Raw genomic sequence first — 573,585 nt, 5'->3', positions numbered from 1 at the left:
TGTGGGTAAAAACCTCACTTCTTCAGATGCATGGAGTGAAAGTTACAGATGCAGACATAAATATACTGACACATGAAGAGAAGGGAGTTACGACTCCCTTCTCTTCATGTGTCAGTATATTTATGTCTGCATCTGTAACTTTCACTCCATGCATCTGAAGAAGTGAGGTTTTTACCCACAAAAGCTTATGCTCAAATAAATCTCTTAGTCTTTAAGGTGCCACCGGACTCCTTGTTATTTTTTAAAGTAGTTGCTTAAGTTAAAGTAAACATTGCTTTTTTGACAGACATGATGGTATTTAAAACAAAACTGACTGTCAGCTATATTTGCTACCTGGCACACTTTGCCCACCACTCCAATATTTTAAATTAAAATAAAAAGTTGTAAGTCATGAGAGCAGGCCACAACATACCACATTTCTTGTGCACCCAGCACTCATTTTTTCACATGGGTGTATGAGGAAAGCAAGATTGGACCAAGATTAATTAGCCTTTATTTTGTTTAAATTAGTGATGCAAAGGGAAGCCTGGTATCTAATGGCTGTGTTCTACACTGCTGCCTGGGGAACCCAGATTTCACTGGCATTCCTGGTCTTTCATTTTCCAGATGGCAGGGACTGGGAGCACTGCAGAACTACTATGCTCACCCCCTGAACCAAGGGAGTATTTCAGGTTATTTCACATCAACTCCACATGTTTTGGGGCTTTTAAAATAATGATAATAATTATTATTTATATTACATTAGTGCCCAGGGCCTTAGATGAGTTCAGGGCCCCAATTAGGCCATGTGCTGACCATGCTCAGAGCAAGAAAGTCCCGGCCTTTAGAGTTAAAACAAAAACTATATGACAAGACAAAAGAAAAAAGTGTTATTATCTCCATCTTACAGATGAGGGACTGAGACACAGAGATTACGTGACTTGGCTGAGGTCACACAGGAAATCAATAGCAGAGCAAGGAACTGAACCCAGATCACCCGAGTCCAAACCCTGTTCCATAAGCACAAAACAAATCTTTCTTTCAAGGGGATCCAGCCCAATATTCCCTAGCCTGAAGGAAAGGTATATAAAATTAGTATGGGCCACATATACCAAGGCCCTTCTTAACCACATCCATAATATTTGCACATGCAGCTATTTGCGAACTAACACATCATTTGTTTGTACAACATGCACTCTTGTATTGACCAGTTTCAAATTATTCAAATCAAGGAGCTACATATAGTGGCTTGCTCACTTAGATAATGTGAGAATCTGGCCAATGTAGTATACACGTGCTGGCAGAGTAGTGCTGTAGATGATTAAGACTCAGAGAAATAAGCCTGCTGCTTTGATATTTTTAGAGTGTGCCATTTAACCACGATATAGTACTCTATTTTTGAAACCTTTTTTTCCTGACAAACCCTGCAAAGAATAACTCTGGGTTGTTAGCTTAGAAGAGCTCTTAAGCAGTAATGCAGGTGACATATTTTAACATGCCACAGGAGCCCTTTGAAAGACTTAATTCTGTTCCTTTCAGTCTATTCTAGTGATTAAGCAAGAGACTGGGAGAGCTGCATTCTATTCTCTTCTCTGCCAGTGATTCTGTAAATGGGAAATTTTCTAATCACTTTTTGGTCATCTGAGTTTTCTGAAAATCTCATCATATGTTAAGGTACAGGAGGCATCCGGATTCTTAAACATCAGCTGGGTAGCCAGCCACTGGAATTTTCAGAACCCCTCCCCTCAGTGCATCCATGCCATTCTCTGAACACTATTTTGTCTCTGGGCAAAGTGCTCCAGGCTAGAGTACTCAGACAACTTCCTTGTTTGTGCCTAGCCATAAGCTTTGAAAATTGCCTCGCTAGTCAGCTTCCTCTTATATTTACAGGTGGACAGTCAAATGGTTGTTTGCACCCAAAGAAGTTTTTAAAAAGGTAGGTGTAACCCTATGCTTTTGGCTCCCCCATCATCGGCTTGAAATGCTTTGACAGACTTGGATAAATGCACAAGATAGGTACAGAGTATTATCAATAAATATTAATCATGATGCAAGTAAAATTGACATTGTAGGTGTTTGTGTCAATTTCAAGTTTTAGGTGGGCGATTCCAACTAATCACCTTTGAAGGTATTTCTCCATAGGACATTCGGATGACTGTGTCTGTTGGAGACATGTTACTGGCAAGGAATGTCCCCAGAATAACAAGCAGGATTCATCTACTTTGTAGTCAAATGGTGGTTTGGAATTAAGCTTTTAATTTTAACAGTTCCTTTTGAGGACTTTAAGATTACAGAAAATGTTTTATAGAATCATAGAAATGTAGGACTTCAAGGGACCCCAACAGATCATCCAGTCTAGTCCCCTGCACTGAGGCAGAACTAAATAATTAGCTAGACCTAAATATTACCTAAATATTGTCTAACCTGTTCTTAAAAACCTCCAAATGATGGAGACTCCACAACCTCCCCAGAAAATTTGTTCCAGTGTTTAACTATCCTTACAGTTGGGAAATTTTTCCTAATGTCTAACCTAAATCTCCCTTGCGGCAATTTAAGCCCATTACTTCTTGCCCAGTCCTCAGTGAATAAGGAAACCAATTTATCAACCTCCTCTTTATAGCAACCTTTTACATACTGGAAGAGTGTTATGTCTCCCCCGCCCCATCTTCTCTTCTCTAGACTAACCAACCCCATTTTTCCCCCCAATTTTTCCCTGTAGACCATGTTTTCTAGACTTTAATCATTTTTGTTGCTCTCCTCTGAACTTTCTCCAATTTGTCTAAATCTTTCCCAAAGTGTGGTACCCAGAACTGGACACGATACTCCAGCTGAGGCCTTACCACTACTGAGTAGAGTGAAAGAATTATTTCTCATGTCTTGTTTACAATGGATCCCAGAATGATCACTTTTTTCTTTGCAACAGTAATAAGTTGTTGACTCATATTTAGTTTGTGATTTACTATAACCCCAGATCCTCTTTCTGCAGTATTCCTTCCTCAGCAGTCATTTCCCATATGGTATTTGTGCAATCGATTATTCCTTCCTAAGTGTAGTACTTTGCATTTGCCCTTATTTGTGATGATATATTCACAACTTTTAAACTGAAGCAAAAGATTTTTATTAGACTTCTAAAAACTTTATCCAATAGTTTTCCCCCTCAAGATTTGTTTAAAAGTTTGGAAGCAAATTAGTGTAAGCTAAGTTTGCTCCAGTTAACTTTCAGGGCTGAGAGAAGTAAGTTGAACAGTCAAATTCACATAGACTTTACACCATATTAAACAGACATCAATCCTGGTAGTAGGTCCTTGAGGCGGAAAGTGTGACAGATGGGAAGTTGTAGAGGAGCAAAATTATCAAAACATCTCTTTTTCCTGGGGTAGGGGTGGCCATGGGCCAGTGCTACCCAAATAATGGGTGGCAACTGCTAGGAAGAGGCTCATTACCAAAGCATCTTGGATGTGCTGATTTAAGGTCTGATCGAGTGATTACTGAAGTGAAAGGAAAGACTGCCACTGATTTCCGTGGTCATTGGGTCAGGCCCTTAGAGCACTCCTCAGCAGCCTCTATTTGTCGGATCCCCAGCTACAAACTAGATCTGCCCAGACAGAAAGAAAACCCCAAGAAATAGCGGTAATGGAAGCAACACTACTTGCTCTCCCTCTTGATGACTGCCCCTGGGATGAAGGGGCCTAACTGTTATAAGGAGACAGTGTACATATCCATGTGCTACCATTAGTAAGACTGGCCCTTCAGGTTTAATGTCTGTGGGCCAAACGTCTTAACTATGCACACCAGAAAACGTGCAGGAAAACTTAATGCTGTTGCTGCAGCTCACAGCACAAGGCATCTGCCTCAATCCTGTTTCCACAGCTCAGAAGCACTCAGCACTTTTCAGGATCGTGCGCTATATGAATACTGTATGGCTATATGACAACTGCCTTTTATATATTTTACGCACACACACACACCCGCATTTACCTCTGTAGGATTTGATCCCTCACCAGTGAAATAAAAGGGAGTTTTGACTTCAGTAAGAGCAGGAGCAGGCCCTATGTCCTCTAGTCTAAGAGGCTAGATTCCAAGTGGTAGATTCTATTGATGTGCATATCATTAAACGGCATTTCAGCCACATCTACACTATGAGCTGGGGTGTGATTCCCAGCTCGTGTACATATCATTGTGTTAGATCTCACTGAGCTAGCTCAAGTATAAATGATAGCATAGCCACAATAGCATGGGCAGCGGCACTGGCAGCACGGCAAGTATGTACCCATCAGTTTCGAGGCAGGTTGTACTCAGCACGGCTAAGCTATGCCATTGTTGTCACTGCTTATTCTACTGTGGTTATATTACTATTTATACTTGCGCCAGCTCAATGAGAGCTAACAGAAGTATGAGTAGGTGAGCTGGGAATCACACCCCTAGTGTAGCATAGCTGTACTCTCAGTGCGTGCTACACTGCCTGTCTGTTGGATCTCTATTTATAAAAGTTTACATGTTGTTTTTCTTAATGTCAAAACTATTTATATTTTCATTCTAAAATGTACATTACAATTATAATGAAATAGTATCCCACTGGGGAAGTGCATCAAAAGATATGTCAGAAATTAGTTGATCAATTTGCATTAACTTAGCATATTTCAAAATTTATCAGACTGACACTTTTCCATGGCTCAAAATAAAATTGGTGGGATTTTTTTTAAATGGAAAATCATATTCAGAGTTTCAGAATAAAACAATATCTGAATTTATGTGATTTTTCCCAAGATATTAAATGAACAGACAAACTAGAAAGACCATCTCCCTAATTTAGTTTTGTACAACTCCCTCCACTCCCATTTTTATGTATAGCCTGGCAAAAAAGTAGCAAAACTGGAAACAAATTACTTTTTAAAACAGATTATAAGGCTCTTTATATAAAAGGGGAGAAAGAATAATATTTTTCATCTCAAATACAGTTTAGTTTCACTATGATGCAATTGGAAGGAGACAATACAAACCACGAAATTGTAGTGTATTACAAGTGCTATCGTAACTTTAATTAGAAGACACATAATATGATACATAAATTAGGAAAACTTGGCAACTCATCAGAAAGGGCTGAAGCCAGCACTTAAACAAAACACTATCATAAAAATTGTCATTCTATATGCCTGAGTCTAGAAATACAATGGTGAATGAATATAGAGATAATAGCTGGCACTGATGAATGTTAACACTTTTTATGGATAGATTAAATTACAGTCATTTCAAATAATTTTTCCAACATTTTCAACTGAATTAAAAGAAAGAAAAAAAGAAAGAGGATTGTGTGGTCATTTCCTTTCATCCAAAATGTAAGAAATTCTTAAATGTCTATCTTACATGCTAAAAAAATATTAATGGCTCTCAGGCTAACCTTTGGGGAGCTTGAATGAGGCATCAACATAGAAAAGGCATGTGGCACAGTGAAATATGTTGCTGAGTTTTTTACTCAAACTTGATCCATATGACACAGGAGAAAAAGAGAGTGCTTGTAACAAGGAGCTATTGATCCTTCTTGGGATCGTTAAGTGGGTTCTGCTGACTCACTGAGCCAGGTAGCTCATTACCCTACCAAGATATAATAAGGAATGTGGCAGTAGTTCTTTAGTGAGAGGGGATCGAGAATAACAACTGAGTGAGCAGTCAAGTGGGAGAAATCTTTGTCTCAGTCAAGCTCAGGCAGAAGGATTGAGCTAAATTTTGTGATCTTATTTTTAATTTCTGTACTAATTAAATCAAATCAAACCCTGTGTAGGAGCGAGCTTGGACTCTACATGTTGTCTGAACTGTATTTGAGAGCAGGTTAGGAATGGTGCCTCTGAACAGTAGTCATCGGAGTCAGTAAATAGCCCTGCCATGCAGCAGGCCCATGTTAGCCTTTGTTACCTTCTCCCACATTGGGTAATTGAGAGCAGGAAATGAATATCAGTTTCTTAACTACACACTTCATTGTTTCCCCTTTATTGAAGCACCTGGTCACAGTGCTAACCCTGCGAAGAAAAGCTTTTTAGCTGAAAGTGATTGCTGCTGCTACTGCACTCTAAGCTAAATAAAACTCCAGGGGACTCCCTTCCTCCCCCCACCCCTTTCAGAGAAATCCTTTGTGTTCCAAAGATGTGGATTCTGCTGGGAAACTAATAGAGAATTGTCAAGGTTCCTTCCCCACTCTGAACTCTAGGGTACAGATGTGGGGACCTGCATGAAAAACCCCTTAAGCTTATATTTACCAGCTTAGGTTAAAACTTCCCAAAGGTGCAAACTATTTTACCTTTTGCCCTTGGACTTTATTGCTGCCACCACCAAGCATCTAATAAATATATAACAGGGAAAGGGCCCGCTTGGAAACATCTTTCCCCCCGACAAATCCTCCCAAACCCTACACCCCCTTTCCTGGGGAAGGCTTGATAAAAATCCTCACCAATTTGCACAGGTGAACACAGACCCAAACCCTTGGATCTTAAGAACAATGAAAAAGCAATCAGGTTCTTAAAAAAGAATTTTAATTAAAGAAAAGGTTAAAGAATCACCTCTGTAAAATCAGGATGGTAAATACCTTACAGGGTAATCAGATTCAAAACATAGAGAATCCCTCTAAGCAAAACCTTAAGTTACAAAAAGACACAAAAACAGGAATTTACATCCCATTCAGCACAGCTTATTTTATCAGCCATTTAAACAAAACAGAATCTAATGCATATCTAGCTAGATTACTTACTAAGTTCTAAGACTCCATTCCTTTTCTGTTCCCGGCAAAAGCATCACACAGACAGGGCAAACCTTTGTTTCTCCCCCCCTCCAGCTTTGAAAGTACCTTGTCTCCTCATTGGTCATTTTGGTCAGGTGCCAGCAAGGTTATCCTAGCTTCTTAACCCTTTACAGGTGAAAGGGTTTTTCCTCTGGCCAGGAGGGATTTTAGCGGTGTTTACCCTTCCCTTTATATTTATGACAAGAATATTAAAAATAAAAAAGAGTGGGAATAAGTGGCTCAGGGAATTGGTAATGGACATGTAACAGGGCTGTAAGTGCAAGGCCAGGTCTGACTGGCACCCCCTGTTACATGGTCTTGTCTTAATAAGTTTACCATTCTAGTCCTTGTAGTCACTAGAAAGAATGTCCAAGCATGCGACTAGGCAGAGAGCAGTATCTGCTAGGAGAAGAGACTAGAAATAAAAAAGGATGGCTGTTGCTCAGTCTGAAGGTAGACCTGAGGAAGAGCAGGGAGCCTCCATGTGGAGATCTGACAGGAAACAGCTGTGGTGTTAGATCTCTCCTGGCAAGGACATGGGAAAGTAGCCTGAGTCTGGCTATGTTCAGAAACTGGTGAGTGTGCCAAGGACTGCCTGGAACTATTGCAGATCCCTGAAGCCAAAAGGAGTGACATGACTATTCCTAGACCTTAGTGGGATGTCTGTGGAGGATCCTTGGGCAGCTGAGGCCTAAAAAGAGTGTTGTGAACCTGACACAGGAAATGAAAGGACTACTTCTGGGCTGTGGAGAACTATGGGGATGCCTGACATAAGGTTGGAAGGGCTATATGCAGGTCCTAGTTTGAGGGCTGTGGAAGTCTGAGGACAAGCTGCGGATGGCAACTGATTCTATAAAACAGACCTCTGAAAAGGAGATTTTATTTTGGGGCTCTAGTCATGTGGAAGGTCAGGAAGCGAGGGGAGAGAAATTAAGATGACTCTGTAAAAGAAACAGAGTCTTAGCTCTTGGCCACTAGTTCATATTTACTTTCAGCTGATGTAGATAATGTTGTTACCATGTAAAGCAGGGCTAGTCAATTATTTTTTGTCAAGTCCAAATTCTTGGTCAAGGTATAGTCAAGGTGCAGACTCCAGAGAAACATATTTCACACTGTAATAATAATAATAAATATTATTATTTATTAAAGTAAATAAAACATTTTGTGGTCCATTCAAAAGTGTCTGGCTGTCTGGATTTGGCCCACGGTCTGCCTATTGACTACCCCTGGTGTAAAGGCTTGTGGTTATCTGGGTAAGTTTTGAAAAGAGAAGAAAGAATTAACATTACCTGTTTTAGAACAAAACTATCACTACCTCTAAGAGACGAGAGTGCGTAGAATGGTGTGAAACTAAAGCAGCAAGCTATGGTTGAAGAATTTGGATGAGGGGAATAGCTGCTCAGCAGTGAAACAAAACAGAAAGGTGCTTGGGTAAGAGAGCAAGCGGGAAAGAATGTAGTCCTCTTAATAGCCTGTTTGGATTTAGAACTGGTAAATTCTGGCAGGAAGGCAGAGGGAAAACTCCAAACACTCAATTCTACCACTATCTTTCTCAGCAGTGTTGCAAATGGTTCCCAGGTTACCTTAACCTGTTAAGAAAAGTTCTAATTCTGCATTTAAACTGGAAGATTCAGCTGGCAGCCACTTATAGAAGTATTAACACAGTGAGGAGTTCCAGGAGTGAGCATGACACAAGGTTGAGATACATGACTAGAGCAAGGGCAGATTAGCAGGTACAAGGAGCCTGTGAGATAACTTTTTACCAACCTAAAGATTATTTACTGCCACATCTTGTCAAGTGACTACTGAATCTGCGTGTCTACATTTCTGAATACTCCACTGAAACAACAAAAATCTCCACTTTAGTAATCTGCTGGGAGAACTCTGTAGGCCAGAGCTCATGCAAAGCAGGGAACAAGCCATGCTGATAGCCTAGGAAAGCTGCCAGTCGCTAAGCAAATGTCTATTCATCCAACAACCCATTTTTGGCCTGACTAGATGTGACTAATGTTTGAGTATAAAGTGGAGGCAAAAATCTTTGGAGGCTTAACTGAGGCACCACAAAGACCCAGTGGTCAATGATTGGAGGATAAGCCAGAACAAAGCAGGAGGCCATCTCAGAGGTGCTTTGAGAGAGACTATAAATACTGCTGTGAACAGCTACTTGGAGACATGAGACACAGAGGTTTGGTCTGAGAGGGCAGGGAAGCAGCGTAGATGGCATAGTTAGGACTCTTTTTGTGCACCTAACACACAAATCTCAGATTTCACTTGCCAGCTGATGCTTATTGCCATCTAAATAATTCCATCAGAAGTCTTTGCAAGGCAAAATAGCTGTTTAATTTTGAAGCCACAACTATAATATGGTTTTGAAGTTACTTTAACAAGCTTTGCAACTGACTGACGCAGACCAGGGTGAAAGAACTGAATGTCATTTTCTATTTATACTTCTGCAAAAGAACCCTTCTTTACATCAAGGGCCAGATTGTGCTCTCCTGAGTGCAGGGACTGCTGCCAGTTTGTTTCCTGCCCTCAAAGTAGGTTTACCAGTTAGTGTCAAAATCAGTCCCTAATGTCACACGGTCCAAATTCTATAGCCAATATTGGGGGCGATGCTGGGTGTTTTCATTAGGAGGAAGATTTGATAATGAGTCAGGTATTACTAATGAAATCCTGTTTATTTACAAAGACTGTACTCAAAGTCCTGTTTTCCTGAACACAGTAGGAACAGACAACAACAGGCAGTTTCTTTTGTTACTGTTCCCAAACCTGCCTTTCCAGCCAGTCCTGTGCCCCAAGGAGCTCTGTCCATACTCCCTCTCAGGGCCATGCTCACGACTGCATTTCTCACTGTCTGCTGGCATTCTGGTTAATTTCTGCCCCTGACACCCATACAGACAGACAAAGCTGCCACCAACCAATGCCCCAGCCCCTGCATTTGCAACTGGTCCTCAAAGAAACCCTTCTTATTCTCCCTGAGTTAGTTCTTGCTCAGGCCCTCCCATGTGGCCCAGTACCCTGGGCAGTGGCCTCTATTGTTTCAGCTATCTAATTCCATAAGAGAATAATTGCTTTTTCCATTTAGCATGATTGAAGTGTGGCTTGCACCCCCATCATCTTTAACAAGGCCTATGATTGCCTATAGATCAAAGTAATGTCTTCTGGCAGCCATTAACATCTTCCAGAATAATACTATTTTCAGACTAACAAACTCCTTGCTCATTATTTAGGAAAGAAAATGACTGAGGGTTTGATTACTTGGGAGTAACTAGGGAGTTTCCTGTTAATAGTTAGAAGCATTATTAATGTTGTCACTAGTTAATAATTGCAATTGCCTTTTCTGAAGTAATCTGATTGGTTAATCAAATCCAGTGACAGACAATTTACTGATTGCAAATGTTTAAAGTCCTGAGGCTAGGTTAAATGATTCTTGTGTAGTAAATGTACTGATCTTGTGCAAAACCAAAGGGATTAATACTTTCCATTCATTTACGGCAAAGGTAAATGGCATTTATGTTCAAAAATGAATATTGCAATTGATGATAAACAGGAACTGCTATTAATAACAATGCTGTAAACTTTTTCCTACAGAGAAAAAAGTTAATGGTCACTCAGTATTTAAAATTCAGATTTTAAGGCCAGAAGGAGCCATTATGATTATCTAGTCTGATCTCCTGCATAACACAGCAATAGACCCTCACACAGTAATTCCAAACCAATAACTTCTGTTTTGTTCTAGCATATCTTTTAGAAAGAGATCCAGTCTGCACGTTAATAACTCCCACTTTCACCACCACCAGCACGTTGATCCTGGGACTTCCAGTACCATAAGCAAGAACCCTACCCCCATGTGTAGGCCAACAGGTAAACTAGAGTATGTGAGTGAATCCTTTCCGCAGATTTATTATGTTAACCTAGTTTGGCAACCATCTGCTACTCAAAATAGGTGTGCACATGCTTAACTGCCCTGGGGGATAGCAGTGATGCAAGCTTCATAAATCTCCATGTAACTGGCCTCTAACTCTGGTAAGACTGATAATTGTATAACTGTATGAAATCCAACTCCAGGTTAGTTCCTAGTAGATTAATACCTACATTGTACTTGGCTAGGTTGCAATTTAAAGTAAGAGAGGTGTAGCGGGGTCACCCCGCTCCAGTGTGGAAGGGGTTAAAAACAGTCCTAGGAAAGGGCTGCCCTGGGGAGCCAATCAGGAGCAGGCTTGAGGCAGCCAATCAGGGCTGGGCTGGGAGTATAAGAAGGCCTTGAAGGGCAAAGGATTTAGCTGCCTAGGTTGGGAATAGGGTATTTGAAGCAGAGCAGGGCTGGGGAAGGCAAGAGGAGTGGGGGAGCTCCAGCCTGAGGCCTTGATAAAGGCCTGTGCAGGTACTGGGGCTGGGAGGCACAGCCTGGGAATAGGCGAAGGCAGCTGGTCCAACCCCCTAGCCAATGATAAGTGGCCATTACAGACTGCAGTTTGCCCCAGTGAGAGGAGGCTAGATGATGACTGGCAGTAGTCACTAAGGCAAGATGGGCTGAGAGGGGAGACCCAGAGTGAGGGGGTACTGGGCAGTCCCCCAAGGGTAAGGGGGACTGGGGTCTGGGAGGGATATAGGGGGCCTGAAACAGGCGAGACACTGGCCAGCAGAGGGGGCAGCGAGGCTGGAAAAGAGCTAATTACCACACAACTAGCAGGAGGTGCCATACCAGTGAAAATCTGTGATATATTACTGGGGGGACATCTGGGAACAAAGCTCTTCCTTCTTCTGCTCAAAGCAGAGGGAGTGCTCTTCTCTCCTCTCCCTTTCTCTGGCTTGGGCTCCCACTTCCTCATTGAATGAGAACTCATGGGGAAAAGGACTTAGGTGGAAGCAGAGGACAAAGTTGTCAGTTTAGATACTTTCTTTGGACTCTCATCCTCCCTATTCATTTTTGGAGAAGCAGTAACATTTGATTGGAGAAGAGGATATTTGTTCCTTGTTTGCTTCACTATCTAACCATTCTGCCATGTATTATTGGTAATAACAAAGGCTGGGTTCAAATAGGTAGGGACCCCTCTTAAAACTGACAGACACCCACCACAATCTCTGGGATCAATAAATACCTTTCTTGGTATCCTTACTAGGCAATGCTGCCCCAGTGGCAAACATAGAATCTGCGTATGAAGCAATGAAAATTTTATAAGGGAGGGGGAAGGGAACACAGCAACAATATATTATAACTTCTGATAGATAACTTCTTGTCTCCATTTTTTCTCCATCCTAACAATTTGTATCTGCTTTAATCACTACACATGTTAGAAATCTTAACAGAGTGTCAAATCCCAATTAAAAAGGAAAGCATATGTAAAATGAATTGGCTTTAAAAAAATCCACTAAAAATCTAAATTCCACCCAACCCCCCTACCCACTAAAAAGTTATATTCTTTGATGATTTTTAACTTACTTTACCTTCACAATGTTTATCTTATCTTTGGTTTTAAGCTAAAAGCAAGAAAGCCCTATGGCAAGCACCCATCATATTGTGTCACATAGAAACACCGGACCAGAGACTGAAGTTTGGAACTGAAGGACCAGACCAGGAGATCTAGTTAAAGTAGACTAGGAGTTCAGAAAGCAAATACTATCATAGAAAGTGGAAAGACTTTCTGGAGGCCTGGAATGTGGTAACTTGGCCCTTTTACCAAATCTGTCTTGCTTGCCTTTTATTATTTGTATGGTACAAATATGTCCAGACACTATAAGTGACCATAATTCTGTCTGAACTAGTATAAATTAAGGTGAAAATTGAATCTAATTTGAATGGATTTGTGACTCAGTTTCCCAACTTTTACCCCCAACAGACCAAGAATTAAAGAACTAACCCTGCTCCCATTGAAATAAATGGAAATATTCAAAGGCTGCACATAGGTAGATAAAGTCCCATGGAAAAATCTAGTAGATAGAGGAGTTCAGGAGAACTGGCCATTTCTTAAGGAGACAATATTAAAGACAACTGCAAACTATCCTGATGCCAAGGAAAGATAAGAAGAGTGCTACATGGTCAATATGGCTCCATCCAGAGATCTTTGATGACCTGAAAATCAAAAAGGAATCCTATAAAAATGGACACAGACAAATTGCTAAGAAGGATTACAAAATCACAAGCATGCAGGGATAAAAGCACAAACGTGGAAGAAAAATCAGAAAGGCTAAGGCACAAAATGAGTTACACCTAGCAAGGACCAAGTTCTTGCTAGGTGTATAAGGCAATAAGAAGTTCTTTAAATACATCTGAAGCCAGAGAAGGCTGAAGGAAAATATAGGTCCTCTACTTAGCGGGGAAGGAAAACTAGAAGACTAAGGTGTTTAATGCTAATTTTGCTCCAGTCTTCACTAAAAAGGTTAATGGTGATCAGACACTCAATACAATTAATATTAACAACAAGCAGAAAAGAATGCAAGCCAAAATAGGCAAAGAACAGGTTTAAAATTATTCAGATAAATGTGATGTACTCAAGTCAGCAGAGCCTGATGAAATTCATTCTAGAATACTGAAAGAACTAACTGTAGCGATCTTGGAACGGTTAACAATTATCTTTGAGTACTCATGGAGGACAGGTGAAGTCCCAGAGAACAAGAGAAGGGCAAACATAGTACTTATCTTCAGAATGGGGAACAAAGAGGACCCAGCAAACTTTAGACTGGTCAGCCTAACTTCGGTACTTGGAAAGATACTGGCACAAATTATTAAACAATCAATTTATAAGTAACTAGAGGATAATAGGGTTATAAGGAATAGACAGCATGGATTTATCGAGAACAAATCATGCCAAACCAACCTAATTTCCTTCTTTGACAGGTTTACTGGCTTAGTGGATGCGGGGGAAGCTGTAGACTTATATATCTTGATTTTAGTAAAGCTTTTGAGACAGTCCGATATGACATTCTCAGAAGCAATTGGGAAAATGTGCTCTTGATGAAATTACTATAAAGTGGGTCCACAACTGGCTGAAGGACCATGCTCAAAGAGTAGTAATCAACAGTTCTCTGTCAAACTGGGAGGATGTATCCAGTGAGATTACATAGGGGTCAGTCCTGGGTCTGGCACTATTCAAAATTTTCATTAATGATTTTGATAATGAAGTGGAGAGTATGCTTATAAAATTTGTGAATGACACCAAGCTTGGAGGGGTTGCAAGCACATTGGAGGACAGGATTAGAATTCAACCAACCTTGACAACTTCCAACTGTAAAGGTAGTTAAACACCGGAACAAGTTACCTAAGGAGGTTGTTGAACCTCCATCATTAGAAGTTTTTAAGAACAGGTTAGACAAACATCTGTCAGATATGTTCTAGATAATTCTTAATCCTGCCTCAGTGCAGGGGACTGAACTAGATGGCCTGTCGAGGTTCCCTTCCAGCCCTACATTTCTATGATTCTATAAAGAGAGTCATAATCCAGCCTTAACCTTTAGTTTGTAAATTCGAGGTAACATAAGGTAAAAGTATTTTGATTAAACAAGCATGCCTGCTAACCCCAATATTGTCAACTTGCATGATTTTACCATAACTCCAGCAATTTGGGGGGCATTTTTAACATGTTTTATGAAAGGCTGCCTGCTCACAAATTTTCCCTTATTCAAAATGGCCACCATCCCCTATTACTGTCAATGCAGCTGAAGCCAGCAAGATGGCCACCATTTCCCTACAATCTATCTTCATGTGGAAGTGAGGCTGACCTTAATAAAGCTGGCTGCTATCTCCCACTGTTTTCAGTGAAACTGAAGGCATGCAAGCAGGCAAAATGGCTGCCACTGTATGGTTCAGTAGGCTAGACAGGACTTGGACTGTGAGGAGCAGCAGAGACTCTTAAGGGTAGATGGTAAGAATGAGAGGGAGCAAGGAGGCAGATTTTGGGGTTGCAGGGTAATGAGGTTCAGGAAAATAAGTGCCCTCCTAGCAGCCAGGAAAAGGCAGTGTCACAGTATTGCATTTATTGCAAACAGAGCTTGAGTCCTGGGATTTTTGAGTCTGCAGGAGGAGCTCTCACAATGACACAAGAAGCTCCTCCAAAGCCATGTTTTCCAGGGCTGGACAGAGCTCTGTGAAGGAGCTTCAGGGCTATGGACACAGACCTGCCCTGACACTGAGCCTGGCCTTCGGGTATGTCCCTAGAGCAAAGAGAGGGTCCCAGGGCAGCAGGAGGCAGGGGAATGGGGAAATCAGGGAAGTAGTTCATCTGAGAGCTGGGCAGAGGAGAAGCCCTGGGACAGCAGAAGGCAAAGTGGGGAGACAGGGAAATGGGGCTGTTGGGTCCAAGGTAAGTCCTGGGGCAGCAGAAAGCAGAGAAGTGTTGCTGTGAGATCAAGAGAGTAATAAGAAATAGATGGCACTTTCCCTATATTAGGGGTGAAGAAAAGCTAAGTGGAGTCTCCATGTGAATAGCTAGGGAGAGGTGTGCAGAGGAGAGTTAAAAAGTCTAAAGACTGACTAAAAAATGTTTCCTTTCTTTAAAAAAATTTTTTTAGGTCAATCTCATGATTCTTGAAGGTCTGACTTATTTTTGATCTTGTGAGGTTGGCAACACTATGGGGTCAATTCTCTGGTAAGCCACAAAAAATGCAACATGATTTTTTTTTTTCTTCATAGCACAAGTTTTATGGCTCTCTAATACCAAAGATAGCTTTCTGCCCTTCCAGATCTGGCACATTCAACTCCTCAAGAGTTATGGGGAGCAGAAAAGATACTGCAGTAAAGAGTAAAGAATGGCACAAAGTAGGTCAGGACTGAGCCAAAGGAATAAATCAGCTATAATCCATTTTTTTTAAAAAAACCATTTTTCCAAAAAGCACTATGTAAGATGGAGCAGAGGCTATAGCCATGAATGTCACATGATAAGAAAGCATTATTGATAGCCGAGCGGCCAACACTGTCATGTCATTACAGCATTGGCTTTATATTTGAATTATTAGAGTAAAAATATTTATAAAATGTCTTCATGTATATCATTATATAACACCTTTTCAATAAAACTGAAATAGGGCATTCATGATTACACAAAACTTTAAACAAACATATATCTATATTTGTCATAACAGCTATGAAATAAAGTGCTTGAGATTTGCATGGAATAATTTATTTTATAAAATATGGTGTAATTCCTATAGAGTGATTATCAGGACAATTACTACCAGATGAAATGCATGAGAAATATAAATGAATAGTGTGGGTGTCATTTTAACGAACTACTGAACTGCATGCCAGCATAATCCTTAATTGGAATGTTATCACCTGCCATGAAATCTACAAGAACATTTAACTAATTAAAGGTGTGACCATGAAGACACAAAGAAAAATGTTAACTTCATTAATGACATCATACATACAAGACAGTGTTCTCAAATCAAGGGTGTACCAGTATCCCTGGAGAGATGAGAGGGTCTGAAACTTCTAGACAGGCCTGTGCACTTTGGCCTCTTCACTAAGATTGCTACCAAGGGTGCCAATGGTGATCTCTGTTTCAAATCCCTTAATCCACTCAGACTCCAATGCAAACATCACTTGAAAAATAATTATCCCATAAACATGACCTAGATATACCTAAGATGTAAAAAGTATTTTCTTGATTTTTTTGTTGGTTTGCTATGCTCAGCCTCGAAGAGAAATGTGATGATAGAAGGCACTATTCCTTTTAAATCTGTAGTAGGAAGCAGTGCAAGGCTGATCTGGGAAAGGTTCTTGGAGGAAGCTTTGCAATGAGGTAGACTGAGAGTAACATTAGGGATAATACTGTTTTCCTTATTTTAACCGTTGTTTATTCAGTGTTAGAAGAAAATGACTCTTCAGCCTTGTGTACATATCATTGCCCATTTCAGGGTTTCTTGCACCATCCCCTGATGCATCCGGTGCTAATATTCTGAACTAGCTGGACCATTGGTGTAATATGATAGGGCACTCCTCTGTTAAAAGTTGCTACAACCAAGTTTTAACCATGGTTACTGAAATGGTGCTGAATATGACTTTGCCTTGGCTACACTTGCAGCTCAGCCATGTTCAGCTGAATCCATTACTGAAACTTAGTGTCAGCAGTGGGCCACTTTTGTGATATAGCCCTTTCTGTAGTTTGTTTTCCATTCTCACAGGACATGGTGTCAAAAGTCGAGACTTTTGGAACCAACAAAAGAAGAGAGAGAAAATGCCAGAGTTCACCCTTCACAGGAATGTCAGTGAATAAGCCCATGAGATGGCTTGAAGCAGCACTTCACCAGGTTCTGAACCACAGTGAAGCTTATCTCTGTGGCAGAGTTCAGGTCAGCTCATTAATTTATGCAATGGAGATTGAAGTTCAAATGATTTGTAAATATTTTCTCTTTTCTGAGGAATGAGATAATAACAATGTCATTACTCTTAAAAATTTTAAGCATTTCATTCCAATGAATAGTATGTAAACTAGCATGCTTGTATCAATAGTTGCAGAAACCCAGAGAAAGGGTGGAATCTTTTATAAAGACTTTATATGAACAAAAAGAATATGGTGATTTTGGCATCGCTAAGGAAGATGGCATAAGAGATTATCCAGTAGAGAGGATTTCAAACAAGACACTTTCAGAAAAATTACAGGTATGTCTGAGCTAGCACAAGAATGGGTGGTGCATAGCAATATGAGTTAATGAAAATGCCAGTCACCCAGGAAAAAAGCAGCAGCAGAACAGCGCAAGAATTCCCACGGGGGAAGCTGAAAGTAGCATTTTTAAAAAATGCCTTTGAAGGCTTGATCCAAAGCCTACTAAAGTGAATGGAAAGAGGTCCATTCATTTTGATAGCCTTTAGATCAGACCCTCAGGTCCTTAGGAAGAAATACATGTCAGGTGTGGCAAGGAAGAACACAGGGGAGACATCATCTCCCAGACCGTGGAAGCATGTGTAGGAAATGTAAGATAAAAGGACATTGGGAGTGTGTCTGTCACATTACAGAAATCAGGGAGACAGTCCAAGCAAGGGTGAGTAATGCATATTTCCTGCAAACTCTTGTCCAAAGACACCATTCACACACAAGCATGAACTGTTAATCTAAAGTTTTGCAACAGTGCTTTTAAACTGAAAAATGATGCAGGGCAGAGTGACTGATTTGTGCTTTTAAACTGAAACATGAGTCAGGGCAGAGTGACTGATTTGTAAAAGGACTTTTAAAGAAATGCCACCCTCGTCCCAAACTGGAGCAGCCTGGGATAGCATTTAATAGCCCAAAGGTACATTTATGCTGCTGGGTCATTCTAATTCTGTACTAGGTACACAGACAAGTAGAATGTGTTTAATATCTTTGTCCCCTGTATATAGCTTTCTAGATGGAACCAATGCTATTGAAAGTAGACTTGCAAAACTGATAGAGGAAGTTGAAACAGTGCTCAGTGAAAATGTCCTGCTTGAAGGGCGGATTCTATTGAAAGAAACATCCGTACCCTATGCACTCAATAAACATTGTAAAGTGCCAACCCCACTGCTTCCAAAAGTGAAGGAAGAATTGAAGGGGGTGGAAAAGAATGATATAATTGAACAAATTAGTGAACTAAGAGTGGTGTGCCCCTCTGGTGACTGTTAATGAAAAAAAAAAACAGGCATTTCTATGTCTGCATAGACCTAAAGAAGCTCCCTGAAAAAATAAGGAGAGAAAGCTATAGTCTTTCCACTGTGTAAGATACAGGGGGCAGATCATCAGTTTGGGTAAATTAGCATAGCTCTATTGAAGTCCCTGTGCACATCCCCCTCCCCCCCCCCCAAAAAAACAAAAGCTCTACAAGGGTAAAAAGAATGCAGGCAGGTGTCCAGCAGCAGAGTGGCGGCTATCCAATTTATTGCACTGAATGCAGCATGTATGATTACTTACTTCATGGGCAGGTGGTATACAAGTGCACACAGTGCAAGCTGCTCTTGGCCCTCAGAGACACAGTATGGCTCATGAGGCCAGAGTGGCTTAACTGGAGGAGTTAAGGAGACAGATGAGACTTTCAGGAACAGAATAGAGTGGTCCCACCCCAACTCTGACAGCCTCTGTGCTGTTAAGGAGGATGAAAGTCTCGGGGAAGGAGAGCATCAGTCTGGAGCAGAGAAAAACTATCCTATAGTGGGGACCCTCCTTTCGGATGATGTCATGGAATCCTCTTGCACTGAGGATATCCCTTCAGGGGATTGAACTGAGGTTACTAGGAAGAGCCAAGTAATAGTGATAGGGGATTTGATTATAAGAAATATAGACATCTGGGTTTGTGATGACCAGGAGAACCACATGGTTAATTGCTTGCTGGGCGCGAAGCCTGCAGATCTCACTAGATATCTAGACTCAGACTTATGTGCAGTGCAGGTGAGAAGCTGGTCATGGTTAAGGGTATGTTTTAGTCATGGGTGTTTTTAATAAAAGTCATGGACAGGTCACGGGCAGTAAACAAAAATTCACAGCCTGTGACCTATCCATGACTTGTACTATATACGCCTGACTAAATAATGGGTGGTCTTGGGGGGCGGCTCAGGGGCACCACAGGTGTGGAAAGGCAGCCTAGGGAGTGCCAGGGGTGCGGTGGGGAGGGGGGGGCGGCAGCCTTGGGGAATGCCACGAGTGCAGTGGGGGCGTGGCTCGGGGACGCCATGGGTGTTGGGGGAGGGCAGGCAGTGGTGTGCGGCCTGGGACCCCCGTTGGTGGTGGGAGGGGTGTGGGTGCTGACAGGGCTGGCAAGCTCTCTATCTGACTCCACACCTCCCTGGAAGCGTCAAGATCCCACTCCCTCAGCTCCTAGGCGGAGGCATGGCCAGGCAACTCTGTGCGCTGCCTCTGCCCTGAGCACAGTCTCCACAGCTCCCATTGGCCAGGAATTGATTTAGATAATGGCATAGAGAGTACACTTATAAGTTTGTGGATGATACCAAGTTGGGAGGGGTTGCAAGTGCTTTGGAGGATAGGATTAAAATTCAAAATGATCTGGACAAACTGGAGAAATGGTCTGAAATAAATAGGATGAAATTCAAGAAGGAAAAATGCAAAGTACTCCACTTAGGAAAGAACAATCAGTTGTACACATACAAAATGGGAAATGACTGTCTAGGAAAGAGTACTGCAGAAAGGGATCTGGGGATCACAGGCTAAATAGTGGATCACAAGCTAAATATGAGTCAACAGTGCAACGCTGTTGCAAAAAAGCAAACATATTATTCTGGGATGTATTAGCAGGAGTATTGTAAGCAAGACACAAGAAGTAATTCTTCCTCTCTACTCCATGCTGATTAGGCCTCAACTGGAGTTTTGTGTCCAGTTCTGGGCGCCACATTTCAGGAAAGATGTGGACAAATTGCAGAAAGTCCAGAGAAGAGCAACAAAAATGATTAAAGTTCTAGAAAACATGACCTATGAGGGAAGATTGAAAAAATTGGGTTTGTTTAGTCTGGAGTAGAGAAGACTGAGAGGGGACATGATAACAGTTTTCAAATACATAAAAAGTTGTTACAAGGAGGAGGGAGAAAATGTATTCTTCTTAACCTCTGAGGATAGGACAAGAAGCAATGGTCTTAAATTACGGCAAGGGCGGTGTAGGTTGGACATTAGGAAAAACTTCCTAACTGTCAGAGTGGTTAAGCACTGGAATAAATTGCCTACGGAGGTTGTGTCATCTCCATCATTGGGGATTTTTAAGAGTAGGTTGGACAAACACCTGTCAGAGATGGTCTAGATAATACTTAGTCCTGCCTGGAGTACAGGGGACTGGACTAGATGACCTCTCGAGGTCCCTTCCAGTTTTATGATTCTATGATTTTTTAAACTAAGGACTGGGGAAAGCTGACCGGTGCAGAGGAGCACTCAGTTTGGGTGGAAACATCCCTTAGGGATGAATTTATTAAGGAATGGGGGGGGGACTCCCTGTCCTAATAAAGAGGATAAGAAAGAAAGTAAAGTACAGGTAGGAGCTAGTGAGGAATAATCAAATGTAAAAGAGTCCCACTTACATATAACACATGAAGGCAAGCAACAGCATATCGATAAATTGTACAAGTGTTTATATATAAATGGTAGATGTCTAAATGCTAAGATAGGTGAATTAGAGTGCCTGACATTAAATGAGAATATTGATATAATTGGCATAGAGGAAACTGGTGAAACGAATATAATCAGTGGGACATGATAAGATCAGGTTACAAAATATATAGGTATTAGGGCTGTCGATTAATCATAGTTAACTCATGTGATTAACTCAAAAATTAATTGTGATTAAAAAAATTAATTGTGATTAATCGCAGTTTTAATTGCACTGTTAAGCAATAGAATACCAAGTGACATTTATTAAATATTTTTGGACGTTTTTCTACATTTTCAAATATATAGATTTCAATTACAACACAGAATACACAGTGTTCAGTACTCAGTTTATATTATTATAACTAATATTTGCACCTTAAAAATGATAAAAGAAATAGTATTTTTCAGTTCACTTCATACAAGTACTGTAGGGCAATCTCTTTATCGTGAAAGTGCAATTTACAAAAGTAGATTTTTTTGGTTACATAACTGCACTTAAAAACAAAACAATGTAAAACTTTATCGCCAACAAGTCCACTCAGCCGTACTTCTTGTTCAGCCAATCGTGAAGACAAATAAGATAGTTTATATTTATGGGACATAATGCTGCCTGCTTATTATTTACCATGCCACTTGAAAGTGAGAACAGGTGTGTTTGCACTTTTGTAACCAGGATTGCATGCCAGATATGCTAAACATTCATATATCCTTTCATGCTTCAGCCACCATTTCAGAGGACATGCTTCCATGCTGATGACGCTCATTAAAAAAATAACGTATTAATTTAAATTTGTGACTGAACTCTTTGGGGGAGAATTGTATGTCTCCTGCTCTGTTTTACCTGAATTCTGCCATATATTTCATGTTATAGCAGTCTCGGATGATGATCCAGCACATGTGGTTTGTTTTAAGAACACTTTCACTGCAGGTTTGACAAAACGCAAAGAAGGTCCTGTGACGGTATGCGACTCACTACTGTGGAGTCTCCTGCTGGATGTCCCGGGGATCAGCTCTGCTAACCAGTGCGCCCTCTTCTGGTGGTGCCTTGCCCGCCATCACCTCCACACCTGGACCTGTGCTTTCCCAAAGACTGTGGCATCCTCTTCAGGACACAGCTCTCCAGCTGTGTCACACTCAGTTCTCCCCGGCTTCTGGTGGAATGGCAGTCCACTGTCCAGCCACTTCCTGCGTGGGGATTGGGTGAAAGCGGAATAACCCAGGCCCGCCCACTACTCTGGGTCCCGGCCCGGGGACCCTGTAGATGTCAGCCATGTGCTGTGTCCTCTACAGCCCCGCAGTCTACTTCCCTGGGCCACTTCCCCACAGCCCCAGCACATTCTCTATCCTTATCTTAGGGCCTCAGCATGCCAGCAGTCAGCCGGGAGCTTGCTCTTGCTCCCCTGGTCCTGTCTAGCACTCCTCTGTCCAACATGCTAGCTGTGTTCCACCTGCAAGGCAGCCAGACTCCTCCCTTGTTGAACTCCAGGGAGTGACTGACCTGATCTGCCGTGCAGCTCTTCTTATATGGGTTTGCCTGGCCCTGATTGGCTGCTCCCTGCAGCCCCTCTCCAATAGGCTATCCCCTGCACAGCCTCCTTAGGGTCCTCTCCAATTAGCTGCCTGTTGCACGGCCTCCCTAGGGTTCTATTAACCCTTTATAGGATAGTGTGGGCCAGATGCCCCATCACAGGCACTAATCATAGAATCATAGAATATCAGGGTTGGAAGGGACCTCAGGAGGTCATCTAGTCCAACCCCCTGCTCAAAGCAGAACCAATCCCCAATTTTTGCCCCCTGATCCCTAAATGGCCCCCTCAAGGATTGAACTCACAACCCTGGGTTTAGCAGGCCAATGCTCAAACCACTGAGCTATCCCTCCCCCTTAAAGCTAGCTACTGCACTCGACCCAAGGTTTAAGAATCTGAAGTGCCTTCCAAAATCTGAGAGGGACTAGGTTTGGAGCATGCTTTCAGAAGTCTTAAAAGAGCAACACTCTGCTGCGGAAACTACAGAACCCAAACCACCGAAAAAGAAAATCAACCAGATGCTGGTAGCATCTGACTCAGATGATGAAAATGAACATGCACTGGTTCGCACTGCTGTGGATCATTACTGAGCAGAACCCATCATCACCATGGATGCATGTCTTCTGGAATGGTGGTTGAAGCATGAAGGGACATATGAATCCTTAGGGCATTTGGCATGTAAATATCTTGTGACTACAGTAGTGCCATGTGAATGCCTGTTCTCGCTTTCAGGTGACAGTGTAACCAAGAAGTGGGCAGCATTATTTCCTGCAAATCTAAACAAACTTCTTTGTCTTCACAATTGGCTGAAGAAGAAGGAGGACTGAATGGACTTGTAGGCTCTAAAGTTTTACGTTGTTTTAGTTTTGAATGCAGGTTTTTTTTTACATAATTCTACATTTGTAAATTCAACTTTCATGATAAAGAGATTGCACTACACTACTAGCCATGGGGGAACTGAAAAATACTATTTGTTTTATACAATGCAAATATTTGTAATTAAAAATAAATATAAAGTGAGCACTTTACACTTTGTATAGTGTGTTGTAATTGAAATAAATGTATTTGAAAATGTAGAAAACATCCAAAATATTTAAATAAATGGTATTCTTTTCTTGTTTAACAGTGTGATTAATAGCGCGATTAATCATGATTAATATTTTTAATTGCTTGACAGCCCTAATAGGAGTGAGAATGAGAGTAGGTTGCATTGGTGTGTGTGCATCACTATATGTGAAAGGAGTTGAGGCAAATAAAGTAAAAATCTTAAATTAATGAATTAAATGTACTATAGAATCTCTATGGCGAGCAATTCCATGCTTGAATAAGAGTATAGCAGTAGGAATATACTACCGACCCCCTGACTATGAAATGCTCAGGGAGATTAGAAAGTCTGCAAAGGCAGAAAATGCAGTAATAATGGGGGATTTCAACTACCTTTATATTGACTGAGTATGTCACCTCTGGAAGTGATGCAGAGATAAAATTTCTAGACAGCATTAATGACTGTTTCTTGGAGCAGCTTGTCCTGGAATTCACAAGGGAAGAGGTAATTCTTGATTTAGTCCTAAGTGGAACACAGGATCTGGATCTAGAGGGTGGATATAGCTGAAATGCTCAGTTTTAGCAACCATAATGCAATTAAATTTAACATCCTTGTAAGGGAAAAAGTGCCAAAGAAACCCACCACAGTAGCATTTAACCTCAAAAAGGGGAACTACACAAAAATGAGGGAGCTAGTTAAATGGAAATTCAAAGGAACAGTCTCAAGGGTTAAATGGCTGCAAACTGCTTGGAGACTATTTAAAAACACCACAATAGAGGCTCAAACTAAATATATATCCCAAATCAAAAAACCAGTAAGAGGACCAAAAAAATGCCACTATGGTGAATCAGCAGAGTAAAAGAGGCAGTTAGAGGCAAAAAGGCGTCCTTTAAAAAACGGAGGTCAAATCTTACTGAGGAAAATAGGAAGGAGCATACATTCTGGCAAGTCAAGTGTAAAAGTATAGTAAGGCACGCCAAGAGAATTTTAAGAACTAGCTAAGGACACAAAGACTAACAGCAATTTTTTTTAAGTACATCAGATGCAGCAAGTCTGCCAAACAGTCAGTGAGGCTACTAGACAATTGAGGTGCTAAAGGAGCACTCAAGCAAGACAAGGGTCATCACGGAAAAGATAAATGAATTCTTTCCATTGATCTTCACTGCAGATGATGCTGAGGAGATCTGCACACCTGAGCCATTCTTTTTAGGTGAAAAATCTGAGGAACTGTCCCAGATTCAGGTGTCAGTACAGGAAGTTTTGGAACAAACAGATAAATTAAACAGTAATAATTCACCAGGACCAGATAGTATTCACCCAAGAGTTCTGAAGGAACTCAAATATGGAATTTCAGAGCTATTAACTGTGGTATGTACCCTATTGCTTAAATCAGCCTCTATACCAGATGACTGGAGGGTAGCTGATTTTTAAAAAAGGCATCAGAGATGATTTATAGACTGGTAAGCCTTCAGTACTAAGCAAATTGGGTGAAACTATAGTAAAGAACAGAATTCCCAGACACTTAGCTAAACATGATAATTTTGGGAAGAGTCACATGGCTTTTTAAAAAGGAAATCATGCCTCACCAGTCTATTAGATTTCTCCGAGGGAGTCAACAAGCATGTGGACAAGGGTGGTCCAGTCAATCCAGTGTACTTGGACTTTCAGAAAGCCTTTAACAAGGTCTTTCACCAAAGGCTCTTAAGCAATGCAGGCAGTTATGGGATAAAGAGGGAAGGTTGTCTCCTGGATCAGGAACTGGTTAAATGTTAGGAAACAAGGGTAGGAATAAATGGTCAGTTTTCATAATGGAGAGAGGTAAGCAGCAGGGCACCCCAAAGATTTGTACTAGGACCTGTGTTGTTAAACATAGTCAAAAATGATCTGGAAAAGAGTGAACAGGGGAAAAATTTGCAGATGATACAAAGTTACTTAAATAGTTAAATCCAAAGCCAATTGCAAAGAGTTACAAAAGGATCACATTAAACTGGGTGACTGGGCGACAAAATGGCAGATAAATTTCAGTGCAAAATAATGCAGGTAATTCAGTGCAAATTTCAGATAACTGCAAAATAATGCAGATTGGAAAATATAATCCCAACTATACATACAAAATGATGGGGTCCAAATTAGCTGTTACCACTCAAGAAAGATCTGAGTCATCATGGCTAGTTCACTGAAAACATCTGCTCAATATGCAGGAGTGGTCAATAAAGCTAATAATGTTAGAAACCATTCGGAAAGCGATAGATAATAAAACAGAAAATATCATAATGCAACTATATAAATCCATGGTACACCCACATCTTGAATACTGCATGAAGTTCTGGTCACCCCATCTCAAAAAAAAAAAAAAAGAAGATATAGTAGAATTGGACAAGATGCAGAGAAGGGCAACAAAAATGATTAGGGGGATGGAACATCTTTCAATATAAGGAGATATTAAAAAGCCTGGGACAGTTCATTTTAGAAAAGAGATGACTAAGCGGTGGGAGGTATGACAGAGGTTTATATAATCATGCATGGTGTGGAGAAAGTGAATAAGAAAGTCTTATTCACCCCTTCACAGAACACTAGAACTAGGGGTCACCTGATAAAATTAATAAGCAGCACGTTTAACACAAACAAAAAGAAGTACTCACAGTTAACCTGTGGAACTCAGTGCCACAGGATGTTGTGACAGCCAAAACTATAACTGGGTTCAAAAAAGAATTAGCTAAATTCATGACTGATAGGTCCATCAATGGCTATTAGTCAAGATGGTCGGGGATGCAATTATGCCCTGGGTGTTCCCAGTTCTCCAGAAATATCTTGCACTGGCCACTCTCAGAGACAGGATCCTGGGCTGGATGGACTGACCCACTATGGCCATTTTTTAGGTTTTTAACTCAATGGGATGGAGTATCTTTGGAGAGAATACGATTTTCCTTATGCTAACAAAGCTTCTTGTTCCAGATCTTTGAGAAGAGCGCTGGAGCTTAGAGAAGAACTCAGAGGTGAGGTGTACCTTTCTTTGACTCTTCCTGGAGCCTAAACTAATCCCCACCTTGACAGTGTGGCAGTACTGTATATCTCAGTATATCTCAGACAGACCATGCACCCATTCAACCACATGGATGTGGGATATTTGCTATATGAGATACTGTAACAGTGTTGAAGACACACCGGTGCGGTGCCTCCTGCTGGTCATTTTGGAATTAGCTCCTCTGCCTGAGGCCCCTGTGTCCCTCCCAGACCCCGGTACCCCTTACCCTGGGATTCTGCCCACTGCAGTATCCCCACACACTTTGTCTCCCCTCCCAGGGAAACACCCAACCCTCTACACCCACCTTGCCTCAGAAGCTCCTGCCAGTCATCATCTAGCCCCCTCTCACTGGGCAAACTGCAGCCTGTAAAGGCTACTCATCATTGGCAAGGGGTTTGACCAGCCTATTCCCGGGCTGCACCTCCCAGCCCCCGTACCAGTATAGACTTTTATCAAGGCCCCAGCCTGGGGAGTTGCCAGGCTGGAGCTCCTCTTGCCCTTCCCCAGCACCGCTCTGTTCAAGTACCCTATTCCCAGACATCTAAGTCCTTTTCCCTCTAAGGGTATGTCTACACTATGAAATTAGGTCGATTTTATAGAAGTTGATTTTTAGAAATTGATTTTATACAGTCGATTGTGTATGTCCCCACTAACCGCATTAATCTGGCAGAGTGTGTCCTCAATACTGTGGCTAGCATCAACTTACGGAGCGGTGCACTGACGGTAGCTATCCCACAGTTCCTGCAATGTCCACTGCCCATTGGAATTCTGGGTTAAACTCCCAATGCTTGATGGGGCAAAAATATTGTCGAGGGTGGTTTTGGGTACATGTCGTCAGTTGCCCCTTCCTCCCTCCCTCCGTGAAAGCAACGGCAGATAATTGTTTCACACCTTTTTTCCTGGGTTACCCATGCAGACGCCATACCACAGCAAGCACGGAGCCCGCTCAGCTCACCGCTGCTGTTGTGAGCGTTGTAAACACCTTGCGCATTATCCTGGAGTATGTGCAGAACCGGGCTAAGAGACACCAGCACGAGGACGATTGTGATGAGGACATGGACACAGACATTCCTGAAAACATAGGCTGTGGCAACTGGGACATCATGGCAGCAGTGGGACTGGTTGATACAGTGGAACGCCGATTCTGGGCCTAGCAAACAAGCACAGACTGGTGGGGCTGCGTAGTGTTGCAGATATGGGATGATTCACAGTGGCTGCGAAACCTTCACATGAGTAAGGCCACTTTCCTTGAACTTTGTGAGTTGCTTTCTCCCATCCTGAAGTGCAGGAATACCAAGATGAGAGCTGCCCTGACAGTTGAGAAATGAGTGGCGATAGCCCTGTGGAAGCTTGCAACGCCTGACTGCTACCGGTCAGTCAGGAATCAATTTGGAGTGGGCAAGTATACTGTGGGGACTGCTGTGATCCAAGTAACCAATGCAATCACTGATGTTCTGCTATCAAGGGTATTGACTCTGGGAAATGTGCAGGTCATACTGGATGGCTTTTCTGCAATGGGGTTTCCTAAATGTGGTGGGGTGATAGATGGAACACATATCCCTATCTTGGCACTGGACCACCTTGCCAACCAGTACGTAAACCGCAAAGGGTACTTCTCAGTGGTGCTGCAAGCACTGGTGGATCACAAGGGACGTTTCACCGACGTCAACGTAGGATGGCCGGGAAAGGTGCATGACGCTCAGCTCTTTAGGAACTCTGGGCTGTTTGAGAAGTTGCAAGAAGGGACTTACTTCCCAGACCAGAAAATTACCACTGGGGATGTTGAAATGCCAATAGTTATCCTTGGGGACCCAGCCTACCCCTTGCTCCCATGGCTCATGAAACTGTGCACAGGCAGCCTGGACAGTAGTAAGGAGCAGTTCAACTATCGGCTGAGCAAGTGCAGAATGGTGGTAGAATGTGCCTTTGAACGTTTAAAAGCTCGCTGGCACTGTTTGCTGACTAGGTTAGACCTCAGCGCAACCAACATTCCCATTGTTATTGCTGCTTGCTGTGTGCTTCATAATATCTGCGAGAGAAAGGGGGAAGGCATTTATGGTGGGGTGGCAGGTTGAGGCAAATCGCCTGGCGGCCGACTTTGAGCAGCCAGACACCAGGGCGATTAGAAGAGCACAACTAGGCGCGCTGTGCATCAGAGAAGCTTTGAAAACCAGTTTCATGACTGGCCAGGCTACGGTGTGACAGTTGTGTGTTTCTCCTTGCTGCAAACCCGCCCCCTTTGTTGATTTTAATTCCCTGTAAGCCAACCACCCTCCCCCCTTCGATCACAGGTGGCAAAGGAAATAAAGTAACTATTGTTTTGAAACCATGCGTTCTTTCTTTAAAAATTTTTTAAAAAGTGAGATAACTGACAAGGTAGCCCGGGTGGGGTGGGGTGCAGGAGGAGGGAAGGACAAGGCCACATTGTTTATTGTAGCCACACTACAAATCAAAACTGTTTGAATCACAGCCTTCTGTTTCTTGGGCCATCCTCTGGAGTGGAGTGGCTGAGTGCCCGGAGCCTCCCCCTCCCGCATTCTTAGGTGTCTGGGTGAGGAGGATATGGAACTTGGGGAGGAGGGCAGGCAGTTATACAATGGATGCAGTGGGGGGTCTGTGCTCTTGTTGGCTTACCTACAGCTCCAACAGATGCTTCATCATGTCCGTTTGCTCCCCCATTAGCCTCAGCATTGCCTTCTGCCTCTGCTCTTCGCGCTCACTTAACGTTTTCCTGGCCTCTGCCACTGAATGCCTCCATGCATTAAGCTGTGCCCTATCAGTGCAGGAGGACTACATGAGCTTGGAAAACATGTCATTGCGAGTGCAGTTTTTTCGGCTTCTAATGTGCGATAACTTCAGGGACGGAGATGATAGGGGGAGCACAGAAACATTTGCACCTGTGGGGAGATAAAAAGGGAGAGTAAAATTTAAGATGATACATTTCTGAGAACAAAAGGGAGACTTTTTCACAGTGAATCAAGCAATTCACAGCAAACAGCACATGTGCTTTAGGTACAAGGTCACATTTTGCCTTTTATACTGAGCGCCTGCCGGTATGGTGACACATCACAAATGGCTGGGCAACAGAATTCAGTTTCCAGGCAGCCATGGTAAGCCTTTTGGTACGCGTGGTTGGCTTCTTATGCCTTCATAACATGTGAGAATGGTTTCAGACTGCAGCGCCATTCTTTCCCATAGCAAGCAATGCTGGTTGGGTTTCACATTTAAAAGGAGGGGCTGCAGTTTTCAGGTGGATGTGCAGCACACACCTCCCCCCATCCCACTGCATGGCTATTCTCTGGGATGATCCCTTCACCCCTCCCCCCACCGCGTGGCTATTCTCTGGGATGATTCCTTCACCCCTCCCCCCACCGCGTGGCTATTCTCTGGGATGATTCCTTCACCCCTCCCCCCATCGCGTGGCTATTCTCTGGGATGATTCCTTCACCCCTCCCCCCACCATGTGGCTATTCTCTGGGATGGTCCCTTCACCCCTCCCACCGCTGCGTGGCTATTCTCCGGGATGATCTCTTTTAACCAAGCGCAAACAACGCAGCATGAATGGGGTCCTTTTACTGTTCCCTTACAAAAATTTCCCAATTTCAATCAGGTGACCATGAATGATATCACTCTCCTGAGCTAACACAGAAAGATAAAGACCGAATGTTGCTTGAATGCGACGAAAACCCATGACCATTCGCTGCCATGCTTTACGCTGCAATGATTTCAGACTACTTGCTACTGGCTTAGCGTGGTAAAGTGTCCTACCATGGAGGATGAAATAAGGCAGCCCTCCCCAGAAACCTTCTGCAAAGGCTTTCAGAGTACCGCCAGGAGAGCTTCATGGAGATGTCCCTGGAGGATTCCCGCTCCATCCCCAGACATGTTAACAGACTTCTCCAGTAGCTGTATTGGCCACGAATGTATCCCAATTCTTCAGGGCAAATCAAACATTAAACACTACTGCTTTTAAACCCTTCACCTTAGTTACAAATGTGCACTCACCAGAGCTGCCTTCTCCGGCTTCAGGGTTGGGGATCCTGCCTTGGGAGGGTATTGGCTTCAGGGTGATGAAGAGGTCCTGGCTGCTGGGGAGAATGGATTCACCACTTGCCTGCTACGCATTCGCCTCCTCCTCCTCCACAAAATCCTCCTCCCTGTTGCATGAGACTCCCCCCTTGCAGGTGTCCATGGACAGTGGTGAGGTAGCGATAGGGTCCTCCCCTAGAATGCCATGCAGCTGATCATAGAAGCAGCATGTATGGGGCTCTGACCCGGAGCGACCATTTGCCTCCTTTGTCTTTTGGTAGGCTTGCCTGAGTCCTTGACTTTCATGCAGCACTGCTGTGTGTCCCTGGTGTAGCCTCTCTCCACCATGCCCTGTGAGATTTTGGCATATATATTAGCATTCCTTCTTTTTGATCGGAGTTCGGCCTGCACAGATTCTTCTCCTCATACAGCAATCAGATCCAGTGTCTCCCTTTTGGTCCATGCTGGAGCTCGTCTGCGATTCTGGGCGGTCTGCAGGTCACCCGTGCTGCTGAGCTCGCCACGCTGACCAAACAGGAAATGAAATTCAAAATTTCCCGGGGCTTTTCCTGTGTACCTGGCTAGTACATCGGAGTTGAAAGTGCTGCCCAGAGTGGTCACATTGGAGCACTCTGGGATAGCTCCCGGAGACCAATACCAGCAAGGTTGATTTTAGCTCTACTCCCCTCACCAGGAAGGAGTACAGAAGTTGATTTTAAGAGCCCTTTAGGTTGACAGAACAGGGTTTGTTGTGTAGATGCATTCATTTTAAAATCAACCTAACATGGCTAAATTTGACCTAACCACATAGTGTAGACCAGGGCTAAGGTTGGAGAGAGACTCTGACCTAGCTCCTCCCTTAGGCCTTCTTATACTCCCAGCCCCAGCCCTGATTGGCTGCCTGAAGGCCACTCCTGATTGGCTCCCCTAAGCAGCCCATTCCCAGGGCTGTTTTTAATCCCTTCCACAACGGAGCAGGGTGACTGCCCCGCTACAGATACAAAGGGCCTGAGAAGCACCATTTGGCACATCTGAGTGAGGTGAATCCATGATTGAGACCTCTTACCTTTATCCTTTTTAAAAGGTATCAAAACTTTACCATTATTCCTCTCTCCAATAAAAGGTAAATGAATTAACTGATAGTTCCAGTGCTACCTCTTGGCTGTTTTTATTAGAATTAATGGATTATGGTTAAAAAAGAAAAGAAAAGAATGGACCTTAACATGGTAGGCTGGCATTCCTTCACTATAGAAAGGAGAGACTCAGAGGGTACTGGCCCTGACTGTGGCCAGAAAAAAGATGTTTCTTTAGATAGTGAGTTTTACCTTGGTAAGACTCCCTCTACTGTGTTTGACATTCTGAATTACATGATTATATATTATAAGATTCTAGCAACATTTTGTATTGTAAAGATGGAGATGCTTAGTATTTTGCCAGATGCCAAGTGATATTACGATATTTCTATCTTCTCTTTAATTTGAACGACAGTCAGCATATTTACAATAAAGCCAAGACAATCTGTTATCAAGTTACAGTAGAGATATTTTCCCTTATGAAGATCCCAGAGCTGATTGGAATCAAGCTCCATAAAGCTGTGAGTCTGGAATAACATGAGCCTTGATTGCTCTCAGAACACTATAATTTTATATCAGTCTAATAAGTAGATCATTGGGTATAGGTTTTTGTAAGTAAGTATATACATACTGCACCATTTCCTGATTCAGTGTGCTCCACTGTGTTGCAGGCTGTGTGCAGTGGGGGAGGTGCTAGAGCTGATCAAGCAGTGTAATTTTATACATTACTGAATCAGTGCAGGAGAAACCTGGAGGGACAAAGCATCATCTCGTCTTTGGACTGCACTGTAAAATCCTACAGCTCTCTCATCCCGGCCATGCTCTGATAGATTTCCCCAGTCTTTTTCTGATTTTGGTGTGAATGATAAAGTGATCTGATGATGGCTCTCGTTATGGAACCTATTAGCAAGTGGACCCCCAAGCAAGTAGTGGATTGGATGAAAGGTACGATCATTTATTACCATGTATTATCTGTGCTTTGACTCTGTGAAATTTACATTTCTTCTTCTGTATTTTTTATTTTGTCAAGAGTTAGTTTAGTTCTAAAAATCCATATGCTGTTTGATACAACAGTTCTCAGAGCTATGACTGAACACAGACCTGGTATGAGCTGCAAAACATGCTGTTGGAATCTCTGCTAAGAACTGAGTAGTGATCTAATGCATTTGTGGATAAATGCAACCATAACTATAGTGTTTGTGCCTTAAGACTCCATTATGCATTGCAGTGTAATGATATTATGTTTGGTTATCTTTAAATTTTTCCTGATTAGCTTTGTTTTGCTCATATCAGGTGACTTCATGCAGTGGTTGTGCATGTATGCAGCACTCGTGTGTAGTTTTTAGGGTGATACACAGAGAAAGCAAGGTACCAGTGACCGAACTATGGAATTCTGATTCTTTTATTATATCCTGATTTGTGCAGGCTTCCCGGCTACTCTTGTTAGTATCTCTATGTTTTGTATAATGCATATGCTTCTCTGACAATCACTAGTACCGTGGACAGTGCAGTCTTTGCCATATATGGAGAGAGCAAGAGGAAATGAGAAGGGCTGCTTCTCTGTGCACAGTTTAGAAGAGTTTCCCCAGCAAGATAACTTGACAAGGATTATGATTTCCCTGGACATTTGTAGTTTCATAAACACAGAAATAAGATGTGAAATGTTTTCTTTTGTGGTGCTCTGCTGTTTTGAAAACAGATTGATTTGGATGGAAGAGTGAAGAATTGTTCATGATAAGTGTTTTAAATTTCTCCTGATTAGGAAAAAATGTATTTACATAGCACACACATTACCATAGTTGTACAGTTTCTAATGAGGTGTTGGTCTCACAGACCAACTAATTTCAGCTATAAAATACTCTCCCATTATGTACAGGAAATAGGTGCAATTTTTATGGTTAAGGTATTTGTGAATATATGTTTTCTGTAATGGGATTTTAAATACACTATAGGGTTAAACTGGATGGCTATAGTTTTCTTTAAAGCCTTCACATTCATAATGAATCTGTGACTGGCTTTGATTTAATGATGCTGAAATATATCTTCACACTTAACTGAAACTGGGCTAAGTGCTCGTCACTTATCTTACAGTTGTAAACACCCTACTCTCTCTACAGCCATACAGTATCATAAGGCAGATGGCATCTGTGGAAATGCATGTCGTTTGTTTCTCAGGTGTCTTCAGCTCAGGCTAGTTGAGAGGCTAATTATCCTAAATCAGTCAGCAAGGATGAATCTTGAAATCACCTGATATATGATTGATAGCCATGCCCAATTACATTAATTAAAATCATACGCTGCTGCTGGTGAGAGGAAGAACCTGATTATATAGATCTTTGCCGGTATTTAAATGGTTAAAAAGTCACAGAGAATGTTATGGTATCTAAAATTATGAGTTAGACTGTAATGTAATACAACTGGTAATATTTAAATAATACTTGTTGCTGCATTTCAGAATATTCCCTGTTACCTCTTCATGCTTTTGATATAATCTGACTACATCTTGAGTAACAGACTATGATAGTAGCATCAGCAACTTTTACCACAATGAGCAAATAGTTTTAGTGCATACAAACAGGAGATTTTTTTAATGTGTTTTTCAGATGTTCACCATGTAGTCTCCCAATATTAAATTGCCTGTTTGATGGGGGACATTTTATATATTTTAAAACCTGCTATGTCTGCCAGTATTTTTATATATAGACTGCATGTCACATATCACATAAGAAACACTGGGATATCCTCATGTAATGTTTGCCTGGTTTTGTGAATTCAAATATAAATAAGAATAGTGCACCAATGACTGAAATGTGTATAGAACTGAGGGATTTTATTTAGTAATATGAGTGCTGTGTGCATGAAGACAATGCAAGCTACGTGTATATTATTTCCAAACACATATTACACTACCATATTTTACCTTAATATTTTCCCTGTGCAAATATGTGCTTCAAATATTATTGAACGCCTTATGTAGTCAAAGAAAAAGGTTCTAACAAATAGAATATCATAGCTGACAATGTAATATGGTAACAATTAGTTCAAAATCATCTGGAAATCCCTAACTTCACTACAATTGAGTTCATCATTGTCACTGTTGCATTGTAGCTTCTTTGTATGCTGTGTAGCAGTTTCACTAGCTATAGTTATTCTGCTAAATAGATTTTAATACATTAGTCAGGATGAAGCTGCAGACTGCTAGTGGCGTTCAAGTGATACGTAACTTATCCATATGAATCACCCAAACTGAAGGATTTACCTCAGAAAATGCTCACATGACAAAACCTGACAAGACAACTTAGCTACTTACATTGTTACATATTCTGCACCTCTTGCTTAAATATATTTATTTAAAAAGGACCAGAAATTAGAATTTGTAACAAGGACCGAGATGTGGAATTTAACTATTACTAGTACCCCAGACTGATATTGTACATCTCCTGGACAAAAGGACAGTGCAGCCTGGCTCCCAGTTCCATGAAACCACATCATAACTACTCCTATTATAATACCATCTCTCCGTGACATTTGCAGCAAAATCACTGTGTTCTGAAGGTAGAATTTAACCTCAACTACAGAAAGCAACACATTACAACTGTAGCATTTTAACAGTGTTCAGTAATCAGACCCTGTAAAAATGTACCCCACGTGCCCTTTAAAATACATTCTCAATTAATTTAAATATTAAGGAGACAAGGTGGGTGAGAAATTCAAGCTTTTGAGCTTACACAGAGCTCTTCTTGAGGTCTGGGGTCTGTGTAACCTCAAAAGCTTGTCTCGCTCACTAACAGAAGTTGGTCCAATAGAAGATATTACCTCACCCACCTTATCTCGCTAATATCCTGGGACCAACATGGCTACAACAACACTGAATACAACAGTGTTAAATATTAAAGGTTGTTAGTCACAACACATTTCACAGTAAGGTGACCACAGTAAGAGGCATTTTTAAACTTGTGTCTTATAACTTTTTTTTAAATCAGCTAATAAATTTTGCAAACTAATTTGTGCTATCAGCAACATCAGAGTAATGTAAGAGGTCATGAAAGAAAGCCACAAAATTGATGTTAATATTTTGAGACACTTGAATACCCACAGTGCATCTCACTCTATGTCATATTGTTGTAAGAGGTAGCCATACCCTGAATTCCAACCCAAGGACAATCCTTCTGTTCCTTCCCTTTAAGAGGCATTACTTGCTACAATGTATAAATTAATGGCCTCTCAGGAACAGCATTATAATAAGGTGGCATCTTGTATTTATATATGGATTCTTCCTTAGGAACAGATTCAATAACAGACTGTCTTGATTTCACATTGTGGACACCCAGGGAAGGCTGTGAAAGATTTGAGAAACTGATTTTTGAAGCTTGTTCTGGATCTGGCAATGAGGACTCCGGATAGTTTTGTATTATTGAATTTGTCTTTAGGATACACAAAAATATTCTGAGAGAATTAACAAATAGATTGTAGAAGTAGTGGCTTTAAAGAAAAAGAGGTATTTTCAAAGAAGGATTGGTATGTGTGATTTTGAAAAAAATATTTTTTGGTATTTGTAGTGAGTTTTTTCTACTTCTCTTGATTCAATTATTTCCATATTTCAAATGTATTTCACTTTATTTTTTCTCACACAAATCATTGATGCTTTATTTATCCTGATGTGTATCCTTTTCTTACCACAGGCAAATACTTCCATTGGAATAATATATCTCTGTGGACTGAAAACATTAAGAGGTGATCTTTACCTCATTTTATTTAAATTCCTTGGTTGCAATGTTGGGTAAAATATTTTCCACAAGTATTGTAGAATGTAAAATATGTTAAACAACTTGCTTTCATAATTGTTCTCATGTATTTTTCTTCTGTTTAGCTATGTGAAAACTGAGCATATTAAAATGAGTACTCGGTGGCAAAGTGTACCTTAATGTAATGCTACTACCTGGAGGCTTCTAATGCATTTTAACCTATTAACCATCAGCATCTCTATTTACTGTACAATCCAATGAAGCTTTGCAGTTAAGTCCACATTTTATCAAAAGTGCAGTTCTAAACTGAAAAATTACCCATTTTCAGATGTATGTAAATAGCACAATGAAAGACTATAAGGAGTCCTTGAGGCACCTTCAAATTTATTTGGGCATAAGCTTTTGTGGGCTAGTGGGTTCTAGCCCACGAAAGCTTATGCCCAAATAAATTTGTTAGTCTCTAAGGTGCCACAAGGACTCCTTGTTGTTTTTGCTGATACAGACTAACACGGCTACCACTCTGAAACCTGTCACAATGAAAGACTGACACTAGCCCTGTACAGAAAACAGTTTTGGTGTCTCCAAGTTATACTTCTGAATCTCTATTGCACTTACAACTATAAAATTCAGGCTGCTTAATTTTAAATTTTTAAATAAAATACAAAAGGGTTTTATTACCTAGATTTTAAAATAACAGCTCTGAGGCTTACTGTGCTTCCTGAATTAAGTAGTTTGCATTAGTTTCTTTAAAATGTTTTTGAATCTAATTGGCATATTGTACAAATAAATTGAAGCTTCTACACAACAATCCACTGTTTTCATAAAACAAAAACACAAATAGTTGAGGCTCTGAGGAGAATGGGATGTTATTAAACAGCTGGAAATTAAAATAGGAAATCAGCTATTTCTTAAGTGTACCTTTAGCAATAACTTCACATGGAGTCAGTTATTCAAAGTCCTGCTGATTGAAAGTAATGTTTGTCTGCCAAAACAGCCTGCAGTAGAGGTTTCTTTCATAATGAATGCTCAGATATAAATATCATTTCACAAATGCAATCAATTTTTTTCCTTAAATCTTGAATTTCTCCATTCTCCACAGGAGATGCAGACATGAAAAAAATAAAAATTAATTCAGTTGGTAAACTGATTAACTGTGCTGCATTGATCCTGTTCAGAATAATTATATGTTTATCTGAAGGGTTTTCCTTAGCATGTAATTCCCTGATTTCAAGCTGGCTCATAAAAGAGAGAGGAAAGATGGGAGGGAGGGGTGAAGAGCAGGGATGCTGATGACGTGACTGTGCTTGTTAACATTCACATCACACAGGGATCTGGCAAACCCCTTTTCAGTCTTTTTGCTTTTCATTAAATCACTACCTGCTTGTAGTAACATGTCAGAAACAGTGAGCCTCCCACATTTACCAAATGCAATATGTAAAATCTTAAAGCATATTGGAGGTACTCTGCTAAATATTATGATCTGTCACAAAAGCAGCCTTGCATGCACTGAGCTGGATGATACTTAGCCTTTCCCCACTGAATCCCATATTTCAAGAACTCTACTTCAAGAAACACAATCTGAAACTTGAGTATATAACTTTGGCGCACATATTATTTACAAAAATGTGGGGTTCACCCCATTCTTCAATTCATCCTGTAGACAAACAGATCTGGAAAAGAAGAGAACACCCACAAGCACAGACTTCTTTAGAATTAGTGCTGGATTTTCAAGCAGAAACTAAAATAAGTGTCTCATCATTGCCCTTGCAGGCTCACCAATTCCAAAAGTGAAACAATCAATCAATTTATTGTTATGACTCCCAAGGAACCTCTGGGATAACCAAGTCCCACTATTTCCCCATTTCAATTTCTGACTCATCATTGGAAAAATTTGAGTTGAGCCAGAACTGTCCAAAATTCCTCTGACTCCTCCTAAGGCCTGGGCTACACTGGGGGGTGGGGTGGGGGTTTGAACTAGGATACGCAACTTCAGATACGCTATTTGCGTAGCTGAAGTCGAAGTATCTTAGTTCAACTTACCTGGCCATCCTCACGGCAGCGAGTCGACCACGGCGGCTCCCCCATCAACTCCGCTTACTCCTCCTGCTGAGGTGGAGAACAGGCGTCAATTTGGGGATTGATTTATCGCGTCTAGATGAGACACAATAAATTGATCCCTGATAGATTGATCACTACCCGCTGATCCGGGTGGTTTAAAAATTGGTTTAAAACTGCATCTAATGATTTGTGGCAATACTCCTTCTGCAACAACTAATCCAGTAAATGTTGCTAAGGATCCCTATGTTTTCTTGCCAATCGTAACAGTAAGTTTTTAAAAATATTATTATAGTGAAATCACAGCAAGGGTTGGTCACTATAAATACAAGACTCTGATGAGTAATCTGGCCTCATTGCTAAATTCTTCGTTTTCGTAGAACAATTAAAGTAGAGTTTCTGATTATCAGTGAATTGAACCAAAGCACAAATGCTTTCTCTTTTTTAAGAATTGGTTTACCAAATGGGAGAAGCTGAAGAGTACAGATGGTTGTCCTATATATACACTAGGTGTAGGCATTGATTGGGACTACCTGCCCTGGGTTATAGAATACCGTCAGAGAATTACAAATCATAATAATGAAGATGGAAAATACCCAATATACCACCTAACCTTTACCAGTGCAGGATTATTTCCTACAACACACCTACAGAAGTTTTTGACAGTGTTTAAGAATCAGAATCAGGTAAGATAATTAAAGAAAAGCAATATCTATTATGATTTGAGGACTAGGGTTATCTTCCAGTGGAAATCCCTCCACCTTCCTGTTGACAGAACTAGGGGATTGAATAGTAGAAAGCGAAAAGGGGATGCAGGAGTCTGAGGGTCAAGCCCAAGATCATAATAGAAAGTGGTAGGGACTATGGGCAAGACTGCTGAGAACTAAATTTTCACCCATCAAAGAAAAAGGATTATGAACTTTATATTGCGACAAGAAGGTGGGATTTAAGGTGAAATTCAATCTTGGATAAAGGGCCTGCCCTACGACTATGCACCACCTAATCCCTCAGACTAGGCCTTGTGCTGGCCCTCTGCACATGTATGAACTTCATCCTTAATACATAAAATGCCAGGCCCAAACCAGATCTTTCATGGTCTTTCCTTCCAGAATGCCAGTATGAAAGGACATTCCCAAATGCAGTGGCAAGGCACTCAGTTTGAAATAGCTGGATGATGGGGGGAACAGCCTGAGGAGGAGAAAATATAAAACAATCCAGATTAATAAAATTTTGAGACTATAATCTGGAAATTCAGCTCCTTAGGGAAAGAAGTCTTGAAATGTTTTCCCCAGAGAATTTTTGATGTGCAGGTAAGTGAGTTATCCTTCCTGATAACTGGATGAATAAAAATGGGTGGGGTGGTCTGAGGAACATCAATGTATTTTAATTCTCCCTCTTCTAAATTTTTCTGTTTAATTTTTGGTTTTCAGTGTGTCTAAAAGTCATTGGCCAAAATGTCAGAGAGATATGTAATGGTTTTGTAACATTTTACTCTCAGGAGATTGAAAACATTGGTATTCTGTATTAAATAGAAATTAGAGCACTTATATATATATATATATGTGCATGGTGCTTATTCATCATTGGTACTGTACATGAATAGATACTACACATAGCATGGAGACTACTTAAAACTCCAGTTAAAGCCTAACAAAATCATGGAGAAAATATTCAAAAGTAAAATCAATACACTGTGCTAAATGCCTTAAGAAATAAACTCTTAATCTCTTGTTATAAGAAGCTAAAATGACAGCCTTTCTGATATCAGAAGGCAGGGCATTCTCTGCAGACACTGAGCAACAGAAACAAAAATATACCCATTCTACTCCTACTAACCCTGTGACCAAAAGCCCTGTTCCTTTTAATCTAAAAGGGCAAGATGGTACAGAGTGTGTCAGAAGACTGACAAGATAATTAAGACCCAGTACATTCAAGGCTTTAAATATTAAAAGCATCACTTTGAATTCAAGTCTATATAACAGCAGGCAGGCAGTGAGACAGCAAAACAGCTGGTCGACTGAATCCCCTCCTCCCCTCTCCACCTTCCCTAAGAACACACAGCCACATTCTGCACTATCCTTCCCTCTGAGTCGTGACAAGCGGATCATTCAAGACTGACTGGGGCATTCTTAGTGCTGCATCCATGTTTAAATTCAGAGCAATTTTCCATGTTGTTGTGATGTTTCTGCACCTATATCACACCACCATTTTTTTCTAGGACCTAGAAAATAGAAACTGGTTTGTGTACCTCCCCAGAGCAAACTGTAAATTTGCACTAAAGAAATGTAAACATAAAGAAATGTAGCACTAGCAAATTAAATGCTCCCTAAACAGTACCGGCAGATTTACTGCTAAATTCTCTAATTTCCTCATTTTGTAAAACATAAATTCAGATTATTTACAGTAAAATGCGACTGTCTGCAGAGAGGAGTATGAGTTGATGGAATATGCCTCTATTAACAGTTGCCAAATGTTACTCACTTTTAGTAGGTTATTATCTATAATTAAAAATATCTGTCCATTGTTTGGAATCTGAACAGACATCTGAATAGGCAGCCAGATCCATGATTAGCATGCATCTCTAGAATAACTTGTTTTTCGCTCTGTAATCTTACCCCGCACATGACTCATGTTATACATGACACATCTCCTTCCTTACAATTTTGGTCACTTTGGGTAGTACAGCAGAGTCCTAAAAGGCCACCCCTCTGCACCTCTCCCTGTTGCACTGTTACTTTAGGTGGAGAAATTGTTTTCAGAATTCAAACTTGGACCTTGAAAACCATACTAAATAAGGCAGCTCATACTCAAGGAAGTACAGAGGGATCCACAGTAGCATACACTGCTATCTGGCATATAGAGTGGTAGAGAATGAGAGTATCACACTAACACGCTTTCATCGGCATAGTGTTAGAGACACTATCTTCCCCCTCTAACCCATGACTCTGAGTCACTAACAGATTCTGTTCCTTTCTTTACAACTGGGTGGGAGAATGTTTTGGCAGGAATGAGATTGGCAGAGGTACAGTAACATTCAGAAACTACATGTAACACCTTGACAGTTATTTTTAGAATAGGTTTATAACAGTCTGATTCTCAGAGAAGGAGGTGTAAGAGAAAGTGGGTGCTTTTATAGTTTAATAGTACAGTATTTCTGGTTACTTGGTTTGTAAGTCAGTATTAGAAACGATGCTCTACAGGAGAACTCCATTCTGAGTGGCATTTGTACCAATGTGCATGCCAGAAAAGCCCTGAACAAATAGGGGAGTGTGAGGCAATTCTGACTACCTCAGATCTCATGGAGAAGTTGTCTCTAATTCATCCTCAGGAGTAGACCCTCACAGTATTTTTCAGGTACATAGACTCTGGTTCATGGTGTATGATCCACGTGGCTTGGCATGTAAATGTCTTAACCCAAGTGAAAGCTTTAGGTACCTGCTCCTGACAGAAATAATCAATCTGCATGTGCAGTGATAGGGGACATTGGATACTTGTGCATAAGACATGGCTGTGCACAATAAACACTGCTTTTCAGTACCAATATATGCCAGTTTGGGAGTAAAACTGAATAATCTTAGAATTTGGCCTGAGGTATCTTGCTGGGTAATTCAACACCACACTGAACTTAACGGCAAAAAAATTCAAAGATAAGAAATAGTATTAACAATGTTCCCTTCTAACTCCAGTCTTGTTAATGACCCCTGACCTACGGAGCCTGCAGGAGTGGGACCTGAAGTTCTGTTCACAGCTACTAAATATCTCTTCTGAAGTTTCAGCTTTTTAATTAAGTCTGAGACTTTTCTTTGTTCCAGGTGTGCAAAGATGGGGCTTCCATGAGCAATAGTACAGGATAAAGAGAGTGTGACAAATTGTAAGGCTATGTTTGTGAAGTGCTACAGTGATGTACCAAAATAAAATTATTCCTGATTAATCAGTTCCCCACAGGTGCATCCAGAAGCCAGTACAATGCTTGATATGGTTTTCTATTCAAATTCTCAGCCAACTGCTTTCTAATAAGTATGAGTTATAAAAGAGATATAGCACTTCCTAGCTATTCTGTGAATGGTTTATTGAAATGAAAACTCATCGTACAGTGACTTTACAGAATAGATTCAGATTCATAGACAGAACAGCCTTTACTCTAGTCTTCTGTGCACCGTGGAGAGATCTGCCTCTTTCACTCTTAATGTCATCTGGGGATTGGCTAATTTCTTGTAGGTTTGGGGAGTCACAGGGATGTTATTCTGGGAAAGGAGATTCTAGTCACTCAGAGGTGAAGCCAGGTCAGGATTCCTGCCTGGAAATTGTTCTGCTTGGCTTTGCCTTCCTCTTGACTTATTATTTTTTGCTTTAAGATGTGTAAAAACATAAAAAGAAGCACTTAGCTCAAAGTGTTGTGCTTATGAATTTCACATGGCAGCAATGTATTGGCCATCTTTGAATTTTGACTCATTCACAAATTCTGGCTTTTAAACTCTTGAATTTTTAGTTTATTATTCTTATAAAGGTGTAATAGGTGTTTCTACAAGTCCATCAAAATCTCCTTGCCATTCTTGTACCATTTTACATCTGCTCATTGTTGTGATACCTGTGTCATCCTCTGTAGTTCCAGTATATCAAAAATAGGTACATGAATGTCATCCAACCATTAGAAATGTTGAAGACTCCTTTGTAGTGGCAGGAGTTGTCTTTTGTGAAGATAACTATCTATCTAGATTCTTATATGGCCCTCTTCACTGCAGAAAGTGCAAATTATGTACAAATTATCTTCCTGTTGAAGACCTCTAATCTAGTTTCATTGTCTGCACAAAGCTTACTTTTCACTGAATGGTACTGTGCTGGTTGGGTGTGACACGCTGCAATCAACTTCATAATAATAAGAGGCAAAACGGAGGTCCATTGTTGCTTACTAGCAGTTGACCATTTCAACAGATCTCTCACCACTTCAATTATGCGTCATCCTTGAAAGGACCACGTAGATGTACTTCCAAGGATTCTCAGACTATGACCACAGATGCAGTTCCACCATATTCCTTTTTCTCTCAGATGAACAAGGTTTGGCATCTTTTCCATGGTGTAATCCAATCCCTCAAATCTAAATTTGGGCAATTTCTTCCATGTGTACCACTCCACAGCACCCATCCTAAAGCTAGTCCATTATCTGATGTCTTAAAGGTGATGAAATAACCCTGATAACAGATGTCTTTCTGACAGGATAGATCCACTGGCTATTATTACATATCTTGAGAGAAATTGAGGATTGGCAATGTAATCCTCTAAAGAAACAAAAAGTATATTCTGTTCCTCAATCAGATCAGTGGTTACCACTGCCCAGACTTACAGTGGCTAGTTAGAGCGTACATATGTAGGCAGTTAACCACTCAGGCTGCAGGTAGAGGGAAAGGACCAAATTCATTCTAGACCATTATTTCCCCATATCTCTGCCTCTGTTTCCATAAGGATTTTCATTATGCAGATGTGTTTTATGAAAAGGTATGGCATTCAGACTTTCAATTCTACTGAAATCAATTATAAATACCTCCTTTATATTATGCATTTCACTGTAACACAGGGGTTCTCAAACTGGAGGTTAGGACCTCTGAGGGGGTCACGAGGTTATTACATGGGGGATCACGAGCTGTCATCCTTCACCCCAAACCCCACTTTGCCTCCAGTATTTATAATGGTGTTATATATAAGTGTTTTTAATTTATAAGGGGGGGTCGCACTCAGAGGCTTGCTACGTGAAAGGGGTCACCAGTACAAAAGTTTGAGAATCACTGCTGTAATAAAAATTTGTGAACAACTTTGGGCAGGGAGAAAAAAAACAATTTTCTGAGTCTGAAAGTAGAAAAGCAGTCACCTTGAACAACTGTTAAAGCAGCTAACTTACTCAAAATACTAAGAGACTGGTTATGGAACCATTATGGCTCATTGGGGAGCCATAAGCTAAAAAATATAAGGATGTTCTACTGTAAAGCAGTCTTTGCTCAGACAAAAAATGAGCAGTATGTGTCCGTTACACAGAAGCTGGTGATACAGAGAAAAGAGGGTAGCATTGTGGAGTTCTCTACACTTGTACAACTAAAAAACTTTAATTTTTTCCTACTTACAAATCATGGGCGGAATCTATTTCCCCTGTAATGCAACTGAAATAAACTGCAGTTACACTAGCTATGAATTTGGCCCATTCTCTTTTTAGTTATTCAGAAAACCATTTTCCATTTGGGTTAAAAAAAAGTGAACTCTAATGGGCAATAGTGGCCATCAGCCTGCAGCCTCCAATATTATACTAGACCTGCCACAATTACCATTTGAAGCAGAAGTATGCCACATATCTCCCACTTCATTACCCTCACCATATCTCCTCCCAGCTTCTCCTGTCCTCTGTTGCTTATTCAGGCTATTCTCAGCCAGTCTGTTTCTTGCCCTTATTTCTTGATCAGGTGGGAATTGAGCATGAATTCAGAGACTAGTCCTTGCTTTGTTTAGTACTCTGGCCTTGTGTTTCCAGGTGAGTGGAGTGCTCTAATGGTTTGCAGATATGCAGCATTCTGGTACCACCAAAAGAACTAGAGAGAGATAAGGAATGAGGAGAGATGAGTAAGCAAATTCAGTGAGATCAAGGCAGAAAAGAAGTAAAGTAAGAGTAACAAGATCCTTTTCTGTCTCTCTAATGTTCTCCAGCCCAGCTCTTGCCATGCATGACAATTCTTACCACCATATAAACTTTACATTCACTTGAGTATGAAATTCATTTGATACAATCTAAATAACACAAAGCTCAGCTGCTGTGCCCTGCTATCTATCTTTCAGATGCAAATATCTTAGCTATCACAAAACATTTTGTTTTTTAAAAAAAAAGAGAAAAAAGACATTCATATTAAGCATTAGCAGTCTGCAAAACTCATTCATTTTAAATGACATTATCAGCAAGTTTTGCTCTCGTGCTTGGCAAACCATTGATAGTTCTGTATCTCACAAATGACTGATTAAATGAAAATTATTTTTATACAAATAAATTTGCATCTGGGCTGTTATTTCTATAGCATCAAAATTCATTAGAGTGGGCTGAAACCACCACCTGTTTTTGGATTCCAAGGGCCTCCATTGTGAAGCTTTGCCAACTTTGTGATGTATTTGTAGCACAGCCTCACCGACTGTGTTACAAATCACTGTGGATATTAGTCATGTGTCTGACTTTTGCTCCATGGGGTCTAAATCTGGCCCCATTGAAAGCAATGGGAGATTTGCCATTGACTTCATTGGGGCTACATTTCACCCTTGGTGTCTATTTGTGCACCCCTGAGAGTAGGCAGGAATGTGTGGCAGTGGGCATGTGGCTCAATAGAATACAGAACAGGAAAAACACATATAGGCATCTTCTATATATTACCCTGCATAGGAGAGTGGGAATGGAACATCCCTGAGGTAATCTTCAGGGTACCCTAAGTCATAGGCCACTGTGGGGGAATTTTACCTGTTCAGATTTCAGCTGGGTTACATTGAAAAACTCCTTAGTTATTCACAAGACAATTTTATGACTCAGAAAGAACATGTATAATATACAAGTAGAGGAGTAGCCATCTTAGATTTTCTATTCACTGGTAAGGAGAACTAATAGAGAAAGGGAGAATAATGGGAAGCTTGAAACCGTGAGCTACTTGAATTCTGAATAGTAAGGAATGGGATCACTGACTATAGCAATTCATAGGTATTATATTTCAAGAAAGCAATTTTTGGGAAATGAAGAAATCTAGTGAGTAAGTTGCAATGGGAAGATATTAAAAATTCACCAACTGCAATAATACAAAAGGACCAAGAGAAATTAGAAACACTGACAGAAAATACCAAAGTTACATTCTCATTAATAAAAAGCAGCTTGAATACTGTGTCCAGTTTTGAGCACAAACTGGAAAGAGTCCAGAGGAGAGCAACAAAAATGATAAGAGATTAAGAAAACATGACCTATGATGAACGGTTGAAAGAGCTGGCCATGCTTAGAGAAAACTGGTGGGGGAGGGAGAGAGAACATAGCAATCTTCACATATGTAACAGGCTGCCATAAAGAGGACAGTGATCAGTTGTTCTCCATCTCCAGTAGAGGTAAAACAAGAAGTAATTGGCTTAGTTTCAGTAAGGGAGGGTTTAAGTTAGATATTAGGGAAAACGTTCTAACTATAAGGATAATTAAGCTGGAACAAGTTACCTAGAGAGGTTGTGGAATCCTCATCACTAAAGGTTTGTAAGAACAGGTTAGACAAATACCTGTCAGGAATGGTCTAGTTATATTTAATCCTACCTCAGTATGAGGGTATGAATTAGATACTTCTTGAGGTCCCTTCTAAAATTCTTCAGTCTGAAAAATATTTACTCAGTGGAAAGGAAAAAGTCTGCTGACCTAAGAATAACAATGAGCAACAATGAGTTTGCAGTTGAATATGTCTGCAAACAATGTATTTTGGTATTAATGTGCAAATACATTGAATCACAGGACAGGGATGTACTAATTTCTGTCTATAAGAATCTAGAAACAAATTGGCAAATTATAAGTGATCAAGGACTAGAGGAACTGTCCTATAAGGAAAAATTTAAAAGCTAATTATACAGAGTTTGGATGAACAATGATTAAGAAGTTACCTGTCACTAGTTTACAAATGTCTAAATAAAGTAAATACTGCGGGTAAAGATATATGATTATCAGTAGTGGAAAGGGACTATGTTGACTGAATGCCAATGAGATATATCAAATTGTGGAACAGTTTTCCAAGGGAAGTGGTAGAAACCCCACCACTTGGATCTTTGGTTGGACAAAACACTGGTAAAGGAAACCTGCATTGACAGGGGAGATAGATTAGATATTCTAATTTGTCTTTTCCATCTCTTGCTTTTATAATTTTATGACGTATAGAAAATTATTTTTGGGCATTCATTAACATCAATATTTTTTTTCATAGTACAATGTAAATGTCCAACTCATCATTATTAGCTTTCAGCAAGTAGAGAATGCTTTAACTAGTGACTAAATTGCTCAAATAATAATTTGTTTGGTAGAAGTGTTTTATCTGAATCTTCATGATGTCAAATGTTGCTTAGGACACAAATCAAACTCTACTATCCCTGTCTATCCTGGGTCACTCTTTGCATTATCTCTTTATTGTTAAGTACCATAAGTTTTCCCTCTCTAAGTACGACTCAGTAGAGAGATTATTTTGGTCAGCTCCTTTTATGTGTTCCTCCAGCTACCCAATGTGGCACATCTGCCATGGCAGACATTCTGGCTTCATTCTTAATGTGTATCTCAGATATTTCCATCTTCTTTTCTGGATAATTTTAGAGATAAGAAGTTGAACTCTGATAAATCTCAGCATTTTTTATAAATTAATTCAATTTAAAAAGTAGTATTTTAATGTGGTGTTTGCTTTTGAAAGCATTTAGACATATATCTATATCTTTGATGGATTTTCAGCTTTCACAGCCAATATTAAAGTGCAAATAACATTTGAGTTGAAGTTTCATAGTTTAGTTTTTAAGCTGTAGATTTTTGACTATCAAATTTTGTTTAAGTTGGTGGAGGTAGCTACAACATTATTTGTAAAATTATTTTCTTATGGCTATCCCTACTGGTGTGCATATTAGTGCCAAAGTATGTGAATTGACACACCTCCTGTATTTCTTTGTCTTCCACCTAAAACTTGGGTTAGGAGTTGCTGGAGTTTTCATTAGCTAGCTATTTTTTTTTTTAATAACTTACAAAGCCTGTCTTTTGTGCAATGCTGAACAGTCTTTCAGTCTTTGCTTGCATGTTGTTTGAGTGGTCATTTAGAAGAGCTATGTCATCAGCAAAATCAAAAGCTTCTAGTGTGTTAAGCTCTGTGATGCTTATGTTGTATTCATCTACACTTGTTCTCATAATGAAGTAAATATCAATGCCCAACAGGAGGGATGAGAGAATGCATCTGTATTATATTAAACGGTTCATTCTAGTCTGTGTTTACTTTATATCAAGGTGCAGTTTGCACAATTAAAGCCTTGGTAAAGTTAATAATTTTTACTGGAATACCATAACACTTCAAGATGTTCCAGTGAATCATGATGAATCTACAGTGTTTCACAGTTCTGATTTTGGGAACCAATGCCATACTTGCCCATTGCTTTCTCCATTCCATTGTTGTCATCCCCAATCTTGGCCATGAGTCCCCCCATTATTAAGAAAACATCATGCTTGGGAATATTGTCAAGCAGAATAGTAGGCAATTGTAAAACTGATCTTTGATTTCATCACCAGAATTGTCTTTTGGTGCATAACACTGTATAATTGTCATTTTCATGTATTATGTTTAAAACCTAGCTAGGAGCAGTTGGCTGTTAATTGGCTCTCAGTCAAAGTGTTTTTTCAGCTTTGGAAATCATAATTAATGCTCCTCCCTTTCAGTGGTAACCATTTTGCCTCCTCGAATATGTTATCACTTTATTTTCATTTATGAATATATTTTTATCAACTCCTGGCCCACTGACTTCTGCTTACTCCAAGGATTTCAAGATTATATTAATCCATTTCTTTCACCTCCTGCAAAGCTTTTGTCATTGCAGCCATTGTTCTAATGTTCCAGAAACCTACTTTTATAGTTTGTTTGACCTTTAGCAAAGATCTTCTCAGCCTTGACCTGATTGCTTGCACAAAGATACATCATTCCTGCTGAGACAGAGTCCATTACTTTGGCCTGCTGTTTCTCAGAAGGGCTAACTTGTTGTGTTTCTATAACTTCTTTGGAAAATGACTATAGGCATAGTTCTCAGGGTCTTTGGAGCACATGAACATTCCCACCACAACAAGGTGCAGTCCCCATGGAAAGACACGTTTGATACATGATATTTTGCTGGGTTTTAGTCATTAATAGCTGCAGTGAATGTGTGTCGCTCTCTCTTGGCATAAATTCTTTCTCAGCATCAATGTTTTAAATCCCAGATTTGAGGTCCAACTTGGATTTCATTTAGACTTTTGTAAATTAGGAGTTATTCTACTAGCGCTACTGGTGTTAAGTAAGAGTAGAAACTCCCCTTAATATCTGGTAGAAGTTTACAGGATGAAATCAAATTCTGTTGTTTTCCCCAAAGAAACAGAGGATGTTCCCAGCCTCACTGTATAGGGGTATTTGTTTTACCATTTGTTGTCTTTCTTGCATTACTTGATACTCTCTGAGCTGAGAGAGCCACATCTCTTTCAGTATCAATAAATAGCATAATAAATGGCATATATTATCCTGTAGGTTCAATGAAAACATATTAAAGCTAGCTCTGCAGATACCAATTCTGTAGGCTGCAAACTAATCAGGGTTTCTAAGTTACATACTAAAAATAAGGAGGGGACCATATAGGTAACCTTAGTTTACTTTGTTTCAGCCTGAAGGTCAAGGCATACCACTTTTTATTTCCTATAGGTAATTTTACTCTGTAAAAACTTAATTTGCAAGTTTATAAGGCCAAATTCTTCCCTCGGACGAATTCGTCTGACTTCCACTGAAGTCAATTAATGTTGTGTGTGTATTTGAGAACAGAATTTGGCCCTCTTTGAGGTCCATTTGGTATGCTCTAGGCCAGGTGTTTCACAAGAAATTTTTTGGTGGCCTCAGAGTGCAGCCACCAACTCTTGCTGGTGGCCGCTCTGACAATTTTTCCTAAAATACTTAATTAACTTTAGGGAAAACAAATAAATATGCACGTATACATGTCCAAATCATTGTAATTTATTAATATAGGTTTTTATTGCAGAATCAATAATAAAAATAATGTACAGTTGTCTCTATTCTTTACTGGACCTAAACAGAATAGAAACAAATAATATGCTTTGCATGTTCTTGTCTTTTTGTTGTTGTTTCTTTTGCTTTTTGGGTTGCTTTTTTTAGACTTGCTAGTGAGGAAGTTTCTGTGAAAAGTGTTATTTGTATGTTTGTTAACTCTGCTTTGCTTCTCCACCCTGCCCCCCCAACACCGCCCTAGAAGCTGAGGCCACAAGAAAAGCCCCTGGTGGCCTCAGATGGCCACGGTGGTGGCATTTGAGAAACACTGCTTCTAAGCATTGACAATCTTTGTCCGTATCATTCCTGAGAGATGTGCATTATCTGAGATTCTTACTTCTATTGTACTTACAAAGATTATGCATGCATCATCATCTATCTTGCCTGCAATCTGAGTGACAGTCAATCGCACTTGTACAATAAACTAGCAGGAAACCAAGACAATCTGTTATCAAATTTTCCATGGTGATAGAAAATTTTAGAACTAATTGAGATCAAGCTCACAACACTGAGGCTTGCATACAGTTAGTTGGACTTGGTCTCTGATCATCAACCTAGTGAGTAGATAGTTATGCATGTGTAAAAATTGGGGAATATGTAGTATATCAGTCTTGATACAGAAGTTTCAGTATATGTTACAGGCTCTGTGCCATGGATGAGCTGGTAGAACTGATCAAGCAGTGTAATTAGGAGAAACCTGGAGGGACAAAGCCTTATCTTGCCTTTGAGATGAGAGAATTTACAATGCAGCCCAGCCATGCTGTGATAGATTTTCTGCTTTTGATGTGAATGATAAAGTGATCTAATGAAGGCTGTTGTTATGGAACCTGCTAGCAAGTGAATGTCCAAACAAGTGTCAGACTGGATGAAAGGTATTCTTGTTTGGAGTATTTATCTTCTGTTTTGCCTCTGTGCAATTTATGCTTTCAGCTTTTGTATTTTAACCAGTTGATTCAGTTCTAAAACTCAATAAACTGTTTCAGCTTGGCAGGATGTTAACATGAGCAATGCAAAATATTCTAGGAATCCCAGTTTAGGAAGAAGTAGTAATCGAATATAGTTGGGGTAAATGCAGGTGTAATTGCTGATAACATTTAAACAGGAGGCATGTCATTGCAAAAGGCATTGTTTTTAAAAAGTGAAACAGATGCTAGTAGCTTATATACAGATGTTAATGTTTGGTGTCAGCACTGTTTTGCTTAAGTCTTATATAATAAAGTGGAAATGCATTAATCTTGAAGTAGTGGTAACTTCGGGTAAATATAATGGTGATCACTGTAGGTGCTTTAGAGAGTTGTGTTGATGATGCAGTCGGTGACAGTTTACCCTCTGAGTACATACTAAACCAACACCTCAGCACAGTCTTTGTGTTGCTGAAAGTGCAATCTCATTTAAATGACCTAAAATCATGGTTCTAATAGTATGCTGTCATAAACGGCACACAGAAACTCTTACTAGAAAATGATGTTAATATTTGTGCTCTCATCAAATTCCTACTCTTTGTGCTTCCCTAAATTTTCACCTCCTTTTCAGCTGGAAAAGGTAGTTTGCACTCCTGTTCTCAGAGGCTGCATTGTGTTGCTGTCTCCTGTTAAACAGCTGTCACATTTCAGCCCAGAGTTGGCTGTATTTCAGTTGAGGATAAAGTTATTCTTGGGTAGATTTTTAATAAAAGGTTTTAAAACCTTTTGAGATCCTTGGAAATGAAAAGGTCTATGTGAATGTACAACTATTATCATCATCCTGCTGGCTGCTAGGTTGTTTTCTTTTGTAAATACATACTCAGGGACAGAGTGGCAGTCAAGCCATGTAGGGGGCTCTTGTTTCCATGCACTGCACTGTAGTGAGCAACACTGATGTTTGTACGTTTCCTTAAGTTTGTGCACAGAGCTGCCCCCTGGCTGGAGGCACAACCACCTCTTTATTACCCTACAGAGCTGATTACTCCCACCTTCTCTGATCAAATATCACATTCCAACTGCCACAGAATCTTTGCACTCCAACATTCCATCTAGTTCTCACAAGGCCCAGTGATGACTGAACTGGGTGATATGCTGAACAAAAAGAGCTCTCAGTCATGCTTGTAGCTGTTTCCCTCACTTCACACTGACTCAACAGACATTTTAGGCTTCAGAGTGACACAGAGTGACATTCCTGGAATCTTATTATATAGACAGTAACAATAACAGAAAAGGGGGACAGGGATTCAGAGTAAAAATGGGGAAATGGCAACGGGTAACGGAAATACCACTACAACTGGCACTACATGAAAATTATCAAAATTTCATTTCTGGCACTTGCACAAGAACTGAATCACCATCACCATCCCACAGTACATGGAAACTGCTTCAGGAAATTAGAAGGGCTGTCTCTCTGACAATAGCTTCATTGTGGAAATAATGTCTTCAGGATAAAAGGAAATATTTCTGTACACACTTACAGATCACTAAATAAAGGAGAAATCTGCAGTATATTTATTCACCTATTCTGCTATGTCAAGATTTTGATTGATGAAAATTAAAATAATGATCTTGATTATTATTTAGTACTATAAAATGGTCCATATGAAGGGAGAAATTTGATTAGCTAACAAAGGTTGAGACATCTGGTATAACCATATGGGTTGGGAATCATCAGCTAATTGTTACAAAAATATAACAAAAACATCATTTTATGACTGCACTGAAGTCCTTCAGGAAGAGAAGTCATATTAGCTACCTGCACAACTGAAGTTTCCCAACCTTCTCTGTGATATCTCACATTTCACTGCAAGTGTGTGACCAGTGCAGTTATACTGCTTGTCATATTCAGTGTTGCACACGTTTTTAAACATTCAAATTAGGGAAAAGTCTATATATCTGTTAGCAGAAGTTATTTACAGAATGTTCATTACTATGGGGCATAGTTGTTGAGAGGCAAATGACTTTCAAACCCTAATTTGAACTATTTACTGTTTAACAAGAATTGAACTGATACTTTTGGATTTACATTGGCATATAATCCATAGTGGATATGTTCAGGTGCACATTTGCCGGATTGAAAGAGGTTAGCAGTTAGCTAATGAATGAAAAAAATTTGTAAGTGGGTGGGAAGATGAAAGGCAGGATAGTCCAGCTGATAGGATACTGGAGTAGAAATCCAGACACCTGGGCTCGATTCCTAGCCTTGCCAGTGATCTGCTGTGTAGGCTTGGGCAAGTCATTTCCCCCTAAAGATCTTACAAGGGGCCCAGATCCATCAAGGGACTTAGGTGCCTAAATCCTAGATTTAGACACTACTGTGATCCACAAAACCCCACTCAGCTGCCACCTAACTTTGTATGCACCTAATTTCTGCCTCTGGGCATGCACACCGCTGCCTCAGGCAGGTGCTTGGACACCTATCTCACACCTAAGTCCCAATGCAACCCTCAACTCCTGTGAATGTAGCTTGTGGCCCACCTATCTCACCTGTGGGCCCAATTGGGCATGTCTAACTCCACATAAAATGGCTGGAGGCCTCTCATATAAGATTTAGCCCACTGGATAGAGCGCTCACCCAGGATGTGGGAGATTCTTCTTTAATTCCTTTCGCTGACTGATAAGAAGGTATTTGAACATGGGTTTCCCACCTCTCAGGAGAGTGCCCTAACCACTGGACTATATGACATTCTGATGAGAGTTTCTGACTCTGTGCTGTTGAAGTCATGTCTACTTTGTATTAAATAATTACATACATTGGCTAGAACATGAAAATGACTCTATAGCCCAGTCGTTAGGGCACTCACTAGAGATGTGGGAACCCCCCCCTTCTCCTCATCAGGCAGAAGGGGGAATGAAGCCAGGATCTCCCACCTCTTCAGTGAGTCCCCTAGCCATTGGGCTAAAGGTTATGTGGGAGGTGTGAAGGTTCCTTCCCCACTCTGAACTCTAGGGTACAGATGTGGGGACCTGCATGAAAAACCCCCTAGGCTTATTTTTACCAGCTTAGGTTAAAACTTCCCCAAGGTACAAACTATTTTACCTTTTGTCCTTGGACTTTATTGCTGCCACCACCAAGCGTCTAACAGATATATAACAGGGAAAGAGCCCACTTGGAAACGTCTTTTCCCCCCAAAATCCGCCCCAAACCCTACACCCCCTTTCCTGGGGAAGGCTTGATAAAAATCCTCACCAATTTGCATAGGTGAATACAGACCCAAACCCTTGGATCTTAACAACAATGAAAAAAACAATCATATTCTTAAAAGAAGAATTTTAATAGAAGAAAAAGTAAAAGAATCACCTCTGTAAAATCAGGATGGTAAATACCTTACAGGGTAATCAGATTCAAAACATAGAGAATTCCTCTCGGCAAAACCTTAAGTTACAAAAAGACACCAAAACAGGAATATACATTCCATTCATCACAGCTATTTTATCAGCCATTTAAACAAAACAGAATCTAACGTATATCTAGCTAGATTACTTACTAAGTTCTAAGACTCCATTCCTTTTCTGTTCCCAGCAAAAGCATCACACAGACAGAGAGAGCCTCTGTTTCTACCCCTTCCAGCGTTTGAAAATATCTTGTCTCCTCATTGGTCATTTTGGTCAGGTGCCAGCAAGGTTATCCTGGCTTCTTAACCCTTTACAGGTGAAAGGGTTTTTCCTCTGGCCAGGAGGGATTTTAAAGATGTTTACCCTTCCCTTTATATTTATGACAGGAGGCCATTGCTGCCACCTTCCCACCCATTTTGTGTGTTGTTAGCAGGGCTGTCCATAGGGGGGAACAGGGCCTGGGACAGATCAGCCCCCACGAGCTTGGGGGCCCTGCTCTGCATCGGCAGCTGGGCAGAGCCCTCTTCGCTCAGGGCTAGCAGCCAGGACCCCAGTCACGTGGGGCTGGCAGCCAGGAGCCCTGGGATGCTGCAGCACCCCCCGAACCCCTAGTTTTCACACCTGTGTCTTACGGGACTGACTGCGCTGGCCAATCACACCAGCCCACAGCGCCCCCCAAAGCATAGGGCCAGGAGCGATCGCCCTAATTTGCCCTACCCAAGGTACAGCTCTGGTTGTTAGGCATGCACCACTGCCTTTCTTGCAAGAAACTATGTAGGTGTATAAGGCGCCTGACTCCTGGAGAGGGTGCCCTGATGTGGATCCCAGCCAGAGAATGTCAGGGCTTAGGATATACCTCTCTCCTTGCATCTGCTAAGGGCTAGCTTTGGTGACTCCCCGCCATTCCCCGGGCGGGCAGGTGGGTTCTCTCTCTCACTCTCATAGGAAGTCTAACACAGGATTTGTGGATTCTCCTGGATGGCTAGATGCCTAAAAGTTAGGCATTGCAATGCTGAGCAGTCCAACATCTAAGTCCCTTTGTGGATCTGGGCCATGGACTGTCTCTTACTATGTGCTCATTACTGTACATACACAATGATGCCTTCCTTGATCATGACTGGGGCCTTTAGGAACTACTGTGTACTACTACTAATAATAATACAGTTGATGGCTTTTTGCCTAACACTGCCATATTTGGTAAGGCATAAGATTAATACTCCATTCTGTAAAACTAAAACATTTTCACAATTTATTCAATAAATCTGACTTGCTGGAGACCTTCTTTATTCTATAAATTTACAGAAAGAAGCCTTGGGCTGGATAGCATTACTGACATTGAGAATGCCTGCTGTCTCTCAGGTAGCTGTCAGTTCGGCATAAGAAAGATGCTAATTATCCTAAGTGCAGGTCATTCAGTGAGTTAAAAATCGGAAATTGCTAGATACAGGTAAGACACCAGCGCCCACTGATTTAAACTGAAATATCACACTGGAGAGGTATGTGGATGGGAAAAAATGTGCGAGGATAAATCCTTATGGTCAATGTTTAATATTGCTATCATGTCAGAGTTGAAATTATAGTACCATGTATAAAGGGTTCAACAAACACTTAGATTTGTATCTAGAGGAGGTTGAAGAATAGGATAAAAAACAAGAATGTGGGATTAAGAGAAAACAAAAAAGGAAATGTTGGGATAAATGTCCTCTTTCTTGTCCTAAAAATGTCAGATCTTTGTACTAAGTAAAATGGATAAGAAATATACACACACTTTTTAATATCATCCATATGAAAAAGACCTACAAAATGAATCAGAGATTTAACCAGAAATATTCTAGGAAATAATTCTAAAACTATAGAATTTGGGAGAATAACATTTCTATAGCTTGTTTTAAAACTTTATAGAATTTTTATCATATAACTTTCTGTTAAGCTCTGTGGGAGATATTAAAAAAACCTATAGAAAGGTTAGCATTGTTGTTTTCATTCTAAGACTTCTCCATAGTAGTAATTATTTGTGATTTTACACCTGTGTAACTGCTTTGACTCTAAATTAATTGATTCTCTTTTTATTGGTTATGTAGCTAAAGTCAGTCAACAATAATCTTTCCATAATTTTTTTTAAGGATTTTCACCTTGAAATTCCAGTAAGAATGACTTAACCTGTTGTAAAAAGCATTGTTGTTTTTAAAACTGTGGAGTACTTATTATTAGAGACAGATAAATCAAACTAAATCTTCTCTCATAATATAGATTACATCCAGATGGTGGACTAACATGTACCTTATACAGTAACTATCACTCTTTATTCTGATAACTTGTTTGTTTTTTTAAAAGATCTTACTATACACTACAGAGATCATTTAAATTATCTAGTTATTCCTCCCTTCTCTCCGCCACCCTCACTTAGGGAGTTGTGATTAATGTTTGTAAACTGATGAGACTAAACTCGTTCAGGCAAGGACTGTAATTTGCAACACTGAGCAAAGCAGCCCTTGCAAATAATAATTAATAATGTAACACTTATAAATGCTGAGTCTGAATATTAAACTCATTTGTTTTTCATAAGGTATAATTGATAAATTTAGCAAATATTCCCAAACTTGATTCTATTTGCCAAGACTAATTGTTTTACACTTGTCCATACTGAACCATGACTGGTAACCCAATCACCTGAACAATCCACACTGCTGAATCTAGTTACAAGGGACACAATGCTCCACACCGACACTAAATGACCAGAAGGGGACAATCTAATCGATAGCTTTACTGACTTTCTAAATTCACCATAGCAGCATGAAATTGGCAGAAGGCAAGACTTACTGAACATGAGGAGACAGTCTCCACAGGAAAATCATGTCCAAAACATGGCTTGTGCATACGCAGCATCCCTTCCTCAATATCTACCATACCTACCCCTTGCTGGCAGTACACCTGGCTGCAGGGGACTCACAAAACACCTATTTCTTTGTGATCCTTGTAATGGGGTTCACATGTCATGCATTACAATTACATACTATCTGAAGTGGTATGAAGTGCAATGGTGTCCATTTTTCTCACATGGGCTGAAGTTTATCCCTATGCAGAGGGCCCATGAGCCACTCAGGTCTCATTTAAGCCCTATTTTGAAGGCTTAAATATAAATTTCACTTGTTCAGAGTAAAGTAAATAAAAAGAAAGGAAACTCTTGCAGGAACTGCAGCTCCCAACTTTTAGGCTGGCACTATGAAGAACCAATAACCAAAGTCGAGACACTGTTGGCAGCTAATTAAAAAACTTAGTTGTTACATACAGTAAATGAAAAAAGCGATCTATAGGTTACTCAGTTTAAATGTTAGCTAGTGATTGCCAGTATTATTACTGAGTTCTTTTACGTGGGAATGTGATTGAATGGAAAAATTGCTGCAACTTTTTTCAATTGACTGTAGGAATTGTGAAGTTTTCCCCTTTTCCTCTCCTTCTCCTCCTCCTACTAGCGACCCCACAGAAGCCTCTTCCTTTTGGTGATCACAATCCCTTCTTGAAGCCACTAATTCAGTACCCTATTTCAGAGTTCTGAATGTGTTTTACAGTTAAATATAATCTGCAGTGTTAGGAATTATTACTTTACAAGAATAACATCTTTTATTTCTAAAAAGGCATTGCTCCTTTGAGGCAGAACCACCATTATATTCTAATTCACTGTTTATATGGCACAGAGAATAGTTAACATTTATATACCTAGTGGCACTACAAATACATAAAGACATGCCAAATCCTGAAGTCCTTACTCATGTCTAATCATAAACTTAACTCTGACGTCGCACTTTCCATCCAGGGGTCTCAAAGCGTACTGCAAAGGATGGTAAGTATTATTATCCCCATTTTGTTCCTGCTGAAGTCACTGCCTGAAGGAAGACTTTAGGATTTTACCCCAACTCCTTTTAATATGCATGAAGATGCATATCCTTACCCTTGACAACACCCTGGCTGGGATGATTTAGCTGGGGTTGGTCCTGCTTTGAGCAGGGGGTTGGACTAGATGACATCCTAAGGTCTCTTCCAACCCTAATCTTCTATGATCCTAAGATACCAACACAAACACAGAAGAGGAACAGATAAATTTACCTTCCTGACACATTAAAATATCTGACTCCCCCACCCCCAAATGTACTATACTAACATAGCCACCTCTAAAAACTTGCTAGTTGCCTTAGATAAGTAAATAAGTATTGCCCACGTATTTGCAGTATCCAGAAGGTGAAAATGTAAGGAAGTATACAGAATGCTACAAGTACTGAGATACCCTGATCTAGGCAACTGGCAGATTTTTAAGGTCAACCACCATAGGTACATCCCTTGGGTTCATATGGTAAGGTACCAATATGGCACTTGGTGCTGAAAAGCTTGGCCAACTTGTCTTTAAAAATATATAATGATGTTTAAAGCTGCAAAATAAAATAAAATAAAAGTAACCGAGAGGACTGTATATTGACTTGATTCATGAACACAGTTTTCATCTATATCATTGGGAGGTCAGCTACATCATGAGGGTCACAATGTCTAATCAGAACACATAGGGTCATCCTGTCAGTTTGCCTTCATTCATGTGCCAGCAAGATTTGCAGGCATGTCCGTTTGCATGCACAAAACACCACATTTATATTCGCAGTCCAGGTAGTGAAGCTGCGGTTCAACTCTGAAAGTGACATGGGAGGTGTGGGACAAGAAGTTCCATAGTTTGTGCGTCTCATTGATTCCACATACAGTTGCTCAGTTTACAAAAGAAGATAGTCACTCCTGCCAATTCACAAGAAAAGCTGGGGTCTTTACTTGATGTTGGCTGGGGTCCAGCTCCCTCCCTTGGTTGCAGTTAAATGAAGGTGCAGTCTGATTATTAGGCCCGGGCCCAGGGTTAGGACTGTGAAACTTCTCTCCTGTCTCAGCTTCACCCAGCACTCCTCCTTAGACAAAGCAGGCAAGTGTTCTTAATTTGCCTGACTGGCTATATGTCCTCCTCTTGGCCCTTCTTGCCAGTGGAAGACCCAGTGTTGTTGGTTCCTGAGCCTGAGTTGCTTTTCAAGGCAGGAGAGCGTCTGGATATTGATGAAAGAAAGTTTGGTATATACTATCACACATGCCCTCAGCAACTTCTGTGCTACCCATTTACCCTCAGTGAGCCTAGGAACTGACCTAAACAGCATAGCTATCACTTAGAAATCTAATTTAAAATTAAGTTATATATTCTACCTAGTATTAACATTCTTAATATTGTGTGGAAATTTAAAATGCTGTCTGTATCTACCTCTCCACAGAGCTGTTACATCTTTCCTCACGCAGCAACACAGAACGTAGGTGGGTCCTTGACTGTCCCCACAGCACACCTGGCGGTGTAATTACGCCAGTGTGCCAGGAAGTATATGTTGTTGCAGCTTACTCCCTTCTCTGAGCAGCAGGGAGTCCAGGAGGGAGACTGTGACTTGGGCTCAATCTCCCTGCCAATCTGGTCCAAGGATAGCACAATGTCATGGTGCCCCTTATTATGGGTTAGACTATAATGTTACAATTCAACCCTCAGCAAGATGCTTTTATGGCAAAAATTTACTTCCCCTTCCTGTCTCCCCAGTAAATTCCTCTGTAGGGCTACTCATAGAGTAAGATACAAACCAGCATGAGAAAGGTATCAAAATCTGGTTCTTTCAGATTATTCCACTTTTTCATTTTTTGGTCACTCACTGCAAGTTCATGTCAATTATAAAATATTTGAATCAATAAAGCTTGTATTTAACTAAGGTAAACATTTGTTTTTATAGAAACTGTCATTGTTGGAGTGCATATATTTGCCAGAATCATTGTACACTTACGCTTTTAGATTGTATATGTGATGTAAATATTTACATACTAACTCAAGGAAGTAAAAGGAATAAACTTTTACTTATATATGCACCTAGTTTACATTAAAAATGATTACAACATGCACATGATGCAAGGTATTGCAGTTACTCATTCAAATGAAAACCGGCCAAGTACTAAAGTAGGGCTGTTGGTGGACAAGTGATCTCTGTAGTAATGGCCTCTCTGAATCATCATGGAATCCCCCATGTTCAAGGATTTACTCTCTAATTTATTCGTATGAGTAAGCTTGACAAACAGCCCAACTAATTATACTATGACATCTATATTTTTATGAAATATATTTATTTAAAGGGGCTTAGTTTATACACTGGAGTTTGTAGTTTATGATTATAACATATGCACAGAGGGAAACCAAACAGCTATAATTGTGTGAGTCAATTTACATATGTTAGAGAGACACTCAGGTTCAAAGCTCAAAATAGTTGTATTAAAACATTAATTTTCTGTATCACTAATATTACCTTGGATTATTACATGTAAAGAATTGTACATATCTGATTTACTTTTCAAATGTTGCATGTTTAGCCCTGGTCTACACTAGGACTTTAGGTCGAATTTAGCAGCGTTAAATCGATGTAAACCTGCACCCGTCCACACAATGAAGCCCTTTATTTCGACTTAAAGGGCTCTTAAAATCGATTTCCTTACTTCACCCCTGACAAGTGCATTAGCGCTTAAATCGACGTTGCCGGCTCGAATTTGGGGTACTGTGGACACAATTCGATGGTATTGGCCTCCGGGAGCTATCCCAGAGTGCTCCATTGTGACCGCTCTGGACAGCACTCTCAACTCAGATGCACTGGCCAGGGAGACAGGAAAAGAACCGCGAACTTTTGAATCTCATTTCCTGTTTGGCCAGCGTGGCAAGCTGCAGGTGACCATGCAGAGCTCATCAGCACAGGTGACCATGATGGAGTCCCAGAATCGCAAAAGAGCTCCAGCATGGACCGAACGGGAGGTACGGGATCTGATCGCTGTTTGGGGAGAGGAATCCGTGCGATCAGAACTCCGTTCCAATTTTCGAAATGCCAAAACCTTTGTCAAAATCTCCCAGGGCATGAAGGACAGAGGCCATAACAGGGACCCGAAGCAGTGATTACTTTGCCCTGGCATTCGTGGTTCTCCTAGATGTAGTCCTAAAGCCTTTGCAAAAGGTTTCTGGGGAGGGCAGCCTTATTGCGTCCTTCATGGTAGGACACTTTACCACTCCAGGCCAGTAACACGTACTCGGGAATCATTGTAGAACAAAGCATTGCAGTGTATGTTTGCTGGCATTCAAACAACATCCGTTCTTTATCTCTCTGTGTTATCCTCAGGAGAGTGAGATATAATTCATGGTCACCTGGTTGAAATAGAGTGCTTTTCTTCAGGGGACACTCAGAGGAGCCCATTCCTGCTGGGCTGTTTGCCTGTGGCTAAACAGAAATGTTCCCTGCTGTTAGCCACAGGGAGGGGGGAAGGTTGAGAGGGTAGTCATGCGGTGGGGGGAGGCAAAATGCGACCTTGTAACGAAAGCACACGTGGTATGTATGTAATGTTAACAGCAAGGTTTACCCTGAAAGAGTGTAGACACTGTTTTATAAAATGTGTCTTTTTAAATACCGCTGTCCCTTTTTTTCTCTCCACCAGCTGCATGTGTTTCAATGATCACAGGATCTTCTCCTTCCCAGAGGCTAGTGAAGCTTAGAAAGAAAAAAAAAAACGCACTCGCGATGAAATGTTCTCCGAGCTCATGCTGTCCTCCCACACTGACAGAGCACAGACAAATGCGTGGAGGCAAATAATGTCAGAGTGCAGGAAAGCACAAAATGACAGGGAGGAGAGGTGGCGGGCTGAAGAGAGTAAGTGGCGGGCTGAAGAAAGTAAGTGGCGGGCTGAAGACAGGGCTGAAGCTCAAATGTGGTGGCAGCGTGATGAGAGGAGGCAGGATTCAATGCTGAGGCTGCTGCAGGACCAAACCAGTATGCTCCAGTGTATGGTTGAGCTGCAGCAAAGGCAGCTGGAGCACAGACTGCCACTGCAGCCCCTCTGTAACCAATTGCCCTCCTCCCCAAGTTCCATAGCCTCCACACCCAGACGTCCAAGAACGCGGTGGGGGGGCCTCCGGCCAACCAGCCACTCCACCACAGAGGATTGCCCCAAAAAAAGAAGGCTGTCATTCAATAAATTTTAAAGTTGTAAACTTTTAAAGTGCTCTGCTTAAAGTGCTGTGTGGCATTTTCCTTCCCTCCTCCACCACCCCTCCTGGGCTACCTTGGTAGTCATCCCCCTATTTGTGTGATGAATGAATAAAGAATGCATGAATGTGAAGCAACAATGACTTTATTGCCTCTGCAAGCGGTGATTGAAGGGAGGAGAGGCGGGTGGTTAGCTTACAGGGAAGTAGAGTGAACCAAGGGGCGGGGGGTTTCATCAAGGAGAAACAAACAGAACTTTCACACCGTAGCCTGGCCAGTCATGAAACTGGTTTTCAAAGCTTCTCTGATGCGAACCGCGCCCTCCTGTGCTCTTCTAACCGCCCTGGTGTCTGGCTGCGCATAACCAGCAGCCAGGCGATTTGCCTCAACCTCCCACCCCGCCATAAACGTCTCCCCCTTACTCTCACAGATATTGTGGAGCACACAGCAAGCAGTAATAACAGTGGGAATACTGGTTTCGCTGAGGTCTAAGCGAGTCAGTAAACTGCGCCAGCGCGCCTTTAAACGTCCAAATGCACATTCTACCACCATTCTGCACTTGCTCAGCCTGTAGTTGAACAGCTCCTGACTACTGTCCAGGCTGCCTGTGTACGGCTTCATGAGCCATGGCATTAAGGGGTAGGCTGGGTCCCCAAGGATACATATAGGCATTTCAACACCCCAACAGTTATTTTCTGGTCTGGGAATAAAGTCCCTTCCTGCAGCTTTTGAAACAGACCAGAGTTCCTGAAGATGCGTGAAACGTCCCTTGTGATCAACCAGAGCTTGCAGCACTATCGAAAAGTACCCCTTGCGGTTTATGTACTCGGCGGCTTGGTGCTCCGGTGCCAAGATAGGGATATGGGTTCCGTCTATGGCCCCACCACAGTTAGGGAATCCCATTGCAGCAAAGCCATCCACTATGACCTGCACATTTCCCAGGGTCACTACCCTTGATATCAGCAAATCTTTGATTGCGTGGGCTACTTGCATCACAGCAGCCCCCACAGTAGATTTGCCCACTCCAAATTGATTCCCAACTGACCGGTAGCTGTCTGGCGTTGCAAGCTTCCACAGGGCTATCGCCACTCACTTCTCAACTGTGAGGGCTGCTCTCATCTTGGTATTCATGCGCCTCAGGGCAGGGGAAAGCAGGGGAAAGCAAGTCACAAAGTTCCATGAAAGTGCCCTTATGCATGTGAAAGTTTCGCAGCCACTGGGAGTCATCCCAGACCTGCAACACTATGCGGTCCCACCAGTCTGTGCTTGTTTCCCGAGCCCAGAATCGGCGTTCCACAGCATGAACCTGCCCCATTAGTACCATGATGCATGCATTGGCAGGGCCCATGCTTTCAGAGAAATCTGTGTCCATGTCCTGATCACTCACGTGACCGCGCTGACGTCGCCTCCTCGCCCGGTATCGCTTTGCCAGGTTCCGGTGCTGCATATACTGCTGGATAATGCGTGTGGTGTTTAATGTGCTCCTAATTGCCAAAGTGAGCTGAGCGGCCTCCATGCTTGCCTTGGTTTGGCGTCCGCACAGAAAAAAGGCGCGGAACGATTGTCTGCCGTTGCTCTGACGGAGGGAGGGGCGACTGAGGACACGGCTTACAGGGTTGGCTTCAGGGAGCTAAAAATCAACAAAGGGGGTGTCTTTACATCAAGGAGTATTTCAGGCAGGAATTCACGGAGGGTTCCAATAGGAAATGGTGCACCTAAGTTATCGTTCTTATTGGAACAAGGAGGTTAGCCTGGCCTCTGATCGATACATGGCTAGATTTACCTCGCTGCACCTTCTCTGTGAGTGACTGCAGTGTGACCTAGAGGAATGAGTCCCCTAGACAGGGGAGAAGGCAAATGAGTACAAAACAAATCTGGTCTATTTCTTGTTTTGACCCACTCCATCTATCTTTTACATCTTTGGCTGGCAGCAGACGGTGCAGAAGGACTGCATGCCATCCTCATCTCATGGCTGCTCGGCAGAAGATGGTACAGTACAACTGCTAGCCATCCTCATCTCTTGCCTGCCTGGCAGAAGATGGTACAGGACGACTGCTAGCAGTCCGTATCGCCTGCCCGCTCACCATAAGACGGTTCAATAGGACTGACTGCAGGACTAAAGAGAATGACCTGGTCAAGTCACTCCAAATTTAGTCCCTGTGCCCATGTCTGCCCAGGCGCTCCCAGCCGACGTGGCCAGGAGCACCTCGGACATGACGATGACGGCTACCAGTCGTACTGTACCATCTGCTGCCACAAGGCAAGGGGTTGCTGCTACTGTGTAACAATGCCGTACCGCGTCTGCCAGCACCCAGGAGTCATAGGGTGACGGTTACCTGAGCAGGCTCCATGCTTGCCGTGGTATGGCGTCTGCACAGGTAACTCAGGAAAAAAGGCGCGAAACGATTGTCTGCCCTTGCTTTCACGGAGGGAGAGAGGGAAGGGGGGCCTGACGATATGTACCCAGAACCACCCACGACAATGTTTTAGCCCCATCAGGCATTGGGATCTCAATCCAGAATTCCAATGGGCAGCGGAGACTGCGGGAACTGTGGGATAGCTACCCACAGTGCAACGCTCCGGAAGTCGACTCTAGCCTCGGTACTGTGGAAGCGCTGCGCCGAGTTAATGCACTTAATGCACTTAGAGCATTTTCTGTGGGGACACACACACTCGAATATATAAAACCGATTTCTAAAAAACCGACTTCTATAAATTCGACCTTATTCCATAGTGTAGACATACCCTTAGTTTTTGCATGTCACTTAACTTGGAGAATGAAAACAGTTTGAGCGGATTCCTTTTGCTGCAGTGTTTGGCCTGGAAATACTGCAGGGGAATGTTTACATGCAAACTAACTATTTTCATTAGCATTAAAAAAATGGAAACATTTCTGTTCATCTAGGTTTTGCCGAAGTTTGTTTTAATGAAACCTAAATATGGAGACTGAAATGGCCTGACCGTGTTAGTCTGTCATTTTTATCTACTTATTTTAAATAGGATTGTGTGAAAATTATTCCTAGGAGTCTGATATAGTCTCCTACTCACATTGCAGATTAGCTTTAGAGGGAAAAATTGCTTCCAGAACTTTTCCATGAATTATTAGTAAATAGGAGTCTTATAGATCCCTACTTATAATAATCCAACAGTCTAAAATGGATCCTAGTTTCTAAAACAGAAAAGCCAAGTTAGATTTCTGGGTATTACACTGAATATGACAGCAGAAAGTATAGATTTCTGCTTTTAAAAATCTTCATTTGACTAGGGCTATATGACAGAATGTGGGCAATAAATCAACTGTATGAATCTTTCACAATAAATGTATCTAATATGTCAAAGCTCTTAAGAACACGGTTATTGACTATCGATGTCTGCAAGATAATAAATGATTGCTCTGACATAGCAATTTCCATCTGAAGATCTCAAAGTCCTTTATAAATATTAATGAATTCAGCATCACACCAGCACTGAAGTACAGATACAACTTTGTATTTTACAGTAATCACTACTTAGCATTGCTACTGGCAAAAAGTGGGGACAACAAAGAATGGACCCCAACCCATCTTCTAAAAAAAATGTCATCACATAGTGAAGTTAAATCAGCAGTTCATTAATATTCATACATATTCAAGCAACTATATACTGGAATAGATAGAGATAATCAATACATCCATACAGAAAACCAGTTTTAATAATATAGACTCTGATTCCTCTCTTAACTTCCATCAGTGTAAATCAAGAGAAATTCCATTTATGTCAATAGATTTATACTGGAGTACACTAATATAGTCAAGAAAAGAATGACCCATAACCTCATTCTGAAACAGAAGAATTTCTCTCTCTCTCTCTCTCTCTCGTTAGAGATAAATGAAATTGCACTTTTAATTCCTTGTGCTTCAGAGTTAAACGTCATTTAGTTCCAGACCATGTCATAACTGTATCATTGACAGATTGACAGAGCCAGAAGAGTACCCAGAAGTCACCTACTACAGGACAGGCCCAACAAAGAAAATAACAGAACGCCACTAGCCATCACCTTCAGCCCCCAACTAAAACCTCTCCAACGCATCATCAAGGATCTACAACCTATCCTAAAGGTTTCAGAGTAACAGCCGTGTTAGTCTGTATTCGCTAGTGAGGATGACTTGAAGGACGACTTGAAGGACGACCCATCACTCTCTCAGATCTTGGGAGACAGGCCAGTCCTTGCTTGCAGACAGCCCCCAAACCTGAAGCAAATACTCACCAGCAACCACACAACAGAACCACTAACCCAGGAACCTATCCTTGCAACAAAGCCCGTTGCCAACTGTGTCCACATATCTATTCAGGGGACACCATTATAGGGCCTAATCACATCAGCCACACTATCAGAGGCTCGTTCACCTGCACATCTACCAATGTGATATATGCCATCATGTGCCAGCAATGCCCCTCTGCCATGTACATTGGGCAAACTGGACAGTCTCTACGTAAAAGAATAAATGGACACAAATCAGATGTCAAGAATTATAACATTCGTAAACCAGTCAGAGAACACTTCAATCTCTCTGGTCACGCGATGACAGACCTAATAGTTGCAATATTATAACAAAAAGATTCAAAAACAGACTCCAGCGAGAGACTGCTGAATTGGAATTAATTTGCAAACTGGATACAATTAACTTAGGGTTGAATAGAGACTGGGAGTGGATGGGTCATTACACAAAGTAAAACTATTTCCCCTTGTTTATTTCCCCTCCTACTGTTCTTGTCAACTGCTGGAAATGGCCCACCTTGATTATCACTACGAAAGGTTCCCATCTCCCCCCTCTCCACCCCGCTGGTAATAGCTCATCTTAAGTGATCACTCTCCTTACAGTGTGTATGATAACACCCATTGTTTCATGTTCTCTGTGTATATAAATCTCCTCACTGTATTTTCCACTGAATGCATCCGATGAAGTGAGCTGTAGCTCATGAAAGCTTATGTTCAAATAAATTTGTTAGTCTCTAAGGTGCAACAAGTACTCCTTTTCTTTTTTGCGAATACAGACTAACACAGCTGCTACTCTGAAATGTATCATTTAGTTTCACACGCTGAGTAGTCCATTCAGAATCAGGACTACTTACATAATAAGATACTACTCGGTGTTAGTAAGGCAGACAGTATGTGGTCCTCAGTGATTAAGTCTGTAGCAGGATGGCAAAGTGTGCCTGAATTCTTGCACCCTGTTAAAAGGCGTTCATCTTGCTGGGAAAGGGTTAAGTGAATTCTGCAGACTTACTGAGGCAGAAGATGTGCTGCCATGGGGCAGTCAGGATGCTGTGCTGAGGTACAGACTTCTGAGTGGTTAGCTCTTTCTTCCTGTGTATCTCAGGATATCTGTAGGTTTCCGTGGCTGTAATCCAGTGACTGCCTGTTTTGTAGGGAGGCAGACCCTGCCCCATAGGGAATGATCAGGCAGAGACTCCTTGAAGCTGATTTCCTTTCACTTGATACTGGTTTTTCACAACTACAAACTATTTATTTCAGGGAGATGACTCCTGGTTTCCTCTCATATAAGGAGAATCAAGCCCCTTTAGTCTAAATTTGCAGTTTTCAGTCCCATCTGTAGGAATAACACACATGAAAGGACTTTTTGGTGCTTAGTTATTTAAAAACACACTCTACATAAATATCTGTATATAGAAATCATAAAAATCTGCTTTTCTTTTGAATCTAATAATGGAAACAATTTTCCAAATACAAATATATTTTCAGCATATGCTGCATTTCTCCAGTCTCCACAGGAGATGTGGACATGATACAAATAAAAGTTAATTCAGTTAGTAATCTGATTAACTGTGCTGCACTGATTCTGTTTTGAATAATTATAAATTTAGTTGAAGGGTTTTCCTTAGAATGTAATTCCCTGGTTTCAAGCTGGCTGGAGAAGGGGAGGGAAAGCAGGATGGAGAGCAGGGATGCTGATGATGCAAGAGGGCTTGTTAACATTCACATCACACAGGGCTCTGGCAAACCCCTTTCAATCTTTTTGCTTTTCATTAAATCACTACCGGCTTTGTAGCAGCTTGTCTCGAACAGTGATTCTCCCACATTTACATAACATAAATGCTAGCACTGTGCTAAGTATCATTGTTTGATTGACATACATGCAGCCTTCTTCAATGTTAGCTTTTTTTAAAACAATCACATTGGCCTAAGACACTTCAGGGTGCGGGGGGGACATCAAATACAAAACCAACAGACAATTCTAGAACATGGTGTTTGAACCGCCTATTCATTTGGAAAGGAACCATCAGGTCTGTGGCAGATATAGTGCATGGGTTTGCACTATCTTTGGGGTCGACTGTTTTAAGTTTATGTATGGTTATGTTCTACTCCATGTGGGGGCGGACTACCACAGCTCCTCCAGGAACTAAAAACAGTGGGTGGTGATTAAGGCAAATCAGACAGATTGTAAGCCACACCCCCCCTCCCCCAAGAGAGGTATTAGCTCCTGGGGAGGCTTGCGTATACTAGTTCAAACTGAATTCTCCATAGACCAAACAGAAGAAGAAAGGACCTTTAGATAAATAGCCTGAGTTTAAACTGACTCAGGGCCTTTTTTCTGATCCAGCAAATGGAGAGGACCTGCTGTCCGAAGTGGGGTTCCCAATTTTTGCAGAAGTGTTGGAAGGACTTTGGCTTACTGGAGCCCCTAGGACTGACAGGTGAACTCTGGTAAGCTGGTAGCACACGTATAAGAACATTTATTGGTTATGTTTTCTCTGTAATGCTTTTACCTGATCAATAAATGTGCTTGCTTAGAAAGAGCTGTGTTTATGACTGCTGGAATATACTCTTCATAGCTAGGACCCTACCAAATTCATGGTCCATTTTGGTCAATTTCATAGCCAGAGGGATTTAAAATCGGTCAGTTTCACATTTTCAGATGTTTACATCTTAAATGTCAGGGTGTTGTAACAGTGGGGGTCTCGACCCAAAAGGGGGCTATGGGGGAGATCACAAAGCAGTTGTGTGTGTGTGTGTGGGGGGTCACTTCTGCACTGCAGAAGTAGTAGTGAGAGAGAGAGAAGGGAAGGTTAGAGCCACTCTGCAGGTAACAAAGAAACTGATGCCTAAGACAGCCAGGAAGGAGGAATTCCCCCCCACACACACACACTCCCCTATGACTGCCTGATGGTCTGTGACAACGTAAATGACCCTAAGCCAGGTGGGAGAGAAAATTCTGCTCACCTTGGCTCAGTGTATGGGGAACAAAAGGCCATTCCAATGGGGGGGTGGGGGAAGGGCAGTATTCTTCCTCCCCCCCCCCAGAGAAGTTGAGGTTATGCCATAGGGATTCCAAAGCCACAGCCTTCAAGGAGATGGGGGCAGAGAAGGGTCTTACTGATTTACTTTCTTACCCTCCAAAATGCATTGGTTTACAATGGTGATGATTTTCACAAATAAAATGCAAAGCTCAAACAGATACAAAATAAAAGGAATATGCCTCAACAGGTGTAAGCGCATTACACCATGTGGGGAACGAGTCAAGTAAGTTTAGGCATCACAATATAGAGAATTACTGCAAAATGAAGAACCAGCTGCCCACCATTTATCCGTAGTATCACATTACTATGGGGAATCAGGATACCAAATCCAGCTAGAGGGTTGGTAGTTCTTCCATCTTCTAAAGGTGAACATCTTCTCAGCAGTATGTTGAATCTCCAGCTAGAAAATCTTCATATATGGGCAACATACTTCCTTAGCCATTGCAAGACACCAAGAACAACTGCTGTTGGGATATAGAGCAAGGGTGCCCAAAGTTACCAACCCTCTGAGCCACATATCACAATCTTCAGACGTTCGAGAGCCAGGGCTGAAGCCCTGAACCTCCCCCGCTGCTGCCAGATGCAATATATGGGGGAAAGCACATGGGTCACATCCTCCTCCCCCGATTTTTGCCAGGGTTTGCTGGCTCAGTCACATGGTGCCACTGGGCCCCATCCCTGCACGGCAACTGCTGGAGCTGTCAAGTTGGGAGCTTTGGCTAAAATAGCAGTCCCTCCCTGCAGCTTCCGGCTGTTTGCACCTGCCTCTCCACACAGAGCTAACCCCTGGAAGCTGCAGGGAGTGGCCACTGAGGATAAGAGGTGAGGTGTGCCTGCAGGGGCATGACTGAAGTTGTTGGGGGTGCCAAACCTTTAAACTGTGCCCCTCCACTCTCAGCAGGCACCAGTCATCTCTGGCAGAAGCACCTAGCCTCTCCTCCCCACCTCAAAGGGCAGAAGCCCCAAACTCCCCCCTTTCCCCAGTCTGGAAGGCAGAGAATTGGGAGGCTGTGGGGGGCTCTGCGAGCTGCACTTTAACTGTAAAAGAGCTGCATGTGGCTCATGAGCTGCAGTTTGTCCACCCCCTATATAGAGATTCTCTGGAAGATCAAGATATTCTCATTGCAAAAATTGGTTTTAAGATAATGGATTTAAAACAAGCATCAGAGAAAAGGGATCTCAGAAAATATAATTAAATAGAATGTTAATATACCCTATCTCCATCAAGGAGCTGAAAATAATTGCTTATTATACATCCACAGTGGATTGGCAGTTTTAGATTTAGAACTGTGTGTGCGCATGCAGTAGTAATTAACAGAATAATTTTTGTGGTATGTTATTAAACAGAGTAAAGGAATATTTTCTATTTTCCCATTCATATATTAGGATCTTCATATGTAATCTTACAACATGAGAATTAAAGGCCATTACTTTAGTACCATTCTGTGTACAAAGATATTTATTGTGTATTCTAGGACATTAATGTTCTAATTGTAAAATTCACTGCTTTATTTCCGTCTAGTCCTGTACTGCATAAATCTCTCAGAATAGCAAATTTGACATATACTGTGTACTGTGCATTTACTGCAGATACATAGTTTGCTTACTTATATCCCCTACAAATTTACTTTGTCTGTGCTTTTCACACAGTTTATATTTAATTAACCTATGATATCGAGAGAAGTTGGGTCTTTTACATGCTAATCTAAACCAATGTCACAAAATCTAGCTCTCATTTTTTGTGAATTTACACCCAAGAAAGCATGTACAGTTTTTTGTTTGTTTGTTATTCCTCTCTTTTTTTCTCTTTGTTTGTGATAAGCATACTGGGGAAGATATTGCCATTTCACAAAGATTACAACAGACTGGCCTGGTCATGTGACTACCTCCATGAGTCATAGGAGAACTCCAGGCAATCCTCTGTGTGTCTTCTCCTTTTTCTTTATAATACCTTCAATCACAGAATAGATTTTATGGGAATTTCCATCATCTCTCTCTCTCGTTTCTGTTTTTACTGGCTGATGTCATTTGAGATGGCCCTGTGCAGATAGGTTCTTGACAGCAAGTCAGGGGTGGAAGGAAGGAAAGCTATTTTGTTTTTTGACGGTTTTGTGCTACTTTTCTTCTCTGCTACTAATAATTAGCATATGGTATATACACAGAGTGTATGATTCATACAGTTTTTCACTGTGTTGTTTGAATTTGAGTTTCCAACCCAGAATTTACAAGTTTTAAAAGTTCCATCACTAGAGGAAAAGTAAGCAACAGACAGACAAAACCCAGAAATGGACAAATACTTTAATATATAGTCCCCGTTTGATGCAGGTGCATTACTTCTAATGGGAATATTGTGCCCGAATGAAAAAAGTATATTGCTTGTACAATATAGTACTTATAACAGCTGCATGAAAATTGCTGTTGACACGAATAATGTAGTATTCTTTAAATTATGCACAGCAGGGTCATTATAAAATTGGGTTTAGTGTGCCAGAGGAGAGACTTGTCAAATGCATTACCTTTCCCCCCAAAACATAAAACAGGTATTGTCATTTGTCAGGTAATTACTAAAGAGAGTTTATATTCTTCTGAACATTAGAAATGAGGAAAAATTGCACTGGTTGGCATATATATATCACAAAATATTAATTATAGATCTGTTGCTGTAACATTTCACCTTTTACTGCATCCAAAGGTAAATTATAACACAAAGTTGATTCTATTAAGCATAGGTTTCAGAGTAGCAGCCGTGTTAGTCTGTATTCACAAAAAGAAAAGGAGTACTAGTGGCACCTTAGAGACTAACCAATTTATTTGAGCATAAGCCTTCGTGAGCTACAGCTCACTTCATCGGATGCTTATGCTCAAATAAATTGGTTAGTCTCTAAGGTGCCACTAGTACTCCTTTTCTTCTATTAAGCATAATTTTTTTTAACATACATGCTCATTTGAGGCCCCCATCTCTCATTGTTTATCGTCTCATAGGACTTGGACATTAAAAAAGTTTCTCGCTTTCACTTATATAAATAACATCTGACCCAGAGGGCAATAGGGGTAAAGTGTTGCCCAGAGGTATATACAATTCCTGAAACTCTGGCATATTACAGAAAGGGAAACACGAATGGAACTATGCATCACCAAACTACTTAATTTTACACAAGGACAATTTTTTTTTAAACTGTTGTTCTTGGAGACTGTCGAGTGTATATATTTCTAACTTATCCTTTAAAATGCAAATAGATGCTTATGTTATGAACACCTGCTCAGGAACAATACAGTCCGACATGCCAGAAACTGTCTTCTGAATCTCTTTGCTGGTTTGCTCATATACTAGGACAGACAGTTGTGGCTATCTCTCTGCATAGCTTGTTTCAGGCTGACAATTGGCAACTTCATGTGAACCTAACTGCACTCCTTTATCTTCTGGCTTGTCAGTTCAAAAATAGTTGCAGGACACTTCTTTTCTAAATAGTTAGGGTGTTCTGCACCAAATTACCTCACCATTTGTCAAGACCAGATGTGCACATTGGCCCTCCTTGTATCTTTCTTGTACCCTGGTCACACCAGTAGGTATTCTCAAAGAGGGGTTCTCAAACTTCATTGCACTGTGACCCCCTTCAGACAACAAAAATTACTACACGACCCCAACTGCCCTAGGTTGGGGGGCAATTCCAAAGCCTGGTGGGGCCAAAACTGAAGCCTAAGGGCTTCTGCCCCAGGCGGGGAGCCTATCACCTGAGCATCCCACCACCCAGGGCTGAAGCCCTTTGGCTTTGGCCCCAGGCAGTGCGGGCCAGGCTTTGGCCCTGGGCGGTGGGGCTTGGGCTTTGGCCCCAGCTCTCGGGCCTCAGCATATCTAATGCCAGCCCTGGTGACCCCAGTAGAATGAGGTCGTGACCCATTTTGGGGTCCCAACCCACAGTTTGAGAAATGCCGGTATAGTGAATAGCAATTTTAAAGTAGTGTTAGGCAAAAAACAAACGGTCTCTAAAAAGCACTATCAGGGGGAAAATATGATGCTGCCGTCTCCTTTAGCCACATCTTACTTTCATTGTGACATTCCCCCTGCATGGTTGTTGTACTAGTCTCGCACACAGCAATCTTGCAATAATGGCAACACATACTCAGGGCTTATTTTCACTCCTGTGTCAACTCGAATTATCTACACTCAAGTTTACTCCTCTCACGTTAACCTCGCTCAAGAGAGAGCTCTCACACTGCAAAGCTACACTTCAGCTGCACAGAGTAGCTGAGTTTTCACTGCGTCACTAGCTCAAAAGTCAGCAGCACTGGAGCTTCAACCCGCAACTCCTTCATGGGACAGCCAGCTTGAGTTTAAAGCATCACTGAATTCGAGCTAGAGATTTGTGTGTGTGAATGGGATTCAGGGCAACACTCAAGTTATACTTTGTGCTAACAATGCAGTGAAGATGCAGCACACCAGAGCTCCATTTCTTGTGTCTATTGCACTTCTTTCACTTGAACCAATTATATGTTTAATCTTTTCCTGCATATCTTATTGGGCAATAAGGCCAAAAAGTCACCAGCAACTTTCAGGTTTACACCCATACGGAGGTCAGCTGTATAAAGACTGCTCCCTACACAGGAAATGTTGAGATTGCCCACTGACTACTCTTGGTGACAGGAGCCATCTGACTCTTCTCATCAGCAAGAGAAATTGGGTAGAATGTGCCATCATATTGGCAGACCTCAGAGTGTCTATGATGGACGGGACTTATTTAAAGAGAATCCTTTTCCAGAGAGTTTCACTGAAGTTCAAATGCACAGTTCCAAGAATTGCACATGATTACCTGTTTTGGATAAGAGTTTTTATTGTATAATATATGTGATCCAGGATGACTTCAGACTCAGAAGAACTGAGCACCTACATATGTTGTATTTTGCTTCCCAAACTAAATTTAACTGCCTAATATGTGCAAATATTTAACAATCATAATCAAAACTGTTTTACTATTTTACCTACCAAGTATCTTTATTATAGTTAATACATATGTTCATTCCCCATCTCCTATGCTTTCCTAATTTTTCTCGTTTGCTTTACATTTAATATTGGAAATACCTCAAAGCCAGATTCATTGGATGTATAAACTATACCCCTCTACAACAGATAGTTCTCCTTTTCACTAGAGGGCATCACCTCACTGGTGACCTCATTGATGAGAGCAGCCGAGTTATTATTTCGGTTACACCATTCCCATCCACGTTTGCTGCCATCTTGGAAGGACACCCTCAACAAAGAGGGGGTTACAGCTTATTTCTACTTCTGCAACCTCTTTCCCAGACAGACTTTTCACTGCCAAGAAGTCAGGCTGAATCTGACCTTATTTTTTAAATAATCTTGTACCTTCAAAACCTTTCTAAAGAAACCACTGGTTACATAAATGCTGTAGATCTAAAATGTAAAGTATAAAATGATGAAGGATTTTTTTTAAAAAAAAAACACAGCTTAGAAAACGGTGTCTTTAAAAATTTCAGTAGTTTTTGAGCAGTCAGTCAATTTGTCTTGACAACTCTTGTGGTCACATTTAGTTTATCCCCACAGATGTATTATTCTGTGGCAAAAGAAATTATATTTGCCTTATCTACTAACCTCTGGTTTCCCCATTCATGTGAATAACATCAAAACTAGCGTAATAAAAAATAGTCTGGAATAAAATGTTTGTTCTGCCCTGAAGGGCTGCCTGAAAGATCACCTGATGGACAGAGAGGAATCACTGAGTATAAAAACTTCTGACAGCTCTGACCTTCTTACAGCAGTCTTAAAAACTGGAGGTACCTTCCCTTGCTTCATGCTCATGCCAAAGAATATTCAGGGGAATAGATATATCTGCATTTGGGCTTTTTCTGTGATTCTCCACACAACATACTGTGCCCCCAGAGAGAGGCAGAAGACAAATGGATATTCATAAAAACTAGCGCTAACTGACTATCACAATCCAATTCAAACTCATGGAGGCAGAATGCGCTATGCCAGGTTTAACCTTTGCCTCCCCCCTCCCCAACACACACACATTGTCATAGCCTTCAGATCCTCTTTTTAAAGAGAAAGACATATAACCACATCATGTCTAATACTATAGCTGTTAATTCCTCATGTTTTAAAAACAAACTCCACTACGTTTTAAAGTTAGAACAATGTGAATCCAAACAGTCAGACTTGTAGCAAGAAAGAAAAAAAGAATGGGTGGAAAATGTGGGAAACACCCATTGCACGGTCCCCCCGAAGTACTGTAACCTATAGTTCACATATATAAACTAAACTGTTTATTTCAAAGCTCATAGACTGTTTTAAAACTTATCTAAAATACTAAAGAGCAAAACACATTGGAGACATCTTTTCAAGGCCCAAGAAGCTTGTTTTTAGCCCAGATGCAGTGGGTTTTTCATACTGAACATCTACCACTACTCACTCTCTTTGAACATGGCAGCCTTTGCTATTACCCTTACGTTTACCTCAGCTCGCTCCCACATCCAAAAGATGGAATGTTCCCCTGAGAAGAGCAAGCACACGCAAGTGTATGTTATGCAGAGCAACATTACCTCAAACACCTCGTCATGTACAGGAAGCTTCAACAAACAATAGTGGAGCCTATCCACAATCCCCAGGCACGGGCCTAGTTTGTAAGGGCCCTGTTGGGGCAACACTAGGGTTACCAACTTTCTAATACCAAGGAACGCCCTTGCCCCGCCTCTTCCCCAAGGCCGTACCCCTACCCCGCTCATTCTCCGAGGCCCCGCCCCCACTCACTCCAGCTCCCCTCCCTCCATTGCTCACTCTCCCCCACCCTCACTCACATTCACTGGGCTGGGGCAGGTGATTGGGATGAGGGGGCTCCAGCTAGGGGTGCAGGCTCCAGGGTGGGAAAAGGAATGAGGGGTTCAGGGTGTGGGAGGGGGCTCTGGGCTGGGGCAGGGGGTTGGGGTGAGGGCTCCGGCTGGGAGTGCAGACTCTAGGGTGGAGCTGGGGACGAGGGGTTTCGAGTGCAGGGGGGCTCCGGGCTGGGGCCAAGAGGTTTGGAGTGTGGGAGCAGACTCAGGGCTGGGGCAGGGGGTTGGAGTGCAGGATGGGGTGTGGGTTCTGGGAGGGAATTTGGGTGCGGTAGGGAGCTCAGGGCTGGGGTAGAGGTTTGGGGTGCGGGAGGGTGTGCAGGCTCTGGGAGGGGGCTCAGAGCGGGGTGCAGGAGGGGGCTCAGGGCTGGGGTAGGGAGTTGGGGTGCAGGAAGGGGTTCGGGCTCTGGCCAGGCAGCCCTTACCTCAGGCGGTTCCTGATTGGTGGCACAGCGGGGCTAAGGCATGCTCCCTGCCTGCCCTGGCTCTGCGCTGCTCCCGGAAGTGGCCAGCATGTCCGGCCCCTAGGCGGAGGCATGGCCAGATGGCTGTGCGCGCTGCCTGCAGGCGCCGCCCCTGCAGTTCCCATTGGCCGTGGTTCCCAGACAATGGGAGCTGCAGAGCCGCCGATGGGGACAGAGCAGCACACAGAGCTTCCCTGATCGTCCCTGCACTTACAGGTCACAGAGACATGCCGGCTACTTTCTGGGAGCTGTGTAGAGCCAGAGTAGGCAGGGAGCCTGCCTTAGGCCTACTGCACCGCCGACCGGACTTTAAATGGCCTGGTCAGTGGTGCTGACTGTAGCCACCAGGGTCACTTTTCAACTGGGCGGTCTAGTTGAAAACCGGACCCCTGGCAATACAGTTCTCTACATGTCAGAGGTAGATAAAGAGAATTTGTATTCCAATCTTTTTCTGAGTTTCTCTCTATACTCTGTTATAAAACTCTTACAAAATTTTAGTGTGTGCTAGGGAAGGCCCCATGGTTTTGTATATACTGATACCAGTGGCATAGGGAAATGTAAAAGGAGGTCCTGGGTCCTAAATTGAGATTCATAGGAAAAAAGACTTCAGTCCAGGGTTTTACTGTAGCTTTCTCTGAAATGCTTCCACTCCAAGGGTTGGGCTCCAACTCAACTAAAGTATAACCATGTCACACAAAATGATTAGAGTTTTGGGGAAGTACTTAAACAAGAAGCTGGGACAGTAGAGTGATTAGGAGCACTCAATTCAAACAAATACCTCTGCTAGGGATATCAGTGATACTAAGGAACACATCTAAACATAAAACAAGAAATATCTCTATACCAGCAGCTTGTGTTAGTGAAAGAGACAAAACTTTCAAGCTATACACGTTGGTCCATTAAAAGATATTACCTCACCCACCTTGTCTCTCTAATATCTTGGGACCAACATGGCTACAACACTATCTCTGCAAACAACATATATACCTATATGAGAATCTCAACAGCAAAAATAGGTGAACCAGAATGCTTGGCAGTGGAACCTACTGGGCATTTCTGAAACACAGGAGAATGGCAATCGATGAGATACTGTCAGACTTCACTGTAAATGATACAGGAAGGCCAGATTACACCACCGCATTGGGACTGCAGTAATATACCTAAAAGATTATATAGAATGAAAAGAGATAAAATTTTTAAGTGGAAAACAGCACATATGGCTACAAAGACAAAAATCTACAATTATACCAGTAGTGTTATATATTACTAGTCTCTGTATCGCAAAAATGATAGAGTGCACCATATTGAGGGAGATCAGGGAGGCAACTAGATCTAATAAAGCAGTAATAGTGGATGACTTCAACTGCCCATATAGAGACTGGTCAAGTATCTCATCAGGGTGTGATTTAGAGAAATAATTTCTCAGCACTTTAAACTATTGCTTCTTTGAAATGCCAGTTCTGTAGCACACAGAATAAGAGGCTACTCACAGCTTAGTCCTAAATTACATTTAGGAATTCATTTAAGAACTATATTTGATCCACTAAGTACAAGTGTCTGCAGTATAATTTATTTCATCATCATCAGCTGACTAATCAGACCAAAAACAGAAAACCAGGGCTGAAATTTTAAAAACACCTAAATATTTTAGGGGCCTTACGTCCCACTGAAAGTCAATATAGCTATACTGATTTACACAAGGTAAGGATCTGGGGTAAAATTTCCAAAACCATCTAAGGGTACATCTACTGAGGGATAAGAGACACCTGGCATGGCCACGGCTGGCCAAGTCAGTTGATTCACGCTCATGGGCTCAGGCTGCAGTGCTAACAATTTCTGTGTAGATATTTGGGCTGGAGCCTGAGCTCCGGGATGCTTGGATGCATAAACAGGGGACTCTCAAGTAGGAGTAGAGGTTATTTTACTTCTGTATTTGGCACAGGTGCAAGCACTGCTGCATGTGTCTCAGGTAATGGAAGCTGGGGGAGGTTAACTTCCCCTCTCCACAAACCTTCACTAATGCTCCCTGCCACAGCCCCGGGGCTGGGCCGTGGCAGGGTTCAGAGCTCCTCTGAGCAGTCCAAGCTCAGGACTTGGCTCTGGTTGGCTGGCCGGGGCTAAGTGGGCCAGCTAGGGTTCGGGGCTGCTCCGGACTGCTCCAGCGGGTCAGCTGGGGTTCAGGGCTGCTCCAGGTGCAGGCGGGCCGGCTGGGGTTTAGGGCTGCTTCGGACGTCACCTGGGGTTCAGGGTTCTGCTGGCGGGCTGGCCAGCGAGAGCAAGGGGATGGACGGGGCAGAGTAGGGGCCAGGCCTTGGGTAGAAGGGGTCGGGCAGTGGGCTAGGCTCCCCAAACAGGGGGTGCACGTGCCACCCAAACACTTCTGGAATATTGTGTCCAGTTCCAGTGTGCACAATTCAAGAAGGATGTTGATAAATTGGAGAGGGTTCACAGAAGATCCATGAGAATGATAAAAGGATTAGAAAACCTCCCTTGTAATGATAAACTGAATAGATTGAGCTCTTTGAGTCTAACAAAGATTGTTAAGGGGTGGCTTGATTACAGTCTACAAGTATCTACATAGGGAACAAGTATTTAATAATGGGCTCTTCAATCCACCAGAGAAAGATATAACATGTTCCTGCGAGGTTGGAGGGTCCCAGAGCTTAGGTTCCAGGCCGAGTCCAAATGTCTACAGAGCAATTTTTCAGCCCCAGACCCCAAGAACTGTGAGCCGGAGTCAGCTGACCTGGGCCAGCCATACGTGTTTTATCCCTGTGTAGACCCTTGGTGACTTCAGAGCCTAAGTTCCCTTGAATTTCACTTTTGAAAATAGGACTTAGGTGTTTTTGAAAATTTTACCTCAATTATCTTTTGTTTAGTTTTAGGTATGAAGAGCATCTTGCAGGCTTTCTGCTAGATTAAAAAAATTAAAAAGTGTAATTGCTTGAAGTACCTGATCTAGGGGATGGAAACTTGAAATTTGGCAAGGACATAGTCTCCTGAAAATATTGAGATCTTCCAGTACACGTGTCTTTTGAATTCACAGAGGCAGGGAACAAAGTGTATTGACTTAAGATTGAAAATTGGTGAATTTTAGATCATTTTGATTTCTTTTGCATTTGTACTTTCTTGTTATTTTCATAAAGAAACATTGATTCTCATTGGTTGCTAACCATTAAAACATGTTTTGTAACTAAACATAGTCTTTACACTATATTTGGTACTTTTTTTTTTTTGCTAACGAGGAGGATATACTATATTAATAAGCTATTTAATTGCTTTAATAAAACACACATTTATTAAGATTCTTAATTTTTTTTATTGTTAGAAAATTGTAAATTATACTTTTCTTATTTAATAGATGATTAATTTGTTTATTCATGATTTGTGTCAAGCTGTATCTGGCTGGATATTAGAACTCAATTAAAAATGCACAAAAACATTTTCAAACTGTTTTTATGAATTAAATAAAAGTATCTTAAATGTGCTGGATACATAAGAAAAAAGTAAGTTTATCAAAACAGTACTTGCACTTAAACTATTTTATTAAACAAAGGAAATATTATTTGTAGTTAGCGAATTGAACTGATTGTTTCTGGTCATCGTGTCCTTCAAGATTTTAGGACTAGTAGACCTTATTTTTTCACACCTACTTTTTATACATTAAAGCACATTAGGGAACCTTCAGTGAGCATCAGCAGGGTCTACATGGACAAATTAATGGACAACACATTAGTGTGCTTTAGAAATCACACCCCTGTAGAGCGAATTACCCCATGATGTAGACAAATCCTTAGTTATTTAACTGAGCTGGTTGAATAAATTGAAATGAAGAAAATATTCTCTCTGTATCTGCATAAGAAGCTACTGCTGCCAAAAACTGGTTGAGCACTTCAACAAACTCTGATTCCAGGTGCTTAGCCAGTGAATTCTACCAGTTCAGTGGGGTGACTTTCTTTAAAACGTGACAGCAAGTAAGTACTACTTGAATATTATTATAATTGTTTAAAAAAACAAAAAGTAATAAGTTTAGGTCTTAATATAGGTTCTCATAATTTCTGATTTCAATAGATCTATTTTAAAAAGAAAAATCTATTTAATTAAAACACTAAAAATCAGATTTTTAAAATTTGAATCATCAGTTTTTATCTACCCTCACAAGGACTTACTGCAACCAGTGACTAAGAGGTGAAAGTTATTACTGGCACCAGTAATATTTACATAAAATATTAGAGGTAAGTGTGGAAACCTGCAGCAAAGGAGAAGGAGAAGGTAGAGCTGACAGAATCTACATTGTTTTTTTCTTTCAGCATTCCAGGTTAAGTGTACTGATGTAAAGTCTTAAGCTCAGTAGAGAACAGACTCATTGTGCTGTATTCTCTTTGCAGACTACAAAAAAAAAAGAATGCATACTGGGTTTTCAAACCTATTTCTTATCGTAGATGCTCTGCACACATTTTAGCAAAATTCAACTACTAACCCTCATTTGTATCCTTCAATCAGCCTTAGCATATTGCATCATTTTAGGTAGCTTTCATAGGTTATTTAAATTCAACCCAATAAGTTACATACTGCTACAGCTTGCAACAGCTCTGTCACATCATAATGGCTCAGCTGTTAGTTTCAGAATGTAGGTAATGACTAGCAATCAGTAATTTGATCAGTGCTCTGTGCATGAAGTGCATTTTATAAATGTCTTTCTAGTAGTATCATGTATTTATACTATACCAGCTGTTAACATATCAAATTATCTGATCATTCAAATTGAGTGGTAAATAACTGAAACAGAGCATTCTAGATCACTTGATAAGCTAGGCACAAGCAAAACAATATGCTAAAAATTGTAATAGGACTAAATGTAAAGGCATGCATCGAAGAACAAAGAACATAGGCCATACGTATACAATGGGGGATTGTATCTTGGGAAGCAGTGACTCTGAAAAAGAGTTGGGGTCATTGTGGATCGTCAGCTGAACATGAGCTCCCACTTTGATGCTGTGGCCAAAAGTGCTAATGCAATCCGTGGATGCATAAACGGGACTGTCGAGTAGGAGTAGAGAGATTGTTTTGCTTCTGTATTTCACAGAATCATAGGACTGGAAGGGACCTCAAGAGGTCATTTAGTCCAGTCCCCTGCACTCATGGCAGGACTAAGTATTAACCATTCCTAACAGGTATTTCTCTAACCTGCTCTTAAAAATCTCCAATGAAGGAGATTCCACAACATCCCTAGGCCATTTATTCCAGTGCTTAACCACTCTGACAGTTAGGAAGTTTTTCCTAATGTCCAACCTAAACATCCCTTGCTGCAATTTAAGCCCACTGCTATCCTCAGAGGTTAAAAAGAACAATTTTTCTCCCTCCTCCTTGGAGCAACCTTTTATGTACTTGAAAACTCTTATGTCCCCTCTCAGTCTTCTCTTCTCCAGACTAAACAAACCCAATTTTTTCAATTTTCCCTCATAGGTCATGTTTTCTTCTCTGGACTTTCTCCAGTTTGTCCACATCTTTCCTGAAATGTGGTGCCCAGAACTGGACACACTACTCCAAATGAGGCCTAATCATCACAGAGTAGAGCAGAAGAATTACTTCTCTTGCTTACAACACTTCTGCTAATACATCCCAGAATGACTGGGGGGGGAGGGGGTTGTGACAGGGTACACTATTGACTCATTTAGCTTGTGGTCTACTATGACCCCCAGATTCCTTTCTGCAGTACTCCTTCCTAGGCAGTCATTTCCCATTTTGTTTGTGGAGAACTTTGCATTTGTCCTTATTGAATTTCATCCTATTTACTTCAGACCATTTCTCCAGTTTATCCAGCTCATTTTGAATTTTTATCTTATCCTCCAAACCACTCGCAACCCCTCCCAGCTTGGTATCATCCGCAAACTTTACAAGTTTACTCTCTATGCCATTATCTAAATCATGGATGTAGATATTGAACAGAACCGGACCCAGAACTGATCCCTGCAGGACCCCACTCGTTATGCCCTTCCAGCATGACTGTGAACCACTGATAAACCGTTCCCAGAGAGTCGTTTTCAACCAATTATGGACCCACCTTATAGTAGTTCCATCGAGGTTGGATTTCCCTAGTTTGTTTATGAGAAGGTCACGGGAGACAATATCAAAAGCTTTACTAAAATAAAAATATACCACATCAACCACTTCCCCCCTATTCACAATGTTTGTTATCCTGTCAAAGAAAGCTATCAGGTTGGTTTGACACAATTTGTTCTTGACAAATCCCTGCTGTCTGCTACTTATCACCTTATTATCGTTTAGATGTCTGCAAATTGATTGCTTGATTATTGGCTCCATTATCTTTTCGGGTACAGAATTTAAGATGACTGGTCTGTAATTCCCTGGGTTGTCCTTATTTCCCTTTTTATAGATGGGCACTATATTTGCCCTTTTCCAGTCTTCCAGAATCTCTCCTGTCTTCCATGACTTTCCAAAGATAATTGCTAATGGCTCAGAGATCTCTTCAGTCAGCTCCTTGAGTGTTCTAGATGCACTTCATCAGGCCCTGGTGACTTGAAGACATTTAATTTGTCTACGTAATTTTTAACTTGTTCTTTCCCTATTTTAGCCTCTTCTGATCCTACCTAATTTTCACTGGCATTCATTATGTTAGATGTCTAATCACTACCAACCTTCTTGGTGAAAACTGAAGCAATGAAGTCATTAAGCACCTCTTTGGCATTGGTCAAGCACTGCCGGAATACTCTGACTAGTTCTGGTGTGCACAATTCCAGAAGGATGTTGATAAATTGGAGGGGGTTCACATAAGAGCCACGAGAACGATTAAAGGATTAGAAAACCTGCCTTATAATGACAGACTCAAAGAGCTCAATCTATTTAGCTTAACAGAGAGAAGGTCAAGGGTGACTTGATTACAGCCTAAAAGTATCTATATGGGGAGCAAGTATTTAATAATGGGCTCTTTAACATGTAACATGTACCAGTGGCTGGAAATTGAAGCTAGACAAATTCAGAGTGGAAATAAAGCATAAATTTTTTAACAGTGAGGGTAATTAACCATTGGAACAGTTTACCATGGATCATAGTGGATTCTCCATCACTGACAATTTTAAAATCAAGACTGGATATTTTTCTAAAAGAGATGTTCTAGGAATTATTTTGGCCTGTATTATACAGGAAGTCGGACTAGATTGTAGTAGTTCCTTCTGGCCTTGGAATCTATAAATCTATTAATGAACTGTATTTTTAGTCATCAAATACCTGTCCAAATTTGTGTGTCAAAAATTCCTGCTCAGAATAAGACCTCTTTTAATTCTTGGATTTTTGTTTTCTTTAGTGAAACTGCTCAACGTTTAAAGGTCAGATTAGCCTGATTTAAATGAAAGTGACATAGTAACCTTATTTTTCAATTGCTTTTTATTACTCTGCCCAATGATTTGAGATACTATTTATAATGTAACAAACAATCATGTTGCTTTATCACATCATTCTATAAATAATGCAACAAACTGGAGAGGGAGGTCTAAATAGGATATTTGTCCCAGAGGGGGAGGAGAGGTAGGTGGACACAGACCAGGGTAACTTAAAAGGAGTGATGTACTAAAAGTATCACTAGCTTTAGCACTTTGCAAGTTCTGACTAGTTAACCACACACTTCATTGCTGTTATTTTCTTCCACCACAATTAACTGCCTGAGGAAACCTCTCTAGACATCAAAATTTCAACATATTTTTGGTCTGTGGAGAGAATGTCACTTAAGTGGTTGCATTTCATAACAACCAACGCAGGTTAGTAAATTCAGAATATGTATGTCATACTGTTCCAAAACAAGGTGGAGCTCAAGCTCTGAAGCCTCAGAGTGGGGCTTGGAGCTCCAGCCCAGGCAGCAACTTGAAAGCACTGTTTATACAGCAATTTTCAGCACACTTATAGATTCATAGATTCATAGATATTTAGGCCAGAAGGGACCATTATGATCATCTAGTCTGACCTCCTGCACAATGCAGGCCACAGAATTTCACCCACCACTCCTAAAAAAGACCTCACACCTATATCTGTGCTATTGAAGTCCTCAAATTGTAGTTTGAAGACCTCAAGGAGCAGAGAATCCTCCAGCAAGTGACCCGTGCCCCATGCTACAGAGGAAGGCGAAAAACCTCCAGGGCCTTCCAATCTGCCCTGGAGGAAAATTCCTTCCCGACCCCAAATATGGCGATCAGCTAAACCCTGAGCATATGGGCAAGATTCATCAGCCAGATACTACAGAAAATTCTTTCCCGGGTAACTTGGATCTTACCCCATCTAAAAACCCATCACAGGCCATTGGGCCTATTTACCATGAATATTTAATTACCAAAACCATGTTATCCCATCATACCATCTCCTCCATAAACTTATCGAGTTTAATCTTAAAGCAAGATACATCTTTTGCCCCCACTACTTCCCTCGGAAGGCTATTCCAAAACTTCACTCCTCTGATGGTTAGAAACCTTCGTCTAATTTCTAATCTAAATTTCCTAGTGGCCAGTTTATATCCATTTGTTCTTGTGTCCACATTGGTACTGAGTTTAAATAATTCCTCTCCCTCTCTGGTATTTATCCCTCTGATATATTTATAGAGAGCAATCATATCTCCCCTCAACCTTCTTTTAGTTAGGCTAAACAAGCCAAGCTCCCTGAGTCTCCTTTCATAAGACAAGTTTTCCATTCCTCGGATCATCCTAGTAGCCCTTCTCTGTACCTGTTCCAGTTTGAATTCATCCTTCTTAAACATGGGAGACCAGAACTGCACACAGTATTCCAGGTGAGGTCTCACCAGTGCCTTATATAACGGTACTAAAACCTCCTTATCCCTACTGGAAACACCTCTCCTGATGCATCCCAAGACGACATTAGCTTTTTTCACAGCCATATCACATTGGCAGCTCATAGTCACTTGTGTGAGCCCTACCAGCCCAAATCTGCAGGTTCAAGCTGAAGTCTCACCCTCTGTCCTGAACCTCAGTCTGGTGGGAGCTAGGAAGATTGCAGAACTGCACTGAGAGATTTTGCCTCTGCCGGTTGAAGAATGTGAAAAACCTCTTTGCTGCCCTCCAGACCCTGGCCCATTACTTCTCCTGATGACAGGCACTCTTTTTCAGGCTTCTGAGCAGATGCCGATCTCCTGTGTTTCCCTGGAGGAGCCACCGGGCTTTGTGCGGGAGACCCTCTAGGCTGCATGTGAATGGTTAAGAGTCCTGGAGGAGGTGCTGAGCAATGTAATGGCTAAAGCAGCACTGTGTAGTATAACACTGCAGCCCTGTATCTTTGACCACAGGCCCACTCGGGATATTGCTCTGAGCCGAGTCTCTAGGAGGGGATCTAGGGATCCCTAGGAGTGCAGAGCAGAATGACATTCTAGGCCCTGGTCTCCGTGTTCCAGTCTGGTTGCGAGGCAGCATGGAGCAAGGCTATAGGGACACTGTCCATGAAGTTGACTGCTCTGCTGTCCTATCATAGCAAACTCCAGTCGAGAAAAGGATTTATGGTGCAGGTCCTTAGGGTGATACAGCTGCCACCATTCTGGATATATAGAAAAGGTACTGCTGCTCCAGGAGGGAAATGGTGGGGATTCAAGGTGGGACAGAGGTAGCCAGATTAGGGATATGGAGAAACACCAGAGGGGAGCCAGCAATAAGGACCTATGGGAAAGCTGAGGGGAGAAGTAATAGACTTGAGGGAATAATCAGTGCTGGCCAGAAAACAACAATGCTGTTTCACAAAAAATGACTGCTGTCAAAATTTGTTTTTGTTCCAGTGCAGAACAAAACTGAAACCTTCAGAAATCTTTTTTTTTTTTTTAAGGGGGGAAGTGGGGAGGGGAAGAGAGAGAGAGAAACCCAGCCCAGAATTGGCTAGTGGCTAGGAAACTTTTCTGTGATGTGGGAGACCCACATAAGTGCCCTATGTGCTGAGCTATTGGCTTTTTTGGGGTGGGTTCACCAGATACACATATTAGGGCATTGGGTTATTTGCATAATATCTCCAGATTACCATACATTCAGCCTTCATAGGTATGCAGACTGTAAAGCCACTGCTCCTTGGTGTTTGTAGATACTGTATTTTGCTCTCAGACAACCACACATGAAGTATAAAAGCTAAAGGACCTTCTGCTGGTTTGGCTCTAGAACTGATTCACAACTAAGACTGGTTAGGTGCAATGGACCTAATGTGTTAGAAAGTCAGGAGGGTAAGTCAATGGAGAAGCCAAATAGAAGTTATATTGGACTGGGAAACCTCACAACTGAATGGAGAGGTTAGCATCTCTATCTTCTGAAAACTCATTAAAGCTAATAAGTAAGACCCTGCTTGTTTGCAGGTGTAATACAGTTCTACAATGAAGCTAAACATGGTATCTCAAATTGCCTTATGTAAATGTGGGAAAGCAAAAAATATGTTTTTGCAGCTGCCTTAAAAATGACATCTTGAAGCTTTTTATGCCTTTTTTATTGCTAAGAACTCTAAATATTGTAATGCTGTCATTAAGCAAACTTGTAAACAAATGCAGTTTTGCTTCCAAACCTTAAAAAAAAATACCCCACCCCAAACCTACACAAAACAAACAAGAACTGGCAAGTGCTAACTTGTCTTGCACCTGTTTTTCAGCAGCTACATAACCTACAAGAAAACAAATTAGGGACCAAGTACTCTTAATTAAAATAACATCAATGAAAGCAGTTTGGTGAAAGCTGTTTGCATGGGGAATTCCTCACCAAATAAAAGACTAAACTGTATGGACAATTAACAGTGAATTGTGATGCACGTCCGTGTCATTTTGAATTTAAGTTTTTTTAAAAAAGACAAGCTTGACTGATTAAAATAGAGATGGATATCTCTCTCTTCCTGTCTATCTTTCATAAGTGTCTCAGAAACAAAACATGAGAAAGCTAAAGCAATGTGGTACACTTGCACAAGATACGTACCACTGAAGAATTACATTTTATTAATTTTTACTGTCCCTTCTTGGACCACCTTCTGCTATATATAGCTGGACAAAACGATTACATTTGTAGAGACAGCCTATGAAGCAGAAAAGGCATAACACAAGATAACAAACAATATGCTTCAATAGGCCCAAATTCAATGAAGTTCTTAACTACATACTTAACTATTTTGCTGAACTGGAATCCAAGTGAATCCATATGCAAGTGAATCCAGAAGGACTAGAAGACCGCACCTGGAAAAGTGCAGCATTATGGAAGCACTACGGAATAAAAGCAGATCAGAGAAACAGTCCAAAATAATTCCTGATATTTCAGTACAGTAAAAAAAGTTACGAATTTTTGATTCGTAATTTTATGAGCTAAGATCATTCTCATATGCAAAATATAAATTGCCTGATTCTCCTCTCATTTGCACCAGTGTAACAGAATTGACTCAAGTGGTGTTACTCTTGATTTACAAGAGAATGAGTGAGTTGAGAACCAGGCCTTAAGGCAGTCATCTTGCAAATACACATGTAATTTTATGTTGGTGAGTAGTCTCATTGAGTTCAATGGGAATATTCACCTGTGTACATTTCTGCAGTATTGGGGCCAGAGTTTGCAAAATAAATATTTGGTCTTATAATGATGTGAAGCCAGTAAATGCTAATAAATTAGAAAAGGCTGTACAGTTTAAATGATCAACTTATCCTGCAGTTATGAAATCCATACAGATACCTATACACTGACTCAGAATAATAAACACAGACATGGAAATGCTGAATTGGTGAGGTACATTAATTTAATCTATTTCTTACTGTATTTTCCAGCTGGAATAATAATATAGAGGGCCCATACATAGGCTCTGAACATCCTGACAGTTATTTAACGTCACAAAAACAAATACAAATTTCTGTTTGAAAACTTCTAACAACTAGCAGCTCTAAATGCAAATATTAATACCCCAAGACACGTGGCCATTTTTCTAGGTATCACTTCTTGATATGGCTGATCTACTACTTTGCTAATTCAGCTTTTTTGCATGCATGGGTTAGGGATTTTTGGGTTTTAAAAAGTGGTAACAATTAATCTATACTTACATTGATAAAAACAGTTAATAGAAATATTAATGAAAAAAATACAGCCAACAAACTTGAAGAGAAATTGTAGAACTAAAAATCTGTCAGATTTTTAAAATTTGCTACAGCATTCAAATGAATTATTAATGTACAGTTTTAGGTATTGGGGATGCACAAAGCCCTTGGTAACATGTTTCTAGACTTAAGCCACTTTGAGGCAAAACTTCTTAAGAACCTTGCCAATCCTCTGTTTTAGAATTAGTCTGTTCTACTTCTGTGAGCCAAATTCTGCTCCCTTTATTCATGTGGTTAGGTGTAAGAACACAGACAAACAGTATCAACTGATGGCCAGATTATCCCAACCTTACTCAAATTGATTTCAGTGGAACTACTCATGGAACAAGATACTGCTTAGTGTAAGTAAACATGGCAGAATCTGGCCCATGGATATTAAACACATTTTCACTACCAATTTAGAATACCTCTGGGCAACTTAAATGAATAAAAATCAATAATGATAATAGATTTATACAGCACTATAGACACAAATAAGAGACAGTTGAGTAGACCCTCAGCTACTGTAAATCTACATAGGTCCACTGAAGTAATTTACCCCAGCTGAGGCTTTAGCTTGGTATTTTTAAGACACCTGCTGCCTTCATATCTAAGCTATCCAGCAGAGCACTTAGGCACATGTATAATATTAAGCACGTGTGTAGTAATATTGATGTCAATGAGGTTACTCAGGACATGCTTAAGTGCTTTGCTGGATCGGGGTGATCCAACTTCCCACTCCTGCACTCGCCACACAAGTGGACACCTGTAGTCAAGGGGCTCAATGTGGCACACACCTTACAGGATCAGAGCCTAAGTGAAGTACAAAAATAGAGTTCATAACAAAAATGCATTATGTCTCATTTTTTCATGAATAGCAGCATATGGATTTAAGGAAGATGTAATAAGCCAAGTGTGACCTACTGAGAGAGAGCATTAGAAAAAAAGGGATGGAGTTGAGGAAGGAGATTAACACAACATAAAATCTTGAAGTAATCTGAATGCTGGTTTCCATTTTTTAAAAAAAAAAGGTTATTTGTTTTGTAAATTAGTGCCTGGGTTTCACTGTTGGAAAATCTACTTGAAAGAAGTGGGTCTATAGAAAGCTTTTTATATTTGTTTTGATGAAGAGAGAAATTATCTACAGATTGGTATTCGTCATACAGACAGACCAATCTCATTTTCTCAATAATGACTTTAAATTTATGACTAAATGAGAGCAACTCACTGGCATAATATTGTGACAAGAATCATTCCATCTGGGTTACAACAGCTTTGTGCAGCAGGGCTGAGATAATGATGCAGAGAGAAAATTACTAATCTAATTCTTTATTCTCAGTCAGATAATGAAAAACTTTGTTTCTGTTAATGTGGAAATAGCGTTTTATGAACAGACTGGTACTTTGGCTTTGATATACTGTGCAGATATTTTAATTAATTCAGATTGATTGTAATATTAAACTATTTCTTTGTGTTTTGGAGAAGACAAGGAAGTTCACATTTTGTTCTTTTTAAACAACATATTAAACCTGCATGGAGGCAGTGACAGGGGAAGCTATTATGGGTCAGATTTTGAGACACTTGCCTTCATTCAGTTGCAAATAATTGAGGGCATAAAATTACACCTATAATTATCTGTGACCATAAAGACGAGATCCAGCTAAGGCCAGGCTGAAAAAATTGACCCAGTTACATATTCCATAATTCACAGCTATGAGATGTTCGTTTATAAACCCTAGGAAAGGAAGCAAATTAGTCCTAACAGTGTCTTATTTAATTTGACCTTTTAAATAGTGTATTCTTTTCTAAAATGACTTTTTAGAAAATCTTTTATCTCTACAAGTTGGCTATTTACTCATGAACTATGGTGGGTCAGATTTCTTTCTATTTCTACGTAAGTAAAATCGGAGGCAAAAGGAGAGGAGAGAAAGAGAATGTGAACATTATTCAGGTGACATAGACACTTTAAAATATAAATAGAAGTATCTATAGCTTAGCCTTAAACGCTGTATAAAATTTGAAACAGACCTGTACAGAGTGCAGCATACATATGTGTATGTATTTATGTATATCTACACACACACACACACACAAAATTCTGATAGATGACATAATTAATCAGATTCATTACTTCATAACAGTCTTTTCTCCAAGAAACACTATTTCATATACGAACTGCAAAGTGATGTTTTCACATTTGGGTGGAATGGAGTCATTGATATATTCTATGGCAGACCATCAGTATTTAGACAACCAAATCAGTACTTAGGTTATTCTTCATATTGCTAAAATCACACAATCCATTCTCATTTCACATACACACAAATATAGCTAAAGAAATATTTTGCTCATTACTCTGTGGAAAACATGCAACTAGAGGTGAATATTGTTGAAATGGACGAAGAAAAATGGGTTATTTAAGACCACCATATTTCGGAAAATCACCAGTTGTAAGTTAATGATGTTACTGTAGTTAAAAAAAAAAAAGACTGTGGCTTAAACAGCTTTCTTAAACTACAGTAGGAATTGTGACTAGTAGCAATGCTAAACAAGAAGCTTTGGGTTCTAATTTAGGACTCAATCATAAAGTTTTGCAAATGACGGCACCTTAAGCAGGGGATGGGGACACAGTCTGGCTTGCCAGTGGAAAGGGTATACCTCTTTAAGGACAGAGAGACAATGACAGTTGCTGCAGAGGTAGAGCGGGTCAGCATAGGGATGTTGACTCATCCCCCCAGGTGACCCAGAAGAGAGGGGAGATTACATAGACGCAGGTAGATATTGAAATAATCATGGCGTTACCTTCACTGTACACTTTTATATGCCGATACTCCCAGACACTTAATAATAAAGTTGCGGCCTAATTAAACCACATCCAGTGTCTCCTGTCGTTCTTCTGGTATAACTGGACAATATGCAGATGTCACTGTGTTGCAAAGATAGCCCAGAGAAGGTCAGAATGGTCTTTAGGTGACAGAATAGAACACTCATTGTATGGGGAAATGGTTGGCTTCTCTTTTTCCCTGTGTCCCATGGATGGCTTCCAAGTGCACAGCACTTTAGAGGATATGTATGAAGTTACTGATATGGAACTGCCTATGTAAGTGAGAAAACATATGGAAAGTATGGGAGCAGCTATCTAAAAGCTCCATGTAAAAGCAATCGATAACTACAAAATTGCTCATTTCACTGCATGAAAAACATTATTGCCTTGAACTTAAAGTCCTTTCTCTGCAGTTTCCTTGGCAAAGGGAAAAATATCAAACTGTCTGTTTAAATGTATATTATTTTTTTCTCCAAAATTTCCTTGCAAGGCTAGTAAACAAAGTAAGTAACTACTCCATCTTTGGTTTGATGTAACTGCTGATACAATATAAATGTTGAATAAGCACTCAGGAGGCAGGCTGGCTGGAGAGGAGGTCCAAACACTTACTAAATGCTTGAGCATGCAACTCAGTCTGTGTCTATGCAGTGTTTTACAAAAATCCTATAACAAATCTAATTTACACTGGGCACGCTCAGAGGCTTAACACAGTAATAGCCCAGTCATAGTAGCATGGGAGTGACATTTCATTTTCATAATCATGCCTGTATTAATAACTTGCTACATAGCCTTACAATTTTGGTTTCCCAAAACAGGAACTTTTTGAGTTGGTGCTGAGATATATATACCCTTTTGATGTGTTGTGATGCTGCCACACTGTTTGAATACACCAAACTCAAAACCAAGAAGCTGGATTTTCATTCTGTTATAACAAACAGTGCTGGTCCAAGTGGGTTTGTATTTGCTCCATGCTGTTCACTCATCTTCAGTACATCTATGTACTATAATATTTTATCTTGTAGTTTTTTACTCTTCATCTCTACTGCTGCAGTACAGACCCTGTTCTGATATGCTAGGATGATGAAACTGAAATTGCAGCTCTTTTTTCCCTTCCTTTCTGTATGTTCCTCTGTCAGCTCTCTTGTGCAGTCTGTTTTTCCCCAATTTGTGTGAAAGGAAATGAAACCATATGTAAACGAAGTAAATAAATGTCAGTCTTCATTACTTCCTACTTCAGTGCACACTGGAAAAAAATATTGTTTTAAAACCACATACCAAATGATGTGATGCGTAGAGACTCTCTTGTTTGGAGTCCAGCAGGTGTCCCAAATGTAAGTCTCCATGTCCAAGTAATGTTCTAATTAGAACTAGAAGGTCTCTGGGTGAGGCACTGTCTTTTTCTAGTTCTGTTTGTACAGCACAATGGGGTCCTGACTTGGTTGGCCTGCAAGCACTACCATAAATGTTAAATAATAAGTAGATGTTGGCAAACTATCACAATAGAGAGAAAATAAAAAACAGAAATGGATATCAATACAACTAGTCAGATAATGTTGAGCTGCTACAAGGGAAGCATGAGCAACCTACTGTACGACATCAGATCCCTTTAAGATCCCAGCTCTCTGGCAGGTAGGAAGACTCAGAAAAAGCTACAGAAGGAACAATATGTGCAGGAGAAAACTCTAAGACATATTAACCATTCTCCACTGGTCCCTTGCTGGGACACCAGGCCCCAACAGCCTCATCACTCCCCAGTCTTGTGAAGCCACTTTCTAGTGGCCAGTCCTTTAAAACTCCAGCTTTCCACGAAGCAGGACTCAGCAGCAGCCTCATATCTCTAAAAGTCCTTTTATGGTTTTAGTCATCTGTGACTTTTTACCAGTAAACTGACATCAGCAGAACTACCAATATGCACCTGGAGACTATTCATGGACCACATACAGGGGTAAGGATAAGGTGTAGCCTACCTAATAATACCGGTAGTCACTGGTACTGTAGCTCTATTGCAAATAACGTTACAAGTTCTGTTTAACTGAATATATAGGCAGTTAGAGTCCAGAAAAGAAATGTGTTAGTTGGGATGCAATTCTTTTTAGAATCGGATTGTATGACTGGGTGAAGATTATTCCTTGCCTGATTCTCTCTAACTGGAATAACCGATTAGAATCAGACATGCATACAGGATACCCATATAAAACAAAAAGCAGTCCATTGTGTCAAAGACATTAGTGTGAAGTAAGGATATGTAAAACAAAAATGTAAGCTATAAAAGGGACAGGTTATGCAGTTTAAATTATAAGCGTAAATATGTCAGAAAAAGGCATTTTATTTTGTCCATACTTCAAACTTTAAAAATAATAAAAAAGGCCAAAATATAAATTCAGCAAAACCATAACATTAAAAGACATACAGAGCTACATTGCTTTTATTTTTTATTCCTTCTTCCCCACTGCCACTTCTAGCCCCGCACCCCCTTTTATTTAATATACTGTAAGATCTTTGGGTCAGGGGCTTTTTCTTTTATGTCTGTAAAGCACCAACTGCAATTTGGATGCAAGATAAACAAACAATATATGAAAATCACCACGTGCTGTGCACAAATCGTATTCCAATGTAGGGAAATATTACCTGCAGCATAACAAAATCTTCCGCTTTCATCACAAAAGAATGTCTCCTACTGTGAGATCAATCTGCTTCCTTGCTACCAAGCCTCATGGATCCCAAAATTCCACGTCTCGGTGTTACTGCAGAGCCTGTAGATAGAACGTGTGCATATTGGTAATAAGGTTTCCATAAGGATGCTACTATTACATCACCACAGATCAAACACATGATAGTAGAAGCCTGTTTGAGTCTAGTAGCTATGGCTTCTACCTTGTTTTCACTAACATGTATGAATATTAGGCAATATCATTTTCAAGTAGACCCTTCCGCTATCCCATTCAGTCTTAATGATTATCTTATAAAACACTTGAAATGGGCATTTTGCCAAATTGGAGACCAAACTAGCCCCAGGATTGAGAAGATAGGGTGACATAAAGCTATCTTTATGTGACCCAGATGTACTGAGCACCGCTCCAGTGCCCTCGCTATAAGTTAAACTATTAGGCAAGTCTTGTCCATACATTTTTACAGATCTGGGTATTTATTTATTTTTTAAAACACATTTATATCAGGTGTGTAGTTGCATATTTTTTTTAATGGATTTAAAATATATTCAATATTATTAAATCATTTAAAACATTTTGACTGTAAAATAAGGGGTGTTTTGCTTAAAAATAATATGACCTTTATATATGCTATGACTTTCATTTTTCCCCAGGTGAGAACAATTCCCTTGCTAAACAACTCAATATTAATTGAAATAATCTGTCATGATGTTTCTTTTTGGAAAAAAAATTAAAACTTTTGCATTTTTTTTTTTGCTATGCCATTTCTGGTCACCTTTGCTTATTGTAAATATAAACCGCTCCATAAATATTTTGTACACAATATACAATAAAGAGATATACCATAGTGCATTATGTCCCAATAGCTTCCCACTATTTGAAAATCTGAGAATCCAAAGAAACTATTCTGTTTTTTAACTAATTTGGTTACAAATAGTCTAATTAAACTGGTTTAACACAAAATATTTTAAAAACATTATAGGTGATGTAGAGTTTCATTTTTCTTCCCTATAAAAAAGGTGCATTCAGCGTTCAAGGTATTTTACTCCCCTGTGATGTACATACTGTATTATCTCATCTTGCAGTTGGGAAAACTGAGGCAGGGAGTTTATGTGGTCTGAAGTCACAGGTAGCCAGAGTCAGGATTAGAACTGAGAAGTTCCTTACTCCCAGCCCAAAGCTGACACCATGATCTATGTGTCTCCCCTGACAGAAAGTTATATAAAATACAAAGAGAAACAATTGGGGGTATAGATCAGCACCTTTCTTGCTATATTAATAACATTGCAATTATTATTGAGAGGAGGTTGTGTATTGATTTCTTAAAAAAGGTGTTCTGAGTTTGCCACTTTATGCCAAAAATTCTAGAAAACACTTGAGCATCCATCTGATATTTTTAGCCTTAGGTTATTTTCCTCCCTCTTGTAAGACTTAAAGTATTCATTTTTTTTTAAATAGCTAAAAAAGTTCTAAACATTTTGAAATGCTTTCTAATTAAACAATTATTCCTTTGGAGTTACAATAGACTCTGCAATGAATCTCTAATTAGGAACTTAAAAAAAAAATGTACCACCCAGGAGGTTATGTAGATTACTTTGGTAATGTTTGTAATGTGCGATAGAAGATTAAAAGCACTATATAAATGCTAAATATTAGCATGTATTATATTCACTGTCTTAGGACAATACACTACGAAACAGCTATTTAAACACAGATCTGGTCATGATAGCCCTTTACTGCTCTTCAGAGTAATGTACTAACAAGACCTACTTATGAAATGTTTCATGCACATATGATTGATCTGATGAACAGTCTCTTCTAAGTGATTGGGGTCATTCATGCAGTGAGGGCGACAATGTTAAAAACACCTGCATTCTAACAACATTTTAAAACATCATTTTAAACTCATTTCTGGCAAAATTTCACCTTATTTTTAAACTCCTTTCTAAATATTGTGTTTTATAAGGTTAAAAGAATAATACAAAACAAACATATTTCCTTTTAATTCTATTATGAATAGTGCTATCACGAACAAGACCAGAAAAAGTGGTGCTTATACTGTCTCATTTGGTGCAGTCTCTTACAGACACAGTGGTAATTAACACAGAACCCCAGGAAGGATTTTCCAAACAATAGGCTTTTATTTCAGTACAGTCACAACTTACATTGCATGGACCACAAGTGAATCCAGGAAGTCTGTACTTCCTGCTCTTAACCACTTGCAAGCATATTGAAGGCAGTTCACCACAGCACTGAGGAAAGGAAAATTTATAATTTGTCAGCATAAAATGTAGAGAAATATGTATAAACTAGTTGTCATAAATATAAAGGGAAGGGTAAACCCCTTTGAAATCCCTCCTGGCTAGGGGAAAGCTCCTCTCACCTGTAAAGGGTTAAGAAGCTAAAGGTAACCTCCCTGGCACCTGACCAAAATGACCAATGAGGAGACAAGATACTTTCAAAAGCTGGGAGGAGGGAGAGAAACAAAGGGTCTGTGTCTGTCTGTATGCTAGTTTCTGCCAGGGATAGACCAGCAATGGAGCCTTAGAACTTTTAGTAAGTAATCTAGCTAGGTATGTGTTAGATTATGATTTCTTTAAATGGCTGAGAAAAGAATTGTGCTGAATAGAATAACTATTTCTGTCTGTGTATCTTTTTTGTAACTTAAGGTTTTGCCTAGAGGGGTTCTCTATGTTTTTGAATCTAATTACCCTGTAAGATATCTACCATCCTGATTTTACAGGGGGGGATTTCTTTATTTCTATTTACTTCTATTTTTATTAAAAGTCTTCTTGTAAGAAAACTGAATGCTTTTTCATTGTTCTCAGATCCAAGGGTTTGGGTCTGTGGTCACCTATGCAAATTGGTGAGGCTTTTTATCCAACATTTCCCAGGAAAGGGGGGGTGCAAGTGTTGGGAGGATTGTTCATTGTTCTTAAGATCCAAGGGTCTGGGTCTGTAGTCACCTAGGCAAATTGGTGAGGCTTTTTACCAAACCTTGTCCAGGAAGTGGGGTGCAAGGTTTTGGGAAGTATTTTGGGGGGAAGGATGCGTCCAAACAGCTCTTCCCCAGTAACCAGTATTAGTTCATTGTCTGACTACCTACCTCTGCATCTGCAGTTAGGGTGACCAGATGTCCCAATTTTATAGGGACTGTCGTGGTTTTTGGATCTTTTTCTTATATAGTTTCCTATTACCCCACACCTGCTATACTGATTTTTCACACTTGCTGTCTGGTTACCCTATCTGCAGTTGTGCGGTGGGTGGTGAGGCTGCTCCTTCCCCCTATCCACAGGAAGGAGGGAGAGTGTTTGCACACCCCAGAATAGGAGGGGATGCAGGCTCAGATCCACAAAGATATTTAGGCTCTTCATTTCCACATTGCACACCCCCCAGCCTCATTCACAAACAGTTCCATGGGGTGCATATGAGGGAGGGGTTTGCTAGTGCTGGTGGTAGGGAATTCTCCAGTTTTAGGGAGGGGAGAAACGCTGCCAGGAGTACTAGGAGCCATTGAACCAAACTGTAAATCCTGTATATGATAGAAACCACTTGAAGCCAGGGGGTGCAGCTGCATACCCAGCACCTTTGAACACTGCATAATGTTGGAGGAGCTGGGAAGTGTTATACTCCCTGACCGGCATGCTGTTTTAAACTGCAGCATTTTATTAAAATACTTATCAGAATCTGTCATCCACCAGCAGCTTGCACAAGCCCCATTGCTGGAGAGATTTCCAGGAGCACCAAACTCTGCTGTAGACATGTCCCCCTCTCCTCTCTGTAGCAGAGTTCCAAACCTTAAAGAGACCATATGCTGGCAAATGTAGCCTAGTGTTCCAACTAATTCTTACACCAAAAAGTAGTCTAAATTTATACTGAACCTTATAGAGTGTTAATGGTACAAAGGGATCAGTCTGCAAATGAGGCTGGGCCCTGCCTGGTGGTGGGAACTGAGTCCCTACCCTGTAGATCATGGCTTGCACCTGGTATCTGTGTAGGGGAGGCCTGTAACCCAGGAGCACTGGAGATGGGGGGGGGGCATTCCCTGAAGTTTAGGGTACAATGGGTGATATTGAGGATTGTGCCTTTAAGGGCTGAGCTTTCCAAACAAAGTTGTGGGTGGGGGAAGGTCTTATGCACAGTCAATTGGAATGGGACACAGAGATCTTTTGCAAGCACCTGAAGCATTAATGATCACTGAACACCATGTGGAGCCTTGGGTCCCTTCTAGAAGTCTCTGCAATGGAAGGGGAAATTGGGGCATCAGAAGGTAAGTGGTGGAGATTGGTATGGGGTTAGAGATACTTGGTGGGAATTGGGAAGGGCAGCAGAGGCCTATGAGGGGAACTGAGGTGTATGAGAGAGAGTGTGTAGAGGAGTGGGTCAGGCACATCAAGATTCAGAATGGCAACACAGACACATGGAACACTGAAGAGGATGTTCAGAGGTATATGGAGGGAATCAAGTGTTGGGGGTACCTGGCACCAGTCACTTCCAGATGGGGCTGGAGGACTCTGTAGGCCTCACCCCCCCAGATGTAGAGAGGTCTTGTTGGTAAAGTCTAAGGACCTCCAGTGTGAATAGAGTAGAGCAGTGGTTCTCAACCAGGGATATATGTACTCCTGGAGGTACGCAGAGGTCTTTCAGGGGGTACATCAACTCATCTAGATATTTGCTGAGATTTACAACAGGCTACATAAAAGGCACTAGCAAAGTAAGTGTAAACTAAAATTTTATACAGACAATGACTTGTTTATATTGTTCTACATATTACACACTGAAATGTAAATACAATATTTATATTCCAATTGATTTATTTTATAATTATATGTTAAAAATGAGAAAGTAAACAAACTTTCAATTATAGTGTGCTGTGACATTTTTGTATTTTTATGTCTGATTCTGTAAGCAAGTAGTTTTTAAGTGAGATGAAACTTGGGGGGGGTATGCAAGACAAATCAGACTCCTGAAAGGGGTACAGTAGTCTGGAAAGGTTGAGAACCCCTGGAGGAGAGAGCAAGGACTTTGTGGAAACTGGAAAGTTGGGGATTTTGGAAGGATGATTGTCTGGCTAAGGAGTGGGGAGCCAGGCATTAGAACTGGGGGACCAGGTATTGCAGGAGAACTGGTGACGTGAGAAGCAGGGAGTGCCCAAGGAAAGAGAGTGCTCAGGACTAGGTGCAGGAATTAACTGGGGATGTTTACTAGGAAGAATGGGGCTTTACTGAACACTTGGAATCCCCATCCTTCCTCTAAGCTTTACCTGTAAAGAATAGGTCATATGGCTGTGCTTTCCCTCCCTGTGTGTAGCTTGGGATTTGGTTTGCCGGAAGCAACGGCTGAACTGTGCATTGGGGTGATGGGGTATATGCACAGAATTAATGGGAGTGAAATAAGTGTGTGTGCACACATGAAATGAATGGGGAGAGTGGAGTGGGTATGGGAGCATAGGTAAGGTCTCGGTGTCAGGATGGGGGTATAATATGAGTGGCTATACATGTTCAGTATGTGCATGCTGAATGAGTGGCTGGGTGGGTCAGTGTGGAGTGGATAGGTGTGAGTAGTGGGTAGTATGTGTGGAATAAGCATGTGTGTGGAAAGGCAGGATGGAATAAAAGCAGGTGTGGAATGAATGCATGGAGTGGGCATGAGAAGGACAAATGAGCAATGTGTCTGCAAGTTGATGAAAATGTATGCATCAAATGTATGTAGCCTTTTTGTTTGCAAACACTGGCAGGTAGAAAACAAACCCATAGAGTCAGCCAGCCATGTCCCTTTCCCAGGGACAACTATATGTATCAAGCAAAGCACATCAGTTGAGTAAACACTAGAAATTTAACAACAAAAAAACCCTAACATCTATTTTGGAGTTTCTGACCTAACCCCCACAGCCTGATTTCCAAGCCGTGCCTTCTTCCAGGCAGTCTCATCCTCTTGTTCCCAAAGCAGCTGATTATGTGTTCCCACTCTGGAGCACCTGTGTAAACCTGAGTTTTTATTAACCTCAGTAATTCTGTTTGCCTTGGACAAAGTGGTCTCTGTACCATGTCACAGGATCATCTCTCTTTAGCCATCAGATTAGTTAGATAACATGTTTACTGAATCATACTCTCGAGTTCAATAAAATAATAAATTACACATGGTTTGTAAATTTATGAATATGTTTGCTGCACAGCACCTCCTAGGTAGAGGAGTGATGCGGGGATTAACTGAAACTGGAAAAGTGCCCACCCATTTTTCCCGTCATCACCTTCTATAGTCTCTTAAATCTAAGCTGCATTGAATTCAGTTAAGATTTTTGTGATGAATGTCTCTGCAAAGAGGTAAAAGCTTTTTTGGCTCCCTTGCTGCCAGCCAGTTGGGTTTCTGGCAGGAGGGTGTCCTTTTGGAACAAATTTCATGATCACTTTTCACTGAAAATCTAATGTGAGTGCTGGTAAATGTAGGAGTGTTTGCACTGTAGGTTTGAGGGAATTGAGACGTTTCATTAGGGATAGAATCTCTGACAATAGCTTGTTAAGAATTCAATTAAAATCTTTACCTTGGATAAATTTGAATGTTGTTGAGCTACAACATGCTGCTACTCACCAAGACATAATGGTGGGAAAAGGTTCTTCTTTACAAGCCAGTCATGTTTACAGATTGTTCTCTCTCCTTTTTTAATTTTTTTAAATCCTCTATCGAAATAAAAGAAAACAATGTTCTGCAGAAAAAATGTTTGTTTAAAGTAAGTGGGCTATTAATAGACAGCAGTATGTGTTACTGTGACTGCAGCAAGTGATACAGATATTCCTGGGCTGAATCAGACTTTGTACATATGCCAAGAATGACTTGAGGAGAAGATATGCCTGAACACCAACCTATTTGTGGTACACCATTGTTATCTGGTATCTGCTGTGATATAGAGGCATTGGGCAGGACTCTTCAGATAAGATTGAGTCAGGATTTCAATTACCAATCCTATTTTTTGCTTTTGATTTGATAACTTCTGTTACTTTTTGGATTTGTTTACGAACTGGAATGCTTAGATTAGGGCAAGAGAAGAACTTTTCCTGAGAATTTGGAAAATGTAGGATAAAAGATGTTTATATACTACCCTATCAAAACTTAGGTGTGAATGTTGATACTTTCCCCCATCTGATGATATTTGGGCCTACATGTTCTCTGCAGTAATAAGTTTTAAGGGGGTCTGAAAGTCACAGAGGTGCAGACAGGTTTAATTCATGGGGCAATTTCAAGAACAGAATTATCAAGGAACATTTGTCTTCCAACACTGGAGGTATGGGTTGCCAGCAACTGATCTAGGGAAAGACCAGGGATTTAAAGACTAAACAGATATGGTCAGAGTGATGGTATGACAAGGTACTCTTAGTAGCATCTGGGTCACCTGGATTTGTTGAAGTACTGGGAAGAGCAAATGGAAGCCAATTATACATTTTCTGTAGGGGGGGATTGTGAGCACTGGGGTGGTAATCACTGAGCTCATCAGGTAATTGGGAGGATATAGATGGGAGGAGCCAGCAGCTCAGTAAGAAGCTCTGAGGTGAGCCTGGGTTGAGGGAACCCTCCCCTTGCTGTAAGCCTGCATTAGTCTTTGTTTACCACATATCCCAGAAGAAAATTCTGGAGTATTCTGCAGGAAGTCATCAGTGCTCATAGTAATTATCAGTAATATCATCAGTGGCTGAAAACAAAATTGAAAGCAGATGATATAGAGGTTAAAAAAAATCTATGAATTAGCCTGTTTTAGGATTTTATTCCTCGTGTATTTTTTTAAGGCTCCTGATTGCATAGTTATAAAAACAAATTGTGTGCTGTTTTTACTTAACCACTGAAGGGAAAAAAGTCCTGCAACAGAATTTTAAAAGTCTAGAATAAAAATGCATGAACAATACCCATAATCCTCTAAAACTCCTATGCTCTTTGGTGTTAATTTATAAAAGCGAGAGGAAAAAAAAGAGGGAGGTTGTAAGTCTTCCTGAAAACCATGATTTCAGTTTCTGACTCCCACTCTAACTACAGCAGGTTTTCAGATCTGAGGGCACCAGACAGGGAGCTCTTCTCTGAAACTCAAAGGGATAGCTTTACAGCAGTGATGTGCCTTGAAACTGGAACATTTATTCACAGATCAATGGGTGGCATTACTTGAGAGAAGCTAGCAGCCTTGCACTCTTATTGCTGTCGGTGTGTTTTGATGTTAGACTCGAGGAGATTTGTCTGACACTTGAAAGGAGACTTGGGAGGAAAAAAGAGAAAAATAAGATCAAACAAAAGCTTTAATTTACATATTGACTAAATAGCAATTTTCAGTGCATACACATTGCTGATTTTATTAGTGAACTCAGCTCCACTAAGGCATTGTCTACAACACACACAACTTGTATCTCTTTACCTGTATAATTAAGACCACATAACTACTTCAGTGTGGTATTAGTGCTATACCTTTATAGTGATAAAAAAGTGTTTTTACTCGTACAGCATATTCCTGTATGGGAATGGGAATAAGCTTATACCTACCTGTCTAAGTGCTTTTACACTGATATAACTCTGCCCACATTAAGGGTTGGACCAGCATAACGGTTTCATTAAAATAAATCGCACTCCTAACCAAAATAGTTATAACGGTTCAAAAGCTTTGGGTGAACCAGGTCTTAGGCTACTCAGAAATTACATGTGGCGTAACTGGTCGGCATTTGTCTTGAAACAACCCTTTCAGTCAGGGATTGGACTGAAGTAAGGGCACTTATGCAGAATTTAAGCATGATTTTTTTTTTTTTAAAAAAGCTGTTATGAAAATCTCCAAAATGTGACTGAATACAGTGCTTTCATACTGAGTCTGTAACCATCCAGCTTGAAACAATAGCTCTTAGAAAGGTGGAGACTACCCAGTCTGTCTCAATAAAAAGTACTAACTCTGAAGCCTTGTGAACCCATGTTAAATCTCAGTGTTAACTATATCTAATGATCATTTTAGTCATAAAAAATCCAGCTATTCTGGGATTGAGTGGAGTTAGAGATTGTAAACAAAGTATAGGTAGCACACTGTGATGCAAATAGTTATATAAATCATCCATGTGTGCTCACATGATAGGGACTCCTGATTCATCAGTTCTTAAAACACAGGCCTCTACCACCTGAATTAAAGGAGAACTCCTTTAGTTTACCACACTAGTAGGTTTCACATCCTCCCCATGGGCTAGTCTCTAGAGCGCAATTTTACTCAGTGATGGTCTCAAAGCCAGTACATTTCAGTACCACTACTACCAACCCCTAGCTGACTTAGTCTTTCCACTTATATAAATTCATTTGGAGTGGAATCTCACTAATGTAAAAATGTTCATGCTCTTATGTAGACTAGAAATTTATCTTGAACAGCATCATTCTATCAGTACTATCTCTCTTTCATCTAGATACTTGTCCTCAGAATCTCCCGTAAATTAAAAGATGACAACGCTTTCTCTGTCTTCCTTCCCTGCCATCATGTGGTACAATGTCAGAATCTTTGTATAGTATCAACTTTGCATCATGCTACTTGCGTTATCATTTTAGTATTGATTATGGCTGATTGTGATGTAAGTGAAAAATGTGCTTCTTTCATGAACATAAAGAAAAGGAGTACTTGTGGCATCTTAGAGACTAACAAATTTATTTGAGCATGAGCTTTCGTGAGCTACAGCTCACTTCATCGGATACTCCTTTTCTTTTTGCAAATACAGACTAACACGGCTGCTACTCTGAAATCTTTCATGAACATAGTTACATAGTAGATGTTTAAAGTCATATTCTAAAATGAACTTTACAGATATTCTCTTAGAGCTAGATCGAGAATAGAAAGATCTTTTGGAATTGACCCAAGACCAGATTTGTGTCAATTAAGGAATAAAATTTGCATATTCAACATAACACAACATTTCTAATTACAATATAAATTATATACTTCCCTGTAAGGAAAATAATGTACATATCTGTGGGGTTTGGGGTTTTTCCGTCTCTTAGTATGTTTAAATCCCTTTTGTTGGCTGGAATCATAACCCAATTTTCATCTCTAGATTTTTGTTTGCCTGTTTCGTGCTGGGGGGGAAATGCATAAATTATATTAGTTTTATTTAATTCAAATAAAATTGTACTGTTGGTACTGTTTAATAGAGACACTTAATTGGGACATGTGTTTGGTAAATTATTTCCTGTATTATATCTCTAAATTTTACCCTGTAGTTCAAAAACTATTTGAAGTAAACTTTCTAAATGTATAAAGACGAAAGCATTTAGGAAGAAATATAGGTAATCAATACAGAAAACTGCTTAGTGACTTGCATGGAGACAAACACAGATCAGAAAACAAGTGATTGTGGACTTCATACCTATTTTAGGTATGAAATGTACCTGTGTACCAAGATATATAACTGGGCACATTTGATTAATAAATGTTTTAAAATAAATAACTCTAATTAAAAATGTGTATAAAGCAAGCAGCATAGCTGAGGGTCTGATCCAAAGCACGCTGAAGTCAATGGAAAGACTCCCATTGACTTTGGTGGGCTTATGAAATCTGATCCTCAAAGATCACTCAAAGATACACACCTACGTATCTGAATGAGAACTGAGCCCAACATATTGAGAGAAAGTGAAAGAGAATGGAAGATGGGAAAAGTACCTATTTTATAGGAAAATCCTGTAGAATTTAACAGGGAAGAAACCAGTACAATTCAGTAGAAATTAATCTTCCATCCCATGTAACTTAATAGGGAATTATATCTTTCTATAGAATATTTGAACAAACATATAGAATTGGATAGAGATTTACGTCCTGCTATAGAATTCCATACATTCCTTTAAATATTCTAATTAAAAATAGGACTCTTCCATACAGTAAAGGTGAGTGAATCTTCCCCTCCTGAACAAAATCTGTGATTTTTGTGTCTCACAAGCTTCATTGTGTCATCACTTTGATGAAGTAGGAGCTGTGGCGGAATAGGTAAAGCACAGAGTGGGGGGAACAAAACATTCATAGATTGAGAATCCGCAGGTATAGACAATACAAACTCCACAGATGTTAGCAGTGACAGATTAGCCTTCATGGGGCCAAAGATGACAAATATTGATGATCCTTACCCCACTTACCAACTCAACCTAAAGAAAATTTGTGAAAAAACACTTCTATAGTCTGCTGGCACCATGTTTGGCAAAGGGTTAAACCTGTGAGTGTATGTGAGAATATTATGTATTGCAGTGTCAAATCAGAGTTTGCAGGCCTAACACTTAGAAAAAAACATATTTTTACTTGTATGGAATTAGTGAGACTAAGCAAACATGGAACCCCGTGATGCCATTTTTGCAGAGTCACTTTGAAGAGCAGACCAGCATTTTAGTTATTCACTAGGTTCCAGGTGCTAAAAAGATTTAATTCTGTTACATTCAGAAGCATAAACCTTCTCACATTTATATGTGAAGGACAGAATGCATCCAGTGATAAATATGTAACCAGAAAGCCTTTCTAGTTTTCTAAAATAATACTACTAGATGTTATCAGTCTATTCCTTTATAGTAAATAATTTCACTTCTAATCTTGCAGTCTTTGTGTAAATTTGTTTGTGAGTGATCTATAACTTGCTTCCAGAAAAGTCAAGTGAAAGGTAGTTTACCAGAGTCTGAACAACTGTACCCTATGCTGCTTGATGCATACAGCAACTGTCCAAATTTGACAGACTTGCTTTACAATATTTTAACTGGTATCTAGAGGAGCTTTGTGAAGTAAGGAATTGGAAGTCTGAAGGACAGATGCTGACCTATATGTATTCTGAAATTTGCTCCTGGTTAGTAGATGATGGAGATGTCTTAATGGCTTTTTGATTCTAAAGGAGTTATTCATGCTCCAATTTTTTTCTCCTCTGTTCGTGCTAAGCAATGTAGCATAAGTATTCTGTGAGCAGGGCTTTTCAGCAAACACAAGTATTTGATTAAATGTAGGTGTGTTTGGAGCAGGACTTCATTGTAAGAGATGAAATAACTCTACATTTTGTTCTGTTTTATCTGTGGTTTTTAAAATATTTGTAAGACACATATAAATTTACCTAGAATTATTTTAAATTAAATTTTAAAGGAGTATGGTATTGTGTATTTAAGCAGCATATTTATCAGTGAAGGTAACATGGAGAAAAGGATTGTAAATCTTTTAATTTTTGAGGGTTTTGGACAGTCAACATGTCTCTTGAGAACATTTTCATTGGCAATATAATTTTTTTTTCTTTTTAGGAATATTTTAATAGAGATTTGTTCTATAATAAATTGAATCTCCTTTCAAGTCTCTTGTGGAAAAAGTACTTTCGATAAGCCTTTCACAATAGTTTTTCATTTCTTGAAGGGTCATGTTTGTATATTTTTAAAAAAAGAAACAACCCTTAAGATGTCTGATGATCAATATATCTTCAGATTATCGAGAGCTGTATTCATTTGCCTTGTCGTATTTACCTTTTCAGCATGTAAGGGTCCTGGGGACTTGCTCCGAGTTTTGTACAACCCTAAGAAAACTCTTTGCTAAATAAGCATTTCTGTACATCTTTTCTTCTGCCTATGTCCTTTTTGTAATGTCAGTACAATACCAGGAAAGTGTCCACTCTAAGTAAAATTTGTATCTGTTTTAACCAAGGGAAAATATAATGAATTTATTTGCATTGCAATGTGGAAACTTGGGTAGTTTCACTATGCCACAGCTTGGGCACACCTTTCTTTGGTTTTGATCTGTGTGGATTTTCCCCAAGTTTTACTTTGAGTGTCAGGTTTGAACAAACTCAAAATCTCAATTGAGTTCCATATGTTTTCTCATGAATGTTGTGAAAATGCAAACTTCACATGACTTCAATATAACACTATAATTTGGTTGCTACCTATACTGAGGTTGAAAGCTTTGTAATTCTTAGTGGACCCTTTGTCAAAAAAGGTCTGAATATAAGACTTGTAATGGAATAAGAGACCAGATGAGTTCCATATAGCTTTGGGTGTATAGCTTTGTCAACATGTCACATCTCTCTGTTCATTGTACCTGATCTATTATAGGAAGGGAGGAGTATTCTGTATATTTTGGCTTGACCCTGTAGGTTTCAGAAATTCTGGGATAATAACTTGTGAATATGTAGTTACTTCTGTCATTTCATTTTCTGAAAGTGCTCCTATCTAAAACTTAAGATACAAAGTGTAAACAATTTATGAAAAATATATTCATATCAGTCACCCTAGGACTAATGTCCATATAAAAACCTTCCTGCTCCACCCACATTAATATTCTCCCACCACCCTACTTGCTCTCAGTCAAGCCATCTCTAGGGAAATCCTGAGAAAATTGATGGCTTTTGATAATGAAAACAGGACATCTGGAATGTTAAGGGCTTTTGTTGAAAACATGATATTAAAAATTATTTTAAGGTGATATCTGCTCTCTTAATTACAGTGCACATTTGGAGCGCAGAGCAGATGGCTTACTGAGCCCAGCAGTATGTTGACTGAACTTGAATGGCTGCATTTTTCAGAAAATTTCTAAATACTAGAGCCTAAAAATGTTAGGCTTTCATCTGAATTCCTGGAATGTGAAAAGGTGAAAAAATCCTCAATAGCCATAATGTACGTGTGTCCTGAAAGGCTGTTTTAGTCCTGAGCTAAATTGATTTCTGCCTCCACACAACTGTGTTTCTAACCCAAGCATACTAATTTGCTGCAGGCCTTCTATGCACCAGTTATTTCACTTGAATGTTGTTATTATGGTTAAAGACTGTTTTCATAGCAGCATTACTACTGCCCTCTCCAAAGTCTCTAGGACTTATTGTAGGAATTTTTATTTTGTGCTACTGGAAACAATATTACATTTCCTTTGTTATAAGATTTGTAACACAAGGCACCATCAGTCTTAGATAAATCATTTATACCAATCTGGAAAACACTGCTAACATACCACAGTATGTTAATAGCTCTTTACAAAATAATACTTTTGAGTTCTACCACCTCAATAGCCCTGGATATAAGCTACCCAATATTTCTGTCAGTGTAAATATTTCATACAAATCTTTTGAGTGCCTAGTTACAGACTCGTTTACTGTGGCCCTTAACTTTCACAGAATGTAAGAATGTACAATTTATTTTTATGAACATACATTATACCACATTGTATTTCCATAGGGCATTGAAGAAATGTTAATTTTACTGGTATCAATTAGTTGTTTTAAAATCAAAACAGGATAGAATAATTATGCTATGTGGTTTTCTTGGAAAAGCTTTATTGGTTTCTTGTAGCAATGTTAGCAGTGCAGTATTGTATTTTCCACAAGATAAAATTATTATAAATTTATATGCATCACTAGGTTACTGATTGTCTGTCTCCTCCTTTTACAGTTAGACATAAGAACTACAAAGCTTAATGACCATGAACAAAATTTTCTTCTTGAAATGTAACTGTAATGTTTGCCTACGTGACTAAATATAAATATGTACAATGGGGACAAAACATACTGATCGATATAAAGGCTATAGGCAGTTTTATAATAGTACTTACAAAAATCATCTGTACACTGTAGGATCTACAATCATAACTTGATTAGCTGTAAGTAAAGAACTCTGGTCAGATCTAATGAAATAAAGAGAAATTATAGTTGGAAAATCAGTTCTCTTCGAGGCTTCTGAGAAATTGAAGCGGGGAGCAGACAGCAAAACATCAGGAATTTTGCTATATATATATATTTAAATGGCACAAGATAGGGTTCCAGTGTAATTGATTTTTCATGGCAGCCTTATATGCCATTTTACTACATGACTGCAGGGCCAACAGACATCAGCAGACAATTTTGGCAAAATCCGCTGACATTTATATCCCAAATTTGTGAAATTTTGCTGGATGTTACTTTTAACTCGTAAGTTATAAAGCATTATACTTTGGAGAATTGTACAATTATGTGTATACAATGTTTCCCTCTATAGTTAGGAGGATCCCGTATAATTTACCAATTTATCATTATATTACATATTACTCCTTTCTGTGCTTTTTTAGATACAGAACTGAGCCTTGATTTGTTTTGAATACAATAACCACTCTTTCATGTTCCCATGAACATGTCTATTTATCTTAGAAAAAATTGCAAAGTTGGCTTTGCACACAGTTAGCTATAAGAATGCAGCCATAAATACTGCAGCTGCAGAATGCAGTGGTCCATTATTGATCAATCTGCCACTAAGAAAAGAAAAATTATGTTCCTGAAGTGTAAACAGAAATAATCAGTTTGCTAACAATGCAAAAGAGAGGCTGCTTGCCAAGTTGATAAACACCCTTTCTATTAGAAGTCTGGGTAGGATTTTTTTTAGACCTGTTACTTCATTAATTTTGTGAGAGGTGGTATGGTAATGTCAAAATCCTTTTATCTGCTTTGCTAGGCAGATCTCAAATAAGCAATAGAAATAATCAAGAAGGATTAACTTGTTTAAAGGCAATTTTTTTGCTCCACTATATGGTTATAAATGACCAACTATGGGTTTAGGCCACCTGCACACTCCTTCCTCATTGCCAGATCACCCACAAGGGGCATCTAGCCTACTGCGTTAAGGGCTCCCACCTGCAAAATGTTGAACAATCTGATCCTGATCTAGCTATGACTGGTGATTACTCAGCGGAGGCAAATTAAGCATGTGCTTAGGTGGACTGGGGCCAGAGTGCTGAACAAGTATCTTGCTCTAAAAGTTGACTGAAATTAAAAGTTGTTTCAAGTACAAAGGTACAGTTCTGAAAAGCATTTTCATAGATAATCTGTCATTCAGTAAATTTTCAAATCATCTCCTATCCTTTTTACTTATGCTATTCATGGCTGTATTCTATAAATTCAAGCTTTAGAATTATTAAGGAGCACACTGCTTTCAGCAGCTTGAAGAAAGTACTTTTTAAACCAATAACACATGGTAAAATAAAATGTACAATCTAATATGTGAAGCTAGCTATTGTTTTTTTAGGTAATGTAAACCTTTCGGCTCCTCCCAGAATATAATCCTCATTTTAGGTAGAAGAGCATTGGATTAATTTCTGCTGGCCTGCTTGTATACACAGATGTGTTCTTAAGTAGGAGATCTGTATTCCTGGGACAAAACAATATAGCTCTTACTCTCTTGTTTCAAATGTTGCAAATGACTTTACCTTAAGCTTAGGTGGGGTACTAATTATAAATCTGCATTTAAATGCTTGCAATTACTTCCCCGGCTCCCGCTAAAAAAAGAAATTAATGTATTATTTGTGACAAGTCTCACACACCTAGTATCATATTTGAGTGCTTTTGCATAGCTATGTGGACCTGTTTTTAATGATTTTGAGTATTTTAACAAATAAAAGTATAATTTGTATTATTATTTTAAATCGTATGCTGTGATGGAAAGATTAAACTGCAATATAATGTTTTGTCAGTAGGTGGCATTGTGTGAAGAATACTGCAGCACATCTTCAGGGAGTACTGGGGACATGCTTTTTTTAATATATTTTTACAATAAAGTTGTTGTTGCTAATGCCCATTTTGCCTCTGTCTTTGTGGCTAACCTGACACATACTAACATTACTAAATAGTGCTGTGTACTATGGACAGTTTTACACAATCATATCACAATGGATGCCTACTTTGCAATAGGGTTGCCAGGTGTCCAGCTGGTAGCGTATCAGGACTAAGGCAGGCTCCCTACCTGCCTTGCTTCCACGCAGCTCCTGGAAGCGGCTGGCATCCCCCTGCAGCCCCTAGGCGCAGCTGCGATCAGGGAAGCTCCGCATGTTGTCCCTGTGGCCAGTGGGAGCTGCATGGGCTGTGCCTGCCGGCACGCGCAGCATGCATGGCACAGAACCCCCTGACCACACCTCCGCCTAGGGGCCGGACATGGCAGCTGCTTCCAGGAACAGGGTGGATCCAGGGCAGGCAGGGAGCCTGCTTTAGGCCCGTTGCGTCACAGACTGGGAGCCGCCTGAGGTAAGCGCCGCCTGGCCAGAGCCCACACCCCAAACCCCCTGCCCCAGCTTGGAACCCCCTCCTGCACCCAAACTCCCTCCTGGAGCCTGCACCCTGAACCCCGTCCTGCACGCCAACCCCCTTTCCCAGCCCTGAGCCCCCTCCTGCACCCTGAATCCCTCATTTCTGGCCACACCCCAGAACCTGCACCCCCAGCTGAAGCCCTCACCTCCTCCCACAACGCCCTACCCCAGCCCAGTGAAAGTGAGGGGGTGGGGCTGGAGTGAGTGGGGGTGGGGCATGGGCAGGGCAAGGGTTTTAGTTTTGTGCAATTAGAAAGTTGGCAACCCTACTTTACAAAAATCTGGTGCATAATTTCTTGACGTAAAATGTGGAAATTTCATGACCACTTAAATTTGAGGATTCACTGTGTCAAATATTATAGTTCTACGGATCAGTAGCTACCTCTACATTATCAACTACAATTAATTCTACACAGAATCATTCAAGTGTTGAAATTCGGAACATTTAAAAAACCCAACATACGATATTCTGAATAACCTTCTCAGCTGGCTTGTGACTCAGAGAGACAGCTCATCATTTTAGTGAACATACAGTCATCCTGCTAAATGGAGACTGTCTGCTCTTTTGATGAGCACACATACAGTAATTCCTTTTGATGCTGATACTTCTCTTTTCTCTACAAGCATAAATAACTTCCTAAAGCTGAGGACTTAAAATAATATCTAAGAATTCTATATAATCACCATTGTAAATGTCATTTTTCAAACCAGAGTGACTGCTGATTTTGCTGACGAAATTAGAAACTGAGTCTTCATTTTACCCTAGGCAATATATCACTTGCACCAAAATGACCTTTCTACTTCAGTAACCTATTCAGTAACCAACCAATAGTTTTTCAGAACATGTATGTGCTCCTTACTATTAATCTGATCCTTCACTGTGGGAGTGCTCTGGTTTATGTAGCAATTATTAGCAACAAATGGGTGAGTACATCATGATAAGAAAGGATAAAACATTCAACTACTTTCTGGCACCCATCTTTATGGTTTAGGTTTTCCTCAGGAAAGTCTTACTGAAACGTCAAATAATTTTGGCTAAACTTTCTTTCTTTCTTTTTTTTTTGTGGATGCGGGGGGGGGGGGGGGGTAAAAACTGTGATACATTCTGCTCCCTATGGTGTTCATCAAAGCACAGTCTGTCCACTTACCATAGTGGAATCGCATGGCATCCTAAGAGCTATTGTTCTGTCCCACACTTTAAAAAAAAAATCATTTCACTGGCATGGGAAATCCCATATGCTGATGTTATGAACTGTTGGGTCCCTAACATTTTACACTGGTTACCAATATGTTCTCAGAAATTAGTATTGCATTTCAAGGAGCATCATCAGTACATCACACAATTCCAGCTATTGGGGGGGAATATTCTACAGAACCTTCACATTTTTTGCAACACCAATGTTATGACCTCTACCTGAGCAAATAATTACAGTGAGATGAGAAATGGAAGAATCTAATTGCAACTCAATCCCATCCCATTTTCAACCAAAGTTTAGATCTGAATTGGAGTCCTAACTTCACCAGAGTATATCTCCATTTGAAATTATAGCCATGATTGAATAAACAAACTACAGAGTGGATTTTTTTTTTTTTTTTTTTGGCAAGGGCCAATTAGCAGGAATTTAGCTTGCTTACTAATCTCTAGGAACCAGTAATGGGGATATTCTCCACATTCTCACTAACTGCGAGTGACAAGTCAACTGGTGTTTAGAAGGATTGTAACTCCTGACTGTTGGACTTACTGGAATTTATTGTTCAGTATCTTCTGTTCAGTTTGACTGGGGGATTTTATTTCATTTATTGTTGCTGCAAACAGTATATGGCACATAGAAGCATTTTTTTTCACTTTAGTGGACTGAGAGCTAAATTAAAATGCTGACAAAAAGAAAACCAGCCAAGTGGTGAGAGGACTGATAAAGTAGGTTGGTTTTAATGGAGAAGTTCAGCAGAGTTAGAAATACTGAAGAAGCAAAAATCTGTGTTCTGGCACTTCCCTTTCTCTCACCACAAATGAAAATGAATGTGTATACTTACAGTCTAACATGACTCAATGGCTATAGTGTTCACAAAAATAAGACTTCTGGAAGCTTATCTGCTCACTGTCATTTTATATTTTTGCTTTTAGTTGCTCAGGGTTTTTTATTGGGGAGGGGGCGAGGGCTAATAAAATGCTTTCAAACAATTTTGCAAATTTACAAATCGTAAAAAGATAGGGCTGGATGTGTACTGATACATCATACCTGCCCAGTTGCTTGAAAATAATCTCCCCAAACCCATCCAGCTTTTCTGGCAGGCTGAGGCTGCCATATTTCATCAGTCTCAGAAAAGCCACTTCCAAAAGTATAAATTCACAACCCTAGTTATCTTTGATGTCATTGTGATGACACTCTAGCAAGTAATACTTCTGGATATCATGCTTTTGGAACATCAGAATCCAAAAAGACAGCACCCGCAATTCTCCAGATAAGGTTTGGTTGGATAATAAAAATATCCACTTGACCCATATATTTCCATTTTTTTCTCTGCTTCTAGAATATTAAAAGCATTTTTCTAACCCATCCAGCCAGTGTCTGATAGAAAACTGAAAGACTTAAATTCTATAACTGTTTTTCTGTAAACTCACTGGGTTCTATTATGCCCTGACTTAGATCTGGCTCAACCCGACTGCTCTGTTCAAACATTTAGTCTTAAGTCTCTAAATCATACATGTAGCCAATTATTTGAATTAACTTTATTTTTAATTTGATACAGTCTTTTAGAAATTATTTTGCTTCCCTGAAGTCCAGCAAGTAGGGTGGGGGGAGGAAGAATACTTAAAGCAGTTACTATTAATAATATGGTGGAAAGAAGTACAAATTTGCTGAGCCAATGTTTTTCAGATGAATTGCCAGTTTGGAATATTTTTGATGCGAGCTGGAAACATATCTGATAACAGAAAACATAGGAAATATTTCCTAAGATCTTTCTATGTACAGTATAGCTATTACTCAAATTATATAACTGTCTCAGGGACATCCAAAACCTTGAGGTAATTAGAGAGTTGGATAAATAAAACAAGGGGGAAGATCTTCAGATGGCATAAATTCTCTTCATTCCGATAATGATATTTGGATCTACACTGATTTCCACCATCTGAGGAGCTGAACCTAGGTGTGTAAATTAATTTGAGAGTTAAAGGAAAAAATATTTTGGACAATCCAGATAATCAAGTTTACCTATATAATCACAGTTCTTTCATGTTTGCGTATGACAGGGGCTTTTATGTCATCAGTTCCTGTGCTTTCAGGGCTAGATCCTGCACCATTTTAAGTCAATGGTTAAACTCTCATTGACTTCAGTGGGATCAGATCAGGCACATATAGAGATTGCAGTGTCTAACATTACATTTTAACCTAGAGGTAGCTGCCTTACTTCTTTGAGAATTAATGCTACACTTTTTTATGGTATTTTCTTGGTTGGCTATGGGATATGTTCATGGCAGATGTGCAGGATTTATTCTACAGAATAAAGGTGGTGCTATAGCAGTTAAATGCTGTACAAGTGAATGACAAAGGTAAGGCAGAAGGGCATTAGAGACTACTGACTTCATAACCAGGAATCAAACAGTTGCACTGAAGAGAATTTTCTGTTTCCTTTCTCAACTTTTTAATATTTTTCAATTTTTAGACACAGTTAAGATTGATTTTACAGCATAACTTCCAAACCATTCTAAACCACAGCCATTAAAGAGTTTGCTCCTTCACTTGTTCTAAGATCTAAACATTACCAGCATTCTAGGAATGGTTGTTTACAACTGAATACGTGTTTCCTGAATCTTTCTTATAAAGTAAAAAAGATCTTCTTGCCAGGACTGGCTCTAGGCACTATCAAAGCAAGCACGTGCTTGGGGCGTGGGGGCAGCACAATTCCAGGGGCGGCATTCCGGCCACCCTTTTTTTGTGGTTGGGCCGTTGCGTGCTCGGAGCTTGGGGTGGCAAATTTTTTGCTTGGGGCAGCAAAAAACCTAGAGCTGGCCCTGCTTGTTGCCACTCTTAGTTTGTGACACACACATGCACTTCTGAGCAAGCAGTGCTGTAATCGAGATGTTTTTAGGTTTCATAGCCTCCTTATTTACTACACTTATTACTTTCAAGTCTTCTGTGAACAAGTGCGAATCACTAAATCAAACCACTTCATAATAAAGTATGTGTTCAATGTAGTTACATCTAGCTGCATAGCCAAATCTTGCTCATTTCACTCATACTGGTAGTCCTGTATGTGAGTCACACTAGAAGAAATTGGCCAAAATCTATTGTTTGATATTTCACACTTTGTAAGTGAAAAATGTGCGTATAATGTGATATTTTACTGAGAATGTGCCTAATTATGTTCCAGTTGTTGTTGTTAATGTTTTAACACTTAGCATTTACACAGTGATTATTTACATCTTCAAACCGCTGTACAAATACTGTATAAAATACTTTCCATTTTAAGTATCTATTGAAAGTAAGATGAGAAATTATGTTGTCTTCTGCACTTTTGTGTGAAATAAAAAAAACGCCATTAATCATTTTACTATATGCATAGAATCTAAATATTCCGAAGGAAAGTTTGGTCTGCCTTTAAAATTTGATTGGCCAAATTGTGCTGTCACTGACATGGGTGAAGCTAAGCGAAAGAATTTCTTAATATTTCCAAAGCTGGGAACCTGATTAGTTGCCTTTTTTTAGACAGCCTAGTTACTGTACAATAACAGAAATAAGGCTAAATTCCATTCTCAATTACACATCTATAGCCCATTGTAACTAATGGGTTTTAGGTGTGTGGCTGAGAGCAGAACATTCATGGAAAAGCCTATTGGCATTCTCTTGCTAATAAACAAATAAGGGAAACACATTTCAAAGCATATAACATTAATTGATCATGTGACTGTTCTCTGTTGTGATATTATGTTAATTAGTTGTTAGAATTACATTAATTTAGACTGTAGGCAACTCTGTGTTTCAGTGTATTGGACTACTCATTCATGGAGTTGGGTACCATCTACAAAGGCAAGGTAATAGTCTGGGATGATAAAATACTCCAACCAGAGTTGTGGTGTTTCTTTTCCCTAAAATTTTATTTGTGCATGGGTTAATGTGGTCTGGATATTTAATAGGAATTTTTTCAATACATTGTGGGAGGTTGGAAAAAGCAGATTTTGCCAGAAAAAACACCATATTTTTGAATCCATTGAAAACATCATCTGATTTTTTTTTTTTTTTTTTTACACAATTCTTCTTGTCAACTGATATTTCTACACAATACCTGAGGAGTTAATTATAGGGAAGACTGTCCACTTCAGGAATCTTGAAGTCTATGAAATTGGAGGCTGCACCAGCAAAACAATTTCAAGCTACAGTTTTTTTAAGCAGCAGGCTCCAATTCAAACCATATGGCAAATTCTCTCTGAAAAAGTCAAATCTTCAGCAAAGTATGTAAACAGTGTAGATATACTGATATCTGCTTGCTAGAAATTGGAACCGCACTTAGTTAGCATTCTGGGCTCCTTAAGTAGTGGTTTGACAAAAGAATAAGTTTCTAGGAACCAGAATTGGAATAAACCCCTATTATGTTGGAAAGCAAACAAAGGGACTACTACAATGGTAACACAAGCAGAAAAAAGAAAAGGAGTACTTGTGGCACCTTAGAGACTAACCAATTTATTTGAGCATGAGCTTTCGTGAGCTACAGCTCACTTCATCGGATGCATACTGTGGATTCCACAGTATGTATCCGATGAAGTGAGCTGTAGCTCACGAAAGCTCATGCTCAAATAAATTGGTTAGTCTCTAAGGTGCCACAAGTACTCCTTTTTCTTTTTGCGAATACAGACTAACACGGCTGTTACTCTGAAACAAGCAGAAAATTCATCTTTTAAAATGTATGTAAATGATAATGAGTGAAGAAAAAACATTTTGATTAACAAATAGACACATTTTATACTTCAGTCTGTTCTTCCTTCTTTGTTCTCATTTTTTCCACACTTCTCCAAAAAACAAGAAAATAGCAAAGAAGGTTTTTTTGATTCTTCACTTTCACAATCTCTTGACACATTAAATTACAGATTATGGTAGCATGGACATTGAAAATCTAAATTCTTAAATTTATTTAAGTAAAAGAGGGCAGCCTTGGAATATTTCAGAACAGTGGAGATCAAATTGGCATAAGAAAAGGCTAATATTTTCTGAATTGATTGTGACAAAAGAGGCTAGAATACCAAGGCCTGCTTCTTCTATGCCCTGGTCTACACTAGGACTTTAGGTTGAATTTAGCAGCTTTAAATCAATGTAAACCTGCACCTGTCCACACGATGAAGCCCTTTATTTCGACTTAAAGGGCTCTTAAAATCGATTTCCTTACTCCACCCCGACAAGTAGATTAGCGCTTAAATCGGCCTTGCCGGGTCGAATTTGGGGTACTGTGGACACAATTCGACGGTATTGGCCTCCGGGAGCTATCCCAGAGTGCTCCATTGTGACTGCTCTGGACAGCACTCTCAACTCACATGCACAATTGTTTGCCGTTGCTCTGACGCAGGGAGGGGCGACTGACGACACGGCTTACAGGGTTGGCTTACAGGGAGCTAAAATCAACAAAGGGGGTGGCTTTACATCAAGGAGTATTTCAGGCAGGACTTCACGGAGGGTTCCAATAAGAAATTGTGCACCTAAGTTATTGTCCTTATTGGAACAAGGAGGTTAGTCTGGCCTCTGATTGATACATGGCTAGATTTACCTCGCTATACCTTCTCTGTGAGTGACTGCAGTGTGACCTAGAGGAATGAGTCCCCTGGGCGGGGGGGGATTGGGGTTGCAAATGAGTACAAAACAAATCTGGTCTATTTCTTGTTTTGATCCACTCCATCTATCTTTTACATCTTTGGCTGGCAGCAGACAGTGCAGAAGGACTGCATGCCATCCACATCTCATGGCTGCCCGGCAGAAGATGGTACAGTACAACTGCTAGCCATCCTCATCTCTTGCCTGCCCGGCAGAAGATGATGCAATAGGACTGCTAGCAATCCATATCACCTGCCTGCTCACCATAAGATGGTTCAATAGGACTGACCGCAGGACTAAAGAGAATGACTTGATCAAGTCACTCCAAATTTAGTCTGTGTGCCCATGTCCGCCCAGGCGCTCCTGATCGACCTCACAGAGGCGACCAGGAGCACCTCGGACATGACAATGACGGCTACCAGTCCTATTGCACCGTCTGCTGCCACAAGGCAATGGGTTGCTGCTGCTGTGTAGCAATGCAGTACCGTGTCTGCCAGCACCCAGGAGATATACGGTGACAGTGAGCTGAGCTGGCTCCATGCTTGCCGTGGTATGGCGTCTGCACAGGTAACTCAGGGAAAAAAGGCGCGAAACAATTGTCTGCCCTTGCTTTCACGGAGGGAGGGAGGGAACGGGGGCCTGATGATATGTACCCAGAACCACCCGTGACAATGTTTTAGCCCCATCAGGCATTGGGATCTCAACCCAGAATTCCAGTGGGCAGCGGAGACTGCGAGAACTGTGGGATAGCTACCCACAGTGCAACGCTCCGGAAGTCGACTCTAGCCTCGGTACTGTGGAAGCACTCTGCCGAGTTAATGCACTTAGAGCATTTTCTGTGGGGACACACACACTTGAATATATAAAACCGATTTCTAAAAAAACGACTTCTATAAATTCGACCTAATTTCGTAGTGTAGACATACCCTATTATGAAACCCGGAGGCTCCTTTTAGACACTTGAGATGTCCATAGATTTTAGCTAACAGTTTTCTTATTGGGCTCTGTGTCATAACCAGCGACGACATGTGCCTGCCTAGTCATAACTATGTCAAAGTCTGTCAGAGGGAGAAGGGTGTTTTTGTTTTTTTTTTAATGGCATTGCGGGGAGCTTTCCAGAGTTGAGGAAACTGGTCAGAAGCAAAAGTGAGAGGAGAAGACAGAGTTTACTTAACTTACAGTGTTATGTAAGCAAAATAAAATGTTTACAAAACTAAAAAAACAAAACCCAAAGTGGCACTAACCAAACGTGTGCCAAACACCACCACTCAATCATTTATTTGTATGCTGCACCTCTTATCCATCTCCCTTCATGTTTCATCTGTTTTCCTATTTAAATTGTAAGGTTTCCAGGTCTGAGGCATAGATTAATAGATTTTTAAAGCCAGAAGGGACCCATTATCAGTCTGACCTCCCGTATAACACAGGCCATAGAATTCTCCACATTACCCTACTGAGTCCAATAACTTGTTTGACTAAAGCCTACCTTCCAAAAGAAATTGAGTGTTGTTTTGAAGAGATCAAGAATCGACCACTTCCCTTGGTAGTTCATTCCTGTGTACCATCACTTATAAAAAATATGTACTTTATTTCAAATTTTAATTTGTCTGCCTTTAACTTCCAGGCATTGGTTCTAGTTATGCCTTTCTCCACTAGATTAAAGAGTCATTTATTATCTGGTATTTTTTCCCTGTGTGAGTGTTTATATACTGTGATCATGTCACCTCTCAGTCTTCTCTCTGATTAACAAAACATATCAAGTTCTTTAAGTCTCTCACTGTAAGGCATTTTCTCCAGCCCTTGAATCAATTTCTGTGGCTCTCTTCTGTACCCTCTCCAATTTTTCAACATCCTTTTAAAAATGTGGACTCCAGAATTGTATGCAACAGTCTAGTATACGTATCACTAGTGCCGCTCACAAAGGTAAAATCGCCAACCCTCCAGGATTCTCCAGGAGTCTGCAGGAATTAAAGATTAATCTTCTAATTAAAGATTGTCATGTGACGAAACCTCCAGAAATATGTTCAACCAAAATTGGCAACCCTATTTCTACTCCTATTGCCATTCCTGTATTTATACATTCAAGTATCCTATTATCCCTTTTTGCTGCAACATTGTACTGGGAGCTCATGTTCTGTTGCTTGAGTTACTACTTTCCAGAATACAATCTTCTTCCATTCTGGAGGTAAAGTCTGCATTTTTTGTTCCTGGATATACATCCTTGTATTTGACTATATTCAAATGAATTTTGTTTTAATGAGCCTAGTTTAGGAAGCAATCCAGATCACTCTATATGACTGCCCTGTCCTCATGATTATTATATTATTATCTCCACTAACATTTGTGGCATCTACAAATTTCATCAGCAGTGATTTTATAATTACTTCTAGATCAGGTTTTAATTAAGGATAGATTAGAAATAAGGGAGAGGGGAGCTTTGCAGACAGGAAGACTGTTCCTAGGGTAGGGTTGCAAAAAGAAGGATGTGTAAAAATGAGTATCTAAAGCAGTGTTGGGCAACCTGAGAGACAGTGTTTACATTGGCTGTCCGCAGGCACTGTGACCCGCAGCTCCCAGTGGCCACGGTTCGCTGTTCCCTGCCAATGGGAGCCGCGGGAAGCGGTGCAGGCCTCAGAGACATGCTGGCCGCCACCTCCCACAGTTCCCATTGGCTGGGAATGGCGAACTGTGGCCACTGGGAGCTGCGGACAGCCGTGCCTGCGGACAATCCATGTAAACAAACTCTCTCACAGCCGGCCAGTGGATTATCCTGATGGGCTGCGTGAGGCCCACGGGCTGCAGGTTTCCCACCACTGGTATAAAGGGAGCAGTAAGAAGAGAGGATTGAGAAGATCATAGTGGGAGGAAAAGAAAATTTAGATTGGTGTTACAAATAGACAAATGTGCATGGCCTTGACGGTAAGAATAAGGAATTTGAATCTGATGCAGTAAGAGACAAAAAGCTTATATAGATCACGTTGATATTGGAGAGGAAAGCGACTTCAGTGGCAGTATTTTAGACAGACTGTGGAGCAGAGAAGTAATTAGATAACAAACTTGCTCTTTTCTGACACATACTCACATATATAAACTTTATGTAAGCAGCACTTTAGTAAATATGTGTGTTAAAAAAAAAAAAAAAAAAGAGGCTTCAAAAGTCTGTAGCTCTTGAAGTCCATTTTGTTACCCTGCTTCATTGTTGTAGTTTGAAAATATTTTGCAAGTCTTTGTGCATTTTGATTCCATTATTCTGTTAGGCAGCGTTAGATTATTTGTTCCCCAATAATGAAGGAATACCATCTCCTGTTGGTGGCTTCATCAGCTTATTCTTTACCCTTATGAGTTTGGTAGGTGGTGAAAGGGTAGCTATTTTCATCTCTGAATTTGAATCACATAATGTAGTATATCGATTCAAAATATATTTAAACTAACATACACCTATAACTTATTATCTTACTGATCATCTCATTTTCATTTTTTTTTCTTTTTATAAGTTAAAGTAGTGTGAAAGCATACAAACATTTCCCCTGATTTTTGCAAAGAAACTGAGTAATTACATTCTATTCACAACAAAATAGGAAAGCTTTCTGCATTGTTTGGAAGATAGTTTCCTAGAGGTGACGTTTGCATAATGTCTCTGTAATGTTATCACTCCAACAGGAATCCCCTGGCTTTGTTTTGGAAGTTAATTAGTCTGGCCAGGGAATGAGTCAGACTGAATTGTATTGTTGAGTGTGAATGCTGGTTATACAATTTCAATTCATACTAATGGTTTCTCTTAGTCTTATGGTGAAAACAATTACCATTTGATGTTTTAATCATAAACTTAAAGCTGTGAAATCTGAACTTAATAAATACTTTATATAAAATAACATTATTTAAAAGAAAAAAATCTATACAAAGAAATAACCTGCAGGTAACTGTGATGTATTAAAACTGTCCATATTGTGCACTCAATTACTTCAATGCCTGCACTGGAGTGAGGTCTTTGTGGAGGTTGAAAAATGATTACACTTCTGAAATGTTCATAATGTGAAGTAGTGGGGAGAGTTTGTTGAAGATTATTGAAGTTGGATCAAAATATTTTGCAGCTAATAGGAAGAAATCTTTTAAAGATACTTACTTACGTTAAAAAGCAACAGTCCTCAAACTAGTGGGGACAAGCATTGTGCTTTGAACCATGGATCTGAAGATTGTGCAATTGGGATAAGAGAGTGGACCATAAATAAAGAGAGTATGCTTTTGTGATTTATTTTTTCCTCTCCTGAAAAAAAGCCCTGTGGAAGTCTTTTTTTTTTACTGTACTGGATGGCTTTGGCTTGTAAAAACTGTCAGCAGGAGGTTGCTGACTGAAAGCGGAAAATGGAACACTTTGGAGGTTTCCTCACAGAATGCAGATTCTTTTTGAAGCAAAATGCAGACAATCTTCATAAGAGGATTTTGCTCACATTAATAATGATTTCTACAACTGAGGCTCTCTGTTATTATCAGAAGATTTATTATTCCTCTGATATTTGTTCAGAGATGTTTTACTTTTCATTGTGTAGTGTTTCTTTTTTTGAATTTGTCATTTTCTCGCTGGTATTGATGCCAGCTACCAGCTGTGATTCTAATTACAAGGATTTTTTGGTGTGTACGAGTACATTATTAGAATTGATTTTAATACACTACATGTGCCCAAGACGTGTTTGTGTTCTCTAGAAAGCTGAACATCTCATTATGTGACACCATTAATATGCATATTACTCAAGTGTTTCTATACCAGTAATTGCTGAACTTTCTTTTTACCCACTGAAAGAAAAGGAGTACTTGTGGCACCTTAGAGACTAACCTATTTATTTGAGCATGAGCTCATGCTCAAATAAATAGGTTAGTCTCTAAGGTGCCACAAGTACTCCTTTTCTTTCAGTGGGTAAAAAGAAAGTTCAGCAATTACTGGTATAGAAACACTTGAGTAATATGCATATTGAGTGAGCTGTAGCTCACGAAAGCTCATGCTCAAATAAATTGGTTAGTCTCTAAGGTGCCACAAGTACTCCTTTTCTTTTTGCGAATACAGACTAACACGGCTGTTACTCTGATACCCACTGAAAGTTTCTCATCAACATGTAACTTGAAATATTTGGGCCCGAATCCCTACAAACGGTTACCTGCAAGAGTTACTTTACACTATCCCCTCCATAATGAACTCACGTGCATAAAGTTATTCATGAACATAGGCATTTGCAAGACTGAGGTCTTGTGGAGAATCAATACCTTTTAAAAATCCTAACCTACCTTGAAGAATAATGCAAAGTGCAGAGTAGTCTAATGTACCTTTTAAAATAAGCAAATTAAACACTTTTATACTGTATATTGCTCTCTGTACTTGACATTGTCTCTCTTTCCAGTTAGACTGAATCGCTTGGATGCCATTGGAGCAATTTGGGATATATGGAACATTCCCATATGCTATAAAATAAAAACAGATGTTGATAGTTTTTTAAAAGGCTTATTAAAAAGTTCATCATCAACAATTGTCATGGGCAAACTTCTGATTAATGTAATCCCAGAATCCTTACTCAATCCTTACTGTATATACTGAGGATCAGAGGGATATTTTCTGGCTAATTTATTTGAAGGACATGATCTAAGTTATCTTTTTTTTATATATGTTAACATACAATCATGCAAATTCTTCTACTGGGAAATATGCACATAAGTCAAGGGGTGCCCTATTCAAGTGTCCAATTGATTTAGGAGCTTAAATACCATTTCAAAAGTGACTTAGGCATTTAAGAGAGTCAATGAGACTTGAGTAAAATTTTCAAAAGCACTTATGGTCACATATAGAAAGCTACTAGCAGGTCACCAAAATGGGGTAGGACTCCAGGGAGAATAGGGGGAGTTTGCTCATATAAGTTAATTCAATGGTATTGTGTTGCCTCATAAATGGACAGCATGTTTTAATTGTTCTCGTAAAGACAGCACCAATCATATGCTTGTAGCTGCGAACCTGATAGACATTGCTTCCAATATTTGTATATAACTTACCATTTTATTATAGTCTTTCCAATTGTGCATTTAATAAATATATAGTACTTTTTTATTCTTATTCCATACAAACACACATTCAAGGAATGTTAAGGTTGCAGAGTCACACACTGCAGTGTTAGGGGATGTCAGAAAGAAGGATGTATATGCAACGTTATTTTTGCCCCCACATATGTCTAGTCAGTTTAACTACATGGGTGTGTGTGTGTGTGTGTGTATAATATATATAAAATTTTACCTTTTCACAGGGCCTCTGCCTCACTCATTATGGAAGATGAGGCTGCTGTTGGAGAATCAGGAAAATTCAGAGAAAATTTTCAAATTATCTTTCACCTTCACCTGCCCCCTGGCACTTTTTGGTTTCTTCAGGCAGTATGAGTGTTGTAGAACCCCAAATAGGCTGTTCTTGCAAGGTGTTCGGCCTGAAAGAAGGCAGAAAGTGTTAGTAATATCCTGAGAGAGCCTAATCTTCAAGATTTTCAAACCCGTTTTATGAATTCAAAAGGTTTAGATATGCATCTAAACCAAACCTTTTGTGATTAATTTCCCCCTGTTATTATGTAGGGTTCTTAATATTCAGAGCAGGCAGTGTTCAGAGAACATAATGAATGCTCTAGTTTCTGGTGGGGTGGGAAGATGGGAGAGTTAGAGCTTTTCGTTGAAGAATGATATGAGGAAATGTTAGACATGCAAAGATCATGTCATTATAGAGTAAAAAGGGCCAGGACCTGGAATACTGCTTTCCACAATACTTGTCTTAGGGTATGTCTACATTGTCAGAGTTACAGCACCGGCAGTTACAGTGCCGCTCAGAGAGCGCCGAAGGGAAACCGCTGTTGTGTGTTCACACTGTCAGCTGCCTGCAGAATACCATGTTCACACTTGTGGCACTTGCAGCAATATTTGGAGTGGTGCACTCTGGGCAGCTATCCCACAGAGCACCTCTTCCTCTTCTGCCGCTAAGAGTTGTGGGGTCGTGGGGCACCCTGGGTCCTGTCCCAATGCCCCATGATCCATTGCTTCGCATCCTGGCAATCCCTGTGCTTCCGTCCACATATGGCACCATCTTTGAATGGTTTGTGTACTGTGTCCTCTGACTCTTCGGTCTGCAGGAATGGATCCTGAGCTGTTGACCAGAATGCTGCTCGCTCTAACCAACATGTCATGAGTGGCAGTAGAGTTATTCCTTAAACTAGAAAGGCAAGAGGAGTACGACATTGACCTTGCCACGCGTACTAGGTACGACACGAGATCACCTGTGGCATTCATGGAGGTGCTGACCACAGTGGAACGCCACTTTTGGGCTCAGGGAAACGAGCTCTGAGTAGTGGGATTACATCATCATGCACGTCTGGGATGATTAGCAGTGGCTGCAGAACTTTTGGATAATGAAAGCCATCATTACACTGTCCCATGAATGAAAGCCATCACATTCATGGGACAGTGTGATGAGCTTGCCCCATCCCTGTGGCACAAGGACATGAGAATGAGAACTGCCCTGCCATTGGAGAAGTGCATGGCGATTGCACTGTGGAAACTGGCTACTCCAGACTGCTACTGATAGGTCGCTAACCAGTTCAGAGTGGGAAAGTCAACCGTTAGACTCATATTGATGGAAGTATGCAGGGCCATTAATTGCATCCTGCTCTGAAAGACTGTGACTCTGGGCAATGTGCATGACATTGTGGATGGCTTTGCACAAATGGGCTTCCCTAACTGTGGAGGGGCGCTAGATGGCACGCATATTCCAATTCTGGCACCAGACCACCTAGCCTCCGAGTACATTAATTGCAAGGGATATTTCTCAACAGTTCTCCAGGCGCTTGTGGATCACCATGAACGTTTCACAGAATTAATGTTGGCTGGTCTGGTAAGGTGCATGACTCATGCATCTTTTGGAACACTGGCCTGTTCAGGAAGCTGCAAGCAGGGACTTTCTTCCTGGACCAGAAGATCACCGTAGGGGAAGTCAAAATGCCCATTGTGATCATGAGAGACTCTGCCTACCCCTTAATGCTGTGGCTTATGAAGCTATACACCAGACACCTTGACAGCAGCAAGGAACGGTTCAACAACAGGCTGAGCGAGTGCAGAATGACTGACTGTGTGTGCTTTTGGCCCATTTAAAGGCCCACTTATGCTGCTTATATGGGAAGCTGGACCTGGCATATTACAATATTCCTATACTTACAGCCGTGTGCTGTATGCTCCATAATTATTGTGAAGGGAAGGGTGAAAGCTTCACTCAGGGATGGACCGTGGAGGTTCAGTGCCTGGAGACTGAATTTAAACAGCCAAAGACTAGGGCTATTAGAGGGGCGCAGTGCGGGGCCATAAGGTTCAGGGATGCCTTGAGGCAGCAATTTGAAGCTTGAAAGCCACTACTATTTGTTGCTATGCTCAAGAGTGCCATGCTTGTAATGCTAGGAGGCGATTATGATTGGTGCAGATGATGCAATATGAAGGCTTAAGATAATTGTCTGTTGCTTTGCAGGGCTCTGTTTGCTTTCAATTAATAGAATAAAGATTGCTTTCAAACCAACACAATTTTTTTTATTAAAAAACAACAACTGGAGAAGAGAGTCAAACAAAAAACAGATCAGCACAGAGGAGGATGGGGGAAGGGAAGGTCCCAAGCGGAGGAGAGGTCCTGGGACAGTTAAAAATTTGTGAATGTCCAGGGGTCATATCTAACCTTCTCCTTTGGAGTACAGTGCAGCGGGTACTGTACTTCTGCAGGGCTAAACTGCAGAGGGATGGGTGTTGAGTGCAGTGGTTACTGGGAGTCAGCAGTGGTGGACTGTGACGGGGTGGAGTGGAATGTCACGGGTACAGACTGGAGCCAGGAGCTTGATAAGAGTGTGTTGGTGGTGTCTGGGGGGTGCATGGGAAAGGGTTTTGTGACAGTGGCCGCAGGAGAGGGCGGGCACGAAGCTGCTCGGTTTGCAGTGCTAGTATCACCTGGAGCATGTCCGCTTGGTGCTCCATAATGTTTAAGAGCCGCTCTGTGGCTTCATTCTGGTGTGGTGTGTTCTCCTTTTGGTCCCTCTTCTTGCTGTTCTGACACTCCTTCAATTCCTGTTTCTCGGCGGCAGAGTGCATCATAACATCATGCAGGAAGTCCTCCTTAGTTCTTCATAGCCGCTTTCTAATTCTGCGCAGCCATTCAGCTGGCGATAACAAAGAGGGAGGCTGGGCTCCCAAGGTCATCTCAGTGAAGCCAAAACGCAACATTTTACAGAAACAGTATTGTTTGCAACACACAGAATACTGATTCAGCGGTTTAAAACACAGTCACTATTCACATACCTGACCCCAGGCAAGCACACGTGAGCCGCAAGATCCCCAAAATGGTGAGTAGCCGCAGAGACAGGGTAAATCAGTGTTTCCGGACCCTACTATACACTGGGCACATACATGGCTCTTGAGGAGAGCCAATACTGGGGGGAGGGGAAGGGCACATGTCCCCACATTTTCCACAGGCTGTGTTCATTATGGAAGATACCTTGCTGCTGAGGGTGAGCAGGGAATCAAGGGAGGGTCTTCTTCAAGACTGTGACTTCCACCCTAGCCCTTATGTGGCTTGCCTGTGTGCAGCAATGGTGTCCCCGCCCCCATCCACCCCGTGATGGCAGAGTGGCATGGGAAAGTTACTGTTAATGGGGCAAAAAACAAAGCAGCTCTGCCAAAGAACCTGCAGCAGCAGATTGCCCAGTATCTCCATGAGAGTTTCCTGGAGATCTCTGAGGCAGATTCCCATGAAGTGGGGGAGTCAATCAACAGCCTGTTCCACCACTCAGACTAGGCATGTGGTAGTACGCACATCATACAGACACAAGCCTGCTTTCTGCAACCCTTCTGCCCCCAACAACTCGATTCAGCGATTCCCAAAATCAAATTCCCTTATCAGGGGCCTCCTCTCCTGTTTGTGCTTTACCAGCATCTGACAGCTGTGACTGGCTAGCCTCCTCCAAGGTAGAAAAGAGCTTCTGGCTGCATGCACCTCTGACATCTGAGTCATCCTCTGCCTCTGGGTCCCCCTCCACATCCTCATCCAAGATTTCCTCCGCCTGGCTCGGTACACTCTTGACTGCACGTGAGCCACCAACTATCCACAGTGGACTTCACAGTGGAGGTGGGGTCGCCGCCGAGTATCACATCCAGTTCTTTGTAGAACTGGCAGCTCGTGGGTGCAGCACCGGAGCAGCGGGTTGCCTCCACGCTTTGTGGTAGGCATTCTGCAGCTCTTTCACTTTGACCCTGCACTGCAGTGTTTCCCGGTCATGGCCACTTTCTGGTCATGTGTCATGAAATCTGTCCGTAGGTATCATAATTCCTACGGCTGGAGCACAGCTGGGATTCGACATTGGTGAGGCCCCATCTGGAGTACTGTGTCCAGTTTTGGGCCCCACACTACAAGAAGGATGTGGATAAATTGGAGAGAGTCCAGCGAAGGGCAACAAAAATGATTAGGGGACTGGAACACATGAGTTATGAGGAGAGGCTGAGGGAGCTGGGATTGTTTAGCCTGCAGAAGAGAAGAATGAGGGGGGATTTGATAGCTGCTTTCAACTACCTGAAAGGGGGTTCCAAAGAGGATGGCTCTAGACTGTTCTCAATGGTAGCAGATGACAGAACGAGGAGTAATGGTCTCAAGTTGCAGTGGGGGAGGTTTAGATTGGATATTAGGAAAAACTTTTTCACTAAGAGGGTGGTGAAACACTGGAATGCATTACCTAGGGAGGTAGTAGAATCTCCTTCCTTAGAGGTTTTTAAGGTCAGGCTTGACAAAGCCCTGGCTGGGATGATTTAACTGGGAATTGGTCCTGCTTTGAGCAGGGGGTTGGACTAGATGACCTTCTGGGGTCCCTTCCAACCCTGATATTCTATGATTCTATGATTCTATGATTGGACAGACTCCTCTCCCCAAATGCTGATGAGGTCCAGCAGCTCAGCATTGCTTCAAGCAGGAGGTCGCCTGGTGCGTGAAGCAGGTATAGCCACCTGGAAAGATGCACTGAGACCACTGCATGCATCACCGAGCAAACAGGAAGGGGACTTTCAAAATTCCAAAGGAATTTACGGGGTGGGGTTGGCAGTTGGTCACCTGAGGGCATGGCAGTAGAGTTCAGATCGATGACTAGGGAGGCCAGAACAAGCATTGTGGGTCACCTCCTGGAGGCCAATTGCAGCACTGTAATCAACCAGAGTGTCTACACTGGCACCGTGGCACTGTACCCCCAGTGCAGAAAGTTGTACGCCTCTCGTCGGGATGTGTGGTTTTTTTTTTGTTTTTTTTTACAGTGCTGCAACTGCGCGGTTTCTGCTTGGCAGTGTGTACACCTCGGGAGTTACAACGCAGAAAGCTGCTTTAATGTGCCGAAACTTGCCAGTGTAGACAAGACCACAGATGACACTCAAACATCTAGAGTAGCTCCTCATCTGAATGATGGACATAAACAATTGTCTTGAGTTTATTTGAGAGAAGCAACTTGCACAGGAATTATGAAAAGATCTTACCTGGGAAATTTGTATATTCCATTAAAAATCCTATCTGAACTTTTATTATTGTGTGTGTGTGTGTGTATATACACATCCTAATATTTTCCAGTGGGATATTTGGACATTAGAGCTGGTTGGATGATGGAAACATCTTTGTGAATAATTATTTGATGGAAAAATGCCTAAATTTTCAAGGAAAATTGCTCACAATAAATAAGCTACAAAGTTCTACTGGGCAGTGAAATATCTTATTTTAAAACCCCTTGATGACTTGCCTCTTGCATTTATATACCCTTGTTATGGTGGATCATATTAAAGCAGTTCTGTATTAATATCACAAATGAGTTTGATTCCCCATAGTTTAAATTCGAGGGTATTACTAATTAAGAGGTCTCTTGGTTTTTGGTCTCTTATTTTTACTGTTTCTCTCCCTCTCTCTGTGCAACTTGCAAGCTGCTAATTGTGTTAGTACATCCTAAGACAGAGAGAGACTCAAAGCGATACTTTGTAACAACAGAAACAGCACACAGAGACTCCCCGCCCTTTTGTTGTATTCATCTCACTTTGTTAACAATTGTGATTAAATAGAGATAGAGGATGTATGTGGATGGATGCTTGGTGTGGATAATAAATGAACGATGACGGAGGTGCCAGCCTAAGAATTCAGTGTCAATCGGCCGAAGAAGGCGTCAAGTGGAAACAACCAGAGGACTCCCGGAGGGCAGACTGGAATCCACCCAACAGCCTCAAGGATGGGAGAACTGAAGAACAAGGTAACATCTGGCAGCACAGAGCCGTCAGGAATGTGCCATCTGCTGATTGATTCAGCAACAACATGATGAAGCAATTCCCATAGACTGGCATAGGAATAAATTCCTATAAAAATGGACTCTAGAAACTGAGAACTTTTGGGGTCTGATTCTGCAAACCAACTTCCAGGAGCATCAGATGAGCATCTGACAAGGCCCTGCTCCCTCCTCATGTCCAGGCCACCTGGCCAGTGGCTTGGCACGAGCAATTCTAAGGCTGATAACTATGATAACAACCTTGCAGAACCTGTGTGTGTGTGTGTATGAATGAATGTGTAAATAAATATGAAATTGAATGTAATGTTATAGCTATAGCTAACTGCTTACTATGATTCTTTCTGCATTCACAATAAATGTGGCATTTTGCCTTATTCCTTTTAATAAGATCCTGCTGGTTTTAATTTTATTGGTATAACACCCTCTCCCCATCTAGGCCCAATCCTGGAGTTCTTATTCAGGCAAAATTCCTGTTTAAGCCACCTAATGCCTAATTTTATTGTTAGTAAATTCCTCTTTGAGGAATCTCCTCCCCATGGGATCATATGTTGCCCTCAGAATCCAGTAAAATGAAAGCTTACATTTTAAGAACGCTATGGTGCTTTGGTGAAATTTGGAAAATTGCTTCAGTGTTAGTTTGGGACAGAGGTAGACATTTTGTTGAGGGAATTTATTGTCTCTTGATTTTAGCCATAGCACTTGTGTAATGTAGATGTGGACTATGCTGGACTGAAGATTAGTGAGAGAAAAGAGAGTGAAGAACGAGTAATTAAGGTCAGTAACTTTAAGCCACCACAACATAAAAAAGAAGTAATGAAAAATGGAACGTCTCCCAAAATGCAGGTGCACAGTGTGACAGTCTCTGCCAAAATGACAGATAGTAGAAAACTGCTGTGAATAGCACCAGCAGCATGAGACTTGTGAGCCATTACTCTCCAAGTACCCATTCATGTCACTAAAAGTGACTAATAAGAACTCATGTTAGCAGTGTGAATGTTTGTTTTTCATACTGACTTTCCTGTTGCTCTGCTTTAGGTGAGTGCACTATGCTGGCTCTTTGTCCCTAAAGCCTCTTACTCCATACAGCAACGAGATTATATTGAAGGAATGACCTTTGATTGCCCAGAGGAAGTATTTGTGTACCAGGGCAACACCCATTGAGATGCATACTTTCTTATTCCTGGTGGTGACCTAGTAAAATAATTTGAGGAGTAACTCTTTTGAAATGACACAAGTTTAGACAGGAAATAAATCTTTTCAATGAGCTGTTCTGTGCTTCACAGAAGTATTACTTGTGCTAAATAAATAAACTGTGATCAGGATGTGACGCTATGCCCCATATTCTTTATAGAGATATTGTTATGATATAATTATGGCAAAACTATGATGTATTTTATATCAGATCAGTCATGTAAAATATCACTGAAAAGGTTATAATTTACTGAATATGATTATTCTATTTGTATACATGTATTGTTTTTGTATCTGAAGTTAGGAATATTGTCTAGGAATCTGTTACAAATGTGTTTACACCTGGGAAATGCCCACTAGACAGAATGCAATCAGTCTGGATGGCCGGTTGGGAAGGGCCATTAGGGAAAACAATAGATCTTTGAAGATGCTAATCACTCACTGAGCAATCTTCTGGGGATGCTACAAACAGCCTCTGAGTTATGGCTGCAGGGTCATGTGATCAAGTCACCTGGGTACTGGACTCCATGATAATTTTTCCACTAACCAGGGGTGGGAACCACACTGGGACACACAGAATTCCCACCATATGCAAAAACTATTTAAGGCAGGGGAGTGACATCATCGTGGTTTGTTCTTCACTAACTCCCCGCCCAAAAAAGAAGGCTGCTGGAAACACCTGAGAAACAAAGAGACTGAGGTGGGGGGCAGGGGCTGAGCCCAGGCTAGAGGGTGTCTGGCTTGTGAAAGGACTATCTGGAGTTTTAAGCTTGCCTTCAAGAATCTCTGCAATCTGCCTAGAGCAACATTTAGGGTGAGAATTTGCTGTTTATAACTAGTTTCTATAGTATATTCACGTTAGATTGGGTGTTGGTTTTATTTGCTAGGTAATCTGCTTTGATCTGTTTGCTATCCCTTTTAATCACTTAAAATCTATCTTTTTTTTAAGGTAATAAGCTTGTTTTTGTTTTGTCTAAAATCCAGTGTGTGGAATTCATAACTGGGGGGTAAAAAGCTCTTGTATATCTCTCTCCACATTGAGAGAGGGGGCGAATTTCATGAGTGTACTTTGTACAATTCTCTGTGCAGCGCAAGATGGCATAATTTTGGGTTTGAACTCCAGAGGGGGGTGGGCACTTGAGTAATGGGCTGTTTCTTAGCTGAGCCTTCCTATGCAGAGCTGAGCTCAACATCTGTGTGTAAAGCTGCAGCTGGGTGTGTCCCTACCTGCATGTGTGCTGGTTAAGTGCAGTTTGAAGCCTGAGGGAGGGCTTGGCTGGCTTGCCTCAGCAATACAGTGTGAAGGGAGACTGCACTGATGGGTCAGGTGGCCTCAGTGGTACCCCAGTTCCAGGTGGAACTCTGGGGGAAAACCTGTCACACAGGAGTATGTCTGTTAATACAAAAATTAACATTTAGAAAATGATACAATACATAGATGAGCCTTGGAATGACTAGAGTCATGTAAAAGAATCTAATTACAGAATAAATTGGTGAGTAGAGGTCCTTGTTAAATATTATGCAAAGGAAAGATGGCAGGTCATCTAGATTAATTATTATTGGATTTCCCTGCTGGCAATCAGTTGAGCTACCCATTTTTCATTTGTAGATAACAGAGTTCTACTTTGGTAACCAGTTTGTTTAATCTGCTGATGAATCAATTCAGCATTTGGGCATCTACATCTATTTAGGAAATTCTGGCACAGAGAATCTAAAGGAGAAACAAGCATGCTCTTTGCCACCAAGTTATAGCGCCAAGTTCGTCATAATTGTTTCAGGCAATGATTGGCTAATATCAGGGTTATGTATTCCTCTTTTAAACTGCATTTTCACACATTTTTCATTTCTCTTGTCTTGTGCAAACAATAATTTTGAAGCAAATAACTATTCAACACAAGAAAAATCTTTAATAGCTTAGTGGAAGAGTAAATTGAGTTTTATTAGGATTTGGTTTAATTAACAGATACATGTAAAGCTGCTTCCTAGCCTCATTCTTTAGGAATGCCAAAAGAAACATTTCTATTTCTTCAAAGCTAGCTCTGAAACTTTAATTTTGTATTTCACATCTTTTATTGATTTTGAATGGAAGACTCGTAAACCGGAAGACTCGTAAACCACAAGACTCTCTTAAATTTCACTTCCCCAAGGTGTATATATCTATTTGGGGGATTCTTATGTTTAACTTTAACTTTTGAGATCTGATATGTTTGTTTATGTTAATGAGGTTTGGGTGGCAGTGTGTGGGAGTAAACATGAAATGAGATTAGTACAAGACTTGACAGTATTGTTGAATCTCTAGGCATTTTCAACAGTAGTGCTTTAAGCTACTTTTATCCTAGAGATGAATGGGCATTAAAATCTTGAAAATGAAATATTATCCGTTGTAAAAAAAAAAAAAAAGTGCTTGCTTTCTACAAATCTTCCAACTGAATCTCCAGTTTGGCTCGCTACTGCTAACATATTATCGGATTGTAACATACTGCCAATGAATGATTTTGGCAGGGCTTCAAAAGGAAATCAGTAGATAAATACTGAAAGGCACATGCAATAAAAGAACAGCTTCAGACAACTGTGAGCTATTGACAGCACCAACCATTTAAGCATGTGTCTGCCATTGGATATTAAAAAAAGCTGCACAGCCTTGGCTTGGAAATAACTGAATTCGCTCATGGAAACCATTCTATAGGAAGGCTTTTGATGTGTATTTGCAGATGGATCACAGCAAGTGCAGTTAATGATTAACTGTTGGGGGACTGTGCCAATTTTAGTTGAGTTCTTCCCAAATATTTTATACTGCCAGAGATACATAATTTTATCCTATTGTCTTCCATAAAGATGAAAGGAGGAAATATGTAGAGTACTTAAGATAGATAGATAGTTTGTCATTAAATACAGATCTCTCGGCCTTTTGAGCATTTGGTAGGGTTCATTGGTTACTTATAATGTTACATAGCATGGATTTCATAGGGAAGTCTGATACAGAATAGAGCTGTTTATCAAAACAGTTTCCCCCCCCAGCACTAAACTTAAAGCTTTGCTCCCTGATTTGAGGAGCCCACATTGCAGAATCTCCTAGAATTATATTTCCAGTGGCCCTACTTTCCGACTATGTAGTTACTTTTTGTTGAAGTGAGACTTGTAAGTTTCTGATGATTCTGCATTTGTGTCTAGCTTTCCTTTTATCAGGAATTTACTTTGTCTTTGACTCAGATCATTAGTGCTTGTGTACCCTCTCTGTGATTTATCTCCTTGAGGAAAGGATCAACCTCATTATTGTTACCAAAAAAAAATGCTTCCTTCGGAGATGTCTGTGCAACTATCTGAAATGTACATTAAGTTAAACAAATTATCTTGCTCTCAAAGGAGCAGTCAATGTCACAACTGCATCTCTTTCTGTCTTTCAATGCAGCCAATTACCATGGCAGTAAGTGCCAGTTCCACCCTCTACCAGCTTTAACATTTGGTTCTATGTAAGTTACATTGCCTACGTCTCCTTATCAATGGAATGTAAAATAAGACGGAGGGGAGAATTTTTGAGAGAGACAAGGTGAGTAAGACAATATCATTTACTGAACCAGCTTCTGTTAGTGGTAGAGACAAGCTTTCAAGCTTCAGAGCTCTTCTTCCTGTCTGGAAAAAGATAACCAGAGCTAAATATAAAGTGGGACAGATTGTTAAGCATAGCAAGTTAACACATGTGGCAAAAAAACTGCTTACAATGAAATTGGCAATTTACACCTCTGCAGTCATAGGGCAGTTAGCAGGTTACAAATTGTTGTAATGAGACATAAAGCTAATGTCTTTGTTTAGTCTATGAGCTTTATTGTCCGGCAGAGTCATGAATTTAAGCTCCCATGCTCATCTTTGGAAGGTGTGGTGCAGATTTCCTGTGAGGATGAGGACTGACAGCTCAGATATGGAGTGACCGCTGTGTGAAAAGTGTTTATCCAAAGGTGTTGTGTTTTTTGTAAACATCTTGGCCACAAGCCTGCTATAGAGTTCACTTGGCTGATGGCTCCAGCCAAGAAAAGGTGTGCGCAGAAATGCAGCAGGGAAATTCCTTTCCATCCCAGGAGCACCTGTTCCAAGTGCCCCAGAGTAAATACACACACATGCTCCAGAATAGTACAATGAAAGTGAAATGAAAATTATTTATTTACAGAGGGATTAAGAAAAAGAATGTGGGGACATAGAGGGAGTGGTAAAACAGGGCTACATCCAACATGAGGACCAGTAGGCCCAGTGGTACCACAATATGAAAGGGCAGACACTGAGCAGTGTTCAGGAATCCTTAGCAGAGTTCCAGTTCGACAGTGAGTCTCGAGTGCACCTGGTCATCTTCAGCACCAGTCAACTTTCCCCAACAAATCCCTCCAGTGCCCTCTTGTGCTGCTGTCTGCAAACTCATAAAGAGTGACACCCTCCTGCCATGTTATTCCAGAAGCAAAGTCACAAGCCCCAGTACTCACAGCCCAATACAGCTCTGAGTGACAGTGATATTGGGACTGGTTCTGTTTTGTCCTTCTTAAATGATTCCTCCATAGCAGGATGCTCCTGCTGGCTCCCAGCCTGGGGCATCCCCTGTTGGCCACTCTCCCTCCCAGGCTTTGGGCTGGTTCTTGGCCATTTCACTCTGGTTCTTGCCACTTCACTCTGTGAGGGTCTGCTCACTAGAGCTACAGACACCTCCCCCGCACATCTTCTCCCTCTCTGCACTCCCCTCAACAACCATCACTTCCTCTGCCTGGAACAACCATTTTGCTGTACAAGTTCATTCAAGAGTGTAGTGATTGTCTGGTTTCACCCACATAGTTGTTGGGGCATTTGATGCATTGGATGAGGTAGGTCACCTGTTGTGGTAGGCATGCATAGGACCATGAATATTGAAGGGGGTGTGTGGGTAGGGTTGTCAACTTTATATTTCCACAAAACCAAACACCCTTCCTCTGTCCCTTGCCCTGCCCCTCCTCTGAGGCCCCGCCTCGTCTCCAAGGCCCCTCCCCGGCTCACTCCATTCCCCTCCCTCTGTCGCTTGCACTCCCCACCCTTACTCGCTCATTTTCACCAGGCTGGCTCTGGGGGTTGGGGTGCAGGAGGGGGTGAGGACTCCAGCTGGGGGTGCAGGCTCTGGGGTGTGGCCGGGGATGAGGGGTTTGGTTGCAGAAGGGGGCTCTGGGCTGGGATCGAGGGGTTCAGAGAGAGGGAGGGGGATCAGGGCTGCGGCAAGGACTTGAGGCACATGAGGGGTGAGAGCTCCAGTTGGGGGTGCAGGCTCTGGGCAGTGCTTACCTCAAGCAGCTTCTGGAAGCAGCAGGGTTCCCTGCCAATGGGAGCTGTGGAAGTGGTGCTTGGGGCAGGGGCAGCATGTGGAGCCCCCTGGCTGCCCCTATGCCTGGAAGTCAGAGGGGAGACATGCCGCTGCTTCCAGGAGCCATGCAGAGCCACTGTGGACCAGACTTTTAACGGTCCGGTCAGTGATGCTAACCAGAGCTGGCAGGGTCCCTGTTCGATCAGGCATTCCGGTCCAAAACCAGACACCTGGCAACCCTAGTTGTGGGGGATATTGGTCATCATAGCAATGGAGATACATCTGCAGGTGTTGCAGCTGTTGTTCTGGCAGGTTCTGGTGCCACTTTGAGGTGGTGTGTTGTGGTTGTGGGGAGCTTGCATCTGATGATGAGTATGGTGAGGTTTAGAGGGTTGTTATGAAGCCCAGAAGAGGGGATTTGTAAGAAATTTCTTTCAGGGTATAGCCCCCATGAAATATAAGGTTGTAGTTGTTTGATGATACCCCATATGGGTTCCAGTGAGGGGTGGCAGGTGACAAGCAGGGTTGTGAGGTCAGTGAGGGGTTCTTTTTCCTGTATTGAAGAAGGTTCTCTCAGGATATTTGGGTGGCACTTCTCAAGATGTGATCTACTTATCTGGTGGAATGTCTTAAAGTGTGTTTCCCCTACTTTTTCCTCGGAGCATATTCTGTGGTTTCTGAGTGCCTGGCTGTAGATAACAGACTTCTTGGTGTATCTGGGGTGGTTACTGAATCTGTGAAGGTAAGATTGATGATCTGTGGGTTTCTTGTATATAATTGTCTGTCGAGTTCCGTTATTGATGCTGGTGTGGAAGTATTCAAGAGAGAGTTTGATGAAACTTGCTGAAGTTGTGGTGCAAATCTGTCCAGAGGATGAAAATATAATTGATATAGCTCAGGTATATTATTGGTTTTGTGGTGCATTTTTGTAGAAACTTTTCTTCTGAGGTGGACCATGAAGAGATTGACGTTTTGGGGAGCCATCCTAGTACCTGTGGCTGATCCCATGGTTTGGACAAAGTGTGAATTTGTTAAATGTAAAGTTGTTATGGATGTGTTTGGGGTGGCTATATGAGTATTATTCATTGTCTTGTAGAAGTTTGATGTAGGCAGTGATGACGTCATGGCGAGGGATGTTAGCATATAGGAAGATGACATCTATGGTTGCAAGGATGGTGTTCTGAGGGATGTTAAGAGCAGAGTTTTTGGAGGAAGTAGGTTGTGTCCTGGAGCAAACTGGCCTTGTGTGCAGTGAGTTGTTTGAGAATTGTTTTTATGAGGCCTGATACTCCTTCAGTAAAAGTGTTGTGGCCAGATATGATGGTTCTGCCTGGGTTCCCTTGCCTGTGTCTCTTTTTGGAAATGTGTAGAAGTCCCTGGAGTGGGTTCAGGGGGGGATGAGGTTATAGAGTTTCTCTAGGAGTGGCTTGGGGAAGGATTCGATGATATCCTTAAATTCCTGGGTGAAAAGTACTTTGAAGTCTTCTCTGAGTTCTTTATAGTGGGTGCTGTCAGAGTTGTCTGTTGGCCTTGTTGACAGTCATCACAGTTGATGACTATGATGGTACCCCCTTTGTCTGCTTGGTTGATGGCTATCTGGTCATTAGATTTCTGGGGCAGTATAGCTATGCTGTCCATAGTGGAGTGATTGTGGTGGATGTGATGTTTAAGGATTTCACAGTTGATTCCCTCCTCCCTCCCTGAAGCAATCAATGTGTGGTTTCATCCATTGGGGTGGGGGGTTGTCCAGTCAGATTTTCTTTTTTTCTTATGACTGTCTGTGGAGGTTGTTGCGGAGTTGGAAAAATAATTCTTTTAGTTCTCCACATGTTAGTATGTTATCCATTTCTGTGGTAGGGCAGAAGTTCAGTCCGTTGGAGGGTACAGATAATTCTGCTCTTGTTAGAGGTAGTCTTGATAGGATGATGATGATAGGGTGCCATGTATCTTCCCTGTGTTCAGTCCTGGTTTCTCCTGGAGGTGGTGTTTTGTGGAGTTGTTTGTAGTTGGTTCCACTTTTTGTTTTTGTGTTGGATGGCTGTCGTCAGGGTTGGGGTGTTTTTTGTTTTTGTTTTTTATTTATTTATTTTTTGGTTTGGGTTTTTTTTTTATATTTGTTTTGGGTTTCCTGAATAATCTTTAAGTAGGTTTCCTGATTTCTCCCCCTTCCAACATGTAGGAGGATGTGATGATTTCATGTTTGTTTTTAGCCATTTTGCTTGTGTTTTAGTGGCACTATAGAATTTTTAGCTCTTTTGCTTGTTTTAGTGGCACGGTTCCAAATGTATTCTTAGAAACTGGTTTCTAAACACGTCTCCTTTGTTTGGAGATTAAATCAGCATGGAGATCTTTAGTAAAGTAACTCTGGTACAGAATCACAGCTGTAGCAACAAAATGTTGCATTAATAACTACTTTTTAACTGCTTTGCATTATTTTCCTTGGCGTGTGTGTTTTGTTTTTATTTTAGGGTTTATTATGAGGTTAGATATACCAAAGAATGTGATCTATTTTCATTTCCCCAGTAAAATCAACTTCTTTGCATGTAAACTCTATGACTGATCACTCTGTATCTTGAAAAAAATCTATACATTTTTATCTAAGACCAGGACAGAATCTGTTAATTGTTAAGATTCAGCAGTGCAGGAAAATAAATCAAACCATCTAACATGTAGTTTCCCTATGGCATGCAACCATACCACTTTCGGCTGATACCCCATCAAACTTCGTAGTCTTAGCAGGATTCCAGCCACTTTGCTGGAAAAGTTCCATGGAGTTATTAATTCAATAGGTGACACTACTCTCTTTCACTCAGTGCTGAACTGATGCCTGCACATTGTGCTGGGTCACCCCATCCTGTTGGGTAGAGGGTGCCACTTTTTGGATAACATACAAAAGCTAGGTCTGGAACACTCCTGTCATTAAGAAGCCTATCCCAACGTTTGAGGAAACACGTAATTTCACTGCTGTAATATTTTTAATGAACAATATGCTCTTATTCCAGGACTTGTTTTCATTGGGCTGTGATGATGACTTAAACAGTGATCATTTTTGTTATCTTTTGCATTAGTATGTCTCAGCCTCAGAATGGAAGTCTCCTAACATCACTTCAGTTCATAAGTTTGTCTGTTAAATCATGAGATGCTGCTCATGGAAAAATGTGTAAATATTTAAAAATATTATACAGAGGCAGGATGTATAATTGCAGATATTCTCCAATGTCTGCAAAGCAAGAAGCACTTTGCCCCGATCCACAAAGGGACTTAGATCCCAGATTTGGGTGCTACTGCAAGTAAAACCTGCTTGCTCTGTAGCCACCTAACCCTGTAGCTGCCTAAACTCACTTGGCGCCTACATTTTCAGAGTAAAAGTTTCCTCGGCACTTAAGTTTCTGCCTCTTGGCTCATGCACTGCTGCCTCAGGCAGGTGTCCAGACACGGCTCGCATGTCTAAACCCCATACACCCTTCAAAGCAGGGGAAGATAGATGGGGGAACATCTGTCTATCTTCCCTGCAGGGTCTGATCCTGTAGGCATGAGTAACACTCATAAGAGAATGTCAGGATTCTTTACTGCCAGGGTGATATTTATCTGCATCCTGTCCCTTTAAGGTTATGCCTTGTCCCTTAAAGGGCTTGGAGTGAAAAAGAGAACACAGGATGGGAGCTGGAAGCAGGCCCATGAGGGTTTTTGGTATGCTCTGATAAGACTGACTGGCGTGGGGCCTACATGTGCTCAAAGCATGCCCAACTCCATACAAAATGGCTGAGGGGGAAGAGGTAGGAGGAGGACTTCTTATAACCTTTGGTGAGAGCGCATACCTGGGATGTGGGCAACACTTCTTCAAATCCTTTGTCCTCATCAAACATCTAGGTGGGTATCCTAATTACTGGGCTAAAGGTTGAAAAGGGAGCCTCTGCTGCTGCCATTTTGTGTGGTGTTGAAGTTAATGCCTGTTAACCTGTTTGCACCAGCTGAGGATCTGGCACTTTGAGTTTTCTAATGAGAAGTCTCAACTTCTGCCTTCTGGCCACTAATACCCACAGGCTGTTATTGTTTCAGTGGTTGTTAGGAGATAATGTCCAGACTTCAGATTAATTGGTCAGCTGTTGAATGTTCTGACGATGTAATATTTCTATCCTGTGTCTTGGTGATTGAGTGTTTAAGTATCCAGTGGAGAGTGGGTGGGTGGAGTCTCTCTGAAACTGGTCTCAGTCAGAACAGTCCAGCTCTCTTCCATAGTTTGTTCTTGTAGTTTATCTCTTAACAGAGAGCAACACTCAGTCTTCAAACTTGCCTGCAGACTCTTATTTGCTATTACCCATGGCACAAGAGGAAATAGCTGTGTCTGGCTGCTCAGAAGTTGCTAGAAGAAAACAAAATAGGTGTGCATGACCAAAATTAATCAATTATGAAGAAAACTAATGTGAAATATTTATTTGTATTTTGAAAAATAAAACCATTTTGGTGTGGCAGAGTACTAAATCACATATGCAACCAAAAGAGTCCAGATACATTAAATATTGATAGTAAAAAAGGTTTTCTGGAATGCTGTAGCAGTTTGAAAGCATTCAAGTGCAATTGGCACACTTACAAATCATAAGCTATGCTGGATAAATCCGTATATTGTGCCAAACTAAGGCTTTGGAACTTCCCAAGAGAGATGAGTGCTAAATTTGTCTCAGGACAGGCTTCTGTGGAGCTAGTGCATGAATAGCCTTTTTTTTTTCCCCAAGTGAGGTGAATGACCACACAATATTTTTATCACATCTCCAAGAGAAAATGGAAAGTTGAGAAAAGGAAATGTTCTTGTAAGGTGTTTCTGTTGATAGCCTTGTATCATAAAGATATATATTCAAAATTGGGTCTGTTGAATCAGAATCCAATTTGCTTGTCATTCAACACATTGTTTCTTCCTCTGAATCTATGTTATGTCTTTACAATATGCAGCATTAGTAGCAGCAGATATACTATTTATCAGTTATATTGTTAGACAAAAAAGTAATTATTCAGCCATTGCCCCCAAAAGGAACAATCATATATCACAAATGTTCATATTTCAAACTATATTTATGAAAAATGTGGGTAGTAAATAGTGTCAGACACATTTGCCCCTGGGCAGTCTTCCAATCTGAATTAGATATTTACGTATTGACCACATTTTTTCTTTTAGATTTTTGAGAGTTTGTGGTGTGTGTATGTTGGTGGAAGGTCACATTGACAGCTCTGGAGGTACAGGCAAGTCTCTTTTCCACAAAACAAATATGTAGAGAAGCTTGGCAGTGCAAGCTTACCCAGTCATGCTGCCAAAGTGACACAACCTGTTCTAGTGGACTGCCTTTAGAGGCAAGAGTCTCCATGACCACTTACCTCTTAAAGAGACAGACTACTGAACAATTATCTGGTAGTAATGTATTTTATCATCGTGAGCTGGATTTGAATTGGTAACAAAGAATGAAAATTTCCCATTCTTCACTGTTTTCCTTAACTATCTAATTCATTCCTCCCCCTCATAAAAATGTTAGATTGTTTCTGTGAAACCAGTAATCATTTAAAGAAAGCAGCTATGATTACAGTAACCTCCATAATGATAGTTCGACTAAACATGGCGCCTTCCAGTGGGAGCTCATTGCTAGATACATAGTGTTTAGGGAGCAAAAAGGACCCTGCTGCCACTGGGGCATAGACTAGCTGTTATTAGCAGAGCAAAAATGCTAGCATGCTGGGCTGAAGGCATAGAGTTACCAAGAGACACTGATGATGCTAGCAGATAATAAGGTTGGGGGTTTGATACTTCACTTAACAGTGATAGTGAGATGTGCCTTTCCTCCATGAGAGCTGCTGGTGCTCGTGTGTGTGTGTGTGCGTGCGTACGTACTGGGATTGTTGCCAGCTCATTGTCCACTGACCGTAAAGGTTCTGTGTAGATACCCCTTGCACTCATTGGAAGTAGTATGACGGGGAACAGTAACACAATGGTGCTGGTATCAATAAAAACATTTCACTTTCTGTGAATTACTTTCTACAGTAATATTACATTATTATTTAATAGGGCTGTCAAGCAATTAAAAAAGTAATAATGATTAATTGTGTGATTAAAAAAAATAATTGGGATTAATCGCACTGTTAATAATAGAATACTATTTATATAAATATTTGTGGATGTTTTCCACATTTTCAAATATACTGATTTCAGTTACAACACAGAATACAAAGTGTACAGTGCTCACTTCATTTATTTTTTATTATAAATATTTGCACTGTAAAAATAAAAAAAATATTTTTCAGTTAATACAAGTACTGTAGTGCAATCTCTTTATCATGAAAGTTGAACTTACAAATGTAGAATTATGTACAAAAAATAACTGCATTCAAAACTAAAACAGTGTCAAACTTTAGAGCTTACAAGTCCACTCAGTCCTATTTCTTGTTCAGACAATTGCTCAGACAAACCAGTTTGTTTACATTTGAAGGAGATAATGCTGCCTGCTTCTTGTTTACAATGTTACCTGAAAGTGAGAACAGGCATTCACATAGCACCATTGTAGCCGGCGTTACAAGATATTTACGTGCCAGATGTGCTAAAGATTCATATGTCCCTTCATCTTTAACCACCATTCCAGAGGACATGCTCCCATGCTGATGACACTTGTTAAAATAATAATATGACTTGAAGGATTAGGCTTTATAAGCCAACCTCTAACAGATGCATGTGAGAAAGAAGCCACTACTATGGAAAGATTATTCTATAATTGTCCATCATGGAATTTCTTCCAGCTTAATCTGAAGAATCTGGTAGTGGCCACTGTAAAGAGACAGTATTCTGGATTAGATGGACCACTGGTATGCATGGTATGGCAAATTCTGTGCTGCCATGATAATAGATGCAGACAAATACAGATTCTTAGTTTATGGCAGCAAAACATGGCTTCCTGCTTTGAGACATTTATTGCAGTCTGCTCTTTACAGTTAGTGCTGCCAGAGGTGACGTGTGCGTGGGTATTGCAGGGGCCAAGTGCCTCCCCAGATTGGCCTACTGGGAGCAGGGAGGGAGAGGTTCTCTGTCCCTCTATCCTTGCGTTTTGCCCCCCCACCCATACATTCAGCTGCTCTCCCTGGCAGCTGGGCGGGGGGCGGAATGGAGCAGCTTCTGCCTGAGAGAGCCTGGCTAGGAGGTGTGTGTGTATATGAGAGGTTTCAGAGTAGCAGCTGTGTTAGTCTGTAGCCGCAAAAAGAAAAGGAGGACTTGTGGCACCTTAGAGACTAACCAATTTATTTGAGCATAAGCTTTCATGAGCTACAACTCATTAGCTCACGAAAGCTTATGCTTAAATAAATTGGTTAGTCTCTAAGGTGCCACAAGTGCTCCTTTTCTTTTTGTGTATATGAGAGTGAGCCTCCTAGCCAGGCAATCTCTGGCAGACGCGGCTCCATCCCACTGGATGGAGTGTGGGGGGAGAGCGCAGGGAGACGACAGAGAGCTCCACCCCCCGCCCCCGTTGCAGGTAATGTGGGGTGGGGAGAGCACTGCGGCCCCAGGCTGGGCACATGTTGGGATCACTGGGCAGAGGAGACGTGGGGCAGTCATGTGTCCTCCTCTTTAGCCTACTGGGTAGGCACCAGTCGTCTGTGAGTGCTGCCTATATAATATAATAAGGTCCAGCAGTATCATTAATCTATATAATAAGGTCCAGCAGTATCATTGTGGGTCACTATGAAGCCTAAGATGTCTGAGTCAGTGTGAAACGGTAGAGCAGCTACAAGCACGGTTGAGTGCTCTTTTGGTTCAGACTATCAGGTTGAATCTGCGCTGGGTTTTACGAGTCTGTTGCCATCCAGTTTTTAAATTCTCAGCCATTTTGCCTTTACAAAGTATACTCCTGTGAAAAGCAAGGCATGTATCTATGCCATACCAAGAGTCCTATGCCATTGTGATATCAGCACGCTTACTCTACAGCTAATTTGCAGGCAACAATTTCATTGGTTGTATGAGGGAGATTGCACAGATGGTGGCTTACGTGGCCCAGCTGCCAGAGTTCTCCAAAACCACCCACACAGCAACACAAGCTTCAGACACATAACCCCAAGCACACACAGCTCCTCGCTCCAGTCAGTACACACACCTCATTTGGCACTTGCACTAATCAACATGAATTTCCTAGCACAACATACACGTTCACCCACCATTGCTCTAAACTTGAATGGCAAAGGCATGGGTCCATCACTAGTCTGTTTCATAATTCAGTAAGTTTCTCAACAATGTATATATTTCATTGAATAGCTCTTTCTGAAATTCTTCAGGGCAGTTATAAATCTTAATCATAACTTTAATTCTGTATGTGCAGAAAAAAAACCAATCAGCCAAACACAGCCTTAGACTCTATAATGCATTTATGGAGTATGCTGTATTTCCCTCTTCATGTGTAATGCTTGGAGATCTACAGCTTTGAATTGTTTAGCTGTCTACAAAAGTCCAACAGATGTATATAATATTTAATTCATATTGGTAAGAGGAAATCTTCTTTCTTCCCCTCCTTCAAATGATTAAAACTAATTATATATAAAACACTTGGTAATTCCCTCTGATTCTTGTTTCACAGCACTCTGCAAACTTTGGAGTTGTTCCACTATGCATGCAAATTGCAAGTCATAAATTCTTAAGCACTTTGCTTCTGTGCAAACACTAAACCCTCTAGTCAAAGTTAATTGCAAACTCAACAGCTTTTGCCTTTGAGTTTGCAAGATCCCACTCTTATTAATGCAGAACCATAGCCACAGCATTACTCACTATGGCCAGATTGTCACAGATATGAAGAAGAGTAAATCAAAGTTAAATAAAATAATATTTGGCAACAGCAGATGGTCTTCTCAGCAGTGGATTCTAGGGATATTTCAAGAAAAAGAGTGTCTGTGTTTGAAATGGCCCTCAATTTGTGGAGAAGTGGGATTCTAGTAACTGGATCTGAACCTATTCAATTGGTTTTGGTTTGATATCAGATGCCATTTGGATGAAGTCCATTATAATAATAATTTTTTATTATTATTATTATTATAATTATAATGTTGTGTTTATGTACAGTGGTTCTCCTTTGAAACCATTGAAAATGCCTTAGATATTTGAATAACATCACCCCAGTATTTGTAACAGTTGCGAGTATTCCTAGGTGTTCCCTATACTTTACATAGTGGTGGATTGTTTATATTGTAGGCGGCCCAGCCATCTCTGCCTATAGTTAAGGTTGCCTGACACTTCGCATTATAAAAACCCTGTTTTCAGTCCCTTCTGAAGTTTAACCATTACATCTGAAATTTTGCATGCTGTCTGCCTCAGACTGATTTTTTGTTTTTGTTTTTGGAACATGTAAATAAACATCATTATGATGCATACACCCAAGAGAGAGGGATTATGTTTGCATGAATACCCTTAATTCTGGCATTTCCTACCTTTTGAGTGCTTGACTTAGCAATATCCTTTTACCATCCTGTGTGTTTTTCATGTAAGTGTATGGAGTACCTAAGGTGCTGCAGATGTGCAACATTATCTAGGTATCCAAGCACGGACTGTGCTGCTGAGCAAACAAGCTGCTTCCTTTGGCTGAAGGACTGGTCTGCTCCTTCTGCTACAAGTAGGGTTGCCAGGTGTCCGGTTTTCGACCGGAGCACCAGGTCAAAAAGGGACCCTGGTGGCTTCGGTCAGCACCGCTGACCAGGCTGTTAAAAGTCTGGTTGGCGGCACAGGTAGGCTCCCTACCCAGCTCCACGCGACTCCCTGGAAGCTATCGGCATTGCCCTGTGGCTCCTAGGTGGAGCAAAAGCCACGGGGGCTCTGCGTGCTGCCCCAGTGCCAGCTCAGCAGCTTCCATTGGCCAGGAACAGCGGCCAATCGAAGCTGAGGGAGTGGCACCTGAAGGCATGGGCAGTGCGCAGAGTCATGTGGTCGCACCTCCGTCTAGGAGCTGGAGGGAGATGCCAGCAGCTTCCTGCGAGTCGCCTGAGGTAAGCGCTGCCTGAACCCGCACCCAAACCCCCTGCCCCAATCCTGATATCCCTCCTGCACATGGCACACACACACCCTGGCCCCACCCCAGAGCCCAAACCCCCAGACAGAGCCCTCACCCCTCTTCCTCAGCCTGGATCCCCCTCCTGCACCCTGAACCCCTCATTTCTGGCCCCACCCCAGAGCGCAGACCCCCAGTCCACAGTTTGTATCCCCTCCCATACCCCTGCCCCAGCCCGGAGACCCCTCCTGTACCCCAAACCCCTCATCTCTGTCCCCACCCCAGAGGCCCACACCCCCATCCAGAGCCCTCAACCCTTCTCACACCCCAACCCCTGCCCCAGTCCAGTGCAAATGAGCGAGTGATTGAGGGTGGGGGAGAGTGAGCGATGGAGGGAGGGGGGATGGAGTGAGCAGTGGGCGTGGCCTCGGAGAAGGCAGGCAGGGGGTGGGGCAAGGGTGTTTAGTTTTCTGCAAATAGAAAGTTGGCAACCCTAGCTACAAATGCACTAACAGCAAGTTGCCGAGTGCAGCAGGAGTGTACTGCTACTCCTTCTACTCAGTTACTCAGGCTCCAGGTAACAGCATTCCTGGTAACATCTACTCATGTGCACTATCTGTAGGGCTGGTCAAAAATGTTCGGTCTTACCTGGTTTTGGATGGAATATTGGTTCTTCAACTAAACATTTCCATGGAAATTGTCTGCTTTAAGCTAAAACTTAGATTTTTTTTCATCAGAAAAACTGAAAATGTGCGGGCTGAAAACCAAAATGTTGGGTTTTGTTGGGCAATTTTCAGCTGAATTTTTTTGTTGAAATTTTCTGTGAGGGAACCCCTCCCAGTTTTCTGCCACCTGTAACAATCTCACTGCTCACCATCTATATGTGTAGGTTGATGGGAATAGAATGTCAGGGCTCCAGATCTGCAGAATGGAGGAGAGACCCCCCCTCCGCCCCCAGATTCTGAGTCCAAATCCTGGAAAATAGAGATTTTTAGAGCTATTTTACCTACTCCGAGTTAAGGTTTTAGTAAATGGAAGTTTTTTACTTCCAATTTTTTTGTTGCACATCATGTGATTAATCATGTTATATTGTAAGCATTACGATTTATTAGTACAATGTGATGACACTGAAAATTGAATATTCCATTTTCCTACAGTTTGTGTCCTCACATTGTATTTGTAATGTGTACTTGCATCTCTTTAGTCAGTACAGAACTCATACTAATAGTTGCTTAAGTGCCAAATTCAATAGAAGCCAATTAAATCTGGCCTGAATCAACTGAAACCTGACTTAACAAAGGATAGTCATTATGGAAGCTCAAATAAGCAAATATTGTAGTCAGAAAAGTCATGTTGCCCGCACAGGGCACCTTTCTTAATAAATGCCTCTCCACTTTATGATATAACTATAGGTAAGAAAACCTGCTAATCAACAGTGCTTAAGATTGACACAAAATGCAGCACTTATTCAGTTGTATTTATTAACCTCTTAGTTGTTAAAACAGGCAGCAGCTTTCTGACAGCTTTGAATTGAAACAGAATTGCAGCTCAGTGAGCAGAAAATGAGAATGCTTTCAAATATAATTATCTAAGTCATTATTTTCTCTGGAAAATGAGAACCTGAATAAAGGTGATTGAGTGATCCAGTGGGTAAGAAACTTAAAGGCAGCACTCATCATTTTTTCTAAATGGGATTGTACCAGAGGTAGTCTACTGATTTGATTTTGATCTCAAAGATCTAACAGGTCAAATAAATGTTTCACATCCTTCTACCAAAATCATATAACTGGTGTTAACTTGCGGGGGGAATAAATAAATATATGCTAGTAACTTTGCCACTCAAGTTTATAGTTTTATGGTAAGCATAAATGAGGGTGGACGAATGTGCGTGTGTGGTGTTGGGAGATTTGTGTTGATTTGTGCAAGTAACAAATGAGAGGCGTGTTGCAGTGAGGGGCTGTGTGTGTTTGGGTTATTGTGTATGCTGGTTTTGAAATGAAGAAGTTTGAGCAAGATCATCTAGTGCCCTGAATGTGAGAAGGAGCAGTTTTGGTTGAATGGAAAAGAAGGCAGAGGTCATGCTGAAACATTTAGGAGAAAGTTTGTAGAACGGAAGTTTAGGCAGGAGGGGTAGATAACAACATATAGTAAGATTTGGGGAACAAAGTGGAGGAAGAGCTAGGGTCATAATAAAAGAAATAGGTGAGGTCACAGGTGTGTGTTTGTGTGAGACTGAGGGAGGTGGATGCTTATGAAGTTACAAGGGACAGAAGACTGGGATGGAGGAGAGGGTGGAACTAGAAGTGGGAGACAAGGAGAAAGGGAAAACTTCTAACTGATCGTCACTTCAATTTTGTTTCTTTAATTGAGGAGTTCAAGGACACAGATGGAAGCTAAAGCAACAGAGGGGCTGTGGAGACTCAAAAGTAGAGAGGATTAATTGTAAATTGGCACAAGAATCATTTAGGGAGTATGTAACTGCGGGGCTCTTTGATTGACCTCTGAGGTTATCAGCCATTGTAGACCTACAGGGACATGCTGAATCCTGCTGACTCATCATAGCAGGTGCAACTCATTAAATATCCTGGCTATAAAGGGATTGGGAACAGCGCTTCTGCTCACAGGAATCTAGGTTTTGGGGCTGATTCTAGGAATGGAAAATCTCAGGTGAAGGCATAGGCTGGAGTATGTTTGTGTTGCATTAACCTGTTAACAAAGCCAAATGTTGAGAAGAGGCTGCATTTTGAACTAACCCAGCAAATTCATTGGAGAAAAATGGAAACACCACAGGCTTTCAGAGTGGAATTAAAATTGCATAGAAGGGAATAGAGCAGCCTTGAAAAAAGAGAATGAGTGGAAATTGGAAGAAGTTTGTATTGTTACTAGACTCTCCATATGCACTTAGCAGTAGAGCAATAGGAATAGAGGTAGCAACTGCTAGGTGGGAGCAGAGTGATGGACAGCGCGGAATGAATGCAACAAAGGAGTCAAACAGAAGAGGGTAGACTTGAAAATAGGAACAATGGAGTTGACAAAAGGGAGCAAAGGCTGAAAGCAGCAGATAGAGAATAGAGATCACAGAATGAATAAGAGGAGAGAGGAGAATGGGAAAATGAGCAATGTTGAGAGAGCTGGTGATTGCTAAAAAGCATTAATACACAATGAATAAAGTACTTGGGGATTTTTTTGCATGAAAGATGCCATTTAGATGTAGGAAATAATTTAATTTGTGCAATTTCCTACATCTCATTTACCAGTTTGGTTGAATTGATCTTGATTATAAACATGTGAACTAAAGAGGCATCAAGTTCTAACAGACCTTATTTTAAAAAAAAAAAGTGCTTTTTTCAGCTAGCCTTGTAAATATTTTTACATGACTGATTAAAATTACACTGTCACCTTTTCAGGGTAACTGCACCTATATTCCTCTTCCATGGTCCCTCAAGGGTACCCACTTAAAGGTCCCCTGCTCCCCACAATCACCTCACCTGGGTGGAGACCCATGTCTCACTCCTAGGCAGTCTGTCTCTGAATATGAAGCAAGCATCCAGTTTATAACAAAGCAATGCATTTTGCAACTGGCATTGCCTGCCTCAGTTTACCACTAGGTTCAACACAGATGATGGTGAGATATTCTGGAAAATCAGTAACTGGGCGTACGCAAGTACCATATGTTGAATGACCAGACAGAGTACATATACCCTGATCCTTGAGGTCTGGTTGAGGTGCAGGATCTGATTGCAGTGCAGGGACTAGGGACAGAAGTGTTTCTGTGCTTACCCAATGCCTGATTTTGCTTCCAACATAAATTAGAGCAGCTTCACATTTTCTCTAACTTTTGACCGCCTCCAACAGCCCCCAAGGTGCCGCTGCAGCAGTTTTTTCAAATAAATTATCTGAAATGTACTATAAAGCATCATACTTAACATTTTTAATGTGCTGCTTCTGTTGTGAAAACACATCTGCTTGTACCATCATAATAATTATTGCAAAAGGTTTGCTGGGTATTAGATATGTTTTCATTCAAGGACCTCAGAGCATTTTAAAAACTTGAAGCCTCACAATATTCCTGTGAGATAGGTAAGTATCATTATAAAAATTTTATAGATTGGGAAATGCTGGGGGGAAGGAGTGACTTGTGCAAGGTTGCACAGCAAATCAATGGCAGAGAGGAGAACAAACCCAGAAGTCCTGATTCCCAGTCTGCTGCTCAAATTGGTAGAATGCTAGGTTACTCTCAAGATTCAGAAGACACTACTACAGCTCTTTAGGATGGATCTCCAAACTCAACAACAAACCAGAAAGTTGGCCTCTTGGCTTTTGACATGCAGTTCTGCAAACTTAAACTTCACCGCCTTCCTTAGTTTTCCAAGTCTAGGGTTCTTCATTTTGAAACCAAGCAGGGGGCACCGGGAACTCACAGAATACGGGAGAGTGGGAGGATTGGATCTGCGGTTTTGGCACTTCTTGGGGAAGTGGAGACGCAGGAGCAGGGTGGAGTCTGGGGCTCCCTGGAACTGCCTGCCCACAGGTAGGGACCCTACTCTTCTGGGTAAGAGCTCACAGCTGGATGTGGGGCAGGGAGGGAGCTCAGAGCTAGATGAGGGACAATATGGGGAGAAAAGCTGGATATGGGGCAGCAAGAGGGGAGTGTGTATGGAACTCGGTGCAAGGAGTAGAGTGTTGGTCTGGGTGTGAGGGCAGCAAGAAGTGTGTGTATGTATGTATGTAAGGGCGAAGGAGGGGTGGAGAGAGAGCTTTGAGCCCCCTTAGGAAAATGCTGGTTGTGCCCCAGCATCACCTCTAGAAAAAATAAATGTCCACATAAAATCTGACCTTTTTTGTTTTCAAAAACTTTCTAAAAATGTTTAGTAAAAACAACAGGTAGTTTCATCAGAGAGGCCAAGAACTGTATGGACATAAATGCTAACCCATCATGCTTATAATGGCCCAGCCATGCCAGAATTACTATATTGGCAGGGCAGTGAAGAAGACCTTGCAGTCCTACTGCCCATGCTTTACCTGTTTTGTGCCTTTACCAATTTGCCTTTATCTAAATTTACCAATACTTCTGAAAATCTCTGCGTTTTCATAAACCAAAAATCAGTAGTGTGAAACAGAGGCCTGATCCTGCCCCCAGTGCAGCAAATGATAAAGTTCCCATTAGCTTCAGTGGTGCAGTATCAAGACCATAGAGAGCAAGGCTCAGAAGGATTATGCTCTCTGATCTATTTCTGATCCTCTGAATGACATTCTCATTCATTAGTTGGTATTAGGATGACCTAGGGTGACCAGACAGCAAGTGTGAAAAATCGGGATGGGGGTGGGGGGTAATAAGAGCCTATATAAGAAAAAGCCCCCAAAATCAGGACTGTCCCTATAAAATCGGGACATCTGGTCACCCTAGTTGGTATACCCACACTGCGGATTCACACAGTGAATTAATTTCTCACACAGACAAATCCAGCTTCAATGTATGTGGGTGTAGTTCCATTGACTTCCTTGACTTCAGTGTAGTGCCATCCATACATACACTCATGGCTGAATTCAGCTCTATAGGTTACAAATGAATAAAGCAAGTAAATAGCATAGCCATTTGCCCGAGAAACTGGAGCTTGTGTTTACTGAGCGTTCAACTTGTAATTGTAATTTAGGTTGTCTTAACTGAGAGGCTGCCAGAATCAAATCAAAATGTGTTCACAGTAGATCCAAAATATGGCATAAGTGCCAGGCTTATAGTAGCAAAATGTACCCCCATATTTTCAAAATATTTGACATGAAAATCTCTCATGGTTTAGGATTGCACCATTGTGACATTTTGGGGATATTACACGCAAAAAACCCGCACAAAACAAATTAAACTTTGGTTTATGACGACTGTTTAAGAGTAATTGTCACAGGAACTGAATTATTTAATTTTATTAATGAAAATGTAGAAAATATTAATCTCTTTTGGGTAGAACTTAATGTTAAGTGGCACAATATTGTAATCTTCTATACTGTGGCCATTTACGGTATATCTACACTGCAGTAAAAATCTCATGGCACCAAATCTCAGAACCTGGGTCAATTGACTCGGGTTTATGGAGCTCAGGCTACAGGGCTAAAAATTGAAGTGTAGATGTTCGGGATCAGGCTGGAGCCTAGGCTCTGAGACCCACCCCACTCACTGGGTTTCACAGCCCCAGGCTCCAGCCTGCAATTTTTAGCTCTGCAGCCAGAGTCCCATGAGTCCAAGTCAATTGACCCAGGCCAGTCACATGGATCTCTTATCGCAGAGTATTTGAATCTTTAGACAAAAATTAGGGTTTGGATGGGCTTCTTTGGCAAGGGAGATGGATATATTTTTTCCCGTTGAATATACTGTCATTGCATTATTTAGGTGCATGGTGTGCTACTTCTAGTGGTTGTTTATATATGCCAGTTGAGGATGGAGGGGCTGTGGAATGGATGTTAATAGCAGAAAGTTCCTGCTCTGCCAGTATAAAAAACACAATTTTTTTTCTTGCTTTGCTGGCTGATTGCAAATGAATTTCTGAGATTTGATTACTGTGGAGCTTCTGGGCCAGAAGAAACAGGCCCATGCTAGAGCCCTGTGCAGGACTATTTTTTTAAATCCCGCTCCCGTCCCACCCCACAATACCCACTCCCACATTGTTTCTTGCATTTTTATCTTACTCTCACCCACAAAAACCTTAGATCCCAAAATCCCACAAGAGTGACATTCCTCCATGCTACTTTAAAATACCCCCCACCACCACCACGTTCGGTTAATATATTAAATGTATAAATGGAATTCAGATACAATTTTTACCACTAAAAGAATAAAACAAATCTTGTAAAATTCCCCCCCGCCACAAAACTTTAACTCCTGTTATAATACACATCAAATCTTTCTATCCCTTATTTAAATTTAAGTATTAAAATCTTTATTTAAAAAAAAATTTAGTGTTTTTCCCCAAATCACCGCAATGTTTTTTTTTTTGGCCACCCAATCCTGGCCACAACAAAGTATGCTTTCCCCTCTCCCGCTATCATGGCAGTGGGTCCTGCAGGAATCATGGGATCTCGGTCCTGCTGCAGGGCTCTAGCCTACAATTCTGTGGCAGGGCCAAGGGAAGACTCTAATCTCACCCTGGTAGGAGAGATCACCTTGACCTTGTGAAAGATGAGCATAAAAACATACCGTGGCAGGGATTCTGCCCCTCCTATAGCTCCAATGTGCTGCTCTGACATGATATAGTAGCTAAAGACAGCCTGTGAGTGGCCAAAGGAGAATTTCCCCCTTGTGCAGGTACTGTGTTAGGCCTCAGCACTGGGGCATGGTAAGGTGTAGCGCTGCAGTGCATGCAGCTAACTCCATTACAGCTTGTACCGCACTGGCTGTTGTAACTTAGAGTAGCCCTCTGGACTTCCTCAATCATGCCAGAAGCAGCCCAGAGTCAGGACGGAACAAAGGTGGCTTAAAACCTTTCCCTTGGGCTGCATCTTCTGTGATGTGCCTACTGGAGGTATAGGGAATAACCTGATTCCATAGTGCCAGTCTCCCTGACCAAATATAGAGCCAGAGTTTACCTGTTGATGTGAGTTAAGTCTAAGATGGCTTTTAGTAAGACTTTTCTTTAAAAAACTCACTGTACCAATTATCTTCTTTTTAACATAATTTCTGATAGCGTGTTTGATTTATACTTGAGAGTTGATATTAAGAAGCAAATAATATAATGAAATTTTCTCTCTCCTTTTTATACTATCACAGTGAAAAAGGAGAATATGAATAATACCTCTGTGACGCACTCTATATGATTTTATACAGGTATGCTGATGAGTGTGACTATAATGTAACTAAAATATTCTTCATGCAAAAGGTCTCTTGTAAGGTATCATTACAAATCTTATAAGCTACTGAGTGTGGTCATCCTATTTGTATAAATGTATCACTCTTGTATCTGAAACTAGAAATATGAAATATAACTCTGAGGGCCTATTGTAATTATGCAAAGTGTGGACCATTGATGGTGGTTTGGAATCTTTATGGCTCCCATCAACCAGGACAATTGACTGTGGATGGCTCTGTTTGCAGACAGGCCTTCCTGTGAGTCAGGCTGGGAGGAATGAAGGCTTGGGGTCTCACAGGCCATGTGATCATGTCGCCTGAACTGGAATCCATCTTTAACCTGGTGCTCTGAGAAGGAGGGGGTGAGAACCCAGAGAGGGACAAAGGATTCCCACCTTATGCAAAAGATATATAAGTGGGTGTAACAGAACAAAGGGGGCTGCAGTCATGAGAAATTTCCTAGCTACAACTGAGCTAGAACAAGGACTGTACCAGGAGAAAGGATTGTGCCCAAACTAGAAAGGTGTCCGGTTTATGAAAGAAAATTATTGAAACATCTCAAAGGGTGAGATTTCATCTGTATTCAGTTTTTATTAATGTACTAGACATAGACTTGCATGTTTTATTTTATTTTGCTTGGTAATTCACTTTGTTCTGTCTGTTACTACTTGGAACCACTTAAATCGTACTTTCTGTATTTAATAAAATCACTTTTTATTTATTAATTAACCCAGAGTATGTATTAATACGGGGGGGGGGGGCAAACAGCTGTGCATCTCTCTCTATAGGTGTTATATAGGGTGAACAATTTATGAGTTTACAGTAAAACAGATTTATTTGGGGTTTGGACCCCATTGGGAGTTGGGCATCTGAGTGTTAGAGACAGGAACACTTCTGTAAGCTGCTTTCAGTTAAGCCTACAGCTGTTAGGCGATGTGTTTCAGACCTGGGTCTGGGTTTGCAGAAGGCTAGCGGGTCTGGTTCAAACCAGGCAGGGCCCTGAAGTCCTAAGCTGACAGGGCAGGAAAGCAGGAGCAGAAGTAGTCTTGGCACATCAGGTGGCAACTCCCAGGGGGTTTCTGTGATCCCACCCGTCACAACCTCCAATCCAGATAAGTTATAAAATAGCTTTAAAAATTTATACTGTCGGATGTAATGAGCATCATTTAGCTGACAATAACCCAGCTCATTTCTTTGGTGGCTGGGCCATTTTTCTGGCCAAGCCATGTCAGTCTTTTGGTACAGCTGCTATCTCTGAGGCCTGAAGGGCCCTACTTTGATTCTGAAGTTGGCTAATAGGTAGGTAGCAGTTAGCAACTCTAGGCTTTATATGCTGTAAATTAGTTAAAACCTCTTCATGTGGTTATCAGCTGGTAGACACAGTGGTAGGGATTTGTTATCTATGGACGGAGTCAGTCCTGAGAAGATTCTTTTAAAGCATTTTCACAAAGTAGAAAACAAAACACACACAAAACACTTTCTGTAATTCAGTCATGCCTCATAATTTATATGTATTTAATCATTTACATGATCTTCAAAATGTATATGAAACAACCAGTTTATTATGTTTGCTACTAATAAAATAAGTATATTTATCAATTACTTTTTTAGTAATGAAGATCTGTAACTGTGACCATTTAAAATTATGGTGCAAAATAAATCAGCTAACGCAGCTGGATTCGTTTTCCTGACTTTCAAGTGCTAGGTTTCTTTTTTGGAGTCAATCAAGGTGCAACTTGTAGATCAACAGTTTTTTTTATATCCGTGCTGAGCCAAGCTGTGAAGTATGGTATGCTTTCCAATGATCCATAATTAAAGTGCAGACTGTAACTAAAGCTACCCGACAAATCCTCTTATCCCACCAAAAAAAAAGTGTTTAGGGTCCTGGCTAAAATGAAGATGCAAATTGCCACCTACTCTGCCTATACAAACCTCTTGGCATAGAAGTACTGGGCTTCCATTTCTGGATAATTAAGAGGCAAGTTGTAACTCACTCTTCGTTAAATCCTCTTAGTGAAGAAGCAGCGTGTGAAATTTTGCTGTGGTCTGTAGAATTAACTACTATAAACTACATATGTTCTTTGCCTTGCCTTTGCTTGAATTTGCCATGGGCCTGTGGTGTAATTAATTACTTCAACCAGTCCTGCTCATTTAGCACTTCCCAAGTCTGCAGAGTCCACTAATAGGAGATCTTTGTAACCACCTAATCCATTTCACACTCATTTCAGTTCATGAGGATATTAATTTGTGGACTGGAAGCTGCTGTTACAGAAAACATTTCATTTACAGCTTTGTCACCATGATACTTGCCTAAAAGCTGTTGGTGTTTTCATCCTCTATGACAATATATACGACTGGGGAGGACTGGCTTCTGGCCAACAGGGAATGGTATTTGCAGATACATGTTCAGAGAGGCGGAAGCAGCCATGTTTACATTCTAATTCTGTGAGTACCATCACTGGAAGGAAATAGTTCCAATCACAAATGACATTACGCATTTTCATCAAGCCTCAGCCAATCAATAACATCCTGCTTCATTTTGCTAAATGTATTTACTCTCAAGTTGTCTCTATTCTGAGCTACTAAAATTACAACATTGCTGCAAACATGCAGCAACTAAAAATACAAATATCAGAGGGGTAGCTGTGTTAGTCTGGATCTGTAAAAGCGGCAAAGAGTCCTGTGGCACCTTATAGACTAACAGACGTATTGGAGCATAAGCTTTCACCCACGAAAGCTTATGCTCCAATACATCTGTTAGTCTATAAGGTGCCACAGGACTCTTTGCCGCTTTAAAAAATACAAACGTTTTAGCACGGGATGGCCAACCTGTGGCTCTGGAGCCACATGTGGATCTTCAGAAGTTTATACGCGGCTCCTTGTATACGTACCGGCTCCGGGGCTGGAGCTACAGGCACCTACTTTCCAATGTGCCAGGGGGTGCTCACTGCTCAACCCCTGGCTCTGCCACGTGCCCTGCCCCCACTCCACCCCTTCCTGCCCCCTCCCCTGAGCCTGCCGTGCCCTCACTCCTCCCCCTCCACCTCCAAGCCTCCTACACGCCATGAAACAGCTGATTGGGAGGTGTGGGGAGGGAGAAGGAGGGGGAGGCACTGATTAGTGGGGCTGCCAGTGGGCGGGAGGCTCTGGGAGCGGTGGGGGGAGGAACTGATTGGGGAGCTGCTGACGTATTACTGTGGCTCTTTGGCAATGTACACTGGTAAATTCTGGCTCCTTCTCAGGCTCAGGTTGGCCACTCCTGATTTAGAAAATATGGAAGCAGCTCCTTTTGAGGTAATACTTGCAAGACTGAGAATGTGAAACAATTGTTAAGAATAGGAAGAGCCCACCATGCCTGGTTCTCTTTGAAATATATTGATCCAGCTTTCCTCCTTTTCTCCTCCTCTTGAAAGAAATCTGTGTTGATTAACTATATTTGTCATTTGCTTTGCTCACTCCTCTCATAACTTATTTTGTTTATCACACTTTGCATAAAATAGTTCTGCAAAAGTTTCCCGTTTGATCTATTTTTTTCTTTTTAGAAGGTTCCTTGGATTTTTTTTAACCCCAAAGACAGCATTAGTTATTTTTATTTATTGCTTTCAATCTTTTGTGTGTATCAGTTAGGTTTGTGGTCCCAGTTCTGATGATTGTGGTTCCCAACTGCTTGGCCCTGTCTGGAGGTTAGAAGTGTAAGCAGAGTCAGGATGAGCTCCACCTGGACATCTGGTGGTGAGGTGTGGCAAGTTGTGGAAAAGAACTTCAGGGGCCGATCTCATTTGCATAGGCACACCCAGCCCACCTAGAATGAGGTCATAGCTGCCCAAATGGTCACTTTGGCTGCTGTGGGATCCCCAGTGTCTCTGTTATTGGGGCAGGAAGAATAAATTGTTATTACCCTGATTATGGGAACTGTGCTTGAAACTGTACTTGGCCTTTTGTTATGATGGAGGGACTCATCATCAACTAAGTAGCACTCGCTAGGCAAGGGTCATGGGTTCCAAAACTCTGTGAATTGAGAGGTTGGGGACAAGTACTAATACTTGGTGGCATGGGCCCCTTGGTGAGGGCCTTACATGCTAACTGCACTTCCTCCTCTCTCCACTGTGGAAGATCAGAGCTAATTTTGATTCCATTAGGAGTCTAGTTACAGGTGCTGAGCTGAATTCACTTTGGACTAATGGTGCACCAGCACTGAGGCTCCCCTACTACAAGCTGAAATCACAAAAGAGATAAACTTACGAAGAGCTGAAATCACTGAGTGTTGTGTTAAGTAGTGGGGGAGCCTGAAGATATATGGTGGAGCAGTTTGCGGGATGGTGAGCAGAGCAGAGCAGCTTGTGGAGCGGAGCAGTGTGCGGGACGGCTGGCAGAGCGGAGCGGCTGGTGGAGCGGAGCAGTGTGCGGGACGGCTGGCAGAGCGGAGCGGCTGGTGGAGCGGAGCAGTGTGCGGGACGGCTGGCAGAGCGGAGCGGCTGGTGGAGCGGAGCAGTGTGCGGGACGGCTGGCAGAGCGGAGCGGCTGGTGGAGCGGAGCAGTGTGCGGGACGGCTGGCAGAGCGGAGCGGCTGGTGGAGCGGAGCAGTGTGCGGGACGGCTGGCAGAGCGGAGCGGCTGGTGGAGCGGAGCAGTGTGCGGGACGGCTGGCAGAGCGGAGCGGCTGGTGGAGCGGAGCAGTGTGCGGGACGGCTGGCAGAGCGGAGCGGCTGGTGGAGCGGAGCAGTGTGCGGGACGGCTGGCAGAGCGGAGCGGCTGGTGGAGCGGAGCAGTGTGCGGGACGGCTGGCAGAGCGGAGCGGCTGGTGGAGCGGAGCAGTGTGCGGGACGGCTGGCAGAGCGGAGCGGCTGGTGGAGCGGAGCAGTGTGCGGGACGGCTGGCAGAGCGGAGCGGCTGGTGGAGCGGAGCAGTGTGCGGGACGGCTGGCAGAGCGGAGCGGCTGGTGGAGCGGAGCAGTGTGCGGGACGGCTGGCAGAGCGGAGCGGCTGGTGGAGCGGAGCAGTGTGCGGGACGGCGAGCAGAACAGCTTGTGGAGCGGAGCGGCTGGTGGAGCGGAGCAGTGTGCGGGACGGCGAGCAGAACAGCTTGTGGAGCAGAGCAGCTGGTGGAGCAGAGCAGAGCAGTTTGTCAGATGCCTAGAGCAGCTCATGGGGCAGCTGGTAGAGTGGAGCCCCATGGAGAGGTGGGGCCATCAGCTTTGGACCATGTAAGGTGCCCCTTAGACCCCCCCCCCCCATCTCCACCCAGGTTGGGAGGTAAAACTCTGCAGATAAACTTTCGAACTCTGGGGCTGCCCTGACCAGGGACAGAGACTTTGGGGTCGTTGGACTTGTGGGACTTTGGGTGATTTGGGGTTGCTGGACTCAAGAACCAAAGGGAAAGGAGATGCCCCAATTTGCTTGGGGTGGGTTTTTTGCTCATGGGTTGTGTTATGAATCCTGTTGGTGGTGTTTCCCCAACATAATGCCACATTGTTTCTCTCTGTTATTAAAAGACTTTTTGCTACACTCAGACTATGTGCTTGCGAGAGGGGAAGTATTGCCTCTTGGAGGCACCCAGCGGGGGTGGTATATATTTGTCCCAGGTCACTGGGTGGGGGCTTGAGCCGGTTTGCATTGTGTTATTGGAATGGAACCCCTAGATACTGAACCCGGCCCTTGTTGCTGCCAACTCTGACAGGCAGAAGGGTCACATCAATCTTTTGTGTGTATCAGTTAGGATTGTGGTCCCAGTTCTGATGATTGTGGTTCTTAACTGCTTGGCCCTGCCTGGAGGTTAGAAGTAAGCTAACGGATTTTATAGCATCACAGGATCCAGCATAGTTGAATTAGCTGCACCACACCACATCCTGCTGCAACATGCTGATAGCCTGCCACAATACACCTTTTCTCCTGCTTATGCTGGAGGGTGGAGTTAGGGGCAGCTGCATAGGTTTACACAGTCAGATTTTCACCAGCATAGATTCCCACTACATCTGTGGAATTCTGTGTGGGAATCACTGGCCGGTTTAGGTTGACTGATTTTTCACAAGTGGGACCAGTATTGTGCTTTTCTGTGCCCTCTGAAGGTTCCCATCTGTGGAGAATTGGGAAATATTTGTGTTAACTTTTCTTAGATATCAGGTGCACCTCAGTTTACTTGCATGATATTATGCTGCCTTGACATAGAGTTAAAATCATAGGAGGCTGGAAGGGGGAAACTAATAAGAAGTGAAACAATGGCAAAGATGAGGCAGAGTCCAGAAAATGGCAAGGGTTTTTGAGGAAACAATGGGGAAGTTTTTGATTGGGGAATACCCCCTGCCTGGCTCCAGTTAGTCTGAGAAGGTGTAGTGTTCCTAGACTAAACCTAGATTCAAAGATGCTGGCCTAAAGAAAAAGGAAGGTGCGGGGAGTTGAGGGCAGAGTGGGTTGTCAGCATGCTGACAGAGACACATACTGGGGGAAAGTCATAGAGAGCATGCCCACCAGCCCAGTTAAATCCATCTCTTCCAGCCAGAGATGGGGTAGAGATGGAGTTTACTGGGCTGAGGGAAGCTTAAAAAAGCTGGCAAGGAAAGATTAACGTGTGAGGTAAGACCCATGTGTCTGTCTGTTTTACCCCTCTGCTCTGCATGTTATGTACTTTTGGGTAAAAGAATAAATGATGATTTTTTTAGATTAGATGATCATTCTAATCAGCGACTGTTACAGCCTGTTGTGTTAACCCAGTTGGGAAGCAGAGGCTGCCTTCTAGAGATCCATTCCCAGAGTGGTTGGTTGCAGGGTTCCATTTGTCAGAGAACTGAAGGAAGCCATGTCTGTCACATGAGGGGTGCACTCGAGAGGGACAAAAAATGTGTTTAAGAGTGCAGCCTGCTTTGTGACTATGACACATATCTAATAATGAACCATTTCCTAGGTACCGGTAACTTATGCTGTGCCTTCTACATCCTGTGGCACGGTGACTATGACTTACTTCAGACATAAGCCCTTAGAGGAAGGAGACTTTAGAGAACTCATGAATAAGGGATTATTTTCATGATAGAGTTAATTTAGTTATAACTTGGGTGTTGTCCTTAGTGTGCGTCCCATCCCAAACACAAATCCTTAACTCAAGTGTGGTGGTGCTTTTACCTCAAGTTGGCCGGCCTGTCAAGGGGCATAAGTTAAAACTCAAGTTAACACAATTCTTCAGCTGCTAACCACTCTGTAGTGTGGGCACAGGCTAGCTCCACTCAAGTGCTGTTAGTTCTCTAATGCTTTCCTACAATTCTGCCCCCCATTCCAGCCGTGTGCCCAGAAAGGAAAGACAAGTTCTTTCACAACTCACTGGGAAAGATTTCATACAGTGGCTCAGCTTACTGCAGTACAAAGAACTATGGGATGTGCTCCAGGACTCTTAGTGTTGCACCTAAGTCAGTGCTGTGCCAGTGTGGACACAGCAGCTAAAGTGTTGTTTCACATTGTAAGGGGACTGTTACCCCCTTACTAACTTCAGGGTGGGTGTTTTGGTTGGCTAGCTCCCAGTACTAAAGGGGAAGGGTCTATGGGAAACCAGGACCCTGAGACTGAGAGTCCCCAGGAACAATGGGGAGAGGCCAATGCTCCAGGTCAGTCTGAATGACAGAGCGAGCAGGCTAATCAGGGAGTCAGGAGGCCAGGGGGTACCGTCCTCCATGTGAGCTGGATTTCCCTGGGTCAGAGTGGGGCCGAGCTAAGGACAGAGCAGGGGCCCAAGCTGAGCTGGGGAGCAGAGCTGTGCCAGATCTAGAGGGGCCAGAAAAGCAGCCCAGAGAGAGCAGACCCTGTCCTGGGAGCAGAGCTGCAGCCCCAAAGCCAGAGGCACAGCCCAGAGAGGGCAGACTTGCCCTGGGAGGAGAGCTGCAGCAACCAGAGCCAGAGGGGCCAGAAAAGCAGCCCAGGCAGCAGGTCAGTGCTGGGAGCAGAGTCACAGAAGCAGCCTGCAGAGCAGACCTGTCCTGGGAGCAGAGCTGTAGCAACCAGAGCCAGAGGGGCCAAAGACACAGCCCAGGGAGCTGGAGGCAGAGCAGAAGCAGCAGTGCAGAGACAGAGTGGTGGAGCTGGGGCTGCAGCAGTCCGGAGCTGCGTGCGGTGAGCAGCTGGGGAGAGCGAGGGGGACCCTGGGCAGTGGGCCCAGCACAAGCAGACGCCTCAGCCAAGAGGCTCTGCAGGCCAGGCTTGGATCGTAACCCCAACAGGCTGGGGGCAACCCTGGGAAGAAGGGTCCTACCACTTAGAGCCTGAGAGCTTGTGGCCACCACCAGAGCAAGTGTCCAACCCACAGCATCCCTGCGGCACAGCCAGGGCCTGAGAAGGAGGCCTGGGACTTACAAGGAACAGACTGTGAACTGCCCTGGCATTCCAGAGACATTGTTTGTGATGTTCCCTGCCACAGAGCAGGTTGATGTTTCCTTTAACCTTTCCCATTTTTCCTTATTCTTTTTAAAATTAATTGTTGATTAAATAACTTGCATTTGCTTTAACTTGTATATAATGGTCAGTGAGTCAGAGAAGTGCCCAGTGCAGAGAGAGTACCCTGGAGTGGGGACACCCTAGCCCCTATCCTAAGTGACCACAGCAGGGTTGGGGGTCGAGCCCCCCTCCAGGAATCCTGGGCCCAGCCTTGTTGGGGTTACGAGGACTCTGCCAGACAGAAGAGTAGAAGGGGAGTCCTCAAGGGCAGGGAGGCCAGTGGGTAAAGGAATTGGGAGCGAGGACTCAGATCCTTTCGCTAGCCCACTTCACCGGGGTAGTGCAGAAGCCCAGAAAGTTCCCCACAATAGCGGGACTATTCCCCCGCTTACAACCGTGTGGCCACTTTCACTGAAGGTAGATAAACTCAAAAGAAGTAACTTAACGGTAGATAAATCGAGTTAACTCAGCAGTCAATCCATAGCTGCAGTCTGTCTCATCTGTATTATCAGTGAAATAAATAGATTACATTATAAATTTTGGCTTTGCAGCTTTATTTAAAGTTTGCAGTGGAGATAATTGTTCTTGGAAAATTTCTACTAGTTAAAATTGTTGTCTTAAATTTGACTCCTCATCTGGCAATGATGGGCTGTCTAGGTTTAGCAGTTTTCACAGTTTTAGGTAGAGGAGGTGTTCTGTTATGAATTTAATTTAGGCTAAAGTTTGGTATTCTCATTCGATGGCACCAAAACCTCATGAGCTCTTTTTACAAGATTGCAGCCCAACACTGCAGAAATATCATAAGACCAACTTTATTTGCAAGATTTCTGCCATCTTGGGCCAAAATCTCACAAGTGACTGTTCTTTCAAGACTTCAACTCCTTTTCAACTGGAATTATATCCCTTTTAGTTATTAATCTGATCTGAATCATAATATTGTATATACATGCAATATATATCATTCTTGAAATTGAAAGGGTTTAGATTTTGGATTCTCATTTTAGATTGACTATCTTCTTGTGCTGCTGTAAAAAGCTTCAGTCCTCTGGTGAAAAGTTTAATTGTCTTCGTTTATGAAAATTCGATATTTCAATGCATCCTACTTGTAACACACAATATTTTTTGACGTATTTTACAATCTGTTGACTTTATCCTTTTGTTCTGAATTATACCAAGTACTCCCAAAGATTACAGGTCTGGCTCCTTAACTGGCTGAAAATAGAAAGATGAATGCACCTCATGCAGCTGTAAACAAATCCAGATCTATTCAGATTGAAACACTATATACTTTGTTTTTTTATTAGGAAATTCTTGCTAGTTTCTAGTCATTTCCTATAAATATTTAGGCTCATGCAAGGGAAGTTCAGCTCAAACACCAACATATTTACAATCAAGATTCAAAAGACAAATATAAGAATCTAAAAATGCTAATAACACTTCTACATCATGCAGTTTTATTTAGAGGTTTAAACCATGTGAATCTAACACTGCACTTAAGGTGGTAGGCAATAAAGATTTCTAACCATAATTCCATTTCAATAATGGCAGCCATAACCATTTTCTTTGGCATCAACATATAATATAAACCTGATAGAGTTCAGAATGAAGTACTGGTTTTCCAGAGGCTATCTTGCTTGCCTTTAAGAAGTAGGATAAAACTGGGTCACTGTAAACAGAGCAAAAAAGCGCCTCTCTCTCCATGGAACAGATTCTGGTTGTTTCTTATTTCTTCTGTAATTACTTCATATTGTCTTGATTTACTAATTTAATTCAGTTTATAATAACAACAATAATTACTCCTGGGTTAGGGATTTTTCCTAGCAGTTAATGACTTTTGGAGGAGTCTTGACTCGTAACTAAGCCAATCATTAACTGCCAGAACTAACTCCATCAAACTGCTTTAAGTAAAGTATGTAATCTAGAGTTACCCAGGCTTTGGGATCTTTTATTATTATTATTATTTATTATATTTTATAATTTGTATGGTCATTAGTGACATGACCAGTGGTCTATGACTGTGTGCATTATATCCTTCATATTTCACTGAAATCAGTGGAACTGCATCATCTGTAAGCGAGCATCACGTGGCTAATCATACCAAAATGTTAGCAAAATTGTAGACAAGTAATTATTATAAATAAAATTGCAGGCAGTCTATAAGGACCAAATTCTGGCTATTCGTGCATCTGTGCTGCAGATACTACAACAGCTTCCTAATAGCCTCTGAAGATGTATAAGCAAATCTAAGGAATTCTGCATTTGGTGGTGAAGAATATATGAACTGTGTGGATTCCTGTTGCCTCTCCTTGCTGAGGAGAGTCTCACAGTTTCTGGCCTACTTGGGCAGTAGGGTTGGCATCTAAGTGTCCTCACGTGAGCTCCTAGATAGAGTGGTGAGTGGTAAAATATAAGGATGGATACCTTGTCTAGAGCAGAAGGGCAAAATCTCACTCCCTTTTGGTAAGAACATAGAGTGGGTTTTACTCTCTTTCTGACTTTTAGGGGTTTTTGTAGTAATTGTCAGCAAAGTCAACACAAAGATTTAGTAGTCTGTTGCATCAAAGCATTTATAGTGATGTTGCTTTTTGATCTCTCTGTCAGCTGTTTCTATTATCATACAGCAGAATTTGCCAACTATTGGATTGTTCACCTGCTAATAGAAAACATAACCTGGATTTAGACCATCCTGTTACAGGTTTGTTTTGCCCCAGTGATGACTGGTATTGCAATAGTAAATCCTGCTCAGCGCAAGCAATGCAGGTTCCGATGTCTATAAGTTCTTGGCTGAGGTGCCAGTGGGCTGAATCTACCATCTGTGGCATTATGACTGAATCCCTCAGCAACTGAATCCCATCTAAATTTAACACCGAGCCTCAGTGCAACAGCATCATGAAGACTCAGAAAAATCTGTTAACTGGCTGCCCACTTTCCAGCAGGCATGGTGCCATTTTTCTTGGAATTGAAATATGGACCGAAGACTTGCATCTCACCTATATTTCACTGCATGTTTGTGGGAAGGCTGGTGTGGAATCACTTGTAAGTGGCCTGATTCTTGGAAGGCACCAAACTGCAGTTTCTTGAGTCAGGTCTCGATGCAGTCAAGCACAACCTTCTCTTGGAATTATGAGGTAGAGAGACAGGCTGAGGCCAGGAGAGGAGAAGCAACCATCAGACCCATCTTATGTCTTTAACAAAGACTTGAATGTAACCTTTCAAGTCTGTTTTAACAAAAACAGCCATGGGATCTTTCAGTTTTTGGGGGGAAGGGAAGGGTGATGGTTTGTTTTAATAAACCAGTCATCTTTCAACTTCTAAGACAATTCTTGTCTCCAAGGTCACGTAAAGTGCTTCCCACCTCCTATACTGAATGCGTTCTCCCACTCCTTGTCTAACAGGAAGCTGAGAAGAGTGAATAGACCAGTATACATCTCCTGGCTTCCAGTTCTGAAATGGAGCTGTAATTTGGGAGCAGACCCAAGGCCCATTGTGCCATGTAACACTCTCCCCCACCACCCGGGTTTTGGAGTGATGGGAGGGAAATGACACGCCTTAACCTTCCAAATTCTTCCTCCCATCCAAATATGACTTTTTAAAAAATACTTCGGTACTTCTCTCACCTGAGGCAGTAGTACAGTGGCTAATGCCATCTCCTTGGCCTCAGGAAGGTGAAAGAGGGAATCAAGGTATGTGGTCAAGGTCAGCTCAGGGAGGAGGAGCGGAAAGTCCATTTACATGAGCTCCCCATTGGCAAGGAGACCTACACTTCACTTCTCCTTTCCTCAGGAACCAGGTTCAACCATCCTCAGAACTGGTCAGCTTTGTTTACATTATCATATGGGGTACCAGTTCATTTTACAACAGTGTAAAGAGGGCCCATGATTTTCTTTAGTGAGCCTATGTTTGTGTTGGACCTGACCTGAATCAAAACAGTGGATTAAGAAATGCCCAGAAATTCTGGAGACATCGGGATCCAGGCTATTTCAATTCAATTTACCTTTCTGTTTTGATTTTTAAATTTTTGAAAGATTTCAATATCTACTTTCTAAGAAAAGTGTTTGGAGTGTAATCTTAAAATGCCACCTGGGTAAGTAGAAGTGAAAATGGAATAGAGTAGTGCCCAATGTGGCTCTCTGAAGAGACAGAGCAGTTGTGTGTTGTGAGTCAGGCGCAGCGTGAGGATACAAGTGTTTGCCTCACAGTTGGCAGAAGCCTTGCCCCTTTAAAATAAATATCATTATGACACAGAGTCAGTGCCAAAGCAGTCTCAACTTTGCCACAATATCTCCTGGAACTTGAAAGCACATAATCCAGTAAATGGGACCTTGGTACGTGCTTGCTTTTAAAATCATGTAGCATTGCTGGCTCATGCCTCAGCTTTCAAATATGGCTGCAGGCTGCTGTTATGTCTCTATCAAAGAGAAAACAAATGTGGCTTCTGAAAGGTTTAAAAACCTTTATTATTACCAAGGGCAAGTGCAGCCCCTTCTGTATTTCATCACTTGTATGGAAAATGCAGCTGGTACAACAGTAGCAGCACTGATCACAAAACTACAGATTAAGATTGCTGTGAAATGTGACTCAGCAAAGGGTATAGACTTGTATCTGAAAATGTGATGCACCCTGTATGTGTCACATTTTTCTTCCAGAGCCAGCTTTAAGATCAGCTCTCATTTCTGGCAAACTTTCTGGAAATGCTATTCATTAATGTCATGATACATCATGGCCCAACAATTCAGAATACCTGTAGCTTCTTCCTCTTGTCATTTTGATTTTAAAAAAGGTAGGACTTCATTCACTTCAGTCTTCATTTTTTCACTTGTATAATACCAGGTAAATCATGTACCTATGAACAAGTGACAGGAAATTGTACAAAGTTGTTTCTTACACAACTTAAAATTGACATTTGTATATATCAGACTATTGAAAGCAAATGCTAGATTGTAGGTGGGGCTGGTTACACCACCCCAACATGTTCCATTATAATCCTGTTTTCAGTTGCTTATGACTTTGCCAGACATGGCCATGACAGGGCCCTGGAACTGAGAACAGGGAGCTTGTGTTTCTTACACTTTCAATGATGCCTCTGGTGGGCACGGATAGTATGGATGAGGAAGCTAATTCAGATGCAGAGAAGATAAGAGCTGGACCAGATAGTGGAGGAAGTAGACTGAGACAAGGAGCCTGGGGGTGGGACTAGAGGCTGGCAGGGGGTGGGAGTCTGGGAAATGGGCAGCAAAGATTAGAGCTGGCATTGCAAGGGGTTAGGAACCTGTGGGTGGGAGGGAGGAGGAGACCGAGGTCTTGAGGAACTAGGGTCCAGAGAGAGAACTGAGACTGGCTGGGCAAAGAGACTGGGACAAGAAGCTGGCATGGGGAGGACACTGAGATTGGTTGAGGAGGCTGGGGAGGGCACTGGGTCTGGTTGTCAGTGGAGATGGGGAATGTGGTGGAACGGAGGGCTAGGAAGGGAGGAAAGGGCCAGATTAAGGGCCAGAGGGGCAACTGGGATTGGCTGGGCAAGGAGATTGAGAATGTGGGGGAGACTTGGACTTTCTGTGATGGGATTGGAGCTGGAATGAGAAATTGGACTTGTTTTCAAAGAGGACTAATGCACAAAAAGCAAAAGTTTGAAAGATGAAGTTTAGCATTGACATAATCCTCATTGAGGATTTGTGACGTTTCTTTGTTTGGGAAAAAACTTATTTTGATTTAATTAATCTTAAAGCCATTTAATATTACAGCTTGAATACTCATTCAGTATTTTTTATTGTTGGGAGGTAAGTACTTAAAGATAGGCACAATGGACCTTATCCACTGGAAGTCTTTCTGTTGACTTCAATGGACTATACATCATGTCAAATGTTCATGCATTTGTGACTTTGTAAGCATGCACTTAATAAAAATGCATTTTTAAAAAGTCTTTTTCTAACCTACTATAGTCTACCCAAATGCCTGCCAATTTATCTCTTCTTGTTCCTCCAATTATCTATTTTTTTATAAAGAAATTTAACTGAAAACCATTCTAAAGCCTTAAATCAGTTTAAGATTGATCTAAAGTTGCAAATTTAAATTGGGGAAAAACCCATTAATAACTGAAAAAGGTGTAAACATTCAGTTGTTCCCTAGTACACTTTCCTGAAATGTATTTTATTGAAAATATCTTTTGATTGGAAAACAGTTTTCACTTTATGTAATTGTCACCCATTGGACATTGCTGCCAGATATTATTAAGCACTGATCATGTTTAAGGTTGGCTGCAAGAAGAAAATGAAAATTAAGATAAAATCAGAAATGTGTGCTGAATTCCCCCACTCTAACCAGATGATAGACTGCTTTCAGTGACAAAATTAAAATATGTTTAAATTTAGTTTTTCCCTCCTTGAAACCTACTAGTACTTCCTGGATTTCTACAAACATCACAAAATTCACCATTCTGTAAGAACATTGCTACAATTGTCCTATGTTACATTGCCCCATGACTTGTACTGGTCTGATAGGCTACATTAAAAGGGGTATTCAATACCTATTTTGGGGCTAAACTTATTATCAAATTGTGGTCCCCCTGAATCAATGGAAACTTTTCCATTGACTTTGATAGCAATAGGGTTAGTCCCTTATTCTGAAAATACCATCATGTTAGTAGTCCCATGGAAGCGCCTAAGTATTTGCACGATTGGATCCTTAATTTTCAATGTAGTGTTACATTTCACCTTAAAATTAAAACAATCAATCAATCAAAAACGTCCTTTTTATGGTTGCTAAACATCCTTTTCATGGCTCGTCTAGACTCTTACTGAGTATGCTTCTGACTTCTGTCATGTCTTGATAGATTAGTGGTGCTGCATAATCTTAACATATCCATTCAGAATAAAGTTAAGATTTATAAAAATACCCTGATTTAGAATAAACACACAATGCAACCATCCTCTTTGTTTCCATGTTACAGAGGCTGGTTTACTTTAAACTGTAATGACAAAAAGTGTGGTGATTTAACAAATGTAGACATTATATTTAATGTTCCATTGAACAATTGGGTATTTCACTGCAGTGGAAAGGCGGCATTGCTAGAATATCTAGGTTGTTTGGTATTTTAGTAAAATAGAACGTATGGCTGTCTAGACATTTGTGTTCTGCAAAATGTGTTTATTATTGATGATCTCTCTCCTCCCACTGCTGCATTTTGCTTGGATGCTGTTACTGGACTTAGATATTTCCGTGCATCAATGCTAACTTGCGTAAACCAGAAGCTGTAAATACAGTTCCATTGAGCAGCTTCCCCTCTCTTTAAGCACAGACACTGAATGCAGGGATTTTAATAACAGAACATATCATTTTATAGTCAGTTTTCTGTCTGCAGAATCACCTCCAGCGGGAATTCCTGTTCCTTAAATGTCATACTTTTACTTAGGACTTTGTTTTATAGAGTTGATTTCCCCATCCTTTTCTTCTCAGTCCATCTCCATTGGTGTCCTAACAGACAACCTAAGGGTTTATTGTCTACAAGAGGACACTCAGGGAAGCTAATCCAAATTAGTTAAAGGTGTGAATTTAAAGTGGATTAGTTAAATCACATTAAACCCCTGTGGATATTTTTATTCAGAATTAAAGTGGCCTTAATTTGATTTTGCTTAACATTAAAATAAATCTAATTTAAGGCAACTATAATTCTGAATAAGAGCATCCACACAGGGGTTTAATGTGGTTTAACTAATCCACTTTAAATTCACACCTTCAGTTAATTTTCCTGAGTGTCCCCCTATGTAGACAACTCCTAATTTCTTTTCTTATGAATTTGCTTCTCCTCTAAGGATTTGAAGATTTACTCCATTCATCTCCTTTGTTTAATGCCTGCAGGAATGACTGCTTAATAAAAAATAAGTATTCATTTTAATTGTCTAATTTCTTTTTCAAAGTTCTCTGTAATGCCATCCCCATTAACATTTTCGCCCGTTATTCCTGCAATCTGTTCTGCTCTCTGTTTCCACCCATGTTTCTCACCTGTCATCTCCTATGTATGTTCCTGGTTCATACCTATTTTCATGCTTCCTCATAGCCTTAGAACATGCTCCCTGTTAATCTGTGCGAAGTGCCTTCCACCTCTGCTTTCAAAAATTCCTTATAAACATCTCTATTTAAAGTGTTCCAGCTGAAATACCCTTTCTGCAATTGTTCTGTTTGGTTTTATTATACCCCATATGCTGTTAGACTGCAAGGTCTTCAGAGCAGGGGCTTATGTTTGGCACATTTCACCTACTGTACAGTGTACAGTCAAGTTTCTAAATGCATTATTTACTGAGCCAGGATATCCCTCTCTTTCACTGGAGCATATCTTCATTACAGCTAATCTCAGCCTCTGGTTTGTCTCCTGGGCGTAGACAAACCATACTGATTTGCTAGACACTGGGTATAATTTTCAAAGCACCTAATTGATTCAGGAAAGTGAGTCCTATTTTCAAAAGTAAAAGGGCTGTAGGCGTCTAAGTGCCTAAGTCACTTTTGAAAACGGCAATCCGGTTCCTAAACCACGCAGGCATTTTTTGAAAAATTTCCTTTGTATCAAAATGTCTATTCTGTAAACCTGGCATCATGCTCAGACCTGTCTGAGTTATTGCCATTACATTACATTCCACACTTCCTTCTGAGACCCTGTCTGGCTTTGCTTCCATCATCTGTTTAAGGTCTTCCCTTACAGAAGTCAAAAGCTTATGCTTATAAAAAGGTAGTTTTTGGAATAATTTTTTTCAGTATCCCCATCTTAAGGAACTGTACTTTCCTTCCTGACTTATGTGACCTAAGAATTGTGCATAGGCCTAGTTTATACATAACCCCTAGTGTAGAGAACTAGCTACTGCCTCTCGAGGAGGTGGATTTACTACAGTGGTGGCAAAACCCCTTATATTACTGTAGTATCTACACCACAGCAACATAGCTACAGTGATGCAGCTTTGCTGCTGTGGTGCTTGTAGTGTAGACATACTCTCAGATGGAATAAAGAACCCAAAGAATCAAAGGTATTACCACAACCCTGTAACTGTCCAACATGAAAGAGCTTTAAACAAGGTTTCAGGTTTGGTATGCAGAGACCTCAGTCTGCTTAGTACCATGGCAAATGCATGATAAATCCTTTTTAACCTTTTAGTAAAGATACAGAAAAGAAGGAAAAACAGTTAAAATATTTTAAATGTAAAGTGTTAGCTAAGGCTTTCATTTTAACATCCCTTGCTCTCTCCCTTTAGCTGGAGAGTTTTCAGAAGGAAACCAGTGCATTTGACAGTTGCTCAGATGTTAATAACTATCCTTGCTGAATTTCATTTGAGATGGGCTGGAGCTATTAATGTTGCTGTTCAAGTCCAGTCCCATTTCCTAGACAGCAAAACAAGACAAACCGATACAAAGGGAGAAAAAAAAGAATAGCAAAGATAGATGTTACATTTCCTGTCTCTCGTATTGACTCTTTTTTCTTGCAGCCTCACTGCTGGAAAAATATAGGCCACAGCACATGGTTTTATCACTCCAAGACTGGGAAACTTCTACCAGCGTAGAGCTGTTTAAAGCATTGCTTTTAGCTGCCTCTCTGGTCACAGGTTACAGCAGTATTGCAAAATATACAGTCTTTTGGTTACGCCAGACTCTTATTTAGACAGAAGGCAAAAGGAGACGGATAGGAAAGAGAGAGAAATAAAGTGGGGAGGGAAAAGGACAAAAGCATGTGTGTCTGTCTGTCTCACGTCCCAGGTTGTGTGTGGGATTTAGCTGGAACCAGTGAAGTGGCAATGTCCCCTGGGTCCCTGTCTTTGGCCTGGCTGGATCAGGACATGTCTAAGGATTAAGATGAATGTAAGGGGACGGTTGCCCCCCTACTAACATTCAGTGAGGGTGTTTTGGTTGGCTAGCTCCCAGTACTAAAAGGGGAAGGGTCTATGGGAAACCAGGACCCTGAGACTGAGAGTCCCCTGGAACAATGGGGAGAGGCCAATGCTCCAGGTCAGCCAGAATGACAGAGCGAGCAGGCTAATCAGGGAGTCAGGAGGCCAGGGAGGTCCCATCCTCCATGTGAGCTGGATTTGCCTGGGTCAGAATGGGGCCGAGCTAAGGACGGAGCAGGGGCCCAAGCTGAGCTGGGGAGCAGAGCTGTGCCAGATCTAGAGGGGCCAGAAAAGCAGCCCAGAGAGAGCAGACCCTGTCCTGGGAGCAGAGGCACAACCCAGAGAGAACAGACTTGCCGTGGGAGGAGAGCTGCAGCAACCAGAACCAGAGGGGCCAGAAAAGCAGCCCAGGCAGCAGGTCAGTGCTGGGAGCAGAGTCACAGAAGCAGCCTGCAGAGCAGACCTGTCCTGGGAGCAGAGCTGCAGCAACCAGAGCCAGAGGGGCCAAAGACGCAGCCCAGGGAGCTGGAGGCAGAGCAGCAGCAGTGCAGAGACAGAGTGGTGGAGCTGGGGCTGGAGCAGTCCGGAGCTGGGTGTGGTGAGCAGCTGGGGAGAGCGAGGGGGCCCCTGGGTAGCAGGCCCAGCACAGGGAGACGCCTCAGCCAAGAGGCTCTGCAGGCCAGGCTTGGATCGTAACCCCAACAGGCTGGGGGCGACCCTGGGAAGAAGGGTCCTACCATTTAGAGCCTGAGAGCTTGTGGCCACCACCAGAGCAAGTGTCCAACCCACAGCATCCCTGCGGCACAGCCAGGGCCTGAGAAGGAGGCCTGGGACTTACAAGGAACAGACTGTGAACTGCCCTGGCATTCCAGAGACATTGTTTGTGATGTTCCCTGCCACAGAGCGGGTTGATGTTTCCTTTAACCTTTCCCATTTTTCCTTATTCTTTTTAAAATTAATTGTTGATTAAATAACTTGCATTTGCTTTAACTTGTATGTAATGGTCAGTGAGTCAGAGAAGTGCCCAGTGCAGAGAGAGTACCCCGGAGTGGGGACACCCTAGCCCCTGTCCTAGGTGACCACAGCAGGATTGGGTGTCGAGCTCCCCCAGGAATCCTGGCCCAGCCTTGTTGGGGTTACGAGGACTCTGCCAGACAGAAGAGTAGAAGGGGAGTCCTCCAGGGCAGGGAGGCCAGTGGGTAAAGGAATTGGGAGCGAGGACTCAGATGCTTTCTCTAGCCCACTTCACCGGGGTAGTGCAGAAGCCAGGAAAGTTCCCCACAATATCAAGACTATTCCCTCGCTTACATGAAGGTCTGGGGTCACAGGAGACAGGTGTGGCAGTCAGGGAGGGGGCCATATTCTGTCGTAGTCCTCTGATGCCGCAGAAACTGCTCAGACCCACTTTTTTAGTGTTCAGGTTGAATTTTATTCTAAACCCTTCCACCCACACCAGTACAATGCTACATCACAGTTTTAAATCCCTACATCTTTCAGCCCTTCCAGCTCTAGGAAGCTCTTTCATCTTTCCCTGGCCTCCTCTTCCTCATAACAAACATGTCCTTCCTGACTTCTACCAGGTTGTTCAGCTGAGGGCTCATCAGTTGTTTACTTTCCCCAGCCTCTCCTTCTGGTTAGCTAATTATTCAATCAGTTGTCACTGGGGGAAATGAGGTGACAGTGATCAGGGTGCTGACCCACCTGTCACATCTCAACACTCTGTTACACAGCTGTAATGGTAAAACTCGCTGCAGCAGTGTTGGCAGACAGCTTTGTCTGTTGCTAATTTCCCCCAAAAGATTTTGTTTTTTTTATATATATAACCTTTCAGTCTCTTTTGCTGTTTTTCCCATCAACACTTATTGTGTTAGGTTATTGTGACACTTTCTCACAGCTGAGGCCCAATTATCATAACAGGCCTTTCTTTTGAAATAGCTCTCTTCTTGCTCCCTTGTGTGTGGCTCAAGCAATCACCATTGCCTTAGCTGGAACTAACTAACTTTTTTTCCCCCTGTTTCTTTTGCTGTGAAACTCATCCACCTGTTGGACAACTTCTCATACTCACAATTAGTAGTGAACATGCCTGAGCTAGAATTCTTTTCCCTCTGATTCCACTTCTTTGAGTCAAGGACACAGTGCAGCCCAACTGCAAGGGAGAGAACTTTTTTTTGGTGCAGTTAAAAATAGAGAGGAAGAGAGTGCAGCACATTTCAGACATGGTACTATATCTCATCATGGGCATTAGTCCAATCTTTCAGATGACATGTGCAAAGTTAAACCGTTTTATGCCCTTCACTGATTTTAAAGTGCTGCTAAGAAATATACAGGCTTGTTACAAACTGGAGCCACGGTGTGAGACAACAGAACTTCAGAGTACAAGGAGTCAGGAATTGCAATTGTGGGTTTCTTAATGCTGCCCCTAACTCCCTGTGTGACCTTAGGATAATAATTTGATTGTTTTCCCACATACAAAATAGGGATAATACTACCTTCCGTGGGGCATTGAGAGTATTCATAAAATAATGTTCAGAAGGTTCATGGATCATTGCATGAAAGCACTATAGGGCCTAATGCAGCAGTCAATGAGCATACAAAACACCTGTTTGCTTCCACTTGGCTCCTTTTGGACCAAATTATGTTCTCAATCTACACTGTGTAAGCCTATCATTATTTATTTTATTATTCTCAGCACTGCCATCCCAGTAATGCACAATTTCTTGAAGGAACTAGTGATTACCACAATAATAAAGCACTAGTTTACTGATAGCTGAATTCTTAATTTTTCTAAAATGCCATGCTCAGAAAAATTCATGTCAGTACAGGAGAGAAAAAAATGGAACTCAAACGCCAATCCCTAGGTGAATGGTTAAAGCAGAGAGCCACCCAGATGGAATTCTTTTTTGTATGCTTGATACATGCTGTCATGTTATGAGACAGTCTGGTCCTTTGACAGTGAATTTCTGTATTCCTCCATTGTCAGCTGCCATATTGTTTGCACCATTAAGTAAATGTCTTTCAAACCATGCCCCAGGGAGCTATTACAGAGCAGTATGAGTCATAAAAACAGCAGATTTTGCTTTTCTGTCATAGATTGTACCTGGCATAAAGGCACATTTAGTGCAACCAGCTACACAATTTCCTTATCATGACGTGTCACATTTGTTCAGTATTTCCTAGAACAGAGCAAGAACTGTGTGCAAAAAGCAACACCTCCAACCCTACTCACCTTTTGGTGACCACTGATTTGATTTTTTTAAATAAATTTGCTTAAACTGCATTCACCTCACTTTTGTTTTCAGCACCTATTTTAGTGACTTAGATTCCTGGAAGGCTTGTCTGCAAAAAGACAGGTTTCAGAGTAGCAGCCGTGTTAGTCTGTATTCACAAAAAGAAAAGGAGTAAATTGGTTAGTCTCTAAGGTGCCACTAGTACTCCTTTTCTTTCTGCAAAAAGAGTAAGTTTTAAGCAAATATTCTACTATTAACTGAAAGTTATCCAATCAGGGAACAGAAATATCATGTGACCTATGTTTCCAGTTAAAACCATTTGAATTTTGAATATTTAATGTTCAGTGCAATATTTGCAGTGAATAGTTTGTGAGCAATCCACAGGCTGAAATACGTTCACATAAAACATTGATCAGATATTTTAGAAAAAGTAACAAAATACATGAGAAATATTATTTGTTTGCAGACATTTCAAGAACAGGGAAAAAAAAGCTTTTTTTGCTACTAATAATTTGTTGTGAACAGTTTACTAACTGTATTTCTTTAGTGCACAAACCCTTCCCTACTTTCCACAAACATGAAAGAACAAATATTGTAAATCTTGTGCATGCCACATAAAAAATCTGATGTTGCCTAAAATAAACTTTTGTTGAATTTGAATGACAGATTTCATCTAAAGCTTTGTTCAGTAATTACTGTTATTACTGTTCACTAGTGGCAGCTACTAGCACTCCTGAACCCAAGCTCATGGTAGCATTTTTACCCAAGATTTCTGGTTTCAGACTTTGCATACCTGTAATTTAGAAAGAGATTTTAAATTGTAAATTAATAGATTCCAAGGCCAGAAAGGACCATTGTGATTATCTAGTCTGAACTTCTTGATAAAGCAGGCCATAGAATTTCCCCAAAATAATTACTAGACCATATCTTTTACAAAAACATCTAATTTTGATTTAGAAATGGAGAATCATGGTGTTTCGATCAGCCTCTTTCCTAGGAAAATAGTGGAAGGTGTATCTACTTTCCGTGAACCTGTAACTCCAAGCAAATCCAAAAACCCATAAATAGAACCAGAAGGATTAAGTTTTTGCAGCTGAAACTGTAGGTTTGATTACTGCTCTAAATAGAATTTTTTAGTGATAACTGAAAGTTATTCTAACCTTTGATTCTGTCTATCACAAATTAAGAATAAATTGTGAGTGGACGTTAAAGCAGTGTCCTGGGAGACCTTTTCCCCATCTGTAAAATGGGAATAATGATACATACCTATCTCATAGAAGTGTTGTTAAGCTTAATTGACTATTATAAACTGGCTAGGGGTCTTCAGATGCACGGCACTATATAACTTTTAAATTATTTTTATCAGTGGTAATAAATATAATTAACTACACGCACTTTTCACTGTTGTGTTTTTCTTCTTCTGCTTGCATTAAAGACAGGAGGTCCCCAAGGAGAGAAAAACAAATCCTACCCACCTTAAACTGCTGTTACCATAGTGCACATTTTTGCTCTTTGTGGAGCAATGTTAAGGTTGCACAATTCTTTCATTATAAATCAGTCTTCAGCTGCCCATTATTTTGATAAACTTTAATTGTTTGTGCTGAAATCTTACCTACCTCAGGTGCATTTTTTATTTTTAAATTTGAGCACAAGATAGTTAAGCCATTTCTATGATGAAGTTAATGGAGAAACAGGTGGCTCTGTCAATAATTTAACAGGCCTAGGCCCTGATTCAGCAAAGTACTTAGGCATATTTCTCCTAACTTTAAGCTCATCAGTAGTCCATTTGAATTGAATGGACCTACTCATCTATTAAAGTTATGCTTGTGTGTAAGTACTTTGCTGAATCAGGGCCCTTGTGCCTTCCAGGTATGGAGCAGGAACTTGCAATTTCCAATGAAGATATTGCTAGGGTCAGGAAGGTGCCTTTCACTGTTTCCACGTAAATCCAACCAGCTCATTTATAAGCCACAGGCCACCTCAATTTCTGGCATTTTCTAACTTTTGAGAGCAACTGAATGTTCTCTTAAACTAGTTTTCTGTATGGAATATTATTTATATCCACAATGAAAAAACAACATTTCACTTTGCCTGCCTCCCTGTTCTTCCCCTACGCACACACTTTCTTTCAGTAATGGAGCAAAGTAGCAAGAGATGCCGGTTCAGTAGTAATGTCACACTGAATTTATTTTCCCTATAAAACCACCAATTTAATGAGCATAATAACACACATAATAACATTAAAAAGAAATGTAATTACAAAAAACTAAAATAGGAAGTATTTACAGAAAATACATCACATTTACAAATTATATGAAAGATAGCATATTGCTTCCTTAAAATAGCCTTAGGTAAGATACCATCATTGCACATTTTAATGTTTTTTTTAGTTGTTATACTGAAAGAAACTATACCTGTCCTTTCCAACTCTCTCGTTTCCCTACATTTCCTCCTTGTGATCTTCAATGCTCAGAATGCAGGTCAGCAAGCAGGATTATACATAGAGAAAGAAATGTGAAAATGTGGGGTTTGCCTTTAAACAAATTAAATTGCTCATTACACTTAGTTTCTCTTACAGCTTACTCCACAGGAGGCAAAATCACTGCCCTGTATGATCAAACAAATGGTTTGCTGTGTTGCTGAGCTTATGGAAAATATCGCTTTTTCATGATGTACAACATAAACCTGCAATAAGACTGCTTTTATGACAGATTAAATCAATAACGTTCTGTAGTCTGAGTCCATCATCTTTTCTTCTATATAGCTTTCAACTGAATAATCACCCTTCTAAAATAGGTTTGATGAAAGCTACCATTTGATTAGCTAAGTGTTCCCATCCATTTACATGTATACACACACACACTGATGATATTTCTGTGTGCATTATTTGATTAGTGACAACTAACCATCATAGCTGAAATTTCAAAAATTGATGATCAGTCTATAAAGATTTTTTTAAAATAATTAAATTTCAATAATAAATCAAAGAAACTGTGATATACTGGCACATTTAGGAGGCAGCTAAATTTGTCAAATATATTATGTCATTAATGATATGCTTAAATTTTGTGTCACCACAGACACATCCATAACAACTTGTCCTGTCTGGTGTCCGTATTAAAAATTTCACAAGACCAATTGTGGAATGTGCAGATGCAGTTCCCTCAGGATCAGCTTGAGGCCTACTGATGTGGCGATACTGCCAGCAGCCAGTACCTATATTATCCACGCTGTGTGGATAAATAAAGGTCAGTCGCCGGGGCTGTCTCCCATTCACTGTTTACCGGTATTAAGTTTGACTTGAAGTTTTTAAAATTAATGTATATTTGGAAAAGTTCAATATGTTTAAATTACTTAACAGTTACATTTACTGTTAACGTTAAAGATGATTTTTAAAAAAGACTTTGACTCTCAGATCTGCCCCTTTATAACTGCTTGTTTGGGAGGGAAAATTTAAAACTGATTTTAGTCTTTCGGTATTTGAATGCTGGGCTTACCCTCATTTGGTATTTTATTTAGATCTTTGAGGTAAGTTTAAATGTCTGTTTCAGCTAGCTGCCACTGTCCAATTTTCTGAGAAAAATCCATCAATAACTGTCAGGTCTCTTCCTCATATAAACATTATGTAATTGTAGGGCCTCTTCCTCTCTCACTGGTTCCCTTTACTGACAGGGACATCACTACCATCCTGAGTCCTGACCTAACTCAACAAAGGAGCAACAAACTAGACCTAGGAATAGGGCTGCATCTCACACATGCACTATGAAGGAGCAGATAGATGAGGGCTCTGCTCCTAGAGCGTATTCCTGGCCATTTTTCTCCCTACCCTCTCCCAGCTCCATTAAAATAGGGTGTGGGGGTCACTGGTGAAATTCTACTCTTAGGCAATGTGGGGTACAAAGGTGTGTTTCAAGTTTAGTATTTTTTATTCTAAAAAAAAAAATACTAAAAATGTGTTGTCTAGAGAAACAAGACATGGTAGTCCAAATCTGAATAACCCTCTCAATGTTAATTTAGGAACATGACTCCCACTGTTTTAGTCACATGGGGGTTTTTGCCATGGGGACACTGTGATTAAAAAAATTAGTTGTTTACTATGACTACTCGGTTAAAGAAAGGAAAAGACAATATTAAATAAAGCAAAACACAAACAAGCAATAATAGTTACCACCGTCACAATCTCTTCTGAATGCTTCTCTGAGGAGAACTTTAAACACATATTATGCTTCTGGGAATGGGACTGCCTCCAGTGGGACACCCTTCTCTTGGTAAGTTTAAGACCAAAGACTCAGATCCACAAAAGGACTTAGGCATCTAAAGTGGGAATTAGATGCCCAAGTCCAAAATTTAGGCACCACAGATGTTTTCAGACCCCCAGTTAAACTGCTATCTTACTTTGGAGGTGCCTAAAATCCCTCAGTGCTTACATTTCCACAGCTGAAGTCCCATAGGTGCCTAAGTTTCTGCATCTGGGAATTGGCACTGCTGCCTCAGTTTAAGCACCTGGGAGCCTATCTCATGTCAAACCCCAGTGTGATCCTTAGACTGGGTAAAGATAGGCATTTCCCTGCCTATCTTACCTGCAGGGCCCAATCCGATAAGCATTCTCAAAGCATGCCTAATTTCACACAAAATGGTCAGGGTGTATGTGTGGTGGGCGAGTGGAGGTAGCCTCCCTTAAACCTTTAGCCCAGTGGTTATGGAACTCCTCCTCAGCATTACAAGGCCGAAGTCCCTCTGTGGGGGTTTTGGCCAAGGTGGATTGAATAATAGTTAATCCTGTTTCAGTGCATCACAGATACTAAAATAGTTTTATAGATAGGCAAAAGAAGAGCTGAGCTCAGGCTAGAAAGGTATCTGGCCTGTGAAAGAAATACCTGGAGTTTTAAGCTGCAATCAAGAGCAGCTTGCCTTCAAGAAACTCTACAATCTCCCTAAAACAACATTTAGGGTGAGAAATTACTACTTATAACCACTTTCTTTAGTGTTAAGATTAGCTTGTGTGTTTGTTTCATTTGCTGGGTAATCTGCTTTGATCTGTTTGCTATCCCTTATAATCATGTAAAATCTATCTTTTGTAGTTAATAAACTTGTTTTTGTATTCTCTGAAACCAGTTTGTGGAATTCATAACTGGGGGGCAAAAAGCTGTGCATATCTTCCTCCCAGTGCAAGGGAGGGAGCGATCTGTGCAGTGCAAGGCAATACAGTTTTGGGTTTACACTCCAGAGGGGGTATACACTTGAGTGCTGGGCAGTTCTCTAGCTGAGCCTTCACATGCAGAGCTGATTTCAGTGTCTCTGTTTTTCTGCAACTGGGTGTGTCCCTAGCTGTGTGTGTGCTGGAGGAGGCTTGAGGGCCTGGCTCAGCAGGACAGTGTAAGGGAGTCCAGGCTGGTGGAACAGGCGGGCTCAGTGGTACCCCAGTGCATCAGATTGCACGCCGAATGGGGGGGAAACCCATCACACCCATCAGACAACTTTCTCCATCCCATAATGCCATCCCTATCTCATAATTTTCATGCCTTTTTTTTAAAATCGCACTGTCTGCCATCTCTGACAGAAGCATGGAGCTTGCACAGCTCTGCACTATTGTCATGAACATTGCAAACATGGGATGAAGAATCCTGTGATATTTGCAGAGCCACAGGACATACCACAACAATGGGGGGATGTGATGATTTCTTCAAGGACTGGTTGGTGAGGGACCTAGTGAAAAAGAACTTAAGGTTGTTGGTGACAATCACGAAGCAGCTGCAGATGGTGCAATGACACTTTGGGGCCCAAAAATCAAGCACTGACTGGTGGGATGGCATCATAATGGAGGTTGGGATGATGAGCAGTGGCTGCAGAACCTTTGGATGTGAAAGGCCACATTCCTGGATCTGTGTGCCAAGCTCACACCAGCCCTCCGGATCAGGGACACCAGAATGAGAGCTGGATTGATAGCTGAGAGATAAGTGGTGATCACACAGTGAAAACTTGCAACGCTAGGTTGCTAATGTCAGTGGAAAATGACTTTGGAGTTGAAAAATCCACAGTGGGGGCTGTTGTCATGCAAGTGACATTAATGGGGACTGGTTAGACTGCTTTGGAGTCAAACAGATCCTGGCTTCGGGCATAGCTGGACCTTCCTGCACTCCACTGCATGTCCCTCCTCCTCACTGTTCATGGCAGAGGTTTCCATCTTGGGCTCCAATGAGGTATCTGCAGTGGTCTGCGGGGTGCTGGTGGGGTCTTCGCCAGCACACGCATCACTGTAAAAGTAGCAGGTCTTCAGCTTGGTAGCAGAGCAACTGTTGGCCCCCCGCCACTGTTCCTTCACTTTCACACGCTGCTGCTGTTGATGCCTGTTGTACCCCTTCCCCTGCATCCCCCGGGGCAATCTTTTCGTAGGTGACCCTGTTTCTATGACTGGTCCATAGCCATGCCTGTGCAGCCTCTTCCTCCACAGGTCCAGGAGATCCAACATCTCTTGTCTACTCCAGGTAGGAGAATGTCTAAAGCTTGTAGTCAGCATGGTTGGTTGGGCAGTTGCACACAACAAAGGAGAGTTCCTAAATGTGCTCGCCAAGCTAGGCAATCAGGAAAAGGCATCAGAAAAACATGAGGGCTTTAAAGGAAGGGAATTCTTCCGGGCTGTGTAACCCTGGGCAATGGAGTTCAGAATTGTGACCAGAGCAGTCATTGTCCGGTACTGTTGGACAGCTAGCTATTGGAGGACTGTTAGGGTCAATTCAGGACACGCAGTATCTATAGTTGCACTGTGTCGACCATAGTACATCAACCATGGCTTAGCACTGTTCGGGGAGGTGGTGTTACTGCGTCACTGCAATGGGGTGCTTATATGGGTAGGAGACAAATTTGACTGTAGACACATGCACAAATAAACTGACGCAAAGCAACATACATCGACCTAACTTGGTTGAGTAGGCCAGGCCAAATTTTCAGAACATTTTTATGGATGGGGTTTTAACTTTTTCTTCTATTCAGTCCATTTTCTGAGACATCCCTTTAGTTTCATCAGGGTTTAAATCCGCTGAAATTCTGTTTCCAGTAAGTCTAAGCATCCTTATATCATATATAAAGATTTTCCAACACTCAAAATAGTCTTTTTAGGTTTAAAAACTCTAAGAACTATTTAACTTTAAAGAGTCCTCAGAGAACTTTGTTTTATTTTTAACAATTCTTGGAGAGGTGATTCTTGTCTTTCTGTGATTGGTAAGGAAACTGCTTATGTATTGCCAGATAACTAATTCATTTCCCCATTAAATGTCAAAAATTTTATACACAAATGGCTCCTGGTATTGGTAACCAATCTAGCAAGGTTATTCGATTCCATGTTAGTACATAAGGCATCTTTTCATTTATATAACAATGATATTAGGAAGTTCTTATATTAGAAGCTTTGCATTTAGATAAGATTTGCAAATATACATCTCAAAAGAAGTCAGTGCCACCTTTTAAACACTTAGGGAATAAACAAAAGTTTTTTCCAAAATATTTCTCATGTATATGTATTTTTGTTAAATGAAGATTTTAGAATATTTATAAAAAATTACTTTCAGTTGGGAAATTTTTTAGCATCTTTTTGGTATGTTTACCAAAGACTCTTTTCTTGCAAAAGGGGTCAAAAAAGACCATTTTTACAACACAGTTTAATTACTTCTGATAACATCTCTATGTTCCTTTTTGTCCTAAACAAAATATCCTTACATTTTTTTTTTTAAGTCAGGACTTCTTTCTAAAACTTAAATATTTTGTGAAGTTTGTCACTTGGGATAAAATCCTGTCTGTACCAACTGATCTCTTACACCAGACTAGTGTGTCTTCAGTTTTTTGACAAGGCAATCATATTAGTTGCCTGCCCTTTGATCAACTGATTTTCATACTTATAATCTACAGTTTATAACATTTACAACTTGCAGTTAAAAATTCCTATCCAATATCTATACAAAGCACAGTTACAATAACTAATACTTATATACGCCTTTCAAAACAGCATAAAAGAAAATCATATATAATGTTAAAGCAAAGTAGAAGTTACAAACTGTATTTCAGAGCCTGCTAAACATTCTTTGGGGTAATAAATATAGTGTTACTTCCCTTTGACACTTGAAGTCTGTACCTAGATGACAAAAAAGCAAATTTCCTAGCAGTTTCTTTAAATTAGCCTGAACATTTCTTTTAACAAACATGTTATCCTCTAAGTATATTGTATATGAAAATACTTGTACCTCCTTTATTGAAGGTGCAAGCAAGTTTGTAATGACCTAATATTATCAGAATAAATAATAATTTTATGTAATAACCATTCTGGCATCAATACTGAGGTTTTCCACATAGCAAATTTATTTTCATTATATCATGAATTTTGGACATCAGATCTCCATACTATTTTCAGCCTTTGATTATGAACACTGGCTACACATATACAGACAATATAGCTGTCAGAGGGGACTGATCTGGAGGCCTTTTAGCATCAAAATATATTTTTTTTTATCTAAGATCTGAAAGATGGTCGATTCTTGACTACTTTGTTTTTGCACTTCAAAAATAGTACGTTTGTTTCTAACTTTCTGGTTTCCTCACTCTGTAGTGTGAGTAGACTCAATCACATATGGTTAAAATAATGTGACCACAACAGCATCCCAAGGCCAGAGGGCAAGGGGCTCCCTGGTATCGAGCAATGAATTTCAGCTGTCTTGACCAGTCTACACCAATTCATTGGTGTCATGATCTGTATTTAAAATGTGCCCTGTAATATATCACTGGAAAACTAATGACACACTGGTGATTTAGTATCATTGTGAAATATACGTATTCATACTATATGTGGAGTTATAGATGTTCTCTTATAATGTTTTAAAAGTATGAATTTGAAGTAGATAACAGGTTTGCCCAGCTCTTGAATACAAATGAAGCAGGTTTGACCAGTGACAGTGGGATTTTAGTTTACACAGAGGGTAAACAGAGTCATGAAAGCTCACAAGGTAGCTACAGAGTCAGTATGTCCAGATCACAAAGGAATGAGTATTTGCTTGTGTGACCAGCCTGGTCATCAGGCAGAGACAATGAAGGCATTAATACAAGCAGGGTAAACAAAGCCATCAGGAGAGCAAGTGGGGAAAGATGGCCACTTAACAATCTCTACTGGGGATGGAGACAGCACCCCCTGGAAGACTTCCTCTTGCAGCAGGCTCAATGAACTTTAGTTTTTGAAAAGCATTTCTCACAAAGAGGCCAGAGCTCTTGAGGTCACAGAAGGATGGGTCCTTCAGCCAACGGAGGTTGAAGTCTCTGGACACTGATTATAAGCAAGAAATCTGCTTAGGTAAAGATTGTAATTGGCTGAAATTAACTTTTATTCTTAAAAGCGTATTCCTACTTTGGTTTGTTTGAAGCACTTTCTGACCTTTATTCCTGCTGCTTGGTATCACTTAACCTATAACCTTTGTTTAATAATCTTGTTTTACTTCTTACTATAAACCAATCCAATCCACTGCTTTGATTAGAATGAAGTGCCAGTTAACTCCAGTGACGTGGTAAGCTGTTGATGTACTGTTACTTTAAAGAAAACAGCAAACTTAATAATTTCTCTAAGTGTATCAGGAAAGGGCTGCTTTAGGGCAGATGGTTTTGGAGAAATATGGGACTGGGAATGTGTTTGGGGTCACCCGTGCGTAAGGTAATTGGGCGATAGAGACTAGAATGAGTCTGTTGTGTTATAGGCAGTTGTTGGGATCTGAGCATTGAATCAGAGCTGCAAAGCATGCAGGTTCTCAGGGGACTGCATGCTTGTTTACTGGCTGTTGGTGTCCGGGCTGTGAGCTACTGCAGCGGAACATTTAGGGCACCCAAGGTTATAGGGCAGGAGGTGCCACAACTCCTCATTAGTCTGGACTGCACCTCAGAGTGTGACAAATAGACATAGAATCATAGACGATTAGGGTTGGAAGAGACCTCAAGAGGTTATCTAGTCCAACCCCCTTCTCAAAGCAGGACCAACCCCAACTAAATCATGTTGCTTTGAAGATGACTTTTAGTGGAAGTTGTTGTCTCTTATTGGTAATTCAATAAATATAAGAATTTTGGGAAGTGTCTGCAGTCTGAGGTAGTTTGGATTAGGGTTTTTCATTTTAGGAAGAGCAGTAGCTCTTTCTTTTATTTATGGAAGAATCTCCAGGTATGTTTAACATCTAAGCCATACTACAATTGTCTGCATGCATGTATAGATTTCTGGCCTGATTTTTTTGAATTAATTTAGAAGGCCTGGGGTATAATCAGTCTTGCATGTGGACTTTGCAGATTCCTCTTGCTACAATGTGTCTGGATGAGGTCATAATAAAATAGTACACTATGATCTGGTATGATACTGTACGTGGGGAAACAATGGAGAACATGAGCTGTTTTTGCTGAAAGGCGATATGGAGATGTAGATTTAAACTTCAGATTTCTGCTAATATTTTCAACAGAAGATCCCTCTAGATCATAACTTTTTTTGTAAATTCTGACCAAATGGTGATGTGATTTCAGGGGAAACGCCTCTTGGTAAGTCAACTTACCCTGATATTTGGTCATGTCTTGGTATTATATCGCACCTTGCAACAATGTTTTATGCTAATAAATATTGTCTATTAAGATACATGTGGTGCATGGTAAAAATCTGGAAATATGAACTAGAGTTTACTACATGCAATTAGAGCTATTGCTTGAAAGGGCCTGATTAAACAGCCTGATTAATAGACTAGTGGACAGTAATCAATTGCTGGAAGCATTTTAGGAGGTTCATAAAGAAGTGCATTCATCATTCTATTCAGCATGCCTGTGCTGCCACCAAGCAATGCATGTCTCTGGTTATCATTGCCAAACTGCATCTTCTGATTTCTAAAATAAAACCAATTGCTTAAAAGATGAGTTTGTTGTTTATGGAAAAAAAGTGGCACCTAAAAAAATGATACCCAATAGCATGGTAGTTATAGTTTTGCATCCCTTTACATGATTACATCATGGAACTGAAGCCTCCTGTAAGTTCTTCTTTATTTCTTTTATATTGTGTTAGTGAGAGAGTTCAAAGCATTTCTACAATGACAGATAATGACTCATATTTGTTACTTTGCTTTTTCAGCCACTATTTATGTATGTTTATTTTCTTACCTTCATATACTCCACCTTGATTTTCGTCAGTGCTTTTCCCCTTCTAGTTAGTTCACCCATGCTGGTAACACCATGCTTCTGTGGATTCTATAGGACCTGGAAGGTAATGTAGAGAGATACTTTGTCTTTCTTAGATGCCCAGGACCTGCTGGGGTTTTTTGTATTGGCAGGTTTGATGGGTTTTGACCCTGCCTGTTCCATTGTAGGAGGAAGGCATGAGAAGCAAACATCCATTCAACTTAATGGAGAGAACTATGGTAAACTCTGCTGGTTGAAATTGTTTTGTGGACTTTGCGGGGGGAAAAAAAAGATTTGTCTAACACGGGGACAATGTAGGCCAATGGCTGTGTACCATTCCATCTGGCCTAATTCTAAGTCCAGTCCTTGAGGCAACTCTGATATTTGAACTTTCAGTAGATGAGAAATAGGTCTGATTTATATTCCAAGCATTTTACATATGCATTTTACATATACATACAGCTGTCCTGGCCTCAAATTTAAAGCACGTGTTGCTGTGAAACTGTTTTTGGAGGATTGAGAGGTATTTATGCTTAGATTCAGTTATTCATTTCTTGATGGTCTAGGCTTTAGAATACCATGGCTACTACTAAATCCATTACTCTTGCTAGATAAACTCTGAATTTGGAATAGAACATAATTCTAGGCACATATATTTTCTTAAGTATTTGTGTAATTAAAGAATCTAGGTCTTTGCCAGAGACCTTAACATTGAAGTGTTGCTACGGGAGTTCTGGTAAATGAGTCTGTTGAACTTTAAAGCATTTCTGAACACAGCAGATAGTGACACTGTTGTATAGGCTGAATATGCATGATGGGGTTCTTCCTAACACCGTCTCAGGAACAGAAAGACGATTCAAGTGCAAACTCTATTAGAGAGCCTTAGAAAAGAGATCCCAGGAAGGATATGCCTCTGATTTGGCTTAGCCTTTGGATAGCCTGTTAAGGTCTCTGAAAGCCCACCTCCCAACAGCATTGCCTCCAAATGTTAAATGTTTTCTTTAATAGAATTATCATACTTGAAAATTATACTTCTGGGAGTAATGTAATAGAACTGGCAAATAATATTTTTGAATACTGTGATGTCATTATTGGTTTCCATTAGAATTTAAATTGTTGATTTTTATCCATGTACCCCAAGTGCCTTTAAGTGAAACTGTGACTCTCCCTGTGTGATACTGAGACAGAAGCAGTTAGCAGCAGCATTGAGCTGGAGCTCTGTTTGTTCATAAGAGAAAGAACTTCTGGCAAGGTGTCCTCCATAAAGGGTTCTCAGTTTTGGAAATGCTTTTCCATCATTTGGAAAAGAAATAACAGTTGGACCTTCAGGACATACTACATTGCCCATCTGCTTACTAAGACACAAGAGTCCTATAAAAGATGATGTTTCATGGAGGAAAGGAATAATTTCTGAGCTTAATTTTTTATTTGGTCATTTTCTTGTTTGTAAGTTAGGAGTAACTGCTGGTTTTGCTTTTGATTTGATTGTAATTTTAATTTTGGGCTAAGGTGCCTATAGCCCACGATGGATATTTTTCAATTATATCTAAATCAAAATAAAAATGGTGGAAGTATTACTGGCTGAAAAAACATATTGGTATCTGGTATTCACCATGTTATAGGGTCAATGACTCACGTTAGATTTATAAAGCATTTTCATCCTTAAAAATCCCAAAACTGTAGTGTTTCTCAGCACCAAAGGGAATTTGTACGTTGACTGAATTACAGATTTGACATTCTTGGCTATCATTTTCTGAACATGTTTTTGTTTTGTTTTGTTTTTTTAACTAGGCCTTGATGACTGCCTCCAGCAATACATTAAAAATTTTGAAAGGGAAAAAATCAATGGAGAACAGCTGTTGCACATCACTCATCAAGAACTTGAAGAACTGGGAGTCACTCGCATTGGACACCAAGAATTGATTTTAGAAGCAGTTGATCTGCTCTGTGCATTGGTAAGTAGGCTGTTTTTTGGGGACATTCCTTTTAATAATATAGGTTTATGCATCTCCTAACCAAAGCTCAGATAATGAAGGCTACATCAAATACAGCACCTTCTCCAGTTCCTGCCTTACTTAAATATTATTCCTTATTACTTCAAAAAAGGATGTATTCACAAAAGCCTCTCTAAGTACAAATGAATTAATCATTTGCCTCTGAAAACTTTAAATTTATTTTTAGTCTTTTTCCATAGATTGTCTTTGTCGTCTTCCTTTTAGCTTCTTGAGTGCTGTATTCATGTGCCATGCATGATCAGCACTGGCATCCTTATGGTCCTATGATTGTATGTCATGTATGCCCTCATGTTCCACTGAATTTTACCATAGTGCAGTAAACCATGTAGTTCCTGCATGTGCAAGGCATTGCCAGCATTCAAGGAATTAATGCAGAAATTGCAGAGGCAGTGTTAATTAGACTGGAAGATGATTTTAAAATTAATTTTAAACAAGTTTTGCAAAAATCACAAGAGACTTTACCCTAAACATTAAATACTGACACCGTGTGATCAGGTTACTAGCTTTGTAATAGCACAGTTTTATTGTGCAGAAGAGTCAAGTTTGGAAGCAAACTTATTTTTTGTCTGGTGAAAAGTTACTGAGTTACATACACCCTGTTCAAGTAGTCTGGGTGCCAGTAACGTACTGTCCTTTTTTTTCCTCTTAAAATGCCTCCTACCCATTGATAAAATTAAATGCGATGGCACCAATCCTTAAAAAAAACCACCACTATCACCACCAAATGTTGTCTGAAGTTGTCCAGGTAAGGCTCAGAGGCAGAGGGACTTGGATACAAGAGAGTATAAATAGTAATTAAAGAGGGGGATGTTTTATATGTGATGAATAGTCTGGGAACCCAGGCTGCAAATTTTTGGCTATGTAGCACCTCATGTACAGAAAACAGCTGTTTTTTTGATAAAGTGTCACTTGGGTACTTATCAAAGCTGGATGTGGTGGTGTAAAGCTGGAGCAAGGTATGTCAGTGCGAGATTTTGATGTAGTCTTGATGACAAGTGTCCTAGACATCTTGCTGACATTTTTCATTACAGTAAAGACTGTACTCCATTTAATAGGTGATTCTGGCACAATTGGATGGTGCTATTAAAATATTTTCATATTGAAAACGATTAAAAACGTTTAAACGATGAAACGTTTAAAAAAATGAAACGATTATGAAACGATTAAAAAAATAATCAGGATTAATTGTAGTTTTAATTGCACTGTTAATAATAGAATACCATTTTATTTAATTTTTGGGGTGTTTTCTACATTTTCAAATATATTGATTCAACTACAACATAGAATACAAAGTGTACAGTGCTCACTTTATATTATTATCTGTATTACAAATATTTGCACTGTAAAAAAGAAAAGAAACAGTATTTTTCAATTTACCTCATAGTACTGTAGTGCAATCATTTTTATCATGAAAGTGCAACTTACAAATGTATAATTATTTTTTTAAATAACTGCACTCAAAAAAAAAAAGTTAAACTTTAGAGCCTACAAGTCCACTCAATCCTACTTCTTGTTCAGCCAGTCACTAAGACAAACAAGTTTGTTTACATTTACAGGACACAGAAAGTATTAGAATTTCTCCATGTTGTTTCCATCTTAGATATCATTTCAAGGGACAAACATAAATGTTTGATTGATTGGATGCCTAAGTGCCTGTGATTACAATCTAGTTGAATTATCTGCAAGCATAATATAGTTCCAACCAGTAATATTAGTGTTATATATATATATATAATATATATATATATATATATATACACACACACACACCCCTTTAAAATGACCAATTTCCCAAGCTAAAATGAATTCTAAACAAAACTGAGTGTGAGAAAAAATGTAAACATAAAAATATTAATGATAATTGAATTGTTTGAGTGCTTTCATTAGATGTCCAAAATCACATAATTCTTCAACTGTGTAAGAAAGCTTTTTCTGTTAAAAATAAATAGTTAAGAGGGAAAGTAGCAATTAAAAATAAAAAAACCACCCTCCATATATAACAAATCGAAAAATGGGGAGGTTGAGAGCAATGAGTACAAATCAGCAATTATAAAATACAGACAATTGGTAAGGGAAGCTAAAAGTGTCAATAAAAAATCAGTGGTGAGCAGGATTAAGGACAACAAGAAGAAATCCTTTAAATATATCAGGAAAAAGTGACATTCTAACAATGATATAGGTCTAATGTGTGCATTATGCAGAAGAGGCTCAATATTCAGTAAATATTTGTGTTCTGTATCGAGAAAGAAGCAATATGATCTATTATCTTATAGTGATAAGGAAATACTTTAAAATCATTCTGATGGAATAGAAACAGTAACTTTACCAGCAGGAGTGTGAATTTGTGTGTGTGTGTGTTGGGGGGGGGGGGGGTGGCGGTAAGAAAACCTGGATTTGTGCTGGAAATGGCCCACCTTGATTTTCATACACATTGTAAGGAGAGTGGTCACTTTGGATAAGGTATTACCAGCAGGAGACTGAGTTTGTGTGTGTGTGTGTGTTCTTTTGGGGGGGGGGGGGAGATGAGAAAACCTGGATTTGTGCTGGAAATGGCCCACCTTGATTTACACATTGTAAAGAGAGTGGTCACTTTGGATGGGCTATTACCAGCAGGAGAGTGAGTTTGTGTGTGTGGGGGGGGGCGGAGGGTGAGAGAACCTGGATTTGTGCTGGAAATGGCCCACCTTGATTATCATACACATTGTAAGGAGAGTGATCACTTTAGATAAGCTATTACCAGCAGGAGAGTGGGGTGGGAGGAGGTATTGTTTCATGGTCTCTGTGTATATAATGTCTTCTGCAGTTCCCATAGTATGCATCCGATGAAGTGAGCTGTAGCTCATGAAAGCTTATGCTCAAATAAATTGGTTAGTCTCTAAGGTGCCACAAGTACTCCTTTTCTTTTTTTGAAGTTAAGGATTTTTAAATGTGGCAAGACCAGATAACTTGCACCCAAAAGTATTAAAGGAAATGGCCCAGGAGCTCTCTGAATCCATTAATATCATGTATTTGTTTTTGTTTAACAAATTTTGGAACACTGGGAAAATTCAAGTGAACTGAAAAAAACTAATGTTGTGCTAGAATATAAAAAGGATAAATGGGCCAGGATGACTATAGGCTGGTTAGCCTCTCAACTCTCCCAGGCAAAATCATGGAAAAGATAATATGGGATACCATCAGTAAAGAATTAAAGTATTGTAGCATAATTGATGCCATTCCCATGTTATTTTATGGAGAATAAGTCTTGTCAAACAGTATTTTTTTTGAGATTACATGTTTGGCTGATAAAAGTATTGATATAATATACTTAGCGTTCTATAAGACATGAACATCTGATTTAAAAAAAACACCTAGAACTGTACAAAATCAGTGTTTTCCATATTAAATGGATTAAAAATTGGTTAACTGATAGATCTCAAAGTATTTTTAAATGGGTGATCATCATCATATTGTGGTGTTTCTTGTGGGGGTCCCACAGGGATCTGTTCTTGGCCCAATGCTATTCAGTAGTTTTATCAATGATCTTGAAGAAAATATAAAATTTGCAGATGGCGCGCACATTAGTTTTAAAAAAAGAGGGGGCTAAATAATGATGGGCATAATCAGTGATAAAGACTCATCTGGATCACCTGATTAGGTGGGCTCAATTGAATAACATGCTGGTCATACATCTAGGAAGAAAAAATATAGGTCACGCTTACAAGAAAGGAGATGGTTTCCTGAAGTGCAGTGACAATTGTGATACAGCAAAGCCAGGGAGCAGTGGGAGAGTGGTAGAGGGGAGATATATAAGCCTTACGCTAATTAAAGCATGGTTCCCTGTAGACTAGGGAGGGGTGCTACAGATTAATCGAAGCACCTGTAGTCAATTAAGGCCCGGTCAGGAATCTAATAAAACCCGCCGCTTCAGGCAGACAGGAGTGTGAAGAAGGAGGGAGGACTGGAGTTTGGAGGTGTGTTGCTGAGACTTAAAAGACCAGAGGACTGAAGGAAGGGAGACCCTGCCCCAGCAGAGCAGGGAGACTCCCTCCCACAGCGTGAAGGACCAAGGGTAACCCTACTCAAGGGGGAAGAGGGTAAGAAACCCACAGGGTTTGAGAGGGGCTGGAGCTCAGAGTGAGGAGCAAACCCAGACCCCTTCTCTGCTTCCCTCCTCTACCAACTTCCTGGGACACTAGTGGGGCCCTTGGCGCCCCAAGAGCAGGGGCAAGGGTTGGCTTCCTAGCCCCCCACACATACACCAAGAAAAGCGCAGAACCCACCATACCAACATCTGCCATTTTGCCACACAATGAAAATAACTTAGGGGGTAATAATGGATAACAAGCTGAACATAACCTCCCAGTGTGATGCTGTAGCTGAGGGCAAACATGAGCTTTGGATGTGTAATCTAGTAGTAGTGAGGTGATATTACCACTCCATATAGCATCGGTGGGACCTTTACTGGAATACCATGTCCAGTTCTGATGTCAACACTTCAAAAAAGATGTTGGAAAAATTGGATGGAGCTCAAGAAAGAGCTACAAGACTGACTTGAGGTCTGATAATAGTGAGAGACTTAAGAAACTCAATCTATTTAAAATGAGGAATCCTTGTGGCACCTTAGAGACTAACAAATGTATTTGGGCATAAGCTTTCGTGGGCTATAACCCACTTCATCAGATGCATGGAGTGAAAAATACAGTAGGCAGGTATAAATATACAGCACATAAAAAGATGGGAGTTCCGTGGGAGAAAGAATCACACAAGGAGTAAGAGGTTCTATAATGCATCTCTCTGATAAGCCTCAATTCCCCAAGCTTAAACCCTCAGTAATTGTGTTGGCCTTACACAGTATCTTGATTGGCAAACAAAGCAGGTATAGCTACCAATCCTAGATAGAGTTATTTTCTTCTCTTCCCCTCCCAAGTATTTGGTCTGTCAAATGTCCCCCAAAGCAGAGTCTTGGTTACCCTGAGACCCTCTGGTTCATAAGTCCTTCAAAAGTCTATCAAAGCAGGGTCTTGGCTACCTTGAGACCCTCTGTCTTACAGCATCACAGACCTCTTCAGATGTTAATTGGGGAACTAACTAATTAACTCTGCTTAGCATATATACCTCTTGTTTTCAAAGGAGTCACATGACCCAGAATTATGCCCTGTAGGTGTTTCATCACTGTTTTTTCTAATTAATATTTTAGATGCGACTGCAAAACAGAAACCAAAGATCAATCAGTGTTTATCCTCTCATCAATCATTCACTTGAGCTCTTAGTGTGGTGTCATCCAAAAGGGTCATTTTGACCCAGGTAATCCTGTGCCAAGCTCACAGATAATGTGTTTTTGCATTTTCTTTACTTGGTGATCTGGTCATTGGCTGATATGTTCCGAAGTTTCATATTGAAACACACACATGGATAGAGTCTCAATTAACCATTCAAGTGCAATCTCAGCACACTCAGTAAATTTCCATATCAACTACCTGATACTAGAATCATAGAATCATAGACTTTAAGGTCAGAAGGGACCATTATGATCGTCTAGTCTGAGCTCCTGCACAATGCAGGCCACAGAATCTCACCCACCCACTCCTGTAACAAACCTCTAACCTATATCTGAGGTATTGAAGTCCTCAAATTGTGGTTTAAAGACTTTGAGGTGCAGAGAATCTTCCAGCAAGTGACCCATGCCCCACACCGCAGAGGAAGGCGAAAAACCCACAGGGCCTCTGCCAATCTGCCCCGGAGGAAAATTCCTTCCCGACCCCAAATATGGTGATCAGCTAAACCCTGAGCATATGGGCAAGACTCGCCAGCCAGCCACCAAGGAAAGAATTCTCTGTAGTAATTCAGATCCCACCCCATCTAACATCCCATCACAGGCCATTGGGCATATCTACCACTAATAGTTGAAGATCGATTAATTGCCAAATTATCCCACCATATCATCCCTTCCATAAGTTTATCAAGCTTAGTCTTGAAGCGAGATATGTCTTTTGCCCCCACTGCTCCCCTTGGAAGGCTGTTCCAGAATTTCACTCCTCTGATGGTTAGAAACCTTTGTCTAATTTCAAGTCTAAACTTCCTGATGGCTAGTTTATATACATTTGTTCATGTGTCCACATTGGTACTGAGCTTAAATAACTCTTCTCCCTCTGTGGTATTTATCCTTCTGATATATTTATAGAGAGCAATCATATCTCCCCTCAGCCTTCTTTTGGTTAGGCTAAACAAGCCAAGCTCTTTGAGTCTCCTTTCATAAAACAGGTTTTCCATTCCTCGGATCATCTTAGTAGCCCTTCTCTGTACCTGTTCCAGTTTGAATTCATCTTTCTTAAACATGGGAGACCAGAACTGCACACAATATTCCAGATGAGGTCTCACCAGTTCCTTGTATAACGATACTAACACCTCCTTATCTCTACTGGAAATACCTTGACTGATGCATCCCAAGACCACATTAGCTTTTTTTCACGGCCATATCACATTGGCGGCTCATAGTCATCCTGTGATCAACCAATACTCCGAGATCCTTCTCCTCCTCTGTTACTTCTAAGTGATGTGTCCCCAGTTTATAACAAAAATTCTTGTTATTAATCCCTAAATGCATGACCTTGTACTTTTCACTATTAAATTTCATCCTATTACTATTACTCCAGTTTACAAGGTCATCCAGATCTTCCTGTATGATATCCCAGTCCTTCTCTGTATTGGCAATACCTCCTAGCTTCATGTCATCCACAAACTTTATTAGCATGTTCCCGCTTTTTGTGTCAAAATCAATTATAAAAAGATTGGTCCCAAAACCCTGAGGAACTCCACTAGTAACCTCCTTCCAGCCTGACAGTTCACCTTTCAGTGTGACCCGTTGAAGTCTCCCCTTTAACCAGTTCCTTATCCACCTTTCAGTTTTCATATTGATCCCCATCTTTTCCAATTTAGCTAATAATTCCCCATGTGCAACTGTATCTGAAATTGAGATAAATTAGATTCACTGCGTTTCCTTTGTCTAAAAAATCTGTTACCTTTTCAAAGAAGGAGAACAGGTTGGTTTGACATGATCTACCTTTTGTAAAACCATTATTGTATTTTTGTCCCAATTACCATTGACCTCAATGTCCTTAACTACTTTCTCCTTCAAAATTTTTTCCAAGACCTTGCATACTACAGATGTCAAACTAACAGGCCTGTCGTTACCTGGATCACTTTTTTTTTCTTTTTTAAAAATAGGAACTATGTTAGCAATTCTCCAGTCATACAGTACAACCCCTGAGTTTACAGATTCATGAAAATTTTTGCTAATGGGCTTGCAATTTTATGTGCCAGTTCCTTTAATATTCTTGGATGAAGATTATCTGGGCTCCCTGATTTAATCCCATTAAGCTGTTCAAGTTTGGCTTCTACCTTGGATGTGGTAATATCTACCTCCATATCCTCTTTCCCATTTGTCATCCTGCCATTATCTCTAAGCTCCACATTGGCCTCATTAAAGACTGAGGCAAAATATTTGTTTAGATATTGGGCCATGCCTAGCTTATCCTTAACCTCCACTCCATCCTCAGTGTTTAGCGGTCCCACTTCTTCCTTCTTTGTTTTCTTCTTATTTATATGGCTATAGAACCTTTTACTATTGGTTTTAATTCCCTTTGCAAGGTCCAACTCAACATGGCTTTTGGCCTTTCTCACTTTATTCCCTACATGTTCTGACCTCAATAAGGTAGCTTTCCTTGCTAATCCCTCCCATCTTCCACTCCTTGTAGGCTTTCTGCTTTTTCTTAATCACCTCTCTAAGGTGCTTGCTTATCCAGCTTGGTCTACAACTCCTCCCTATGAATTTTTTCCCCTTTCTTGGGATCCAGGCTTCTGATAGTTTCTGCAACTTTGACTTGAAGTAATTCCAGGCCTCCTCCACCTTTAGATCCACAAGTTCCTCAGTCCAATTCAGTTCCCTAACTAATTTCCTTAATTTTTTAAAGTTAGCTCTTTTGAAATAAAAAACTCTAGTCACAGATCTATTTTTGTTTATCCTTCCATTTAGTTTGAACTGAATTAGCTCATGATCGCTCGAACCAAGGTTGTCCCCTACAACCATTTCTTCTATGAGGTACTCACTGCTCACCAAAATCAAATCTAAAATGGCATCCCCTCTTGTTGGTTCAGCAACTACTTGGTGAAGGAATCCATCAGCTATTGCATCCAGGAAAATCTGAGCCCTGTTATTATTACTAACACTTGTCCTCCAGTCTATATCTGGGAAGTCTCCCATGATCACACAATTCCCATTAGTATTTACTTCGTTAAAAACATTAAAGAGGTCTCTATCCATATCCAGATCGGATCCCAGATCCCAGAATCCTCTAGTAAATTCAGATGTACCAAGCCATACCAAACTCATGTTCACCACATTCATTCGTAACAATCACAGTAATTCATAATAATTTGGCACTGTCCCAACAGAGGACATTCATAATCTTAAAGTTAAAGTGTGATCCACTCTGATTCTGAAAGGTCTACTGTTCAGCTTTATTCATTTGAAAATATTTTCTGGTGACTGCCTGTACATGTATACTGACAAACTCCTGGATAAGGAAATGTCATTTTGTTTCTTCACATCATGTTTCATAAGGAGATGTTTGTCTAGGTAGGTCACAGAGAGATTTAACTGATTTTTTCCCATGTGTCAGAAAAGAGTCAACAATATCCTTGAATTCAGTCAATAGAAAGTAACATTTCTGTTCCCTCTTTATATCTTAATGTAAGAAAGGGAAATAGCTTTTAAATGATTTAATGAATTTTCTTACTAAAACTCATCCAAGCAGCCATATGAATGAAAAACTTGTACTGTGAAACACATTAAAATGTTGATGCTTAACACTCCATGAGCTTCAGAAGCCAAAAGCCTCCATTATACACACAGAAATTAATACAGAAATTAATACAAAACTTACACGTTAGGAGACAGATCACCAATTAGCTGCAGCTATGACAATTTACATTAGTTGAGGATCTGCCTCTAGAAGTTTGGTCACCCAGATACCTAATATCTTCATCCTTCTCCAACAGGAATTTATTGTATTGCTAAAGTTTTAATATTCAGAATTTCAGTTTGGAATTGTGTATTTTGTCTTCCTTCATAACACAAATGTAATTTTGATTTTGCTAAAGTGGATTTTATTTATTCTAACACATCCTCCCTCTTTAGCTCTATAATTTTACGGTGAGAGTGTGATTTTTTTTTAAGTGATGGACAAACCTGAAAAGATGTAGTCAGATGAGTATCCCGATGTTTCTCCACTATTTTAATCAATCATGTCTGAGCCCTTTTAGTTGAGAAGTCAGGTCAAAACTATTCTGAGAAATAACTGCTTGTGCTTCCTTTTACTACTTCTGCTTAAAGCCAAAGCTAGGAAACAGGCAGGAGAAAATGACAGTTCAATAAGCCGCCGCAAACACCAGGAACATTTAGCTTTCTCGCTCCTGCTTAAACAAAAAGTATATGGGGCCTGGAACAATTAAAATATCCCCCCTTTCTCCCAGACTCAGATGTGGGTGGGTGGAGGTGGGATGTATGGGCCAACAGGGAAAAGAAAACCCATGTCTCCTTTAAACTGTTCACACCACTCCCCACCTTGTGGGCATTCAGTGCACTTGTGGTCTTGTGGGGCTGGCTCTCTAGGCTGATTGGTGGGACAAAAGGGTGTAGCAAAGCCTTTTGGCCCCTGTACACTTAATGGAATTATTTATAACCCTTTCTCCAGCCCTGGGCACCATTCTGCACAGGAAGAAAAGCTTCCCCTCAGGATTAAGGATGGACCTGGTCTTTTGGGCTTTGCTCTTGGCATTGTGCTAGTTGCCTTTTGACGCCAGGAAATAATTTTTCCTCACTACCAGATTGGCCTAGACACTGTGGCATTTTGGCCTTACTTTTAGGGTCCTGATGGGTAAATTAGGTTGTCAAGTTCACTTTTTTCACAACTTGGTTGATGCCCAGTACAGGTAATCAATCAATAAGTGTCCAGTTACATGAAAAAACTGGAATTGGAAGCAGATCAGAGGATGACATCTCCTGAAGAAGGTGGGAATGGGGTTGGTGCCCCTAATGATTGGTACAGTGGAAGGACAACCTCCTCTTCCTTATCCATTACCACTCTGATGAGGCAGGGTGGTGGGATCTCAGAAATGGTGCTGAAACCAGGAGGAACACATTGCAATAGGATGGACCTGCACTGTATGAATTATTGGCAGATAGTTGCCAGATGTGTTGCTTAATAAAATTGATGCCTAATTAAACCACACTCTTGATGTCTTGTCTTTTTTTCATGCAGTGTGTCCAGGACAAATTCAAATACCCTTATTAGGAGAGTTGGCAGTATATGCTATGCATACTACCACATGACAGTCACAAAGTTTTCACTTCATAAATTGTTATCTGAACCTACTAGATTTCACTGCTAGTAGTATTATTTCCAAGTATTTTATATCATGTAGTCTGTAGTGCATTTTGTAACTCACATATAAAAGGTATTAAATGTGAACAAGAGATTTTACTCAATAAGAGGCTTCTATTATGAGTTATGGGGCAATCTTTAATTCTAATGAACAACTACTGATATGAATTTTTGCCATTCAAGAATGTTATGGGAATGATAGAAAAATGCTTACATAGTCTCTACTGACTTGCCAAATGCCTTTGCTACAATTTACCATCCTTGTTTATTGTAGCTTTTGAGAAATTGTGAATGGTTGGATCAGATGGCCAGCATTGTCTGACAAGTCCATTAACGTACAGTTGGGCAAGTCTGTGCAAACTGAAGAGTCTGATTCTTTCAGCATTGCAAATTGTATTAAGCAAGGGGTGCATCATCCTCCAATCTCTATTTGGCCTTTTCTTTACAGACTTATTATATTAAACAACTTGTAACCTGCCCTTGGGTGGAAAGGTTAGATTTTTCTCATACAAACTCTCTCATGCAGACAAGAGACATTAATCAATGAAGCCGTTGGAAGCTTTTATTAAAGAATTGCTCTTTGTAGATGACTGTGAACTTCTAGCCCACTTAGAGCAAGATAATTACATCTCATTTTGCTGCTATCTCTGTAAATTTTGGCTTGAAAATTAACATTTCAAAAACCGAAGTTATGTACTAACTAGCATCAAACCTTATGTTAAACCATATATCAGAATTAATAGTACAGTGCTCAGCATAGTGACAAAAGTTAATCACCATGGAAATGTCTGTACAAACAGTGTTCTAATAGGTAAAAAGCTAGCTTTGTAATATGCACCTGCTTTTTGAACATGTGTGAAAGCAACATGACCCCTTCATATAAAGATCAAATTGCATAGTGCAGCAATACTCTCCCATACTACGATAGAACTGAGACATGGGCTTGGTGTAGATTTAATGTTAAAAGTGTTGTACATCTTCTGTATGAGGCATCATGTGTATACAGTAACAAACGGGTAGCATTAGAAATGTATTTTGGGTTTTGCACTAGGTGCATGAAGCAAATTAGCATATATTACACTAAACTCTTTTAGTGACCAGGTCTCACAACTCTTTTGGGATCAGAAGGCGTTTGGGCCTGGTCCAGTGTCACCTATTTGAGAAGTATTTCTGAACCAGACAAGTAGTTTCAAAGAACCAGAGGGAGAATGAAAGGCCACCTGCTATACCACATAAAGTTGTGAGGGAGAGTTAAATTCCAACTATATCTCCTAATTAGATCTTTTGGGATGCTGATGTTCTTCCTCAGCCTATGAAATTGGGAAACTGGAAAGTAGCAGGGTACCTAATTAAATCTCGATGTGTAACACACAGGCCAAATGTGTTCTTCTATTGGGTAGTCCATAGAGAGCAGTGGTTCCCAAACTTTAACAGCCCGTGAACCCCTTTCACTAAATTGTGAAATCTCGTGAACCTCCTCCTAAAAATGAATATTTCCAGGGATTTAAGTTTAAATTTCCTCTGCACTCCGTGGGGCTCCTGCTGCTGGACCCCATTGACCGCCGCGGTCAACTGAGCTCCACTGAGCTCGGGCTGCAGGTCCCGCTGACCGCCAGGGCTCAGGCTGCCAGCCTCAACTGCCCTGCCCTGCTCTCCCTGGGGTTCAGGCTACCAGCACCGCGTGGAGTGCTAGGGTTTGTGTGGCCGGCTCCCCCGCTGACGGGGGCAGGGCTCAGGCTGCCAGCCCCAACGGCCTTGCCCCGCTTTCCCTGGGGCTCGGGCTGTCTGCCCTGCAACTGGGTCCCACCTGCTGTCTCCAATGGCCGGGATCCTCTGGCCGCCATTAGTGAAATTTTTCTGGCGAACCCCCTGTAACATTCTGCGAACCCCGGTTTGGGAACCACTGATATAGAGGAAAAGAGCCTACTGCTGCTACCAACTAAAAGAGGTAATCTTATAGATAAAGCAATAATCCTGTGCTTTTAGTACTGAAGGTCCAAATTAAATTATTGCTGGCATCTTCTGGGGAACTTCTCCTTAGCCTCACTGGTGCTTGTTTTGAAACCATATAAGATATGGGTAGCAGCAGCCCACGTTACTGGAACCCTATTGCAGGATTGGGGCCTTAATGTCTACATACTACACTTAAATTATCACACATGTTTTTGCCTTAATACACTATTACAGTGTGAGATTGTAACTTCTCTTTTTTCTGTGGTTTCAGTTTAATTGCTGCCTCAGTAGAACACCTGTGCATTGATGTATTTTTGTTACGAATTAACAAGAATTTGGGAGCTAAACTATGCTATGCTATATAGGTTATTATACAGCCTTCGTGACCATAGTTTCTGAATACTGTAAAGGCATAAAGTGTGGATGAGAACACCATCTCCCTAAAAGTGGAAAACTTGTTAACAACCAGTTAAGAGATACCTTGTTAAAAGCAGCCTGAATCAAAATTTCAGGAACTAAATTTTGCAACTTGAGTTATCACTATATAAACAAGAAGTAGGTCAAACAAAAAAGTATAGAGAAGAGACTGAAGGAATGTGGAGTGAGGACTATTATATAATACATTATAAATTAACAAGGTGAGCAGGAGAGAGTGATGGAATTAGAAATGTTGGATCAGATCATCAGCCGATGTAAATAAAATGAGCTCCACTGAAGTATAGGGAACTATGCTGTTTTATCATTCTGATGATCTGGCCCAATATGTGCGGGTTGAACTATATATTTATGTAGATAGGCAAGGATTTAAAATCATACAGAGGAGCATGGTCTCAAAGGGACAGGATGACATTTTACACTTCAATCATCTGTTTAGGATTTAAATACAAGGCAAATGGTCAAAAACTACAGCTATGTCAATAATGGCTGGAGGACAATGGAAAATTTGTATTCTGATGGCTCTAATCTGAAATGTCTAGGTACACTTTGCTGTCTATCTTTGAAAACTAAAACTCTCATGACATATGCACAAATACATTACATGATTTTTCTAAATATGCTTCATTGCATGGCTAAAGAGCATGAATTAAAATAAAGCTCAGAAAAGCATACTTACAAGTGTTATTCCCTGTCATTTATAAATTTAACTACTTACAGGTAAATAGTACCACATTGCTTTTTGAATAAGGGTATCTTACACTACCTTGATACTAAAGAACATAATATATATAATCCTTTAGAAAAGAGAGAAACAGAATAAGAAAAACTAATCAAACCAAAAAAACCCATAACATTCTGTGCATAAAACATTCTTATATTAGACTATCATTATCAATTATGAGTACTCCTGTATACTCTTGCTATTTCATTTTTAATTCATGTAATCATCGAGGAACAGATTCGGATCTCAGTAACATCTGTGCATATCTTGAATTACTACATTGACCTTAAAGAGACAAGGTGGGTGAAGTGATATCTTTTAATACCTTGGAAGTTGGTCCAATAAAAGATATTAACTCACTCCCCTTCTCTCTAATGTCCAGTGACCAATTCTGCTGCAACAACACTGCATACACTAACTTGTGTATAGCTACTCCAAACTAACAGTAATGTAGCAGAGTACAATCTGGCCTTAAAATTCCATGCATCAATAAACATCAGTTCTACTTTATATTCTGTACATCATCCATTCACTGGGCTGTACTGCGGACCATTGATTTTTTTTTTAAAGATGGAATTCTTCATTGATTTCAGTGGGGATTTCTGCTTAAAAGCTGGCAGTGCCCATGCTGTGTGATCCGTAGCTTGCAGTCTGCATTAGTGCGGCATTCCATTCTGTCTCTACTCAGGCACATTGTTCAATATACTAAACAGAAGAGACTCAAAAAGTACCTAAATTTATCTTAGACTTATTTAGGACTAAATTGTGCCTCATAGGTTCAGCTCAGCATTGGCAATGTGGGACACCCAACCAGAACTTTTGCAGTTCCCTAGAAATTCACATTGCAGAGGCATCTCTTCTGCATGCACTCACCCTGGTGTTTGGGCAGCACCCCACCCTTCTCCCTTTTCAATGGCTATCATTACCAGCGAGTGTTGGCTTCCCTCCCATCTATACCATGGCAGACCCTTGCGCAGGACCATGAGGGGTGTGACACCCTCTTGTGTTCCCCACTTGTTCATCTGCACAGAGACATCTAAAGTCTGGCCTTTAAGTTGTAAGTGATTTAAGGGAGAAGCAGTTTACATGTTTCTCCACCTCCTTGTATCTTGTGGTGTCTGTAATACATGGACGCTCATTCTGATAGAATTTTACATCCACTTTGCAGTTAACAATTATTGCAATAGCTGAAAGGTAATGGGAAAATCAAGCCCTGGGTGGTCTTCTCTGTGTCATCTGTGCATTGCTTAAGATAATAATGTATCGTTTTCAAACCCTAAATTATGTCGGGTTTAAAACTGAAAAGCATCACTAATATACATGATCATGGAACATATTTCTCCTTTAAAAAAATCTGAACTCCAAAAATCCGGTAACATAGGTACTGACCACTTGTGAGAATCCTACATGTAAAGGTGGAAGGTGAAAATAAGGTAAAGTAAAGGAGGAAATTTAATGGGGGGAGGGGGAATCTGTTTGATACAGTTATGAAGAGCCCATGTGATGATATGCTGATATAGAAGTATACAATCTGTATGTAAGAAAATGAGAGAATTTAAAATACTAGGGTTAGAGTGGTTAGGGGGAATAAATGCATGAGTGAGAGACAGAATGCTTGAAGGAGGTTACGTGTGCTGGGAGAAATAATAGTGGCACTTTGGCATGGACAGCAAAGACCATTTGCGCTGAAGTTAAGTACAGTGAGAGGTGATGAGATGACCCATGGGCTCAGCTTTGGTTCTTTCTCTATTCTGAAAATACAAATCATGAGAGGATTTTATAGGCCTGAAAAACCATAGAGGTATTTTAATTACTCAGATAACTGGAATGATAGCCAGGGGAAAAAACTAAGGGAATCTGCAAGTTCCTAGAGATGGTGTAGGATTGCTTCCTTATCAGAGCTGGCTGAGCAATCCTTCATAGTCAGGGCCTGCTCTGGACCTAATCACTGGAAATGAGCCAAGTATGATATGTAGGCTTGAAAGTGGAGAGCATGTAGGGCACCGCTTGTAATCTTTGTTAGATGTAAATTGCTAATGAGCCTACGTCCTGGTGGGGACAGTTACATGAAAATATTTGACTTTAAGAAGGAATACAGAGTGTCTTGGGGAAAAGAATTCTATAAAATGTATGAAAATCAGTAGGGGAAAAAATTGGATGTATTCTATCAGCCAGCATAGACTGCCATTAAAATTCATGCGTGTAACGTCTAAGCAAGTGAAAAGATATTGGAGGCCATTATTTTTATGATGCTACAGACAGCCTACATGAGAAAATATAAGCAGTCTATTGAGGAGGAGGATTAGGAGAATCAGAAGTGGAAAAAGAAAATAAATAATACTTAATTGCAAAGAATATGTAATGTAATTAAAATCGACTGTGTATTCATAAACTTCAGCTAAGTGAAAGAAATGATCCAGTGAATAATGACTTAATGGCTAGATGGAAACAAAAGTTTAGAAAGTATCAGAAATACATCTAGCAGCACTTAATTAGTGGCTTATTAATTCTCTTAATTTTGAGCATTATATTTTTTACAGTGGAAGACCCTATAAAAAGACCACTAGGACCACAGTTAGTAACAGCTGGCAGTATCTTTAATTTATACATTCATTTCCAGTTTTTTTCTATTTTTAGGATATAGCTGCCAAATTAAATGAAATCCCTTTGCACTCAGCATTTTTTAACAGCCATCTCTTCCTTTGCCATAAATCGTTTTCTAATCTGACCAGTGTAAGGTAACATTGATGTAGTGATTTGCAATAATTACTTCTGCAGTAGCACATATTGAAAATGAAGAATCTGATTTCCATAGCTGTTTCCACTCCTCTCCATCATTTCTTCTTCATGAAAATCTATTCTTTAGCATTAAAACTGTTCAAAGCTTTATAGAAACCAAATTCACTCCTTTATGCTCATACCTGGAGTAATACATTTTTCTGTTTTTCTAAATATCTTTAAAGTCTTCTCTTTGCTGACATATTCAATGATCTGAAAATATTGTGAATATTTAAAATCTTGGAAATGTATTTCTTTTAAAATCTGAAATCTAATCAAGTGAAATTTCAGAATAAATCATTGAATATGTCACTGTAGAGGGGTGGTCACTCGCTCTGGCCTGGAAAGGCCTAACACAGCCCTGGGAGAGTGTTGGGGCAGGGGGAAAGCTAGGCTGATTGGCAGAGCAGCTGCAGCTGGGGGCCACGCCCCAAACAGATCACAGCTGGCCCTTATAAAAGGGCTGTGGGCCAGGCACTGACAGAGACCCTTTGTAGCTTTTGAGAGGGAAGGACCTAGCCCCAAGGACCTAAGCAGAGTACCTAAGGTGGAGCAGGACTGGGGGCAGGCCAGAGGAGCTGGGGAGGTCCGGCCTGGAAACCCCCCAGCCTGCAGGCCTAGTATTAGGCCCAACAGGTACTGGGGTTGCAGGGGACAGCCCAAGGGTAGAGAGAGGCAGCAGGTCCAAACCCAACCTTGCCTGTGATGAGTGGCTTATACTGCAGTCTGCCCCAGGCGCGGGGGCTAGCTGGTGACTGGCAGTAGCCTACGACTGAGGTGAGGTAGGGATAGTGGGTGGGGGTTCCCTGGGGAGGGGAGAACCTGCAAGTGAGGGGTTACTACCAGGGGGCAGCACCTGGCGTAAAAGGGGCACTGGGTGTGGGGGGGACATGGGGGCCTGGCATAAGCAGGGCACTGGCCTGCAGAGGGTGCTCCGATGGCTGGTGAGCTAATTCCCAAGGATGACTAGCAGGAGGCGCCGCCGGGTGAGTCTGAACACTTACAGTCACATACCTGGTGTGGTGGTGTTTTTTCCCCTAGTCTTCAAAATTCCTTTTTACTAGCCTAGATTGAAAGCCTCACTTACATATATCAGTGCTAGAAGAGATGGAATCCCATATTTTTACAGTGACAGTAGTAGGACAATAAGACTTATGTAATTTTTATGTCCCAATAGTTTTCTCTATCTTTACAGCAAGAGAAGTCAGGTATTCAATGACTATCCAGAGATGCTTCTTATGGTGTGCCTAATCAATAAACACTGTTAATCATCATGCTTGGAAACTATTTGCAAATATTAGGAAGGGTGTTTCTTTTTTATAGTTGATATATAAATTATTTTAGGCTTACTGTGAAGGCCCCTTTTTTTCCCCCAGACTTTTCAAATAATTCACTTGTTAGTATTGCACAAAAAGAGACACTTATTTAAACGTAGGGTTGCTTCTTCTTCCAATACCACTGTCCGACTGTGATACCAATGCTGCCCTTCTGACAACCAGCAGCAGATGTGGGGGTCGGGGGAGAGGGACTTGGAGCTTGGTTTCAGAGGGGAGGAGAAATCAGTGACCCATAGTCTGGGTATATTCTAAATGTTACTTGTTTTATTTACAAATAAACACCAGTCCTGGAATGGAGAAACAAACAGCATGCAGGCAATCCCTTCTTCCAGGAATCCCAGCCAAGCTCCAGTGCCCTGTTCCCAGAGAGCAGCTCTGCTTTAGTATTTGAGTAGAGTCAGTTTCTGAGACAGACAGCAAACTTTCCTGCTGCTCACACAGCACCATATCCAAAATCCCCTGCCTCAGAACAAAACCTTGCATAACAAAAACTAATGACTCTACACCATGTCTTCCCAAGATTGAATATTTGATTGCACACTTAAGAAAAATAAACTGGAAGAGTATGTGTAGCAGTGCCATGTGGTGATACCAGTTATGGCAGTATGAAGTGTCTGTTGGTAAGATTTCAAAAAGTGCCTCCAAGGCTTAGAAGACCTTTGTCTTGTTGAGTGTTAGCAAGACTTACGCTCAATTGTGATAACTGGATCTACACATTTATTTCAATTGTAAACTCAATTACAAAAAGCATGTGAAAGTGTATAAGATGTTCTAACAATGTATAATAACAAGAGAAGATGGAAAGTAGGTCAAGTCGCTTTTAATAATATAAAAAGGTAGACTACATTAGTCTCAACAAAAAGGCCACATTAATATAATTTAAGGACTATGTTGAAATTATGTTTGCTAAAACCAAATGATGTGCAACCAGAAATTAATGAATTAAAATTGGTGTGTCGGATATTAAGCCTAATTGGTGGACAAAGTAATGAAGGGATAGGCTATCTTACCCATTACTCCTTTTTTTGGGGTCTTTAAAGAAAGACTTTGGGAAAAGATAGAGAAGAACAGACCGAGCTTTACTAAAGCAAGCTTTACCATCCTGGCTGCCACTCCTGCCATTTTTTGGAACCCTGAGCTTTTATTGTTTTCAGTCTGAGAGATGTTTTGATTTCACTGGGCCAGAGAGAGAGATTCAGATGACATCATTACTTCAACTGAACTCCAAACATCATGTGAGATGAAGCAGGATCGGAGTTTAACAGCAGCAGCAACAACTCTAGCTCGTTTTGACTAATATTTTCATTTATTCAAAAGTTCAATTATTTTGATACTATTTGAGAGTCGATTATACAAGGCATTTTAAAATCTTTTTTAGCTAAAGGAAAAGGGAACAAGGGATATTGTTAAAATGAAAATCTTGCTAAATATTTTACGTTTTAAATGTTTTATCTTTTATAGTATTTTAATAAAAGGTTAGTGGAGATGTGCCAGAAATTTAAATTTTACTGCTTTGGGGTGGGGGGGAGTGCACTGGTAGGGGATGCAGAACTCCTCTGGCGGAATGGGGGGAGAGCAAACTCCTCCACCTCCGGGGCCCCAGCAAGGGGCACAGAACTCCTCCTACTCCTGGGCTCCGGTGGGGAGAGCAGACCTCCTTCAGCCCCAGGGCTGCAATGGGGAGAGCACGCTCCCCAACACAGCTCAGAGGCTGGAGAAGTTTGCTTTCCCTGCCACAGCCTGGGGACAGAGCGGGGAGCTCTCTTGCTTTCCCTGCAGTAGCCCAGGAGCAGGACGAGTTCTGCGCCCCTTGCCGATTATTGCAGGGCTTGTGCTCCTGCTTGCCCCCACTTGCGCATGCCCCTGAAGGTTAAAAAGGATGTTTAATTATCTTTGCCATGATACTAAGCAGGCAGAAGATTTTGTAGATTAAACTCCAAGTATTTGGGTTATGTTAACACCTTTGGGCTTATATATTTCATTTAGATCAATACAACAGCCCCAAGTGCCTAAGTCACTTTTGAAGGCGGGACTTGTCTTTTTGAAAATTTTAGCCTATATGAATTTACTTTTTCTACATAATATCAATTGCCAGAATTTCAGTTTTAATATAATTTACTTTCAAATCAGAAGCTTTTCCAAATTCTTCAATATTTTTTATTGCTAATTCTGTCAGACTTTTGCAGGTCCAATAACATTATAACATCACCCACATACAAAGAGAGTTATGGTGTGAATCTTCTCTTTTAATTCTTTTAATTGTTGAAGGAAAATTGCGTATGTGTTAAGAACATTTTTGACAAACTAGTGAAAGGCAAATGGATTTCTGTTTTGTATTATATGTGACACATTTGAAAGATTTCCCAGTCTCATAGTCCTTCTTTGAGACAGTTTAAGGAGACACATTCTCTACAAGTGTTAAAGTCTATCAGTAGAGAGTGACAGTTTTTCCAAATGAAATTGATGCATTTAAGTAACTGTGAACATGAAGAACCTACACTACCTACAAGTTATGAAGGTGATAAGTCATGTCAAGGAAGAGTAGCCACTTTTGAAAAGAAAATATAAGCTGGACTAACACAATCCATCACTTCATATTATATCCTGTTATGTAGCATGGTAAAACTCAGTGGGATCTCACTCACTCAGTATGGGTGTCACTCCCATTACTACTAAGATTTACCTGCACTCATTGATGGGGAATAGCAGACCATAGTGAATGCTTGTCCTGCGTTGCTGCTTTAGAGACGTTCTTGTTAAACCCTGGATTTGTGCTGGAAATGGCCCACCTTGATTATCATACACATTGTAAGGAGAGTGGTCACTTTAGATAAGCTATTACCAACAGGAGAGTGGGTTTGTGTGTGTTTGGGGTGGGGAGGAGAGAACCTGGATTTGTGCTGGAAATGGCCCAACTTGATTATCATACACATTGTAAAGAGAGTGATCACTTTAGATAAGCTATTACCAGCAGGAGAGTGGGGTGGGGGGGACGTGTTTTTTCATGCTTTGTGTGTATAAAAAGATCTACACTTTCCACAGTGTGCATCTGATGAAGTGAGCTGTAGCTCACGAAAGCTTATGCTCAAATAAATTGGTTAGTCTCTAAGGTGCCACAAGTACTCCTTTTCTTTTTGCTTTAGAGCAGGGGTTCTCAACCTTTCTGAGGCCCTCCCCAAACATGCTATAAAAAGTCCACGACCCAACTGTGCCACAATAACTGGTTTTCTGCATATAAAAACCAGGGCCAGTGTTAAGGGGCAGCAAGCAGGGCAAATGCCCAGGACCCCACGCCACAGGGGGAACCATGAAACTAAGTTGCTCAGGGCCCCAGACTTCAGCCCCATGCAGTGGGACTTCAGCTTTCTGCCCTGGACCCCAGCAAGTCTAACACTGGTCCTGCTTGGCGGATTCCCTGAAACCTGCTTGTGGCCCCTCAGGGGCTTCCAGACCCCTGGTTGAGAACCACTGCTTTAGAGCAATGCTGTAGCAGAAATTTATATAAATGAGTAGGGAAGGACTGTGTGGTAACGCCCTGCTGAAAACTTCACATAGGCTGATCCAATATCCGTGTCTAGAGCTGGAGGGAAAAGACTGGATGCACTGAATCCAAAGGCAATGTCTAATGTCTGTATATGTTATAGCTTCTGTGTATACTTTTGCATATGTTCTGGGGATTTTTGAGGCATTTGTTTTAATATCTGAATTAGGATTTTTAGATGTTTTTGGAAGGTCTAAAAGTAGGTTTGAAAACTTTTTTTTTTCTTAAGAATTTCAGCTGTTTCAACTGAAATTGCTGATGCAGTAGGCTCCATCTCTGCAGTGTTGGATTAAGGAAACAATGGCCTGGAGTGATGGTGGTCACTCCATTGATGACTTGTGCTTAGTCTTTTTACAACCACTGCTAGGTTTCACAGGATGGAGATGGTCTCTTCTCCCTCAGATAAAGGAGGGGGACTGTGAGGATCCTCAAGCTCATGGTCTGCTATTGTATCCACAGCAACACCCAAAGGCTCTTTTAGTGGCTGGATAATTGGGAGCTCTGAGGCCTTACTCTCCACTAAAGGTACCTCTCACAGGGACCGGAACTGAGGTGCTCCAGAGCCTCTGATTGGAACAGGTACACTATTTAAGCTAGAAAGAGACAAAGGAAGTTGTCTATGCAACAAAGTGGATCCTGGCTTGGTTATGCTACAGACCCTGCCATCTGCTACTTAACTCTCAGCCTCATCCCCGGTTCCTGACTTCAGCTCTGTCCTCTTGCAAGGTCTTGTCCTCAGCCTCATTTTGGTCTCTAAACCCTATTGCCCTGGTGTCTGACTACTCCAGGTCCAACCTTAGGCTACTCAGCTCTGACCTTCGTCTCCCGTTTCCTGTCTGACCCAAGCTCTGATTTCAGCTCCTGTTCCTGACCCCAGATCTGCCCATTATCCTGGGGTTCCTGAATACAGCATAGATCACCAGGCCAGACTGCCTATGTCCCAGTCACTGGTACCGGTCCTCCACAGACCCTGACAAGGATTGTGTGGAAGCACCACTACCCCCACTTGATGTTATAAATGTCTGATGGGATCAACAGCCTCAGTGCATCACATGCACCATCATCCTACTGTTTGCTGTCTTTTGTGCTTAAATTTAGTACAGTGTTTCAGATCACCCCTCATTGCATAGTAGAGTAGTGTGCCACATTCAAAAACAGGAAGCTACAGAAGGCAGCCAGTGCTCCTGCTCCTACCCAAATCCCCATTATCCTTGCCTCAGTCTTCTCCAGTAGGGGGCAGGGGGTCTCGGATAGCTCTGTGCCATAGGTTCTCGAGTCCTGGGACACATGCAAGCCAGGGCCTGGATCCACAGATCAAAACATAGGCCACAGAGTTTGGAGTGGGCATGGCCCAACCACTTTTGCTGTGTACATGTGTGGCCACACATGCAGTGATCTTGTAACTAGCAGCTGCACACATTACAGCTGGGAGCATGCTGTGGCTGGCACCTGAGTCCCACACGGTGGGGCAGGCCCTCACCGGCCGGCTGTCAGAACTGCAGTGGCTACTCTTAGTGCTGGGGACTGGCTCAGAAGCAAGACGAACCCATCACCTGAGAGTGAGGCTCAACACTAGGGAGGGGGAAGATAAAGAGAGGGAGGGGGGAAGCTTGGTCTCCTGGGAGGGGATGATAGTGGGGGCTCTCTCCAGGGCTGAGGCTCTTGGGAGGGTGTATGTGTAGGATGTTATTGGCCAGAGGAGTCGGGCTGTTGGTGGGGAGGGGGCCATTGAGTGGAGAAGAGGAGAATCAGGTGTAGTTGGGCAAATCTGTGCCCCCCTCCGTCCCTCTGTGCCCCCCTCCGTTTAAATGGTTTTCCACAGCCCCTGAATCAAAGAACCTATGCTTTATCTGCTGCTATTTTGGAGGTATCTTGGAATCTCCTAAAGAAACTTCTCTGAGCCCTGTGGGCCAACTTGAGCTAACACCTGTAATTAATGTCTGTGAATCTGTGTGTTAGCTAGAATGAAGAGTGTATGTTGTGGGAAGGGAGGCACGTATTTCCTTTTTCATTATTTCTCTCTGCCTGGAAGGAGGAAAAAAGAAATACCTGTAATGTTTTGGTGTCCTGTGTCATTAGTTGGTAGATGATATATTGCTACAGTAGTTTGCTTTGTTTTCTGTAGTGATATTGATAGTGGAAGCGATGCATTTGCTAAAGGCTTTCCATAAACAAGACTATGAAAGATTATAGTAGAGCTGGAACAAATATTGGTCACCATGGAGCAAAGCAGTGCTTTATTTTCCATGTTCATATTCCCATACCATATATTTCAGTATTTTGAAATTTGCAGAAGCATTAATGTTCTTAGCTCCAGAGGGGAATTGTGAATTTCCTTTACTTTTTGAAAGACAAGAAAATGAAAACTTTCTGGCTGTGTTACCTAGAGGGTCTAGCAAAGTACTGTTTGTCCTGAAATGCCTGGGTCCTAGTCTGAATTGTGGTGTATGATTCCAGGCAAGTCGATTGACCTTGTTTAGATCATCCTGACTTTTGTTATGGCATTGATTGTATTAATTATAGTATTAATTGCTATTGTGTAATGAAAAGCGCATTTACCTAACAGGTCAGCTGCCTTTGTTTGTTATGAGTTCCTACTGTGACATAGGACCCCATGAATATCTGAGGCTATAGCATCTAATCATTTGAATAAATGTGCTTTTATGCCATAGCGTTGCAACATATGATATTGAAAAAGGAGTGTATCTTTTTCTTTGTTCAATATGCTATAATTAAACAGGTGCCAATAATGTTCTTCTACTCGTGCTATTCTTTTTCTTATTTTTATTTAAAAGAGGAACAGTCCGAATCCTTATCCAAGACTCCACTTTGTGCTGCCAAGGCTTTGCAGCCAACAATTCTGATTATTAATGTCAATGTGTATGCCAGAAATATAGCAAATATAGTGGCGCTTTTTATAGCAACTAGTTTAGATAATTGCCTTTTGGCAAATGAAATTTTATGTGAGTACTTTTTCATCTGTGTGATACAGAAATATCATTAAGCCTGGACAGAACAGAAACATCACTCAAGATACAGAGCTATAATTCCAATTAAGAAAGCACCCATTTCTGAGGTTTCATGGTGATCCGTTTGCAGTGTATGTGGTCTCTTGATTAGTGAACTAAGGTCTATAGCTGATAAAACTTTAGCAGTTCAGTGTAATGCAGCTTTGGTGCTGTAAGCCCACCATTCTATTTTTCTTTGTTGGCTGACATAAAACTTGATTACTGTCTGATGCGTATCCAAATTAATTTACTGAGTGCACTTTGCCAGATGTGCACTGACTCATATATAAACCAAGAATTATTATGTCAATGCTTTAGTTAGCTTTTCTTCTTTGATAGTGCTCCTTCTTGTTGGATGCCTGTAAGTATAAAGAGAAGGTGAAGTAGCAGCAGTGAAAAATTATTAAAATGCAGTTTCAGTATTAATAACTATTGTTAAGTTGCATGCTTTATTGGCAGATACATTATTGCATCTTCATGGTTGTTCAATGAATATCGAATAGTGTGCAATTAATGCAGATTGTAAATCATATAATTATATTAATTACAATGAATTTGCCTGAAAACTGGTGGCCTTAGTCATGACGCCTAAAAGTTCAGTGCTGCATTCATAAACTATAAAAGTAGAAATCTTTCTGAATGTGCTGCCTTGTCATGTAGAATGGGTTAAATCTCCAGCCTTGTGCAGAGCAGAGAAAGAAAATGGAGCAGTGAAGCAACCATATTTATATAGGAGTGGTTCTAAATTTTGAAGTGCTCAAATTACACAATAAAAAAAAATCATTATCTTTTGCCAGAATGTCCAGGTTCCAGAACATCTGTCTGTGCTACAGGTTATTTTTTTTTGTTTTTTGTTTAAATAAATTGGGACTTTTGTGGCTTTTATCAGCGTCCACTATATATTTTGTTAATTGCAATGCTATGTACTGGTAGAATACAATAAAATATTGTTAAATACCAAGTACCTCATTAATTTATCTATGTGGAACAATTTTTATGTTAAAGTTAAAACACTTGGGGCCTGATTCAAAGCCTTTTCAAGTTGATGGGACTCTTACCATTAACTTCAATAGACTTTAGATCAGACCTTTACATTAGATGGGGATCTAAATAATTTAACAGTCATTTCCCAGGCACTAGTGGTATTCTTTTGGTTACTCATGGGAGATAGCCAGACACCTTGTTTCAGCACAGGGTGACCAGACAGCAAATGTGATAAATCAGGACAGAGGGTGGGAGATAATAGGAGCCTGTATAAGAAAAAGACCCCAAAATTGGGACTCTCCCTATAAAATCGGGACATCTGGTCACCCTATTACAGTATATATGTGGGAGCTTTATTTAGTTAACAATGCATACTTTTTTATCTCCTCTACCATCCTCCCCCCCCCCCCCCCGCACAATTTTATATAACATGTGTAGGTATCTCAGTTTGGTTACCAGTATACTAGCATCCCTAAATTCCATAATTAGTGAATTCAGTTATTGGTAGTTTAATAAACCAGTGGCTTTTCAGCAATCAAAGGCTCACAATTGGAGTACACAGTGGGTGAAAGTCACTGCATTGAACAGCTCCAGCAAATGGAATATTGATTCATCCATATGTGTCTATATCACATGGTTAAATGGACTTATTTTTTTCTACTAAGAGAATACAGAACTTGATGTCTGGAACAAAAATAAATAGAGCTGATCTCTTCGCCATTATATCAAAAATAACTCTTCTACTAATTGAAAATGTAGTTTTAAAAAGAATATACTTGGTAATAGTATATAGAATATTTCACTTTTTGGTCACCTGTTCAACTCCTTAACTCCCCTACCCCCCCAAAAAGGTTACCGTATATTGTCTGTCAGGTGGCCTATGAGAAATGAGTTGATGGTTCTTTGAAAGGTTGCAGACTTACTCAGGAAGTGCATGTCCAGTACATCGAAGCCAGAGAACTTTTGTTTAGCAGTACCTGTCAGGGTGGACCACATGATCTCTGGCCCTCATAGCCCCTGGCATGGCTATTTTAAGTGTGGTGCCATACTGACTGCCTCAGTTTCTTGTCACCAGCCATGGTTTGAGTTGGAGCATTCTGTGTAGTATCTTACCTCACGCTTCACTGTCATAGTGCTTTGTTGTGAACTCGTGTGTACAGTTGGCTAGTTGTAGTAGTACCTGGAATGTTTAGTTAGTTATTTAGTAGTAATTTAGTTCAGCAGGAGTTAGCCTGTTGTGATGTCCTCACTAGGGTTTAAAAAAAATGGCTCGCCTCTCCCCACAATAGGTCCAGTCCCTCAGAGAACTTTGGAGCTGGTGGAGTCTGTTGTTCCATAGCCAGACTCCGATGTCCCTCTGAGGAGGAAGAGAGATCATTCTCTTCCCTGTGGTCTTCCAAGGAAAAGGACTCTCAAAACAGACTGAGGCCACTCGAAAGCTTGGAGAGATTCTTCTTTCTCCTCCTGTAACAGAAGTGCAGCCCAGCACCAGAAGTCGTTCAGTATGCAGGATAGAGATGTCATTTAACTGCTCTCTGGTACCGAGACAGGAACAAGAGTCACTGTATCATCTATCTGGTACCCTCCATTGGGCATCTGTTGAATCCAGTCCCGATGAGAGCAGTGTCAGCACTTGACTGTTTCCGCTCCACTGGTGTATTAGGCGGTATCAGATTTGCTCTGATTCTCTGTTCCTAACTCTCCTTTAATTCAGGAGCTGCTGTGATTTATTTTGTGTTCTCAGCGCTGCCTGGACTGGTTGCAGAGTATTCACTACTGCCGACACCAGAATGCAGACCTGACTTTGGCTTCCTCAGTACTGACGGGCTTGTTGGAACAGATACTGTCTTTGGTACTGATTGCTATTTTTGATGCAGATCACAGCTGCAGCATCAATGCTCATCTTCACGCAGTTACTTTTTCCTTTTTTCCTTTCCCCTATGGAGCACATGCCAGAATGGACTGTGTAGCTTTTACTTCCTTATATCATGATCTTTGCTGATAATTATCAATGGTATGCTGGCATAGTTCTTGAAACAGGATCATATTCTGCTCTCTTTTATATCAGTGAATGGGATTGATCAAGGGTAACTGAACACATTTTGGTCTAGAAGTTCTTTAACCTGTGATCTTTCAGCTCCCGTTTTTAGTCTTTGCAGCAATAGCATAAAATTATTTCCAGTTGAAATTGATATATTTTTAAATTTAAAGAAGGAAGGGAGGGATACTTCAGAGTTTAGAATCAAGATATATCTCAGGGCTGGTCTAACTTAGGTCAACTTACAACTGTAGTGTATACTACTTCAATTATGTAGATAACATAATGTAGGTTGACTTACAGCCGTGTCTACACCTCCCTGTGTCCATGGGAGATGCTCTCCCGCCGACTTACCGTACTTTTCTCAGGGAGCTGGAGTACAGGAGTCGATGAGAGAGCGCTCTGCCATCGACTTAGGGGGTCTTCACCAGACCCGCTAAATCAATACCACTGCATCGATTGTAGCAGTACCGATCTAGCCATAACTATAGACCTAATAATGCTCATGGAAATGCACGAAAATAGTATATACTATTAGTCTTATCTGGAGGCCCTTTTTATTAATGGGAATGGTTTGCTGTTTACAAAACACTAAAGTCAGATTCTTTAAAGTTGCACACAGTGTAAAATGGCATAATTTGGTTTTAGCAGTGTACATAGAGATGGGCCATATGAGTGTTTTTTTTCTTTCCGTAATGAAGAGCAGAGCCAATGAGTTTCATTTAATGAATGAATTAATTGATGCACCTGGTTTTTTGGTGTATTCTGGCACAGTGATCCCAATTTAAGATCAGAATAAATTGAATTGTATGAGTTAGTATATTGGGATTTTCACAACACAATACTTCCTTATGATACTGTAACAGTCATTATAATAATTCCACCAGACAGTTGCTACAAAATGATAAGTTAAATTGTGTGGTGGTAGGTTTCTGTGATAAAGCCATCTGAAAATTAGGTCATGTTGGGTTCAATTGATTCTCTTATCTCATTCCTGTGACCAGAGAATATGTGATTAGGATCATTAGTCAATTAAAACACCACTGTGCAGTGATTGTGTGAATTATTACCTGACATAAGGCTCCCTGAAGCTCGCTTTTACTGTTTCGTAGAGTTTTCTACATTTCATTGAGCATTGTCAAAGCCTGCATTTTAATCATCCTCCCATTTCTGCCATTCAGAAAAGGTGTCAGATTTCACGTACAGATTTCTAGTTCTGAATTTTAGTTTCTGAGTGAATGATCAATGTTGGATGTGGATTTTTTCATTCTGTTTTTGATGGAGGGAATTCTCAAACATCAGAATAAGAGCTCTTACCTAGTTTGTCAGTCTAGGTGTCTTCAGGTCATTCTTATGAATCTGTTGCCATGGTAGTTTTACTTTGTGTAATGACTAAGTGAAACTATTTCCCCTCCTACTGTTCTTGTAAACTGCTGGAAATGGTCCAGCTTGATCATCACTACAAAAGGTTCCCCTCCCCCCCCCTCCCCCCCCCGCTCTCCTGCTGGTAATAGCTCACCTTTCCTGATCACTCTTGTTACAGTCTGTATGGTAACACCCATTGTTTCATGTTCTCTGTGTATATAAAATCTCCCCACTGTATTTTCCACTGTATGCATCCGATGAAGTGAGCTGTAGCTCACAAAAGCTTACGCTCAGATAAATTTGTTAGTCTCTAAGGTGCCACAAGTTCTCCTTTTCTTTTTACGGATACAGACTAACACGGCTGCTACTCTGACACTGTTCACCTACCTTGTGTCTCGTATCCTGGGACCGGCACAGCTACGGCACCACTGCAAACATCTTTTTTTAATTTGTCTATTTTGCTAGTTAATCTTTAATGTTTATCCATATCCCGTTGTGTATTTTGACATTCTTGCAGGGTAGGTCTGGGTGAAAAGAATGCATTCTGTCGCCCAACAATTTGTGTGTGGGGTGTGTGTGTGTGTGTGTGTGTGGTTTTTTTTTTTTTTAAATTGGAGCACATTGCAAAAAGCTGACTACCAAGATAAAGTATTCCCTCTCCATTTAGGTTGCAGTCCACCCCAGCAGTTCAAATCCCTTTTCTAACAGTCAACTTTCTGAGGAAGGATGGTCTTGCAGTTAAGGCACAGGCCTGAACATCCAAGTAAACCTAGTTGAATCTTACAAAACAGTGTTCACAAACATTTGTTTGGATTCCACATGTCTGTTTGGTCCAGACTTCTTTTGTGCTTTTACCCTAGCTATGAATATTCACACAAACAGGTTTCTGTTCTCACTAATATTTGGGAAATATTTGTACAAATGTGTCTATTCTCATGCAAACAAGCTATACATTATTAACTGTGCATTAGTATCTGTGTTCCTGGTTTAAAAGTTTGTTTCTGCTCTCTGAGTGGATAATAATGCCACATGACATAGAGGACCAGTCATACACTATACATGATGAATAGTTGGAATTAACAGTGGATAATCAATCAATGTTCTGAAATTTGTTCACAAAAACAGTTTAAACGGTCCTGAATAGCAAATTAACTTGTAAGAAGAAAAGTCTGAATTACAACAAAAAAAGCTAAATTAATCAGATTATTTGCAGTGAGCAGTTTAACCAGCTGTAGTGTCACATACAAAATGGGAAATGACTGCGTAGGAAGAATTACTGCGGAAATGGATCTGGGGGTCATAGTGGACCACAAGCTTAATATGAGTCAACAGTGTAACTCTGTTGCAAAAGAAGTGAACATAATTCTGGGATGTATTAGCAGGAGTGTCGTAAGCAAGACACAAGAAGTAATTCTTCCTCTCTACTCCATGCTGATAAGGCCTCAACTGGAGCATTGTGTCCATTCAGGAAGGATGTGGACAAATTGGAGAAAGTCCAGAGAAAAGCAACAAAAATTATTAAAGGTCTAGAAAACATGACCTATGAGGGAAGACTGAAAAAATTGGGTTTGTTTAGTCTGGAAAAGAGGAGGGGACAAGGAGGAGGGAAAAGAATAATTGTTCTTAAACTCTAAGGAACGGACAAGAAGCAATGGGCTTAAATTGCAGCAAAGGAGGTGTAGGTTGGAAGTTAGGAAAAATTTCCTGTCAGGGTGGTTACGCACTGGAATAAATTGCCTAGGGAGGTTATGGAATCTCCATCATTGGAGATTTTTAAGAGCAGGTTAGACAAACACCTGTCAGGAATTGTCTAGATAATACTTAGTCCTGCCATGAGTGCAGAGGACTGGAATAGATGACCTCTTGAGGTCCCTTCCTGTCCTATGATTCTATCTTATGTCATCCTAAATAAATTAATGTCTTTGACCCTCTATTTCCACCTCTGTAAAATGGGAATAATGCATTTATTACTTACCTACCTTGGAGAGAGGCTGTGGGCTTAAATGATTCTTGTGGCTGAAGTGCTTGGAAAGGAAGGGCCCTGAAAGGTCAGCTGTTAAATACTCATGATCTACTGGGACAGTTCATCAAGTCCTGACTTGCCTTGATTTTGCTGTGTTCAAGAATTGAGTGAATCAATGCAAGCTGCAAATGTTTCAGCTCAATATTCTGTGGCTTAGCTATCTGCTTTAAACATGTTGTGTGATCTATTTTTTTCTTTCTTTCAGAACTATGGTTTAGAGACAGAAAATCTGAGAACACTCTCTCACAAGCTGAATGCCTCAGCCAAAAATCTTCAGAACTTTATAACGGGTAGAAGGAGGAGTGGCCATTATGACGGCAGGGCCTCCAGACGACTGCCAAATGATTTTCTTACCTCTGTTGTTGACCTGATTGGTGCTGCCAAGAACTTGCTAGCCTGGCTGGACAGGTAATTTAGAGCTTTTTAATTCTTACTCCCTCCCCCCCCCCCCAGTAATTCTTTTGCCCTGTTTGTTTCTTTTTCTCTTGTTCTTTTCTCTTTCTCTTGTTCTAATATTAGAACTGTAATTATAGGTTTTACTTTGTAAATGTTGTTATATACTTGAGTTCCAGGCTGACTAGGCCTGGGTCAGGAGCCAGCTGTGGGATTTTTGGAGTCTCTTTTGGGTCCCCCCAGGTTGACGGTGACCTCTGTGAAATTAGCAGTTTAAGTCTTGTTCCTAGTGAATGTCACTAGTGAATGTTCCTCGTGAATGACAAAAATTGCCACCACAGATGGCAGGATCATTTCTATTTCAGAAGGGAGTATAAGGGATAAATTAACACTGAAACTGAGTTTCCTTATAACCAGAGCAAAGAGTGGTTCTGACCATTCAGGGCTGATGCAAATTAAGAGGAGTATAGGGAAATTTGACTTGCTGTTATCCTGCTGCATACTTGTTATTGGATAATTTCTAAAAGAAATTATACCACTTGCTTATCCCTGGAAACTCAGAGCTTACTAGTTGACTTTTTGTTAACAGTAGGGGGCAGGTTCATACATTAGTCACTCTTGTCACATTAATTACTGCTTGGTGAGAGAATGCTATGATTCCTCATTGATGAATTAGGAATCAGTTTACAAAGTAACTCTCTGCATGAACTGTGTTTTAAAATATTATGTATGAAATACTATATTTTATGCACACACTGCATTTCTCTCTAGAAGTGAATAGCTTAATTGAAATCTGAAACTATTGTGCATATAAATGAATGACATGACCATTCTTCACAAAGCTTGTTGTGACCCTGATGACCTTCTCTGACCTAATGCTAGCAATCAGGATCTCCTGGGATGTAATCTCATCAGTCCTTATAAGCCAAATTGGTCAGATCCGGACAGTACTTGGAGATTCCAGGGAAAACCCAGGTCCCGCAGGAGTTGAGTTAGTGGCTCAGTAAATGGCACTCATCCCTCTCAGTTAATACTGAACTAAGGCTATAGTTTGCTCTTAAGGAGCAGTGTGCTGCTTGATGTGCTATCTTTTGGATAAGCCATAAAACTGAGGACTTGACTGCTGTACTTATTATATCTGCTCAGTGCTGAGGCATATCAAACATCTAAGGTACTAGAAGCATGCCACGTACATCCTGTAGTCACACACTGTTCTACATGGGGTTCCTCAGTTTCTGCACAGCCTGCACTGTACATAAATCCGGAGTGTTTTGCTCTGTATCTGATCCCCAAAGTGCCTAGTTCTTCATGGTTCGTGGTCTTTTTGTGAGGTTTCAGAGTAACAGCCATGTTAGTCTGTATTCGCAAAAAGAAAAGGAGTACTTGTGGTACCTTAGAGACTAACCAATTTATTAGAGCATAAGCTTTCGTGAGCTACAGCTCACTTCATCAGATGCATATCGTGGAAACTGCAGCAGATTTTATATATACACAGAGAATATGAAACAATACCTCCTCCCACCCCACTGTCCTGCTGGTAATAGCTTATCTAAAGTGATCATCAGGTGGGCCATTTCCAGCACAAATCCAGGTTTTCTCACCCTCCACCCCCCACACACACAAATTCACTCTCCTGCTGGTGATAGCCCATCCAAAGTGACAACTCTTTACACAATGTGCATGACAATCAAGTTGGGCTATTTCCTGCACAAATCCAGGTTTTCTCACATCTCCCCCACCCCCATACACACACAAACTCACTCTCCTGCTGGTAATAGCTCATCCAAACTGACCACTCTTCAAGTTTAAATCCAAGTTAAACCAGAACATCTGAGGGGGGGGGTAGGAAAAAACAAGAGGAAACAGGCTACCTTGCATAATGACTTAGCCACTCCCAGTCTATATTTAAGCCTAAATTAATAGTATCCAATTTGCAAATGAATTCCAATTCAGCAGTTTCTCGCTGGAGTCTGGATTTGAAGTTTTTTTGTTTTAAGATAGCGACCTTCATGTCTGTGATTGCGTGACCAGAGAGATTGAAGTGTTCTCCGACTGGTTTATGAATGTTATAATTCTTGACATCTGATTTGTGTCCATTTATTCTTTTATGTAGAGACTGTCCAGTTTGACCAATGTACATGGCAGAGGGGCATTGCTGGCACATGATGGCATATATCACATTGGTGGATGTGCAGGTGAACAAGCCTCTGATAGTGTGGCTGATGTTATTAGGCCCTGTGATGGTGTCCCCTGAATAGATATGTGGGCACAATTGGCAACGGGCTTTGTTGCAAGGATAAGTTCCTGGGTTAGTGGTTCTGTTGTGTGGTATGTGGTTGTTGGTGAGTATTTGCTTCAGGTTGGGGGGCTGTCTGTAGGCAAGGACTGGCCTGTCTCCCAAGATTTGTGAGAGTGTTGGGTCATTCTTTAGGATAGGTTGTAGATCCTTAATAATGTGTTGGAGGGGTTTTAGTTGGGGGCTGAAGGTGACGGCTAGTGGCGTTCTGTTATTTTCTTTGTTAGGCCTGTCCTGTAGTAGGTAACTTCTGGGAACTCTTCTGGCTCTATCAATCTGTTTCTTTACTTCTGCAGGTGGGTATTGTAGTTGTAAGAAAGCTTGACAGAGATCTTGTAGGTGTTTGTCTCTGTCTGAGGGGTTCCCCCTTCTCTTACCTGGCCAGGAGGAAGGGGATTTGCACTGGAAAGGTGGATGGTTGAAATCCTAGTCTCCTGTTTAGTAGATATATTACTCTACTTGTGCTCATTTGAGAGATCGTGTTGCACTTTCTCCAAAAATAGGGATGTTAACTCTGGTGTCCTGCCCAAAATCCAACTTCAAATAATTTATGTTCTTACTACCTATAGTTATTTCAAATGCATACATTATTCACTTCCCCTCCTAAAAGTTGTTGTTCAGTGTTGCTGGTGCAGAATGGCATGATTATTGTGAGGTGATTGGCATTTCCATGATAAATGAGTTTACCTCTACAACAAATATGTCTTCTAAAGGGCTCTGGGACTCAAAGAAAAGGAACGGGTATTATAAGCAGCTTCATTTTATATACAATACAAAGAAATTAGCTGACCTGGTTCAGTCTAGTTTAATCAAGTAAAGTTACCAACCCTAACAGTCTGTTTTAAAAGCTGTTTGTCTTGCAAGCAAAAAGCCCAGCTTGAAGTCGCATATTGTCAAATATTTCAAATTGAAATAATCAGAGCAAATACTACAATGACCTGATATTACTGTGTTTTTAAATGGATGTCAAGAATGTCCAGGGCTTTGCATGGGCAGTTTTAGGTGTGACATTTCCTTTAGATGAAATTTTAAAAAAAATAAATACTGCTACTAATTTTCAGTTGCTGTGTGACTATAAGATCATTGTCATTTTTAGCATCATACCCTCTTTGGTGTAACATCCATTCCAGTAGGTGAAGACAGCAATTTCTGAATTTGTTACCATATGTAAAATACACAGGTTGATGATGACAGCACTGACCAATATGGCAGCTATAGTACAAGTTAACTCACAGAGAATAAAAATCTTAATTCTTTTTAATGTGATATAGTGACTGTCTAAATCTGACTGACTCTTGAAGTTTCTGTTGGAATTCATTGTTGTACCATTTCGAATTAACAACATCCCAGCTTCTCAAGTGCATTATTTAGTGTTGTGTTGACTGTAAATATACATTACAAGAGGTACAGCTCAGTAACACAGATTGATGAGGTCTCCTACAAATTTTTTGTCCCTCTCTGGCAGGTCTCCATTTGTCAGTGTGACAGAATACTCACTGCTGAAAAACAATATTGTTCAACTGTGCCTGGAATTAACAACCATTGTGCAACAGGTAAGAACAGGTTTATTGTGTGCCATACCTAAATCACTTCCACATTGCTGAAGAAATTATAAAATATTACAAAAATTGTTAGAAATGTGTCACCTCATCAGGAGAATTTGTGTGCGTTTTGGGGGAAAGTGCGGGTGGAGGGAGGAGGTATGTGTGTGCAACATCTCAGTTGCAACTACAGTAATTATTTACCAGTAATATTGGGAAAGAATTTTTGTATTTTAATTGTTTTCAAGGATATTGATGGGTTTTCTCTCCCAAAAAGTAAATACAAATTATTGCGGTATCTCCAGTTGATCCTCAGTTCATCTTCACATTTTCCTCCCCCAACATATTCTATTCCCCTCTTTCCCTGATTTCCAGCATATGATTCCTTGCTGTATGCTTTCTTGTTGCTTACCCAACTGATACATATTAGACTTGAAGTTTTTCATCATAAATCAGATGGCCACTAGACCCCTAATCATTTTGTTGTTGTTCTCTGAAGTCCCAGCAATTAGTCAATATATTTCTAATAAGGTGTCTAGAATGTAACACACACCATTGCATGTTCCCTGCTAAATGTTGTCAAAGATAAGCTAAAAGTGGATGCATAGACAAGAGCTAGACAAATACAGTAGAAGTATATATTTATAAAAGTCATTGTAAATGAAACCTGCCAGTTCACTTCATTGATATTCATGACCCTTTCATTTGCAATTTGAAGTATTCCTGTGAGCAAGACAAAATTTCCAAGAATGTTCATAGACAGTGAAAGCATCATGATTACTAATGCAGCATCACCAGAGCAGGCAGAGAGCACAGATAGCAAAGGAGGATGCACATTTTGCCTTGTCCATACCTGATTGGAGAGGGCAAAGCAGCTGCAGAAAATGTTATATAGTTAGAAGATGAGTGTCATACTGGCATATGGACAGCAAGAGATTGTCACTTGGAGCCTAGCAGTTCAAAAGTGTCTAATCTAAATTAAATAAAATCTGTAGAAAAGGTATATTTCTGATGTAAATGTAAAGATTTTAGAAAGGGCTCATGTACTCTTAACCTCTGAGATTTATTTAATAAAATGCACTATTGACTTTCTCTCCTTAAAATTCAAATTGATTAAATAAGCAAGAACAGATTTAAAGAGTTGCACTGCTAAAACCACACAAGGAAGTCATCTGACTGGGTGATACAACAGCTTTTCAGACACACTGATAAATTTTGTTGGTACCTGGTTGACATAACCTAGGATGTCATAGCTAGATACAGAAAAGTAAGTGTGTTTGTATACAAACACAGTTCTACAGTCATTCTGGAAGTGATTAATAAAATATGGAGATCAACAGTCATTATTTAAACTTAGAAAATATGTGGATTGCAATGTTGTGCATTGTTTCCATGGCAATCATATGCTTGTGATTAAATGCTGTTTCCCCTCTGAAAATAATTGGTATCCTCTTGATATACAAGTGCAGCAGGAACACTGAAGCTCTAGAGCAGTGGTCCCCAAACTTTTAATCGGGAGCAGGGACAGGGCTCTGGGAGGGGGGATGTGTATAGGGGTAAGGGGGCTGGGGCCACAGCTGGTAGTGGGGGCAGAAAAGACCCTCGGCTGGGAACTGAGGCCTGCAGCTGCAGCCAGGTGTGGAGCCCTGGGCATGGGGCCATCAGCCAGGACCTCGGGCACAAGGCTAGCAGCCGCGGCCAAGAGCAGATCCCTGGGCACAAGCCCAGCACCCGGGACTGGGGCAGGAGCAGAGCTGGGTGCTGCTCCCTCTCCACCCCCTGTGGGCGTTGGTCTGGGCCCAGCTGCACCACCCCAAATGTTCCTCCACACCTGCTAGGGGGGCGTGCCCCACAGATTGAAGACCTCTGCTCTAGAGTAAAGTCTGAGTGCATAAGTCTGATTTAGTGCTCATCTCACTCTTCCTTGGTCTCACTAATTCTCTATTAGCACCAAGGAGGAGGGAGATAGTGGAAAATAGCATTGCACAGATCCACAAAATAATCATAGCTGAATATCTTGCTATTGAGATCCCATTGTTGTGTTAATATGTGAAGATGATGCATCAGAAAAACACAATCTTATATAAATATCATAACACACTATTAGGACACAGTGTTGATAATATTTTATGGCTCTCCAGTGACTCAGTAACACTTTATCTTTACAAAGCAGACTGCCATAGCTGTAGAAAAATGAATCCACCAAATTAATCCAAATCTGTTGACCTGGAAGGCATACTGCAAAGCCTATCTATTTTCTGTAATGTTAGTGTGGGACAAGGGTATAACAGCTCATATTCTTAGGGAAGAAAGGGTATTTATGTATTTTTTTCAACGTTCTGGTTAGTTAATTTTCCTTTGGGCTTTGTAGGTCCTACTGGATCCAGTATAGTTTTATTGTTCGTGTACAGCAGTAAGATATCTTAAAGTTGCTTAGAGCCCACAATAGGTGCTTTTCATGTTTGTTTTAATTAAAATAAACAAAGTGCTGTTCGAAATAGTATGTTGTTAAAGCACACTAAGGAACTTTTAGTGTACCCCAGGAGGGTCTACACAGAACAATTAACGTGCAGCACGTTAGCGTACTTTAGAAATCACTCCCATGGTGATCATTACCCCACCCTGTAGTAAAGCCCCTAGATAAGTTAAGTAGATTGAGCTACTTCAGTAACTGGTGTGTGTGTTCCATGTCATGAACCATTCATTTAGCTCATTGTGGAGTCCTCTCCAAGTTGCAACTTTTACCAAAAAAAAAAAAAAAAAAGCGGGGGGGTGGATACCAAAACTGGACAAGTATTCTTGTTGTGGTCTCACTAATACAGTATACACAGGTAATATCACTTTTGTACACCTACTTAATATACCCCCATTCTAGACATGCAAAAATTGTGTTAACCCTCTTAGTCACAATATCAAAATGGGAGCTTCTGTTCAGTTAATTAACAGTGATCCCTAAGTACTTTTTAGAGTCACTGTTTTCCAGGATACAATCCTCTATACCGTAAAAAAATGCCCCACATTCTTTATTCTTAGATGAGTGACCTTGCCTTTGGCTGTATTAATGCATGCTACTTGATTGTTCCAAGCTTGCAAAGGGTCTAGAGCACGCTATCAGTTGCCTGTCCTTATTATTTATCACACAACCAGTCTCTGTCATCTGCAAACTTTATCACCATAATTGTACATTTCTTCCAGATTATTGATTTAAAAAATTGATTAGCGTTTGGCTGAGCATCAATCCTTGTGTGCCCTATGAGGAACCTCCCCCCGCCCCCTACCCCCAACACACACACACACTTGCTGAAGAATCCCCATTAACAATCACATTTTGAAATGAAAAACATTTTGTTCTAAGCATGTGTATTTGTAGATTCAGGACTAAATAGAGTTGTTCATCTTATTTGTAACTTGCCTTTTCTCTTTCTTTTTTTCTTTATTTTAAATAAATTCAGTATTTTAATCAATTAGAATGGTGATGGCATGAGGTACTTTGGCAGGGGTATTCTGCATGATGCAAGAGCTGGTTGATACCTTGTTTGAATGTGGACATATAACACTACTACTATTTTGTAGTTCTCTTTACTTTACCATTTTATAGAACAGAACTAAATAATGTGTATTCTATGATATAAAAGCCCCAAGTTAAAACTCCACCTTTAAGCATGTCTCTAATCCGTTTTTTGACAAGAGATAAATGTGACACTTTAGCTATCATTTATTTCCTAAGTAAAATAAATAGACTGAAACCCTGTGCATGTTAAACCTTGTGGTCAAAAAGAAAATAATTCACCATAATATTCTAAGTGTAATGCTCTCAGTGGTCTTAAATGCTTATTTAAACCAGACAGATGTAGAAAAAGCCTTACATTTTAGAAGATATACATATATCCCAATCACTATTAAAAAAAGAACATCTTTAAATTCTAATATAAACTTCAGTATGCAACATAAGCATAGACTCTTTTTTTTTTCTCTAAAATTAATTCATTCTGCTCTACAAAACAGAGAAATTTTCAGGTTTACTATACATACAAGTCCTTTAGTCTTTGACCTGAAATAATTGTTTACTCAGAGTGAAGCTTACATTGTATTTCTGACACCTAAATTAAAGGAATAATTTTTATTGGAACATTAGCTCTAAAGTGAAACTCTAAGCCTTGCTCTGATCATTTTGTTGTCTTGGTACTTGAAGGGTTAAAGGGAGGCAGTATTTAATAAAATGGATATTCTGTTTGAAGTATGTTTAAACTGGTAGGAAAAAACTGCCTTAGGCATTGCCAGCCACACTAATTGAATACTTTTTGTACCGTAGGAAAAAAAAGCCAGTATGAATACAGAAAAAACATCAAAGGGATACTTGACCATGAAGTGCAAATAGAAATTCTTCTATATCCCTAAGTTCTTTGGTTTTCATCTTCCAGTTTTAACCTTTTTTTTTTTTTTCTTGTACTGAAACTAATTTTTTCTCAAAACTAATGGGGGGGAGATGGGAAATAGGGTTGGTATAGCTACATCGCTCAGTGATGTGGATTTTTCACACCCCTGAGTGACATAGCTATACCAAAGTATGTAGCGTAGACCAAGCTTTAGACAGGCTTCCATGGCTGTCCCTACACTTTGCTGGGGTCTGCTGTGGTCCCTGGAGCAGCCCAGAATTGGGCTATCTGTGCTATGGTTTCTTTGCTGTGCCTCGTAGGTCTCAAGAATCTAGATGAGTAAGAAGTTTTAGCTGTTTGTTATTGGAAAAGAGGAAATGTCAGACTAACTCAATAGAAGAATTCAAAATTTGGAAAGGAAGGAAGTTTCTGATGCTAACAGGTGGAATATTATGTTATTATTAGCTAAGTTATGGAATATTATCTAGATATTTGGTCTTGATAAAGAATTTAGAACAAATTATTTTGTGTTAGAGCTGGTCAAAAATGTTCATGGAGCAGTCTTCTGTTAGAAAATGAGATTTTTGTGAAAAACAAACTTCCTCTGGAAACACTGATTTTTGTAGGTCCATAATGACATTTTGCTGTTCCTAAAATTTCTGATGTTCTTATGATGTATTTAGCTTTGTAAACAGAGGGAGTTCAAAGACCAGACACTAAATTGGAGCAAGGCATGGGGCAGTACTAGGCCAGGGAGACCCCGCCCCTCAGCAGTTGCAGGCCTGTTCCAGTGGTAGGACAGTTAAAAGGACACTGGAAACCCAGGGGCAGGGGGAAAAGGAGTTACAGGCTGTACCAGCAAGTGGGGCTAATACCTGGAGCTATGGGAAGAGTGATTACAGACTTGGTAAGGCACTCTGGAAGCTGTGATCCATATACCCCCCTCCCCCCCCACTTCCCGGTTTGAGTTGGGAATCGAAGAACGACCTCAAAGGAGGGGACGTTGTCCCTCTGGCAGACTATGCTGATACTGCGAAAACTGTGACCACACCCCTAAAGGAGCTATAGCCCAGAAGGAAGTAACCCGGGGCGTGTAACTTGAGATGGACCAACAAGTGGTCCAGACACTGCAACATCTCTTTAGGATCCTGAGTCAGGATCCAGTGGAATGGGAGGGCCCTGCTCCCCCCCACAATGCTGTCATGACAGAACCCCAATGGCAGAAGAAGGAATACACAGGAGGGAGAGGCTCTCCTGTATATGACTCATCAGGGCCCACTCTAGAACAAGCCTATGGAAAAGAACAGAGGAGCCACTGTGTGATCACTAGACTAGCTGACTGTTGAATTGACCCACTTCAGGGAGGTATTGAGCTTGATTCTTCTCTGATTGGTTTGACCCTTGTGCAGCTCCATCGAAAATAATGGAGTAATTCGTGATTTATACTCGTGTAACTGAGATGAGGTTCAGTCCCATGTGATTTCTACTTTCTTTGTGCTTCACTTTTAAAGGTAGGGAGCCTTCTACTTGCCTGTTGGGAGCAATGCGGAATGCCAGTTTAAGATGACTACTACAGAAAGTAATATATTGTGTGCTCTCTCTTTGTAGCAATCATTTTAAGACGCCTGTCAGTACTGTTTCCCTTCCCCACTTCTGGGCAAGCAAGCAGAAAAGTTCCTGCATTTAAAGGTATAGCAGACAGAACACAGAATCATGACATTTACATAACTGAATACACCATACTTTTATTCCTTCTGAATCTGGTTCTACAGCATAGCTAAATATTGCCTTGACAGCTGACTGGCCATAGCGCTACATGTTTCAAAACAATATATAGTAAGACAACAGAAATTGTTGAGGGAGAATTTTCCAATTTAATCATCTTGGGTAGTATTACAATTCTATTTATAAAGTTTCTGTTGCTTGCTTGCATATAGTGTTGTCGTACTGAGCTCTTTTCATTTCTCAAACAGTACTTGGATTCCCTCCAGAAAAAGAGACCCACAAAAGGAAATCTCAGTGAAAAGATGCAAACCAACTGCATGAATGTAATGGTTTGATTTAAATGCATGGTTTGGCTTAAAATAAGAGCCTCCTAAATTGTTGCTCAGAATTCATAGTGAGCTTTTTTGTAGTTTCAAACTGTGTGGTTGAAATTAAAAAATAATCACTTTCATCTATGTTCACAATTCCTGGTTCAGGCTGGAGCCAGGAGCACGTTTAGTAAAGTACAGACCACGACAGGGTGACTGTTTTTGCAGAATTTATGCTCTGACCAAAAGTGGGAAGAGGTGGAATTTTAATGACTGTTTTCATATTCTTTCTAGTCCAGTTTCTTTGGCTTAAGAAGCTTGCCTGAGCCTCCCACTACTTAAGTCTTCGTGACGTGCACAGTCATATAAAATCAATGATTCTCATGAGGTTTCTTTCATTTACAGAACTGTAGAGGGCAAAAGCAGTTAAGTTAAGAAAATCACACCAAATTTTCAATAAATATAAAAAATTTAGCAGACCTATTTAAAATATATAAGCAGAGTAAAAATCAAATTTTATAGAAATCATATTGTAAAGTATAGATTTGGGACTGAATGAGAAGTAGGCCATTTTTTTAAAAAGTGCAGTTGATACAAGTCAAAGCAGTTCTCACAGGTGATTGAATCTCACACAGCATTTATGTAATTTACAAAGCAAAATAGTAGATTTCTTTTAAAAATATGTATTCACCATTGCACTTTTAAATGGACAGCACTTTTATTTTCCATAAAAATTCTGTGCAGTTGGTGCAGCCCCATAAAGCCATGTTCAAAACATGTATTTGATTGCCTTCTGTCACACACAAAATTGACAATGTGTGATTATGTCAGGCTGTTGGTTCATTCATAAGCAACATGCTGACATTTCAACCCAAAGAATATATCATTTAAAGTTTAAGGAAAAGGAAAATGTTATTTAGAAATTTTATGTTTGAGGCAGATGTCTTGGCAGGTATAACTATTTGAAATAACTCTTTGTGTGGAAGTTGAAATAGACTCTTTTGGAATAACTGCATTCACACACAAGCCTTCGTTGTACCAAAGTGTGTGTGTTTAAGATAGTAAAGTTCAAAGATTCAGCGAATTCAGCCTTCAGTTTTACTGTGCATAAAAAAAACATGCTTCTGACTTCTGCTGGCAAATGGGGGCATCTTCCCCAGGCACATACAATCTTGAAAAACATATATTTGGTCTCAAACCTTTAACATAGAATTTACAGGCTGCATGAATAAGAATGTAACTTCTCTTGCTACAACCAGCAATGTCACCACTATAATTAAGGTTGTCCCATTTTTCCCTTTAAATTCTTTATTAGAAGGTAGTGAGTGCAAACACATTTCTGTAGTGTTTTGATTGAAACGTAAAGCTTGAAGCTAAGGTCTATAATGGGGATAAGATTGGTATTTTGTGGAAAGCTGTCATAAGTTACTTAGCTATTGTATTTTTAAGAGAATCAATTGCATATAGCTATTTTTTTAAAACTCTGATCTAAAAACTAGACATATAACTGTATCTTTTCTTCCTGAAGGATACCAAAACACTTAATTTTGCTGATTTTGACTGGCCCTTGTGTAGGTGCAAAAGGGGAGAGTTCCCAGAGCAGAGGCCAGCCACAGTTGTCATCACTGCATTTGTAACCCACACGTCTTCTGGGTGTGGTGTTCTGTCGCATCTAGTGGCACCAAGACCACTTAGAGTTAAATGATTCTGCTCTAGAGCCTTAACTAAGAGTCACTTGGCTTTTAGCTCATGGGGTAGAGGCTCATGTACTAAGCTCCTGAGGTCCTCGGTTCGATCCAGGGTCCGTTGGGGTTACACATTCACTAGCAATACAAGCCAACTCAGGAAGGGCAACAGGGAAATATCCCTTTTTACTGCACTTACACCACCCAGGGGAAGGGAGCTCAGGCTCCACCTCCTCCTTAAGGGGTGCAGCGGTATCCCAACATCACCTTCCCATTTGGGAGCTCCAGAAAGAGCTGTGCCCCAAAGCAAACTGATTATACAAAGATCCACCAATGAAATACTGCCATCTCTGTCGCAAAATATGGCACAGAGCACAGAAACTCTACACAGCATGTCAGAACAAGAAATGAAAAATAATGTAATTTTCTATGGGGATTTAAAACCTATATTAATACCAACTTGGGAACTGCACAAATTCCTCTTCAGAATAAAGGACACTAATGAATAGTTAGTTATGTAGATCTCCCAAGCAAATAACTTTGATTTAATATATATATATATATATATACATTCATTGTTCTAAAAGATGAAAAACTGACCTTATTTTAGTGTGACGAAGCACAGCTAAAGAAAACTGTTCAGGTCTACTGGGCGTATGCGTAAAATTCTTTTTAAAACCAGCATTTTTCATGTTGTCCATCTGTTCCAGCAAGTCAGTTCATTAATATATATACTTTAAAGGTACATCATTACCTCTCTGAGTCAGAGACGTGGTATATTAAGATATAAGTGTGCATGTGGATATGTACTCCATCCTACATACTGAATATTTATTAAAGCAAATATAGGTAGTACACGCTTGGAAAAAAAAATGCTATTGATTCACCAGTGAGTTCCAGCTGCTTTGTGCTGCTCTAGCAAAGCAAAGCAGCCATAAACTCAGTCAAATCATCTAGGCATATGGCTCCTTTGTGACTCCAGAGCATACTGATTAATCTAATCCAACACTGCAAAAAGTACTGTAATTCCAGGTATTCACGTTTTCTGCAACATTAGCCCTTGGGCTGCAATTTTCCATCTTTGGGCTGTCACTATTTATTTTTTTTAAAGTTTGAGCAAAAGGTCTTGAGTCACTTTTGAGTCATAGGAGTGTAGGAAAAGACTATTATTGTCATTGGAAGAGGACTACAGGAAAAAAAAGACTGAATTTTGAAACTTGAAATTTTGCACAATCACACATTGAAGTGTTTGCATTGCTTAATTTGAATAGGGTTGGAGATGGAGATATTGTTATAAGCAACTGAAAAAATAATAGTAGTTATACTCACTAGGCAACTGCCGAGTATTTGGGGAGTGGAAGAGGTTATTTATTTTTAAGTACCCTGTCTTCTCTGTGACAGCACGGTGCACATTCTCCCTGCTTGATGTGACCTGACTAAGGTAGCTGTTTTGCTTCTGGGACAAATTACTTTTAACTTCCCTCATTCATCTTATTGAAAGACACCTAAATCCTGCAAATGTGAAAACCAGCAATGTCACAGATAGGAGAAAATCATAGGCACTGGAAAAAAAATCCCTGGATCCCCTGTTTCAGGTTTCATTTCATTCTGCCAGTTGTAAGCTTTATTTAGGTTTTTAAAAAAACCAAGCTTTTTCCAGCCCTCGACCTGCAAGACGCATATTTTCACATTAGTATACGCACTATGTACAGGACATTTCTTCAGTTTGTACTGGGACAGGATCATTTTCAATATACACTACTACCCTTTGACCTCTCCACGAACCCACCGAGTGTTTTCCAAAGTCCTTACTGTGGTGGCAGCCCATCTTCGCAAGCATGGGGTCATGATATATCTCTACTTAGACGACTGTCTAATCAAGGCTCACACTCAGGCAGAAGCCGTTGCAGTTACGCACCAGACAATGTCGCTCTTCACCAGTCTCGGCCTACAAATAAACTCCGAAAAGCCCACACTGACTCCAATCCAGAAACTAGACTTAATCGGCATGTATGTAAATTATCTAGAAGCAACAGCATCAAAACCTCTTCAGAGATTCACTGTTCTAATGAACCTCATCAATACCTCAGTGCACAGCCCAAGGATATCAGCCAGGACCTGTCTTCAGCTACTAGGTCACGTGGCAGCGACCACATATGTGGTGAAACATGCCAGACTACACTTATGCTGTTTGCAGGGTTGGCTCAGGATGGTGTTCACACCACACAAACACAATCCAAACAAACTTCTGAGTATGCCAATGAAGGTCAAGGACTCATTACAATGGTGGACTCAACCACACAATATCTGTGCTGCTGACCCTTTCCTTCAACCTCCTCCAGAATTGATAATCACAAGGGATGCCTCTCTACTGAGGTTGGGTACCCACTTAGTCAAGCTCACAGTACAGGGAAGAGGGTCTCCTTCTGAATCAACACTCCACGTCAATGTACTGGAACGACACGCAGTCTGCAATGTCTGTGCACATTTCATGCCTCTGATCAAAGACAAAAACGTACAGATCATGACGGACAAAGTAGCCTGCATGTTCCACATAAACAAGCAGGGAGGAGCGAGATCACACTCCCTATGGATGGACTTCATAAAATTCTAGACATAGTGCATACAACACAACATAACCATATCAGCCACCTACCTGCTGGGGTCTCAGAATGTCATGGCTGACACATTAAGTCGAAGGTTCTCAAATGACCATAGTGGGAAATCGACACCTGCATTATCCAGAGCATATTTCAATTATGGGGGTTCCCCGCAATAGACCTATTTGCCACAAAACAAAACAAATGTCCAGCTTTTTGCTCCAGTGTGGGTCTTTTGGGATCAGGATTCAGTGACGACGCACTTTTCATACCATGGCATGCACCCCCGCCTATATACCCCACAGGGACTCCACTTGAAGAAGAGAGGGTTACTCAACTTGTGCAGTAACTGAGGTTCTTTGAAATGTGAGCCCTTGTGGGTGCTCCTGTACCCACCTTCCTCTTCTCTACTTCGGAGTTCTAATTAATTCCTCTGCGGTAGAGAAGGAACTGGGGCATGCAGATGGGGGATGCAGCGCTAGTTAATTGCTGCTGCAGGTCCGAGATGGGGAGAGTGCATGTGTGGCCCAGCCAGTTACTGCTGTCAAAATTATCCAACTAGGGGCAAAGGGTGTACAATCAGCTCAAGTGGAGTACCCACAGGGACTCACATCTCCAAGTACCTCCATTATTGTACAAGGTGAGTAACCATCTCTTACCTCTACAGTCTGCTCACAAATTTATCTCTATCAACATTCTAAATCACCAGAAGTTTCAAGCAAAGAAAATATTATTTTCCCAAATCATGTTACTGGGCTAAAGTACAGGATGAACAATAGTCACATCTTGACCAGTGACAGATTTAAGGGCCCACGTTTAGTGAACCATCAGTGTTAGTAATAAGGAAGTGGTAATCTCCTGTTTCTAACGGGATACAGCAGTTTGGGCCTACCACTTGTTTACGCTGAAGGTCCTTTACACCATCCTCCTAGAGTAAAGGGACCTTGAAGTGGGTGTCAGTGTAGTAAAAGAATAAAGTTTACATTCAAGGAAATATATCTGACTACTTTCAAGAAATTATATGCAGAGCTGATTATGTAGCTGTTGGACTGACCTTTTCTGCTGGAGAATGAAAAATTCAGATGAGTTGCCAGCCATGTTGAGGCATCCCAGGCCCCTTCATGCTTCCCCAGAATCCCAATTTACTTCAGCTGTATAGTAGCAAAATTTCTTTCTCTTTCTCAGATTTTATCTATGCCATCTTCATTCCACAATTGCTTCTCTCTCTTTTTGGGGAACCTTCATGAGGTGACATTTTCAAAACTGGTCTAATTACACCAGAGGGGAAAAAATTGGTTTTGAAACGTGTATAGTCTTATCTGACCCCAAATGTTTTGCTTGTCCTATCAGTAGGATATAAAATGGTATTTTATGGCTTGTGCAGCATGCCTGTGTCCATATATCTTTATGCCATGCTGTTCAACATTACTATCTAAAACCAATGTCTTCAGCTTCACAAGCTGAGCACGTAACTGCCTGGTATTAATATTGTATGTAACTCTGTTGGGCAGAAATCTGGTTGCTCTGAAGCGTATTGTCATGAAAAGAGAGGTGAAGACAGGGCTGTTTCATTGTTATGGTGATGGATAATTTGATCTGACCTGCAAATATTCAATATTTTATTTTTTTATAATTAGGGCTTATGTTCTCCCTAAGCTCTATTCTTGGAAATCAAAGTATGTGCTTGGTCTAGTGAAAAACACTTAACAGACCAACCACCTGTAATGGGATGCAATCAAAGTGCGAGCTGAAGGAGTAGTAGCCTTTGACCAAGAGTGACAAGTTTCATTTTCCTTGCTATGATAAGTGAGCTAAGAAGTGTGAATGCACTTCTTAAGTATTTAGAAATCTACTGTCAATACAGATTTTGATCCAGATTGTGGTGTTCAGGCATTTGTTAGAGTAACATGGAGCCACTCTGTCACAGGGAGCTTGGGGAGGGATTGCTCTTTAGGGGGCCTGATCCCTGATGTGTGCACATGTTGCACTAGCCCTTGGGAAGGAGAAGCCTGCTCCTTTCTGTGGGCCCTAAGTGATGGGACTACAACTGTTTCTGATCCATGAAGAGGCTCCACAAGCCCTTCCAAAATGTTCCTGTCTCTTGTTCAGTTATACAGGATCTTTATTTCCTTTTCATATCCAAGATAATCTATTCTCTTCCTGTAAGCAACTCCCATCCACCCAAAAAATAAATAGGTACATTTTATTTACCTCTTTGTGGTCATTTGCAATTATAACATCTTTGCACTGAATAAAGCTGACAGTCCCCTTCTTTCCTATCCATTTACCATTTAAGAGGCAATGCCAAGTAGTTTAATTAGGGTCAGCATTTCACCTACCCTAAAATAAGATGGTGGAGAATTCATGGATTCTATTAGAAAAAAAATCTGTCAACAAGAAATATGAAAACTAATCCCTGTTGTCACTATTTTCAGTGGCAACCTCAATTCCAGTGCGAGCAAATCCTGCTGGCTTTGTAAACCATAACATCTCTGCTGTCAGGGAAATGACAGAGAAATGCAACTCTCTTCTAAATGAAGAGCATCACAAATCCAGGTGCAAGTAATTCCACTGTGCTATGTTTATGGTTGAGTGCATTAAAGATTTTCTTTCTTTTTTTTTCCAGAATAAAATAGGTTACATCAATCATAAGATAGTATGGTTGTGCTACATTTTGACTTGTAAGAGCAACATTTTCTAAGTAGAGGAAGTGTGTCATCTAAATGTGTGCCCACAACTTTGCCTTCACAAATATTTCTTTTGCAAAAGACCAGTTCACAAAAACAGTTTTAATATGCACAAACCACATAGAAGATGGAGGGCTAGATTTGGAAGAACAAATATGTTTTCACACACATTTTATCTTTTCCAGGAGCAAATGATTGAGTTTTAAATGCAAAATTAGAGGCCACTAAAAAGAGTCCCTAACAGTAATAAGTACATAAAAATAGATTACTCTTATCTCAGCAGCGTCACATGTCTTTCCAACATAGTTTGCCTCACTGTATGCTAAACTCAAGCTTAGATACTTACTGTGGTTTGTGAAGAATTATCTGTGAGACAATCTCTCTATTAAAATGTAGTTCTTGCTAAGAAAAAGGATTGAGAAACCCTTGTGTACCCAAAACGATGGGCAAAAAAATTATGGCTTTTTTTGAAAAACTGACCTTAGAAGTAATGTGGGGTGGTTTTTATATTGTACTATAATATCTGTGGTATGAGTTTCTTTGACATAATTAGGTTATAAGGTCGTGGGGGCAGGGGCCATCTTTTTGTTCAGTGTTTGAATAGTGCCTAGCAAGATGTGATCCTAGTCCCTGACAAGGGCTCCTAGCAGCTATGTTAATATAAATAATGAATAACAATAATAATCTGCTTTTGTTTCACAGAAATCTGTAAATATAACTCAAGATGGGATATCTGCCTTTTCACTTGTAAATGTCCAAAAATATAACAAACTTGTTGTGATATATAATGCATTTGAGCTCAAAGCAGAAGACCCCTGATTGTCAAATATGGTACCTGCAATCTGGTGAAGGTCAAACAAGACTTAAAAAATTATGTCTATTCCCTGAAATACCTTGTCTTCCCATCATTCAGTCATGCCATCTGGTACATATTTAATAATAAATAAATAAAAAGTGGGCGGGGTGGGGGGTACTCACTGGCTGGGGACCTGACACTATAGTCTTTACTAAAGAAAAAGTATTAAAGTCGTCAACTTTTTTTTGCCTGATTGAGAACTTTAGGACTAGGCCTTGTCTGTCTAGGTCTAAATGGTCACTAACATTTACATGATAGTGCATTTCTGCGTACATCTCTCTGCTTATATTAATGATCTCTTTTCCCCCGATACAGGTGCATAGTTCCCATTACAAAGAACAAAAACTATAGCCCTATAAATAGAATAGATCCCTAAGGTTAATGAGAAGTTACTGCAGTGAAGTTTCCCAGAGAAAACAGAATAACCTTTAGACATTCATGTAAAGCCTGGAGAGATGACTTCGCTCTGTGTGTGTGTGTGAATGCAAGAGACATATTCTAACAGTGTAAAGTGTTAAATTATTACTAAAAAGAAAAATAATAGTTCATGTGTGTAGGGCTAACATTTTAAATCTCTCACATGGTTTTTTTTTTCTTTGCTATAGGATTGCACAGTATACGAAACAGAAAATAAAATTCTTCATGTGGTAAGTAATCTTATTGTTCCTCTTTTAAACTATGTGCAGCTATATATCTCTTCATTTCCAAGACTTACAGTACATTTTTAAATCTAGTGTAGGAAAATAAGGAATTTGGCAGTGGCAAATGGTAATGGATGACACTAGTCGCTAAGAGTTTTGTAGATTATAAAATCAAAAGGGATCATTATAATCCTCTAATCTGACCTGTGTAACCCAGGCCATAGGACTTCCCTGAATTTCTGTTTGAACTAGAGCATATGTTTCAGAAAAGCATGCAATCTTGATTAGATTTTAAAATTTCCATTGGTGGATAATCCACTACAACCCTGGGTAAATTTGTTCCAATAGTTACTTACCTTCACTGTTTAAAAATTTGTACCTTATTTCTCGTCTGCACTTGGCTAGCTTCAGCTTCCAGAAATTAGATCTTGTTGTGTTATTTTTGACTCTTGGACTGAAGCGCCCTCGGTTATCGAATTTATATTTCCCTTATAGATCGCTCCCCATATAGATCCTGTGACCATCTTACCCCTTAATTTTCTCTTTGTTAAATTAGACAGATTGAGCTCCTTAAGACGATCACTGAGAGGTATGTTTTCCAGTGCTTTAAACATTCTTGTGGTTCTCCTCTGAACAGTCTTTTTCACCATCATCTTCCTCTGCAGCATGGGCCACGGGGTCACTTGCAGTTTTAAACTAATGTAAATTCTCTGTAACTTGAAGTCTTTAAATCATGATGTGAGGTCTTCAGTTACTTAGCCAGAAGTTAAGGGTCGATTAAAGGAGTGGTTGAGCTAAATTGTGTGGCCTGCAATGTGCAAGAGGTTAAACTAAGGTCAGAAGGCAATATCATGACTCTCTAAAAATCTGTGTCCAATTTATCAACATCCTTCTTGAATTGTGATGCCAAAACTGTGGGCACAGTATTCCAGTAGCAGTTGCACCAGTGCCAAATACAGATGTAATATAAACTCTCTATTTCTACTTGATATTCCCCTATTTATGTATCTAAGAATCACATTAATCTTTTTGGCCACAGCTCATGTTCAAAGAAAAGGAGTACTTGTGGCACCTTAGAGACTAACCAATTTATTTGAGCATGAGCTTTCGTGAGCTACAGCTCACTTCATCAGATGAAGTGAGCTGTAGCTCACGAAAGCTCATGCTCAAATAAATTGGTTAGTCTCTAAGGTGCCACAAGTACTCCTTTTCTTTTTGCGAATACAGACTAACACGGCTGTTCCTCTGAAGCTCATGTTCAGGTGATTATCCACCAGGACCCTGAAATCCTTTTCAGAGTCGCTGCTTCCCAGTGTAGACTCCGCCTTCCCATAAATATGGCTGACATTCTTTGTTCCTAGATGTGACTTTACATTTGCCTGCATTTCAAATGTGTATTGTTTGCTTGCACCCACCATCCAGATTGCTCTTTAACAGTGACCAGTCATCTTCAGTATTTACCACTTCTCCAATCTTTGTCATATGCACACTTTATCAGTAATGATGCAATGTTTTCTTCCAGATAATTGATTAAAAAAAAGTTATAGAATAGGGCCAAGAACTGATCCCTTCCGGACCCACTAGAAACACTCGATAATGATTCGCTATTTACAGTTACATTTTGAGATTTAATAGTTAGCCACTATTTAATCCATTTAATGTGTCACACTGATTTTTGTATCATTCTATTTTCTTTTTCAAAATGTCATGATACCCAGTCAAATGACTTACAATACTCCTAAGTATTACCTTTATCAGCAAAATTTGTAACCTTCTCAAAAAAAGCTAGTTAGTTTGACAAGGTCTGTTTTCCATAAACCCATGTTGATTGGCATTTATTACATTATCTTCTTTTAATTCTTTATTGAGTCATGTAACAGCCATTCCCATATTTTGCCTGGGACCTATGTCAGGCTGATGGGTCTACAATTATCCAGCTTTTTCCAGGTATCCTTTTTAAATATTGGCACACATTAGTTTTCTTCCAGGCCTCTGGAACTTTCCCAGTGTTCCAAGACTTATTGAAAAGCAATGCTGATGGTCTACAGAATTTCGTGGTCAGTTTTTTTAAAACTCTCAGATACAAGTTATTCAGACCTGCTGATTTTAAAATGTCTAGCTTCAGTAAGTGCTGTGTATCACCCTCTGTAGTGACTGTTGAAAAGGAAAGTATTTCATCCACAATATATGATCTGAATATATCCTCTGACTTTTTTTCCCAAATACAGAACAGAAATATTTATTGAACAGTTCTGCCTTTTCTGCTTTATTATTGACAGTTCTACCATTTCATTTAATAATGGACCAGTAGCATTCCTATGGTTCTTAACTCTGCTTGCCATAGGTTTCTCTTTCGGTCCTTTTGCTAGCTTCTGATTTATATTCATCACCATCAACTTCTTTCTTCCGTTTGTTTTATTTATTTATATAAAATTATGAGCTGCTTTCACTTCTCCTGTAAGCCAGGTTTATTGGTTTTTTTCTCCGTTATGGGATCATGCCTGTTTGGGCCTCTAGTAAAATGTTCTGAGACAGTTCCCAATTAACATTGACATTTTTTTTGGTTTAAATTCCTTCTCTCAGTTGATCTGCTTATACTTGTTTTCAGCTTTATGAATTGACCATTTTAAAGCACCAAGTATATATGTTTTGGTTTGGATTCTATTGCAAGTGTAACCAAGTCAAAATCACTGGTACATATGCTGCCACTAATTTTTAGTTTTGTGATCAATTCCTCTTTATCTGTCAAGATGAGATCTAATGTAAAAGTCCTCCATGTCCTCATTGTCATACTGGCAGCAGTCACTCAGATTGAAGTCTATGGTAGTGCAGCTTTTTTTCCTACCCACATAATGAACAGGTGCTTTATAGATAGGTCATCTTATTCTCTAGTGTGATTTAGTGGTATGTAGCAGACACCAACTAACACTCCATCTTGTAATGTATCAGTTAAAACATTGATCCATAAGCATTCAACATCATTTGTTTCCAAGTTGTCAGGAGCTTGGAAACCGGTAATGCCATTTTTGACATAGTACTAGTCCCCCTCCTCTTTTGCCCACTCTTTTCACCCTCCCCTTTTATTGTTAATTTTATGTCTTCCTAATAGTCTAGCCATCCTGTCTCCATGAAGATTGGTTTCCCTGCTACTGAGATGGAAGCCATTCAAACTTTTCTCTTCCCACAGAAGGTGGACTAATGTTCCACAAAACCAAAATCCTCCACCTGACACTGGTTACCTTGCCAGTGGTTCACTTCCAGAATCTTCTCTCTTAATTCCTGTCCTGGGAGTGAAGGATCTCCAAGAAGATCACTTGGACGTTCTTCTTCAGCACCTTTCCGAGTTCCCTTAAAGTCATCTGTAATCTGTGAGGTATCCTGTGAGGCAGCATCATTAGTATCCATATTCACCATCACCATCAGATTCTTACTTCCCCACACGCTTCAGAAGGCGGTGCAATCTTAGTCATGTCTCGTGTCTTGGCTCCTGGAAGACAGCTCACTGTTCTGTTGTCTGCCTGTCTTTTGCAAAATGTTTTCCCATTCTTCTTGATATAGAATCTCCAACCAGTATTGTCTGTATTCTTGAATGGTTGGATATCTCTTTGTGGACATGCTTGATGTTTCCTATAGGTTGGACTGACTAGTCATCCACAGGTGTGTGGCGAACATCTCTCTGTTCCAATCAAACAGCTGGATGGTCAGAGATATCTTCTGTAGTTTCCACACTGAGGACACAGCAAGGATTGGAAACTTATGGCTGTTTGGAATTCCTCCTGGTTCTTTTCTCTCTAGTTGTCACAGTCTGCCCATCCTTGTCTGTCTCCAGCCATATAGAGTGGTTTAAATGTTCTTTTTAAGTGTTCTATTTCAAAGGGCTGGAAATAATCAACAATGTTAACTTGATATTTTTAAAAACAATCCAGAAAATAACAAGATAATACCATTTATATAACATTTTTGATACTAGAAGCTCTCAGAACATTTTTATATAACTTCAGCATGCAAATGCATATTTTCTTATTTTATGCTGTTTAATACAAAAACAAACATGGAAACAAATGAAAAATAATTAGAGCTGGCTGGATTAGTTAGGAGCAGATAAGAATCAGACTGAACAATTTCCTATTCTTTGAAGCAAATCAAACCCAAACCTTTAGATGTTTTGAAAAGTTTGATCCTAGAACTAATCACCAATACTTAATTTTGGTGTCAAATCCATTTAGAAGTATTGCACTGCACTGAGGATAGTGCACTCTGGGGCTTCTGAGCCTAGGAGATTTAAACATAGTGTCATGGAAGCACAGCAGAGAATCTGGCACTTTACCTGTTGATACCTTGCCAGTTAGCACGTAGAGTACCCCACAGGTTTTATCCAAACAAGTTCAATGGCTGGAGGGGTATGGGGGGAAGAGACATGTGTGAAAGTCTGCTGCTTAAAGAGAGTACATCATCTCCCCTAAAGATGCATGGTGCTCTGGTGGTCAAGGGTGCTCTCTCTTTCCTCAAGATATAGGAAAAGAAAAGTTGTGATGGCACAGAAAGAGTTGCATCCTATGGATTAGGGGACATTTTCAGAGGATTTGCAGGCTTTGGTATGCTTTTGAGAGGTTCTAACCAAAAGGTCTGTTTTTTTTTTTTTAATCCTCTGTTACGTACACTGCTTCCAACGAGAATTAAAATATGTAGTAAACCATTAATGTGCAGTTAGATTCAGAAATTGTGCAATGACTTCTTAGAAATGAGTTTACTGTTGTAAACCTGTTTCTGGAGGGGGACTTTTAAAAGGACCTGAAGTCTTATGTGGTTTGAAAAGTCTCTTTGCACGCAATTTGCAATTCCAGCTGCAGGTGCCTTCCAAATATGCTTACTCAGCAGAAATCTTGCATTTGCTGCTTTTGTCTCTACTCAGATGGATGCTTGGGCATGTAGAAAAGAATGCAGAGAAGCCCACAGTCTTAGTATTTACACAGATTATATAATGTCTGCTGCATTTCCACCACCTAGGACTAATTTTCCACAGGTTTTATCTTTCTTGGTTAGAGTACTGGTCAATCGTGTAAATCCAATCTTTTGTCTTCTACCAGCGGTCAGTACCTGATGAATTGGAGTAAGACACAACAAAAAAGCCACATAAGACCCCTAGGCAATTGTGCAGTTCTGTACAATGGTCAAAGGAATTAGCTTTTGCGTTGAAATCTGATTTACCCTTATTTTAGTTTGCATAATTACAGTTGTTATAATGGGGTGGCAACACCATTATAGTTAAGGTTAACATGAACTTGCTGTTTAACAGCTGATTTTTCTGAGTATTCTAAATTCATGTGCTTCCTTCTATTGTCTTGAAAATTGCAGTGCATAAGAGGGGCTGGAGTAAGATTAGTGGCCCAAATGTGGGGTTGTTTGAGCATAGAGTTCCTGAAATACAGCCCACCCTTCCCCTCTCACCCAAAAATCAGTGGAGCTAAATGCTAGAATGCAAATCTGTGGAATACAACACAAACAATGGCACAGTCTCTTAGGGTATGTCTGCGCTGCAATGTAAGCACAGGGCATGTAGAATTTGAGTTAACCTCTGGCATGAGCATCTACACTCATTTGTAAATCCAGTTTAGGAATTTTTGACCCCTGGTTCCCAACCTAAGGCTCCAGCATCTACACTGCATTATAAGGGCTTGAGTCCAACTATTCATATCCCAGATTTCCTAGCACCCTCCTAAAACATGATTGCTTTAGCCCTTTGTTCATGGTGCAGTGTGGGAAAACTTGACTGTCCACCAAACTTGACTGCTCAGAGGACAAAGAAAGTCGGTCCATGGGATACTTTTGGCAGACTCCCAGAGCACAGGTTCAGTATGTTAGGAGTGAAGACGCATTTAGGCCCGACAGAAGTCTGCTGTGGATTTTAAGAGACTGTTATGATAACATTTAATAGTGTAAGCGTAAGTAGAACTGCGTATGTGTAAAAATTGCAGAATAATCATGTTTAGTGTTGCATCTGCGTAAGAAATCGCACAGTAATCATGTTTGAGAGAACAAGAAAAGATGAAGTAACTGAAAAGCTATATTTCAGAGTAGCAGCCGTGTTAGTCTGTATTCGCAAAAAGAAAAGGAAGCTACAGCTCACTCAGCTTATGCTCAAATAAATTGGTTAGTCTCTAAGGTGCCACAAGTACTCCTTTTTTAAACAGCTAGAAAAGACTGGTTTGAACTAATTCTAAACCTGTACTGACAGACTAATATATATGTGCAAGAAAAGATGACAAAAAGTTATAAATAAGTTTGCATAAAAAATGGAGGTTAAAGCTATTTTGTCCAGTGCTGGAGGCGAATGTGATGAGATCGTCCTGATAAGCTTCCCACTCGTGAGTAATTGATCACTACTCAATGAGTGTTTTGCTTTAATAAATATTTGTTAGATCCATCTGCTGAGTAAGTGAACCCCAATCCAATATTCTGGCAAGCCAGGAAGTTTGCAGATTGGGCTGACAGCCAGTATCCCAGGGACCATTACCTAAGGGTATTGAGGGGTTTAAGGCATTTTAAAGAGACAATGGAGTCACTGGTGATCTATGTAGATAATTATCTACATAATGTGGGTCCTCTTAAGGTGGTGGACATCTGAGGAAGCTAGAATCCACTTGAGGTGGCTAATCTGCTGGAAAGCAACTTCCTTAGCTAAGAAAAGGGTAAAAGCTGTGATGGTTCAGGGTTTGATAGTAGCAGCCAGAGCTTTTGTGAAACAAAATGAATCCCTGAAACTAGAATGTAAAATATAAATATAAACCTGAGAGACAAGGTCGCTGAGCTACAAGTGTGTTAAGTATTCTGAGGTATTGACTGAGAGAGCTCAGGAATGTGAACCTCTCGAGGAGCAGTATGGTGTTCTGCAAGCACAGCTAGAAGCAGTGCAATTGGAGAGTACAGAACTGACAAGCACTCTTAATCAGACAGTGAAACTTTTGGAAAGAGAGGCATTAATATTGTCGTCTGAAACTCTACATCCTTAGAATCCATTTTTCCTTCCTTGAGCAATTTGGACTCTAAAGATGACCCTATGGAGTTTATAATCATGTCCACAGTCCAAAACAATCAGAATGATACACATACAGAGGTGAAGGTTTAAAAACCTTTCACCAGAGGAGATATCAACTATAATGAAAGAAATAGGTCCTTGTCCTAGAGGAAGTGTTAAAGTGGCTTATGAAAACTAGGGAGCAGGTTGTATTTTGTGAACTGATTAGAGGGGACTGGGAGAGAATTTTGCAGAAAGGAGTTGGCTCTGGGGTTTAGCTGCATATTCCACAGGGCTATATGGGTCAATCCCTGTGTGTTAGATTATCTGAGTTTTATTTGGGTCTGACAGAGCAATCACCAGTGTCAGTGCTGTTAAGCAGAAGCATAAGGAGCCCTCTGCAGAATATGAAGAGTGACTGACTTTTTCTTGCTTATTCTCTAGTCACGAATAATCCAGCCCATGGTGATCCAGGCTCCCCAGAGCTTGTTACAGATGGGCTACTTCCAGAGTGGAGGGAGGCAGTTAAAATAGTGTTTGATTGATTGGGGTTGTCCTAATGTTCAGACTATGGTTGAAAAAGCAGAATGTGATATTCACCATGCCCTGGAGGATAAGAATAAGGACCTAGTGGATGAGGCTAAAGCATTCAGGGTTGAAAGTGGCCAGGAACCCAATTCTGAGGATAGTGCAGGAACTCCTGGGTATCTCGCAGGGGATGTGGCCGAGAGAAAGGAGGCCATGAGCACCCAATGGATTCTCTTTGTGAAGTACAGAGGTGTAATGAGTAGGGTGAGCAGACATCCCATTTTTAAAGGGAGAGTCCCATATTTAAGCCTTCCTGCGAGTGTCACAACTTTTTTTTAAAAAATGGGCAAATTGTCCCGTATCTTTTGTCTCTCCACCACCGGTACTGGTGGGTCCTGCTGCTGGCCGGATCCCTGCTCACCAGCCTTCCACCTAAGAGTGGTGAGTGCAGGGGTCCAGTGGCCGACAACGGGGGTGGGTGTGCAAGGCTGTGGGGAGTACTGTGTGGAGTACCAGCCACTGGTCGGAGTGCTCAGCTCACCAACAACATGGCCAGCAGGCGCCTTCCTTCCCCCATTGCCTCTGGCTGGGCTGGTGCCCTGGGAAAGCCCAAGAACCTCCGGCCCAGTGCGCTGGCCAGGAGAGGCTGAGCCCTGCATGTGCCAAAGCCCCGCACAAAGCTGGCACGGGGAAGCCTCTCCACCCATCAGCTAAGCTCTGGAGAGGGGGTGGGGAAGCGATTTTCAGCCTGTTCACGCCTCAACCCTGCAGGTGCCACAGCAGGCCCCTAGGCAGGGGTTTAGCACCCTCTTCACATACGCACTCCTCCCCCAGCCCTGGGCCTGCTGCCAGGGAGCACAGGCCTGCTCTGTTGCCTAGGCACCCTCTCCTGCTGAGGCACATCTCTGGTGGGATTCACTGAAGTTCCTACAATCAGGTTCCCTGGGACCTGATGCACAATGCATCCTTAGGGCTTAATCCCTTCCTGCCCACCCTGTAGCTGGGGGACAGGAGGCAGCTGGGTTAAGTTGGTGGCCAGCAGCAGCCTGAAGGTGTCAGCTGGTTTTCGATACTGTGTGGGCAGGAAGGGACAAGCTGCTTCCAGCCACAGGGAAGGGGCGGGGGAAAGAGATGAGCTCTGCAAAGATATGGGCCAGGTCAGCCCTTCCCCTTCCCCTCCGCTCCTGCAGCTCCCATTCCTTCCCTCCTGCACAGTGCCGAAAGGCTGTTACTGGCCACATTCTGGTGTGAACCCTAGCAGAAAATGGAATGTGACCACATGTGCCCTCCGCCACTACCTGTTGCATCGGGAAGACCACAGTTCCAGGAACAAGGAGTGTGAGAGGTGTACAGAAGTAAGTGTGTGTGTGAACTCTCCCTCTGTGAACCCTAAAGCCTTAAAGATTAGAAGGTAAATAAAAAGAATCAAACTACACAGTGTTTCTTTTTAACAGGGGCTCAATCAACTTGATGTTAATTTAAACGTTTGTACTGCATAGTTCTGACTGATTGCCGTTCAACTCGCTTGAATATGAGTAATTTTAGCAGGTATCCCGTATTCAGCATAGGAAAAAATATGGTCATCCTAGTAATAAGGAACTTGGGGAGGAGGTTGCAGAAGCTTCAGGAGCTGACTGTGGGGATGGGGAGCAGTCTGATAGCTAGAACCACTTCCTCCATTCCCCAATAGAGATCGTGAGCCCCCTTCCACTCATCCAGGATTACCTTGGATGACTGGTGACGCCCCATGTGTCATCAGTTATAGGAAGTGTTCCTAAGCAAGTTTGCTTGATAGTGGGATGTCTTGTAGAGGGAGTGTGTAGAAACTGAGCTTACTGTGCAGACGGGAGGAATTTGGAGGACTCAGATCTAAGGGTGAGTAGGAGGACCCTGTCCTTACAGGGAAAATTCAAATGCTTCCAGGCAACATACTACAACTACAGGTATGCTTAGGCAAAGAATGCCACTGGTGAATACAACGTTCTCTTGAAATGGACCTAGGAAGCCAAACAAACCACTCAGTGGCAAGTACACTATACAGTCAGTAAAAACACCAGTCACACCCACTAAGTCTGTTTCAGCAATTCCCAAGGACCTAGTGGTTATACCCAACCTTTAACTACCTCTCATACAGGTGCCACACAACACGCTGGGCTGAACTATGTCTACAACACACAGGATACATCTACACCCAAATTAAAATGTAATTGTAGCATGGATAGGCATACACATGCGAGCTTTAATCTAGCTGGCATGGGTAACAAAAGGAGTGAAGACGTGGCAACATAGGTTTCAGCATGGGCTGGCCACCTGGTACAAGTCAGCTGGGAGCTCTGGTGTACATATTGCAATTGCTAGCCTCTGCTGGGGTCCTTGCTGCCGCATCTTCACTGCTATTGTTATCCATGCTAGTTAGATTAAAGTTAGTGTATACCTGCCCATGCTGCAATTGCACCTTAATTTGAGGGGTAAATGTACCCTCACATAAACACTGAGTAGAACCAAAAGATGCCATACAGGGACAACCTACTCCACAAAAACACATACCGAAATCAGTCCTTCACGTTCCCTTTACTGCCAGCACACACACAACCTGTTGTGCCTTTGTGCACCCACTTCAACCCCCACTAAAACATGCCAAAAATCATTATTAATGCAAAGTTAAGGTTACCCAGCACTGCCTTATGACTTCGTTAAGTGACACCCCAACACACCTATAATACACGTACTAGCACTCTACCCTTTCTGATGCCACAAGACACTTCAGGAACAGAGCATATGAAGAATGTAGGATAAAGTCTAACGCCTTCTCTTTGCTATGGCAGAATATTGCCGTAAGAACGGGAACTACCTACGCCTGGCCTACACTCAAACACTGAGCCTGCTCCAAACAAACCACCCCAGACTTGTTAAATGTTAACACTCCTTCACTTAGGCCTTGAGGAAGGGTTCCTTTTGGTATTTTGCCTTTACTTACACCTCACTGCATCCTGGAGACCACTGTCATATCCACAATTAACAGCTGATAATCTCCATTGGCAAGAAAACATCCCTGTGGTCTTCTGCTTTAACAATGTACAGAACTCAGTGCAGAAATGAGGCATACTTGATCCTTCAAGGTATACAAACATCTCTCTTCATTATCACAGTGACAACTCTGCTAACCTGCTCCAACTAGTAACTCAATTATTCGGTATAGCCGCACCTAACACCATGAATGGCACTTGGAGTGCATGCAGATACATGCTGGAATTCCAATCTGTGGAATACAACACAGTACAAATAATGGCACATTCTCTTAGTCCTGGTCTACACTGGAGGGATGGATATATCTAAGTTATGGAACTTCAGCTACGTGAATAATGTAGCTGAAGTCGACGTACTTAGATTGACTTACCATGGTGTCTTCACCGCGGTGAGTCGACTGCTTCCGCTCCCCTGTCGACTCCGCCTGCACCTCTCATGGCAGTGGAGTCCAGGAGTCGACAGGAGAGTGCTCGGGGGTTGATTTATCATGTCTAGACTAGATGCAATAAATCAATCCCTCTGGAGCGATCGCTGCCTGCTGATCCGACAGGCAGTGTAGACATACCCTTTGTTGTTCCTCATGTCGTCTTAATATGGCACCACCCTTACTGAACCATTCTCAGTGGTTATTTCCAGCTCCAGAGGGCAGAGTTAGGTTTATTTTGTGGGGCTGATGTGTACCTTAACTTTGTACCTTCTGGTTTTCAGAGGTTTACATTTGTGCTATGTTAACCATACATTTCCTGCTTTAAGAGGTTTAAGTATAGGTTCACTTGACATTCTGGAATGGCACAAGGCAGCACTGGGCAACCTTAACTCTGATAAATCTTTTGGGCAACTAATTATTATTAGGGCTGTTGATTAATTGCAGTTAACTCACACGATTAACTCAAAAAAATTAGTCACAATAAAAAATATTAATCACGAGTAATCACAGTTTTAATTGCACTGTTAAATAGCATACCAATTGAAATTTATTAAATGTTTTGGATATTTTTTCTACATTTTCATATATATTGTATTCTGTGTTATAACTGAAATCAAAGTGTATGTTATTTTTGCTTACAAATATTTGCACTGTAAAAATGATAAACAAAAGAAATAGTATTTTTCAATTCATCTCATACAAGTACTGTAGTGCAATCTTTGTCATGAAAGTGCAACTTACAAATGTAGATTTTTTTTTTGTTACATGACTGCACTCAAAAGCAAAACAATGTAAAACTTCAGAGCCTACAAGTCCACTCAGTCCTAATTCTTGTTCAGCCAATTGCTAAGACAAACAAGTTTGTTTATATTTAAGTGAGATAATGCCGCCCTCTTTTTATTTACAATATCACCAGAAAGTGAGAATAGGCATTTGCACACACTTTTGTAGCTGGCATTGCAAGGTATTTATGTGCCAGATATGCTAAACATTCGTATGTCCCTTCATCCTTTGGCCACCATTTCAGAGGACATGCTTCCATGCTGATGATGCTCATTTAAAAAAAATAAGTGTTAATTAAATTTTGGACTGAACTCCTTGGGGCAGAACTATATGTCCCCTGCTCTGTTTTACTCGCATTCTGCCACATATTTCATGTTATAGCAGTCTCAGATGATGACCTGGCACATGTTGTTCATTTTAAGAACACTTTCACGGCAGATTTGACACAACGCAAAGAAGGTACCAATGTGAGATTTCTAAAGATAGCTACAGCACTTGACCCAAGGTTTAAGAATCTGAAGCGCCTTCCAAAATCTGAGAGGGATGAGGAGCATGCTTTCAGAAGTCTTAAAAGAGCAACACTCCAATGCAGAAACTACAGAACCTGAACCACCAAAAAAGAAAATCAACTTTCTGCTGGTGGCATCTGACTCGGATAATGAAAACGAACATGTGTCAGTCCGCACTGCTTTGGATTGTTATCAAGCAGAACCCGTCATCAGCATGGACTCATGTCTTCTGGAATGGTGGTTGAAGCATGAAGGGACATGTGAATCTTTAGTGCTTCGCGCACACAAATATCTTGCAACACCGTCTACAATAGTGCCAGGAGAACCTCTCTTCCCACTTTCAGGTGACATTATAAACAAGAAGCTGGCAGTATTATCTCCTGCAAATGTAAACAAACTTGTTTGTCTAAGTGATTGGCTGAACAAGAAGTAGGACTGAGTGGACTTACAGGGTTTAAAATTTTACATAGTTGTATTTTTGAATGCAAGTTTTTTTGTACATAGTTCTCCATTTGTAAGTGCAACTTTCATGATAAAGAAATTGCACTACTTAGGTGAATTGCAAAATACTATTCCTTTTGTTTTTTTTACATTGTGCAAATACTTGTGTTCAAAAATAAATATGAAGTGAGCACTGTACACTTTGTATTCTGTGTTGTAATTGAAATCAATATATTTGAAAACGTAGAAAACATCCAAAAATATTTAAATAAATGGTACTCTGTTGTTTAACAGTGCAATTAATTGTGCAATTAATCACAGTTAAATTTTTGTAATTGTTCGACAGTGCTAATTATTATAGATTACAGGTTATAAAACGATGTACAATAGAACCTCAGAGTTACGAACATCAGAGTTGCGAACTGACCAGTCAACCACACACCACATTTGGAACCAGCAGTACACAATCAGGCAGCAGCAGGAACGCCTGCCCCCCCCCCCAAAAGGCAAATACAGTTCAGTAATGTGTCTAAATATAAACAACTGAAAAAAAAAGGAAAACCGCTTTATTATTATGCAGAAGAAAAATGCTACATTTAGTTAATATTCAGCTGTAAACTTTTAAAAGAACAACCATAACATTTTGTTCAGAGTTACGAACATTTCATAGTTACGAACAACCTCCATTCCTGAGGTGCTCATAACTCTGAGGTTCTACAGTAGCCTTTTAAAAAATGCAATCACGTTATCTGACTTAGTGACCTTGTGCAGCAATGAATTCCATGGGGTGATGTCCTATATCACTTTCATTTGTTCTACATTTCCCAACCATTCATTTCCTCAACTGATACTTTTTGTGCATTATAGGCAACATGAAAATGAGGGACTGAAGAGTAGTCACCATAGCTTTCAATATCTGAAGTAAATCCCCTCTAACACTTCTCCTTTCTAGGCTAAATTATCTTAGTTTTTGCAGTCTCGCATCATCCATAAATCCTGCCACATCTTAAGTATTTTTGTTGTCCTTCAGCTATAGTTGAAAAAAACAAAGAGGAGAGTTTAGATGATGTGGTGGTGTTTTGCAGATGTTGACAGATGCTAAAATTTAGCATGGTTTAGCTTAGGAAAGTAGACCATTACAGGGGTCCCCTCACCCCCAAAACACTTAAGCGCTCATTTGTTTCTCTGCTTCTAAAATGCCATCTCCCTGACCCTTAGGAAGCATCACATGTTCTTTTTTAGTGTGCGGAGGAGAAAAAATACTCTGGAAATATTGTAAATTGAGAGACAGCTAGGCAAGAAAGAGAGATGTGTCCCTGGAAGCAAGGGATTAAAATAATTCATTGCAGATAATAAAAGTCAAATACATTACTATCCTATCATTAGGTACATACTTTTATGATATCAAAGAAAATGTGAACATGTCTTATGAACTACAGTATTAGATATTTGTTTGTTTCTTGAATTGTAATCTCTTTAGTATTCAGTTATTATGACTTTGGCCTTTGAGGAGGATGCATTAAGGGATAATATCCTGATTTGATAATGGCAGGCCCCCTCTTTTTTCCTTATGGCTTCACCAGAATAACTTCCACAAAATGACAATACCTTTCTAATGAAAATTATAATAAATTTGAATATATAGTTTTGTTCTTTAAGCAGCCAATTGAATTCATTTTCTGTATACACTGGCTTTTGCCCATGCATTGTAGGGATATAGTAATTTTGGATTTTTCATCTGGGCACATGTCAGTAAATTATTAGCCTGCAGATGTCCATCCCTTGCTGTATGTAGCTCCTTGCAAAAATATGTAGTGTATAGATAGCCAGATATGCAGTATGGAAAAGTCCTATAAGATTTAATAGCATGTGATAATTTTTTCCTAATTAAAAAAAATAACTTGTAGAATTCTCTATAGCAGAGAGATAATTATCATTTAAATTCTATGGGATGGTTTAAAATCTTCTACAGAAAAAAATGTATTCTCTTGTTAAATTCAATAGGTTTTTTTAAAGTAATATTAAATTTCTGTGGACCCTATTGTTCTGATCTCAGTGAAATTCTACAGGACTCTTCCATAAGGTGTGTGAAGGCGTTTTTAATTAAGATATTTTTCTTTAAACTGACTTTCATAGGAAAAAAAAAAAGCAAAGGCATATGTAGATAGAATAAGTCAAGCAGTATGGCAAGAATGAGCCATGAAATGTAATCCGATTACAATCTTCATGCTTATTACTTTGTTGAGGAATAGGACAGGAACATGAAATGATACATAATTCTGATCTTCCGTTCCAGGTGAATAGTTATACATAAAGGTGGAGCTGAAGTGTAAATGTTAATTTCAGTGTGCCCTGACTCTGGGGAGTCAGCAAATTGTTAAATGCAAAAACCAGTACCTACATTTTTATATGCCTTTTAAATGATAATGCTCAAATTTGCCCTGTTCTTAATGAAAGCTGTGCTAGATCATTCTCTCTTTATTCCCTGTCTTAGTAAAGTGTTTTGGTACTCTGCATATGCCTGACCTAAATCTTAGTATGAATGATATTGTACCAGAGGAAAGACACTAGTCTTACAACAGATACATTTGAAGCTAGCTTTTCTTTGTTAGCCACATAACTCCATATTAACATGACCAGAACTAGACCACTCCACCTGGAAATTGAGATGGAATGTGATAATTCAAAAGCAGACGTGTGACTGATTTTTTCTAAAGAGGAGATTGTACTGAGTAGTGCACTGGGATGGGAAGGAATCTCTCACAGGGAGCTCAACCTTCCATCTCCAAAGAAGGGTGCTCTGACTCCTCTGCCACCCCCTGGGCAGGGCACCCTAACTCACATGATAATTGACAAGGACTATGCTGTAGCCTGTGCAAGGCAATATAGGGGAGTATCATGGGATTATGGATTGTATGGGATTGGTGGACAATTGTTAGGTATGTGTTGCATTACAGGGAACAGAAGGGAAGTGCGTCATGTAATAAATAGGGCAAGCAGCCATGGGGGTGCACCATAGGGACTGTGGGTATACCAGAGGGCACTGAGGGCATATAATGGGGATGGCGGTGCATCATAGTGTAAAGGGGGCTGACGGCATGGGGGTACATCAAGCCATGGGGCAAAGGGAGCAGAGGGGGTTCACGGAGTGCATCATTGAAGAAGGTATTATGCACCTGAATTGTGTGGGGATAACTGGCTTGGGCCATGTGTCATAACTGTGTGGTAAAATGCACCTGAGTAGTTTTGGTGAAGAGTATATGGGAGAGCATCATGGTATTGAGGTCAGGTGACATGGTGTGTGAGTCTCTTGATGCAATCAAGGGTCAGCAAATCAGGAATGTGGGGTGCATGTGGGTTACATAGTGGAATTAGTGTGAAGTGTCATGACCATAGGGCATTGCAGCATGCAGAGGTTCCCATGAGTCTCATGCAGTTTGGTGAATGAATCATGGAGGTACAGGCGAGTGCCATGGCTATGGCACATGTTCAGTAGTCTGCGTGTAGCTGTATTTGTTGAAAATAAAACTGTGTGGAGGATGGTGTATCATGATCAGCGAAACTTGGGTCATGTTCCCTGGATGGGCTATTATTGAGGGGACACCAGGGGAACAGGGAATAGGTGAAGTTAGTCTGGAAGCAACTCAACCACATAGAGCAGTGCACAGGGTTTAAATAAATGACCGTACCAATTGAACTTTGTGGTGGTGGATGGTGAGCATTACACAGCTCTCTTGGGGGATATGGCCATACAAGCCAGGGATCTGATCAGGATGGGGCATCAGAATGTTATAGTTGCAGTGTAAGAAGCAAAAGAGGAAGTTCCCATAGACAATGGAGATAATTTTAAAAGCACACAGGGATGTTTTCAAAGGTGGCCAGTGCCTCGAAGGAAAACTGCAACTGGAAGTACACTTCACAGTGCAATCTGTGTGCTTGCTGTAAAGGAAAATTCCAGTGCCACTATGTAATCCAGCACTCAGGAAGCTCAAAACTCTGCAGAGCAGAGGTGGTATAGTACTTGTAGAGATCAGTACAGCCTTGGAAAGCAGCATAATGATGATAAAGAAGCCATCAGGGAAATTACACATCTGCATAGCTCCAAAGCCACTGAACGAGGCATTGACAAGATGCTACTGTTCACTGCGCACCATTGAAGATATCTTGAAAGAACTTTCGAAAGCAGAATCTTTGCTGTCCGTGATATGAAAAATGGTTTTTGGCACATAACCCTGGATAAAGAATCCAGCATGCTTGACAGCCTTTGCAACACCCATTTGGTTGCTACAGGTGGCTGCACATGCAGAAACCGAGCACAGAAGCTGTTCTAAAGAAGACTCACCCAAGGGCTGTATGGGATGAAAATAATTGCAGATGATATCGTCATTGGTAGTTGAAGGTAGCAGTGATACAGAAGCCAAGTGAAAATATAGCTGAAAACTACAAGGTTTTCTACAGTGTTGCAGGGCAAGAATGTAAAACTCAACCCAGAAAAAATGTAGCTCAGTCAGCATGAGGTGACCATACATTGAATTCTCAGCAGCAGAACTGCAAGGAGATCCCAGCAAGACAAAGGCAGCCAGAGGCATGCTAACTGCAGTGGATGCGAAAGCAATATAGCCCTTCGTAGGAGTGATACATTTTCTGTCCAAGTTCTGTCACACCTGGCTGCAGAAGTGGAATCCATTTGTCCACTCACAAGGCAGGATTTTGAGTGGGACTAGTCAGGTTCCCAACCACAAGCATTTGACATGCTGAAACAGATGCTAACAAATGCCCCTGTTCTGAAGTATTACCAGTCAGAAGAGCCGCTGACACTCCAGTGTGATGCATCAGAGAAAGTATTTGGTGTAGCTCTTTTGCAGGAGCAGTGGGTAGCTTATGCCAGCAGTCAGAGCCCTGTCAGAGACTGAACAGAGGTATGCCCAAATAGAATAAGAGCTTCTGGCTGTGGTATTTGGAGTGGAATTGTTCCATCAGTTCACCCATGATCAGCTAGTAATAGTGACATCAGACCACAAACCTCTAGAGACAATCAAGGCAAAGCCCCTTCTTTGTGCTCCAAAGAGATTGCAGCACATGTTGATGAACCTGAAGCGCTATCAGGTAGAGATAAGATATTGTCCAGGATGATCATTGGTGTTAGCTGACAGCCTGAGCAGGGCGTATATACCTAGCATCAGCGAGTTGGGAGAAGGGGATCAGGACATAGTGCAGCATGTTAATCGATTTAATCCCCTAGTTTCAACAGCAAAGCTGCTGGGAATCAAAGAGGCAATGGAAAAGAACATCAAAGGACAGGCAGTTAAGAGAGGGATATTAGGAGGGTGGCTAAAAGACAAAAGCCAAGTACCAGTAGGAGCAGAACCATTTTTTCAAATCAAAGATGAGCTGAGTGTGAAGGATGGAATCCTATTCTGAGGACCGAGAATTGAGGTAGTAACCATTACGAAATACTCCAACAAGGGGGAAAACAATGTTTATATGCATAGGAGAACTGATTTTTTTTTTTTATTTAACTGATATTTGATTCTCTGTCTCCACCTTTATTATGCCACTTTCCCTCTTTGGCCCTGATTCTGTGAAGTGCACTTGCAGGAATCAGGGCTTTAGACTGCACCCTTTTGTGGCAGGAACTGTCTCATTCTGTTCTGTACAGTGCCTAGCATAAGAGGGAGCTACTGAAATAGAAATAGAATCATTAAAGAATATTAATCCAAAACATTACATTTTAACTTTCCAATACTGTTTTTTTTAAAAAGTCATCCTTAAAGGACCATAATCTAAAATAATGGTCTTGGATGTGTGCTGAACCAGTATCACACACAGACAGCTTTGATCTAAAACATGAAAATATACAAGATTCTATTCCATCATGTGGCCTAGTGTCTTTTGAGTTCAGAGTATTAGAAAAAAGCAAAACTGCTGAGAAATTCAGGTTTAAAAGTGGCTATTGTAAATGCTCATTAACTATCTTCATATTATTGCTTACTAGGTTTAAATATTTTCTTTTGTGTTGTAATTAAGTGGATTATCAAACATTTTTAAAGTATACTGTATGAACTGTCATTGTCACAATTTACTTTAGAGGCTATTTAACTTTGTAACATATCAGTAATCCACAGGTTAAAACTCCCAAAGTAGGTAATGACTTAATATAGACTGTAGCTCCAGAGAAGTTGTGGATTTTGTCAATCTATGGATTAGGAGTTTCCAAAAACACATCACTTTGATGCTTTTCAGATTGAAAATTCCCTTGGGGATCATTATGTTCTCCTGTATCAAAAATTAATGGGTAGATTTATAATCTCTAATAAATTGTACTGACAGTAGTCTTTACCGGTCTGTCATGTCAGTGATATGAAAGGACTGTAATAGTTTAAATGGCAGTTTCTCATACATACTTGCAATAATGTTTTTCTTCAGTTGAGAACCAAAGCAAAAGAAATTAAATGCTACAAACTTTGAATGGAATGTGAAGTTATGTATTTTTAATAAGGCCAGACAGCATTCTCCCTCCCCACTCCACTCCCAAATTTAATTTGTACACTAAACTCTCTTTTAATGAAGAAATGCTGCTGCCTGCAATTGTAGCCATGGATTGTTCTCACTTTGTGGGATGGATCCATAAATTCAGTAGTGATGGATTCTTCAGTCTCCATCTTATAGCAAGCAGAGTTGGATGTTTTTGATTTGCAGGGCTAAATCTCTAGATAACTCCTCCCTCTTTCCACAAGTTCCATATGGACACTGCTCATGCTCACCATGGAGGCTATCACCCAGGGGATATCCTCATCTCTGTGGACCTGAAGGAGGCGTGTCTCCACATTCTCATCCTTTGGCCACAGACTGCCTCTGAAGTTTGCTTACAGCAGTCTGCACATGCAGTATGAAGTCCTTCATTTTGGCATGGCCACTGACCCCACGTAGTCACACATCTTGGGTGTAATAGCCTGTGTTAAAGGGGTACATTAATACCATTTTCCTCAATGACATTTTGATAGCCCCCTTCCTACAGAAGTCAGTTGGGAATACCCAAGTGATAGTACACATCCTTCAACAAAGCGTTCTTATAATCAATCTGGAGGAAAGCCAGCTCGTCCCTGCACAGACAATAGCACACCTGGGAGTTTGGCTGGACACCGTGCTCTGCAGGGCCTTTCTCTCCAGAAACAGGCAAACATACAAGATCCTTCATAGTCCACACTCCTGCATGAAGGTTTTACTGTGACTTCTAGGCAGGTTCATTTCATGCATATACCTATTCTTATGTGCAAAATTTCATCTCAGTTGTCTGCAGTACTACCTACTTACCTTCCCTCTTCACATTTGCAATTCCAACTCTTACACTGTAAGTCTTCCCTCCACAATAACAGGTCCGTCAGGTGATTGTTACATCCTGGATGATTCATGGACGGTATCTACCTGGCAGAACTATCGAGAGACACCAGCTTACAGGCTGGAGAGATCACACATGGTAAAAGATCAATGGTTACAAACAGAATCTCACTGCACCATAAACTTTTTTGGAACTGTGGGCAATTTGGCTAGACCTGCAGGCACACACCTTAAACTCCAGACACATACTTTATTCACAGTCAGCATGACTGCCATGGCATATGTAAATGGATGGGGGCGGGACACACAGTTGAGCTTGTTCCAAGTGGAAGCTATAAACTTCTTCAGTTAGGCAAAGAAAAACATTTTGTCAATTAAAACCATGTGTATCAAAATGAAACTGAATGCCACAGTGGATTAGCTCAGCTGCAAAAACAGAGGCGAGGGGGTATGGTGCCTCCACCAGAGGTATTCAACTGTGTATCCCAGACCTCTGGGAAACCAGCTTGGGATCTCTGTGCATCCAGCTCCAATGCCAAGACAAGCAGCTCCTATGCCAGGAGGAGAGATTGTCCGGCTAAGGGAATTGACGCTTTTGCCAGGTATGGCCAAGAGCTCTGCTATATGCATTTCCTCTTTTCCCCAAGATAACACACACCATCTAATAGATATGAGGGCAACAGACTAAAGAGATTCTGATCGCTCTGCATTGGTGCAGACATCCCTGGTTTTCAGACCTCGGGTATCTGTGTCCCCTCCACCAACAGTACGAACCACTCTGGATCTACTATTACAGGGCCACCTGTTCCATCGCAACCTGGCATCTCTCAACCTCGCTCCCTGGTTTTTGAGAGGTCACTTAAGAACAATCCTCAAACCTCCTGCCTTAATCAGACCTCCTTCCATTCACAACATAGCTCCATGGGATCTTTTCTAACATTATATGTGTATTCACGTCCTGTTTTCTAAGCTCTTTCCAAAATGTCACTATATTTCCTAATAATTAAGGTTTCTAGTGGTCATGACTCCTGTGTGAGGGGTATCATTGTTAGGAACCCCCTCTCCGTCCTCCCTCAGAATTGTGTGCATGTGTGGGGGCAGGTATTTCCCCATAGTGAAAGGGTGGTACTACAGATATACCCTTCATCCATCCCTGCAATAATTTTCTTCCACCACTAATCCCAGGAGATTTTGCTCCCGGCTTTTTGCCCAAATCCAGCCCATCCGAAAGAAAAGGTTTGACACACCTTAGGCTTGTGGAGGGCAATTAAGATTTGCGTTAGAGAACAAAGTCCTTCAGTAAAACTTCTGCTTTGTTTGTTCTAATCCACGACAGGGTTAGGGGACAGAAAACTTCCAGGTGCTCTACATCAAGGTATATTGTGGGGGTGGGGGAAGGTTGGCCGTGCAGGAGGGAATTTCCAAGGAATGTAAAGCTAAGGAATAATTCTCCCCTGCCCCTTCAAGCTTACAGCCCATTCCGCTAAGGCAACAGCAGTCTCGTGGACAAATGGGTCCAGTGCACCATATGGACAGTTTTGCTGGGTGCATAAGTTCACTGAATTTTACAAGACTGATAGTCTTCAGTCAGATGAAGCAGACTTCAGCAGGCAAGTTCTGCAAGCTGTAGCTCACCCTTAGCCCACCCAACTATTTGATGGCAGGGGTACTGCTACAGAAATCCCATCACTACTAAATTTATGGACCCATCCTCTGAAGTGAGAATGAGAAAATTTGTATCACTTACCAGCAAATTTTTGTTATGGGTAGAAGAACAGGTTCATAAATTCATCCCACTGTGTACTTTTTTTTTATTCCTTCTCTGGGGTGATTGCTCAATAGTACTGTGTTTGTGGTTTTTTTAGGGAAGAACTGATGGATACCCATATTCTTACCGTTTATCAATTACCTTAAAGGTTATCCCAGTTTATATGTTTGTCAGGTTGGGCAATTCTGCTTCGTAGTTGTTGGGCAGATTTTCTGCTATTGTTAATACGAGAAGGGGTGTTTCATTCAGATATAACAGAAGCTTTGGAAGTGACTCTCTGGAGGGGCTCTTCAGTGAGAGGAGCTATCTGGAAAGTTAGCCAAGCCAATCAAAATATCTGATTCTGCCTCTTGTAGCAGTCTGTATGGAAACTGAAGAACCTATCACTACTGAATTTATGGACCCATCCACCTACCCAGAATGAAAATTTCCAGGTAAGTGAGACAGATTTTCTCCTTCCTTTGTTGTGGATTAGGGAGAGGTATGTAGAAAAGAAAGTCCTTTTGTTTGTTCATTTTTAATACATATAAGAACATCTGAATGTAGAGGGAGGTATATCAGTCATATTGTAGTTTAACCAAAATGTCCCTGCCAGAGCTACCAGTTTAATTAACATCCCATTGCTGTATGTCTGGTCTGCAAATATGACAAGTTTGCTAATTATCTATAAATATAAGTGTATTTTAAAACCATAAAGGCCTTCACTTTTTTAAAATGAGTTGTAATTGATTTTGTATTTCAACAAATTAAATAAAAATTAAGTTATTTAATAGAGTATATTTATCTAGCTACATTTTTCCTTTTTAAAATGGTTTGATAAAAATTGACCTATAACCACAGAGAAATTTTACAATGAAATAAAAAGTAGATATGAAATTATATTTAATGTATAATTATATATTTGTTTTGTCAATGAAAAAACATTCAGTAAAAATCTAATCAGTATATTTTAGCTTTGAGTTGGCAACCATATAAAATCCTACTTAAAACATTCAAGGTCCTTGTTTTTGATTCCCTTTGCTTTTATGGATCCTGTACATGGTCAGTTGCTAATGTATTCACACTGGCTTCTCTCAGCCTGTTGAAGACTGACTTCATGAGTATGCCAAGCTCCTTTCCATTTTAATTTATATACATTTGAGATCCACAATGGATTTGTTCCCACTCCTGTTGAAGTCAAAGTCAAAATTACAATGGACTGTGAGTATGAGGTTACTGCAGTGTACGAGCAACTGAAATTATTCTGATAAACTGAGGCTTTGTCTACACCAAAAAAAATACCCCTGACTGACACAAGTTTCACCAACAAAAGGTGCTGGTGTGGGCAGCGCTATGATGGTGGGAGAGCATCTGCAGCTGACATAGCTACTGCCACTCATTGGGAGTGTTTAATTATGCTGGTGGGAGAGCTGTCTCCCACCGGCATAGAGTGGTCAGGAGACCTTACAGAGGCACAACTGTGACGCTGTAAGGCTGGTAGTGTAGACAGTAGCCTAAAGGTTTTACAGATTTTTTTTCTTTATTTCAATGTAAAATGCCAAATTTTACATGGTCATAGCTAGAACAGTGAGAATTTGGAAACCTCCACCTGAAGAACAAATTCATTAAAAAGGATAAGGTTGGCAGTCTAGCCACAGTTTGTTTAAAGTTTAAAACAAATTCACCAAGAAACATAATTAAACATCTAAAATTTCTAAATGCATAGAGTTACTTCAGTCTAGATGCAAAAAGGCTTTCTCTAAACAGTCTTACTCTGTTAATATAGAAATGGGCATAGTGTGTGAATATTAGCAACTTTTAGGTTTGCTTTTCATTGCTAACCTAATGTGATGCTATCAGCCTTTGATGTTTCCTCTATATCAGCTTGAATGTTCATTGTGTTTGTCATAAATTACAAGAGAGCTCACTTAAAGGAATATTAACATATTAATTTCTGAAAATTTGAGTACATTTTCAAGAGCAATTATAGCTCTTGACCCAGCTGATATCTACAGTACATAACAATTAAAAGTCCAAAGGTGGTGAATGTTTATATGGAGAAGATGAAGGGAAAACATACTTGTGTGCACTGCATCATGCTGAAATGCAAACTAAACTTAAAGGTCTTTTTTCAAAGAACCATAATGAAATAAAACACAAGTCAGGGCATTAGTGACTTACACATTGATTTTTTTTTAAACCCACTTTTGCATGAGATCTGAGTGAAAACAATCATTGATCTTTTGAACTGCTTTTTGCTAAGAACTATTTTTAAATCCAAGAACACTTGGGTTTGCATTGAATGTGCAGAATTAAGTGTGTAAAATATTGTGTATACAGAAAGAGGTCAGGCTGAGGCTACTTTGACTATTTATACCATTTCTTTTATAATAGAAAGTCAAGATATTTCATTTTTATATTTTCATTAACTGTATAAAATAATTTGGGGGACTGTAAAATCATAGCTGAGTATAAAGGGAGACTACATTTGAGATACGCCTGTACGAAAATGCATCCTCTGATTAGTATGCTGTTACCCGTCTGTACTTGCTTTGTGGCTCCAGTGAAGTCGATGAGAATTTTTCCATTGACTTCAATAGGGCCAGGATTTCAGTCTGAGTCTCTATGCTGAAATCTGTCTCTTAGAATTATCCCATAGTAACATGTCAGTGCCCTATTAGTGCCAGTGAAGAGCATAGTGGAAGAGAGCTCATACCCTATGCAAAGGTGCTAACAGGTCTGGTAACTAGCAAAATGCCCACTTCTGTCAGTACATTACCATTAGAAACCTTTGGCTTCAGAGAAATTGCAAAGTACAGTCATCCTCAGGTAACTGTCCACACATTTTCTGCTTTTGGTACCCATGTGCCCCATGTGTATGAGATTTATTTATTTGGCTAGCAATGTCTGCTGTGGTCATGCCTGTGCAGTCGGTGCCTTTGTACCCCCTATCCAAGGGTATAAATGGTAGAGTAGGCCCAACCTTCCCTCAGTTCCTTTTCACCATCCCTGGTTCCAAGACAGAATCCTTGACAGTGTCCAGTTCTCTTTCACACTGTGCAACTTAAATCCTTTTTGTCTATGTAGTTAGTATAGTGCTGAGTGTAGTTTTTCATATTTTTTTCATGTCCATTGGCTCTATTTAAAAAAAAAAAAAAAGAACTTTTAGTGTTATGGAATTCCCTGGTACTTGAAGCTAGCTGAGATGGCTGAACGTGCTCCTCTTGTGATGCAGCTATTCCTCTGAACAACAGGCATCCAGAAGTGCCCTGTTTGCCTTGGAGAGGGCCACATACTCAGTATTTGGCTCCATCTGCCATACCTTTGCTAAGAGGATGCAGAAAGTGAAAAAGTCTCACCTTAGGCTATTTCTCCTGGAGTGCTCAATGAAAGCTTCCTCAAAGCGGGAGAGGAAAAGGGTCCTATCAGGCTTCTTCCCTACATGCACCTGTGAGCAGTGGCTCAACTCTGAGCTCAGTCTTCAAAGAACACATCACTTCCTGAGACCAACAGAGAGTGGCTAATTCTGCCTCTACTTAGTCATCTGGAAAGGATAGAGAGAAACACCTTTCCCACAGTGTGCACAGGTGTAGATCATGCTCTCTGTGATCTAGTAAAAAGAGGGATAGATTTCCTCAAGGTACTCAACCAAAGGGTAGTTCACAGCCCAAATCAGGTCCTTTTGACATCCTCAGAGAGCCTAGTCACCGAGCAAAAGCACTGTCCCACATGGAGCTCCATACTTCATGTGGTACATTGGTATCAACAGTAGGACACCTGGTGATGTCTTCTATAGAACTTCTGTGCTGAATGGCAGACACTCTTGAGGTACTTTGGAGGTAGCAGAGAAAAAATCCCACAAGCTGGTTGACTACTTATGCATGTCGATGCCTGGAAAATTGTCCATGCCAATTAACGAGGGGTTTGAGAGCCAGCAAGATCTCTTTGGCAAACCCCATCATCTGTGGCTCTTACTTCAAAGAACACAGCCAGGAGCTATCAAGTACCTTAAATGGTTTCAAACATTTCTACACACATCCAGTCCAAGTATCTTGTTAGTAGCTGCTGTACCTGAATAATCCAGAGAGCAAGGGCCACTGAAAACAACTCCAAAGGACAAAGATATAAAAAATTAGTTTTATTTTCAGAAAGAGCTACTCTTCATCAAGTTTACAAACCGATATTGCTAGTTACCATGCACCCCAGCACAATATCTTCACTGGAACGTGGTGTTGCAATTTGTCTAAAAACTCTGGGTCTTCCACAGAGCCAGATTAACCTTGTGTGGGCCCTGGCACCTGCACTGTACCCATTCTCTGCCCCGAGGCCCCGCCCCCACTCAGCCTTTCCCCCCACGGCCCCGCTTGCTGCTTGCATGGGGGGATCGGTGGAGAGACCAAGTGAAGGTGGGGGCTTGGGGCGGAGTGACGATCCGGGCACCAGGGCCACCTTTGTTTGTGGATATGGCACCATTGGCAATCTAGTACTGGTCTCCCACCTCTCAAATGAGTTGCATAACCACTGGGCAACAAAGCTAATTTCTCTGTCACTCGGCCAACGAGCATTTAATTATTACAAAGTGGAATAGCTCCAATGGAAAAGACCCATCTCAGTATACCCAATAGTGTTTCATTAGGGCACTCATCTAGTATGTGGGATACCAAGATATTCAATTCCCTGGTCTTACTCGGGCAGAGCAGGGACTTGAACCTTGATCTCCCGCATTCTAGGCAAGTGCCCTAACCATGGGGCTGTTGGCCTCTTTTTATCTCTCCCTCTGGTTTTGGTGAGAGATTCCATCCTGGAACTGTGAAACTTTTCACGACTTAAGTTTCACTGCAACTGGTATGTTCCTGGAAAAGGTTTCGGTTTCAGTGGCTCATCATTTTCTGATAGAAAAACTGTGTTGTCACAAAATTCCTGACCAGCTCTAATTGTGATCTCTTCGGGCAGGGACTGTTTCTCACTCTTTGTCCAGTGCCCAGCGCAATGGGACTCTAATCTTGGTTGTAGTCTCTAAGTGCCATTGTAATTCATATGATGATAGTAATAATCTTCCTTGTGTAATTTGTTGCATGTACAGGAACTCCTCACTTAACGTTGTAGTTATTTTCCTGAAAAATGCGACTTTAAGCAAAACGATGTTAAGCAAATCCGACTTCCCCATAAGGCTTAATGTAAATGAGGGGGTTAAGTTCCAGGAAAATTTTTTTCACCAGACAAAAGTCTATATTTTATACACACACCGTATAAATTTTAAACAAACAATTTAATACTGGTACACAGTGATGATGATTATGAAGCTTGGTTGAGGTGGAGGAGTCAGAGGGTGGGATATTGCCCAGGGAAAGCCTTACTGCTAAACGATGAATTAGCAATTGGCTGAGCCATCAAGGGTTAACTCTCACACTCTACAAGGCAGCAGGAAAGGAGGGCAGACAGAGACACACCCTGTATAATGACAGGTTTCAGAGTAGCAGCCCTGTTAGTCTGTTTTTTGAGAGATAGAGATGCGCATTTCCCCTTTAAGTGTGAAGAGTGGGTCAGAAGTACACTGCCTTGTTAATTAGATCAGCAAGCTGAGACCTGGCTGCAGCTGCTGTCTAAGGCAGCAGCTCCCTCCGTCCCTGTCCTCCCTTCCCCTGCTCTATGGAAGATGGGGTAAGCAGGGTGCAGGAGCAGGGGGACACCCTGATATTAGGCCCCTCTCTTCTTCCCCTCCCCCCACCACAGCAAGCAAGAGTCTTGGGGAGCAGCTCCAAGGCAGAGAGGGCAGGAGCAGCACATGGCAGTGGGGAGAGGGACAGCTGAACTGCCGGCAATTGATAGCCTGCTGGGCAGCTGCTGCACAGGGAACTTGGGGGAGCTTATAGGGGGGCTGCCGGTCCACCCTGGTTCCAGTCACCCACCAGCTAGCTGCAATGGGCTGCTCTTCTTGCAAGCAGTGGACAAAGCAGGTAGGATGTTAGAAGGGAGCATTGTACAACCTTAAACAAGCTTGTTCCCTAATTGATCAGCAACTTAACCCAGATGACTTTAAGTTAAGACTTTTAAGTTGCATCCAATGAAGTGAGCTGTAGCTCACGAAAGTTTATGCTCAAATAAATTTGTTAGAGTCTAAGGTGCCACAAGTACTCCTTTTCTTTTTTGCGGATACAGACGAACACGGCTGCTATTCTGAAACCTGACTTTAAGTGAGGAGTTCCTGTATTGTAAGTAGGAAAGGGCATGTCACAAATCTGAATTAGTGTTTTGGATACCAGACAATTCCACGTAAAATAAAAATACAATTTAATGAAATTAAGATAATTGTAGATACAATTAATTAGTAGTAGAATTTTAGCAATATATACATTTAACTTAAAAATACTACTTTGAGAATTAAAGCAACAGAGGAGTAAACATGTTTTAATTAATTTTATTTCACAAAACTTAAAATGAAGACCTAAAAAAAAGGTCAACAAAACAGTTCTGTTGGGGAAAAACAAAGTTATGAAGGAAACAATAAATACATATTGTTCCGTTCATCACTTTCACAATTTCAAGGGCAATTTCTCTGGCTGCACCTGATTGGGGATCCTAACTAACTAACTTTTACTCTGTGAAAGCACCTCGCCCACTAAGATGTCAGGCCTGGTTCTTTGAAAGTGCTAAAACAGGAACTCTATTATTTTAATTTATTTCATTTCATTTTATTTATTATTTGTGGAGTTGGTAGTTAAGGTTGCCTAACACTTTCTATTGTAAAAGCTTTTCAGTTTTCCAAACTTTAACCATTCAGGCCCAAATTTCCCATGCCAGTCTGGCTCACACTGAATTTTTTAAAAATTTCATATAAAATGCTTCAGCTGTTTCTGATAACAGAATTAAGGAAAATATTATATTTTGTCCATTTAAAAAAAATTCTTATCATGATTTCAGAAGCTGAAGCACATACATCCTTTGCAGCTGGGAGTTGAAATTTTGCAGGGAGCTCATCCTAGTTTCAGAGATGGGCCTTTTATCGTCCCTATGAAAATCTTCCCAATTTTAGCCAAGTTATAGGCCTATGAAAAAAATCTCAGTTGCCACATGATCAATAGAGGCTTGTTAGAGTTTGGCAGCAATATTATCCAAAAGGACCATCTGTCAGCCTGAGGCTCCAGGGTCTGAGCAGACCTTTCCTACAATTGCTTTTCCTGGTTGCCTGAGGCCATTGTGGCATTAGGCACAAGAACTGAGAGCGGGGAGATGGTCTCTCATGTGCTCTGGTGCCAATGCAATGTGGAGGAAAAGAAGGAAGCCATCTTACTGGAATGTGAGGGGTGAAGGTGAAAGAGGGGAGGGATAGGAAATAGCAGGGGAAGAGATTTCAGGAGTTATGGGATGGGGCAAATGGAGGGAGACAGTAGCTGGGGGAAGGGGAAGAAAAGGGATAAAGGTGTAGGAGAAAGAACTGAAGCTGAGCTGGAACAGATACAGATAGCTTGGGAGGAGGAGGGTGGTGGTGGATAAGAGTAGGGAGGGGGCCACAAACCAGAGTATGGGGGCAGGAGTGAGGGGTGCTATAGGTGAGTGCTGGGGGCTGAAGTCCTAGGTTGGAGGGGCGGAACAGAAACCACAGGGGGACTGTGACAGAAGAATTATAACCACTAGAGCCTACTCCCCTACTGAACCTGGAACTGAATCCAAGATTTCTGAATATCAACATTCATTACTCTGTGGTCAGCAAATACTGTGACAGCCATTGACAAAATGTTCAAACTATGCTGGACCCCATAAGGTTGTGTGTGCAACTTTAATTCAACACCCCTGTGCATGTGCGTTATGATTATCTTTAGTTACATGATCACATAGGATGTGTATAAATGGGTTCAAAAAAGAATTAGGTAAATTCATGGAGCATAGGTCCATGCATGGCTAATGGCCAAGATGGTCAGGGGTACAACCCTATGTTCGCAGTGTCCCTATATTTCCAACTCTCAGAAGCATGTGGCATTGGCCATTATCAGTTCTTCCAACTTCTGCAAGAAATGGGGCAAAGGTCTTACAGACAATACATTCACTAGACAAATCTGATTAATTTCTTGGGCATGATCCGCTTCTGGTATTTCTTAACTTTTGAGTGCTTGACTTTACACACAAAAAGCTATATTAAGAATGTTAAGGTTGCAATTATTATTTATATTGTCGTCATACCAATAAGGGAGGGGCAGAGAAATGATATAACCTGCAAGCAAAATGGTCTGGGTGATGATGGTTATATACCTTATTAATTTTTTATTTGTATTGCATGTATTTTTATTTGCCCAAGTAGTAAACATAAAGGGAATCCTGTTTGCTTATCATAGATAAATCAATTTACTAATTGCAGTATCCAAAATTTGTTATTTAAATAAGTCACAACTGAGTCACACACAAGGTTACAGGCTTTTCCAGAGCAGAGATTTGTTTGTTACTTCCTAAGAAAATTATTCTAAAGATATAAGTAACTTAAGCTTCTCAGTGAGTCTAGTTCTTACCAAAATCCCTGTGAGGTAGAAAAATGTAGAAGTATTGCTAATTCTAATCTTAGTGATCACAAACATTCACCTTTGTTAGCCTACTTTCCCTCTCCTGTCTATTTTGGGTTAAAATGGAAGAAATTAATTGCAGAGTCTATTCTTTGTCTCAGCCCTGGTCTACACTACTAGTTAGGTCGAATTTAGCCACGTTAGGTTGATTTTATAAGCAATTTGGCTACACAACCAACCCCATTCCGTCGACCTAAAGGGCTCTTAAAATCAACTGCTGTACTCCTCCCTGACGAGGGGAGTAGCGCTAAAATTGACCTTTTTGGGTTAGTGCAGGTGCAGTGTTGTGCAATTTGACGGTATTAGCCTCCGGGAGCTATCCCAGAGTGCTCCAATGTGACCGCTCTGGACAGCACTTTCAACTCCGATGCACTAGCTAGGTACACAGGAAAAGCCCAAGGAACTTTTGAATTTCATATCCTGTCTGGTCAGCGTGGCGAGCTCAGCAGCACAGGTGACCATGTAGTCCCAGAATCGCAAACGAGCTCCAGCATGGAGCAAATGGGAGACATTGGATCTGATTTCTGTTTGGCTAGAAGAATCTGTGCAGGCAGAACTCCAAACAAAAAGAAGAAATGCTAATATATATCCCAAAATCGCACAGGGCACGGTGGAGAGAGGCTACACCAGGGACACACAGCAGTACCATGTGAAAGTTAAGGAGCTCAGGTAAGCCTACTACAAGACAAAAGAGGCAAACAGTCGCTCCGGATCAGAGCCCCATACATGCTGCTTCTATGATCAGCTGCATGGCATTCTAGGGGGGGAACCTACCGCTACAACATCACTGTCCGTGGACACCTGCAAGGGAGGAGTCTCATGCAACACAGAGGAGGATTTTGTGGATGAGAAAGAGGAGGAGGAGAATGCGCAGCAGGCAAGCGGAGAATCCATTCTCCCTGGCAGCCAGCCAGGACCTTTTTATCACCGTGGAGCCAATACGCTCCCAAGGCAGGTTCCTGGACCCTGAAGGCGGAGAAGGCACCTCTGCTGAGTGCACATTTGTAACTACACGACGGGTTAAAAGCAATTGTGTTTAATGTTTGATTTGCCCTGAAGAATTGGGATGCATTCACGGCCAGTACAGCTACTGGAAAAGTCTGTTAACGTGTCTGGGATGGAGAAGGAATCCTCCAGGGACATCTCCATGAACCTCTCCTGGAGGTACTCTGAAGGCTTTTGCAGAAGGTTTCTGGGGAGGGCTGCCTTATTTCATCCTCCACAGTAGGACACTTTACCACGCCAAGCCAGTAGCAAGTAGTCTGTAATAATTGCAGCACAAAGCATGGCAGCGAATGGTCCTGGATTTTGGTCACATTAATCCAACATTTGGTCTTTATCTTTCTGTGTCAGCCTCAGGAGAGTGATATCATTCATGGTCACCTGGTTGAAATAGGGGAATTTTTGTAAGGGAACAGTAAAAGAACCCCGTTCATGATGGGCTGTTTGCGCTTGGCTAAAAGAGATCATCACGGACCCTGGACTTCAGAAAAGCAGACTTTGACAACCTCAGGGAACTGATGGGCAGGATCCCCTGGGAGAATAACATGAGGGGGAAAGGAGTCCAGGAGAGCTGGCTGTATTTTAAAGAATCCTTATTGAGGTTACAGGGACAAACCATCCCAATGTGTAGAAAGAGTAGTAAATATGGCAGGTGACCAGCTTGGCGTAACAGTGAAATCCTTGCTGATCTTAAACACAAAAAAGAAGCTTACAAGAAGTGGAAGATTGGACAAATGACCAGGGAAGATTACAAAAATATTGCTCAGGCATGCAGGAGTGAAATCAGGAAGGCCAAATCACACCTGGAGGTGCAGCTAGCAAGAGATGTTAAGAGTAACAAGAAGGGTTTCTTCAGGTATGTTAGCAACAAGAAGAAAGTCAAGGAAAGTGTGGGCCCCTTATTGAATGAGGGAGGCAACCTAGTGATAGAGGATGTGGAAAAAGCTAATGTACTTGATGCTTTTTTTGCCTCTGTCTTCACGACCAAGGTCAGCTCCCAGACTAGTGCACTGGGCAGCACAGCATGGCGAGGAGGTGACCAGCCCTCTGTGGAGAAGGAAATGGTTCGGGACTGTTTAGAAAAGCTGGACGAGCACAAGTCCATGGGGCAGGATGTGCTGCATATGAGAGTGCTAAAGGAGTTGGCGGATGTGATTGCAGAGCCATTGGCCATTATCTTTGAAAACTCATGGCTATTGGGGGAGGTCCCGGATGACTGGAAAAAGGCTAATGTAGTGCCCATCTTTAAAAAAGGGAAGGAGGAGGATCCAGGGAACTACAGGTCAGTCAGCCTCACCTGAGTCCCTGGAAAAATCATGGAGCAGGTCCTCAAGGAATCAATTCTGAAGCACTTAGAGAAGAGGAAAGTGATCAGGAACAGTCAGCATGGATTCACCAAGGGCAAGTCGTGCCTGACTAATCTAATTGCCTTTTATGACGAGATAACTGGCTCTCTGGATGAGGGGAAAGCAGTGGACATGTTATTCCTTGACTTTAGCAAAGCTTTTCACACAGTCTCCCACAGTATTCTTACCAGCAAGTTAAAGAAGTATGGGTTGGATGAATGGACTATAAGGTGGATAGAAAGCTAGCTAGATTGTTGGGCTCAACGGGTAGTGATCAATGGCTCCACATCTAGCTGGCAGTCGGTATCAAGTGGAGTGCCCCAAGGGTCGGTCCTGGGGCCTGTTTTGTTCAATATCTTCATTAATGATCTGAAGGATGGCGTGGATTGCACCCTCAGGAAGTTTGCAGATGACACTAAACTGGGAGGAGAGGTAGATACACTGGAGGGTAGGGATACGATACAGAGGGCCCTAGATAAATTAGAGGATTGGGCCAAAAGAAATCTGATGAGGTTCAACAAGGACAAGTGCAGAGTCCTGCACTTAGGATGGAATAATCCCATGCACCGCTACAGACTAGGGACCACATGGCTAGGCAGCAGTTCTGCAGAAAAGGACCGAGGGGTTACAGTGGATGAGAAGCTGGATATGAGTCAACAGTGTGCCCTTGTTGCCAAGAAGGCCAATGGCATTTTGGGATGTATAAGTAGAGGCATTGCCATCAGATCGAGGGACGTGATCGTTCCCCTCTATTTGACATTGGTGTGGCCTCATCTGGAGTACTGTGTCTAGTTTTGGGCCCCACACTACAAGAAGGATGTGGAAAAATTGGAAAACGTCCAGCGGAGGGCAACAAATTATTAGGGGACTGCAACACATGACTTATGAGGAGAGGCTGAGGGAACTGGGATTGTTTAGTCTGCGGAAGAGAAGAATGAGGGGGGATTTGATAGCTGCTTTCAACTACCTGAAAGGGGGTTCCTAAGAGGATGGATCTAGACTGTTCTCAGTGGTAGCAGATGACAGAATGAGGAGTAATGGTCTCAAGTTGCAGTGGGGGAGGTTTAGGTTGGATATTAGGAAAAATGTTTTCACTAGGAGGGTGGTGAAGCACTGGAATGCGTTACCTAGGGAGGTGGTGGAATCTCCTTCCTTAGAAGTTTTTCATGTCAGGCTTGACAAAGCCCTGGCTGGGATGATTCAGTGGGGGATTGGTCCTGCTTTGAGCAGGGGGTTGGACTAGATGACCTCCTGAGGTCCCTTCCAATCTGATATTCTATGATCCCAGAGAATAGCCATGCAGTGGGAGGAGGGGTGTGCTGCACATCCAACCCAAAACCACAGCCCCTCCTTTTAAATGGCAAACCCAACCAGCATTGCTTACTGTGGGAAAGGAGGGTGCTGCAGTTTGAAACAATTCCCACATGTTATGAAGGCAGAAGAAGCCAACCCCGCATAGCCTTTGGCTTACCATGGCTGCCTGGAAACCGAATTCTGTTACCCAGCTGTGTGTGATGTGTCACCATACTGGTGGGCGCTCAATATAAAAGGCAAAATGCGACCTTGTACCTAAAGCACATATGCTGTCTGCTGTGAATTGATTGATTCAGTGTGAAAGTCTCCCTTTTGTTCTCAGAACTGTATCTTCTTAAATTTTACTCTCCCTTTTCATCCCTCCTGCAGGTGCAAATGTTTCTATGCTCCCTGTATCAACTCTGTCCCTAAGGTTATCGCAGATTAGAAGGCGAAAAAAATGCACTCGCAATTACATGTTTTCCGAGCTCATGCAGGCCTCCTCCATGGAGGCATTCGGTGGCAGAGGCCAGGAAAGCATTCAGTGAGTGTGATCAGAACATGCAGGAGGAGCTGCTCAGGCTAATGGGGGAGCAAACAGACATGATCAGGCATCTGGTGGAGCTGCAGGAAAGGCAACAAGAGCACAGACTGCCGTTGCATCCATTGTATAACTGCCTGCTCTCCTCCCCAAGTTCCATATCCTCCTCACCCTGACGCCCAAGAACGCGGTGGGGAGGCTCTGGGCACCCAGCCACTCCATTCCAGAGGATGGTCCAAGCAACAGAAGGCTGTCATTCAAACAGCTTTGATTTGTAGTGTGGCTACAATAAGCAATGTGGCCTTGTCCTTCCCTCCTCCTGCACCCCACCCGGACTACATTGTCAGTGATCTCCCTTTTTTTTTCTTTTAATAAATAAAGAATGCATGGATTCAAAACAATAGGGACTTTATTTTCTTTGCCAGCTGTGGTCAAAGAGGGTAGGAGGATTGGCTTACAGGGAAGTAAATTCAACAAAGGGGGTGGGTTTGCAGCAAGGAGAAACACACACAACTGTCACACCGTAGCCTGGCCAGTCATGAAACTGGTTTTCAAAGCCTCTCTGATGCACAGCATGCCTAGCTGTGCTCTTCTAATCGCCCTGGTGTCTGGCTGCTCAAAACTGGCCACCAGGCAATTTGCCTCCATCTCCCACCCCTTCATAAATGTCTCCCCCTTACTCTCACAGGTATTATGGACCACACAGCAAGCAGCAATAACAATGGGAATATTGGTTGCACTGAGGTCTAACCTAGTCAGCAAACAGTGCCAGCGAGCTTTTAAATGTCCAAAGGCACATTTTACCACCATTCTGCACTTGCTCAGCCTATAGTTGAACTGCTCCTTACTACTGTCCAGGCTGCTTGTGTACGGCTTCATGAGCAAGGGGTAGGCTGGGTCCCCAAGGATAACTATTGACATTTCAGCATCCCCAGTGGTACTTTTCTGGTCTGGGAAGTAAGTCCCTTCTTGCAACTGCTCAAACGGCCCAGAGTTCCTAAAGAGGTGAGCATCATGCACCTTTCCCGGCCATCCCACGTTGATGTCGGTGAAACATCCCTTGTGATCCACCAGTGCTTGCAGCACCATTGAGGAGTACCCCTTGTGGTTTATGTACTGGTTGGCAAGGTGGTCTGGTGCCAAGATAGGGATATGCGTTCTGTCTGTCGCCCCACCACAGTTAGGGAACCCCATTGCAGCAAAGCCATCCACTATGACCTGCACATTTACCCGAGTCATTACCCTTGCTAGCAGAAGGTCACTGATTGCCTTGGCTACTTGGATCACAGCAGCCCCCACAGTAGATTTGCCCACTCCAAATTGATTCCCGACTGACCGTTAGCAGTCAGGCATTGCAAGCTTCCACAGGGCTATCACCACTTGCTTCTCAACTGTCAGGGCAGGTCTCATCTTGGTATTCCTGCACTTCAGGGCAGGGGAAAGCAACTCACAAAGTTTAAGGAAAGTGGCCTTACGCATGCGAAAGTTTCACAGCCACTGGGAATCATCCCAAACCCGCAACACTATGCGGTCCCACCAGTCTGTGCTTGTTTGCCAGGCCCAGAATCGGTGTTCCACTGTATCAACCTGCCCCACTGCCACCATGATGTCCCAATTGCCACAGTCCATGCTTTCAGGAATGTCTGTGTCCAGCTTCTCTCACAATCGTCCTCGTGCTGGCATCTCCTAGCCAGGTTCTGCACATACTGCAGGATAATGTGCGAGGTGTTTACAATGCTCACAACAGTCGCGGTGAGTTGTGTGGGCTCGATGCTTGCAGTGCTATGGCATCTGCATGGGTAATCCAGGAAAAAAGGCACGAAAAGATTGTTTGCCATTGCTTTCAAGGAGGGAGGAAGGGAGGGGAGACTGACGACATATACTCAAAACCACCCCATCAGGCATTCGGAGCTTAACCCAGAATGCCAATGGGCAGCGGGGACTATGGGATAGCTACCCACATTGCACCACTCCATGAGTCGATGCTAGCCACGGTGTTGAGAACACACTCCACCAACCTACTGCGTTTAGTGAGGACATACAAAATTGACTATCTTATGATCAACTTCTATAAAATCGACCTAATTTCGTAGTGTAGATATACCGTCAGTTTACCAAAAAAGAGAGAAGGGGCCAGATCGTTAACTTATGTAGGAAAGCACAGCTTTGTTTGAAGGCATTCAAGGATTCCTTGCTTTCTAAGTTAAAGCAATTCTGGATTCACAAAATGAATTGTTACTTAAAATTCTATGCTAATATCAAATCAATATTTAATGAAGCCGACCCTTTGAACAGCACTTAACATCGGTGGTTCAGAATTCCTTTGGCATTTTTCACAACCACAACTTAATTAGCATATCCTATGTCTGTTTGATAGAATGAGATTTATATTTTTTTATAATTTCTATGAATAATCATAGAATCATAGGACTATAATCATTCTATATTCAATAATCATACATTCATATTATCCATTGATAATATATTATTCATTGAATAATACATTCAATAATCATAATTATTCTATAATCATAGAATCATAGGACTGGAAGGGACCTTGAGAAATCATCTAGTCTAGTCCCCTGCACTCCTGGCAGGACTAAGTATTATCTAGACCGTTCCTGACAGGTGTTCATCTAACCTGCTCTTAAAAATCTCCAATGATGGAAATTCCACAACCTCCTGAGGCAATTTTTTCCTGTGCTTAACCACCCTGACAGATAGGAAGTTTTTCCTAATGTCCAACCTAAATATCCCTTGCTGCAATTTAAGCCCATTGCTTCTTGTCCTATCCTCAGAGGTTAAGAACAACAATTCTTCTCCCTCCTCCTTGTAACAACCCTTTACCTACTTGAAAACTGTTATCATGTCCCCTCTCAGTCTTCTCTTCTCCAGACGAAACAAACCCAATTTTTTCAATCTTTGCTCATATATTAAAGGTTTTCTGGACCTTTAATTATTTTTGTTTTTCTTCTCTGGACACTCTCCAATTTGTCCATATCCTTCTTGAAATGTGGTGCCCAGAACTTGATACAATACTCCAAATGATGCTTAATCAGCACAGAGTAGAGCAGAAGAATTACTTCTCATGTCTTCAGAGTAACAGCCGTGTTAGTCTGTATTCGCAAAAAGAAAAGGAGTACTTGTGGCACCTTAGAGACTAACCAATTTATTTGAGCATAAGCTTTCGTGAGCTACAGCTCACTTCATCGGATGCATACTGTGGAAACTGCAGAAGACATTATATACACAGAGACGATGAAACAATACCTCCTCCCACCCCCCTCTCCAGCTGGTAATAGCTTATCTAAAGTGATCACTCTCCTTACAATGTGTATGATAATCAAGGTGGGCCATTTCCAGCACAAATCCAGGTTTTCTCACCCTCCCCCCCCCCCACACACACACAAACTCACTCTCCTGCTGGTAATAGCCCATCCAAAGTGACCACTCTCTTTACAGTGTGTATGATAATCAAAGTGGGCCATTTCCAGCATAAATCCAAGTTTAACCAGAACGTCGGGGGAGGAAAAAACAAGGGGAAATAGGCTACCTTGCATAATGACTTAGCCACTCCCAGTCTCTATTTAAGCCTAAATTAATAGTATCCAATTTGCAAATGAATTCCAATTCAGCAGTTTCTCCTTGGAGTCTGGATTTGAAGTTTTTTTGTTTTAAGATAGCAACCTTCATGTCTGTTATTGCGTGACCAGAGAGATTGAAGTGTTCTCCGACTGGTTTATGAATGTTCTAATTCTTGACATCTGATTTGTGTCCATTTCTTCTTTTACGTAGAGACTGTCCAGTTTGACCAATGTACATGGCAGAGGGGCATTGCTGGCACATGATGGCATATATCACATTGGTGGATGTGCAGGTGAACGAGCCTCTGATAGTGTGGCTGATGTTATTAGGCCCTGTGATGTGTCCCCTGAATAGATATGTGGGCACAGTTGGCAACGGGCTTTGTTGCAAGGATAGGTTCCTGGGTTAGTGGTTCTGTTGTGTGGTATGTGGTTGTTGGTGAGTATTTGCTTCAGGTTGGGGGGCTGTCTGTAGGCAAGGACTGGCCTGTCTCCCAAGATTTGTGAGAGTGTTGGGTCATCCTTCAGGATAGGTTGTAGATCCTTAATAATGTGTTGGAGGGGTTTTAGTTGGGGGCTGAAGGTGACGGCTAGTGGCATTCTGTTATTTTCTTTGTTAGGCCTGTCCTGTAGTAGGTGACTTCTGGGAACTCTTCTGGCTCTATCAATCTGTTTCTTCACTTCCACGGGTGGGTATTGTAGTTGTAAGAATGCTTGATAGAGATCTTGTAGGCGTTTGTCTCTGTCTGAGGGGTTGGAGCAAATGCGGTTGTATCGCAGAGCTTGGCTGTAGACGATGGATCGTGTGGTGTGGTCAGGGTGAAAGCTGGAGGCATGTAGGTAGGAATAGCGGTCAGTAGGTTTCCGGTATAGGGTGGTGTTTATGTGACCATTGTTTATTAGCACTGTAGTGTCCAGGAAGTGGATCTCTTGTGTGGACTGGACCAGGCTGAGGTTGATGGTGGGATGGAAATTGTTGAAATCATGGTGGAATTCCTCAAGAGCTTCTTTTCCATGGGTCCAGGTGATGAAGATGTCATCGATATAGCGCAAGTAGAGTAGGGGCGTTAGGGGACGAGAGCTGAGGAAACGTTGTTCTAAATCAGCCATAAAAATGTTGGCATACTGTGGGGCCATGCGGGTACCCATAGCAGTGCTGCTGATCTGAAGGTATACATTGTCCCCAAATGTAAAATAGTTATGGGTAAGGACAAAGTCACAAAGTTCAGCCACCAGGTTAGCCGTGACATTATTGGGGATAGTGTTCTTGATGGCTTGTAGTCCATCTTTGTGTGGAATGTTGGTGTAGTGGGCTTCTACATCCATAGTGGCCAGGATGGTGTTATCAGGACGATCACTGATGGATTGTAGTTTCCTCAGGAAGTAAGTGGTGTCTCGAAGGTAGCTGGGAGTGCTGGTAGCACTTGATTATCATACACATTGTAAGGAGAGCGATCACTTTAGATAAGCTATTACCAGCAGGAGAGTGGGGTGGGAGGAGGTATTGTTTCATGGTCTCTGTGTATATAATGTCTTCTGCAGTTTCCACAGTATGTATCTGATGAAGTTGGATGAGATTACTGGTTCTGTGGATGAAGGGAAAGCAGCGGATGTATTGTTTCTTGACTTTAGCAAAGCTTTTGACACTGTCTCCCACAGTATTCTTGTCAGCAAGTTAAAGAAGTATGGGCTAGATGAATGCACTATAAGGTGGGTAGAAAGTTGGCTAGATTGTTGGGCTCAACGGGTAGTGATGAATGGCTCCATGTCTAGCTGGCAGCCGGTGTCAAGTGGAGTGCCCCAGGGGTCGGTCCTGGGGCCGGTTTTGTTCAATATCTTCATAAATGATCTGGAGGATGGTGTGGATTGCACTCTCAGCAAATTTGCGGATGATACTAAGCTGGGAGGAGTGGTAGATACGCTGGAGGGCAGGGATAGGATACAGCGGGACCTAGACAAATTGGAGGATTGGGCCAAAAGAAATCTGATGAGGTTCAATAAGGATAAGTGCAGGGTCCTGCACTTAGGACGGAAGAACCCAATGCACAGCTACAGACTAGGGACCGAATGGCTAGGCAGCAGTTCTGCGGAAAAGGACCTAGGGGTTACAGTGGACGAGAAGCTGGATATGAGTCAGCAGTGTGCCCTTGTTGCCAAGAAGGCCAATGGCATTTTGGGATGTATAAGTAGGGGCATAGCGAGCAGATCGAGGGACGTGATCGTCCCCCTCTATTCGACATTGGTGAGGCCTCATCTGGAGTACTGTGTCCAGTTTTGGGCCCCACACTACAAGAAGGATGTGGATAAATTGGAGAGAGTCCAGCGAAGGGCAACAAAAGTGATTAGGGGTCTGGAACACATGACTTACGAGGAGAGGCTGAGGGAACTGGGATTGTTTAGTCTGCAGAAGAGAAGAATGAGGGGGGATTTGATAGCTGCTTTCAACTACCTGAGAGGTGGTTCCAGAGAGGATGGTTCTAGACTATTCTCAGTGGCAGAAGAGGACAGGACAAGGAGTAATGGTCTCAAGTTGCAGTGGGGGAGGTTTAGGTTGGATATTAGGAAAAACTTTTTCACTAGGAGGGTGGTGAAACACTGGAATGTGTTACCTAGGGAGGTGGTAGAATCTCCTTCCTTAGAAGTTTTTAAGGTCAGGCTCGACAAAGCCCTGGCTGGGATGATTTAATTGGGGATTGGTCCTGTTTTGAGCAGGGGGTTGGACTAGATGACCTCCTGAGGTCCCTTCCAACCCTGATATTCTATGATTCTGTGATTCTAAGTGAGCTGTAGCTCACGAAAGCTTATGCTCAAATAAATTGGTTAGTCTCTAAGGTGCCACAAGTACTCCTTTTCTTTTTTCTCATGTCTTGCTTACAACACTCCTGCTAAAACATCCCAGAGTGATGTTCACCTTTTTTGCAACATACTTAGCTTCTGGTCCACTATGCCCCCCAAATCCCTTTCCGCAATACTCCTTTCTAGGCAATCATTTCCCATTTTGTATGTGTGCAATTGATTGTTCCTTCCTAAATGGAGTACTTTGCATTTGTCCTTCTTGAATTTCATCCTGTTTACTTCAGGCCATTCTCCAGTTTGTCCAGATCATTTTAAATTTTAATCCTATCCTCCAAAGCACTTGCAACCCCTCTCAGCTTCGTCGTATCATCTGCAAACTTTATAAGTATACTCTGTATGCCGTTATCTAAATCATTGATGAAGATATTGAACAGAACCAGACGCAGAACTGATCCCTGCAGGACCCCACTAGTTATGTCCTTCCAATAGACATAATATTGATGTTTATTTGTAAGCATTTAAAAATATAACAGTTGTGCAAAATTATGGGGTTTGAACTTTTTTATTTTTATCTATTTAAATGTTCACAGTTGTGGGAAATTATGGGGGGCGATCAGGCAATAATTATTTAATGATAGACATTGAGATTCAAGAAGTTAAATTTTTATAACCATTAAAATATGAACGGTCAACATCACATCAAAATATACAAAGTAAATATCCTTAAAGTTCTCAAGCAGCATTTGTCTGTCTTTGCCTACCTGTAAATTTCAATTATCACTGGAAATATTTTTGTTGATTTGTGTGTGTATCATGAAATTGGCATTTGCTGGAAAAAATCCTTTGAAGCCTAGTCATATGGCATTATTTTCTAAACATGAATTTCTAAATAACAGATTTATTTCAATTAATTTTTTGGTCTGGGATTTTGATATCTTAACCCTCTAAAATGTTGTTTTTGTCAAATATGCATATGATCATTTAAAGGAAGACTGGTTTTGAAGTTTGTTAAAAATAGTTTCTGAGACATACTTGCTTCTGTGGTCTGTCTAAACTGTGCTAGTTGCTCTAATTCCACAATTTAAAATTTGAATTTAAAATCACTTTTACCAGTTCTTTATCATAAAATAATAAATCATCATATGTAACAGGTACATCAGATAGTTTGTATGTTTAATTTTGGTAGGACAAAGATGAGATGAAAATATATAACTCATTGTCATTTGCTACTGTTGAAGTACATTTCAAACAATGTTTTAAAGCAGTAGTGAATTGTATTAAGTCATATCTGCAGTCTCCGGTTTTAATCTTATGGATGTGATTTAAATTAGCCTGCAATTAAGTATTTTTCTTTTATATACATTAGTTAGTATCACTGACACTAAAATTACTAAAATTTATAAGGTACATTCCTTCTGTAGATTTAGCTACAAATTCTGTGATAAGCTGTGTAGTTGTACCACTGCCCTCTACTGGATGTCATAGCAACTATACTGCTAATACTTCAGGGAGAATCTCCTCTAACTCTAATAAGGACCTGCCCTTCATCTAGATAGATCTAAGTTCTATTCTTGCTATCTGAGAGAAGTTCTGAGTAGCCATAATGTGCAACACAGTTACAACCATGCAGATCTTTAGTGTCCACAAATTTGTTACTTTTATAAACTGTTTTTTCCATTAATCAGTCTGATTGGCTGCAGAAATTACCAACTTTTTAGCTCTTTGTTCTAGTCACAGTGTACGAAGGAAAACAGTTTGGGAAATCATTCATAGTATTTACATTTTGTTCAACAGAAACACAACGTAAAATCCTTTCATGAGAAATAAACTCAAGATATAGAAATCAGACTGCTTCCGCTCAGTTGTATGTTAATTCTAGATGTGTGCTTTTCCCTACAAACTTTATGAAATATATCTGCATCAAAGAAAAAGAGATTTGTTTAGATATTTTAACTAAGCAACTGCTAATGTATTTAAGTTAATATATGGTAACTAGTTTTAGGGTGAGTGAGAACCCTTTGTATTCCCATTAATTTAATGTAAAAAACAAATGACAGCATGGGTGAAATCATAGCTAGGTTGAAGTCAGTGACAGAAAAAAATGTCATTTACTTCAGTGGCACAGGATTTTACCATGTGCACAGACAAAACTTTGAATGCCAATTTTCTATTTGTTACTGTAGTATGTGGTTTAAATTTTAAAGTCTGTGGTGCAAAATAGAATTTACCAGTGCAAAAAACCCTTGTTCACTTGTTAATTTTTTCTCACTCCCTACCCTTGCATTTCAAAATGTTTTTAAATGAGTTTATTTTTAGTTGTATACAATTTGTTGTCTGTGTCCTGCTTGCTACCCTAACTGTTTGCACTGGCTATTTTGGGACTGTGAAGACTGCTTTGTATTCATTTCACTTCACAAAAAGATTTGCTGGGTGCTTGCACTGATAAGTACAAAAAATGTTCTCTCATGTATGTAGGTTATACTATCACTTTTATCTTAATGATTGTGGATATGGCGTCTGCTTTTAATTTGTATATTCCTTAAGTGATTTGTGCACTTAAATTGCTTCTCAAGGGAAAAAGTCAAAGGCAAGCACTACACAGTATGCTTTCGCCAACAAAATTTAATCAAAACCAAAAATCTTTATTGAAGACTGTGGAGGGGTGTATGTACCCCACCAGCAATTAAAGGTCGAAGGGGTTCCTGAGGGGAGGAAAAATACCTTCCCTACCATGAAAAGAGCGTACAATCTTTCAGTCTTGATTTTGGGATGTTAAAATGCATCTATTTTGTATTTTGTTGTTGTTTAATGTGCTCACTACAATAACTAGTATAAAAGCAACCAAATCAGGTAGAAGAATATAATAATGTTAGATGCAAAGATCTGGGAATCATGATGAACTATTAGACAATTCTTAAGTATAGAGATTCTGTCTTTACTAGAAAGCTAGCTATTAGAAAATTGAGGATTTAAAAATAAAGTTTTGAAGGGGAAATTAAAAGTGGCTAAATAGGGTGAAAAGAAAAGGAGTACTTGTGGCACCTTTGAGACTAACAAATTTGAGCATAAGCTTTCGTGAGTTTATGCTCAAATAAATTTGTTAGTCTCTAACGTGCCACAAGTACTCCTTTTCTTTTTGTGAATACAGACTAACACAGCTGCTACTCTGAAACGTAAAATAGGGTGGTTTTAGAAGTTCTTGTCTAAAAAGTTGGATTATCCACCCAGCTCTACTCTGGGTACAAAGTATGGTATGCTAGAGGATTGAAACATGGTGAGAAGGTTGAGAACAGATATTTGTAGGAATGAATGATAGATAGGGTTGATTTAATCATCTTTACAAACAACCCTTGTAAAAACAAACAAAAACCTTCCCCCTTAAGAGAAATCTGATCCTCACAAAATTGTAAAGAATGTTATGACGTATCATTGTAAACTGAACAATAGTAAATGTTAATGGAAGGGTAATATAAATTGAGAACCTTAAGCACATACGCATATATATATGTCTGAAACAGATTCAATAGATGAGAAAATTAAAGAAAAAATGCTTGCATCTCTTTATAGAGTCTTCAACACATGTTCCTGCAGATCTATTACCCTTTTCCCCTGGCTAGCTGATGCCGCTGTTAAGAAAATTCAAAACACTGCCACAAATGTCAAACTGCATGGAGCCAGGTCAACTGAAATAGTTTTCTATCTCCATTCTGTAATTCTGTAAGACAAAAACACTATATGAACTGTTACACACTACTGAGATTACCAATATGCAGTTAGATGTGGAAGCTTGCTAACAAGATTTTGAAATCTTGCCTAGTTTCTCAGAGTTTCATTGTCAGTGTCACAAATCCATAGGAACCCCCGTTCTCTTAATACAGTGGTAATGACGACAATATAACCCTTACTGCTGTGCTTGCTTATACTATGTGTTTTAAAATGAGGAAAGTACAGTGACATCAAGGTACTTCTCTATAGGAGACTGATCTACATTAATAGCTCTACAGCCAAGCTCTACGATACAACCGCATTTGCTCCAACCCCTCAGACAGAGACAAACACCTACAAGATCTCTATCTAGTATTCTTACAACTACAGTACCCACCTACTGAAGTGAAGAAACAGATTGACAGAGCCAGAAGAGTACCCAGAAGTTACCTACTACAGGACAGGCCCAACAAAGAAAATAACAGAACGCCACTAGCCGTCACCTTCAGCCCCCAACTAAAACCTCTCCAACGCATCATCAAGGATATACAACCTATTCTGAAGGACGACTCATCACTCTCACAGATCTTGGGAGACAGGCCAGTCCTTGCTTACAGACAGCTCCCCCAACCTGAAGCAAATAAATACTCACCAGCAACCACACCACACAACAGAACCGCTAACCCAGGAACCTATCCTTGCAACAAAGCCCATTGCCAGCTGTGTCCACATATCTACTGAGGGGACACTATCATAGGACCTAATCACATCAGCCACGCTATCAGAGGCTCGTTCACCTGCACATCTACCAATGTGATATATGTCATCATGTGCCAGCAATGCCCCCCTGCCATGTACATTGGCCAAACTGGATAGTCTCTACGTAAAAGAATAAATGGACACAAATCAGATGTCAAGAATTAAAACATTCAAAAACCAGTCGGAGAACACTTCAATCTCTTTGGTCACTCGATTACAGACTTAAAAGTGGCAATTCTTCAACAAAAAAACTTCAAAAACAGACTCCAACGAGAGACTGCTGAATTGGAATAATTTGCAAACTGGATACAATTAATTTAGGCTTGCATAGAGACTGGGAGTGGATGGGTCATTACACAAAGTAAAACAATTTCTCCAAGTTTATCTCCCCTCTCCCCCCCAACTGTTCCTCACATATTCTTGTCAACTGCTGGAAATGGCCCACCTTGATTATCACTACAAAAGGGTTTTTACCACCACCACCTCCTCCCCCCGCCGCTCTCCTGCTGGTAATAGCTTACCTCACCTGATCGCTCTTGTTACAGTGTGTATGGTAACACCCATTGTTTCATGTTCTCTGTATATATAAAATCTCCCCACTGTATTTTCCACTGTATGTATCTGATGAAGTGAGCTGTAGCTCACAAAAGCTTATGCTCAAATAAATTTGTTAGTCTCTAAGCCACAAGTACTCCTTTTCTTTTTGCTGATACAGAATAACATGGCTGCTACTCTGAAATCTGTTTTGACAAGTGACTGTACAAATGGCATTATCAGGGTCCATTTTTAATGATTTCCATATGCACTCAATTTACAAATAAAATATTTTTCCCTAAGTAATGACCCTGCAAACTCAACTTGGGGCCTGATAGTCAATCTGGGTATTCCCTTTTAGCATATCACTAATAATGAAGGTTCTGCATGCCAAATTATGTCTTTGGTAACACATGTTCATCTCTGACCATCAGTGGGTTTGCACAGGCATATCTTCCTAGAACTTAGTAAACAATTCTATTGATATCATGTGAAAAGGAATAGAAACCAGCTCACTCTGTACTGGTTGTGTTGGTTTTATAGGGTTACAGGACTAAAAAACCAGTAAAAACTAAAATCTGTATATTGTATATGAGTCCAACTAATATATCCAGGGTGAAATCCTGGTCCTATGAAGTCAATCATCAAGATTTCGCCCACAGAGAGGATGTCCATTGTGTAAGAGAAGAACATTGTTACACAGTTACTCTTTAGAGTAAAATCATACAATAATATATGCACAGAAATAATGTACAATAGCAGAGGATTAATGTTGCTGTTCAGAGAAATTTGCTTTCTTTAATTTGACTAATGAGATAGAGGGGGTGATTGAGTCTGAAGTTGATATGGAATTTTGAGAAGTCGGGACAGGGATGAAATGGGAGCTCTCTGGTATTTGTACAAGGCCTGGATCCAGATTTCAGAACTATTATACATATTTTATAAAATAAACAATAGTCAAATTTTGAGTTAAAATTCTGTTTTCTGATGACTGCAGAGCACTTCATCTATGTACTTTACTTCACTAGACTCCTTGCATTGAATTATAGCCCCACAAATACCCTGTTTTAAAGAGATGCCTCCAGCAGATTGACAATCAGTTTGTCGTGACTTGCCAGATCTCATTTGTTATAACCCCCTCAGGAGTTATGGATTTGAACTGAAAGTAAGCAAAGTGCAGTTATTACCCATGATGTTGACCGGAAACCTGGTAAAACTCAGAGGTTTCAGCTGAATTTCTGTGAGATTTTGGTTTCACTTGAAACTGAAACACAAAGCAAACCTTGGGATGGAAACCCCCACTAACCAAAAAAAACCCAACACAAATCAATCCCCTGTGACCTGAAAGTGCATTATCTTGCATAACTCTAGTCATAAAACCATACATGGGACCTCTGAATTAGGGAAGAGGACTGAATCAACTGTATTCAGATTGTGTTTTGTTAAACAAACTTGTTTCCTTAGGTACAGAATTTTAACCTGCGCACATGGCTATTTTTGTATATGTTGCATTCCTTGCATGGCTCAATTTCACAAAAGATACCACATGGTAGAGAGTGTGGGAATGGGGGTCATGGCTCTATTTCATCTTCCCTAAACGCTTCTGTCTTGTTCATATGAAGAAAACAGAAAATTGAGAGGAGACCAGGGAGAAGGGAACTTGGAGTCCAAAAGCTCACTTATAAGTGCTTTAAAAATAAAAATGTACATGTGTGAAAAGGGAGGAGAAGGGATAGCCCCAAAACAGCACTTCAAAGTTGTGTAAGTGCTTTTATTTTTATTTTGGGAAAGCAGCCAAGAGAGTAAGAGAGGTACACCTCTACCCCACTATAGTGCGGTCCTTGGGAGGCAAAAAATCTCACCTTGTTATAGGTGAGACCGCGTTATATCAAACTTGCTTTGGCCCCCCCCGTTCCTTGTTCCCTGACTGCCCCCTCTAGAGACCCCCATCCCTAATCACCCCCAGGACCCCACCTCCTATCCAACCCCCCTGTTCCCTGACTGCTCCGACCCTATCCACACCTCTCGCCCCATGACAGGCGCTCACCGGCAGCGGTGGAAAATGGAGCAACACTGCCCCAGCCCGCTCCACTCCGCCACCTCCTAGCCACGGTGCTCTGCTTCCCGCCGCTGGTGAGTGCTGGGAGTTTGGGGAAAGGATGCCCCCCACGCTCACTGGAGGTGGGAAGCGGAATGACATGGCCCCAGCCTGTTCTGCTTTCCTTGCCATGGCCCCAGCTGTGTCGCTGGGGGCAGGGGTTGGGGAAAGGTCCTGCACTCACTTGCGTCTGGAAGCAGAGCGCTGAGGCTGGGAGCTGGCGGAGTGGAGCAGGCTGGGGCCGGGCTGCTCTGCTTCCGCCACTGCTGGTGAGTGCCAGGGAGGATCCCTTCCCCCAAGTCCCCTCCCCCGAGCGACACGGCTGGGGACAGGGCGAGGGAAGCGGAGCGGGCTGCTTCCAGCTCCCCACTAATCCCCGGGCCGCTCTGGGACTGCGGGTCCCTCAAAAGTGCCCCCCCACAGCTCCTGCCTCCCAGACCCTCGGGTGGGGAGGGGGAGTCCCTGACTGCCCCCGAGACTCTCTGCCTGTTATCCAACCCCTAGGCCCTGGCCCAGCAAGGCACCCTTAACACACTGCTCAGAGCAGCGTGTCAGAGCTTTACCGCGCTGTATGCGAACCTGCGTTATATTGGGGTAGAAGTGTATATTTATGTAATTTTTGGAGTAGCAGCCGTGTTAGTCTGTATTCACAAAAAGAAAAGGAGTACTTGTGGCACCTTAGAGACTAACCAATTTATTTGAGCATAAGCTTTCGTGAGCTACAGTAATGTTACTTCAAACGAGAGAGAGAGAGAAACTTTTAAAATGCTAAGGCTTGATCAATTCTCAGTGGCTGATTGAAAGTGCATAATGGAAAGGAAAAATTACAAAAGAGAAACCTTGAAACAGCATCTTGGAGGCATGCGTCTGCAAAGCAACCCTGAGGGCCAAGTTTTCCCACATTTAGGTAAGTGCTCAGTAAAATGCTATTACCTGGACAGCAGCTATAGTATCAATTCTTAATACCAGATCAAGACACCTACTGATACCATACTGAACAATACCAAAACACCTCTTCCTCTGTGCGCAATAACTGCAGATACCTGCAGGTACCAATCTGAAAGTGGCTATTTTTTAAAAATAAAAACACCCTATGTGACACATGCTGAGTTGTATGTCCGGGGTTTAAAGTGATTTTGAGGAAGTGCTTTTCTTGTCAAGCCCCAGTGATAGGATTTCAATAAATTGTTTATAAGAAAACTAAGTCTTGGGCAGCTTAAGTGCATATAGTTTCTCCCTGCAGCAGTTACTGAACTACCTGGAATATCAATTTTTTTTGGACAATTTTGTGGTGATGTTCAATCTAGCTTTCTATGGTGGCATTAGCCCATCCGGAGAATGTGTCTGTTATTTTAATATAGCGTCATGACAAAAGCACAGGGATCCTAGATCCTATTGCTGGTGGTGTCTGACATGGATTTGAAAAATGACCATGTTCAAGTCACTTTAAATCTGTTTCTCACTCGACAGTGTCATCTCTAAAATGGGGTTAATACTTCTCACTCTCACAATGACTTGTTTGTAAAATGCTTTGAGATTTTTGACTAGAATGTGATATAAGAACAAAGTATCATCATTAATTATAATTTCTTGATGGTAGTTTGGAAAGGTGATCTGTTAGAAATGACAAAATTTGGAGCAAACTTAAGAAACCTTTTCCCCCTCTCTGTTTGCCTTTAATCTCGCCTTGTTTTTATCCAAAAGATGCAGCAACAGATGCGGGTACAGTTTGTATTATTGATAGTGCCAGACAGAGCATTATTTACTCTCTCATTATTGTCTCCTGGGTGTTCTCACACGACAAGTCCCATCCTTTGCAGTCCCAGCCTTTGCATCATTTATTATGGGCATCTGGTCTCTCTATTGTCTGTTGAGCTACTTTAGAGTGGCCAGGTATTTCTTATTATTTTATTTATTGCTCTTTAATATTTTTTCCTGATGTTAAAATTCTCCATTGATTGTAATTTCTGAACTTTGGTGGGGACTTGGTGAGCTATCATCATAATCTTGCTCATTGAGCACTTTTTCCTAACATGTATTCAGTTCTAATGTTTACTTACTAGATTTCTCACCCCACCCCCCCATTAAACATTGGTCAAGAGGAAACCTTAGATGTGTCTCCAAACAATGCAAAGGATTCAATGTGAATTGCTTCCGATATCTAGTCTGTATGTGTGGCATAAAAATAATTTTAAAGGGTAGTGGTGGGCTCGATTCTAAATGATAATTGTATAGGGGTACTACAGCATCAAAAAGTCAGGTTGGAACACAGCCACATGGCTAATACATCCATACTACAGATCCCAAGAAAGGGATATGCTTTGATTAAATTTTTATTCTACATGCCAGCCACATATGCATATGTAAAGTATCTGAATACATTTAATGTGTAGGGTATAGGTGTAGTGGACAATGCATATATTCCTCTTCAAGGCCCTGATCCAAAGCCGACTGAAGTCAATGGAAAAATGTGTTTTCTTCAGTGGCCATTTGATAGAGGCTCAAATGCATAGTCAATAGGGAGCTGCATACATACATGTGATTTTGCACATGTTTCAACTGATACAGAGATCCAAATGCAACATCCAGTACTCCAGAGCTTTACCCTGGTTTCTAAATGAGTAAAGATGAAGTAATTCTGAACACTGTTTATGTATTTAGACAAAGGAGTTATTCACTGCTGCTTCTGCTTATATATGTAGTGTCAAATGGGATATTAGAATTCATCATGCATTTGAAAATATATGAAGTATAACTTCCCTTAAGGGATTTCACCACCATTTAATGTAATTAAAGTAAATGACAGTGTAGTCCCTGAAGAAAAATGAGAGCACACAACAGAATTCCCACCAGAAGAGCATTCTGAAATGCATCTAAATGGATGGTTGCAAATTAAGTACAAATATTTTTAGGCATACTATGTCTGAAAGTAAAATTTAAAAAACATGAAAAAAATATGGGGACAAATCCCTTATTTTGGGCCCTTGTTTCAGGTGTCTGGGTTCTGTTTCCTTCTGTTGTTTTGTTTGACCCGGGACAAATAACTTTCATCCCTTTATCTCACTTCCCCATTCTGTGGAATGACCTCACTATGTTTTTGTATTGTGGAATTGACACCTTAAATAAACACTTGACTTTATAAATTACCCTTCTCATTTGTTGGTCAAAAAAGTAATTAATTTAATGTGTAAAGTAATTACTATTTACATATTTTGCTTTAATTGAATCTGTGTTTAATAATGCCATGTACAGCAACAAGTAAAATCAAGTTTATCAGGCATGTTTGTTAGGGGTGGCTGCTTGAATGAATAAGGTGATTCAAGCACACATGCTTAGGTTATTACTTCACAAGAAGATTCCTTTGGGCTTCTGTGCTGTAAATTCACGATCACTTGTTATGGCATTGATAGGAATTTTATTTTCCTTGGCCCTCTTGTAGTTGGCCTTGTGATTAATATAGAACTTCAGCTCTGTGTTCTTATGACAGTACGAATGAAAAGCTACTGCTGCTCAAATATATATACCATGTAAAGTAAACATGATGTAAACAATATTGCCCTTGAACTGTGCTTTAATACCAACAGTTTGTCACTTCAACACAAGGGTTTATGATTATTTTTGTTTGCTTTTTCTAGTGTAAAACTTTGTCTGGAATCTGTGACCACATCATCTCTCTTTCATCTGACTCTCTGGTGTCTCAGTCAGCACACCTTGAAGTAGTTCACCTTACTAGCATTATGCCCAGTGAGGGCTTGGTAAGTAAGAATATAGCTAATTCCATTTGAATATTAAACTCAAGCATCTGTCCTTTAGAGTGTTGTGTTTTGTTTTGTTTTTACTTGCCAAGAAACCAAAGTGCATTTGTTTTATGCAGTTTCCAGCTCTTTATACTAGTGCAAGCTTCAGCTGATTTCTAGAAGTGGTTTAACTACAGTCTTTATCTGTGTTAAAATAAAATAAAACATCTGCAGTACTTAAAGCAACAGACGTAACCAGAAAATGTACTGGCAGCAAAAGTAGAGCATTGTAATCTGTCGTGAGCTGTAATGTAGCTGTTTTGGACAACAGCAAAATTATTGATTTTATTTTTATGTATAAAAAATATTGGGCTCCAATATAGAAGTTAATCAGCTGCATAAAATAAATGTAAGAGATGGTGCTAGAAGTTTAAAGGAAAGTGATCATATTATTTTTCTTAATATTTAGTTAAAAGGCTTTTATTGATTTTACTTCAAATTTCAGCAAGATTACTTTATTAAGGAAGACCAAAACCAACCAACCAACCAAAAAAACCCTGAAGATTTGTAGATGATATTTACAGAACAGACATTGGGACAGATTCACCCATATGTGCAGCTGCATTGCACCATTCCACAGTTACAAATCAGCTGTAAATCCAGTTTATCTGGTCAGTTAAGCCAGGTCTGTAGCTATCTTACATCAACAGAAAAGCACAAAAGCAGTCAGAGTATACTAGTGAATCTGGCCCCATGTCTCTTTATAGAGATTGTATTATATTTCTCAGTTATAATCCACATTTCTTCCATTTCTGCTAATAATAAAATCTTAGTCTCTCAACATCTTTGCATTTTGAAACCTGATGCTGAGTAGTAATGATAATCTGCAGATTACATAATGTGATTATTGTGAAGGATGTGGGGCTGGTATATATTCATTTATGAATAATATATGGGTATATTAGGTTATGAGAATGTTTGCTATATGGAGTTAATTCACTGTTTGCATGGACTGGTTTAGTTAATAGTAGGGATCTTGGGAATCAAGCAGGAGGGTAAAACAATGAATCCAGATAAAACACCTCCTGGTTAACAGATTAGGAGGTTAAGAAACCATACCTGAGCTATTAGCTGTGAAGATGCTACTTCCAGGCTCCAGCCAAAGTTATACAGCTGTTTTACGAAGGCTGAGACCACACAGTTCAAAAGGATGTTAAACAGTTAAAAACTCTGTCAAATCCAGTCCTGCTGTGTAGACGCTGAGGCTATAGTCCGAGACCTAGTCTAAGAATGGGAAAATCACAGGCTTCCAAACCCACCCCCCACCCCCGCACACACACATGCACAGGACAGGTAAAGGCTAAAGGTCTAACACCTGAGGGGCATGACTCAGAGAGACTTAAGTGCAGCTAGCCCAGTGACCATGACAATTATAATGCCTGAAAAAATTAATTGAAAAACTATATATAGAAGATACCTTATATTGCAATAATGAATTATTGGGAAGGAGACCATACTGGATATAGAAACATTGGCAGCAAGATGAGACCAATTAGCAGACCTCTGGTTGATTTAAGGGTCAGACAGGCTTATCTGACCGCATCTCTTGTGCGAGAAGGCTGCTTATATATCACATGGGTCCAGTTCATGTCCTATCTACAGGAGTGAGCAGGAGAGACCCATACAGTCTCAAGGTAGGTAATTCTGCTAATTAGTTGAGTCTACTCCAGTATCTGGCTACTAGTTTGCAGGCTAAGCCACCATTACTTTTTTTGTTAAATGCTTATTTCATGTAGATCTCTTAATGCTACTAAACAGCCATTCAGTTACTCTGTGGCTCCACTGTGCATTACTAGCTTTCTGCTGGGCCAAGATCTACTCTGTGCATTTCAGGCCACCCCTTTCCTTAGGGGGAATTCTTTAACAGCCAAGTTTTTCAAATAAGATTCTTTAAAGTAATAATTTTAACTGGAAGTGTTTTTTGGATACATTGATGATCAGATTGACAGATATGTGCATATTTAATATTTCTCATTCCAAATAAAAATAAAGAACTACACCATTTGGAAGAACTCCGTGTTTCAAATTTTAAAATAAAAAGCATCTCCCCTCATATGGTAATAGTACACAATAGGGAATTTCGACTGGATAGTTAGAGTTTTAAAGTATCACAAAAATACTTTTTGGTTCATTTTCATTGCAGAAATGTATTTAATAAGAAATTCACATCAGTGAATTGCTGCTGGTGTCACAAGTTGGTTATTTTCCAGTTGAAGTTAAATAAAAAGCTATTTTAAATAAGTATGATTCTTGTTACCGATGATTTTTGTAGAGGTCAGCATGGACTAACAAATTGGCTTTTTCACTTCTTGAAACCTGAATTCAAATCCTGATTTGGCAGTTTCATTATAATTCCTGTCATTTACCTAAATTATGCAGCCACCTCACAATATTGTAGAATGGTAGTTTCTAGTGAGGAACTGTGCAAGTCTGAATTAACAAATAGCATATTTAAACCAAAATAATGCCAAAGATTTTTTTTTTACAAATGTTATAAACAAAAAACACTTCACCCATCACTGAAATGCAGCCTTCTATATGGTGAAATCATTATTGGGCATAACAATACAATACATACTTTAGGGGAGAAGTTAAAGAATTCTGTAATCAAAACAGATAGTGAGAATATAGGTAGGTAAATTGGATGGTTGAGCTCATTTTGCCTAATTCTGAAGGCACTGGAATATTATAGGTTTGGAAACTTCAACATTCCTGGGTCCATATTCTTAGAAAAGATCAGAAAAAAGGAACAGTGAAAGAGCAGAAAGGAAAAGTCCTTTACGAAAATATAGGATGAAAAATAGAGTAGAGAACAGATTACAAATTGTTGTTAGAATCTTTAAGTACATGATCACATCGTATTTTCCACAGGACCCCTGTCTCAGTCAATGCACGTATGAATGTGGGTTCCCAGGCACTACTTACTACATACTAACCAAGTTCTGTACTGCAGTGAGTTACTGATTTCTTGATGGGCATTTTTATGGCACTCTTCACTGTAGTATCTGTATGCTTCACAGACAGTAATAAGTTTATCGTCACAACACCCTTGTGTGGTAAGGTGGTATTATTATCCCAGTTTTATAGGAAGGGAACTCAGGCACAGAGAGATTAAGGTTAAAATTGTCAAAAGTGTCCATTAATTTTGGATGCCCAGCTTGAGATGCTGAGGGCTTGATTTTGCAGAGTATTTTAAGTTTTTATAGACCTATTTAAAGCACAGCTTCTATTGATTTCAGTTGCAGCTGTGAGTGCTCAGCACTTCCGCAGATCTGACTCCAGGCATCTGAGCACCCAGAAAATTAGTGGTAATCTATGAAAAATATGTTTTGTGACTTGCTCAGCCTCTCTTAGGACCTCTGTCTCTGAGGCAGAGATGGAATTCTTTTTTCCAAGGTGACTCTGACACTTTGGGGATTCACCCAGACCACTAAGAGTTTGTTCATTACCTGTCCTGTAACACAGGGTGTTTCTGTGCTGTGCAGCTTTGGCTCAGATTCCTGACACCAGCAGCCTGCTTACAGCACAATGACCTCACCCTGGCTTCCACCAACCTTGTTTTTCCTTGCAGGGTGACACCAACAGTTCTTCCAGCCTTGAGTCTCTCCAAAATCATCTCCCCTGCAGTGCTCAGCTCCTCTCACTATAGTTCCTTATCAATTTCCCTGCTCCTTTAAAGAGACAGTACACAGCACCAGTCCAGGCTGAGGATTTTATCCTTCAGTTTGAAACACTGCACTTCTTCTTCGTATGGCTGATATAGATGTGGAGCAACAACTATAATTTTCTATTTAGATGATTAAGCCAGACAATTGCATGAGGAGTAGCGGAGTGTAACGCTGTGATGCCTCTTTCATATTTGAGAACCAGCCATTGAGTCATTACATGTTCCATTGTCTGTTCTGGGTGACCACAGTCCCACACTGTAGAGTTTTTAATTTTCCATTTGTGCATCAAGTAGCACTGCCCTGAGATGGCTGTATAATAAAACAAGGGTAAATTAATAAGGAACAGATATTTAAGTGATACCAAGTAGAAGGAATTGAGATAGAGATGGTTACAAACAAACCAAAGTAAAATTATTATTCTAAAACTAAAACCTAGCTTAACAAACCAGAGTTTTTTGTTCAACATAGATTTCTCATGACAATTGTTCTTCCAGCATGGCTGGTCAGTTCTTAGCCAAGGTCCAATACAGACCTTAAAGCGCTTGGTTTCTTTGTCTCTTCAGGTGAAGGATGCCAAAATGGCTTTTTCTCTTTGCTCAGATCCTCAAAGTTTTTTGTCTCTGTTCTCAAAGACAAGAAGCCCTCCTGAAGCCTCAGCTTGCTATGTCCACCAGAGAACTGATGCCAGGTTAATTTTTGCAGTCTCCTCCCCCAGTAGTTAGGTGGCTGCCTTCCCCATTCGCTAATGTGATGGCTTTAACTTTTATGTAAATGTACTTCTATTGCATCTTCTCAATTTACATAGGAGACCCTTTCAAGCAGGCAGGGCCACATTCCTTTGTCTAGGGCAGAGTGACTTAAGACATTTTAAGAACATATTTCCAGCACATATTTATAACTTTTCATATATATCATCCATACATACACCACACAATAATATTAACAGCCCAGTGTGTTACCCAGTTCATATGTGATTCCCTACATGACACCTTGTAGATACAGATTATGACAACAGTGAGTTAGAGTACACTCAGCTGCTCAGGCCTGCTGAGGCTCAGTGCTAGACACCAGAGAGCCCTCTGCATTGGGGGTGCTCTCAGGGACACAGTGATGTTCAACTGTATTAACCATGAGACTATCATTTCTCTTCCTGCAGTCCTCTGCCCCTTTCCCTAAAGGGCTTTCAACTTCTGCACCAAATGAGACAGGGGTCCTACAGACAACAGCCTCCTTCACAACACAGCCCTGATTTATCCCCAGAGCAGGTCCATGCTGTGCACTGAATGAGGCAGGGGTTGTGGGAAAAATAGCATGTGTTCATGTAATTAAAAGATGGTGTCATAATGCACATTCACAAGGAAGCTGAACAAGACTCACAGACTTTAAGGTCAGAAGGGACCATCATGATTATCTAGTGTGACCTCCTGCACATTGCAGGCCCCAGAACCTCACCCACCCACTTCTATAATAGACCCCTAATTTTTGGCTGAGTTACTGAAGTCCTCAAATTATGGTTTAAAGCAAGGGTGGCCAACCTGTGGCTCAGGAGCCACATGCGGCTCTTCAGAAGTTAATATGCGGCTACTTGTATAGCACCGACTCCGGGGCTGGAGCTACAAGTGCCAACTTTCCAATAGGTGTTCACTGCTCAACCCCTCGCTTGCCACGGTCTCTGCCCCCACTCCACCCCTTTCCTTCCCCTCCCCATAGCCTGCCCTGCCCTCGCTCCTTCCCCTCCCTCCCAGAGTGTCCTGCACACCACGAAACAGCTGATCAGGAGGAGCAGGGAGGGGGAAGCACTGATCGGTGGGGCTGCTGATGTATTACTGTGGCTCTTTGGCAATGCACACTGGTAAATTCTGGCTCCTTCTCAGGCTCAGGTTGGCCACCCCTGGTTTAAAGACTTCAAGGGTCAATAGGCACTTTAATTCTGGTATTTCCTAACTTTTGAGTACTTGACTTTACAACCTTAATGTTCTTTTAACATAGTTCTTTTAAAAGAAATTTCCTACACTTCTTAAAAAAAGCAAACTGAAAAGGAAGTGTTCTCATTTGGAGCCATATTGCCTCCTTCTGGGTCACCAATGGAGTTGGAGCTTTTAGATCCACAGCATAGACATTTACCACTTGAAATAATGGAGTAACTGTAGTAAGCTCTGTGGGGTTTTTTCTTCTAAATGATATTTAGCAAGAGAGACTTTTTAATGGATGTGCTTTTTTGTTAATATAAACCTGTTTTTGTAGTATTTTAATACTCTGACGTGTGTAAGGGGAAGAGTATTTTAAAAATATACATATCATAAAATCCAGTTTTGCTAGCTTTTTCTTAGGAAAGGTATTCCTCATATATAATGCAACTGGAGAATGGCTTGGTAGTAATTAACTAGCTAGCACTGTGAAGAAGCTGTCTCTAGTTTCTGGATCAATTTTTTAAAGATGGCATTTGCAATTCCCATTTTAGGAATTATGCATCTAACTGGAGTTCTCCTCCTGCAAACACATTTTTCTTCCCAATTTTCTTGACCACTAAATTGTCAGCAACCTGAAGCCATATTTTACATTGTCAATAAAATTACACCGTTGTCTGCTGATTTGGGGCAAAGAGCCAGTCATCTTCTGCCTCTCCCCATGATGGTTCCTTCACTGCCAGCTTCACTTTCTCAGAGGTTAGGGGTCTATTACAGGAGTGGGAGGGTGAGGTTTTGTGGCCTGCAATGTGCAGGAGGTCAGACTAGGTGATCATGATGGTTCCGTCTGGCCTTAAAATCCATGAGACTATGAGGGTGGGACCAGGCACTAAAACTGGGACCAGGGAGAGCCTCTCCTATGCTGAGTGACCACTCCTCTGGCTCGCACCCTGGCAGCATGGAGGAGGAGACTGTCTGTCTGATTTGAACAAGGGGAAAAAGCTAGACTGGGAAATGAGTAGATTGGAAAAAGTTGTCTAGTGAGCTTGGGAATGGCTCGGCAATGAAAATGGGATGGTGATCCAGTCAGGGGGAGTGGAGACTGGGAACTGGTGGGGATGGGGAGGATGTGACTTGTTGATTGGTGGGGGCTGGAACTTGAAGCCTGTGAGGGAAATGACAGAGGGGGTTGGAAACACTGAAATTGGATGAGAGTTGGCACTGGGTAGGCAAGGGGAATGGGAGTGGAACCAGGGATGGGGAAGAGACAGAATTAGGACAGGGACAGGTTCGGGGTGGGGGTGGGGGGATGGGACACAAGGACTCAAGCTTGGGGAGGACAGGCAGAAGAGACTGTGCCCAAAACAGTAAATTATCCTTCAGAACCTGAAATGGAACCATTAGGAAAGGAATAGATATTATGACATTTTCTATGTTATTATCACTATATAAATCCATGGTACACCCACACCTTGAACACTGCATGCAGTTCTGGTTGTCCCATCTCAAAAAAAGATATATTAGAATTGGAAAAGGTATAGAGAAAGGCAACAACAATTATTAAGGGTATGGAACAGCTTCCATATGAGGAGAGATTAAAAAGACTGGGACTTTTCAGCTTGAAAAAGAGACAACTAAAGGAGGATATGAAAGAGGTCTATAAAATCTTGAATGGTGTGAAGAAAGTAAATAAGGAAGTGTTATTTATCCTTCACATTACAGAAGAAGTGGGGGTCACCAAATGAAATTAGTAGGCAGCAGGTTTAAAACAAACAAAAGGAAGTACTTCTTCACACAACACACAGGCACCCTGTGGAACTTGTTGCCAGGGAATGTTGTGAAGGCCACAAGTATAACAGGTTTCAAAAAAGAATTTGATAAGTTCGTGGAGGATAGGTCAATCAATGGCTATTAGCCAAGATGTTCAGGGATGTAACCCCATGCTCTGGGTGTCCCTAGTCTGAGTGCCAGAAGCTGAGAGTGGACAGCAGGGCATGATGGATCACTTGATGATTGCCTGTTTGGTTCATTCCCTCTGAAGCACCTGGCATTGGCTGCTGTTGGAAGACAGGATACTGGGCTAGATGAATCATTGGTCTGACCCAGTATGGCTATTCTTATGTAAATGGAAGTCAAGATTCTTGAGTACCACCATTCTTCTATGGGCGACTTGTGGGCTTCATCCCCATCTGTTGCTGGGCCGCACAAAGGATGACAACCTACTGTGTTAGCAGTTACTCAGTTAGCTCAGTGTCAGAGGTTTGTGTGGTGGATCCAACCCTGCTGATAACTCATGTGGGTGTCAATATGCTACATGATATTTTTTTCGAGTTTTGATATTTTAAAAAACAAACAAACATGGGAAACAATATATACAAAAGCTACATTAAAAAAACATTTTTAAGGTTGCAAAGTCAAGCACCCAAAAGTTAGGAAATAGCAGAATTAAGGTTACTTATGCAACCTTAATTTGTCACCCATGTGCATATACATTATGATTTCAAGAGCAGTGTAAGAAGGCCTTGGTGTGAATGAGGGCATCATAACAGTTTATATTTTGTTTGTTTATGTTTATATCTATCTATCTCAAGCCCCAAATGAATAGTTGGGAGACAAGCAGACTTTCTGAAAGATTTATCAAGCCTGCTTCTTCATTTTTATTGGATCTGAAATCTCTCAATCCACACCAGAGGCCCCCAACAATCCATCCAGCAAAGCCAGGGAACACCAGACTTAACAATCCTTATAGATCTATGAAAAAACCCAAGCCTAGCAGAAACATGTTCTATGGGATTTTAGGCTCTGCTGGAGGGCACGACTTACAGATCTAAATGCTAGTTTTGGAGCATTTTGTTTTCCTGGAGCACAGGTTCAAAGCTATGGAGGATTTGCTCAGTTCTGCATTCCTCAAAGGTTAATAAACTGAACTCCAAGCTGTTTACAGTAGATTTTCAGGCAAAATCTCAACTATAAAGTACTGTCTGCTCTCTGTGGACATTAATGAGCCCATGATGCATTTTGAAAGAACAGGGATTTGCGCCAGTGTCATATGAATATTCCCTTCCTGTTACTGCTGTGAAGCGTCCTGTATTCTGTAAGGATGTGATGTTGCTTCCATTAAAATGCATAACAAAACTTCTATTAACTGTAATAATGCAGGACTGGGTGCCCTCTGTATGAAATTTATAAAATGTTTTAAGATGAATGTTTTTCTGTATAAATGTAAAATATTATTGCAGTACACTCAATTTTGGGTTACTGAGTCAATATGGCTTCTTTAAACCTTGCTTACAGTGGAAACATTTTACAAAGAATTTCCACCATTGTTCACACTTCTTCAACTCCAGAAGTATTAGCAAGAGTTACAGTGAGATCTACAAAACAAGCAAGGTCGGTGGGGAAGGATGCTTGATGGTTCAATTGCTCAACTATCATATTTCATTAATACTATATTTTGGCATGGTATATATAGGTATTAATTGTAAGAATTTTTTTAGAAATATATTTCTATTTTAACTAGGCTTCTTCATTATAGAATGTGCTTTATGTGGGAACATCTCAGTGGTAAAGCAGTGATAAACTCAATGAAAACAGATGGCCTGTTACATCTAGAGCAAGGTCCAGCTGTTCTGCCTAATTCTACCTATGAATGTCAGTTTAACTAGGTGCTTTTTATTGGGTTTACAACATGTTAACAGAAAGTTTCTCAGCAGTTCTGGAGTCCTTTAAAAAAAGAAGTGCCTGAACACAGGGCAGTCAGAAACCCTCGGAGGGAGCAAGCAGGGGGGCTTCTGCAGGAGGCCCATGGGAGCAAAGAATGACTCCCTGTGGAGACCACTTCTTCCTTGCCTTCTCCCTAACTGTGTTCGGCTCCTGCTTCCCACATAGGACAGAAAGGAGCCACCTGTCCCAGGACCAGCAGAAGTACTGGAACACCACTGTGGCTCGTTAAAAAAGCACCGGCACAGAATTTCAGTGTGTTATGGCATGATTCAAGCACTGTGTCTAAGAGACCAAAAATTTTGCAGTCATATACAAACTTTCAAATGGAGCTACACTCAGAGCCAAAGGTAGATTATTCTGCTTTTAGTAGATAGTGGAAAGAAAATTCTCTCTGAAAATCTTTTGTTTATCTCTGGCACACTTTAGGATCCACGTTATAAACAGGAAGTTTGGAGGCTTGGGCTAAACATATTTCAGTATCGTTTAAAATTGAATTTAGAAGTTCAATTCTTCCTCTTTACAAAACTTGATTTAAAATAATGCAGCGCAATCCCTAAAGTGTATTGCCTTAAATTGTCCTTTAGAAACAATATATTTCCAATTCTCAGTGTCATTTTACACTGAAGGGTAAATTACCTTTTAAGGATCTTCCTTCCAGAGAGAGCAGCCGAGAGCTGAATTGAACTGTGTGTTCACTGCATAACAGGACAGACAAACACTGACAGTCTGCATATCAAGGACAGGGTATTTCATGAAAAATGTTTATAGTACTGCAAAGGGTGATTTGAAGTGCCATCTTTTAAGTGGAACACATTTGACAATACATGCCCCGGACAAAAGAAAGAGACAATTACTACAAAAAAGTGCTGATATTTTTCAGTGTTCTAGTCAAAACTTTCTCCCCAATGGAAAAATACAGTTGCACCTATCACATTCTACATACCAAAGTATGTAAAAAAAGAAAAACTGAATAAAAAGAGGAGTCTTTTATGGCTTTACTAAATGAAAGTCCTTGTTGTCATAGGAGTGTAATTTGTAAAGTGTATAAGCTGAAAATGGCTGTGAACTTAAACATTGGACAGTAACAGACCATGAATCCCAGGGATTATTGAACCTGGTGATGTTCTAAACAAAAAGAGCTCTCAACCATGTTTGTAGCTGTTTCTATCACGGACTCAACAGACATTCTAGGCTTCAGAGAGACATATACAGTGACAATCCTAGAATCTTATTATGTAGATAAATAGGTACCATGTATTACTATACATAAACTTATAAAAATAGATTGCCATGATAAAAGTGTTGTTCTTTGTAGTTTAATTTTATTCACATTTGTATTATTCTTTCTGAAGTACAATTTTAAAAATTCTCTTTGTCTTCACATCTTGTGATAATAGTTTACAAAAACAGGTGCAAGCTCATTTTTCTTTTGTGGAGACAAGGGATCAAAACTTTTTATAATACAGCCTCATTTCAGTGTTTGGGGGTTCATGCATGTAACTCCTCAAGCACAGAGAAGAGCCTGTATTCATTTTTTTTATTCCCAGACTCACCAAGTTAAAGAGAATTGCAGATATCAAAAGATACATTCTTGTTCTACCTAGCCGCACAATTAGTTCAAATTTGTGCAGATTTTGTAGCAAAAACAGTATATGCAAGATATAAAAAAATCAGTCAAACAAATTACATCTCACTCACATGGAATTGATTAGATCTAGGTCATAGGTATGGAAATGTAGAGGTGCAGCAGGCATGTGCATAATGTCTGATGGTTGTATTTGGGAGTTTGACATACAAATTTATTCAAATTCTGGAAGAGCAATTTTTTTTAAAGACCCAGATCCATGAAAATAGAGGATAACAACAAGATTTTGTGATGCTTTACTTAATGTCAGGCAAACATTGGCATGATAAAAACAGTATCTACTAACTTTTAAATCTGCAAGGCTGAATAACTTGTACCTAAGAGTTTCAAAACAATTGGCTGAGGAGCTCTTTGAACTATTGATGCTGATTTTTAATAAATCTTGGTATGCTGGAGAAGTTCCAGAGGAGATATAAGCTAACATTGTGACCATACTTTTTAGGAAAAAGCATAAATAGGATGATCAGGGTAATTATAAGCTAATTAGTCTGACTAATGCTGGGAAATATCATGGAATGACTGATACAGGATTCTATCATAAAGAATTAAAGGATGGTAACATAATTAATGTGACTCAACAGTCAACATATTTAGGCTAGAAATAAGGCACACATTTTAATAGTAAAGGTAATTTTACTTTTGGAACAGCTTACTTAGGGATGAGAGGATTTCCATCACTGGAAGTCTTTTAAATCAAGATTGGATGTCCTTCTTTAAGATGTACTTTAGCTCAACACAAAGTTATGAGTTTGATGTAGAAAATGCTGGGTGATACTTATGCTTTATGTTATGTAGGAGGTTAGCCTGATGATCAGAATGGTAGGGGCTGGCCTTTAAATCTGAGAGTCTGTGGACATAGTTCTGTGGGAAGTAGGTCTTGTCAAACAGATTTTACAGTATATCATTTTTTGATGAGATTACAATTTTGGTTGATAATGGTGTGTTTAAGTCTATTATGTGTTGACAAAATATACTGAGACTTCTGTAAGACATGTGACTTTAAACTTCCTGATCTGATTTAAAAAAATTAGCAGTATACAAAATCAATGAAGCACTTCCTAAATAGATTAAAAACTGCCTAACTGATATAAAAGTAAAGTTGTTAACAAAGAATCATCATAGTGTTTCTAGTTAGGTCTCTCTGGAATCTGTTCTTGGCCCAGTGATATTCATGATCTTTTTCAATGATCAGAGAGGAAATTATAAAATCTTTGCTGGTTGGGTTTGCAGATAACACAAATATTAGTAAGGTAGTAAATAATAGTGACAGATCAGTTATATAGAATGATATGGATTGATGATAAGCTGGGTTCATTCAAACAATATGCATTTCATATAGCCAAATTTACAGTCCAACATCTAGGAACAAAGAATGTGGGTCACACATACAGGATGGGGGACTATATCAATAAGCTCGCTTATTGAGCAGGGCATCTCACTGGGAGCACATGACACCAGTGCTCTGGGATCTGTACTGGCAGCCCATTGGTCTCCGGCAGAGGTGATCCGTGGGGGGCATGCTGGGTCATGTGCCCTCCAGATTCGTTGCTTGGTTTGTACTGAGCATGCTCAGTAGCACTGCTGAAGCCAGCTGCCCTTACTCTGCACCACCATTATCAGCAGGCACGGGTCATCTCTGGTCTCTGGATGGAGTTTAAGATGTTGGTTTGTGACCTATAAATCACTAAATGACATACAACTGGCCTTGCTGATAGACTGCCTCTCTCCTCAGGCCATACTGCTCAGCCACAGTCAGGAGGGTGCACTTGAGCTGGATCTCCCTAGTTATCAAAGAGAAGGGGCAGATGGTAGGGAGTTTTCTGTGAGAGCTCTGAGACTCTGGAACTTGCTCACCCATCATCAGGAAATGGCCGAGGGTATGTTTTCTAGATGACGAAGTGGACAGGTGGCTGGCTGACTGTATTCCTGTGGAACTGATTTCATTTAATTGTATTTACTGTATAATTAATTTTGTTAAGGCACCTAGTGTCTTGGATAGGCATCTTGAGTAAATCTAAATAAATGGGAAAAAAATCCTAAAAAGTAGTGACTCTTAAGAGGACTTAAGGATTATAGCGAATAAGCAACTGGACATGAGCTCCCCGTGTGATGATGTGGCTAAGAGAGCTAATGTGAAATTTGTAAGTAGAAACAGGAGAATATTGAGTAGAAGTATGGTGAAGTTATTACCTTTTTACGTGGCATTGGTCTTTAAATCCTTATTTCGTGTCTTTCTCAAAAGTGTGCTTTAGTTCAACCTGATCAAACTTATAGGCTTGATGTAAAAATTAATGGATAAAATTCTGTGTGTTATGCAAATAGTCAACTTAGAATAGATGATCATAATGGTCCCTTCTGGTCTCTACATCTATAAATCTTTGTAGAAAATGTCAGTTTCCATTAATTATATCAAGACTAAGCTTGGCTTTTAAGCTTTAAATAAGTGTGGTCCAGTAAAAATACATGATGCTATTCATAAAGAAAAAAGAGGAAATAAACTTTTGTATTTCTTAGGAAATAAGAACGAGTATTAGAAGTAGATAGATAGTTTCAGAAGCAAGAGCAGACAGGTCGACCTATCTATCTGCCCTTTGTGAGATGGTGTACTGCCCTTCCAGGTTTCAGGCACAGAAATCATATGGACTTGAAGTACTCCATACCAAACTGCTCTCAAGAAAAAAAACGCAAAACATTGCAATTATATCTACAACAGGTATATAGTCAGATTCAACAGAAATTAATAAACTGGGTGACGTGAAAGATTGTCTTCATTACAATGCCTTAAGCTCAACAGCCTGCTGATCTTCTCGTGGAAGGACAATGGGAGGTCAGAGGCACAAACTTCAGAGCCTAGAGGAAGGTGTCTTGTCCAAATAGGTGGAGGAAGTATATCTTTATCTCTTTTAACACTTTCTTTCTTATTTTTCTTTCTACTCTTACTGACAGAAGGAAGCACTAAGCCTTGACCTAATATGTTTTAGTTGCATTTTGTTCTTTAAGAGATCTTTTAAATATAGAACCCCAGAAATTGGAAGAGTTGGCTGTAAACCAGAACCCAGAGTTCCTGGTGTCTGTGAGTACATCTCCCTGGTGATAAAAGCCACACGGCATGGCCACAGCTGGCCTGGGTGAGCTGAATCGGGCTTGTGAAGGCTAGCTGTGGGGCTAAAAATTGCTCTGTAGATGTTTGGGTTGGGGCTCACAGAGTTCCAGAGTTCAGGCTTCAGACCAAGCCTGAACATCCACATAGCACTTTTTCAGCACTGGAGCCAAAGCCCAGTGAGCTCAAGTCAGCTGACCCAGGCCAGCTGTGGATTTTTTTATCCCTGTGTAGACACACTTTGTTTGTACAGCTAACCCAGGCAGTGCTAAACCATCCACCAGCGAACTTGCAGTATCATAGCAGTTTTTCTTGGGTAAATCAGTGGTCTGCAACCTCTGCTAATAAGGATAGGGGTCTCAAAATTACTTTTTGGAGCCCACCAATTGTCGTCATGTTCTAACAGTATGTTGCAACATGTTGACATTTATGCTGTGATGTTCCAAGGGAAGAATTGGTCTCAGTGAGAATTGATCCTGAAGCAGAATTCCAAATACCAGAGCATTCTTTCTACTTTTTCTGTTTGTCAGTAGCCAAGCAGAGGAGTTGACAGTCTATCACAAACATGAAATGGAAATAGTGTTTCTGTGAATCAGAGTGTTTTGCAGTACCATATCAATATATATTTAACCCAGTTAAATTAACCTATTTCTTTCGTTTTTAAAGAAAGTTTAATACAACAGAATATCATCCTTTTTCTGGTGCTCATTTGTAGTTTGAAAGCGAATCCCTAGTTCCTAATCTGACAGTCTTTACTATATTGAGTAATCCTTACTAATGAGATTAATTCTGTTGAAGTCAATAGAACTACATAAATCAGTAAGAATAAGGGCTTGCGATAGTGGATATTGGATAGCAAAGAAACTATAATTGTTAGTCTTCCTAACATTCAAGACATACAATGGAAAAATTGCAGTGTCAGGACCCTAGCATTGAACCCAGGTCTCTCAGATGGTATCTTTAGCCATTGTGCCATGGCAATGCATCAAACTGCTGCCCCAACCAACAGCCTTAGTCCTAAAGGCTTACAGGCCCACAGCAGCCAGGCCTCTGATTGGATGGACAGGCACTACTCTCATTGGGTGCCTGGGCTATATAAACACCCCAACAGGAAGAGGAAACTGTCTGAGTGACAGACCATTGCCTGCTGATTAGACCACCTTGCCATGCTTCTCTGCCTGAGCCAACTTGTTGCTTTGCTGTTTTAAAGAACAATGTTGCCATGTTGCCTGACCTCGACTCCCCAGCTCACTGACCCAGCCCCTTGGATTGGATCTTCTGGCTGCTGACCCCTGCAAGAACGACGACAATTGCCCCAGGCTGCCTCCAATACAGATTAACCTGTTGGCTATCCAATGACTCATGCACACTTGACTACAGCTCTGGACTGCCCCCTTACCCACCTTGGCCACTGGGCATTACAAGAAGTTTGCAAACCGCATCAGTTGGCAACAGTTCAGCTGCTGTTGATATCATTTCCTCTCCTAAAAGTGTAACTTGTGATTAATAAATATTTTATGCAAGCAAAACTTCTTTGACAAAAGTATCAAATTCATGATCGACATCTTGGTAAACTATGAACTGTTTTTGTTTTGTTTTTAAAGCAAGTAAAATATGCTAGGTACTTTAGAATGATTTTGCAACATTTATGTACAGTAGAAGGGACTTCAGAATCCTTCAAAAGAGGATGATTTAACAGCACATTTCTACCTTGTCAGCATTAAACTGAAAGCTCAAGTCTTGGGGTGGTACGTGACACTTCTATTAAGAGGCAAGAGTGCTAGCTGCTGAACCTTACTGACACACCAGGCTTTATCTAGTTTTATTTTTTACTGACTCAATAGACCTCTGGAGTATGGGCTATTTAAGTTTAAAGCCTCTATTTCTGTACTTTACCTAGGTTCTGACAACTTTAGTTCTTTTTCTGAGATTAGTAAAGTAATAAACATCTGTGCATTTCAGATGCCAAAATGAGTCCAGCTTCTCCTATCATGTTAGTTTGTTAAATCCTGTCCAAAAGATTTCTTATCTGCTGATGCTGGAATTAATGGAGATGCATCCAAAGGAAGCATGTATTTTTATACTGACTCTTAAGATGTTTTTGTTTTAATTTTGTTTTGCAAATTTTATTCAACCATACTTTGCTCTAATCAGCTGAAATGCCTTTGACTTTAATCCAGAACAAGCGTTCTTCCAACATCACTAGTTTGTTTACTGCAGTATTAGAGAGCTAGTTTTTTGTCGCAGTAACTACTCACAGATGCTAATTATTCCTTCTCTTGCCATTTCTTTAGGGGATGTATATCAAGTCAACATACGATGGGCTGCATGTTATCACTGGGACTACTGAAAATGTAAGATGCTTTATTCCAATGAGACTTGTTTATTACACCTACAGTTCGTAAAAGACATGTATCAACAGTATATTTCACATTATGAAGATTTGTTTTAAATCAAGCCACTTTTTATTAATGCTTTAATTTTTTTAGTATCTTCATTATTATGTAAAAATATATATATACAGCAGATGCCGTTGAATAGCAATGCTGATATCAACAACTTCTAGTTAATAGCAGTGTTTTGCTGGGTGCCAGTCCTGTCCCATTGACTTTAATATTAGTAGGATTTGGATATTGGCAACAGGCATGCCACTTATTGACAGCTTTTAGACATGGAGGGATAGCTCAGTGGTTTGAGCGTTGGCCTGCTAAACCCAGGCTTGTGAGTTCAATCCTTGAGGGGGCCACTTAGGGATCTGGGGCAATAATTGGGGATTGGCCCTGCTTTGAGCAGGGGGTTGGACTAGATGACCTCCTGAGGTCCCTTCCAACCCTGAGATTCTATGATTCTATGTCTTCCCTGGCTGCCGCCCCACAAACCTGTCTGCAGCTGGGAGGGGAGGCTTCTGTGAGGGGGCAGCAGGAGGGAGGACACTGCAGCCCAGCTGCCAAGACTTTCCATGGGGAGCAGGGGTGCTGGAGGGCTGCAGGGTACCTCTCCTCGTGCTCTTTGGGTTGTGCCCTGTCCTGGCACCATCTCAGTGCTTCCTTCCTTCCCACAAAGCCCCAGTGTTGCCATTCTGCAACCAGGGTAGGAAGAGCTAGGATGTGCTGAGCACCATCTGTAGGCAGGTTTGGAGGGCTGCAGCCTAAGAAGGCACTTCAAATAATAGCAACTCTTTTCTGAGAACCAACAGGCTGCTAATAAGCAGAATCCACTGTGTTTCTTCCTTAAAAGATGTACATCCTTTTAATAGTATCTGTTTACTGATTTTAAAACCATTAACATTATATACATAGAAACAAAATAAAATGAAGAGCAACAAAGGCCTTAAAAAACCAAAATCCCACACGTTGACCCCACCACACTTCCCTAATGAGCTCGTGTACACAATTTCCCACTTGCAAATTTTTGCTTTTATAGGAGATAAATTTTTCGCACATGATATTGTTCATTGTTGTCATTAATCTTATATAATTTCTGTCATGTCAAAATGTCAGTCTTCTAAATCATGACTAAAGAGATATTCCGCCTGTTCTGGATCAATTTCTATGCATAATCAAAGGCAATTGCTATCAATTTTTAAAGACTTTTTTTATCTCATGTGTCGATAGAAAAGCATGTAGTAAATATAAGTCAGACTCGGTAATTTCTGATTCTGTATTTTATAGACTTTATCAATTTTGGTAGAAATGTCTCTTAGGTCATTTCTTAATGTGTCCAAATACTAACCTGCACTGTTTCTTAAAAAAATATAATTTTAATATATTATAACTGTCCAAGCACTGATCATCACACACCTGGACTACTGTAATCACCTTCTCTGGGCTTAATGCCTGCATTCTTCCCCCCGTCAAGTCCATTCAACAGGCTGCTAAAATCATTTTCCTAGTCTGTCATTCTGACTCTCTCCCCCTCTCTGTCTTTCACTATGTCAAACACAATTTTTTGTCCCAACTTACAAAGCCCTCCACAACTTAGCTCTCCCCTTCCTATCCTACCTTTTATATTATCATAAGATTGACTCCTGCCTTCGGTTTATTAATGGTGTAAGCCTCTGATTCTCCATTTCTCTTACAAGCACCTTCACATTTTCTCCCATGCTGCTCCTTACAAATGAGAGAAACTCCCAGTCAAAATCGATAAAGCCAGCACATAAGCCTCCTTCATGTCCCTCCTCTAAACCTGCTTCTTCCATAGTGCATCAGGAATGGCTTGGCAGGTGGAGAGTTGTGATTGTTGTTGCTGATTGTCTGAGAATCATTGCACACATCCTCTTTTTTTTAACCCTTTCTCTCCTGCTCCACAACTTGACCCACCATTTGTTGTTTCCACCTATTATGTGTTGTCCTTTCGATTGTAAGCTCTTTGAGACAGGGACTTTCACTTTCTATATTTGTACAGCCCATAGCACAGTAGGGCCATAACCAGACACCTAGACAATATGGCATTAAAAAGGTTAAATATTAATAATATATGAAAAATATTCTACTTAGTAAACATCATTATATTCAGAGAGTTAGCTAAAACAGAGTGGAGTGTATCACATACTTTTCATATTAATATTTAGTACATTTCTTACATTGTTAGTTAATTTTCCCAGTGAATCTCTCCTGTGAGTTTTGTGTAAGTTGGCTATTTTTATATAGAGACTTCATGCTAAGAATTTGGCATATGTCTTACTCTATATTTAGTAGTGATGTACTGTAGGCTAGTATTAATGTATATATTAGATCATAATTATTTCTAAACTTAGTAATGATATGCTGTAGACTAGGGTTGCCAAGTCTGACTGAAGCTATTCTGGGAGATGTTTTCCCCAACATGACATAATGTAATTTTATTAAAATATCCTATTAAAATCTCCAAGATTGCTTTCAATAGTCACTGGGAGATCAATGCTGATTCTGGGAGATTCTAGGCCAATCCTGGAGGGTTGGCAACCCTACTGTAGACTGGTATTTCCTAAACTACTGAAAAAAGATAAATGAGTATCTCTCTTTTTCACAACTAAGATGAGGCACAAATATATCTTTTCCTGGCCTTTAAGAAGGCCAACTGTAATATGGGGCAGTCACAGGGTGACCCTGGCCCTTTAAGAGGGAGCAGCACCAGAGTACCTGTGCCTAGTTAGCTGACCCCAGTTCAGTTTAAAAGCAGGCATCTGGGCCAGAGGAAGATCCAGTGAGAGAGAGACTGTCACCTGGTGAGTCAGAACTAGGAAGCTGCAGGGTGTAGAAGCAGCAGGACTTCCAGAATTTTCTGGGAGGGCAGGCAGTGAGTGCCTGGGAAATACTGCAGAAAACAGGAGCAGCCTAAGAGGCGAGTGAGTGAGAACCTGAGAGGAACTGTTCGTAAAATGGTATCCAGGGAGAAAGGCCTTGGGTGATGGTGCTCAGGGAACAGGGCACAGAAGCAGGCCCACCTGCCAGGGTCCCTGGAAAGGGGAGGCAGTGAGAGCCTGAGAGCTAAAGGGGGGGAAAGTCCCCTGGGGACTGTAGCCAAGGATGAGTTGAAAAACTCTTTTTGTTTGCTTTGCCTATGTTTGAGAAATAAAACTCCCCAGAAGAAACTGTGGGCATGCCAGTTGATGCTTTGCCAGCTGGGGAGAAGCCCTGCCTTTTTACAGGCAGTTTATTTGTGAATGTATATCCACCTAATACCTGTTTAGTTGTGCTGCCTCAGACACAACAGGAAGGTTTTGCATGTACATACAGTGTCCATGAATGATGCTGAAAAGTGCCAAGCACCTTCAACTGCCAGAATTGGGTAGAACAGACATTCATAACATTACAGAGTCAAAGATGAGAGCATTTGCTGTTTGGCAGCCCTTAATATACTACAATGGTGCTATTTATATACTAACATTGCTATGCAATGGTGAATAATTTTCTGTTAAATGTTCTTTTGCTTCCTTGTGTAATCAGAATGGATTGTAAAAATGTGCTAGAACTAGTCTTAGCCAACCTAATCTAATCTAAAGGTTAACAGGCTTTATTAACCACGGCAGAAAAATGACCACTGTTGACTTTTAGAGGAGATATCAGGCAAATGTGTACACCTTTCACTCTGTCATACTACATTTGCTAGGATTGACTCATAGAAACTGTATCTTAAACTCTTTACAGAATTAGGTCATAAAAGAAATCTAATTGTGTGTGTGTGTGTAGTGGTATAGATAATTGAAGCAAACAGACATATGCCCAGAAGAAAATTTGACAGGCATAGGCAATAGTGGAAGATACATTTAAAGAAGAGATTTGAAAAGTAGTCAGTGATGCACAGATATAGAAGGAGGTCTGAGGTGATAGGCACTGCTGAGGAGAAAACGATCATGCTAACAGTGGAAAGATTGTGGGAAAGGGAAAACTGAGACCGGGACTATATGAGAAGGGAGAGTTGGAAAGGAATAGGAAGACAAAAATCTATGGGGGAAAAATAAAAACAAGGCAAGGCAATTTTGAACTCAATACAAAAATAGATGGTTAGCTAGTACAGTTATTTGAGGATGGAAGTGGGAATTCCCACTCTTTGGTATATGTGAGAAAGTAGCCTGCAGAATTCTATACATTCTGGAGTTTGAAGAGCTGAGGCCTGTGGAGGGCATTGAGGAGCATATTACATTATCAAGAAGAAAGGAAATGAAGTCATGAACTGGGATTGCGGCAGGGAGGGAATCAGGTCAGTTGTGTATCCAGGCAATGTTGTGAAAATATTGAGGCATATTTACAGATAGAGGAGAATAAGGTAAAGTAGAATACTAAACTAGTTGATGTTTAGTTTAGGGTTGGTAAAGGATAAAAAGGGCGATACTTGGTGTATGTATCTGTATGGGAGGGAGGTAGAGAGAGTAGATGGAATTTGTTTTGCTCCTTTTTCCTGAGAGAAGTATTTCTGTTTTCGAGAAATATGACCGAGGTCAGTTGAGATGAAGCCATAGTTTCTTTGCAATAGACAAGCAGAAAAGGTGTATAAGAATGAATTATTTAAGGCATTTAAAGATATGTGAGGGGAAAGCTATCCATGTACTCAAGGTATTTAAAGTTTGAAGATCATAATAAGATGGTTTAGAGAGAGGGTAGACTGAGAAGAGCAGACATGTGAAAACTGAAATTTATGGGACTCCAAAAATCTTTACACAATTTATGAAGTCACCAACTGAAGACTGATAAAGAGTGCATGATAGGAATGGAACTATTCAAGGAGGGATGCAGAAGATGTTATAACAAAGTAGGATGATTCTGAATTGAATGCTGGAAATTAATTCCTCTCATTTGTCATGGGAAAGGCAGTGATAAAATGGCAAGTTGTATGGGTGGAGAAGATTGTTGTTTAATTGCTTACAGAAAGTTCCAAAGAAAATTTTACCTGCAGTAAGCTGTGTGTACTTCCTTTATGAAGTGAACCATTCCTGATAAAACTGGATTAGGTGGAGGTGAAGTTAAGCTTGCCCTCAAATAGGCACCATTGTATCCTTGCTTTGTCCATCAACTGCCATAAAGATATGAGAGAGGTGAGAGGGAATGTTGTAATGAATTAATTAAATCTCATCTTACTGTATTCTCAGCAATATTAGACCCATCAGAAAAAGGTACACAGAGATATAGTTGAATGCTTTTGAAAAACACATCTGTGTAAATCAATGGAACTAATCATGGAATGAGACGCTGTTGAACATGACTAAAGATGACAATCTGGCCTGCAATAATTAAGATGAAGTCAGAAAAATGTGTAGCTTCCAAATTCCTACCTGTTGCTTACCTCATAATTTATAATTAAAGGTTTCAGAAAGGAGCATGGTTTCAACCATGAAATCCTAATGAATGTGATAGACCTTTCGAATTATGACTGATGAGGAGCCATCTCTCCCGTTGTTCAGTTAGTTAATACTTTAGAATAGCATCAGTCACAAATCCTTCTGCCGACATACAGCTGTGTAAAGCCCTGAACAACAGTATTCAAACTCTATAGAGCAATTATTGAAGTTATGCCTAATTAGTGCTCAGACTGGAAAAATAAAAATGCTGTTAATAATTAGCTGAAGACAGTAGGGCAAAGGCCAGTGTGGCACGCTGTCCCATACCAGTGTAATTCTACACAGCATTGGTTAATTTTTAATGTGACATTAAGTAGTGGATTGTCAGAGAAATCCACAAGAGCAAAGAAAATTGTAGTTTAAAGATTAAATTTTAATTTTTTACCCATAACAGTACTCTGTGTACTGTGCACCTATACCAATCTCCCCCATTACCGCAGCATAGAGGGTGTGTCAGGAGGATAGTTCTTAGTTGATGTGTGGTCCCTTAGGAAGCAGAGCCAGCTGTTGTCTCAAAGCTGCATGAGACCTGAGGTCAGGGCAGCTTGAGAATCAGGCAGCTATAACCAGCTTCTTCCCCATCCAGGAGCCCTTGGCAAAGGGGAGAAACTGACTCCTAAAATAGGGAGGAAAAGCAACAGAACAAGGAATTAATACAGTGAAAATGAGCAAAGGAAACCTTTGATTGAATATCAGGAAAATTTTCCTAGTGGTGTGAGATTTATTCTAACATTGGATAATCTCCCAAGGGAACTAGTGAAAGCCTCGTTGCTTGAATCGTTTAAAACTGGCCTTAATAAAACTGTAGGAAATTACTGTACTGTGCACTAGTAGGGAGATAGACCATGTGAACTAACTGGACTTCTCCATCTCTATTTTCTATTACTCTGCATTTTATGGATTAATTTTATATTGCTGTTTAATTGCTTGGACCTAAAAATGCTTAATTAAGCTAAATTCAAAGACTGAGTTTCATGACAAATAAAATTAGAATAGATTTTAGAGCTAAAATGTAGGGTGTAGGGAAATCATACTAAGCTTAAATGATCCCTGTCATTTTGGAATTTTTTAAAGAAAAGCCTTTTATATTTAAAATACATTTGTTAATGTAAAATTAGCAACTTTCTAGTAAACAAAAGGCTAAAGAGAAAATTTCTCTGTAAGCAACTTGTTTGTGGTATAATCGGGGGGTGGGGGGAAAGGTGACAGGGAGGAGGGAAGGGGAAGAAATAGTAATGAAGTTTTCAAATCCTGCTCCTTGTTTCAGCTCTTTCCTCGTGATAGTAGAGTAACTTGCTTCAGACCCTTACACTTCACGAGTTAATGATTTTTCATTAAAATAAGTTTTATATTCACACATACACAAAAGCAAAATATTATTGCCCGTTGGCTGAACAAAGGCAAATTTCAGAGGCCTTGCAGCAGCTCAGTTTCCATTGTTGGAAAGATATTGATATCATAGAGCCTGTATGGTGTAATTTATTTATACAGTGTTCTAATCTACACTGTATGTATGAATCCTACATGCAGTGTTGTTATAGCCATATTGGACCCAGAATATTAGAGAGACAAGGTGGGTAAGGTAATAATTTTTTATTCGACCAATTTCTGCTGGTGAGAGAGACGAGCTTTTGAGTTTGCACAGAGAGCAACCTGAAGAAGAGTTCTGTGTAAGCGCGAAAGCTTGTCTCTCTCAACAACAGAAGTTGGTCCAATAAAATATATTACCTCACCCACCTTTTTCTCTACATATGAATCCTGTAATTCTTAAACTAAGAAAGACCAAACAGCATGCTGGCAAACTCTGAATCTAACTCTGAATCTAACTAATGGGAGGTCATTATTATTTTGAATAACTTTTAATTTATTTATTACTTGTCAAGTTTCAAAAATTGTACTAGGCACCTCACAAAACAAAGATTTGGACCCTATCTTGAAGAGCATACAGTCTAAATTTGATATGATACAAGAAGTGGGAGTCATCTACAGACAAGGAAGAAGGGCATCAGAGAGGGTAAATGTGACACATTTTAGAGTAACAGCTGTGTTAGTCTGTATTCTCAAAAAGAAAAGGAGTACTTGTGGCACCTTAGAGACTAACCAATTTATTTGAGCATAAGCTTTCGTGAGCTACAACTCACTTCATCGGTATGCATCCGATGAAGTGAGTTGTAGCTCACAAAAGCTTATGCTCAAATAAATTGGTTAGTCTCTAAGGTGCCACAAGTACTCCTTTTCTTTTTAAGATCACATTGTGACTCAGGAGGTGATTTGTTTTGATGTTTTATTTATATTTTCTCCTCCACACACACACTTCAAAGAGGTGAGACAGCAGAGTTAGTCTTTAAGTGTGATTTAAATAAGGCTTGTCAAGCAGCATTGAGCAGAGAGTCTAAATCAAAGGGACAACATGAAAGAGGGACAACATGAAACTGCAGAACTGGAATTAATTTACAAAATTGACATCATCAAATTAGGCTTGAATAAAGACTGGGAGTGGCTGGGTCACTACAAAAAATCATTTTCCCTCTGTTGATACTCACATCTTCTTGTCAACTGGTGGGAATGGGCCACATCCATCGTAATTTAATTGGCCTCATTAGCACTGACCCCCACACTTGGTAAGGCAACTCCCATCTTTTCAAGTGCTGTATATTTATACCTGCCTACTTTTTTTCACTCCATGCATCTGATGAGGTGGGTTATAACCCATGAAATCTTATGCCCAAATAAATGTGTTAGTCTCTAATGTGCCACAAGGACTCCTCGTTGTTATCCCTGTTAATGAATTTTACTCTAAATTACTGATAAGTTCTCTCAGCCTTTACTTCATCTTAACATAGTATTGGTATCTGAGAATATGTGTTAATACACAAAAACATTGTTGTTAAACAGTTTAGTTTGCTACACACACACAACATGCTTGACACTGAACTAAAAAATAAGGAAATGAAAAGTTAAGCAAATACATACTCTCTACTGGCAGTACATAACCTCCACTCACAGGCACACATCTTACCATTACCACTTGTTCAACATCCACAGCAACCTTAACTCTGCCCCCTGAGGGTCTCCTTTACCAAACTACCCTCCCATCACACCAGACTACTCCTCAACTTTCTCTTGCTCAATTCTCCCTTCACTATATCACCATCCTACTAATTGTGGATGTTTGATGTATCTAATCAGATGTGCTGTAGTCCGGAAGCAGTGAGAAATAAAGGAAAGTGGAGGAGACTTTTATCTAAGGAGACTTTGTAGACTAAAGACTACATACATGTTACAGAACAGCTGAACACTATGAAAAAGGTGCCCTGTCCAAGTCCACTCCTAAGAATCAGAGAAAAATCCTGGCTCATTTGTTCAGTGACTGCTGTTTGGGGTTGACTTTATGTAGCCAATAAGATGTAATAATAAAGGACCGGACAAGCTCTGAACATAAAAAGAGATATGTTCCCATTATAACAATACGAAACCTTTGATTTAGTCTAGGTTAGATGGTTTGCCATATCATATTCCTAGACCTAATGAGAGCAGATATTTACTGAAGTAAATAGGAGACTGGACAACCTCTGAAGCAGTGGCAACAGTGCTGTAAGCTAAGTCAATGAACTATACTTTTGTAAAACAATGGAATTATTAGATGGCGAGTGGTAATCCGTAGGGCTAATATAGTGGTATTATGCAAGAGGTTTCTGAGCTGGTGAAGTGCTGGTTCAGCAACAAATTGTTGTCAGTCCACAAATTTTCTCCTCAAAGTTTATTTTTGGGGGTTTTTTAGAGCGCATCGATTATAATGATAGCGTTATACTGGAGCGCATTGGTGGCTGCCAGGAGGCAAATTTTGATCTTTAGGCAATCACAGACCTTGTTGAAGCTGATGCCGGGGGGGACTAGCCATCCTTTATTCAGGATAAATGTAAGAAGCCTGTAAACTCCTGTCTGGAATAAGATAGTTTGAAACAATAGAAAACAATGCCAAAGAGACTAAGCCACATGCAAGGTTGATCAGAACCTGAATTATCTGGGTGGAGAGGTTTTCCCTGGGGGCTGATTGTGAATGCAGGGTCTGTGTGTGTCAGAAGCATCCAGAAAAGAAGCAGAAATTAGCAGAAAGCCAAGAGAGAGTTGCCAGGAAATTCAGGAGACATCCAGAAAAGTACTGGTAACATAGCTCTAGGAGGAAGCCGAGAGAGAGAGCTTCTTTTGGGCAGCTGAAAAGAGCCTAGAAATTTTGAGCAAAGAAACTGCCTCCTGTTGTTCATTTCCGCTGTGTTCAGGGTAACAGGACTTTGTGTACAGTCTTTGTAGAAAATAGGTTTGTACCAAAGAAATACTTGACTCTCTCATCAATTTCTCCTCTTAACAGAAACAACCTGCAAGGCCCTGAATATTGGTTAACTGCTCAGGCCTGGGGGGGAATACAAATAAAAAATAAATTAATTTACATAACTAAAATCCTCATCTCCCAGCATCTCTTATAACCCATTCCTGTAATAACTAGGTGTGGTGAGTTTTACCTTCTCAATAGTCTTCCAAAATAGGTACGTGTACCTCTGGGGGCATAGTCTTCCACTTTCAAAATATCAGGTAGCTGTTCTAATGGAATATTCTGTTAGTCCCCAGCTATGCTATATTGCTTGCCCTCATCACTTATGGATACTGGATACTCAGATATTATGGTGATAAGCATGTTGTAAAACTTGAATAGAAAGTCTAAATTAACAAGCAGTTAACTTTCTGTTTGCTGAAAAGCAAGTATGGCTTCCATATGCTGGCCAATTCCTTTAGTGATCACCCTTGTAATTTCCATTTTCACCTTAGATGGATAAAGTCACCCATTATTTTGCAGTATTAGCTTAAATTCTCAACATATACTATAGAGAATACTACAGATACTGAGGTAATGCTATTTTGTTATTTAAGGCAATTGGCAGGGTTATAAGTGATGACTGTAGTATCTTGAGTAGATCCTGTATCTCTTACAATGAGGCCAGCCTAAATGACACAAATACAAAGCCTTTTGTCATGAGAATTCATACTGAATGAAAACCACATGCATATGCACATACAAACTCTGGCAGGTGAATTTCACCACTACAATAATGGAGTTGAATATAATGAATTCTCTCATGTTTCTTAAGATTTAATGTTGCAAACAGTCTACAAAAGCACCCTGGATTATGTGGGGATGGGAACCACCTGAGTGCCTGTGAGCCACTAACTAATGAATAGGTAGATCATCAAGAGCTGTATAGAAGGATACCAGTTACTCTAGTTGGCAGCACATAGCTGATGGGCTAGGGGGGATAGAAAACAGCCAAAAGGAGTTAAGAGGGAGAGAATGAGATGGACTGATTAATTGGTGTAGTTTTGAAGACAGACAGGTGTTTCCCCATACCTGGCTAAGTCTGTCTTCTTCCTATCTGAATTCTAATTAGGCTGAAGCATAGGTGAGAAAATTACTCATTTCTTACTTCTTCACTGGGACTTTAGATCCTGCTTAAATGTTCAAGACCACTTTGATTCCTCATTTAGAGCTTATTGCATCATCCAGTGCTTATACTCCTTTTTTCAGTGAGTTGTATCTGTGTTGACCCCCAAGAAACTGGGGACACAAAACTTCTCTTTTCAGTTGCTTGTGTTCTGACCAGACTATCACAGGTTGGTTTTTATGGGTATTATATTTTGTGAGTCGTTTCTCTGAGTCTTTAGATATTGTGATACAGCATGGCCAGAGGGCAGCAGGAGAGTGTTTTGTTTTGTTTTTGTTTTGTTTTTTTGAAGGAGAAAAGAATTTTATTTGTGTAACGCTTACAAGAATCACCAAAAAGGATGAAGCAAAACTATGCAACAAAACAAAAGCAAACACAAGGTATAACACAGCAGCCTTCAGGAGGGAGAAGTGTTCAGGCTAGCCTGGGCCCAGAGCAGGGGCTTCCTCGACACTCGTGGTCTTCCACCCTCCTGAGTTACCTGGTGGCCTAGAGTGGGGGGGCTTCCTCGACACTCATGGTCTTCCACCCCCTCGAGTTACCTAGTGCCACGCCCAGTGTCACCAATCATTCCTCTCCTGAGAGTGCCCGACAAGATGGGCACGGCTGCGGGGTGACGGTTTAGGGGTGTGGGGGGACCTACACTCACATGTGATAGGATCCTTCCTAGGTGACAGTGATGATGGTATATACAGCGGCAACGGCTGGGGCTGGAGTCTCTCGCCCTTCCCCTCAATCAAAGGGTCAGATGGAGGGAACCGGACGGGGTCACCGAGCAGAGAACCTCGGACAGCGCCCACCGCTCCTCGAAGGCGCCAAGGGAGTCAGTGGACGCCGCCCAGAGGAACTCCACCCGGATACATGAATGTACTGAGGATTGGAAAACGGCCCTACAATCGCAGGACGCTTCATTAGCCAACCTCCCCTCTCTGGTTTTATAAATGGCTGTTTTAGCTAGGGCTAGGAGGAGGTTAACCAGGAGATCTCGCGATTTTGTGGGGCCACGGATGGGGAGTGTGTAGATAAAAAGATGAGGGGAAAAGTATAGCCAAAAGCGTAATAAAATATTTGTGAGGAGCCGGAAAAGGGGCTGTAGCCTGGCATACTCTATATATACGTGCGCCAGGGTTTCCCTCACGTTGCAAAAAGGGCAAGTTTCTGGGATGGGGGTGAACCACATCAAAAACACGCCCTTGCTCACAGCTCTGAAGGAGCCGCCAACTAATGTCCCCGACGGGCCTCGGGACCAAGGTGGAATACAGGCTGGCCCACCGGGATTGCTCACCCTCTAAAGGTGGCAGGAGGTCCCACCACTTTGTATCGGGGGGGAACACCAGGGTGTGGGCGTGAAGGGTGTGAAGCGTGAGTGTGTATAGATATTTCCGTGGCGCAGTTTGGAAGCTGACCGGCTGCAGTTCATGCAGCCGGCTCGCAGTGAAAGGGTGAGGGGTTTGTTGGGATCTACGGGGTAGGGGCCCAATTGAAAGGTCCAGCGGGCCTGGGGTAGAGGGTGGGCGGGGTGCGCGCTCACGCAGGGCTCGGTTGAGATAAGCCCGAGCAGCGGGCGTCAAGGCGGCCTTCACCTCCTGAAGTACGCGCCGGGGGGTATGAGGTCTGGAGAGCCCCATGCACCGAGCAAGCGTCAGGGGATCCAGCCTGTCTCCCCGGTTGTAGTCCAGGAGGTCTCCGACCCTCATGACTTTCTCCAGGACCAAACTCTGGCGCACCGAGCGGGACTCTGCCACCTGCACACGGAGCTGGGGGTTGAGTAGCAGAGGCTCCGCAAGGAGATCTGCTCCCACGGCGGCCGCCACGGACCTGGTCGTTGAAAACAGTTTCCAGGTCTGGAGGAGGTCCTGGTAGAAGACCGGCAGCCCGGAGAGGTCTCGCAGAAAACCTCTCGGACAGAGATAAAAGAGCTGCCGGTCGTATTGGAGCCCTTGGAAGCGGCGCAGGAAGGCGTGCGCCAGTATGTACCACGTCGAACTACCTGCACTATAAAGGAGCCTCTGCAGGGCCTGGAGGCGGAAGACACGGACCTGAGTGTGCAGACACTTCAGGCCCTGCCCTCTTTCCTTCAGGGGTAGATGAAGAACCCCAACAGGGGCCCAGTGCGTTCCTGACCAAAAGAACTCTAGAATCAATGTCCAGAGGTCGGTCAGGAAACCCGGGGCCGGGACCAGGGTGTTGAGCTGGTACCAGAGCTTGGACAGGACTAGTTGATCAAGCACCAGTGCTCTCCCTCGGAGGGAGAGACATCGGAGTAGCCTTGTCCATTTCCGGAGCCGCTGTATCACCCCGCCTTCTAAATTTTGCGGCGGAGAAGGGTGCATGGCAGAGAGGTAAACACCTAGGTAGAGCAGTGGACCCACACTCCACTGAATGGTCTGAAGCGCGGGTGGGAGGGAGCTCACCCGCCGCCAGTCCCCCACCGCCAAGCCAGAGCTCTCGGGCGGAGGAGGCTGCCGAATAGATGGCCTGGCAAGCCTCCACCCTCGCCAAGTCGCCCGGGTCCTGGACCACGAGGAGCACGTCATCGGCGTATGCTGACAGAACCAGCCGCAGCTCCGGCTCCCGTAGCACCAACCCTGTCAACCTCCTTCGGAGGAGACAGAGGAAGGGCTCGATCGCCAGAGCGTACAGCTGGCCCAAGAGGGGGCACCCTTGCCGTACTCCTCGCCTGAAGCTGACCGGTTCGGTCAGGGTCCTGTTGAGCCTAACCAGACACTACGCGGAAGCGTACAGCACCCAGAGAAAACTCACAAACTGAGGTCCGAATCCAAACGCCTGCAGAGTGCCCAGGAGGTACCTATGGTCCACTCTATCGAACGCCTTCTCCTGATCAAGCGACAGGAGGGCGAACGACAGACCATCTCTACACCCGAGTTCCAAAAGGTCTCGGACTAGAAATAGGTTGTCAAAAATGCTGCCGCCCGAGTCAGTATAGGTCTGGTCTGGGTGGATCACGTCCGCCATCACAGACCCTAGCCACAGCGAAATTGCTTTCGCTACGCCCCCCCACCGCTACGGACGGTGGGGTGGCCGTGACGGTTGTAGTAGTGTTGGGGGGGGCACCGATGGATCGGGGGCAGTTCCGTGCCACACCCCCGTGCCTCTACAAACGCAGTTAAGACACAGTCAAACTCCCCCCACACGAGAGTACAGTTCAAAAGTTACTCAGTCTTATGGCCCCCTCCACGATGATTTGTAGCTTCCCTGGGCGATGTCTTTGTCAGCTGTCTTCTCTCCCGGGCTTTGTGGAGCATTCCAGAAATGCCAAGCAGATAAGAAGCGATTAATTACAGGTGCACAAAAACAGCAAACGGCTGGGTCTGGGGGCTTCCACTCCCCTCCTCCGGGGAGCGGGTCGGCAGTCCTCCCCCCCTCCTCCGGGGGTTGCAGCTGAAGCGGTTGCAGCTGAAGCAGTAGCAGCGTCCAAGGGCAGGCATGGGGGGGGGGGGGGCTGGCAGGCAAGCTGGCAGCCGACCAGCACTCGAACAGCAGCAAAGAAAAACAGCAAAAAAAAACAAACCCCCGAAGAAAAAGCGTCTGGCCTGGTCGGGGGGTGGGGGGAACTAAAGCGGGGCAAAAAGCAAGGAAAGCCCAGGCCAGACAGCAGGAGAGTGTTAGAAGGGAGCCTTCTTCCCTGTAGAGGGAAGAAAGTTTGCTATAAATTAATTAAAGCACCTGAAGCCAATTAAAGCACCTAAAGCCAGTCACATGATAAAAACTCCCTGCTTCAATCGGACAAGAGGAGGAGTTGAAGCAGAGTGGATTGGTGTTGGAGCAGAGAGCAGTTTGGAGGGAAGCAGAGGAGAGTTTGGAGAAGTGCTGTGGTGGGCTAAGAAGACGAAGACCCTAGGTAAAGGGACACCTGGTTTGTGCAGAGGGAGGGCAGAAAGCCCCACAAGCTGAAGGGCAGGAGAGGGAAGTAGCCCGGGGAAGGAACCACTAGTTCTAGTGGTTTACTGCTATCCCTAGGACCCCTGGGCTGGGACCCGGACCCACCCTCTCCACTTCCCTCCTCTACGACACTAGTTGGGCAATTAATACCTCAGTTCAGGGGCAAGAAAACAGTGCCCTTAAACCCCTGCCCCCCCAAAAGAGAAAGTGCGAGACCCATCATAGTAGTGCCGGCAATTTGCCACACGGTATCCAGAAGCCATTCCTTTAAGAAACCCCACATCCAAGGCAATAGCAAAAGAACTACTCCAGGTTTTTGCCAGAGTGGGCATCCCTAAGGAGATCCTGACAGATCAAGGAACCCCTTTCATGTCAAAATTAATAAAAGACTTATGTACCCTACTCCGCATCCAGGCCATACAGACCTCAGTCTACCATCCACAAACAGATGGACTGGTCGAGCAGTTTAACCATACCCTTAAAAGTATGATCCAGAAGGTGGTATCTCAGGATGGAAAAGACTGGGATACCCTTCTACCGTATCTAATGTTTGCTATACGGGAAGTCCCCCAGGCGTCCACTGGTTTCTCTCCCTTTGAACTACTATACGGATGCCACCCATGTGGAATATTGCCAAGGAAGATTGGGAAGAACAACCCAACGCAGGAAAGAATGTCACTGAAGACGTGACACAGATGAGAGCGCGAATAACTCGAGTAACCCCTATGGTATGAGAACATATGGAAAAAGCACAAGAGGCCCAGCAAACATATTACAACCGTCGGGCGAAAGTACGGAGATTTCAGCCAGGGGAGCGGGTGATGGTGCTAGTGCCGACAGCGGAAAGCAAACTCCTGGCCAGCTGGCATGGACCATATGAGGTAGTGGAAGCCACTGGGGAGGTGGACTATAAGGTCAGACTACCAGACCGCCGAAGGCCAGAGCAAATCTACCACATCAACTTACTGAAGCCCTGGCGTGACTGAGAGACATGCCTAGTCATTCGGGGAGCTCCACTCCAGACAGATGACCCAAAGGGGAAGGTGAAGATATCTCCTGAGTTAACTCCAGAAAAACGAACAGAGGTCATTGATATGATCCAACGGAACCAGGACGTGTTCTATGCACAGCCAGGCCATACGACACTGGTCCAACATCATATTGTCACCAGGCCCGGAGTAAGGGTGATGATAAGACCGTACCTGGTACTGGAAGCTAAAAGGGAAGAAATTAGGACAGATGTGAAGAAGATTCTGGAACTTGGGGTTATTGAAGAATCCCAGAGACAGTGGTCCAGCCCTATCGTCCTAGTCCCCAAGCCTGACGGCACCCTGAGGTTTTGCAGCAACTTCCGGAAGTTGAGTGAAGTATCCCAATTCGATGCCTATCCGATACCACGCATTGACGAGCTAGTTGATCAGTTCGGCAAGGCCCGATACCTAACCACCCTGGACCTGACCAAAGGATATTGGCAAATTCCCCTGGCTGAGAATGCTAAGGAAAAGACTGCCTTCTCTACACCCGATGGCCTGTTCCAATACACTGTCCTCCCTTTGGACTCCATGGGGCTCCTGCAACATTCCAACGACTTATGGACAAATTGCTGTGACCCCATGCCAAGTATGCCGCCGCCTATCTAGATGACATAGTGATCCATAGCCCTGACTGGGAAACGCACCTAGGAAAAGTAGAAGCGGTGCTAAATGCCCCGCGGAAGGCCAGCCTCACTGCCAACCCTCTCAAGTGTGTGATAGGACAGCTGAGGCCAGATACCTCGGGTATGTAGTAGGGAGAGGTTTGGTGAAACCCCAGTGGAATAAAGTGGAGGCAATACTAGGTTGGCCTCGACCAGTCTGCAAAAAGCAGGTCAGAGCATTTCTAGGGATAGTAGGATACTATCGGAGATTCATCCCTCATTTTGCCACAAGAGCAGGGCCATTGACTGATTTTATAAAGGCTTAGGGCCCCGAGATAGTAGAGTGGACTGATGCAGCAGAAGGAGCATTTGTAGATTTAAGGACAGCCCTTTGCTGCCATCCAATACTCATAGTCCCAGACTTCGAGAAGGAATTCATCCTACAAACAGATGCCTCAGAGGTAGGGCTAGGAGCCGTCCTTTCGCAGATGGTAGGCAAGGAGGAACACCCTATCTTGTACCTCAGCCGGAAACTCCTCTCCCGAGAACAAAAGTATGCCGTCGTTGAAAAGGAATGTCTGGCGGTAAAATGGGCTATGGAGACTCTCCGCTACTGCCTACTGGGATGGCAGTTTACCCTCGTGACAGACCACGCCCCGCTCCAGTGGATGCACAGAAACAAGAAGAACGCAAGAGTGACTAGGTGGTTCCTATCCCTGCAGCCCTTCCATTTCCACATACAGCATAGGGCCGGAAGCCAACACGGCAACGCTGATGGCCTATCACGACAGCACTGCCTCTCGTCCCAAGTAGCCCAACCCCATAGTGTTGAGCGGGGGTAGGGGGGCGGAATATGTGATACAGCATGGCCAGGGGGCAGCAGGAGAGTGTTAGAAGGGAGCCTTATTCCCTGTAGAGGGAAGAAAGTTTGCTATAAATTAATTAAAGCACCTGAAGCCAGTCACATGATAAAAACTCCCTGCTTCAATCAGACAAGAGGAGAAGTTGAAGCAGAGTGAATTGGTGTTGGAGCACAGAGCAGTTTGGAGGAGTTGAAGCAGAGGAGAGTTTGGAGAAGTGCTGTGGTGGGCTAAGAAGACCAAGACCCTGGGTAAAGGGACACCTGGTTTGTGCAGAGGGAGGGCAGGAAGCCCCACAAGCTGAAGGGCAGGAGAGGGAAGTAGCCCAGGGGAAGGAACCACTAGTTCTAGTGGTTTACCGCTATCCCTAGGGGCCCTGAGCTGGGACCCGGAGTAGGGGGTGGGCCCAGGTCCCTCTCTCCCCACTCCCCTCCTCTAGGACACGAGTGGGGCAGTTAATACCCCAGTTCAGGGGCAAGAAACGGTGCCCTGAAACACACACCCTCCCAAACCCCCCAAGAAGAGAGAGCGCAAGACCCATTATAGTAGTGCCGGCAATTTGCCACAATATATATCGGGGTGTGTGTGCACGTGTCATAAATATAAAGGGAAGGGTAAACCCCTTTGAAATCCCTCCTGGCCAGGGGAAAGCTCCTCTCACCTGTAAAGGGTTAAGAAGCTAAAGGTAACCTTGCTGGCACCTGACCAAAATGACCAACGAGGAGACAAGATACTTTCAAAAGCTGGGAGGAGGGAGAGAAACAAAGGGTCTGTGTCTGTCTATATGCTGGTCTTTACCGGGGATAGACCAGGAATGGAGTCTTAGAACTTTTAGTAAGTAATCTAGCTAGGTATGTGTTAGATTATGATTTCTTTAAATGGCTGAGAAAAGAATTGTGCTGAATAGAATAACTATTTCTGTCTGTGTATCTTTTTTGTAACTTAAGGTTTTGCCTAGAGGGGTTCTCTATGTTTTTGAATCTAATTACCCTGTAAGATATCTACCATCCTGATTTTACAGGGGGGATTTCTTTATTTCTATTTACTTCTATTTTTATTAAAAGTCTTCTTGTAAGAAACTGAATGTTTTTTCATTGTTCTCAGATCCAAGGGTTTGGGTCTGTGATCACCTATGCAAATTGGTGAGGCTTTTTATCCAACATTTCCCAGGAAAGGGGGGGTGCAAGTGTTGGGAGGATTGTTCATTGTTCTTAAGATCCAAGGGTCTGGGTCTGTAGTCACCTAGGCAAATTGGTGAGGCTTTTTACCAAACCTTGTCCAGGACGTGGGGTGCAAGGTTTTGGGAAGTATTTTGGGGGGAAGGACGCGTCCAAACAGCTCTTCCCCAGTAACCAGTATTAGTTTGGTGGTGGTAGCGGCCAGTCCAAGGACAACGGGTGGAATATTTTGTACCTTGGGGAAGTTTTGACCTAAGCTGGTGAAGATAAGCTTAGGAGGTTTTTCATGCAGGTCCCCACATCTGTACCCTAGAGTTCAGAGTGGGGGAGGAACCTTGACAGCACGCGTGTGGTTTAAGACCTTAATCTTGTAAAGAGCTCTCCCCAGACAGATCCATTTACCTATGCAAAGCTCTCTGCAAGTTCAGGGCCTAAAATTTTAGTGGAGCTGCTTAGATACTACGGCGATGTTCCATCTAGATTACTGATGGATACATAGAGAAGAGGATTTGGTTAGGTTTGCATCATTGTTGTCTTCAAATAATACAGAAGTTATTAGACCTCAAATAATAGAGCAAGCATATCAATAAACCCTTCCAGCTGGGTTACTTTATTCACCTTTCTCTCCCTTTTTTTTAATGCTTCTGCTTTATTTTTGGTGGCAGGTTTCCCTCTCTCTGCTGGATCTGCCTCTTTAATTGAAATTGAAACTTGTTCATAGAGAAGAACCACTTAGCAAACCATGGTGGTGTGTCTTTCCTGAGGGTTGGAATATGTTGTATACCCTCTTCCCATTTGAAAAACTCTATATTTTTTTAATAAGTTTAACCATTAAACTACTACATTCATTTCAATGTTCTGTGCTCTAAGAAACATTTTGTTTGGAGCTTTTCATAGGATTTTCCCTTGATGAAACTTGATGTACTAAAATCTATCACTATGCCGGCATGAGTAGTCACATATCATCTGTATTCACCTAGGTAGAAAAATTAGTACAAATTGTAGTTATTAACTAATGTTGTAGAAGAAAGCCGTACATACAGCAACCTGAGCTGTAAGATGTGAAATATCTTGGTAAATTATCTAATGTTTACCATCCAAGTCCAAAATGATGGGAGAAAATCTCTGATACGTGCTGCTGCTTCATCTTCAAGTGAGGCACATCCTTTAAGAAAGAGAAGTTTAGGAGCAAACTAACCTTTGTATAAAGCACATTGCTGTCTCTTGGGGAACTGTAGCTTAAAGTGCAGGCTTTTGCAAAGCGATGCCAACAAGCTTTCACTGTCTTCATTAGCTTTTAATGTTTTGGGAGACAAATCCATGAGGAAGATGGAGGTAGATGTAAAAGAAGCACGAAGATGGAGATTTCACAGTTAAGGGAGATTTTTGGGGGGTGTTATTTTTCAGCATAGAAATAAAAGGAACATTTTCACTGGAAATGTATCTAGTTCACAACAGTTGTTTCTGTATTTTTATGTAAAACCACGTTAATGTGCATCCCATTGTACAGTCAAGAAATTAATAGCATCAGGCCAATTTCAGTCTTCCTTGGATGGTTCATAAAACATTTAGGAAGTATTTTTAAATTTTTTAGGAGGAACATGTATAGCTAGCTATGCAGAGATGACACAGTTGTACTTTTTAGTACAGAAGGTCAAAATGATCTTTTTATTTTCAGTAAACATTATATTTAATAATATGACTATCAACCGCCTAAGGGAGAAGAATTATTTACAGCAAGGTGCTTGATTGAGGTGTGAAAAGCTGAAAGAATTTGTAATACTTTGAGTAATGAAGTAAGAAGGCTGAAGGTTGCTATCACAGTCATTTTGAAAAATAATTTGGTAACCTCTCTGGACATAGTCAGGAATGCAGGGTAAATGAGGAATTAGTGTGCAAGAGTTTTCTATGCCTGCTGTTTTCATTCTGCTTGATGAGCAAGAATTCTTGTGATTGAATTAGAACACACCCTTCTTTCCTTCCCCTGAAGTTTCCCTCTTCTGTGTCCTTGAAGATCCCCTTTTCCAAACCCCTAAAGATTCTGATTCCCTCTCTTTCTCCTCTTAGTCCCATGAGCTCCTCACCTCTGTTTTTCTTCCCTGCCTTTCAAAAGTCTAGTTCACCTCTGTGTGCCCACAGAAGGGGAAAGAGACTGGTGTGCAAGAACAGAAGATGGACACGGAAGTTGGGTGGTTCAGAGGGGAATTCATAGGAAAGACACAACTGCATTGGAGACACAGAAGAAGAAGTTATAGTGATAAGATCATTAGAGTACTTAACTTGGTGCGCATACCATACAGTTATGTTTTCTTTAGTTTAAAATATAGTGTAATATGGTGTAATGAACTAAAGTGGTTAATGGGCTTTATTTGGGAGTGCAGGAGGTATTGGAGGACATGAGCACCTGGGCATGGAAAGAGAATGAACAGCAGTGCAATGGAGGAGTTGAATAGAGGAAAAGCAAGGGATGGGGCAGAGATGGAGTGAGGATAGTGAGGGAAGGGTGTGAGCAGGGTGAAGGAAAGTGAGAGGCAGATGGAGAATAAGGGAGGTAGGAATTGGGAGAGAAAGAAAAGAAAGCTGTGAAAGAGGCACTTGTTTGAGTCCAAGAAGAGAACAGCCAAGAACAGATCTATTCTGATATTAGGAGGCTGATGTCAATATCAAAAGGTTGATTCCTGCCTCTGATCAGCCTACGATGTCTGCCTCCATCGCTCACTTTCAAAAAAGTACCTTTGTGTTTCTCCCACACTGGCGCTCACCTTTGGAAGAAGTTCCCCATAATCATCCACAAAACTAATTCACTATCCTCCTTCAAAACTCTCCTTTGCCATGAGGCCTACAAAATGCTTGACAACAGGTAGGCTGTTGGTGTCTGGAGTCCACCACCTAGCATACTGCCCAGTATTGTTTCAGTGTTCTCTTGTACTCTCACGTTGTTTGTCTGTATCCATTTGTTGTCTCTTGTCATCTACTTAGGCTGTAAATTCTTTGGGGCAGGGAGAAAAGGAGTACTTGTGGCACCTTAGAGACTACAAAATTTATTTGAGCATAAGCTTTCGTGAGCTACAGCTCACTTCATTGGATGCATTCAGTGGATAATACAGTGAGGAGATTTATATACATAGAGAACATGAAACAATGGGTGTTACCATACAGACTGTAACCAGAGTGATCACTTAAGGTGAGCTATTACTAGCAGGAGAGCGGGGGCAGGGGGGGGCCGGGGGAGGAACCTTTTGTGGTGATAATCAAGGTGGGCCATTTCCAGCAGTTGACAAGAACGTCTGAGGAACAGTGGGGAGTGGGAGAGGGGGATAAACATGGGGAAATAGTTTTACTTTGTGCAATGACCCATCCACTCCCAGTCTCTATTCAAGCCTAAGTTAATTGTATCCAGTTTGCAAATTATTCCAATTCAGCAATCTCTCGTTGGAGTCTGTTTTTGAAGTTTTTTTGTTGAAGAATTGCCAATTTTAGGTCTGTAATCGAGTGACCAGAGAGATTGAAGTGTTCTCCAACTGGTTTTTGAATGTTATAATCCTTGACGTCTGATTTGTGTCCATTTATTCTTTTACTTAGAGACTGTCCAGTTTGGCCAATGTACATGGCAGAGGGGCATTGCTGGCACATGATGGCATATATCGCATTGATAGATGTGCAGGTGAACGAGCCTCTGATAGTGTGGCTGATGTGATTAGGCCCTATGATGGTGTCCCCTGAATAGGTATGTGGACACAGTTGGCAATGGGCTTTGTTGCAAGGATAGGTTCCTGGGTTAGTGGTTCTGTTGTGTGGTGTGTGGTTGCTGGTGAGTATTTGCTTCAGGTTGGGGGGCTGTCTGTAGGCAAGGACTGGCCTGTCTCCCAAGATCTGTGAGAGTGATGAGTCGTCCTTCAGGATAGGTTGTAAATCCTTGATGATGTGTTGGAGAGGTTTTAGTTGGGGGCTGAAGGTGACGGCTAGTGGCGTTCTGTTATTTTCTTTGTTGGGCCTGTCCTGTAGTAGGTAACTTCTGGGTACTCTTCTGGCTCTGTCAGTCTGTTTCTTCACTTCAGCAGGTGGGTATTGTAGTTGTAAGAATGCTTGATAGAGATCTTGTAGGTGTTTGCCTCTGTCTGAGGGGTTGGAGCAAATGCAGGGACTATCTTTTTGTTCTGTGATTGTACTGCGCCTCACACAATAGAGTCCTGGTCCAGGCCTAGGCTCCTAGGCAGTATGGTAATACAAATAATACCTAATAATTATGCTGAAATCAAAACAAACACAAGCTATACAGGGTTTTCTTGGCCATAATATAGACCATTAAGCTTATCCCAGGCCCAACTTGCTTTTCATTGTGGAAAAGGCAGAATAAACTGACTTTGTGTAAGAGAACTATGTGAGGTTTTGGGGGATATAATACATACCCCAGTGTGTAAACAGAGCCTGGGTTAACTCAGCAGTCCTCTGCTGCCACTTCTGCATCCCCTGTTATGAAATGGGGGCTATGATACCTCTGTGCTATCTATATAGAGGATTAGTGGACATTTGGATATACATAATCATGTACGCAGCAGCCCTTCATGGAACTCCTGTGAAATACCTCTCCTCACTGGCCATTGCAACTGGAATGAAACTCAATTCCATTGTGTACAGTGGCTGTGGATTTCCCCTGCAAGCCTGCTGTTCAGCCACCTGCTCCCAATGTAGCCCTTATTATGATGGATGAATTTTCAACCTATGTGCCTAACACATGTGTGAGCTAGCACTCGTAAGCCCTAGCGATGCAGCCAAGGTGGATAAGTGGAGAAATAGGACTGTTCCTAGTGCTGTTCAGCTGAAATCATCAGACTTCTCATTTCTGTAGTTTGGGCCATGGCCTGTACCAGTGTATACTTCTAATGTGGCAAATGTCCTAATTCACATAAAATATTTGATATTTCTCCTATTGTTCTGATGCAGTTCCTTTCTCTGATTTATTTTCAGTTAATTCAGTGCATCTGTATGTATTGTTTCACTGTTGTTTCAATATGATCATTCAAGTCAGTGGTTTCTAGTCAAGTATTGTACTGACTTAAAAAAAATCCCTCGTTAGTTAAAATTCCTCAGTGATCCTGTTCTTTCATGTTTCTTTATTCTTTATGACTTGGTGTTTGGTTTGTGAAGCTTGGATCAGATTTTTTGTTTTTTTTTAAAAAGAGTCTGCCTTTCCGAGTTTAAGCTGCGAACCAATTTTCTGTGTCTTCTGGTTTATGATAAACATAATAGCACTGAGATGGCTTCTCAAAGCGTTTCCTGTTAGTGATATGCTGTTGGTGGCTGAATGTAGTGCACATTGTCTTTCATGTTCAGAAACTAACTTTGTAGTGAATGAAAAGAAATCATTTGTATATTTCCTTATTAAAGATTTTTTAACAAAAATATACTTTTGAAGGGGAAAAGTGTTTCTGATTAAACAAGGCACAAGCTCTTTAAAAAGAAAAATTGTCAGTAGACCAAGTGAAAACCATAAATATTTTAGAGGCTAATTTCCAATTTGCAAACTGCTGTGTTGCTAGCATAAGGAAGCAGGACACCACTAAGAGTTAGTTCTTTATTTCTGCTAAAAAATGTTTCATGAAATAAAGCAATTTCAAAGACCTTTATTCCCATCATTTCAGTAAATTGATTTATCATCCCTTTTGAAGGGATCATTGACCCCAAAGCCACAATTTAATTTTAAAAGATAATAAATAACTCGGCTTTTTCAAAGTCAGAAAAAGAACTTAAAAGGAACAAGAGCCAAATCTTAACTTTTACAGCTAATGTTAATTGAAATCTAACAAATTGGGAACAACAGTATTTCTGTCTCTTCCATATCCACCTCCTATTCATTGTGGGTGTAGCAATTTAATGCACAATGACTTTATGGTCTAGAAATGGAGATGAAATACCCTGTATCTGCAAATGTCCTAAAAGCTCTTACGAGTGACCCAATAAGTAGACTAATAATACTGTTACCCATTTTGATTTGAGTAGTTAGCCAAAATCCAGGATCTAGCACAATGGTTCTCAGCCAGGGGTACGTGTACCTCTGGGGGCATGCAGAGATCTTCCAAAGGGTATTTTAACTCATTTAGATATTTGCCTTGTTTTACAACAGGCTACATAAAAAGCACTAGCGAAGTCAGTACAAGCTAAAATTTCATACAGACAATGACTTGTTTATGCTGCTCTATATCAGCATGTGGCCCATCAGGGTAATCCACTGGCGGCCCACGAGACAGTTTGTTTACATTGACCGTCCGCAGGCACGGCTGCCTGCAGTTTCCAGTGGCTGCGATTCGCCGTTCCTGGCCAATGGGAGCTGTGGGAAGCGGTGCGGGCCGCAGGGATGTGCGGGCCACAGGGACATGCAAAAGCTCTCTCGCCTAGCAATTTGTTAGGGTCATGCTACCCAGGGCTTCTCTGGCTGCATCTCAGGCTTTGCTCCTGTCTGTGTGCTTTCGTGGTGCTTCTGCCTCTTTTCTCTCTTACTCACAGCTTCAGTCAAATCAGTCCTCTTCTCTTGCTTTTACATTCAGTCCACAGTAAAACCCTTCCATCCATACAGTTCAGATTCCTGAGCGGCCTTGCATACCGTCTGTGTTTTGGGTGGTGGCTCTTATTGTTTCAGCTATCTTTAAACAAAGTGTAATTTAATTATTTTCTTGGGCTTGTCTTCACTACCGGTTTAAGTTGACCTAAGTTACACTACTCAAGCTACATGAATAATGTAGCTGGAGTCAACGTAGCTTAGGTCAACCTACCCCAGTGTCTTCACTGCACTGCATCAAGGGGAGACGCTCTCTGGTCGACTTCCCTTACTCTTTTTGGAGAGGTGGAGTATCAGGGTCGACCGGAGAGCACTCTGCCGTTGATTTAGTGGGCCTTCACTAGACCTGCTTAATTGACCCCAGCTTCATCGATTGCAGCAGTGTCAATCTCCCTGTAGTGAAGAATAGCCCCTCATTTTGCCTGAATGGCAGGTGCCTGTTGTATCCACCAGCTCTAGCAAGTTTTTTCCAAACCCTCAACATAACAAGATATAGAAACTGGGATAGTTGAGTACTCCAAGTAATTACTAGATAATGCCTGCCTAGAGATGGATTACATTTTGCCTCAGCATTCAGAAAGTGGGAAGACTGGTGGCCCAGCAGTTAGTGCAGTAAGAAATCATGGTATTCTCTCCTTGGCTGCTATCAACTTGGTATACAAGTTTTTGGTCAAATTTGCTTACAGCCTTTTTCTGTCACCCTTATTAACTCATTGAGTGGCTTCTCGTTCCTTTAGTAGTCCCACTGAAACCAGTGCAACTACATACCGAATAAGCTACTGCTCAGTGTAAGATGCAGAATAAACTCTCTTTCCATTCCACATTTGTAAAATAGAAATATTTACCTACATCTCTCTCAGGATGTTGTGACCTTAATCCAATAATACTATAAAGTGTTTTAGATCTGAAATATTATATACTAGTGAAAAACAGAAGTCTTAATAAAAACCATAAACTTGTTCTGTCAGTATTTTAACAGTGGGCTCCCATAAATATATCTTCTTTTAGTTTGTCTTTAACCTTGTTTAGCCAGCTGTGCATGTGGCTGCAGAGAGGAAGTGTGAAGGACTGGGATATTAATTCATTTGTATTCCTACTTAAATCATTTTCTTATAACTACAACCAAAAAAGGAAATACACCATATGACACTCTCTTATTAAGTACACTTCCCTTAAATGATTATTCTTCACTCCTGAAAATTATATCAAGTGTTTTATCAAAAATAACCGTCATAATAATTGCTCATGCCTGTAACTCCCTTGACTGATGAATGGAAATGCCTTTTGTTTATTCACAATAAAAATATAGATTTGATCAGCTTTCGCCACACCCTGCAGTAACACTGAAAAGGTGGCCATAGACAGCAATTTTTTAATCCATGTGCTGAATATGTCACTTAAACCATACAATGTCTACCTTAGTTAGTATGTTTAGTTCACAAGAATTTTACTGAGAAAGCCTGTTATGCCTTCCGGTGACATTAGATCAAAGGCCAGCTTTCTCAGGGAGAAAGGATTGGGATTTCAGTGATGTTTGAAACTCTGTATAAATTATGGATTTTCACATTTTCTGAACTCTTGGCTGCTATATACCATTACTCTCACTGAGGTCCAAGAGCATGTGACTGTCAACACCTGAAGCATGCAATGGTAAGGAGGGTATGGTAAAATAGGGCAATTTTAAATTGTTGAATGCCAATTAATTTTATTTTAAAAATACTGAAAATTTAGCAAAGCAAGGAATGGTAAGCCAGCTCTTACTAATTGTTTCTCTAACTGCCAACTCAGGGGTGTGACTCCTAGTATTTTAGTGATGGGTTCTTTTCTGTTCCTGTTCCACCTCCTGGGACATCATGATTGAGATCAAGAAAAATAATTACAATTAACAGCCCTGGCTATTTTAGTATTAAAGAAAGAAAAAGAAAATGTTAAAAAAAACACAACACAAATGACAAACTGCTTACTTCCATTACAATGTCTTCTGTACATCTCTCTGTGCAGAGCTTTTTAACAGGGTTTATACTTCTGAGAGTGGGCCTGCATTTGCTGGGGCACTTTTCTTTTGTTAAATGGAGACCAAGGTCTTATTTCCCAAAATTATTGGGAAGCCAGTCTTAGCCTGTCCCTTAGATAACTTAAAATATTTATGAATGGGCAAAATACTTTTGTTTAAGGAAAGGTGGCTCTTGTTGGTTATTTACAAGAACAACCAGACAGTTTATAATTCGGCAAAGCTATTTAATTAAATTCTATGAAATGGAAGAAAATATCTAAATCAATAACTTGGAAGAAGCCATTCGCCATTTAAGGAGCTGTCTTAAAACAGGCCAATTAAGGAATATTAAGAATTTTTAATCAAATTAGTTAATTTACCAATATTTAACTTTCTATCATCTCTCCAAGAATACATGCTCTAATCATTTGGTGATTAACAGGAGATTAACATATTTTAAGTTAATTTTATTTCAATATTCCCATAAAATTATTACAAGAGCTTTTAAATCTAATCTTTAAACATTTTACTATTTACATAGGAATGATATTAGGAGCTCTATTAGGAATTGTGTGTTTATAGAACGTCTTTGCAAGTATGCGTTTCATAAAGGTATTTGCCATTTCAACATTTAAGAAATAAAAGGTTTAAAACATTTCCAACTACACGTGTCCTCAGCGCTTTTCTGAATGAAGTTTTTAGAGTTATTATACGTTATTATTTCAACAAGGATATTCCTAGTGTTTTTTAGTAGGTTTACTGAGAAGTTTTTCTGGGAAAGTGAAAAAAGCTCACTTTACTTCTAGATTTACTGCTCTGATAACACAACACTACATTCCTTTTCATAATCAGGGCTCTTCTGAAAATAGCCCATCCCACCTCTTTGTTTTAATTTATGTATTTAATTCAGAAGATCTGGCTCACAACATGCTGGTTTTCTTTGTAGTTTTAGTCTAGTTTTAATGGTAGAATTAATCTTGTTTCTGTTTTAGGCCCTGATTCAGTAAAGCTCTTACACGGGTGCTCAAGTCCCTCATTATTTCTCAGAGGACTGAGGCACATACTTAGAACTCACTGGAGTCCCAGTGCTCTGTCCAATCCAGAGCCTGAGTCTATATTTGCTTTATTGTAAACTGCTGGGTTACACTGAAATAAAGATTATCGTCCAGCCCAAAGCAACCAAAGTTATGACAATTAAGGATATTTCATCTTGAAGGTCTAGACTGAAGTAGATGAACTGCTCTTAAATAAGTTTAAGAAAATCACCTATCAAGGCCATTATCCATCACTGAAGAACAGAGTCAAACGCTCGAAGGATACCTCTAATTTCAAATCACCCTTGTCAAATGAAAGGGGCAAATTTATTGATATTTCAGGTTTCATACTGGCTGCAAACCTAAAATTTCAATGGATTGTTTATTTGGCTAGTTGCTTTGTTTTCTTGGCTATATTTCTGGTGCTCTCCAACATTTTTGGATAACTATTGATTTAACAATGCAAGACCTCAGCTGTACCTGCTGGTGCCTGGCACCTTCCATTCAGCTGTGTGCACTCGTACCCATAGAGTTTGGGCTGCTTGACACCCTAATCTCATATTTGCAAGAACGGTAATACAGCTACAAGTTAAATTGCATGGGAGGTGGGCAAAAGAGTGCACCAGGGCTCAGTGGAGAAGATGATCACTAATGCAGGGATAGGGAATCTAAAGTACCCAGTCACAATACTAATATGTATACTGTGGTTGGGAAAGGTAACACAGCATCTTATAAATACAATTTACTATTGTTATTAGAACTGAGTTTCCTTGGGTAGGGCCTATTGTCTTTTTTTCCCTACTAGTTCTTGGTCCTTCACAGTTGCCAAATTAACTGTTATCTCTTGGCTTTAGTCTCCTGCAGACCAGTGTAAGAAGATCCATGCAGGGGATGAGGTGATCCAGGTCAATCATCAAACTGTGGTGAGTACTTAGTAGATACTGCGGTGTGGGTTTGTTCTGTTCCCAGCACTATGAAAAATATTCCACTTAGTGGTTAGCTTTGTGCAATCTAAATTATTTATGCATTTAAAAAAGTTGAAAGAGTAAAAGTTATCCAGAAAATATTAAAGCTATGGTCTGATTGATTGATCAACTGCTCTTCTAGGTATTGAGATAAATTTGTATATTTCTGTATTTGCTGTATGCTGTCATATTATATAAGGAGATCCAGAAACATATTATCTATAAATATATTCATTGCAAAAACTCTAATTCTTACACTTTGGTTTTCATAATAAATAAATCCACTAATTTAATACAACTATTTAAAAATGGAGTTTAAATTGTTTATAATCTAGAATTTATACTCAAAATACAGAAGTACTATAAAAGTGAGAAAGTGAATAATCTCTTCCACAGGAGCCAGTGACCAGCAGCTGGCTAAATAACTAACTCAAAAACATCTTCAAAACAAAGCTTTGATTATTCACTCAAGCAGAGAAAAGAGATAAAACACCAAAAGGCCTGTACACCAAGTTCTTACATAAACTTTAGTCTTTCTTTGCAAGTTTTGGGTGAATTCTACTGAGCTCAGACTGGGAGAGTCAGAAAGCCCTTCTGGCATTCTTGGTCTATCAGAAACTCATCTCCAGCTACTGCTGCCCATTCAACCTCCAATCCTCCCTAAGTTGGCATTTTAGGGTTTTAGTATCCCCTTTGATCCTAGATTTGGGCCTGGGAAGAATAAACCTTGCTAGCCTAGCTGGAGCCAGGCAGGTGGCTATTCCCCAATTAATAGCTTCTCCAGTGTTTCCTCAAGGAACCTTGATATCATGTGTGTTAGTACCTGATTTGTCACTGTTTCATATTTCTGTTTTTCCCTTTAACAATCTCCTTTGATTTAACTCCTTGCAGCCAGGCAGGATAATATTAAGCTGGTAACCTGGGGTGCATATGATATTTATAAAAATAGACATAACTCCCTCATTCTTACCAGAGGTTAATTGAGTTAGTGCTGCAAATGGCTGCTGGAGTCAGACAACCATCTGCTCTAGGGTTTCCAAGGTTGGCAATTATATGGGTATGGCCTAATATTGCCTAGTTAAATTAACTATCCCACCTCTGCCGTTGACTTGCTGAATGACCCAGTGCAAGTCACTGCACCTCTATGTTCCCCATTAGTAAAATAAAGATGCTATTTCTCCACCTTTGTAAAGTTTGTTGAGATCTACAGAATAAAAAGTGCTATATATGTGTTGAGTGTTACTTTTTATTATTAAAAAGTCATAAAATGACCCTGATGTCATGGTGACTCTAGATTGCCTTTGTCTGGGTTTGACTACAGTACATACAGGATGTGTAATAGAGCAAAGTTAACATTGCTGTTGGTACCTTAACTTTTGCATTTCCTGCATTTTTATGATTGTAACTGAGCAACCTTAACATTGCAGTAACTCAGTTGTATGTCTTTAGTTAAGTTCAATACATAGATTTCTAATTAGTTAGAACAGCTCATTCCAGTAAATGGGAAGCAGTCTCCAGAAATATCAAAGCCTTCTGTCAAGTACAGTTTGAACAGCTCAAGCTTAATTTTACTAATTAATTCACCATCCCCATTTAGGGAAATTCACTAACCATAAATTGGTATAGTTTGGAGTGTTCTCCAGATATGGTATTTTCCTTCCTAATTGGTGGTTGTTACCCTTCATTAACAGATCTGTTTGAGCTTCAGCGTAATGATTTTTTGTGGTGTTCCCTCACTGTATTTCCCTACACAGCCAGTCTTTTGTTCCAGTTTAATTTCTGTTCAAATCATCAAAATATGGGTAGCATCCAACTTCTGTTCCAGCCTGATAAGGGCCAAATATGGAGATTCTAGTAAGATCTCCCCATGCTGATTGTTAGTATAGCGTGTCATTCCAGAGACTCTTGCCTTCGGAGTCTGTGTCACCAATGTCTCTTTTGATATCATTCTGCAGTTGCCCAAATTTGAATTTCCGTGGGTGCCTATTACAAGAGAGGTGAAGTCAGTCTAAAGAACTAATTTTGCACTGCTTTAAGTTACTTAATATACTGGGAAAGGTTTAATCTTCTGTCTTTCATCACTTCACGTTCCAATAATAGCTTAACATTTTTAATAAGCAAATATATTTGGAACAACAAAACTCCACTAAAGATTTTCAATTCAAGACCCTGCTGTCCAGGATAAGTTGTATTATATGGAGCAGTCACACACATCTACCAACAAGCATACACTGCCTTCCACATTGATTTATATTTTAAAATACAAAAAAGTTCCAGTTTTACTGTAAAATAGATATTGAATCCGGAAAAGATGGTCTCTCTCAGGGCTGATGATATTGCAGTGAGTGTTTAGCAGTGTGTATTGTGCCTGTTTCCTGGATAATACAATGGGTCTCTGTTTTCTAATTCTTTAATGAATGCTATAGTTAATCATTTCATTCTTTCAATGGATACTAATAAACAAAAGGAATGATAACCAATGGAGTGATGTGAAACAATGTGCACAGCAAAATCTCAGTACAATTTATTTAGTAACTAAATATAGACAGCTAAAATCGTATTCTCTTACTCTGTGCTTCACTGATGTGGAATGGATGATAGTCTTAGGTCATCTCTAAACTAGGATCATTTTTGCTAAAACAGCATTGTAAGTCTGTGTCCATACTTTTATTTTTATTTTTACATTTTATTTTTATACTAACATATCCCACAGTTGCTAATACCAATGCCCCTCTACTGCTGGGAGCAACACTAGGTGTGCTAATGTAGACAAAGGAGCTAGTAGATGCTGGCATTTTAAGCACCAGGGGCCAGATCCTCAGATGGTGTATGTTGGCATAGTTCCATTTTCTTTGGAGGAGCCGATTTACACCAAGTGAGGACTTGTACCCATATCATGTAGACCTACTCTGGACAGTGTTAGACAATAAGATGATTGAAATGTTAATGGCTGTCTGGAGCCCTTTCTGCTCTAGTGCACCCGCTCTGGAGTAGTAGCATTGTTTGCAACTGTGGGAAATTTTGGCAAAAAAAACCTACTGGTCGCTCTTAAACGTTTGACAGTATTTTCTGCTGCTGGATAACCAGTTCTGAGGAAAATGCACACCGGCCTAAATAGGATTCTGTATTCCTCAAATAAATTTCTATGACTGAAACCAGATTATTTTGACTCAAATACTTCTCGTTACAGTCCTGAGCAAAAACCTCAAATCCTCTGTTTTAATCTGGTTTGGGATTTTCTCTGAATGGTTTAAAGCAGAGGAGAGGCTCATGGCAAAATTTGAATCTGTATTTCAAATGTCACAAAGTGTGAGGTGGTTTGGATGTGGGATTTTGGATTGGGTCATCTGTATGTAGTTTAAAGAAGCAACAGCTCAGCCCTAGCACTTCTCAAAACCCTGGGTTCTTCTGATGGTTCTGATTTTGGGGAGCAGCTTCCAGGTTCCTGCATTGGAGTAAGGGCTGGATTAAGGCAGGGGTTTTAGGGACTGCAGCCCAGGGCCCCGGCTCAAGGGGGGCCCCAGAAAAATAAATGACAGGCAGCAATCTCCAACTCTGGGCCACTAAAAGTCCCCAGCTGCGGGGGTGGTGCTTGAGGATCCGGGCAGCGCATGGAGACACACTGTCTCCCTCCCCTCGGGCCATAGAGACATGCTAGCAGTCAGTCACTTCTGGGAGCAGCGTGGGGCCACAGCATGCAGGCAGCCTGCCTGAGCCCTGCTGCGCCGCTGGTTGGGAGCCACCTGTGGTAAGCGCCTCCTGGCCAGAGCCTGCATCTCACACCTCCTCCTTCACCCCAGCCACCTGCCCCAGATCATAATTCCCCCTCCTAAACCCAAACTCCCTCCCAGACCCTGCACCTCCTCCTGCATCGCAATCCCCTGCTCCAGCTCTCTCCTGCACCAAACTCCCTCCCAGGAAAATGACTTGTATACAGGAGCCCCACAAAATCTAATAGCCCTGGGCCCACAGGAGAGTTCAATCAGGGCCGAATTGAGTTGCCTGTTCATGGATTTCCCAGTTGGCTGCAGCATAGGGATAACAACCATTGTTTCACTGCTTTGCTTTCTCTGATTGAGAAAGATAAATCTAGCTGAGCACTCTTGTACTGATCAGTGCTCCTCTCTCTCACTTGCTCTACATTATTTCTTCTTTTTGCAGCATTGGCTGCTGTCTCTGGTAGAATCAGGAAGAAACACTGGCTATCACAGGATACATTTGGCTAGTGATGGGGCTGATCAGGAGAAGAGAACACCTGCTATGCAAACAAGGAGATGTAGGAGAAATTCTGGGAATACCACGTATACAGGAGTACTATAAACTGATGAGAGTACAGGGAGAAAAAAGAGATGATGGAAGGAAAAGATAGAGTTGGGCAGCAAGAGGTAGAGAAGAAAGTGTTAGGGAAAATGAAAGAAGACGAGAGCAGGAAATAAGAGACTGTATTTTAAGGGATATCCTTTATTTGGTGCTAGAGGAAACATGAGTTGACTGTTTTTTTAAAGCTACTAAGAAGTATTTGGTCAGATGAAAAATGTTTCCAAGCAGTTTGTCACGGTTCCTCCCCCACTCTGAACTCTAGGGTACAGATGTGGGGACCTGCATGAAAAACCTCCTAAGCTTATCTTTACCAGCTTAGGTCAAAACTTCCCCAAGGTACAAAATATTACCCCCGTTATCCTTGGACTGGCCGCTACCACCACCAAACTAATACTGGTTACTGGGGAAGAGCTGTTTGGACGCGTCCTTCCCCCCAAAATACTTCCCAAAACCTTGCACCCCACTTCCTGGACAAGGTTTGGTAAAAAGCCTCACCAATTTGCCTAGGTGACTACAGACCCAGACCCTTGGATCTGAGAACAATGAAAAAGCATTCAGTGTTTTACAAGAAGACTTTTAATAAAAAATAGAAGTAAATAGAAATAAAGAAATCCCCCCTGTAAAATCAGGATGGTAGATATCTTACAGGGTAATTAGATTCAAAAACATAGAGAACCCCTCTAGGCAAAACCTTAAGTTACAAAAAAGATACACAGACAGAAATAGTTATTCTATTCAGCACAATTCTTTTCTCAGCCATTTAAAGAAATCATAATCTAACACATACCTAGCTAGATTACTTACTAAAAGTTCTAAGACTCCATTCCTGTTCTGTCCCTGGCCAAGACGACTACAGACAGACCCAGACCCTTTGTTTCTCTCCCTCCTCCCAGCTTTTGAAAGTATCTTGTCTCCTCATTGGTCATTTTGGTCAGGTGCCAGCGAGGTTACCTTTAGCTTCTTAACCCTTTACAGGTGAGAGGAGCTTTCCCCTGGCCAGGAGGGATTTCAAAGGGGTTTACCCTTCCCTTCATATTTATGACACAGTTATTGTACAATATACTCATGTATGCATTCTGACACACATGATTTTGTGCCAGGAATAAAACATTATAGAGTGCAGTAACTTAAACATGAGCTTTGTCATTTATATTTCAGATAATTCCTTTTTTATCTTTGAAACATGAGTGGTCACCTTAATAGGCACGAAACCTCTGTTCATGTTTTTCTGGTGAGAAAAGGAAAGGAGGAGGCCTAAAGAAGAAGAGGATGGACATGAAGAATAAGAGAATAGTACACATGAAAAAAATGCGTATTAAAGCAGTTAATGTAAAATTAAGAGGAAAAAAACAGTGGGGGCGAGAGATGAAAAAATAGGAAACTTAAGGGAAAACAGAGGAAATAAAAAAAGAAATCTATAATAAATAAGTGATGAGAAGAATGGAGTTACAGTTGACAAAATCCAGCTGTTTTAAACAGTTATAGAAAACATTCATATCGTAGAAGGGAAGAGAAAGAAAAGAAGACAGGCTTTTGTTTTAATTTTTTTATTAGAGCTGACAGAATTATATTTTCTTGATTTTAATTTTGCAAAACAATAAATCTTTATACTTTGTGTGTGTGTGTATATTTATATGTAATTGGTTAATTACTTGTATTAAGAGTTTGTGAAGCATGCACCACTAACATTCCAGGCATTCTTTTTTATATATTGTCACATATTTAGCTATTTAGGATCCTGAGAGTAGGTACTCTGATATGATGTAAAGTCTGCTACATTAACTATAATTGGAAACACAGAAAAAAGAACGAGGAGTACTTGTGGCACCTTAAGACTAACAAATTTATTTTGAGCATAAGCTTTCGTGGGCTAAAACCCGCTTCATGCATCTAGTGAAGTGGGTTTTAGCCCACGAAAGCTTATGCTCAAATAAATTTGTTAGTCTCTAAGGTGCCACAAGTCAAGCCAGTATGTCATTTTCTATGTTCCAGTGCAGAAATTTTCAGTATGTGGCAGATGTCCTTTTAGTTTAGATTTGCAGGTTGCAATAGACTGAGCATTTGGCAAACTTGAGCGTCTTTCTGAAGGGCATAGTATAAATTAGTCCCTCCATTCAGTCATCTTATCTCCACTCATTACATAGGGGATATTTTCCTTACCAATTAGAATACTATTCATGGTCCTGGCTGTAAACCTGTCTGCATGCTGAGCAAATCTTCATAATGCTCTCAGTTGTGACCCTTCAACTGTCAGATGTGTGGTTGTTCATAACAGTAGTGCTTGAATAATATTTACCTAATATTTACCTAATTATTGAATAATTTATCTTAAAATGTCCAGGCTAAAGATATGTAATAATTTGAAACCTTTTGCTACTTTTATGAGTTTAATTATCAGTATCATTATTGGACCTATCTTTAAATCAATGTGAAAAATGTATAATATGCCTCATAAATTGCTACTTGAAATATTATAAACTGCTGCTCTTGCTTGTTTATTTAGCAGCTCACTTTAATGGCCACTTAAATCAGTACCCTTCAAAGCTATCTATTTTTCCTAATTTGGTTGATATTTTAGCCTTCGAGAAACCTGAGGGACATAGTTACCACAGATGTCTGAAAACTAAAATGACCAGATTTTTTTCATATAATCCTTCTGTGGTGGTTAGCCCTCAGCCTGTGGAAGCTTTATGGAGCCATTTCTACATTTTTAATTTCATGTTAGGTCCTCAACATAATATCCTCTGGTGTATTTAGCATAAAATATTGCCCACCTTTTCAGATAAGTTCTACATTTTAGCTACAATACTCTGTTTACTATGTCCTAAAAAAATTGTTTTGTAAGTATGAGTTGATATTCACTGTGTAGCTAGCAAAGGTACCTTTTTTCTTAAACAGTAATATAAATTGCAGCAGAATGATACTTTTTCCCAGAAGAAAAACTATATAAGGGAAAATCTTAAGAATACAAGAGAGAGAAAGGATACTCAGTGGGTAAGGTCTTTAAGAGCTAGATTGTGTTTTTAAGGGCACAAACCTTACTTTGGTTTACCTACTTTCCTTTTCATGTTGTAGAGTCCTCCTTATTCCCTTCCTGTGGGAAAGGGGAAGAAGCACTCAGTGTGGAAGACCCTGCCATCTTGGTTAATGAAGCTAATTTGTTAAAGGTCAAAAGGAAGCTAGAGAGACCTTGCTGACCTCTATCAGCTGCCCCTAATTCTCAGACACCCTCCCAATTCAAGTTTAGTGCCAAGTCCTTTTGGTCTGTGAATCGTTCCAGCCAGGTAAATCACTCCCCACACTGCCTCTCCTGTTTGCTTTTGGATGCAACTGTACCTTCTTGTATCTTTAGACCAGTAAGCTCTTTTGCACATGGACTCTGTCATATCTTTAGAGCACTTTACAACACTTCTGTATAAATACTGAATAACTCCCCTGATGCAGGTTGTTTTATTCCAGTTTTCAAATTCAGCAATTATTACTAAAATTAATATTTTATTTAACAATTTAAATAACAATATTTATTTAACAATTTAACAATTTATTTATTTATATTATTTGAATATTAACAAACAAGAATGCTACTTCCCTCACAGAAATTTGTAAAATAAATAAATAAAACCTACCTGTTACCTTTCAGATGGATTTCTCCCATGGTTCAAATCCTGCGTAGATAACAAGTAAAAAAACGAATGTAGTGGTTTTTGTCTTGTGCCCTGAAAATTTTATTCACATAATAAAATGACCATATATCTAATGTATTTAATCTTTGTATTTTAATGCACCTATCACTGTGGTATCAGAGCACATACACAGTTACATAAAGTACTTGGTAGACTTTTTTGGCACTATCTGTATAGGACAGTCATTGACGGGAAGCTAATGTAAAGAGGGATGATTTATTACGTTTTATTTTGAAGGTGGAGAGATCTGTGGTCAGTCTGATATCATTGTGGAAGGGAGTTCAGTAGCATAAGCCAGCTGCTAAGAAAACCTAATTTCATGAACTTGCAAGTCTTACACGCTTTGAACATTTAGCTCCAGTGTCTCGGAATATTTCTGCCTCACTCCAGGCATGACAAAACCCCATGGGAAATCCTCTTCAGAAGCCCTCTGTGAATGCGGCTGCAGAGGAGCATTCTAGAAAGGGCCTAGAAATCCAGGCCAAATCAGCATGATTTTGCTGATATAGTCAAAGGCACCTACACCCAATGCTAGGCAGTTGTCTCAAGCTCCTAACAGGAATAATCTGCATAGGGACTCTGTGAATTTGGTTTTTGCCAATCTGAATGTAGTTGCATATTAACATTGTTTATACAAGGACCCATTTAAGGACATTTCTACACAGAGGCAGAATTTAGCCCTGTGACTGGTTATCGCTGGTATTATTAACCTCTCACTTCATGAGCATCATGTGAATTTGTGTAGAAAGTGTGAGAATTGCCCAAGTGGGGTGCCATTTTCCCAGCACATTTGATCCCTGCCCCAGTTAACCCACCTCTTTATAATTAGCTCTTATTGCCCCCACACCCACCCATCATCCACTTCTCTCCCCACCACTCATTCATTCAACTCTCAAAAACATCCCACTTTCTCCTTCAGCCACCCCATATACATGAGGATTTGTAGGTCTGAGCAAGGGGAAATCTTCAGTTCCTCTCTTCTCCTAAGCCCAGAGAAGGAAGGAGGGGCATTAGAGGGTAAAAGGAACGGAACATGGATACTTGGGCACAGGCTAAACAGATAACTTAAGGCCAATTCTGGGAACAAAAGCAATGCTTAAACTTTCATTAAATGTATATATGAATTCATTCTTCATTAAATATATTTAGCATTTGTATAAAGTAAGTCTATCTTCTGAATTAAAGTGCCATGATCATGTACCAGCTTCAACATCATTCAGTATCTAATTACCTAATTGTAAAAAAGCCAGGATTTGGTTATTCTTTTTAATAATGGGACCTAATTTCAAGCTGTTGCACCCATATGTATTAAAATTAATAATCTATTTCCTTTCTTGCATAGATGCAATTGAAAAAGCCAGTACACGACATTCAGAAAAGCTTATTTTTATCTTCATAGAGCAAGCTCCAACTTCACTGTTAAGTAAATGGAATTTTATCCTTGACTAGTTTGAAGGACGAAACATTCTATTATTTACTACAGTGTTGCTGAACTTCAAAGCCACATATAGTACTTTATTACTTTTTTAGATATCCTAAGTTGGCATGAATCAATATGGTCCTTAAAATTACTATTTCCACTAGTGAGCTAGAATAATTTGTTGGTTACAGCTCCGTAAATTCCTATATAATCAATATATTCACTAATACTGGCATGAGCAATTCACCTGGTGAACTGCAGCTTTCATATAGAGCAGAAGTGCATTTGAAGTAAGAACTTGGTTGTTGTGAATACATTATAAAAGGGAAAACTACATATTTTCTTAGTAGTATCTATATATGTGCAAACAGAACTGCCAAGAAAATGTCTGACATCAAGGAACAGTAGAAAGTCCTGTGCCACATTTATCTGCCTCTTTTAACTCAGACCCTAGCTCTTAACCTGCGGTCTCTCTCTCCCTCCCACTTCCATTATGATCCCAAAGTCTTTTGTAAATCTCGTCATTTGTCTTCCCCCCGTTGTGATTACAGGGCCTACAAATTTACCCTAATTGTGAGCTAAACTGTAAAAAGTGAGTGAAAGTTTATAAAACGTCATAAATGTTGATGGGGGACAAGGCGGGAAAGTGCAAAGGCAAGACAGAAGGTCTGAATTAGTCCAAACAAAAAAGCCCACTGATATAACTCGTGTTAAGATCATGCCTGGTAAATAAGAAAAGTATGAAACAGAAAATAGGTGAACCAAAATTGGTGTGTCAGGGTATGTCTACACTACGGAATAAGGTCGAATTTATAAAAGTCGTTTTTTTAGAAATCGGTTTTATATATTCGAGTGTGTGTCCCCCCACAGAAAATGCTCTAAGGGTATGTCTACACTACGAAATTAGGTCGAATTTATAGAAGTCGGTTTTTTAGAAATCGCTTTTATATATTCGAGTGTGTGTGTCCCCACAGAAAATGCTCTAAGTGCATTAAGTGCATTAACTCGGCGGAGCGCTTCCACAGTACCGAGGCAAGCGTCGACTTCCGGAGCGTAGCACTGTGGGTAGCTATCCCACAGTTCCCGCAGTCTCCGCTGCCCATTGGAATTCTGGGTTGATATCCCAATGCCTGATGGGGCTAAAACATTGTCGTGGGTGGTTCTGGGTACATATCGTCAGGCCCCCGTTCCCTCCCTCCCCCCGTGAAAGCAAGGGCAGACAATCATTTTGCGCCTTTTTTCCTGAGTTACCTGTGCAGACGCCATACCACGGCAAGCATGGAGCCCGCTCAGGTAACCGTCACCCTATGTCTCCTGGGTGCTGGCAGACGCGGTACGGCATTGCTACACAGGAGCAGCAACCCCTTGCCTTGTGGCAGCAGACGGTACAGTACGACTGGTAGCCGTCATCGTCATGTCTGAGGTGCTCCTGGTCGCCTCTGTGAGGTCGATCAGGAGCGCCTGGGCAGACATGGGCGCAGGGACTAAATTTGGAGTGACTTGAGCAGGTCATTCTCTTTAGTCCTGCAGTCAGTCCTATTGAACCATCTTATGGTGAGCGGGCAGGCGATACGGACTGCTAGCAGTCGTACTGTACCATCTTCTGCCGAGCAGCCATGAGATGTGGATGGCATGCAGTCCTTCTGCACCGTCTGCTGCCAGCCAAAGATGTAAAAGATAGATGGAGTGGGTCAGAACAAGAAATAGACCAGATTTGTTTTGTACTCATTTTCCTCCTCCCCTGTCTAGATCACACTGCAGTCACTCACAGAGAAGGTGCAGCGAGGTAAATCTAGCCATGTATCAATCAGAGGCCAGGCTAACCTCCTTGTTCCAATAACAACGATAACTTAGGTGCACCATTTCTTATTGGAACCCTCCGTGCAGTCCTGCCTGAAATACTCCTTGATGTACAGGCACACCCTTTGTTAATTTTAGCTCCCTGAAGCCAACCCTGTAAGCCGTGTCGTCAGTCGCCCCTCCCTCCGTCAGAGCAACGGCAGACAATCGTTCCGCGCCTTTTTTCTGTGCGGACGCCATACCAAGGCAAGCATGGAGGCCGCTGAGCTCATTTTGGCAATTAGGAGCACATCAACCACCACACGCATTATCCAGCAGTATATGCAGCACCAGAACATGGCAACGCGATACCGGGCGAGGAGGCGACGTCAGCGCGGTCCCGTGAGTGATCAGGACATGGACACAGATTTCTCTGAAAGCATGGGCCCTGCCAATGCATGCATCATGGTGCTAATGGGGCAGGTTCATGCTGTGGAACGCCGATTCTGGGCTCGGGAAACAAGCACAGACTGGTGGGACCGCATAGTGTTGCAGGTCTGGGACGATTCCCAGTGGCTGCGAAACTTTCGCATGCGTAAGGGCACTTTCAAGGAACTTTGTGACTTGCTTTCCCCTGCCCTGAAGCGCATGAATACCAGGATGAGAGCAGCCCTCACAGTTGAGAAGCGAGTGGCGATAGCCCTGTGGAAGCTTGCAACGCCAGACAGCTACCGGTCAGTTGGGAATCAATTTGGAGTAGGCAAATCTACTGTGGGGGCTGCTGTGATGCAAGTAGCTCACGCAATCAAAGATCTGCTGATATCAAGGGTAGTGACCCTGGGAAATGTGCAGGTCATAGTGGATGGCTTTGCTGCAATGGGATTCCCTAACTGTGGTGGGGTTATAGACGGAACCCATATCCCTATCTTGGCACCGGAGCACCAAGCCGCCGAGTACATAAACCTCAAAGGGTACTTTTCGATAGTGCTGCAAGCTCTGGTGGATCACAAGGGACGTTTCACCAACATCAACGTGGGATGGCCGGGAAAGGTGCATGATGCTCGCATCTTCAGGAACTCTGGTCTGTTTCAAAAGCTGCAGGAAGGGACTTTATTCCCAGACCAGAAAATAACTGTTGGGGATGTTGAAATGCCTATACGTATCCTTGGGGACCCAGCCTACCCCTTAATGCCATGGCTCATGAAGCCGTACACAGGCAGCCTGGACAGTAGTCAGGAGCTGTTCAACTACAGGCTGAGCAAGTGCAGAATGGTGGTAGAATGTGCATTTGGACGTTTAAAGGCGCGCTGGCGCAGTTTACTGACTCACTTAGACCTCAGTGAAACCAATATTCCCACTGTTATTACTGCTTGCTGCGCGCTCCACAATATCTGTGAGAGTAAGGGGGAGATGTTTATGGCGGGGTGGGAGGTTGAGGCAAATCGCCTGGCTGCTGGTTACGCGCAGCCAGACACCAGGGCGGTTAGAAGAGCACAGGAGGGCGCGGTACGCATCAGAGAAGCTTTGAAAACCAGTTCCATGACTGGCCAGGCTACGGTGTGAAAGTTCTGTTTGTTTCTCCTTGATGAAACCCCCCGCCCCTTGGTTCACTCTACTTCCCTGTAAGCTAACCACCCTCCCCTCCTCCCTTCGATCACCGCTTGCAGAGGCAATAAAGTCATTGTTGCTTCACATTCATGCATTCTTTATTCATTCATCATACAAATAGGGGGATGACTACCAAGGTAGCCCAGGAGGGGTGGTGGAGGAGGGAAGGAAAATGCCACACAGCACTTTAAAAGTTTACAACTTTAAAATTTATTGAATGCCAGCCTTCTTTTTTTGGGGCAATCCTCTGTGGCGGAGTGGCTGGTTGGCCGGTGGCCCCCCCACCGCGTTCTTGGGCGTCTGGGTGTGGAGGCTATGGAACTTGGGGAGGAGGGCGGTTGGTTACACAGGGGCTGTAGTGGCAGTCTGTGCTCCAGCTGCCTTTGCTGCAGCTCAACCATACACTGGAGCATACTGGTTTGTTCATCCAGCAGCCTCAGCATTGAATCCTGCCTCCTCTCATCACACTGCCGCCACATTTGAGCTTCGGCCCTGTCTTCAGCCCGCCACTTACTCTCTTCAGCCCGCCACCTCTCCTCCCGGTCATTTTGTGCTTTCCTGCACTCTGACATTATTTGCCTCCACACATTCGTCTGTGCTCTGTCAGTGTGGGAGGACAGCATGAGCTCGGAGAACATTTCATCTCGAGTGCGTTTTTTTTTTCTTTCTAAGCTTCACTAGCCTCTGGGAAGGAGAAGATCCTGTGATCATTGAAACACATGCAGCTGGTGGAGAAAAAAAAAAGGGACAGCGGTATTTAAAAAGACACATTTTATAAAACAGTGGCTACACTCTTTCAGGGTAAACCTTGCTGTTAACATTACATACATAGCACATGTGCTTTCGTTACAAGGTCGCAGTTAGCCTCCCCCCACCACGTGGCTACCCCCTCAACCCTCCCCCCTCCCTGTGGCTAACAGCAGGGAACATTTCTGTTTAGCCACAGGCAAACAGCCCAGCAGGAATGGGCTCCTCTGAGTGTCCCCTGAAGAAAAGCACCCTATTTCAACCAGGTGCCCAGAATGATATCTCACTGTCCTGAGGATAACACAGAGAGATAAAGAACGGATATTGTTTGAACGCCAGCAAACATACACTGCAATGCTTTGTTGTACAATGATTCCCGAGTACGTGTTACTGGCCTGGAGTGGTAAAGTGTCCTACCATGAAGGACGCAATAAGGCTGCCTTCCCCAGAAACCTTTTGCAAAGGCTTTGGGAGTACATCCAGGAGAGCCACGAATGCCAGGGCAAAGTAATCCTTTCATATGCTTTCTTTTAAACCATGTATAGTATTTTAAAAGGTACACTCACCGGAGGTCCCTTCTCCGCCTGCTGGGTCCAGGAGGCAGCCTTGGGTGGGTTCAGGGGGTACTGGCTCCAGGTCCAGGGTGAGAAACAGTTCCTGGCTGTCGGGAAAACCGGTTTCTCCGCTTGCTTGCTGTGAGCTATCTACAACCTCCTCATCATCATCATCTTCTTCGTCCCCAAAACCTGCTTCCGTATTGCCTCCATCTCCATTGAAGGAGTCAAACAACACGGCTGGGGTAGTGGTAGCTGAACCCCCTAAAATGGCATGCAGCTCATCATAGAAGCGGCATGTTTGGGGCTCTGACCCGGAGCGGCCGTTCGCCTCTGGTTTTCTGGTAGACTTGCCTCAGCTCCTTCAGTTTCACACGGCACTGCTTCGGGTCCCTGTTATGGCCTCTGTCCTTCATGCCCTGGGAGATTTTGACAAAGGTTTTGGCATTTCGAAAACTGGAACGGAGTTCTGATAGCATGGATTCCTCTCCCCAAACAGCGATCAGATCCCGTACCTCCCGTTCAGTTCATGCTGGAGCTCTTTTGCGATTCTGGGACTCTATCATGGTCACCTCTGCTGATGAGCTCTGCATGGTCACCTGCAGCTTGCCACGCTGGCCAAACAGGAAATGAGATTCAAAAGTTTGCGGTTCTTTTCCTGTCTACCTGGCCAGTGCATCTGAGTTGAGAGTGCTGTCCAGAGCGGTCACAATGGAGCACTCTGGGATAGCTCGCGGAGGCCAATACCGTCGAATTGTGTCCACAGTACCCCAGATTCGAGCTGGCAAGGCCGATTTAAGCGCTAATCCACTTGTCAGGGGTGGAGTAAGGAAATCGATTTTAAGAGCCCTTTAAGTCAAAATAAAGGGCTTCATCGTGTGGACGGGTGCAGGTTTACATCGATTTAATGCTGCTAAATTCGACCTAAAGTCCTAGTGTAGACCAGTGCTCAGAGAATAGGCCTAATTGGTGAAGCAAAATAATGAGAGGACAGACTGTTCTGCCCATATTCCCCTTTAGCAGTCCTCAAAAAGAGGTTGGTTACACTGACTGAAAGAAGGGGAAGCAGTGAGCTTCAACACCATGGCTGCCACTGTCTCCTGGGTTCCCAGAACTTTTGTCCTCAGCCTGAGAGATTTCCTAGCCAGCCCAGGCCAGAAAGAGGGACCAAGATGACACTGCCACCTTCACCTGCTCTGGTTAAATCCCAAACACCATCTGGGATGTGAGACTTCATCTCCTCTCTTCCACCTCATGTTTATCCTTTTTCTTCCTTTCTTTATTACTTTTCTTTCTTAGCTCACACCTTTTGCCTTCTATCTAATAAGAGTCTGGCTTAGTTGGCCAAGACTGTCTATTTTGCAATATTGCTGTAAGCCTGTGACCAAAGAGACAGCTAAAAGCAATGCTCTAAACAGCCTGATGCTGGTGCAAGTTTGCCAGGTCTCAGAGTGGTTGATCAGACCATATGTTGGGCCTATATTTTTCCAGAAGTTAGGTTGCAAATGAATGTCAACCCCAGAGACAGAATCTGCACTTTTTATCTCCACTGTTCTTTTCTCTCCCCTTTTGTGCATCTCCAGTCCATCTCAACTAACTTCTTCTCTTTTACCCAAAAAGAATATTTATTAACATATTTAATATTAACATATTTCCCCCTTTTTCCTGTTTTAATCTTAAGAAAAGGTTAAAAGGATTTTTAATGGTATGTTGGCTACAGTATTAAACAGGCTGAGGTCTCTGTATACCAAACCTTGTTTAAAAGAGTTTTTAAAGTTGGACAGTGACTGGGTTATGTTAACACTTTTGACTCTTTTGACCTATATATTCCATCTAAAGTAATACAACACATCTCATGCTCTCTTTTTATACACCTCCCAACTTTTTCCATTTTTTTTCCTGTACTCCTCTCTCTCTTATCCTGTTCCCCTCTGATTTCCATTTACCTTCTCCCTCTCTTCCTTCTCCTACTTCCTCCTCCATTGCCAGTGTCTTGCTCAATTCCGTTGAAAATTGAGGTCTACATTCTTTCATGAGAGAGGCAGGACAAATCTGAGAGAGTCTACAATAAGTCCCCATCTTTGTTGCAATGCAGAAATGTATTTTCTTCAGATGCTTCTGTGCTCTAAACAAAGATTTCTATAGCCTGCACGTTGTTGGTCTGACCATGTTTGTTAAAACAAAGAGTTTTTTTTAAGGGTTGGGAAAATCCAGTGTTGGAGGATTCTTATTTAGCAGGCCACATGCTTGTAAATAAAATGTGGTGAGAAGACAGGCATCAGATACTGGTTATTCATAAATCCAATAATAACAAATATTTTAGTGATTAGAGGGAGTTTTTTCCATATTTTCACAGATTATAAAACCAGGTCATAGGACTTCGTTGACTTAATTCCTGTTTGAACTACAGCGTAACCATTAGAAAAATATTGAATCTTAATTTTAAAATTTGCAGTGAGGGAGAATTTATCACAAACCTTTTTAAATTGTTCCAGTGGTTAATTAACCAGCACTATTTAAAATGTTCACCTTTTTTCACATCTCAATTTGCCTAGCTTCAACTTCCAACCATTGGCTGTTATACCTTTGTCTGCTAGATTTAAGTACCTGATATTATCAAATACCTGTTCCCCATCTAGGCACTTGACCCTGTCACCCTTTATGATTAACTAAATAGATTGAGCTCCTTGAATCTTTCACTAAAAGACACATTTTCTTTCAAGGGTCTCTGTGCATTCCCACTTATGGGATTTAACATCTGTAGCATCTAGCTGTGGAACTGTGCAGCAAAGCTATGTCCACTGGTAGGTGGCATGTCACATGCACATCTTCAACTCCATCTGTAAAAGGGAGGGCAATGCCCATCCGCCTCAGTTCCTTCACTGCTGCACAGAAAGCTAAGTGGAACTACCTGTCATGACTATAAGCGAGTTAGCCTATCGTGTAATTGTTCTAGTTACGTAATTATTCATAGATGAGTTAGTTAGAATAGTTGGGGCTGTGTGCTTCAGGTTATCACTGAGGCTGTGTCAGGTCCTGAAATCCATACCTGGCTCAAAAGGTGTGCAACCTGCTCAGCCATTTTTCCAGAGACAGACTCTGACTTTCAGCACTTAGGGTGCCTGGGAGAGGCTCGTGTAGCGTCCCACTGCCATGACTTCACTCCTCCATTGAGGAAGGATAGACCGTAGAGACTGCAAATGGTCCCTAAACCAATCAATTATATCCTCACTCTTGTCAGGTAGAGTCATCCACTAATCAACCTTCTTGTGTCCTGTCAGCATGCCAAATGTGGTCTGTACTGCACCAAGGCTCACAGGAACAAGAAATATTTACTGTATGTATTCGTGCTGGACTGAAGCAATTAGCCTGTCCATACCTTCTCTCCCCTTCCCCTGATTCCCAGATTGATAAGGTAGATCAGCAAGGACAGAGCCAATATCATACTATTAGCACTGATGTGGCCTCAGAATTATTGGTACACAAATCTTCTCCAGCATACCAGAGGAATGTCAGTTGGTCTTCCACTGTGCCCAGACCGCCTCTCTTGATGGCAAAGGAGCATATTTATCTGAATCCAGAGACTATCTCATTTAGCTGCATGGGGGATAACTTGCTGACCACGCACCACTTCTGTTCATAGAGTGCTATAGTCCAGAAAGAACTCTACCTTTACAAACTGGACACAGTTTATGTGCTGGGTGACAAGTAAAGGGTTGACCTTATCCTGGGTGGGAGTCCCTGTTGTATTAATGTATCTCTTGCATTTAGAATCACAAGTTTATTCAGTAGCTTCCCTGAAAGGGCATTCAGCAACTATTTCTTCCTATCATAATTTTTGTATTTTCTCACTCCATAGACTCCAAGTTTCCTAAGGGAATGACTAATGCCTTTCACACTACTAGAGGACCTTCACCAGTTTGGGATTTTATTCTAGTTTTAATATGGTTCCACCCTCAGAGCCCCTGTCTCAAGCTTCCTTAAAACAACTGTGTATTAAAATGGAATTTTGAATAGCCATCTGTACTTCTGGGAGGTTTAGTCAGCGCAGTGGCCTCTCCACACTCAACAGTAGTACATAAAGACATAGTGATTGAGACTTTACCCCTGCTTTATGACTGAGATGGCTGCAGATTTTCATCGGTCACAGTATATTTACTCTCCCCATTTTCTGCCCCAGGCCACATGCTGACCCAGGGGAGTCCTGCCAGCACACCACACATGTGAAAAGATCCCTGTGCTGTTACCTGGGCAGCACTAAATCCTTCAGAAAAATGAACAGGTAGCTTGTTACATACAGGGAGAGGCTGTTAGTAAACTCTTTCCGACTGAATTAAGAGATGTATTGAGCATAGGTCTACTTTCGTCAGAAAACCAGTACCTCTTTAGTTAGAAACACTCTACTAGGGCCACAGCTACCTCTGAAGCTTGTCTGAGACAGGTTCCCATTATAGAGATTTGCAAAGCAAAACATGACGTTTTGTTGATACTTTCACAAAGCATTGCCCATTGGACTCGACACTGCTCTGATGCTCAATTGGGCAAGATGGTGCTACAATCCATTTTTGCCTTGCACACCGTCCTCTGATGGGGTCACTGCTTGCTAGCGTCCCATAAGTGGGAATGCACAAAGACCCTCAAAAAAGGAAGAAGGAGGAGAGAAGGTTGCGCTCCTTTATATAGATGGAGAAAATGGCATTCCCTTAGCACAAGAGCGCTCCTGCATCCCCCCTCCCTGCAGACACAGGTTTGCTATACATTTCTGCAGCTCAACATTAGAGGTTCTAGGTCCTATAAATGTGAATGAACAGAGGCAACTCTGGAGGAATAGCTGTTCCTGATAAGTAACCCTTAATTTTCCAATCATTTAATGATTCTCTTGGTTCTTCTCTGAATCCTTTCCAGTTTACAACATCCTTCTTGAATTGTGGACATCAGAACTGGACACAGTATTCCAGAAGTCAAATCAATACCAAGTACAGAGGTAATATAACCTCTGTCTCCTACTTAATACTCCCCTTTTCATGCATCTGTGGATTGCATTAGTTACTGTAGTCATAGGATTGTACTAGAAGCTCATTTTGATGGACAAACAGTGATTTCTTGCTCTTTCAGGCGCTCTGTGCAACTGAGCTATTGTTCATTTGTTCCTTGGAGGAGTACGGTCCTGGAGTGCCTGGAAGCCCTGGCTAACTCTCTCAGTACTGGAGAAGAGTTTTTTCTGTTCTCATGATCAGGTTTCTACGCCAGAAGAAAGACTCTCCTCTGAATGCATTCTGTCTGACTGCACAGTCAGGGTGGGGATAGGGTGTAATGCTTGGGTTAATCTGTCTGATACAGTAATAACAAACTAAAATAGAAAAAAATATCAGTCTAGTTCTTGCTATTGTGATGCTGCTACCTGGATTTTTTAGCCATTCCCATTCACAGGTTCTGCTTCAGCTTTAGATTTAGTTGGGGATTGATCCTGCTTTGAGCAGGAGAATGGACTAGATGACCTCCTGAGGTTTCTTCCAACCCTGATATTCTACGATTCTATGATTCAGCTGCGTTTACTGAATTCATGCAAATCATGCCCATTTACCAATATGCTTCTGGTCATCTTCTGTTCATTCCCACTGTTACTGTTCTCTGCCTGCTCAGGCCTGAGTGCATCTGTGACTACTGCCATGACTATCTCCTGAAAATATATATCTCCATAATACAAGCGAGGAAAAATTGAGTTGTTGTCTCCTCTCAGCCTGCTCTTGTGATGGTGTTTTTGCTGTCAGTCCTCTGTCCATTGCTGTGAACTCTTCAGGTCTACTTCCATTGCATGCAGCTTCCAAATCTGAATATTCCTGAAAATATTCTGAATAATAGGACCTCTGATTATGGGAAGGATCTGGCCATCTGTCTCAGAGTCCAAGTTCACACACAATTAGTATAATCAATATGCAATTATAGTTATGCCTATTTTACCAATGGGCAGAACTTTCAGCTGCTGCTCATTTTCTTCTTTGCTTATAATGACCGTTGTATGAATGAAAGGAAAAGGTACAGTTAGGAACTGTTCTCACAGTACAAATGAGGCAGAAATAGGAATGAATATAGCTGATAATGAACAAACGGTGGTTGCTAGTGTGCAATTTAGAGCACACAACCTTTTCCCTGTTCTGAACATATTTTTCGTGTACAGCACTGTATCTAACATAGGTTCACAATGTGTGTTTAGTGTGTGATCCCAAATCTCAGAAAAAAGGAAATTAAAAAGTTGGACTTTATTAGTGCATGCAGGTTTCATGCTTACTAGCACCATACTTCGTGCTTTAAATACTCTCTCTGAAAATTTGTGTTTTATGCCTAAAGAAAGGGATATATTGAAAACAGTTAAGAAATTCATTCAAATGGATTTTGTTTGAAAACAGTTGTATTAGCTACATTATGCATATTGGGTTTCTTAAATTTTACTTCTATCGTTTATCTTGAAGATGTACTGAGTTATGCAAAAGTAGCATTCATTGTGTGCCATCTGGCACCACACTCCCTTCGGAGGTTCACCAACTGCTAGTGTGGCCCAATGTAACAGACCGTAAGCGAATAAAGTGATGTAATGAAGCATGACTGCCAAAGTTTAGGGGGCATATTACTTTCTTCTGATTGGTTGTCAGTCATTAGTCTGAGCTCTAGATATTCAATCTGTGCTTTTTATAATAAATAAATGCCACTAAATTCACTAATTCTCAAAGCAGCCCAAACCAAAATAATGTTTTAAAACAATTTTAGAATACAGTACACTTTTTAATCTCAAAATATTAACAACTTTAGGAAAAGTGTTGAGAAGGGAACATAAAGTGCAGTTTTAAACTCTGAACCCAAATGAATAAACATGCTTTACTGGGTTTCTTGTAACTAGTTACAGAAATAGATTTACAAGTCCCATTTCCTATCTGCACTAGAAGTATTTTTATATAAGAACATAAGAATGGCTATACTGGGTCAGACCAAAGGTCCATCCAGCCCAGTATCCTGTCTACTGACAGTGGCCAATGCTAGGTGCCCCAGAGGGAGTGAACTTAACAGGTAATGATCAAGTGATCTCTCTCCTGCCATCCATCTCCACCCTCTGACAAACAGAGGCTAGGGACACCATTCCTTACCCATCCTGGCTAATAGCCATTAATGGACTTAACTTCCATTAATTTATCCAGTTCTCTTTTAAACCCTATTATAGTCCTAGCCTTCACAACCTCCTCAGGCAAAGAGTTCTACAGGTTGACTGTGCGCTCATATGTTTTAAACCTGCTACCCATTAATTTCATTTGGTGGCCCCTAGTTCTTATATTATGGGAACAAGTAAATAACTTTTCCTTATTCACTTTCTCCACACCACTCATGATTTTATATACCTCTATCATATCGCCCCTTAGTCTCCTCTTTTCCAAGCTGAAAAGTCCTAGCCTCTTTAATCTCTCCTCAGATGGGATCCGTTCCAAACCCCTAATCATTTTAGTTACCCTTTTCTGAACCTTTTCTAACGCCAGAATATCTTTTTGAGCAGAGGGGACCACATCTGTATGCAGTATTCAAGATATGGGTGTACCATGGATTTATATAAGGGCAATAAAATATTCTCTGTCTTATTCTCTAACCCTTTTTTAATGATTCCTAACATCCCGTTTGCTTTTTTGACTGCCGTTGCACACTGCATGGACGTCTTCAGAGAACTATCCACGATGACTCCAAGATGTTTCTCCTGATTAGTTGTAGTTAAATTAGCCCCCATCATATTGTATGTATAGTTGGGGTTATTTTTTCCAATATGCATTACTTTACATTTATCCACATTAAATTTCATTTGCCATTTTGTTGCCCAATCACTTAGTTTTATGAGATTTTTGAAGTTCTTTTATCTTTCTTTTCTATTTATTGCTTTAGATTGTAGTTACTAAAGGCCTTATAATGTTTGAACCCAACTTCTGTTTTCTCATTTATTAAGAATGTTCTGTTTTGAATAAAGATGGGCCCAAATCAAAGTCCCATATCCAAATACCTTTGAACTTGTGAAACTTCAGATTCAGATATGAGTTGTGTCTTGGGCCCATGTCTAACTTTGAGTGAAACATGAAATGCAGTGAGTATAATGTTTTGTGTTTAGGGGTACATAGGACAAGACAATAGTGGTTGCAGATGAGACAGACGTTTTAACAAGGTGTTATTAATAATATATTTGACAAATAACATATTGCACAAAATGCTCTGCCTAAATGAAAAGGATGAAGAGTTTTTTCATAGTTGAGGGAAGGCTGGATTTGCTGGCTACTAATTTTTAAACTCACTTTCTGTTCTTCAAGCAAAATATGGTGATATGAGAGAGCTTTTAGACCTAGGTATCAAATACATGTTCCATGTTTCTCCCTGCAGGCAAGTGAAATTGACAACATCCTTCCAGGTGGGCACCCAGGGAGCTATTTTGACAAAAAAATCAAAAATTTTCAGCAAAATTCAGCAGAATAGCTGAAAACTTAGTTTTACAAAAAGTGCATTTTTTCCATTAGAAAAACATTTTGAAACAGAATTCCTGAACAACTCTTCATTTAGAAGAAAAAAAAACCCTCTCAAAAGAATGGAAGGAGGATTGATTAGAGGGAGGATGTGCAGAAGTGGTGATGGCAGGGGAAAGTGGCTGCACTGCTCTGCAGTAAGATGGAGGGAGATGGCTATTCTCCATCATTTGAGAGCATTTCTCTGTGGCTGTAGGGAAGCCAAATTCGGACTCCTGCATTCAAAGTAAGGGGGGGCAGCTTTCATGAATTAGCAGGGGACAGGAATCAGGCATCAGTACTCTGGGGAGGCTGGAGATATCTGGGCGTTACAGAGGAATGCTGCAAGCACCTCAAGGAGCCACCCCATTCTCCCCACTAACTGTATTGAAAACTCCACCAAAGAGCCTTCGTGTTCAATGGCAGAAACACCAGTTCTAAATCCCTCTTCCTGCCCCTAAAAAGCCCACTAGTCCTACCCCACTGGCAGAAGGTCAGACCCGCACTGTGTAAGGCCCGGCCAGTACTCTTATGCATTGTAAAGTCCAGCCAAAGAGCTGAAAATTGCAATGGCAAATGAGACAAACATCAAACCCAAATCCATTTCAAAGATTGGAGTACCAGAGGAAACCCACAAACAGCCAGCCACACACTGTATCCCAGCCGAATCTTAAACTCCATCGCAAATGGAACAGTAGTTCACCTCTGTGATATGTGGGTCAACTGCACCAGACACATGCTCTCCCAGTATTCTTGGTAACACTCATCCAAATATGTAACACTTTATGGCAACACGTGACAAAACTCAGTCACTAACCAAAAATTGGAGTGCACCAATCACAAGTTACTGAATGGAAAAAAAGAATTTGTTTTGTGAAATTAAAAAGTCAACAAATTATACTGAAAGTTTTTTTTAAACAAAAAAAAATTTGATCAGCTCTAATCAGAAGTATCTGCTGAAATCAGGAGTTACTGTGAAGACTTGTGTGAGATGAAATTGGGCCAAACTGTATAGCCAGCATTCTTTGTCAGCACTAAATTTACATTTATGCTTAAAAGGTGTCTAAAACACTAAAATTAGCTTAAACCCCTGCACCTGTGTGGAATTTCACTGAAGTCAATCGGACTCCATGTGGGCACACGGGTCCATATTAGCACATCTGTTTGCAGAGTTTATAAATTTTATATTCTTTAACTTTTCATGTAAAATCTAATCTTACAAATTTCTTTATTATTAAACCTTTCATAATAAGCCATTGTTTTCTATGTTGTGCAGCTTGGGCCTGATCCAAAGCCCATTCAAGTTCTTCTTGACCAGATTGTCTTGCCTATAGTTTTAAGAATATCTATTATTACTTAGCACTTACATTGTTCTTTATGTTCAGAGCACTGACTACAATAGCTAATTAATCCTTACAGTAACTGTGAGGTAGCTATATTAGAACTGTCCTCACAAAAACAGCAGTATCTAGAAATAAGGAAAATTAAAGATAGAGCAGCTGTTGTACTGTTCAAAGCAAGAGTGTGTGAAAAAAACCTGTTTCTAAGAAAAGCACATTACTGAATCCCCATTTTGAATTGTATCCTCAGTTTCATGACCCATATGAAGCAACCACTGAAATAGCTGGGGTGGGAAGGGAGATATTAAGCTGTTCTATTGATCTGACTAAGGAATTTGCTGTAATACCATTACAAGGATCAAAGAAAGAAAAAGCAATATTTTAGGCTAGAATTTAGGTTCAATATCTGCTTTTCCATTCATCCTTCTTGCTAATTAGATTTTAATAGAACACCCTAAAAGCTGCATCCAAAGATACAAACTGTATGTTCCAAATTTCCATTGTGCCAACTCTGTTGATCAGTTCTGCCGACAATGCTGAGAAATTCCACCTCTTTATCCATTTCTGCTTCAAACCATTCTCAGCATCGGTACCAAAACCTCTCGGAGGCATTGAGCTAGGATTGCTAACTGTGTCACAATGTATTCTGCTAAACATTATATTAATAGTTGCACCAGGCCATCCACAGTACTTGCTATTTTTGAATATCATTTTATTTTGAATATAGTCCAGTTACAGATATAATCTTACAGAGATACATCAGATACATCTCTTACAGAGATACATCAGGACAGAAAAAACAAAACTTTTAAACATAAAATATGTTTTTAACAATAAGTAAAGAAAATTAAATAATCAAAGAACTGTCTAAAGCATTCTGTTAAATGCTGCCTTCTTTGGTCAGTTTAACAGAAAAATCAATAAAAATGGAAATGTAAAGGCCATTCTGCCTAACCCCAAACATTAAAAAGTCATAATATTTGAATCCACATGATATAAACTGTCTTAAAATCATAATTAAAAATAATAAATTATAGGTTTTTCTGCCTTCTAATTTTTGAGTCTACAGCCCTTCTTCAAAAATTATCATTTCTGGCTCAAATTCAACCTTTAAGCATGCATGAAAATGTGAATCTTTCCCATTGGCTGTTTGGAGGGGGAATTCCATCTGCCCTTTCTTATGCCTGGGATTGAGTGATATCATTCTATCCTTTCCCTTTACCACTATCGTTTCTCCTTTCCTTCCTAGTCTTTCTTCCCTCCCGCCACCCCACCTCCTGCCCCACTCACTTTCTCCTTATATGCTCTGCATAATTTCTTGTCATCCACATGTCCCCATATTTTCCCTCCCTTTTTCTCTCAGTATTCTGCCTCTATCACATTCTCCTTCTTTCACCCTTAACTCCCTGTGCCCCACTCCACCTTCCTCTTATTCACTTGAACCCGTCTCTGTCTGCCTCCTATGTTATCTTGCTGACATCCTGTGAGCCAAGAGGGTCTAACTTTTATTCTGTGAAAAGGGTCAAATTCCTTTTTTACTTATGATCAGTGGGCCAGGGAGTAAATTTAGGCCTACATATTTCTCTGTCATCTTGAACCATTTTGAACTTGAGAAAATTATCTAATGGATTCACTCAATGGCTGTGAAAACTGAGGTAAATCATGGCATATTTGTATTGCAGCTTTGCATCAAAAGGAAAACAAAGAGTCCTTGGTGTTTTGTTTTGTTTTTTATCTGAGTTGATGTTGTATTGAATATACCTGTTGCTTAAAATGCTGTAAATCATGAGACTTCCGTTACAGGCAGCTTCTGTATTTAACTTGCTAAATCTATTTTACATCGATAAATATGGCCTTTGTATCATATGTTTACCTAGAACTAACATACAAAGTACAGTTAGGAATTTCCTTCATTTTCCCTTTGGGATTATTTTTTTTTCTTTGTAAGGGTCCTTCTTCTAAATACAACTTTTCAAAGTATTTTAGCAATTAAATGGGTGATTACAGACAAACAGGTCATTACAGACATTTCTGCTATAATTTACAATAATATTTTAAGGCAGATTCTTTTAATCATGTGTTACAGTGGCATGAAGTTCAGATTCCTGGAGTATCGTTCACCATACTCCAAAATGCAGACCAAATAAATTGGTGACACTTATTAATTTTCCATTTGAAAATACTGATATTTTGGCCACAAACTAGATTTTAAGATGGAAGATAAATAACATTTGCAAACTCGTTTGGTTTGGTTTATTCTATTACACATTTCTGTCAGGTTTTCTTAAAGAGCCTTTGAGAGGCACTGGCAGATACATTTTTTTTAAAAGTCTATTAAAAAAAGGTGTTTTTATACTGCCAGTCTTTGAGTCTTTTAAAGTCCCAGCTTAAATGGAAATTGAATTTGCAAATATGCCTTGAATATTTCATTTGAATTCTTAGATTTGTAGTTCCACCAATTTTTGCAAAGCACTGACCTCATCTTCTTTTTCTCAGATCTTGACTATATGGACAGTAGTGCACTGTAACTGAAGTGTAAATCTACCGCACACTACCTGGCTGCATGTGTGGACCCAGCTACTGCACACTGAAAGTTCCATAATGCACTCTGCTTTAAAATGGGAGTAGATCAAAGTGGACTGTGGAACTTTCAGTGAGTGGTAGCAGGGTCCACATGACCAGTTACTGTATGGCAGGCTAGTGCCCTATAGATTTGCACCCATCTTATTGTGCACTGCCCATATAGACAAGCCCATATTCTGTAATTTAGTGAATAGTCTGACACTCTATAACCTTGTGCTGTCATTCAGTAAGCAGGTACTACTGAGAGAGGTGATGATCATTCAGTAGGTGACACTCTTGTCTCTTAATCAGTATCTTAATTAAGACAGAGGTTAGACCACTGTGTTGATGGGTAAGATGCAATAGCAAGGTCCTGACTGTTGTGGTCAATGAAGATTGCATGGTATGTCTACACAGCAAAGAGAAACCCACAACTGGCCCACAACCGCTTACTCAGGCTTGCGAGCCTTGGGCTGCTGTGTAGACTTCTGGGCTTGGGCTGCAGCCTGAGATCTGAGACCCTCCAGCCTCACAGGGTCCTAGAGACAAGGCCCCACCCTGAGCCTGGAAGTCTACAGAGCAATGAAACAGCCCCACAGCCGAAGTCCTGTGAGCCCAAGTCAGCGGGCATGGTGCAGCAGTGGTGTCTAGTGCTGTGTAGACATATCCTAGATGTGTTTACCCTGTCTCCTAGTCTAATTCCAACTTAATTAATTAGATTCTCTCTACCTAAATTCATTTTCCTATAGTTTCAGTTGGAAAGATGTTCTTTTGCTTTTTGTTCTAAACTTTGGTGTATTTATAAACAACTGCTGTTTTCACCTGAGGTAGTTGTGTTTTCATGACTGATAGAGATCCTTGCTGCTGTTTGTGAAGGCTTTGGGATTCTTTCGGATGAATCAATGCAAATCAAATGCAAATGCAAGATCAGCTGGTTAACACTCTTTCTTAATATTCATTGTGCAGCTAATTGCATACTTAAAATTACAGTTCAATGTAGGAAGAACCCTGACTTAATGAAGTAATTGTCACAGTCTTAACATTTGTTGATATGGAGTTTATTGCATTAATATGAAATATGTTTAATGAACTGTCAATTTGAGTCCTAATGAGTGTTCAACTTAAAAGTAAAGATAAAACTATAAATGTAGCACCAAACTGCACCATTTGCAGAGCTGTTTCATAATAGCTCATCTAACAGGACTTTAGCTTCACTTTGGGTGCTGGGTATCAATGGAAGAAAGGTAGGAAAAGGAAAGATAAAGTCAAAGGGGAATGGAGGAGTTGGAGGGGAAGGGAGCTGGTGTGAGGGGCAACATGGGATCATATTACATTATTAAACTGCTTAAGATAGTTAGTGAATTTTACTCTGCTGAATAAAACTGTGCCAGTAAGTTGAGAAGCCATGGAAGGCGGTGTGCATAGATGACTGTACATATCTCTAACACCATCCTCAGAAGAGGCAGGAAAAAGTGTTTTACCACTATGTTGCTATATTTGATGTTTTTCTTTAAAGCTCCAACTCTTGGACTATTTTGATTACATTTGATTGCTCTGTAAGGGCTAGGTAATAATAATATAATATATGAGAATTTCAGCTTAAAATTAAAGTGAGTTTCTAGCCCTCGTGGTTGTGGAGAAATGCTTGAAAATATGAACCTTACAGCTCAAAATCCAGAAGGCAAATAACAAGATCAAAATGTATTATTTTTTAAAATCTCATGATTTTTCAGGGCCTAACTCATGAATTTTGATCTCTTAGATTTGGCAATGCTGAGTAAAGAACAGATGGTATTACAGTTCCACATGATAGGAAGCAAGGAGGGAAAAGAGTTCAGAGTTAGAGCACCAGTCAGATCGCTCTCAGATCATTTTATCTTCTTCACAATCAAATAAGCAGGGAATCCTCCTGCACTGTTCCTTCCTCCTCTATTTCTTCTAAACCCTTTTCTCCACTCATTACTAGGCCCCAGAGGGAGGAAAAGAAGAAGAGGGACATATTGGAAAAGACCAAGGCTTTGATTATCCCCTCCCCAGTGGTTCAGGCTCAGGTGAATTTCTTGCAGAGAGGATGTGGATGACAGAGCTTTAAGCTCTGCCGTTGAACCCCTTGCTGATGGCAAGGCTGCTCCTGCATCTCAGGAGAGACCTCTGGATCCAGCTATCTCCACATCTCATGGACCTGATACTGGCCATCCTAGAAATCTGACTTCATATGTATAGGAAGTGGGTTTCACTGGGCCCTCTTCCCTCAGTATTATTCCTACTATTTGCTATTTGTCCAACCTGGAGACAGCAGGCATTTCCCAATAAGCTCCCCACTCTGTCTCTCCTGCCAAACTGTTGGTATTTGCAGATGCAGCTTATTTATGTTCCTTGCCTGTCAGCCAGACCCATCACCCCAGACTGCTGGTAAGCTCAGCATTTTGGGAATTCTCTTCTCCCCACCTCACCCTCCCCTGCATAGTAGCCCTTCTAGCACTATAGTAGTTCCTTTCTTCTCCAGACTGCTACAGTCCTTGGCACTAGCATCAATTCTGCTCACTCTGTCCTCTCTATCTGGGCTTCCAACAATCTCTTGGGTGCTCAAGCAAACTCTGTACCTGTTTTTATGCAAACTTACGACTCCTGGAATTGGGCTTCCCTTTTTTCTGTCAGAGTCTCTCCTCCTGGATGTAGTCTCATTTGCTTTCCCTACAAATAACAATGGAAAGACAACTCTCTTGCAGAATAGCTCAGTCATCAGCAGTTAGTTGCCTGGGAGTGGAGCCCCAGTATTCAGGTTTTTCGGTTAAATATAGTTAAAATTTAATTTCAGCTCAGTCTGACAAATGCCAAACTTCCTTGTTTCTGATAAAGATATACCAAACCCAAAATTCTGGGACTGGAGCATGAAGCGACATCTTGCCTCCCCCAATCTCTCTCCACTCAAAATGTCACAGAAATAGCCCGCAAGACAAGGAAGTGTTGATTATGCTAGCTTCTTAGAGCCCATGGCCTTTATTCTCCTGTTTAATTAACCACTTCTCAAGACGTCCAACCTTTTATCTTGGAGTTCATTTGTTCCAGGCCTAATCCAATCACTTGAGATGAATATGGAAATATGAGTAGTGCTGGTTCCAAGAAAAGACTGCCATGGAAGTTGCAGATTGTTTCTTGAATAAGAAACCTTCCACTAACATGATGGCTCATTCTGTGGTTGTGCTTCTGATCAAAACATCATGAACTGTTCCTCTTCTATAAGGAATATTTTGGATTTTTATATAAGCAGGATTTGAGGGGGCTTTAAGTCAGAGTACTCTGGGTATAAGATTCTGCTATTTTGGCCTTTGAGGGCCCTATTACTGACATGGATTTTATCTTATTTCAAATAGCTTTTCCATTTCTTTCTGTCACAGAGACCTTTACTTAATCCTATCGCTCCAAAATGTTCCTTAGTTTTCCATGTTCTCACAGAACCTCCTGTTGATTCTATAAGCTAGGTTTGTTTCATATTCCTGACTCTGAAAGCGACTTCATTTTTATAGTTATTTCTGAAAGGAGGACTGGAGAATTAAGTTCTTTGGTTATTTTTCTTCCTTCCAGTTTTTCTCCAATAAACTCTGAACTCTGGCTTCCTTTGGAGCTTATTTCCACAGTGAACACTGAGTTACATCTTATTTGTTTTAGCTACCTTTTTTCTTCAGGACAAGTGTTTACATTCTTTTAGCTGTTAAAAGATTTCAGATATTTTACTTGTATTGTTCCTAAGACTTCAGGAAAGTTAACCAGTTATTCTTTGAAAGTGTTGCCACTGCACTTGTGGGACTGGTGCTTGGAATCAGCTGACAAGCAGGGTCAGTTTGGACCATTCACTAACCCCTTCCCCTCCTCCGTCATAGAAGATTCTAAGGTTATAAAACCACTCCAGCCATAGTTGCCCTTCAGTTCCTCCTTAATAGATGATCATGCAGCAAGCTCAGATTGCATGCAGTGGTTTGGTTTGGGATTTTTTGGTCAGTTACTCACCTTTCCTTAATTTCAGAAAGGAGAAAAAGTGACTGTCCGGCATGGGCATCATGTGGATCTGCAGAGAATGGTTGCCACACTCCTACTGACAAGAAGGCTCCTTAAGCATGGTCATAAATGTGTAAATCCAGCATTGTCTTTGGAGATTGACTTGTAGGAATGGGCAGACCATCTAATACACCTTTACTGACATGGTGGCTGTTCAGGCCCAGTTGAATAAGTCTGGTGATGTAAGTCCAGCATTAACTTTTGAGATTGGCTCTTCAAAATGGCTCTAGCCTTGCTTAAACAGAGTCCAGGTTCCTGATATCCTCCGTCTGATTAATTCTGGTGCTGTTGACTCTGAATTGTGAATGAAGTAGTTTGATGATCAGACTAACTAGTAATAAGATCATAAATACATCTGGATCAACCTTGTCCAGTGCTAAGGATTGAGCACCATGGACCATGGTGGTTTAGTGCTCCAAAATAATCATCATGAGTGTCCCTGATCTGGTTAATTGAATATGGTGCTGAGGACCCAGCACTACTGACTCAGGAGAATCACATGCAAAGTCATTACTGCATACTGCAGTTATACTATTATTGGCAAGTAACCCTTCTTCTGTCTGTTTTGAAGGCTGCCTCAAGGGGACTCTGTCTTCAAAGACTACCATTGCTAGATGGATTAAAGAATGTATTTGTATAGCCTATGAGCAGGCCAACTGCTTTTTAGATGGTGCCACGAGTGGGCAGACTGGGGTGTCTGTCTCTGAGTTGTACAAGGCTGTAACCTGGCCATCTCTGCAAATGTTCATCTCAGTCTCAAATGAATCTGCTGTTTGCACAGGACGCCCAAATTAGTAGAAAGATGTTGAAAGTGGCACATTAAAGTACTGCTTGCTACCTTTGTCTTTAATGCTTACTCCTAGAAAGGAAAATGAGAGAGATGTATAACAAAGGGAAATTTCTTGCAGGTAGTTCTATTTGTTGTGGCTAACTCTTTTCCTTTTCTGTTCCTCACTATTTTCCCATCTGAGGAAGGAGTGGAGTGCTGTTTATTCTTTTCTTTCTCTGTTATGTCTATCCTTATTTCTGCTTTGGAAGTATCGAAGGGAGGGGTCTGAACAGGTCATCTTATATGAAATGTTCCAACTCTCAAATCTTTTGCTTCCTTGCTTCTTAGCAGGTGGAGCCTTAATGTCATTTGTTCTTTCCAGAAGAAACTATGTCAAACAGAATTACTCATAATTCTTTTCTTCCCTAAAGAATTTTAGCTGAAGGGGAACTCTGACCCCGAAAAGTACCCGAAACAGCTAGTAACCCCTTTAGCATGTTGGGAAGTGGGAAGCTCATAAGTGCAGTAAGTGACTTTGAGATCTGATTTTATTGTCTACGTAATAATACTTATTGATTTAATTGTCACTGGTAGATTCATAGATTATACATGTATAGGTCCATACTCCAAGGGAAAATGAAGGATGGCCACATTGTTGATGGTGGTACAAATGGGAGAAAGTGTGAGAGTAGATTAGTACTTGTGTTTTATCATAGTCCGTTTGAGTTGGTGGCTGGATATCCAACAAGAGACAACTGAGAGAGAAGCAAAAATGTTGGAGGGGAGTGAGAAGACACTGGGGAAAGATATGGGATGAGTCAGAGTAGAGATAGTAATTGGGGGACCTTAACCACTCCCATGCCTCCAGAGATGCAGTATAGAAGAGGGGACCCTGAGCACCCACAGAAAGAGAGAGAGAGGAGGAAGGGGACACATTCAAGGAAAGATTGGAGAGGTAGAAGGAGAACCAGTTGAGCACAGATTCATGAAAATTAATTGTGACAATCCTATTTAGTTCTTCAAGTAAGTGTTTCCGAACAAATAGGTTCCTGACAAATCTCTCCCATTTTCTCCAGTGCTAAATTTGAAAATGAGGGATTTTAGGTGCACAGAAGTGGCACAACATTTAGATCACAGTATCTTCATATTTACAAATTTTAGTTTTTGGGGGAGCAGTATTTTTAGAGCTGCTATTTTGAGAGTTACATTCCTTTGCCACTTACACCAGCTTTCTGAAGTACTTTCATCCCATGCGTCACACACACACCATCTTATGTTAATATAACAGTCAAATCACTGAATAATTTGGCCTTTTAAGTCTCTTTATTTCATTATTATTCACACTGAATATGTATGAGCCTATAGAATTTGATTCTGAACAGTTTAAATGTGACCCATGAGAGAACCTAAAAAGTTTTGCCTGTATTTTACCATTTGTGGGATAGTTTTTCCATGTTTTTATAGGATTTTCCATGTTTTTACTTTTAAACATGCAGAAAATGTTCTAGTTAAAAGTACAAGATGGTTGGAATACTTTTATCCAGCAAGGCTCACATTACTTAAAATCATGGTGTTAATATGGTTGGTAGCACTTCTCACTACTGCCACCTCAGTATACCTTGCATGATCCCTGAATTGCCTGTGAAAGCAGCACTGCTGCTTGTATGAGGCTATCCTGGTACTGGGCTCCCAACCAATGCACCCTGATTTTGGCATCCTTTTCTCCCATTTGTGAAGTGATAATTTCTGCCACACATAAAGATGCCATAAAAGGGCAGATCCCCAACCAGTGCTTTGGTAATTGAGGTTAGAGTGTTGGCTATAATCATTAACTCTGAACCCTAATGGGAAAATTGAAATGTCAACATTTTTAATACTTTCACTGTTAAGCATCTCAGCAGGAAGACCAGTCCAATCGGGGATTGTGCCTGGTTCTTGATACTGTGGGGGGGGGTTGTGAATAAAATACCTCAGCTTTTGTCTCTTAGTCTTTACCTAATCAGATTTCTTTTTAGGAATGGGAAGAACACAAAGACAGAAAGTTGGTGCACAGTATCATAATATATAGATATGTCTAGCTGAGAGCTTAACAAAGGCTCAGTTATGCTGTGCAAAACAGATACAATAATGTTCTGCTATATTTGGTGATATGAGCTCAGTGGTGGTTCTAATTGCTCTATTCTCATTTATGCAGACAGACATTATTCAACATCCTCACTGGTCTTTTCTGTTCGATTAGAATCATTTTAATGTTAGCTTTCATTATTGTGTGAATTACCTTTTGTCTATATTATTAACTGAACATACACCTTAGAAAATCTAGAGGAGTAGCATCCCCTCATAGAATATCAGGGTTAGAAGGGACCTCAGGAGGTCATCTAGTCCAACCCCCTGCTCAAAGCAGGACCAATCCCCAACTAAATCATCCCAGCCAGGGCTTTGTCAAGCCTGACATGAAAAACTTCAAAGGAAGGAGATTCCACCATCTCCCTAGGTAATGCATTCCAGTGCTTCACCACCCTCCTAGTGAAAACGTTTTTCCTAATATCCAACCTAAACCTCCCCCACTGCAACTTGAGACCATTACTCCTCATTCTGTCATCAGCTACTACTGAGAACAGTCTAGATCCATCCTCTTTGGAACCTCCTTTCAGGTAGTTGAAAGCAGCTATCAAATCGTCCCTCATTCTTCTCTTCCGTAGTTCATTCATCCAACCCATACTTCTTTAACTTGCTGGCAAGAATACTGTGGGAGACTGTGTGAAAAGCTTTGCTAAAGTCAAGGAATAACATGTCCACTGCTTTCCCCCCATCCAGAGAGCCAGTTATCTCATCATAGAAGGCAATTAGATTAATCAGGCATGACTTGCCCTGGTGAATCCATGCTGACTGTTCCTGATCACTTTCCTCTTCTCTAAGTGCTTCAGAATTGATTCCTTGAGGACCTGCTCCATGATTTTTCCAGGGACTCAGGTGAGGCTGTCTGACCTGTAGTTCCCTGGATCCTCCTCCTTCCCTTTTTAAAAGATGGGCACTACATTAGCCTTTTTCCAGTTGTCCGGGACCTCCCTCGGTAGCCATGAGTTTTTAAAGATAATGGCCAATGGCTCTGCAATCACATCTGCCAACTCCTTTAGCACTCTCGGATGCAGCGCGTCCGGCCCCATGGTCTTGTGCTCGTCCAGTTTTTCTAAATAGTCCCGAACCACTTCTTTCTCCACAGAGTGCTGGTCACTTCCTCCCCATGCTGTGCTGTCCAGTGCACTAGTCTGGGAGCTGACCTTGGTCGTGAAGACAGAGGCAAAAAAAAGCATTGAGTACATTCGCTTTTTCTACATCCTCTGTCACTAGGTTGCCTCCCTCATTCGGTAATGGGCCCACACTTTCTTTGACTTTCTTCTTGTTGCTAACATACCTGAAGAAACCCTTCTTATTACTCTTAACATCTCTTGCTAGCTGCAACTCCAGGTGTGATTTGGCCTCCCTGATTTCACTCCTGCATGCCCGAGCAATATTTTTATACTCCTTCCTAGTCATTTGTCCAATCTTCCACTTCTTGTAAGCTTCTTTTTTGTGTTTAAGATCAGCAAGGATTTCACTGTTAAGCCAAGATGGTCGCCTGCCATATTTACTATTCTTTCTACACACTGGGATGGTTTGTCCCTGTAATCTCAATAAGGATTCTTTAAAATACAGCCAGCTCTCCTGGACTCCTTTCCCCCTCATGTTCTTATCCCAGGGGCTCCTGCCCTTCAGTTCCCTGAGGGAGTCAAAGTCTGCTTTTCTGAAGTCCAGGGTCCATATTCTGCTGCTCTCTTTTCTTCCTTGTGTCAGGATCCTGAAGTAGACCATCTTGTGGTCACTGCCTCCTAAGTTCCCATCCACTTTAGCTTCCCCTACTAATTCTACTAATTGTGAGCAGCAGGTCAAGAAGAGCTCTGCCCCTAGTTGATTCCTCCAGCACTTGCACCAGGAAATTGTTCCCTACACTATCCAAAATCTTCCTGGATTGTCTGTGCACCGCTGTATTGCTCTCCCAGCAGATGCCAGGATTCGAAGTCTCCCATGAGAACCAGGGTCTGTGATCTAGTAACTTCCATTAGTTGCCGGAAGAAAGCCTCGTCCACCTCATCCCCCTGGTTCGGTGGTCTACAGCAGACTCCCACCACAACATCACCTTTGTTGCTCACACTTCTAAACTTAATCCAGGGACTCTCAGGTTTTTCTGCAGTTTCATACTGCTCTCTTACATACAATGCAACTCCCCCACCTTTTCTGCCTGCCTGTCCTTCCTGAACAGTTTATATCCATCCATGACAGTACTCCAGTCATGTGAGTTATCCCACCAAATCTCTGTTATTCCAATCACATCATAATTCCTTGACTGTGCCAGGACTTCCAGTTCTCCCTGCTTGTTTCCCAGGCTTCTTGCATTTGTGTTTTGGCACTTGAGATCACTCGCTGATCATCCCTCTTTCTCAGTATGGGGCAGGAGCCCTCCCCTCTCGTGCGCTCCTGCTTGTGCTTCCTCCCGGTATCCCACTTCCCCACTTACCTCAGGGCTTTGGTCTCCTTCCCCCGGTGAACCTAGTTTAAAGCCCTCCTCACTAGGTTAGCCAGCCTGCTTGCGAAGATGCTCTTCCCTCTCTTCATTAGGTGGAGCCCGTCTCTGCCTAGCACTCCTCCTTCTTGGAACACCATCCCATGGTCAAAGAATCCAAAGCCTTCTCTCCGACACCACCTGCATAGCCATTCGTTGACTTCCACGATTCGACGGTCTCTATCCAGGCCTTTTCCTTCCACGGGGAGGATGGACGAGAACACCACTTGCGCCTCAAACTCCTTTCTCCTTCTTCCCAGAGCCACATAGTCTGCAGTGATCTGGTCAAGGTCATTCTTGGCAGTATCATTGGTGCCCACATGGAGAAGCAGGAAGGGGTAGTGATCTGAGGGCTTGATGAGTCTCGGCAGTCTCTCTGTCACATCATGAATCCTAGCTCCTGGCAAGCAGCAGAATTCTCAGTTTTCCTGGTCGGGGCGGCAGATAGATGACTCAGTCCCCCTGAGGAGAGAGTCCCCGACAACCACCACCCGCCTCCTTCTTTTGGGAGCGGTGGTCGTGGAACCCCTATCCCTAGGACAGTGCATCTCATGCCTTCCAGTTGGCAGAGTCTCCATCTGTTCCCTTCCCTCAGATGTATCATCTAGTCCACTCTCCGCATTAGTACCTGTGGAGAGAACATGAAAACGATTGCTTACCTGTATCTGCGTTGCTGGTACATGGATGCTCCCCTTTCTTCTGCTGGAGGTCACATGCTGCCAAATTTCTTCATTGTCCTTCTGTCCCTGCTGTGCAGCCTGCTGTGAATCTTCAGAATGTTGTGTCCGTAGAAGCATATCCTGACATCTGTCCAGGAAGTCTTCAGTTTCTCTTATGCAACGCAGGGTCGATACTTGTTTCTCCAGACCTTGAACCTTCTCTTCCAATACGGAGACCAGCTTGCACTTTGTACAGACAAAGTCGCTTCTCTCCCTGTGTAGGGATGCATGTCTTTTAAAATGGCACTACACCATAGAAGCACAAGGTTTTTTAATGCTGACTACTTTAAAAAAATGACAAAACCTTTCTCAAGGACCAGTTCTTAGCTAGATTTTCAATGATATTTTTAGTAGTTCAATTTATAATAAAATATCCATATTGCTAAGAGCTTTTTATATCACTGTCAACTGATAATGATTGCACATTGTCCTCAATAACATATATTCTCACTGTTTTAATGGGTTTGTCATTAAGATTTCTCCTGCGAATAATTTATCATTAACAAGTTAATTATTAATCATTTTTCTCTAAGGAGCTCATGAAATCAGAGGTTTCTGAATTCTAAAAATATACCCATTTATGAAAATCAAAAGTAATTAGTTTTTCATGACATAACCAGGTGATAATAAAACTAGCCTTTGTCAATTTCTAGGCAATGCACAGAGATATAGCAGTTCATATGGAATTATAGTTAGTTTGCATAGATATCAAGTACAATATCTGGTTTTAAAAAATGTTTAAAATGTCCTTATCTTTATAATTATTTTTAAAATGTAATTTACTCAAGAGCTCTGTCTACTTTGTAAACTGAGCCCAGAAGTTTAGTTTGCAGGGGTTGAAAGTGAATCAAACAGCTAAAGGGTCACTTGGAAGGTTCGAGTTTGACCTCAAACCACAAAGAGAAATGCCCAGCAACAAACTTGCTCCTCTTGCAATGATCCTTGCTACCCACCCTTGCTCTCACAAGCTCAAAATCACTCCAACAAGATCCTGACCCTATTCTCTGAAAATAGCCAACATGGTAAGAAGAGGAGACCACATGGCTTTTTGGGGACAGGAAGGAAGTGGCTGTTAGAGAAAGGGAGGGGAGAGTTTCCAAGAAGTTTCCTTGCTGTGCAAGTCACCTCCACGCAGGTTGCAGAATTTTTTTGTGCATAGACTGACAGTCACAGACTCAGATGTCCAACCCAATACTCAGTTTGAGTAGCATGAGATTTGATGTAAGTAATTAACACTAACACAGCTCTAGTGTAACTGTGTAGCCAGTTGCTCAATCACACTTTTGATTCAGTGTTAAAAATGTTCGAGACCAAATAACCAGGCTAAATGATACAATACAAAAAAGATATATATATACCCTCTTTCTGGGAAGCAATTCGTATCTCACCATGTTCACCTTATGCAGGTGTGCTTCAAAGATATGTCCTCAAAACCACTTATATTTCATAGAATCAGAACTGAAAGGGACCTCGAGAGGTCATCTAGTGCAGTCTCCTGCACTCAAGGCAGGACTGCGTATTATCTAGACCATCCCTGACAGGTGTTTGTCCAACCTGCTCTTAAAAATCCCCAATGACGGAGATTCCACAACCTCCCTAGGCAATTTATTCCGGTGCTTAACCACTCTGACAAAGTTTTTCCTAATGTCCAACCTACACCGCCCTTGCTGCAATTTAAGACCATTGCTTCTTGTTCTATCCTCAGAGGTTAAGAAGAACAATTTTTCTCCCTCCTCCTTGTAACAACCTTTTAGGTACTTGAAAACTGTTATCATGTCCCCTCTCAGTCTTCTCTTCTCCAGACTAAACAAACCCAATTTTTTCAATCTTCCCTCATAGGTCATGTTTTCTAGAACTTCAATAATTTTTGTTGCTCTTCTCATTTTGAATTTTAATCCTATTCTCCAAAGCACTTGCAACCCCTCCCAGCTTCGTATCATCCACAAACTTTATAAGTGTACTCTCTATGCTATTATCTAAATCATTGATGAATATATTAACAGAACAGGACCCAGAACCGATCCCTGTGGGACCCCACTCATTATACCCTCCAGCATGACTGTGAACCACTGATAACTTTGGGAATGATTTTCCAACCAGTCATGCACACTACCTTATAGTAGCTCCCTCTAGGTTGTATTTCCTTAGTTTGTTTATGAGAAGGTCATGCAAGACAGTATCAAAAGCCTTACTAAAGTCAAGATATACCACATCTACCACTTCCCCCATCCACAAGGCTTGTTACCTTGTCAAAGAAAGCTATCAGGTTGGTTTGACAAGATTTGTTCTTGACAAATCCATGCTGACTGTTATTTATCACCTCATTATCTTCTAGGTGTTTGCAAATTGATTGCTTAATTATTTGCTCCATTATCTTTCCGGGTACAGAAGTTAAGCTGACTGGTCTGTAATTCTCTGGGTTGTCCTTATTTCCCTTTTTATAGATGGGCACTATATTTGCCCTTTTCCAGTCTTTTGGAATGTCTCCCGTCTTCCATGACTTTTCAAAGATAATTGTTAATGGCTCAGATATCTCCTCAGTCAGCTCCTTGAGTATTCTAGGATGCATTTCATCAGGCCCTTGTGATTTGAAGACATCTAACTTGTCTAAGTAATTTTTGACTTGTTTTTTCCCTATTTTAGACTCTGATCCTAACTCATTTTCACTGGCATTCACTATGTTAGACATCCAATCGCCACCAACCTTCTTGGTTTCTTTCAAGTGAGAAAGAATGTTATATGTCACCTTAAGATCCAAACCACCAGTTTTACCAGTTCCTTAGCTTGTTGTTCTGTACTTTCTCTTATCTCTGTTTCAGACACTACATTTTAAACCAGTTGCCCTTGAAGGTACCTGTACTGGGACATAGAACGAATATACCTTGCCTTTGAAAATTTGTCTACTTTCTTTACAATCATTAATATACAATGGTATTCCACCACCTTTACCTTTATTTCTGTCTTTCCTGAACAGCACATGCCCTTCATTACGTGTATTCCTGTGATGACTGCTATTCCACCATGTTTCCATTATCCCTTTGGTGTCTGATTTCACTTCCTGCACCAGTAGTTCCAGTTCCTCCATTCTGTTACCCAGGCTCCTTCCATTGATGTACAGAAATCTTAGTTGTTTCCACTAGGCCTCACCCAGATGTTTCACCCTATTAGATGCAGTCATTTTACTGCAAGCATCACCTACCTGACTGTTACTCCTACCCTCTGTTATTCCTTTCTCCATTGCTGTATCCTCTTTTACTTGATTTTTCTTCCTGCTCGGAATTAGAATCAGGTGTGAAGATTACACATGCATCTCCCAACTGTCTCCCCTGAATTCCTAGTTTAAAGTTCTTTTAATAGGTTGTGTCAACCTCCATCCCAGAATTCTATTACCCTCCCTCCTCAGCTAGAATCCATCCCATGAAAACAATCCTCTGTCCATGAATGTCTCCCAGTGGTCAAACATCCCAAAGCCTTTCTTAGAGCACCACTGCCTGTTGATCATCAGAATCTTGTCTCGCCTTCGCTTTTCTTCTCTAGGGACAGGTAGAATCCAAGTGAAGATCACCTGAACCTCCATTTGTTTAAATGTCTTCCCCAGCCTGGTGTAGTCTTGATGACTCCCGGCGACCATCTAGTAGTATCATTTGTTCCCACATGATGGACAATCAGTGGATTCTTTCCTGCTCCCATTATTATCCTCTTCAGCCTGAGGTCTACATCCTGTATCTTAGGTCCCAGCAGACAACAGCTCTGGTGACAGGCCTGTCTGTTCTTTTTTGTAGGGAGTCCCCAATCCCATAGACCTGCCTCTTCCTGGTGTTGGTGTGATTCTCTGGCCTTCCCCTTTCTGTTATCTCTTGCTGCAAGTCATCTAGTCTTCTTTTCTCACTGGCAATCTTCTGAGAGTCATCCTCTATCCTTCTGGGCTCCATACAATGGCTTTCTTGTAGGACTAGCTGTTCTTCTCTTCGTCTTTGTTCTCCCATCTCCTGTAACTGTCTCCTCTCACCTTCATTTTCCAACTCAGCGAACTTGTTCCTCAGCTCTGCTTCTCCTTCACTTTTCATCTGCCTTGTTCTTGTAGTCAAATGTTTCCACTGGCTGCTTTCTCATCCAGCCATCCAACTCTCACCGTTCTCTTGTTCAGCATGCATCTGCAAGTTTGAGGTTTCCCTTCAGCCTCCTCTCTCCTTCCCTCCACCATCCACTCAAATCCCCTGTGAAACTCAGTCATAGTTCCTAGCTGCATATTCACACTTCTTCTCTTCTATGCCATCAGCTCTATCAGGCAGCACTTCATACAAATGAAGCACCTTTCAGGTACCCTATCCAAAATAATGTACACCCCGTGGCTTCCACATCCAGTCTATTTAATTGTTTCTTCCATTCTTCAGATCACTGCCTTTGTAGCTGGCATAGTCTTTCCTCCTGAACTCCTGTTAAGTAGAAAAAAAACACCACCATACCCATCTTTCCACAAACTCCCATTCAAACTCCCCTGTTTTCAACTCTGTTTGCTGGCTCTTGTGCTACTGACTGGCCAGCTGCCTGCTTTTATAGCCCTGCTGATTAGGGATGCCCTGCCCCTAATCAAGGTTCAGCTGTGATCAAAATGTCTGCTTCTTGCAAAATACGTTGCTCCATATCAGACTTTGCAAACTGAAAGCAAACCAGCAAGCAAACACATTGACAAACTGAAATCCACAATCATTCGGCACAAGTTGAATGTGTGTGCATATGTGCGTGTAGAAATTCAACAATACTAAAAGATTGTTTAAAGAAAAAAGAATTACTGCTTTTTCTAGTGAGATAGGAGAGCAGGTAGTCATGCTGAACTGCCTTAATGCTTAGAGCTTCATTTGTGCAGCAGGAATAATGAACTAAGAGGCAAACAGCAAGGTCCTGAGAAGCTAAATGAACATTTAGCAGGTGAGTCATAGAATAGGGAAATGGAAAAGTCTCCAATTTATTATCATTAAAACAAACAACAGCCTGCATTCTAATTTTAAAATACTCAGCACTGTTGACACTGTCAACATGGAAAAATAATCCTATTTTTAGGCCCCCCCTTCGCTGAAATTTGCATGCTGATGTGATCAACATACAGTAGTTTCCAGGTGTATGAGGTGATGTGATGATCCATGCTAGTGTGTGCTTTGCTTGCCTTGTAAAATAAGGAGAAGCAAAGTTTAGAGAACAATGTTGTGCAGAAAAAGGTAATTTTGAGTATAGAATAGATGACTATACCAAACATTTTCCTTCAGAGTAAATAATGGTGAGTAAATACTCAAGCTAGCTAAGGAAACTTAGGAGATAATTCTTGAAGCTCTCTCTTTATTTCAAGGATACTGTACAAATATATGAAAACATGGTACAAGAGTCTTTTCTGTAACCTATGTATTTTCTTGGGCCTTAAATATCCCATGGTCTGAGAGTCTAGGTCCTTGCTCTTCAGAAGGTCCCTGCTCTTTTGTGCTGTGTTGTTCAGATACATTCCCCTCCAACTCTTCCCCTGAAGAGTCCTCCTAGGATTTTTAAGGAGATTGTTTCTACAGATCTGTTTTTTGATGAGGAACACAATATGTGGCTATCATGGGAATGATAACACTGACAGCGAAGACAACAAGATTGACAGTGTCATGGAATTTGGAGATTTTTAGCCTTTCCTGGGAAGAAAATATGCTCAGAATCTCATTTTCTTCTAAAACGCTTATACTATCTAACAGAAATGATAGAATAACACACTGGTAAATGTGGAGTGCTATAGTACCTGTTACCCAAGCGTCACAAACATACATGCATTATGTTCCATAATATCTCTCTGAGGTAGGTAAGTATTGTTACAACTGTTTTACAGATGGGAAACTAAGGCCCAGAGAGATTAACTGACTTTTGATTAGCTTTACACAAGCAGGTTGGTGTCAGAGCTGGGAATAGAACCTGATTCAAAGTTGCGTGTGATAACCTCTAGGCAATATTCTCTACTGATCTAGTCTGTTTGATATTCATTAAGAACTACTAGGAAATAGAAAACCACTTTGGGTTTTTTACCCACGAAAGCTTATGCCCAAATAAATCTGTTAGTCTTTAAGGTGCCACCGGACTCCTCGTTGCTTTTGTGGATACAGACTAACACAGCTACCCTTGATAGGAAATAGAAATTCATCAAGGGATATTTACAACACAGTACCAACCTTCAACATGAATGACAATCATATAAATTAATGCCATACAGGCAAAGGTGCCCAGGACATCAGATATTAGTTACATTTTGTAATGTATTGGAGGAAAAACAATAACTTATACTGTATATTTGGACCTGAAACCACAGCCCTATATTTGACTTCATCCAGTCTTGTACTTTCACTCCTTTATGATACTTCATGAAGAGGTCCCTATTGGTAAACAGTGGATATTGATATACTGATATACAAAAAAAAATGTTCTTTACTCGTGGCAGAATTCATGCTTCTTTTATTGCATAAAATCTACTAAAAATTATGTAAACAATACATAAATATTTCAAAAATTCTATAATACACTATTTTTTGCACATTGAGACCATTGTTTACATTATATATAATTTTTAATCCCTTTTAGCATTTAGCTTTATAGGATGATAGAAGGTATATTCATAAATACAAATTGAAAATTCATAGCTTGTTTTTTAAACTTATATGCTCAAATGGAAAAGCAGGGAAAAAATGTATGCAAAATAACTAAGAATCCTGAAAAATATCTCTAAGCAATTTTCAACAAGAGACACAAGTGAAATCCCTTCAGAGTTAGTGATACTGTTCTTTGTGTTCTAATTATCATTTATAATAATTTGGGAACTTCAGTTCCTCTCAGTGGAACTATTGGTAATTCAAACACATGATATTTTATCTTTAATTAATCCCTCAAAGATGTCCCATTATTGTTGTCCAATGATATTGTCTCTCCTATCCCCCTGCCCCCAAAAATTAAACAGTTGCAGTTATAACACTGAGGATGCCGTTTGTAATTATTCCATGACTATTATTTCTCTTCCTACAGAGAAATGCAATGATAATTCAGTGGCAAGGATAATTAAAAATTATCAATTTTGTTTAGAAGACAAGAAAAATTATAGCATTACATTAGTATTTTCAAATTTCTCTGGTTACTCTATATCTTTAGGAATAAAATAAGCATTTCATCTCCATTATACAAAATAAGCTAAATAAATAAATAAATAACTGCATCAGCAGCATGATTTCTGTCCAAGAAAAATCAAATATAATTTATAAATGATGCTCCTATTTGCAAGGAATGGACTGTAATGCAGTTCCATTTTAATAGACCATCTCAGTTTAACACAAGACTTCCTTCACGTTTAAGTAAGTTAAGTGGAAATCTTTCAAAGTTCCATTATGGGCTGTCTCCTCAGGTTGGCTGGCAGTTAAAGAACCTTGTAAATGCATTGCGGGAAGACCCAAATGGAGTGATCTTAACCTTGAAGAAACGTCCTCAAAACACCCTGGTTTCTGCTCCTGCACTTCTGAAGAATGTGAGGTGGAAGCCTCTAGCACTTCAGGTAAGAAGATTGTTGAAACTGTAGTGTTTTATAGTAAATGCTATCTTTTGTTAAAGAGCAAGGTGGTAGAGTGGTTATTCCTTCCAAACAGAAGCTACAGTTATAACTATAGTACAGTTCATAATGACATAATGACTGGTACTGTAAGCCTGTGACAGTCTGAGAAAATTAGTGAAACGGTTTTGGGTCACACTCATGGACCAAAGATCAGCACTCTGGAACAACCAGCCTAATTGTTTTTCCTCCATATCTTTGTATGAGCGGGGACCAAAGGAGTCAAAAGAGACAGAGAACAGCTGCAAACAATAATATATTCAATATATCTAACCGTTCTGACCCAACTCCAACTCAGTTGCTTACTGTCTCCAGCAAAAGCCCTTCCAATTATTCTGCATTTCCATCATATCCGAGAAAGTCTTTTGTAATCTTTTTAAGAGGGGATTCCAATCCCTTTGGATTTCTGACATGGTCTATTTATTTTCCACATTTTTGGCCAACAGGATTATGGTTCATTTGCAGAGCCAGTAATACTTTTATGCTTACTTGTTCCATGGAAGCCTGCCAATATGAAAATAAGCAGTTATAAAGAATAATGGTTGGTCTGCTTGTCAGCTTGGTTTTCCTCAACATGCTAAAAGTTTCCTATGCTTTCCCGTGATTTCTAGCTGGAAAACATTGACATATGTGGTAGAAACTGACCCACCAAAAAACTTAAAAGGAAAACTACTAAAGGCAACTTTCCTGAATAAGCAAATGGATATGGCTGCCTATCTCTACCTTTTAAAATTGTATAAGATTCACTAAGAAGTTTCTGCACTTTTATGATGTGCAAACCAAGTTTGGAGATTTTGCGGGATCATTCAAAAAAAAGTGAATAGTTTTCTTAATCCAGTCTGAATATTATGTCCCATATTTCTCTTTCCTTAATCACAACCAAAGAGTGTGTCCTCCCTTCTGCCTCTACATCTTTCCCAACTTTTATTCTCAACAATGATCACATCCCCATTAGCTCTCTAGCTGATCCTCACAGTCTGGAAGCTCTGACATTTGTTCAGTTCCTTTCTCCCTCTCAAAGCTAACACCTGGACTGAGTAACCTGCCCCTAAGAGGGACTTTCTGACACATAAAATATTCAAAACATTGCAGATTTTTCTAACAGTAGGTCACAAAAATCAAACTTCCCTATCCACTAGAATGCTTGAAGACCTAAAGAGAAAGGCAGCTATTCATTTAGTTAATCTGGAACCTTCTTGGAAAGCAAAATAGAGTTGACAAGTAGAGATCCCTCCTTTGTGCCAGCACATTAATTATGTTGTTAAAGAACTTGAAAAGAAACAGAACACAGGTCCAAGAAGCTCTGTCAGAATGGAAGTGATCAGTGCTAGTATATATAGCATCCAATTTCCTCTATGATACAATGGGTTGCTGCATTGTTACCACAGCCATGATAGTTGGATGAATGGGAGCACATTAAGCTAGTTCACTAGTGATCAGTAGTTTCTGCTTTTGTGGTGCGCCTCATTGAGGAAACCAGAATTAAATATTTTATATTATGTTATTCCATGCATTTTCTTCACTTAGGGACCAGCAAGGCATGTTGTATTTATCATTGTCTCCACTAGACCATGTTTCTCCAATAAGGAGGAAATATTAAAAATTAAGGAAATTAGTAAAATTGTACATTGCTATTTCTCACATTTTTTCCAGAGTAATGCCACTGTTCTTCATGAGTACCCTCTAAGAGCAGATTTTTGTCAAACAAGATGTCTGAAACCACTGAAGCTAGATTTAACTTTTTTTTTTTCTCCCAGTGTCTTTCTTTTTTTAGGCACATAGATGCCATAGTGATGAAGACTGTATAAGAGCCTAGATAGATTTCAAGATACCAGTTTTTTATTTCATCTATCTCTTACTGCAAGGAGACACCAAAAAATGCCAGTCCTAACTTGTGATATATTTTCCAGGCATTTGATTTATGCAGATGCAAATATTTTATGCATATGTAAATTAGGTAATTGTGCCACCAGAGTAACTTTCCAATCTGAACATAAATGATTACTTTTGTGCACAGATGCAGGCTTTAAGTGCAGAAGTGGATTTTGAGAACAAAATATACGGTACACTGGCTGAAACTGTGGCACTGTACACTATGTCTTGTGAATTGACTCTCTCATGAACTGAAGAATTCTTTGTTTTTTTGAAGAATACCTTGCTTCCCTCCCAAGATTCACGGAAACTAAATATTATGCAGTGAGATTCTACTGTAGAGGTAATCTCTCTGCCAAGAAACTGTTTAATGGAGACTCATGGTCATGTTAACAGGAATTCAAACAAACCTCAAGGCATAAAAGAGATGATTTGTTTATAGAATCCTGTGACAGATCCAGATGAACACTCTCCCTGTAGGACACAAACTGCTGTGAGGGGATCTAGCAGCTGAATCCCTCAGTGTTTTAAGCCTCTGGAGCCTGTACAAAGGCTCTGCCCTGGCCTTGGGGCTTCTAGACACACTCTTGAGGTGCAGAGTATCCCTTTATGAGAGCTGTGACTACGTGGCCCACTGCCTAGCCCCTGGCATCAGTGCTGACTCCTCAGACTCCCTTGTAGCTGAAACTTGCCTTCTCCCAGAGCTCCATCTGTATGCATGTTCTGGGCCCATGGTTTACCTCTTCCAGAGGCATGTGGTGGTAGGTGTAACACATATCACACACAGACTTATTTCACACAGGATTCTAAAACACAGTTCCTCTTTACTAAACCCAAGAAATGCACAAATCATCACAGAGCCCTTTTGTCAATCTCACAAAATGAATCCTTTTGGGAATCCTTTTAAGCTACTGTAGTGATATATAGAAATCTGCATTTCCATCATGAAACATTATGAAACCATATCATGGATTTACCTACACTTGGCCCAGGTACTACTCCTTTCACAGTGCACAACAGAAAGACAAATATTGCAGTGTTACCAACTCTCAAGATTTTCTTGGGAATCTCACAATAACTGATGTTTTTCTTAAAGCCTGAGCTCCTGGAGGCTTGTGGTTAGGTGAAAAAAAATCTCTTCTTACATTTTAAAAAAGGAAGTTTGTAGCCCTCATGGTTGCGGAGAAAAGCTTGCAGACATGAATCAAAATTTAAAAAAAAAATTGATTTCAAATCATATCTAAAGATTCTGGGGAGCCTTACTCAGATTTTTGAATGCTTGAGGTTGGTGACATTGATATTTAATCTACATATTCATTCTCACCAGCTCAAATCATCTCCTTCAGAAATATTTGATGTAACATGTGCATTTACCCCATTTTTGGTCACAGTGGGAGCTGGATCAGGCTCTACATGAACGAGGTAATATTTGGTAGGTTGAACAGCTTACTGGCTAACACTCTTTATGGCTGCAAGTGGTATAAACCTGCTGCTTGATGCTGATATGAAACCACTCAGAGAGAGAGAAACATTTTTTTTAACTCGGTGTCATGCAACTCTAATGTCTTCTTCTACCTCATAGATTAAGGTTTTAGAAGTGGGGGGCTCAGGGTTCCTATCATATTCTGAGGTTGATCATTTCTGTTGCTCCCATACCTCTCTCTCTCAGAATTGCCCATGAAGACAATTTTTCCCCATGGCTGTGAGGATGGAAGGCTTTATCAAGAGCTGCTGTTCATGATATCCCATTGTTTATCTAGAAGGGATCAATATAAGTGTATAATTTAGTTGCGTTATTCCCTGAAATACAAACATACCATCTCCATAATTTATAAATCCATGAGACCAGCAAATTAGAGTTCCAGTACAGAATATGAACTTTAATCTCCTATAGGCTGTACCCTTGTTAATCTGCGAAATCACCAGATCAGTTAGTTGTAATGAGTGCTCTTTCTTTCTATGACTAGAACAAGAACTTCACATTCACTGAGATTTCAGACATGCTCTCTTCAGTGAGATAAACATCACCATGCTTCTAATCAGGTTCTGGATATGATAGATCAGAATAAAACAGTTTCAACAGCCATATAAATAAAAAATTACATACCTTCCTCTTGTTCTTTTCCGGAAAAAATATATTATTTGTGGCTCATTCTGCCACCTTCACTCACCTTAGTAGTACCTTACTTCAGAAAGTAATTTCATAGACTCCAATGAGATTATTCACTTCAGTAAGGTTGGTGGGCTTTGGCCCTATATAACTGAATCAATAAAATTGTATACACGTAAGTGTATTGGCCCATATTAAACATAAATAATTCACATGACATGTCAGAACATCTAAAAATGTTAGAAGTGTTAAAACCTTTTTTTACCTAAACTTCCATTAATTTAAAAGTTTTATATTTTATGTTCTCATCACACAGCCACGCTCCCATTGAAATCACTAACAAAATTGCAGGTGAATACATTGGGATCAGAAAGCTGTTCCTTAATTATTAACCACTGGCAAATGGGCTAGATAAAATGAAATGCCACCTCAAAAGTACCCTTTATAATATATAATTTATGCCATATTCTTCTGTTTTCTGTAAGCACCAGAGCCTTTTCATTGAGTAGTACAGTAAAATAAATATTTTCTGTCTATTCTCCCAACTTTTCTAAGGGATAACTACTTATATTTGATGGGTGGAATTGAACCTTGTTGCCTTGTTTATATCTGTAAATCTGCAATAAATAAATGATGTAAAAATTTGTGAGCATTTTTAGTCACCTTTAATGTAATGGTCAATGTAAGAAATCAGTGAAACCAGAGGCCTTGAATTTAAAACTTTTACTGCAAGTATGTGAAAAGTTGAACATTTATAAAATAAATGTTGTGTACTTTTAAGTTCATCAATCAGTGCAGTAGCTATCTCTGTCTAATGAGTTACCCATCACTGTCATATCTGAGTGCCTAACATACTGTTTTCATATTTTCATACTGTTGGCTGAGATTCTGTACTATCTGGACCAGTTCTGCATAGGCTGTCATGAAGAGGATTGGGAAAATGGTTCATGATCATACAGATCCAGTAGCCACATACACCCACATACAGGACAAAGGTGGTGATTTTTCTATACGAACCCAGGGTCTGAATTAGCAAACGTGCAGGAGTGTGTGATGCCTTGCCGATGAATTAAAGGGCTGGATTCTGTCTCCCCGACCCTTGTTCCTTTTCCAGTTCGCTATTGTTTTATGAGTAGTGGACAAGGTAGACATTACACCTTTAATGCACTGAAGAATCCTCCAAGCAAAAGGTATGCTTTTATAAACTGACCACTGGCTTTTGGAGTCAAGAAACCCTAGGCTCTAATTCTGGGTCTTGACACTAACTCTTTCTGTGACTGTGGCTGATTCATGTGACCTCTCTATGTTCCATTTCTGTTTGGGGCATACTAATACCTCTGCCACTCAGAGGTGCTGTAGTGGGATGTTATGGAGAGTAATTAATTATTGGAAAATACTCTGCAGGTATAAAGAGCTATATAAGAGCTCATTATTTAAAGAATGGATATACTTACGGGGAATTATTAAAAACTCATTGTGGAGATCAGTATTTTCCCCCTGCCAATGACTAAATCAGCTTTATTCAATGAAAAAAATCAAAAGATGATTTTCTTAAAACTGCCAACAATGCATACTTAGCCTAGTATCTAAAATCTAAAATGTTTATTTTGCATCATCGTAGTTATTTTATCATAATTATAATGGAATCATATAACTCTTGTCTATTTACATAATGTCATGTGCACATAGTAAATCACAGCTGTAAACAATGGCAGTGTTCTTGCCCAAGGAATTCACGGGGTCATTCATACAAAACAATGACAAAAGTGAGGGCAGATAGCACCAGAGAGGCATGGACTGTCTCTCGCTGTTTGTATAGAACCTAGTATAATTAGGCTCCAATCTCAGGTAAGACATCTAGCCAGTGCTTTAATACAAATAATAATTCCTCTTTCAATTTAGTAATACAGATTCTGTAATTTAGAATTTAAGAACATAAGAATGGCCATACTGTGTCAGACCTATGGTCCATCTAGCTCAGTATCCTGTTTTCCATCAGTGATAAGTGCTTGATGCTTCAAAGGGAATGAACAGAATGGGGAATTTATTGAGTGATCCATCCCCTGTCATCCAGTCATACCTGCTGGCAGTCAGAGGTTTAGGGACACCCAGAGCACAGGTTTGCGTCCCCAACCTGGCTAATAGCCATTCATGGGCCTATCCTCCATGAAATTATCTAATTCTTTTTTGAATCCTGTTATAGTTGTGGCCTTAACAACCTCCCTTGGCAATGAGTTCCACAGGTTGGCTGTGTGTTGTGTGAAGAAGTACTTCCTTATGTTTGTTTTAAACCTGCTGCCTATTAATTTTTTGGGTGACCGCAGGCTCTTGTGTTCTGTGAAGGGGTAAATAACACTTGCTTATTTGCTTTCTCCCCACCCTTGATGATTTTATAGACCCCTATCATATCCCCCACTTAGTCATCTCTTTTCCAAGTTGAACAGGCCCAGTCCTTTTTAATCTGTCCTCATATGGAAGCTGTCCCGTACTCCTAATAATTTTTGTCACCCATCTCAGTACTTTTCCAATTCTAATATACCTTTATTGAGATGGTGAGACCAGAACTGCGTGCATTATTCAAGGTGTGGACGTACCATGTATTTCTATAGTGGCATTATGATTTTTTTCTATCTTAATATCTATCCTTTTCCTAATTGTTCCTAACATGCTATTAGCTTTTTTGAATGCTGCTGCACATTGAGCAGATATTTTCAGAGAACTATCCACAATGATTCCCAGATCTTTTTCTTGAGTGTTAACAGCTAATTTAGACCCATTCATTTTGTATGTATAGTTGGGATTATGTTTTCCAATATGAATTACTTTGCATTTATCAACATTGCATTTCATCTGCCATTTTGTTGCCCAGTCACCCAATTTGATGAGATTCCTTTGTAATTCTTTGCAGTGTGCTTTGGACTTAACTAGCTTGAGTAATTTTGAATCATCTACAAACTTTGCCACCTCATTGTTTACCCCTTTCTCCAGATCATTTATGAATATGTTGAACAGCACAGGTCCCAGTATAGATGGTTGGGGGACCCCACTATTTACCTCTCCACTGTGAAAATTGTTCAATTACCCTTTCTTTCCTTAGTTGACAATTTTGTTGGTGTTGCACAAAGCATAACTGAGTCCAGCTTACTCTTCCATAGCACTGTTATATTGGTCAAAAAAGATGCAAACCCCTAAATTTTTACCTGATGTTTTTAGCCAAACAACATGTAAAATGCAGTTTTGAGATCTTATATTTCTTGATTATAAAACATGAAACAGTGACTTTAGGCCTAAATTGTCCCCAATAGGCATTGATGGTGGAAAGTTCACCTGCAACCCAGTGACGCTCAACAGTGTAGTCTGCAGAGCAGAGAAGGCCAGGCTCCAGCTTTTCTCTTGGGCAGCTTCTGTCAGGACTGCTCCTATAATGCTGCTGCTTGCCATTCTCCCTCACACACCGTTACCTACATACAGGTACAGGGGAAGGCAAATTGCACCCATTCTGCCTTCAAGGCTTAATCGAGCCCTAAGTCTTGTGCACTTAAAATGTTTTAAGTGCTGTATAAACAATAAGCATTCTTATTATTTATCATCATTAAGGGTTTTCCCTATATATGAAGGAATATGTGTTTTTAAAAGCAAAAATGCTAGTTTCTCAATTAGCATAACGTTTTAAAAATCCACATCTCTCTCATATGTCTAAGAGGAAACCAAAGTTATCAAAATGTGCCTCTTGAGTCTCAGTTTATTTCAGGAAGATCTAAAATTTCACAAACTAATGAAGAATTTGTCTTTGCTTCCACATGTTGTTTCCCTATTTGACCCAAATTTCAGGTGTTTCAGCTCTGTGTTTATCAAGAAAGATAAAACAAATAGTTCTCTATTTTTTCACGAAAAATAAACCCTGATAACTTCACTCAGTTTTAAAACAATACTTTATATATATATTTTTAAATGTAGAGGATTATTTCTAAGTGGAATCATCCTTCCAACTGCAGGCACTAGGCCCAGCACACAGACCTTACTGTCAGTTGTGCTTGAAATATAGAACTCCATATTGCAGCCCATTGTCTGACTAGTAAAACTTTCAGCAATAGGGAAAGTTGCATAATGAAACTTCTGTGTTACAAATAGTTAGTTCCTATTCTATGTAATATGGTAAGCACTTAGGGATATTCTCTGTCATATGGCTTAATTAGCTGAATATCCTTAACCATATGAATTTGGCTACAGGGTGCCTTTTGTAATGGATAATTTCTGCAATGTTGTAAGAACAGGCCTGGGAGCAATGTGGATGGGCAAATGACAAGTTGATGGTTCTTGTGCAGCTCTCTGAGATTACTTCTCTTTGTATTAGAGGGTTTTTTAATTCACTGTTCAGATACGGTATCCAGACAGCTTTACTTTGCAATCATATATTCTGTATATTTGCCCAAACTTCTCTCAACCAAGATAAGTAGGCAAAGACGGAAAAAGCAAAGAAAAAAAGCCTACTCTACATAATGTTACTATGCCTGAGAACTCTTGCTAGCAATTGTGTTAACAAGCACAATGCTGAATACCATTTAGAAGTCAGTGTGGACTAGGATGAACCCTGTTCAGCATTGTGTCGCTTGACATGACTGTTCTGAGCAGTATTCAGCCCCAGTAACATTTGGTAGTGGAAATTTGACCCAAAGAAGATACTACTACATTAAGCACTGATGCTTGGGTTTTTTCTCTCCAGATATCCTCATAAATTTCCTCTCCTCTAAACTCTCCCTGTTTTATGATGATGCAAGTGGAGAAATTCTTTCTATGTAATAAATTTTTAAACGGTGGCGGTATAAGACAGGAACTATTTTCATTCAGTGGCTGCCGCAGTGAGTTTAATACAACTTGTCAGGACACTGGTAGTGCCGCAGTCATACTTAGTGTGGCACTGTAGATTATTTTACAATAGAAAATTTATTCTGTCTTCATCGTGAGACAACCTGGGCTGTGACGCCAACTGTAGAAAATGGATGAGGACTAATGGATATACCTCATTAAACGTATCTTAGGTGAAAATATTTTTAGGGAAATCTTACAACTAATTGAAAGTGGTTGCTTAAAGGAAAACTCCAGCATAATGAAAATGAATTTTAATTACTGCACATAAGAAAAATAAGAAGTGGTTTCAACTACAGATTTCATTCTGTGTGGGTGGATGGGTGAATATGTGCCATGGCCGGGAAGAGATGGGTTTGCTCTCTTTGGGTTCATAGTTTGGTCTCATTTTTGTTTAAAGCTGAAGCACTGTTAAGCTAGTTATGTTTACTGTTAATTCACAGAGTTTCAATAGTGGTGATAGAATTTATGGAAGACAGTGACTAGATCATCAGCTGATGTGAATTAGCATAACTCAGTTGATATTAGAACACTAATTTACACAAGTTGAGGGGCTGGCTCAGTTTCTATCATTTATTTTATCAGCATAAAAATATAAATGTAGAAAAAAGAACTAATTAAAATAGCAGTTTGTGTTTGTTGAAAGCCACATAGCTACATGGTACCTCAGCAGTGTTTAGAGCCCTAACAGCCAACAGGGTTTTTTTATACTTGCTACACAAGAGGGTGGAAAGGGACCCACTGTTTTAACTTCCATCCTATTGGACATTTGTAACTAGTGAGACTCACAATAAAAAGCAGTTTTATGCCTTAACATTTCCTCTACAGGAAAGCCTTTTTTTCTGATTTTTTATCAGTGGTTTCATAACTGGGTCTGACTCTGTAAACCCTTACTTCTATGTGTAGCTCTTATCCAAGTAGACCCATTCAGTTTTCAATGGGACTACTCACATGAGTAGGGTTTACTGGGCCAGGCCCCATATTAGTAAAAGTAACAAATAACTATACAAAAAAGAACACCCGTGAGAAAGGATTAGAACACCTTGTGAATATTGCTGAATCATTCCTATGAAGCTGGTAAATATTCATTGATGTAGTACATGACTGAAAAACAGCAGGTATAATTATAATATTTGCAAGTCCTATGCATTTATAAATCACTTCAATTTTAAGTATATGCCTTTTTATGTGTAAATATGAATTTGGTCCCTAGATTACTTGGCACTGAGAATGCAATGAAATGCAGCAAGTAAATAAAGTAATCAAAGGGAAAAAAGTAAATATTCATGAAGTGCTGGAATAATTGTTTGATTATTTAATTGAAATGTACCAGTAGACTCTGAACATATTCCCAGGAGAAACAAAAAAATTATATTCTCTGTGCAGAAACTCTCTTTAAAAAAACCTGCAAAGAACTTTCCATCTCAAAAGGTTTCAGACACTCAGAGTCACTCTGTCAAGTAAAAAGAAAAGGAGTACTTGTGGCACCTTAGAGACTAACCAATTTATTTGAGCATGAGCTTTCGTGAGCTGCAGCTCACTTCATCGGATGCATACCGTGGAAACTACAGCAGACTTTATATATACACAGAGAATATGAAACAATACCTCCTCCCACCCCACTGTCCTGCTGGTAATAGCTTATCTAAAGTGATCATCAGGTTGGCCATTTCCAGCACAAATCCAGGTTTTCTCACCCTCCACCCCCCACACAAATTCACTCTCCTGCTGGTGATAGCCCATCCAAAGTGACAACTCTTTACACAATGTGCATGATAATCAAGTTGGGCTATTTCCTGCACAAATCCAGGTTTTCTCACATCCCCCCCACCCCCATACACACACAAACTCACTCTCCTGCTGGTAATAGCTCATCCAAACTGACCACTGGAGAGTGAATTTGTGTGGGGGGGTGGAGGGTGAGAAAACCTGGATTTGTGCTGGAAATGGCCCACCTGATGATCACTTTAGATAAGCTATTACCAGCAGGACAGTGGGGTGGGAGGAGGTATTGTTTCATATTCTCTGTGTATATATAAAGTCTGCTGTAGTTTCCACGGTATGCATCCGATGAAGTGAGCTGTAGCTCACGAAAGCTCATGCTCAAATAAATTGGTTAGTCTCTAAGGTGCCACAAGTACTCCTTTTCTTTTTGCGAATACAGACTAACACGGCTGTTACTCTGAAATCTGTCAAGTAAAAAAATAATATTTTTAAAAAACAAATTATCTTACCTTAATAGCCCAGATAGAATTTTTAAAATCTAATCTAGGTCTCACCATTTGTGCTGCTTCTTTTCTTTTTTTGCTTTAGTTGTGGTATAAAAACTTACAGATTTCATTTGAGTTAAGTTTCACAAATCTTGCTGTAAGTTTGCAAAATTTGAGCATGAATATTTAAAGAAAAACCTAAAAATGAAGTAAAAAAGGAAGTAGTTTTGTATATCTTTTTGCTAACATAAAATAAATGAATAGGAAAGAAAATGGTTGATTAGGAAGTCTGTACTGAATAGTTTAGTCCTTTGTATTCAATAATACAGCATAGGAAGTAAGTCCTGGCATCAAGCAGTCAACATTTTTAAAACACAATACAATATGTCAGGTGAGATCCATGACACTTAGAGGGAAAGACTGGGTTCCCACTGTCCACCTGGGAAAAAATCATTGATCAAAAATTTAAAATGGCCTTCCTGTAGAGGAAGTATCAAGGCATGAAGCTACCTTCTCTTGGGACCTCATGTGTAAATTATCAGAAAACTCACCACTGCCACTCCTCTACATTGGGTAATTTACTCATGAAGGAGTTATGTTTACTCCATCCAGGGAAGAAACCAGAGATTCAGTACCTCACCCTAAGTGTTCATAACCCCCCCGAAAAGATAAGGGATAATCTCAAGGTTTTTGTCTCTGCACTACTGGGCTTTACCAGCTTCCTGCTGACCCTACACTGCAGTGCTCTTACTATAAGGTGGATGCACAACTGATAGAAAGACTATACTCAAAGAATCGTTATCAATGGTTTGCTATCAAACCATGGGTGGATCTAGTGGGCTCCTGCAGGGGTCACTCCTGAGTCCAGTACTAGTCAATATTTTTACTAATGACGTGGATAGCAAGTAGGCTCATAAAATTTGCAGAGGACACCAAGCTGGGCGTGGTTGCGAGCACTTCGGAGGACAGGATTAGAATTCAAAATGACTTGGAGAATTGGTCTGAAATCAGCAGGATGAAATTCAGTAAAGACAAGTACAAAGTACTACACTTAGGAAGGAAAAATCAAATACACAACTACAAAATGGGGAATAACTGGGTAGGAGGTAGTGCTGCTGAAAAGGATCTGGGGGTTACAGTGGATCACAAATTGAATATAAGTCAACAATGTGATACTGTTGCAAAAAAGGCCAATATCATTCTGGGGTATATTAACAAGAGTGTTGTATGTAAGACATGGGAGGTAATTGTTTCGCTCTATTCAGAACTGGTGAGGCCTCAACTGGCATATTGTGACCAATTCTGGGTGGCACACTTTAGGAAAGATGTATATAAACTGGAGAGAGGAGAGCAACAAAATGATAAAAGGTTTAGAAAACCTAACCTATGAGGAAAGGTTTAAAAATATGGGTATGTTTAGTTTTGAGAAATGAGGACTGATGGGGGACCTGATAATACTTTGTCAGATAAGGGTATAAATAACTGAACTGACAAAACTGTTTAAATTTGATACAACCACTTGGTTGTAATTATAATTTCCAAGTTTTTTCTCATTTAAATTCCTATACACTACGTTTTTTCATTGTATAGCAACATATGCTGAGAAGCAAATTCTCATGCTATAATTTTCTTTTCAGCAGATTTTATTAAAGTCATATTAGTTACAGGAAGGCAAATTCTCTTTTGATAGTTCCAGAGATGGAAACACTGATTTCATAGGAAAGAATCAAAGGGTAGTGTGGATCGGGGAAAAAAACCTCTATGGGGGTATCTACACTGAAATCAGGAGTTGTGATTGTAGCTCATGTAGACATACCTGAGCTAACTTTGATCCAGTTAGATCACAGCTAGCGTGAGTTATAATAGCAGTGTAATAGCAGCAGCATGGCAGCAGCATGGGTTAGCCTTCTTTATACAAGCCCCCACTAGGATCCCGGGTAGCCCATGCTGCCGCCCATGCTGCCATGGCTACACTGCTGCTGTTACTAGCTAAATCAAAGCTAGCTCAGGCATGCCTACACAAGCTGCAGTCACACCTCCTGATTGTAGTGCAGGCCTGCCGACAGCAATTCCAGGCCCCAGAGCAGAACAGTCAATGGGCCCTGTAGAAAGGGATGGCTGAGGTTTATGACACTACTTTTTATCCTATTGATAACCAATTAGAACCCAATATACGTAAGTGGTGGCGTTGCTTGATGTAGTTAATTTTTTTCCAGTTACAGCACCAGTATTAAACAAATTGTGAGCCTAAATGTAAGATGTAGAATTTGTTATTTTGAACTATATATTTAAATTAAATAAATACATTATGGATTGAAATTGGAGAGTTTCCATCGGAGGGCAACGAAAATGATGAGGGGGCTGGAGCACATGACGTATGAGGAGAGGCTGAGGGAACTGGGTTTATTTAGTCTGCAGACGAGAAGAATGACTGGGGAGTTGATAGCAGCCTTCAACTACCTGGTAAGAAATTAATTCTTTACAGGATACCAAGGATCGCCTACAGTACATATGCTATGGAAGAGGAAGTTGAAATAAAACATACAACACAAATTTTCATTGCTAGGAAAAATATTGGACTTTATCTGATCTTGAGAGGAAAAGTCATTTGTATGCATGTGCTAAATGTGGGGCTTTGTATCTTTGGACAGAGACCAGTCTTCTTGAAAGTGATATACTGAACTACCTGAAAACAAGCCAAAGATGCCTTCCTGAATATTGTTAGATACTTTTTTAAGATACAATTATGTGAGGTGACAATGGTATTTCTCTGAATTGTGTGTGTGCACCTGCGCTGGCTGGTGGCCAGCGAGCTGCCGGCTGCACTGCTGGGTGCTCCCTTCCGGCACTGCCAGGGCTTCCACATGCCCACCTGGCTGCCTTTGCCACCGCTGGTTTCATAAATATAAAGCTAAGAGTAACCACCTTTCTGTATACAGTGCTATAAAATCTCTCCTGGCCAGAGGCAAAATCCTTTCACCTGTAAAAGGTTAAGAAGCTAAGGTAACCCCGCTGGCACCTGACCCAAAATGGCCAATGAAGAAACAAGATTCTTTCAAATCTGGAGGGGGGGAACAAAGGGTTTGGGCTATCTGTGTGATGCTTTTGCTGGGAACAGATCAGGAATGCAAGCCTTACAACTCCTGTAAAGGTAGTAAGTAATCTAGCTAGAAAATGCGTTAGATTTTCTTTTGTTTAATGGCTTGTAAAATAAACTGTGCTGGAGGGAATGTATATTTCTGTTTTTGTGTCTTTTTGTAACTTAAGGTTTTGCCTAGAAGGATTCTCTATGTTTTGAATCTGATTACCCTGTAAAGTATTTACCATCCTGATTTTACAGAGGTGATTCTTTTACCTTTTCTTTAAATAAAATTCTTCTTTTAAGAACCTGATTGATTTTTCATTGTTCTTAAGATCCAAGGGTTTGGGTCTGTGTTCACCTGTACCAATTGGTGAGGATTTTTATCAAGCCTTCCCCAGGAAAGGGGGTATAGGGCTTGGAGGGAGGGGGGGAATATTTGGGGGAAGACGTCTCCAAGTGGTCTCTTTCCCTGTTCTTTGTTTAAAATGCTTGGTGGTGGCAGCATACTGTTCAAGGACAAGGCAAAGTTTGTACCTTGGGGAAGTTTTTAACCTAAGCTGGTAAGAATAAGCTTAGGGGGTCTTTCATGCAGGTCCCACATCTGTACCCTAGAGTTCAGAGTGGGGAAGGAACCTTGACAGCTGGTACCATCCCTCATGCGCCTAGGAGCCCTGCAGCCTGCCTGGGCAATTTAAAAGGGCCAGGGGCGCCCGGGCACTTTTAAATCACCCAGGCCCCTGGGCAATTCCTCCCTTTGCCTCCCTGCCAGCGGGCCTGCTGTAGCATAGACATATCCGATCAGATTGATTCCTCTCTTGCTTACACAACTTCTAAACCAATATAACCCCATTGATTTCAGTTGAGTTTTTCCTAATTTACACTGAAGTGAGACCAAAATCAGAGTCTATATTTATAGATGGTCTTTTGGAGATATGGAAGCATGAAAATATTGGCTGCCCATCAATATTCATGAGTAACCCCACAATCTCTGCATATGTGTGATGACTTCCTTTATTAACCCATCACTGATAATTATTGAATGTACAACACCTGGAAAGCAATTCTTCAGAGCAGTCAGTTTTCTAAAGCTAGAAGATCAGTTCTAAAAGTATGGCTCTCGTGGTGTTAATTCTCCTTATGACATTAAAAAACCTGATACCTCTTGCAGATAAATATTAATTACATCTGTTTGTCACCAGAGATCCTAGAAATCAGTTTGTCACAGAAAAACACAGAATTTGCATTTTTACAGAGGAAAAAATAAAAACATGTATTAAATATTAACTAAATTTTACTGGACGTACCAGTGTCACTTATTCAATGCCTGGCTGGGGCTCGGGCGGTCAGCCCTAGGCAGCTCAGGCTGGGACTGAACACCCAAGCTCTGCCAGTTTCAGCCCCAGGTGTCTGGTGATTCATTTAGTAGAAAGAGCTCGATAATGGAGACTTTGATAAATGGGGTTCTACTGTATATCAATAAAACATTGTGTTCAACTGATTCCTATATATATTGTGGCTAGAGAAACTAAAGTTCAGCATTTAATTTTAATCATGGAAAAACGTGGATTTTTATGGGGGTTTTTTATCAGAATTTGGGGGGGGGTTATCACAGAAAATTAGGATCCTTGTTTATCACCTTCCATCCTGAAAGATCGTAGCATACTTCACAATCCTGAAAGAATTACTGATCATAGAGTGTACAAACAAAGCTATTGAAATAATGGTGGAGTAGTAAACATAAAATCTGGTCGTGTTTTAGGCTGCACAGCAGTTGGGGTGGGGGACATTTTTGGCTAAGGACACTGAGTGAAATCCTCACTCTTGTGAAAAGTGTTATGGGATCTTTTATGTTTACTAATGGGGGATGGAATTTTTAGCATATCATTGAAAATACCCCCACAAATGAAACTACACGGTGTTCAAATTATCTGCATCTGAAAGATTAAGTGCTTAGTCAGGATTCAAAGATGTGGTTCTAGATAATTCTGGTATTCCCCACCTGATTCCTAGATTCACTTGGTTTTCCTTCTAGCCTGCTAGAAAACTAGCTGCATGTATTTAATCACATTTGTGTGTCTTCAAACTAGAGGCTTCCACATAAATAATCTATACAACCTGCCCAAATATATATATATCTCCATGCCCTAAATACATATACAATGGTCTGTAGATAGAGATACTATATTGCATCTATGAAAAACACAGTTACAATGAAAATGTATCCTTATATCTAGGAGCCAGTAATTGTTTGATTAAAATATGTCCTTAACTTTTTGTACTTTAAAATTCATTTATATTATATTTACCTTTTTCATAGCCCTTCTGTATTAATTAATTACCTATAGCAACACCCACAGGGTCAGTCTTTGATGCTTCTATATGCAGGTGTCATATAAGGTTAGGACATTAACATAATATCTCAATTCAGCATGATTAGCTCATTCTAACTACTTGTAATGCCTGTTAACAGTAATATTGCAGGGTGTGGCTCCCAAAACAGATGTGAGAAGACAAGTCATTGCTGATTACTGTGACTGGTAGTAACCTGTACCTTTTTATATTGTGAATAAAAAATCTAGCTTGGTTTCTCAAATAGTGATTTATATCACAACATCAGTTCAATAATATCACAACTGTGAGTGGGACCTTTGCACTGACATTTGTAATATAGTCAGCCTATTATTTAACATATTGTTTGTTCATTTCTATATTTCCCCTATTTCTGTGCTCTAATATGAGTCAAATTGTATTAGACAAGAGCTTTGTAGTTTACTGTGTTTGCTGGCTTCATGTTACATTTTTGCCAGTGTTAAATCATTTTGCATCATCTATTATCAGTGTATGTGAAACAGGGGCAAGTAGTGTAAGTAGCCAGATGTCCTAATCCTAAAAAATAATATAGTCCTAGAAAAGCTAAAATTAGAAACAGAAAAAACACTTCGAGAAAAAATTACAAGTTTAAAGACTGCAGGTTCCACATTTTTTTTAATTCCCCTCCCATCTCCAGCATTGCTCTAAATTAACTTTTGGAGAGAGAACTGACAAGAAGAATGCTGACCTCTTCTGTCTATATAAAGACTAGTATGAACAATCATAGAGTTTTCTAGAGTATACCACCCGTATTCCTGAACACTGAGCTGGAGGAGCCATTCTTTTAGGGGTGAGAGGGTAGTTCAGTGTCCAGGCTAGTGAACTCTTAATTTCTCTGCTGATACTGCCAAAAAGGTTTATCAGTTATGATGGTGGTTTTAGTTATGTGCACATCTGTCCACTAGCAACTGGAGTGAAACCATCAACAGATTACTTAAAGCAGCAATCTGCTAGCAGTAACCAACAATGACTAGTGCTGTGAATTAATGAATGATCACACAAGTGACTGGTGTGTATTCCATTACCAATCCCTTGAGCCATAAAGTTGTCTCTGAAAAGTTCTGTGTAGTGACACATCTCAATAGTGTACAGATCTATATAATGTCTGTATTTCTCTTCCCTTTTTATACTATAATAAAAACATTTGCATGAAAACAGTATCTTGGGCTCTATGTGGATGGAATCAATTTCATCCAAAGTGTCTGGGCTCTATGCAGACACAGTGAAGAGCAGTAAGGGAGGTGTAGTCCATCTCCCCAGCCCTTAGGCTGGACTAACAGCTGTAGACCTTCCATGCCAATTGCATGGGGTACAGAGGCCACTAGATCAATATAAACACAAATCCAGGGATCCTTCTCTGGCTCATCTTGAAATGCCCTTGGACTGCTAAATGGCCTCTGTGCATCAGTATAATGCAGGGGTGGTGCTGAGCCCATTTCTGTGTCATACAGGAAGTGTGCAGTGCCCTGTATGGGCATGCAGACAGTTGACCTCCCACAGAGAGCCCATTCAGAACATTATCTGATACTATCCTTCCAACCAGGGATGAACTTCACTTTTTTTAAATAAGATGTGTGCTGGTGATGTTTCTGCTTATTCCTCAGATTAATTTATATTTCATTAATTGTGGCCTCACAATCAGTTGGCATGGAGCCACAAATGTCACAGACAGGATTAGGCTTTCAGATAAAGAATAAGGAGCAGCTGGAGTGGATGGGCCAAAGATCCGGTTTCCATAGGAATCCTGTAGTTATGTCCCAAAGGGAGAGGTAGGAGTAGTAAGAAGCCTTCCCTCCCATCCCCCAATATTATGGTTCTGAACTCTTTCATTTAGCATCCGTATTGTACAGTCTATAATTAAATACAATTAAAGCATGGGATACAATTAAAGCATTTCCACTATAGAAATTCCCTCTTCAGATACAGCCAAGAGAAAATCCTATTTGGAAACAACTAGCTTCTGTATATAATTAATTCCATTCCCACTGACAAATCTCAACTTTTGGAGCAACTCCACCCCTTTTAGCAGGGAATAAATACTATACATTAAACTTATGGGTGTTGTGTTCCCACAGGAATAGAGAGGAGAGCTATTGAAAGTGCAGAAATATCTGCTTGAATTAGTAATAGGCAGGCCATTTCTCCAGTTTTAAATCGGACAGTCCTGTTTTTCCCCCCCAGGTTTGTCCCCTGTCCAGTGCTGGTATAAAACTGTATTTGGTTTTGCCTCATAAGACGGAGGCTGTCATTTTGAAGAGCATGCCACTCTGCCCCACTGGTGTGAACTTGCACGAACCATGCATGCGAGATCATGACAGCAGGGATGGGGTCATGAAGACAGGGGAGAGTCAATGCCGTTTTCAGAAGTACCAGAATGTCCAGTGTTCTGGGTATGCACCAGTGGCCACCCTAATTAGTACGGGGGGGTGATCAGTTGGAGAACATAAACCACGTGCAACTTACTTGTATTTTAATAATGGCTATCCCACAGTGCAACACTGAGTGGATTTAACATACCCCAGTGTTCTAAGTATTCTCTAATCTGTTGCTGCTTGTTTTGAAGTTTAAAGATCATACTTCTTTGACTTACAATTTTTAAAACTTTCCATAAGACATCTTGAACACTAATACAGTGTTAGTCTCTAAGGTGCCACAAATACTCCTTTTCTTTTTGTGAATACAGACTAACACGGCTGCTACTCTAATACAGATATGTTTGCTTTAGTTCAGCCTCTTCCACCAAATAACTTTGGTCTTGCAATGCTTACAAAAGCAGGGGGAAATTTCAACAAACATCCCTTCTGCAAGAAGCTGTAATTATGGCTAATCCAAAAGAGAGAGCAGCCAAGAGAATGGTGATCCCCGCTAAGAAAACACAGTTTAGCTTTGTGAGAGCACCACTGAAATGTAGCATGGAAATGATGAGTTTCATTTTTAATTTGTTTGTTTCTCTTTCACAGCCCGTGATTCCAACCAGTCCAACAAGCAGCTCCACAACTCCAACCAGCACAATGGGCATGTCCTCAAAAATTGACAGCTCTGCTCTCCAGGACATTTTCATCCTCTCTCCCATGTCAGGACTTTATGGTCCAAGGTAAATCTCCCAGTGAATCTGAGCATTCTCAGACAATGTTAAAACAGAAACAATTTACTCTTTCCTTCCACTTTATGTATAATCAAATATTTCAAGATGTTGTACAAGGCGTTTAATTAAAATAAAAAGCTGTAAAGGAGTGGCTATATATAGGAAATGTCATAACTATCATCCTCCATGCAGCCATGAAAGTCTAGCACTATTCTGAATTGCTAGCTAATGTGCAGCAGAATTAAGAGGAAGGAATATGTTAGCCAGGATACCAAAATTCGGAGTGACTTTTGTTTTTAATAATGTCATAGCACCTTTTGTTTCCACTTAAACAACTGACTGGGAGATGACACTGTTTTAGACCCTGGTCCAGAAAAGCACTTAAGCAGGAGCATAGGTTTAATCATGTGAGAAGTCTCATTGACTTTGGTGAGACTCTTATGTCTTACTCAGAGGCTTGCACTTTTAGTAGTGATGTAGTAGTCCCTCAACCCCTGTCTGCCGCCTTTAAGGAGGCAGCCAGATAAGCCCTTTCTGGCTTTTCAGGGATGACCAGCTGGTATGATTCCTCATCTTTTGTTTTCAGGGGACCAGGAAGGGTAAATCTCCCTTTCCCCATCCACAGAAAATACCTTCAGATAGTACCAGTGCATTCTAAGGCATCTCTCAGCTCTAGAATGAGTTAGAAGCTAGCTCAGTCATTAGCAGAAAGATAAACTTGCAGTGTTGAGGACCCCACTGTTTCTGAATTGGACTGGGCAGGAAATCTGATGTTCTGCAGAAGTTTCCTATGGATTGTGAGAACAACAGCTTTACTTTGATGCTCTTCCTGAAGATAGAAGATAGTGGTAATATTGGGAGTAGGTCACCTACCCATGGCTTGAAGAGTGAGAAGCGTGAGAGAGTTAAGTGAACTCTGAAGATGTTGGAGGGTATGGAGTGGACATTACAAACCTGTGTTGTGCGGGGAAGCAACATCTGGGAACATCCTCTCTGACACTGAAAGCACTGAGTGCCACATGATGGGAAAGTCAAGTGGAGGCGATAAAGCCTATCAAACGCCAAATTGGGAACATAGATGATGCCATAGTTGCCATTATTGAGGATAATGCTATGACAGTAACTGTTCATGGGAGAACAATGGCAGAGGGAAATGGAATCACCAGAAACATACATAACTTCAAATTTCTGTGTGGCTTAGTGTTGTGGCATGACATACTGTTTGAAATAAATGTTGTAAGCAAGAGACTCCAACGTGTTGACCTTGATATATCTGGAGCAATAGAACAACTGGACAAAGCAAAGTCATACCTACAGTCCTACCGATCAGGTGAAGGATTTCAAAACGTTCTGAAGAGTACACAGAAGTTGACAGAGGAACTTCACACTGAAGCTATTTTCCCACCCATTCAAGAATACAAGAGTCACCGAAGAAGAAGACACTTTGATTATGAGGCATGGGATAATCCCATAAGAGACCCCAAACAATCATTCAAAGTTGAATTCTTTAACCAGGTGCTAGATTGTGCAATACAGTCCATTGAAGAACGTTTCATGCAGCTCAAGGAACACAGCAGTATATTTTGGATGTTGTATGATATTCCAAAACTCCTCACTATACCAGAAGAAGACCTACACCAGCAATGCAGGGCACTAGAGAGAGTGTTGACACATGATGATATGCTCGATATTGATGCGAGTGATTTAGGTGATGAACTGAAAGCCCTTTCAAGATACACTGTTGCTCTGTGCATACGTCTAACACTTCCTGTAACAGTTGCCAGTGGAGAACGCAGCTTCTCCAAGCTGAAGTTAATAAAAACACATCTATGCTCCACAATGACACAGGAGAGGCTGGTCGGCCTTGCAACCATTTCAGTAGAGCATGAGCTGGTCCAGACTGTGGACCTTCAGGAAGCAGTTCAAATCTTTGCAACCAAGAAGGCACAGAAAGCACCACTTTGATTATTCAAACAGATACAAATGCCAGTGTTTACTATGCAGACAAGAAAAGTTACATTTGCTGTTCAGGCGTTTGGAAGTTAAGAGTTACTTAAAATTTTTGAACAAGTCATTTTGAGTTGTTAGTTCTTCTTTATTGGGGTAGGTAGCAGAGCAGTACCATGCGAGGGGTAGAATAGGAAAAAGGCAGAATTGAGACTTTTCAAAGTTTTGGCCCAAGTGAGGGAGCATGGGGGCGTCATTTGAGCTCCCTGCCTCAGGTGCCAAAATGTTGTGGGCCAGCCCTGCAGGACCTGCCCTTTGAAGGATGGAGTTCTTTAGTAGCAGAACTCATGGAACATTCCATTCACTAAAAGACTCATAGGCCACTCTGCAATCCTGGGGATATACAGAAGTTACATATGCTGGGTGTTTTCAGAGGCTTACATCAACAGAACCCCAGTGCACCCAGCCCAAAACATTCCTCTGTGCCCCCCAGTTCAAGGACCACAGCACTATGCAGTGGATTTACCCACCAGGGTAGATGCCAAGTTCAGGAGGGTGGTACTACAATATGTGTTTGACTAACGCAGCTGAAACTCCTCACCCATCATCCAGAGGGGACACTACTTGCCAGTCACCTACAGTAGGATCCACACTGACATATACTTGAAGAAGAAAGAACTATTACTTACCCTACGGTAATGGGTTATCCAAGATAATGTCAACGTGAATGCCTTGACCCACCCTCTATCCCCACTCTCTGAATCCTCAGCTGTCACAGGAATTGTGAGGGACCTGAGGAAGGGTTGCATCACTCCACCTTTTATGCCCTCACATATGAGCGTGAGGATGCACATGTTGCACGTATGGCCACAACAGATCCTGCTGTTCAAAATAATTTTATCTCGGGTCTTCGAGGCACCTGCAGATCTTTAGTGGGATTCACACCAACTGCAATATCTCGGAGAAACATGGTTAATGTCGGGTAAAAAACTATTCTTATTCCACAGTGACAATGTTGAGATTTGTTGCCTCTTTAACTTGGTGTAAAATTTAAGTACAGAGTCTTTGATGATCAGCACATTAGGAATTTATATTGGAAACAAAGTTTTTTCTTTTATGATTATAGTCAATGCCTATACTATGTTTTGTAAAAATGAGTACTTCTTGTCCCGTAAGTCTGATAAACACTAAAATAATTAGCTGAAATGAATTATTTTGCTTTCAAAGAAAATAAAAAAAAATGGTCAGCACTGCTTTCTATTTTGGCAGCAGGTACAGTCACTTTTTTTTTCAGTTACTGCCAAATAGTGCAAAATATCAAATTTCTCATTCACATAATAAATGGTATCCTAATGACAACGCACCATTGTTTAGAACAGAGTGGGAAGTAGAACGTCCACTTTAGGTCTTCATCATTAAGTGATCCTTTCCCCATATCTCTTTGGATTATTATTTTATGTCAATATTTTTAGGGATGAAATTGGAATAATGTCTTGTGATGACATCAGCAAATATGGAAAGTCTGGAATGAAAGGCTCCGAGTCACCTAGCTACTTTCTGGAGCATGAAAGTGGGAAGTATTACACATTAATTGAAGATGAGGGCCATCCAATGGTCTCTGAGTATGAGAGAGGCAGAACCACAGGAGTTCGGAGACGAGAAAAGACACCAACTCATGGTATGTTTGATTGCTTTGGTCTTCAGAAGTTGACTGGATTAACAAATTGTATCCCTTTATTATTTACCAACTCACAATCACTCTGTGACCTGTTTGGGACCAAAAGTTGATAGAAATATGCTTTTGCTTTGAATAGTAACTGGATGTTAGTATTATTAAATGTTCAGGATCAAGGTACAAGATTTTTTTTAATACATTATCTACTTCAAAGCCACAAGATTGTGTGTAAAAATTATTTTAAAAAAATTTAATGGATGGGGAGATAGAGCCTACTTTCACTTATTAGTCTCTACCTACAGTCTCTTAGAGAGATTCCTACCTGCAACTTGCAGAATTACTAAAATATTATGGAATTGCCTGAAAAGGCATTGTAAGAAGATGAAAGCATCTGCAAAATGAAATGTTATCCCTAATTTAACCTTGTATTAAAGTAAATAATCACTTAGTACCTTGAAAGGTATTGTGCGGATTAGTTAGTTAATGCTTGCAATGCAATTTCAGATCCTAGGATGGTTAGTGCTAAATATGATTGCAGGATATTGTAACAATAATAAACTCTAGTTTTTATGTAGAAATCAAGTATTGTACATAATACATTGTAAAAGAGTTGCTGAGCTATAAATATATTTGTATCTATTAAAGATGAACATTGATGATCAGTGAACTTTAGAATAACATTACTGAAACATACTGGAAGCCAATTTACTCTTGTATTTGTGGTATTTTTCTTTTCAGTGCAGTAGAGATTATTTTCTTGTTGGGGTCACACATCTTTAAGATGGTATGTCCTGAGCATATTTATAAATAGATATATACTTATATGTAACTTGTAATACTTTGTATTGATTTTTATTTTTGTTTGGTTGAGAGAGTGACAACATTTCCCTGTCATTGTCACCAGTGAAAAGAATTACCCTTTCTGTCAGACAGGGCACTCCCTAAGAGGCTGGTTCTGTCCTCTGAGACATGCATACACTTCCCACTGAAGTCAGTCAGCAGCCCATATGAATGTTTGGGGCTCAATTTGATCCTTAGTCTTTTGTTTCACTTGGAATAATTCTAAATAGTTGCACCGATTACTGTCAGGAATTAATCACAAGTATCAGGTTTGTCCCTTCTGCTTCAACTTTCTGACTTCCACTTCCCATCATGCATTTGAATTATTGTTGAAAGAAATTATGATAAACACTGTAAGAAATGGCTTCTGGCAAACTCATTAAAAGCAGAGTTGGAATCTGTGCAACGTACTTGCATTCCTCTGGGAAACTGTAAAAACACAAGAATCTTCCACTAATGATTTTTTTAGGTGATATATATAACTTTGTAAACCTAAGCACATGCTATTCTTTACCTGATGACAATTTTGCTGCTCAGGAACTAACTTTAATAGTAAATAAGGTGTACACTGTGCATCTTGGAGAGGTTCTCTTCTGTGTTGTTTCTCTCCTACTGTGCTTATCTTATACTAATTTAGTTTGTGCAGCCCCCATGTAAAGCACTAGCAGAAACTAACAGCAAGGTGCTGAATTTTAAATGAGATTTCGGAAAAATGCATTTCTGGGACTTAATGCTGCCACCTCTTCTTCTCCATAGAAAGCATTAAACCAATGCCACTCATGAAGATAATCCCGAAGTTAATGAAAGAGGAGAGAGGATCCAATATGGCCTGCTTTCCCTAAACTCCTGGCATTCCTGCGTGTTTGGGGCTTAGTTGGCTGTTGGGAGGACACATAGCCTGGATGCACCCACTCTACATGACTTACTCCCATAGGAAAAAACATTAGAATTGCCAGCGAATTTGTTTTTGGAAATTAAGGATGCTCACTGGTGAATCTGGTTGATATGTGGCATTTATTTGTAATATATGAACAAAGGACTAATAAGAATATGACCGCATAACTGGCTACACTACAGAAGCAGGATTTTTGCTACAAAGTCAGTGGATACCACAAGCCATCTATGGTTAAGTATAAGAACTGGTTTCTATGCAAGCCTGACTAACTGCACAACTGGTATGTCTAAAAACCTTAAAATGGGACTGGCATATCTCCAGATATGTACACAATCTCTTTAGAGACAGGACTAGGCAGCACAGAATTTACTAGGCCGTTGAGGGCAACCTTGAGAAATTTCTCTTCTTTGACTTTCTCAAAGAGAGCAAATCTGGAAAGCCCTTAAATCCAAGATATTTGGAGGAGAAACTTAAACCTATAGAATACTACTTTTTTAAAAGACATTGTTTCATGTTCTCGTTTTTCCTTCCCTCACAGAAGTATTTCCATACCTAAGTTAGTCTTCTAGGATAATAGGAAAATATTGATCAAAATGCATCTCCTTTTCTGTCTCACTCTTAATCTTCGGAAAGTGCCTTCACTTGGTTCCTCAAGATATTTCAGGAAATATCTTAGTACTACTCCGATTTTAGACTAGCGGCAGAAGTCCAGATGGAGATTTCAAACTTTGTTTGGCGATAATTGGACTTGAGGTTTAGATTTGGCTCATTATAAAGATAGGGTTCATTTGCAAAATTAAGTTTTGTATTAGAAATACCACCCAAAGAATAGGGAACTTCATCTAGGTTTGTAATATTTTTTGAAGTAAACTTACAAGCACGTGAGAAAAGCTTGTTTCATTTGGTGTATTGTTTTAATGTGAGTGAAAAATTCTTGCAGAATTCACATATGTTCTGATAAAGATTTAAACATCACATCCAACTTCTCAGTGGAATAAGTTCTGTGGTCACAATTTCTGCATAAGTAAATATGCATATGCTATATTTTTTTCTAGACTACACAAGTTAAAAAATGAGAGGGGGGGATTTTGTATCGTGCTTTGAGACACTCTGATAGAAGGCAACAGTTGGAGAAGAAAAGAGTATCATTATTAGTGCCTCTCTTTCTGTTTATGTTGAATCCATACCAGCAATTATTTATAAGCATGCTTTTCTCTTACAATGTAGACAGGGTATATTTTGCCTCTGAAGAGCATGTTACAATCATGTTAGAACTCCATTGTATACTATACGTAGAGAAGCAGGTTTAGGTCCTTAGCTGAATCAGTGGTCTTCTCGGTGGAACTGCACAGAGAAGAAGACAAGCCATCTTTGCATTCCCCAGTGATTCCTGGAACTACAAAAGTCAGATTGAGGCGTTCTCTAAATTATGCCACACTGCAATGATGATCGTCAAAGGGATTTCAACAGCTGGGGCTTGCTGAAGTATATGATGTCATGACCACACCCCTCCCCAGAAATGTTCCCAGTATGCCCCCTACATCAGGACTGGGAGTGGGGAAGAGACAGAGCCTGCTACTCTCTGCAATCCAGAGATCTCCCAGGCAAGGGGCATTCAGGTTTCCAAATGCTTTGCATTGCTTTTGTTTCAAGAACAGTCCTCAAAAAAATTCCCAGTCCATGCTAATCAAGTAAACAGTACTAGGGCTTGCCAGCAACAATGGTATTTAAATATGGTGGTAGGTGGCACAGTTTCAACCATGATATGGACAGGGCCTTAGTTAAATGTCATTCTGTTTCCTGATAAGATTGGAGAAACCTTAGTAGATCATTTGTCTCTGTAGCATATTTCCAGTATACTGTACAATCAGACACTATAACCTGCACAATGCTCGAAAGAGTAGTCACCAAATTAAAAATGAAGAGTAAGACTCCATATTAATACTGTTATCATTCAGTTTTTATCATCTCCCTGAGCAAGTAAATCCCACAGGCTTTTACCTTAATATAGAATCAAAGAGAAACCTGAATTGTGTTTGAAATGTGAGCCAGTAATATGGATTTGGCTTGCTTTCATAAACTCATACTGTTCAATGACCTGTAGTTAGAACATCAGGCAATGTGTGTGTGCACGCCAGATCCCAGTACCATTTAAACTTTCTTCTTACGCTCATGATGGGACCATTGTGTCTGCTTTCCACAGCTTTGAGAAATTGTTTGAAAACTTAGAATGAAAATTTTAAAAAAATAAAAAATAAAGCAGCAGCGCAGGAAAAGGCCTTGCAAAGTAAAGAAAAAGTGAAAACAAACAGAAAGCACATTTGTATTTACCTCTGGTGCTTGTAGGAGAAATTAGTAAAGCAAGAAGTTTTAAACACGTGTTGTTAAAAGGAAGCTAAGCTTTCTAACCCTGAGAAGAACTTTTTAGTTTTATTTTTATAGTGTGTTTTAAATCTCTCGTTTTAAAGAGCCACTTTTGTAAGCTTCAAGAATTATGATAAATGATTGTGTTTATGCTTTCAAGCTATGGTTTATCTTTGGTTCAATATCTAGAAGCTTGGGACTGTTGCTGGAGCTGAATACCCAGGGTAAAGAGGAAAAAATAATATTTTAAAAATTAAATATATTTTAAATCACTTTCCTAGTTAAATAGTCTGTTCACAGTGTTTGTGGGGTTCATACAAACTGCAGTTCAGAAATTCCTACAGGGGATTTGCCAAAATACGAATGATGGTCATAATCTAGTGCCTATCACAGCTGGTAGATTTAATGAATCTGCCAGAAGTCCCTGCAGTTCTTCTTCAGGTATGGAGAAAGTAGCCAGAGTGTCAGAACTATATATAAAATGGGAAAGGTTATTAAGCATAAGGGTTTCACACATGCTGTAGGACACCACTTCAAATAGAGTGGGTAGCTAAGGTTTAGCAGGTAGTACGATATATTGCAAATTGTTGTAATGAACTGTAAAACTGGTGTGTCTTTTTAGTCAATGGTTTTTAGTGTCCAATAGAGTTCACAGAATCATAGAATATCAGGGTTGGAAGGGACTTCAGGAGGTCATCTAGTCCAACCCCCTGCTCAAAGCAGGACCGATCCCCAATTAAATCATCCCAGCCAGGGCTTTGTCAAGCCTGACCTTAAAAACTTCTAAGGAAGGAGATTCCACCACCTCCCTAAGTAACGCATTCCAGTGTTTCACCACCCTCCTAGTGAAAAAGTTTTTCCTAATATCCAACCTAAACCTCCCCCACTGCAACTTGAGACCATTACTCCTTGTTCTGTCATCTGCTACCACTGAGAACAGTCTAGATCCATCCTCTTTAGAAGTGTGAGCAACAAGAGTGATGTAGTGGTGGGAGTCTGCTATAGACCACCGGACCAGGGGGATGAGGTGAATGAGGCTTTCTTCCGGCAGCTCGCAGAAGCTACTAGATCACATGCCCTGGTTCTCATGGGTGACTTTAATTTTCCTGATATCTGCTGGGAGAGCAATACAGCGGTGCATAGACAATCCAGGAAGTTTTTGGAAAGCGTAGGGGACAACTTCCTGCTGCAAGTGCTAGAGGACCCAACTAGGGCGGGAGCTTTTCTTGACCTGCTGCTCACAAACCAGGAAGAATTATTGGGGGAAGCAAAAGTGGATGGGAATCTGGGAGGCAGTGACCATGAGTTGGTTGAGTTCAGGATCCTGATACAGGGAAGAAAGTTAAGCAGCAGGATACGGACTCTGGACTTCAGGAAAGCAGACTTCGACTCCCTCAGGGAACAGATGGGTAGGATCCCCTGGGGGACTAACATGAAGGGGAAAGGAGTCCAGGAGAGCTGGCTGTATTTCAAGGAATCCCTACTGAGGTTACAGGGACAAACCATCCCAATGTGTCGAAAGAATAGTAAATATGGCAGGCGACCAGCTTGGCTTAACAGTGAAATCCTAGCGGATCTTAAACATAAAAAAGAAGCTTACAAGAAGTGGAAGGTTGGACATATGACTAGGGAAGAGTATAAAAATATTGCTCGGGCATGTAGGAATGAAATCAGGAGGGCCAAATCGCACCTGGAGCTGCAGCTAGCCAGAGATGTCAAGAGTAACAAGAAGGGTTTCTTCAGGTATGTTGGCAACAAGAAGAAAGCCAAGGAAAGTGTGGGCCCCTTAATGAATGAGGGAGGCAACCTAGTGACAGAGGATGTGGAAAAAGCTAATGTACTCAATGCTTTTTTTGCCTCTGTTTTCACGAACAAGGTCAGCTCCCAGACTGCTGCGCTGGGCATCACAACATGGGGAATAGATGGCCAGCCCTCTTTGGAGAAAGAGGTGGTTAGGGACTATTTGGAAAAGCTGGACGTGCACAAGTCCATGGGGCTGGACGAGTTGCATCCGAGAGTGCTAAAGGAATTGGCAGCTGTGATTGCAGAGCCATTGGCCATTATCTTTGAAAACTCGTGGCGAACGGGGGAAGTCCCGGATGACTGGAAAAAGGCTAATGCAGTGCCAATCTTTAAAAAAGGGAAGAAGGAGGATTGTGGGAACTACAGGTCAGTCAGCCTCACCTCAGTCCCCGGAAAAATTATGGAGCAGGTCCTCAAAGAATCAATCCTGAAGCACTTACATGAGAGGAAAGTGATCAGGAACAGTCAGCATGGATTCACCAAGGGAAGGTCTAATCGCCTTCTATGATGAGATTACTGGTTCTGTGGATGAAGGGAAAGCAGTGGATGTATTGTTTCTTGACTTTAGCAAAGCTTTTGACACGGTCTCCCACAGTATTCTTGTCAGCAAGTTAAAGAAGTATGGGCTGGATGAATGCACTATAAGGTGGGTAGAAAGTTGGCTAGATTGTCAGGCACAACGGGTAGTGATCAATGGCTCCATGTCTAGTTGGCAGCCTGCATCAAGTGGAGTGCCCCAGGGGTCGGTCCTGGGGCCAGTTTTGTTCAATATCTTCATAAATGATCTGGGGGATGGTGTGGATTGCACTCTCATCAAATTTGCGGATGATACTAAACTGGGAGGAGTGGTAGATACGCTGGAGGGCAGGGATAGGATACAGAGGGACCTAGACAAATTGGAGGATTGGGCCGAAAGAAATCTGATGAGGTTCAATAAGGATAAGTGCAGGGTCCTGCACTTAGGATGGAAGAACCCAATACACAGCTACAGACTAGGGACCGAATGGCTAGGCAGCAGTTCTGCAGAAAAGGACCTAGGGGTGACAGTGGACGAGAAGCTGGATATGAGTCAGCAGTGTGCCCTTGTTGCCAAGAAGGCCAATGCCATTTTGGGATGTATAAGTAGGGGCATAGCGAGCAGATCGAGGGACGTGATCGTCCCCCTCTATTCGACATTGGTGAGGCCTCATCTGGAGTACTGTGTCCAGTTTTGGGCCCCACACTTCAAGAAGGATGTGGATAAATTGGAGAGAGTCGGGCGAAGGGCAACAAAAATGATTAGGGGTCTGGAACACATGACTTTTGAGGAGAGGCTGAGGGAACTGGGATTGTTTAGTCTGCAGAAGAGAAGAATGAGGGGGGATTTGATAGCTGCTTTCAACTACCTGAGAGGTGATTCCAGAGAGTATGGTTCTAGACTATTCTCAGTGGTAGAAGAGGACAGGACAAGGAGTAATGGTCTCAAGTTACAGTGGGGGAGGTTTAGGTTGGATATTAGGAAAAACTTTTTACTAGGAGGGTGGTAAAACACTGGAATGCGTTAACTAGGGAGGTGGTAGAATCTCCTTCCTTAGAAGTTTTTAAGGTCAGGCTTGACAAAGCCCTGGCTGGGATGATTTAATTGGGGATTGGTCCTACTTTGAGCAGGGGGTTGGACTAGATGACCTTCTGAGGTCCCTTCCAACCCTGATATTCTATGATTCTTTGGAACCCCCTTTCAGGTAGTTGAAAGCAGCTATCAAATCCCCCCTCATTCTTCTCTTCCGTAGACTAAACATCCCCAGTTCCCTCAGCCTCTCCTCATAACCCATGTGTTCCAGTCCCCTAATCATTTTTGTTGCTCTCCGCTGGACTCTTTCCAATTTTTCCACATCCTTCTTGTAGTGTGGGGCCCAAAACTGGACACAGTACTCCAGATGAGGCCTCACCAGTGTCGAATAGAGGGGAACGATTCCATCCCTCGATCTGCTGGCAATGCCCCTACTTATAGATCCCAAAATGCCATTGGCCTTCTTGGGAACAAGAGCACACTGTTGACTCATATCCAGTTTTTCGTCCACTGCAGGTCCTTTTCTGCAGAACTGCTGCCTAGCCATTCGGTCCCTAGTCTCTAGCAGTGCATTGGATTCTTCCATCCTAAGTGCAGGACTCTGCACTTGTCCTTGTTGAACCTCATCAGATTTCTTTTGGCCCAATCCTCCAATTTGTCTAGGTCCCTCGGTATCCTATCCCTACCCTCCAGCGTATCTACCTCTCCTCCCAGGTTAGTGTCATCTGCAAACTTGCTGAGAGTGCAATCCACACCATCCTACAGATCATTTATGAAGATATTGAACAAAACCGGCCCCAGGACCGACCCTTGGGGCACTCCACTTGATGCCGGCTGCCAACTAGACATGGAGCCATTGATCACTACCTGTTGAGTTATGAATTTAAGTTTCCAGACTTGTCTTTTGAAGGTGCTCTGCAGGTTTCCTTTGAGGACAAAGACTGAGAAGTGAAATATGGAGAGTGATCATCTTGTGAAAAGTGTTCACCCATGATACGGTGTTTTTGTATCTTTTATCATTTTATGTGTGAGTTCATTCGAGAACATAGTGATTTTCTGGTTTCACCCACATAGCTGTAGCTGAGGCATTTGATGCACTAATGCGGTACACCACATGTTGTAATAGGCATGTGTAGGACCCATGGATCTTGAAAGGTATGTTGGGGTGGTGTTGATCATCACAGCAGTGGAGATATGTCTGCAGGTTTTGTATCTGTTATGATGGCAGGATCTGTTGCTGCTTTGAGTTGGTGTGTTCTGGTCTGTGTGAAGCTTGCTTCTGATGATGTGCTTGGTGAGGCTGAAGTGTTGTTTGAAGGCCAGAAGAGGGAGTTCAGGAAATATTTCTTTCATGACATGGCTGCTGGATCTATGGAGGTTGTGTGGTGATTTGTGGGTTTTTTTTGTATATAGTCATTTATAGGGTTCCATTGTTGAAGCTGATTGTGGTGTCAGGGAAGTTGACACTGGTGAGGGAATGTTCAGAGAGAGTTTGATGGATGGGTAGCGATTGTTAAAATTGTGGTGGAAATCTATGAGGGAGCTTAGGTTGTCTGTCCAGAGGACGAAAATATCATTGATGTACCTCAGATATATCATTGGTTTGTGGTAAGTTTTTCCAGAAATTCTTCCTTGAAATGGCCTTTGAAGAAGTTGGCATAATGGGGAGCCATCCTAATACCCAAGGCTGTTTCCATGGTTTGGACAAAGTGTTTGTTGTTAAATGTAAAGTTGTTGAGGGTGAGGATGAAATGGATGAGTTTGGCAATGTGTTTGGGGTAGATTTCTGAGCATTGTTCATTATCTTGTGAGTATTTGAGGCAGGCATCGTTCCTGTCATAGTGAGGGATGTTGTTGTGTAGGGAGGTGACATCCATGGTGGCAAAGATGGTGTACGGGGGCGATTGGGGGGGGGTGTTAATGTTGCAAAGTTTCTGGGAGAAGTTGGTAGTGTCTTGGTGGAAACTGCCCTTTTGTGTAGTAAGTGGTTTGAGGACAGTTTCTATGCCTCCTGATATTTCTTCAGTAAGAGTGGCCTGATGTGATGGGTCTGCCGTGGTTCCATTGTTTGTCTAACTTGGGAAACATGTAAAAGGTCCCTGGGGTGAGTTTGTGAGGAAAGAGGTTGTAGTGTTTTTCTTGGAGTTATTGTATCTGAGCATACAACAGATGCATAGAATCTATAAGCTGTGATGCTGGGGTCTGTAAAAGAGTGTCTGCTACGAATAGATTTTTCCCAGGAATGTAAGTTAAATCCATTAACCTTATCAATAGAGATTGGCATCTCAGCAGTGCTTGATCTAGGTCTTTTCTGTTGGTGAGGGCTATAAGTGGTTTATGGTCTGTTATCAGTGTAAAAGAATCCAGTCTTCACAGATATTTGTAAAAGTTCTGACATGTCCATATGCTTGCCAGGCAACTCATTTTCAATCTGTGCATGTAGTTTTTCTGTTTCTGTGAGCATGCAAGAGAAAAATATAATTGGCTTCCACTCAGATCCTTGTTGCAGCAATATGCCACCTAGACTATAGATGTTTGCATCCACCCTGACCATTGTGGGTTTGTTCACATCACAGTACTTGAGAATTGGAGCTGTTGAGATTATCTCCTTCTTGAAGTCAATTTCTTGATGTGACCCCATAGCCGCACTGTGTTGGACTTTAATAGTTCATTCCGTGGTTTTGTCACTATAGAAAGATCTTGTGGGTATTGACCAAGGTAATTTACCCGCCCAGTACATGTCTCGGTTCTAGTATATTTATTGGTGTTTTCAACTCCTGAATTGCTTTTACTTTCTCAGATGTAGGACTGATTCCATGTATTTTTATTGTCTGTCCCAAAAACTCAATTTGGTATAGACAGAAAACATACTTATCCTTATGTAGCTCCAGTCCAGACTGACTGATTAAATGTTAGAGGTTTTGTTATATTCTTTGGTTGATGATCCATTTATCAAAATATTGTCCATGAAAACTACAACTCCATTTGAAGTACTTGTGGCACCTTAGAGACTAACCAATTTATTTGGTTATGAGCTTATGCTCAAATAAATTGGTTAGTCTCTAAGGTGCCACAAGTACTCCTTTTCTTTTTACAAATACAGACTAACACGGCTGTTACTCTGAAACTCCATTTGAGTTTATTAACGGTTCTACCATCTTTCTTTGGAAAATTTCAGGTGCACTGGTAAATCCCAAAGGTAATCTTCAGAAGCAAAATATCCCAAAGGTTGTGATAAATGTTGTCAGTTTAGCACTTCCTTTGGCTAAAGGAATTTCCCAAAATCCACTCGAAGATGATGGAAAGGTATACATAGATTCTGTGGACACATACCGACCAGTGTCAGAAAAGAGACTGCATCAGTTACAACAAGCAACCATGACAGATACACAACTTCAAGAAGTTCTAAATTACTTTAGGGCCAACTGGCCCAAGTATCTAAAGGAGACTAAGAAAGTGAAACTAACTAAATGTCATTAACAGGCTAACCAGTCAGTATGGTGGCTGGGCATCAGCAAGGACGTAAAGAATAAAAGTTCTGCCATGTTCACATGAAGATATATCAGACCAACACAATGCAAAGATCCTTTAATAACAAAACCTCTACCAGACAGACCTTGGAAAAGACTAGTTGCAGATTTATGTGAATTCAAAGGACATTATTACCAGGTTGGAGTGAACTATTTTTCCAAGTATAGAAATAACGTATCTGAAAGACATATGTCTCACAGTGTTATTGAGAAACTGAAGTGCACTTTTGCCATTTCTACCATTACAGAACAACTAGTGAAGGACAACAGACCACAATTCACTGGAGTGGAATTTGTCATTCCAAACTAAATATGATTTTGGTTGTATTATTAGCAGCCCACAGAAGAGGTTGAGAGAGCTGTACAGACAGCCAAGGAAGTCCTACAGCAAGAAGATCCATTCTTTGCTATTTTGAGTTACAGATCATCACTGATAACAGTTACTAGATATAGCCTAGCCCAACTCCAGATGGGAAGACAACTCAGAACTACTGCTTCGTCTTTGGAAAATAGTCTATCTCTAAAGTAGCCAGATGTGAACAGAGTAGCCAAATCAGATAAAAAGGCAAAAAGAGCTTATAAACACTTGTACAACAGACATCACTCAGAAAACTGACAGGTCTAGAATATAGTGACATCCAACTGGATGGAGAAAAAGGATGGAGAATGCCAGGTGTTGGAAAGTAAAATAATTGATCACCCAGATCATATGTAATTGAGACCGACAGGGGAGAGTTCAACAGAAACTGTCACATCTATAGTTTGTTCCTCAGAAAGAACAATCAGCAGAACAAACTCTACAGATGGCGGATGAAGAACAAGAAGATGACTCAAGGATTCCAAACCAGCCACAGCCTGTTGTTGTAACTAATGGACAGACAAATGACCAAATTGTTAGGTATTCAGATGGTGTAATTAGCAACTCAGTACAATTGAGAGACACTAAACTGACTGGTCCATACTGAACTTTTATTGGACCAACTTCTGTTGGTGATCAAGACAAGCTTTTGAGCTGCACAAAGTGTGTCACAGCTAAATACAAGGTTGAACAGATAGTTTAGCTGTGACTCCCTGAATACCTTTCCTGGACCTGAGGAAGAGCTCTGTGTAGCTCAAAAGCTTTTCTGTCTCATCAACAGAAGTTGGTCCAATAAAAGATATTACCTCATCCACCTTGGGTCTCTAATATTCTGGGACCAACACGGCTTCAAGCAACACTGCATACTTTGTTTGAGCATACAACAGCTATACCTGGCAGTTCATTAAAGGATCTTAAGAAACCAGATGTGTTTCCCTCTGGGTTGGAAGCTCTGTAACCAGTCCATATCTGGTATATGACTCCATGTACAAAGTTTGTTGCCCCTTCTGATTAGAGCCTGTGTGCTAATTCAGACAGGCCTAAATTCTAGAGTCCCACAGCTTCCTTCTGGACCTGTGTAATAATTCAGATAGAGTTTTATTCAAGAGTTCCACAACCCTCCTTCTGGAGCCTGTGTGCTATAAGCCACACAAGTTTCTTCCCCTGGGATCAGGATTCCCTTAACCTTCCTTCTGGGGCTGTGCTAATTCAGGCCAGCTGCAGTCTTAAACCAGCATCTCTCAGCTGGCTATTTTTTCAGTTCAGTCCTTCCATCCTTGCATTGGGAAAGCTTAGCAGGAAGCAGTTCTTCTCCTGCTAGCGTCTCTCCTTTTATGAGGGAGGATTCAGCCTATATGCAACCCTCCTTCCCAGGATTTGTGCCAGCTTTGCTCCCACCCTGTTCTACAAGAGTTCCTGGGACTTTAAAGAAGCCATAGCATGAATTTTCCCCATATACTAATTCCCTCTTTCCCAGTATTTGCCTCTGCCATTCACTAGGCTCCCAAGTACCCCAAAACTCCTGGAACCTTAAAGGGTCATGCCATGGAACATGGGTTGACTGACACCTAGTTTCTACTGCCCTTGAAGGGGACAGACAATCCGTATTACATTTACATTTAAACTTGCCTCTGGTTGTGCCTAGTGCTCCTTAATTGTCATCTGTCTTGAGTTACAGGGCTGCAGCCCCATACAATATGCATAAAAAGCATGCTTAACAGCTGTAGGGGCCAAGTTTGAGAGCTGTTTTCTTGTGCATTGATCTTAGTCTAACTCCTTTAATGTAATTATTCTGCAGTTGCTGAATGCTTAGTTGCTGACTCAGCTTATGACTCTGGAAGGTTGTGTAAAGCAGCCTGACTGTCAAAATGCTGCTTTTCTCCACATGCTAGATGGCTTTTCTAGATGCAATTTTCCTTTCACTTTTAATTTCTCTATTAGGATATATATTATACTTGAATATTGTATTGTTCCTAATATCCCTAGACAATCTGAACCGAATTCAGAATGGAATCTAGGCAGCCTTAACTGGTGTAACATACACCTTTTTCCAAACCCTATTCCAGCAATATGTATTTTTGCATTCATTCAAACTCCTTCAGACAGACTGATTTATTTACTTTGTGCTAGCTAGTTTTCGGGCCCCTTTGTGCTGCCAACTGACACAAAAGGGCCAGAGCAGATCTGGCCCATGGTCCTGAATGGCCATTTATGTCCTTTTTATAAGTCTCTTGGAATTCAGAGTAAACCAAATGAATTCGAATCAGAGAGACTATGGCAGTACTGCTCCACGCCAGAATCTTCCGGATAGAAGTTTGGCTTCGCTATGAAGTTTAAGGATTTTCATGGCTTCCTAGCCACAGCTGTTTCATCCAACAAAAGGTTAGAAACAACTGCCCCTCAAAGTATAAACTGGAAAGAAACTCAGAATTCAACCTTGCATTTTCAAGAGAGGTTTTCCCCATAGGAGAGGACAATCCAGGCCTCTTTTGCAGATCTTCTGCACAGGGCCATTTTTATGTTGTAAACTGGTATGCCACCCATACCAAATAGGAGATTTAACCTAGGTAAAAATGTGGAGGTTTTATAGTAAATTGCTATGCTTTTTGCCCCATAAACAAAAATCTATAAGTATATGACTCAGAAGCATGAGCATGTAATTGTTTTTTCTTGTATTTGTCATGATTTGAGAATCAGCTATAGCAGAGCATGACCTTTTACACTGTCCGTTTATATCCTATTCTAGCTCATTACTGGAGGATTTTTTCAATAGGTAAATGTCCTTTTTATGGGGAAAAGTATGTCTCACAATTTTAATCATCTTTAAGTACAGATTTTTGCTCAAAGCATTTTACCTGACATGAGAATTCTAGTATAAAAGTTACAATATTTTAAAAATCTTTCTATATATTGAGTTGTACAAAACAACTGTAATCAGACAAAAACGATCACTCTTTCCATCTCTAGTTTAAATTTAAATTTCATTTTGTTTAAACCCACCTTGTATATCCTTGAAGTAACAATATAGTTTTACAGTTCTTTTATAAATAAGGGGTAAGCCAAAATAATTAGATTTGAACCCCTTATAATTTCAGACAAGAGTCCTGATACAAATTTGATAACAGCTAATATGGTGAAATTTCTTCCATTTTGACTCCAAATTTCATAATATTTCTGTACTCTTGACTCTGAACCCTAGTTATGACTTGTTTACCAGAACAGATCTATATCCAACCACCTCCTCCTGGCCAAAGTGTTAAAATCCAAAATGTATGAGACTCCTAAAGCCCCTAAAAAGGGAGTAGGCACATATTTGGAAGGAAGACGAGAAAAAATTAAACTAAGTTTGGTTCCATTTTGGTTTGGAAATGTTTGGTTCCAAAATGTTTGGTTCCATTTTAAAAGCTGTCTAAGGAACAATCAGCTCCTTCATACAGCAGCCTGGTGTCCTGTCTAAATCAGGAAATGTCTGATTTTATTTTTAACTGCAGAGCAGTGCCGTAACACCTTTGTGAATGGCTAATACTAATGTTGGCTGATACACATGACATACATAAGTGAAGCCTTTTTAAAGTCATAGCTAGGATTGCTATCAATCCAGTATTGACTCCTGGTATTCAGAGAACATTTCAGCATGACTTTTTTTGTACACCTTGACAGTTTTTGCTTTTGTTTGGAGCTTTGTATTATGAGAATTAGTATGCAAAATCAGCAATTTGTTTTGTTGGAGCTGTGTTTGTCTCCCATCACAAGTTCCTGTCTTTTATGCTGATTGCTCTGTGCTGGTTCGCACTAATGCTCTCCAAATCTCAGCATGGGCTTGCTCAGCAATAAATTGGAAGGTCAGAGTCCTTTCCTCTTTGGCATTCTCTCCAAGTCTAAAGAACTTATATTTAGTGAAAACTGAGAGACCATCTTGCACAAAGTTTATACACAAGTAGAAATTAGCAGATCTGCGGTTTTATGTTCTGCCAAATCAACACTCACTATTATTTGAATATATTTTGCTATGGGTGCTATGCAGACATTAAAGAGAATAAGGTCCTGCCCTATGATATTTACAGTCTCGTGTGGCAAAGATAATACAATGAGAAATGATAAAATAACATAAGTGTGGAGAGGAAAGAAGAGAAACAAAAAGGAAAGAAATTCTGTTATTGGGAGACTATATAGGGATCCTCATTTTAATTTAGCTTGCCTGCACCTAAGAAATTACAATCTGTCTTTATCAGTATTGTAAAGTACGTGCACATTGTGAGAGAGTTATCTGGTGCTTTGTGGGGTTGGATCCATTACAGGAGGTTTCTGTAGTTTATAAGACTCTTGTGTTGTGGAATGATTAAGGGACTGAATGTGATACAAATAGAGTATGAAAAGATTGTCTTGTTTTGTCTTCCCCCAACCCCTATTATATTTGTTTACGCTGCAGCATTTTTCTATTCTAGTTCCTTTCATGCTTTCTTCCTCTCAGTTGAACAGAGCAGCAGAGAATACTGACACCTGGGAATCAGTTGGGTTGCCTTAACAACAATTAGGTAGAAAACTCAGGGAATAATTTCCCTGATTTACTCTTGCAGGGTTGTGGTAGCCATGTTGATCTCAGGATATTAGCGAGACAAGGTGGGAGAGATATCTTTTATTGGACTAAGTTGTTAAGAAGGCAGAATCTGGGACCAGTCAGAACAGGAGATGGGCCAGAAAAAACAGTTCCTGAGTTTGAGTGTGGGTAATTTATACACTGGAAGCTTCTGGTGGCCTGAACCTGAATGCTAAGCTCCATGTGCTGAGGCTAAACCTGCAGTGTTTTGTGCATATCCTTTTCCATCTCACAGAAGGACAAATAAAACTTTTGTTTAACCCTCAAAAAAGAGAGGTACCTGTGAGTCTGTTTATGAAAGTTAGATCTACCACTGGAGCAGGGGTGGCAGGTTTGTATAATTTTTGGTGGTGCCCAGAACGGGTCCAACTCCATCCACCACCACACACACACACACACACACACACCTTCCTAAGGCTCTGGAAAGGAGTTTGGGTAAAGGAGGGAGTTCGGGGTTCAGGCTCTGGGAGGAAGTTTGGGTGTGGGCTCTGGGATGGAGTTTGGGTGCTAGGTACAGGCTCTGGGCTGGGGCACTGGGGTTGTATGTGGGGGGAGGGCTCTGGGAGGGAGTTTGGGTGCAGGAGGGGGTTTGAGGTGCAAGCTCTGGGAGAGAGTTTGGGTGTGGGAGGGGTGCTGGGTGCAGGCTCTGGACTGGGGCAGAGGGTTCGGATGTGAGGTGTGGGACTGGGCCGGGGATGAAGAGTTTAGGGTGCAGCAGGCAGGCTGCCCCAGGCCTGGGGCAGGGGTTCAGACAGGAGGACTTCCCTCAGCCCTCTCCCCGCCGGCAGCAGCGAGCCGAGGGGGGGGGCCTCCCTAGCCCCCCCAGCATGACACTCACCCAAGCCCCCCCAGGCTGCTGCTCAGGAGGTCCAGCCAGGATAAGTCGCCCCCCAGAGTTGACTCAGAGTTGCCTGCTGAGGTGGGTGAGGGCTGCCATGCACCTCCTCCCTCCGCAAGTACAGCAGCCATCTCAGCCTGCCCCCAGTGCTGCTCCCTAAGTTGTAGCTGGCAGCAGCAGCAGTTGGCGAGGGAGCACAGTGCAGAGCTGCAGGGGCAGCCGCCTGCTGCCCAGGGCAGGCAGGGACGGTTGGGGGAAGCACGCAGGGGTGGAAGGCGGGGCTGGGGGAAAGACCTGGCCCTGAACATTGGTGAAACCAAACCCCACGGGCCCTGAATTTTCTGGAGCCCGGGCACCATGGGCCCATATAACTCACCGCCCTTGCACTGGAGGATTACCTCTCACATATGGTACTAGGTAAGAAATAATAACTATAAAGCATTATCACACAAATTTGACACTGCATTCATAGTTATTATGAATCAGTTTCTAGTCCATTTTACTTTCAGGATCTTATACACTTAGCATAGTGCTGCCATGTTTGAGTTGCAAACCCTGGAAGAGAATGATTATTTGTTTTTTTAAAAATGTTTGCAGTTTGAATGATTTCTTTTAACTTCACAGAAGGATTTTTATTGATCTCAAGTTTTGTAAAAGTTTATTATTACAAAATCTAAAACTTGCTGTCAAGTTTGGCCTACCTGTATCCTTTTAATTAATTTTGATGGACAATCTGCTTAATCTTGTTCAGTTCTTCTAAGGTGCAGTGCCCAATCCAGTCTTTACAAATGTTGAAAGGCATTACACATAAAACTGAAACCAAAGGTATTTAAGAAAATATAACAGGAAAAATCCAAGTCAGAGAAAATCCAAATAAGAAATACTCAAAATGCCTTTTATTATAATTATATTTTTAAAAAGATGGTTAAGGGAAAGTGCCATTAGAACAATGGAGAAAGGTAAATAATATCTTATTATTTATAGGACAGGATTATTATGAAAGAAATCTTCCTATAAAAATAAATTATTAATTATTATGTTGTAATATTATAAATTAGTGACAGCTTAGTTAATATAGACCATTCAGTGAAGATGTTTCACATATCCATAAATAACAAAGTCCATTCATCCATCAGTACAGTAGCTATGCACCATAAGTGCTTTTTTTCAGTAATGAACAGTAGAATTGAGGAAATGAGCTACTGGAAACAAGAAAAGAAACTTTTATGTACAGTGTTTTCAGATATGTGATTATTTTAGGAACAAGATAGTTGGGCAATGTTTAATGTTTCAGAAAATAACTTGATTCTGAAACAAGCAGACCACAGAACTAGACTCAGCTTGGCTTTTGGAATGTTTTTTTTCATTCCATGATGCTAGGGGGCTTATTCCTTCACCCACTTACTTCCCTGGTCCTTCTCGCATGAACAGAGAGCAACAATACCCGAAGTCCAAAGGTGCAAACAATTCAACATTTATTGGGGTGAACTTCCAGCAAGCACAATTCCAGTTTCCTTCCTTAGTGTCCACCTTCCCAGCTCTGACACCACAGAGCCTTACCTGTGTCCCTGTTCCCATTCCCCCCCCTTAGCAAAACATGATTCCAATTTCCCCATGCCCATTCCCTGTTCCCATCCCCCCTTAGCAAAACCTGATTCCAATTCGCCACTCCCATTCCCTGTTCCCATTTCCCCCCTTACTTCCTGATTGACTGCAGACTATATAGTAAAACTTGAGTTCTGCTTAGCTATACCTTAACCTATCATTTTACTGAAATTTAACTAACCAATCCTAACATATTGTAACATGATTATTTAACCACTTATATCCCATTACCTTAATTAGTTTACACCCAGCAAAATTAATTGTACAGCAGACAGAAACAATCACAGAACCAGACAGAGACCATGCAAATAAACAATAGCAAAGTGGGAACTATAATGACAAAGCAATACAGAAGTGAGGATTTCACAACTACATCTATAAAGACATAAGGGTTTCCCAGCTGTGTCTATCGATAAGTGAGTTCTTGCCAGACACGATGCTCTCAAACTAAGTTTCCTTTTACATCTTCTAGGCACTTCCCTTTCTCTGGAGGTGATAGGCATTATCAGGACAGGATTGTATTCCTAACAGCCCAATAGCACCTTCTTTCAGTGTGACTAGTTCGGAATGTGAGGATGTGACCAGTCGCTTCCCAGCTTATGGCTACCTCTGCTGCTTAGCCAAAGATCTTAGCCTAAGAACAGGGCCTCAGACTGTCAGTGAGAAAGGGCCTTTAAAGCGGCAGACAGTGATTTTGATTCTTTCTTTTATACTTCTAGAACTAGCTAAGAGATAAGAATACACCTAAATTCTTAGAGTATAGGCCTTTACAGACAGGCCTGAATATCTATATCCTAACACATGAGGAGTTGACTCATGATCTAGAGCAGGGGTGGTCAGTCTGAGCCTGAGAAGGAGCCAGAATTTACCAATGTACATTACCAAAGAGCCACAGTAATACATCAGCAGTCCCCATCAGCTCCCCCACCAGCTCCTAGAGCCTCCCACCCACCAGCAGCCCCACTGATCAGCACCTCCCTCTCCCTTCCTGCACCTCCTGATCGGCAGTTTCGTGGCATGCAGGAGGCTCTGGGGGAAGGGGGAGGAGCAAGGGCATAGCAGGCTCAGGGGTGGGGGTGGGAAGGGGTGGATTGCGGGCAGGGCCTGTGGCAGAGCCAGGGGTTGAGCAGTGAGCACCCCCTGGGGCACATTGGAAAGTTGGCACCTGTAGCTCCAGTCCCGGAGTCGGTGCCTATACAAGGAGCTGCATATTAACTTCAGAAGAGCCGCATGTGGCTCTGGAGCCACAGATTGGCCACCCCTGATCTAGAGGGTGGTTCTGTGTGTTCAATGATGATAATCAAGGTCAAAAAAGATTATCCCCCCGTAGTCAGTATTCCTAATTTAATGGCCTTGCTACCATAACTACTACTGGTTCATTCAGCATGGTTGTAGTGCAGATATTACAGTAAAGGTCAGACTAGTGGAAACCACCATTTCTGAATCTCTGTTTTTAACAAGGTGTCCTTTGTTTTCCTCAAGGCGTTTGCAGTTAGTCCACTTTCTATGTAGGTAAAAGATGCACGCATCAGCCAGCATGTACCTTTCAGAGTCAGATATGTGTTACAAGATTGATGTTACTGTTTTTAGACTGAGAGCTCTGAATTATTGTGGGTGAATCAGTGACCTTTCTAATTTTATCAAAGCATGTTAGCCACTTCAGAAAGCTTTTTTTCCTTCATTCAAAATCATCTGCTTGCTGAGCTGGGAACTCTCTTGCAGGAGATAGCTATACAGCAAAACTCTAATCTCAATTACAATAAGGAATAACTGCACTGAAATCAGTGGAGTTTACATTTAAATCATCATAACAAAAAGCAGAATCTGACCCATGATATTTAAAAGCTTCAGGGAGCTGTAACCTTAATAAATGGATGCTAATAAAACTGGAGGGTGATTTTTTTAACCAGTTTACAGGTATTAATTATTCTATCATACAACAACCTTTTATTAATGAGTTGCAAAAATTAAAATGGTTCCTCTTTGATTGTTTCCAGGTGACTTGAGGCCTGTTTCTATGCCTACAGAGTTCAGCTGGATCGGAGAGTCAAAAGAACCAAACATGTACAAGAGAGGCAGTCGAGGTGAGTACCTTCTCCACTGCTGTGATCCAAGATTTTTCTCTCTGTTCTTTAAAAAAGATGAAAATATGCATCACAGACACCTGCTGTAGTTCTCATGAGTGCCATGGAGAGTATGGAAGGGTCTACTAACTGTCCTGTTACTTCTGCTTTCCTGAAAATTAAAATAGAATTCTGTCAGTTAAGGCGTTCTAGTCTCTTTAATTGTAATAAAAAATGAAATACCTTTCCAAATGCCCGAGTGACTATATGGCTCAGATAATTGCGAATGATATATAAAACTTTAAAATATATTCATTCAGTATGATTCCATACCCACATTATACATACAAACTGATGTACTTAGAGTCCACTTTGATGACCTAGTCATGAAACTGCAACATCAAGGCTCAGTCTGGCAGTCCCTGAGTGTTCAAGCTGCCACTGATTTCAGTGAGTATTTTGGAGAAAAAGGGATTCAGGGTTGGGCCTTCGGGAAGAAGGTTGGTGGTAGAAATAGTACCAATAGCTAAAAGAATGTATTTGTCACGTTTCAGCTTTGATTGGTGGTGGGTGAAACTTGCCGACTGTTCCTCATCTCTCTTAGCTGTTAGTGGTAGGGTGACCAGATATCCCATTTTTAACAGGACAGTCAAATTTTTAAGCCCTCCTGCAGGTGTCCCAACATTTCTTAAAAGTGGGTAAATTGTCCTATATTTTCTGCTTCCCCGCCATGAGGATCCCTGCTCGCCAGCTGCTCACCCACCTGTAGTGAGTGAGGCGGTCCAGTGACTGATGATGTGGGTGAGTGTGCAAGGCTGGTGGTGGAGTGAAGCTGCAGCATGCAGGGCTCGGCCCCTCCACCTGCCAGTCTCTCAGCGCAGCCCCTGCTGCATGCAGGCTCTCAGTAGGATTGCCAACTTTCTAATCACACAAAACTGAACACCTTTGCCCTGCTCCCTGCCCTGCCCCTTTCTGAGGCCCCACCCCTGCTCACTCCATCCCCCCTCCATTGCTTGCTCTCCCCCACCCTCACTCACTTTCACCAGGCTGGGGCAGAGGGTTGGGATGTGGGAGGGGGTGCAGGCTCCAGGGTAGGGCCAGAAATGAAGAGTTTGGAACGCAGGAGGGGGCTCAGGGCAGGGACAGGAGGTTGGGATGTGGGAGGGGGTGAGGGCTATGGGAGGGAGTTTGGGTGCAGGAGTGGGCTCAGGCCTGGGACAGGAGGTTGGGGTGTGGGAAGAGGATGTTGGGTGTAGGCTCTGGGAGGGAGTTTGGATGTGGGAGGGGGCTCAGGGCTGGGGCAAGGGGTTGGGGTGCGGGAGAGGGTGTAGGATACTGGCTCCGGCCAGTTAGTGCTTACCTCAGGCAGCTCTCAGAAGTGGCGGCATGTTCAGCTCCTAGGTGGAGGGGCCAGGGGGCTCTGCACACTTCCTGGACCCACAGGCGCAACCCCCGCAGCTCCCCTTGGCCATGGTTCCTGGCCAATGGGAGCTGAGGAGCCAGCACTCAGGGCGGGGACAGCACACGGAGTCCCCGTGGCTGCCCCTCGGCCAGAGGGACATGTTGCTGCTTCTGGGAGCCACATAGGGATGGGAGCCTGCTTTTGCCCCACTGCGCTGCCGACTGGACTTTTAGCAGTCTAGTCAGTGGTGCTGACTTTGTAGCCACCAGGGTCCCTTTTCGACCATGCGTTCCGGTTGAAAACCGGACACCTGGCAACCCTAGCTCTCAACCAGCAGGACCCTGTCCCCTTTCCAGATGGCTCTGGCTGCACACTGCAAGCTGGGGCATCTGATGAGTGCCAGGCAGTGGTTGGTTAGGTGTCATCTCTGCTGCCCACCCATCGGCCCCTTTTGTGCTTCCCCTCTTGCTGTCCTCTCCCTGCTTTGCCCCTTCACCCCCTCCTCAGCCCCGCTGTTCCTCCATATCCCCCCAGCAGGGCGCGTCCTGCTCCCAGCGCTGAGCAGAGAACCAGCCCCGGGTTGGAGCGCTCAGCTCAGCTGGCTGGCCGGCTCCTTCCTTCCTCCACTGCCTCTGGCTGGGGTGGCACCCTGGGAAAGCCCAAGACCCTCAGGCCCGGTTTGCTGGCCAGGAGGAGCTGAGCCCTGCATGCGCCAAAGCCCTGCGCTAAGCTTTGGAGTGGGGGGGAAGCAATTTCCAGCCTGGTCCCACCCCGACCCTGTGGGCTCCACAGCAGCCCCCTGGGCAGGGGATCAGCACCCTCTTTGCCCGTCTCCACCCCCACCGCCCTAGGTCCTGTCCCCAGGGAGCGCAGGGCTGCTCCATCCTCTAGGCACCTTCCCCTGCTGAGCCACCTCTCTGGCCAGGGTCTGTGGCTGCTGAAACCTCTGCAGTCAGGTTCTCTGGGCCCTAAGTGTTAACCCCTTCCTGCCCATGCTGTAGCTGGGAAACAGGAGGCGGCTGCGTTATGTTGGTGGCCAGCAGCAGCCTGGCGGTGTTAGTTGCCTTTCGACACTGTGCGGGCAGACAGGAACAAACAATGGGAGGGGAACTATGATGGAAGTCTGTGGAAGCCTATAGAATGATTATTTCCTCCATGCACAGTTATCTTAAGCTCAGTTACTGTTCTGATTTACTTGTTAACTTTTATTAATTACTGTTGATCCAAGTACAGGAAGCCATACTTTTCCAAAACAGTAGAGCTGGGCGGGCATTTCAAAGGTGAATCTGCATTATGAAACACAATGAAAACAAAAATATTTAAAATTTCCTGAAAAACAAAATTAAAAAAATTCATTTGGGGTTGATCAAAACATTTTCCAGCAGAAAAACATTCCATCAGAAAACTTCTGACCAGCTCTACCAAATACCCTTCTCAAAATCTTGTAGTCAAATGTCTTCATGACCAACATTCTAGAATCCGCTAGGCAGGATTTTGGATCTGTCAGCTATAGAAACCTAAAAGAGAACCATCAGAGAACCTCATTGCTAGGTGATGGCACATTTGCTTTCGTTAGAGTATCTGTGGGCATATATTATGCTGTAGTCTAAAATGTACTGAAAGAGTTAACTAAACTGCATAGCCAAAAAAATTGAAAAAGACGGGGCTCCAGAATTGTTCAGCCGAGAGCTGATAAGGGCTTACAGTTTGAGAAAAACTATCGGAGTAGGCGTCTCAGTGATTCACAGCTTTAATGCACAAAGTCCAGCGTATTTGTTAACTCAAAAAAAAGTCAAGATTTTTTGAGGCTTTGTGCTGTAAATGAAACCGCAGAATCAATTACTGTTGTCTCCATCTGTTTCCAGGGGGAAAGAAACAAGGTAATGTTCACTTGTAGTTACCATGCCATTATAGAACAATAGCTTTATGTGGCCCCCTGTATGCTAGTGAACTCTGAATTAGTAAGGACTGCTTTTCTCAAGAGCAGCAAGCATTTTGGATCAAAGGGCTATGAAAGATTGAGATAATAGCTGTGTTCCATTTACCATGTCTGAGTAAAACACTCTCTAGACAACACCCACGTGAATAAAAGACTGCAGGTTGTAGTCTCCATTTGAAATGTCATATTGCAACACCCATTATTACCCTGTTTAAGGTGCGGCTTTATTTTTGCACAGACGTGTGCTTGAGTGGGTAAGTATAAAAGTGTAGCCTGGTTATATTTTGTGTGTTTGTTTTTTTGTCTTATTCATATTTCTTTTCTTCTTCCTTCAACAACTGATTCGGAGAATTCACTCCTGCGATACCTGAGTGATGACAAGATCTTGGTGATCCAAGAAGAGCCTATGACACAGAAAGACAACAAGAGAGACACAGGCCGCAGGTCAAGGAAAAAGGGCAAAAACACAAGTAGCCCGAACTATCCAATTAGCCCATCTATGTTGACATCTACTGTTAGCGTTAGGCTGGAACCTGGGCAGCAAGATGTCTTGAATTTCTCACTAGCTGAAAGCAACACTGTTCCACTGTATCACGTAAGTTCATAAAAATTTGAAGTTTTAATTCTTTTTTCTTAATAGCCATTGGAACTAGGATTGGCACAGCAGAAATATGATCTTATATCTTACAGTATCATGTTGCATGGCAGGGTCCTACAGTTCAATTTTCACATCCATACCATAAGATACAGAGCAAATCTGAAAACCATCTGGATATTATGAAAAAGTTCAGTACATAATACACAGAACACTTGTCCACTATGGGTAGGTCTACTCAAGCACACAGCATGTAGACTGCAGACAGTGCTCACCCAGCTAGCATGGGTATAAACAGCAATGTAGAAAGTGAGCCCCAGCTTAGGTGAGTATAGTAGAGATAGGCCAGTACCCTGCATGGATCTCTGCATCCTCAGTAGTGCCTCCCATATCAACTCTACTGTTTTTAGCAGTGTGGTGTCCTGGTGCAAGAGCCTTTTCATGCCACAGTGAAAGACTCTGGCAAAGGGGAGGCAATGAAGGAAGACTGTGACAACAAAGGTCACATTCTCCTGTATCCTGATTACGGTTGGTGAGTTGTAAGTTTTAACATGTAAGATGGTGAAGGTAAAGCACAGAGGAGAGTCTAGGGTTTCCTTCAACCAGCTAACGTGAAAAAATATTAATTGCCTGTCTTCACTAAGATTTTAGCACATTAGTTGACTTCTATCAGTTAACACATATTAAAAACACACCTTTATTCCTTGTGAAGATGAGGCCAGTGTGACTCACTTGGTGGGATCTCTTCATTTCCAAGTGGATTGGCTAAATCCCAGACTCTGCTCCCAGAACAACTGATGCCAAACCAGGAGATCCTCAATTTGGCCTGTAATCATTGGGTGAATCCAATAATGACTTTTTGCAATATCAGAGAGTGTAAGCCTCACCATGTTCTGAGTTTCTGCAGTCGATACAAGGAGCTCATTGCTTGGACCATGGAAGCATTCTCAACCATGGGAGGTTGAGGGGCATGTCCCCTCACATACACGTTACCTATCTTTTGAGGAAGGAAAAATTGGTCCTAGGATCCCTGATACTATTTGCCTACTCAGGTCGTGATTACTTACTGCTGTTAACCTTGTTGGCTGGGTCCCTTTGGACCTGCTCCAAATTGCAGCTCTGCTCTCCTGAGACCCAGTGGTTCAGTCATTCAAGCAGGCTCTTTCTAAAATCTTGGGGTGTAATCGTAGTCCTGTTAAGTTTAACGGAGAAATTTAGATGTATTTAAATGGTGTCCGGATTTCACCTTGGAATTTAAGTACAAGAAATATATGAATTGTCATGCTGGATCAGACTTGGAGTCCATCTAGTCCAATATCCTGTTAACAACAGTGGCCCATACCAGGGGCTTCAGAGGAACATATAAGAACTTTAGAGTATGCCCCATAATAGATCTCATGCTTATTTTTTGTAGTCAAAGATTGGCTTACTCCCTATAACATGGGGTTTAATATGCTTTCCACAACATTTTGTTGCCATTAATTATGGTAACTCTGAATATTCTTGATATGTATATGAATGCCCAATCTCTTTTCAAATCTTGTTAAGTTTCTGGATTTAATGATTTCATATGGCAATCAGTCCCATGGCCCAATTACACATTGTTTGAAAAAGTATTTCCTTTTATCTGTTTTGAATTTCTCACCTTTTTATGTTATTGACTGTCCCCTTGTTCTTATATTATGGTGCAGGAAGAACAGGGTACTGCTGTTTATAGCCCATTTCAGATGGGTTTCCAGCTTAGCAAAAAAGGCATTTTGGTTCTTAACTGAATTTCTGCAGAATGGGACCAACAATCTGGAAGCCTCAGCAATGTAGATATTGCTCAAATTGTGGTTGTTTTTATTCCGGAGTTATTTGCTATAGGTGCAGAGAAAGTTATCAACTTGTTCTTTAGTCAGGCTGTTCTACATGGGAGGAGGCTAGAACCTGAAAAGCCTAACAACCATTCGGATGGGACTCACCATTAGGAGATAACTAGGGAGAAGCCCATTTCAGATTAGTTAGCCCACTATGCAGAAATTCAGTATTCAAGGTAAAACCAAAATCTCCTTTGTTGTACATGTGTCTGAGAGAAAAATTAGTAGGTATCCAGAGTGGACCACACTCATCACTGATTTAACCTCACTGACATCAGTGATGATATACCAGGGACAAATCTAGCCCTGTGTTATGTAATGTTGAAAGTGAAGTTACTGTGGCATTATAACTTTTTTTTTTTTTTTTGGTAAAACTATTCTCCCAAAACACTATTTTAGTTAATATATTTTTATTTTTATTTAATCTTAACTCCATTACATCTACCTACTTTATCAGTTTCCCAATATATTACTCTGAAGTGCTCCAGCAGAGTATTCAGTATTAGTGGACTGTTTTTGTCAGCACAAATAAATACTCTTGCTCACTGAAACTGGGCAAAATGGTTACCTCTGAGACATAATTGTTATGCATAGTTGTTATGCATTGGATTTAGCTTTGTTACACTTCAATAGTCTTGGTAAACAAAAGACATTTAATTAAGTCTATAGTGTCTACATGCATGAATATGCAACTCAAAACGATATTTTTGTTTTCCACTGGAACATGTAATTGTAATCTTAAAATATGTTCTAAGTTGTTAAAAAATATTTAGAACCAGAGTGCAAATAGCTTTGTTTATATTTTGTTTTGGGGTGGGTTTTTTGGTGGGGAAGGGAGGAGGAGAGTGGTTACCATTTCTGCTCAAATGCAAAATTGACCAGGATATTTTTGAGTAATAAAAAATGCTGCTTTTGATGTTTGCAAACAGCTATTTCTACCTGGAAGAAAATGACATCAAGGCCTGACCATGTGTGCTCGGGCCCAAAGAAAATAATATGAAAGATTTTCTAGAAGGCTTTGTGTTGTGATGTTCGACCATTCACTGGGATCCCGCCATATTCATTGTATATGTTTCCGTCTACCTCATGGCTTAATGGAAGACTTTGACTGGCCACTGTAGAATCATAAAAATGTAGGGCTGGAAGGAACCTCAAGATGTCGTCTAGTCCATCTCCCCATGATGAGGCAGGACTAAGTATACCTAGACCAGTGGTTCTCAACCTACTTATCATTGTGGGCCACATATGCGGCCCACAGTGTGTTGCCTGGGCCACAGGTTGAGAACCATTGCGCTCCTCTATGCCCAGTGCCTGCCCCAACCCAGAGACCGCTCAACAGAGCGGGGCCAGGAGCGGACTCCACTGCAGAGCTGGGCAGCAGAGCAGCCCCAGGCCCCACCATGCGGCAAGGCAGAGCAGCCCCAGCAGCCCTGGGCCCCACAAGGCCAGGCAGCCCTGGCGGCCTGGACCCCAGCCATGTGGGCCCTGTGGCCTTTAGCACACAGTTGAGAACCACTGACCTAGACCATCCCTGACAGGTGTTTGTCCAACATATTCTTTAAAACCTCAACTGACAGGGATTCCACAGCCTTTCTTGGTAACTTATTTCTGTACTTTTCTATCCTTAAGGTTAGAAAGTTTTCCTAATATTGAATCTAAATTTCCCTTGCTGCAGATTAAGCTGATTACTTTCCCCAGTGGACATGAAGAACAATAGATCCAGGATCAGATTCGCACTCAGGAATTGGATCCGGTAATGTTACCCAAAGTTCAACAAACTTCCCTGAGGCAGGGTTTTCCTCCCTAGATGGACACTCCAGGACCTTCTATGCAACAGGCACATGATATGATGCTGGACTGGAGCAACTGGCAGAACTGGCACATGCCACTATAGATGCCTTGGCCATACTGACCAATTCCCACTTATCCTTGCCCTATAGGAAAGTCTGACTGTTTGGTTCCTGATAAAGGACAGCCTAAATCTGTGAATCTGAGGTGATTGGGTCCTATACAATCAGAACCAATAGATACAGTAACTTAGTACAAGATACACTTTTGGAAGAAGAGGGAGATACATCCCCTCCAGTTGAATTTCAAAAATAAGAAATTGAATTAGAAAGTGGTTCATCTCTGGCCAAGAATGTAGGAGTGTGTTCTCCTTCAGAAAATGCTATTCAGTTCCTTGAACTAGTAGCCAGAATAGCGTCAATTTTAAAATAACCATCCTGGTTTTCAAAATATTAGGTTCTACAAGAAATAAAATATCTTTACCAATATTAGAAGGGCTTTGACAACCAGCAAAAGCAGTCTGGTCCAATCCATCTTTGTGTCAGCCAATTTCAAAAAAGGCGACAAACTATACCAGATTCCATAAACAGGGTTTTCTTGTTTTCATGTTCACCTCCCTCTGATTCACTTGTTGTGGTAGCAGTGGTACAAAGATCCAAGTCCAGATCTCTTATATTGAAGGGGCGATAAAAATTCTTCAGGTATATTCTCATTACCCAGCATCAGACCAAGGTTTGACATACCAGTCAAGAGCTTTGAAGCAGTCTTAGAAAATGCCATCCATATCTTTAGAGACCATTTGTCTCATATTTACAATGTATGGAAAACAGTTACCTTAGATAGATGCGTTTTAGACACAAAGAAGGAAGGTTATACCATTCAGTTTAAATCCCTTCCTCCATACAATCCCCTTCCCCTCTCCTTTATCAGAGACCATTCTACAAGAAGATACCCAGAGTAAAATAAAAGCTCTATTACAAGCAGGAGCAACAGAGGAATTCCCAGTAAGTTCCCAAAGCAGGGAATTTTAATACTCATTATTTTCTGATCCCATTGGACGGAGGACTCAAACCACTTCTTGGTCTCAGAAGACTGAATAGATACATCAGAACGTTTCAGTTCAGAACGCTAACCTTTGTAATCAATTATCCCCCTTCCTTTCTACTCTAGTTTGGCTTGCTGCTCTTGATCTCAAGGATGTGTACTTCCTTATTTCTACAAGACCTTCTCATCACAAATATCTTTGCTTTACACTTGGTCAATATCATTTCCGATACAGAGTGTTGCCATTTGACCTCTCCCCTGCACCCAGAGTCTTTACCAATGCCTGTCTCTTGTAGCACATATCTGAGGAGACAAGGAATTTTTATTTTCCCATACTTAGATGACTTCTAAAGACTGGCTTCTAAAGACTTCCTCTGAAGAGGAATTGAAAAGTGTCACTCAAATTACTGATTTTCTGTTTGAGAAACTGTCTTTTAATAGATTAAAAGAAGTCTCTCCTATCTCCTTCTCAAAAAATCTCCTTCATTAATCTTCCTATCCTTCCTTCCACAATTACAGAATTCAAGTAGCAATAGACAATATGTCTGTAATGTACTACATAAACAAACAATGTTGCCTCGACTCTGCAAGGAGGTAATAAAACTTTGGAACTGGTGTATATGGTGTATCTTTATGGTGTATCTTTAACATTTATTTGATTGTTGAGAGTGTGGATCAGATGAGCAGGGATGCTCGCAGATACACTAGTGGTCTCCAAAACATTTGGTGATTCAGCACTTTTTTTAGCTTTAGGTCTTTCTGGCCATAGACCTGCTTTGCTATCAGGTTCAATATCAAGTGCCCTCAAGTTTGTTCAAGATGTGTTCCTCCTCAGTTGGAGAGAGGCCTAATGCATGCCTTTCCTCCATTCCCATTACTATTAAAGGTAGTTAAGAAAACAAAACAGGACTCGGCCAAGAGGATCTTACTTGATTCTGCGTGGCCAAAACAGCATTGGTACCCAGAACCCCAGTCATTTCATCTAATGGTTTGGGCGATAGAAATATGACAGGTTTAGAAAATTCTTGTTCTGTTGAGGTGCAACGTGTTTTAATTCTAGGAAGCAGACTGCTAGAAAATGTTATAGCTTGAAGTGGAAAAAAATGTTATATGGGTGTCTAATAAGGGTGTTGTCCCAGTCTTGGCTTCTATTCATTACACTTTAAAATATTTATTGCACTTAAAAACTATGGGTTTGTCTGTCTCTCCACGTAAGGTCCATTTAGCAGTGATAGCAGCTTTTCATATTCATATTGACAGTAAATTTGTTTTCTCACACTCCTTAGTCAAAAGATTTTTTAAAAGTTTATTGAATTTGTACCCGCCACGATGAAACCCAGCTCCTTTAAATTTATCTCCTCCCTTTGAACCTCTCTGAGTGTTCCTGGTTTCATCTTTCTATAAAGATAGCATACATAATAGCAGTCACATCTGCTAGAAGGATTAGTGAACTACATGCTCTCATGGCCACTCCCCCCTTGCCATACTGTTTTTGTAAGGACAAAGGTCTTTGGGCCTCACTCGATTCCTTTCTACAGTAATTTTGGACTTTCATGTAAATCAGTGTATTAATTTACAAGTATTTTTACCCAAACCATGCACATAAGGGTGAATGCAGGTTACCCAGCTGTATCCATAATAGGCCAAAGCAGAATCCCAGAAACAATTCCATACTTTTTGGAGTTTGAAATTCAGATATGGTGGCTCAGGAACTTGCCTTGTCATAACCTGTGCTGTAGTGGTCCTCCTGCCTTACCATAGTGATGGTATTTTGATCTATTCTCCTTTTCACAGTCTTTGACAATCTTTAGGTTACATAGCTCCTGTTGCTCTCTTCCTGCCCAACCCCTGAAATGGAGCTGGTTGGTACTGTAACCAATATTGTGTTGGTACATTAGCAATTCCCTTTCCCAGCAGCACAGTCCCATGAATGGCAGTGTGGTAGGGAATTACATGAGTTTTACCTGAATATGAGGGGAAATAATTAATTGGAAAGTTTGAAAAGTTTGCAATAATTAATTGGAAAGTTTGAAAACTTTGCAAGCCATGCAAACCCTGTAAAGCAACCTGGGCTGAGTCAGTAAGGACCCTTGAAATATGCTGTGTTCTTGAGTCATTTATTCTTAAACACAAATACCAGAGTGTTCCCAATAAGAGAGCTATCTTATATAATGTCTTGTATTAGCAGGTGTGTTTGTACTACTGCAATCTGCTCCGTGGGAACAGAACTGTGTATATGTGTGACACAGGCCCAGTCATACTTATAGCTAAAAGCTTATGGCTTTAGGGGTCAGTGTTTATGGAGCAGGGAGGAGTTCCGCATTTCATTCTACTTTGAAGTTCCTTGTGTCCATAGTGTATAGGAATGTGACAACCATGTTATGGGTTTAAATTAGACTCATGTTATTTGAAAATAGGTTTTTATGATTTAATATTTCAATAAGCATGTACTGGAAAAAGTCATATGCAGGCTGGTACATCATACTAGATCTGGAAGGCTTTAAGAAAAGCTGTCACTTACAGCAAGTCATTTTAAGTGAATGACCAGAAGTAACTGTCCACTAGAAAGCCTTCATATTCCAGCTGAGTTTCTTTTATTCCTTCCTCTGTCTCTTTACAGTTTGGCCTTTTGGAAATCCCCATTTTCATCATATTCATAGTGAGAAATGTTCTGTAGTTAACCAAAGCTGGGCAATAGTATAATAAGAAAATACACTGAGTAAATAAGTTTACAGCAGTTGGTTAGAAGCAACTGTGCATTGCATTTGGAAGCCACAGTTTCCTAAATTACACAAGTTAAAAGTTTAAACAGCTAATTTAACAATGGATATAGAAATCCAAGAGTTAATTCATTTTCACAGTATACGGTTGTGATTTGGTACAGCTTGAAACCATGGACAAATAACTGCTTGTCACTAGTATGCATGATAGTCATCTTGTGTGGCTTCAAACCTAAAGGGACTACATCATTTTATAATCCTGCCACACTGTGTCACACAATCTGTTTCTTATATAATCTTACCAATTACTATAATAAAAGGAAAAGCATCCGCTGTTTATAAAATGATTATTAGCTAATGGCCTGTAACACTATATAGCAAGCTATAGTGTTAGATGGTTACAGTGGAATATTCTTTTACTTCTAGGGCCAGAACAATAATTGTTTGAGTTATATGTACAGTAAAATGTCCATTTTCAGTATCATAACATTTTTGCTGATTGACTAGCTGTCATTTTTATAGCATGCAGAACTATGAACTCCTGTGGCTTAGTCCCTGCAGCCTGGTCTACATTAAAAATTAGGTCAGTCCAACTACATTGCTCAGAGGTGTGAAAAATCCACATCCCCAAGCGACGTAGTTAACGTGATCTAACCCCCCAGTGTAGACAGCACTAGGTTGGTGAAAGAATTTTTCCATTGAGTTAGAACCACAGGGCTCTCCCGGGAACCACAGCGTTGAAAGGAGCAGAGTGAGGGGCCGCCTCTCCCAGGAGCCAGTGCCCTGTGCCGGCAGCTCCTCCGGCACGGCTGCCCCACCTGTAGCCCTGCCCCCATCACTTCCACACAGCTCTCTTTGTCTCTTGTCTGGGGGCATGAGTGCCACTTGAACACAAGAGTGCAACCAGGGACGTGGTCTGTTTCTCTCGCCACTGCAGATCCTGGGACAACCCTGCGGTTCCACGGATACCGATTTATACCTGCGGATATCAGATATCATCCACAGATATAAACTTTTATCCACGCAGGGCTGTATGGATTACCTACACCAATGGGAGAACCTCTCTCATCAGTATATGTAGTGTGTACACTGAAGCGCTACAGTGGCATGGCTGCAGCTTGTTGCTGTAGCATTTCAAATGCAGACAATGGCATGAAATTTATGTTAGACATGGAATTCTGCCACACCTGCTTGGATTCACTGTATGTGAAAACTATCCAGTTCACTCTATCCTGGCCAGTTTAAAAGCTTTCAATGGCTTTATTTTAAAATTATTTTAAAAAACCTTTTAGAATGGTAACAAAATTATTTTGCTGTGACTGACATTTTGGATTAATTCCACCTAAGGTGTGAATCTTCTGAAGGTGTTCATAGCTTTACAAGTCTTGATTTGCATTCTAAAGCATATTTGACATTTCCAAAGCTCACATACTTTTTCAACACAAAACATTTTTAAACATTTAAAAAAGACATGGGGATTCACTCCTTGAGTAAAAAATGGTGGCCTGCATTTTGTACTGCCTGGCTACAACAATTTTAAATTCATAAGATGATAAGATAACATTTTGTCAACTGTGAGGTAGAATGGGCTGGAAGAAATTGAGGAAATTATGGGCAATCATACTACATACAGCGCTCAGGTCTGTTCATAAGAATCACAGTAAGAACATAAGAATGGCCATACTGGGTCAGACCAAAGGTCCATCTAGTACGGTATCCTATCCTGTCTTCTGACAGTCACTAATGCCAGGTGCCCCCAAGGGAATGAACAGAACAGGTAATTATCAAGTGATCCATCCCGTTGCCCATTCCCAGCTTCTGGCAGACAGAGGCTAGGCACACCATCCCTGCCCATCCTGGCTAATAGCCATTGTTGGATCTATCCTCCATGAATTTATCTAGGTTTTTTTTTTAAATACTGTTATAGTCTTGACCTTCACAACATCCTCTGGCAAAGAGTTCCACAGGTTGACTGTGTGTTGTGTGAAAAATACTTCCTTTTGTATGTTTTAAACCTGCTGCCTATTAATTTCATTTGGTCACCCCTAGTTCTTGTGTTATGAGAAGGAGTAAATAACACTTCCTTATTTACTTTCTTCACACCAGTCATGATTTTATAGACCTCTATCATATCCCCCTTTAGTCGTCTCTTTTCCAAGCTGACCCAGTCTTATTAATCTGTTCTCACATGGCAGCCGTTCCATAATCCTAATAATTTTTGTTGCCCTTTTCTGAACCTTTTCCAATCCCAATATATAATATCCACATACAGAACCTGTCATAATGTGAAAAAAATATCTGGAAGATAAACATTCTAGGACTGATATAGGAGTATAAATCAGCATTATATCAATGTAACTCTCTCTGTGAGGTACTGCCTTCTAGAGACAGAACTTTCCCTCACTCAGAGGTATATGTACATGAATGAAAATATCCAAGCCATTTGCAGCTCTGTTGATTCCCTCCTGTTGTGATGTTCAGAAGTAATTGAATTCTCTGCTGTATCATATTATGTAGGTTCTTACCAGACAGCATGGTGTGGGTCACCCTGATCTTGCCACCTTGACCATTGACAAGAACCCTGGCAAGAACCTTTTGGTTGACAAAACTGCCCGGAAATATAGCTATCCAAAGGGACCTGAAAACATTTAATGACATTTTGGTGTCAAAAAGAAAGGGGAAATTACACAAGGTTATATTTTTGAATAGAGGCTTAGTTTCTCTGAGCAAACTGTCTTCTTTCCTTATTGTATAATAATGTTTTGTGAATTTTCCTTCTGCTTTTTAGTATTATGCTACCCACAGCCATCTATATAATGAGACTTCAGGTTAGCAAGACTTAGCGTTTACAGTAGACTGTATGAAGGACAACCAGATACTGTGACTATGAGGTTTTACCAAACGGAATTTGTTGTGAAACTAACGTGTGCTACTGGCTTATAAAAATACATAAATCGTTAGTTTTGGATACTGCTAAGTGGTTCTTCTCTCTTTCATTTGTCTCTCTGTCTGTGTTTTCCCTGGTGTCTGAAATGTTTGAAGGTATCAGGATCAGGCCCTAAATAACATTTAAAAAAAAATAGGAAAGCTTACTGAACTCAAAACTGCTGAAGCAATTTTGATCAAATTTACATTCCTGCTTTCCCCCTCCCTTCAGCCACGCACACATTCCAAAATCACTTTTAGACAAAGACCCAGATTTAGAAAATTTCAGTCAAGGTAAATATTTTGGAAAGTTGGAATGACAGTGTGATAATGGATACTGTTATGCACCCTTAATGAACATGGGTGATGACCGGTGTTCGGTATAATAAAATATAGTATGATCAAATAAGAAAACAAGGGACCCAGTATTATTTGGCTGCCCCACTACTACCTCCTTACTACATTTACATAGAAGTAAACAAAATTACACTTATTTAACAGTAGCTGTGACTACTAAGCATAGATATAGTCTTACAAAATTGATAATTACACAGGCCGATCATGCCACATAGATGTTTACGAAGCTATGTGGAACTGGAACCTAAACATTAAGTGGTTTCGTAAAAAGCTGTGAGGATGCAGAGTTAGCTGTATAAAATGGAAAGGTAAGTAATATAATATTGTAGGATACCCAGATTATAAAATGGTGCCCAGGATTGTGCTAACTGGAATATGTCAGGAAACACTACCACTTCAGTGCAAATTTAGAATTCTAATTTCAGGGTTTTAACAATGTGTGCTTGGATGGAGGTTTTTTTGTTGGGTTTTTATTTGGGGTTTTTAGTGTCACTGTATTCCTCTTTCAATAGACCTAATTGATTTCTCTAGATCAGTGCTTTGAGAAGTTTCAGTATCTTTAAAAGAAAACTGCTATGTGAAATAAAATACTTTCTAGTCATTACAGTTAATTAATTATTAATATTAAATGCCTAAAAAATGTTTGAACCATCTTCTATAACAATGACAATGAAAGAGGAAGTTCCCACGTTGACAGTTTGACATAGTTTGAAACAGAAAAATGTTGAGCTAATTGTCAAGAACAACTGTCATCACCCTGGACTTCCTGGAGAGAATTACAAAATGGAGGCAGCACCATTTTTAGCTATGGAGATATTTGAAAAAGGGGCAGGAATTTCTGATTTTTTTCTGAAGAATGATTTTAAATTATATTCTTATTTATTAATTAATTTTATTGATTCTTACAATTCTACCAGGAAAACTAAAAGGAAGGTTTGTCTCAGTTGGAAGTCACTCATTGCGTATCTTAAAGTAGTGATCAGTTCCTTGATTAATTGGATCAGTTTTCAAGATGAGCTAGTTTTGAAGGTCTGAGTACTTCATATTACTTAATTATTTTAAAACTGTTTCATCTCCTTTACGTTAAAGTGGGTTTTAAGAACACACTGGTCATGTTGTGGGTCTGCAGCAAAAAGAGTAGTAATAATGGGACTGGGCTCCAGAGACTGGGAGAAAGCAAAGATATGCTGCAGTACAGAGAAGAATAGTGTGGCATCAAGAAACAGCAAGTAAACAAACAGCAGCAGAAAGAAAAAGGTGCTAGGCAAAAATTTGAACAGTAAGACAAGGCAAGAGAGGAGCACAGACAGAAGGTTAACCACAAAGTGAATGAGTACCCTTTAAAACATTTATATTGGAATTGCTGAAGTTTTTTTTTCATAGATTCACAGTTTAAGGCCAGAAAGCACCATTATGATCGCCTAGTCTCATCTCCTGCATAACAGAGACTATAGAATTTCATTGAGTTGTTCTGGCATCAAGCCCCTAAATAAGAAGGTTGAGGGGTCACAAGTTTTCATTTCACAATACAATATCTGTGCTCAGTATCCACCGAGTAACACTTTACTTGTATTTCATAATAAAGAAACCAGCTCCTAAAAAATGAAAACTTCCCATGTTTTTGATTTATATATGTAATGTGTGGAAGATGATTTCGGCTACTGACAGATTTTACGACAGATACTTTCACTATTCTCCCTACATAGTGAAATTGAGAGTATGTCCATTCTAGGACAGAGTCACTGTAAATCAGTGGTTCTCAAGCTTTTGTACTGGTGACCCCTTTCACATAGCAAGCCTCTGAGTGCGACCCCCCCCTTATAAATTAAAAACAGCTTTTTATATATTTAACATCATTATAAATGCTGGAGGCAAAGCGGGGTTTTGGGTGGATGCTGACAACTCCTGACCCCCCATGTAATAACCTTGTGTCCCCCTGAGGGGTCCCAACCCCCAGTTTGAGAACCCCTGCTGTAAATAGTACATCAGAAATGCCTTTGTTAATTTTTTAAGTGTGTCACAGTATTAAAATGGTTTAGGGCTTATCATTGTTTCACTGCACTTGCTTAACTTCCAATTTATTTTCTGTCTGCTGACCAAGCAGAACTGTTAATACATGCCCATTAGCACAGAGCTTTTATAGATGAATGGAGTAAAAGCTACAAAACTATTTCTGGAGCTGCCGGAAGCCAATTTGACAAACGGTATACAGTTTAATGGCACATGCTGAGAGCAAAAAACATGTACAGTAAAATAGTTGAAAAAAAATTAGAATTCGGTCTTGTCTTCACATGTGCAATTTGGGATGTCCCAGCTGCGCCAAACATCTCTTTTGGGTGATGGGAACCCTGAGCACTACCATAATATATATTATAATAATAAGATGGGCTAAGGAAATCACATATTCGTGTGTTCAGCTCCATGTGATTGGAAAAGTGCTGGCCCTTCATTTCTTACTTCTTGTTTCACAAAAGAAGTGAGAACTGTCTCATTGTCAAAGCTTGGGACTGAGAGTCACTTCTAAGTTTTATTTCAAGTTTAATTGGGAACTTGTTTTATGGCCTCAGGTAACCACTTAACCTTTCTGTGCCTTAGTTAAACTCTCTATAACATGGCTAATACCACTTTCCTAAATTGCTGAGATTTGAAGTTCATCTATCCATCATATCCCATGTGTTCTAGAAGGTGGTTAGGAGCCTGATCTACAGCCCGCTTAAATTAATGTGAGTTTTTCCAGGCCCTATAACTACAAGGTCATAGAACATCAGGGTTGGAAGGGACTTCAGGAGGTCATCTAATCCAACCCAATGCTCAAAGCAAGACCAATCCGCAACTAAATCAAAAGGTGACTCTTACTGGCTGTTTTGACTATGACATGATGATCCTATTTTACATTTGTAGAGCACCATGACTGTGTCAATGAGAGCTTGAATTAGCAGGAGTACAAGCCTTCAGAGATTTGGCTCAATTTAGTAAGGTGGTACCTCCATTCAGCCTGTTCCATAACACAGAGCCCCCTTGCAACTTAGCTAAAAATGTCATTTTATTAATCAGACTCTGCATGAAATTACAAATGCTTAGACGTGAAAGGGAAATAATTTTCACCCTTTATAATATTAGGGAAAGGAAAGAGAAAGAAGTAAAGTGATTAGGGCTAGCTGAATACCATCAACAATCTTTAAATGTCTGCATGCATTCACTTTCTTTTGGAGATCCTTGATGACTTGTATGGCAGAAGTGAAAAGTATAATTTTTAATCAATGGCAATTACCGTGATATTATATCTGTAAAATGGTCAGAAGTTTGATCATCATCATCTGTCTAGTGAGAGAAAGCCCTAGACAATGCTAATTCAGAAATATACCCATCCTTGACTTCAAAAGAAAATAGTTTATTTGGACTGAGTTACTTTCTTTTGAGCAACAAAATGGAAGGTCCCCTGCTTTGGCCACTTTGCTACAATAATAGAGGTTATCTAGTTTTCCTTATTTTCAGTCCTGTAGGATATACCTTGTTTATCAGGCAATGCTAACTTGGAAAAATACATTGCAACACATAAAATGTGAATCTGCCTTGATCCAAACTTATGCCATATTTTCATAAGTAATTTTGCTGTCTTATTTCATCTTCAAGACATTTAGTGTTCAGTTCTTCTAAAAATCTTTGAAAGAAAGCTCAAAAGGATGTTAAGAGCTTTTGCAGGAGACACACTTGACCTCAAATGAGGCTGCTAAATTAGAATTTGACTGGGTAGGAAAAGCAGTGTCTTATTGTTGCTTATCATCCACATCCAGAAGGTTAGCCACCCTCTTCCATAAAGCATTGATGGTAACAGTCTCTGAGTGAATTTGAAATGATTAGGGCAGATTTTTAATCCTTAAAGTCACTATAAATGGATTTTAATTAATCGTGAATATTTGTAACCTACACACCTCCTGGATGTGGCGTTCTGTCCCATCTAGTGGCGCTGAGACCATTTAGAGTTATATGAGTCTGCTCTATACCCTTAGCTAACAACCAGTTGGCTTTTAGCTCATGCGGTAGAGGTTCATGCACTAAGCTCCTAAGGTCCCAGGTTCAATCCCACCCGCCCACAACTGGGGTCTGTTGGTGTTAGAAGTGATGGCTCAGCCAGGATTTCAATGGGAAGTCGCTGAAGCTTGGGACGCTCCCAGAATATAGAGGAGCCTAGGCACTTTGTGGTGATCAGGGGCGGTCCCGGACGATTGGAAAAAGGCAAATATAGTGCCCAGATTTTTAAAAGGGAAGAAAGAGAACCCGAGAAACTAAAGACTCACTTCAGTCACCGGCAAAATCATGGAGCAAGTCCTCAAAGAATCCATTTTGAAGCTCTTGGAGGAGAGGAAGGTGATCAGGAAAGTCACCATGGATTCACCAAGGGCAAGTCATGCCTGACCAATCTTCTATCATGAAATAACTGGCTCTGTGGATATGGGGAAAGCATGGATGTGATATATCTTGACTTTAGCAAAGCTTTTGATAACAGTCTCAAGCGGAGTGCCCCAGGGGTCAGTCCTGGGGCTGGTTTTGTTCAACATTTTTATCAATGATCTGGATGATGGGGTGAATTGCACCCTCAGCAAGTTCGCAGATGACACTAAGCTGTGACGAGAGGTAGATACGCTGGAGGATAGAGATAGGGTCCAGAGTGACCTAGACAAATTGGAGGATTGGGCCAAAAGAAATCTGATGAGGTTCAACAAGGACAAGTGCAGAGTCCTGCACTTAGGAAGGAAGAATCCCATACACTGCTACAGGCTGGGGACTGACTGGCTAAGCAGTAGTTTGCAGAAAAGGACCTGGGGATTACAGTGGACAAGAAGCTGGATATGAGTCAGCAGTGCGCCCTTGTTGCCTAGAAGGCCTACGGCATATAGGACTCTATTAGTAGGAGCATTGCCAGCAGATCGAGGGAAGTGATTATTCCCCTCTATTTGGCACTGGTGAGGTCACACCTGGAGTATTGTGTCCAGTTTTGGTCCCCCCCACTACAGAAGGGATGTCGACAAATTGGAGAGACTCCAGAGGAGGGCAACGAAAACGATTATGGGGCTGGGGCACGTGACTTACAAGGAGAAGTTGAGGGAACTGCGGTTATTTAGTCTGCAGAAGAGAAGAGTGAGTGAATGGGGATTTAATAGCAGACTTCAACTACCCGAAAGGGGGTTCCAAAGAGGATGGAGCTAGGCTGTTCTCAGTGGTGGCAGATGACAGAACAAGTTGCAGTGGGGGAGTTCTAGGTTCTGTTTTAGCATATATTCTTTAGATTCCTTAATGCAACCATTGCAGTCTGAGAAAGCTTTCAGTCTCCACACGCTTAGAATTAAATCTTTTTTAAGCAGAAAAATCTTTTGGTAGCTTTTGATAAATACTCCTTTTTTGTAAGGGGGATAGGTGATAAACTTGTTTTTAAAATTTGATTTAATGTGCTGGGGAAGTCTACATTTTAAAAATGACTGTGGCACCAATTCAGCATAGCACTTAAGCATAGCACTTTGCATAACTTGAACATTTAAGTAGTCTAATTGCTGAATCGGAGCATTAAAGACTAACTTGAGAATCAGAGAAATACAGTGCAATACAGATTGAGAAAAGATCTTTCACTTTTTCTAGATTGAACACAAAACTGTTTTTGTGAATGCCTATAATATGTTGATTTCTTAAATGGTGAGAGAACTCTGTGGCAGATCTGATTTTATAATTGTTCTTTGCTTCCCATCCCAAACTGTAGAGCAGTGTTGCTGAGCAGTGCCAACAATTGTTGTATTCCACCCTAGAGGTGGCAAGCATTGTAGAGCCCTTTGGGATGAAAGTGTCTATAGATCTCTGAGATTTACTGTATATTATGTTAGCAGGCTAATAAAATGTTTAATCGGTTTTATTATTTCCTACCTCAGGCTACAAAAGGCAAGCTGAAAGTGAAAGTATACATTTGAACTTCACTATCTATAAACAGGCTAAAGGGCAGCCATAAGCCACATGAAGTAATCTAAATGTTTGTTAATAATACTTAAATTACAAGTACAGGCACACTATCATTCCCCTGTAGGTCTTATTTTACATATGTACCTAAAAATAAAACCTGACATTGCAAGTGATGGAAGTCTAGACGCTGTAGTACTTTTAAAATTGTCCTAAACCTTAAAATCGAAGAAAGCAAATGCCAGCTATCATATGGGTCTAACAACAAATTTCAGTTTCATATTTTGTCGACTGATTAATTCATGAAGCATTTAGCAGCAGGGACAGCGTACACAATAAAATTAAGCCGAACTGGGCCCAATACCCAAAAGAAATACAAGTATGACTGCTGCATGTTTGGCTCTTGTTAATCCCATTCACAAAGTAAAACGCATGTTTCTTGCGAGTGTGATTGTGTGCAGGTGCAGTTCAGAGGCTTATTCCATTAGTAACAGTAAGTATCAGCAACATCCCATGTGGCTGAGCTTCCAAGAGCAGTCTTTACTTAGAGCACCTATATGCTTAAGGTTCCCATGTATGGCAATAAATTCTGTTGAAAAGCTCTGCTCTCCATTTTCCATGTGTAATATCTCTCTTCCTTCAGCTTGTGTGTTCATTTTACTGCATCTTACCAAGGGACACTAAATTCCACCTATTAACTTTTCTCTGATCAAGCCACAGCCTGTTCTCGAAATTCTGATGAATATTTCATACGAGCACTATAAAAGTGTCTTTTGGCTTCCATTTACAGATTCAGATAATTTGTTAGGTTTTCAATTAAATGCAAATATCCGTGGCTTTCACCAGGGATGAATAATCTTTATTTTTCCTTTCCTCCTCAATCTTTGCGGGGGTTTATTTTGATAATATACTCTATTGATAGACTGTGAATTTCACAAAACACTGGTGCATTGCTGAATTTGCTGTAACACAAACATGTCTCTTATCTGTTCCAATCATGTTAAAGAACAGACTTGAGACCAGGTTACAAGTTCTTGTGCCATTTCCAGCTGCCCAAAACAACCCAGCCTGGCATGTCTGTTATTTGGGAATGCATTCTTTATCATTGGTCCCTGAAGAAGGGAGTCAAAACTCATGTTTCCAGACCTCATATGCACATGAATTTAAACACATGTTTAAAACAGTGTTTCTGGTTATCAGTGACTAAACTAGGCTTTTGCTTACTGTAAAATGAAGTTTAACCATTGCTGGGAAGTATCCTGCCTGTTCTCTCTGTCTTATTTTAGGCATTTTTTCATGATCTGCATACATTTTACTAATTTGGGTAGACATTGGTGTCCACTCCTCCTTTAACCCTTTTTTAATTATTGTTTCATTTTCCATATCCATACTTATTATTTGAGATAATATCTATTTGTTGCCCATGTACTGTATCAACTTTTCCTACCATGAAAAAATATAGCAGGTAGTAGGGTGGATCATGATGTGATGTTTCAAAATAAAAACTATTAAGGGGAGACCTAGATGTGTCACAATGGCTTTGCATGTTCGAATCAGTGGATTGAGGTGAAGAAAATGGAATATAATTCTAGCAATGACCTTCCAAACCAAGTGTTCTGAACTCTCAATGCACACCACCCCCTTCATAACGAAGGTTTGAAATACTTTTGAGAGCATATTCTGCCAGAAGTGCAATCTCCAGCCATAAAACAGATGCTTGGAATCTTCAGGTACATCTTAAATCAGATTAAAAATGGAACAGAGGTGGGAAATTTTCGAGGATCTCCATAGCCCAGAAAAATATGTATTTATTTGTGGGAAGTTCTGATGAATAATAGAATGTAATCAAAACCAGGCACATGAGATGATATTTTGTGGTGACAAAGAAAAGTTTGACTTCATTAGAGCAAAATTATTTTAAAATGTTTTAGATGAGTTGCATCCTGATTTCTTCAGATCCCATCTATATCCCTGTGAGAGACTGTGACGATTGCCATCATCTGGGGCAAATTAATCCCTAGTTTAAGTGTGATAATACTGGATAAGGTTGGGAGCTGTGTGTTCTCAGTGTGTTCTCACAGTTCTTCTTGGCTGTGTAATGCATTTCCTTCTTTGGTTCACCAAAGCCCTAGTTTTTTGTTATAGATCACATTGTGAATCTCATGTGTTCTTTCATGTTTTTCCTGAGATATAGGGGAAGAAGGCTGAGCTAGTGGATGGGGTGAAATAATTTTTGTGGGGGCAGGAGGGTTATGGGAGATAAAGTTATTGGGAATAATTAGTTTGATCCTAAATAGTTGCTATGCTTTAAGTGTGAATTTACCCAGAGAACTGGATGGAGTGCATTTTTAAAAATCAAAAGAAATTAAATATTTCTTTTTTGATGCTTCCGTCTGGTGAATCTATTACCTACTGTAGACTAACATAATATGTATAAAATATCTGATAATTAGGAATTTTTAAATGATCCTTTTCTTTTGTTCTTTTCTTAATTTCTATGCTAAAAAATAGAAATGTAGCAAAAAGAACTAAGTGCCTCTTTGAATTGTAGATATATGCAACTTGCGGGAAAGTATCTTCCTGTCTCCACCCCAACCCCTCTACATGAGCGAGTAGAAGAAAAACCTCAAAGGCAGCTTTTATTTTTAGCTGAGCATAATACATTTGCCAGTGTTGTATCTTTGATGGGTTAAGCATCAGCTTACTGAACCAGAGAGATATGTAAAGCTTCTGGGACTAAGGCTGCTGCTTCACTTTAGAACAAGTCTACTTTAGAAAATGCTTAGGAGAAAGAACACACGGGTTTCAAAGCAATAAAAAAAGTATTTTTGTAGAGCATGTATTGCCAAAGTCTAGCAGAACAGTGAGTATATAAAGATGTAGCAAAGCTACATCTGCATCTAAAGCAAAGGACATATCTAGATAGAATATATTGCATTTCAGATTGTCTGTATGGCAGATCAAGATGCTTTTTGCTAGCAAATTTTCATTTCCATAGAATTCTAGTTTTTGTGAGCAGGGAATGGACCATGGAAGGTCATCTCTAAGGTTCAGCTCTTTATTTTATGATGGGGTTACTTTTTTTTTCTTAGCATGGACATTTATTTTTTTCATAAAAATCCTTGTAATTTACGTGATGAGTGTAAGGGATGTTAATAATTTACAGACGTGTCAGGCAGATTAGAATTCTCACAGGCTTTGACTAGAACACCACAAACAACTCTAGTTGCTAGGCTCACATAGAGGAAAATGTAAGGCCTAAATCTCCTCTCACTTATAGTGGTGTAAAGAAGAGGTAAATTCATTGAAATCAATAAAGCGACACTGATGTGAAACTGTTGTGGAGAGAGAATCAGGCCTGTAGCTGCTGTACCAGTCATGAGGCTTTTAACCAGAGATTGTCCAGAGCAGGACTGTCTTTTTCATTAGTGTCTTTACAGCATTCAACGCAATGGGACTCCTAGCCTGACTGGAGGCATGGTGCGATTCCATATCAATTTACTATTAATAATAATTAATATTGTGGGAAGGAAACAGTTCATTTATAATGATATTGTAAGGGTATAGTATTTTGATAAGTATAGTAAATGTTATCATTTTTGCAGAACTTTTAATATTTATTAGGCCTGTTGATTCATCTCAGTTAACTCACACAATTAACTTGAAAAAATTAATCGCGATTAAAAAAATTAATCGCAATTAATTGCAGTTTTAATTTCACTGTTAAACAATAGAATACCAATTTATTAAATATTTTGGATGTTCTTCTACATTTTGATATATATTGTATTCTGTGCTGTAATTGAAATCAAAGTGTATATTATTTTTATTACAAATATTTGCACTGTAAAAATGATAAAAGAAATAGTATTTTTCAGCTCACCTCATATAAGTACTGTAGTGCAATCTCTTTGTTGTGAAAGTGCAACTTACAAATGTAGATTTTTTTTGTTATATAACTGCATTCAAAAAACAAAACAATGTAAAACTTCAGAGCCTACAAGTCCACTCAGTCCTAATTCTTGTTCAGCCAATCGCTAAGACAAATAAGTTTGTCTGCATTTACAGGAGATAATGCTGCCCTCTTCTTATTTACAATGTCACCAGAAAGTGAGAACAGGCATTTGCATGCCACTTTTGTAGCCAGCATTGCAAGGTATTTACATGCCAGGTATGCTAAACATTTGTATGCCCCTTCATGCTTTGGCCATCATTCCAGAGGACATGCTTCCATGCTGATGATGCTCATTAAAAAAATAATGTGTTAATTAAATCTGTGACTGAACTCCTTGGGGGAGAATTGTATTTCCCCTTCTGTGTTTTATCCACATTCTGCCATATATTTCATGTTATAGCAGTCTTGGATCATGACCCAGCACATGATTCATTTTAAGAACACTTTCACTGCAGATTTGACAAAACACAAAGAAGGTACCAATGTGAGATTTCTAAAGATAGCACTTGACCCAAGGTTTAAGAATCTGAAGTGCCTTCCAAAATCTGAGAGGGATGAGGTGTAGAACATGCTTTCAGAAGTCTTAAAAGAGCAATACTCCAATGCGGAAACTACAGAACCTGAACCACCAAAAAAAAATCAACCTTGTGCTGGTGGCGTCTGACTCAGATAATGAAAATGAACATGCGTCAGTCTGCACTGCTTTGGATTCTTATTGAGCAGCACCTGTCATCAGCATGGATGCATGTCTCCTGGAATGGTGGTTGAAGCATGAAGGGACATATGACATCTGGCACATAAATATCTTGCGACTCCGGCTACAACAGTGCCATGAGAACCCCTGTTCTCACTGTCAGGTGACATTGTAAACAAGAACCATCAGTATTATCTCCTGCAATTGTAAACAAACTTGTTTGAGCGATTGGCTTAACAAGAAGCAGGACTGAGTAGACTTGCAGGCTCTACAATTTCACCTTGTTTTATTTTTGAATACAGTTTTTTTTTGTACATAATTCTACATTTATAAGTTGAACTTTCATGATAAAGAGATTGCACTATAGTACTTTCATTAGGTGAATTAAAAAATACCATTTCTGTTGGTTTTTTTACAGTGCAATACTTGTAATAAAAAATAAACATAAAGTGAGCACTGGACACTTTGTATTCTGTGTTGTAATTTAAATCAATATGTTTGGAAATGTAGAAAACATCCAAAAATATTTAAATAAATGGTATTCTATTATTGTTTAACAGTGTGATTAATCATGATTGTTTTTTTTTAATCGCTTGACGGCCCTAATATTCATATTAAAATGTCACTGCCTCCCTATCACCCAAGGGTCTTATCCCACAACCATTAAAGTCAATAGCAAAACTCCCATTAATTTGGATGGTGAGGGATTAGTGCCCTAATCCTCATGGCAGCATGATTTATGCAGGAATTGTGTTCCCATGGGCTTCCTGGTGGCCACTGATCCCCAGACTGGCCTCTTTGGAAAGATGGGCGGAGTTCAAAATACAGTGGGGGAACTAGGATGAGCTATTTCTTATTTTCAAAAGATCAGAAATGTAGGACCACAAATAAAAATGTGCTCACAGTTGCTCACATAATATGGTCATACAATTAGACAGATTTCTAATTGGTCATTAGTATGTACAAATACCAAATTTCTACATGCTGTTGCCATAATTGCACATGCAAATTAAGTGTACAATTGTACACACACATGTTTGTGTAAATATATTTGGATGGATGTATGGACATATGTAATCAGAGGCCATTTCTTTATATGGTTAGTAGTTTGTGGGTTAGCAACTGAATCAGAATCCTCTCTTCAGATACAGAAATACAATTTCAGAATCCTCTTAAAATACATGAAAATATAGTGTTAGAAATTTAGAAGCCAGTAAAAAAGGTAGAATCAGTTATGCAAATATCAACACAAATACAAGGGTATACTTATAACAGTCACATCCACCATATGTAACGTCTATTGATTTATACGTAGTCTTTGTCTTTTAAATGGCAGAAGTCAAATGACCAGATATTATGTAGTTTATACCATCAATTCCTTGTTCAAGAACAATCCCTGAGTTTGTTTAGGATCTCTTAAGAGCAAAAATGTAAGTTACAACAATTAAAGTGATTTTCTGCCCCACTCCCAATATTACTATTGTACAAAAAGTAGGCTTCAATTAGAGAGGCAAAAATTTGGGATTACGATAAACTAAACATTTTATTTTGTATGTGTTACAGTATTTACAGGACAAACAGCAAGACTTTATAATTACTTGGTCATGTTTAAAAATAAAACTTTAACTTTCAATAAATCAGAGGAAACAAACTGAGCAAACAAAACCAAAGAGAATATGTCCTGATTCAGCATCCGAAAACCTATCAAATTACAACAAGCACCAATGAAGTACAAGAGGCAACTATCAAAGATAGGTGTAGTAAGCCCTTGTAGATGGGGGCATATTCTTGTGCTTTACTTTAATCCATAGTGTTACCATTGAAGGTCATGGTTCTCTTATTTTCTTTGAAGACTGGCTATTAGTTTTTCCAAAGGTTACCTTGTACCATTGAACTCGATGGGATTTTTGTGATTGCCTTTAGTGGGAGCAGGATCAGAGCCCAGGTCAAGTCTCTGTCTCAGACTTCTAGAATAGAGCTATTTCTAGTTCCATGAATTAGCTGAGCAGTAAGCCCTTTATTCCAAATGGCAGAACTCCATTCTGCTGTTATCCTGTCAATAATATCTTTATCTCCCTTCTAATCTTACCTGATTTTGGGACCAGGATGAACCAATGGTGGTGTATACACATTTACAGGCCTACCAGTAAGTTATTGGGTAATTTTGATTAAATTTTCTTGAGCATACAAGATATCTGAATGCACTTTGCAATACACAGAGAAATAATTGTGCTTCCAAACACACCTTCTTGAGCATCTTCCCAGTTTCTGGACCAGTCTCCTCAAATAAGAATTAAGCTCAGGGGTGAAAGTAATTTAAAGGACTTACTGGGTATGCCGGCGTCCTGAGCAAGGGGTGGGGCCTTAACCGGAAGAGGTGGGGCCTTTAGAGCCCCAGGCCCTTTAAATCACCACCGGAGCTACCAGCCCCGGGGTTTGGTGGCATTTAAAGGGCCCGGGGCTCCGGCTGCCGCTACCACTGTGGAGCCCCAGGCCCTTTAAATCGCTGCCCGAGCCCTGCTGCCAGAGCACTGGGGTAGCAGCAGCCACCAAAGGCTCCAGCGGTGATTTAAAGAGCCAGGGACTCCTGGCCGCCGCTACCCTCAGCGGAGCCCCAGGCCCTTTAAATTGCCAAAGGAACCCCTGGGCTCCCAGCTGCCACTGCTACAACTCCGGGCCCTTTAAATCACTGCTGGAGCCCCACTGCCAGAGCCATCGGCGATTTAAAGGGTCCAGGGCTCTGCTGTGGTAGCAGCGGCTGGAGCTCTGGGCCCTTTAAAGCACTGCCCAAGCTCTGCTGCCAGAGCCCCTGGGGTAGCAGCAGCAGCCGAGGGCTCTGGTGGTGATTTAAAGGGCCAGGGGCTCCCAGCCGCCGCTACCCACAGCGGAGCCCCAGACCCTTTAAATTGCTGAAGGACCCCCGGGGGCTTCCGGCTGCCACCGCTGCCTCAGGGCTCCAGCAGCGGGGCTCGGACGGCGATTTAAAGGGCTCAGGTCTCCGGCCACCGCTACTGCCCAGGCCCTTTAAAACGCTGCCTGGGCAAGCCGGTCTGGTATGGCACCCCGGCTCTTGCCGATACTCCGGACCAGACCGGGCCGGCTTACTTTCACCTCTGATTAAGTTCTGTATTGTATTTTCAGATACGTGTGTGAAGACTTGTGCTCTTAATTAACACTTGGACAAGAATTATCCTAATGTTGGCAGAACAAAAAAATTACAAAATGTCATCTTGTAGTCATTGCGTGAAATTTTTATCTCAGCTACATACCTGCATAACTCTGTTAGTCAGAAGAGTTACTCTCAATTTACACAAATGTAAGTGAATTCAGAATCTGATTCATTATTTGAAACTGGATTTTTTTTTTAATTGTACACATCTTGGGTTCACTCAACTGCCAGTTAGAAACTCAGCAATTTAAAGCTTAACTGTGTAGATCTTTAATACAAATAGTATTTGCTTTTTCATGGAATTCTTATCTAAGGCAAGAATGACCTTGCTATATATTTTTTAAATAATTTTCCTTTTTGTAACTGATATGAAAAAACTGGTTGAAAAAAAAAACATATTTCCTTCCACTACTTCTAAAAACTCATTTCCTTATACTAAGTCTGTGATCAATAGTCAGATTTGAGAGAGAATATGTTCATGCAGAAGTCTATTAGGTACACATGAAGAAGTCCTTGTGATGTATGTACAGTGTTCCTTATTCCATTCAAGAAATTCTGCTTCATTTTTTCTCGGACCACATATAACCTTTTGTGCCTTTTTAATGGCCTACGTACTGGTGCACCCACTCCTGAGCAGTAGAAGAGTGGAGTCTCTAGGCCAGGGGTTCTCAAACTTCATTGCACCGCAATCCCCTTCTGACAACAAAAATTACTACACAACCCCACGAGGAGGGACCAAAGCCTGAGCCCTGCCACCCCAGGCAAGGGAGGGGGGCAAAGCCCAAGCCCTACCGCCCCGGGTGGGAGGGCCAAAGTCGAAGCTCAAGAAGTTCAGCCCCAGGCAGGGGCCTTGTAACCTGAGCCCTGCCACCCAGGGCTGAAGCCCTTGGGCCTCAGCTACAGCCCCGGGCCCCAGCAAGTCTAACACCAGCCCTGGCCACCCCATTAAAACGGGGTTGCGACCCACTTTGGGGTCCTGACCCACAGTTTGAGAACCACTGCTCTAGGCTTTAAGAACTAGTAATCTTTAAATACTCAGATGTATACAGACTTGGACCCCAGTCTGCTCTTAACTTTAAGCACATTGAGAACTTTTAGTTGGCCACATAAATCCATTTTTAGGTCCCTAAATACATGTTTTTCAGAGGCACTGAGATTCTGCATGTCCTATTAAAATCAGTGCACATTGTGAGGGCTCAGCACTCATATATTTAGGTGGAAAATGTTGACTTCAGTACTTCTCTAGTACAGCCAGTTTTTAATTAAATTACACTGTTCAAAGCACCAAACATTTTAAAAATAATATTTGATCTTCACTATGAAAAAGATTACAAAGAGTTCAAGGAAATACTTACAGAAATAAAAAAGTATTGTTAATATCAACACATTTCATATTACATTCTGTCTTCTGCATGTCTAAGTTCTGTTACTTTATCCAAAGAATTGGTTAATTATCCTAAGAATTTAATATCTTTAGTCAAACGGGAGCCTGGAACTGCTATGTGTAGGTGCTCTTTGAAATTAAAAAGTGAACTCAATAAATAAATGGATCAATTCACAATGGCAATGAACACTTCTTCTGTGTAAATAGAGGAAGCTGGCTAGCCCTGTACCAAGGGAGAGGAGCAGGTTAACCCTGTCTGAAGAGTGGGGCTGGAAAAGTTTTGTCTGGGAGAGAAGGGGAGGCAGTCAGCCAAGGCTACCTTGGAAAGAATGGGAGCAGATTCACTGGGTAAATATGGGTTAAAAGACTGTTGAAGAGAATCTGTCCATAGGAGGGAGATGAGCAGTTAAGGAAAGAATGTTAGTGGTGTTAGGTTATCAGGTTGACAGCTAGCAAATAGTGTTCAGAATAGCCAACTCACATGTGATACATACATACATTCTGCCCCACTCATGGGCTGACATCCCCCTGGTGAATACAGCTGTGGAGGGTCAATTATTCCAGCTCTCTTCTCTTTCAAATTCTAAACGGGGAGTAAAACATTCACTCTAAATCCTTTTGAAATGCATTAACTTGTATCTGGAAACCTGGATCAATCTGACTTGAAACCCCTTGATCCCTCAATGTAAATCTCAGTATTTTTGGACTAAACTCACATAACTGTAATTATTTCCCGGTACAGGTGATACTCTTTCAATTTACTGCCATGATTTACAGATCAAAGCCATACTGCTTAGATCTGATCTCAAAAGACACTGTTTAACCTTTTTCAGAGTAGCAGCCGTGTTAGTCTGTATTCTCAAAAAGAAAAGGAGTACTTGTGGCACCTTAGGGACTAACAAATTTATTTGAGCATAAGCTTTCATGAGCTACAGCTCACTTCATCGGATGCATGAAGCTCATTACCCTAGTAAATTACAATTTAGGCTCAATTCTGCCCTTACTGAAGCAAAAGGTTTTATGCCATTGAGTTCAGAGAGAGCAGGATCAGGTCATTACATAATTATTTTAAATGCCAACATTTCTAATGTTAATGCGCTGTCAAAAACTTTTAGTGCACTAATCTTTCTCAAATGATACATTAATATGAAAAATCTGGCTTTTTGAATCTAAGCACTACAAGAACTGTCATTTCTACTTTATTGATGAGATCACCCATGTTTGGGATGATTTCGCAAGACATGTGGATCCAATTACACTTCACTCCTTGAGTTTGGTCCATTTACTCCATAAGACCTATAGGGCATCTAAAGAGGACTTGATCAAATACCTGTGAGTCTCAATTATATATACTGTTGCTGGTTGGTGAAAGAGAGTCAGAAGCAACTTTGGTCACTCATGACTGAAATAGACAGTGCCTCATTTTGTGAAGGAATCTTCCTTCCTTTCTTCCAGCAATAATCTGACCAACACTTAAGAAATTCACCCTGGATATATTTGACCTAGCTAATTAATGCTCACAAACCTCCCATTCTTGAGCAAACTCGCAGAGAAGCTGAACAAAAGCCACTTTCAAACTCATCTTGCTACAGCAAATATCCTAGAACCAGCACAATTCAGACCAGGACATGGAATGGAAATATCATTGGTGGCACTAATGGATGATTTCTTATATCGGTGGACAAAGAGCAGAGATCAGTTCTCATATTCTTGAACCCATGCAGCATCTGATACAGAGCATTATGAGATATTGCCTTCCCACTGGAGGTAAGTAGCAGGGTTTCAGAGGAATGTGCTAAGATGATCTGAGTCCTTCCTGTAGGCAGATACCCAAGGAGTAATATGGGAAACTCCACTATTAGACACCCCCATCCCCTCCACACACACTGTTGAGTTTTACAAGGATCAGTTCTCTCTCTGGCTCTATTCATAAGAAAGGCCATACCGGGTCAGATCAAAGGTCCATCTAACCCAATATCCTGTCTTCCGACAGTGTCCAACGCCAGGTGCCCCAGAGGGAATGAACAGAACATGTAATCATCTGCAAATTTAGATCCCATCATTTTATATGTATAGTTGGGATTATGCTTTCCAATGTGCATTACTTTGCATTTATCAACATTGAATTTCATCTGCCATTTTGTTGCCCAGTCACCCAGTTTTGAGAGATCCTTTTGTAGCCCTTCACAGTCTGCCTGGGACTTAATTATCTTGAGTAGTTTTTGTACCATCTGCAAATTTTGACACCTCACTGTTTACCCCTTTTCCCAGATCATTTATGAATATGTTGAGTAGGACTGGGCCCAGTACAGACCCCTGTGGGACACCACTATTTACCTCTCTCCATTCTGAAAACTGATGATTTATTCCTACCCTTTGTTTCCTGTCTTTTAACCAGTTACCAGTCCATAAGAGGACCTTCCCTCTTATTCCATGGCAGCTTACTTTGCTTAAGAGCCTTTGGTGAGGGACCTTGTCAAAGGCTTTCTGGAAATCTAAGTACACTATATGCACTGGGTCCCCTTTGTCCACATGCTTGTTGACCCCTCAAAGAATTCTAGTAGATTGGCGATTTCCCTTTACAAAAACCATGTTGACTCTTCCCCAACAAATTATGTTCATCTTCTCCAAGAAGCAGTCATTTAAGGTGTCAAGAAACTTTATCTCTGCATCCCGTCCTGAGGTGACTGCATCCCGTCCTGATGGTACAATATGGGGACGGTTGAAATCTTCCATTATTATTGCGTTTTTTATTATAATAGCCGTTTTTATCTCCCTGAGCATTTCACAGTCACAATCACCATCCTCGTCAGATAGTCAGTAATATATCCCTTCTGCTATATTCTTACTATTAGAGCATGGAATTACTATCTATAGAGTTTCTGTGGTACAGTATAGTTCATTTAAGATTTTTACTTCATTTGATTCTATACTTTCTTTCACATATAGTGCCATTCACCCACCAGCATGACCTGTTCTGTCCTTCTGATATATTTTGTACCCTGATATTACTGTCCCATTGATGATCCTCATTCCACCAAGTTTCTGTGATGCCTATTATATCAATATCCTATTTAATATGAGGCACTCTAGTGCACCCATCTTATTATTTAGACTTCTAGCATTGGTATATAAGCACTTTGAAAATTTGTCACTTTTTAGCTGTCTGCCATTACATGATGTAATTGAGTAGGACTTTTTTTCATTTGACTGTTTCTCATCAGATCCTACCTGTATTTTATCATCTTCCATCCTCTCCTCCTTACTAGGACATAGAGAATCTCCATTTATAGATCCTCCCCGAAGGGATGTTGCTGTCTGAACCATGTGCTCCTCCGCACTTGTTGGCTTTCCCCCTGTCCTTAATTTTAAAACTGCTCTACGACCTTTTAAATTTTATTTCAACATCTAAATCCAGCCACTGAGAGAACTGGGGAGATGTTGTGAACCCAAGAGCCAACAATATGCAGATGACTCATTGTTATACCTATCCTTCACAGCATATTACAGCACCACTAACCTGGCATAGTGCTTAGATGAGATCAGCTTATGGATGAAAAACAGCTGGCTAAAACTGAATATAAGCAAGATGGAAGCACTTTGAGCATTTTTCAGATGTGGCACAGATTTTTCAATGTGTTTCCATTGGTTGAAGATGCACAACCACAGTTGTCAGCTCAATCTGCAGTTTGAGTGCTCCTGCATTCCTCAGCGATGTGTATCTGCAAGTAATGCATTCTGTCATCTACAGCAAACCAGGACACTGCATCCCATCCTGGCAGACGATGACCTAACCTCAGTTTATATCCACTCTTGTCACCTCTCATCTGAACTAGAGCAATGCTATTTACCTGGTCATGAAACCAGCCGTTCTTAGAAAACTCAAACTAATACATAGATTCCAAAGAATGGACTATTGTGATCATCTAGTCTGACCTCATATGTAACACCAGTCATAGAATGTCCCCAAAATAATTCCTAAAGCAGATCTTTTAGAAAAACATTCAATCTTGATTTCAGAATTGTCAGTGATGGAGAATCTACTGTGATGGTTGGTAAATTGTTCCAATGGTTAATTACCCTCACTGTTAAAAATGTATGCCTTACAGAACATGGCAGCCTAGTTCCTTAATAACTCAGGCTACCATGAACACATCGTATCTGTCCTCTGCTTTTTACACTGTCTTTCCTTCCCAGGTTAAATTCAGGGTGTTCATTCTTATCTTCAAGGCAGGCAGCTGTCTGCGTCCAGGTTACCTAATTGATAAAGCTCCATGACAAGGACCACAGAAGACAACTGTGCTCCTCAGGCACATTCCCCACTCCCTAAAATTTGTCCATTGTAAGGACAAATTTTGCCTGTGCAGGAGACAGAGCTTTCTCTGGGAATATTCCAAGTCTGTGGAACAAACTCACACTGGAAATAAGGACCATCACAAACCTCATCACCTTTTGCTCAAAGTGCAAGGTGCACTTCCTGGACTTTGCTTTTGCTAATGTAAACAGGTAGCACATGGTACATATAATATATTAAATTATAATTTAAGAAAAATTTTATTGAAATAAAACTCCAAACAAACTCCACACAATTTCTTTTTGGGGAGAGGATGAGGGAACAAATGTGACAGCTTAGTCATATTGCTCAGCTTGGTCATATTGCTTCAAGACACAGAGCTGTTACAGTGCTGGGGCTGTATAAGAACCTGATTAGAACAGAAGTTTACATTTTTAATTAATAATAGAACAGTCATATTAATATTGATCAAGACTAGTAGTAGTTTATTAAAAAATCTGAACGTATGTTAAAAATGTAGTACCGTATTTTATTTTTTCAGTGGCTGAGGTTATATGAAATAAAAACAATTCACTTGCAGTGGAGTGGAGAAGCCAACGTAAGCAAAGAGTCAATCATCCATATGAAGAAGTGATATCTAGAATATCAGCAACATTAAACAAGTGGGAGCCATTTAAATTATGAGGTACAACCAAATAGAAATAGACTGATTCTTTTGACAATGAGATAAAATATTGGCTTGATTTTCAGAGTTGTGGTGTGCTTTTGGCTCTGACTTCGATGTGTGTGGTGAATTCTCAGGACCTTTTGAAAATTAGACAATATATGAATAATATAAATATACGACCCACCACAGGGTTTGAAACCACTTCTCTTGATCCCCAGAATCATAGGTCCATGTTCTGCCAAACCACAAGGCAATTATGTTTCTACTAGCATGCATCATTTTTAATTTTGACTTGTGGGAAATTACATATGTTAAATGAGTTATGGGAGAACTACTCTGTTCTCTAAACTCAATAGAAACATAAATAAAATAATCAGGATAGAGCTGCCATTATTTATGTTTTAATATGTGGTCAAACAAAGCCTATTTCCTCATTCATACCAATGGAAGAAAGGTAGACTTTGTGGGTAAGACACAACAGTGGGAGGCAGGAGGGTTCTTTACCTAGCTCTGCCTTAGCCTTCCTCATAATCTCTTTCTGTGTCAGTTTCTTCACATATAAAATTGGAATACCTTCTTCACAGGGCATCCTGGGGTTAAATTGCTGGTATCAATAAAATGTTTTTTGAATGTAAGATGGAAGGTGCTCTAGCAATGCAAATTATTTTGATAATATTCAAGTGCATACAAACTTTACATATTGAACTTAGTTTTTTTTCTCATTTAAATAATAGAAAATTAAAAGCCTAATAATAATAATAAAAGCCTAATCTATGGTTTTTGTCTATTTCCTAACATTTTACCTATTATTCTCCACAAATAATGCACTTATTAACATTAAAATGATTTCTTTATGTAATGTTCAAGTGATTAGGACTATGCAGAACAACTAAAAAAGCCTGGTGTTTTGAGTGTAATGTCCCAATTTCTGTTACACTAATCTCTCTTTAAAAGAGAGTTTAGTACTTGTGAAAGGTGACAGATAGTGCTGGAAAATGAAATCTGTTAAAAAAAGATTACAGCACAGGTAGCTACAGTGCCATCTACCTTACGCTGAACCATCAATGTGTCTCCATCGTGTTCTGGGAGGACTATCTCTAAGCATATGTCTCCAATACAAAAAAAAAGTGTCGTCTTTACTCAGGTTAGCTAATCCAAGTTAGCCAAATCCAGTTAAAATAGCAGATTAGCAGTGTCAGAGAGAGCCTATATGTCAGCCTGAGGTGAATGCATGTTGCTAACCCAAATTAAAATCTGAGTTGCCATGTCTTCATTTCTGTTGTAACCCAAATTAGCTAATTCAGGTTAGCTAACCCAAGTTAATAACTCACGTTTTTTGCAGTGTCAACACACCCTGAAATGATAGAGGGTTCCAAATTAAGTCAAACCGTAACCAAAAAGGATTCTAGTTAGTGCCAGCTGTGCTGGTGGATGTGACCAGATTAAAAAACCACTAAAAAATGGACTGAATTGTATAAACTACCAAACAACCTTTTGACTAAAATAATTTTTAGGCCCTGATCCTGCAAAGGCTTAAGCAAGTGCTTAACTTTACATACTGCTCACAGCCATGTAAAGTTAAGCACAAACTATGCATACATCTATGCAGGACGGAGCCCTAATCACCATTAGCTGTATTTGAACTGGTGACCGCAAGACTAAAGACTGTATTGTTACCAATCCTGTTCTATCCTGTTCCCCATGTTCATTTTCAAACTTGGTTTAATTTATCTCATTGACTGCTGACTGAATAAAACTGATGGTTTTCATTTGCAGACTTTTCTGTAAGCTTGGGTACTATCTACTATTTTGTTCCCCAGAATTTAAAAACTTTAAGCTTGAGCTGTGAAAAAGTTATTTGTACTCAATTCTAGTTTAAAAGATTGATTAGAATTAGGTGACAATGTGCCCTTTAGAACATTTGGTATCTCAAGGGAAAGTAGTAGAGTGCATTTTAAAACACGATTTTCCCTGCACAGACCTGCTTTCCCTATTGTCAATCTTGATCTTTCATCTGCTGTAGAGAAACTTGCATGGGATTAAATTTTCATCATTGTGATTCTTATTTTGTATATGCTTTTTTTAATAATTGTGAAGCAAACATTTAATAGCGCCTACATTTAATAGCTCACATGTGCATTACATGAAGTTTTTTTTCTGGTTGCTATAGGTATAGCTAGTCATATCTAATTTTACTTCAAAACACCCACTCTTGTGAAATGTAGGGCTTTTTACCTGGATTGTCACCAATTCGATTTGGTTTTGTGCACATGGAGAAAAGGGGTTTCATATGCATGCAGCATTTCAATGCAAGTGAATTATGTGTTAGATTGGTACACATCCATTGACTTCAATTTTACAGTGCATTCTTGTATCTGATGTAAAGTTTGAATGTCACCAGTTAGATCACTAGTTCTGGATCATGGAAATAAAACATAATTTATGCAGGGTTTTTTTTTTCAAAATTATAGACCAGGTAATACGTGGGTGAGAAATGTATGTTATGCTAGAGGATGCATCCTCATTGTCTGGCTCTACCGAAAGAAGGGCAGGAAACACTAGATATGGTTTTAATCAGGCTGCAACTTTATTATTAGATGTCTGGGACTACCTGGCAGATAAAAATGTACAATGCAGGTAATTCCATGTTCATTCAGTATCTAGCCAGAGGGCTTCCGCCACCTCCCCTCTTTTTGCATCTAGGACCCCAGCCAACCCATTGCTAGGACCTTACCATTCCCACCCCCCAACCCCAAACAAGGGTTAAGGTAGACTATAAGAAAGGGAGGTTGGCTCCTTGCTGTACCAGTCATAGGAGCCCAACTCTGCCCCCCGCCTCCCCCCCCACCCCCGCATTCCCCTCCTTTAACCAACACCTCCTTTTGAAGTCCTTTAATCAAGCCATTTGTCCAGTCACTGTATCCCTTCCCTATGGAGTACTTGCACTGGACCTCTGCCACACACTTAAATAATGAGCTGTGATATCATAACTTAACATCCTTCCCTACTCACTATAACAAAGCTCTCCCTGAACCCACTGTGGGAAAAGCAAAACAAAAACAAAAAAAACACTCCACCTAGGCCAATCTAGTGGTGAGGGAAAAATTCCTTCCCAGCCCCCCTAGAAAGGAGTGGCTAGCACAGTGCCCACAGTAGGTCCTTACCAAACCTGTTATTTTGACACCTCAAGGGGAGGGAAGGTGGGTGCTGCTCCTCCTGGTCCAGGGAAAAGGGTTTCTCCCCCCTGGCCTTGCCCCTTTTGAACTCCCCAGCCATTCCAGTCCCGGGGATGAGTCAGCGTTGCAACGCTGACCCACTCCCCCACTTTGCATCAGTTTCTGAACCTCACACCCCTTCTGGCTGTAAGGAGCTATTCCCTCTCCCCTGAAATCCGGACAACGCCTCTCTGCTCTGCTTAAAGGTGTGGTGTGGTCTAGTGTACAGCAATTTCTGAAAGTTTAGCCTGGGCTGCAAAGCTCAGATGCAGATTCAATTTTCCAAAAGTTCAAAGGAGTTCTAGTTAGGGCCCATTTATACATGTGTTTATTTGTAGTGAACAGTACAGCCAGCACTTCATTGTACCATCATTTTCTGTGACCTGAGATGGATTGTTCATTTACAGATTAAAGCAGTGCTTCACCAAAATGACAATAAATTCTTATCTCAAAGTAAGGAGAGACATGGTGTAGTGATGTGGTGCTTATGTTGAAAGTTAGGTGCATATTTCATATGTAGATGTTGATCCTGTATCCACTGACATCAACAGGAGTGTTGTCATCAATGTCAATGAGTGTATGATGAGCTCCTTATTATTGTAAAAACCATATGAATCCTGTAATAAATAAGAAATACATACATATTACAGGTGCAGGAAGCATTGCTTGTGTACAGCGGTATGCTCTTTGTAGGTATGTCAGCAGCACACCCACATACCAGTTGATTTATCAGAGGTGGTTTGCTCCAGGGTGATCTATTTCACTGAGGCCGTCCTCATTACTTGTAATATTCTTACTTTCTTGTTCAATATTTCAATGTGTTTCTAAATCTAGAAATGCAGATACCCCATGTTCATTCATATCTAGCCGGGGGGCTTCCGCCAGTCCCCCTCTTTTTCCATCCATGTCCCCCAACCAACCCATTGCTGGGACCTTACCATCCCAGCATGTACATGCTTTGTGTACATTGGGAACACTTCTGGAAAAAATGCTTCATTGATTATTATATAGAGTAGGAAACAGTTAAACGGACTGAACGAGTTTTCCATTTTTCAGTGTCTTGAATTAATAACTCCAGAATGAAGAGGCATGTGAGGGAAAAAAATCGTTTCATCTTTTAATATGAATAAATCATAGATGGATGGCAGTAGTGTGGTTGAAACGATGATGCCGCTGTCTCTAAAAGTTCTTTTACTAGGTTGCTTTAGCTGTCCAGTATAATTCTAGGGAGATCAGCTTGGTTCATTCATATTTTAATAACACTTTACTGCAGTAGAAATTCTGACATTTATTAATCAGGATTTTATTGTAACGCTTTTAACTGATACTGTGCTGCTGACAGGTATGGTATGCTGAATGGTTTTTCACATTGTTTCAAGAAAATGTAGATGAATACTTTACTCTTCCTATAGATAGCTCCAACATAAGTTTTCTTTTCTGGTAGGCACTGAGGCTTGTGCCTCCTAATTTACTTGGGGTGGGGGGAGGAGGAGGAATGAAGTCACTTTTAGTATTCACCTGCTTAAAATGGAAAACCTATTAAAGAATTTTATGCTGAGTGGCGGCTCATACATTATTACTAAGCAATCATTTCAGACAATGAAATTCCCTCACTTCCTAGGGCAAGGGTGCAACATTGTTATCATAGACATACTTTTCATCCGCTATAAAATCTTATTTGAAGGGAGGCCGTCTTTGATATCAGCATTAGATAAGTTACTGTAACTGGATCAGTGAGAGAGAGTGGCATTGTGTGCAGCAACAAGAGGAAACAGACCCATCACTCTTAACAATATATAATGCAAAATGGCTAGGAAGCTAAGAGGGGGGAAAGGATATAAAATAAAGATGATACTTACTGTCTTGCCATTTACATTGTATTACAGATGTTGTTATACTGGCATGTATTCTGGTTTTGATTAAAAATACATATTTACCATAGCAACATTTTAATCCAAAAGACATTCCATAAATCAAATATGAAAACTAATGTATAATAATTAAACAGGATCTCCTCAGAATATTTGAAACATCTTGGCAAAGTATGCAGCTACATTTGTCACTACCATGTATTCTGAATGTCAGTCAATCACATCTGAAGCAGAATGTGCAGTTGAAATATAGAGTATCAATACCAGTCACTGATTGCAATCGTCCTGCTTGTTCTCTCAAAGGTGGTTGTGTCAATCAATGGAAATAGATGTGCAAGAAATTAACATTTAAATTTAACATCTTTTCCATGCAATTTCTAGAGACATTTACATGTGACTTGGCGTCTTTGGAGGGTTCAGCAAAATTGTCTCTCTTGCTTTACTGAACAAAGATTTAAGACTTTTTAAAATGCTTTATACATGTAGCATGCAGGTGGCAAAAAGTATCCTTCTGATCACCATAATGCACTACCTATGTAAAGGTAAATAGCACAATCCTCACTCTCATTTTGTGAAATGGACACCTTATCAGAGGGTGAGTATGATTTCTTATTTAAATGTAGGTACAGAATGACAATAATACTTTGCAATTATGTATTATTTTTCATCTGAGGATCTCCAAGCACTCTTTACAAACATTAATAGAGTTTAATAACACCTTTGTGAGGTAAGGAAGTCAGTTTTTTGGCTGCACTTTAAAAATGGGGAAAGCAAAGGACAGAGTTCAGGGCTGAAAACTTAACATTGTGTACTTATAGTTAAGAACCTAAATAAATGTCTTTCTTTTTTCAGAGATGCTGATCATCTGCAGCTACCATTGAAGTAACTGAAGTCACTGTAAAAATCAGGCAACTTATTTTGGTGCCTAAATAATGTCTTAGGTGCTTAACTTTATACACCAAAAGTTTGGTATTTTTGGCATAAGTAACTTATGCAAGGTCTTAGAGTTCAGCAGTGGCAGATCCAGCAATAGTGCTCAGGACTCTTAATTCCCGGTCCTATGTGCTAATCATTAAGAGAACATTCCAGCTTGGAAAGATGTAAATTTTCCAAGATGGATACATTTTATTAATCCTGATAACCTTTGTGCAACCTTTGTGAAACTTCACATGCTGATTTAGAACCCCAAGCATGTCTTTGGTATGGACTGTCAACTCTCATATTTTAAACAAGTGCAATGGCAATGTCGTTAATGCCTTCGTGATAGCAAGTGCCATTTATATGTGTATTCATTGCACACTTTGCTCTTGAAGGAGACTGTCTGTCTGAAGTATTATGGACATGACAGGAGGAGTAATTAAGAAAAATGGTGGTGAGTAGAGCCACTGCAAAAAATATATATCTAATGCAAATATCTCCCCGCTGAAATCTTTCAAACCTTACCAAAGTAAACAGTCAGAAAGGAAAATTAATGAACCTAATTGGCACCCAATTCCAATAGATATAGTATACAAATTCTTACATCTAACATCAGGATAGCCTCAGACTGATATCTTTCTAGATAGTGACAACTTGCAATACATGTCTGGAATATTTAAACCCTACTTGGATATCACTAGAATGAATGACTTTTTTGAAAGTGTATACATAGGATGTATTTGAGCTTTGGTGTTCCTTTAAAAAAATAATTTTACAGATCTGTAGCCTGGATCTATATTGGATTCATAACGTAATATTAACACATTCCTAACTCAGGCTCAAGAATCATATTTGATTTATCATTTCCATTTCTTAATGTTTAATTGAAATTTAAAACAATATCATACAGGGATGAAGGACAGTCTTGTAGCTTTTTATTATTTATTGCTATTTATTTCTTACATAGAACGATAGATAAACATGGTGCTTTACAGATAAATAATAAAAGAAAGTTCCTTTTCCTGAGCAACTTCATCTAAAATTTACTAGTAGAAATGGCACAGTAAAGGGTAACAAACAAAGGATGGTTGGGTGGGTGGATGATGATGGGTTATATGAACAAAAAGAGTTACAAGTGTAAAGGATTGTGTTACGTGGTTTTTTTACTTGAACATTTTAGAATTTTATGAGGGTAGACATTGTAGTTTCCTATTTTTTGTACATTAATATAATATGTTTGTAGTTTGAGACAGTAAAGTGGGGCAGGAGCTGTGGAGAGGAGGTTAGCTTTGGAAAGCTAAGTAAAGTTACTTTTGAAGAATGAAGGAGAATGAACGGTACAAAGGATCTGAAAAGATTTTGCCAGCTTAGGGAATAGCATGAGAAAGTTGTAGTTGCTGGTGAGAGGAGTAGAGCAAAGTGGCATGACAAGTTAGGAGAATGTGGGAGATGAGATGTAGACAGAAGAGACTTAAAGGTGAGAATAAGAAGTTTTGATACCTCAATTTTATTCCAGTTTTTGCAAATCACTTAACTTCTTTGTGGCTAAGTTTCCTCATCTGTAAGTTGGAAATAATACTACCAACCTCACTGAAATATTGTGAGCTTAAATTATTTAAAGTCTGAAAAGAATATGGAGATTCTCAAATGGAAGGTGTTATAGAAATGCAAAACATATTAGACATCCAAATCCATTTTGGCTAACTTTAGACACTCAAAATTGTAACACATTGTTGCAAACTCTCACGATGTTTTTCTGAGTGTAGTGATGTTCGGTTGTTTGTTTATCTGTCTCATGAAAACGCAATGAAAGGCTGCCAAGTTGTGGATTTTCCGTTATTCAGAATGGCTGCAATCTCCCATTACTCTCAATGAAGCTGAAGCCAGCAAGATGACTGCTATTTCCTTACAATCTATCTGTATGTGGACGTGAGGCTGCCCCAATAAAGATAACTGCCAATGACTACTCTTTTCAATGAGACAGAAACCATGACCACAGCAAAATGGCTGCCACTCTATTTTTGTGAGGGCTAGACAAGACACTGTTAGGACACTGGGACTGTGAGGAGCAGGCTGAGCACTGTAAAATGTGAATGGGGAGACTGAGTGGGGAGCTGGAGGCAGACTTAAGGGCAGCAGAGGAATTTGAGGGGCAGGAAGCCATGGCCTCCCACTGAGCCGTGCCTGCCCCTCGGAAGTCAGAGAGCGGAACAGGAAGTATTAAGGGTGGGGCCTGGAGCTCAGTCAGGCTGCAGCTGCCAAAGGAGACAGACGCCTTCCGGCTGCTCCCAAGCTGAGAGACTACTGCAGACCTCTGCGCAGCTGAGGACTGGCCAGAGCTGCCAGAGCCACCCACTGGCCAAGCCACGGAGGAGTTGCCAGGACTGCCATGGGCTTTCTACCCTGATGACCCAGAGGACCCCCTACAGATCCAGGTACATCCCGAGTGGGAGATAGGAAGTGGCGCAGGGGCAGCTGACCCTAGTCTGGCTGCAGCACTGCCTGAGATAAGGTCAGCGCGTTGTGGTCAGGATCCCGCCACTGTTAGGGCCCTGGGCCGGGACGCAGTGGAGTCGGGTGCACCTGTGTCACCCCTACCTCTACCACTGCACCCCTGATTGTGCAGTTTTGTATGCTACTGTTTCCCCAGGTAGGCACTAAAACTCCCAAAGTCTTTTATCTAATTTGTAAGAAATTATTTTGGGTTAAAAGTGTGTTATTTCAAAACTATGTACTTCACTTAATCACTTCTGCATCTGTGTAAGTGTGTCAGAAAGATGCAGACATATTAATATGGGATGAGAAATAAGCTAAGTAAATAGTCTAATATAGACAATATGTTCAGAGAAACTTAAGGTGGACACCAAAATGGGATGCCATAAAGATAATTTTAAGAGCTGGACTTCCTTAAAAGAAAGGCAAGGGACAGCTTGTGTCTTTAACAGACTCTTCTTCTTCTTTAACTTTCCTGCAAAGTATTAAAATAATTCTTGTGTTCATCTTATACATTGATTTAATTATTGAGTGTACTAATTGACAAGCCAGATGAATTGAATCATTCATTTATTGATTGAATTTCAGTTGTAACCTTAATTTGATCATTTGATTAGTTCAGAGAAATTAGAAGGAAATTAATTAGTGACATATTTGTTGGCTTATTCTTTTAATAAATCCATAAATCCTGGTAGGATCCTTCCATATTCAAAGCAGCAACAGAGTAGTGGAGAGTCAGGCCCAAGGAATGCCTGAATGTAATGAAGTGGGTAATTATAGATCTCACCAAGAACCATCATCTGTCTTTGAGCTGGTTTACACTCACTTTTTATACCAGTTTAGAAACCCATTTAGCTAAATTGGTGCAACCCTCATAGTGTGTGTGCAGTAATACCTGTATAAAGGTGCTTTTAAAGCTTTTACTGCTTTATGGGAAGCTTATTTCCATATATTTAATCAGTATAAAAACTGTTTAGAATAGACAAGCCCATTTTTAAATATCAAATTGACATTGGAACTCAAATGGCAATCCCATTCATTATTCACCTACTTTTGAATTTAAGCAAATCATTAGAAATTGCAATAATATAGAGCTCTCTCTGTGTGTAGGTGTAGCTCAGTCAGACTAGCATTATTCCATTTGACATAGACTGTGTAAGTGAGATCGGAACCATGCCCCATTCTGTGTAAATAATGGCACAATTTGCTGTTTGTTAAATACAATTTTATGAACCATAAATTATGATGTTTTGTAACATTTTAAAATAATCTGCTCATCCATTTTTGTAAATTCATCTTATACTGTGTTAGGTACTTATAAAGCTATAAAACTACTGATAGCTGGGTGTAAATGGGGAAACTCCATCACTATCCTCTGATGTCCCAGAAACCTCTTAGTCTCTCCAGTAAGTGGCAACTTCATGTGAATTTATTTATATATCCATCTCCACCACCAACACAATATTTATAGTGTTTTTGTCCTTTAGCACACAGCCCGGGGGGGAACAGAGGTCTCCCTGCCTTGAGATCTCATAGCTACTGGACTCAGCTAGCCCAGATTCTCCTTTTTATACCCCCTCAGATGATGGCTAATTGGTTCATCAGCCCTCCCAACCTTATCAGCTAATTAGCTGCATATCCCCAATCAGCCTTCTCCAGTGGAGCTGACTAATGCTTAAGAGATCAGAGCACTGGCTCATCTGTTAGCTCCCAGCACTCTGTCACACTGGGCTCAAAGATGTTAATAAAGATCTAAGAGTCTAGTTTTATCATTTGTCCCACCAATTTAACTGAGGACAGAATTGAGCTCTTATGGCTATATTAAGTCATTATCAGGCTGTGCTGCACTACAGGAGAGTCAGGGAGAACATAAGAATGGCCATACTGGGTCAGACCAATGGTCCATCTAGCCCAGTATCCTTTCTTATGGCCACTGACAGCGGCCAATGTCAGGTGCTTCATAGGAAATGAACAGAACAGGTAATCATCAAGTGATCCACTCCTGTCATCCAGGCACATCATCTGGTAGTCAGAGGCTTAGGGATGCCCAGAGCACGGAGTTGCATCCCTGACCATTTTAACTAATAGCCATTGATGGACCTATGCTTCATGAACTTATCTAATTCTTTTTTGAAGGCAGTTATAGTTTTGCACTTCACAATATCCCCTGGCAATGAGTTCCATAGGTTGACTGTGTGTTGTGTGATGAAGTACTTCCTTTTGTTTGTTTTAAACCTGCTGCCTATTAATTTCATTGGGTGACCCATGGTTCCTGTTAAGAGCACTTTTCCTGTGGGAGCCTTGGTAGGCATTGGCCTAGATTTTAAGCTGCATCCAAAGAGTGCACAGCCCAGCTCAAGGTGGTAGGGCAAAGTTGGCTGTATGTCACCCTTGTATCCCCTGGATTCTGTGGGTAAGTTACAGCAGTCTGAAGGCTCTTTTAATTTATGCTTGGCTGCCTCTAGCTCCAGAAGGCCATTCCATCAGCTGGGAATGGCTGGAGTGCAGAGGCACTCAGGCAGTTCCCCTGTATCCAGGGACAAGGACAGCCACTGTGTCTGCTCTGTGCTTCCAGGGAAGTCCCCTTATGTAGAGTTTAAAAAGCAGAGCAGACCTAAAGGAATATCTTCACATCTAAGATACACCCGTGTAAATCTGGAGTAACTCTATTAATTCAGTGGAATTACTCCAGATTTATACTGGTGTAACAGAAGTCAGCATCTGGTCCAGCATAGCTAGGTGAAAAGAGCAGGATTTGTTCCTTTAGAATTTTGTATCAAAATCCTGTGAAACTTTGTGTAGTTTCAACACAAAACTAGATTCTCCTTCAATGTGGTGTAGGTTTTATAGCTTGCACAAATTCCTCAACTTTGCTTCTACATATAAATCCTATATATGTAGGATATATATAGGAGCAAGGTTATTATTCAAAAATTCTCTTTGACATTTTTGTTCATAACCTAGATAGTTAAAGAAAACCAATAGACTTTGTTTTATTCTGTGTAGATTGTTATGCGGTGCTCATGACCATAGCATGTGAGTGCCTTCCAGTAAGGCATTTAGCAACATGACTACACATCTGTCACTTGTTGTTTGTTCTCTCTTCTTCTTCCCACTGCATATGCTGTGGAATGTCTTGTCTTGGTAGGTTAGTTTGGTTGGTTTGTTTGTTTTTTAAATATTCATATTGCTATGTATTTACGTTCAGGAAGGCAAAGGTCAAAGAAATATGCCTTGCACTTGAAGACTTCCTGTCCCTACACTTGAAATATGCACACAGGACAGATTAAAAATTTCTTTCCTCTCTGAGCCCATGTATGCTTGGTATCGTCATGGTAAAACTTTAATGTAATGGTATTAAGATGCATACACATCTTCCTACATAGGAAATTCAGAGGAAGAAAACTAGTACGTGCCTAGGCTCTTACAGTATACTGTTTGTCACTGTTGCTGACTAAATGGTAAAAGTTTTCAGGGTTCATTTTTTAAAACTTTCACATAATATCTGTGTTTCCAAATACATAAATGGTATGAAAAATTTAGAATGTATATGTTTGTGGTTTCAAGCTGTTTGGTTGATTTCATGAGAATAAATTATTTTATTGGTTTCTTAACTGGTGAGAAAACTTCTTCCCCCTCAGGGAAACTTGGTTTAAGTTCTACTAAACAAAACATTTCGCAAAAGGTGTTCTTTTTAATCCACGGATCACTTACTTCTGGAATATAAATAGTTATCTAAATCCTCATATGGGTGATTTCTGTGCAGCAAAGTAAGTTAAATTGACAGTTTCCTCCTTTTCCTTAAAATCCCCACTCAGTTAATTGGAAATGCAAATATTATAGTATATGCCCTATTCTGAAGAAAATACAATTTCTTAATCCTAAAGCACATTATGTATTTTAAAGAGCCTTCATTACAATAACCTCATCAGCTGAGGTTTATTTGATAAATGCAGAATTTTTTAACATTATATCTCTGTGGTGAAATCACTTTTAGTTGAAATTTAACTAAGTTTTCAGTTTCCTTTCTCTTAGAGTTACTGAGCTGCTGTTATGGTTTATATCTGTGACCTCATTTTCCTACAGATAGTGTGGTTTTGATCACAGAAGGAAGTATTTTTTTCAAGCCAGATACTAAATACTACTTTTTATTCTTCTCTACAGAGAGCAGGGGAGACAATCAGTGGAGATTCTGAAAGGTAATTTCTTTTTTGTCATCTTGCATTTGAATGTACAAAACTGTTGCGTTCATATTCATTATATTTTAAGAAATTAGTTGTGCTTTTCACTTTTGTAGGGGTATAGTTTGTTTTGTTTTTCTGAGAGACTGAAGTAATTTCCAGATTTTAGTGAGAAAAACATTGATCTCAGTGAATATATTTAATGGCTTCCCCTGCTGATTGCTTCAAGTATGAACATAGGTTTTAGACTTAAAGGGTTTCTTGAACTTTTTTTTAAACTAAAATAGTATCAGATATAAATGAAAATAAATTAAAGCTATAATACAAAGTTGAGAGAGCAAATGTCTTCCCCTTTCCTTTCTTTTTCTCATTCCTTATTTATAAGGATTAACATTTCAAAAGCACTTTGAAGATGAAAAGTGTCACATAAATGTTTAGTAGTAGTATTTTTGGAAATCAACAATGAAATAGTCCTTTCTGTGAATATTTTTGTTCCATCAACATTTTTAAAATGCTAACCCCATCTGCACAAATATGTAAACTAATGTTTATCTTTCTTAGTATCTATTTAATAAATATACTAGGGCTAAGCAATTATTGTTCAATTTGCTCTTTAGTGTTTGTATTTGGTCAAATAGAATACAGAGAAACACAAATAATAGTGGCAATATCTCTGATTCATTTACAATTAGACTGATTATGCACAAAATATATAATAGATTACATCCAGTAAACTACATTAAAATAACATTGTTTGCAAAGTCAGACACTTGAACATTAGAAAATGCCAGAATTAAGGTTGTCCATGTGACATTAATTGAGGTCCCCTTCTGCATATGCATTATGATAGTCTTTAATTATATGATCACATCCTATTTTTTTCCATAGAAACACTGCCTCACTCAGCCTATGGATAATTATTCAGTGTTTCTTTTTATCCTTCTCATTCATTGCGTGGCACTAAGCCTTTTTTAACCATCCAAACCTTCCGCTGAATAAAAAATAATTAATTTTCTCATGGGTGTTTCAATGGTGCTTTCAAAATAGTATACAAATGCTTCACTAATAAGCACTAAAGAATTTATTTTCACAACACCCGTGTTAGATTTGGTGGTATTCCTATCCCCATTTTACAGTTTGAGTACTGAAGCACAGAAATATTAATGTCAAAAGTACCCACTAATTTGGGGTTCCTAACTTGAGACACTTTTCAGAGTTCTTTTTAGCACTTTCTCTGCTCAAAGCACAGCTCCAAGACAACTTCAATGGCAGTTATGAGCACTTAGCACTTCTACAAGCCTGGCCTCAGCTGTCTCACATTATACACTCATAAAAGGAAGAACGCATAATTTGTCACCAACTGTGGTGTAAATGTTTGGCATAAGTGGTTAAGTCTAGCATCAAATAGGAACTCTGTGGCAGGGATAGACTCCAGTTCTCTAAGGTGGCATTCAGCCTCCTTAATTAGGAGGCTGTCCTTTCTCTAGTGCAGTCCCCTGCCTCATTGCCTTCCAACTTCTGCAACAAATGGGACAGAAAAGAATCTCATTCACTACATACCCTGCTTCATTCCAGAGCACTGTCCATTCTGTGCACTGAATGAGACAGGACTTGTGATAAAAAAAAAACTATGATCATGGAATTAAAGACTGTATCATAATGCATACACACAAAGTGGCCAACTTAAGGTTACACAGGTAACCTTTATAGTGGCATTTCCTAACTTTTTGGTGCTTGACCTTGCAACTTAACATTCTTTGAACAAAGTTTTTTTTTAATGTGATTATTTTAAAACAAAAATAAAACCTCTATCACATGGAACTATACTGACACCCAACTTGAGTCATTTTATAATGGAAAGTGTCAGGCACCCTTACCTTCCAGCAGCACTACCGGCTCCTCCTATAATTATTACAAATGACAAGCCCATCCCCAAATATATTCAAAACTATCTGCTCATCTGCTATATAAACTATGGGTCAGATCTTTCAAAGACAACTGCCTGATGAGACCCAGGCTCCTTGGGAAAGCATCATTGACTTCACTTGGGCTCTGCGCAGTCATAGACATCTGCCCAGGCAGATCTTTGACCTTTATAACAAATTGTTTATAATATATAACAGAGTAGGTACATATTAAAAAACCCACATGCAAATATGTTGAAAAACACTCCTGTTATGTGCAAAATATGAGACTCATTACAATATAGTGCACTATATATCCATTAAAGAAAACAATTTCAAGTAAGTAGGCTGTCAAGTGAGCCTAAGTTGCTGATTTCCCTTGACAAGAAGGGCCTGGGAAAGTGCTCTGACCCTTTTGTTGCTATTTCTTGTAGCTTTGGAACCCTATGTGTGGATATCTATATAATAGCCAATTTGTGGAAGCCAGAGGCCCAAGGGAGAAGGCTGCAGTTCCTTGTGGTTGATCCTGGGTTGCTCTTTTTTTCTAGCTGTGATTGTTGACAGAAAGAGGCTGATGCAGACATGAGGCCACAAAATAATCTCCCTGGGAAAAAACTGTAGGAGGGTAAAAACCCAGTAGAAAACACTGAATGTAACTCAGAGGTCCTACCTAGTTCTTTTTTCAAAGGGGAGAAATTTGCATGTCCATTGAGAGGATAGGGAATGGAATCCTCAGTTTCTGTGTATCCTAGTGCTCTGTGAGCAATGTGACCACAGAGCCATGCCATCATCACTACAAAGAGTATAGGCAAAGAGCCCCTCAGAGCTATTTTGCTTGTCTCCCCTGTTAGGGTTATAGAAGGCACAGAGGAACAGTTATTTCTACTTAGAGAAATAAAAACTATAGAACATTTCTCACTAGGAAATTGCATGGGGATGTTACAGATCAATGTAGCTGCAAATAACAAAAGTGCAGTGGAATCCCCATTTTCCAATTTCAGCCATAGAATTAGATGCCACAGTCTCCAAAAAGCTCTCATGAACTGTCATTCCACACACAAGGAATCTTGTTTATTGGGGAAAGGAATGCTCAGTTGTGTTGGAAAATCATTGCCAGCAAGAAGTTCCATAGCAACTGTTCTTAGTGTTTGTATTCAGTGAATATCAGTAACTACTCACTGGTGTTCATCTAAAAATGGTATTAATCATATCCTCAGTAAATATTGCATGCTTAAAAAAATAAGTTATTTAAATCATTGTAGTTAATGTTCAGGAGAAAAACAGGGAGAAATATTTTGTAGCCTTTTTTTACATGTATTTTCTTATATTTGCATTTTAAAAATGAGGCACCTTTGCTATTTTATGTTCCTCCGAGCAAGAAGTAAAATTTCATACAGTACAGTATCTCTCATTACAAACATTTATTTGTATAATGAAATTTGAAGTCAAGGGAGTCACACCAGTGATGAATTTGGTCCCTTTTGTCTGTACTTTAATGGGTTCCACTTCACCACTTTAGAATGACTGGTGCAGTCAATCATAGATCCATTAAGGCAGAAAGAAAACATTTGGTATCAAGTGCTGTGGGCAATATGTTACTACTTACGTTCAATGTCAAAAGTTGAAAACCTGAAATATAGGCTGCAATGAAGGTTTTAAATGACAAAGTTGTATCTTCTATGTCCTTTCAGATATTTTTAGCAGTTTTAAATTATTTAAGATTGTGCTTGTGACCAGGGCCCTAGACCAAATGGTGCCCCAGGTGAGGAGCATCTTCGGCGCCTCCCCCCTCCATTTGTTAAACTTTTGAATACCTTATTTTTATTGCATTTGTAGCCCATTTCATGACTTTGATGCACTATTGGCATGCATGATCTATCCCTGTCATATAAGACGATAAATTTACACTTTCACAATTACACAATAAAACAAGGTTCACAATATCACAGCTGGCCTCTCACTTAACTTCACTTCATTCTTATATCTCACTGACTGAGTTCCGACGCCCTGCCCCTTATATACCTGCGAGGGCATGGATGACAACATGTTAGAAGGTTCGAGGAAAATGTAGTTCTCCAAGTCTGGAAGGTTCCACAAGACTTAATATAGGTCTAGAACATTCTAGAAGGATAGTGAAAAATTAATCCACATATGGAATACTGGAAATATTTTCCTTCAAACATTCTATTTTCCCTTTTGTCGCTAACAACAAAAACAGCACTCCAAGCCCTGCTCCCCAAGTGGTTGCCTTGGTCACCTGCCCCTAAATCCGGCCCTGCTTGTGACTTCTGGCACAAATAAACCTAATGTTAAAAGGTTAATTTTTCTTCTTAGATCCCTTGTCAGTTTTATATCTGACTAGAGCAAAGTTTACACAGAAAATGAAAAACTGAAAGTGCATATTAACCTATCTGTACATCTCTTAACTTAAATTTAAGGGTCTTAATCTTCAGCTGGGACCAAACTGCACTTGGTATAGCTTTGGAGATGAGGCACAAAAGCTGGAGAATGCTTTTGCACACACACCCTTAACCTGGGGCCATCTGGTCACAAGTCTGGTCCCTTGTATAAAAGAGTACACTCAGAGATGCACAATTTTACATTGGTTTCCGATAGCCTCAAGGGACGGGGTGTTCTGGCATCAGCGGATCACCAGGGCTCAGGGACAACTCAGCCATACCCATCTTATGGTGACTGTGTGCCACTTAAGGATTCCCACTGATGGGGAATCCTGAACTGCCAGTTAAGCCAGCATGAGTGTTGCCTTTTGCTCTTGGAACAGCACAAGCAGCCTTACCGAACCAGAGGATCTGGCCCAGAGATGTATATTGTTCTGCCAGTTTTAATGCAGTTGAATTTTTCCACATCATATATAAATAGGTGCTCTGATTTTCCTTTGTTACAGTTTGTTTCCTGTCACTTGATTTTAATTTTCATACCAAGTTAAAGGGAAAAAACATTGATGTTCACAGTTAATATTGATAAACCCTAACAACTTCCCATTGCCAGATCAGAAGTCACATTGCACCATTTTGTTCCCCGATTTGAAATTTAAAGCCTACCTTCTGTTGGTCACCAGCATTTAACTTGCTGGCCATCTGATATATATTTTCAGATCAAAAGGCAAGTTTTTATTTCCAACTTGTATTAGCCATTGATATAGCTGATGTCTTGTAGAGAAGGAAGACACATAACAGCAGGGATGAAAGTAACTTAAAGGACTTACTGGTATGCTGGAGTCCTGAGCAAGGGAGCGGGGCCTCAACCGGAAGGGGCAGGGCCTTTAAATCAAGATTTAAAGGGCCCAGGGCTCCGGCTGCAGTAGCAGCGGCTGGGAGCCCCGGGCTCTTTAAATCATCGCAGGAGCCCCATGGTAGTGGTAGCTGCGGCAGGCAGGAGCCCCGGGACTCAGACGGCAATTTGAAGGGCTTGGGGTTCCCGGCAGTGGCCCAGGCCCTTTAAATTGCCGCCCGAGCCCCAGGGCTCCCAGCTGCTGCCACTACTCCGGGGCTCTGGCAGCGGGGCTCCGGTGGCAATTTAAAGGGCCCAGGGCTCCAGCTGCCACTACCATAGTGGAGCCCCGGGCCCTTTGATTCACAGCTGGAGCCCCGGGGCTCCCGGCTACCACTGCTACCCCAGGGCTCCGGCAGCAGGGCTTTGGCAGCGATTTAAAGGGCCTAGAAGCTGCCCCATGCTGGTACGATTGGCTGTGTACCCGCTCTTGCGAGTACGCTGTACCGTGCTGGCTTACTTTCACCTTTGCATAACAGCCACCTGCATACAAACAACAGGAACGCATGCAGACCTGTTCAGCAAGGACCCATGAACGTCTTCACTTAGTGAAGGCCTGTAGGTGGAATGTACTGAATCCACCATTGGAGGAGATTGTCATTGCCTCTCTTTGGGAGAACAAGATGCCAGCATCTCTTAAAGCAGCAATTATTAGGTCTCTTCTCAAGAAACCATCTCTTGACATTAGCTTTTTATTGGCTCTGACCTTTGTTTTTTGATAGAACCCAGAGTAGTTTTAGGCAATTAGTCACCTGCCCTAGGGGTTATCTTATGGTGGGTTTTACAGGAATCTGTTCTGTAACCCTTCCAAGTCATGACAATATGAGGCTATTATGATATAAGGAAGTGGTTCTTCTGCCTTCAGTGTGTGTCTGTTACCCTTTTCAACATCTCTGTTTTGTCTGTCCTAGATGGTGGTCACTGGGTTGAGACTCAACCTGGATTAGACCGTGATAAAGCTTGTAGTCTTATTTTACCTCCATTGTTTGAGGAAGTTTGCCCTCCATGTTTTAGTTCTTTAAATGCCCAGGTAGCAGTAGTGGCCAAGAATGCATATTCTTTTGGGTGCAGCCCTCACTACAGTCAACCATATTTTATCAATAATATCTAAGTCTTCCTCTGAATCATCCATATCTTACCATTGTGCTATGACTCTTCCTGTGAAACCAATATTTTTATAGCCAATTCTATTATCAGAGACTGGTCTGAAATGATTGCCTACTTGTCCATGAGAACTTGAAACCCCCCATATGCTATCAGATCTGGAAAATGTTTAAAAGTGCTCACTGACTCCATTTTTAAAAATTACTGAATTCTTCTATTCAAAAATCTTGTCAGCTTTTATCTGAAATTATTGCAACCACACCCAGATATGATACATCGAGCTTCAAGAACATAGAATTGTATAAATAAAAGCTAGAAAGGTGATGGGTCCACTGACCCAAGATTGCTTTTTCACCAACATTGCCCTTAGAAACTATAAATAAATTGGTTAGTCTCTAAAGTGCCACAAGTACTCCTTTTCTTTTTGCAAATACAGACTAACACGGCTGTTACTCTGAAATATTTCAGTTTCGTGTGCCAATTTTCCATTCTCTCTCTTCCAACAGATGCCCCCTGTACTATAGTGTCGCCATTCAGAAACTATGCAACAAAACCAGTATCTTTAAAAAGCTGATCACATAACATTTAGTCACCTTCACCTCCAGTAGCAGCTTTTGACAAATGTAAAATCCCCTTTTTTTTTCTCCTTGTGACTTTCATAAATAAGAGAAAACTACAAGGTGGAGTCATCAGCAAATACTTTTGGATCTTGCTCATTGGTCAAATAATTTAATAAAAATAAGAGAAAGGATTAGCCTCCAGTTTGATCCCAGAGTTAATGGAGAACATATCTTATCTGTTTGTAATGCACCACAATTTTTTTTTTACTACTGACAATAATTAATAATCATTTAACCTTCTATCCATTACCAGTGGAGTAGGCAGTAGCTAACCAGAGGTATAAAAAAATGTATATTCAACAAGATAAATTGTTACCATCATCCAATCTACATACCAATACTAGATAAATGGTAGAACTGAATTAGTAGTAGGGATGTTTTTCAGACTTCTGCAATATTATGTGGAGAATAAGATATAGTAGAAGAAAGCTAAAATCATGCTGACTTGACCCAAATTAGGCTGTCATTTTCTCTTAATCACAGAAGCTCAGGAGGATCCTCACAACTTTTTCTTTTTTATTAGTCCATTTATGGCTTTGTGTCACTAATTATTCCTTCATCTCAGAAGGAATGGAACACAACTGGAGCCCATCAAATGTTGTTATTTAATCATAATAAACATAATATTGCAGAAGTCTGAAAAATCCCTACTACTACTAATTCAGTTATATCCTAAATTTTACTAGGTGAAAGCTCAGATGGCCGGAGTCATTTGAACTAATCCTGTTAGCAATTTACATAACTATTTGTGACTGTTTACTTCATTAACCTGCCTCAGGGATGTGCTAAGTTTTGGCTCACAAAGCAACAGAACTGACTTGGTCACTACCACGGATTAAAGAGGACACAATTGATAGAATAGTTTTTAAATCATCAGCATTAAAAACTGCAGATCCAATCCTACACTCATTACTTAGGCAAAACTGAAACTGAAGCCAAATGTGATTGTAGCATTGTGTCCTGTGTGTTTATAGAAGCTGTGGACGAAGTTACATCCTTCCTTTATAGGAGAGCTGCATGTAACTTGGTCTGTATGAAAATATTTATATCTAAAGTTGGCAATCTAGCTCCTGGATTCAATATGTTTGGGTATATTTATTAGCTGTGGGTGAAAATCACATGGTTTGGATGTATCGCTCTAATAGATCCTGTAAAATTTTGGGTGCTTATCCAGTAATATAGCTATATCTTTTGAGGCCTACTCTCTGCTTTTTCTCTTGTTTTTGACATAGTTATTTGTATGGCCACTTATCACTCGTCCTCCTCACCTAACCACTTCCTTCTTCCATCCCTCTTCTTTCCTTTGCTCCCACAACACTTTTTTTAAAATGCCAACGAACACGGTTCCTAGAACTCTATTGCCATCATTGATGACACTGGTGTTGTCTATAAAACTGGTGGCAATACACTAGAATAAATTTAATGAATTAGTGGCGTTTCCTTTATGACTAGCCTCAGATCCATGTTTTAGGGGGCTTTCCTGTACTAAACATTCAAAACATTTAAAGCTCACCCAGCAACGTGTACTGAAAGATCTCACCATTGCCTGAGTTTTGGAGGATTATGTGAAAAGTGTTTGTGGTCTTAGTCCAGTTTGTAGTGGACAGGGGTCATCACCAAAGCCGACGGTAGGCAATAGCAGACTAAGCAATTGCTTAGGGGCCCCAAGCAGCTCATTGGCCCCCATTAGCTTTTTATTATAAGAACTTGCCTGTTTTAGTATTAGGGTAGCAAAAATATTCCTGCTTAGGGCCCCCAGTGGGCTAGCACCAGCACTGGTCATCATCAGAAATGGTACCCTTGTAAGTCTCAGCAGAGAGGCCCAGTAATAGAGACTGAACAGCAATCTGTATGGAGAAGGGATTAGGCACATTAGTGAGCTATGGTAAGGGAAGCTTTTATTGCTCCTGCCCAAGTTGTATTAGGTTCTGTGAATACATGGAAGATTTCAGTCCCCTAACTAGTTAATTCAGTATCTTTCCATGAGTATTTGCTATAAAAATGAAAGATTAAATTTTGTGACTAAATGGATTTAGGACATTTTCTTTAAAGTTACAAAATTCTGTTCTAAACCATTTACTTTAAAAATAGTACTTTGTAACTGGATGTAATGTTACTATATGACTTTCTAATAAGGATTATCCTCTGCTTCTGTCTATCCCAAGCTGCTGTTAGTACATGTATGAGTCAAAATGTTGTTAATTTATCAAGTTTAAATATCAGAAATAATTTTCCTTTTACCTTTATTCCTCTGCTTTTCTATTTTCTTCAGCTTATCTATGGATGTTTTGCTTCAGAGTATGTGAATTTTACATACTGTGAGAGTTGTCTCTGCAATTTGCCTTATATGTGCTTTCTTTGTAAGAAATTTATGTCCTATGTCCTATGTAGCTAAGCTTCTGCCATTTCTATTTTTCTCGCCAATACATTACATATGCTTTTGGTTTCGTTTCCAAAGTGTAGGGTTTTTTTCTTACAGGGCTCTCTACACTCATAATAATCTGACTTTAGGAGAGAAGATAGTACTGTTTTCACTATAAGCAGTGTTGTGACTAAGGAACAGTTGCCAAAAGAAAAGAAAAAAAACAATTTGAAACTTCACCTACATAATTGTACGTGATGGTAAATTTTCAGGACTTATGTAGAATTCATGCTACATATATTTTTGAAACTGTTCACCCTGGTCGTTAAAGTGAATGAGTCTCTTTGCCACTGAATGTGAAAAGAAATTACTTTTAATCAGTGACGTAGCTAGAAATGGAAAATTAGGTGGGCCCCAATTTATGGTGGATGGGTAGTGACCAAAGGTCTGATGTCACAGCAAATCATTTATGTTGTAAGTGACTTAAAACAATTAAATCTCCACATGCATTAAATATTGTCCATGCACAGCCATTTAACATAACATAAAGTAGCATCTATATAAATCTGCAGTAAATGTACTTAGAAAAGTCAAGCAAGCGGTGTCATCAGATCAAATTTTAACCAATTACTAAATTAAATGAAAGTCCATAAAGAACTTACATTGCCTAGCTAGTGTCCCTCCCACCACATCGTAGAGATGGACAGGGACACACACGCGCACACACACACACGACACACACATACACAGGGCAGGTGGCATGCACACACGTACAGTGAAAACACATACACACATGCACACAGCTGACACGCATACAGGGAAAACATGCACACACACAGGGACAGCTCTGTGTCACATGCAGGGAGAATGCACACACAAATACATGGACAGCTCATACACACATACTTACAGGGACAACGCATGCACACACGCTGCCTACGAGGGAGGAAGCAGCCAGGGGCTGCTGCCAAGGTTCTAGCTCTCCTTGGGCTCACGCTGCCAAAGGATTCTGTGGGTAGGAAGGATCTGGCAGAGCTGTCAGAGAGTAGCTTTCCAAAGGACTGGAGCATAGCTCCATCCTGGATTTTAGGTGCCAGAGCAATGCTCCAGACTGCTTTGGTAGCACTGCACCCCAGGGTGCATTGTTAAAAAAAAATGTTAACGAATGGCCCACCAGGCATACTCATGGCTATACCCTGCTTTTAACATGGACAATATAAACTAATAAGGAGTGGTTAGTTCATGTGTGAATTGACTGTTTTTCAAAGTATTTTATCACATTAAGTTTTCAGATGTAAAATAATTGTTACTGTAGGTGAAAGCAAAATTACAAGACTAAAGGTTAGCAATGCAGTGTGATGTAAGACTGACTTCAGTTGTGAAAGAGGCCCACCTGATGATCACTTTAGATAAGCTATTACCAGCAGGACAGTGGGGTGGGAGGAGGTATTGTTTCATATTCTCTGTGTATATATAAAGTCTGCTGCAGTTTCCACGGTATGCATCCGATGAAGTGAGCTGTAGCTCACAAAAGCTTATGCTCAAATAAATTGGTTAGTCTCTAAGGTGCCACAAGTACTCCTTTTCTTGTTGTGAAAGAGGTGTCCTTTATGAGATCTCAAAGAAACATCCCTCAAGTATAGTTCTACTCTGAAAAGTAACTTTATTAAAAACCTGCTCCATGAAGAGATGTTTTTTCTAAATGCCAGTTTTGCAGGTTCAAGCTATAATCTGAACGCCAAAATGAGTTGTTTCTGGTTCATACATTACCAACAATAAAGATTTTGCCATCAGAATTTAGTTAGAAATACTGTTGATATGCAAGCCAAAAGAGAATCTAGGTCAGTCTGTAGAATTAATTCGTAGTCAAAATTATCTTAATCATAATACAAATAATTATAAAATAGGTAGATATATTTCTAAGTATGCACAGAGAGCAGATTGATTAGTCACTTTTTCAGGGAAGAACTGTACTTTCAAATAACAGAGTTTCTTAAACACTTCCACTGAGATCATCAAAACTCCAAAGTCAAAAAGGAATTAAAGGAATGGAATAGATCCAGGACTCCATTCTCAATATACTCCTGAAGGTATAGATTAGATCCACATAAACTGTCTTCAAAGGCGTCACGCAATTAAATGCATTGCAACATGTAGAAACAATTCAATGAGATAAAGGTGAAGGGACTAATTCTGTTCTCACACTGGTGGAAGCCTACTGAATTCAGTGAGAGTAAAATTTGGCCCTAAGTTTTTATTCCAGTTTCTTATATAACTTGTGAGGCTGAACATGATCAAAGATCTTTCAAGGAGTTCAAGCTGAATCCAGTCAAGAATCTAAGAAAAGATTCTTAATCTCCACATAAGACTGTGTTGCAGGATGGTATTTTTCCTGTGTAAGGCAAATTTGTGTCTGTGCTTTATGTAGACAAATTGTATTAAACATTTTTAATAAACATTTAATATAATAACAATAATTAACAAAGTCACTATTTTGGAAACCAAATTTAACAGTACAACCTGTGGGGAAAAGCCACAGCATTTACTGCTCCAATTTTTCATGCACAGAAATCCATCAAATTAAAAGCCTATAGTCTGTCTCCTCAGCAACATCAGACTCAAGAGGAGCAGGAACTAACTTGGAGGAAAAGAGCTGTGGCAAGCACATCTGGGTTACCTCCACTAATGCCTCAGGCTCATAACCCGAAAGAGCATTGGCTGCAGCCAAGTCAGCATCAGGCCTGGTCTTCAGCTACTGACTCCTTGCCAGAGGAGAGAAGTGGGATGCAGACTTCTTGCATCGGCTCCCCCTCTTAAGAAATGTCTAGCCTAATTTTGTCATAGTATGCCCCAGTACTCCCACCATTGCAATCAATGGACCCACTTAAAAGAGAGACATTTTTGCTAGTCATAAGTAGAGGATGTGCCTCCTGCAGGAAGACATTTACTATTGAGGAGTCCTTCTGGAGCTTCAAGACCAGGGGGTATGTGTCTTGTCCTTCATATCCCTTCTGAGGCTTCAAGATTAGGTCTACCTTTTACCCCTGTGAGCCTCCATCTTTCTCAGCATCTCCACTCTTCATCCCATCTCCAGTTCCTTCCACTTTATCACAACAGATCCTTAGCTGGACACCACCCCTTCTGTACCATTGGTATGCTGGCTAGAGCTAGTTGAAACTCGGAATTTCCTGGGAAATTTGAAATTTCAATACAATATTTGTTTTTATTCAGAATTGGAACCGAACAAAATATTTCTGAAATTTTCTGCAAAATAGAAATTTTACAAAATGTTATTTCAGAAAAATGTGGAAAATTCATTTTAAAACCATTTTTATTTTCAATTTTTTTATATTTTATTTTTACATTATTTAATGCCATACCAGTAGTAGTAGTGCATAAGGAGATGTCATATGATGTTCTGTTTATTTTATTTTTAAAATCCATAAAAGCAGGTGCTACTTATTACTGACTGGAAATCTGATGTTCTTTTCTAGATCCAAGTGTTTCCTGTTTGCATTGTAATTAAACAGTTTGACACTTTGAACAAGAAAGGAAGTTAAGCACTCAGTGTACTAATTAGAAGAGCAGCTGTTTTCAATACGCTAGAAAAATGATTCCAGGCTAAAATAAGGATATCTTCCCCCTCAACTCTTCCTCCTTCTCTTCTTTGATAACTGTCCTCAGAAAAAGGAAGACTAAGAAGAACTCAACCAAAATGAGATTATATAGATTACTTGAATCTGAACTAGTTAACATAGTAGGTCTCTTTCATCTCTAACTTCCTTGATTCCCTAACTTCTATGGAGAGAATTTCCTCCTCTGAAGTGGAGGAGAAGTCAGGCCACCTCTTCTTCCAATGTGATCCCTGGATAAGAATGTCTGAGGAATCATTTTAATTGGAGGAAAATTATTTCATACACATAAGACCTTAAATAATTATCCTGCAGATTATTAAAGCCCTAGAAATTGACTCTGAGGGCGAATTTGATAAGGTACCAAAGAAGACCCTTCAAAAATGAAAACAAAAGAAAAAAAAGGTTGACCAGCCAGAGGCACTGACTTTGTGATTTGCCGGGGGGTGCTCAACCTCCCCAATTCTGCCCCAGGACCCAACCCCACTCCACCCCTTCTCCCAAGGCCCCACCTCCAACCTGCCTCTTCCCACCCTGCCCCCGTCCCACCTCTTCCCACTCCCACTCCACCCCTATTCCTACTCCTTTCCCCCCAGTGCCTCCTGCATGCTACTGAACAGCTGATAACAGCAGGCAGAAGGTGCTGGGAGGGAGAGGGAGGAGCTGATCAGTGGGGCTGCCGGTGGGTGCTGAGCACCCACTATTTTTTTCCATGGGTGCTCTAGTCCCGGAGCACCCACGGAGTCGGCATCTATATGATGACCAAGTATTCCTGAACCTGAGAGGATATTGTAGACCCTGGACAGCTAGCACCTAAAAACATCTGTTTATAGACTTGCCCTAAAACTTCACAAGGTGCCTTCAGATAATATTCCTAAAATCACTCTAAGAAGGTCCAGCTTTATTTTCTGGTTGTATGACACTCTAAAACTTTACTTGAACAGGACTCCTCAGTTCAAGAAACAGATTCATTATTCATATTGTATGTTGTCCATAAGAGGAGATAAAATATTGACACTGACATTTTCCAGATGGGTCAAAGCAGTGACTTTAAAAAACAATCCAGAAGTCAGGGGAAACTTTTCCCAGCAGGACTGAAGTATTTTATAGCAGTCTCATGGGTAGAGAGAAGAGAAGCATTTTAAGACAAAATGTGCTGTGTGCAGTTTGGGCTCCTGCACATTCCTTTATCAAATACCACACGTTGAGCATTTCCTCATTTCCAGGTGCCTCTTTCAACCCCCAAAATCTGCAGGCTGCTCTGATCTCCTGAGTCTTTCCTTTACACTTCCATTTCTTTTTATCAAAAATTTTGTTCGTATTCAACCTTCCCACTCATGGGAGTAGTTTGGCGGGAGCGTTGCCCACCCTAAACTGCAATCTTTGGGCAAGTGCAGAATTTGCATCCCTGCATGCAGCTCCATTGTCCTGACTGGAGCCTTCCTTTCCCCGCCCTCCCCGAAATATAGAAGTCAAACTACCCCATGTCACTTTTGACTACTGCCTGCCAGTTTCCATTAGTGATTCAGGACTGATGGATCCCTATCTACAAGAACTGGATAATTTTGTTCTGATTGGTAAATTTGTCTTCTCATAACAGCTGAATTCATCAAATCAGAAAACTATCTGCACCACCTACCATAGGCTTCTATTTGTTTATGTCGTTCATAAAAATATTGCTGCTGATAGGGATTCTTAGGGAAGCAGCGTAAAAACGTTTTTTGGCTAGCACTGCAATAACCTAACTGAAAGCATCTCTTTCTGGAAGTGATGCTTCCAGGAAGGGCATGAAAACATGGCTATTTAAAATGCCCATGTATATGTGGATATTTGAGGGCACAGACCACCAGGTATTGCATATTTTCATGGCAGTCAGTTTCTTTTTCAATGCCATCCCAAGTAGTAAAGCATGAGTGACTGACAGCATGCTTAAATCCTAATTCTGTGAATGATTTGGCTTTGTTTGTTGTTGCCAGATCCTTGTCAGGATCCTAACTGATACTGAATACCAATTAAAAAGAAAAGGAGTACTTGTGGCACCTTAGAGACTAACAAATTTATTTGAGCATAAGCTTTCGTGAGCTACAGCTCACTTCATCGGATGCATTCAGAGGAAAATACAGTGGGGAGATTTATATACACAGAAAACATGAAACAATGGGTGTTACCATACACACTGTAACAAGAGAGTGATCAGGTAAGGTGAGCTATTACCAGCAGGAGAGTGGGGGGTGTGGAGGGCGGAGGGGGAACCTTTTGTAGTGATAATCAAGGTGGGCCATTTCCAGCAGTTGACAAGAACATCTATTTTCCCACCCCCGCCCCCCCCAGATGTTCTTGTCAACTGCCGGAAATGGCCCACCTTGATTATCACTACAAAAAGTCCCGTCCCCCCGCCACCCCCCCCACCCCGCTCTCCTGCTGGTAATAGCTCATCAGTGGTAGAGTACGTTTAGGGCTTTCTGAATCTCTAGATTTTTCTTCCCTCTCTGGACTTCCTTATTCTGATTTCTCTGTTTTACATTATTGCCAATTTCTCTATCAAGGAGTTGAGAGGCATACACAGATTCTTGTTTATTTACTATGAAAAGGGAAAGAACAGAGAACTTATTTTAGGTATATGTCAGTGCTTTTTACGTGTCTTGTTGGTGTGATAATATGATTCTCTGGAAAAGTCAAACTGAAAGATTTAGAGAGAAAAAGTCAGAGAGGTCACTGTCAAGGTTCCTCCCCCACTCTGAACTCCAGGGTACAGATGTGGGGACCTGCATGAAAACCTCCTAAGCTTACTTTTACCAGCTTAGGTTAAAACTTCCCCAAGGTACAAATTAATTTTATCCTTTGTCCTTGGAATAACCACTGCCACCACCAAACTCTAACTGGGTTTACTGGGAAACATAGTTTGGACACGTCTTTCCCCCCCAAATCCTCCCAATCCTTGCACCCCACTTCCTGGGAAAGGTTTGGTAAAAATCCTCACCAATTTGCATAGGTGACCACAGACCCAAACCCTTGGATCTGAGAACAATGAAAAAGCATTCAGTTTTCTTACAAGAAGACTTTTAATAGAAATAGAAGTAAAGGAATCACCCCTGTAAAATCAGGATGGTAGGTACCTTACAGGGTAATTAGATTCAAAACATAGAGAATCCCTCTAGGCAAAACCTTAAGTTACAAAAAAGACACACAGACAGAAATAGTCATTCTATTCAGCACAATTCTTTTCTCAGCCATTTAAAGAAATCATAATCTAACACATACCTAGCTAGATTACTTACTAAAGTTCTAAGACTCCATTCCTGGTCTATCCCCAGCAAAAGCAGCATATAGACAGACACAGACCCTTTGTTTCTCTCCCTCCTCCCAGCTTTTGAAAGTATCTTGTCTCCTCATTGGTCATTTTGGTCAGGTGCCAGCAAGGTTACCTTTAGCTTCTTAACCCTTTACAGGTGAGAGGATTTTTCCTCTGGCCAGGAGGGATTTTAAAGGGGTTTACCCTTCCCTTTACATTTATGACAGTCACCATCTGTGTCATTACATGTCCTACTAAGCAGTGGTTTAGCAGCTATAACGTGAGGGAAGAGTGGCTGAATGGCACATTAGAGAAGTATCGACTCTCTAACAGATTATGAGGGTTTATGACACAGGATGATAAGAATGAGAGAAAAGGTTAAGGATCTCCTCTCAGTGACAAAAGTGGTACCTACCAATCCTGTCAGATTAGTGTTTTGGCACCACAATCGCTAGTATCAGTGTATATGTAAGTGTCCTTACATGTTGCTAAAATAAAGGCACAGGAAATAACACAAATTATCCTTGTTATGACTGTATAATTATACGGGAGAAAATGACAAATTTACACAGATTAGTGTGTTGAATAAATTACTTGTACAGGGCACAATTCAAACACACATCTACAAACTAACACGTCATAAAACATAGGTGACATTTAAAGCAAAACTCACAATTTCAACTGATATTACTGTATTTTTTCTGAAGAAGCCAAGAAAATGCTGCTTTATGTGAATAAAAATGTTCTATCTACCTGTCATGATGTCTGGAATAGTTCATAACTGAGAGTGCCAACCTCAGGGAAGACTGTCAAAAAGCAGGACAGACACCCCAAACTGATTGCATGTTCTATAATTAGATTTCACCAACCCAGTAACAAATGTGAACTCCTGAAGTACTACAGTAGCCTTATAATGGAGTCACAAACAGTCCCCTTTGATACTCCAGGCTATCTTGCCACCCAGGTAAAATGGACTATGTGATAAATTGTCACTTACACCAAAGACCACAAAATGTTCAGATTGCTCCCAGTCCCAAAGATCAGTCACTTACTCCAGCTCAATTTGATCTCTTTAGATCTCACAGCAAAGACAACGCTTGTAGCCAATCCTGTGGTAAACTAAGTAAAAAGTTATTAACTAGGAAAAAGAAAAAGTTATTTATAGGTTCAAGCAAGCAAGCATATATATACAATGAGTTTCAGTCTGTGATTCTAAAGGTAACAGTTGTAGTAATCTGTCAGTTCAAAATTTATTTCAGGACTAACCCATGCCAAGCAGCATGGGGATCTCTTTGCTTATGTCTAGAAATCTTTGCCCCTCCCAGTACAGACAGCATAAAAGAGATTCAGTTTCTCCTAGTCAGGGATTTTTATCCCCTCCACTCCAGGGGCAAAACTGATGGGATGAGTTCATGCATAGGTCTGTCCTCCTTGGAGGTAATTAGGAACGCAGTCAACAGGGACTCTCTTCTTTGATGCTACACCATCCCTCATTTGCCTTCAATAGGCCATCTTGTACGAAGGATGAGCCCTTTACATTAATACTTCTTTTCCTGTTCAGTGAGTTACACAATATCAGAGGTTTACAATGCAAACTCTCAATATAATTTTATACAATGGGCTATAGAGATTATAAATGAGATTAATACATGCCGCATCCTACAAGTATTTTATCAAGTCTAAACACTGTTACATTGATCAGAATGTGTTTATCTAATATCTATTTTGATAACGCTAACACACAGGTAAGCAATGCATTTGCAAGTGTTCAGTGAGGCCTGGAGCCTTGTCATGAGCTGGAACCTGGTCTGCCAGCATCACACTAACCTACCAACTATATCATCTGGTGCCCTCTTTCGGCCTGAAGGTTGCAATGGTTGGTATGGCCCTCTTCCAGCCATATAAATTCCCATTGATACAAGACAGATATCAAGGTGATGCATACTACAAAGAACTTGCAACCTAGGACATACAAGACTCCCTAAAGACACAGAGGAAAGAATCACTTCAAATCATTTTTTAAATCTATTTTTGTCAATATTTGCATTAGCTAGACTTCAGCTAATTAACTTTGAAGATTGTTAGGACAAAGACTTGCAAAGGGATCAGACTTTCTTACACTGAATTTGTCTGTTTGTAAATCAGAATGTTGAAGATGGACCTGGATCCATTTTTAATACTTCAGTTGTATAAAGTGCACATATTAGGTATATTTTCAAAGTGCTGCACAGGAATTTAGCTACATGATTTGCATTTACCATCACTGGGAGTCATTCAGTTAAATCACTAAGCATGCCTGAATATATGTCATTTTTATTCGGATTCTATTTGTTTTCTTTTATACTCTAAAATCTTCTTCATCTCTGTCATAGGTACGCTAGTTCTGCCAGTGACCGTCAAGGGAGCACATCCATGAGGAAGGTAAATAATTATTGCACTACTTTAAAAACAAAAAAAAAATGCCAACCAATCTAATTTCATTATTATGTAGTATTTATTTGTTAGTTTGTATTATAATAATGCCTAAGAGCCCCAGTCATGGTCTAGGACCCCATTGTTCTAGGCGCTGTACAAACCCAGAACAAAAAAGACAGTCCCTGCCACAAAGATCTTACAATCTAAGTTTCACAGTCATATCTTGATGTAAAGGATACTCAGGATATTATAGTCTTTGAGGTTTGTCTATCCTGATGAAAGACCTGAAATTTCAAGATTTCTCAAGTAATACAGAAACAATGGACAACATTATATTTACAAAAAAGAGTAGTCCAAGGCATGCTTTAAAGCTCAAAGCATTGAAAGTGCATTCAAATTACCTGCAAAGATGGTGGATTAGGCATTGGAAGGAATCTTGTAAATTTTCCAAGGCACACATGAGTATTGGGAGAGGGGTTTACTTTATTTTGTCCTTATATTTCTAAGAATCTCCACTGTGTATGATTTTTAAACAATGACAGGATTTTTATATCAAAATGTGTCTCTTCCCTTCTTTAGGCCAAAGTTTTGGCTTGCCCTGTATGCCCTGCCAGGGACTCAGGAAACAAAAAACGACCCCTCCGTCCCCTACACTATCTATCTGCCTTGCAGATTACTGTGCAGGGCTGGGGAGCAGCTCCTGCAAGACCACTATTCACCACTCCCACCCCGTGCAAAAGAGGGTTGCAAATAAGAGAAACCCTAACTCTTCCTCCTAACACACCAGCTGGCACATCTGTGCCCAGTTACTTCCTCCAGGAGCAATGAAGAAGAGGAAATTTTGACTTTGCATCACAATTCAGTTCCAAGTCTCTTTCTGGGTTAACGTAATTATGCTGCCCCAGACCTTGTGATAACTATACAATCAAGCCCTACATTGTTTATTTTGTTTATTAATTACTTAAATGTAATAAACAGATAATAGGGTTGAATTTAAATAATGGTACTTACTTCATCTGTAAATCTCAAAGTGCTTTACAAAGGAGGTCAGTATCATTATCCCATTTTACAGACAGGGAAACTATACAATGGTATAGAGCAATGAGGCTACTTGACCCAGGTCACCCAGCAGATTAGTGGCAAAGCCAGGAATAGAACCCAGTTCTCTTGATTTCTAGTCCAGTAATCTGTCCACTAGGCTACATATATTCTTTTAAAACACTTTAGTTTTAATCCACCTATGTAGCTTTAAAATTATGTCTACATAAGAGAAAATTATATTTGATTTTCTTTGTTGATTTTTGTCCATGGTTTCTTTGGACAGAATTCAACCTTCATATACAACATGCAAAAACGCTGTTGAACTCAATGGAAGTTGCATCCACGTAACTGAGGGCAGAATATAGTCTTCTGACAGACTGCTATGAATTTCCATTTCCTTCTGGTTATGCGCTGCGTAGCACACATTCTTAATAAACAGAACTGAAATGCGCTGGACAAAATGCCTTGGTGTCCAGTCACTTTTTGCTTATTACCTGAATTTGCATTCTGTTCAAATTAAGATGAACGTTTGTATCAAATTGTATAAGCAAGTGGATTTGGTGATTAAAGTTCTCTTAAAGCTTTGAAACAAGAAACAGACTTTTAAAGGCTCCTACGAATTGACTGATAATATCACACCTTTAAATCTGAGTCTAGATAAGGCCTGTGAAAAGGTATAAAGGGCTAGTCCCTGTAAATGGGATTTTCTGTAAGTATGTTGACCATTTATAAGAATGAAAGACTTCCCAATTAAACTCATTGTTGCTTAATATCTGTATCTCAGAATGAGGATTAGAAAAACCTGAGAGAGGACATGCCATCTGCAAGGATAGGCATGTATGCAAGTAGCTAGAAGATTATAAATAGATGACATGTTTTTTTGTGGCCAGATTTCCAGTTTTTAACAGTATAGAATCAGGGTTTTGCAGACAGGTCCTCTGCTAGTGTAAACTGGTGTAGCTCCAGTGAAGCTGAGGAGCTATATCTGAGTATCTGTCTAGTTCATGATAGAAGCTGCTCAAGCTGTTCCATGTTGGTAAGATGTAAACATAATTGATAGTTTACTGTCTGAAATTCCTAACTTAGGCAGCAATCCTGCCCATATGGTGAATGTGTATTTGACTGAGTGTTGTTATATATCTGCTCATAGTGCATAAAGTTAATCACATGTGTAAATCTTTGTGGGACTTACTCAGGCACTCTTGTCTCTAGTACCAATGAGATATTAACTCCTGAATTTAGGAATAATAACCCTACATTAAACTAGCCATTTTAAAAATTGTGTAAAACCTTAGCCTCCAGCATGTTCTTGACACTTTATGCACCAGAGAAGACAGTGGGAGAGAAGAGTACTACCTCTTCTGCAAGACAAAATTTTAGTTCCTCAAAAGAGTATTGAATAGACAATCAGAATGGGAAATTATATCAATTTGAACCCACTCCACACTTTTCAAAAACTCAGTGCTGATTGGCTTTCACAGTTATGAATGAAATTGCTTACATTTGACTTTGGACAGCATCATACTGGCCTCCTCTCACATGAAGCTGTCCAGTGAGTCTTTCTCTCGTCTGTTAGAAGTGAGATGCCACTTGTGATAAAATAGGGGGAAAGCTAGGAAAGTTTATCAAACAACTGTACTGATTGAAAAGTTTTCATTACATCTAATTGTCCAACTGAAGGAAGAAGTAAACAAATAGGTGTTTGAAATGAGATGCATGTGGAGCAAACACTGATCTTTCATGAAACACCTATTCTGTTGTCAGATGGCAGATAAATATGTGATGAGAGGTACTTGCTGTGATTCCTGGACCTGGTAGGCCACTTGAACTTCCTCCAAACAGAACTCTCTCAGCATCATATGCCTGGCCCTTGATAAATGCTGGAGCACTTCTTACCGGTACTGATCTGTCCCCCGGGTAGCTGTGCTGTTGCTGATATAGTAGCAGTAGAGGCTCCCTTCTACAGTGACAGCTATGCACAAGCTATTGGTACTGTGACAAAGTTCCTGCTCTACCTTGGTGGGTCTTGCGCTTATTGGCGGATTTGCTCGTCTTGGAGCTTCACGGCAGCCCTCAGCTTGGCCGTTTTTCTGAATTCACAGTCCAGGTCGACTCCTCCTGTGTCTGACCAGGAGTTGGGAGGATCTGGGGGGAACCCGGGCCTGCCCTCTACTCTGGGTTCCAGCTCAGGGCCCTGTGAAATGCAGCTGTCTAGAGTTCCTCCTGGAACAGCTGTGCGACAGCTATAACTCCCTGGGCTACTTCCCCATGGCCTCTTCCCAACACCTTCTTTATCCTCACCATAGGACCTTCTTCCTGGTGTCTAATAATGCTTGTACACCTCAGTCCTCCAACAGTCTGCGTTCTCACTCTCAGCTCCTAGTGCCTCTTGCTCCCAAGTCCTCACATGCACACCACAAACTGACGTGAGCTCCTCTTTAAAACCCAGGTGCCCTGATTAGCCTGCTTTTATTGATTCTAGCAGCTTCTTGATTGGCTGCAGGTGTTCTAATCAGCCTGTCTTAATTGTCTCCAGAAGGTTCCTGATTGTTCTGGAACCTTCCCTGTTATCTTACCCAGGGAAAAGGGACCTACTTAGCCTGGGGCTAATATATCTGCCTTCTATTACTCTCCGATAGCCATCTGGCATGACCCTATCACAGTATGCATAATGAAACATCCATTCCAGTGACTGAGATAGTACACAAATACAGGAGGAGAACTAACTGCGGTGATTTATAGGCCTCCCCTTGAAGTACATGTTCTTAGAAAATCTTTCATGTGGAACATGTTTGAGATGGGTGGGAATGATGGGTTGACCTCTTGAACCCTCTCTTTTTTTCGTTCTCTCTTCCTGGCCCAGAAGCCCATTCCTGCTGCTACCTACTGCACTGAGGAAATTAGACCTCTGCTCACTAAAGGCATAAACCTGTGCTATTGACAAATTGTTTCCAGGTGTCACTTCCACCTGCTTGCTATCTCCCCAGTCAAGCTAAGGAAGGTAAGGAATGCTGGAAGGAGCTTCCCTTGATGGTGCATCACTACCTTCCATACAGTCTACAAAGAACTCTCACTACACCTCCTCCTTTCTCACCCCTACCCTCCAGCTTAAATATCACCACTGCTGACAAACACTTGATCCCCTGCTTAGAATCATAGAATATCAGGGTTGGAAGGGACCTCAGGAGGTCATCTAGTCCAACCCCCTGCTCAAAGCAGGACCAATCCCCAACTAAATCATCCCAGCCAGGGCTTTGTCAAGCCTGACCTTAAAAATATTTAAGGAAGAAGATTCCACCACCTCCCTAGGTAACGCATTCCAGTGTTTCACCACCCACCTAGTGAAAAAGTTTTTCCTAATATCCAATCTAAACCTCCCCCACTGCAACTTGAGACCATTACTCCTTGTTCTGTCATCTGCTACCACTGAGAACAGTCTAGATCCATCCTCTTTGGAACCCCCTTTCAGGTAGTTGAAAGCAGCTATCAAATCCCCCCTCATTCTTCTCTTCCGTAGACTAAACAATCCCAGTTCCCTCAGCCTCTCCTCATAAGTCATGTGTTCCACTCCCCTAATCATTTTTGTTGCCCTCTGCCGAACTCTTTCCAATTTTTCCACATCCTTCTTGTAGTGTGGGGCCCAAAACTGGACACAGTACTCCAGATGAGGCCTCACCAATGTTGAATAGAGGGGAACGATCACATCCCTCAATCTGCTGGCAATGCCCCTACATATACATCCCAAAATGCCATTAGCCTTCTAGGCAACAAGGGCACACTGTTGACTCATATCCAGCTTCTCGTCCACTGTAACCCCTCGGTCCTTTTCTGCAGAACTGCTGCCGAGCCATTCGGTCCCTAGTCTGTAGTGATGCATGGGATTCTTCCGTCCTAAGTGCAGGACTCTGCACTTGTCCTTGTTGAACCTCATCAGATTTCTTTTGGCCCAATCCTCTAATTTGTCTAGGTCCCTCTGTATCCTATCCCTACCCTCCAGCGTATCTACCTCTCCTCCCAGTTTAGTATCATCTGCAAACTTGCTGAGGGTGCAATCCACACCATCCTCCAGATCATTTATGAAGATATGGAACAAAACCAGTCCCAGGACCGACCCTTGGGGCACTCCACTTGATGCCGGCTGCCAACTAGACATGGAGCCATTGATCATATCCCGTTGAGCCCGACAATCTAGCCAACTTTCTATCCACCTTATAGTCCATTCATCCAGCCCATACTTCTTTAACTTGCTGGCAAGAATACTGTGGGAGATTGTATGAAAAGCTTTGCTAAAGTCCGGGAACAACACGTCCACTGCTTTCCCCTCATCCAGAGAGCCAGTTATCTCGTCATAGAAGGCAATTAGATTAGTCAGACATGACTTGCCTTTGGTGAATCCGTGCTGACTGTTCCTGATCACTTTCCTCTCCTCTAAGTGCTTCAGAATTGATTCCTTGAGGACCTGCTCTATGATTTTTCCAGGGACTGAGGTGAGGCTGACTGGCCTGTAGTTCCCGGGATCCTCCTTCTTCCCTTTTTTAAAGATGGGCACTACATTAGCCTTTTTCCAGTCGTCCGGGACTTCCCCCGATCACCATGAGTTTTCAAAGATAATGGCCAATGGCTCTGCAATCACATCTGCCAACTCCTTTAGCACTCTTGGATGCAGTGCATCCGGCCCCATGAACTTGTGCTCGTCCCGCTTTTCCAAATAGTCCCGAACCACTTCTTTCTTCACAGAGGGCTGGTCACCTCTTCCCCATGCTGTGCTGGTCGTGAAGACAGAGGCAAAAAAAGCATTGAGTACATTCGCTTTTTCTACATCCTCTGTCATTAGGTTGCCTCCCTCATTCAGTAAGGAGCCCACACTTTCCTTGACTTTCTTCTTGTTGCTAACATACCTGAAGAAACCCTTCTTGTTACTCTTAACATCCCTTGCTAGCTGCAACTCCAGGTGTGATTTGGCCTTCCTGATTTCACTCCTGCATGCCCGAGCAATATTTTTATACTCCTTCCTAGTCATTTGTCCAATCTTCCACTTCTTGTAAGCTTCTTTTTTGTGTTTAAGATCAGCAAGGATTTCACTGTTAAGCCAAGCTGGTCACCTGCCATATTTACTATTCTTTCTACATGTTGGGATGGTTTGTCCCTGTAACCGCAATAAGGATTCTTTAAAATACAGCCAGCTCTCCTGGACTCCTTTCCCCCTCATGTTATTCTCCCAGGGGATCCTGCCCATCAGTTCCCTGAGGGAGTCAAAGTCTGCTTTTCTGAAGTCCCGGATCCGTATTCTGCTGCTGTCCTTTCTTCCCTGCGTCAGGATCCTGAACTCGACCATCTCATGGTCACTGCCTCCCAGGTTCCCATCCACTTTTTCTTCCCCTACTAATTCTTCCCGGTTTGTGAGCAGCAGGTCAAGAAGAGCTCTGCCCCTAGTTGATTCCTCCAGCACTTGCACCAGGAAATTGTCCCCTACACTTTCCAAAAACTTCCTGGATTGTCTGTGCACCGCTGTATTGCTCTCCCAGCAGATATCAGGGTGATTGAAGTCTCCCATGAGAACCAGGGCCTGCGATCTAGTAACTTCTGTGAGTTGCCGGAAGAAAGCCTCGTCCACCTCATCCCCCTAGTCCAGTGGTCTACAGAAGACTCCCACCACGACATCACCCTTGTTGCTCACACTTCTAAACTTAATCCAGAGACACTCGGGTTTTTTTGCAGTTTCATACTTGAGCTCTGAGCAGTCATACTGCTTTCTTACATATAGTGTAACTCCCCCATCTTTTCTGCCCTGCCTGTCCTTCCTGAACAGTTTATATCCATCCATGACAGTACTCCAGTCATGTGAGTTATCCCACCAAGTCTCTGTTATTCCAATCACATCATAATTCCTTGACTGTGCCAGGTGCAGGACTTCCAGTTCTCCCTGCTTGTTTCCCAGGCTTCTTGCATTTATGTATAGGCACTTGAGATAACTCGCTGATCGTCCCTCTTTCTCAGTATGAGGCAGGAGCCCTGCCCCCTTGTGCGCTCCTGCTCGTGCTTCCTCCCGGTATCCCACTTCCCCACTTACCTCAGGGCTTTGGTCTCCTTCCCCCGGTGAACCTAGTTTAAAGCCCTCCTCACTAGGTTAGCCAGCACTTCTACTGCTGCTCCCCAGGCATATGGCACTATAATGTACACATACTTACTCTAAGGCTGCACTGCAGGTGGGAGCATCTACTTGTGTGTTTTCAATGTTTTTATTGCGCTCGGTTATTGGATTAAGGTAAAAACCCTTGAGGGTGAGAATAGCTGAGGTGTAAACAACCAGATTTTCTTCAACATATTAGTTTCCTTAAATCTTTTCAGCTAGTCTAAATCACTGATCTCTGTTGTATTATTTAAACATAGGTGCAACTTTTCAGTTAGGTAATTTTGTGTCAGCTAAACATGTTCCTCTCTGTGGTTATGCTGAGGTTTGTGTCGCTGCTGGAACTTCACGAATGCAGACTGTTGTCAGCCTATGTTTTGTGCTACTCTTTTAACATCACACTTCATGCTGTGGTTTTGAGAAGAGGCCATAAATGCTGACAACCATGGTACATTCTCTCATCTTCTGGCTGGTTCCCATAGCCACTCTATGAATCATTTTGAAGTTGCAAGTGTAAAATGTTTACTTATACTGTAAAAAGAAAAGGAGTACTTGTGGCACCTTTGAGACTAACAAATTTATTTGAGCATAAGCTTTCGTTGAGCTACAGCTTGAAACAATGGGTGTTACCATACACCCATTGTTTCATGTTTTCTGTGAATATAAAATCTCCCTACTGGATTTTCCACTGCATGCACCTGATGAAGTGAGCTGTATTTCACGAAAGCTTATGCTCAAGTAAATTTGTTCGTTTCTAAGGTGCCACAAGTACTCCTTTTCTTTTTCTGGATACAGACTAACATGGCTGCTACTCTGAAACCTACTTATACTGTGTAGCCTAAAGTGGATTATTTGGTTCCATTGCATCTTAAAATTTGAATCTAGAGTTTTGTAAGTTACCAAAGCATTCATTGCTCAGTGTATTCACTCATGCCCTTTTTTCCTTGTTCTTTTAACTGGCATAATTTTATATGCTGTTCAATACACAGAAGTAGGAGAATGAGGCTGATTGACTCATAATTTAAAATTGCAAGTCTCTTCTGTTCTCTGATCTATTGTGCTTCTATTCTCACCATTTTTATGTTGAATCAGATCTAGAGATTTGTAATGGATTATGAATAATTTGATATAGGCATTCTCCAGCTCATTCTAAGGAACTACTACTCTACTTCTCAACCTGTTCTGTTTGAATTTTTAAGGAATTGTAAGCAGTCAAGCTATTTCTAAAAATGTTCTGACGATATCATTTATTCATTTTAAATGTCATGTCTTATCAATGTACATTTCAGCTCAAACTTTGTAACCTATGCTTACAGAGTATGGCTCTTCCCCCCGCCCCTCTGCACACACACTCCCCTAACTCTAGTGACTAGACCACTTACAGATTTATGTGTCTGCTACAAATTTTGAGATAAAAGATTTATTCCTTACTGTATATGACCCACCCAGGGTCATTATGTCACCGCTACATGGCTGTGAAAAGGCTTCTATAAATAGCAGTCATTGTGCTCCCAGCACTCAGCAGATTGGGGATTGCACACTCTGGGTCCTGAAAATGTGATGGAGAGGAGCAAGGGCCATGAGACAGTCACCTGCAATGGCCCACAGAGAAGGGACAGTGTATTAGAGCAGGAGTTCTCAACCTTTTTCTTTCTGAGCCTCCCTGCTATAAAATTTCCACAGCCCACCTGTGCCACAACAACTGTTTTCTGCATATAAAAGCCAGGGCCAGCATTAGAAGGTAGCAAGCAGGTCAATTGCCTGGGGCCTCCATGAAGCTAATTTGCTCAAGCTTCTGCTTCAGCTCTGGTTAACAGGGCTCAGGGCCCTGGGCTTCGGTCCTGCATGACAGGGCTTAGCCTTTCTGCCCTGGGCCCCCATGAGTCCACCACTCGTCCTGCTTGGTGAACCCCCTGAAACCTATTCATGACCCCCAGGAGATCCTCGACCCCTGGCTGAGAACCACTGTGTTAGAGGGAGCAGCCTGCTCCATTCTGATTCATCCCCATTCACAAGAAGCATAATCATTCTTTGGGCAGTCTGGTTGCACAGCACATCTTACTCGCTGCTCTGGTTTAAAATAAATACGTAAAAGCCACAATACATTGTTTAATTTTTTTGCCACTTTTTCCCATTTAACAGCCATTCTATGTCCTCGTTTCCAATATTTCTCCTACAAACAGCAACAGACTGCTGGCCTTTCTCTCTTCAATCTTCCATGCCACTCCACAGGCTTGAAATACAGGTCCCCCATCCAGCAGATGGAGAGAATTTACTAAGTCTTTGCATGATATCATACCTGTTACATTTATGGATTTTGTCAGTCTCAGAGTTCAACTCTATCTATCTGCAGCACGTCAAACATTGTACTGTTGTTGGCTGGGAGAGTGGCCAGAACAAAAGAGAGAATGGAGCAGGCCTAGAAAAATAGGAGAATGACTCAGAGGCTAGAAGAATTTCTGGACACACGTTAGTGTACAGCTGCCCCTGGAGCATTGCTATAGACAGTGGCAGTCTGTGGGTACTCGGTCTGGTGTGCAGTGAGCCAGGCTTCACAAGAGTACGGCGTAGCTGATTCCTGCGAGAGATTCGGGGCCAGAAAGTGCTCATGCTGCCAAATATGGCAGGTCGCTTCTGGCTGAATTTTAAGGGGACAACGAGCAGGCCTACGATGATACTGAGACAATCCCTCCCATCCACCACTGTCATTTAAAATTATGCCTTGCTTAAGCCTCTCCAGCATTCAGAGTCCTCTCTTCAGATGCTCCTATTATGTGGTATGCTTGTGCAGTGTTTAAATTATAACCCTCGTTGCATATCTTTAAATGAATTATTGTACATTTTATAATCTATATTCCACATTCAACCCTTACTCATAAGAAGGATGTTCCTTAATGAATAATAATTAGACTATGCACTTATTACAGCACCTTCTCTCATAGAAACTCAAAGCCCTTTACAAAAATAAGTAAGCATTATTCTGATTTTACATATGGATAAACTGAGACACATAGAAAAGTGACTCGTACAAGGTTACACAATGAGTCACTGATAGAATCGTCAGTTGAACCCAAGTCCCTTATGCCCAGTCCTCTGCTCTAACCACTAAATTGCAGTTGCCTCTGTAACTAAACCCCTGTCTAACGAATAAAATCATAAATTTTTAAAGTAGTAAAATATTGTTGCACTTATCATAACACTGTAACTGCACAATTTTTTTCAGGTTCTCATTGTTATTTCATATCTACAAAGGACTGTTGGTATTTACAGCTTCCCTCTGTGGCCCAAACTATAGTCACAGTCTAATAATGCCATCTTGCTGGGATTTATACTTAATCTTTGCTTTGTGCTGAGCTAACTCAGAATATCTGATGTATCTGCAAACAGTCTTGCACTATTGAGTAACTTTTCAGCTATTTTTGTCTCTCATTTCAGGCTACACTGTCAGGGGAATTTCTGATGAAAAGAACAGCATAACGGGGTATATTTGCAGTGGTATTTGTTTGGCCTTTTATGTGGTCTACTTATTCAGAAAAATGCTACTTTTACAGAATGTCCTCCCTGAACAGAAAGATCTTGCTAAGCTAATAAAAGCACCAAATGCCCATGTCTCATTTTATATAATTTTTATAATAGAGAAGAAATGGTAATGGAAGGAATCTGGGCCATATAGTTCGAGTTCTGCCAGTTTTCCTGTAATAAATGTCTATTTTCAGGGGGAAATAACTGAACAGAAAGAATTTTATGAATACTGAAATTCAGCACAAAGTTTCAACCCAAAAGCAATATTTTTGCAACAAATTTAAGAATACTCAGTTTTGTATGTTTAAATTGGTTGTGTGGAAATAAAAATATAAGTTCACCAATTTAGAGTACTATCTTAAACTTTTCACTGTGGTCTAAAACATATAAAATGGCAAGCAGTTAGTCTAAATTAAACATTTGTTTATTATTATGATCTAATATTATATTCAGAGCTTTGTGTGTTCTGCAATTCATGGCTACGGAACTTGCTGTGCACAATTGAGCTTCAGAATCTAAATTTTCTTTTTAAAAAACCCCATATTTTTAGCCCATACTGGTTGCAGAGATAACATTGAAAACAGGATGGAGTACACACTGATGTCTGCCTGCATATGCATATAGGCTGAAACTGTAGTCTTAGGTAATATTTGCCCCATGTATTCCACTTGGTTGTTAACTCTGAAGCTTAAGGACAACATTTTAATATTAACAATAACTGTCTCACTGATTATCATTTTAGGAGAAATATCCAGTTAATGTGCTTTTCTCACAATCTCAAACTTCTTCCCATACTTGTCTAGGGACCAGAAGTCATAGCCATGTCCTACCCATCTGCAAAAATGTCATCTAGCCCTATGATAATTTCTGAGATGAAATAAGGCATTATCAATTCAAAAATATTCACGTTGAAAATGAAAATGTGAAGACATAAAATTAATTTAATATCAAAATAAATAACTGGGCTGGAATATTGTACTAATTATATAATTCACGTCTAGGCATGCATATCATGGTCATCATCCTGATGTCTGAGTCTTTCTTCCAACCCATCCCCCTTCTCTCCCTTTAGCCTTCAGCAGATCTTTTTTCCTCTCCTCACTCCCTTTTCTTTCTGTGTTCCAGCCAGGCTCTTTGCCTCTCAGATTGTAGTATATTTTGTTTTCATTTTGTTCCAGAATTAAACTAGGAGGAAGAGACTATGTAAACCAACAAGAAGAGCCCTGCTGACCTGTAGGGTGAGATAGGAATAGAAATGAGATGAAAGACCCCAAACTGCTCCCATTGAACAGTAGCAAAGTTCCCATTGACTTCAGTGGGAGCAGAATGCAGCCTGAGGGAGGGTAATGATCCAAAGGGATTGGGGTTTGGTTTTTAAAAATATTTAGAAAACAGTTTCCCTTTAAACATTTTCTCAGCCCCCAATCTCTTTGCATTTGAGTGGTTTCTTTGATTTGTTTTTGGAAAAGGTGAATTTCTTTGTTTTTTCTCCTTTTCATATTAGTAGTGATGTTTTTCTGTTTCATGTGAAGGAAATAAAAAGCTAAGGTGGTGTCATTTTTGCTGGTAATCAGCTTGAAAATCCTGAGAACAAGAACCAGTCTGGGCAGAAAGGGATTATAGCAGCAAATCAGAGCAAAGATCAGTGCAGTGTGGTCATTGAGAAATAACTACAGTGGGATTATGCAAATACCTGCACAGCTGACAGGAAGGGGTTTCACCCAGTACAAGAATTCACACACTGTGTGGTTATTGAGAAATAGGCCTACAGAGACAAATCAACCCCTTGGAGGCAAGCAGAGCACAAAGAGTTGTACTAAAAGGGAAACAACCACTGTACAGTTAAGTCTCAATAGCTGTAGAGTTTCTTGTACTCTGATTTGCTTAGATTATTGTATCTATTGCTTATGGTTATGATCAACTTCCTTAAAAAAACTGCTGCTTAACCACAGTAACTTCTAGTTACTAGAGTGTTACAGATAGATGTTTAATATGGTAAAAACACCTGAAATACTGTGTACATTTATGTGATGGATGTAGACATTATATTATTTTTTTATTTATTTGTATTATGGTACCAGCTAGAACCCCCTGTTAAGGATTAGGACCACAGTGTGCTAGGCACTATACAGACAAATATCAAAGATGACAGTCCCTGATCCAGAGAGCTCACAATCTAGATGTCAGACAGGACAAAACAGATGAAAAAGTATGCCTTTCATTCACCATGCGATGCTGCCCTACATTCAAAAACCAGTTGGAGAACACTTCAATCTCCCTGGTCACTCAATTACAGACGTAAAAGTTGCAATATTACAACAAAAAAACTTCAAAAACGGACTCCAATGAGAGACTGCTGAATTGGAATTCATTTGCTAACTGGACACCATTAAATTAGGCTTGAATAAAGACTGGGAGTGGATGGGTCATTACACAGAGTAAAACTATTTCCGCATGCTTATTCCCCCCCTCCCCCACTTTTACTCTCACCTGCTTGTCAACTGTTGGAAATGAGCCATCCTGATTATCACTACAAAAGATTTTTTTTTCTCCTGCTGATAATAGCTCACCTTAATTTGTTAGTCTCTAAGGCGCCACAAGTACTCCTTTTCTTTTCACCTTAATTGATCACTCTCGTTATAGTGAGTATGGCAACACCCATTTTTTCATGTTCTCTGTGTATATATATATCTTCCTACTGTATTTTCCACTGCATGCATCTGGTGATGTGGGTTTTAGCCCACGAAAGCTTATGCTCAAATAAATTTGTTAGTCTTTAAGGTGCCACAAGTACTCCTTGTTCTTTTTGCTGATACAGACTAACACGGCTGCCACTCTGAAACCTGCCCTACATATGTGTCTGCAATGCCACAAGCTCCTTGCCTTTGCTCTGCTAATGACTACAGCCGCAGCAGCCAGCAGTCCACTTCTCCTTCAAGCTGGCCTGTTCTTTCTCCCGTGCCATTCCCATGCATAAAAAATCTCCCCACTCTCCATTAAATAATACTTATGTTTTAAAATGAATAAAAATGACTTACTTTCCATTGTTTTCCGAATTAATGGTATATTCTGCGATCACAAAAGAATGTTACTAAATTTTGGGTGTAATTTCATTGCTACAGCAGGCATGTACCTGGATATAATTAGAGGACTTGTATATGAGTTCCCACTAATATGGCATTAAACAAAGACTAAAGTCACATATTAACTTTATAAGATTCAGGACAGAAATTTCCCCTTGAATTGATTAGTTGTGTGTTACAGTTTAATTTATTTTTAAAATGAATGATTATGTGACTTTTTGTTATTATATAATGCCTGTGAAACCCCCATGAAATGATCTCCTCACTATTTCATAAGGATTCAGTCAAGAGCTCCTGTTGACTTGATAGGGAAGCATGTGGCTAAATACTCCAGGTAGCTCTGTGAAAATACAGGTGTTAGTTTATTTATTTAGCATTGCATTGTTCTGCTTGTTTGTTGTTTGTTTTTATCCTCCTATTATTATAAAACAAAATAACACCAAAGGAGATTATTGTGATTGCTCAGTACCACCAATGATTACTACCGTTTTTTGCTGCCTAATAACTACAATTTGTGTTACTTTTATTACAATATTTTATAATATGATTATTAAAAATTAAGATTTTCTCGTGCTTGAAATGGCAAAGATAGGAAGATCATGGACACAGACAATCATTAATGAAGAGATTACTGTATATCAACAGAATAACATGGTTTAATACTGCATGGACTGGTACTCATCCATATTTTTTTCTCTCCTTATAGTCTTTCCACTACGCTTCCCTGAGGGTAAAAACCAAAAAATGGTCAAAAGGTAAACCATTTCAGTTGATAAATATTCAAAATTTAGAAAATGAAGGCCCTATTATGGCTTTAGAAAATGAAGGCCCTATTATGGCAATGGGAGGAGTGTGGGTCACGTATACAGATCCACTGTCGGGATCAGACCTAATTCAATGGAATACTATCAAGAAAAGGGTAGTAATTTAATGTGATCTAACCTTCTGGCACTGCTTCACAGCTGTCAGACAAATATAATGTATGTAACAATGTAAACTTGATTTTTCACAGTAAAACATCTAATGTTTTAATTAACTTTGCAGTAGGCTTTTAAGGAAAAATTATACAATATTAAGAAAAAATTCTGTTTGATAGTGATATCTGTAAGACAGAGTGACATTTCAGGGTTATCAACTAGGATGTGTTGAAGTAATGAAGACAAAGTATTTTCCTGTTACAGAGCATTTAAACTAAGTTCAGTAAATCTAAAATATTGTTGATGAATTAAAATCAGAGTACAAGTATTGTGGGCATATACTGCTCCATGATTCTTATGGAATGATGATACTCCCTTTTTTCTTGACAATAAACTTCCTTACCAGAATTTGACTTATTTTAGGGCAGCTAAAATTAAGACCTAAAAACGGACTGAGGAAGTGGTGTTTGGATTTGGATCAAGATTTAAGTTTATGCCACTTAAAGACCAAATCAGGACTAGGTTTTTGGTTTGGATTTGATGATGCCAAAATATCACAAACTATTTTAATGAGATTTCGGCCCCATATGGCAGAACTCCTTTGAGAATAAATAATTGGATAAGATTTTATTCAATCCAAACCAGAATTACAAACCACGCCTCTTCTATCTTTGCATCCATCTGGAAACCAAAATCATAGGACATGTCTAGATTCAGGAATTATAATCTGAACCACCCTCCACCCTGAAATTTGAAGGGTTTCAGTTTAGAGGTTCCTGTTTTGGCTCATCACTAGTTTTAAAAAGTAAGTTATTGTATTTATTTTTGTAGCAATAGGATCCCTCAGTCTCTCATGTTATCTTCCCATTTACAGGGAGCTCTCTGACTAGTGGGAGCAGGAGACGGATTTCCTGCAAAGACTTGGGCCATGGAGATTGTGAGGGCTGGCTGTGGAAGAAAAAAGATGCCAAAGGATACTTTACACAGAAATGGAAAAAATACTGGTTTATTCTGAAGGATTCTTCATTGTACTGGTACACAAACCAGAATGTAAGTATATGCTACACTGGAAAGAAAGAAAAAACAGCCTAAATTAAATTTTGCTACTTTTTAAATAAAGGAAGCTAATATTTACCAATTAGTAGTTAAATACGCAGAGTTTACTTGGACATGGGTCTGTGATACATGGGTCTGGATGGGAAAAAATTCAGCTGCAATGATTCAGTTGAAGTCTTCAATCATCTATGTGCAAGTCTAACAATAAAATAGTTACATGGCATTCTTCAAGAACTACAAGTGTCAGAAATAAACAGTACTTCTTTTCCATATTTGTTATTCATTAGGTTAACAAGATGTTTGCTGTCATCTTGCCCTACTATCAACAGTGTGGGGAAATTCAGCCATGAGTTACACCTGGGATGAGTTCATCCCTACAGTCTAAAAATTAAACCAAAGTGAAAACCTGACTCAGAGGAGCAGTTGATTTGAGTCATGGAGACTTATTTTCTTAGATTATGCTGAGGGCAATAATAAAACTGTTTGAATGTATGCTTGTATGTATGATTATGTTGGGGGTAATAATAAAACAGTGTGAGTGTATGCTTGTGTTGTGTGTATACCAATATATTTATTGATGTGTCTGCAAATGTCAGATGGTACTCCTTATGTGTGCCAGTGGTTCCCAGGCTGTGTGGTACGTAAACCACCAGTGATCTGCGCAGCACTTACGGGTGGTCTTCAGAAAGCTGGCCTGTCATATTGTGCCGGTTGTCTTCTTCCACTGTTAAATGACATTTAAGGAAATGAAAATTACATGAAATATTTTCCTAATATTACTTTTCCATGCAAACAATTGTTGAAATTGCCACAGTAATGTTTTCAGTCACCATTAGGAAGGGAGGTGTCCACAATACAATAACTGTTAAGATGTAATATACTCTTTAAACAAATGGGTTCAGATTCCTGCTATGATGTTGAAAGTAATTTTCACATTTGAATGTGCTTTGTATTGTCTTTAACACAGAAGGACTGGTGTTACTGTGGTTACTGGTGTTAGTGAACTGACAAGTCGGTCACTTTATAAAAAACTGTCAACAGCATATGTTTAAGTAAACTATCTTCATGAATTAACAGTGTGGGAACAATGTATTCTTTATCTTTATTCATTGGACTTGACCTGGCTTTTGACCATAAGTCACAGCTGTCCAGTTTTCATCTCCTGTTTCTCTCTTCCTCAATAATGTACTCATCTTCACCTGCACTTCCTCTTCTCTTGTGATAGGATGAAAAAGCAGAAGGATTCATCAGTTTACCTGAGTTCAGGATAGATAGAGCCATTGAATGCAGAAGGAAACAGTGAGTATGAATCACACTGTTCTACAAATGAAAGGATCACCTTTGTAAGGATATCATGTAAAGTATGGCTCTGGGGAAAGCAGTCTGTCTGTCTTTATCTAGAATGCAAAAAGTTCCAGAAAAGGAGTTATATAGAAAACCCTAAAACAGACCGATACTGTTTTACAGCCTCATGGGCACCAGTGTTTCTTATTTACTTAAAAAAATTAACTTGAATTAAGTGGCATAAACTGTAATGCAAATACAAACAATTAGAAAACTCTTTCTTAGCTATCCAGATACCTAATTCCTATTTTAATGAAATGAAAGAATCCCGGGGGAAAGTATATTAATTAGGAAGTAGATAAAGATTTCTTACTGTGATGGGATTTACAGAACATAAAAATGGCAATACTTATTCGGACCAAAGGTCCGTCTAGCCCAGTATTCTGTCTTCTGACAGTGGCCAATGCCAGGTGCTCCAGAGGGAATGAACAGAACAGGTAATCGCCAAGTGATCCATCCCCTATTGCCCATTCCCAGATTCTGGCAAACAGAGGCTAGGGACACCATCCCTGTCCATCCTGGCTAGTAGCCATTGATGGATCTATCGTCCATGAACTTATCTAGTTCTTTTTTTAACCCTATTACACTCTTGGCCTTCACAACATCCTCTGACAAGGAGTTCCACAGGTTGACTATGCGTTATGTGAAAAAATACTTCCTTTTGTTTGTTTTAAAACTGCTGCCAAATAATTTCATTTGGGGACCCTTAGTTCTTGTGTTATGAGAAGGAGTAAATAACACTTCCTTATTTACTTTCTCCACATCAGTCATGATTTTATAGACCTCTATTATATCCCCTGTTAGTCGTCTCTTTTCCAAGATGAAAATACCCTGTATTATAGTTGGGATTATGTTTTCCAATGTACGTTATTTTGCATTTATCAACATTGAATTTCATCTGCCATTTTGTTGCCCAGTCACCCAGTTTTGAGAGATCCTTTTGTAGTTCTTCGCAGTCTGCCTGGGACTTAACTATCTTGAGCAATTTTGTATTATCTGCAAATTTTGCCACTTCACTGTTTATCCCTTTTCCCAGATCATTTATGAATATATTAAATAGGACTGGGCCCAGCAGACACCCCTGGGAGACACCACTATTTACCTCTATCCATTCTGAAAACTGACCATTTATTCCTACCCTTTGTTTCCTATATTTTACCCAGTTACTAATCCATGAGAGGACCTTCCTTCTTATCCCATGACAACTTACTTTGCTTAAGAGCCTTTGGTGAGGGATCTTGTCAAAGGCTTTCTGAAAATCTAAGTACACTATATCCACTGGATCCCCTTTGTTCACATGCTTGTTGACCCCCTCAAAGAAGTCTAGTAGATTGGTGAGGCATGATTTCCCTTTACAAAAACCATGTTGACTCTTCCCCAACAAATTATGTTCATCTGTGTGTTTGTTACTATAGTTTCAACCAGTTTCTCCGGTACTGAAGTCAGACTTACCAGCCTGTAATTGCCGGGATCACCTCTGGAGCCCTTTTTAAAAATTGGCGTCACATTAGCTATCCTCCAGTCATTTGGTACAGAAACTGATTTAAATGATAGGTTACAGACTACAGTTAGTAGTTCTGCAATTTCACATTTGTGTTCCTTCAGAACTCTTGGGTAAATACCATCTGGTCCTGTTGACTTATTACTCTTTAGTTTATCAATTTGTTCCAAAATCTCTTCTGACGACACCTCAATCTGGTACAGTTCCTCAGATCTGTCACCTAAAAAGAATGGCTCAGGTTTGGGAATCTCCCTCACATCCTCAGCTGTGAAGACCGATGCAAAGAATTCATTTAGTTTCTCCACAGTGGCCTTATCATCCTTGAATGCTCCTTTAGCATCTCGATCATCCAACCCCACACTAAACCAGGGCAAGGCACAGACAGCAGTGGGCTTGGGATGCCCCATTCCCCAGCTGCTGCAGGGCATGCCCTAGGTGGAGGGATAGCTTAAAAGGAAACTGGTAGCCCAGGGGAAGTGGGAAAGGAGCTACAGGCTGCACCAGGAAGTGAGGCTGGTGCCTGGTGCTATGAGGAGTGGCTACAGCATTGTTAAGACTTTCCGGGAAGCGGTGATCCAGATTCTCCCCCTCTCTTTGGGAGTTGAAAACTCCCAAAAGACTACAAAGAATGGGACATTGTCCCACTGGCAAATTAAGTGGCTATTTCTAAGTCTGTGACCATGCCTCAAACAGAGGATACACAGCCCGACAGGAAGCAACCCAGGGGATAGTATAACTTGGGGTGGACCAACGAGTGGTCCAGACACTGTAATGCTTCTCTGGGGGTCTGTGTTGGAACCCAGTGGAGTGGGGGGACTTGGGTCCCCTAACCTTGCTCCCCTGTACTTCTGCTATGACAGAACACTAAGAGGAGGGGAAGAAACACTCAGGAGGGATTGAGGCCCACTGCATATGACCTGGATGAAGCCCCTTCAAGAATGACCAGGACAGGAAGTATTGTGGAGCTACTGCCTGACTACTAGGCCAGCTGGCTATCGACTGACATTCAATTTAGTCTTTAAGAATGGGACCACCTTCTGCAGAGCAAATAGTGTCCCAGAGTAGAATCATATCACTTGCTATCCTTGTTAATTTGGAGAGAGTGCTAATATGCTGAAAGTGGTAATTTTTCACCCTATTTTAGGGGAGAAAGGTATTCCCAGCTGTTATAATATTTAGGTTCCAAAGGTTAATGGGTTGAAGCTTGGGTATCTCAGCCTCTCCACTGGCCATCTGTTCATCACTATTAGTGGCTTGTGCTCCTGGCACAAAGCATATGATAAATTTACCCATCTTTGTGGCATATTTAATGCTAGATACTTATTGACAGAACTTGAAAATTCTATCTGGCCAGCAGTGCTGCATTTGGAACTAACAGCTGCTGAATACAGCAGGTTTAACACAACAATTCTAGTGCTTTGAGACTAACACATCTCAAGAAGTCCTGATTTATTCCCATCACTTTTTTTCACACTCCCTGTAAAATATTGAAAATCCTCTGCCTTAGGGAATTGAAGAGAGCAGCATTAATTATATTCTCTTACTAAAGCTTTCCTAGTTATAATTTAATGTCCTGTATTGTTTGTTTGTCATGCCTCTTCAAATGATGAACATGGCATTGGTCTCTCAAAAGCAGGCTTCATACAACTGTGATCATATGAATAATAAACCACTGGTAATATTCATTAGGACAAGGAATGTTGATCAGGATAAAAGTTTTCCTTAGTCACTTTTATTATAATCTCATGATATTATTAAAGTCTCATAAACAGAAGCCAGATCTACAACTTGCACTTTTATTTCTCCTTTCCTCTGAGGATCTCAGGGTGCATTAAATTAAAATTTAGCTGAGTCTCACAATTACAGCCGGGTATTATAGATTTTTCAGTTTGCTGCCAATTCTGAAGAAAAAATTACATTTCAGGTTGAACCAAAACCTTCTTTTTTGTTGTTGAGATTTTCAAATGATCTGAAAAGTTGAAAAAAAATGAATTCAATTTTGAGCATTTTAAACTATTTTTATTCTTTTAAAATACAATTAAAGGAAATTTCTAAACAAAAAGTTTCTTTGAATGGAAAAATCAAAATGTTTCATTAAAAAGTGTCAACACATAATGTTTCAATTTTGGGGGTGAGGTTTCAAAATGAACAATTTGGCAAAACTGACATGAATTTCAGTGTGATTGAATCTGCTTTTTTTCACTGAAAAAAGTTTGGATTCAAAACTTTTGCCTAGCTCTACTCATAATACCCCTATGAGAGAAGATAGTAACTACTAACAACAATACTTAGCCAAAATATGGGCAGGATAATACCCAGTTTACAGATGGTGTCAGTGAGTCAGTGTGCAGAACTGGGAATGGCTTCCAGTCCCCTGGTCTAAACACGAGAACAGTTCCAGAACATTTCCCAGGGAACAATTCCCATAGAAAAGAGAGAGAGAGATTCTGACTCTAAATTCCAGTTTTCCCCATATTTTTATTAAATTAATCAGATTTAGGGTCTGTTCCTGCCTCAATGACATCAGTAGCAAACTGTCTTTGTCTTCAGTAAAAAAGCAGAAGGCTGGTTCTTCATGTCCATCCAGATAGTAGTGCATGCTTATAAACCTGAAGGGTCAGAATCATTTCTCAGCATTTCTGATTGTGTGATAACATCTGTAGGCAGCTAGAATCTGTTGTTAGTTTACAATCTGAAAATTATTCTGAAATATTAAATGAAAAAAGATTAAAAGACAATAAGTCCCAGGCTCCATGGGGTGCCAGTAAACTCTGCTTTCATGGCTGACTTCCCTTCCTTCTCCTTCTGGAGCATGGATGGTTCAAGCACATTGAGGGCCTTTAGCAGAACCAATCTATTGTGGCTTCCCATATAATGTAAGCCTGGGGAAAGCCTCCCCTCTGAATATACTTATCCAGAGTGGGAGGCCCCCAGAGCACTCACTCACTGAGCCACCATCACACATAGGGATGCAGTACCCTACAAAGCCCCATCTTGGGGGTGTTGTCATCAAAAGGATAAGCCCACTTGTTGTGCCAAAAGTCCTCTATACCTTCCCTGCTGTTGCACTATTACCTTCATAGAGCGCGAGTTTCAAAAATGCCCCCTTTGGGGTCACCATCACCCAGGGGAGGCCTGGAGGAAGCTAAGGCACTATCTCATATGTCCAAATCCCTTCCCTTCATGTCTATCAGTGGTGACAGACACGTTCACAGTGTTGAGTCCACCACTGAGGACCTGCTTCTTGCTAAGGCTTATGGCTTCAGCTCCAGCATAAGGTCAGCATCTCACTCAGGAGGGATTAAGGAAGGTAGCCCTCACAGGACTTGCTTTTGCTTCCCTCTACTTCAGGAGATCTTTTTCACTAGATGGGGCTTTTTTCACGAGAGATCTTTGAGACTTGTTTTAAGTTCAGCCCAGAACCAAGAAACCTGAAAAAATCAGCACCTGATCCTCCTCTCACACTGTTGTATTTCATGAGTAACTCCAGTGAGCATATTGAAACTACACTACTGCTAACTGTTTTAAGTAAGAAGAGCATCAGGCCTATGTGATGTAAATAAGGACAGGGAAGAAGAAAACTAACTCACCTTGATCAGCTTGATCAATCGGTCCTTCAGCCTTCATATAGATTATGCCAGTCACAACACATCTTCCATTTTTCTCTTATCCTTGCCTTCCTTCTTCATGTGCAGCCATGCCTTTTCACAATAAAATCTTCCCATCTCTTTGGAGGTTGACCAAGTGATCTTTTCAGTTTCCGTGGATACCACTCAATGACAGCTGTAGCCCATTGATTGTCAGTGAGCCTAGCTATATGCCTAAGCCATCACATTTTACTGTACGTGCTTTCAACAACGACATCTTGCACGCCACTCTGCTGTCTGATCACTTCATTGGGGACTTGGTCGTGGATGGAAAAAAAAACGGTTACTCAGCTTCTCGTAACTGTTGTTCTTTGAGATGTGTTGTTCATGTCCATTCCAACTAGGTGTCTGTGTGAGCGCATGCACAGCAGCCGGAAATAATTTTTTCCCATAGCTGCGTCCGTCATGTCGGCCTGGGCTTTCGCGGGAATCATGCCTTCACAGCGCTCAATATAGAGCCCTCCTGACCCCCTCAGTTTCTTCTTGCTGACTACTCCAACAGAGGGGTAGGTATTGGAATGGACATCAACAACACATCTCAAAGAACAACAGTTACAAGAAGGTGAGTAACCATTTTTTCTTCGACTGCTTGTTCATGTCCACTCCAATTAGGTGACTTCCAAGCCTAAATTCTGGAGGCAGGGTCGGAGTTGACTATTGATTGGAGTACTGCTCTACCGAAGGCCGCATCATCTCTGGCCTGCTGGGTGATCGCATAATGTGCAGTAAATGTGTGTATGGAGGGCCATGTCGCCGCTCTGCATTTGTCGTGGGTGGGAACCTGTGCCAGGAATGCCGCCAAGGAAGCCTGCGCTCGGGTAGAGCATGCTGTGAGCGGAGGAGCAGGCACCCCTGCCAAGTTGTAGCACTCCTGGATGTAGGATGTGATCCACGATGAAATATGGTGGGAGGAGACTGGTAGACCTTTCATCCTGTCTGCCACAGCTACAAAGAGTTGAATAGACTTCCAGAACAGCTTTGTTCTCTCAATGTAGAAGGCTAATGTTCTGTGAACATCCAATGACTGCAGCTTCTGCTCCCTGCCACTTGAATGTGGTTTAGGATAGAACACTGGGAGGAAAATGTCCTGGTTGATGTGGAATTGGGAAACCACCTTCGGGAGGAAAGCTGGATGTGGTCTGAGTTGAACCTTGTCCTTATAGAACATGATGTAGGGAGGCTCTGATGTCAGGACTCTGAGCTCAGACACCCTCCTGGCTGAGGTTATCACCACCAGAAACGCCACCTTGTACAAGAGAGAGAGCAGGGAGTATGTCACCAGTAGTTCAAAGGATGGCCCCGTCAACCTGGAAAGGACCAGATTGAGGTCCCAGGCTGGGACCGGCTGTCGGAAATGCGGGTATAGCCTGTTGAGACCCTTGAGGAAACGGCTAACCATAGGGTTGCCAAAGACGGACTGGTTCTCAGCACCTGGATGAAAGGCCAAGATAGCGGACAAGTGAACCCTTATTCATGACATGGACAGCCCCTGCTGCTTAAGGTGGAGAAGTTAGTCCAATATACACGGTATAGAGGTGAGAGTGGGTGACAAACTATGTTGCATCGATCAGATTGGGAATCTCTTCCACTTGGCTAGGTAGGTAACCCTGGTGGAGGGCTTTCTACTGCCAAGGAGGACTTGTCTGACTGGGTCTGAACAGGAAAGCTCCATTGGATTCAGTCATGGAGCTTCCATGCCATGAGGTGTAGTGACTCGAGGTTCGGGTGCAGGAGACTACCGTGATCCTGGGTCAATAAGTCCGGGAAGAGCAGCAAGGTGACCATGGTTTCCACAGACATTTGCAGGAGTGATGCGTACCAATGCTGGTGGGGCCAGGCTGGAGTTATCAATATCACCAAAGCTTGTTCCCTACATATCTTGAGGAGTACCTTGTGAACGAGCAGAATGGGCAGGAACTTGTAAAGGAGATGGTCTCCCCATGAGAGGAGAAATGTGTCCGCGATGGAACCTGGACTGTGACTCAGGAAGGAGCAAAACTGCTGACACTTCCTGTTGTGCCATGTGGTGAACAGGTCTATCTGGGGAAAGCCCCACAGATGGAAGATGGAATTTGTGATGTCCGGGCGTAAGAACCACTTGTGGCCATGGAACGACCTGCTGAGATAGTCCGCCAACTCGTTTTGTACCCCTCGGAGGTATGATGCTTGCAGGTGTATTGAATGCTCTATGCAGAAGTCCCACAACATGAGGGCTTCCTGGCACAGAGGAGAGGAGCGTGCATCCCCCTCCCCTTGTTGGTATAGAACATCGCCGTGGTGTTGTCTGTCATCACCGATACACATTTCCCTGGCTGCATGCCAGGCACACTGCTCTCAGTTCTCTGACATGGATGTGGAGAGCAAGCTCTGCCTGAGCCCAGATGCCTTAAGTCCTGAGGTCCCCCAGATGTGCTCCTTAGCCCAGAGCTGATGTGTCCATCACTAGGGAGAGAGGCGGCTAAGGGCTGGAGAAGGGGACCCCTACACATACTACCTATGGGTTGAGCCACCACAGAAGGGAGTCGAGAACCTGGTGTGGCAGGGTTATGACCCGGTCCAAATTGTCCCAGACTGACTGATACACCAATGCTAGCCATGACTGAAGAGGCCGAAGTCTGAGCCTGGCATGCTGCACCACATACATACAGGCTGCCATATGTCCTAGAAGTTTCAGGCAGTTCTTTGCTGTAGTGGTGGGGAACTGCCTGAGACCTCAAATGATGTTGCTGAGAGCTTGCACCTCACCTCTGGGAGGTATGCCCTGGCCTGGGTCAAGTCTAGCACCACTGCACTGGGTTCTGCCGCTGCAGGGGCCACAGTGCCAGGTAAGCTCATCTCTCCCGTTGTGACCTGGACCTCCTGCTCCTGGTTGTGCTGGAGCAATAGGAGTTGGACTCTGACCCTGAGGTCTCCAAGAAGGAACACCACAGAGGAGCTGCACTTCGGGGCACCGAGCATCAGGAGCTAGAGGACCGACTGGCCTCTCGTTCCTGAACGACTGGTGTCAGAGGGCACTGTGGAGAATGCAAGCACTGGGATAGCATAGCTGGTTTCCTTCTTTATTGTACTGCAGGGCGGACCAGTGCTGTCGACGCAGGTATGAGGTGCAACAAGTCCTGAGCCGCATTAAACGCCTACGGGGTTGATGGGAGCTGCAGCTGCTGACTCCTGAGATCCGCCAAGCAGGGTGGGGCCGGACTCAACCACCCTTCTGGGTCAGGAGTCAACAAGCCCCTCACAGGTCGGCAGGGCTCTATATTGAGTGCCATGAAGGCATGACTCCAGAGGGGGCACATGCCAACCAGGAGTGCAAGTAGGGTGGTACCCTCCCGTACACAGTACCGGCAAGAAATTTTTAGTAGGTACGGGGTACCAGAAAGAGTTGGGGCTAGCCCTCGCCCCCCACTCCAGGGAGGGTGTGGGGCTGCGCTCTGCTCCTTAAAGGAGCAGAACATGTCTAGGGAGGGCATTCATTCTTTATATCGCTTTAACAGCACAATACGTATGCTAACAAACTTAAACAAAGGCTTTGTTTAAGTTTGTTAGCATACGTATTGTGCTGTTACCTTGGTCAGGAGTCCTCAAGAGGAGAGGGGAAGGGGAGACAGAAGGTGTTTAAGCAGTGTTTTTTTATTCTGTTTCTCCCCATTGTTCTGAATTATCCATGACATCAGTACTGCATCACATCAAGTCCAAATCATTAGAAGAATGCCTCTGCTTGTACCGACCAGAGGATGTTTGGATTCTGATGTCAGCTCAGTTCTGAATCCTGGTGGGAATCAGGTATTGTCCCCAGTGTACACAGAATTATTCTTTGCAGCCAAACTAGTCTAACATGCATTTTGTTAACTGGAACTGGAGCAGCAAAACAAAGAAAACAAATGCCTCATTTTCCAGCTTCGTGGGTGAGAGAATTATAAGTGAAGATTATAATGCTGGACACTGACGGTCTTAAACCAGCTGCCTCAGGAATCTGCCAAGAACTTTGCTGAAAATATGTTTCTCATCTTAGCAACGGAGCTAAGACTTATCACACATCGGCTCACCTTTATTTGAATGAAGCTCCTTCTGATCTGACAGCTCAGACATTGTCAGTTTCGTCCAGAACAATTTCCAAACGTGGAACCTAATCCTGTAAACCCTTAATCATTTGATCAATCCCACTGAAGACAATGGAACTATTTGCATGACTATGGACCACTTTTATGGACTGGTAAGAGTTTCAGGAGTCTGTTCCTATAAAGGAAGTTGAATCCCCCATTAAAATGAAATGTTTGGGTACAATACCATAAAGAAGTTTAGGATATAGTTCTACTTAAAATTTGTCTTTTAATAAATCATATGTATGCTGCAATGGCTCCTCACCCAATTCTCATATTCCATATAGACCAACTGAATACTACATATTTAGGGGGAAAGTGAATAGTTAAGCATGTTGATGTTTGTATATACAAAGGAGGGTGTCGGAAGGGACAGGGAGAGAGTGGATGGCCTGCGCTGGGGGCAGGGCAGGGAGGCGTCACATGGAAGGTCACCTGGGGAGGTCACGTGCCCCCCCTTGTGTCTCTCCCATGAGGGCAGTACCAGCAAGAAATGATTTCTACTTGCACCATTGGTGCCGACCCAGTGGATGCTGCTATGGGAAAAAAATTCTGGCTGCCGTGCACACATGCACACCTAATTGGAATGGACATGAACAAGTGCTCAAAGAACTATTTGATCAATTGTTTGTTTTGTGGTTTCAATTTATTTTAAGGAAACAGAAGAAAAATGGTCTTAAAAAGAGTTCTTAGTGTTAGTGTATAAATCGCTGTAGCTGAGATAACACTAATTTTGCTTCCTCTATCTCAGAGCACAGACAAAACTAGTAGGGTCAGTCATTGAGGAGCTGATCCTGCACTTCTCTCAAAGCACCTATTGCCATAATGCAGAGTTTTCAAAGAGTAAGGAGTGCAGGATTTGGACCTTTGTTACGTGAACAAAGGAAACTTGGGTCCAACAGCAAAAATAAATAGGTGTCTCTCTTTCCAGTATTCTTATCAATCATGGGGAAGCTGCTTTACTGAATAATTGTTACTGCTGCCCATGTTACACATTGAACGGAATACCCTTGAGAAACTTTGACAAAAATGCGTAATTGTTAGACTACTATGTCCTATGTGATTTGAATAATTGTCTCACTCATACCATTAATGAAGGTACTTAATTTTATAAATAGGAGTCATGGCATTATCTCACCAAGGTTTAGCTCTCCTCCAGAGTAAAAGTAATGATTTCAGGCACTATATTTGAGTGCTAAGATGTCCTGGGTGCTACCAATGGAGTTTGGATAGCTGATGTCACTGAAAGATGTTCCATTGATTTTAGGCAGTATCGCCATCACCATATTTAAAAAAAAAAATTTTTAAGAGTAAGCAGAAATATAAGAACCCAAACAGAAACCGAAGTAGTTTAAATCTTCATATGAGGTAGTACAAATATCACCTGTTTAAATGCTCTTTTTTCAAAGACACTGTCAGTTCTGTGGTAAAGGGTAAATGCATAAGGCTGCCTGATCCTTCTTCAATTAAAATCAATGACAAAAAAGTTAAACCCATTGCCTTCAATGGGGGCAGGATCATGTTCTAAAAATTTAATAACATTTAATTCTAAACACAATATATGCTAGTATACTAGTCATTTTGTTTGCCAGGTATGTATCATTCATATATTCATGTTACTTTTCCAAGTATAAGCACTTCATCGGATTTATTTTGCACTTTTCCCACCCAGTTTAATAAAAAATGTACTTCTATGTTCACATAAGACATGAAGTTTGCCAGTGTGTTTAGTAGGCTTAGTGTCAGCAGTTTCTCAGTTATTATAAGTTTCTTGTAAATAATCTAAATATGCTGCTACTTCATGGTGGCCTTTGATAAAACTAATTCTGAGAGCTGGGATTAGTGGGGATCCATCTGTAATGAATCACTGTTGATCAGAATAATGCTAAAACATTGGAGGTCTCAATCTTACATTCCCTGTGGACCCAAAAGTGCCGTTCAATTCAGTATGAGTTTTGAATATGTAAGAATTACAGGTTTGGGCATTTTATCTAATGGAAGTTTATTGCCAGAGTATTCTTGACACCTCAAAATGAAACAGTACAGTCAAAATTCTATTTAAAATTCTACCTATGTAACATAATAAGTAAAAATATACACCTTGGATGCCACACCAAGAGACTCTGAACACAATTCTAACAGATACTGACTTCTGGCACTGCACTAACCTGAAGCCACAGAATGAAAAATACCCTTCTGCATTATTCAAACCCTGTTCTGAAGACAATTATTAATTTCCTCATGGGCTTCTCTATCGTGCTCACCACTAGAATATCTGAGTGCTTCAAAACCTGAAGAAGAGCTCTGTGTAAGCTCAAAAGCTTCTTTCTCACCGACAGTAGTTGGTCCAATAAAAGATATTATCTCACCCACCTTGCTTCAAAAACATTAATTTTTCTCCACATCACCCTTGTGAGGTGAGGGAGTGGCATTATCCACATTTTAATGGCCCATTAATTGCAGATTTTTGAGTACCACTATATATATACACATGCATTTGATATCTGGACCCCAGAAAGGTACAAGTCCCATCTATCTTACCAGAGATGCATAGGAATTCTGGTAGTCATTTGGCATGGAAGAGAGTGAAAGATATAGCCAAAGATTAATAACCTGGACATTTCCAGTGCTCTGAAGCTAGGCCACTTGCCACTAAAAATATTAAACTAAAAACACCACAGCAGTCAACAGATGGATCACAGGCCACCTATAATTTCTTATATGTAACGAGAACCAAAAAGCCATTGCACTGGAACCTTATTTTTAATATACAGGGAGTCCTTGGACTTACGACACAATTCGTTCCTCAGAATTGCTTTGTAAGTCAAAACGCTGTAAGTCGAAACTACTTTTCCCATAGGAATCAATGGTATGAAGGTGGGATTGGTTCCTGAACCAAGGCTCGATACACTATTTTCACCACAATAACCCATAGTTTTGTACTAAATGAATTATAGATGACTCATGTGGCAACATCAATGTATTTACTGTACACTGTGTTTTGTAAACAGCATTCAAATAAACACATAAACTCACATATGCTGCTCAGAATGCCAGCAACACAGGCTCAGAAAGCCAAGGAGAATGGCACACGTGCTGAGCCTCAGCCAATCACTGTTCAAGCTTTCTGATTGGCTGAGCCCGGGGCCGGGAGCCAATCAAAAGCAAGCAGCAACCCTACCTGGCGACAAGCTACCCTGCTGCCTAGAAGCCAATCAGAAGCAACCCCTTCCAACTGCTTACCAGCATAACGCAATCAGGAAGTGATTTCAAGCCAACTTTATACAAATCGATTAACCTAGGGGTGAAACGAGCAGTCAATTGAAAAGCGTCGTAAGTGGCATCCGACGTAAGTCTGGCATCGTAAGTCCGAGGACTTATAATACATATAATTAGTCGGTGTGCGCCATCTAGTGGGGCACCAGAAGAATGTTCCATTTCTTTTCAGAGGTTGTCCTGGAATTCACTATTTACATTTGCAAAACAGAATTTTTCCAGTTAATTCAATTCGCAAGTAATATTTATAACAATTACAATATTAACAGTATTTTTGTCCTTTGGCTTATTTACTTTAACTTTTACATCATCTCCCCAACTGGTATTAATAACTGGTTTCTCTGGGCTGTTTTGTCCTCATAACTTCATTAAAACATCAAATTCTGGTAATAACAGATTGTGATACAATTAAATCATCAGCAAATGATCAAAAAGAAAAGGAGTACTAGTGGCACCCTTAGAGACTAACCAATTTATTTGAGCATAAGTTTTCGTGAGCTACAGCTCACTTCATCGGATGCATTCAGTGGAAAATACAGTGAGGAGATTTATATACACACAGAACATGAAAAAATGGGTGTTACCATACACACTGTAAGGAGAGTAATCACTTAAGATGAACTATTACCAGCAGGAGAGCGGTTGGGGGGGGGGGGAAGAGCAAGAAAACTTTTTGTAGTGATAATCAAGGTGGGTCATTTCCAGCAGTTAACAGGAACGTCTGAGGAACAGTGGGGGGTAGGGGGGGGGAATAAACATGGGGAAATAGTTTTACTTTGTGTAATGACCCATCCACTCTGAAACCAGTAATCAGTCAGTGAGATGAGAGTATAAAATGTCTATGGGTGAAAGGAACACTTACTTCAAGGCCTGTAAATCACTTAAGTCCTATTTCATAGGCTGAAGTGAGACTTAAGTTGGCTTTATGCTGAGCCATTGCCCAGTCACCCCAATGAATAATTAATTTGCCAACAGAGAGGAAACTGTACAGGCAGAGGATTTTGTATTCTTACGCTGTTTCCACATTTACCTCTTCTGAATGCATTTGTCTTGGAAAATTCTGTTACTGTATGTATTAATGTTAATGATGGGGTGTAAAAGAAATCAGCCAAACTGGGATTTCCATAGCTATGATTTGTGTCTCTGAAAGTCCGAATAAATCATAATGGTAAATATTACAGTGTGATTTACATTCAGGATATTAATAGCACAAGTGTTCATTTCTGCTTTTTTCATAACTCTATGTTTACTGTTTCCTGATCCAATTCTTACATCTATTAATTATCATGCAAGGATGGGTATTCTAATTTAGATATTGCAAAATATTATTAATCAGGGAATATATCATAAACAATCAAAATAATAGAAGCCTTCATTCCCTGAGGACTTGGTTTCTTTGTCAAGAATATCCCCTATCGTACAGCTATAGAAATGTGAGCTAGACAAACCTAGTATCGCTCTCAACAGCTATTTTATTGCAGTTCAAAAGAGGATGACTCAGGAAAAACAGAGTTTTTTTTTTTTTAAAGATGCATACCTATATGTATTATATTGGCCCAGTCTTGCAAGGTGCTGAATGTTCACAATTCCCATTGGGCCTGATTGTGACCTCAGGAGAGTTATTCCATTTAAATCAATGGAGTTAAATCCGTCTGATGCCAACATGATATGAGAATCAGACCTACTGACTACAGTCCTTGCCTAATATAAATCTCTCAGTCCACTGAAGTCAATGAAGCATGGCTGACATACACTAGCCAAGGAGCTGGGGCCATTTTCTTTAATGGGAGTTGAGAGAGATCTAGGAATATAGGACAGAGCCTGTAATCTTACAGCTGCTTTTCCCTCATGCCATCTAGGCATCTCACAGTAAAACAGTGCAGCCAAAATTCTATTTAAAATTCCACTTATATAAAACAAGTACAAATATTAAGACACTCCTTTAATGCCACACCAATGGCTTTCCCAAACAAAAGAGTTTGGCACACACTTCTAAAAGAAACTTGTTCTGTAGTTCAGTAAAGACCTGGAAGTTGCACACTGCACAAACCTGGAGCCAGAAAAAATACATTCAATCTTCCTCAGAGGGCAAGAGGATGTCTATGATACCAGAAACTCGGTAAAAAGACATGAAACTCACTATTATGGTAGTAAATTCTGTGATAAAGCCCGTAATAAATTATAATGTAGCTATAAAGTAATAGTAATTTCATTTTGTTTGCTTGGTTTTTTACCATATTTATTAAAGGAACTTTTTCTAGATACACTACAGTACAGATTATGATGAACCATTATAGGAGTTCAACAATGAGCATAGATATTTGCTAAAGAAATAACATCACATAAATAGAGCTGCAGTAAAATGTACACATGTGCATACACATAACCCCCACACTGATACTGGGAAACTGTTAATAAAAGAGGCTAAATATATCTGGAACCATCAAAATGCATCATAAATGGCATTATTGCAAGGCCTAATACAACTCCCCTTCGTGTCAATGAAATAACATTGGAAGTAACAAATACGATATCAGATATAAGATCAGATTCTGAAGAGGACAGAAGGAAAGGAGATTTCCTCTTGTTAAAGTATAAATAGACTGCTTTGCTTTTATTAAAAATTTTATTCAGTTAATTGTACAAAATACATATGAGATAGTGGGCCAAATTATTCCTTGGGGTAACTCCATTTATTTAAGTGGTAATATGAATTAGTCCCCTTGTGTGAATTTTGGTTTCAGCCATCTTTCCACATGTGCAGTATTACTGGATCTTTTAATCAGGCTAGGCTTGATTAATGTCACAGGCATTTTCCTGCATATCTTCTAACATTAAGTTTGAATACATACAGGAGCTGCTAGTGTTTGTGAAGACATACCTGCAGACGTAAAATCAAAATCATGTCCTTGGACATCTTACTAAAAATAAAAATGGGGAGCCTAAATATAAATTAATTAAATAGACAAATTAAATATAAAATTAATTCTGGTCCAGATGTTGTAGAAACAATTTCAAAGCCATTAACCCAGAATCCAGCTATTAACGATAATCAGTAATGAAAGAATTATCCGGTAATATGAAGGAAGTGGGACGATGTGGAGGTATGACTATGATAAGAACACTTAGGACTTATATAGCACTTTACAAATGTTATCTAATTGCAAGAATCAAGTGAGGTAAATATCCCTTTTTTGTAGACAGAGAAACTGAGGCAGAGAGGTTTATGATTTGCCGAAGGCTGCATAGTAAATGGCAGAGAATGAATTAGAACTAAGCAGTCTTAGCTCCTAGCCTTGAACACATGCTACTACCAGGGTTTGTCACATTTTTTCATAGTGTGAATGACAGTGTCTTGTGAACCACCACTTCTCCCATTCGGATGGGCACCTCAGATGAATATTGTGCAAGCCACCTGCCCCTTAACTTGGGCAGACCACTTGCCTTCCAATTTTTACTGTGCAACACGCCTGTGGTAACAAATAATAGAGTATTTAGCTAATTTTTATTGTCCCATGGGTGTCTTTGCTTCCTGACAGCAGTTCCTCTTTCTTTGCATCCTCTTACACAGCAACAAATACGAGGACTCCTTCTTTCCAACTCTTTTTTTAGGCATCTAAGCTGTTCTTTCAGTGAAGTACATGGACAAGTGAAGTGGGCCACTTTTAGCCTGTAAAAGCAGCTAGAAAAAAGGAGCTCCATGTAACCACCCAGCTCTCTGCAGACCACCAGTGCTCCGCATACAACAGTTTGATAAATGCTGTTCTGGAGCATGATGCTTGCCTGTGACTCTGGTAGATGGATCAGGACATTGGCAGAAGAACACTTTTCAAGTTAGGGAGCATATCCAAAATACATCATTTTAATGGGTGCTTTTAGATAAGAATCCATTAACTTTGAAGGACTAAGCCTCCCCATGGTTTTCCACATAATTGATTTTGAAATGAATAATAGGATGCAAAGCCATTCATCTCTAGGTTTATAGTCTACTTATTTTTATCAAATACCTGTGTTAAGGACCTGCGTGAAAAATAATTTGGGGTTCTCAATCCAATTCCCAGTGGACAGCTGTCCATGTTATTGGCACCCATGCTGGCAGTGTCAAAACATAAGCCAAGGGCTGAATAAGCAAGAATAATGATCTACTGTCCCACTTCAAGAGATGATCCCATAGACCACATCTGAGATATATTTTTAGTGCTGGGTGCAAGAAGCTTGCCTGTTCTGTAGATAATTAGAGGGTGTCAGTCTGTAACATTGTCAGTCTTGTTTCTTTCACAGCACCTTGAGTTTCTATTAAAATAGAGCTAAGATAATGTTTTAAAAATGAAAATATCAGCATGATTCTTTTTTTCTAAATCAACAGTTGCAATCTCTGCCTCTACACACACTTTTTTTTTATGGGGAAGGCACATATTTAAGGGGAATTTTATGGAATAACATACAGTATATAGTATTGTTAAGACAAACACACTTCTTATATTTATTAACTATCATGGACAAAATGTTACTTCCACAGTTTATTGCGTATGAAGTCCAAAACAGGATTCACAGAAGTCCTCATAAACTGGATCCAAGATCAGTGCTTGCATGGACTGTTCATAATGATGCCTAAGGCTAGTGCAGATTGTATTGATAATAATAAAATGAGATTATTATTTCTGTATGCAAATCCCACATGCTTTAAGCACATAATACTGTCAGCAAAGTATGTAAACTCAACAAGCATATCAATAACTGAAGATAGGGTTAATAAATTATGTAAAGTACAGAGTTTTGTCTCTGTAGTCACATACTCACCTGCAGAATCATCACCTATTCTACCCTCCAAAGTTATTTTGCTGGTGGACAACTCTTCATCTTATCCATTTTATTAGTGAAAACTACAGACTAAGATATTTCTTTCATTTTTCTGCTAACTAATGCCAGAGCAATTGTAACAGAGGAAGTGACTTTTTTACAAAAAATACCCAACACGAACATGGATACCTACTCCGAAACGACAGCCTTTCAGGAAATGAAAGATTACAAGTTGCGGGATATTATCTATGGCTCTGCAGTGACCTGGGATGAGTTCTTTAGTGAAAGAACAGAAAACTGTTGGCTGAATGCCTTCCCAGGAGTTTTATAAGAGAGTGATGCTACAATAGATGCAAAGAGATATACACATCCTGAACCACTAGCCAGAGGTTGGTCCCAAAACTGAAGAAATGGTAAATAATCTAGACACTAAGCACAGCAAGAAAACTCAGCTATGAAAAAGTTGTATGTGAAAGATAAGACATTGACCACACAGCTGATGATAGCTTCAGAAATCAAGTCAGATTCACCCTTGATGTAACTCCACTGACTTACATGAAGTTATACCAGGGGTTAATTGGGCCCATTGTGACTACAAGAAACAAACAAAAATATCAAAGCTAATAAATTACAAACCCCAAGACCACTTGAGGTTTGACTGGTTTCAGTTTCACTCTTAGAAGCTGTTTCTGAACTCAGGAGTGGTAGCCCCCACTAATGAGAGCTTCCACATTTTTGTTCACTTGTCAGTGAAGCAGTTCTATGTCTTATGTCCCCCCAGAGTGACAAGGTTGCTGCCATCAAGTTCAATTTGAATGAAAAGTCCCTGATTAGAGAGACAGAACAAATGCAGAAGGGAATTGGTAAATTTATTCTGGGTGCTACCGGATCTGTTTTGCAGTGTTGTTGTAGCCATGTTGGTCCCAGGATATTAGAGAGACAAGATGGGCAAGGTAATGTATTTTATTGGACCAAGTTATCTTGGTTAAAGAGACAAGCTTCCAAGTTTACACAGAGCTCTCCGTCAGGCCTGGGAAATGTACTCAGTGTCACAGCTAAATATAAGGTGGAACTGATTGTTTAGTTCCACACATTGGAACCATCAGCAGTAGTAATACATATTGTAGGAGACCATTCAAGTTAATACCTCTGCAGTCATAGGGGGAAAAGGGTGGTTAATGATTTTACAGATTGTTGTAATGAGCCATAAATCCAGTGTCTTTATCAAGTCCATGGTTTTTAGTGTCTATCAAAGTTATGAATTTAAGCTCCCAGGCTCATCTTTTGAAGGTGTTGTTCTGGTTATCTTTGAGGATGAGGACTTGAGAGGTCAGTTAAAGAGTGAGCACTTTGAAATGTTTTCATCCATAGATGACAAGGTGTTTTTCTCTTTTATCATTTTTCATTGAACTCACATAGAAAAATGTATGTGTAACTCTAAAACATTCTAAAGTACCCAAGAGCAAGTAAGTCTAAGGAGGACTTTTCAACCTCATCATGTAAATTTATCAACAAAGGGGAATAAAGTCATTATAGACAAACTATTTGAAAAAAAAACTACATTTTTCTCCTTTGCTTGTTTTACAGTGCCTTCAAAGCATGCCACCCAAAAATTAAGAGCTTTTACTTTGCAACTGACTGTCTTGAAGAAATGAATAGGTAAGTTACTTCTATTCTTCATAGGACTACCCTAATAATTTTACTGAGATATGTGGAATAGCACAATGTAAGGAAAATACTATATCAGCTCTTCTAGGAACACGCATGTCACTTAGGAAACATCATAATGTTTCCTTTTAATATATAGCGCTTTTAATATATGCTCCTGACTGCTACTGATTTATGTGACTTCATGCCTTTGCCTGTAGTGTTATAATGTATGCCTCATTCTTCAGTTTATTCTTTATGTGGTGCTTGAAACAATACATGTGAAAGGGTCTTTGCAATGCCACAGGGCCTGATCCTCTAAATATGCATGTTAGTAACTTTGCTTCTATGAGGTGATCTCATTTAAGTGCATGAACCTTCTCACATGAGTAAAGTGTCTTCTGTGCATAAATTTTGCAGGATTAGGCATATAAATACTAAGGCCAACATTTGAAGGCCAAATGCTTCCAGTGCCCAAGAACTGTATATCTTAAACCAAAACTGTACACTTAGAGACCATACCACTCCATAACTGTGCTGCTATTATCACAATTATCACAATTATAAGTGTCTGGGATTTTCATATTTGAAAATTTCACCTACAGTGTTTAATGTTTTACCTGAGTCTTAAAATACATAGGTGTGTATCTGAACTCAGTTGTCAGTTTCATGCATACAACCCCATATAGTTCAGTGGGGCTACAAATGTGTACCTGAAAACAAAATTTGCCCTGTGCATTAAAAACCACACATTTCAGATCATTTGTCAGCAAATGTGATTGCTTCCCCAACAAATGCTATTTTATAATTGTGTTTAATGTCACTTTTGTCCTCCCTAATCTTTACAACTGACACTTAACAATTTAGAACAACATATTTTGATCCAAACTCTCAAAGGTGAGTTTGCCTTATGAGTGTGCAGACCTTGGTGTACACATCCCTGGTGCATGCACAACAGCTGGGGATTGTTATTGCACATTCTGTTGTGTGTGTGTGTGTGTAATCCCTCCTTGTTTGCATACAATAAGGATTCATATGCCCAGATTGGATGTGGCCACTTAAACATGCACATCTTTGAAAACTAGGGCCATGTATATTACAGATACTGACTCTTCCATTAAAGTCCATAGACCAGGACTGGAGCACTAATGTATTATACCTTTATGTGCCTGTGAACTATGGATACGGTGTACCCCAGGTTCTTCTTTGAGTGGCCTCTGCATATTCCCACTCCTGGGAATGTGCCACCTGATTCAGACTAAATGGTAGAACCTTCTCTGTCTTATCACATAAATAAAATGGTAATGGGATATGACGGCCTGGTACAGTTTATCAGATTTCTTAGAATGGGTGGACAAGAAGCTGGATTGGCCCAACTAGATTTTGCAGGCTGTTTTTTGTTTGTTTGTTTTTTTAAATCCAAAATAGGGAAAGAAACTATTTTTGAGGAAGTTCCCAAAATATCAAATACAAGATGAGAAGCTTCCTCCACAGCCTCAAAAGGTAACTTTATTGTTGAAACCACACTAGCTTACACAATTGGAGAGCATCTTCACAAGGAGAAAACATAGAGGATATGCCCCCGTTTTCATTTTGGGAACAAATTGGATTCCATCTCAATCTTAAACTGCTGATGTTCCATATGCTCAATTATTTCCTCACCTTCCTCTGACAAACATCACCTATTACAGTAGCAGCAGACTGTAAAGAAAGACATTTTAAAAAGGCAGTGAACAAGACGTTTAAAATAATGCAATAATATTTGAAAACCTCAAGAGTCAGGGATACAGACAGATGAATGTATACTATATATATTGTGTTATAATTCAGCAATTTTTTTACACTAATATGCTGCATAAGACTTGCACATCGGTAATAAGAGAGGTGAGCACCAGCCTGGTTCCTGGCTCCCCCACAAATGTAGGCACTCCTGTGCCAAAACTGTCTCTCAGTTCCAAAGTTAAACATACACATGAAATGAATATAAAAATATACTCCCAGTTAGATAATAGTCTGCAATGGGCAAGTACTAACAGCAGAGCTCTTCTACATCGGCCTGCCTGATGATCTACTCTCATTGCAAATGTTCAGAGTATAGTGATAGGTTCTGCCATTGTACTTCCATTGTAATCGTCACATTCTTAAAAGTAGTGTCTGAAAAATCTCCTTTTGTTAATGAATTTTTAACAAAGTCATCCAAATGAAATTGTGTGTATTTGATTAAAATTGTCTATAGAAAGCTCCAGCTAAAAGGTCAAATGGCACTTTTTGTGCAGGAGATTAAAATAATTTAAGTGAAAAGTATACATTATATTAACAGAATTTTCTCTAAATTGAATATGTCTTAAAGTTTCCCATGAGGCTTTAAAAAGTCTCTAAACAGCTGCACTGTATAAGTTATTAAAATGTCAAGCCTTTCCTTTATTTCAAGATCTTTCCTATCCTCGTAATTCCCAGTATAATTCCAAATTTTGTGGCTAGACAAGATGTTTTGTTTTCTTGCTTTGCTGCTATGTTTTTGTTGGTACTAACACCAAAATTCTAGTCTCACTTTAACAATCATGCTTAAAATATAATGCTCAAGGAATCTCTGCATGCCATGGTTGAAATTTTATTTCAAAACTTGAATTCACTGTTACTGCTTTTGTAGTTGAAATTTCAGACTCAGCTCCTTTGATAAAAGCAGTGGGATCAGTTTTGGAGAGGAAAATAATAGTACTCTGCTCAAACTCTGTCCATGTTCCCAGAATAATGCAAAATTTCAGCTGGAGTTAACAACAATGAAATAGTTAACAATGTTGACATGTAACTCATCTAACACTTAACTGCCTTCAGAGTTGATGCTCCATTCTTACGAAAGGAGCAGTTATTGGCTCACATGCTAACCCTAGCTCTATACCTATTATGCCAGGTTGGGAATTCCAACTATGGACAAAAACTGGCTTAGGTGACTCTATGCCCCCCAACGCACACACACACACTCTCTCTCTCTCTTCACCACAGACTTAGAGGGTATTCTTGAGAGGGCTTGGAGCTGACTAAGGTTAGTGCACAGCAAATATCTATCCCCTCAGCTCTATTCCTTCACCATCAACAAAGGGGCTTCCATGAAATATGAGGAAGTATTATCTTACAGAGTTATCACTACCCACTCCTGCTATACCTGTAGGATTCCATTGAGTTTTTCATGGAGGCAGAAGGAACAATCTAACCATATCATTTGAGATTCTCTTATTTGAAAAACATGAAAATAGAATTTCTATATCCAAAACATAGAAAATACATCCACTTTAGTCAATGGCTGTTAGCATGGGCTCTCATTGACAGTTAATTTTACTTCAGGTTCTCACTCCAGATTCAGTATTTATTCACTTGAAAAGCAATTAATGTATTTTTTACACACTGCAATTATTCAATTTCTCTTTAATACCATGTCCTAATTTCCTGAAAGAGTTATGTACTGATCAGTAATGATTGACTTGTTTGCAGCACATAGAGTTGTTCTGTTGCTGATTAATTGTTCCTGCTGTGTCACTTGTTGCAGACAGACTTTGCTTTGCAAAATTAATGCGTACATGCAGTTTTGTCAGGTCTACATGAGTACACTTGTGTTCTTAAAAATGAATTAATGAAATTAATTAACGCATCTCTCACTTGGCTTGGTTACTTGGTGGCTTATAGATTGATAAAAGCCTCATGCCACAGTGATGATTCAAGGGTGCAATCCAGATAAGTGAGGGGGTTTTGTCACCACTAGCCCTGTAGCCTTGGATGCCTCACAATGCTTTGCTCCTGTAGCTCCCAGCCTGGGATGCTCCGAACTAGCTTACAAGTGTCTGTGTGCTTAGACAGCCCTGGTTCAGCAGCTCTGACCCAAGCAGCCTGTCTACAGCCCCTCTCTGGCTTCCACTAGCCTTGGTGACAACCAATGAGGTGACCGAACACACTGCCAATCCCAAATTTTTCAAAACCATGCACTCTGTAATGTCCACCTCTTTCCTGGACAGTTCAAAGACATATGGTCCATTTGTTCCTCTAGAGTCACAAACTTATTAACTTAACTTTCATTTAAAAACAGCATTGACTTGGTTTACAGTAAAAATAAAACAAATTTATTAACAATAGGACATAGTTTAAGTCAGAGGTTCTCAAACTGTGGTCCGTGGACCACCAGTGGTCCATGAGTTCCATTCAGGTGGTCCGCGGATAGTTCTCTCTAAGGTGCGCACCTGGGTGGCCACATTCAAGAGACTGAAGGGCCACCCACCTATTTAGTGGAGCCGCGATTGTTCTGTTTCCTGCCATCTCCGCCCACTGCTATCTTGATGGTCCTGTTTACATGTAAATTGAGGGGAACACACATTCCTTTGTTTTGGATAGACATGTTTACCAACTCCCCCTTACATACCTGGTTTACACACACTTGAGTCATAATGCCAACATATATTCATAACTCTTAATACACCTTGTGTGATGTATGTGTGACGGGTTCCCCTCAGGGTGCCACCTGGAACTGAGCCCCTCCCTGGACCACCAGCTTGGGCTCCCTTTACACTGTACTGCTATGACCAGCCTGCCAAGCCCTCTCCCAGGCTCCAGCCTGCACTTTACCAGCCCGCATACAGGTAGGGACACACCCAACTGCAGTGCATACAGATGCTCAGCTCTGCATGGGGAGGCATAGCTAGAGCATCTCCCAGTTCCTAAGGCACACACCTCCTTTCTGGAAAGTAAACACAAAATTATACCATCTTGCGCTGCACAGAGAACAATACAGCGTAAGCTCATGAAATTTACCCCCTCCCTCAATGTGGAGAGGAAATATACAACAGCTTTCTGCCCCAAATTATGGCTTCCACACACACTGGTTTTACGCAAAGCACTGAGCAGCATGAAAGGTTTCACTTGCAAAAAAGCCTGTTATTGATGTATCTTCTTTTTAACTCTAAATTTAGTGTATTCGTTTAGATGTACTGTCTTAGTAGCCTGCACGTTATGTAACACCTGCAGATATTTATTAGTGCTCCATTTAGCCCTACTATATTGAAACTGAGATTCTCTTACGTTTGCTAAATGAGCTATTTTCTATGATATTTCATTATATTCAGGATGTATCCCTGTGACCAGGATCCCAGGGAGCCACGCTGATGTCACTCTGTTAGGATGTACTGCAAAGAATGGGGCAGGCCATCCACCCCAAAGCTGGTGGATATTCCAACACTTTGATTTACCAAGCCAGCACAAAACAGCTTCTATAATACCTCACTGGTTATCCAGAAGCCAGCAACACAGTTCCCTCAAAGCAACCCAGCCTGAGGCCTCCACCCAGACACCCAAGTCAGATATAATGAGGATTACTGAAAATCTTATTGATCATATAAGAAAGTTCTACCAATCCCAAAGAATCGGACATATTACCTCACAGATTAAAGAGTATTCCAGATTTTACCCAAATACACGCTTACAGCCAATTCTTACTAATTAAACTAAAATGTATTTTAAAAGAAAAGAGAAAGAGATCAGTATACATACAGACATGAGTACAGTTCTGAGATTAGATTCATAGTAGAGATGGTGACCTTTGTAGTTCCAAAGAGTTCTTTCAGAATTAGTCCATAGGTTATAGTCCAAAATTCATATTGAGGGTGATCCAGATTAGGACTGGAGATCTCAGTTTTAGGACTTACGCTTTCCATGCATGAAGCATCAGGCAGATCTGAGATAAAAAGGATCAGGACCCTAAGACATTTTTATACAGTTCCAGGTCTTCTTTGACAGCTAGAGTCCTTACGCGACCAATAGGTAATCATGGAGACTTTGAAGTAGACAGACTCCCAGTACATAAATATTTAATGTTGTGGGAACAAGTTCCCTTCTTAGCTTGTAGAGAGGAAAGAAGGATTGTGTGTGGAAGTAGGATGACAAGAAAGGTCCTATCCTGCTTCCATATGAGGGCTGAGCTGCATACAAAACTTGCACTGGTTTAACTAAAATTAATTTAATGAAATCACCACGTATCCTGTTACTGAATTAAGCTACATCGATTTCACTCAGTTTATAACTGGCTTCAGTGTGTCATAACGGGGTTTGCACCAGTTTTATGTGTAGACAAAACTCCCATTGACTTCACATGAAGTGTAATTAGGCAAGGAAAAGGGAAGTGAATAAGTCTGAGTTTTTGAACATTGTTTTATAAACATTTTTCTTTTTTATGCAAATATTGGAGTCTTTGCTGCTTCAGCTGAAGGCAATGAGAAGCTGAGGTAACATCTTTGTTGCTGGCAAACAGTTTTAAAGAACTGAATACAGGAAACAAAGCTGAGCAATTATAGTCAGAGGAGAGAAATGTGTATATTCAGAGTATAGTTACTGAGTAGTAACCATCGAGTTATTTTGCGAGCCAGTCATAGTAAACTGCATAGATATTGAGGAATTAACTGAAAATAAAGTGATTATATAAATAACACCCTGTAATGAATGAGAGGGCACAAAATTGCATAAATAAGGGGAAAATATAGCTATGTTTCTGTAACTAAACAATATCTCTGCATTCTGAGTGCCTGAAAGTGTTTCATGTCAGTAAAGTGAAAAAAAAAACATATGGAAGAATTTTGTAAAAGGGACTGCGTCAAGTACCTTAAACCCAAAATTTAATTTTGGTGCTTTGGTGATATAAAATAAAATGGGGTAACAGAAATATTTAATCAGGTGAATGGTGGTGATGTTTGTTTTTACTTGTATTTTAAATTAAGCATTTCCCCTATTGTGGTAATGAAAATCAGAATAGAACTGGCCAATCTAATCAAAGTGAAATGCAAAACCAAACAGAATAAGTGATTTTTTTTTTCATTTTTAAAGCGGCTGTTATTTAATTTCAGGTTTCAGATTAGCAGCCGTGTTAGTCTGTATCCGCAAAAGAACAGGAGTACTTGTGGCACCTTAGAGACTAACAAATTTATTAGAGCATAAGCTTTCATGGGCTACAGCCCACTTCATCAGATGTATAGAATGGAACATATAGTAAGAAGATATAGATATAGATATACAGAAAAGGTGGAAGTTGCCATACAAACTGTAAGAGGCTATTATCAGCAGGAGAAAAAACCTTTCCTAGTGATAATCAAGATGGCCCATTTAGACAGTTGACAAGGAGGTGTGAGGATACTTAATTTAGGGAAGTAGATTCAATATGTGTAATGACCCAGCTACTCCCAGTCTCTATTCAAACCCAAGTTAATGGTATCTAGTTTGCATATTAATTCAAGCTCAGCAGTTTCCCATTGGAGTCCAAGTTGTTATTTAGGAGTACAGATAAGGACTTTTAAAAATATAAAAAAAATTATCTTAACAAATTCTTTTTAAGGAACAGCTCATGTTTCTTAGAGTCCTGCCCCATGGGGTAGTGACCATTCTTTCTTGGATGTCCTGAAAGTGCACAGTACATTGTGAGTTCTACCAAAACAAATATATAAATATTAATAATAATAATGAGATCCCAAAAAGAAAAGGAGGACTTGTGGCACCTTAGAGACTAACCAATTTATTTGAGCATGAGCTTTCGTGAGCTACAGCTCACTTCATCAGATGTTTACCGTGGAAACTGCAGCAGACTTTATATACACACAGAAATCATGAAACAATACCTCCTCCCACCCCACTGTCCTGCTGGTAATAGCTTATCTAAAGTGATCAACAGGTGGGCCATTTCCAGCACAAATCCAGGTTTTCTCACCCTCCACCCCCCCACACAAATTCACTCTCCTGCTGGTGCTAGCCCATCCAAAGTGACAACTCTTTACATAATCAAGTCGGGCTATTTCCTGCATAGATCAAGGTTTTCTCACATCCCCCCCACCCCCATACACACACAAACTCACTCTCCTGCTGGTAATAGCTCATCTAAACTGACCATTCTCCAGGTTTAAATCCAAGTTAAACCAGAACATCTGGGGGGGGGGGTAGGAAAAAACAAGAGGAAACAGGCTACCTTGCATAATGACTTAGCCACTCCCAGTCTCTATTTAAGCCTAAATTAAATAGAGACTGGGAGTGGCTAAGTCATTATGCAAGGTAGCCTGTTTCCTCTTGTTTTTTCCTACCCCCCCCCCCCAGATGTTCTGGTTTAACTTGGATTTAAACCTGGAGAATGGTCAGTTTAGATGAGCTATTACCAGCAGGAGAGTGAGTTTGTGTGTGTATGGGGGTGGGGGGGATGTGAGAAAACCTTGATCTATGCAGGAAATAGCCCGACTTGATTATGTAAAGAGTTGTCACTTTGGATGGGCTAGCACCAGCAGGAGAGTGAATTTGTGTGGGGGGGTGGAGGGTGAGAAAACCTGGATTTGTGCTGGAAATGGCCCACCTGTTGATCACTTTAGATAAGCTATTACCAGCAGGACAGTGGGGTGGGAGGAGGTATTGTTTCATGATTTCTGTGTGTATATAAAGTCTGCTGCAGTTTCCACGGTAAACATCTGATGAAGTGAGCTGTAGCTCACGAAAGCTCATGCTCAAATAAATTGGTTAGTCTCTAAGGTGCCACAAGTCCTCCTTTTCTTTTTGCGAATACAGACTAACACGGCTGTTCCTCTGAAATGAGATCCCAGTTGATTTAGTGCCACGTGACTGTTGTCAGATTTTTAAAGCCACAGTTTGTTAGAAAATTACTTTTAGTGTATTTTCTGTGGCACACTTGTGATTTTTGTGCAATATGAAGATGTTTTTGTGCTATCAAAGCAGTAATTTCCCCTATAGAGATAATGGGCTTAATAGTGCCAGCAGGGAAGGAAAACAGGCTTCTGACTAAAACAACATAACTGTGCCTTCATTTGTTGGGTGAAATTTAAAAAAGATTCCTATTTAATGCATAAAATAGATGCGCACACACAAAGAGACCATGAATTGTTATGGTTCACTTGTCATCTGTTAAGCTGTCTGGGTCTTATTCATCTGTTGCTGGCCTGACAAATTTAAGTAGACACTGCATGAAACAAGATCAACAGACTCATGTGAAATTATCAAATCGGAGAGAATACTTAGTTTTATCCCATGAGTGACTTTACTTATCAAAATCAAGCAACTGTGACAGATACAATAGCAAAAATGCTGCATACTGAGAGTTGATGTATTTGGATAGATGAGCTCATTAATGCGAGTCTGTTTACCCCTTTATTTCTGAGTGGAAAGTCAGTTATGATTTTTTTTTCCTTCAAGGAAAACAAAGGACTGAATATTTGTAAGACGTGTCCAGGTTAGCCTTACATATTACATGAATGCTAATTCAACCAAATGTATAAACAACCTATAGAAATGGTCAAAATAATATTTGCCTAATTTCCTGACATGCATTTGTTGAATGTATATTTTAATCTCAAGTAAAAAAAAGAACATTTTAGTGACAAGCCAGGACACACAATACACAATCAATTATTTTAAAGTGCTGCTATATCATATAGATCATTGTAGTTAACACCATATTGTACTTAAGTACCTTGCTGTAGTGCAAGGATGCAATATAAAGTTTCGTCAAAGTGGCAGTATAAAATGTATAGAATAAATTACAACTACTAAATAAATGAATCAAGGGAATCCTTATGATACTAAAGATGTATTTATTTGGCTTTACTCATGTTTATTTTTTTCCATTCTAACTTTCTGTGAATTTTTTTTAAACACACCAAAGCAAGGTAGGCACTTCACAAACAAATAAAACGGATGTATTATCTTCCCTAAAGAGCTAGTTTACAATGCAAATACGAGATAAGCCACACAAGTGAGTTGCAATCAGTGTAAGGGGAATTGGGGAACAAAACACATGGGTTGAGAATATACAGATATGTGGTTACTTAGGTATATCATGTGCATGTCTTGGAATCCCATGATATGTAGCAATATGTATGTAGGTACTTTTACCAATTATATTGGTTTTTAGATGTGTACGTTTTGGAAAGAAAGAATTATGGTGCTATGAGTGAGGCAGTAGGGGGAATGTGTGAAAATAGGAGATAGCAGACAGAGAAATTCAGCAGGTGTGAGGAGGAAGAGAAGGGTGTGGAGGGTCAGGGTAGATGGAGATGTAAAAGTAAGGAGGATGAAGCTAGGAGGCATGATGATGTAGAGGTATTTAAGGCTAGTGAATTTATCCTTACATTACATACCCCAAAATTTGATAGACTATTTATTGACTGAAATTTTATTTGCAGGCTTCCATTCTGAAGCAATTAGCATTCTAAAAGCAAGAAGCAATTAAAGGAGGAAGGGACTATTTCTTGAATTTAGATCTTTCTTTAATTTATGTCTACTAATTACTTTTTTTAGCTGACTTAAACTCTTTCTTCTATATTCCCACTATCCATTGTTTAATGTAAGTACATCCAAAATTGGGATATGTGCATGCCTGGCTTTCCCTAAGGCTTACTGTTCCCTGGATCTGGAGGGGGGAAGTTCCAACTTCTTAAGATTCCCTCCACAGATTCTCTGTGTGAGCCTGTCTTCTTGGACAGCTCCTGACAATTGACCCCCGTGCCCTCTTTCCTTACAGAAAAGGGCTTTTTAACTGTTTAGTGTTCCATTGGTCTTGGGCTCCCAGGTTGGCAAAACAAGGCATGTATCGTCATTGGAGACAGGATATACAATCTTCATAATTTTGTTGTTCTGGGGAAAGATTTTATGTATTGCTATCTTGGGTAATTTACAATAAAACATTGCAATTACATTGGTCTTGACATGTATAGATACATATCTTAATACAGAATTACCGATATTAAGCCACATATTGGTAATGATATAACAATATATGGTCAATATACATTTTCCTTTTTTCACAAAATTATTTAAACACAGCCTATATATGTGTGTATATATGTATTTAACCAACTCATGTTAAGGTAGGAAGATTGGGCGAGGGAAAGCTGAGTGTTTTCTTAGGGCTGGGGGAAAGGAGGAGGCAGGAAGAGTCTCAGGAAAATAGATAGAAAGGAAAGCTAAGGGAGGAGGGGAGATGTAATTCAGTTATTATCAGTTAATTCAGTTATTATGTAATTCAGTTTTTCAGTTATTATCCTCTGTGTATATCTATCATAGTCAGGCATGATGCTGCTTGATGAAGCTTGCCTCAGTTTCCCTTCACTCCAAGTATAAACAAGTCCAAGAAGGCATTAGAAATTAAGGAGGACCCTCTTTGGAGGGTCTTATTTATTTAACAGACAGTCCACCACAAAGCTTAAACAAAACCTTCATCCCAGCTTCCAAGCTGAGAGACCAAATCAGTCCCAATCCATCTACTCCACTACTCATCTCCATCCAGGCTCTTCACCTGGGGTTCACTCAGCTCAGGTCACCAACTCTGGAGTCAGGTCTCTTGCTGCTTCTGGGCTAGAGTCTTCATCTGGAGTCCAGGGGGGTTTATGGAGGTCTGTCAAGAGTAGTTCTTCCCCAGGACAGCTCTTCCCCATGAGACCTCATACCTCTGGCAGGCCAGGCTTCTGGCTGTTGCTTGGGGGTTCCAACTGCAGCTCTCTCTGTAGAATTCTCCCATTTCTAGGAGCATCCCTTCTAGGTGCCCAGAGAGCTTGCTGTCTCTTGGAGCATACCTTCAACTTAGCTCCCCTTCTCAGAAGTTTCCTCTCTCCTCAGGAGTGCCATCTCTAACTAAACTTGGGTGACCTTTATTAGGTCCAGTGTACATTTACTAATTAACCCTTAATTGGCAACCTGGGCAGTCTCTTCCCCTATGTGGGCCTTCAGAAGGCAGACACAGCAGACTGGTGACCTGAACACAGACTGTATGACACAGAGTGGCATAGACATAAATTCTCAATAGCATAGAAAAGTGTGTGCCCTGCACGGTACAAGGTGTATGTTGAACTCTGTCTATCCTGTGGGATGAAAAGCGAATCAAAGAGAACAATAAAACCCAACTAGCTTTTGTGGAGGAAGAGAGGTGTATGGTAACTCCCTTCTCTTCGTGTGCCAGTATATCTATGCCTGTATCTGTAATTTTCACTCCATGCATCTGAAGAAGTGGGGTTTTTTACCCACAAAAGCTTATGCTCAAATAAATCTGTTAGTCTTGAAAGTGACACGGGACTCCTCATTGTTTAGGTGAACGTCTGTGCTTCAGAGAGCTGAGATTCAGACAGACACATGTATGTTTGACATATGCAGACCTGTCAAAACACTTCTCTTCTTCCTGTGATCACATAGAATTCTGGGCCCAGTTGAGAAGCACCCATATTAAGCAAGTGGAATAAACTATCTCCTGGTTTTTTATTGTGGCTGTTTGACAGGTATAGCATAGATAATTTCATTGCCTGATCTTTGATTAGACATGCAACCAGCTATTCCCTAGAGATTTGAATTCTGACATATATTCCCTCTGCATTTTTAAGACCTGCCATTTTTGTACAAAATGTGCAATGAGGAGAGTTCGAAAGCAAGACCCCATAGCTTCCAAGCTTCCAGAAAAGTTCAAACTTCAGCAAGGAGGAGAGCCAACACAGCTGTCAAAACCAAAAGATAAAAATGACGATGAGATCATTATATCCTGACTTCATTCTGAATCGGATTAGTTTTATGTTCGTGGTTTAGAAGGGGAGGAACTAATTTTACATTCACAACTGGGTTGTGTCAGAAACACAAAGGAAGTAATGAAAGAAACTTTGCGTGGAGCAGAACTCCAGAGGGAACACTTTTTTGGAACAGTGTTTCCCACACAGAGAAGCAAGAATGCATCTACTTCCTCCTACTTTACCTGTGACCTGTACCACAACAGTAACATGATGGTATTGAATCTGGGATTCCCCTGTTACATTTTTCCACCTGTTCGAAGGGAAGTACACATAAGAGCCTGAATTTTGCCCAGAGTAAACCAATGATTTATTCAATGAATTTTTTCCAAATACAGTTTATTTTTTAATTTCCAAGACACATCAGCCTCTCTAAATTCTTCAGAATTCTATCGTTTTCATGCTGTAGATTCCAGTGCCCTGTAGGTAACTAACATTACAGTGGAAATACACAATACTGGGATTCTAGGAAAATTTTAATACCATTCACATTTACTGTTTCCTGTAGAGGCCTGTTCCTGTAACATCTCTGTCAAACATACACATTGCAACCCTGGATTTACTGACTGAATTCAATGGACTAAGGGAATGAACTGATCCTGTCAAGAAGATTAAAGGCTATTCATCAGCTGTGTTACATAAAGGGCATTCTTTAACATTATTAGGAAAAAGCAAGATGCATGTGTGAGGTGAAAGAGAGTTAAAGAAGCTCTTATTGACCTATTCAATAGGTTGTTTGAGCTGATTTTGATTTATATTTATTGTGAAAGAACTAACAAATGTTAGCAGTAGAGTCAAATTTTCTTTGCAGCATTTGCCCTAACTTCTTATATATGTTTATCTCTTTAAGGTATTAGCTATATGCTTTTTAATAGGTTAAAATACTAAGGAAAAACAAAGCATGTACTACTTTTTATCCCTTAAGAGTTTGACAATTAATTATTTATAATGAAAGACTGATGCTGCCATTATGTTGTAAAACAAGCTATCATCTGTGCACCATATGTATCTGAAAAAATAAATGATAAAAATCACTGTGAACTGCTGTCAGGGACTTTATAGTTTAGAAATCTAACAATGACTAGCACAGGCTATTTTTTACAAATTGTATATTAGTACACTATATTCTCCAGTATTATTTTACAGCTTTGTGTTGCAGAACTTGAATCTTTACTTAGACTGAAATAAGAAATTTACCACACTAAATTCATCATGTTGTATAAGCTTTCCTATTACATAAATGATTCCATCTTAAATTATTTATCTTTGCCTTTCATATGTGTGTGTGTGTTGCTATTGCTTTGAGAGCCTTCCGGTGATCAGTTATTCTCTTTGTTTTGATTCACTGGCTGCTGCTTTCGAAATATGCAGAAGGTGCAATATTTTGTTAATTTATATTGTTGTCTTGAAATCACTCAAGCAGCATAATAGGTTGTAAGCTAAGCTTCAGAAAAAACCTTGATGTATTTTATAGTTTTTTTAGTTATATTCCTTTGTGAGGGAATTATGTTTTGTGATTATATGCATTCAGATTTTGGGTTTTTTCGGATGACTTACTATGTTATGCAATACTTTAGTCAATGAGTCAAATACAGCCTACAACCCATTTTACTCTACTATAGTGTGATGTATAAATAATGCTTTTGACAACAAATTGTCCATCATTACTATGAACCTTTAAAAAATAAGAACCTGGACAGAATCAGTTAAATCACTTTACTCTAAGCCCTGGTCTACACTGGGGGAGGGGGGGGCGGGACAGAGGAGGAGATAGATCTAAGTTACGCAACTTCAGCTACGTGAATAACGTAGCTGAAGTCGACGTACTTAGATCTACTTACTGTGGTGTCTCCACCGCGGTGAGTCAACTGCTGCCACTCCCCCATCGACTCTGCCTGCGCCTCTCATGGTGCTGGAGTACAGGACACGACGGGAGAGCACTCTGGGGGGGGCAATCTATCTCATCTAGACTAGACACAATAAATCAATCCCCGCTGGATTGATCGCTGCCCGCCGATCCGGCAGGTGGTGAAGACATACCCTAAGTCTCTCTAAGGTAGTGGGGGGTGGGGAAGATTCCCAGGAGACTTATAATGAGGAATATATATTTCTATAATAAGAAGGAAAACTTCCAGCATCTCACATTTCTTAGCAACTGTGTAATTGGCATTGAAGGAAACCCTTGTAATCTGAAAATGTTTGTTTCTTCTACAAGTGATTAGCCATATATATTCCACTCTTGGTTTGCATGTGGCCCATGCATCAAGAGCAGAATCTTTTGGTCAGCAGTGTCCATCGGACCACACCTGCATACAGAGTGCCTTTATGCCATTCACCTGCATAAAGGGTAGAGCAGGGTCAACATCCTTCCATTCCTTCTTACCACCTGTGGCCATGAGATGGAACTGTGAGCAGTGTTTTTACTCTTGTGCACTTGTGAATTTAAAAAGTTTTGTAAACAGTTGTTCCTTTAGGCTAGTTTAGTACTTAGGTTAGTGTAGGATTTTTTCTTAAGTTTCCATTTTTTGGTTACCAAGCTTCTTCAGCCTTCATAACTGAACAACAAACTCCAGATTCTAAGTATCACGCCTCATGTGAAGCAGGTATGACCCTCAATGACAGTCACTCAAAATGCTTATTTTGCCTTGGTAAGGGGCACATCATGGACAAATGTTCAATTTGCTGTTCATATTTTTTTTAAAACCCACAACAGAGAAGAGAGACTCTCCTAAAACTTTTTCTTCTGGACAAGTCTATGAAACCACTTCTAATCTGGGTAAACAAAATCTGCCCAGATCTGAACAGTCCTCGAGAATTGCTGTGATGAGCACTGGCTCTGCAGCCAGTACCAGGATTCCAGCTGCTTCAAAGCATTCCTTTATGTTTCCTCGTTTCAAGTCCTCTTCACTGGCTGACGGGGTAAGGCTCAGCACCACTCTTCTAAAAAGAACAATCACAGGTCACCATCTGAGGTACCTAGCAAGAAAAAGAGGGAGACATTGCCTCATCCTACCTCAGTTAAGGGCAGCACAAGGATGACTTAGGTCCCTCAGGCACCGAAAAGATCCCCAGTGTCCACACTTCAGTACCAGCTGAAGACCAGCTTCACTTGGTCTCTGGTGCAGACCCTGCATATTTTTGTAATGAGTAAACTAGAAACAGATTCAGAAATCTAGTAACCAGAAAGGTAGTTTATTTTATAAAGTTTCAAGGAACACATTATTTTTTAAATTTTTTAAATTTTTAATTAAAGGTACTAGCTGCAAATTTCAAACAGGTCATTATAGTTAAGAATACCACACCTTCTTCAAATATAGTAATACTGTTCTTGGAAATTAGTTTTGTTTCTCAGGAGATGGTTTGTCATTTGGAAGAATTATTTATTTCCATTTTTAAAACATACCTAACCAGGAGTGTCCATCCCATGATCTGTGCACTTCTTCCAGTTTTTAAAACACAATAACCAGCAACTACACTGAAACACTAACATTCACTGCCAAATACACTCATCATTCCTTCCTACCCTAATGAAATTGTCACAGTCTTCCATGTTATAAAGTGACTATGAAACATAAAAATGGTGATTTCAAAGGATAGAATTATCTGAAGAGGACACAGTGTGTAGTACTCATAGAGTCCTAGACCATATTTATACATTATGTTTGTCAAAATTTGCTGTTAATAGCTCTTGCTATTCAAGTTTAAAAGAAAATAGCTCATGTTCAGATATGTACCATTAAAATATTTGTTTTTTAAACTTCTAAAATGTTAGCCCAATGTTGTCTCTTCCCAGACCAAAAGGAACCATTTCTAATAGTCAAAAAGAACATTTCTAATTGTTCAGATTTTATTTCCATTCACTTATTGGCTGCTATTGAGAAAATGCTCAAAAGTATGACAATTAGTCCCAATGGTGATGGTCATTTTTATGACAACTTTCTGGTGTTTTATTTGGTTTTAAATTTTCTATTTTATGATCATTTATCTTGTATTGTATCAGGAGTATTACATTGTATCTGGTGCTCAGATACCATAGGAATGAAATTTATTAAAATGTAGAGAGATGGATTTTATTACTAATGTAGCATCTTGAGTGCACTTGAAGTAAAAAGTGAAGAATATATGGATGCTTTATTTATAAAGCTATCCACTAAGAATTGGACTGAGACCATCCACTCATTGTGGCCCACTAAAACAGCTATCAGAAGGCAATGGCTATCGGTCACTACCAGCTGGAGCCAAATATAAACTAGTGACCCATACATAGAGGACTGTTTCGTCCAGTCCCCTGCTGACAGTTTAATAGCTTATATAGTGAATTTGTTCAAACCCCAAAGGAAGAAAAGAGGATTCTAAAAATGTCAGTGGTAGTTTGTTTCCATGAGTAATGGTAATTCTGTATGTCAGTGACTTTTCTCGTACTGCATTGTAACCTGAAGGTGGGATTTATCTCACCAGCATTAAAGCTCCAGGTCACTGAGCTTTTTTTTTGAATCAGGAGAAAGAACCATCTTATAGTAATTGATTTTGTCATAACTCCCCTTAAGCTATAAAATGACATAGTAAAATTTCTCCTTGATTCTGATATCTCCTTTAGGACTGAATAATTGGACCTACCAGAAATTGTTCATTAAATGTCTCTGATTTTCTCTACTTCATTGTTTTCTTTTGATTGCTGGCAGGGCCATTCCTTGCAGTCTTTTTATTACCCTTAACTTAGAAATTGAAAAACCAGCTCCTGAATTAGTGTATCTTAAAAGCACTGCTCTTATATCAAGGCAAGTGGTCTCCTCCAGCAGAATTGAGGAGCCTCAAGGGGATGGATCCGAGAGCCATAGGGATCACACTTACTCCTCTCCTCTTTTCCAGCTTCCTTGTTTTCTCTTTATCTGTTTCTCCTCTGGTGGAGCATCATTAAAACTGAGCCAAAAATAATTTTTAAAAATGGATCTCTTCTGCTCCAGACACCAGAAGAAATATCTTGCAACTCCTACATCTCATTCAGATGGACTGGCCATCTGATACATGATTTGACTTTCTGTGCCAGAAAAGCCAATAAAATCAGGTGAGGTAGGGCAAGGTAAATTCTTATAGCTCTCTTTTGGCTCTGGTTCTCTCATCTACAAGAGATGCCTCTGTGTGTTCCTGGGAAGACCAAAGACGATCTTACTGTGCAGGGTCCAAAAGTGCAGGATCCAGTCAAATTCCTGTTGACAGGTTGGAACTTGAGAGGGTGAACCTCCAAGAGTGTGGATCATATCTGGAAGACCTTCTGTCTCTTTCAATGTAGGTTACTTTTTAAAATGCAATCATCTTCACCAGAAGGATCCATGAGTTGATTGCATTCTGTATCAAAACGCCTTTTTCTTTAACTTCCTTTATATCATCTAGTACTCAGGTCTACCCCAGAATTCCTGCCAAAAGTAGTTTCTCTTTACAATTTCAATCAAAACATCTTTTGTCTAAACCTGCTCATCCTCAAGAGTCCCAATGGCTTTGTCTGGTTGTCTACAGAATCATCAAATTCTTTCTAGACAGGACAAAATCCTTTAGGAAGTCAGATGCCATGTTCATCTCTTAATCTTGGCATGAAAAAAGCCTCAAAACATCTAATACAACCATTTTCAAATGGATAAGATATGCTAATTTAGAAGGTTATATAAAGGCTGGAAATACACCATCTTCAAGTCTCAGAACACATTCAACAAGTTTTATCTCTATATCTATATCTTTTCACGAGGTCTGCAAAGTGGCCCTGGGCACCCTTTGCTCTGGGGGAGGAGTAAATTCACTTATTTCCATGGAGCAGCTTGCTTTCCTCTGAGCTATTCTAGTTGGCAAGTGGGCTGAAAGAAAGAGGGAATCTGGGCTCCTCCCACTTCCTGCTTCTCTTCTCCACCTCCCCACCCCACTTGCTTGCTGAAAGGAGTAGAAGGCAAAGAGTCCCTGCTCTCCCCAGCATGGCCAAAGTCACAATCAGAGCAGGGGGCCTAGCAAAAGAGTAATGGCAGCCTTGTTCACCCCTATTCCCCTCTGTAGCTAAGTAAAGGCTTTGACAGACTAGCCATAATAATCTAATACTTTGTGTCAACTGAGGAAAGTTGTATTGTTTATAAGAATAACTGAAATACCTAGAATATTTCAGATGTATGCATTTTGCACCTTTGTTCCTAGAATTTACTGTATTTACTGTTCTTCTTTTCACCCACCTCAGGTTATATTGTATTATGAGGCATGGACAATGTGATAAATTTGGCAAGAAGAATTTTTAAGTGATTAATAGATTCCAAGGCCAGATTGGACCATTGTGATTATCTAATCTATCTGACCTCCTGTATAACACAGGCCATAGAACATCGCTAAAATAATTCTTAGAGCATATTGTGACGTTACACCCCATATTCTTCATAGAAATATGGTTATGATATGAATATGGCATAACTATGATATATTTCATGCAAGATGGCTCATGTAAGATATAATTGGAATGGTTATGATTTACTGAATGTGATTATTCAATTTGTATACATGTGTCATTTCTGTATCTAAAGTTAGGAATATTGACTATGTAACAATTACAACTGTCTGTGTACTTGGGGGAACACTCACCAGGCCATAGGCAATTGCCTCCTGAATGACCCATTTAAGAAGAACAATAGAACTCTAAAGATACTAATCTCTCTCTTTCCTGAGAGATGTCCTCGGATGTAGCTGTGACACTACCAGGTCAGGTGGTCCTGTCACTTGATACAAAATACCACCTTGGACATTGCTGGAACTTTTTCTCTGTAGGCGGATGGGGATGAAACAAAGGTTTCCCACCTTAGGTAAATCCTTTTCAAGGCTGGGGAGGGGGTAAATCTGGACTCTCCTCCATTGCCTAACCAAGAAGAAGGACTTTCTTAAAGAGCCTGAAGGGACAAAGGAACTAACCTGAAGGGAAAAGCAGGGGTGAGTCCAGACTGAGACGGGGGTCCAGTCTATAAGAAAAATAACTGCAACTCTAAGCTACTGAAACTCTGCAACTTACCTAAAATAACATTTAGGGTAAGAAATTACTTCTTGAAACCAGACTCTTTAAGATCTTAAGCTTAGTATGCATGTGTTGTTTTATTAGCTCAGTAATCTGTTTTGTCCTGTTTGCTATCCCTTATAATCACTTAAAATCTGCCTTTTATCGTTAATAAATTTGTTTTGTTTATTATTAAACCCAGTTTGTGAAATTTCTAACTGGGGCAGGGGTAAGAAGTTGTGCATATCTCTCTTCATTTTGAGGGAGAGGGCGAATTTTTATGAGCTTGTGCTGTGCAAATCTTTTTATACAGCACAAGACAGTATTGTTTTGGGTTTATTCCCCAAAAGGGGTGTGCCCATGAGCACTGGGCGAATCCTCTCTCACACAGATGACTTCAGTCTGTGTTTGTAGTTGGGTGTGGCCCTACCTGTGTGTGTGCTCAAGAGGCCAGAGAGCCTAATTCAGCAAAACAGGAAGAGGGAGTCCAGGCTGGTGGAGCAAGAGGGCCTTAGTGAAACCCCAGTACCTCAGGTGGCAACCCAGAAGCTGGGGGGGGGGGGTCTAACCTGTCACAGCAGCATAGTCAAGCAGGGTAATGTGTACAGCTTATTGCTTTGAAATACTGGTGTAGATTTTAAGTGAGTTTTAAGTGTGTTGGCTGGAGAACAGACAAAGTGGTTACTGGTTTGTTATTTTCTGTTTGCTTATTTTGGGTAAGGGAAATAGGGGCAGAAAAGTAAGAAGAGTGAAAGTCAAGCTACCAAAAAGTTGGAGCTCTACAGATTGCAAGTAGAAGAAAATGAGGAAATGCATAAGAGACAGGTGGAATTAAAACAGATGGAAACTGAAGCAGAAGCAACCAGGCAGAAGTTAGCTTACGAGAGAGCCATGGAACTGAGACAGCTAGAGGCTGAGGAAGCCCGAGAATGGAGAAAGCTGGAGGATGACAAAGAATGGGAAGCAGAAAATACCAGACAAAAGACAGCACATCAGAGAGCCCTGGAACTGAAAGACAAAGAACTGAAGGAAAAAGAAAAAGAGGAAAAGCATCAACTGGCTATGATGGAGTGGAAGAGACAGAACCCTACACCAGCGAGCTCCACCTCTCCAAAAATCCCCAATGGGAGAAGCTGTGCCCTCCTTTGATGGATGGCTGCCCATCACTGGTAGGTAAGGGGTTAAAGCCACCCTGGGGAGGCTGCACAGGAGGCAGCCAATGACTAAAAGGCTTATAGTGCCAGCCAATCAGAAGACGCTTTATTGGAACAGCCAATCAGGGCCAGGCTGGCCCATATAAGAAGGTGCTGCTGAGCAGAGCAGAGGGCAGAGAAAACTCCCTGGAGTCTGAGGGAGGAGGACCATGGACAGAGCAGTGCTGGGTAGGGTCAGCAGAGTATGAGACAGCTCCAGGCTGATGGCTGCCAAGCTGAGGCCCTGATACAAGGGCAGAGTTGGTTCTGGGGCTGCGGGGGAAGTGGCCCAGGGAAGGAGACAACAGAGTTGGAGGAGGGGCAACACATGGTGGCCAGCTATAGGGTCCCTGGGTCAAGTTCCAGAGTAGCGGGTAGGCCCGGGTGTCTTCCCCCCCTTCCCCGTTGCCCCCACTTGCCACTGAGGGGAGTGGCCAGTGAATGGACTGTAGTTTGCCACTGAGACAAGCGGCTAGAGTTGGAACTGCGGTTTGCCACTGAGGCAAGTCGTTGGACTAAGGACTGTCGGTCCCCTGTAAGGGGGGAAAGGACCGACCTGGACACCACTGGAGGGCTGTGTCCAGAAGAGGATGACGTGGTCCGGGGCGTGACACTGGTCTTGGAGGTGGAGACAGATGAGATGATGGATGAGACACCACCTGAGAAGGGCGTACTGGCAATCCCCAAGCTAATTCCCCAGACGGCCAGCAGGAAGCACTGCAGTGGTGCGTCCAGCCGCATTACACCTCCATACAGTGAGTCTGGGGACATTGCTGAATATTTCATCACCTTTGAGAGACTGTGTATGCTCCATGTGATTCCTGAGGATCAACAGGTGATCACTTGGGTTGCAAAGTTGACTGGGAGAGGTCTGGACATAATCAATAAGATGCCAATTGGTGATGCTGCGGATTATGGTAAATTTAAGGAATTGGTTTTAAAATGGTTTCAGATTACACCTGAAACATACAAAATTTAGTAGTAAAATTTAGAAGACTTAAGAGAGAGTCTGGTTTAAGTAATGCGGTTTATGTGAATCAAATGAGAGATCTGCTGGATAAGTGGGCAAGGGGAAAAGGTATTACAAGCTTTGAAGCAATGTGTGATTTGGTTGCTCAGGAACAGTTCCTGAGTATGTCTAATGATGATGTAAAACAGTGTTTAGGGGATAAAAAGGTAGAGATGATTGAAGAACTTGCAACTTTTGCAGATAAATGTGAACAATCTCAAGCACCTAGTTGGAATAAATCACAGGCAGAGGGGTTTTAGTTGGTGGGAAGCAAGGTTCCCAATTTTCCACTGGGAAGAGGGAAGGTGGATGGGAGGCTGGACACTCACCTCCCCACGTTAACTCCTCCAGTCCTTGTCCCAAATCTCCTGTAAAAGCAGAAGAGCCACAGAAGGTGCTATCATTGTAATTCCACGGAGCACCTGAGGAATAAATGCCCTATGCTGAGTGAGAACAGGCAGCAGGTAACTCATGGAAATGCTGCTACCCATAGCACAGAGGCACCTCAGGCAGTTGCCACTTATCATACACAGTTTGTAAAGGTTGCCACTGCACAGCCAGTTTGACTTAGTTGCAAAGTTTTGGAACTAGGGATTTTGTGGTGTAATAAATAAATAGCATTCCACCAGTTCAGTAACCTTTTCTTATTGTGGAGGATGGGGGAGGTTGATAAAATCAGATGCTGGAACACTGTCTCATTAATAAGAATTATGGAAATTCCCCTTCATGATTATCTTTGACACTAGTACACACTGCATACTAAGGAAGTTAATCAGACTGAAGCTATAGTCCACTTTCACTAACATCATTTTTACCTCAAATCTAATGCATGTAGCTAGCAAATGATAGACTACTCCTTGATAACTTTTTATTCTAATTATTTCAATTTTGTAATTCTGTAGTACAAATAAAACTGAATTGCTTAAATTGTCTAAATTTTCTCTTTAGAAATCTCTCAATTTTCTTTGGAATTATATATAGTGATATGGTCTGTAATAGAATATATCTAAATACAGTACTTTTGATAAACTTGATGGTCATACTGTCTTAATTCAAAATTAGTCCCAAAATATTTTAAAAAATTGATATATTCTATAATATTAAATAATGTAAGTTGTTTCATATCTACTCATATTGAATCTAAAAACCTAATTTTATTCAGACTACAAAAGAATAAAATGGCAGTCCTTCCAATGTTTAGATTATTGAGGTAGAATGGGGTAACATCTGTAACTACAGTTTTGCTTCTGTCAATTTAAGAGAAAATTTTTCAGTTTTCTTACAGTTCTTTTGGAAATTTTAATGCCTCTGCATGATCTTCACTATCATCATGTTTGTAGCCTGTGATAGGGCCTTCAGTGGCCGGGCAGCCTAGCATTTGGATAGGGGCTGGAGGGCAGAACCTGCCCTCCTTTCCCTGAGGTCCTGGCTTAGAGTCCTGGGCCACTCACACCCCTAGACAGGGGAGCTGGATCTTGCTCCCAGCCATGAGTGGGAGGCTCAGGACCTGTTGTAAGTCCTTTAGTTTGGGGCATGGCCCTGCTAGTCCAGTTTCCCCATGGTTGGCGATTGGCAGTAGAGATCCCCCTTGGCAGGGGAAGACCTACTTGCTTCCAGTGGCTGCATTGGCAGGGAGGTTGCATCTGTGCCTTCAGGCAGACACACAGAGAGCTCCTACCTCTTCACCAGTCAGCCCCTAACTGAGCCAGGCTACCTTCTTTTCTCCCCCTTCCAGGCCTGGCATTGGCTTCAGGTATAACGGGTGAGGCTAACTGAACGCAAAGGTTTTCTTTAATCCCTGCTGTGCCTGGCAGCTGCCTCTCTGCTCCTTCACATAGCCAGTTTTGCATAGACTATACATATTCATATTAGTAACTTTATTCAGTACATTCATGGTGTTCCTGTGAATTTAACGTAAGTTTAAAGTTTTGGTAAATGTCAACAAAAATAAATTATTATGCCTTTGTGACTGAATAATTTTCCTTCTCTGAGTCATATCAATTATATTTCCTGGTCCTGCAGTCCTTATTCAGGTGAAACTCCAACTGAAGTCAGTGGTCATTTTGCTTGAGTAAGGACTGATGGATGATAATTTATACTTAGCTAGCAAAAAAATGAGATCAGTATCAGGTCATAAGTGTCTAAAGACAAACAGTAACAGTATTTTTCTAAAGCAAGACACCAATAAAATTTTTAAAGGAAAAGAAACGTGACAAACCTCTCATATAATTACATAAGTGAGAACTTTTATATTCACAGTCAGTGCCATATTATGATATGTAATTTCACGATTCAGGAACACAATTTTAAAATTACCAACACTAATTATTAGTAAACAAGGGGAAATGTGATTTCAGTTATTGCGATAAATAATAGCTTTTGTCAAGAAAAGCAAGTATCTCACAAATTATAAACATGCCTTTTGTTGAATGAACTTGTATTGCTGGGTATTATAGTGGAGAAAATGTTAAAGAACTGTTCATTGTTTAAAAATTACTTCTGTATGTTCTTGAGATCAGTTATTTGGGATGGCAAAGCAAATAAATTAGATCTCTGTAGGCAGTTTTAACATTTGCACCTGATGTTTGTGAAAAGTGATCTGCATTTTCATTCCTATTTCTAAATTTTCCACCTTTTTTCATTTAATAACAATAATACTTAACGTTTTAGTAGGTAGTTTTTCATATCTTCACAGGTCTACAAACAAATTAATTTTCACAACACCCCTGTAAGTCTGAAAATTAAGTTGGTCATTGTCCTTATTGTATACCTGAGAAAGCTGTGATTCAGCTAAATTAAGTGGTTTGCTGAGGACCACATAGTAAGTCAGTGACAGATCCAGTATTAGAACAAAAGCATTCTGACTCACAAGTCCTTGCTTAAACCATTAGACCATTTTATCTCACTTCTACATTGCCTTCTTTTTATGGTAGCAATGACTTTTCCCTCATTTTATATCCCCTTTCATATGCTGTACCATCAGAATACTCACAGATTCAGTGAGTTAGAAATTTATTGTTGAAAATTGTTCACATTTAAATAGGAAAGAAGTATATTAAACTATCTTTCTTCATGTAACTTACACAAAAATAAACGTTCTTGTAATACATATGTTATTCATGAACGTTTGTCTTATGAGAAGCCCTTGAAGGGTAATCTTGTCACATGGCTAATAATTTTATCCTTGGTTGATTAACTGTATCAGTGTCAAGTTGTGCTATTTAAAAAAGGGCAGAATTGCTTCCAAAAAGCATGTAATCTCACTGTATAAGGAAACTGCTATCTTTTAGACAGCTGTTAAGTCTTTGTTGATTAAGGAAATATTTGAGGCTGCAGCCTGATTGTTCTCAATTTCTATTATGAACACATTTTTAATATTTCTGAATGAGAGAATGCTTTTTAGTTATCAAGAGAAATCTGGCATAGAAAACACTGATGTTCATATTAGGGTTTTTGCTTCATCCATTGTGATCCTGATGTTTCATTATTGCTGAAAATTGGCTGATTCATTCAGTGTAACATGATCATTCTATATGCAGGCAAAAAGAAATGAATTACACTTGATAGAACTCTCCAGAAGGAAGTCTATTTCAATCAAGTATCTTTACCTTCTCTCTAATTCTGTTCATTTTTTTCTTTTTATACGATTCAAGTAAATATATTGTATAAATACAAACTTAGTGTATTTCAGCGAGGATGGAGTTTGGAGAATTAGTCCCAAAATATGCTTTATCTAATGGTCTGGTTTTGAAAATACCAGATCATCTTGTTAAATAAGGAGCTGCTCAGGGATAAAAGAGTAAATGTGTGTGCAAAATTGTAGCATGTTGTCAGGGTAATATCCCTTTATAGATTATATTATTATTGATGCTGTCAGGGTATATTTCTTTCTGGATAAAAGCAAAGCCATAATCACAGAAGATAACAGAGATCAAAATTTTCTTCCATGATTCCAATCGTATGTACACCTAGACTGATACTTCAGAAGTCAATCATATACTACAGTCTCATTTTCACTTTTAGCTTTCTGATTCTACAAGTACAGAATTTTCTTTCATAATTTATGTCTGTATGAAATCATGAGCATCTTTCTGTTTTTATTTTAATACTGTCTTGTATTATCACCATGAATGTACCATGGATGTCACCATGGAAAATACTGTTGTTGGTTTCTGAAGTAATTATTACTTTGGCAGTAGGTGCACCAGCAATTGATCTGTCTTTGAGCCAGTTCTGTGGGGCCATAAAGGGATGCAAAGGCCCAGAAACAAGCAGAGGGGGCCTCAGAACCAATGTAGTATGTTCCCCTCCCCGAAACCATGGAAGCCCTTCCACACAAGCACTATGCAGTTAGGATTCAATGGATATTTGATTACACTTGAAGGGGGGCAAACTTAGGAAGCCTCTGCTCTATACAGCATGCTCCCCTAAGTATCCAATGGAAATATGTATAAAAAAGGAGGTGTTAATTAATTCTGCTATTTGCAGTGTTAGCTGGTGCGCTGTGTGTTTGCTGCTCCATTTTGGTGGCGTGATAGACCATTGGCATCCTGGCTCTCAACAGTGCTAGGCTGGCACAGTTTGAGTTACAGAGAGACGCATAGAGGCTCTGGTTCTCCATGAGCTGTGGATTGAGATCAGATTTCTCCATGGCTCCTCGGACTCTGTGTACTTCAGTGGCTGCATCCTCCATGTAACCTCATTACTCTGATGAAAGTATAAGTCAAGTTTTTCTCAGTTTGAAAACCATTGGTTTTTACACTACTACTTCTCTTTCCTCTGTTTTTTCTACATTATAAGAGAATGTAGGCCACAGCATTTACCACTGAAGAGTCCTTTAGATATTCTTCTTCCTTGTCTATTATTTTATTAGATGGATGAACCGTCTGGGACTTGCAGCCATTGGTTATACACCTGATGACAAGGATATTCGGCCAGATGAAGGTACGGCTTCCGTGATTTTAATCAAAATTGACTTAGAGAGGTCTGAGAAGAAAGAAAGGCTCCAAAAATGCTTCTGTTTATTGAGTCAACTCATGATTTGGTCATAAATCACAGATATCTCATGAGTTCTTCATTAATGTAGGCAGTACCTTTTAACTATTTGTTTTCATAGATATGTGTAATCCCTTAGAAAATACATTTAACTGTGCAAACAGAAGAAAAAATGAAATCCAGAATGATCATTTGAAAAAGCAAAGAACACAGTCTTAAGGCAGTCTTTAGGAAAACAAGCATGATTAATAGAATTGCTATTTTACATTTAGTATAAGAATGCTAAGTGAAAGCAGATGGCTCTGCATAGGTCTCTGTTAGTGCCATCAGCTGTGCTAATCCCTAATGGGAGAGTGACATGGGCATAGGGCAAGTTGCACTTTAAACTCCTTTTAGTTCCTCTTGAGTGCACTCTTCAGGTGACTCCTTCACCTCTCTTGGGGTGGAACCCCAAAGTCCAACCACCCTTGGACTAGATTTCTGGGTTGCAGCCCTGATTCCAAACTGTGTAAACACAGCAGGCCTAAATGTACTTGGCACCTGCAAGGAATTTTCTCTTTAGGAGTCTGTGATCAGCAACTGATTAAAGAGGCTTAAAAAGTTGCATCAAAACAAACATATTTTTGTTCACCCAAAGATACATAGTAAGAAGGATAAAACAACAAAAGGTCTATATACCTCATTCTTACATCACTTTATTCTTTCCTTGCAAGTGCTGGGTAAGATCCACTCAACCCAGCCATTCCTACTCCTGGCTGGGAGTGATAGACGATCGCCTTTGCAGTATTCTCTGTGTGTGTCTGTCTCTCTGTCAGAGGCTCACCTCCTGCCACTGCTGCCGCCCAGCCGCCTCTTCCTCCCGAGGCTGAGACATTGGTGGTTTAGTATCCCCTTTGGTCTCAGGTTTGGGCCTGAGAAGAATAAACCTTGCTCTCTGACAGTACCTTATTTTTGCCATTGTTTCATTTCTTGTTTGTTTCCCCCCTAACAGTCTTCTTTAAGTTAACTCCTCAAAATTAGGCAGGATAATATCAAGCCAATAAACTCAGATGCAAGCGCATATGATCTTCATTAAAAATAATACAAACAACTCCCTCATTCTCCACAGAGAGACAGAGTAGTAGCCCTGCCCCCCATTTCTCCATCAGCCAGCAGAACAGGTCACACACAGATGGGGTGAGGAGAATGTACTCATTTAAAGAGAAAATAGTAAACAGGAGAGAAAAATGAATGGAGAAAAAGTGTACTTTGTTTTTACATTATGCAGTCCAGATACAGTCTTTTATATCATCACGTACAGATTATGATAAAATACCCAGGAAGGAACATTTCGACAATAGAATGACTTGATTGATTAACTGAATATTTTGATATTGCAGTTTGTAAATGCTTTTGTCTTCTGTGGAGGAGTATGGAACTCCTTTCTGATTATTACTGTTGGGGAAGAGAATTCTACTATAAGTACAACATGGACTGCCTGATTTGACAGGCTACTGGTATACTCCTTGGGTGAGTTTTGAGGCATTGGGCTGAAAGTGAAGTGCCTTTCAACTATCCACGAAGTATGTCCATAGCCAGCTAATGAACACAGTGATACACACAATATGGCTCATTCATTATAAATTGCTTTTTTAAAAGAAAAAACTCAAGCCAGCATTTTTAAAAAACACTTTTGAAATGTTTATGCTTGCTTGTGTATATGTCTAGGGGTAAAATTTTCAAAAGTACCTAAGTAACTTAGGAGCTTGAGTTCCATTTTCCAAAGTGACCTAGTCACTGCAGGGCCCAAGTCTCACTGGAAGTCAGTGGGACTGAGGTTCCTAAGGTTATGCCTACACTGCAAAAGAAATCTCATGGCAGCAAGTCTCAGAGCCATGGTCAACTGACTTGGGCTTGTGGGGCTTGCGCTATGGGGCTAAAAATAGAAGTATAGACATTCCTGCTTATGCTGGAGCCTGGGCTCTGAGACGTGGCAAGGCAGGTGGGTCTCAAAGCCCAGGCTCCACTCCAGGCCTACACTGCTATTTTTAGTTCTATAGTTCAAGCCCCCAGAGCCCAAATCAGATGAACCAGGCTCTGTGACTCACTGCTGTAGGGGATTTTTTGCAATATAAATGTGCCATAAGTGTCTGAGGACCAGATTTTCAAAGGTGCTTAGGGGCTTGAAGATGCAGATTGGTAACTAGTGGGATTTTCAAAAGTGCTTGAGTGGGTTATGTACTTAACTCCCTGTGAAATCAATGGGATTTGGGGCTTAACCTGCCTCGGCTCTTTTGAAAATTGCACCAGGCACCTATCCATGTCTTAAGGGAGTGGTCACCAACCGGTAGATTGTGATCGACTGGTTGATCCTGGAGCCTCTGGTAGTCGATCGCAATCTCTGGCCGCTAAAAGTCCGGTGGTGCAGCGGGGCTAAGGCAGGCTCCGTGCCTGCCGTGGCCCTGCGCCACTCCCAGAAGTGACCATCACACTCCTGAGGGGGGACAAAGGTCTCCACGCGCCGCTCCTGCCTGCAGGCACTGCCCCCACAGCTCCCATTTGCTGAGAAAGGGGAACTGCTCCCATTAGCCAAGAACTGGGAACTGCAGCCAATGGGAGCTGCGGGGGCCATGCCTGCAGAGATGGGCACCATGCGAAGACCTCTTCCCCCACCACCAGAGGCCACAGGGATGCGATGGCCACTTCCGGGAGCGGTGTTGGGCCGAGGAAGGCAGGGAGCTTGTGTTAGCCCTGCTGTGCCACTACCTGAGGTAAGTGCCACCTGGAGGGAGCCCGACTCCTCCTGCACCCCAGCCCTCGGCCCTGAGCCCCCTCCTGGAGCCAGCACCCCATATCCACTCTTGCACCCCAACACTCTGCCCCAGCCCGAAACCCCCTCCTGCACCCAAACTTCCTCCCAGAGCTTGTTCCCTTCACTCCTTCCTGCACCCCAACACCCTGCCCCAGGCTCATCCCAGAGCCCCTCTACACTCCGAACCTCTCAGCCCCAGTCCAGAGCCCACACCCCTGCCCCAGCCTGGTGAAAGTGAGTGAGGGTGGGAGAGAGCGAACAATAGAGAAGTGGGGATGGCCTGAGTGGGGCGGGCTTCAGGGAAGAGGCGGGGTAGATCCTGGGTTGCACTTAAATTCAAAAAGTGATCTTGTGCATAGAGAGGTTGGAGACCACTGTCTTAAGGCATCTAAATATCTTAGAAAATCCACCTCTTAGACACTTCAGAGAATGGGACTTACCTTGTCTATATCAGAGAAAAAGTGTGTCATTTATGCTTTGAAAATGTTGCCAATACTATCTTATGAGTAAATATTGCAATGAAACAGAGAACATTTTGTTACCAGATTACTGGAGTGAAAGTGACCAGGATGATATTGATGGCTCTTTAACCCTGAAACAGGAAGGTCCTTCAACACTATGTGACACCTACCATCGAAAACCCTCAGTAAGTCATGAATAGTACATGCTGTATAAGGCCAAGAAATACATTTCCATGCTTCTTTGATTAGTATTTTGCTTGCTTTGTAATGGCATCTAATTACATCATGAGCAGAACAGAGGTGGTTCTCAGCTGTAAATTATGAGAATATTATCATTTCTAATGGCTAAGAGCTGGAGTGAATGTTCTGAAAATAAGAAATGGAAGCACATAGAAAGAAGAGGCTACTGCCGTCTTACTCTGCTGTGTTTACCTAGTGTGTTTAAGTCAATTTTTTCTTAAAAAAAAAATCCAATATGAAAGGAATATATAGATTTTGACTCCATTATGAATAAAATGTTTTGTACTTGGGTCATCTCTATTAACTGAGAGTTTATACTGTATCTACAGTGTTCCATATTTACTGGAAATTAAGATTTTTAGATTGTATTCATACAATAGTCATCTGGAGGAAAAATATTTTATTTATTAGAAACATATCTTTAAAGACAAGTTTCTTTCAGTATATAGCATTGTGTAAAATACCCATGGTATTTGCAATATTTTTCTTAAGAGGTGTTTTAAAGCAAAAAATAGCTGATAAAAGTTGTGTACAGTGTATGGGCAGGTTCTGGTAGCTGATAAAAGCATTGCTGCTATACAGTACATGGGTAGGCTGTGATATTTAACCTTTGTTTCTAAGTGCAGATAGGACTGTTCTCTATTTTTCTTTCAGATTTTTCTTCAGCGTGAATGACATGATCCACACACAACCAGAACCAAAGAAAGAGTGACTGAGGCAACAGCATCACATGGGTGAAGTTCAGACTGATTTTCACCCATGTGATGCTGTTTTATCAACCGGGATACAGGTTAAGCCCCTCCCTTTCTGTTTTTCCACTTTTTTGCCTTTCTCTTTTTTTTAAATTAAAATAGTACAAAGACCAAGCAGAATTTAATTAAAATAATTTGGATAAGCTCAGCAGTTCCCTAAAATTTAAATGTTTTCTTGGGTGCTGAAGTGTCTCTTTTTTTTTCCCCCTGTTTGGCTGGAACATCTGCCCTTTGAAAAGAAAGGAAATCCAGTTATGGTTTCTTTTGAGGGCTTCCATGTCTTTCTCACAACACACCGCTGGACTGGGTGTAAGCTGGGTAGGTCTTTGCAAAACCTATACCAGTGCTATCCTGTCCTTTCCAGCAGGAGTTGCTCTTGGGCAGAGAATGTGTCAAAACAAGAATAGGGAGTGGTTAAAAATGTAGTGCTTACATAAAGTATTACACAGTTAGTTATGTCTTGCTTGCTAAGAGTTTATAGTGTGACATACCAAAATATACAAATCAGATCATTTGGTTAGTACTAATCATATACTGAACTGTATCTGTTGTGGTTTGTCAATGTCTAGTCACAATTATGTCTTTATAATCAGATATTTTCATTCCTTCTTAGGTGAATTCTTCAAGTCCATTCCCTGAACTGAAACATGGTCGACACTTTTCAAGCGAATCTACCTACTCCTATTCTTCTGCGGAGGATTCCCGACAAGATGCCACAGGAAGTACACACTCATCAGGATGCAGACCTCCCTATCGAGAAAGGCGCTCATGGCAGGACCTGATAGAGACCCCTTTAACCAGTTCTGGCCTCCATTTTCTTCAGACTGTTCCTCCTGAACCAGAATATGTGAGTGGCCGACCTGGAATGTCACCAGAGAGGCGAAGACAGGCAACATTACCAGTCCAAAGACATCACAATCATGAACGAGATGGACCTTTCCCTTTGGTGGAGTGGCAAAGGGGATATAGTTCACATAACAGGCCCCAGAAGCAACGTAGTCAAAGCCTTCCACGAAACAGAGATGTCAGGGGCAAAGGGCGTGTAAAGTCTTCAGGCATAACAGAAGAGAAGCCTGAAGAGAAACTTCTTATTAAAAAGCAAAATAATTTCTGTGAAGAAGGTAAGATTTTGAAGGGACTCTGGCACCAGTACTCACCACTGACCTCAATGGGAGCTTTGCCATTGACCTCATTGATGAATGATCAGGCTTTATATGAGTATCTTTGTGGCAGAATTATAATTTCCAAGAAAAATGAAAATATGGAGATTGCATTAGTTACTACACCGTAATTTTGGTTCAGAAAGTGTATGTACATTCTGATTCCAACTTTATTGTTGATCAGAATGTTTTGGTTTTATCAGTTCTCAAATCGGGAAAGGATATTAGGTGGTTATTCCATAGGCAACTTTCAGAATTCTTGAGCTTTTCAGGATCTTTCATTACCCTCCCATCCAAAGTTTCCTGGATTGTTAAAAAAATTATAATTTTTTTTCCAGAAAACATAAAGGAAATCAGGGAAAGTACAGATGGTCTGCAAGAGCTGTACAAGTCTTTGGAACAAGCCAGCTTGTCAGCCTTTGGAGAGCAGCGTCCTTCTACCAAGCAGGAATTCCGGAAGTCTTTTGTAAAGAGGTGCAATGATCCAATTATCAATGAAAAACTTCATCACATCAGAGTTCTCAAGAGCACTTTAAAAGTAAGCTGTTACCATTAATGTTTATGTTCAACATGAAATTGTAACAGTATAGCTTCTTAAAATTTTCAGTGTATGGACTTTTATTTTAGAGAGAGAATTAGGTCACAAGGAAACTTTGGCAGTACTGAGAGAAACAGAAGATAGGGGACAGTTGCCAACCTCACAACCATTGCCAGTATTTGACACTCTTGTTTCCTGTGTCATGGAGGATGCCAAGGACTGAATTGTCAAGAAGACCTCATTTACTACGCTTTTACAATTACAGATGGTCACTGTGGAATCATGCCAATGGATATAGGGAAGATTGCCTTGCACTGTGTGAGCTGTAACAGTTCTGGGTATAGATGAAGGACCTTAGTGTGCATTGCAGTTGCTCTAGCACCTTTTGTTAGCACTCAAGGACAAATAAAAGGCCCAGTATAACATGTCACTTAAATTGTATTTCTGAAATGTGCTGTGGTTTTTTTGGCATTTGACAGGCAAAGGAAGGGGACCTGGTAACTATCAACAATCTTCTGGATGATCCCAACTTGACATCAAAGAAGTTCAAAGAGTGGAAGCTAAAGAACTATGAATTTTTCCTGGACATTTGTGAGTACAGCGCTGCTCTGAAACCTCAAAATGGAGCCGCTGAACTTGTAACCCCTGCACCACTGCTGACACACACACATTCATTCATTGAAACACATGTCTGACAGGAGTAGCACCGTGAACCCTTGCTGGGTGCCATGAGAAATCCAATATGGCAAACACTGTAATATTTGTAAATGTACTCAGCGGTATTGTAAATAACTTGGATAAGAGAATAGTGCCACAGGATGCCTACTACATTGCATGAGAAATATTATTCTGTTCTGAATTACTTTGTTTGCTATTATCAACCAACATGCTTATCAAGTTCTGCATTAGAAAGAAGCAGTGCAGGAGTGTAATGGAAAATATATACCAGTATATTTATTTAAGGACTGTACTAAAGCTAAGCTTATAGTAATGAGTTCTTACAACCATTTTATATATTTAGATATATATTATATGTAAACATATCTACGTATATAAAAGGTAACATAGTAGTTTATATTTATTTTTTAAAATACCCTAAAATTCACCTTTTCACAAGTTTTTCTTGAAGGAAATATATAAAAAAAAAAATACACTGGCCACTCTTAGGGGTGCACATTTTTTTCCAGCCTTTCCAAGCAGTGGTAGCTACCATCTTTATGAAATTAGAGAAGACCAGAGTAATAAAAAAAGTAAACTTAACCACTTTCGGGTGCCTTACAATGTATAGTGTATATATCCAGCAAATAGACTCTCCTTTGGCCCTATGAGCATACTGTACATGCCACTTTGATGTTGTGCTTATTTTTAAAACAATGAGCTTTCCTTTAAAAGGAGTGGCCATAGGCACGCAAGCGTGGCACAGAAGAGGTTAAGACACAAGTAGAACAAAGCTGGTTGTTCACTGATGCTGTCACTTGAACTGACTTTTCTATCTACTTTGAAGTGTTTTGTGGAAAAAGAAAAACATCTGCTTCTGAAGATGGTAGCTATGGCAGTTTTCAAAATCGCACCACTGTGAATTTAGTGCCACAAACCTGTGAGTCATAAAATTATTAAAATATTGTTATCTGATGCTTCAAGACTGAGAATTAAGTAAAAGATTCTTGAACTGATCAGTTGTTTGTATATCAGACTGTCATATAGAGCTGGGTAAAGAATTCATATTGTTCAAAATTATTCACCATATAATTCTTTATCTGTAGATACTTCATGAACAAGTTAATTGCAAGTGTTCAATTCAGTATTTGAAACTCAATTTGTATTAATTAGTTTTAAATGGATGCATAAAATCACATGGTTTCTTTCTGTTCTCTGCTTAGAAACTTGAAGATTCAGGTTTTTGGAGTGAATATTTGCATTTATGAAAACAAAATCTGCTTTCCATAAATATTCTCAAATACGCACTTAAAACTCAAGTTTCTGCAAACATTCCTGATAGTAAACTTATTTATTAGAATATTCTCAGAAAGCAATTTCATATATACATTTGAATAAATATTTGCAGAAAAATGTATTTGCCCAGTTCTAGTTTCACAGAGGGAATCAAAGTGTAAAGTTCAAATTATTTGTTGTGATATGAAATGGAAAAAGATGGCTCTAGGAGATAAATTTACTTTATAGAGACAAGAATTTAGTGAGAGAGCATCCTTTTGTTTGGTTCATTTATGATACAGTACCTGAAAAAAAGGAATGCTACTCAGACTTATTTTTCTATCACTATTATACCACCATTTATTTGAACCATAGTGGACACAGTGGTAAAAAAATTCACCCTGAAATAATTCCAGGATATAGTTATATTAGTAGAAGAATATTACTGACCTTTATATTGGGTTCTCGGCATCACACCAGCTCTTGAATCATGAAATCATTGCACTACAGTTATAATTACATTTGGATAGAACATACAAAATAAGTGCATAGCAATTAAGTCCATGCTTGGTCCCATTCAGGTCAATGGGCCCGTAAGCATGGGCTTAAAAGGGTATGATCTTGCTCCTGTTTAAATTAATGGCAAAATTCCCATTGTCTTCAGAGGAGCAGGATTAAACCCTAAATGCTCTGCTGAATAGTGATGGATTTAAGCATGCACTTAAAGTTAATCCTGTGCCTAAGTGCTTTGCTGAATTGCAGCAATAATGAAGGTGCAGGGAATAGACAGAGAAAAACTTGCCATCATACATTCACCAAAATCAGAGTTGTGATATTCATGCAAACAGTAAACACAAATCTGAATGTATTTACTATGTGAACATTTTAATTAGTGCACCACTGAATAGAAAGAGCATGAGAAGAGAGTTCTTATCTTTCTAACTTTTGTTCATATCAGATCTATAAATATAGATATAAATATGTATCTCACTATTTTTTTATTCCTGTCCTCCATATGGTGTGGGAGGAGTATTATGTATTGAAATAAGCAATGGTGTAAGGTGGAAAAGCCACTTTGAAACTGTACTGCATACTGTACGTGCATTAACAAGAAGCTATAGATGGTCACAAAATACTAATTAAATGGATTGTGCTTTTGGTGTTCTTACTGAGATTTTCTCATCTGCATTTTGGTTCAAACCCAAACCACAGTCTGTGCTTTTGTACTAAGATTTTAAAACAATGCTCAAGAGGGATTCCATTGTATTGTAACCCAAAGATCGGAAAATGCCACTTGACTGGAGAATATGTTAAATGAAGTCTTTGGTAAACATTCAAAAGTGAACTTACACTCTTCTTCTCAAATATTAATTGGATAGAGCTAAAATAGAAAGAATATTTTTTTCTAGTGGATATGTGCCTCCAAAAATAAACAAAAATGGTAGCTAAAAAGACTGGATCGCAACCTTCATTTCTCAGAGGGTTTAGTATAATTAAAAGAAAAATAATCAAAGATATTTCTGAAAGCTAATGAGTGGCTGAGATTAGTCTGGGCCATAAAACTAATCCCTCCCATGGCTAAGAGATCACAACTTCTTTTGATCATATTTTCTTAAAAAGCTTTCCTTGGCATGAGTCTATTCATTTTGAAGTTCTAGTGATATGAGTCTGTATTTTACTCTTGGAGAGCCATCCCCATTAAAGAAGCTAAAATGTGTTTTGGTTATTCAGGATTAAAAAAGTGAGCTAATAAGGAAAATGAACTGTTTTTCCTTTTAGTATACATTGGACAGGTTTCTCATGGCTGGGGTTGAGACAAACTGGGAGATAGGTTTGGAGCAAAGCTTAGCCCCTAGAACAACAAAAAAATTATTTCTAAGTCTAAAACAGTATTTTTATTCTTTTAGCTTTTACAAATATCACTAACATGTCAATAGAGACAAAGTATTTTCAGAATAATTTTGACATATTTACTTACATGCATACAAAAGTCTGTACAATAAATAAGAATCGGTTAAAACTGATTTGCTAAGAAAATGTCAACTAATGTATGCCTCTCAATTTCTGTTTAATATTAGGAGAAGCAGAGTTTAACTTTCTAAACCAAACAAGACAAGACTTTCTGTATTTAGGTTTAAAAAAAAAACACTTGAGAATACAGATGTGGAGTTCTTTAAGTTAAAACAAGAAATTGTTTTAAAAATGTGAATTATACATCCTACATTTTAAAAATAGCCTCCATCTTTTCTCATGGATAAAATAAATGAATAGGCTGGTTAATCTAGACATTTTGTTTGACATATGAGGTCAGATATTTGGCTCTGTTTCTGCCTATTTTGCCTTCTCAGGCTGTGCAAGAAAGTCAAAAAGCTACCCAAAAAGAGGCTGTTAGAGATTTATCTTGGCATAGAAGAATCTCGGAAGAAAACAATATAGACAGATCTACTCCACCAGCTCTTGCTCCCAGTGTAAAAGGTGTCATAAGGGCAGGGCTAGGGAACACAGCATTTCAGTGAACCTTGTGGCATAATGGCACTGAGGCTGTTGAAATTTGTGCTCATAGTTGGCTTAGCTCCTAGCCAGCCGTGAGGTTCAGGGAAGACAAAAGATGCCTTAGACTGAGCTATGTGCCTCCCCACTGCTTCAGCTGTGCCAAGCTCTGCTCCAGTGCAATGAAGTTTGGAGTCCATAGTCTGTCTCGGATGAATAAATAAATCCAGCTTCCACAGTATCCATCTACAGATACTGTTGTAGATCTTATATATTATACAAATGGTGCACAAACCTGCATTAGCACAAATTGTTTTGGGGTTTGTGGCCTGTAAGCCAATTGGAATGCAAGTTGTGATCCAAAGATTTAATTTATAAACAATGGTCCTGATCATATTTTCATTGAAATCAGTGGCAAAATTTCCTGATCCAAATTTGCCCTAACAGCCAATACAGTCCTCCTGAAATCAACATGGTTGCACATGAGTAAGGGCAGGAATGGCGCTCCCTTGACTTCAGTGGTGGAGCAAAATCAAGCCCAGAATAAATATATAATATTTATTAGTTCAATAGAATTCCTGCCTGAATACTCAGATAAATCCTGTATTTTTATTATCTTCAACCACATAAACAATGTGTTTGGATGTATTTTATTTATTCAAATGTCTTCAGAGTTATTCAAACACTTTGAGCCTTTATTCAGACTTTCTGCCAGTAATATTTTTAACCAAAGACGTCACTCAATCAGCATGGCTTTCCTGCAACTCCACAAACTTCAGTAAGTCTTTTTGTTGCTAGATGCTCTTTTTGCAACTGATTGTATGCTTTTCACCAGCCACCCTCTTTTTTTATTATTGTTATTCTTCCATTTCCTCTAAATACAGTCCTTTGATGATCCCAATATCTATCTCAGTAGCATTTCCTGAAGGGTTTGAGACATTTTTTATTTTGTCATATTATCAAATGAAAATGTCCCTGAATTCATTCTATTTAATAAAAAGAAATAATCAAAGGAAAAGAGAAGCTCTAACAAGTTGCAGCATCAGTATTCTTTATTATCATCATGTGGCAGAGATGCTGAGTCAGATTCTATCCCTTATCCCAGTTCCTACATGCAAAAGCAAATACGGGCCATAGCTGTCACACAAAGGGTGGACACAATAGTGTAGAGCTGTCATCATGGGTATCAGAGGCATTATCTCCATAGTGCAATGAAGATTCTGGGCTGTGACACAGCTGCTAGACAAGCCATCAGGAGGCTGCTGTAAATTAGAGTAGCGCTTGGCAGCTCTAATTTGCTTTGGGGCCTGCACTGACCCCAAAGTAACCTGCAATCCTGAGGGTTCAAAGATGATTTAAAGTCATCTTTGCCCCACATCCCCCTGGGCTGCACTTTCTCAAACACTGACAGGAGACTGTTTCTTTCTTTCTCTTTAGGATTAAGAATCATCTTGCTCTCGTGCCAACTTTATGGTCCTTCTTTCCCAAATAGCCCGCCCATAAGCAGCTCTTGGATTAGGATAGGTCTTATTGCCACAAGGCAGCCCTGATCATTTGTTATCAAAAGACTCAGGTGGCCACTGTGCCAAACAGAGAATTTTGAACTTGGAATGTTGATCATCAGTCCATTGTCAGAGCTGGGCCACTACCCATTAAACTGGAAAACTGGTGCACCATTTGTCTTTTCTTTTCTTTTTTCTTTTTCTTTTTTTTTTTTTTGAGCGGAGGTGACAAGAGAAGCAGGGGAGGGAATAGCATCCATACAACTGATGCAGGGAGTTCTCAGTTCTGAAGAACCTTAGATGAAAACTTAACTTTACCCCAACTCTCCTCTTTAATTATAGTTTTCTAGGTCAAAGTATTGCAGTTTGGGGAAGGGTACCATTTGAAAGCTTTTACTAAGGAAGTTCTCCAGTTATTCTCCAGAAATCTTGAGTCCTGACCAACCTCTCATTGGAGTCAATAGGTGTCTTACTATTGACTTAAAGGGAATTTAGACTGGACTGTTGATAGCATAGAAACTGGGAATGTTTCAGTGGTGACAAAAGTGTTGACATCAAAATTAAGATTCTGGCAGAAACTCCATATCATGTGCCTAAAGTACAGTACATCTCTGAGGAAAATTATTAAACTCCAAGGGCCATTAAACTCAGATCCATTAAATCTGCTTTTGTGCTTCTCCAGTGACACAAAGCACACTTAAGACCATCTGATCTGGGTCTCTGAGTACTATCTCAACATGCAATCTCCTGCAATCTTCCAGTGGCATGAAGGATGTGTAAAGCCCTCTCACTTATCAACACAGTGCATGTGCATGTGAGAAAGGGTACATAGCTGGGGCTTTCTTACATCCTGGAAAACCCTGGCTGTCAGCCTCTTGGAGCTGTTGGAAGTCACTGTGAGAGCTGAATGCCTAAAGTTTCAGTCAACATTTAATGGCTTTAGGGTCAGGGAGTCACAAAGATGAGAAAGCAATTTTTGCTCCCTTTAAACATACTGGATTTGTGCCAGATGCCACTCAGCTGCTCCAGAGAATCTGAGCCCAAAGGCTTAGCTGTCCCATGACACAAGTGTCCCAGAAAGACCTGTGAGACTTGAGACTATATGAGGTCAATTGACCAATGGTATATGAAGTATAATTTAATTTTCAGACTAAACACCAATTTACTGATGCAGGTAAATCAGAAAACTGGGCTACTATCATGAACCCAATCCTGAAAAGAGTCAGCAAGGATACCAGGGATCTGCCTGCCTGGTTTGTTCTGCAGGATTGGGGACCTGTGCCTCTAAAATGTCCGCCACAGCACACCACAATTCAAACTGTGCAAATGTTAGTGTAATATCTACAAGGGAGAACTTCCTAAAGTGGCATTTAATTGGCTTAAGTTTCAAAATATGGAAACTAGGCATTTGTAGGGAAGACATAAGGGGTATGGCCCATGTCAACTGTGGCTGGCCCATGTCAACTGACTTAGGCTTGTGAGGCTCAGGCTACAGGACTATAAAATTGCGGAGTAGACATTCGGGCTCGAGCTGGAGCCCAGACTCTGGGACCCCACAAGAGGGGAATGCAAAAACTGGATAACAGTGGCGATAGCAATATTAACTCAGCTCGAGATAACTTGGGCAAGGTGCTGAGCACTCTGGCCTTGATCTATAAAAACATTTAAGCAGGTGCTTAACTTTTAGCACATGCGAAGTCCCACTGGAGTCAGTGGAACTACGCACTTGTGTAAGGTTTACCCTGTGGTTAATCGCTGTGCTGGGGCCTTAGATTTTTTGTGGACTGTTACTTTTATGTGAGGAGAAGCATTATAGCTCCTTTTTGACCCATCAGATCTTATTAAACTGCCTGCTTTTACTTCTTCTTCAGATTTTTCTCATTAAACCTCAGCTGCGAAGAAGCTTTCATAGGTGTCCTAGATTTCTCTTTGCTTTTGTCTTTTATCTCCTTTTCCACCCAAATAAATTTACATACTGTAGTTTAGGCCCTGCAAAGATGTTGTCTTAACACATACCACTTAGTATCTAAATCTAATCTCAGCCATGTTATCCATTAGTGAATGGAAATTTGTTTTATATTTCTTATTATTTAAGTAACTGCTACTGAAATATAATATTTTTATGGTTGATTTTTAAAAGATTTTATTTCCTTAGCTTCTTATAAGCAGAACCAGTATTTTAATTATGATCAGCTCTATTTATTAATGTATAGGCATCTGATTCTCTAATCTTAATATAACTAATAGATTAAACTTATTTTCTACATGTTACAATTTATGCCATACTTCCATATTTGGAAGGAAGATTAAAATTAATATTGTTTAACTTTTGTCTGATTTTGAGATGGCTCATATACTACTGCAATCTGGTGTTAATGAATATGTTACACACCTCATTAAAAAGAATACTGACTATATTCACTCTATTCAGAAAATATTTATAGTCATTCTTAATACAGGCCAGTGCTGGAATAAACAAATTGAACTGTCTGTTTTTATTAAAATATGTACGTGCACTGCATGCACTAAACGTGACAGCTGAGTACTGTACAGTGTGCATTACAGCCACTCTATATGCAGTACTTGATGTAAGTGCTGATGTTATAGGAGAGAGAAAATAGGTAGAGAACTATGTTACTTGACTGGAAATGCCCAATAAACTTCTGTCCCCAAGCTTCTAGAGTATTATACAGTCTGAGGCATTTGTGGGGTCTCAATTCAGCTGTTTTTACGTATTGTAAATGCATCTGGCAGAATGTTGCAAATAACTTACATTTCCGTATTATCTTGAGTCTCTCTTGCGTTTTGTCACTAGCAACTACAAAACACATCTTAACCAACAAATTCTGTTCACTGGTCAAAGTAACAGTGAGACCTGTTATAAATGCTAAATTAGGCTTAGTATCCAGTAAGGACTTCTGTTTCACCAAGAAATTGAAGCATTTCAGTCTAAGAAGCTAGGAAGAGAAAAGTATAGACAATAAGAGGAAGGCAGTAGTATTAAGGATCCTTTTGCATTTGACACTGACGCTGTATTAATTACAAAGAAAATATTCTCGTAACACCATTAATTGCTGGGTCATAGATGACATCTGTCTAGTTTACTAAAGTAGATATTAAAACTTGTACAAATAGAGAGCCTATTTTAGATAATGCTTAAATGTATGACACCCTTGTACTATGGCTTGCACTTTACTTGCATATAAACTGTGAAGTAGGCTGTAGTAATAATGTCTTTGTATATTCAGGGGTTGAAATACCAAATCACTAGAGTATTATAATGCTGGTGTTCAACCTGTACTGTTAATCTAATCTGAACAAGCTCACAAAGTGTATTTTGAAAATCCTGCTAACTTATGATCATTAGCAAATAATGCTATGGAGTCTCCATGGTCTTTCTTTTGTAAATACGAACACTCTTACTATTTCTGTAGCAATAGGAGGTTATAAACCAAACTTTCACTAGGACTGTTTTCAACAACAAAAAATTCTATAGCGCCTTGTATAAAAATCATGGAGACTACATGATTTGTGGGCATTTTTGTTTACAGACAATGTATATATATGTATTAGAGGCAGAACTGTTATTTATCACAAAGCTATGTTGTGGTTGATTATTTCTAAAAGAAAATGTATGTTTTCTGTCATAAAGAGAAAAAAAGTATTTTATGGGAGCCATCCTGAAAAGAAGTTTGAAGATTCAAAGCTTCAAATACCAGTATGTCCACATTACAGATGTTTCAGCCCCACCTGCTGTATGTTTTCATAATTAGCTGTGAAATAAAACTGAGAGGTGATGATAAAATGTCTATCTGAGCCAGGGAAGAATCCTGGATTGTGTTACAGTTTATACATGGTTGGATATTTTGAGACTGCAATATAATAATTACCATCATATTTATATCTGAAGGTCCCTTTTATGAGTAGACACCATTTAGATTCTGTAGTAGATAAAGTCCTTCAGCTCATTGATGCTACAGAGATAGAAAGTGAATTACTCTGGACTCATACAGTTAAAACTAAATTTCAACCCCTGGATAATACAGTACTTTTCCCGTTTCCCAACAGTATACTTAATTTTATACTTGTCCTATGTTGGGAAGTGATCCACTAATTTATATAGGCTATGAATGTTAGTTTATTTTTCTTTTCTCTTTTCAGATTAGTTCTGTGTGAATTATTGTAATTGGCTGCATTTTTTCTATCACAGGTTATCTTTTTGTGTGTCTACAATGAGAATTTATGAATGGAAAATTTCACTGTGTGTTGCTCACTGGGCATATACCTCATGGTACATTGCACAGACGTGTAAGTTGTAAGTTGCACTGCAACATTAAAAAAGGAACATATTGCTCTTTTTTCAAAGATATTAACTTATTTAAAAGATATAGTCTGTACATTATGAAAAGGACATTTATTCCTCCTAAATTCAAAAGTAGCTTTTGTTTTGGGGGAAATAAGTTGTAAATTTCAGTTGTAAATTTGGACTTCAATAAACTGAATTCTCTGCACTTAATTTTGTGCTTCTCTCTTCTTTTATCTTTGTGTCCTATAATGTAATTTAAATGGGTTACTCAACCTAGGTCTCAGTCCCGCAAGAGGATTTGTGCAGGCATAAGGATCCTGTGTGGATTCAGGTGTAGCACTGAGCCTCATTTTGTTAGCTATTATCTGAAACTTTGTGTGGTTACTATTAGGCACCCCTGAGGCAGCTGTTTAAACAAGCTTTTTGGCCAAAGCTATTCTAATTTAATCAGCTTTTCCATTCCTTTCAAGTGAGAGATACTACCCACTTACTGAAATTAGTTCAGAAAAAAAGTCATCAAACGGTCTTATTGCATGCTCCAGAACAGAAGGGAAGAAATTGTATGTGAAAAATACACCTTAATGTTTAATTTGGTGTTATCTAAGGGCCTGATCCTGCAAACACTTATGCACAAGAGTAGTTCACTAAGTACAATGGAACTATTCTGGTGAGTAAAGTTACCCATGATTGTCAGTTGTTCGCAGAATCAAACCCTACAGCTGTTAAAGGAGAAAGAGAGAAGAATTTTTTTAAGTATGAGTGATGGTGGGAAGAGACCATAAAAGCATATTAGGTCTGCCACCTTAAAGGTCATTGGGGAATACTAAAGCATATTTTGGTTTGAGTATTGGCCTGCTAAACCCAGGGTTGTGAGTTCAATCCTTGAGGGGGCCATTTAGGGATCTGGGACAAAAATTGAGGGATTGGTCCTGCTTTGAGCAGGGGGTTGGACTAGATGACCTCCTGAGGTCCCTTCCAACCCTGAGATTCTATGATTATACTATGATTTTCAATTTTACACAAAATTGCATCTCACATTGTCATAAATATAAAGGGAAGGGTAAACCCCTTTGAAATCCCTCCTGGCCAGGGGAAAGCTCCTCTCACCTGTAAAGGGTTAAGAAGCTAAAGGTAACCTCGCTGGCACCTGACCAAAATGACCAATGAGGAGACAAGATACTTTCAAAAGCTGGGAGGAGGGAGAGAAACAAAGGGTCTGTGTGTCTGTCTATATGCTGGTTTCTGCTGGGGATAGACCAGGAATGGAGTCTTAGAACTTTTAGTAAGTAATCTAGCTAGGTATGTGTTAGATTATGATTTCTTTAAATGGCTGAGAAAAGAATTGTGCTGAATAGAATAACTATTTCTGTCTGTGTATCTTTTTTGTAACTTAAGGTTTTGCCTAGAGGGGTTCTCTATGTTTTTGAATCTAATTACCCTGTAAGATATCTACCATCCTGATTTTACAGGGGGGATTTCTTTATTTCTATTTACTTCTATTTTTATTAGTCTTCTTGTAAGAAACTGAATGCTTTTTCATTGTTCTCAGATCCAAGGGTTTGGGTCTGTGGTCACCTATGCAAATTGGTGAGGCTTTTTACCAAACCTTGCCCAGGAAGTGGGGTGCAAGGTTTTGGGAAGTATTTTGGGGGGAAAGACGCGTCCAAACAGCTCTTCCCCAGTAACCAGTATTAGTTTGGTGGTGGTAGCGGCCAATCCAAGGACGATGGGTGGAATATTTTGTACCTTGGGGAAGTTTTGACCTAAGCTGGTAAAGATAAGCTTAGGAGGTTTTTCATGCAGGTCCCCACATCTGTACCCTAGAGTTCAGAGTGGGGGAGGAACCTTGACACACATTAATCAGTTTCCAATTAACTTTGACACTGATTAGCATATGACACCAGATTCCTCTCGTAAACAAGGTGAGTTAGCACTTTATTATTTATTGTTATTTTCTATTTGCATTGCAGTAGCAGCTAGACACCCCAGTCAAGGTTGGAGTCACATTTGGCTATGCCCTGTTCAGAAAGAATGACAGACTCCCTAGATCAGGGATGGGCAAACTTTTTGGACCAAGGGCCACATCTGGATGGGGAAATTGTATGAAGGGCCAGGGCAGGGAGTTGGGGTGCGGGAGGGAGTGCAGGGTATAGGAGGGGGTGCAGTGTGCAGGAATGGGCTCAGGGCAAGGGATTGGGGCAGAGGAGCGGTGCGGGGTGTATGGGAGGCTCAGGGAAGGGGGTTGGGATGCAGGAGGGGTGCGGGGTGTGACAGGGGGCTCAGGGCAGGGAGTTGGGGTGCAGCAGGCGTGTGGGGTGCGGCAGGGGGCTCAGCGCAGGGGGTTGGGGTGCACAGGGGTGCGGCGGTGGCTCAGGGAAGGGGGCTTGGGTGCACGGGGTATGGGGTGGAGCAGGGGGCTCAGGGCAGGGGGTTGGGGTGCACGGGGGTGCAGCAGGGGGCTCAGGGAAGGGGGTTGGGATGCAGGAGGGGTGCGGGGTGTGACGGGGGCTCAGGGCAGGGAGTTGGGGTGCAGCAGGCGTGTGGGGTGCGGCAGGGGGCTCAGCGCAGGGGGTTGGGGTGCACAGGGGTGCGGCGGTGGCTCAGGGAAGGGGGCTTGGGTGCATGGGGTATGGGGTGCGGCAGGGGGCTCAGGGCAGGGGGTTGGGGTGCACGGGGGTGCAGCAGGGGGCTCAGGGAAGGGGGTTGGGATGCAGGAGGGGTGCGGGGTGTGACGGGGGCTCAGGGCAGGGAGTTGGGGTGCAGCAGGCGTGTGGGGTGTGGCAGGGGGCTCAGCGCAGGGGGTTGGGGTGCACAGGGGTGCGGCGGTGGCTCAGGGAAGGGGGCTTGGGTGCACGGGGTATGGGGTGGAGCAGGGGGCTCAGGGCAGGGGGTTGGGATGCACGGGGGTGCAGCAGGGGGCTCAGGGAAGGGGGTTGGGATGCAGGAGGGGTGTGGGGTGTGACGGGGGCTCAGGGCAGGGAGTTGGGGTGCAGCAGGGGGCTCAGCGCAGGGGGTTGGGGTGCACAGGGGTGCGGCGGTGGCTCAGGGAAGGGGGCTTGGGTGCACGGGTATGGGGTGCGGCAGGGGGCTCAGGGCAGGGGGTTGGGGTGCATGGGGGTGCAGCAGGGGGCTCAGGGGGTTGGGGTGCAGGAGGGGTGCGGCAGGGGGCTCAGGGCAGAGGTTGGGGTGCAGGGGGGGTGCGAGGTGCAGGCAAGGAGTTGGGGGGCAGGATGCAGGAGGGGTTTGGGCTCCGGCCCAGTGCTGCTTACCTAAAGCGGCTCTGGGGTGGCAGCAGCGCACACCGAGGCCAGGGTAGGCTCCCTGCTGCCCTTGCCGCACCTCCAGGTACCTTCCCCGAAGCTCCTATTGGCCACAGTTCCCCGTTCCCAGCCAATGGGAGCTGCGGGGGGCGGTGCCTGGAGGGAAGAGCAATGCATGGGGCCCTCTGCCCTCCCCCCCACCCCAGGCCGCAGGGACGTGGTGCCAGCCGCTTCTGAGAGTGGCACGGGGCCTGCGGCATCAAGGGGGGCAATCCCACAGGCCGGATCCAATGCCCTGAGGGGCCGGATCTGGGCCGTAGTTTGCCCACCCCTGCCCTAGATACATTAATTCGAAACAAAATGATACACAACTTTTATCGGAGAGAAGGAAGCAATCTCCCAAAGCAGTGCCACCAAAAAACAATGGGAATTAGAACATCTCAAAGGCTAATGAAGCACAGAATACTGTCCTTAAAATGAAGAA

The 573,585-nt window shown here is 40.7% G+C and overlaps 1 protein-coding gene across 1 annotated transcript; it reads left to right on the top strand.

Annotated features, from left to right (window-relative positions):
* The first annotated feature begins 98,840 nt into the window (after nucleotides 1-98,840).
* LOC140917643 (connector enhancer of kinase suppressor of ras 2) lies at nucleotides 98,841-560,554 on the top strand. Its single transcript, XM_073360900.1, has 25 exons — nucleotides 98,841-98,904; nucleotides 189,605-189,768; nucleotides 220,644-220,846; nucleotides 224,593-224,680; nucleotides 239,511-239,552; nucleotides 261,739-261,816; nucleotides 291,207-291,326; nucleotides 307,706-307,765; nucleotides 336,737-336,805; nucleotides 380,938-381,084; nucleotides 400,609-400,742; nucleotides 404,153-404,358; nucleotides 424,732-424,816; nucleotides 428,478-428,733; nucleotides 472,194-472,228; nucleotides 490,788-490,836; nucleotides 505,313-505,361; nucleotides 506,398-506,573; nucleotides 507,805-507,878; nucleotides 526,835-526,906; nucleotides 553,548-553,618; nucleotides 557,006-557,106; nucleotides 558,527-559,034; nucleotides 559,412-559,611; nucleotides 560,091-560,554. Exons 1-25 carry the CDS (start codon nucleotides 98,841-98,843, stop codon nucleotides 560,304-560,306), a joined length of 3,267 nt encoding a protein of 1,088 aa, XP_073217001.1. The 3' UTR covers nucleotides 560,307-560,554.
* Nucleotides 560,555-573,585: the final 13,031 nt, after the last annotated feature.

Source organism: Lepidochelys kempii, chromosome 9 (assembly GCF_965140285.1).
Source record: "Lepidochelys kempii isolate rLepKem1 chromosome 9, rLepKem1.hap1, whole genome shotgun sequence".
NCBI classification, from domain to species: domain Eukaryota; kingdom Metazoa; phylum Chordata; order Testudines; family Cheloniidae; genus Lepidochelys; species Lepidochelys kempii.
This window is presented reverse-complemented; position numbering and strand designations above follow the sequence as displayed.

What these genes read in the sequence shown, in the direction of transcription:
- LOC140917643 (XM_073360900.1), top strand. Translation starts at nt 98,841, where the DNA reads ATGTGGAGCCTTGGGTCCCTTCTAGAAGTCTCTGCAATGGAAGGGGAA. An exon ending in TTATGCCCAGTGAGGGCTTG is followed by an intron (nt 291,327 to 307,705) that starts GTAAGTAAGAAT and finishes CCATTTCTTTAG; the next exon opens with GGGATGTATATCAAGTCAAC. An exon ending in TTCTCAAGAGCACTTTAAAA is followed by an intron (nt 559,612 to 560,090) that starts GTAAGCTGTTAC and finishes GGCATTTGACAG; the next exon opens with GCAAAGGAAGGGGACCTGGT.